Source organism: Pezoporus wallicus, unplaced genomic scaffold (genome assembly GCF_028554395.1).
Source record: "Pezoporus wallicus isolate ANWC-B61680 ecotype Strahan unplaced genomic scaffold, APGP_CSIRO_Pwel_v1 contig_736, whole genome shotgun sequence".
NCBI lineage: Eukaryota > Metazoa > Chordata > Aves > Psittaciformes > Psittacidae > Pezoporus > Pezoporus wallicus.
The window spans coordinates 160,967-725,435 of record NW_026639744.1 but is presented as its reverse complement, the minus strand read 5'-3'; the positions used below and the strand labels follow the sequence as shown (position 1 = coordinate 725,435).

At 42.1% G+C, this 564,469-nt stretch overlaps 6 protein-coding genes across 13 annotated transcripts; 2 read left to right on the top strand and 4 right to left on the bottom strand.

Annotated features, from left to right (window-relative positions):
* Nucleotides 1-113,211: 113,211 nt before the first annotated feature.
* RND3 (Rho family GTPase 3) lies at nucleotides 113,212-127,618 on the top strand. Its single transcript, XM_057415605.1, has 5 exons — nucleotides 113,212-113,428; nucleotides 113,538-113,625; nucleotides 120,876-120,985; nucleotides 122,504-122,638; nucleotides 125,541-127,618. Exons 1-5 carry the CDS (start codon nucleotides 113,279-113,281, stop codon nucleotides 125,790-125,792), a joined length of 735 nt encoding a protein of 244 aa, XP_057271588.1. The 5' UTR covers nucleotides 113,212-113,278; the 3' UTR covers nucleotides 125,793-127,618.
* A 124,928-nt stretch (nucleotides 127,619-252,546) lies between these two features.
* Nucleotides 252,547-264,924, top strand: MMADHC (metabolism of cobalamin associated D). Of its 4 annotated transcripts, none has more exons than XM_057415578.1 (8): nucleotides 252,547-252,731; nucleotides 252,972-253,021; nucleotides 255,546-255,690; nucleotides 255,917-256,134; nucleotides 258,701-258,806; nucleotides 260,029-260,159; nucleotides 263,206-263,292; nucleotides 264,622-264,924. In XM_057415578.1, the coding sequence occupies exons 2-8, from the start codon at nucleotides 253,013-253,015 to the stop codon at nucleotides 264,817-264,819; spliced, it is 894 nt and encodes a 297-aa protein (XP_057271561.1). In that variant the 5' UTR covers nucleotides 252,547-252,731; nucleotides 252,972-253,012; the 3' UTR covers nucleotides 264,820-264,924. The 4 variants fall into 4 exon arrangements, with proteins under 4 accessions (XP_057271561.1, XP_057271562.1, XP_057271563.1 ...); XM_057415577.1 differs by having other exon boundaries at nucleotides 252,617-252,738; XM_057415580.1 differs by lacking the exons at nucleotides 263,206-263,292; nucleotides 264,622-264,924 and adding an exon at nucleotides 262,835-263,120 and having other exon boundaries at nucleotides 252,607-252,738.
* A 15,259-nt stretch (nucleotides 264,925-280,183) lies between these two features.
* LYPD6 (LY6/PLAUR domain containing 6) lies at nucleotides 280,184-343,564 on the bottom strand. 5 transcript variants are annotated; one of them, XM_057415582.1, is made up of 6 exons: nucleotides 315,177-315,271; nucleotides 314,578-314,829; nucleotides 288,599-288,810; nucleotides 287,058-287,156; nucleotides 281,814-281,944; nucleotides 280,187-280,754 (listed from the first exon to the last, which is right to left on the bottom strand). In XM_057415582.1, exons 3-6 carry the CDS (start codon nucleotides 288,765-288,767, stop codon nucleotides 280,560-280,562), a joined length of 594 nt encoding a protein of 197 aa, XP_057271565.1. In that variant the 5' UTR covers nucleotides 288,768-288,810; nucleotides 314,578-314,829; nucleotides 315,177-315,271; the 3' UTR covers nucleotides 280,187-280,559. The 5 variants fall into 5 exon arrangements, with proteins under 5 accessions (XP_057271567.1, XP_057271566.1, XP_057271565.1 ...); XM_057415584.1 differs by lacking the exons at nucleotides 314,578-314,829; nucleotides 315,177-315,271 and adding an exon at nucleotides 343,439-343,564 and having other exon boundaries at nucleotides 280,184-280,754; XM_057415583.1 differs by lacking the exons at nucleotides 314,578-314,829; nucleotides 315,177-315,271 and adding an exon at nucleotides 310,854-311,023 and having other exon boundaries at nucleotides 280,185-280,754.
* Nucleotides 343,565-344,971: 1,407 nt separating this feature from the next.
* Nucleotides 344,972-397,539, bottom strand: LYPD6B (LY6/PLAUR domain containing 6B). The gene is made up of 6 exons (XM_057415689.1): nucleotides 397,453-397,539; nucleotides 353,749-353,820; nucleotides 352,305-352,458; nucleotides 351,121-351,219; nucleotides 350,059-350,189; nucleotides 344,972-348,631 (listed from the first exon to the last, which is right to left on the bottom strand). The coding sequence occupies exons 3-6, from the start codon at nucleotides 352,429-352,431 to the stop codon at nucleotides 348,467-348,469; spliced, it is 522 nt and encodes a 173-aa protein (XP_057271672.1). The 5' UTR covers nucleotides 352,432-352,458; nucleotides 353,749-353,820; nucleotides 397,453-397,539; the 3' UTR covers nucleotides 344,972-348,466.
* A 5,670-nt stretch (nucleotides 397,540-403,209) lies between these two features.
* On the bottom strand, nucleotides 403,210-486,432 carry KIF5C (kinesin family member 5C). The gene is made up of 26 exons (XM_057415601.1): nucleotides 486,202-486,432; nucleotides 459,904-459,994; nucleotides 453,252-453,325; nucleotides 448,655-448,759; nucleotides 445,989-446,037; nucleotides 445,062-445,117; nucleotides 444,135-444,222; nucleotides 441,920-442,044; nucleotides 439,870-439,974; nucleotides 439,380-439,528; nucleotides 434,841-434,989; nucleotides 431,577-431,752; nucleotides 429,334-429,402; nucleotides 426,176-426,382; nucleotides 425,035-425,181; nucleotides 422,506-422,694; nucleotides 419,979-420,096; nucleotides 418,795-418,871; nucleotides 417,360-417,469; nucleotides 416,449-416,550; nucleotides 415,791-415,851; nucleotides 414,936-415,007; nucleotides 414,052-414,156; nucleotides 411,428-411,644; nucleotides 410,318-410,431; nucleotides 403,210-406,964 (listed from the first exon to the last, which is right to left on the bottom strand). The coding sequence occupies exons 1-25, from the start codon at nucleotides 486,325-486,327 to the stop codon at nucleotides 410,325-410,327; spliced, it is 2,874 nt and encodes a 957-aa protein (XP_057271584.1). The 5' UTR covers nucleotides 486,328-486,432; the 3' UTR covers nucleotides 403,210-406,964; nucleotides 410,318-410,324.
* Nucleotides 486,433-494,943: 8,511 nt separating this feature from the next.
* Nucleotides 494,944-544,117, bottom strand: EPC2 (enhancer of polycomb homolog 2). The gene is made up of 14 exons (XM_057415603.1): nucleotides 543,889-544,117; nucleotides 525,935-526,094; nucleotides 517,823-517,968; nucleotides 514,817-515,023; nucleotides 513,879-514,027; nucleotides 513,493-513,625; nucleotides 511,341-511,532; nucleotides 511,006-511,095; nucleotides 508,598-508,743; nucleotides 508,155-508,498; nucleotides 501,719-501,855; nucleotides 499,647-499,806; nucleotides 497,620-497,953; nucleotides 494,944-496,216 (listed from the first exon to the last, which is right to left on the bottom strand). The coding sequence occupies exons 1-14, from the start codon at nucleotides 544,039-544,041 to the stop codon at nucleotides 496,144-496,146; spliced, it is 2,424 nt and encodes an 807-aa protein (XP_057271586.1). The 5' UTR covers nucleotides 544,042-544,117; the 3' UTR covers nucleotides 494,944-496,143.
* Between the last annotated feature and the right edge of the window lie 20,352 nt (nucleotides 544,118-564,469).

Here is a 564,469-nt window from a genome sequence, read left to right as displayed (position 1 = left end):
GCTGAGAGCATGGCTTGCTCCAAGATTGTTGCTTCCTGGGAACGTGATACAATGAGAATAGTGGTTCTGCCCTGGCAACAAGCTAATGATATGATAAGAAGAAAGATTAAACAAACTGCTATAAAATAAGAAAGCTTTTTTGCTATAGAAATAGGAACTCTTGTCCTGAATATCTGGGAGCGCTGTTTGCATGGGCACCATTTTTGCTGTGTTTGGGGTTGAAGATTTGGGGATTGGCAAATGAAGTGGTGCAGGCACAGGGTGTCTGTATATTGTGGCAATGGTTTGGGATTTTTTTTTAGTGTTGTTGGATTTATTTATTAGGAGGTGCCATAGCAAGCAGTAGGTCAGAGCAGTGACCTCTCCCAGGGAAATGCCACAGAGTGTCTCGGATGGGGTGATGTGCCCATAGCCATGGTGCAAGAATTGCTTGGGGAGCAGAGCACATGGAAGAAGGAAAAAAGCCTCAGAGATGTAGGCCCTCTTAAAGGGCTTGAATGCAAAAAAGTTTGCATTGCCAGCAGATAAAGCAGCTATCATATCAGTAGACAGCTGTCTACTGGTCTTCTACAGGTGGAAGACTCGAGGGAAAAAAGAAAGCCATAGTTCTTATACGGTTTTCTGTGCAATTTGCATGTGGCTAAAACCTTTTGGTTTTGGAATTTCTCTTGTGCTGCATGGAGCTTGTAAACACTTCCTGTGCTCAAGCCTTGCAAACCTTGTACGTACGGCCTCCTGGGAGCTATGTATCCTTCTGAGCTGCTTCTCCTTCCATCTTAAGCAGCTGCAGACATCTGAGGCTGGGGCTGTGCATTGATCCTTCTCTTAATTTACCATAGACTAATTAGTATGAGAATAAACTGAAGTGGAGGAACTCATTGCTGTGCCAGGGGAGCGGAGCAGAGCTGGGTACAAGCCGCTGTTTACGTGAAACTTGCTCAGGGAGCTTGGGAGGCTCCGAATTAAAACACTGCTGAGTTTTTCCAATGCAGTCTTCTAAGAGGGTCCCAGCTCTGTAGAACATGTTTAAATATTAACTGGGATACAGCCGGCAATGCAGGTGTCTTCCTCCTCTCTCTTCCCATGCCTCTCATGAGGTTGCTTGGCTGTTCTGTGCTTTCCTCCTCTGACTTTGTGAATATTTCATGCATAGTGATTCAGCTGTGCACAGTCAGCTGGGAGGGCTGCCGGAGATGTGCCTGAGCATGAAGTAAAACCGCAAAGTTAGGGAAAGGGAAGACCTTGGTCCTAAGTCCTGTTTGGCTCTCGAGCCCTCTGCAGAGGGGTGAGTGCTTTCAGCTGTGACCTGGAGATGCTCTTGGTGACCACAGGGAATAGAGAAGTGTTGCAGTTGAATCTGATAGAGTTGATTGTCTATATAAAGTAATTATAATTACACTAGTTGGAGAGAGAGATTGAACAACAATAGCTGTGTAATTCTGCTTCTTCTGACCACAGAGGACTAATCCCAGGAATGGAAATTTTAGGAACTGGGATCAGCACAACAGAAACGGCAGGGATTGCACTGCCCACCAGTGTAATCTGAGTACTGTGCATGAAGGTTTGCTCCCAGCAGGTAAAAGTGTTGTTTTACACCCTTTTCATCAAAGCAGAGGATCCTTGCCAATCCCCCTGGATGGGTCCCACCCCCATGTCTTGCCCAGTAAGATTGTGCAGGGATTTTTTAGGACTAATCCATCCAGGTAATGCTCTGTGTGTGGGTGGTAGTGAAGCAAGAACTTTTCTCCATAATACTGAATGAAAATAATGTATTAATCTGACACGGATGTATGGGTTACATGTTGGTATTTCTGATAGCCTATACTGAATATCAGTATATCCACCCATAAATTGTTAGCACTGCCTGAGTGGGACAGCACTACAGACCAGAAGAGCCTGTGCACCTCTGCAGAAATATTTCCTATCCCACCTGTGCCATCTTTCTGCACTGTGCTTCAGCACCCCATATTTCTGCCAGCCAAGATCACCATCAGTCCAAAACCCACACTTCAGGGGGAATAAGCATCCCTTTGTGGCATAGGATTTGAGTAACTATGAGGATGATGCATGAGCCCCTTGCCCCCCAGCTCAGGCACACACTGATGCCTGTCCTGCCCCAAGGACCTCTCCTGCCAGGAGAGAGTGGGGGCCGTACACCTCGATGGGACCCAGGTGTGCTCTGGACATGAGACACAAGATATCCTGCTGAGAGGGTTTCCTGCTCAGCTTGTGCATGGCCCAGGGGAGCAGCTCTAAGTGTGTCTTAACTCATGGTGTGCTGGGAGAACAGCATTTTGCTTCAAATGCACAGATGAGAAACACTTCACATCTGACTTTGTGGGAAAAGGGAGGAAAATGCTTTCCTTAGGTTAAAAGAAAAATCATGACAGCATTTAAAAATCTTTCTGTACCCTGTTTGTTTCAACAATGTCAATTTTTTTCCATTTTTTTTCTGAAATTTTAATTATCTGCAAAACACTTTCTGCAGGAGTTGTTTCAGTTTTGAGAAAGCTGCATAATCTCTGCTTGAGGCTGATATTTGAGCATGCTCTAGTCCCACATGGAATGAGAGCATACCAGGGAGAGATGGATTCCAGATGTTTGCAGCTGTCACGTGGTAACAGTTGATTTTGTAAGTAATAGAGTTCCTGGAGTATCTGATTTTGGCAGCAATCTCCACTTTTGTCTAAAGAGAAACTGCACAGGAAGTTAGAAAGTACAAGACAAAGGAGTATTTTTAGCTAACTCAGCTGTGAAACTGCATAGAGAGACAGGATCGGAGGAGAGATACTGGAACACACCAAGGACACTCGCTCAGGTTCCTGCTGGTTGGGGCAAAAAATAAATGTTCCTTCCCTTTGCAGTCTGTCGCAGCTTCTAGCAGCAAGCCTTTCACTGTGAGCTGTACGTAGACGAGCCCTTGAACAAGTTACTCTTCATGAATTTGCCTCACCCTTTCCTGGCCCTGCCTGTGGGTGCACCGGGACCACCAGAAGGTCTTTGCCATCATTCCCAGATTTGTCCCAACCACTTCCTAACAACTCATTTGTTATTTTTCCCATCATTGAAGTGACATCGTCTGAGAACAGGGCTTGTTCAGTGCAGGTTCCTTTCCTGAGGTGAATACCCATTTGCAGAGCTTGGCTGGGGATGTGCTCGTTGCTTTATTCCTCAGTGTGCAGCACTTCCCCAAAATGACATGGAATTTGTGCATAGATGGCTTTCACCATTTAGTCTTGTGATTGAGCCCAGACTCTGACTAGACTCAGTAGTAAGCAGCTGTCCACACACAGGTTGCTCTTGTTCTTTTTAAAGATTTATTTTTCCATGTTTGACAACCTCTGACCCTGCATGTGGCCATTCAGGAATATGTTATGGGGGCAGCTGTGCTTTGCTTTTTTTGAATAATAGAGATTTTTCTTTGGAGCAGGCAGTAATTAGCTGGAAATGGTGAGATACTGGCACCTGTGCATGTATAGGGGGAGGGCTTTTTAAACATGATTTAGCAATGTTTCTATACCTGCCTGCAGTCTTTGTTAAGGTTAAAAATAGCTGGTCCCCGACCTTCGCTATTACTTCTAAGAAGGTTAATAGCTGCTCTGCAAGTACATCGTGCTTAACCTGCATGGCCCTCTCTCAGAAATGCAGAACATTTTCTTGAGCTCTCAAGTGTTCTCATCAGTACACAGCAGCATTGGTCCTTGGCTAGTACTTACACTGTGTCCAGTAAAACATTTATAACGTGTCCTGCTGACGCATTCACTGGGCTGAAGCTATTAATGTGCTGGGAGAGGCAAGGGGAAGATTTTTCTTGTGCAGACGCAGGGCACCAAGCACCACCAGAGTTCTGGCCTCATTGCAGGTAATGCCACTCCAGTTAAAAGAGTGTGGTTTACATGGACGTGTGGTAAATCCTCTGAAAAGAGCATTGAAGAAATGAAGTGGCAGCAGAAATACGCTTCATAGAAATGAGGCTTATAACAGTGATGGGGCCTTTGTATAGAAAGCCTGTTAACTGCACAAATCTGCCCTTTGCAATTTCTGTAATGTTATCTATAATATGGAAGGTCTGTTTTTTTTTTTCCTTAAAAATCAATTATGTGACAAAGAAATAAATATAGGAGAGTAATATTTGCTCAATATATTATTTGCTTGAATGAAAATGCTTTTGTCAGGGCAAAGGCATTAAAAATACATTAAAATATTTTAATAAAAATAGAATGAATAGGTTTCAAAATTTTCCCAAATTGCAAATTCCTATCTTCATTTGCATGGGAACTTCTTTTGAGTTCTTTGATTAATATTGTAATTAAATATACATAAAGGGAAAAGAAATGTCTAGAAAATGAATAAAGTAGAACTCTAGAAAGTAAAAATGTGAATTACGGATAACAAAACCTGCAGATAGTGCAGCAATCTGTTTGTCAGGATGGATTGCTCTTCACAGCACTTCTTTAGCTAGACCATCTGATGTTTAATAAGCTTTTCAGCCTCTTTCATCCTCCCTGGCTGGCTCCAGGAGCCTGGACCTGCTTCACGGGTAGAGTAGCTTTGGGTAAGATCGGTCCTAGCTACAGGGCTGTTATTTCTACTGCTTTTAGTAATACAGGTAAATGCCACTGGTGCAAATGCTGCACAGCCTGTGTCAAAGCCATCTGATATACTGAAAAGGGAGTGATGATTCTATGCATCCGCAGAATAGAAAAATAAAATTTCCCATCACTTGGCTATGGGAAGAGGAGCCAGGTCTGCTTTTGGATTCACATAGCTGTATTGCCTCTGAGGGTTTCTGGACATGAAAAGGAGTAGCAGTGTTTTATTGGAGAGGGGAGTGAGTCTGTGCACAGAGGTGTCATTTTAATACAATTTTTTGAAAGGCAGAAGAGTTCCTCAGCCACATCCTTCACTAGTGAAAAATCCCTATACCTCTGGTAAATGGCATGTACTGGTGGGGAGTACAGCCTCGGAGCATCCCTGCCATTCCATCCCACCTGCTCCATTGTGTGAAAAACATAAGACACAACCCGAGTTCTTGAAATTGCAGTTGATTTATGTTCAACGTATTTTTAAAATAGCCATATGGGAGCAGTGTTCTGCTGAGAAACGGCATGATTCAGAGCCAGGACTGCAGGTGTATAAGAGAGGAGTTTTTATAACAGAGCCAAGCTTATTGCCTGCCCCACATCAGAGTTCCTGCGCAGAAAATAATACAAGCATCCCGGTGGGGTGAAGGCCTGAAGGCAGCACTAGATGTTACTGTGACCAGTGGTGATGGTCTATTCCTTCGCTTGACAGGGTGATCCCCAGGCACTGCTTTCCCAGTGCAGTACCATATCACTGCTCACCAAGCACCTTGAGTCGTGGTAACACTGTCCATCATGGTAGCACCTTGCATGGTGGTGGCACCTTCCATCATAGTAGCACCCTGCATGGTGGTGGCACCTTCCATCATGGTAGCACCTTGCATGGTGGTGGCACCTTCCATCATGGTAGCACCTTGCATGGTGGTGGCACAGCCTTACCAAGCAATGTGGGCAAAGGCAAGGCCATTAATACAATGCTTATCAGCAGGAGGCAAGGTAAGGTTGAGAGAGCAACAGAAGTTGCTCTGAGTTAAGCTCTCATACATGGGTTTTACTTTAAAAAGAATTTATTCAGCCTGAAAATTGTTTCTCTACATATACTGCCTATGCTGGCCTTGAGGGAATAAGCTAGAAGGTAAGGACAAGAGGCAAAATAAAGTGTGTGTGTAAAAAAATACAATGAATAACATAGAAGATGTCGATTCGATTTTCAGAGATTGCTGTAATGTCTCTGTCCCCAGACACATGGGGAAGGGGAAGACAAAGTGAGAAACACGATTTGGGGTATTTTTTCTGTCACCTTATTAAAAGAATTGGTTTGCATGACATGCATTTGAACTAGATGGGGCTAGTTTTATTTCATGTTTGATAAAGCATGATATTTTAGATATCAGGAAGGGATAAAACGAATAAGGAAAATCTCAGGTTTTTTTTTTCCTTTCATGTGCTAAAATCAAAAAGAATTAGGTGAACTGGGATGCAAAGTAATTAAAATAGGCAGAAAAAGGAGTGTTTTTAGAGTAAAATCTAGTAACCTGAGGACTATCATGCCTTCTGATGTTATGAAGATAAAGTCTTCAGCTGGCACTTATGTGACTAACTAGAGTATCATATACATTGGTAAAGCAGATGAAAATGGATATGTTCCATGCTTCAGAGTGTATATACCTGTATCCCTATATATCTATGTGTGTATATCTATATATCACTGGATGTCCAAGTATCTTCCACAAATGTGCTGTTGTTTTATTATCCACCCCATGGGCTTAACATGACCTGCTAAAAGCATGTCAGTGTAAGCTATCAGTAAGAGCCATATATTCTTTGCTGATATATATTCTTTATATATACAAAATATGTATATTTACATATATATATTCTTCACTGTGAGGATAGTGAGGCCCTGGCACAGGTTGCACAGAAGAGCTGTGGCGATCCCATCCCTGGCAGTGTTCAAGGTCGGTTTGGATGGGGCTTTGAGCAACCTGGTCTAGTAGAAGGTGTCCCTGCCTGTGACAGGAGGGTTGGAACTGGATGATCTTTAAGGCCCTTTCCAACCCAAACCATTCTATGATTCTATGATCCTATATAGCTTACAACACAGGGCAGAGCATTGAAAACCACTGAGACAACGGGCTGGCTCATTGTTTGTGTATCATGAGAAAGCTGCAGTTTATTACATTGGAAATAGCCATTTGAAATCAATCAGTTGGGATTGCATGCTTGCTTTAATGCATTCCTGCAATGGGTGTGTGATCCCTGGCACCTCTGTGTAACCCACCTGGGGAGTGTCCTGCCCAGCATCATTGAGTTGGGGTTGCAAGGAACATGCAGCTCAGAGGCTGGCTGGGCTCTCCCATCTCTCTCAGGAAGGCACTGGCCTCACTGGGAGGATGCACCCACAAATAAGATGCTCCAGTGGTGTTTTCTGGGTAGAATTGCCTCTGTATTATGAATTTCAATCATCTTGCTTCAGCGTAATGGATCATGCCTTTGCAGATAAAAGCAGATAAAAAGTGCCATCTTTCCAGCACAGCCAGCTCAGAGGAAGGAGGTTTGTGTTTCAAACTGCTGAATTAAGCAGCACAAAGGGGCAAATTTCAGAGGTCATATGCTTTTCCCGCTCAGAGGCAGGAAACATACAACATCCATAACTGAAATTTATTTTACCTCTCTAGTTTCCTGTCACGTTATGGGTTTTTTTAATTGATATTTTTTTGCTCCTTTGAAGGGCAAGCTTTGGTAATGTTTTCTGGTGCACATGTCAGTGGTGTCATATCTACCACAACAGCCTCGAGAATTTGCAGCAAGAAATATCACACTGACATGTTATCCATGTTTTACCACTTTTGAGCAGTACAACAAAATAACTACAAGAAAACAAGACAAAAAGCCCCACATAAGGTTAAAACCCCTGGTGGAGTTTGCCTGTGCAGCCAGGTCATATTTTGGGTGTATATTAGGAAAACCTAAATATGGAAACCTTGGTCATCATGTTCATGTTTTTTGCATGAGGACGGGAGCAAAAATGTCTTTAGTTTCTGGCTGCTAGCAGGTGCACAGGGGCATGGTCAGTCTGCCCTGCAGGGCTGTAATCACACCTTGATTACACCAAACAATCTGCATCAGGACAGGATAAGGAAAGTACATGTCTGCTTGGGTTGCTTCAGCACTGTACAGGTAGGGGTGTGAAACCGTGATATAAATCCCAGTGATTTTGCAGGTTCTAATGTGAAATTCTGGCATCGATCTGGAATGGGTCATGAGTTGATCCCAAGCACGAATTTAAACTTGCAAATGTCAGAGTTCCATGCGGATTTCCTGTTTTGGGTGTAGGCATTTCAGGATAGTGCTGGAAAGGCTATAAACATGATTTTCTCTGTCCCTTCCTTCTCTGGAAGCCTGACAAGCCGTCAAGTCACCAAGCCTCCTGGGAGGTTGTTTGACTCTCACTCATGGCTCTGGCCAAACATGTCCCTGGCAGTATAGGGTGCACCCATGGGCACCAACCCCTTGCGGTCTTACCAAACTGGCATGCTGATGATAGCATCTCCTTTCAATACCCAGGTGGAAAATAACTCCTGTGTCAGCGGGGATTTGCTGACGGGCTGGGCAATATGCAGCAGCAGTGGATGGTTGCTCTCAGCTGCAGCCAGGGTGTTATATGGACACAAGTCCTCAACTCATTATTGTTAATAATTATTCCTAGGTAACACCACAGTCAAGAAATTTTGTGTGTTTACTGAAAAAAAATATTAGTGGATGAGTAAAGCGTAGAAGGAGGGCAGAAGGGTGACAGCGTATTAATATTTTATAAGGTTAGAAAAAGCCATAATGATTATCTAGTCTGAACTCCTGTGTAAAACATGCCTGGGGACTTTTCTATTTGAACTAAAGCTTTAGGTTTAGAATGAAAAAAATACCCCTTCAAATCAGAAGATTTCTCAACGGTTGTTTCAGTGGTTAATAACCTACACCGCTAAAAATGTGCTTTTAATTCAAACCTTAATTTTAATCTTGTAGGCACTGGGTTGTGTGTACTTTCATCTGCCTGACCAGGGAGCCCTCTATTATCACATTTAAATTCCAGAAGTAATTAGAGGCTGCAAGTGGATCCTCTCTTAACCTTCTTTTCGTTAAGGAAAGCAAATTGAGTTCCCAGTGTCTTTCATTATCAGACAAGCTCCTCCACCATCCCCGTGGCTCTCCTCTGAAACTACTCCAATTTAACAATTTCCATCATGGCTGGTGGACATTGCTTTCCACCTACTGTAGCCAGGGGGTCCTGGCTATGGAACAATCAGTTCAGAGTAATTCCCATTGAAAACAAAGAAGTAGAATGTTTCTTACTGTGAGATGCTTTTTGTGTCAGCCTGGCAAATTTTGCTATATGTCTGGACGGGAGCAGTGGCCTCAGCAAACGCATGGTTTGCACGTGCCCGTGAATATCCCGATCAGAGACCCTTGGACCACACAGTGAGAGATGCAGGGGGCTGCAGTTGAGCAGGGGTGCCCTCAGTTGAACCCCTGAGCTGTGGCATGGGATGGATGCTGTTCCTTGGGGGGTGTTACTTTGTGGGAATAACCTGGAGTTGTCCACCAAAGTTCCTGGGAAATCTCCCATTTGATTGACTCTGAATCCTGTATTGTGCCCCCCCCCCCCCCCCCCCCATGAAATATAAAAGCTGAAAGCCAGTGCAGCATGTATGAGCAAGGAACAACCTGCTGTGCATTGGGGGTGCTGTAGCCAGCATGAAAAGTCACAGTGGTTGTACATCAAGGAAAAGTAGGACTGCGTTGCAAAATCTGTGTGGATTAAATTGATGAATGCAGCTTTTTCCAAAGACCAAAAGGCTGCTGCTACTGGTGCAGCACTGGTCTGGTGTCCCTTGGCATGGTGGTGGGCCTTCAAATCATTGCCTGTGCAGAATGACAGGGGAATGGCAGTGTCCCAGGGGTGTTGGTGGTCTGGGGAAACAAGCAAGGAGAGAAAGGCTTGGAGCTCTCTTAAAGGCACTCAGTTTGGTTAAAAATAAGACCAAGAAGAAAAACCACCCATCATCTGGGTAGGGCCCTCAGAAGGTTGGTTAATCACCACAGTGTGCGTCCAACCCCATACACAGCTTGCCTGGTGACAGCTGTGCCACATCCACCTGCTAAAACCATCCCTGTCACCCATGCCACCACAGAGTCAGCCCCTGCAGTGTGCACAGCCCTGTGCAGCTCTCCATTCCTGGGGTTGTTATTACCAGGAAAAGACGAGGCTTTGGCCCAAGGCCCACCACGCTTGTACAAGTCACACCTTCCAGGTCATGCACATTTACATCAGGGAGAGATTGATTTCTAAATTAGTCAAGGGGAAACACTCCTCTCTGATGTGATATGCTGTGGTGTGCAAGGAGGAAACGCAACATCAGCCAGAGCCAGGCTTGTACATGTTGTCATAGAGACCCCGTAACTGCAGGTCTCTCAAGGGGCCGTAGGGAAATAGGTATATAATGCACACCACGGATTGCAACGGCGCATTGAGTTCCTTTGGTTCATGCAGGAGGAAAGCTGAAAGCAGGGAATTCTCTTGTAATTTAAAATGCAGATGGTGCTATTAAAACCAGAAGTGATAAAAAGTAAGGAAAGAGAGGCATTAAAATGAAAACAAAGTCTCTCAAATTTGCTTTGATATGATGATACAAGTTGAATATTGATTGCCATTCTTGTATCCCAGCGGTAATTGCCACTGACATGGAGAAACATTGGGGATTTTGGAGCCTTTGGTGCGGTTCTGGATCATGCTGGGACTATGTGGATTTAGGCCAAATAGAGATCAGGCCGGGCCTTCATGTTTATGCAGGTAAATTAATTGGAAAGTTTGAGGGGGTAAATTTTGCAGCCTGCAGAACTGCTTGGGGAGTTTCCACGTGGGTTTTCCTCTGGCATTCGGGGTGTCACAGGGCTGCTTGGGTGGCTGTGGGAGGGATGCAGCAAACCCCACTCCCTCTGCAGAAGCAGAGCAGGTTTAACCCGGTTGTATTCAGTTGTAGACACCTTGGATTTTAGGTGCTGGTTATTAGACACCCTGTTCCCCTATCCTGGTGCTAACCAGTACTGAGTTTTTTGGGAATAGCAGATGTTAGTGCTAGATTTTACAAGAGCCTCTCCCTCAAATAAAGACATACATTTTACAGCATCTGCTGGCCAAGGGGAACATAAGTGGAAAATAATTAAATATGGGATGGTGTATTTTCATCTGTCATCAGTCCTAAAATCTCCATCTGAAGAAATGAGCTTTAGTGGGTTAAGCCATTTAAAGTAATAGATGGCAGGGAAAAAAAACCTCAACAATTTCTGCCCTTGTGTGCTGAACTAGAGATGGTGGCAGACCCCACCTGGGAATCATCGCATGTTTTGTGTGTATTTGTCTATCATTATAATTTGGTTATCTCAAGTACTCAGCAGAAAAGAGGACATTCTATCATTCTGTTCTATGATTCTATGGCATTCTCCAGGGACTCAACATCCTAAATGCAAAACAGAAAGAAAAGGTGAAACCTGGAGGTAATTCACAGGCCAGTTTGGCTGGGAAATAACCAGGTGCACTGGGCAGAGGGGTCAAGGGAGAAAATGGAGAGGTGCCTGAAAAGCTGACGTTGAAAGTCTCCTTTTCCAAGAGATCCGATGCAGATGGCACGAGCGCATGCTGGCCAGCACTGTCACTGCACTGGGATTTTCCTGGTGGCTGAAAGAAATTCTGGAGAGCATGCACTGTTTTGCAGGACTTGTGTAACACATCATTAGCAGTAAAATAAGCATGCCTGCCTCCTTTTAAACAGAGCAGAAACACCTTGGAAAAGGAAAATTAATGGGAAGCAAAGAAGTAAAGGGAGAAGAGATCCCAGACCTCATGTCTCTCCATGGAAGATTGGGTATTTATTTATCCTCCTGCATTATGGCTCTATAGGTATTTCTTCTCCTCACAAGGAGTCCCCCAGTTACTGCAGGGCTCTGGGGAGGACCCCAAAATCAAAGCCACAATGAAGCCACCACGAGGAGCAGCCACAAGGTTGCATTAGGGGAAAAGAGTAAAGTCAGGCCTGTGTTGCTGGATCTAAAAATAGAGAGAAAAATTAAAACATAAGATAAACCCAGAACTGCAAATAAACAAGAAAATTTGTCATTGAAGAAGATAAAGCAGGAAAAGTGTGAAGAGAAAGGTTTCCTATTTTCAGTAATATAAAAAATGCATTTATTCACATTCCAGTGTAAACGGTACAGGTATTTATCAAGTGATTTACTGAAGTACCTGTCACCAAGTAAAGTACCTGCAGTAAGGAGGTTTGATTGCTTGAGCTTGAAGTGAATGCAACACTTCAAAATCTGTGATAGATAAGGTCTTAGTGAGCTGCTTAAAAGTCCTCATAAACTGAAACATGTAACATTATTTATATAGTACATATTGGTACAGCATGTTATAGCAGAGCTTATAATAATTTATTAGGGGAGAAAAAAGCTATCTCTATTAATAATTAATTCATTATAAATAATGTATTAAAAAATGCTCCTTTGATTTAAAGCCCATGCTGTTAATGTATGCTAAATTCTGGTGTATTTGACGGTGATAAATCCAGGGAAATCTCACACATTTGCATCCTATATGCACGCAGATGCTTGCAAACTGCAGAGGACAGGTGGAAATCTCACTGAAAATTATGTTTTTATAGGCTTGCAAAGTGAATGTGGGTTACAAAGTGGAAAGGTGAAGTGCCAATGAGACCTGCAAAAAAAAAGGAGGGTTCCTGTTTCACACCATCAAGAAAAGAAGCATTTCGCAGGAGGAAGGGTTCACTGGAATCACTCCTTAAAAATTGCCCTACTTCTGTGTTTACAGACATAGAAAGATTTTTCATAGCTGAAACTCAAGCACCTCTCACTTCTCCTTTTTACTAGCATATATGTTCCACATTTATGTTATCAAGATAAAGCTGAAATGAATGAGAGAATGTGAGAAAGTGCGTTACACTTTTCCAGACACTTCCTGAAACCAGCTTTCTCATAAAAACTGATACTTTAAACATTGCAGATCTCTGGATATGTCAGTAAATATTGACAGAAATTTGTCAGCAGAGATTATGAGTCAGCTCTGGCCTCGAATTTACAAAGCAACTTTTCATTCATTTATTAAAAAAATAATCCCTGTTAGTCTATAAAGCACAGGCTTGGTGCAAGCTGCAAGAGCAGATGGAGTAATTTAATGCCTTTAAACCGTTGGACTGGTGACAGGTAGGACGCAGCGTCAGAGCAGAAACCTCCATCTGCTGTACTCATACCTTTGCGGCAAGGCAATGCTGAAGCAGAAGAGGTAGTGCAGGCATGAAATTAGGGACTGCAGAACTTTTCTGGGTACTGAATATATTAAAGGAGCAAAGGCCGTGGGTCATGGTCCACAAGAATCACGAGAAAACTACGTCAAGTAGCAGCACTGGGTCACAATTAATGATAAAAAGGCTATTTTGTGACTGAGCTCTCTTCCATGCCCCAGTGCACAGGATAAAATGAACTTGGGTGTTGAAAGGGAACAGAGGTGTCTTTCCTGTTTTTAATTCAACTTTTAACCAGTTGCCAAAAGACTGGTTGGGGTCTAATACATCCATGCTGCTGGTTGCAATTCCTTAGCCCAAGAAACTGTTGTGCTGGATTTTTATGAGACGTTGGATTTGCCCACTGTTTGCAAGAGATTGTCAGTACCTAAAACTGCCTTTTAAACCATTTGACTAAACCCTCTTCTCTTCCCAGCGTTCAGTCTCCTGTGATATAATAATATAGCTTTCCTTCACAGTCTCCCAGGGCTGACAAGACTTGAATTTCCAATTTAAAAAATGAGACAACATTCATTCTTAAAAAATATTCTTGGCTGTAAGTCTGTAAGACTTTTTCGTACAAAATGAGAGAAGAAAAGGGGTAAAAGTGGCTGTTTTCGTTTCTTAGACATTTTCTGATAAAACATGGGGATATTTCTTCCTACATTGCTTCAGCTGATGAATTCATCATCTCTGCACTCCCATAATCTGCAAATGCTGGTTTTAAATGGAGGGTTACCCATAAAACTTTCTCCAGCAAACAGTCTCTGTGCTGTGTGTGCCACCAGTGCCACCGTTCCTGCCCCCTGGGCTCAGATCCAGAGATGGGGAGCACAGGCAAGTATTGCAATAGCATGTCTTTCTTCCCTGGGGCTGCTGAACCCCCAGACTCTCAGTCCGGTCCTCAGGCCCACACTAACCCCATTCTGAAATCTTGGGCTTTGCAAGAAAATGCAGTTTAGGTGGTACTGGTAGGGGAACCCTTTGAAAGTTTGCTACTGCTTACATATACTGTACATATATACATTCCTACTGTATTGGGTTTGCATGGCAAGATTTTGGTAGAGGGGAAGGAATGGTGAAAAGCTGCTAGAAGCTTCCCCCATGTCCAGTGGAGCCAATGCCAGCTGGTTCCAAGATGGACCTGCCACTGGCGAGTGCCAGACCCATCAGCGATGTTGGTGGTGCCTCTGGAATAATACAGTTAAGAAAGAGGAAATAAACTGCAATGGCAGCAAGAGGAAGGAGTGAGAACATGAGAGAAACAGCTCTGCAGACACGAAGGTCAGTGGAGAAGGAGGGCAGGAAGTGCTCCGGGCACTGGGGCAGAGATTTCCCTGCAGCCCATGGGGCAGCCCATGGTGAGGCAGGCTGTGCACCTGCAGCCCATGGAGATCCGTGGTGGAGCAGATATATACTTGCAGCCCATGGAGGACCCCACACTGGAGTAGGGGAATGCCCAAATGAGGCATGATCCCATAAGAAGCCTGTGCTAGAGCAGGTTCCTAGCAGGACCTGTGGCCCCATGGAGAGAGGAGCCCATGCTGGATCAGATTTGCTGGCAGGACTTGTGACCCCCTGAGGGACCCACAATGGAGCAGCTGTTCCTGAAGAACTGCACCCTGTGGAAGGGGCCCACACGGGAGCAATTTGTGAAGAACTGCAGCCAGTGGGAAGGTCTTCTCCCACGCTAGAGAAGTTAGTGCAGGAGTGTCTCTTACATGGGGGACTCCACGCTACAGCAGGGAAGAACGTGAAGAGTTTTCCCCTGAAGAGAAAGGAGCAGCAGAGACTGCTGCTGAACTGTGATGAACTGACCACAAGCATCATTCCCTGTCCCCCTGCACTGCTGGTGGCGAGGAGGTTGGGAATTTGGGAGTGAAGCCTGAGAAGAAGGGAGGCGTGGAGGGAAAGTTGTTTTTACGATTTAGTTTTATTTCTTACTGTCCTACTCTGATTTGATTGATAATAAATTAATTTCCCCACATCAAGTCTGTTTTGCCCATGAAGGCAATTGGTGAGTGATCTGTCCTTATCTTGACCCAGGAGCCTTTTGTTATGTTTTGTCTCCTGTGCTCAGCTGAGGAGGGAAGTGATAGAGTGGCTTTGGTGGGCACTGAGTGCCCAGCCAGAGTCAACTCACCAAACCTACTGGTATTGTGTTCTTCTCAGGAAGAAAAGATACATAGCAGGGATGATTAGCATTTAACTTCCATCTCCTTTATTAATTTATAATGGGTAATTTGGGATGCAAAAGTACTTATTGCCAAAACCCAGAAATGGACAGCTCCCTCGTAGGCACTAAATCACTGCTCCTGGGATAATCAAGGTAGTGGGAGCATTTATCAAGCTTTTACTAAATGTATGGCCCCTCCCTGAGGTCTCTCCTCCTGCCTGGTTGTGTGTCTCTGGGTGATGGAGAAATTTGGCCTCATGGTACAAGTTTCCCCAGGGCAGATCAGCGGCACAGTGGAGTAGGGGCTCCGGTTCAGCCCCTCATTGCCATCTTGGTGTGGCTGGGCTGTGGGGTACCACTTCATCTGCCCTCCTTGCCTTTTTTAACTTCCTTTGAACCTGTGTGTGATGCCCTGTGCCAGTGAGCTCCAGGGATGAATGCCGTGGTCGAGGGGATAGGGGTGCGGGGGACAGCCATCTGCTGCAGGCAGGGCTGGCATCCCAAACCAGGATCCATAAGGAGTTTTGCAGCTGTAAGGTGCGGAGAGTGGGATAGCTCTGTTATCAGACAAGAGGAACACCAACACTTCCTGCTACGTGCTGAGCTACTTCAGGTTGAAGTTATTGTTTAACTTTTTTGGACACGATATTCAGTGCTAGTAGAAAACTCCCTCACCAATGTTTTCCCCAAAGAAGAAGACACTTCTATGCTCCAGCAGGATTTCTGCAGAAATTGCCTACCGTCTCTCCATCAAAGACCTGGAGGTTTCCTCTCGCTCCTGTGCACAGTACTTGCACTCAGCATGGGGAAGCCCTGATCAGACCTCACAGTGCTTGGCCATCCTTCCCTATCGCAAAATTTTGGAGCCAGCAGCTCCAATACACAACCAGCTCCATTTGAGGTCTTCCCCATGGATTAAAATAACTCCAAGAAGTAAATAAGAAAAATCTGATCTTAAAGCCCAGTACCTGAGAGTGTAATTTCCATTGGAAATCAGCTCTTGGGGGCAGCTGGCTGGCAAAGCTGTGTCCCCAGGGACATTCAAGGAAGTTTGTTCTTGTAATGTTCTTGCTATTGATTTAAGGAGAAACAAGAGTTGGTTAATTATCTGTGGCTGTCCTTAGCTTTGTTTTGTCTCTGCTAATGACTGGGGCTGTTGTGACTGTACACGTTAATGTCTTTCAGATGCCAGAGGTCATATTATAAACCCATGCCCCATACAGAGACCACCAGCAGAAAACAAACTTGTTGCTGCTTTGAGGTTGCAAATAGCAAATAAAACGATGCTCCTTCCCCTACTCCAAGCTTTCAACATGTGTATTTTTGCAAAGAACTGCAGGGCTTTTATATCAAATGAGCTTTTTTTTTTTTTTCTGATTCAGCTACAGACCACTGAAGAACTGAACTTGTCCCTGTGCAGGTACCTCTATAAATAATTAGACATAATAATATTTCCACAGCTGTGCACTGCCAGATGGCTCTGGTTTTTTAAGCTTAAAGTAACTTCCTTCCTTTGCAGGGGTAAAAGCCAATTCTGTCAAGTCCCATAAACTCATCCTTTCAGCAGTAGACGTGTCCTGGAGACCTGGCTTTGAACCTGGAGAAGAAACTTCTCAGGACTGGAGCAGCCACCAAGTGAGCCCTGAGAGGGGTTGGATAAGTGCGTGGGAAGGTCCCTGATCCAGCCCTGCTTAACCCAGCCATTTGCAGGCAACGGTGATGATGGCTGGCTGCAGAAACCAGAACTACCCCTGTAGACCTGCTTCTTCAGTAGGGCTATAACAGAAACATGGCGTTTATAACATCAGCGTGGCAATAACAGCAATATTCCCAGCAGAGTACAGCCTTTGTGCTGAGAGGGTAAATGCTTTTAGGGGAGGTTTCCTATGTGCAATGGCCAGGCCCTTTTGTGCTTCCCAGTGATGGCTGCTAAGTATATAAATAATTTGCATCTCCAAACTGATCTGCTCTCTGTTCTGAGCTGCTCTCCACATATTTAATCTTTCAGAGATGCAGCAGCTCCTGCAGGTGCACAAATGACATCTCCCAGAGTCTGGCTAGGACTCTGCAGGCTCTCTGGGTAAAACAAGCCCAGCTTTGGGAGCCAGCCTGGACCCTATGCATCACCCAGGTCTAGGTCAGGGTGTAACTAGGGTGGCAGAGCTGTCCCCATGCCAGAGCCTTCAGCTCCTGGGAAAAGTGACAGGCTCTCACCACTACAGCACAACACAATAAATCTCTATCTAAATAACCCTCCAAATCCTGCTTTTGTCCTATATTGCAGCAATATTCATCCAGCAGTTCTGGGGGCAGTAGGTGCCCACCTGGACCACGGGTGGACCTTTGTGCCATGCCAGCCCTGGGCATGCCAGGCCCAACGCTCAGCTCCTCTCCTAACAAACTGCCCTTCAGCTTCTCCTGCTGCGAAAGCCTATCAAGTAAATGCAATTTTTTTTAATAGCAATTACTTCTGCCATGGACAGCAATGCATAGGCAGAGCAAAATTACTGTTGTCTTGGCTTTTTCAGCTCCGGCTCATGCTCTGTAATAACTGTTAGTTCCGTAGCACAAGCGCCTGTTCCCTTTTTACAGCTCTGGATGCACCTTTTCCTATATTACATCCCCAGAGCTTTGCAAGAGACTTCAAAATGCAGGCTGGATTTTACATGCCGTTTCACATTCCTGAGCCATGTCTGGGAAACTCAGCATGAGCAGGTGATCAAGAGCATGTTGTCAAAGATGACATCAAGCAGATGAAGGGGAAAGCACAGCGTGCTGAAGGTCTTCACCATGTGCTGTAATTGCTGGGTTCTTTCCATGCAGGTTTTCACGTTGCTGTTTCTTATCCTGCTGCCTGAGCCTCGGTGTGCCCTGGGGAGATAGAGTGGGGACTCCTCCATGAGGGCTGGGGCATGCCGGGACTGCTTCCAGGATGCTGGGTCACCCCTCCAGGTGTCCTACCCAGAAAAGAAGGTGTACAGCACCCAGGTATGGGGTCCTGATATCAGCACATGCCTTTATAGCCAAAAAAACCTTAATCCAGTGTGCACCACTGCACAGGGAATCAGGACAACACCCAATGCTTCGCTTTGTTGGCTGCTGCCATGGCTATAAAACAGTGCTTCACCCTTGGGCTGGGGTGAGAAGAATGTATTTCGCAGTCTATTGCTCATCACATAGTTTCTTGGGCTGTCTGACTTAATTGCTCCTGCTCCCTGTCAGGCCTTGGGAGCAGTGCTTTCCTGCCTGTCACTGCAAAGCAAACCATTTCCCTCACTGCCCCTGAGTGCAGCTTGAAATTCAGCTAGCAAAAGTTTTTTTTCAGCCAGAAGAGAACTACAGCTGGGCTGACCAGCTGCCTTGCTGTGGGCAGCCCTGCCTGTTAGTGCCCTCTTCCTGCCCTGCCACCACCATCCTCTAGATGTGCCCTTTGAGACACACCACCCTGCTTCTCAGCACATTGCTTTCAATTACCTTATCTGGAAAGCTGCGACTGTTGCTTCATTTTTAGGCATTCCTTTTCAAACCCCATCCATTCCCATCCCTGTGCATAATTGGGTGCAATCCCTGGGTAACCTACTTCCTGCTGCCAAAAGGAAGCTGCCACATGCAGCTGCAGGAGCAGGAGCCTTATTTTATTTTGTTGGTTTGCTTTGGTGCTATTCAGCAGTTACGGTCTCTCTGATGAACACATGGACTATTTGCCAGATGATTCCTCCTGAGTTTCAGCCCCAATTTATCATTCATCCCATATCGAAGATGCTCAGCTCAGGGGGAAAAAAGGGACGAGAGGCCTTGTTTTGTAGATGTGCAAGATCAAATTGGGTTTGTGCCTTGTGATGGTGCTGTCTTGTTTGCGGGTCAAAAGATGGGAGCCTTTATCTCCTGGCCCAAGCCTGACCCAGTTGGCATGGCAATATGCAATGTACATATATGTGATAAATAATTTGCTCTTTTCTCTTTAGAAGATCTCCCAAGGCACACCTTTGAAAACCTCTTTGCAATTGCATGAGGACACTGTGGAATGTTATGAAAAATAGCATTTTTAAAATAAACCCAGACAACTTATATCTCCTTTATCCTCACTTCTGTATATCTCATCTCCCTTGTTTTGCACCAAATTCATGCTGGGGAAATGATGAAAATCTATAGCAGAAAAAACATTTTAATTATCTTCTGAGATCTGTGGCTGTTGTGCCAGCTGGTCCCTGAACCTATGAGCTGGGGTGTACTTTGAAAGAGGGCTCAAAAAATCTTTGCAAAGGGTGCTGGGTGTGCTGCTGCCAGTACCCAACAGTGCTGCAGGCTTTCCCTGCTTCAGCCCAGTATGAACCCAGGATTCAGCCTTATCCTTTTTGGCTGCAGACCACACTCTTGGTTGTCAGAGCAATTGGTGATGAGGGGATGCAGGGGACACAGGTTGATTGGGTGATGGGGATTGGAAACCCTCCAAATGCTTGGACAAGTCTGCTTTCTGTGGACTACCTACCTCATTTGAGGTCCTGGCATCTGTCTGCCTATGACTAATGAGGCCTTCAGGCTCTCTACATTTTGTTTTGAGGTTGGTTGTGCCACCAGGAGGTTTAATCTTTGCCAGGCACCACGGTGCAGTGGTGATGGTGATTTTGGTAGAGTCAGCCCTGACCACCCAGCCATGCTGCAAACGGCACCGGTGACCCAACCACATGGTGCTGCTGGCATTTCTGATTTTAGCTCTGCTGCCAGACATGATTTCAGGCAGGAGTCTGCCTGACTTCTCCCAAAGCCATGGCCAGTTTGAGGGTGTCTGGAGATCTGCTCTGTGGTGCCACAGACCAGAAGGCAAACAGCAAAGCCCCAGCAAATCCTGCAGCACTCACCCAACCCCACCATCCTCCCAGGAGAGGAGCAGAGATTATGTTTAAAACACAGGGTCCAAAGCCCTTCTTTAATGATGCACTGCATTTTTTATCCAAGGATAAATTAGAGTGAAAAGGGTGCTTTAATACAGGAGAGGCTTTTTAAATACAGAAGCCCAAATACAGAAGCACATTTAGTGGTGTTGGAGAACTAGGATGCACAAACAAAGGGGCTAGGAGGAGGGCAAGGCACTACCCATTAATTGTTTTTAGTATTTCAGATGCTACTTGGGGATTTCAAATGAAGCCAAAGCCATGTGGATTTTACACAGTGGCCTGGAACCCCTGGGCTCTCAGCCATTCCCGGCAGCTAGCAACAGCCTGGGAAGGTAAAGAGGCCATGCAGGCTCGAATGAACATCTTCTGGCTTGTGTTAGCTGATGCTCCAGACTAAGGATACAGGTTTCTACCCTCTCCTGGTCTGGGCAGTGCTGGCAGCAAGCTGCAATCAATGGTGTGCAGGGCTGAGGAGCAGTGAGTGCTGGAAATGAACGGTTTATTATTCCAGGGCCTTCAGAGGTCAGTGCAAGGATGAGGCTGAAGCCAATTCCCTGGATATTGCTTTTCTCAGTTCCCTCTCTCATTAGATTTTCTCTGTGTGGGTCGTTAAGCAGGAGGGGAGAAAAGGGCAAAACAGGGCTCATCTGGAGTCAATGGTTACATTACTGAGGGCTTTGGCTTGTCCTGCTTTAACATCAGGCTAGCTCCTGCCCCTAAAATGTCACCCTAAGGCACCCAGCAGGCTACCAGCTCCTATGTGTGCTGTACACAGAAAACCAGAGATAGATACAAGCAATGCTGGTGCTGTGGATGTGTGACAAGGTGTTTTCTCAGTTTAATTAGTAGAAATATAATATAATCCTGTGGAAGCACTGTCCTTGGTTTAGTCTCCTACAAATCATGCAAGCATGTACTGCAGCAGGCTGCTGATAAATCAAACCTAGGCATTGCCGGGGCCAGGCAAAATGAATCCCAAATCTTGACATTTGTTTTGACACATCATCTCCTTGTGTGTCTGAGCGGTGTAGTCATGGCTTTTGCTCTTTACACAGCACACCTGGGTCTGCACGGCTGAGATTGCTGCTGAGGTCATTACACAAATATGTGAACTGCCTATTTTCAAATTAATAGCACATGGAGCCAATCACTAGGCTCTTGGGCATAAGTTCAAAAAAATAAAGATATAAAACTTGGGTGATTTACTGGACCTTTCCTAGGCTGAAGTGATTAATTGTCTGATTTACTGGTTCCATTTTTTTTTGATACTGAATCTGATGTACAAAAATTAAATGGAGTGTAGAGGAAATGGTTACCTCAAATGCCTTCATCATACTGCTAAGTAGAAAAAAATGATATTGTTATGGATAAATTTTAAATATTAACATTCTGATTCATTTCTGTGTGGTGGTGAACAGAATTGTGAGCGCTGCCTGTCTGATGCGGACGAGCTCAGTGTTAAATATTTGAGGGATGCGGTTCACCGATGTTAGCCAGTCAACTCATGTTAAAATTCTCCTTCTAATCAGCCAGAAAAGGTTTTAGGCCATGGTGAAAAAACAGCTCTAAAACCATGATGGAGTGAGAGCATCTGACACAGTATCAGTGACTGGTATTCAGGAAAGTCATCCCGGATATCTCAAAGACAGACAAAAGACCAAGGGCGAAGGATGTGCCTTTGGGACATTTATTTGGGTGGTGAAACAGGGGTCACAGCAGAAACATGCCGCCATGTGTCTGTTGGTCCTTGCAAACAACCTGGGCTGAGGACATTTTGGCAGGAGATGGGTGCTTTTTTGCTGGTGCTGCCTGGGGCTCCCTGAGGTGCAAATTCACAGCTGGCTGCGCTGGCTGCCTGACTGGTGTGACACCCACTGCCACAAGAGGATAATGAAACACAGAACCTCTCTGAAGTGCCAGCTTTTCATCCTGATCTTTTCTTAAAGCGCTAGCAAATGTTTCTGTCTCAGTTCAGATCTGAGATCTTGTGATATTTGTTTTACAATAAAAGCCACAGTGGGAGAGCAGTGAGGAATACCACTCTGCACCATTTCCTTTGCAGTAGCCCCTTATATTCCTTGCTGTGTGCTGCACATCTTTCCACCACGGTTATCTGCTGTAGGACATAGCGTGGCAGTGCACGGGTCTGCCCTGTCCCAGCTCTGCTGGGAGCCCCAGCCCTCCTCAGAGCTTTGCTGAGCTGGTTTCACCTTTAAAGCATGGTGATTACTGTAGTGTATTATATATGTATTGCAATAAGCAGGATATTAAAAATAAATGCTTACACAACTATGTTGATATTCTACTTAATCCAACAGAAAAAAAGTATTGATTTCAAGGCAAAGTGGGGAAAAACCCTAACTTACTAAAAATGAGCTGTAGGCTAGTGAGGGGTTTTGTCCTTTGCCTTCCCCTGAAATTTGTCCCTTAAATTAGGATTGCGAGTCTCAGGGGTCACTGGGTAGCACCTCAGTATTCAAGGGGAAACCCCTTGAACCACTGCACTGGAGCATTAAGCTTCTTGATTTTGTTTGTGTTACAGTTAATTATGAGCTTGGCTTTGCTAGGTGATACATCCCTACCCTGGAGCTATGAAATGTTTTCTATACACCCAGAAGATGAGTACCTTCTTAGTGATTTAACAAGTATTTGTGAAAACACTGTCTTTAAACTTGTGCTATGTTTTCACACTCATTCCCTTGGATGAATTTGAATTAGCAATAAGAGATCTACCAAATGATGCCCAAGACCAGTAAACCCCGTAAGCCCCATTTGTGAATGGCTGGGTTTTCTGAGATGCCATCAAGGACATGGCATCAGGGACATCATGCTGTTGCCCGGCCTCTGTCCTTCTCTGAGGACCCCACAGTGGAAAGGAGCCCTGAGTAACCTCAACTGTTTTGCTCTTCATAGTGCCTTTTTTTTTTCAGTATTGGTGGCCTGATCCTGGCAGTGCAGCCAGGCAAGGATTGCTCCACTGGTAACACAGGAAAGAGTTAATTTTCAAAATTTGGAACAGTATCTGTCACGTGCAACTGCTCTGTAATTATGACTTTTTCTGCTTCTTAGAAAAAAGGTTATTACAAGAGCCATTTAATCTAAAAGGCCAATTATATTAAACCAGTCACTTCCAGACTTAGATCCTCCCTTGCACACACACTATTGTGTTTGGTATAAATTTAGTAAATTACATGGAAGCTTTGCTTAGTGGAAGCTTAAAAATATGATTACTACTTGCATTGCTGTAAGCATGAACAGTCCCAGGAAGCATCTATACTATTTATTGCAGTGGGTAGCCCTAGCCTCACTCAGCTTTAGGGAAATAATTGGGGTATAGGGGCTTGGTACCTCTCCTCTGCACCTCTGCACATTGGAGGGGCTCCAGACTCCAGGTCTGAAGGATACTAGGAAGCAGCGAATGTAGAGAAGCTGAATTTGCAGCTGGTGAGTTCAGTCAGGGTCTGGGAGCTGCAGGTAAAAGCACCTATCCAGGCTCATCAGTGCACTGCATTTTGCAAATTGTTTCAGTGAGGCATGAAGCCCAAAGCAATTACAAACCTTGTAACTGGTCCTCGCTGAAATCTTGCATAGGGAAAGCATGCTGAAAACTTACTGATGTTTTAAATCACATTTATGCTGTCTGAAAGGGGAAACACTTTCTTCCCAATAAAATAATGTTGTTTTCTCTGACCCATGATCTGCAAGGAGAAATAATTATCTTGAAGGACAGGTAGTGGAGAAAAGGGTACAGTTTCAGAGCATCTCTTGCATATATGGTAGTAATTGATTCTAAGCACTGCTCTGGATGATGAGCTCATTAGGAAGTGAGCGGCATAGACACAGTTCCCTGGGTATCTGCTGCAGAGAGAGGAATGGTAGTTTTACAGGAAATTGGAGAAAATGTACTCATGTGGTTATATTAGCTCAAGTTTTTAAACTGTAAGATGTCATTTTATCAATACTTCTGAAACAATTACTGCATTGTAAAAGGGCCAGAGATGGGAGGAAATGAGAACCAGTGAAGTCTTAACTTGGCACACTGTCCCGAGGCTGCCACAGGCTGCCTCGCATATGTCAGGTATGGGGACAGGGATGGTGTCCCTGCTGGCAGCATCCAGACTGGGTTGGTTCAATATCAGTGGGAGTTAAAATTCAGGGGTGATGCTGAACAAAAGCAATGTTGAGGCAGGTGAATTGTTTCTCCTGCAAAGAAGCCACCATCTCTTATTGATGGCTTTATGAATCTTCTCCCTCATGAGGCTCAGGCTCCTGGGACACTGCCTGGCCAAATTCATTTTCAGACTCTGGGCTCTGCAAAGCCCAGAGTAAGTAATAAGGATGAAGCTATGAATTGCTTGGGAGGATTCCAATGAAAAGCTGGAGCTGACTGGGTTTGAGCACTGGCAAGCACGGTATCACTGCAATGGCTTTGTGCTCAGCCAGGAGAGCCGCAGGAAATCCAGAGTCTCTTTTAATTCCTTGAGCAATGTGAACCTCAAATGCTGATGGTGAATTCCTTCCTACCAAGGAGAAGTGCTTGAGCTGGGCTGGGGAATGGTGCAAGGCAGAGCCCTCTGCTCTCCTGCTCCTCTGTGTCCCAGGAGTAATACACAGCAAATCATTTCTGCCAGTGTTAAGTACTAAAGATAGAAATACCCCATACAGCAAAGAGCTCGTATGGATATCTATAATACTCCGTGGCCGCAGGCTGAGGTAAGAGCTTGAGGGTCATTGATTGCTTCCATGATTTATAACTGTCTGGAGTTGCAGAGCAACATCAGGTGGCCCATGAATGTTATCATTGACATGGCTATTTATATAACATCCCTAGTTAATGCCACCATTCTGATGAGTGTGAATAAATACCACTGCAGAAATTATATCTGAATTGCTATTAAAAGTGTATTTTGGGGGAGTTGGTGTTCTTTGCAGCTTGTTTCCACCTTTGTGTGCATTGCCAGTGCCACCTCTCTCACCAAGTCTCAGTTCCTCTGTGCTGGGTTTAGGCAGCTGGGTGGGAGGGAGCTTTGACTTCCCTTGCTGCAAGAGCCCAGAGCTTTCAGAGCCTTCTCTGGATCAGGGATAACTTAGGGCAACCCAGAGGCTGCTCTAAGATGTGCCTTTTTTCCAGGGACCTGGTGCAGGGAGCCTACTGGGGCACAGGAGTCAGCCAGAAAGTGGAAAATGCCCTGGAGACGCTGAGAGTTGAACTCCTTTGGTTTGTTGGGAAGCTTAGGTGATGAGATGACAAAGTTTAGCCATTGAAGTTTGAACATTATTATGTTTGAAAAAGAAATTGTAATGTGTGAGTTCAAAAGCTTCAGGTGAGCTGACAGATAATTTTAATTCAGAATCACTGGTTAAGGGTCTGGAGCCCCAGTACTGCCTCCCTTTCTTCACCTTTACTGAATCAATGGCACCATGGGATTAAAAGGTTCATTGCCTAGATCTTTTATTTATGCATTTATTTAATCTCGCGCCACCAAGGTAGGTGTTTTAAGATTAAAACATTCCTTATTCTCAAAATTTATGATAAATATTGATGCAGCATTTCAAATAGGACATGCACAGGCAAGTCTCTGTGAGGGCTGGAAAGCAGCCAGGACTGGCTTGCAAGACTTCAATAAGAGGCAAAGAGAGCTCTACAAAGGGTGAAGACGAATGATGATGCTAACAAGCTTGCTGGGCTCTGAAAACACAGGCTGGCAAGCATCTGGTGAGCATCCCAGTGGGCAGCTGGAGAGGGCTCTGTGCAAACTTCTTTTTGACTTTATAACATCCTTATGAATTGGTTTTACAAGATCAAGCGGAAAAACAGGAGAAGGGAAGATATCATAATTTCAATAGTAAGTGGCCCAAGGTTTTTGTTTCTAATAAATGGACAAGCTCCTTTAAGCCTGGTAATTAATCTGATGGATCTTTTCAATTTTATCAGCCCCTTCTGTGACATTATTCTTTAATCTTCACAGCTCCAGCTTTCATTAAAAATGAACCCAGTGACAACGAGGTAAAGCTGCTCAAAATGCTGCCACTAATCCCAGCTGCTTGGGCATTTCCCTGTGACTGCTTTTCCATGGTATTTCTGTATGAACTGTTTAGTGCACTAAACACATCTCTGGTGGTGTCATAGCTTCTGGGTACCTTAATCAGGGGCTTTAAAACTTCATACAAATATTGTATCAGGAGAGAAGGGATTCTTGATGGTCTAGATTTGTGAGAAGCATCTGTCTTTCTTCCAGCTTTTGTTGCCAAGTTAAATTACAGCCTCTAGGAGAGTGGTGCAACAGTTTTATTGCTTTCTAGAATCAATAGGATTTCTTTAACACTTGGACCCTTTTGCCCTTTTTCTTCTTGTTGCAGGTTGCCATCTCTCTGGAGATGGCTGTCAGTTGAGAAGGATCATGATCTCTTCCCAAACAGACGTCCAGATCCGATGCACGTGGTTCTGCTGGCTGCCAGCTCTGCCCACGCAAGGTTTGGATCACATTTAACCATGGCCAGCAACGCAACAACCCCAAAACTGAGCTTTTTGCTTCAGAAGGTGCCTGTCCCAGGGAAACAGACTTCAGAGCTGCTACTGCCATGAGATGTTGAGGATGACAGGATCCTCCCAAACATAGAAGCCAGGTTTATTCTAGGAGCCAAATTTATCTAAGTCCTTCGCATGAAATTTCCTTCTGCTCACAGCTTGCAGAGACTTCTCTCCTGCATTCTGAAACTGGTGATCACTGCTGGGGTTTTGGCAGTCTCAATATGTATGTTGTTCATGGCAACCATTGTTGCATCTGTGCACGCATGAGTTAGAGAGAAGTGCCAGCATGGTCATACACTGCTGTACAGGTTTGTATGCATGCTGGAACCACAGAAGCTGAGATTTAAGGCTCTTTTACCAAACCAGCTGGGCTGGAAGCAGTGTAATGTGAGTTCATAGGCAGTCATCAAAGCAGAAGAAGAAAGACTGCAATCCAGAATTTGAAATTGCTTCTTTGGGGGTATTTATTGGCATTTTTTATAGAAGAAACTGTAAAGTTTTTAAAAAAAGGTGGTTCAGTTACTAATGCTGCTTGCTAACAGCCTAGTAGAAAATGGGTTTCGAGGTTCTTCCTCTCAACACCTGAGCTCAGACAGGGGCTGCAGGCTAAAGGAAGGCAAAGCCATTGGCAGAAACCTTTCAAGCCTAATAAGTACTTAGTGCTCCAATGCTTTCTGTCATGCCTTGCCCCCTTTCTAGGGTGGGACAGCTGCGGTTCCACTGGGATGAGTGTGGTGCTAAAGCTAGGGGTGGCTGTCCTCATGCATCATGTCCATACTTACATCTCAGAGCTGCCTTTCTCACCAGTGCTGCTTGGGGCTGTCCCTGCAAGGTGCACAAGGAGCTGACAGAAGTAAATTAAGCTCCTGAGTAAATTAAATTAAGGCCATCTTAATTCTGAAAAAGGCTGTCCACACAGGGACTTAATGAGGTTTAACTAATCCACTTGAGAAATTAATTCAGATTAAGTTCTCTGAGCATACTCGGGTAGGCAGGCTTGAAGGAAAAGAGGAGAAGGTGGTTCAGTAATGGGCTTACTTAGGGTGAGAGGGTTGGGTGGCAAGTTAGATGCAAAGCAGGGGCTACCTGAAGGCATGGGGGGCTTCCTTAAAGCCAAAACCTGCCCTGAGCAGAATGGCAGGTTTTCCTGGGAAGACTTCTCACTGACCAACTGTGTTTATGTGAGAAAAAGGATAGAAATCTTTTGCTAAGTGGGAGTCCAGGTCACCCCAGGAGGTGACGCTCATGTCGGGGAGAGCCCTGTGCTCTCAGGCAAAGGTACCTTTTCCCCTTATTTTTTTTTTAATTCCAGACAGGAAATATCTTGATGTAATATTTAACATGGAGGCCTGGGGGACTTGACATGATTGAAGACAGGATCTTCATTTTGACAGCTTAATGCATTTTACATTATGATGCCACTGCATCCTTCTATTTATGCGGAGCAATCCAGTGACACATCTCCTTTTCCAAATCCTCGCATGACACACAAATACTGTCCTTTTGCGCTCCTGACCCAATCTCCTTTTTCTTTATGAGATTTTGGTCATCTGAAATCTTTTAGGTTTCACTAAATGTAATCTGATGATAAAGAGGAGGAGAAACCAAGCAAAGCCAAATTTCACCGATAACTACTTTGACGCATAGTTACTGGATTACTGTGAAAAGCACCTTTGGTTGAAGTGGATTATACCTAAACCCATGCCTTTGATACAGACAGTGAGGTACTCACTGCGGATGGGTTTAGTATTCTGCTCAAATTATTTTGGGTAAGTAAGAATGATAAAAGTCGGAAAGATATGTTACAAAATGAAATTTTGGGCTGTATGATTGCAGTATTTGCAAAGTATTTTCTTGTCAGTTATAGAAGAAAAGAAAACAAATAACTTTACACGTTTATAATGAGAACTCACTAAAGTTAGACTAATTTGAGTCATTATTAGGACTAGCTGTGCTGCATGAAAGAGAGGAGACAGGAGAGCTAGGGCTGTGGGATGGGCACAGGAGGCTCCTGACCTGGCCCAGCCATATATATATATATATGTACACATTATATATCCACATAGCCATACCTATACATATGTGTCTCAGCCTTTGTGTGAGGGCTGTTCACGCCTTCATGTGGACCGTCTGTGCAACCGAATGATCTCCACATGGTCTGTATTCCATTCCAGGTTATAGCACGTGTCCTAAAATTATATATTTACCCACTTTTAGTCTAAATAATATTCTGAGCAATTTAAACCTGCATTTTGGCCTACTGTAGGAAGTGTAGCTCTTGAGTGAAAGGGGCCCCTGAAGGTGGTGACCAGGGTGGGAAAGGTTGCCAGCTGCATTCAGCTGTGTGTTTACTGTCAAGAATGGCTATTTTGCCATTTGTTTTTTCAACATATTTAAAGACTATCTGGCTTGGGGATTTTGGAGCTACATTGCTGGAGGCAGAAAAGGCACACACATCTGTATGCCAGGGATGTGCCCGAAATCAATACGGCTGTGAGCATGATCTGAAAGCCTGAGCCCCCACCTACTATACAAATGCACCAAGTGATAAGCAACTGCTAGTGGGGAAGGACCTGGTGCAGAAAAAAATGTCACCACGTGAAGAGATATGCAATTCTCAATGAATAAATCCAATATATTCTGTATGAATCTCTTGTTACAGCCTGTTTTATTGAACCAACCAGCATGTTTCTCCACTTGAGAGACTGTGGAGAGCCTTATTTATTAGCACTGCAACACAAGAGCATCCCTGTGCCTTTGTCTGCGTTAACTCACTTGTCTCTGTGCGGCTGCATGTGTGGTTTTGACTCTGTGCCTTTATTTTGGAAGGTTTATAATTTAGACACAAAACTGTTGTTTCTAGCTGAAAATGAGGTGTCACTTGTGCACATTAGCCTGGGAGAGGAGTGTCTTTAGGGAGTTGCTGTTTATGGAGGAAGATGGGGGTGATGCTGGCAGCAGGGATGTACTCGCTGGCCACTGTGGAACTGTGGTGTCACATGTAGGGTGAAAGCATCTCTTCAGGCAGAAGGACCATATTTAGCACCATTAGCACCAGTGGAGCAGGACAGCTCATCACCTACTGCTGTGCATGTGAGGCTCATCATAAAACCTTACGTTTCAGAGGCAACCCAGGTATATGAAGCAGCTCAGCATACATGGAATGGAGCTCTTTTCTCTTCTTGGGTGTATAAAAGTGAGTTTTTCCTGCACAACTGTCATGGTTTAAGCTCAGCCATAAATCACGCAGTCGCTCTCTCACTCCCCCGCATTTTCCTTCCCCCACTCCCTGAGGGATAGGGAGGAGAATCAAAAGAATGTAACTCCCACGGGCTGAGATAACAACAGTCCAGTAACTAGGGTATAACACAAACCACTGCTGCTACCACCACTAATAATAATGATAAAGGAAATAACAAGGGAAGAGAATACAATACCATCTGCCAACTGATACACAGCCTGACCCATCAGTGAACTAGCCCTTCCGGGTAACTGCCCCCAGTTCTACATCCTGGCCATGCCGTGCTGTGGTATGGAATACCTCTTTGGTCAGTTTGGGTCAGGCGTCCTGTCTCTGCTTCCTCCTGGCTTCCCCTCCTCCCTGGCAGAGCATGAGACTCAGAAAGTCATTGGTCAGAGTAAATATTTGAGCAGTAACTAAAAACGTCGGTGTTAACAGTGCTGTTCCCAGGCAGAAAGTCAAAACCACAGCACTGCAGCAGCTACTAAGAAGAAGAAAAATGAATGCTACTGCTGAACACATGACAACAACCTTCAAAAGGAGGGCAATGTGTGACATAAGAGCCAGCCAAGCGCATAGAAGCACCTGATTGTCAGAACTGTTTTACCTTATGACAAGGTGAATCTCCTCATGAAGATTAAAGGTACATACATTATCCAACAATTTTATCTCTAGCCACCAGACAGATCCATCTTTCCAGTGTTAACAAGACCTTCTCCCTCTGGGGTCTATCTGCTGCCATCACCACCAACATGCAGGAGATGACTGTCCCCAGTTAAACAGACCTTCACTGCCAGCCTCTGAGATGGGGTATTCAAACCTTGGATTGCCAAGAGAAATCGGAAGGAGAGCTGCCTCTACAGTCCAGGCTTCCCTAGCCAACTCTGTGGCAATGATGACCACTGATGACCCAAACCTTGCTTGAATTAAACAGGAGTTAAAACAACATGAAAGAGCCTTTGCATAGAGCATTGGAGCCAATTGAGATGCTGTGGGCAACAGCATTCCTGTCATACAGTATTTTTTATCTTCACCACCTGGTTATCCTTCAGAGGGCACAGTGAGGGACATCAGTGACTGAGAATAGCCTTTGACTGTGTTGCTAAACATGACTAACACAGCAAAACCAGCATCAAGAGTTTAAGCCTTCAACCTAATGATGCAAATGTGCAATTTCCTGGCTTAGAGACAGGCTCATAATAAGGCAGAAATGAATATTACAGCATTGTGGCTTTTAAGCATTTTTTCAGAGAAGTCTAACCCTATTGTTTCTGAGAGCACAGCCAGCGCATATGACTAGAGATAGATGCTTGATTCAGATTTATATTAAGTTTTCAGCAAACTGGGGGAATATAAGCCTGTCTGACCTAGTATTATGTTGATTCCAAAGTAATTACATTTGTTATTTGCAGGATCTGTAGTAAATTGAGTTGTAGCAGTTATGTGGATGCTTCACAGAAGCAATTTCAGAGATCATTAAATATACCTTACATTGGTTACACATTACATTAACCCCTCCAGCGCCTCAAGACATATGACATCCATTCACCGAGTAGGCAATTTTTATAGGACTAGATGCCAAAGTCAATCCAATAGAGATAAATTCCGGAAATGCATGCAATTACTGTGGAGAGACGTCTGGTACTCACCACAAAGACATGAGGATTAAAAAGTTTGTGCAAGGCTCATACAAAGTCCAGACCACCTACCCCACCAGCCTGTCCTCTGCGGCAGCCTGGGCTGCATCCTGCCACAGAAGGGGCAGCATCCACGTGGCACACACGTGTGCATTACTGTTATTCCTGGGGGAATTCCTCCTTGTCTTCAGCTAGCTGCCACTGCTGTGGTCTGGAATTGCATTTATCAAAATAAATATGTCTGGTCTGCATCAGTAAGTCCTCACAGCCCTTGGCGATTAGGGGCATCAGTGAAAACTGCAGCATTTTGAGGTCTCTCATTCACACACAATGGTTAAAGTTTAAATCAAAGTATCTGAGACTCTTGAGATGTGATGTCTCTGTGGCCTTGAGCAAAACATGGCTAGAAGTATTGGCTCATAAGGATTTTGAGACTGTGATTTTTTTTGTAGCAACCAAGGAGGGGGGGAAAGTGATGCTACAGAGATGTTTTTAAGGCAACAGCAAGACCAATTTCCCACTCACCCACCAGCAGCAGGTCTTCTCTGCATGTGGTAAGGTGCAGTGTTTTGGCAGGCTCAGAGGATAGGAGAAAGGATTGGAGAAGAGGGTGGAGATGGAGGGGCTGATGGAGAGCAACAAGAGCATGAGGATGAAGGCACTGAAGGGACAGGTCAAGAGAAAATAAATGCCTCATGCCCAGGGCAACGCCTGCTCCCAACATGCTAAAGCCCCACGTCACACAATGGTTGCAGGGAGAACCCCAGGCTGGCTGTAAGTTAGCTACTGGAAAAGCCCGAGCATTTGTCATTACTACATTTATTTCATCCAAACGACAAACGGTGTGGACAAGCTGATGGAGAGACAGGTCCAGCCTGGGCAGGAGGTGGGCCTGTGCTCACCAGCCTGGCAAACAGCATCAGCTCTTTCTGGTTCTGTTTTTTGCCAGCTAGCAGCAATGCTTGCTCTTGTCTGCAGCTGCAAAGAGCTTTTGCAGGCTGTGAAAGTCTTGTATGCTCTTTGGAGGAGGCCCAGTGGGTTATTTCACACTCTGAGAGCTGTGTTTTGGTAGTCCATTCTGAATGCAATTGTCTCAGAGAAATGTCTGTGTTTCCTTTTGGGGGAAGAGAGCACCAGGAAGAAAGAAGCAATGTTCCTGGGGCAGAGGAGGCTCCTGCAAACGAGCAGTTTGATGGTCAGGAAGCTTCCTCGTGTTGCAGGAAACACCAGATCATGTCCCACGCTCCTCCATCTGAAGATATCCTTGGTATTTTTAAAATAAGCTAAAACATAAACAAGCAATGGAAATGTGTTAAATTAGGGAGTGAACTGATGGAGAGGAGGTGAACAGGGGTTAGATGCCACCACAACTTTCTGTAATGTTGTTTTTCACACCTTCTTCTGCTGCTTTTGGAGCATCATGTGGCAGGGAGCTGGGCAAATGTATTGGGATGGGAGAGGAAAAGCCACCTCAGGCCTGCATCCTCGTCCCTTGTTGCAGAGTCTGTCTGCATGAGCCTCAGCCCAGCAGTGTTGGGAAAATGGGATTAAACAAGTCTGGACAGATGGTGGTGACAGCAAAGACGGCAACCCCAGGCACCTAGCCAAATACAGATTGGTGTGTGTCTTTGGCGAGACAAACCAGTACAAATACAGCTTATTCCTGTAGTGCCACCTCTTCTGTCCAGTGCAACAGCAAATGATTCAGCCCTTTTGCTCATTATTGAGCTTGTGAGCCAATTTTAGCAGCTGCACAATAAATAATCCCAGTGCCCGTTACTGGTAATTTTGCTAAGTGAGGGAGAGATAAAGTCATTAATGTTTGAGAGGAAGGATTTGAAACTGCTAGCTGCAAGCACACAGGACAGCTGCTGTTGCAGGGGTGGTAATGATGTAATCATCACCACTGTGATGTAATTCCCCCCAGGCTTCTGCAAAAGTTCCCACTGGGCACTGAAGCAAAGGTTTGTGAAAGGCTTCAGTCTTTGCATAAGAACTACTGGGAGCTTTTTCATCTCTGTGCCACATTCTTGCAGTGGATATTCAAAGCCCAGCTACATGTGCAAGTGTAAAGGATTGGGGTCTACAACACCCATCAAACAGGAAAGAAGCCGTGCTGGAAGACCTGGAGGAGAAACTCTCCTAAGATCCTTTTTGTTTGGTCTGATCTAATTTATCTCTTGTCTAATGCAATGTTTAATGTTATAATGTGATTTTGGTTGATCCTAAAGATGTGCGCAGCCTTCCTGGAGTCTGCCTCAGGAGATGTTTTTATGTTTGGGTGACAGTTTTGCCCCCATTATCATCAATCATCACAATAAAAGCTGGATGAGCAGGCTTTTTCTCGGGTCTAATAAATGTGCCCATGGACTGCCCACTGGCTGCTTACAGTCTCTTGAGGTAGGGACCAACATCTCATGACCGTCCAGGGGATGGAGATGGCTCTGCATGTGGTCCAGACAAGGTTATTAACAAGCTTTGGACCTCTGCATGTGCAGTGACTAAAACCACACTAGCCACATTACGGTGAAGCAGATCCAAGGTCTTCTAGTGCCAATGAACACCTCTGCAGTAGCTTTGGTCACCTGCTTGGAGCATCCCCTGAGCAAAGGTCACTCATTTATTTGTTCATCTCTCCCCCCCTCTTCTTTCTTCTCCCCTTTGCTTGTCTGCTTCTTTCTCAAACTCAGTGAATTGTGTTTCCCTGTGGCAAACAGACCAAGTTCATCACACTGTGCACACCTGCTGCCCTATCAGCTGTGCTTGCTTGATCTTGTAGCTCTGCCTTTGATGAAATCTCCATTTAAAGCCTTCCTGGTTATGATGCTGTCAAACTGCCATCGGATTTGGCTGGTATCTCGTGAGCTATGCACCCATCTTGGCGGGTGGCTGTACTCAGGGTCATGTGTTTCTTCTGCAATTCAAAAGTGGAGGAGAGCAGCACCTGCACACTGCAGCCACCCTCCGAGCAGCATTGCACGCCATTTCTCTTCCAGCAGACTTCACCTGACCTAACTCTCCATGATGCCAGTGCAGCACAGGCATAAACGTACACTCTTTTCACTTAACAACCTCGTATCACCTTTATTTTGGGAAGAAAAACCCTTAACCTCCACACTCGTTGTGTCAAACGCCTTGGGCTTTTCATAGTTGGCAAAGGGACAGTGATGGGCTGAAGTTTCCAAGTCCAGATGAGCTCTGGGTGGTCAAGCCTCAGAAATACTCTTATTTATTCATCTAGGTGGGGTTCAAAGCCAACCGTGGCTGGTGTATAAGCAATCTATAGTGTTTGCTCTCTGAGCAATATACAGTATCTGCGAGCATGCTCTGCGTGCATTGCGCAGGTACATTATTCATGCCTCTGTGTAGGTGTATCTGAGAAAAGCATTAAAAAAAATATTAGTGCTGTGGTTGTTATTTGCTGTAAGTGTGGTAGGAAGAGCACTCGTGCTGTAAATCTCCCCTCCCCACCAGTCATGGCAAGCATTGTTTTACAGCCCCAAATTAAATGTAGCACGTGTCTCCTGCCAGCCAGAAGGAAAGCATTGTTATTGGGGACATTCCTCCTTTCTGTTCTTGCAGTTTTCCTGGCTTTAATCAAGCTTTATTTTTGTGTCATTCATAGGAGTGAGGCTGTGCCAGGGCTGTGTTTTGCAGCAGCCTTTTTCCTGTGCCAGGCTGGGCAAGGGATGCCCAGCTTCCTGCACCAAGTGCCAGCAACGCCCTATATCCTAGCAACACGAACATACAAGAACTAGGAATACCCAGAAATATCTTCCTTCCCTAGTGCAGAACTGCAGCCTGCACTGGAAAGGGGAACCCCTGTCCTGGGGACCCTAAATACTGTGGAAAATGCAAAGAAAAGGAAATGGGGAATATGCAATGCAATTTATATGCCTTGTTTGGCAAAACCTTGGGTATCTCACACCTCCAGCTATGAGGCACATACCAGTCTTTGGGCTGCAAAGATATTCCCCAGACCTGTCAACTTTCACCCACCCTCAGCTTTGGGTGATGTGGTTGGGTGGCAGGGTGCAGCTGGGTGTTGAACAAGCAGGAAGTATTTCAGTGCTCCTCTTCACCCTCTTTGAACCACATCTGGTTTTCATTTCTGCAGCTGACACATCCTCGGAGAGGCATCCTTCTTTGCTGGATTAGTCACACTGCAAGATTTAAAGGGAAAAAAAACTCTCATGCATATAATTATTCTGTATCTGAAAACAGTAGGTTTAGAGCAGAAAGGAGCTGAATGGTTGGAGCGCAAGCCAGATTTCAGTGATTCCTTTGCCTGATAAAGACCAGCTATTAAATACTTGCTGGGAGATGAGGACCTACCTGGAAATATCACATTTGAGAGGAATCAAGTGCATAGTAAAGCTGTTAAATCGTTAAATCTCCTTTTCTGAACCCAAAGGGAGCTGGAGGCTGCCACTGCAGAGCCACTGTCTTTTCCATGCAGCACCAAGTTGCACGGGATACTAGACTGCATGTCCAGTAAGTGCCAATAGTTATTTTAGATGTGCTAAACACTGATGCTTTCCTCTTTCTTCTTCTCAAAACCGTGGTTTGATGATTCTCTCACAAACCACTGAACTAGAAGGAAAATCCCAGGTCATTTGTCTCTGGTTTTGCACCGAGCTCCAAGGAAATGCGTTTGGTGGATGGGTGCAGCTGCGATGGATTCCTCTGAGGATTGCAGAGCCACCCACACCCTTGAGCAGGTCTGAGGCCTCATCCATGAGGTGAAAGTGAAAAGTGGTACAGACACCTACCCATGGGATTGCAATACTTGAAAAGCAAGCAACAGGAAATTGTTAAATTAGTGTTCATGAACACTAATGGTGCCATCAGCTTTCAAACGAAGCCGGGGAGAGAAAAGAGGCAAGCAGCCACACTGGCAGCCAGTGAAGTGGGCCTCTGCTACCTGAGCTTGTGCATATGGAACATCAGCCCAAGGCAGAGTCCAGGCAAGATGGAGAGACCTGAATCCAGCCCTACCTACATTGCAGGGACTTTGCCTGGGGGTGCTGGGGTTCTCCTTCCTCATGGTTCTGGGAGTCTTTCTTTGCTTTGCTTTGCTTTGCTTTTATTTTTTATTAACTAACTTTATGAGGAACATATTTCCAATAATGCCCTTGGAAGGAGCACTTGGTGATGGAGTGGTCTGGGTGTAATTTGCCTGCTGCTGAGTATAGTGTTTCAGTTCTACCCGAATTTGTGCCTATGATTTATGATTTAATGTTTCCTATTGTAAATTATATTTAAAGAGAAAAATGAGGCTTATTTTTTATTTTTAGAAAACCTAATGTTTATGCTTTATGAGCCATCAGAAGAAATAAAGTACTGTTATGTGTTCAGACCATGTTTTCAGCAGGTAAAATGCAATTATTCTGACCAGAGAGCTCTATTTGATATATGAATAGAGTAAATGAAAAGGCATTCAAAGCCTGGTCCAAAGCCTCTTTGAATCTTTGGGAGTCTTTTCTTCCTTGAGATTATAGAGCTAACCCCCTGGCTATACAAATAGGAATGGGATACATGCCATTTCTGTCTCGATGGGGTGCTGCTGTAGCTCAGGTTTGAATTTCACCCCCTGAAAATGCAGATATTGGTCTTTCCAGCTGCCATTCAGTTCACCCAGTGTTCTCTCTGTGTTCGTGGGTAGCGGTCACGGACCTGTAATGCACTTTTCCCATCACATTAATTTGTGTGGGAGCCATTCTGACATTCTGCTGTGGCTTGTAGAAACGCAAGTGCCATTCCTGCCAAGACCAACACCTTCTTGGGGAATGTGGCAGCATCTCCTCTTTTGTTTCACCTGGCATGAACCTCCTTGGAAGAGCACACATTACTACAGCCGTCTCTTCAGATCACGTCAGCTCTTCCTCCTGGGACCAAGCAGCTCTTTAGGGTGTTTGGGCTTCCAGAGGTGTTCAAAGCACATTGCAGCTGGTGTCTCCTCTGGTTCAGCCACTGCTGACCATGAGAGGTTTCCTGCTCTGTGAGACACCACATTCTCCCATTTACCATTTTCAAACACATTCCCAAATATATCAGTGCATGCCTTAAACTCCTTGTGCTTCTTTTTTTTTTTCACGGTGATAAATTATCATCTCCAGTGGAGTGCATTGACCCATGGGTGCATCCAGCTCTACATAGGTGTTTGGGAGGTCCCCACTTCCCTGGAGTATCTTCAGCCCTGACTTCTGCTGAGCAACACCTTGGGCCACTGAAATGAAATATTCTGCAGAAGGCGAATTTTTAATGGGATGGTAAATTAGGAACATGGGACACAAAGGTCTTGGTTGTGCATCTCATATTGGAAAGCAGAGTCCCAGCGTAGCAATGCTGGGATATGGCAGACCTGTGGGTTAACATCACTGCAAACAGCTGCCCATCTTGTATATTACATTTCATATTTCATGCTAATTTGTTTGAGGCAGAATGAAAGATAATGGCTCAGTGTTTGTGAAACTATCAGGCAAGGAAAAAGGTAAGAAAAAACCCCATGTTGGTGGTGTGGTGCTGCTCTGGAATGGTTTGCTCAGTTTAGCATGGTTTTAAACCTCTAAAACCATTTCTGAATTTACGCTGAAAACCAAATATGACTACAACACAAGCAACCTCCATCCTTCAAGGCATCCTGCAATTAAATGTTTTTCCTTTTGCAAAGAATTTTTTTCAGCACTGAAACTGTTTACTGAATCCATCTGGAATGGTTGATGGCCTCCATGCAGTTAAGGAATTGATGTATTTTCAAGGGAACTCAAGTAAAGCTGGTTTGAAAATTTCCATTGAAATTGTGGATTTCTTCACGTTTCATTTTGTCTTCCCTGCAGCTATTTGTTTCTGCAGCTTTTTTTCTTCTGCAAGGCTGGTTTTGTACCTTCTTCTAAACAACATTTTCTGAGGGCAACAGCAGCAAGCATGCACCAGAGACAGACTCCACACAAAAGAGAAAAAACTGCTTTGGCAGGTTTTCTTATCCTTAGCCAAGCTTCTTAAAGGGATTTTTAGCAAGCAGATATAAACTCCAAGCAATCCTATGTCTATGTTGAATAAAAGTACTTTCAGAGCCTTTACTTTAAATATTTCCTATTTGTTTCTGTCACATAATTTTAAGATCATTATAGCCTGGAGAAGCCCATGACCTCATTCAGTCAGAGCAGAGCGGAGCCACACAGGAACCAGCCCTGATGCAGCCTCAGCACAAAATCCCACAATCATGAAAGCAGAGAGTTTGGGCAAAAATCTTTGTTTTAAATAGTATTTGTAGTGAAGTTCTTGGGTAAGTTTACATAGACAACACAACAGAGAGAAACGCATGGGGAAACTTGCAGGGCAAGGGGGTTGCTGCAGGGAAAGAGGGGCTTTGCTGCAGAAATCTCCACAATTGCTGCATTGCATTATTCTACAAATTTGTGAACAGCCTGAATTTATAGATGGAGAAAAGGACCTAACCTAGGCATCCTCCGGCCTTCACACAGTGCATAGACAGGGCACCTTAACAAAAAAGCTGCCTCATAGTCTATATTTACCCTTCTGCCTCAACATCCAAGGTCCCATGTAAGTCACACCTTGTGGGAAACCTAGAAGGAAAACAGTCCCCTGGAATGGGACCAGAGTTAACATCATTTGAGCATTGCGCTCTCTCACAGCACAGGTTAATGTATGTGCATTAAACCTTTCCTTTTATTTCTACCAGTATCTTTATTGGTAGGAATATCTCTGTCTGTCTTCTACCAGTATCTCTAGTACTTACAAGTTTATTCTACTGCTTTTCCGGAGTGCTGGGTTATGTTTGCAGGGTGCAAGACTTTTTCCCTGTACCTGTGACATGTGCATGAGGGGGATCTGTAAAGAAGGGTTGAAATCTGGCATTTATTTATTGCAGGCTTGCTCTTTAACTTTTTATCCAAGGACACAAACCTGCCTTTTGCCAAACACCCATCTGAGCAGAAACTGGTGGTAGCAGACAAGACACTTGTGCTAATTAATATTTTATGGGCTTATAGACATTTTTTCCTCAGCAGCTGGTCTTAAATAAAGACCAATTTGCCAAAGTGTTAATTAACTGTAATTACAAAGTGCATTGTAGCTTCTCTGAGGATTTCTGTCTGGAGAATGACATGTAACCATTCAGCCCCTCATCCCCATCACACTACAGTGATACTCCAAAGAAGTTTTTCCTAAGGACTCCACGCACATTTCCGAATCAAATTCCACACTGGATAACCAGAAGGTACCAAACGGCCATGCTAAACAGGGGATGCCAGTTCATCCGTATGTATAAATCCTTAAAGCTGGAGACTTTTCCTGTGCATTCTTTGCTGGGTATGGAAGCGAGCATGCCGCCTGCTGTGACCTGGACCAAAAATGTCTCCGCTCCCTGGCGAGTGTGGAGGAGTGATGCTGGTCCACATCCAAGATGCTTCAGCAGCAAAAATGGGCATATCGTAACTCTGTGGAGTGTCATCTACCCCCAGATGGAGGCATACCATCGCACAGAGCAGCATTAAATACACCTGCTGCTACACCCAGCGTAACAGATAAGTTGAGCTCCAACGTGTGCTGTGCTTCCGCAGTGTATTTACACGAGATTTCTAATTAGCTTTCCATGACTCATTTCGCTGGGTTTACATGCAGATACTTTCGAGTGTTTTACCCCAGGCAGAGCTGGAGCTCAGCGCGCACGCGTGTGCTGAAACACAGCCCTGGAGGAGCATCGCAGCGTTAATGAGGAGGAAATCAATTAGGAGTTTTGACACGCGGCAATGCGCTCAGGCAATTAGCCCTGTCTCTAGCTATGAGGCTGCCGTTTTAACGTGACAACGACAGGGACTGTGTCACAGCCCTCCCAGTGGCTCGCAGCGCTGCCACTCTTGCTGATTACAACTATTGCTTTCCTCCCTCTGGAAAGCAGCCATATGTGGGATCTCCTCTGCAGACAGCTTTAATTGGCAGCAATCAGGCCCGTGTACGTGGTATGCATGGCCGGGAGGGGTTGTTAATTTTCACATGGTGGTGTCTTTCTGCTTAAGGCTCCTGGTAAGGGTGGAAAAATGTACCGAACACTGTGGCCTCACTGCCTTCATTTGTAGAGCTGCAGGGGCATAGTTTTTACATGACCATGTCCCATGCAGAAACCAACCAACCTTTCGATGTAATTTGTGTTATCAATTACTTCATGAAGCATTATTATTTCTTCTTAATCTTCTCCTTATAATAATAATAATAATAATAATAATAATAATAATAATAATAATAATAATAATATATATATCTGTGATTTGCAGCAGCTTTTATACAGAGGAGCTGTGAGAAAAGTCAAATTGCATCTCCAACTCAAGGTAGTGAATTCACTATAAATTAAAGTTTTGGACTTTGAACTACTTTACCAGCCCAAATTCTCCTCTTGGTTCCATTGGGCAGTGAAGTTCTGGAAAGAAATAAAAGGATGTGGATATCCTGTTGGGAAGCATGGTCTAGGCAAAACTACATCTAATTCTTAAAAGGGTGGAGAAGAAGCTTTAGTGTACTGAAGTATGGTTTGCCTCAAATGAATTTTTCATTAGATATATATATGCAATGCTGTTAAACAATTGATTCAACTGCCTTCTCAGACACACCAACCCCCCCCCCCCCAAAGAAAAAAGAAAAAAAGGCCTTTTGCAGCATTAACTTCTTCACACAAAACATTAGCACACTAATAAGCACAAGTCATGGAGGTTTTCTCTTGAGCAACATCCTGCAATAGGGGCTGCATTATCCCAGCTGGAGCCAGCACCGGCTCACCCCCAAATCTGGACACAGGGCTGTGCTGAGGCAGGTGGGGATTGCTTCCATTCATGCAGTGGGTGGCACAGCTATTAATTAGATGATTTGCCAAAAGAAGCCCTCTTTTGTACATATGCACACGCTGCTTTTCAACTTTCAAAGGGCAATTCATGAACTGGTAAAGTCCTGGCAAATTAATAATAATGAGCTAATTTCCATGCCATCTGCTAATCGCTCTCCTCTACAGCGCTTGGCTCCCAAAACAGGAGTTTTTCCCACTCTCCTTCTGTCTACCGACAGGAAATAATGACATCCAACTAAACTCTTTTGGAAGCGATTCACTTGGTATTTTTTTTACCACTACATCAGCACTGAGTTGTTGCACAACTTCCAGCTCTCGTTTCAGTTCCTCTAAGGGAAAAATCTCTCAAAGGAAAAGAAGGGTGTGTTTTACAGTGCAAAGCTGATCCCTGTTCTTTGATCCCTCCATAAGGCCACATTTTCTTTATTAAGGTTAACTTTTGTCCTATACTGACTTGGCATCAACAGACGAGGGGCAGTGTGCTCTCAGGAGATTGGTGTATGGTAGGCTGGGGATAGTGGCCATCAAAAAAATGCAGAGCGCTGTATTTATGGGGTGTATAGACCTCAGACATAAATGCCAACCGCTGCTTGTAAGAGGATCTTGCTTTGCTTCCCAATGCTTGGAAAGGTCAGGGCGACTTGGATGCTGATGTTTGCTGCTGCATAAACTGTCTTGACTCTGAACTGCAGGATGCACACAGCATGGGTGGTACAGTTATCCATAGCATCAAGCAGTGCTTCCCGAGCCTGTGGTACCACTGTGATAATAACCTAGACTGGGGGATTTCTGCCCCAAGGGTTCACCCTGACGTTCCTTGACAGACGCCCTCTGCATGGGGCTGTGTGCAGGATGATGTCCCACGCTGAAGCAATCTCAAAAAGAGTTTTTATTTGATTTCTGAATGCCCAAAGTCACTCTCAAACACTGCATGTGTGGATGAATAAACCATTTCAAACATACATAGTGAAACCTGGCTGAGCAAAAAGGTTTTGTCAACCCCCACCAGGTTTCTGCTCAGAGCAAGGCAGAAGTCAAAGCTGTGGGCTCACCCCAGGGCAGAGATGGCTACGATGAAGCCTTGTCTGCACAGACCACTGCATCCCTGGACCAGGAATTCCAGTGACTGTGGTCACCAGCCCTGCTTGGGCCCTTTATGCCACTGAAATTGTCACAATAGCTGTATATCTGTCTGTCTATCTATCTATCTGGATAATTATTTCTTCTATCATCATCTCATTGCATATGTTATTATGTATGCAATGAAATTATGCCCAGACATCCCAATGCATTTAAGCGTGCTTGAGAGCATTGTCAGCATTTCCTGAGGCTCTAAAACCATCTCCCTCTTCCTCATAGTGCAATCACATCAGCTCTGAGTCCAGAGAAGTGTCCCTGCCAGGGCTCGAAAGCCAGTTTCAGGGCTTGAAAGCCAGTTTCAGGGCTTGAGCGTGACCATTCACTGTCATAGCCCAAGAGTTGATAGGCAGTGACATTGGCATAGATCTGAAGGTGTCTGACTGGTTGGCAAAGCAGAGCTTGCTCCAAGCATGAGGATGAGCTGAGCACTACCTGTGTAATGCACAGAAATGTGTAAATATATTTCATTGCTTTCATGGAGTGCAGCTAAGTTGGACAAAATTAAAATATCTGTCTGTATTGTTCCCTGAATTACCAGGGGTTTTCTTTTTCTCATTGCCTTCTCCTTGCAGCTGCTAGTTAATGGAAAGCAGTGATAGGATTTTCCCTCCTCCCTGACTTATTGTGTGTGTGTATTTGTAGGCTCAGGATATTACACTGGGGATCTATGGATTGGTTAAGTCGGTTTATATGGAATTTGGGAGAGCAGGAAACACATTTAACTCTAATCATCTTGGGAACAGGTCACATAACCCGGAGAGTCATGAACCTTTCATAAGAAATATATATGGCCAGGTGTGAGAGAAAATGAAATCCATATGTTTAACATGAATTGGGCAAGTAGAAATTTTCTAGAAGCCATAAATAGGATGTATGTCTACTTTCACCTGATCATGTGAAATTATGGGTAAGCCAAAACGGATTCATTCCTACAAATTACACCCATGATTTTATGCAGTGATTTTTGATTATCTTTTCCAAATGACTCTTACTTGCCTTGGCGCGCATGAAGACAAACCTGTGGTTTGAATTACTCTCAGAGGGAGCTGCGGTGCCTTTTCTGAGAGCAGAGTTTGGTACACAGTCTTTATTATCTGATGACTGTCATCATGCAAATGGATAAAACTGGAAATGAAAAAGTACTCAAGGTTCTTTCAGGTTATTTCATCATGTAGGAGAATACCTGGCTATGCAAGGGAGCCAAACCAAGAGCAGCGATTATGGCTGTCAATGCATTGCAGCCGTACAGCTCAACTATGGGTGTTGTATCCAGGAAAATGAAGGCTTTTCCATACCTTTGATCTCTGCTTGTAAGCCTAAGTCTTTCTGCCAAATATCACCTGTAGCTCCAGATTGAGATCAGAGTGTATCCTGCATCGTATGTGGGGTGAGCCCCTGCCTGGCAGGTTCAGTGTGTGGGCATGGACCACAGCAATGGGTAATACCAAATCTCATTGTCCAGCTCCAGCCAAAGCCCAGACATGAAATATATTGCAAAGGTGATTTTCTTCATGTAAAAGGGTGTCGTCTTTAAGCACCCTTTCAGCATCCATTTGTATTGAGCCGTGTTAAAGGATGCTGTGGGTGCAAACAGTGCTAAGGGCTGTTTGTGGCTGAGCCATTTCCCACTGCTTCCAGTAGAGCCTTCTCAGGCATGGGACATCCCATGCAGAAGGAATACAAGCCACTGAGCTGTCCTCTCCGTGGTGCGGGGGGAGAGCTGTGTGAACACAGCTCAGGATGGCACTGGGGCTGTGTGTGCCTGGCACTGCCCACAGTCCTCCCCAGGAGCTCCCAAGCCCTGCCAAGCCCTGAGGATGCTGCAGGGGCCATCCCTGCCTACCTTTTTTGTACAACCTCCTTTACTGGGGTGCCCAGTGCTTTTTCACAGCCGGGAAGTGGCTACTGAAGTAAAAATCCTGTGTTTGAAACCAAGCTGGGGTGGGTTGCAAGCTGGTGAGGACTGAAGGCCATGAATGGGACATTATGTCCCTGGGGGGGAAGCAGCCAGGCATGCCAGCCTCTCTGAGAGACAAAGGTGAAAAACAGGGGTTATACGAGCTCGAATGCCCAAAAACTGAATCGTAGTAAGCCAACACCTCCTTTTCTGCAGATGCGGCCAGGCTGGAGGGATGAGCAAATGGAAAGGATGAACTCGTGGATATAGAAATGCTTGCTGTGAAAAGATAACTGTGAACAAACTATGGCACTGCTGGATTTATTTAATCTTTTAATGTGTAAACAGTAGCTTTTTAATGCAGTAGAGTAGCTGAAAACTCCCAGATGAAGAAAACAGGTTTGTAAATAACCATATCCCGGCCAACAGAAGGTACGGACCACTCAATGGTTGGTCTCCAGCATGATTCTGGTCTTTGTCCGAGTTGTTCTGTGAAGCCCGGAGAAGAGAGATGCACCTATCAATGTTTTTATGTACTTTTTTTCTGGGTTTGCTCTTGCAAATGGTTTTTCAGTACTTCTATTTGCCTCACATGTAATTTAAATGCAGATATCGATGTTAAAGTAATCACAGAGATGTGTTGTTCCTTTCATCTGTGGTTAGTTAGGGCTGAGAACTGCAGTGATAACATTGTCCGTGCTGACCTTTTTGGGTATGTACAAGCAATAAGGGCCAGGATATTTCCTTTGGGAAAAAAGGAACAATGCCAGAGGAAAAAAAAAATGTGGAGTATAAAGCGGTTTCAGGAAAAGACTATTAACTTGCAATTGCCCTGCAGGCACATGGTAGTGCTGAGGAAGTTTGCACTCCCTGGGGAACCAGTCCCACTGCACCAAAGCCTGATCCTGGCAGCTGTGGGGACCAGGGGAAGCCCTTCCCCAGCCTCACTCTCAGCATCTTTTGTGTACATATATCAAGCTTTACATCACTTAATTTCTTATCTTTCTCTGCCTCTGTCCAAGCAATCTGATTTCCTTCCCGGGAGCAGGGGGGCACTTGAGGCAGGGGGGAGGAGTTTGAAGCAGGGGTGTTAAGGCACTTGCAGGCGCAAAGTCAGTGCCAGACCGTGTCCAGACTGGCGCTGCTACTACCAAAACCAACACAAAAGGCACGGGAGGGAACTGAGTGGGTGCTGGAGCTTTCATAGAATCCTAGAGCCACAGGATGGTTTGGGTTGGGAGGGACCATAAAGATCATCCAGATCCAAGCTCACTGCCCCAGGCAGGGACACCTTCTGTTAAGACCAGGTTGCTCAAAGCCCCGTCCAACCTGGCCTTGAACACTGCCAGGGATGGGGCAGCCACAGCTTCTCTGGGCAGCCTGTGCCAGGGTCTCACCACCCTCACAGGGAAGAACTTCTTCCTTAGACCTAACCTAAATGTAAATCTTTGCATCAGATTTAATTGCAGTGTGTTTCATTCAGCACACTGGTTGTAATCTACCTCTTAAACTAGATAATGTGTCTTTTAAAATGTTACTAGCATTAATTGTTGTAGATTTTCCCTGATCTGAGGACAAGCAACCCTTCCAAGCGAAACCCAAGACCTGGGCTGTGAATCACTGGCAGTGTGCAACAATTCCAACAAATATTTCATTTGGACAAGGAGCTGCCCAGAGAAGAAATTTATCACATGCTGCCTCTAAAAAGGCATTTTAAAGTGCAACAGATGTAAAAGTTCATACCTTTGGAAGACATAATAAACATGGCAGGCCTGGGGAGATAAACTCTTCTGGGGATATGTCCCCTGCCACAGCTCTTACTTTGCAAATAATACAGTGGAACGTATCTACATCACTGTAGTGTTTATGCATTAAAGTAGCACCCGCCACACCATGGGGACTGAATTACTCCCTGCTTGGCACTACATAAATATACAGACAAAGGCAGAAATAGCCTCAAGAAGTTTACCTTCCCCAAGAAACCTGAACAAGTCACAAGTGGGGACTGGGGTACCAAAGACTTATTTTTATTTTTATTATTTTTATTTTTATTTTATTTTTTTTATTTCATTTAAGAGGGAAACCGGTGTCTCTGCTTGTCAAAATAACCCATATGATACGAAAATATTCACTATGATCCTGAAAAATGTGCTGTTTACATTGGGCTGCTTCTGTAGCTCAGGTTTTGAAAAGCGCCTTTGTCAGCGAGGGTTTTGTCTTGAGCTGTGCGAAGAATTTGCCAAGTTTTAGTTGCTGAAGCCTGAAGAGAAGGGACATCCTGGAGGATTTATTTTCACAGGCAGGATCTCTGAGCAGATAAGAAAATAACTTCGAGGTGAAAGCACAAGGACTGAGCCTAAGAAAGCCACACTGCCGTCGGCTGGGCTCTTTTCCGGCGCCATCGGGCTTTGCTGATCTCTCTGCTGCGAGTCATCCCAGCCGGTTGCAAAAGGGAAATAAACAGATGGAAGAGTTTTCCACAGAAATGCAAATAGGTTGTAAAAATGTCTGCAAAAATCTAAATACTTGGTGAGAACGTGCCAGTTTGGATGAATATTTTGACAAGGAATAGTGAAAGAAAGAAAAATAGTTAAATGATGTCAGAGCAAATTGTTTGGGTTTCCCTGATAAAACATTGCTGCAAGAGCTATAGTTTAATTAAGACGTATGTGTTATACTTAACAATATAAAAGTCTATACAAAAGTAAATTCAGAAGTCAAACTGAGATGGGCTTCACTGCTGCAAAAATAATATATTTCACTGTAGTAAACTGATTTTTCCCTGAGGTTTTTTGGGAAGGAAGGATTGATTTTCCCAGGAAAACCTGACAATGAATATCTGCAGTGTGGTCCCCCGAAGAGGGAGGATGCAGTGCCACCCTGATACTGGCAACCTCTGGATATTTAGAAGGTGATGCAGCTTTGCCAAGGTGTGTGTGGTCAGAAATTCCTCCTAGGCTCTGTCTGAAGAAGAAAACCAAGCTGTTTATCTTGCTGGCTTGCCTTTGCTGCAACCTTTTCCAAGTAATTGTGCTCTTTTTTGTTTTTCTTTTTTTCCCTCCTGAACCCAAAGCTGGATGTGGATGTTGTTGGTGGGAAGGCTGGGTGGGCTGGATGCAGAGAGGGTCTATGAGCTCCCACTAAGAGACATGCAGCACCCAGAAGGGATAAGTAAGCCTCTTACAATGCCATCATTGCTTCATTCTTCTGCTGAAAAGATGCTGCTTGTCCTCTGTGTGTTATTTTATTGCTTTCATTAGTGTTTTATTTAACATTTATGAGTCTAATGCCTGTAAAAGCCCTCAGTGGAGACACAGGGGAGCTGAGGATGGGAGTGCATCATTCTCTGGAGCTGCAAGGCCCAGTAAACAAGCTGTGCTGGGAAGATGGGAGCACTTCTTTTGATGCTTCATATTTGTCATTTACGGGACTGTTCCTGCATCCTTGATGGCCTTTACCTGGAGGTGCTGCTGTAAGTTCCCTTCACACATGTTAGACATATCTGTACCCTGAGCCACACTGGTAGCTTCAATTTGCATGGGTGAATTTCACATCTTTCAAAACCAGATGCTGTCAATGGGATAGCGAAGGTGAGCCCAGTGCTGCCTCCAACGGTGAAGCTGCCCAGCCCCTGTGGAAGGAGTAAAACTGTAGTACATAGTAGGGAATGAATGAGTGACTTAATATTGATGTTTTGGCTGCTACTTAAGGGACCTGAGAGTTGTGAGGCCCTGGCACAGGCTGCCCAGAGAAGCTGTGGCTGCCCCATCCCTGACAGTGTTCAAGGTCAGGTTGGGCAGGGCTTTGAGCAACCTGGTCTAGTGGAAAGTGTCTGTGCCCATGGCAGTGGGGTTGGAACTGGATGAACTTTATGGTCCTTTCCAACCCAAACCATTCTAGGATTCTATGAATCTATGATTCTATGATTTTATGATACTATGTTTCTAGTTTCATAGTTTCTATCTATGTTCATAGTTTCTGTGATAGTGTCTTTCTAGACCTGGGGAAAGATTTCCTGCCTTGCTGTGAGAGCCTGGCCAAACTGGGATGTAACCAGATCTGCTGGGTTTTGGGGATGGGGTCTGTCCATGTGAGGTCATCCTCTAGATCCCCCAGGATCAGAACAGCTGGAGGAAGGCATGGATTCTTAGTCCCACATGCACAACCCTGTCAAGGGAACTACAGAAAATGCATTCAGCTATTTTGAGTACAAAATTGGCATTTTCTTGCTCAATGTATTTTGGAACAATATAGATACCTCCTGTATTTCCCAAGTTGGTGATGCTGAAAAACGGTTTTTCCTTTTTCCCCAGCTCCTGTGAGCATCTTCCTTCCAGCCCAGTCCTGGAGAGAGGTTGTTCTGCCTTGCACTACTCACCTCTAAACACCTACCCCCAAATCTATGTGGGACTAAGGCTGCTGAACTAACTGTGCTCTTTTGTGAGAAGGAGCTGTGCCACTTTGGGAAGAGAAGCAGCTTGGCTGGTGGGAGTCTGTGTGAGCCAAATGGAGAGAAACTGCATTTTTACACTGGTGCTGGGCAGAAATAGACTCCCCCGATACAGTGTGTTTGACAAGTGACTGCCGTAATGAGTGTTTTCCATCGTTAAGTCACATCACATAGCCTTCTAATAGAGGGGAACACAAATCCACTTACTGTGGACAAGTGCACTTCCAACCCCGTGTTTTGGAGTGTGTTTAATCAAATTACAAGTTACGGTGAGCTGTGACGGATGGCAGTACGGTATTTAAGAGGTGTATTGCTGACAACGCAAAGATTTTTTTTGCGCTAGCAGTGGTTTCAAGTTGATTATTATGAACGGCTGCCTACAGCAAATGTAATTTGTAAAGCTATGAGAACTTGAAAAATCCACCAGTGGTTCCTTGCTTTGCTTATTAGAAAAATCTCCAGGGCTCCCACAGCAAGTAGAGAGAAAGCAGACGTGCTTGGTGTCAATTAAAGATTTAAACAACTTGTGATGCAAAAAGAAATGCTGTGATTTGGTATCGATAACTCCCCATATACCCCCTGCCCTGTGCAAGTACTAGGTCTCCAGGGGTTTGCTCCATGAAGCATCCTTATACCTTAAGATAGGATGCAACCCTGAGACCATCCACAGGTGCTTATGATACAAGTCCTTTGCTTAGCAGCAATGGCATCAGCGTCCTGACTGTGGGGAAGGTTATGGTGGCTGAAGCATCTTTTTTTTTAGGGGAGGAGCTGGGATCTGGGAAGAAGTCTCCTCGGAGCACTGCAAGGCATACAGGGGCAGCCCAAGGAGCTGCAGGGATACCAGGTACTCACTCACAGACTCCAGCTGGCACGACTGATATTTCTTTTATCCAAAAAAATAAAAAATAAACCCCTAATAAAATCATTTTGATTGCAAGACATTCTGCTGGAAACACCCCCCCCACCCCCCACCCCCCATTCCTGGGGAACAGTCAAAACAATTATTAGCACAAATTTCCAACTCATTATCTCCCAAAGTGACATATCATGTCAGGCACAGTCATGTCACAACACGCCTTACCCAGATGCAGCTAATGCAAGGTGGCAGCCCCTGCACCAGGCTGGGGGAGCAGGTCCTGACCACCCAGGGGACGAATGGGGAGCTTGGCTGCTGTCGGGCCTTTGGAGGAGGGTTCATGACCACGGTGCTTATAGAGAGGAAATGAAAATGGCCCAGCTGTGTCACCTGGACACGGCAGCTTTCCTGGTACATGTGCAATTCTGAGCCACTGCAATTCTGAGCCACTGTAGCTGAGCTTTGAGACATGCGTGTGTGCGCATACATAGAAATGAAAATATAAATAGATAGCTAGATAAATAAATAACGTTAGAAACTGCAATCAGTTGCATTTTAACACCAAATTTTGCCTGCTTTGGGCGTAGGAGCTGGCGTGCTCCTGTCGCCAGATCCAAAATGTGCATCTTTCCCTTTTTTGCCTCAGGCTTTGGAAGTGAGGGACCTATGACCTCTGGTGTGCACCATCCACCAAACAGCTGCCTGGGCTTTGGCAGGGGATGAGGCAGGCAGGCAGGCAGCATGCATCACACAAGGGATGGCGATGTGACCTACATCCCAAAAGCTGGCCCAGCAGCCTCACAGCTGATTTCCTTACAAAGAAAGAAAGTAGCTGACACAAAGTTTAAGAAAGAAATTAGGAAAGCTTTTTAGAGACAAAACATAATGGCAGAATATTGGGAAAAATTAAATCCACGCTCTGTGTATGAAGTTATGGCAAAAATGATGCCAAGAGATCTGAATCTGCCGGCAGCCTCTTGGCACTGGGATTTTTATTCAGAGCATGAACAATGAATTTGCATCCTAGGAAACAAATGCACTCCACATGCCCTGAAACAAATAAATGGAGACATTCCTTTATTCTGCAGCCAGGAATCTTAATCTTGCTGATAAACAAACTAAAGAAAAGAAATGCCTCTGAATGTCATGTTTTTCTGTAGTGCTGTATTTTCTTTAGTTAAAGACCTGAATGCCAAATGAAATATAAGCTTTGTGCAAGAAGAGATTTGATCCATCATGATGGCAAAGGCAGGTCCTTCACTTTTTGGTTTGAGACAATTTCTTCCTTTCAGGTTCTAGTTTTCCTTACAGTCAATATGCTGCACGAGCAGTCAGCAGGGACATGAGATAGGATCTCTCCACGTCTTCAGGGATGAGGGTCCCTTGCGGGTACCTGCACAGCATCACCCAAACTCATCCACCAGAACCAGTCCTGTCCCCAGCACCAATAAAGCACCAAAACCAATGAGTAGATATCTTTGAGACATCATGTTTGCTGTCATTTTCTAGCAAGTGGAATGCTATGGATCTCCTCTCATTCCCCTCTTGAAAGCTCAGAAGGCTTTGCTTAAAAATTCTGAAAACAATCTGTTTCTGTGCAATTTGCAAAGCTGCATTTGAGCCTTTCTAATATATGTAAAATTATTCAGGCTTCCAAACTCATGTTTGGAGTTATCACTGCATCCTGGGCTGAAGCAGCATTTGCAATAGATACATGTTAAAATAGGTTCAGGGTATAAAGGGGGGATTTTTGTGTTGGAGAGGAGCCAAATCCCTGGATATCCCCAGCCCCCCAGATATCAAGAAGATTTTATTCCCCTTCTCTTTGCAGGTGGTTTTCACTTGTCCTTATGACGGTCCCCATCTCTCCAAAGGAAAATCTTCCTTTTTGTCTTTTTAATTCCTCCAGAGTAAGCTGTTCCAGACTACATTTGGTAGATGCTAGCCCTCGTAATTGTTTTGCTATTCATTTTGCTAGTGCCATTTTGGGCAGAATACCACCCACCTGGTTGTCTGGCTCAGAGGAGCACATTTATACTTCCGCAGAGCTGTTACTTGTAATTATGGGGTCAGAAGTTCGTCTTCTTCTAATTGCACCTTTGAAATTCCAGCTGAAATTTGTAATTTCTTGACCTGGCAAAAGGAAGGTGCTCACCTAATTGTGATCCTGTTTCACTTTCCAAAGATCATTCGGCCCTTGGTAGATGGAGCAAGCACTTTCAAAGTCCTTCCGTAAGTTTTCCAGAGAGAAGGTTAAAATCAAGGGAGACCAGAGCCTGCCGTCCTGGCTCAGGGGAGCTGAGTAGTTTCTCTTTCCCACAGCTATGAAAAAGGAAGACTAAGCCCCTTTCTAATGGAATAAACTTGAATTCTTTCCAAAAACCAAAACCTCCATGAAGGGTAACAGATTGCTTACAAGCTCCTGCGCAAAGCCTGGCTGGATTGAAGCAGAGGCAGGAATTCCTGGACTGAAGCTGAAGCTGAAGCTTTAAACAGGCAAAAATCCCACTGAACTCACTAGGAATTTGAGGTCTCAGCTTTGGCCCTTGAACTGGGAAGGAAGGCAAAACAGTACTTTCTGGTGGATGCATGTCCCTCCTACCCTCTTGTCTGCTCCTGGCAAGAAAGTTGTGCTGCTCCTAGGTTGAAGGATGCATCCCCCCAAGCACTGCAGTGTATAAATAATCAGTTGCATTAGCATACTCCATGACAAATTATTTTGTTATTAATAACAACTCGTGAGCTGTTCTGCTGGTGCTCCCTATTCAGCAGAAACAGAAGGTCAGATCCTTTTCCCTGCATGCCCCTACATCACTCTTCTGGTCCAAAGAGCTGGATTTTCTGTTGTGTCTTATCTTTGGACTAACAGAGTGATTCTTGGTGTCCATGTGTCCCCTCACCCCTGGGGAGGACAGACCTGACAGGCTGCGCCAAGGTCATCTGAGCTTGGGCATAGCCAAACCTTTCCATCACACTGTGGGACAGGCAGTAATGCAGATAAAACAGAAATACATTATGTTTGGACAGGTGCAATAAATTAATCTTGCATCTGGTGGAGCTCACAGTGAGGCTTTTTCAGACTAGATCATCCATCAGCACTGGAAGCACAGCATTGTGGAGGCAGGAGAGGAAGTGGCGGCCGGCAAGGGGGCTCCCGGAGCCTGAGAACTGGGAGTGCTGCCTGCCACCCTTGCCCACAACACCTTGTTGCCAACACCGTAAAGCCAGGAATTTCACCTGCAGTATGATTTCAGCAGGGGGTGGAAAGAAAAAACCTCTGCTGACCTTGGGCAGGGGCGGTGAGCAGTGAGAGTTGTGGGGGACATGAAATGGGACAGACCTCAAGCAGGTGATGCCCCAGGACACTGGGATGGCAGGCAGTCCCACCCCTGGGCTAACTGTTAGCTGATTATTTATCAAAACATCTTTCCAGCTGGAGGCTTCAGCATCCACATTTCCAACCTGTGCCAAGTTAACGACCGAGCTGCTTTTCAGAAACATCTGAGGAACACACTGAATCCCCCAGAGCACTGACTTGGATGAAGGAGGAGTCGTCACCACCAGGAGAGAGGTGGTCCAAGGGTATTTTTTGTTAAAACCCCAAAAGCACAGCTTCTGAGGAAGAGTTTGATGATGCAGAGGTTCCAATATCACCATCCTCCACCTGTCTTTTTGAATAAATTTGGATCCGAAGGCTTTTTGGTCCATCAGCACAGCGCTGAGCACTGTGATTCCTTGTCACACTGTTCTTGTCACAGCAAGAACATAATTTCTAGACTTTTACCTGTCGTAGCCAAGACATGTGCAGCCCAGAGAGCTGCAGGATGATGAGGGTATTCGTGAACAGTCAGCTACTGGAACAGAAGACATTTTACAGAAGGATTTAACTCTTTCAGTGTTTGAATATTTTCCTGGAAATAAATTGATTTGGATTCTTTCCTATGTATTCCTGTTCCCAGAAAGCCTGAGTTTCTAAAGGAGCTTCTGGCCGTTAAAATCCCCATGCAGCCGCAGTGGGGAGCAGGCAGCAGGCAGGCATGCAGCAGGCAGTGTGGCTGTGGCAACCCGACACTTTTGGACATTCCTCTTTGATCTGCAACATGAGGTGGTCGTGCCTGATTGCTGCTCACAGCCTTTTGCCCAAAGGTGGTCAATATTTGAAGCACTTCAAAGCCACCAGCCCCTCCGAAATGCCTTGCGTTAGTAAATCCTAGCTTTTGATCAGAGCATCCTCCCGCCCCACCCCTGCCAACGGTGCCCTCCTGGGCACAGATCTGTCCGGCTGCTAATTGGAGAAGCAGCCGTCACCCATGACAAAACCCCAGGCCGAGCAGGTTAAATGTCAGCCCAAGTTTTGATCAGTCCATTCCATCTAAAAGGAAAATAAAATCAGGAGAAAAGAGAGGGTTAATACTGCTTTTCATGCCCTTGATTACTCATGGCCACATTTGGGACTGCAAACTTCTTTTGAAATGTGCCTTTCAGCATCATCACCACACATGACCCTGTGGAAGCCTGGAATAAAAAGCCACCAGTAAAATTGCCCTGACCTTTAATTCTCAAGCAAAGCCTGTGGTGCTGAGTAACTGCACTCCTAGTCCAGGCCTTTTGCCTCCAAGTTCTTCAGGGAGGTAGAAGCTAGATTCCTTCCTCTCTGCAGTCATGGCAAGGAAAGAAGAACAAACAAACAATCAAACAGGAAAGCTGCTCCCAGCTGGAGCGCGCAAGTCCGGGGGGGGGGGAATCCAGAAGGTTATTTAAATCTTTGAGAAGTTCCTTCTTTCAGCCACATCGCTTGCTCAAGGAGAAGCAGCGTGTGGATGGCAAGGAAAGGAGTTGCTACAAGGCCAGTTATTATTAGCTGCAGTCAAAAGGGCTGGAATATTGCAGGATATCGTCAAGATATTTCTGCAAGGGCGGCTGCTTCTTCGTTTAGAAGAGAGCGAGGAGGCTCCATGCTGGTGTTATGGAGGTGGTGGGTGGCTTTGGCTTCTGCTCTGGCCCAGACTTGAATCAAGTTGTATACAGCTGTTGCTGAAGTTTGAGGAGCATCATCAGTATCTTACTGAGGGTTTGGTAGTGGTTTTTGGCCACCTCAGAAAAAACTCCACCCCTAACAGCAGCTTTCTATGCACAGATAATTATTTCCGTGGCATTGTTAAATAGGGCTTCTAAGCAGTATCTTTATTAATTCTGCAGACTGCACACCATTAACTGACAGGATGCATCCTAACAGCTTTGAAAAAGAAGTGTAAAAAGAAGAATTTTTACAAATATCTCATTTTCTTAATCCTCCCTTCCTTCATCCTGTAAGTTAGCAAGATGCAGCAAGTCTCTCAAATCGTGATGCTGTATCAGAGTAGGTCATGGGGTTATTGATGATGCATTGAATGCTGGTCTGATTGGAGCTTGGGGCTGCCTCCAGCAGGCACGCAGGTGTGTGAAGGCTGGCATACTTTTAAATGCCCTGGGGATGCCCTGGGATGAACTGAATAGAAGTGCCTGAAACTATGTCCAGCACAGAACCAGCTCCCTGGTTTTTGTTAACAGCAAAAGTGCAAGAAACCCAGGCCTGGCAGATGCTCCTCCTGCGATGAGGGCAGGGGGTTGACACACTTCCAACACTAAACTCCAGCATCATAAACAGCTGAAGCAGAGACAACCAATTCTGCTGATGCTCAAAGGATTGGGAGCTTGCCATATGAGGAAAGGCTGAGAGAGCTGGGTTTGTTCAGCCTTGAGAAAAGAAGGCTCAGGGAGGGGAGACCTTATCACCATGTTCCAGTAATTAAAGGGTGGCTACAAAGAAGATGGAGACTCCTTTTTCACAAGCAGACACATGGAAAAGATGAGGGGACATCACAGAATCATAGAATGGAAAGGACCTTAACATCACCCAGTTCCAACCCCCCTGCCATGGGCAGGGACACCTCACACTAAACCATGTCACCCAAGGCTCTGTCCAACCTGGACTTGAACACAGCCAGAGATGGAGCATTCACAGCTTCCCTGGACAACCCATTCCAGTTCCTCACCACCCTCACAGTAAAGAATTTCTTCCTTATATCCAATCTAAACTTCCCCTCTTTAAGTTTGAACCCGTTACCCCTTGTCCTATCACTACAGTCAGTAACGAAGAGTCTCTCTCCAGCATCCCTATAGGCCCCCTTCAGATACTGGAAGGCTGCTATGAGGTCTCCACGCAGCTTTCTCTTCTCCAGGCTGAACAGCCCCAACTTTCTCAGCCTATCTTCATATGGGAGGTGCTCCAGTCCCCTGATCATCCTCGTGGCCCTCCTCTGGACTTGTTCCAACAGTTCCATGTCCTTTTTATGTTGAGGACCCCAGAACTGCACACAATACTCCAGGTGAGGTCTCACAAGAGCAGAGTAGAGGGGCAGGATCACCTCCTTTGACCTGCTGGTCAAGTTCCTTTTAATGCAGCCCAGGATACGGTTGGCTTTCTGGGCTGTGAGTGCACACTGAAGCCGGCTCATGTTCATTTTCTCATTGCCCAACACCCCCAAGTCCTTCTCTGCAGGGCTGCTCTGAATCTCTTCTCTGCCCAACCTGTAGCTGTGCCTGGGATTGCTCCGACCCAGGTGTAGGACCTTGCACATGGCATGGTTAAACTTCATAAGGTTGGCATCAGCCCACCTCACAAACGTGTCAAGGTCCCTCTGGATGGCATTCCTTCCCTCCAGCGTATGAACCAAAACACACAGCTTGGTGTCATTGGCAAACTTGCTGAGGGTGCACTCAAATTACTCCTGGGGGGATTCTGAACGGACACAAGAAGAAAATTTTTTGGCGAACAATCAGCCATTGGAATAATCTCCCCAGGGAAGCAGTAAACTCCCCAGCGTTGGACACTTTAAAGACTCATCTGGAAAGGGTGTTGAGACATCAAGTCTAGGTCATGCTTTGCTTAGAAAGGTTGGACCAGGGCTCCAACCATGATCCTTGGGGTCCCTTCCAACCTGGTATTCTATGGTTCTATGATGATTCTACGATGTACATCAAGGAGGAGGAAGCAGCGGCGAGTGCAGGGTACCATCGTCTGTCTCACAGGGATGATCAAGTGGATAGCATGGACCGTTTGTGTCTGAAGAGGTTATGATTCATGTTGAAAAGTAGAAGGGAGCTGCCACCCCCTTCACTTCATGGATGAGGGTGCCAAAGCCTTCCTGGAGCTTCCCAAATTGCAGTTTCCTGTTGTCTCTTTGCACTCCCAGTGGGAACACTGGCATTATTCCTGTGCAAACATCTCCAGAAGAGGTACTGGGTGTCAGAGTCTCCTAGGTGTATTCAGCAAGAGATCACCATCCCCAGCCTGCTGCATGATGCAAACCAACAGTCAGAGGGTCCTGGCAAGTGAAGTCGGCAGAAGATGCCTCACGGGGACCTGGATCCGCGCTCTCCAGTACAGGGGAGTAGATGACTAGATCAAGGAGCAACTTACTCCTGAGGAGACAGATAATTTTAAGATTTTTTTTTTTCCTTTTAAAAAGGCAATAAATATTTCACAGCTCTGGAGGAAGCAGCATGGTGTCTGGATAGCTACTATCCAGGGAACACAGCATGAAATCTCTGTATCATGAGGGCTATTTTTACACCTTTTTTTTATTTATATATGGCATAAATGGTGACTGATTTTATGGTCCATGATTAATTTAGACATAGAATAATGGAAAGCCAGGAGCACTCATCCTGTTCAAAAGGTCATAACAGATAAATAATGCATGTTTACATAACTGTAATATCAATCTTGGTAACAAATGATTTGTAGAAAGTTGGCAGAGGCTGGCTGCAGAGAGCTGAGAAACACTCCTCAGAGGCAGCAGCATTGCACTAAGAGGGCCTTCAAGCAGTGCAAGTTTGAAAGTCCACCTGCCATGCACTGCCCCTTATGCCTGGACTTGGGTCTAATCCTCTCTGTCTGAACCCAATATAATTGAGCAAACCCAGCTCAGCTGCTTCTCTGAGAACATCCACGTACAGGAAAACTGAAATGGGAACTGGATTTCTGGGTGTTTTTTAAACACCACTGAATTTGCTATTCAGGTTTCCTGTATGTAGATGTTCTCAGAGAAGAACATCTGTAGATATTCTTGGAGCAGAACATCCTGCACTTTCTCAACTGGAGCAGAAGGTCCAAAGATAGGACCAGAATTACACCCCTGTCTAAAATGCAGCTACATTGCTCTACCGGGGTACAATGTCTGGACACTGGAACATGGCCTTTGTTTACAGTCTGCTCTGAAGTCTTCCTCACAGATCCCCATGGGTGTTTTGGTTTGTTTTTTTTTCCTGGAAGCACTCTGCATGCAGACAGCGAAGAGAATTCAGATATTGGTGCCAAAGGCCCAGAAAGCAGAAGCAAAAGGACACCTCAAATCCTGTAACACCACAAAGCCATGGAAAATAGAGCTTATCTGCTGTGATGAAACCATGAGATCATCTACCTACAAACAGGGTGAGGTGTGTGTCACAGATAATGAAGCATCTCTGCACCCCAACACCAGGGTTATCTTTGGAATAAATAATATTGTCTCAATTTTAAACTTGTTGGCTATTGCCTGTGGTATTTGCATTGTATTGCATTGTGGTTAGATAAAAAGTGTTTCTCATTAGGAAATAAACATTTATGAGAGAAGCGCAGAGTCCATGAGGGAGAGGGTTTCAAAAGAAAAGGAAAGAAAAATGTATTCTTCCTTAGACGCTCGCTGTGTGTGTGGACAACAACCAACGCATTTTGCTGCCTTTAAGTGGTTTCTCAGTTTGCCAGAGGTTAGTCACAATTGCCTTGCCAAGTGCTGCATGTGTGACATTGGACATACAGGAGTAACATATTTAATTATAATAGGCAACAGCTATAACAGAACTGCCAAAGGATGCATTGCATACAATATATTTTAACCAGAGCAGAAAACCACTTTGGCTTTCCCGTTGCCTCTAAAGGTTGAGTTATGCAATTCTTTTCAGGAAACAAAATCTGCTACAGTCCCATTGTGTTTGCATATTTTAATACAGCTGAGCGAGGCGGTTCTGGCCACTTACTGATGTGAAATGTCGGGGTAGGTGGTTATATAAATGTTATTTTTAGATGTGATTAAAAAAAAACAGTTCTGCAATGCTAACACATTTTTCCTCATTAGCTTTCTTGAACTAAAAAGCTATTATGTATTTCAAGAACTGATTGCATTTTGCTTGTGGCATAACAATACAGCCAGCCTAATTGTGCATATGTTAATGGTTTGTTTTTAGAAATAACCTTATCAGGCTTCAAAGCTGCCCAGTGATAATTTGGCTTTGCACTGTACAGACCCTTACCTATAAAACTCTTTTATTACTTGCACAGAAATTGCATCCTAATGGCTCTTGTCCTGCACTCCACTGCTGCGCTGGCACTGGGGCTCACTGTGGGGCCCAGAACAACCCAAAGACCAAGTCGCATCTGCCACTTCTCCTTTCAGCATATAACACATTTCATTTGGAACATTCTATTCAGCATTAACCCTAACCCCATTTCCCTGTGATAAGTGTAAATAATAAATAGAAATTTGGTGGGTTGTTTGAGCTGTTTATAATCATAGGTATGGAGGTGGAGGGGCAGCTGCTGACATTTGGTGCAAATAGAAGTCATGTCTTTTTTTATTTTGAGAGGGTTTTCTCCATTTGAAATTTCGGCATGGACATAGGTTATACAATGTCCACACAGAACTTGCCTGCATTTCGTGCCAAGGAATTATTGCAGGGATGGGCAGAGGGTACCCTGCAGGGCTGGGATGGACAGGGGCTGCCCTGCAAGGCCAGAGATGGGTAGCAGGAACCCCATGAGGTCAGGAGGGAGCTGGCTGGTAATGGGCTGCAGTGGCAGACCAGCAGTGCAGAAGATGGCCCCAACTCTGCACCCTATGCTGGGAATGGGCATCCCTATGAAAAAAACCCACTATGAGCAGTTACAGCAAAGCCTTTTGTTTACTTCAAGCATTGGTCAGCAGTGCAAAATTTAGGGATGTTTCATAATTGGTTCTTGGAAAACCATCAAGCTAAGAAATTCCTGCCCGTTTTGGAGATGGAAACAGAGATCTGTCCTTTCGTGTTTCCTGGCAGCAGCAGGGAGCAGACAAGGAAGGATATAAATGCTAAAGAGTCCCCCAACATACGGGTAGCAGCACAAATGCCTTCAAACCCAGAGGCTTTAAATTCAATTATTTTGTAGTAAGAGCTAAGAGTGATCTGCGGCTTCAATAGCACTGCTACTCAGAGGTTTCCATTGGGAAACAAGTGTCCAATGGAGGAACCAGTTTCAGGTGGGATGCCTGTGCATTAGGTGGATCAGCATTTGTAGATATGTATATTGCCATGAAATGGCATACTTCCAAAAACTGGTACCATTTCTACCAGAAGATTAAAGTTTAAGTAATTAAATTTTCTTCTCCCTTTGTTTTTATTTTCCGCAGAACAAGAAATGTTCAGGGTGAGCATGTCACAGTAACTGTTTTTCATACTGGAGAAAGCAGACATTTGTCACCTGCACAAGCTAAACTATTAAAGAATTGTTTTCCTGAAAAAAAGTGTGAAGAAGTCATACTGGGGCATAGCTACTTTCTGTGCCCATTATGAATGGGTGGGAAGTAGGTTAATGGCATACTTATACACTGTGGAATTTACATGCAGATTTCATATGAAATGACGTAACCCCCTATGTTATTCCATATTTCACATTTCCATGGTGTGCCTTTTTCTGTTGGGAGGTTGATGTTAAAAGCCTAGTTTTGTTTTTTTTTCTCTCTCTACTTAACTTTAAGAATTTCTCTGGACACTGTGCAGGTAAATGAATTGTGCCGTTGTTAAATAAACTTAACAAGGTGTCAGAAGCCAAAAAATATTCTCATGGCAGTAAAGCCTTTTAGTAATGAAACATCGATTCCCCCTCTTCCCCCTCCTCCTCCCCACCACCTAGATATATTTCTCCTACCTTAATGGTTAGTTAAAGAAAAATGGTGATTAGTTTCTGAGAGCATAATCCACTCTCAGCAGCTTAAGTTAGTATTTCAAAATCTTTACGAGATTAGTGTATTCATTTCTCTGCATTGGCACAGGCTTTTCTGATTGCAGTTGCATGATGCACTCGATCCATAGGGTCATTTTAAAGTGGAAAAAACAGGATTTATTGTTTCTTGAGTACTCATTAAAAATAAGGACAGTGCTAATTGGGATCTTAATTGGTGGGGTATGTTCCCATGCACGTTGTATGATGCACTTGGCTAGCTCACCACACCAACTGGTCACTTATCACCCAGAGAAACCAAGACCTCCTCCCAGAAGGTGAACTCTTCCATGACATGAAATCATTCCTCTGATCTGAAACAGATCCTGTGGGGAGCGCAGATGTAAGCTGAGGATTTTCTAAGGCAGTTAGCATCGGCGCCTGGCTCTTGTAATGTGGCAGCTGCCTGCGCCGGGACAGCTCTGTGTACTCAGGAATAAACTCAGAGTGAATTTGGCCTGCAGAGCTTTTAAGATGCTTAGTCTTTACACAGGAGGATGATGGTAAATATTTACCAGAGATCTCAGAATAGTTTCTGGTCTCACATGAAGGCAGGCGTTTAAAAATTAAATGAAATTCCTATTATAGGTTCAGTAAAATAGAACAAGTCCGGAGGGACTGGTCTGGTCTTTCAGGTGAATGATGCTTTAAAGTAAGTTCCTTAAGGACCCATGGAGTAATATTTCAGTGTTTATGCTTTTATACGGTGGGATATTAACCCAGTGAAATACAAGTGGTGGGTTTGCTTTTGTAATGTGCTTCGAGGTCCTGGGGCTGGTTTGGCACAGAATTTACCACAGCTGCTGGTCCCATCCTCTGGGGCTGAAGGAACATAATGAACCATTTACCTGCTAATGAAAATAGGAGCTATTAAGATAAATTAGAGAAAGAAATGTAAGGACAACTGTGCTTTGCACTGCTGTAACAAACAACATCTTTTGCTTGTAATTAAGCTGTGAAGACGCTGCAAGCTCCCAATCCAACTGTGAACTGTCAGGCAGAAATATGACAGCTCTCACACTCCGCTGTAATTATTTGGGAAGTTATTTCTACTTGTCCTGCCTCAGAAACATTCATGGCCAAGCAGGCTGGCCCTTGGTTGAAGGAAGGCATTTACACCAATTTGTTCCAATTAGTAGAGCCCCTTGCTACTGACAAATGATGGGGAAGCGTTCAGTAAATCACAGCTGGAGAGACTGAAGTGTATTTATAGTTGACACACAATATACTCTGCGTCTGCCTTGGCTTAACCAGGCGGGATAGTAGGAAGATGCTCTTCAAGTCATGAGTTTGCTTTGGGGCTTTGCTGGACAGCAATTCTGAAGCTGCATTCATTTGGGAGCAAAATTTGTCTCTGTATAATTAGGGAGAAGACAAGGTACTAACCATGCTTGGGAAAATTAATCTGCTATACTGATAAGAGAAAGGATTAGGCTGTTACTGTGGAAAAATAATTTAAGCTATTAGTTTAATGCCCAGCTGCAGTGAGGAAGGCAGAAATGATAATGGGCTTTTCAGCAGAGTGGAGATGGGAGCAGCAGTGCTGGTGGGATCGCCGTGGGAAAGCTTAAAGGGAGGAGGAAAGCAGCTGTACAGATGAGTTATTAGCAGAAGTGCATGTGAAGGATTGAAAAAGTTGAGAGATATAATTGCAAAGCTCAGGAAGTGCCTACGAGGCACGCTGGCAGGAAGGTTTGGCACATGGGGTGGCATACACGTGGGACAAATTAGCTGGGAGGAGCCCTGGAGCAAATAAGCTCCCTGGAGAAAGGAGGAAAAGAAAAAAGGGTATGGCAATCCCCCCCAAAAATAGATTTTAAGACAAGCTAACGAAGAAGAGAACAAGTAGCCTGCTCCAGAGGGATATGTTGGTCTCTTATTTTTCTTATGGTCTCCCTAACTACAGTCATAAATGATGCCCATTGTAGGGTCTTGGCAGGGTTTGCTGGTCAATGTCATGTATTAAGATGATTAAGTGACTTTTTGCAAGGAAAATGAGCCAGGGATTAAGAAATACACTGGAAAGGGAGAAGAGGAAAGTAAGAGCTTTCCCTTGATGACACATGCGATGTTTCCCTCCTCCCTGGAGTTGAAGACAAGGGTCAGGAAGTGGCCTTCTGATGACTATGAAGCACCTTTGAATACCCACATAACATGAGTGAGCTATTCCCACCTTTTACATTATTCTCCTTTTCTCCATCAGTTTTTGACATCTTCTGCAAAGTGAGGCAGTTGCATAATTCTTCAAATCGAGTATTATAGGAGCCTCTGCAAACAGAAATCCTCTTGCTCTCGCTGGGCTGTTAGCAAGGTCAGTGGGAGGCTGGGAATCTCCCTGGTCTGGAGTACTTGTAAGACGTTTGAAAAGGAGAATTATAGTGAAAAAACTGTATGTACTGAAATAGCCACCCATAGCCTACCGTACCTCCTTTAATACAATAACTGGATGCAGTAAGTCATTTCTCAGACAGTTGGGTAGTCATTTAATGTGATAACTTGAAGATAAGGGGAAATGATTCAATCACCTATTATTTTCTCATCACAGCTGAAACAAAGAATATGAAATAATCGTTTGACCAAATGATATAAAAAGGGCTGAGGGAAATGCGCGGTGTGGTCTGAAATTCATCATTTCCTCCAGTGTGAATCATAGCCTATATACAGCAATGATGAGTTATCTGGGAGAGGTACTGCCAGGCAGAGAAAATCCCCGTTATGTATTCCTCACATTTAGATATGTCCAGCTATTTTCCAACATAGGGCCACTCAGAGTTGTCCGTATGGGAATAATAGCAATTCCCCGCACTGCGTCTCCATTGCTGCTTGCCTTACACGTGGCTGTATGATTATTAAAGCATCTTTTGTTATTTGCCTGCTAATGCCACGAGACTAGTCTTTTGTGATTTGCCAAGCACTAAGCATAAAAGATAAGACTAAGCAAATAAAATAGTTTGGATTTAGTTCCCAGAAGGGACGAACCACCTCATTACAGACAAGTGCTTCACAGACAAGATTTTCCCATATAGGAACACCCATATGGTGTTCCCCAATGTTCTGTGCTGGAGCTGGTTCTGTTCAATATCTTTATCAATGATCTGGACAAGGAGATCAAGTGCAGTCTCAGTAAGTCTGCAGCTGACACCAAGCTGGTCAGGACTGGTAATCTGCCTGAGGGTAGGGAGGCTCTTCAGAGGGATCTGGACGGGCTGTGTCAATGTGCTGAGGCCTATTGTATGAGGTTCAACAAGGCTCAGTGCAAGGTCCTGCACTTGGGTCACAACAGCCCTCTGCAACAATACAGGTTTGGGGAAGAGTGGCTGGAAAGCTGCCCAGGAGAAAAAGGACCTGGAGATTCTGGTCAGCAGCGGCTGAATATGAGCCAGCAATATGGTCAGGTGGCCAAGAAGGCCAATGGCATTCTGGCTTGTATCAGAAATAACATGGCCAGCAGCACTAGGGCAGCGATCTGCCCCCTGTACTTCGCACTGGTGAATACTGTGTTCAGTTTTGGATCCCTCACTGAAATAAAGATATTGAGGTGCTGGAGTGGGTCCAGGGAAGGCCAGCAAAGCTGGTAAAGGGTCTGGAGCACAAGTCTTGAGGTGGGTGTTGGTATCTTCTCCGGAGTAATGAGCAATAGGACAACAGGAAATGCCCTGAAGTTGTGCCAGGGAAGATTTAGACTGGATTTATGAAAAATGTCTTCACTGAAAGGGTTGCCAAGTATCGGTACAGGCTGCCTCAGGGAAGTGATGGAGTCACCATCCCTGGAGGTACTTAAAAAACATGTAAACGTGGCACTTAGGGACATGGTTTAGTGGCAGACTTGGCAGCTCTGGTTTAACAGTTGGACTTGGTGCCCTTAAAGGTCTTTTCCAACCTGAATGATTCTATGATTATATACATATATACACATATGCATATACCTGTATATGTGTGTCTGCATGTATATGTCTTTGGCTCTTTGGGCCTCTTGCTGACATTTTAAGCAAGAGTTGGTGTTACAGTTGGTGCTTCCCTCTCCAGCCACCACTGAGGCCACAGTGGTGGGTGGCGATGATCAGACTTTGCTGCTCTTTCCCTGAGGAGATGCTGCAGTTGGATTCCAGAGGTGATTTGAGGACGGGTCTCATAAGGATGTTAAAATTGACCCAGCCAGAGCACACGTTTCTGCCTCTCCTCAACTGCGCATGTCCTTCCTGTAGAAATGTAGGTCTTGGCAGCAGCTGGTCTGAAACTACTAATTTCTTACATGTCAGTACAACCCTTCATAAATATAGAGCTCTTTGCTCTCTTTTCATATCCGATGAAAAGATCTCTGCAGAACCAACGTGGGAGCAACATGTGACTAAGGTCCAGAAGGAGTCCTGCTGAATTAAATGGAGCTTCTCCCAGGGGCGAGTGCTGTGAATCCCAGCCTGTCCTTGAAAATAAATCTGTCCCGTATACAGAACTTCGCTTTTTCTATTCAGGTCACCTCTGGTGCCTAAACACTGTATTAAAAATGACAGACATTGCCTCTAAGTTGCTTCTGTCACGTTTCTTCCTAAGCACACGTGAACACCCTGATCTTTGCAGCATCAGTGCATCTAAACATCAAAAGGATTTTTTGGCTAAGCTCACATACATATAACTGCATCTCCGCGCTAGGATGAAGGACCTGTGAGGTGATACTATGTTTCCCAAGGATTCCAGGCTGCCCCGTGTTTTAAGACGGGGGATAGTTACTCACTTTGTGACTGGAGAGTCCTAAGAGTAGATGATATTTCTTATCTACTGTATCTTGCTGTTCAAGTAGTGTTTGTTTAATTAATATTTTTCCTCCCTAAATGCTGTCCTTCCCTTTCATCCTTACATTCTTCTGACACAGGAGCCATTGGCAGGTCCTGCTTCCTATGAGGCTACTACCACGCTGGCAACACAGCTAACATCCCACCCCAGGAAGTATTAAGGTTTTGTACTGCCCAACATTCTATGTTCTATCTTCCTCACTTCAATCAGTATTTTATCACCCCTGTAATCAGGTCAGTGTGCTTCTACCCCCCAGCCCCAAGGCAGCCACCAATATAATGCTGCAGGCAAACACTAGAAATTGCTGGGTTAGTGCTAACATTAGAAAGTTATTGCCACCTCCTTCTTATCTTTAAGCTATTTAGCTTAATATTGTGCAGTTACCTCTAGCTAAGCTGGAATGCTCGGTGATATAACTCAGCTATTCATATAATCACCCAGAAAATTATGTCCTAGTGGGTATCTGGGTTTTTTTTTGTGTCACTCCATAGGTTCATCACATCATAGGGAGCAAACACTGGCAAATGCACAGGGACGTGGGGCAGCACAGGAGCTGGTTGTGGGTGAGAGGGAGGGAGGGGCTCCCTGGATGTCCCATGGGACATGGCATCAAACCTCTGGCTGCGGAAAGAAGAGCCTTTTCTCTTTCCCCTTCCCGTTTCCCTTCCTCTTCCCTTTTCTTTCTGCAGCTGTGGCAGGCATTGCTGTAGAATGAAAGGAGCTGCTGGTGACTATTGACCAGACTAGTAAAACAGCGATAAATTCTCATACAGGTCATCTTGAACACTGTAAACATACTCACCACCAGATCCTCAAAGACCCAGATTTCAGACAAACCAAATACCTTCTTTCACCTCAAAACCAAAATAATTAGAAGTTCTTTGTAAAAAGTGATTTCTGCTCCAGACTTTTTATCTTACCTGTGCCCCTGGGTTCACAAATCTTTCCTTCAAAGATTCCAACAAATATTTGCATTGAAACAGTTTTAAATAAATGTGTGCATGGAAGATGTGTAAAGGTCTTTTAAAAGGCATCTACACAAAACCCCAGGTTGCTCTACCCCTGATCAGTATAGACACACTTATCTGTATCAATCCTCTCTACATGGGAAAATTAGAAAAAATAAAAAAATTATGAAAACTTTCACGTCTGGTAAGGTTGTGGGCAGAAAATGAACCTACAAATACGCAGCATCAGTGTCCTGGACCATACTCTGTGTTCATGCCGCAAGCCGTTTGCAGGGCTCAGACACAGACAGTAGCAAAGAGCAGCAGTACGTAAAACCAAAAGGCAAAACAAATCACTGTTATATGTGGCCATTTAAAAAAACCTCACAGGTTGAGTCTGATGGAGCAAAGGAAGAGCTGTGCTATACTTATGCTGTTTTAATGAGACTGAAATGCATTAAACAGAGGGATTGGAAAATGCTTGCGAAAATGAACCATAGGTGAGGAAAGTTTAACCCTTGGCTCTCCTCCCCAGCCAGAAGATACATTCCGACCAGTGCTAGTCCAAAACAGTTTGCAACAGCTCTTCTTGTAAGTAACAGCTTGCAAGGAGCATTCAATGCTCATCCTGCACGGGATGGAGCAAGGAAGCCCTCTGCCAGGATGCTGTCAGCCCTGCACTGGTCCTCTGGAACATGGTCTGCAGGAAGACATGGGGACCCAAGCCCCACAGCAGACTCTGGGCACAAGAAGCAGCTCTTCTGAAGCAACCTAGGGGCCTTCCTCCTACTCAAAGCTACAGAATTTAAAATTAAATGAGATGAGAAAACATGCACTGCAAGATATAACCAAGATCAGTGAAATAAATACATTTTTTCTCTTAACTTTAAACCCGGGGTTCTGCAAACAGCACTGACAAAATGAATGGCTTCTCTAAGCTGCTTTTTGGGGGTGAAAATAGTTGTTTAATGACCTTTTGAAACCAGAGGAACAACTGGCTCATCTCTATGATGCCTTGCAGCCAGAAATTTTCTGGACAGGACAAGTGCATGTCTGTATTTTAACCACACAGAAGAAATGTTCTTCATCTACGTGGGATGCTCTTGCATGTGATATTACAGCTTTAGCTAATTGCCATCTCTGTACTGCTTTTGAGTCTGGATGAAGTGAAGCTCAAATCCATGTGATTTATTCTCCCTGGTGCTTGCTTTGACAAACTAATCTTTGAGAAATGTTTGAGCAATCAAACTGTCTGGGGCTCATATGCTTTCTCAGCCTCAAAACCTTTTTGGTTTCTAGCTGCTGCCAGGGGTCTCTGGGACATCTGGAGAGAAGTTAAAGAGAAAGGAAAAAACCCCATCCCTAGACTGGGTCTGGGTCATCCGCTGTTATAGTATTTCTTGATAAGTGTTTTTCTTTCCTCTAAGCTGCACTCCACGGTGCTGCTGTGCCTTTTCTTCCCGGTCCCCAAGCTCTGCTGCCCCACTCATGGGCTGCCCTGGGCTGCAGCCAGCTCAGCCCAAAGTCAGGAGTTTGGGTCCATGCAGACATAGCAAAATGGAGTAAAGACAGAGTAGACTAGCAAAGAGGGAGATCAGCTACAGAGGAAAGGGCTGCTGTGCACATTGCATATATCCTTCTGCTCTTATTTTGACTTACCCAGTGCTGTATGAGTACCACCTCAGGTCCAGGATGTTTGGAGGGACACTTGGATTTATAATTGATGCCTTGCTCTGAGTAACAGCAAAGTTCTGGGAAAATAACAGTTTGGGTAAAGCAAAGTCCAAAGACTTCATTCAGCAGGAGGAACCCACATTCTCCCACCCCAAAGCAGCCTCTAACTGTAGCATGCTTCAAAACTCATGATGATTTTTGCTCATTTTTGCTTCTCCGGGAGTTTTGTGAGAAACAAACCAACTTCCAGAGAGAAGTACAGCAGGTGTTCTGCTCAGGATGGGTTTTCTTCACTCCCTAAGTGAAAAGCAATTGCTGCATTGCAGAAGCATATTTCAGAGCATTTTGAATCAAACGAGGGCACAGGGCATCTCATTCCTCTGTTTTTTAGTTTGGGGATGAGCAGCTACCCCTGCAGCGACTCCCACAGCCTTTAGGAAGCACATTCCACAGGTCACAAGCCACCCCATGCTTGTAGTCCCTGTCCTTTGGGGAAGGTGCTGGCAGGGCAGGCAGCAGCAGCTTGTTCCCCCCAGCATCTGGTGGGGCACTGCTTGAACTCAGAAGCCACCTCGGCCAGAGGCTGCTCTCAGCATTGCCCTCTGGCAGCAGCTTTTCTCACACGTCTTTTCCAAAACACCTTTCAAACAGATCTCTGAAAAAAAATCCCAACCAAAGAAAACAAAACCAAAGGGCCATTGCAGGGTCCTGACAAGTTTTCCTTGTTATTCATTTAAATGCCTTTGAGCTGTCTGACTGCAAGAGGCTCTGTTTGCAAACCAGGTTGCAAACCAAAACACCTCCCTCGAGGTGAACAGCTTATAATAACACCGGTGAAAGGGGGCTTGCTTGGGAATGCTTATCAGCATCATCTCCTGAAGACAATGCTCTCTGTGTCCTTTGCTCCCCTCCTCCTTACACACCCAAGAGACACAGCAGTCGTTCACGTGTCCAGAGGATGCAGGAGGCAGTGAGAGCTTTTGTGTTCAGCATCAGACGGTGCCTGCACACCCACCCCCCTTTTTTTTTTCTTCTCCTTTTTCTCTTGTATTTCTCTTTTTTTTTCTTTTGAACAGAGGTGGGTTTTTTTTGCCTTTTCTGTTTGTTATTGTTTTCCATTAAGAGCCTTTAATGTTCCCTCACACCCTCATCCCAGCTGCATAAGAGGGATCTAACACCTTCCCCCCAGCTTCATTAAAGTGTGAAGACCTCATTATCCCTGGTCCCCAGCCCATGCAGGCTGGGGCTCCCCACGGTGCAGGCAGGAATGGGCAGCCTGCTCCAACCCGTAAAGCTGCCTGGCTCACTGAGCAGGGTGTCTGGGTAATAAGAGCACAGGAAATAGTTGCTTTTAGTGTTCTCTTGAAAAATGTAAACTTTGGGTCTTCTGTTGGCTGTTTGGCAATAGGTGAAGTAGCGTGAGCTGGGAAGAAGGCTGGAGAGAAACAAAGGCCGCCTTCAGCACTGCAGCTCTGCTGTCCAGCCCTGCTGAAGGAAGTTGCCTGGGATACTCACTGCCCATTTGTCAATCTGCATGTCATGTACCTGTACCTGGTTCTGCCAAAGCTGAGGCTTCAAGGCAAGAAGATGTGTTTTGCGTCCCCATCAGACTTCCAAGAAGCACATGAGACATGAGGACGGTCCCAATATCTCCACTGACCCTGAGGTCACTGGGAGCAGTGGGGCTTACCCATGCACCCCACTGATGACAATGCATGGAAAGTGTTGAAGACAGCTGAAAGCAATATCTAGAGTCATCCCCACCAGCCCTGTGCTCCTGCCAGGCTGAACAAGTACAGGTAACCCAACTCCACCATGTCCCATCACCAGGTACAGTAGGAGGCTCTTGATTCCCCTATCAATCTTCCCCTCTTGAGGCTGAGCAAGCCCAAATTCCTGTGTATGTCATGTATCATAGAAACCTAGAATGCTTTGGATTGGAAGGGACCTTAAAGATCATCTAGTTCCAGCCATCGTGCCACGGGCAAGGACACCTTCCATTAAGACCAGGTTGCTCAAAGCCCCATCTAATCTGGCCTTGAACGTTTCCAGGGATGGGGCAGCCACAGCTTCTCTGGGCAACCTGTGCCAGGGCCTCATCACCCTTACAGGGATGAACTTCTTCCTAACATCTAAATGCCCCCTCTGACAGTTTAAGGGCCCTTGTCCTATCACTACTAACTCTTACAAAGTCCTTGTTTTTGCACCAACTGTTAAGAGTGCTAATGATCTGCCAAAAGTTATTAATGAATTTTCATGTTTTAAAAGTGACATCAGGTAAACTAGGGATCAGGAGCCACAGTAAGAATTAAGGAGAGTCACTGAAAGGCATACGAAGTGAATACATCCAGCAGAGTACATCCATGGAGGGACTTAGGTCCTTTCTCAACAACAAACTTGTCTCAAAAGTCAAAGTTGACTTCTGGGGATACTATGTACAGAATAATAAGAAGCATTTGTGTATGAAAATAACTAATAATTAAAAAAATTCCCAAGCAACCCAAATACAGCATTTCCTTCTAAAACCTGAGTAGCATATAGGTGGCAACAATGTTTAATCATCCACACTGAATTATGGACCATAGAAATATGGCCATAGAGATGACAGTGCCTCTGCTCTCCAGGTTGTAAATTAGGATCAGAAAAACACATGGAGCTTAGTTTAGCTAAGCTTAGCTCAAAGGCTCCAACAGCTTGGGACTGGTAGAGCTGATTTAAAGAATAATTATCACTGTGCTTTCAACTTGGCATCAGTAAAATTTGATCAAAAGTCAATATTTAACACTGCTTTTTTTATCCTTATAGCTGAATGCTTTTAACTATAAAAACTAAAAATTAAATTATTTTCAGCTTGCTGCTCTCTTTAGTCCATGACGGCTAACAGCTTCCATTAACAGCAAGATCTGAGGTGCTAAAACTAATGGAGACATCCAAGCCTTAAAGCCATGTTTTTGTAAGACTCCCCATGTGCCCACTAAGAAGACAGAAGAAGCAGCAAAGCCCTTCTTGAGTATCTGGCTCTTCTGCTTCGTCCTTGCCTGTCTTATGTTACTCATCTTTAACACACAGGGTAAACCCCAAATGGTTAAAAGTTCATTTAGAGTGGAAAATAAAAAAGTTCTCCCCATAGGCTTGCCGAAGCAGCAGGCACAGCTCCGGAGCCTACCCCAGGGACTCCTTACCCTGCTCAGAAACCCAGCGGCTCACACAGGCAACATCTGTAATTCATAATTCTGTCAAGCCAGCCTCCAGCTGGGGGATGTTTCTCTGACCTGCCAGTTGTACGATCATAATGATTTCCTAGGAAAAAAAAGTAGGGGGAAAAAGAAGAAAAGAAGAGTGATTTAAGGTCAAAACCAATTTAACTCCTTTTATACGCTGAAAGAGAAGCAGGGCCAGCCCTAGCCAGGCAGGGAGCGCAGCCCATGGGGGCTGGCTGGGTGCCCATTTCCCCTCAGCCCTGGGTGGGGACCAGATTGCAACACCCAGAGGGACATGTTCTCTGTGCAACGTTTTCCTCCCATGCCACTTTTCAGACAAACTTTGGAAATGTTATTTTATCGCAGTGTTCATCATCTGGTGGGGTTTTTGTTTGGTGGCTTGTGGGTTTTAAGATATTTCATTTATTTTTTGCATTAAATAGACAGGAGTAACTTACTTTCTCAGTTGCTGACTATCAGCTGATTTAGCCAGCACTGCCAAAATAAGTCAGGGGTATGAGCAGCAGCTGGTTCTTTGAGGATGCTTATTCTGCCTATTTTTCTAAAGCTTCTTCCTGGGCAACTCTCCACACTAGGATGTACACTACAAAGCATCTGCGTATTGCATTCTATAGAATATTTTTGTTTTGGACATAAGTTTCACTTCACATCTATTCAAAACACATATGTAAATAGGAATCAGTGTTAAATTAAAAAAAATACTGAGAAAAAGGCATGTGATAACACATGGGGGAAGCAGAGAAAAGATACCATTATGCATGAAATTTAGATGGGAGAGCTAGCAAGGCAAACATATAGGGAAAAAATGCTTTAAATATCAGGAGCTGCAGGAAGAGCTTTGGATATCAGATCACGTAGAGAAACTTGGATATTGGGAGTGACAAATGACAAGCCAAGGGAACTGGGGAGTGGGTTGAGGTGCCATCTGCAGCAGGTGACAGCACCTGGGTAGCTCCAGATATCCCACTTATCTTCAGAAGGTCCAGGAATAGTATTAGCCCAATCCAACCCCAGAAGGGATGAGTCATGAAGAAACTAAAGGTCAAATTTTAGATGTTTTCACAACAAAACCCCAGCATCTTCAAAACATTGCTTGCTTCCTTTCCTGGCTTTTGTTTCTCAACTGACCTTAAAAACCTGACAGTGTGAGATTTGCAGAGGACCGGTGGGAGGGACAGGGTCAACTGCAGTGTGTTAAGCCAGCACCACCTCCCCCCATAAATACCTCCGTACCATTGCCACAGCTTTCCTGTTAGAAATTCAAACCCTAACTTGCTCAGAAACATTTGTGCAGCCAAGATAAACCCAGGGCAGAGTGGCTTTGATTCATCCCTGAGGGTGTGCAAGCTTGCATCCATGAAATGTTTATGGAAATTAATACCACGATGTATTAGAAATTGCAGTTTTCCTAGGTATCCAATAACTGCTTTCTGCTATGGCAGCTTTTCACTCTCAGTCACCAGGCATCCACTATATTTATTAATCAAAAAATTGTCTTGGTTTCTTGTAGCTGTTTTTTTAACATGCGTTTAGCACAGCATATGAAGTACATCCTGTCGTATCAGCATTGAACGTATTGTCTCCTGCAATTTAACCCTGTAGAACTAATGTTTGCTATCAGCAAGGTCATTTAGCAATTGAGGGAGGTATAAATCATCTCCGACCTCTTCCCTCACACACTCAGGCTCGCATCTCATGTTTGCCTATACCACATGACCTGCATCTGCTTTCTGGGGATATCCTTGCACAAAACATGTTAAACAGCATGTATGAGTTTATGGATGTGTGCAAAAATATACATTGATGTTATGGGATGTTAATTAGCACACACGAGTCAGTCATTAGCAATACAGATGATTAGAGGCAGAGCTAAAAGCAAACACACCCAACAATAGTTCAAGAACAAGTGGAAAAAAATAAGGAAATACACGGCATGCAGAGCAGAGGCGAGACGAAAGACAGCACCAAAAATTACAGCACATCAGCTCCTTACTGAAAAATACTCTGGTGGCCTCTGTGGAGCACAGAAATGGCTTTTGGGTCAGGCTTGTGTGAGATTTTTAGAGCAAATTCATACCCACAATGCTCTGAATCCAGTAAGCTCTGTGTGATGCTCTAGAAAGGCCTGAAGCTAAGTCAGTCCTGCTGGCTTTGGCTTATGAAAGTTGTTTTTAAAACCCTAACATATCCCTGCAATTCACCTGGGGGATGGAGAAGCAGCTCAGTCCTGGGAAGCAGTTTAAAAAACTTCTCATATAGATTAAAAATCCATTTGTCTGAGAATTCAGGGTCTGATACCACATCTGATGCCTTGCCAAGGTCTTTGCATCACCTGGGTTTAACCCCCAAGCAATAGAGGCTGCTCAATGCTTTGCTCTCCCAGGAGCATTCAGCTTCACACTGATGATCTTGGGTGTAATATAATACTGAGCCCTAGCCAGGACTGGCATGCAAAAGTCAGATCACTCTTTGCTCACTGAGTACAGCATCTCATTTGGTTATTTTCTTCAAATAATAGCCTACAAGGCTCAAGCTGCTCAAAATGCACAGCTGGAAAACTTGGCTACGGGAGGGACCAAGCAAATGGCAAAGGTCTGTCTTACTGACTCTTTCTCCACTCCCACTGTGGGGACAGATGCTGTTGGGAAAATCTAAAGTGGGCTTTGTGGCCAAAATGAAGTTGTAACTGGGGTTTATGTCTCTGACCACTGCATATGAAGCATTCCTGGCTGAAAACTGTTTTCACTGACCCAAGCCAGCCACAGCTTTCAGAAGAGATAAGAGTGTGAGGCAATGACATGTTTCCATACTGGTACCACCAAGATCTGCCAAGAGCATGTTTCACATCTCATTTGTATCAATGCATTTCCCTGCCTTGCTATCTCCCAAGACCTTTATTTACTTATGTATATTTATGAAGGGGACTATATGCTCAAGCAGACAGCGATAGTGTGCATGTTAACTGTTTTACCTCTTTCATGGGACACTCCTGAAGCACAGAAGCCATCTATTTTTGGGCCATGCTGGTGAGTGGCACATAATCTGTTACTGAGGCTGCCCAAACAGCCAGAACATGGTCATGTCTTTCCCTAGCAAAGTGCCGCTTCACCAGCTTCCCACCTCCCTCCACCACCTAAAATGCCACACAGATACTGAACTGGCGCCTACCATTTGCCAAGGGCTCATTCCTTTTAGTTTATGTGGGTTTGGTGCATTTCCATGAACACAATGTCTACCAAGGGTGTCCCAACATTGGAATCTCACCAGCCTTAGCTGGAGCCAACCACAGACCGCACAGTCCTTGATGACTCCAATTGTTTTCCAAGCAGTTTAATGCTATTTTTCCATGTAAGGCAAAGCCTAAATAACTCAGAATCTGACAGAAACCTGCTGATTAATATCACACAGCATGGTGGGAATGGGATATTAACCCTCAAGTTGTTCAGCATGCTGCGACCAGCATCCACACCGACAGGAGAGCCTCAACGCTCCTTCCTGACATAGTGCGAGAGTCTTCATCATTAACAGCTCAAAAAGCTAAAGAGCCACCCTCATAAAAATACTGTGAGCCAAATTAATTAAATCAGTTGTCATGTTCAGCACTCAATCTAGGATGTAACAGAAGCTGAGAAGAGAAAGGAATATGTAATTTAGATTGTGTAGTGGATAATTAAAGAGCAACTGAAATTAATGCAGGCTGTAACTACTTCCATTGCCTCCCAGCAGTACCATCAAGCTATATATTATCAAATGCATTAGGCTAGCTTTAAGAAAAATAAGCATCTCCACTTTTTACCTAAACCCTTGCCAGCTCTCTGTAGCCACCCACAGGACTTGGTGCTAGCAGCATCCTTTAGGTTTTCAAAAGGTGAAATATTCTCAGTGATAACATTTTCAAGTATGCCTAAGTGACTCAGAAGCTGACATCCTATAGCTAAGTCAAGAGTGATTTTAGGGCTCCATTTCCCACTGCCTGCAGTTTGTGATTAGTATTAAGTCCATCATCACTGAGAAATCAGTTGATATGTTTTTTATTACTATAGGAAATTTAAGTTTTAGCACAGCACCAACACTTAAAGTTTCATCCCAAAGCTAATGCTAATTCCCTGAACTCGACTTCATACCACATTAAGTATCTCTGTCAGAAACAATTTAGTGTTTTTTCACAATGTGCTTTACATAATCAGGATTACAAAGTTCATTATATGAGAAGATGCTTACCAAATTTGCTTACCACAGAGGTATCTTGTTCTCTGGGAAAAGGACACCTCTTCCGTTAGAGCTGCCTAGGAGACTGACTCAGCACAAACTGACTGACAATCCAGCTTCAGAAGTTAGACAACATTTACTATAACATCTATGCTTCCCCTGACAGTCATTCTTATCACTTGGGCACTCTGTATTTTGCTCCCTGTCCCTTCTTTATTTCATTTTATTTCTGCCTTCTCTCTCCTTTTGCCCACTCCTTGCTCCTGTCAGCCCAGGAGAGCAGCCTATAGGACTGTCTGTCCCTCCATGCCATGGTATATTCCTTGTACTTACATCTCTACATATTACTCTGAATTTTACAATGCTTTAAGCACTGGAATATAAACATGCAGCTGAGGGAAAAAGCAATACAAATGCAAAAGTATGTTTCCGTGCATCACCCTCATGGGTGGGTATGGGCAGCATTCAGAGCCCTGCCTCTCGAAGCACTAAATATTGCAGACTTCTAGATCAAATCTAAAACAATGCCGATTTAAACACCTTTGTGTCAAAGAAATTTATATGAGTTCCTGCTCTGCAGGGGGAACTCCCCTAGCTGATCTTCTCAGAAAACACTGATTTGAGAAAAAATGTGACATATAATTTGAGGAGTGGGATTTGATACTATGTCTATTATTTTATGTCACCATATGATATTAGAAGCCAATCATCATACAATCATTTCCCAGAGAATGCACTTGGAGATTTTTAATCTTCAGGCTTGAAATAAAAAAGGTATTTTTCAATTAAAAAAATTGCAAAACAAAGTTTCTGATTAAACTAAATCCAACTACTTTCAGCACTTTCTAAGGTCATGTATCACAGGGAACAGGAGAGGGCTAGTCACTGGTGCCTTTCCTACAAGCACTGGTGGGAGGGACGTTTCATGTGCCGTTGGGAGCAGGCGATGTGTCTGGTGGTGCTGTTGGAGACTCCTCTTGCCACCGGCATTTCCTTCTGGTCAGAGATGTTTGGGTTGTTTTTTTATTAAACCTGCTGTTCAGAACAAGGACTGTAAATCTGGGAAGCACTATTGGGCTTGATCAAAATCCCATCTAAATCAATGAAAGCATTCCTATTGACTTCAGCAGGCCAGCCACTTGGGAAATAAGGCGAAGTAGTCTGCTTTAAAAGGCCTATGTCCTTATCAGACTGTTTCTGATCAATACTAGGAAACAACACACACCACACGTACCCTTATATATAGATGATATATAGGGGGAAACTCAGGGTTCTTCTCCCTGCTGCACAAGCATACCCAGCTCTGTGATAATACAGAAAAATTAATAGGGGGATGTATTAATTTTGTTTTACTATCACAGATATAGGAGAAAGAAGTAAACACCTATCCCTTACAGAAGCTGGAGTTGGAGGAGAGGTCCAACAGAGGCAAAGTTCTCCCTCCCAGCCTGATTCCTACTAACATCAACAGAGACGATGCCTCTGTGCTGACTTACATTTTCCATCGGGCACTACTAGCAGACCTTTATCTTCCCTGTCAAGCTGCAGGAATGCTGGCAGCTGGGATCTGTTTTTCAAGGTACCCATGGGGGGGGGGGGGAAAAGAAGAAAAAGGAAAGATATTTGAAAGACAAATTGACAGACACTTCTGGCACTTGAGCTGGTAATTAAGTGCGGACTTAGACATGAGAACATAAACGTTAGCATGGCAGGTTATCAGGCTTGCTGCCAGCTGCAGATCACTGAATTGGGATCTTGAAATCCATCATTCCTGCCTGCTGTCAGAAATGGCCCCAGTGTGGGGGGAGGAGCACCTAAGATCACCCCCTTGCATCACTGTGGCTGTCACCCAACACGTTCCTGAGCGGGCCTTGGCTCTGTCCTCAGCAATTATATGCATTTATGGCCTTTTTTCCCCCCTTCTGACCCAAAGCCATAACCAGGGCAGGGATGCTCACAAGGCCCTGTGGCCACCCCACCACAACCCTTGGGACCTGGGCAGGATACCCTGTGGCAAAAGCTTTAATTGCCAGTATCCATCTCCCCAGGACCTGAAGCTTATATAATCCACAACAAAGAGAATAACTCTCTGGATGGAGCGTGTTTTGTCACAAAAAAGCTGGCTTTTACACAGTTCTTGTTCCCATTTCTAATAGGCAAATATTTAAAACTGCAGCCAAGGGCAGCGTTGACTCTTCCTCTATATTTGTGCCAAAAAATGTCACAGCTGAACAAGTTGCTGTGCTGACACTCAGTGCTAATATAATTAGACATAAGACCTGATCACATTACCCTCATTTTTTCTGATTTTCCTCTGCTATTTTTTCTTCTCTGTGATTTGCTAAAGTACAAGCAAAATCAACTTAAAGCCACCTATCCTTGTGAGGTGATGAATAGTCACAGCTCAGAAGAATCCCTTCCCATAGTTTTGGAGCTGAGGCTCAGGGATGCTGGCTGCCCTCTGGATGCAGGAGCTTGTGCTCTCATCCCAGACACAGATGTGGGGAAACTGAAGCCTACCCCCTAGGGAACACAGCTTATTGGTAATGGGGTAATTGCTCACTCCAGTGTAACTGCAGGCAGCTTTTGGAGTCTGTCCCAGCAAATGGATATTAATGCAATTGGGGTCACTTTTGGTATTATCAGAAAAATGCATTGAGTTTTGAAAGGTTTTTCTTTCATCTTGAGTGAGCAAAGAGCAACTCCAGGTCAGAAAGCAGGAGCAATCCATGACTTGAATTTGCCTCTGGATTTTAGAGTATCGGAGCACACTGAGCCCCACATTTGACCATTTCTCCTCTGCAAGGGATGTTTTTCCCACACCGTTGCTCCTGTCCATGGCTAAACCAGAGCACATCTATAAGTACTTGGAGAACTGTGAGCACATGGGCCAGTCTGCAGGCATCATGCCAGTGATATCTCCATTAAACCATTGAAAATCAGCAAAACCTTGAAGCTGAATGGTAAAAAAGTGGCAATCACACATCCCTTTGCAGGACACCAAGGAAGAGTCCCATGTCCAGAGCCCATTGCCACAAGCTTTGCAGGTCTCAGCAGCACAGGCAGTGGTTTAAGCATGAGAGATTAAATAAAAGGATGAGCTGTATCTCCATCACAGCACAGAAATCTTCCCTCCTGAAATCACAGTCTCTGCGCTGCAACTGCTGTGTTCACAGATACTCTTGTGTCTCTTCCTATCCCTCACTTGTTTTTTGGATAAAAAAGTTTTTTGATGAGTAAACCAATGTTTTCACAATCCTCTGCCTTTGTCTCAGTCAGTGAAAGTTAGTGTCAGTTCAGATCTCTGTGATTAGCAATCACCATGTGATTATTTCCTCCTTGCTGGCACCATCCTTCATTTGTATCTGAGCAGATTCCCTCCAAGTCTTGATGAATATCCTGCCCATTTTGGAAAGGAAAGGGAAAAAGCAAAAGTTTTCCTCCTTTGGTTCCCCAGACATATTTTTCTGGGCTAACCTTGAAGTTTATTACAATTTTCTTTTTCTTCAGAGTTAGCCAAGCACAGGACAGCTTCATCTGTTCTGCCTGTTTCCCCTGATGTCACTAGCAGAGCTCACCGCTGTGTACCAGGGGGTTCCAGTGCCCCAGCGACTTCTGCTATTTCCATTACAGAAGCATTATAAATTATAAGAGAGACATTTTAATTGCCATTAGTCTGTAACCCAGTACATGTTTTACCCACTGGGAGGGATTTGGGAAAGGAAAGATGTCAACGCTGTGCTACAAAGAAATGATTGATGCAATGAGCTATTTGAGAAATGTATTTCCAAAGGGCAGGTGCTGCCAGATGTACCTGCCTGTGCTCCAGAGTGTCAGTGCTTGCTCCACGGAGGGAGCATTTTGAGCATCTTTAGATCTTAATAATCAACCTGCTGTGATTACCAGCCTAGAGCTTCAGGATACACATTTAATGGGACAGCAGCATGGGTGTGCACGGAGTGCGTGGCTTGGCTTGGCTTGGCCATCAACAAGGGAGAACACACAAGGCTTTTCCCTGCCAAAGAGCAAGAATTGCTGTCTTCTCAAATAGCTGATGAGTAAGCCCAGCTCCATATGTGGTTTCTTACATGGTAGTATCTCCAGGAAAGATCATCAGAGAGGGTTTTCCTTGAGTCTTTCTTGTTTCCTATTACTTTACAATATAGTAGTTCTCAGTATGTACTTTTCTCTACAAACAAGTGCAGAAGAAACAATATTTAGTTATCTAAAGTAACTGGAAAATTTTAGGGGAAAAAGGTAGAAGTGCTAACATTATTGTCTGCTTTATGGGCTTTGGCCAGTAAGAATTTGAAGAATTAATAAAAACAAGAATAGTCTCTGTACCACAAAGAGACTCCTTGATTTAAAACTTCAGAAAGAACAATGCTATGATTTGCTCCTCCCAACAGTGTCCTCCCCTCCCAAAAAAGGGAGGGGAGTTTGTATGAAGGACCTCAGCCAAGAGTGACCCAAGGTGAGCAAGGACCTTGAGAGGAAGAGGATGGGGAAAGGCAGGCGGTTCTGAGGCTGCCCTCAGTTCCCTCCAGCTGCACAAAAGCTGACCCACATCATGAGAGCCTGTGGAGGGAGGAAGGGAGAAGGAGAGCTCTGAAGGCATTTTGATATCAAGTGGAAGTGGAGAAATACTGATGTCGGACATTTCAGAAGGGTGGTGTAGAGGTTATGTGCAACCTGATGGGAAGAGGTGCATGAGGAGTTCAGCAAGACTCAGGAGTCCCTTAGGTTAATTCAGGTTGGAGGGAACCTCCTGCGTCAAGCAGGGTCAGGTATGCAGCTGAACCACGTTAGTTTGTCATCATAGGATGGTTGGAAGGTTGGAAGGGAGCTTAAAGATCATCTAGTTCAAACCCCCCTGCAATGAGCAGGGACACCTTCCACTAGAACAGGTTGCTCTTTATCTAGTTGAGTCTTGCTCTCCTCCAGGGCTGGAGACAGTGCATTCTCTGTACCCCATTCATCCTCCCCACACTGGCTGTGTGTGCAGGCCCAGAGCTACTGGTGATCATCACAACCGCGCTGCTCCCAGCTCACCTGCTCCTCAACCGGCCAGTTCGGTACATTGGAGCTTTCTGCCCATCACTGCAGCACTGCCACTTGTGTGCTACCATCTGTCCCCCAGACTGCCAAGCAGCTCAGGCCACTATAATCTGAAAAGTCATAAAGTCTAAGGCTTGCTTCCTGTCCCATCACAGGCATTCCACACCACAGGACCCTTCACCATCTGCATGGGCTTATAAGAAACCCTTGAAGATGTGCACCTCTGTCCCTGGTGCCTAGTGCCTTGATTCCTTGGGAATGCATTGCTATTAGTCTCATTAATCTGCACAGACAGACGCACTGTTTATCACATCCATCTCACAAGTCTGTCAGCGTGAGTAGGTCACATAATGCAAAACTCCCAATATTTTGACTTGGCTCCTCACCATGCTCTCCAAAATCTGTGCAACAGCATGGATGGGAGGGGTTATTTCTTGCTTGTGAAGTTTGAAGTCTAATATTGTAAAATCCATTTCTTGTCAAGAGCTGGAGCCATTGGTTGTGATTGTGATGGCATCCCAAGGATATTTCTTCTTGGGCTTCTGACAAGACCCTGGGAGGAGGATTTTCCCCCACATGTTCCACTGGTGTGGGAAAAAGCTGGGAGAGGCCAGCCAGAGACTGCCTGTCACTGCCTTGCTCCATTAAATGGGAGGTGGCCAGGAGATACAGGCTACTTTCTTAAATCTACTCTGAAACATCTGTATAGCCGGCTTGGTTTTGCCAAAATATTCTCCCTGAATGGAAAGCATCCACAAGTGAAGTGGAGCCACTTCTCCACACATGCCTGCCCAAAGTGCAGTGAGCAGTGACCGCGCTGAGGCCATCACTGTGGATGCTCAGGGGTTTATGGCTTGTTTTAGAGCTTCAATACATCAGTTTAAAGAGCTGGCTGTCACTGCAGATGAAGCAGCAATGAACTACCAGGGCTGCTCTTCCCAGTGTAGCTTTAGCAGGTACCAGCGGGAGCTGCATCCCAGGAACCACATGTGCAGTCAAAGGACACAATGGGAGCAATCCTCTTAAAGGAAAAAAAAATCAGCATCACCAGTACAGTGTAAGGGATCTGCTATTCAAAATAACATAACCTGTCCTGCATCATTAAAACAGGTGATTGGTATTGATTTCCATGGTGTTTGACATACACACACCCACACAGTGGGACAAGAGGCTGTGGCCACTCAAATGCCTCTGAGGGTATCCCTGCTCCTGCTAAGTATTTGCCACTGTTGTTTATTACAGTAATTATTCTGGCAATTTGCTGTTCATCAATTAACTTTCTAATGGAAATGCAGCTATAGCACACAGTTATTTGAATCCATCTGCTTGCCAGGTAGCTCGACAGGGTGGATGATGAAAACTGTGCCTAGTCTGAAGCACTGTGGGCTGTTCCCATCAGATCTTGAAACTGATGCACAGTTAACAAGATCAATCTGAGCCCAGCGCTGACTGCTCCACATTGTAATGGTTTTAGTGTGGTTGCCTAGCTTCAGGCACCGTCAGGCCCCTCTCTGGCCAGTCTACATTTGTTTGATGCCTTCATTACACCTTTCGGCTTCTATGTCAATAATGCATTAATATCTCAATGATAATTTAATATAATATCCTATAATCTAATAGCCTGCATCTCAAAATCTTATTTAGTGCAGTTTGCCCTGGATTACATGAGCCAGAGAGCAGGAAAACAAATATCTAATCAAAGGCTGGATATTTTCCCCCAGTATATCTGTGACATCTACCACAACAGATGGGGCTCAAGGCAGAACTTACTGGCTAAGACCACGGACATTGCTGTGGGGCTGTGGCAAATTTCTTCTTAGAACACAGTGGCTTCAGTGAAGGCAAGGACACTTTCAGCCAGGTGGCTGATACAGCCAGGAATTTACCAACACCAGCCCTGATGGTACCCAGCCAGCACCTGTCTGTCTCAAGTGACGTCTTCTTGGATATTTGGGAATCATCTTTCTTATCAGAGAAATATCCAGTTTTCACCTGCTGAAGTCTACAACCAATTATTTTAATGGCACACAATAGGGTCTGTAAATTCTTTTGAGCGCAGGTTTGATTCTCGTTTCACAAATGGCCATTTTGCAAATCTGTAGGTGGGCAAAATACCCTTTCAGTGAATTTAAATGGGCCACTTCGAGCCAGGTGGCAAGATGCAATCTTAATGCAAGTGAAAATCAGGTATTTTGGCCTAATGTGCCTGAAAGACACATCTACTGTTGTGCTAGATCAGTAACACATGTAACAGTGAAGGAAAGAATATATGAACATTTATTTCACCATGTCTAGTGATGGCCCTAAGGATTTTTAAGTTGTCCTTTCTATTTAAAATTGCCTGTGCCTGGGATGCCCTTGGTCTGGCACTAAGGTATCTTAGATATTGTCAGTTAATTCACCTCTAAGAACTAAAGAGCAGTGGCAATTTTGCAACTGGCTGTAGGATATCTCCTCCTAAGCCATTCCTGCATTCCTCTACAGCTCTCGTCCCTGGAGTGAGTCACTTGCCCATCACTGATGGAGGAGCTGGTGCTCACCAGCTCACCTCCAGCTGGATTTACTCACAGGGAACTCAGCAGCGGGGTTTGAAAGTGCCCACTATTCCACTTTTCCCTTGAGATGTGCAATAGGGTCATCCTCTGCTGTTTAGTGGGCTGCTCTGTCTTTCCCTTCAAAGCTTTGTTGCTCGCTTCACGTTGCATCTAAAAGCAGACTGATGATCTTCCACTTAGCTCACCCTATTGACCTGCTCATCTGAAAAATTCAATAAAGCAACTGCATGCTGCAATGCCCTTTACTTGGAGAAAGGGGTCAGGACCCTCCAGCTTTGGAAATACATTTTAGCCATCCTCAGCTAAGTTTCAGCATGCATCTCCTCAGCTTGCAAAGGGATATTTCTGGTTGAGGAAAACAAGAGGATTTTGAGTGGCTCCTTTCTCCTTACAGCTGCTGCCCCTGCTGCTGCCATCAGGGTCCAGGGAACAGCCACCACCCATGGAGACACCACTGGTGCACCCCTTCTTGCTTTGCTATGGGTAGTTATTGGTTGGAAGGCTGGAAAATTGACCATCCTTGGAAGAAAGCATGACATCTTGGAATTCCATCCCTTGGGATATGAGATCTGTCACACAGGTCAGGGCTGAACCATGCCAGTAACCAAACTGCAGGGAGCAGTCAACACCTGCAGTGAGTTTATTCAGGTCAAAATAAGAGGAAATCTGTATGGGCTGGCTGATTTGTCACTGGTTTGCAGAATTAAGGCCGTCTTAGGATAGAGGTAAAAAGTATTGGTCTGATTTTGAGTTACACAGTGCAAAACTAATCTCCTCTGAAATGTCACAGGGAAAATGAAGTCATTCCATTACTGCATTAGTGGATGCAGATGGTGTGAACCACAGTCGAAGCACTGAGACATGTCAGACAGAGAGTCCCATCAGATGTTCTCCCCCTCCCCAAACCCACGAGTGAAATCTGGCAGAGGCCTCACCAGAGTAACTGCAGGCATTGCTAAATGCAGGTAAGTAGTGGTGTGTAATTTGGAGCAACAAAATCTTACAGCAGTGTCACAAAAGCACATCTGCCTGCCACAGTGCCCCTGCTAGGTGACACCTTTGGATCTGCTGCTCATCATGTGCTGCAGCAGCTCCTCTTTGGAGACAGCTAACAGGTATATTTTTCCCCTTCTTACAACTCTGTTAATTCTGCTTTTGCACATGAGATGTGGAGCTGAGTAACAGGATGGGCACAAGCTTTCAGGAGGCAACAGGGTTTTGAGAGGTTCCTTCTGCTTAAGTACAGTTCCCTCTGCCACATTACCCACCCAGAACCTATGGCCCTGTGTTGTACCCATGACCATTGCAGAAGAGCCATATAGTTTCAGAGCAGGGCAACAAGGGAGTCTATTGCAAGGCACCACACAAGCCATCCTTACTCACTTCAGCAATGCACTGAATGAACGGAAAAGGTATCTTTATGCATTGACTAAAACCTGTTTCACTCATATAAAAACCTACCGAGGTTTAGTTGTTTTAAGAGAGCAGATACAATGATGTGATCAGATGCATTTAACAAAAAAAAATAAGTTCCCCTTTGGAAAATGCAAATGCACTTTCCTGTACTTGGAAGATGTAAGAAACTGTATTTCTAGGTAGTATCTGCTGACACGTTCCTGGTACGTGTCACTATTTATGTGGCAATGAGCAGACAGGAAAAAAGCATCTGAGATGAGGCGTAGTTGTGTGCCAACAGCTGCATGAGCTCCACACAGCCGTGAATGTGCGTGGGATGGTCCTTCTGGAAAAACAGCCTTGCTGCAGGATTTCTTTGATGGTTTCTGGTGCTCTTGGGGGAGGTTTCACGCCAGCATCCCTCTTTGCAGTAAGGCTGCATGCTGCTGCTGGGATACTCCAGGACCTCCCTCATGTTGATAAGCACTGCTGAGGTTGGTGCAACACATCTTGGACCTATAAGCTGGACAAGCAGCTTAAAATTCAGGAAAGCGAACAAAATAGCACAGCGACAGCTCCAAAGTCCTCTCTCTAACCCACCAGTGTGGTTTAGAAAAGAGTGCAAGGTGTAAAGGGACCTGGTGCACCAGCAGGTCATGCTTGTTACATTCTCCTTTGGATAATGCCATGTAGGCAATAGCAGGAAAGGCAATGCAACAGGGGAGTGCGTCAGGCCAGGTTCTCCCCTAGTGTCAATCAGCAGTTGGTCATGGAGTGGTGCTGTGTTGGTTAATACCAGATGAAGACCAGACACATTTTATTTTATTACACCATAAAAAGGGGAGAAATGTCCCAAACTTCAGTAAATGCTTTGTTGGTTTTATAGAGAGAAATCTGAACCGTGGGCTGGGGTAAACAGGAAATGAAAAATCATTTTGATGTGATTGCTTCTTGGCAAAAGCTCCTGAAAGAGAGATAATGCTGATTTTTATATTCAAGGATGCTTCTCCAAGTTTATATTTTCCTGTCCTTTGCAGACAAACAGCCCAAAGCTGTTGAAGGGGTGATTGGGAGTGGAGAATGTGGGTGGAGAGCTGATGGGATCCTGTCTGTTCGTGCTGCGTTTGAGGACACTCATTTGTCATCTCTTGTCAGACACTCTGCCCATCACTACATTATTCATGAATCAGAAGGGGGCAAAAAATAATCTCGAGAACTCCACAGTCAGCTGGGAGATGCTCTGCAAGAATGTGAAGTGTAATACCTGAGCCCCTCTAACAGGCAATGTATGCCCAGGGGCAGGAATAGGCTGTCCTGGCCATACTCTTACTAATTGCAAAAGATCACTTGGTGATAGTACGGTTGGGATTGTTGATTGTTCCAATGGCACATATGAATGTGGGCATTAATATTAATATCCTGCTTTGGTTTAATATAGAGGATGGTATCCAGCTATGGGGTAGCTCCATGGTGGTAATAGGTAAATAGTTTTTTTTCAGCAAAGATTCAGACACTTCTGAAGAAACAGGAGGTGTTGGGGGGCAGGACTCTTAAAATTTCTCCTGAATTTGGCCAAATGTTCCAGACTCAGCCCTTGTCTCCTTGATGCATCCTTCCTCTGCCGGTTAGAGATGGTATTAGCAAGGACACCTCTTCGCTGCTTCCAAAATGGGACGGCTGTAACAATTGATCTGACCAGAGGCAAATGAATCCCCAGGTTAATTAGCACTGCTCCAAGTACAGGACACGCTGTTGCTAAAGCCCAGGACAGAAATACATGCCCTTGATGACTTGATGGTGAGTTGATGGGAAAAGAGAGTCTATTGAGATCTGGTCTGTAGTGGTCAGGGACGCTCTGCTGACCTGAATGAAAGGCTTCCCTTGCAAGCTCTGTTTTCATTTACATTCCTAGAAATGCTGCTGAGAACAGGGTTTTGTCTCAGTTTCAGGGGATGTCTGGAGGTACCAAGCAGTCCTGCAGCATCCCCAGCCAGCAGACAGTGACCCACCACCTCTGCTCCTCATCTCCCAGTACAAACCCTGCACTGGTGCTGTCTGACCCCAGAAATCCCAAATGTACTTTTTTTCCCCCTCAGCAATGAAAGCAAAGATCTTGAACCACAGCTGAATCCAAGATGCTGTTTTTAAATGTGACTTCCAGAAAATATTCATGGCAGTTTCTAAGAAAGCCATACAACCTGTGCTAAGGAAATTGATAATGTCCCTTTCACACCCTGTAGGTCATATCTGGGGTTTTCATTTAGTGTCTGACACTACATATTGTTCTAAAGTTCAACCTTGCCACTCATAAATAATATAAAGAAACATGCTTCTTGTTACCTTTCTAGCAAACCAAAACAGCTTTTCTTCTCCATGGCTCCCAGGAGCCTTTCATATTTAGCTATCCCCCAGCTTTGCCACCGGCCAGGGAACTGCCATATGAAATTCTTCATTATGGGAACATTTTCTGCTGGTTTATTATTTAAATATTGCACTTTGTGAGCAGAAGGCAAAGTTTCAGCTGGTGCAAAACTGCACCGCTGCACCGCTGCCAGTGCAGGCATGTGCAGTGCCCAAATGGTGCCGTGCTGGTCCTGGGGAATTTCAGCTTTCCCTCCATCTGGGATAACTTATGGTAACTATGGAGGGGTGTTAGCTAACATATGGAAAGACACACATGGTGGTGGAATAGCACACTTCTCCATGCGTGAGCAAAAAGTGTTGTTTGTCTTTGAAGAAGTTCCTTCAGTAATGGGACTTCTGCTTGGAGGCCTGATCCAGCAAACAGGAGAGAGGAAAACGCATATGGTCACATTTATCATCTCTTTTTCTTATCGTGGTTTCTCACCAAATTAATATTGATAACATTTTCCTAGATTTTTAATGCAATTTGATGATATTTGGGGTCTTTTTCACTATGGAAAATAATCATCTGGGGAACGAGATATAAAGAAAAGTGCCTCAAGTCTTTCATTTGGATGACACAAATGTTTAATCAAAATATTATATTTCCCTTTTGGGGCTGGAAAGTTTAAAAACCCCAAGTTTTGATAGGAAGCCTTTGGAGATGGAATTCTCCTTTCCCAGCCATCCGGCACAGAGCTACTGAGTCGGCTTTTTCCCTCTAACTAGAAAAATCTGCTGCAATGTGATATCCCAAGGCCAGATAGAAGCTTTGGGTTGTGTTCCCAGCCCTTCTGCAGGCAGAAATCCATCTTGTGCAGAGCTGATTGGAAATAAATTAGTAGAAATAACAGATCCTGCCACTACATCCTGCCAAGGGCTGAACCTCCTCCAGCCTGCGGCTTCTTCTCTCTCACTGAGGGCAGTGGTATTGAGCAGGGGAGTCAAGAGCATACCGCACCTCGGCCAAACACAGCTGTGGTTGTCTGTATTTTAAATATAAAGGCAATCCCCCACAGAAAGGGCTCCTGTAATGGAGGGAAATGCAGGATTTTATAGTTATACTGTGCTGCGCTTGGTGCAGCTACTTACAGATGCAGAATATTTATGAAGAGTTATGGTTAAGAATTTCATTGAATTGTTAAATATATATTCTTTACAATAAAAAATGGAAGAGTTTATCATAAAGGAGGCCACTGAGAGCTGTGCAGCTGTGTGGACAAGCTCTTTCAGTTGTGGGCAAGCTGCTCACCAAGACCACAGACTCGTGGTCTGTGTCCCAGACACTCCAAATTTGCCCTGGGCTTCTGCCAGACCGTGTCATGCTGCCTAACTTGGCCATTTCTTTGCTTTTGTGGTAGTCCTTTCCTCATGGAGGTCTGTTAGGATTCATGTATTTGGATTATCTACTTATTCCAAATTAAAGGATACTCTGTAAACACTGCTAATCAAGCATGACAGCATATTTATCTTAATATAAAATCATTGATATGGTTATTATTCTAGGTCAGAGTGTAAGAGGAAGCAGAATAACACTTTGGGGAATAGTCAGTATGTTTCTGCTGTGGAAGAACACAACATCCAGGTGTGCTTTTACTTAAAGGCATTTATTTTAGTCTTAAAATATATGCAGGAATCCACTCCTTCGGTATGTGTGTGTCTGTGCTGAGATGCTGTTTGATCTAAGATGTGCTTGTACCATATGGTGGCTGCAGAGCCCTGGTACATCCCCACTGCACAAATGAGCTCTTTTCCCTTTGCTGGCACCGTGCTTCACCTCCTCTCCATTCCTGTTGTCTCAAGGGGAGCAGCCCTTGCTTCAGGGCTGTAGCAGCTGATGTGTCTTCGAAGATTTGTTTTGCTCCTTTAGCAAACTCATCACCAAATCCCACCCCACCCATCCTCTCACCCCACGCTCCCACAGCCTTTAGGATGATTTAGGGGCATGGCTGGAACAGGAGCATCCTCTGGAGCATAGGTGGGTGCAGATGGCAGCTCTTGCTGCTGCATCTCCCCAGCCTGCTTGGGTGCTTAGATTTGAGAGTTTGGCCTGGGAGCCTTTTGTCCCCCAGCCAAGGTGGATCCCTGGCCAGCAGCAAGCAGCACTGTCTCACTGTGTCATCCCTTTAACACACTGACCATAACCCAACTGCTGGGCCTGCCCATCTCCAAAGGATGTGCGAGGGGGAGGCAAGCTGAGCCATGAGTGTTGGCATCTGCCATCTTTGTATCTGCTGACGAACTGTTCTCTGCTGCCTGCTGCTTCCCGAGCTCTTCTATCACCACAGCTATTTCAAGTTATGGCTGAGATCCCTCCTCCTGATGCTTTGCCCACCATTGTTTTGGGCTGAATCAAAAGGTTGTCAGAGCTGGGATTATTGTGGCTTGAATGCCACATTTTTAAAAATTGAAAGATGCAATTCAGCTGCTGGTGTATAAATATGCAGAAATAATAGCTCCTTCCTAAACTCAATTGAGCACCATATGATCTGCATTCACTGCAGTCAATTTGGAAACATTAAAAGCTATTTTAATGGCTGTTTTTACAGTTACTGATTTGTTAATGTCTGTTTTGCAAATGTGATTTTGATTGGTTCATCTTAATTTGCCAAATGGAAGACCCTCCTAATGAAGCTAAAAGGAGTGGAGAATTTTGTTTGACTTTGCATTTTAATATGGTGACTGCTGTTCATTTTTCCACTCCAGCCCACATGGGGAGAAAAAGGCGGTTGTGGTGAAACACACCCCCAGGCCACTGAGCACTTTGATGTACAGTGTGCCTGAGGGAAAACACTGCTTTGCTGCTGTGGTTGTCTGTCACCCAGCAAAGTGGTTTTGGGAGTGTGCCAAGGTACTAAACAACTTTTTTTTTTGCAAAGGGTACTTGGGACATGGTGCTCAGGGAGCTCAGCAGCATCTGCCCAGGGGAAGCAAAGCAGCATCCCAGTATTTCATCTGACACTGGCACAGGTTGCCCAGAGAAGCTGTGGCTGCCCCATCCCTGGCAGTGTTCAAGGCCAGGTTGGATGGAGCTTTGAGCAACCTGGATTAGTAGAAGATGTCCCTGCCCATGGCAGGGGGGTTGGAACTGGATGACTTTTAAGGTCCCTTCCAACCCAAATCATTCTGTGATTTCCATTGCTCTGCAGGCACTGGACATCTCCAGCAAAAGTTGCTAGAGGCTGCAGGAGACCACAGACATCCATGTTGTTTCTAGTACCAGGAAAATAAAGATAATCCAAAGACCCAGGAAATACATCACGATTTGTGTGTGTCATCTTTGTGGTCCTTCAGGGGAGACATGGGAATAGATGTGCTGTGCATAGCCAGCCTGGGAGACCAGATTTTGCGTACATTCATATTAGTTTTAGATATTGAAAACCACTTACTCCACTGGAGCTTTAAAATGAATTCCATTGATTTTTAACTTCTAACAAAATCAAAGTACAGTCCACCCTTAAGTGTGTAATTTTCTTTTTGGAGAGATAAGGAGTTTCTGTTCCTTGCTGAAAAGGGAAAATGAGGCTCTGGACCACAGCTCACTCTGATCTCTTGGCTCAGTGATGCACACTGCGCTGCTTTTCATGGGGAAAGGAGCTATGCAGTTAAACTGGACACACTTCTGCCTTTCCAGCACTATCCTAATGTAGCTGTATGTGTCCTCAAGCACTGCCATCTATCAGTCATTGGCTTTTTATTGGCAAATAGATTTGGTCTATTTTCATATTGAATGGGAAAAGACAAACATTGAATGGGACAAAGCATCAGGACTCAGCCTTACTAACTCACAGCAATTAAGCTGATTTCAAATAACCAATGAGTGGAGGTAGGAGATAGGTTTGGTTTACAGTTTTTTTAATGTAATCATCAGCATCTCCCAGCATCTCCCTCAGGCTCTGAGCCTCATACATCCCTTTTACCCCTTCCCCACTCCTGAACCTGGGCTCTTAATATTTCATCTGTACTGAAGACTGGCCTCAAGTTGTGATGAAATCTTTGCCCAAAGTAATAAATACTTCCAAATCCTGTTCCTCTGATCTGATTTGCTGCTGTGGAAAAAACATGGGAAACTCTTCCATTTTTTTTCCCAGTCTCAAAAAACATGCAGTTATTGAGACCCACAACACTTAAACCTCAGCTCTTAGGCTGCTGCTGCTGTGGGAGGAGGAGGAAGGCTGTGCCCCACTACAGGAGGCTCAGAAAGTCAATTATTCAAATTTCTCAGTGGTGATCTCATCTGCACCCAACTGACCGTGGGAATAAAGAGATCCTCAACAACATCAAGTCCTTCTGTGCACTCCTCCTCCTTCTGTGTCCTAGTTATCACACACAGTGATCAGATCAACTACAAAGGTGGGTGGCGGGATCTCAGGTTTTTCTGGTCTGACTTGAAGAATCCTCAGGTTTATCATTGAGCCCTCTGCTACTGCAGGCACCACATCAAATAGTCTCTTTCTCCACCTAAGAGTGTAGTCCTCCACTGTCTTGAGCAGAACTGGCTTCTTAGTTTTCACAGCTGGCCACCAAAACAGTGCCTTGGTCTGGTTTCACAGTTTCACACTGCTGTGATGGTTTTAGTTCAGGTCTTGAAGGATTCTTTCAGTTCCCATTGTGTTTTCCCACTTGTTCATGACTTAGAAAACTTCTTGCCTCTGCTTAGTATCTGGCCCATAAACATCTTCACAGACAGCAGTCAGATTTTCTCACGTTTTACTTCCTGAGATTTTTGTAGATTAAATACTCCAGGTTCGTGTAGTCAATCCTGCACCAGAAGAGCTCGTTTTTTCTTGAACATGCCTGATCAGAGTTGTGTACAACATATTAGGTGAGGGCTAGTGAGATACTTGTACATCCTAGGAAGTCTTTATCCTCTGTGACCAGGCAGAACCCTTCTCCTTAATCATTTTGAACTGACGTACTCTCACCATACAGCTCAAGTTTTCGTTGTGAAGTCCTGAGTGCATTTTATACCGTTGATTTTCCTTTCCATTATTTCAGTCCTCAAGGCCCCCTGATTATTGATTCTTCCCTTTAAATTTGTGCCATCAGAAGATTTCATCAGCAAGACCCCCACCACATTTTTTTTTCTTGTTGTGGTCATTAATGAAAATACCAAACAAGGTTGGATCCATGTGGATCTTGTAGGAAATTGCTCCACTCCTCGTGCTGTCACCTGCTGCTGCCCATTTCTTACCTCCATTTGACATCTCCTCCTTGTTCCACCTCCTTCCTGTGCCACTGCAACCAGCTTTTACTGAAGTCCAGATAGATGCAATCTCCTACATTTCCTTTATCTAAGAAATCCATTATCCTAGCAAAGTCAGGCTCAATTAACCTTTGTTTCACCTTTGTGCCACTTTTATATTGTTTTCCATTTACCTCTGTAACAGTAACAGTTCCTTCCTTCATCCATTTTTTTAAATAAAGTTAGATTAGTGAGCCTTTAATTACCCAATCACCATTTTTTTAAAGTGTTGGTATTACGTATGCTACTCCCCAATAAAATGCAGAGCAGTCCTTTGGGCAGGGATCAAACCCTATAATTCCTCTCTCATGAATGCGAGTCCAAATCACTAAGATAAACCACAAAGAACCACGCATCTTTGCCCTTCAGCATAACAAGTCTTCTGCTTTCTTAGAGCTTTATTGCCATTAGTAGGTCATGAATTAGAGCTAATAACTCCAGGAGCTCCATTAATTTCCTTACTAGGTATGCATGAATAAGGTGACCTGGATAAACCCCTTGTGTTCTGGATATGCTCATCAATCCTTGGAGACTGAACTTCTTTGTTCCTCTTCACAATACTGCATTTCTTCCCTGCAGCTTGGGTGAAAATGCTTCATGAACCTCTTCAGCAGGGCCATAAAATACTCAGAAATGACTGTTTTCACCATTGGAAATTTGGTTTCAAATGTGGGAACTAAAAATGAGACTACTTGTTCCAATTTAATGCCCACAGCTCCACTTCATAACCAAACCCCAGGGTGGTTTTACTGCCTGGGGCATGGGGAAGGACCACAAAGGTTCTATCCAAGACATAGCAAATGGACCACAAGCGGCACCATCTTCCTGTAGCCTTGAGAGATGTCCAAGGAGGTGACACCAGTCAGATGTCCTAGGCCCCATACCAGGCACTGAAACCTTGCACAGGACCATTTAACTCCTCTACATTTGCCTCCCCACACCACATCCCCCTGCACCTGTACTTGAGGTGTATCACATCTCCATTCTGAGGAGCCACATGGCTTTTAGGAGGACATTTGCCTCCCACCAGCTGTGTGACTCTAAATGCTCTAAAAGTCAGGTCCTGAGATGACCTCTTCAGCTTGCATTTGGAGACTTCAAGCATTAGAACTGATGGAGGAAGCAAAAAAGCCCACAAGAGTCCCCCTGTATTTCCAGAGAAACATTCAGCATGTTATCCAACACTTAGTGCCTTGCTTTGAAGATTATGAAAGACTAAATTTTTTCCTTCAGTTTGTATTTTCTTGGCACCCTTTCCAGAGCTGGGATAGGCAGCCATCCCAGCAATGGGATACTGCTGGGTGATTGCTGCTGGATGGGAGGCAGAAAGCCCAGAAATAGCATGGCAAGCCATTTCCAGGGGATTAACAGGCAGAGTATGCATACTTCTGTGGTTTGGACAAGTCCCTGAATGCCTGAATGTGTGTCCCAAAATCAAACGTAAATACTGAATTTCATTGCAAGCTCCAATTACTGCTTTGATCCTTAGGAAAAAAAAAAAAAAACATCATTGCTTCACCTTCTGCAGCCCTGCTGCTTCTCAGCAGGTTGCTTGAGCAGCAGACCAGCCTCCAGCGATGTCCTGCTACACGGACTCAGTTCTCCTTGAGCTGCAGCTTGTCATCTTCAGTACAGAACTAGATGGAAGTAGGTTAGGAGTATATTTTAGGACACTCTACATGTGTAACAGTTATTTTAAAAAGTAGAATTCAGGTTCATAGAAACAGAGATGTACAAAAATCAGAAGGAAGCTGGATTTTTCATTCCCTAACTAAAAAGCGCCACTGCAGTGAACAATGCTGGCACTTGCTTTCATCAGGGCCACCTTGTTGCAGTCTCCCTTCCTGAACTTCACATCTTGGTGGTGTTTGCATGAATTGAGTATGAATTTGGTCCAGTTCTGGGCAAGCCAAACAGAATGGCACAGGGAGCCTAGGCAGGACCATGCATGGCCCTAAGCACCACACCTGCACCGGCTGCTCTGGTGAACCCTGGACCTTGTCCTGGGAGTGATGTGGAGCTCATGGGACTGCAAACACAGGGGCTTTGCTGCTGCTGCTGCATTTGGGAGGGTGACCCAGGGAAAAGCCAGCCAGGTTTTGGAGCAATCCCCAGAAGCACCCTTAGTCCTTCCTTTCTGTGACCTGCATGGTGGCTGCCCTGGGAGGATAATGCTGTGGAGGCAGGAGGAGAAATGGTTTTCCATAACTGTAACACACATCCAGGTGCATTGGGTACATGCGCCTGGCACAAGCAACACATCAGAGGCTTCAGCAGACTCTGCCCAGAAACAGCAGACTGTGTCCCACAGGCGTGGTTTCTGAAGACACACAGGATAGATGACAAAAGGTGTGTTTGGCGGCATCCACAGGGACACAGTGGGTGGCCTGCTGTGGGGAGGCAAAGCAGATACAGAAATTACTAAACCTAAAATGCAATCATAATAAAAGGCTGCATTGCATTTGCCACCAGGCGAGCAGGAGAATGTCTTTTAATTTAGGAGCAGCATCTTTATGTTTCCAAGTGGGAATTTGCTGGGACAGCAAAGGAAGCAGGTTTGTTCAGCAGTGTGCCCAGTACAAGGGCAGCTTCCCAGCTCAGAGGCATTTATGGCTGTCTGTCCAGTTTTGTTCCATGACTCAGAAAAAACATTCTGAGGTGGTTTGAAGAACACTGTTGGAATGCTTTTGCACACTTGTCATTGACAGAAGCCTTTACTGGCAATAGGAGGAGTCAAGTGCAGGTTTTCCGCTGCCTTGGCAAGGAGGCTGGCTCTATTCCGTAATGCTCGAGTAAAACCAACATCCCCTATCCTCACTTGCACGGAGTGCTTGGAAACCCTGCCTCCCACTTCCAACCCTCCCTTGCCATCCCAAGGGAGCTTCAGCCCCCCAGGAGTGCCTAACCTTCTCTGTCTTACCTTTCCCCACCCTGGCAATCCTTGGAGTATTTTTCATTCAAACGACATGTATATGTACTTTTGTAAAATACTTAGATCCCATTTAACTTAGTTTCCAATGCAAAACCAGCTTTGTCAGCATTTTCTCTATTACATTTAATGAACACACCCTGCCTGAAGTCACCAATTCTCATTTTCTGTCCGTACTTTTCCCCAGGTGTTTTTCCTCACCCTGTCCTGGCCAGGGGCATCTCACAGCTCTTTCAGCACTGGCTGCCCAGCCACTCCAGAGATGCCCTCTGAATGTCCTCCAGTTATGCTTTAATGGCTCCTCATTAAACTTTGAGGCTATTAAAGACACCTATGAAAAAGAGGTGTTAAGTACATTAAGGAAAAAAAAAGGCAAATCTGTTGGTTTATTGACCCAGCTGCCACAGGGCAGGGGCTATTCTGACAGCAATGCTGCAGGATGAGGACCCAACAACGGGCAATGCCACGCCTTGCACAGGCTCTGCTGGTCCCCATCTCTGCACATCCCTTCCCAGAGAGCTCTGCTCTGCGAAAAAAGACACAGCTTTGGCCAGATGAAGTACTTGCTAAGTACCCTGAAACCACACTGTAAAAGTCCCTCTGGAGTGCACAATACTTATCTTTTATGAGTTCTTCATAAAGCTGATGTAGTGAAGATACCTAATGCATGAATAATTTGGTGGTGGATACAAAATACACAATGGGCTGCAGTGAAAGGGAACAGCAGAGAATTGGAAATGCTTTTTTCCCCTCCATCTCTTGTTTCAGCACCTTGTTATTTAAAGAAGGGACTCGGGGCAGAGCACTCAAAGACATGTTTTGCTCACAATCAGATGAAGTTTAAACAAAGCTTCAGCACAAAGACCAACGAAAGTCAACTGATGCTTCCTCAGAAAGGCACACATATAGGAAATAAACCAGCCAAAGCAGTTTCTAACACACCAAAATGTATTGTCAGGAAGCAGTATACCTCTCCTGCCAAGGGCAGTGATGCTGAGTGCTGGGTACCGGGGACTGCTGGGTACAAAGGAGCTGTGCTGGCTTTGGGGAGGCAGGAGCTGGGTCACCACACTGCAGGCAGGAGGGCAGGCAGACACAAACAGAAATGCCAGCCAGTGCTGAGCACAGGCTCCTCTGATATTACACTCCTAAATAACAGGGCAGCAAAACAAAAAAGAAATAAGATGATAGCAGGGTATTTCATGAGTTGGATGAAGAGAATACTCATGTTGATAGAGGTTGTATGCACACACATACATATATATGCATACTATGCCTTACAGCTGCTTTGCCCTTGCAAAGGCTTGTCCTGGAAGCCAGCTTTGCCACTGCTCCATGCAGGCACAGCATGGTGGCAGGACCAGCCTGTGGGAGCCAGGAGGGACTGTCACTCTCCCACAGCCCAGCTCCAGCCAATGCTGAGCCACCTACTCTGTTCCATCCATCCAGCCTGAGCTCTGCTGTCAAGGATTTTCACACCAGACTAGAATATTTTTTTGCTTGGCTAATTCTGCTTATAAATGTATTACTTGGGCTGGTAACATTTATATCTTCCTCCTCTGCATCTCACCCAGACAAGGGCTGATGCGGTCCCTAGGTGATGTGCTGAAGTGGGTACAAACCGAAAATTCCTCTGGGACACGTGTCTGCTGACAAACACATGCGTGTCTAAATGTATCCACAGCACTCCCTGCAGCTCTTCTCTTCCTCATACACACACCCCCCCACCAAGAAATCTTCAGGGTAACAAGACATGTCTTTTTAAGTATCAGCATGCAGGAGTGGCTCCTGACAAGGACAGAAAAAGTGAGTTACTGACACACTGTGTTATCCTCATACCATGCATGATGGCAACTTTTCCTCACAGATTTTGGTGCCTTGGGCATGGGAGACAAGTCCTGCTGCTCCTGAGAGCCCCTGGTCTTCCTCCTCCCACACTCTTTCCCATGGATTTACACCACAGCACAAATGGGATCTATCTCTGAAAGTGAAAAGGATTTCCCATGTTATTTCCCCAAATGTGCTAAAATTGTTGCCTTTTTTTCCTCTTTCCCTCTTCTTAGCCTCTTCCGGGGAAACACTAGATGCATGGGAGGCTGGAGCTGGAGGAGTACATAGGGCTGGCATGGGGAGGGCTAAACCGTGTCCAGCATTTCGTGTTTCCAGAGACTTCCCCAGACCTCCAGAGCAGCATAGGCAGCAATCCCATGTGGTAGATACTTAGTTAAAGAAGTTATCTGGGGGCTAGCTGCGTCCACGTGGTCTGTCCATACCAGTGTTGCATGCAGAACAAAAGAAAAGCAATATTTATACAACTGGGGAGTGCAAAGGTTATCATTTTTGTCTGACATTTTGTTTTTAAATGCAATACTACTGTCCCCACGTTACTTCTGGAAGCGTTACAAAACCTGGCCCGGAGCCTGCAGATTTCCGCTTAGCATTAATGGTCTGTTCCAAAAAAAAAGTGGCTAGGAAGAGTTTCCTGACAAACGATGGGAAAATTTCACACCGAATGCATTGCGAAACAGTCAGCTGCAGCTCGGGGCTACGCTGCCCATGATATTACATTGCCTGAAATGAGGCACCGTGACTGACAGCCCGGAATACCACAGTGCTGAGCCAGCTGCAGCTGAGGAGAAAGAGAGGAACAGGATTTTTTCCCAACTATGAGGTGAGAGCAGCACAGCCTTCGGTCTTCATGTTCATTAAACCCCTGAATTCTGAAGGGTACTTAACTGGGAGTGTGATGAATGCTCTGGCTGACTCCAGGCAGCTTCCAAAGTCTCATGTGATGGTGTAGCTTTTGCAGCAATTTGGGATGACACCAAGAGTGCCGCTTATTTTTATGTGCTATTTTGAGTTCTATTTAAAGCACTCACCCACGGCTCCAGGCACTTTCACAATAATTTAAAGTGTGCATTAGCATTAGGTAGTTTCTCTGCATCCGTGTGGGAAAGGCTGCTCCCTGGGCTGTGCGAGGACATTTGGATGCAGAGGGTCATTGCCCATTAGTATCCAAAAAGCCACGCAATCAGCCTTGTTCGCAGATAGGTCATTTATTTTTGTTATTTATTATTAATTATATTTTTCAGTAGGATTATTCCAAACTGCCAAACACCCCCACACACCACCATCTCTTGATGACAGATGGACTGGGGATCATGGTAAGGAGCCACATATCTGCCCCTTACTTCTGTGCTCTGGAGGTCACCACCAGCAATGACAGGCATGAGCAATGCACTCCAAGGGCACCGTCCCCTGTCCTGTAGGAGCATCCCTGCCCTCACAGGTGCTCCTGAGAGGGCTCCCTTCTATGCATAAACCCTGAGGAGGAGCCAAGATGAAGCTGTTAGCTTTGCAGACTAACAAACAGAAAGATGTGCCAATGTTTACCATCTGATAAGCAAAAATAAGATTCTTCCCAGGTATAAAAAAGGAAGAAGCTGAGCTGTGTGTATCAGCTCTGGTCAGGTACTCATAGTCGTGAGCACTTCCTGCCTGCTAGCATTCCTGCCATAGCTTTGGAAACTGGGTTCATTAACCATCTGGGCTTTAAAGAGAAGAAATAGCACTTGAGTACCCACCACCTTTCATCTTCCCTCCTGGCTCATGTAACCATGGCAAAGGAGTCTATGCTAGCCCCTGAGATGGCACAGTTCATGTGAGCCCCCATCCATTTTCTGATTAAACCACTCGATGCAGAGCTGTGTAGCCTTCTCATCTTTCTGAGTCTCACCTTAGCATTGCCACTGGTAAAAAGTCAGGATTTTGTGCCTGGACTGAGATGGGAACACATTTTGCTCCAGTCTGTGAATGATACCTGTGCCTGCTGCTCCCTGCTTTCCTTCAGTGCCTGCCGTGCAGCTCATTGATGGGAGGATGAAGATAGTAGGGGAAACCCACGCAGGCAGCTGTCAGAAAATGAGCTTACTATAAAAGCAACATATGCTGTACTGAATTACGAGACCTTCAAATCACTACAAGAGGCACTTAAAATAGTCTGGAATTTAATTACAAGATTGTATATGTTTTAAATGCGTGAATGTATAATGCAGACTTGGGCTGTAACAAGGGAAAATCTTCTTCCACATGCACTTGAAGGTGCTGGAAAGGAAAATCCTTGGAGGGCACGTGAGACCAACAAGTTGGGATTCATGAAGCCTCATGGCTAACAGCTGGGATGCCACCACAGATGGACGACACCCCTTGGTGCTCTGTGCCTGGGACTAATGAGCCAAATGAAGGCACATTTATAATGAGGGTGTGTGCACAAATCTAAATTATCAAAGACACATCAGCAGCTACGAAGTCGTTTGGGTTGTACCTGTTCAAAAATGTTGGGTTTTTTTTCTAAAAATGCTTGCATGCACTTGAACAATTCATCCCTTTTCCATGTCACCTGTCCTGATCTCATGTGGTCATCAGACAGACGAGGGCTCATCCCTGACTAAAGCTATTACATTCCACCAAGTTAAATGTCTTGTGTATTGTGCCTACAAAAATGAAGATGCACTTAATATAACAACGTGGTTATTAGCTTAATGGCAGGAAGAGAAAACCTAGCAAAGAGAATTAAAGCACTGCTCCTGCAGAATGTCCCTGAGGAAAGATCCCTGTGTCTGGGATACCCATGAAGGCTACTCACCCCCCAAGATTTCCTGGCAGGCATACCACTGGCATGGGATTAGCATTGCAGCAGCTAGCATGACACAAGACAGGGGACCTGGATGGATGCCACACCGATTTGTAGTAGATTATTATTGTTTTCCTACTTTAATTAACATAGAGAACTCAAATGAGAAAAGAGATCATGTGTACCTTCCAAGCAAAGAAATAACTACTTGGCAAAGACTTTGATCTGCAAGCAGGGATGCAAGGATTGGACTGGAAAACTAATAACCATGAGCCAGAGTATCCTCTCTGTTTGTAAAAGCTGGGAATGGTGCAATATTCCTTCCCAAAAACCCATGGAGAGGCCCGGGTGAGCCTTTACAGCAAACCTAGGGTTTTCAGGACATACAAGAAAGCCAGAGCCATCATTCCCAGGTTTGACAGAGGAACATTTGCTAGTGTCTTCCAACTTTCTATCAGCCAGCATTCCCACCACAGCTTCCCTGGCCAGTTCAGAAGCACGGCTGAGGTGGCACGACGCATGATCCCAAGGGCTGGAAGGTATAATTTAGCATAAAGTTATCAACAAGGCACTTAGATGACAGCCAGCTCAGACATGAGGTTTGCAGTGTAAACATGGAGACGGAGAACACACACGTCATGCCAGGTAACCCAGCCAGTGACTCATGCTTTGCAGCTACATCATGCTCAGGATCTTTCTGCAGGAAATGCTTACTGGGAAAAGTAATGTAACCCCTGTATTTGGCTCATTTTAAGGCTAGAGAGAAATCAGAACTACAGCTGTAATTGCTGCTCTGGGCTTGTCAGGGCTTTTGTCACTTGATCTGATTTTCAAAGTTCTCAGGCTCCTTTTTGATGTCAGTAAATTTTGGGAAGAGCTGAGCAGAAATTGCAGGTGCATGGCTGTGTCCTGCTATGACCCGTCATCACCGTGAGTGCTGAACACAAAACTTTCACCTCTGGTTTCCCAACGCGAGCTCAACAGCATCATGTGCCCAAGAAAACACTGTCCCCACTTTGGACTTGGGCTGGCACAAACACTGACCTGGCAAATGACAGGGCTGAAATAGGGATTTGGGGCTGTGTCCCTGCATGTTGGCTGTGATTGTAGCTGCCTCACTTCTCTGGGGCTAAACAATATCAGCTTCAACAGCCCAGTGCCTGTCAAAGATCAGCTGTGGATACCAAAAGAAGAGGACAGGGTCATGAAGCTCATAAAACTACTCTGTTCCACACTTCTGGCCAGAGGCCAGGCACTGGTGCTAGAGGTCGGCAGCACTTCCGAAGTACAGGCCCTTGCTAGGGAGGAGGGGCTCAGCTAGACTAGCAAATACTTTAATTAAATATGGTGATAGCACTAACCCGCTGGAGTTCATCAAATTAGTGTTGCAAATGAAAACCTCATTGGCCTCATTTACGTAAGGCGGTTTCAAGAGAGAAAATAGCATTTTGCTTGTGAAGATGATGTTTGTTTCCTGATAAACAAAAACCTCTTCTCCCTCTGGAGCTTTGGGTCTGTTCAGTTCTCACCAAAATATTTGTTTTGGCCCTTTCTCGGTTTAGGGTACCACCAGTGAAGGTACTTGACATGATAGGAGACTGCCACAGGAAAATGGTGAGAAAGAGGGAGAAACAAGGGACTTTTTAAAAAAAGGACTTTTGGGAGGAGGAGATGCCAGTATCCTTCCTCTAGCACATAAATCATTTCTGTAGTTTAAAATAAACCAGCATCTGTGCTGGTTGGATCGCTGCCATTTTTTTTCTTATCTATCTTGTTTGCTGAAAGATGACTCAGGGCAAAGCTAACACGGTGCCCACGGGAGCGCTGCTGGGAATGTGCTGATGTCACTGACTCCCTGGCAGCCGAAGGGCTTGAGGGCTGGGAGGGGGATTCCCACCTGCCAGAGAGGAAGGAAGAGGAGTGATAGGGATCCTTCTGCTAGCACCCTGGCTCTTAGCCCAGGCCACTTTCCTTGCTTATGTTGCACTTTGGGGGAGAGTCTCTTAAATAAATAGAAGCACTGCTTCATATGCGAGGGCTGGTGTCCCACTGACACTGGGGGAATGTCCCTTTCCCAGCACTTGTCACAGCACTTCAGTGTTGAATGAAAGCTTGGGCTTTCCTAGCAAAATCAAACCCCTGCCATCTGTGGCTTGCCCCTGAGCCCTTGGGCCTCTATGCCCCACAAGCAGAATGGGTGGATGGATCATTCCCCAGCCTGGAACTTCAGAGATTTCTGTCTTCCTCATGAAATGCTTCGGTTGTCTTATATACACTAGAGTTTGAGACCTTGGGAGTTGCTCACCTTTGTCTCAACATCCCTATAAACCCCTATCATCCCCTCCTGTAAATTCAAGACCATTTTGAAAGGCTGAGTAAGATTAAGGAGTCGGGAAACATGAGCCCCTTTAGGTTAAAGGGTTTCTAATGCACAGTGGTCCCCAGGACATTGTCCTCCGTTTTTGTCCTTGCAGGAGCATCATTAAAATCAATAAGCTTCTCTTATAAAAGGATCCAGAGAGGATGACAAATAAACCTGGCTCCATCCGTGGCTCCTGGAGATGGCACAGGAGATGCATGCTCTGCCCTGGGAAGGTATGGGCAGTATGGTAGGGTTCCCATCAACCTGGCAGGCCCCATACTTCCGGGGCAGAGAGGGCACTTGCCTCTAATCCCAGCAATGAAGCAACCCTGCCCCTTTGCAAACACTTTGAACAGAGTTTCACAATAATCAAAGCTGATTTCACCACCTACAGCCCTGATCAGCATGAGTGTACGCAATTACAGCACGAGGGCAGCCCTGCCTTCTCCTCATGGCCGTTATCACCCTGTGCAGCCCCCTCACATCTGATTGGAACTAGGCCTGGGCACAGGTAGGATTTAACACCAGGAAAATCCCCTCTGATTTTCCTGTAATTACGCTGTTATTTGATGCCAAGAGACTCCATCAGAAGCTAGTGCTGTGTTGCTCAGAAGCTCTGGCACAGGAAGAAGTAACGTGGTGCTGCCCTTGGACAGACGGAGCTCCGGGCCCAGCTGTGCTGGTGGCACTGTCACCCCAGGAGGATATCCATGGTGTCAGCCAGGGACCTGGCACCCCCATATGATGCAGTCCCCCACTCTCCATGGTGGCCAGGCATTGATGTCCCCAGAATTAACACAACTAGTAAATCCTCCATCGAGGAAACAGGGAATTCTCCAGGTTTGATTCACTGCGGCTTTCGAATCGCCAAGGATGTGAGCTGGCTTGTCTGGGTACAACCGCAAGCTCCAGGTGTGGTTAAACCAGCACTGGGGAAAGGATGCCAGCGCAGTGAATGCCATCTCCCTCCTCACCCAAGCCCCTGACCGGCTGTGCTCACTGGCACATTAGCTCAGCCCTCTGGCGGGTGTGAATTTTGCCCCTTCCCAGCTGTCATACTTTCTGTACAAGCAGCTGAGCGTTCACCCGGTTTTCCTGGAGCACCGTGGGTTTGCACCATGATCCTCTGGCCCAGGCTTCGCTCCCTGGGTGCTTCCTGCTAAAAAGATCTGCTCCCTGGTGCTGCGGTCAGCTCGCTTGGGTTTAGCATCTCCTGGTATTGTGGACAAACAGCAAACCACTGCCTGGATGGGCTCCTTGGTGCATCAGGATCCCTGGGGTAGCCATCACTCCTGTTGCACCTGGTGTGGCATTGCATGCTTGTATGTACCGTTCAGCTAAAGAGCTTGTGAGTATTCTTCTCTTGTTATTAACTGATGATTAAACCGAGTGTTGTTTGACAAAGCCTCACCTTCCCTCTAACAACACAAACAGCCTCCATCAAAGGGCAAAAAGCCACCTGCTTTTGTTCATCTGTCTCTGGTTCCTCATCAGGGCCAGGTCCCTTGGGCTGAAAACTGACTGATCGTTGCTTTTAAGCTTTGTGGGGTTGAAGCATTGTTCCTTGGGGTGCTTTTGACATTTCAGACTAACACGGTTGGGTTGTATCTGCCAGGCATGGGGAGGGCAGCAGGGCTGAGGGAAGCAGCTCTGGGAAGCGTGGGCTCCTGCCAGCAGCACCCACGTGGCAGTGAGGGAGTGGAGGCACCCACCATGTTTGCCAGCCAAACACCAGGCTCCCAGTGGGCATCAGAGCTCTTTTGGAGGTAGTGGCAGTGAGTTCACCTTCCCGGTGCCCTTCTGAGCCTGAGAGTTACTACGAGGCTCAGATAAGGAAAGAAGCACGAAGACGTGAACTGGCTTGCCCCAGGTCCCACTAGAAAACTGGCAGGAGAACCAGGAACAGAGTAAATCTCTTTGTACTTGGACCAGAAAATTTCAGAAACTTTAGGGTTTATCTTATTGTCTAAAATCAGGTTTTAATTGCTGTCAGCACATCCCCTTCTGTCACGCTTATTTCAGTAGAAGAAAACTATTGCAAGACCACTCTTCTCATTATGCCTGTAACATAATTCCAAAGCTCAATCCCAAATTCCCTTCTTTTTTTGAGAAGATTTACTGTCCATCCCCTGCTGATTTTCAAAGGGGTGAAATTGCAGAGCAGTGCTGTGGCTCTGGCCCCAGTCAAAGCTGCTGACCCCACACAGGCATCCCATTCCCACAAGGAATATCCCCTCAAACCCCCACACTGTGGCACAAACAAGCTTGGCTGCTGGATGATCCTCTCTCTACATCATTATTTATTAGGCATTAGGTCAGAAGAGATTTCTGTGCCAGGTGTCCTCCTAGACCTGTGAAAACTATGGGCTGCTCCAATTTATTTGGAAAATGGAGCAGGAGGAAAACTATGTAAGCATCAAGGGAACCAGACCTGGCTTCTGAATGTAGCTTTCTTTATAAGAGGTTATTATATACTTATAATTAATTGTTGGCTCATGGCAGAAAAGGTTTGACTTGCATGGACAAGTCAGAGGGAGGGAGGGAGGGAGGAAGAGAGGGAGGGAAGAAGACCTGGAATGGGAAGCAGATATGTGGGAGGATGCAGCATTCTTTTCCCACGTTGGGGAGCAGCAGGACATGTAAATTCAGCTCTGGAATTTTGCTCCTTACCTTTTATGGTGAAAAAATGAGGTTTTCCTTTGACTTTGCAAATACATGCTCCAGCTGAAATCCAACCTGTGCGTTAATACCCAGCCGAGTGTATGCAGCCACTCACCTGGATGTGCTGAGCACAGGCTTATGCAAAAGAGAAAGCACAGCTCTAGGCTCCCAGAGGCTCCCAGACAGCTCCACTCAAGCTGATGTAATAGTTTTATCTGAGGACAGGATTTATTTCTTATTGCTCAGTCTTGCCTTCAATATGAAATAACTAAGCTAAGTAATTAATTTTTAATGCATCCAATATAAGCAGTGAGAGTTTTGGAGCGATTTATGCTCAGTCCTGTTGCTGCTGCCAGTCTGTTCCTGGGGCTGGAGGGGCAAAAGAGAATCTTGCAGCAATGCCCAAACCCCACAGAGAGCCCCATTCTCCCAGGGCCTCCCTGCTGCTGCCTCTGCTCCACTGCACAGAGCCCAGAGCAATGCAGACAAACACAGTGACAGTTGCTGGGAACTCAAAAAGCCTCAGACTCCTCATCTTACAAGCATGGAGACCACATACTTTGTGGGGTTTGGAGGTCAAGGGATGGAGCAGTGACATCCTGCAGGTTCCCTCCAACCCTTCTTTTACAATACACAACATCACACCAAACTGCAAATGAAGTGAAGTCGCTCCAGAAGCTCTTGCTTTCTGTAACCTTCCTATACAACTTGTTCTATTTAGTAAACAGCAGTGTAGGAAGAAGATATTTAAAACTTTGAAAATGCCTAACTACAAAAACAAATGCAAAATGTGTTAGAAGACCAGTTAGTCTTTTCTGAGTCATTTCATTAGAGGGCCTAACTTTCCCTGTCTATGGAAATCTCAGGGTGGAAAGTGTATGAAACCTGCTGCAACCAACACTTGCCTGATTAGCCATGCATTTGCCTTCCTCTGAAAGGAGGCAAAGGTGTGCCGTCCACATTTACACTTTTTCAGCCTAATCTGGTTTAGGTGCTGCTAAGGTGGGACAGGCTCTTCGTGTGGGGCAGGGTGGCAGTGGCAGATGTGAGGCCCCCAGCCTGCTGCCCACCACCATCCATCCATCCATCCATCCATCCATCCATCCATCCATCCATCCATCCATCCATCCATCGACTCACCCACCCACCCACCCATCTATCCATCCATCCATCCCTCCCTCCCTCCTACCTTTCCTTCCTCCCTCTCTCCACGGGATGAAACCACTGAGCAGTGCTGGTGTTTTCTGAGCTGCAGGTCCCTGAACTGTCACAGAGGGAGTCCAGGCATCAGGGCTGGGCATGTTGCATCTCTCCACGTACTACTACAGCACCTCAAAGCAAGCAAAGAAATGGAGCAAAACTCTGCATTTCATCTTCCCAGCTGCAGGTAGCATGGGTGAAAATTCAGGCCAGGGTCATCGTGACCCAGAAATGTCCTGTTTAACCCAGGGACTTGACTTAAATCTCATTTTTGCATTGCAGCTCTGGCCCACAACCTCACTCAAACAGCCCTGAACAGCAGCTCCTTCTGAAGCAGTAATCCCCTCAGTGCTGACAGCCACAGCCATGCAGGAGCTGCCTCGAAAATTTTAGCTAATTAGAAATTTGGGGACAAGGAATTGCACTATCAGCTTTTTGCTTTTCCAGAGACTGGCTCGAGGGAAGTTTAATAAGATTGAACATTTGCTATTCTTATTTCGGGAGAGAGATTTAGATGCCTAATTCCCATGAATGCCCTTGCATCTCCCAAATCCCCATATGGAACTTCGAAATGAGCAGAGGATTTCTCCTCTCTGCTATTTGCTTTTCAGAAGTGCTGGGCTCTTTACATGCAAACCCCACCACTCGCCAGTCATCACTGCTTGGGGCGAGCACGGTTTACCCACATGGGTGCTCGTGGCCAGCCTGCTGAACCATGCTGCATTCCCCCCTGAAATTCCTGAGGTTTTTCTGAAGATCAGAGCCAGATTAATCACAGCCTGGTAGTAGTCACCCATGAGGCTACAGCTACCAGCTTCACAAGCCTAATAAGTGGTGAAATTCAGTTCAGAACTCAGCCCTGTGACTTTATGGTGGGAAAGGCAATGCCTATGGGACAGAAAATAACAATAAAAATCAACACTGAAGCGTGTTAAGAGTTTCAAATGGCACCAAAAAAATGCCTGCTATGTTTCCAAAGGTCTGTGCTGCTGCCCCGGACGCTGCTGTTACTCATTCACATGGGCAAGAATTACAAGTATGTCTGCAACTAGAAAAGCTTAGGTTCGCCGAATATTTGAGGCTTGGTATGGTATGAAGGGGTGGGGAGCACAGCTCCAGCCGGCAGCCGTTTGAGCAGAGAAGAAACAGTTTTAACTTCCTCAGGACAATTAAACTGCCTTGGTGGTACTGCAGCCAAAAAAAAACCACCCCGCTTATTATTTGCTGAGTTCTTTCTGCTCTTCAGCAATAATTCAAGGCCGTTCTGCCTTCAGGGAAGCCCTGTGAAGTGCAGCGTTCACAGGAATGGTTAATAATATGCAGTACTGACCTAACCCACTTCACTCTGCCGTGGAAACTGCTCCCAGTATCTGCCTTTGGCCCCCAGCACCCACTGGGATAGCCCAGAGCTGGGTGAGAACTGGGGATTACACAATTTCAGTTGCTTTTTCCACCCCCAATTTGGGATTAAATAAAGGTTTTCAGAATTCCTTGTGAAATGAAAACAGTCTTTTGACTAAAGTCAAAATGTTCAAGTTTACACATTTTGTATGTACTTCCAGAAAATATATTATAAGCAAAGCTTGGAATTGAATATATCATTAAAAAAAGGTTAAATCAGAATCATGTGCCCTTAGCAGAGAGCTTCATAACAGAAAGTTGTTAATACCAATACAGAAACCAAAGCAGATTTGCAAAATATGTTGCCTACAGCATATCAATATTTCTGATGGAAAACCACTCCATCAGAATTTTTTTATACAGTTTAAGGCTAGAATTTCATACCAAATAGTTTTACTGTCTCCCCAGCTACTGGCACTCCTGATTCTCTATAACGAATTTCCATAATTAACCTCCAGGTACTGAAAATTAAATCTTTTTGTCTACAGGATATTCTCAAAAAAAAACCTAGAAATTGTTTTGCTCTAAGCTAAAGCACAATCAATTCAATAGGGTTTTCTCCACAAATTTCTATGGAACTTCAGATCAGAGTTCAGATCCAGGTCAGTTTAATGCAACTCTGGATATTTCTTCAAATTCAGATGGGGCTTTGAAAAACATAAATCTCAAAACAACCTTCCTTTTTGTTGAAATTAAACCCTATATTGCCATCCAGATTAAGGACTCCTACTCTTTGATGCCACGGATAGAAGTACTTCATACGATGTTTGTGCTGATTTTGTATTCATGAGGAATGCACTACAGCATTAGGCACATAGACAAAATACCAAAGTTAAAGCTGTTGGCTGTGAATGCTGAGATTTGGCTTCTCACATGTGTTCTTGTTCCTGAAGGCTGCTCCCTATACCATCCTGCAGCAGGAAACGTCCTTGAGCTGCACGTGGTTTCACGGATGGCAGAACACCCCTGACGTGCAATTTGTTCTTATTGCAAGCACTAACAAATCATACATAATGTAACAGCAAAGCAGCTAATGTTGGATTTGCATGAGATACTTTTACTGTGTTGATCTGGGAGTTTTCCTGGTTTAGATGTATTTACTCAAGACGAATAAGTTCTGCTTCAGGGAAGTTTTGACTTGAGGCACTTCCCCAGCTGGTGGGATAAGAATGTCAAGTGGCCATAGGCCACAGCAGGAGTGTATCTGAACCCTAATCCCTTCCCTTTGCAAGAAGCAGCTCTGTACACCTGGATCCTAATAGAGACTTCTTCCTGTTCTCAAAACATCAAGCTTCTCCAGAGACAGAATTAAGACATTTGTGTGAATAATCCACATCATTTTCATGGCTTCTACTGAGCTCCCTTAGCTGGGTGGTGTGTGGTGTGTTGGGAAGACACAGGAAAAGGGTGATCACCTCCCACAGGTCCTCATTTCACCAGCACTGCTGTAGACTCCACAGCAGTGTTCCCGGAGAAGTCATTTAACCACTGTAATACCTCTCGGTAAATGGTCAAGAGCAACGCACCCACCATTCCACTGGTGCTATGTGGATAAATGCCTTAAAAAAAGACCCCATGGATGGAGCCCAGAAGCAGACCTACTGCAGAGCTGCAGACACTGGAAAAATGCACCAGGCTTGCATGAGATACAGGATGCCTGCCCACATATGAATAATTGCACTACAGTTAGTATTTTAAAATACCTTATTTTCTGTCTTAATATCCAACCTTAGTTATTAAGGAGGTTTAAAATAATTTTAGAGTGCTTATAACTTTGTTAAAGCATCACCCCCAGCTCCTGAAACTTGGAAGAGCTGAACTCCCACCCAAGTCTTAGCACTGTACCGTCTGTCAGGTGAGGGAGAATCACCGATGTCTTCAACTAATTTCACAAATTTATGTAATTCCTTCTCGGTAATGTAGTGATGGCCAGATTTCTAAATGTCAAAATACAAATTATAAGATGTCAGGCTTCATTTTGTTTTCAGTTCACAGGTAATTATCATTTCTTTTCACAATTGGCATTGTTCCTGCATGTTATTATACCAACATCATGAAACAGAACATGCTCATTCTTACCCTACTGCCATCAATTTTAAACCATCACTGTGACAGAAGAATATTTGGGTTTCTTTTTGACAGCCAAAGCTCTGGTCCCTTGGCAGTGGTCTGAGCCACACATGGTTGTTGTGCTGCTTGAACCCTGTTTTTTCTAAAGTGAGAAATTTTAATTCCCTACGTAGAGAATGCAGAGCAGTGCTTTCTGATTTTAAGTCCTAAACCTTCACAGCTACACACAAAAGTAGTGGGAGCTCTGTTTTAAACATCTGTGGTGCTGTATCACATTATGTATTGGGAATGAACCAAGGCCCAACCAGCATTAGCAGGTACTTGTGACCTTACTGCTTCTCATCTGTTGAACAGGCCTCCTCAGACCATGTCATCTCATAAGGCGGCAGCAAAAAATAATTTCCTTTCATCTGTTAAGAACTCAAATCTGACATTGATAAGTCCCATGGAAGAGATAGCAAATGGGTATGCGTTCAGAAGAAGGTTTTGAATAGCATCCCTAAATGAGGCAGGGATTACACGCTGGCCTGTGAGAAGTACAGATGTTTCTGAATAGCTGCTCGTTAAGGTGACAATATCTTTCCATGGGCTGAATAGGTTCTTGGGAAAAAATAATACGTGATCATGAAATTAATGACTATCACTGCATACTCACAAGGGAGCCACATTTCCGACACACAGGAAATACGCATTTCCTAATACACAAGTGTTTGACCTTAAACCTTAATAATGTTCTTTTAATGTACGTCCCATTTAGCTTCACATACACAGGCAGAAAGGAGGAGAGGATGGGATGTGTGAGGTTCATGTTTTATGTATATTGTTTAATACTTTCCACCCATGCTTTGGTAGTTGGCATAGCAGGGAGAGATATTCTGGTGGCAATTTTAGATTTAAATCATCAAGCAGTCATTCTGATACTAAAAGCACTTGTTCTCAGCTGTTTTATTATAGTCATAGAAAGTGTTCAGGCAGATTACTTGTGAAAGGAGAGAAACGTATTTTGATATTCCCATAAAATCTTATACTAGATCAGTAGTCATTACCACAGATAATACTAAATTGTATATATGTTATTAATATACGCATAATGCTTTCTTGGACGGAAAGCGGAGAAACTGTGAAGTCTAGAAGGAAATCAGATCTGAAGAAAAATGGGGAATTTGAAATAAGCAAAGTGAGAAATGATGCCTTATAAATCAAAATCCAGACTGCGTGCGAAAAATACCAATGGAAATGTTAACCCCCACTGCATTATCCCCCTAGTTATCAAGATATGGGAAAAGGCATTAAACTTAAGAGTATGACATGAATAATAGTTTTATGGGGATTAACGTATCTGGAACAGCTTCCCGAAGGAATGACAACAAGCAGGCAGTTTCAGAGCAGGCAGGGGTGACTTTTAGCTTCTTGATTGTCACAAGTGCCCAAAGCACTGTGGGGCACCCTGAAAGCCCGGGGGTTTAGTTGGGTGACTGGCAGCCTCTGGACCATGAGAGCAAACAAAGCATGTAAACACGATGTTACTGTGAAGTCTGCTGACTGAAGCTCTGCGGTCATAATGAGTGTTTCGTGCGCATTGAAGTTCCCACATTCCTGACATAGCCAGATGCAGGCAAATTTTCCATGTGAGATGTGCGAAGGAGCTGTCTCCCCCAGCCCAGTGCACAGTGCCCAGGAGCACTAATTCCCCTTCCGAGCACCCTTGGTCCTGGCCAAGCCAAGCCACTGCCAAGGAAAGGGAAGCATCAGCAACAACTTTGGTGCATCTTGTCTCCATCTGTACAGAGGTGACTGAGGAAGTGATAGAGAGCAGATGCTCATACCTGGTTCCCATTCAGGAGTAACAAAGAGCTCTTTCAACCCTGTCTTCTCTCCTTATAGTATACCATACCTCAGTTGGTATGTGGGACTCGCAACAAATATAGAGCCAGAGCTGATGCTCTATCCCACCTGCATCTGTCCATGAGGCTGCCATGTGTTTCAGGGTGGAGGGGAATGAAGAAACAGCATTTTCTACACTCTGGAGAAGACACAAGAGCATTTACACAACTGTTTTTTACCTGATTTATCTCCTGTTCAGATACACACAGTTGAACAAAAGAGAAAAACCCAAATTGCTGCGAGCACTAAGCTTCTTCACTGTTCTCCCATTCCAAAGAGCTCAAGCCTTGTTTGTGGACAGCAGGCATGGAGACTGCAAAGCAGCTCAAAGTAGATCTTCATTAAAAAAAGAAAAAGAAAAAAGAAGATAATGGAAAGTTGCTTGCTCCACCTATTCAGTACAGCTTTACAAATAATGCACACACAGCAAATTTTAGTGTTTTATCATTATTTACTAGCAGAAACCAAGGCTTAAATTCTTTGGAAAATTCATTAAAGCTGAGTAATTCGACCAGCTAAAGATGTGACACATCAGAACAAAATCAAGAATGTTAGCTATAAATTTTGAAATGTCATGCTTGGGATTCTCTTGTCTGCGTCACTGGAGTTTCTCCCTGTGGTCAAACATGCACAAGATGGTAATGCTTTCCGTTTCAGGATGTTGTAAACTTTATTAATCGCTTATGTTTCAGCCCAGAACTGACACAGAGCTGGTCTGTGACCTGGATAACCCACTTTAGGGGTAAGTAAGGCCAAGACCCCCCTGCTCGAAGGCCGCCACTGTCTTCGGCTGCTCCAGCAAAGCTGGCAGGCGAGGAGGGCTGAGCGAGGTAGGCGAGGCAGCTCTGCCCCAGCCCTCCCGTCGGTTGGCAGCCCCTTCCCGAGGGTGCCCATCCGCTGGCCGCGCAGAGACATACGGGAGAGGAGAGCAGCACTTGCTGGAGAAGTGTGCTACCAACCTCTCACAAACCGTCCCTTGTTCAGGGCTGTCGCTTCAGGAAAAGATATACCCCGCGCTGCTACAGAAGTGCTGTTTCAGCCAGAGCAGCGTTCAGGCCTCGGGTGAGCACAAGCCACTACCCAGTTTAGCTTGGGTTTGCGACCAGGAAGCTAAAAACCATGCACATTAATGGTGGGGATGTTCCCCCGAGATCCCCACACCCTCCTGGTGACCATGTTTCCAACAAAACCCTCGTGCGGTGCAGCCAGGGACGAAGGAGAGCGGCTCTCCCCAGCTGGACCTCTGGGGGCCCTGGGGGCCCCGGAGGGGGGGGGGGGGAAGGGCGGGGGGGACGGTGCTGGCGGCCCCTCGTGCCTCGCCGCCCCTCTGGGGGCCACAAAGCGCCGCCGGTTCCCTTTCGTAGCACCGAGGTTTATAGACGGCCTGTATCAAATGACCAGAAAGCCACCACAAAGACCACTCTTTACTCCACGCATTGTCCCACAGGCTTCTGAGAGGATGACACCAGCCTCCCGCCAGCACGGGCTCATCCCAGCCTCCGGAGGAGGGGCCGGCCGCGGTGGAGTCAGGAGAGCAGCGGGGCTTATCAGGCTGAGAGGCCCCCCACAAGGCACCACAACTCCCCCTTACCCCACCTGGCTCCCCACTCCCGCTCGAGTCTACGGCGCCACCCCTAGGGGGGACAATGCTCCGGCGGTCTGCCGGCAGCCAGCTGCGAGGGGGCGGAGCTCGCACCAGCAGAGGGCTGTGATTGGCGGATGCGAGGCTATAACTAAGGGCGGGTGGCGGGGGGACAAAGCAGTCAGCGCGGGACCGGCGGGTGGCCGGGGGTGGCTTGCTTTGCCACCTCTGCCGGGGTGTTTGTTGTTGGTTTTTTTAATTGTTTTTAAGGTCATTTTTATCCTTTTGGGGGGAACCGGGTTTGTGTGGTTTTTTTTTTGTTGTTGTTTTTTTGTTTTGTTTTGTTTTGTTGTGGCCGGCCGAGGGACTTAAGCCGAGATCAATGAAGGAAAGAAGAGCGAGCCAGAAGTTATCGAGCAAAGCGGTGATGGATCCCAACCAGAACGTAAAGTGCAAGATTGTGGTGGTCGGGGACAGCCAGTGCGGCAAAACCGCGTTGCTACACGTTTTCGCCAAGGACTGCTTTCCCGAGGTGGGCCCGGGGTGGATCGGGACCAGGGCCGAGGCGGGCTGTGTGGATGGGGCCGGGGTTCGGGCCAGGGGCGGTGGGCGCGGGCTGACTGTGCGGTGTCTCCCGGCAGAGCTACGTCCCCACCGTCTTCGAGAACTATACGGCCAGCTTTGAGATCGACACGCAACGGATCGAGCTCAGCCTCTGGGACACCTCGGGTAAGCGCTCCCCCGGGGGCGAAGTCGGTGTGTGTGTGCGTGGTAAATCGGTGAGGAGCGGCAGCCCCTGTCGGTCGGGGGAGCTGGGGAGAGGAGAAGACCGTCCTTGTGGCCCCGCAGCCCCTCACCGCCGCGCCGTGGCGGGGTTGGCTGTCTCCAGAGGCGAGCGGCCGCTGTGCGAGACGGGAGGCTGCTGCTCGGCTGTCTTGTTGTTTGTTTGTTTTAAAATCTGAGGTATAGTTTAGCCATATACTTGGGGAGGGAAAAGGGTGTGGACAGCCCTCCATTAAGTGATTTGTCAGCATTGCAGGGGAAGGCAGGCAGGGCAGGGGTATGTGTTCCCACCTGCCTAACTGGAAGGAGCTTATCCAAGGAGCTCCAAGGGGATACCTTTGTTCCTCTGCTGCTGAGGTGCCCCACTTTACCTAGTAGAAGAGTGAAGAGGTGGTTATATATGCTAATGGTAAATTACATCAGTTTGCATCGGAGTTCCTTGTGGCTTCTTAATGCCTGTTTGGATTCCTACAAGATACAGTCCTGTTCCCCCCGCCGTGATTTAGAGTCTTTAAAGCCCGGAAAGAATAGGGAGGTAGGCATCTCTGGCCCTCTGAGAATGCGGGGGGAACTGTCCTTTCTTAATATCAAGAGCAGTGGTTAAGGTCATCGTCGTCATTCTTCCAGTTGTACCTTCAGTGGCCATGTCAAAAACACTGGCTCATCTGCCTCAAAGGTTGAGATTCTTGGTGCTTGGCTGCCTTAGATGTCATGGTAGGCCAGGAACAACTCTAGATCCTGCTGTCATTGATACTTGGACTAAGTTTACTGCCAGTGCAGTGAGGATGTGTCCCTGAGCTTGCCACCTCAGTGCTGGAGAGGAGTGTGGACAGCCAGCAAGTCTGCAGTACCTCTGCACTCCGGGGGAGGTGGTCAGTGTAAAGGACACTGAACCGTTAACACAGTTGTGGATCAGGGTTGTTCTTCATAATTCACTGGAAAAAAAGCTGGAGGCGCTTGACAGAGTTACAAGCCCTTTCTTCTTTGGGGAAGTTGTGTAGATAGCTTGTTAATGTTGAATTTGGACATAGCAGTTCCTTCTAAATGTGACAGCAGTCCTTTTACCAGAAACTAAAATGTTAATCCCCCTTTAAAAAAAAGGAGTTAAGGCAGAGAGTTGGCTTTTTCCTCTTGCTGTTCAGGAAATGATTCCAAATTCTTGCAACACGATTACTGGGAAAAGGCAGTCTTTGCGCCTACAACCAGTATCAGCATAGCTCTGAACTGATTTTTTTCTTCATCTCATGCCAAGTAAGACTTGCAGACTTCTAGCGTGTGTCTGGTTTGATCTTTCATCCTGATTACTAAACTGGCTGTAACAAACTGTGGAGTAAGGGTTTATTAAAAATTAATAGTGAAGTTATTTTGGAAAATTTTATCTTAGCTATTAAAATACAACAGGATTGTAAGTTAAGTTGTTTGGCATGGGAAGGTTTGGAATCTGTATGTCAGGCTGGAGACACCCGTGTAATGGAATATTCTGTAGCACTTCAAAAGACAAAAGCAGTAGAAGGAACACCTGCCAGCCTCTGCATGTGCATGTCATCTTCTCAGGCCTGTCCTGGAACTATCAGAAAATTCGACTTGAGTCAGAAGCTTGAGATCAAGTGGCTGATTTGTCTGCAATCCAAAAGCGAAAAGGAAATGATTGAAAGATCCAGTGCTTGGTCTTACAAAGTACTACTGTAGATCTTCTAGTTCGTCTGCAGATGAAGAATTACCTCTCTGTGAGCAGCCCTTCTCACTGACAGCAGGAGCAAACACTACCCAAACCCATCAACCCAGTGCAAAATCTCATCACCAGATAAAAGACGTTAGAAGATAAGATAATGTTTTGGCATTAGCTTAAATTCTTGGCAATTTGTTTTTTTAGAAGTCTTTGTCATAGTCCTCTGCTGAATTAGAATAAATGTCTTGATACCATTTTTAAAGCAGGACTAGATCTAGTTAACTTAAAAATATGACTAATTAACTGCTAAATCCTAATGGAAGGCAACATCCATTGCAACAGGGGTGAGGTAACAGCTGAAGTCATTTGAGGTACCTCAGTATCTCCTGGGGGAGGGGGTAAGGATGCTGTTTAGCTGAGTTTGATTGCAATATACTGCAGCTATTTCAAGATGACTTGATCAGTATTTAGTATGCATCTTTAACACTCTATTTGTAAGTGGGAGAATGCAATGGGCTGCCTTGCAGATTAGTCCCTAACTTAAGTTAATGTCGTTCTTTGCAATGAATCATTTGGAAGGAAAGTACTGCCACTTGGAGTGTTTTTTTTGTTTACAGAGAAAATGGGAAAAGCCGATGGCATTGTTTAAAATAGTCTTGTGTTAGGGTGAGAACAGAACTTGCAGTCATGAGTTTTAATTTACAATCCTGTCTATAATAATGTGGATTTTATTAGAGAATTCTTAAATACAAAATGGAGAGAGTCACACAGTTGATACAACAAAAACTTCCCAGTAAATTTACAGCTAACTTTAAAATGTTCTATCTTGGATATGGCCCTAGAAATATAGAACAAAACACTCTTGTAAGAGTGGAATGGGAAGATTAATTATTCAGATATTTTTCTGGTACTGTCTAGTTCTGCAAGTCATTGTAAGGATTTAAATTAGCCACAGCATTAAGGAAAGCACTTGCGAACTTGAATTTCAATTGGTTTTTTGACTACCAACCCTTCTTTCAAAGCAGGAATGTCTGGTTGCAGTCTAACTACACCATAAATTACTCCACTCTGTGGTAACATAGTATGGCAGTTTTGAGCTGTTTGGAAGCTGTATGCGTATTTTGCTAGGTAAAGTAGTAGAAGTTTCTTCAGGTTTAAGCTTCATCTTGTACTCTCATGGATACTGTGAAGAGCATTCCTGTATTAGACATCTTTGTCTACCATAGGCATCGTGTAATGTGTATTTACTGAGCTTTTGGCTTCCTCCATTTAAAGTGACTGCTTTGATATTTGTATTCTTGCCAGTACACCACCAGCTGCGGCGTAGAAATCACATACTGTTAATTAGGTATACATACCTGTGTCTCCTTAAAACATTTTAGAGGGGTTTATTGGTTGAACTATGGAAACTGTACTGGATACACTAATAAAATAATTCTCAACAGGGGCATAAATACTTATACATTGCTGGGGATTAGCATATAATTAAATCCAGAAGGGCCGTAGAGCATTAAGTCAAGTTAGCTTTACTGTGATTTGAAATTGTACAATCTATTCAGTGTCCATGTAGAAACATAATATTAATCATAAGGTTTTGTGCTGAAATCATGCTGAAATTATGATGAAACATACAGAAACTTACTATTTCCTCAAATTCTCTAGCAATAAGGATTATAAAAGAAATGTCAAATTTTTGTCTTTGCCTTCCACTTCACTTGCAAAGTTTGCTGGACTCAGCCTTTTGATAGTTTTGTTTGTTTGGTTTTTTTTTCCACTTTCATGGCATAGTAGCAGTAGCTAGTCTTTAGTAGTTGGGGTTTTTCCATTTAGAAAGGAAATAGAATAGGTGACTGGGAATCCCAAGTCATCTACTGAAGCCCTGTTTTTGGTTTGAGGTGCAGAAATGTAAACACTCAAAAGGCCGTGAATATTGTGATATTCCTGTGCTTTGAGGTGACATGTTCTGTGATGCTCAGTATACAAAATCACCTGCATTTTCTCCAAAACAGCCAAGGTGGATTTTGAAGGAGGAAAGCCGTCAGCAGTGAATCAGCTACTTAGAGCAGCCACTGCAGTATTTGATGTGTTTTCTATGTAGCTGATAATTAGTGAGCCCAAGGGTTTGGGAGTGAGAATGCTGCTGTTCATCTGTTGTTCTTTCAGTTGACTGGAGTCCAAAAGGCTACAAAGACGAATGCCTGATGGCTGCTTGGTGGTGTGTAAATAGTAGTCTTGCCTGTTACTGAGCACCGCTTCCCTTAGGGCCCGCCAGCAAGCAGAGGCTGAGCAGTGTGGTGAGCAGGAGCTGCCCAGGTTCATCTCCATAGGTGTAAGATGTGTGGCTGAACGTTCCTGCTTGGAACTGGTGGTGGCTTTGGATCTTGCAAACAAATAGGGCTTCTCCGTGATCTAGTGTCTTAAGAATAGTACTAAGCAATCAAAAAATTAAGTATGCTTTAACTTTTAACAGCGTAATTCTAGTATTTATCAAGATAATGCTTGAGCCTGAGCTTGGTGTGTTTTGTAGACCAAACCCAACTATATTGCTGGAGAGGGCTTTATTTCCGTTTAAAAGCTGAACATATGTTGTACTTCAAATGAAAAATAAGATTTTAAAAGTAGATCATTCTTAATGTTTAAATTCTTTTGGCTTTAAGGTGCCAAACAGATTAAAAAAGGGGTATTGCAGCTGGATTATTTTTGTATCACAGAGTAAGATGACCTACAGTGTTGTCAGCAATTCCTTAATAAAGTTGAAAAATCATCCTTGTCCTTGACAAAAAATCTCTTATTTTGTCAAGGACAAAGATTTACCCCCTCCCCTCCCCCCCCCCCCCCCCCCCCCCCCCCCCAAATACCACTGCTGTAGCTCTACATTCTCCTTTTGTTTTATAGGTTTGGCATGGCTTCAAATCTGCAGACTAACTTGAAAAAGAGCGAACAGCCATACTGGGCTGTGCTCAAGTTGTCTGTTCAGACTTGAGCCTCATTCCTGGGATTCCTGGCTTCTGAGGGTTTCTCTGGATGAAACGATGAAATGCCAGATTGAATGGGCTTGCACAGTGAGGGCTGTAGCACCTCTTTATTTGTGCAGTAATAAAGGTTCAGTTATTGCTGCTGAATGAGACCAGGAAACTTTCTTTGTTGATACTGCAGCCCGAGTAGTTTAAATGGTTCCCATTTGTTCTGCCACACACTACCCTGAAGAAAAGGTGGTGTCAAATATTCCTCCTAGCCTGCATCTGAGTAGATGGACTGCCAGTAAAAGTTCACTTACTCTAGCTCAGCATCTTTAATATGAGAGGTTCAGAAGGAAAGCCTAAAAAGAAAAACCCTCAAAACAAATACAGCTACAGCTGACACAGTAGAAAGGAGTCTCTGGGCTGGAGGTGGTGACTGTATGTATACATAAATATGTGCTGATGGACATATATGGTGTGTTGTATCCCTGAAGACTGGTGCGTGAGAAGATAGGTATGTGTCTAAGGAATTAGTTTCTGGGTGAGGCTTTTTTGAGACTCCTTTCTAGCCAGCAACCATGTGGCCAAGCATTAATCTTCAATCCTGCCCTTACTTGCTGGAGCTTGGCAGGGAGATGTGCTAGCCAGGCAGTGGCTCTTACCAGCACGCAGGCTGGTGGCTGGGCAGCAGGCTGTGCTGTGGCCAGTCACAGGCTGTGGAGCAGTGCAGGTGTCTAGTTAATGGCATGCTACTCTGCAGTTTCCCTGGCCAGGGCAAATAACTTGCCCCTGGGCTCTGGGATAAATAACTTGGCCCTGGGGCTGCAGGATGGAGGCACTGTAATAGTAGTGCTGGAGATAGCTGGGAAATAATTGGTAGTGGAAAATGCATATTGATAATCACTGCAAGCAAAGCTGAGCTCGTATGAATAGCTAACTAGTGGTCAGCACAGTCAGCATGCTTAGACTTCTTTCTAGCATGTCATTTACTGCTGAAGACAGCTAACTTGTTTTTTGAAGAGCAGTTTTTGACAGTTGCCTCTTTGTTAGATTGACATCACTTATGAAGATGAGCATTTGAATAAAAGTCTCGTCCAACAAATTACCTTCTGCTACCTAGTTTGGTAATGCTTCATTCCCCATGTGTTACTCTTCATTTCAAAAACAACATTCCTAGGATTCTTGACTCCTTTCTTCCAGTGTAAGCTGTCCAACCAAAGTCATCTGCGATACGTTCACACCATTCCCTGCTCTGCTTTGTGCAACAGCATGAGCTGTCTGTCAGTTAAAAACTTGAGGAATTTCTCTAATCCAGTTAATAGTCTGCTCAGCCTCTGAGATCTTGCAGCCAATTAGTTCTAGATAGTTGGAAAATTGGTGGTATAATTAGCTGATAACCCCAAAACTCTTGAAAGCTGTATCCTTGTTACATTTGTTCGATGCTGTATTTTAGGTTCATGAGAAAATACAGAAATAGGAATGTATGACTAAAAAAATTAATTTTAAGTTGCAGGCATGCATCTGAAAGCCTAAGCCCTTAACCTGTTGGACCACTTAACTGTTTAAGTACCCTTCTAAATCAGAAATTCATTCTTCTCAGTAAGTGAAGCGTCAACAGAGTTAGGACCAAACCAGATGTGGCTTAGTGACTGGCACTTCCTAGAAAAAGGAACATTTCCGCCCCCTAATCTGATAACCAGAGTCATCAGATGATAAAGGGAGATTTCTGACTCTGGAGATGTAGCTACAACTCCACACAACATGAGAGTTCTGGAAGAAAAGAACTTTGTAAGTAAAGCATGTGCAAAGTCAGTATTGAACCTACTTATGTTCCATCAGATTACTAGATTAGCTTTGATCTCATCGATAAAAATCTGGTTTATGGGCTAAACATAAACATTTATTGCCAGTATATGTTGGTTTACAGATTGGTGAGGCTTTTTGTGACAGTTAATGTGCATGCCTGTACAGGACTGGGATTCTTTCCTGCTGAAGTATTGCAACAGTTGCTTTAATTTGAAGCAAGAGTTTCTTCTAAAAATTACTTATACCTGTAACAAATAAAGATGCTTTTTGCACTTGGAGCTGTTTGTTTTAAATGAAGCTTAGAAGACTCAAAGCTAATTTGTTTCAAAACTGCCTAAATTTTTTCTGTGAAAGTGCAATTGTGACTAATATGCTTTGAAGAAGCCTTTTGGAGGTTAAGGGTTTGTTCTCAAAGTCACATCCCCACAGGTTAGTGCTGGGACTTAAACTTGGGCTGACCCAATTTCCCTTTTCTTGTTATTACAGGCATCGCAAGGTTTTGGTTGGAGGTGGATCACTGGGGTACCATCACTCTTAATTATTTGGGAAAGCCGTGCTTTTATAGGCAAGAAACAAAAGGGAAGTGGGGAAATGAGCAACTGCAATGAGTGTTTTGGGAATACAGTGCTATTGAAGAAAAGATGGTAGCTAGATGCTATTACAGAGCTTCACTAAACTTTTCTAAACTTTCTGAATAAGCTTGAATGACTGCAGAAAGTAAAAAATCTAAACTAATAAAAATACTGTTTGCTTCCCTGCAGGGTCTCCTTATTATGACAATGTCCGCCCGCTCTCCTATCCAGATTCTGATGCTGTCCTGATTTGCTTTGACATCAGTCGGCCAGAAACTCTTGACAGTGTTCTAAAAAAGGCAAGTGTTTGAGAAACATTTGAGTACAGAACTGTATGAATAGCTTGTCCTTGAATCTCTGAAGAGTGGTGCTGTTTTGTACATTGGAAACTTCAGTTTATTTCTTTTAATGCAGAGATGACAGGACTGTGCTGTGCACTGGTAGAATGAGATAATTTGTTTGAAAGGTATGAATGTTAATTGAAAACAAAACCTCCCTCCCTAATGGACACTCAGGGGTGAAGTAAATTCTCATTCCTCAGCCTTTAGACACTAGTGAATTGTTTAGGGTGGTGTGAGGTACAAGGCTGGGTGCAGCAAGAAATTGTCTCTTACATTATGTTCATATAACAGACAAGATTGAGAAACTTTTCCATGTTGCAAAGATGGCTAAGATGGGCCTGCCAAGTGTTTGGACATTTGCCATGGCTTTACATCATTTCTCAGCCCGAAGTTAGAAGGAGGCAGTGACAAATGCTTCTGGAAGCCACCAGGAGACCTAACAGTGGCATAGAAATGGAACCGTGTGCCAGAGTTCAGATTTTTTTCACTAGCTCTGTGATCTGAGATTCAGTGCCAGACTTTCCCTGAGTTAAAACATTGAATCTTGATAATCATGCTCTGTTTGCAAAGTGGTTGTAGTCCTCTCCTTGGTCACTGCGTATGACTCAACTTTGCAGTGTTATCATTAAGGTTTAATGACCTGAAGTTCCTTTTTCTTTCTGTAGCTGGGGCCAGTGATTCTTGTGTTACTGGGAATCAAGTGGCATACAAGCCTCTGAATAGGCTACAGAAAATACAGATTTTTCTCCAGCTACTAACTGTGCCAGCAAGCATCTATAACTGTCTTTTTCTTTTCTGTCCCTGATAATGTTGGTTACTATACTGTTGCTTAATTCTGTAAGAGATTTTTCTTAATGTGCTTTTAAACTCAAATGATATTTTTAAGTTTCAGGGATTGTATGAACTCTTCAAATTATGCTGGGAAACTTTTGGCTTTCTTGTGTTCTCAGAATAACAGTGTAGAGGGAAAGAAACCCGAGGAAAGTATCACAGAAACTGAACCCTTGGCAGATTTGTGTTAGTTTTAGGCATGCAGATTTAGCCAGGGGCTAATATATAGCAACATTTATTTTGCATGCAAGGCCTGCCTCTAGTTCTGTCTTGAGGAGCCATTGAATGTGGTGACACCAGGTTTCATTGGTTCCTGTCTGACCGTGGCAATGGCTGGGTGTTTACTGCTTGAGAAGTGATAGATATCCAAACCTTTACTCATGTAGGCAAACAATCTCAATTCATTCCATCTTGATTAGTACATCAGTGGAATTAATGAATGTATGAGATTGTAAGATTTCATCCTTGACCAGATTCTGCTGGAACTAATGCCATAAGAAATTAGCTTGAAGGTAGATGCAACTATTATATAAGAGTATTTCCGAATAAAATGTCAAGATTTATTAAACTTCATCTTGTATCCATTGCTGCTTTGGATTTAAACATTCAACTACTTGACTATAATAACAACCTAAACTTTTACAGTGGAAAGGTGAAATACAGGAGTTTTGTCCGAACACCAAAATGCTTTTGGTTGGTTGCAAGTCGGATCTGCGCACAGATGTAAGCACACTAGTGGAACTTTCCAACCACAGACAGACACCTGTGTCCTATGATCAGGTATGTGCCATGTCCTTCTTTGTACTTCAGGGTGGAAAATAAAACTCTTTTCTATTATTGTAGCTATCTTTATGAACAACTTCTTCATGTTGTTTATATGAGCACATCCTTGAAGGCAGATGTGCACTCTGCTGGGAGATGGAGGTGAATTTGAAAGCTGTTATGAGCAAAGGTAAAGTCTATTCCATGAATTGGATGCAGCAGAAAATCATGCTGCTCCACAATGCATGCTTCAAGCCTCATAAGGTGATAGCCTTGTTAGTTGCAAAGAGCTTTTTAAGTTAAGCTCAATTAACTTTTAAGTTAATTGAAAATAAGCTTATTGCTTTTCTGGGCCAAAACAGTAACTGAGAGGTGTTTATATACTGACGAATTAGTGAAATCACTGTATTTAGACTTTAGATTTGAATGTCATTCATTGGACTTTAGCATTGTGCCAGACAAGTATTGCATATAATTTGTCCTTTTTAAAATCTTGTTGCTTTAAAACACCTGTGAAGGCACCTTGCAGCTCCCTCTGAACGTGACAGCAAATCCAGAAAGCATCTTAATTCTTGGCAGCTGTTCTCTGCTGCTGTTGGAGAAATCAGAAGTTTGGAGACAGGCATCAGAGAGACTGAGGTGAAAGGGAAAGGAATCAGGCCATGGGAGAGAGGAGTTAGAGAACAGGGAAAAACTTGACTCTAAGGTAAACTTCCCCTTCTTACTCACACATATGTATCATGCATTGCAGCTGAATCACAGTGGTGCTTTCAGATACACCCTACAGGCTGTAAGAGCGAGAATGGTACTTCCAGAAGTAACTTTAGCTAGTGTGTGTATCTTATGCTATTGCCTAATTCTTGGTGCTTTATCCACAACCTCAGGTTTTCCAAACCAACAGCTCCTAATATGCAATTACTAATAATGCAGTATCCTGCAGCGTGTTTAAATTGGAAAACACAAAGATACCATAAACTTGAGTATCTTGATTAAAATATAACATTTGGTGTTTCACTGTGATGGCTTATGCTGCTTATGGCATTTTTCTACACTTCACTCAGTAAACATCTCTCTATCGCAAACAATTTCAAATGAAACTAAATGCTGGGTTTTTTTACCTGAGTGTAAACCAATTCAGAAGTGTCCTTAAATCCTGCTTGTTGCAGGAGATGTCATCCCAGTTACAAACTACCACTGTTGCATGTGTATATATTAATGTTCAGCCCTGGAGCTATAAGGAGATACTCTGCCACTTATTACATACACAACTTCATATATTACAGTTTTTGAAATATTTGAGTAAAATCGCCAAGACTCGTGCTCTTCCACAGACAGTGATCAAAAATCTGCTGATAAGTGGATTTGTGAATCTTCACCCCAAGAGACATCTTTTCTGGTGTCACAGCTTAGCCTGTACCCCTTAGAAAACAAGAGTCAGCTGAAGACAAAGGGCTAAACCAAAAGCTGTTACTTGGCAGCCAAAAGGAAAATTGTAGGTGTTACAGGGAAGCCTGTACTTCAGTAAACTCCCATAGTTTCATCTGTTTTCTATATAAGCAACAGCTTAAACGGAGCATTGGAGGTGTCTCTTGTGGTTGCCAAATCCCTGGTGTCATGAAGCAACCCACTGCTCTCCTGCACTACTTAAAAGTAGGGAAGGTTCTCTGAGGTCAAGATACACAGCTGCTTTTTAAATCCCTTGCCTTGCTAAGTTGTCATGGGATCAAAGAGCTTAATGGGGCTTTCCCCATTCCTCTTAACTTCATAAAGAACCATTGTGAGGATAAAGCCAGTTGATGGTGACGCGCTGCCTCCAGTATGCTAGCCAGTTTCCCATCAGCTACACCCGAGCAAACATTTCTGAGGCTCTACGGTACAGGCTAGGCTCGGTTAGTAGGAGTTGAGATGTTTAACCGTGGGGAGTGCTCGTCCTACAGACTAATAGTCCTTTATCAGCCGCTCCAACCTAAAATTGATAAGATGGCTGCATCACTGCCATGCAAATAGTGCATACTGAAGACGTGAGTCCAAATAGATTAGAGCAAAGAGGTTGGGTTGGACTGACTTGTGCCTTTATCTTAGGCCTATGAGTGTGTGAGGATGTGGTTGGATTTCATAACTTAATGAAAAGATTCATTCCTTGGAAGTAAAATTCCATTGAAATAACTCAGTTTTTCCACACAATGCTGTATTATCTTCCAGTAGCAAAATCCACAACAGGATACCATGGTATTGTCGTTTGCTTGGAGTCATGTGTTCTTTTCCCTGTGCTGCTGGAACAAGTAGCCCTGCTTTGACTTTCAGTTCATTTAAAATCAAAAAAAAAGGCAGCTTCATGTAACTATGTTCCTTTTCCCCTGTTCTGTAGCTACAAGTTGATATAACTATCCCTGACTTAGAAACTCGCAGCACATTTCCCTGTGAACTTTGACTCCTTCATGGAGATGTAACATGGGCTCCACTCCAGGTCAGGGGCACACTGGCTAGCCCTTAAGGCAGTCAGAATACATTTTGTCTTTGGAAACAGCAGGTTTAAATCTGGAAGGTTCCAGGTTCAGACCTTTCCCAGTGAGCATGTGATTCACAGATGGAAGTTAAGGTGTAAGGGTGAAATTGTTAAATAGGTCCTCCTCCTACTCTTCTGGCTTTCTGCAGTTGTTTGCAGGTCACTGAGCTTATCTTTTCTCTTCCAGCTTGTATTTATCAACATTGGAGATAATGCTTGGATACTTACTTAATGCATCTTGGAACCAAAGCTCTGTTTATTTTGCAAAATCAGCTGCTGGCTGTAGTGCTGGAGCTTTAGCTTTGTATTTCACAAAACACTGTGTATGGAAAGCAGCACTGAAGAGTAGTTGTATGGTTTGCTATGGCTCTCTGTGGAAACTTGGTATTGATTGCGTGTTCTTTTTTCCCTTAGGGTGCAAATATGGCCAAACAGATTGGAGCAGCTACATATATTGAATGCTCAGCCTTACAGTCAGAAAACAGCGTCAGAGACATTTTTCATGTTGCCACCTTGGCGTGTGTGAATAAAACAAATAAAAATGTTAAACGAAACAAATCGCAGAGGGCAACAAAGCGAATTTCACACATGCCTGGCAGGCCGGAACTTTCCACAGTGGCAACGGACTTGCGAAAGGACAAAGCAAAGAGTTGCACAGTGATGTGAAGGACCTAGATTTTCTGGCGAAGGAGGAAGTGAGCATCTGGGAGGGGTGGAGGCTCAATGAAGTATACAGCCACATGGTATTTAATGAGGGCTTATGCCATTGCTTTAATGGAGATTTCACCTCTTGGTTGAGACTGTACTTAGGAACTAAGCAGCGAGAAGAAATGGCTCTAAACGAGGTGGCATCAGGAAATGATACATTGAAGAAAATGCCAAAAAAAACCCAAAACAAAAACAAAACCCAAAAGAGAAAATGTTTGAATGTGCTGAGAAAAGAGGGTGAATGGGAAAAGAACACTGCGGAGGAGAGATGTCACTGTCAGTGCTTGTTTCTTTTATTAATGCTCTATTCCTGGATGCTACCACTTTGATTTAATTAAAATAATTTTTTTAAAGAAGACATTCTCAATATGCCCTCCTTATTAAGGAACTATCCCTGTGACCTTATAGTTGGCTTTCCAAAGGATATGATCTAATTTTTTAGTAGCTGATTGTTAAAATGGAGAGTATACCAAGGCCTTTGCATCACCTAGAGGAAAACACTGTATGTGAGAAGTCTGGAGTTTTGCCTTCCCAAGACAGCAGCGCAATCTGCACTTGAGCATGTTGGTAACGAAGACAACCGTTTGAGATTTCCCAGTATTATAGATGTCTTCGCACTGTGGAAATTAAAATGGATCAAATTGGGTGTGGGGGCAAACTATGTGTTGCGGGACTCTGACTTGACATTCCTCCTTGTGATTGTAATTTAGAGTGGAAATGGTCTCCAGTTCCGGTGTACTGTGTGGGTATGTTGCTGTAGGTTCAAATGAAAGGTGCTAAGGGCTATGATGACAAATGATGTTAGTTTTACAACCATGGTAACTTGTTAAGCCTTACTGCCCACTTGGGGAAGCCCTGAGACTTCTTCTGGTGGGAGTTGGGGAGCTGGGTGGGTCCTGGGATCTAGCCCTCTGCACATGTTACAGAAGTGCTGTTCTTTGATGTGGTTCACTGCAATTATCTTTGCAAAAATCCCCAAGAATCTGCAAATGAGCCACCAGAGCCAGGTTATCTTTTGTGATGCTCTTATTTTTGGGGCAGCCATCTCTCGCTGCAGACTGCATTTGCTTGTGGTGAGGAAATAGGGTCTGAAGAACTGTGACACCTTAAGGGGTCCCCAGTGGAAACTGGATATTGCCCTTAGTCTTTAATAGATATGTATCCAGACAACAATCATGAAACATCAGTGAACCGGTTAAGTCAAATTCCTTTTTGCTTACTGAATACTATTGTTACATTATAAATGGGCCTTTAAAATTGTTTGCAACTGCTTACTGACTGACTTAACTTCATAGCTTCTCTCAAAAGAAGGATACTGTAAGCTCTAACCGGTGTGGTTATCTCTTGTTGAGGACAGGCATTTTGTTCCCAAGGGTAGTGCTTCATTTTTGAAGTGTTAAAGCTGTGTTCATGTTAACTTGCGCAAAGGTAAAGGGTTACCATAACTAAAATTCAGTTCTGTGTGTTCCCGGCACTTTGTTTCATCTGATAAAAGAAGAAAAAACACAAAACCCATTCTGATTATTTCCCAGAAAAAGACATTTTTACCACCACAATAAGCTTTTGACTGATGCGACAGTGCGCTTAGGGCAGTATTACAAAATAGCTGGTAAGTGCTTTCTGTATTTAAATATTGTGGAAAAATAAGTTATAACTGTTAAAGCAGGACCTTCATTACTTTATTTTTAATTGTTGAAGTCACTTTGTATGTTTGGTTAATGTTTCTGCAGTATTTATTAAAATACCATTTTTTTTTTCTTTGAATTAAAGAAGATTGACCTGTAGTGGAAATGGCCTTTGTGTGTTAGTTCATTAATACTTGTGTATTTTGGACACAATTGCACTGAGCCTACAGGTCTCTTGCCTTGACTTTTCATGTCTCACTTTGAGTCTACTGAAGTACACATGTTCACATCTCTGAAGTCAGACAGAAGTCCCAGCAGTTGGTATCTTGCTAATGCTTGTGACCATTGTTTGCTGAGCTCATGGTTTTCCATTTCTGGTGACAAATCATGTTTATTTCCCAGGATTTGTAGAAGCTGTAATCATGTGAGTGAATGACTCAGTTTGTGAAAAGGGAGCCCATGCTGGAGGGAGGGTGCTGAGCTGGGTTTGTGGTGCCTCTCCTTGTTACAGCACCTTTCCAGCAGCTTGTGAGTTCCTGAGGACGCTTGTCCTCCCACATCCTTGAAGCATCAGCCCTGCAGCAGCTCCTCTTGGAGCAGGAGGTGGTCTCTGGCAACATGTTGCTGTGGTGTAAGAAGTCCTCTGATGATGCTGCTGTGGCAGGATACGTTTTGGTTAGTCATCCTTATGTCTAAAAAGCTGGCTTGTCCACTTCCAAAAAACACTTTTGCAGTATTTTTCTATTCTTTCATTGCACAACTGAGTTGTGCAATAGCTTATGGTAATTGAGGTGTTCTACTGCAACTCATCACTTGCAGAAGATCCCGGGGATCCCCCACAGAGCGGTGTTTCTAGACATGGTGGGCTGGTTTCTAGTACAGAAATAGACCTCAGCAGGATGGCAAGCTCTCACCATGCTGAGTATGTGCAATTCAGCACCTCCACGAGTGCGTCATCCTTCCAAGCGAGGGGCAGGAGCCAACAGGATGCCAGCAGTGAGGAAGAGGTGGGTGACAAAAGCAAACTTATCCCATGTTCCTCACTTTTAAACTCATAAATCGTTTGGGTTGGAAGGGACCTTAAATCTCATTCAGTTCCAAACCTGTGCCACAGGCAGGGACACCTTGCACTAGACCAGGTTGCTCAAAGCCCTGTCCAACCTGGCCCGGATGGGGCAGCCACAGCTTCTCTGGGCAACCTGTGCCAGTGCCTCACCACCCTCACAATGAAGAACTTCTTCCTAAAGTCTAATTTAAATCTTAGATTGCTAAAATTACTAAATCTGTCAGTTTAAAGCCTTTTCCCTTCATCCTACCCTACCTGCCCTTCTTAAAAGTCCCTCTCCAGCTTTCTTGTTGGCCCCTTTAGCTACTGGAAGCTGCTCTAAGGTCTCCCTGGAGCCTTTTCTCCAGGCTGAACAACCCTGGGTCTCTCAGCCTATCCATTGGAGAGATGCTCCACCCCTCTGATTGTCTCTTTGGCCTCTGGACTTGCACAAACAGGTCTGTCTTAGCTTTGTGCCCCAGTGCTGAACACAGTGTTCCAAGTGGTCATTTGAGAGTGGAGTTGAGGGGGAGAATCCCCCCCTTTGACCTGTTGGTCATGCTGCTGGTGATGCAGCTCAGGACATGGCTTTCTAGGCTGGGAGTGCACACTGCCAGCTTATGTTGAGCTTCTCATCGACCAACACCCCCAGGTCCTCTTCAGGGCTTGTCTCAATCCATTCTCTGCTAGCCTGTATTTGTGCTCGAGATTGCCTTAGCCTGTGTACAGCACCTTGCGCTAGGTCTGAGTTATGCTATTTGATGGATACGTGTGTTTCCACCTAGACTGGTAGCTGCTTATGCCTCTAGCAGGTACAGTTACTTAATTTTGTTTGTGTGGGGCTTGGTGGTGCTAGGTCTTTGGCAGACGGGTTAGTCTGGTGCCACTGTCTTCCCCAAGGCAGGACCTGCCTGCCTCCAGGGCTGTTTGCAGGCAGGGAGGAGAGCCTGAGGAAGAGGCTGAGCTTGTTCCTTGTCTCTTGGGCTGCTTCTTGTAGCTGATCTGCAGAGAGAAATGGGACGAGCTTGGCTAATGAATAATTTGATGTTAGTATGGCATTTCTCTGCCTAATCCTCACATAGAAGTGCTGGCTCTCCTGAGGGAGGGATTATTTGCTGAAGAGCAAGTAATTAGTAATTCTCAGATCATTGGGTTTCTTCCTACCAAACTCCTTTCTTACAACAGAAGATTTATCTTTTTTCCCAGGGACTTCCCATCTCATTCAGATCTCATTCTAACTGCCAGCCTTTCTGCAAAAGCCACTGAGATGCTGGAGTTGCAGTGGAGTCCACAGGCCTGCAACAGTGGCCCTTTCCAGTTCATATGTTTAAACAGGATCAACTGTTCTATTTTCCTGCAGCCAGTTCAGCTCCTTCAGCTTCCCAGGAGGCTGATAGATGACCAAAACAACCTTGTTGGGCTGTGCTGAGTCCCAGCAAGGGGATGCTGAGGGCCAGGTTCCCATCACAAGAGCCCTGCAATGGTAGAAGGGATGTTCTGCCAAACGTGTCTTTTTCTTTTTTTATCTTCCCTATATTAGTTTGGAGCATTAGGGATGAGAAGCAATCTGAGGAAAATAAAATAGATCTTTTCCAATTTCAAAAAGGATCTGTGAAAAAGGAAGCTTTCCTACAGCTGTCAATTGGGAAATGGTTTTTTAGCCCACTGATTTACGCACTTCGCAGAAGCACTAATCTGGCAGCTCCAGCTCTTTACTGTTACGTATGCACCATGGCACAAATTCTGCACAGTCCTCCTAAAGCTTGTAAATCTTTTTCTCTTGTTGAAGTTGGCAAGAGATTGCTTGTATCTCAAATACTGAAAGGCTGTGAAGGGGGATAGACACCCCCCTTGCTCAATGCAGGCCACCCATGCTGAATGGGGAGGTGACATCAGCACAATTTGGGAGCAAGGAGGGGCTGAGCAAGGGCCCCCCTCAGCGGGCATTCAGCCTCCCGTGGGAATCCCGTGGGTCCTTGCCCAGTGAGTGGAGTCATCACCTGGTTAAACCACATTCCTGGGGTCCTGTTTCCTGCAGTGCTCATAAGTGGGTGGGAACAGTCCCCCTAGGGGACTGGTGCTGGGTCTCCAGCCCACCCCAGATGCTGCTTTGGGATGAAAGTAGCCATTTTACTCACTTTAGCAGGGAAAATGTAAACTATTGGAGTAGGGAGTTGTCAGTAACCCACAATGCCGTGTACTATTGAAATAAGAGTGGGTTTTCAGAGTATATGCAATACAATGAAATAATGCTCATATTATTTAATATTAATAGTGTCCTGGTTTCAGTTTAAACTGTGACAGATATACACGTGAGGAGTCAGCTTACAATCCCTGGTAACCCATGAGCAGCAGAGGAAGGGGTCTGGCTGGTGGGGCTGTGTATTGGCTGTGCTATGGCTCCTGCTAGGTCACCTGGCTTTTCTTTGCGGGAAAGCCCTGAAAAAAAGCTTCCTTCCCAGCATAAGAAACCTTGGCTTAAGCAATTTGAAGGAGGAGAATTAATAAGCACTGTGAATGGCTCTAAGGCATAGACTCATGGCTGGGGACCAGGCCAGCAAATGCCATTGGTGGTCCTGGCGGGCCTGTAACAGAGCAGAAGGATGCCAAATCACCCACCAGCACCAAGGGCTACCTTTGCACTGTAAGAAAAGCCATGAACATTGGGTGTGATGCCCTGGGGCACCTTCGGCTGCTGCTAGAAGCGTTACAATGGGTCCTTGTGATACTTTCGTTTTGAGGACAGGCCAGTGGCAACCACAGAGGGATTGGGCAAGGGACAAGGACTTTGCTAGAATAAATGTATCTGGGGATGTAACAGAAAAGGAGCTACACACTGAAACTCAGCTTTTTTCCTGTGAGTGCTCCAGCTGCAGGGGCAGGGATCACCCTGCACCTCCATGGCCTCATCAGGAGTGATGGGAGTATGTTCCCCTCCTTGGGAATGTGCTGATTGCACCATGCTGCACAACTTTTCCAACATGGGCAGAGGAGAACAAAAGCAATTTACAGGGCTGCAGGGCATTTTCTGCTCCCAAAAATGGACCTCCCAAAGTTAGGGAAAGACTTTTAGTTGGAGATTGTTCTGCTAGCTTCAAGTTACTGAGAGCAGAGCCATTAACCTTACTCTGACTGTAATAACTGCAAATTAGATTCAAGACTTTACTGAAACCAGACAGTGAGTCACTTATTCTATCGCATGTCTAGTGTTTAGGGAAGTATCTTCCTTTCTATGCTCCCAGCTCCCGTGACTAAGGCTGGATGGAAGCTCAGCACGCGTGGGGATGCACAGCATTGACCTTTGTACGGCAGCACTGCAGTCTTGCCCTCTCCTTACCAGCACAGCATCATATTTTTATTGATACTTGTCTGCTTTGGAAGTGGTTTGCTGCTCTTCATTCTGCTTATTTGCCATGATTCACAGCAGGGAGCTGTGTGTAGTTCTGAGCAGGGGCAGCCAACAAGATGGATGGGCAGCATTTCATGGGGTATCTCAGCTGTGAGAAACCCTTCTCCTTCTGAAATACCCATTCTCTGCTACCACTTCTGTAGATTTAAACCCTCCCACCCCCCCCCCAAATAAGCTCCAGAGTATCACCTTGTGCAAACACACAGACATGGTTCTACAGCTAAATTTTGAGTAAAGCTGCAGCTTTCTCTATGTGTCACCTCAAACTGCTGAGCTGTTGCACATCCCATCTCTCCAGGACCCTTGTCTCTGGTGCTGACAAGGACAATACCTCCTTGAAACACCTCACTTTACTACCCAAGGTGCTATGTCGATGGTGTGCCATTCAAACGATGTGCCAGAAGCTTTTTGCCGTCTTCCCCCTTTGTCTGTTCCTTCTGCACTTCCAGCAGTAATTGCAATGACTCTGGCCAATGCAGGTGGCCCCGGGGTGGGGTGCACTTGTCCTTTCCTGCTTAACATAGGACATAGCCAAGGAGTCTTGAGTGAACATGCATTGGAGGCGGACATTAGCGGGATTTTGTTAAGATTAGGGGATGATGAGGGGGGCAGTACATGGAGTTTGGTGCCTTTCCAAACTGAGGAGGGCTTTGTGAGGCTGGGGGGATGCGGGAGGGCATTGAGATATGTGTGTGCATGTGTGTGTGCATCTCACTCAGTTCCCTGGCAGCTCAGTCAATGAAAAGGCTGGGAGGGGGTGGCGGGGCGATGGCAGCGGGGAGGCCAGAAGGCTCATCTGGTGTCAGCAGCATTCATGTGCAAAGCAGGGACCCAGAGCAGCGCATTAGCTTCGAGCTGGAATCACTCTTGCAGGCGATCCCAGACTTTTCAGGGATGCTGCACACTTGAAGGTTGGTTATTAGTTCCAAATGCTGCAGGAGCATCTGCTCTCAACTAGCTAGAAATCATGTTTAATAACAAGAAAATCTACTTCAGCCAAATCCCTGTTGGGAGGGCTTTAGCCTGAACAAAAGGCCCTACTACCACTGATTTCCATAACAGATGTAACATGCGATGCATGACAGCTCAGCGCAGTGTAGCTCCTTTATTCCCCACATCTCCATCTGCAAGAAACGGGGCTTTCATTTTATTAATTACTCTGGTGTGCTCCACATGGCTTTGTGTGGCTCTGAGAGGAAGGTTTTGTGTTTCATGCTACAATGATCATGGTAATGGTTTGGGTTGGGGTTTTTTTGGTTTTTGGTTGGGTTTTTTTGGTAATTTTAGTGTTAAAGGTCATTATCCCTCCCCTTTTCGATTTCTCTGCATATGGCTATTAGGGAAAATACCAGCAACTCCCTGCGGTGCCAAACCTTCACTTTTCAGGCAGGGGCTCACTGTCGGCAGCGGGAATTTCCAGGAGCCGACAGGCGTCTTATCCATGCCAGCCTGGGGACGATGCTCAGCCAGTGCCCTCAGGATGCTTTTTTCTCTTCCATCTTCAAAATCTCCCCAGGCCCTAATTCACAGTTTTCAGCCAGTGGCAAACTCTGATTATTCTTCCTCTTCTTGATTGTGTCAGGTCCACTTTGCCATGGAAATTTCTGGCTATTTTGGGCAGTGCGCCTGCTGTGCTTCACAGCTGCCCTCTCCTGTGCTGCTTCCCAAGGATACAGTGTGTGTCATCACAGGGCTCTGCTACTTATCCCCACATATAACATATCTCTACACCACTGATTTTTTCCTATTTCTGCAACTCAGGTCACCCACGTGCAATATTTCAATCCTCCCCTGTGCCACAGCCAGATTTCCACAGCAGCCTCCCATCCACTCCTTTCCACTATTCCCATCAAGGCCTACCCTTAATCCCCTTTTCCCATCTTCCCTCCCCCCCCATATATTTTGGTTTAGCAAATCATTCACCATGACTACAGCTCCAAGCCTTCACTTTTTGAAACCCTCGCTGTAAGTTTGAGCGTGAGATTTTGTGCTCTGTGACTGGATCGTTTCCAGTCTATTCAAGGCGTTTTCAAGATGTTCACATTTCCAACACTTTGGGATATTAAAAGTCCCTTTTTTTTCCCCTCCAAGGATATTTAATGGCAGAAAAGGAATAGAAAAATCTCAGAATAAATTTGCAGGGTATGCATTTGCAGGATATACTAATTTTAATCATAACTCTGGTTTTACCTATCGTAACCTGGGTGCAGTGACCCATGGTGTGGCGTCCATCCTGCTCCCTCTCTTTGCAGTACAGCAGCAGCATCCCCAGCTGTTTTCAGCTACTCTGCCCTGTGTTGTGCAGTCCTTGCAGCATCACCTTTGCAGTGATTTGCAATAATCTTATCAACAACTGTGGGTGACTGAGGGCCAAATCCAAACGGCTTAAACTGATGTCCTCAAGCATGGGTGATGGGTATACCTGCCCAAGAGGAAAGGATGGAAAATGGGAGTTGTGCAATGAGATAAGCATCTCACCAAGTGAGGTGTGCTTTGCCAGGGCTGGAGAAAGACGGGAAAAGGTTTTCTGGGAGGAAAGCAGAGCTTGCTTAGTGGGTGAGCCATCATGCAGTACAGGAGGAAACTGCAGAGACCCAGCACTTCTCATTGCACCCCGACTACACAAGGCAGAGTTTTTAGATGAATAATATTTAATATTTCATTTTGGATGACAAGTGAATGCAAAGTGAGCGAATACTGGGAAGGACAAGATTTTTACAGTCTTGATGAAGGAGTCAGTAAAGTAGAGCTTACCCACAGCTCACTCAGGCAGCTCAGGGAGGAGCGTAGCAACAGGCTTGGCAGCAGCCATTTACTGTTTTAAGACACTAGTATCTCCCCATTTTCAGTTGCAATTTTACATTTTTATGAAACACACATCTATGTTTAATTCCTATTTATATATATTCTTAAAATTGGATATTATATGTGATAGATCTATGTGCGCATATATATACAATTTATTTCCCATTTGCATATAATACATGAGAAAAGCCACTTCAGCAGAGAAAAGAGGTGAGGAGGGGACCAAGTAGGAGTCGCACTCAGGGATCAAGTTGCAGTTGGGTTTTCCTCCCCATTTGCTGTGAGATCCCCAGGTTACCAAGGCTCCACTTAGCACCACAGCTTCCTTGATGTGCTGCCTATCCTGCATGTAGGGACATGCTTACCCTGGTGGGACCTGGACCAAATCCACATCCTTAAAATCATTTCCACTTGTTTCACTGGTGAGCAGGTATCTGGATGTTCTTTTCTCTGTAGGTGCCAGGAATATAAATTAAAAAAAACAAGACAACTCCTTGCAGCATTGTCTCTACTCCAGACCTATAATTTCCTGAGCTGAGCATCCTCCTGGTCCCCTGGTGAGTCCAGCTCCTCCTCTGACATCACTTTTCCCTGCACCTGTCAGAAGGAAGACTGAGTAAGAAATGGTGATGTTTAAGAGTGAGATGCTGCAAAACCTGTGTGGTAAAACAGCTTGTTGGTGTAAAAGGATACTTGGTGAGTGTTTGCAGGCTTTGCATTTCACTGCCCGTTGTCACTGCATGTTGGTCCTTGGGGTGTTCAGTGGCCTCTCCTCTGCAGGATGGACTTTCAACACTGCAATACCAGCACTTTCAATACATGGCTGGTGTAATGCATCGTTTGTCCCAGCACCTGTTAAATAACCCAGACAGGCTTTGAATTGAGATTAAGACCAAAGCAAATTCTTATAAGCTTAATTCCAGGAAGGTGCTGTAGCATCCCAGAAAGTTGGTGCAGCACCCTGGGAACTCAACCATCCTGGGATTCACACCCCTGAAACCCATCAGGCATGTGCAAGGAAAAAAATCCCCCATACCCTGGTGCACTGCAAAAGGAGAAGAGCATAAATCCTAGGAGGTCCTGTTTTGATGGCTTATTTCACTGATGAAGTCTCCCAGCAAGAAGGCTGTATGGTATAGCGAAGGACACAGGGGCTTAACGGGGCTATAACTCACATCTGTCAAAATGCTGGGGCTATTCCTCAGAGCTACTTGACTTTTCCTCCAGTTAGTGGGATGGGAAAGCCATGGAGGGCTGGGGAGTTTCCAGACAGACCACCCGGGAGCGCAGAGGAGTGCCTGTCCGTCTCCTGATTATCCTAACAGGCCCACAGCAGCTCCGGTGAGCATTTGAGCAGAGACTCTCAAAGGCAGGGAGTAAGCTAATTCTCCTAAAATTTCAGAAGCAGCAAGATAAAAGGCCATCCCTTGCTGCTCTGGCACAGATGGGAAAAGCTGCATGATGCTTTGGATGCTTTTTATGGTTTTAAGCATCCTCTCCATTTCATTTTGCTCCCACAGGCTGAAGTGGAGGGCAGTCCTGGAGCTATTGGCTGAATTACTGCAGGGCAAAGGCAGAAGCTGGCAGGGACTCAGGCCACAAGTTTCTGGAAGGAATTAGGCAAATTTTCTCCTGTTTTTCTGGGGAGAAAAAAGAGAGGAAAAAAATTAAAGAAGTAAAAAGAAAAGTGAAGCCCCCAAAAGATCGAACTTACAAACTCAACTCAGGATATTGTTCCAGTCCTTTTTCCTATGAGCTGTAGCAGCTCAAATCGCAGAAATTCTGCCAACGGGTGGTTGTATTCACCATGGGGTTGGTTGCCTCAGAGACAGCTCTTCTTCTTCTGGGCAGGCACCTCCAGCATGGGGACAGAAGACGACAGTGAAGCAGGGCATAGAGCCCTTCCTGCTTCTCCATCACCCCTGGCCTTCCTGCTTGCAGAAGGTATATTTTTTCCCCAAAACATTTTGCCCCTGCCCAGGAGACCTGCTTCTTCCCACTGGCCCACAGGCATCTCCTTAAAGGTTTCTTCCAAATCATGTTCTACAGAGCATTTTGCAAAGGAGGTTGCCAGTGTATCCCTTCTCACCAAAGCCAGGACAATTACTGCACCACAAATGTGGCCTTGTCTTCCCCTCTGTGAAGTATCTGAAGACAGATTGCTGCTTTTTCAAATTTGGTATTTTTGAAAGATTAAGTTAATGCTATAAATAATTCCTGGTTTTCATGTAGCAGTGATGAACACACTGAAAGTTGTCAGTGTGACTGCTGGAGCAGCTTTGGCTGCCTGCACACTTCCTACGGCAGGCTCATGGATGAAGGACACAGGGAGCAGGGACAGATCTGTACATATACATCTAACAGAAAGTGATGTGTCCTGGAAATTAATCCCTTGCACACAGAAAGCGGGAGTCCTTGCTGCATCTGCTGTGCCTCCTTGTGCCAGCCCTGCAACGGCCACAGCAAGTGTGCTGTTCCCAGAAGGGCTACTTGAGTTGGGCATCATCAGGAACAACCCTCTTGAGCTTTGCCCCCAAAAAGCTCTCTCAGCCCCACAAAAGCTAGTGAACAGCAGGTCCAGCTGGCCTCAGCAGCCCATCACCAGCATGGCTTCTCATCATTTTTTTTTAAATTTTCTTAATTTTAACTTTGCAGATGGAAGAAAAAGAACAATCTTTGATAGCACGTCCATGGGAGCTGCCTCCCATGGAGGCTTTTGTTAAAACAAAAATGAAGGGCTTTTGTTAAAAGCTTGCAAGAAGTGATCTGAGTGCGATTTTCACAAACCAAACTAGGCAAAATGTATGGGCATACACTAAAACGAGATGCTCAAACACATCCTAAACCGATTTTGATGCTGTTTGTGGGAAAACAGCTTTTTCAGGTTCACTTTTAAACATAGTTGGTGCGATCCATCCAACAAAGCAATGTGAGGTCCTGCGCCAGGGTGTGCTCAGGGTATCAGGGGCTTGGGGCAAGAAGGAAGCATGGCTTTCTGAAATGGCCAGACTGATGAAAAGCAGATGATAGTATTTGCCATTACCGAGAACTCTGGCTGTTTGTTAACTTGACAATATCGCTGATGCCAGCACTGTATGTATATAAGTCATGAGGGAGCCCTTGGACTCATTTCAGCCCTTCAGTCCATCCAGCAAGCGTGCTGGGAATTTAAACAGCCTTTGCAGAAGACCATAGAATGGTTAGAGTTGGAAAGAACCTTAAGATCATCTAGTTCCAGCCACCCTGCCATGGGCAGGGACACCTCACACTAAACCATGTCTTTTCTCAAGCTCCTCATTGCACCCCCAGGGCTGGATCTGTGCTGCCAGCCCACCTGCTGCTGCACCCTGGCAGCACTGGGCGAAGGAGGGATTTTTTCCTTTCCAAGCATTTTGCAGAGGTCCTCATTGTTTCTTTTGTTTGTTACTTATTTACAGCCCTAGGTATATTCCCTGTGGCTTTGTAGCATCAGATTAAAGTCATCCATGCCTGTGAGGCAAGTAAACTGACTGCAGGTTGGGCAGATCCCTTCTAGCAGGGGTGGGTGCAGAGCTGGAGCCATGTGATGCTTTAAGATATGGGATGGTTTGTGTGAGTACTGTATTAAATCATACCCAGCTCCCCTGCTCTCCGAAATCTGTTTCTCGGAGCTGCTGAGATGGCCCTTTTCCTCAGTCCCTAATTTCAAGCAGTAAGATAAAAGCTGATTCTGTGCAATGGCAGTTCTCCAATTAATCATTTGCAATTTCCCAGCAACTCTATTTTAAATTTCTACTATAGGAGCAAAAGGAAAAGCAACGCCTGGCTTTAGACCTAAAAGCTGACCATTGGGGCATGTGGCTTCACCACTCCTGCAAAAGGGACAGCAAATCCTCACCCTAACCCAGAGGCAAACAGATCTCTGATGGCATGAATGTTGCCCCGCGATGGGGGGAGGCACACAAACCCGCCCCAGCCAAGCACAAACATCCTCCTTGTGATGGAGGACTATGGTGAGAGAAACCTGTGCGCAGGTGCCAGTCAGTCCCATGGCACATCTTGGCTCACTTCTATGGACTCATAGTGGTTTAATCCCCATTAAATTCCCTGGGATTTTTCTATTAAGGGGATATTGTCATGACAACCCATGCCATCAGCATGCAGTGAGCCGGAGCTGGAGCAGCTTTGGTGGCAAAACTTGGTGAAGTGCATTTGGTGGGTAATACCCAGGGCCTGGCACGGCTTTGCCTCCCTCCCTCTGTCCCTTCTCCAGCAGAAAGAGAAGAAAACAGCACGTTTCCCCATAGACAGATGGTTTCTTTCTTCAATTCCTCTTTAAAAAAGCCTCTGTTTAAAATTCTCGGCAGATGAGGCTGGCATTTCCCCATGAGTCATCCTCCAAAAGATTAAACACCAGCCGTCGGGACGGGTGGCTCCAATGCAAGCAGATGCGGGGAGAGGCTGTGGGTGGGCGGTCCCCGTGCAGGGATGAATATAAGCAAAGGCAGGATGGTGGCTGGCTGGTGCTTCTTGTCATGGCTGCACAGGGCAGCAGGGTCTTGGGAGGAAGTCTCTCTGAACATCGGTAGAGAAAAGCATAGGTACTGAGACAGATGAAAAGAAACATATTGAAATAGGAGAATGTATTGTTGTAGGAAAATGTGCTGAAGTAGGAAAATGCATTAAAATAGGAAAATGTGTTGTAATAGAGCAGCAGCAGTGGGTTAGAGAGTTTTCTGTCCCTTCAGTTCTGGTCCTGCAGTCTTTATTCAAGGGAGCATTCCCCATCAGGTGAACAGAGGCACAAAGCTGGGTTAGATCCAGGGTGTGACAAAAAACAGGGTGAGCGAAGTTTGCATGTTGCCTGCGGACTAGTGAGGAGCCACACAAACACCCGCAAGCACCAGTTGAGAATCCAAAGCTCAGAGCTGCCAGCTGCATCATGTCCCCTCCATCACTGGTATCTGCAGGACCCCCCGGCCTCCCATACCCCAGCCACAACCCGTGAGCCCACCATCAACTTACTTAGTCTTTTAGGGAGAATTGGGTGCTGATGCTGCCTTGATGAGCCTCAGGTAATAACACTGAGCAATTCAGTTTTTTCCTTGAATACAGAAGATAAGGAGGATTTATAAAGGTGTCTCTGACTTCAGAGGTGTGAAATACTATATTCTCTTTCAGAGCCAAAAGCACAGCCAGCTACTCCCATCGTGAACTTGATCACACAGATCAAAGGCCAGCATTTGCCATCAAACAGGATTAGATCACTTCTTCTCATGACTTGGAATAAACCTGAGCACCATTGGGATTTCTGCTTGATGGTAGAAACACATCTCACTGATTTTATAATCCCCCATGTCCTAACATCTTCAGATAAATTGATCTCCAGGCTTTCACTGACAAGATCTACTAAAGCAGACATGCAGTGGTCAGAACACCACAGCCCTCAGGCTCTCCAGGGGCCAGTGTCTTTTCTGGGAAAAGCAGCTCTAAGCCAGGCTTAGCTTCTGGGACAGAGTCCCCTCACTCCATACTTGCTGTGACGGATTTTCTGATTCAGCAGCAAGAAGTTGCCAGGGAGTCTCTAAGGGGTTTAAGTTTATTTTTGAGTTGTGTATCTTCATACATTAAACATGTGACTTAAACTGTTTGGACGCTGCTAAGTCAGTTGTTAAATGAGAGTTCTAAATTAGAACTGAGATGCATAATTACATTTGCAGATCTGAATCTCTGCAGCAATTTTAATGGACAGATGTCAGCCATGGGAAGGAGTGGTACATGGCCATGATGCATCTGGCTCTGGAAGCTGCAGAATGAATTAATCCTTATTTACCTTAGCACTGCAGCAGAGAAAAGCCATTTTCCTCACTACTGCAAGAGGTGATGTCCACATTAGCCAGGAGCAAGCTCTGCTAAGCTGGGGAGTGCAGTCTTCTTAACAGTGGTATCTATTTATATGTATGGGAAAGTGAGGAGTGGCATACCATTGGGTTCAGTCAATGAACTAAAAAAATGAACTAATGAACAAATAATACAGCTGAAATTAAAAACTGATTTATGGTGCTCCATTTGGCAGCCCATGATTTTCCTTTGCATGAGATCTGCAGCCAATTTTTTCTGCTTGTTTTCTTGAGCAGAGTTTAGAAAGAGCCTCTCTGAGCAGGACTCTCCATAGAGCATCACACTGGGCTGTATTTAATGGTGGGCTGTACTTCACAGAGCTGTATGTGAGTCTCAGCAGAGTTGTAAAGGAAGAGTAGATCATATTCATCCCCATGTTTACTTACTTCCATTTAAAACGTTTCTGAGGCAGCCTGGTTACCTTTGCCACCTTGGCCCTGCGGTTCACTGTGTGCAGCTGTACCTGTGCTCAGCAGTGACTGCATGTATTTGGGAAAACCACACCCTACATAAATGCATTTCTTCAAACATTTCTTTGGCAGCCACAGTCCTGTTACAAATCAGTTGAGAAGATGGCTCTGTCCTTCCCTCAGCTTCCTATATTCATTTCTAAACCTTCAGGGATGTGAACAGATGATAGGGTAAGGAGAAAAGCCATGGCTTAATTGACTTAATTTGCTCCTAACTCTTTGTGTAAGAGATGCTGGAGGATGCTTTTCCCTGCCTGCTCCCATGCAGCACAGCACTAAGGCTGCACAGGAGCATCCCTCCCACATTGCTGCTGCAGGAAGTCAGGATAATCAACCTCTTTGTGCTAACCTGGCAATAAAACCAGAACGCTGCCCAGCACTGTCCAGCAGCCTTTCAGCCAGACACAGTCAAAACCTCCAGGAGGCAAACTCAGGTCTTCTCCTCTTTCATTATCGCCCTTTATTCTGAGGTAATCTTGCGTGCCAGGATTAGATGAGATAGACATTTGTCTGTTAGAGACTGGCTTTGCAGTGGGCTTTGGCAAGGCAGGGGGTATGAGCATGAAGCGGAGTAAGAGCTTGGCCTGGCTTTGCAGCCTAGAAGCAAGCCAATAGCCTGGATTTGGAGGTGAACACATGAAAAGGTCTCTGCTGGCCCTGAGTAAGAGGGCCAGCAGATGCTTTGCCATGGCTTTGCATTTCCTTCCTGCTGGAACTTCAGTAAACAGCCAGCTTTACTAGCCTTGTGGAGAATGTCCCTGTCCTGTGTACCATTCCTCCTGCTTTGCTCCCTGACAAGGCCAGGCCAGCATGGGGATGGGGCTTCCCAGTGAATTAACGGTGTATTGTCACCCTTCTCCAACCAGGGATGACAGTGATGGGGACTGCAGCCAGGGCACATCCATCACCTTCATTCATCATGTGGGAGTCGCAGCTACTGATGAAAGGGCAGCAGCTGGCTTGGGAGGGGTGAAAAAGGGAAAGAAAAAGATGGTTCACTGAAAAAAAGCATTACTTGTGAGCACGCTGTCACGGCTGCAGTGAAACAAGAGCTCGGCAGCATGGCCTGCGGGGATTTGTACCCATTCACGGGCAGGAGGAGCTGCCAGATTTGCTCTTGGGAAGTGCTGCTGGCAGTTTGCCTGTCGCAGATCACCCAGCCCAATCTGAGGAGCTGTTTTAAAAACATGCACCCAAGTGATGTGCCGGGGCTGCTGGAGGGTATTCTACGTTTTGTCTGCAGCTCCCACACCCCATCAGCATCAGCCCTGGGGGCAAACACTTAGGTCACAAAGAGGGGGATGCTCTGAAGCTAAACCACATCAGTGAGTACAAAGGTGAAGTTTGTGTGTCCCAAAATGGGGTTGTTTCTGGGCAGCTAAAGGGGCGGCATAGCCAGAACAAGGGGGTCTTAGGGCTGGCTTGGCTCCCCGGGTATCCTCCAATGCCTGCCATATCTGCGCTGACATGATCTGCACAGGGCCAGCACAAATGTTTATATGTATGAGTGTTTCAGGAAATACCATTGGGATTTTGAAAAGCATTTATTTGGAAACAGACCTTTTCCTGGAGATTCCACCCTGCCTGCAATCCTGAAGAGCACTGACACAAGGAGGGAAAATGCACACCTCCCGGGATCTCACCCCAATATTCCCATCCAGGTCAGAAATGTGCAACATGTATTTTAGTTTAGTTGGAGCACAATCAGTTTTTTACACCATCCTTCAGGAGAGGATCCCCTCTGGGAAGGCAGACTCTGGGCAGGGGTTGACGGTGGGCTGATGGTGAGGATGCTCTAGATAAGGAGACTGGGGGAGAATCCCCCACCTCATCCAACCCCCAGGTTTCCAGAGGTCATCACACCAGTGAGTGCATCAGTGGTTGATAGGAATTTTATCTGTATTTTTAAATGTAGCCTAGCAGAAACAGGAGGAGTTGATGCTTTGTGGCCATCTTGACCCCTCTGTGCAGCAAACTCATGACCTGCTGTAAACCATCAAAAGACATGAAATAAAATTGTATTTGGAGGTTGGAAGCATACACAGCCAGTGACCTGGAGGTGTGGGGTACTGCATAGCCCTCTGCGCCCCCTCCATGCACCCAGGGAAGGAGGGGTTGGGCTTTATGAAGTGCTACAAACAAGTCCCAAGTTTCTTTATCCGAAGGGCAGTTTTGGGGGTTTCTCTGACTTTTTCCAGGCCCACTGGAGTGGGATTGGTAGATTGCTGCTCTCGGAATGAGCTGGCATTGGGGAGGATGCCCATGTGGGGCTGCTGATGACAGGGAGCATAAATCTGCCCCATCAGGCATGGCAACATGCGAAAAGTTGCACACTTGCAGCAAAATAAATAGCTCTGGAAGGAAGTAATAAAACATAGACTTTGGAGAGCACTGGGGAAGTGCTGCCAGAAGGGCGTTCAGGGGATTCCTTAAATCCTTTTCCAACCAGCCACCCAACAGCAGCCCAGGCACTGGGTGGACTGAGCCTGGATAGGCCACAGCATGACAATGGGGATCGGAGACAATCTCAAGGAGAGGAGCTCAGAGCACAGGGTATTACCCCTGGTGAGCCTTGCTGCCGGCACCAGTGCCACCCTGTAACCCTCAACAGTACGAGCCACATCTGCTTACTTTATTTTGGGGTTATTGCAAGTCTAAATGTTTCTGTTCAAGACATGACCACTCATAAAACTGTAAAATCCTTCTGTTTTCACCTGAACATCATTAGCATCTACTTCTGCACTGTATCCACACTCTTGGTAGTTTCTTTTTGCAAAGTACTTTTTTCTCACAATTGCAAAGGGGAAAGTAGGTATCTGAAGTTTTATGCTCATGTTTTCATGTGAACTAGACAAATCCAGTTATCACTGTGTATCCTGGGTCATGCATACTGACTCATTATCAGTATCTTCTCTTCTGCACAAATTTCCCTTCTAGATTAACCTACACAAGACATTTCTGCAGCCTTTCCTTGTAACTGTCTATGTTATTATTTCAATGCACAGTTATCTAAGAAGTCACCAATATCTTCTGAAAAGGAGAATCATTAATGTGATATTTTTAGCTAAAGCACTGCATCTTGGCTGTTGGAGTCTTAATTTGCCATTACTTACACAAGGCACCTCTGTCATACGGGCATCAGAAATGCACAGGACGAGTATCTTTGTGGTGTCTTACTTGTTCTGTTTAGAAAAGACCACGACTCCCTTGGCTTCAGTGGGAAGACAGGAAACTGCTGCATTTGGGATCCACAGCACCCACTGCCTCCCAAAACACCGGTCCCAAGTCTGGTTCTGCTATGGCCAAGGGAAACATTTTCCTTGACATCAGTGTAGCTGGGGTCAGGACCGAGGAAGGGTGGCTCCCATAAAATCCTCACTTTCCTTTTTATATACACATATGGTACTCGAATCACCAGATATTGTTTAAAATATTGGTACCCTTGAATCCTCAATATTTGTTTCTGTTACATACAACTATGCTGACATCCCTCTCTCAGTCTGCACTAAAAATACCAGTTTCGTGCCAGTAAATTAGCTCCTTGCTGTAGCATGATATTGTGTAATTTAAAAATGATTGTATGGGTTCCTAAATTGAAAAGGTGATGATCCTCTAAAGATTTACATTCTGCACAGCGGAGTCCATGCCACATCACCTTTAGAGGCTCCCCGGGATGAAGGTCATTATCAATTGCTGTTTAATCAACCAAGTCATGCATGCAGGCAAATGTTAACTGAGCATGGACAGATCCAACTGCCTTTGTCAGCTCCAGACAATTTGTAGCCTAATAAAGCTGCTCTGATTGCACTTAACACCTGCTTTAAAATCCAGCCTCATTAATACTGTGCTAATGAAACAGAAATCTTCTAGCAAGGGCAGAGTCAAAGATGAGGGGTTTGCCCTAAATCACATGACCTAAATGGCATTTACCCACCAGGCAAGATGTTTGCAAAGCCGTTCTAAAGAAAATGGTTGGGAATAATTGCCTATGGTATTTCAATTTAATTTTAAAGGCAAACAAACAAGCAGATAGTGTTCACTTTGAATGGCACAGAGGTTTATCGATTTGGTGGGACGTGCTAGGTGTTTTTCCTGAAGGCTGCTCTGGTTTCAGCCTGACAAATGTTGGCCACACAGCAGGGAGGAGCCAGTGCATGACAGTGCCAGGCATCCATTTCCTGCTCTCTGATAGGCAAACATCATCACATCAAACAATCAAGCTGAAAAAAAAAATAAATTAATTAAACAGATACTTATAATAATCTTCCTTTGGAATTTCTTTTTTCCATGGATGACAACAGCCAATGAAGCTGACTCACCTACCCTGCAGCTGGTGCTGGGGATGTCCTCTCTTTTGTCCCCAGTTGTTCTGATTTCAGCTGGGATGGGAAGCATGGGGTAGTGAGCAAGAAGCTGCATGGTACTTAGTTGACAGCTGGGGTTAAATCAGGACACCAATGCAAATCCCAACCACAGGGACCATATAACACAAAATACAGTCCCCCCCAGGCAGTGGGATCCCAGGGAGGCACAAACCATCCTGTGACTTGCACCACCTATAATCCCACTGAAATCCGTATCACTTGAAGCGAGCAGAGAGGGGTGAGCTGTTATTTTCCTTTCAGTGTAGATTATTTGTCTTCATTCTTTATTTCACTTCGGCTTAAATATAATAATCCTTCAAGGAGATGGAGATTAAAGTGTGCTGGCAGGGATGCTTCAACATTAAGCAGAGAGGCAAGTGAGCAATGCCAGACCTCGAGTAAATCCTCTCCACTTGAGACTTTGAAAACTACACTAGATGAAACACTCGTTGAAATGTTACAGGGAGAAATGCTGCACTTTCTCAGGGTAAGAGACTACCAGGTGACCCATTAGGTCTTGAGTTTCACTCTTTGGAGGGAAACACTCCTTTTTCTCCTCTTTTTAAATGCTCTTCTTCCAAGAAAGCATGTGACAGTATTGCATAAAAAGCCAATAAAAGCTGAGATTTCATCATTGTTATGAGAAGAATCCACTCTGACTGTGAACACTGATGCTCTGGTGGGCAAAAGCTCAAGAGATTTACAGTTTCCCAGTCTCATTGTCCAAGTGCAGAGGGCAAAACTGCTCCTGCATGGGCTCTGAGTTGCTGCGTGTGACTCACTGTGAACTTTGGCCGTTTGCACAGAAAAATCACCCCAAGCTGAATCATCCCATTTCCGTTTTGCTGTGTCTGCAGCTGCCTGAAGGACATCCTGGGATGTGTCCTGCTGGGACCATGGGAGCAAACCCACCCTTAAACCTGCAGGGAGTCTTCTGGGGTGTTGGAGACAAGGTTATTCAAACCTTTGGGTGGGTTCTATGGGGAGCAGCAATTCTTAACCCTAAACATACAAATGCTGGTAAATGAGGTTAAATAAAGGAAAAGCCAATTTCTCAGGCAGCTATTCTACCTGCTTCATTTCCAACTTTCTGCCAGGAACTTGCATGATGGAGTTACCACTAATATAATTGTGCTCCCACTGCTTAGGTGCTGCTGTTCACACTTGCAGCCTTCAAGCAATCCTTATAACAAATTCTCAGTGTTCAAGATTGCACAGAGTTGGCTAATGGAGATTATCAGGACGTCTTTCTTTCTCTCCTCTCCTTTCCAGCTCCAATCCCATCTGGTAATGATGGCAAATTTTACAACTATTAATGTGCATAAGTAACCCCTAAACTAGAAGATCCTCCAACAGGCAGCTGCACAACAAAAGATTTGCTTAATCCGGTAATAAGAGCAACGCTGGCTGGAGATGCCAGGAGATTTTGGCATTACCTAAAAGGAAGCAATTCTGCTACAGGAAAACTCAGAGGGACATTTTCTTTACCAAATTACCTTTTCCCTCCATAATTCACATTTAAAACCAGAGAATTCAAGGCTTTTCTGGCCTTTTCCAGTGAGCAATCTGGGCAGCACTGCATGAGATCTTCTGCCCCACTAAGTAAAAAGCAGGGAGCAATGCTCAAACTGAGAACTGCTGGATGTGTTCACTGCAAAGGGAGACTTTGCTTTCAGCAAGACACAGAACAACTCACAGAGTTAATAACATATTGTGCAAAATAAAAAATGCATAAAAAAAGAAACTATCCTGGACTGCAGAGACGTTGCACAGGGTGCACTGGTGGAAAGCTCAGCCCGGAAAAGTGCAGTTCTGATTCAGGGGCTGGATCCAGCCTTGCAGCATCTGGAGCTCCTCAGAGATGAGACCATGAAGGTTCATTTGCTTTGTGAAAGACCAAGATGTAAACAGGGTGGTGGCACACACACACCTCCCAGGGACAAAATTTTCCATCAGAAATAGTCCTGCCAGGAAATCCGGGCTGGGCTTGGAGGATCCCATGCATGGGTGAAAGTCCCAGGCTGGCTGCATGTGCCAGCTCACTCCTCCTGGCATAGGTAGCCAAGCCTGTGAGCATCCCTATGAACATCACCTGGGGTGGAGGGGACTAGAGTCTGCCTCTGCTTTTCTGTTCCCTAAAGAACCCTTTCATCCTGCTATTATTCCCCACAAAGCTAGCCTGATTGTTTTCTCCTCTTCTGGGTCCTTCAGACAATGTGCATTAAAGGCAGGGAGAAATCCCAAGGGCACTCCTCAAAGGGGAACAACATCTCTTGGGTGTTTCTGTGGCAAGGACAATGAAGTGGAAAGCTTTGCAGACTTGAAAAAGAGGAGAAAACATCCTTCAGTCCAGAAACTGGTGGATATTAAATCCAAACACGCTGCTGTAATGAATTCGTCTTGGAGTGCATTGGGTGAGAGGATAAGTAGATGCAAAGTGGGGATGATATTCTGGCAGCCTTGTACAGCTCATTAAATGGATTGGCGGGAGCCAGCGTGTTTCATGCTAAGAAGTTTAATTTCTGTTTGGGCAGACAGATGCTCTGAGGTATCGCAGCATGCCACAGACTGTGTTTGTACTCTTGGCTTATCCAAAACAAGTGTGGATAGTTTTATCTGTGAGTCAGTGGTGACTCAGACGTAGAGAGGCAGGATTTTTTACAGCTATCTTACTAGGAACACGGAGAAAAGAAGTTTGAATGCCTAATCAGTTTTGTCAAATAGCTGTGAATCTTATCTAAGGTTATTTAAAATTTATTTATGCAAGCTGTATACTGTATTTTGTGCCTGCATAAACCTGTGTGAAGACACTGGCATGCCAGCTCAAGGTGCAAGATGGATTAGCTGAATTACTGTAACACTGGAACATATTCATTGAAGCCCTCTTGTTCATTGTCAGTGAGATTTTAAAAACAAACGAAGTTTGAGTAAAACTAAGCATTTGGGTAGATTCTTCCCCCCGAAATAACCTGACAGTGACCAGTTTCTGCTAAATTTTTCCAGTATAACTCACCTCTGACCATAGACAACTGTAGATACCAGAAACTGGCTTCAGAAATTTAATTCACAATTAAAAGGTTTATAATGGTCATTGAAAATTAACTATTACTAAAGTAGTATCAGTATTCTGACCAAAGTGCACATACTTTGATGACAAATAGTGTTTAAAAGAATCACAAGTCAGATCTGACAACAATTAAGCTGGAGAGCATGACATTTAATTTGAATTTTAGGGGATGAAATGCGATGCCAAGCGTATTGCAGGTGCTGCAGCAGTGCTTAGCTGAGCACAGCTGAAAACATAGCCTTTGTCAAGCCTGGAGAGCTGGAAGAAGTGCAAGAGGTGACACACATGAACAGCAAAAGATGATGCACACAAAGCCATCCTTGGAAAAGGGCTCCTGAGCCCCACTGCCTCTGCCTTGCTTCATATGGGGAGGTCCAACTCCCCAGGTTTTTTTTCCCAAGCAAAGTTTTTTTAAGATAGCAAAAACGGGATGCTGAAAGTCTTCCCTCCATGTACACATGTACATATATGAGCTTTACTCTGCAAACTCCAGCAGATGTTTTTCTATGCTGAGCTCAGCTGCACAAGTTATGCTCTACAGAGCACTGGGTGGGGAGATGATAAGACACACACCAGCAATGCACCACCACTATAAAAGCAATGAGAGCCATACCCTGTAGCAGCTGGGTATAAATTCCTGTGGTGTGGTAGCTCCTGCCATGTACTGATTAGAAATGTATGAACCTTTGCTATGCATGCTTGGATAAATTACTATCTTTTTGGCAGCAACTTTTCCAAACTTAACCTCCGGCTTAACCATTGCCAGCTGGGACCCTCATTGAAATTCAGTGCAGGGACATGATGCAAAAAACCCAGGGCTCTTGCCCCAAACACAAAGCCTGGCCCCACAAAGCACACTTGGGAACACCACATGGGAAACCATCGTCAGTTACAGTAGTGAAGGGGAAAGGGACCTGGGGGTCCTGGTGGAAAGGAGGATGACCATGAGCCAGCAATGTGCCCTTGTGGCCAAGAAGGCCAATGGCATCCTAGGGTGCATTAGAAAGGGTGTGGTTAGTAGGTCAAGAGAGGTTCTCCTCCCCTCTACTCTGCCTTGGTGAGGCCGCATCTGGAATATTGTGTCCAGTTCTGGGCCCCACAGTTCAAGAAGGACAGGGAATTGCTTGAAAGAGTCCAGCGCAGAGCTACAAAGATGATTAAGGGAATGGAACATCTCTCTTATGAGGAGAGGCTGAGGGAGCTGGGACTCTTTAGCTTGGGGAAGAGGAGACTGAGGGGTGAGCTCATCAATGTTTACAAATATGTAAAGGGTGAGTGTCAGGATGATGGAGCTAGGTTTTTTTCAGTGATATCCAGTGATAGGACAAGGGGCAATGGGTGTAAACTGGAGCATAGGAGGTTCCATGTGAACATTAGGAAAAATTTCTTTACTGTGAGAGTGACAGAGCACTGGAACAGGTTGCCCAGGGGGGTTGTGGAGTCTCCTACGTTGGAGATATTCAAGGCCCGCCTGGACCAGTTCCTGTGTGATGTACTCTAGGTTACCCTGCTCTTGCAGGAGGGGTGGACTAGATGATCTTTTGAGGTCCCTTCCAACCCTTAGGATTCCTTGATTCTGTGATTCTGTCAGTTTTCTTCTGCAGAAATTTCTGTCCGCCAGGTGCTGTGGAGAATTGCAGGGGCTGCTCACGGTGTTATCAGGGCACATTATCCCTGCTGGAAGTCTGGAATTATTTTTGTCAGATTGTTTCTACCTGTTTATTAACTTTAAGTGAATTTGGGGTAATATTTATGATGCTGCTGAGCAAAACTGCGGTAGCTCTTCGTTTGTGCATCCAAGAATAGTACATAAGGTAATAAAGGCAGTGGTAAGCTAACACTGCTTTTGTTAACTGGAGTTGTATTATTTCTGTAAAACATTTTTTTTCTATTTTTGCCTTTAAATAGATGTGTTTGTTTTCTATGTTACTTTTCTATATCGATTTATTGCACTGTGATGTTTGAAATATGCATGCATAACTACTGCTGTGATTTCCACCTTGAATGAGCTTTTTATTGAACTTCTCCTCTCAAGTGTGTTAAATCACTGCAAATTGGAGCCTTCAAACTACTTGGTCAGAAAACAGATTGAATCATTTATTCAAAAGACTTCCCAAAGTGTAGGATTATTTTTCAGTGGAGCTTCTGGTTTACACATGACCTCAAGCTCAAGAAAACAGATCTCCAGAGACGTCTTGTTTTCATGCAGGGGTATGGTAGTCTGAAGAATGCAAAAATATTCTTCAGCTAGCAGAGCAGAAGGAATTGATATGTAGATGTTGATGCTACCCAGGCCATGAAAGCCTGAGTGAAGAGCTTTATTTTTATTCTCCTTTCAATTCATGTGATCCCTACATTTCTTCTCAAGGACAAAATCTTTAAATGCAAGTAAGAACTGTCATCATATTCTCTTTAAAAATCAATTATGACTGAAAACAGTCAAGAAAAAAGGTTTTAAGAATAAAATTTAAAACTGAAACAGGTTATACTGAGGTGCTGGTAACCTCATGCTGCATGGTGCCACTCAAGGCACCCCAGTAGCCTTTCTCTTTATCCATCTTGCATGAATAGATAAATCTTTCTAAACAAATACGGAATTAAATCAGTGTTGTAGCTGGTTGTGAGTTCAAGAAACTGTCTGAATGTACTCGCAGAGAAGACATTTGAAAGGAACATTTTCTTGGATTGTTTCCTTGACACTATCTGAATAGAAGTCTTTGTGCTGCTGAGCAAGTCTTCATAAGATCACATTAATTTGGGGATTTGGAAAGCTCAACTGACTACAACAAAGCAAAGAAGAGCCACTCACCATGCAATGAAAAGCCTGTGCCCTTTTGTAAACTCATGAACGATGACACATACATCTCTATTTACTACTGTTTCAGGAGCATCAGACACCCTTACACCTGATAAATTAAAATCAAACAGAGGTGGATACCCTTGTGAAGGCTTTAACTCCACTGAGAGGTGAACAGGTCAAGATCTGCGTGCAGAGGGTTCTTCCAAAACATACGTTTTCATGAAAAGCAAAAATTTCTCTTGGAAAAATATCAGCTCCAGCCTAACACTCATGTATTTTTTCCTGCAGGAGATGTCAACACAGCCATTTTAACTCAGCTTTTATCTGAAACCTCATGCTGTTGCAGTTGTTCGAAACTGGAGTCTGAGGACATGTAAGAACTGTCATTTGGAGTCAATAAGGAGAGGAACCAGCAAAATGAGGAGTATGCTGCACACACTTGCTGCCCTAATTCTTCCAGAAATACCTGGGCAGTTGCATTTGGTGGGAACTAGGCTGAGGGTTGCAGGTGGACATTTGGTAGGGTTCCTATACCTCATCACCCTGCCCAGCAGTGTTTCACCATTGGAAGAGGGCTTTCGCGGAGCCATCTCCTGTCCTTCAAGGCAGAATGCCAGTGATGATGTTTGCCTTCTCATGCCCAGTGCACCTTCCCACCCCCATGCCAATACTCCATTCTACCGCTTCAAGTCTAATTTAAAGCCTTCCTTGAATTTTTAATAAATATGGTAGCATTTAGTGCAACTTGATGTAAACCTCTTTACACTAATAAAAGCAAAGTGGGAATTGGTGTAATGGAAAAACAGGGAATTGTGGCATTGCTTGGGATGGTTTTTGGTGGCACACTGAGAAATTATTATTACAGTTGAACTTTGTGCTGTACTCCAGGAGTAGTTTCCTACAAAAAAAAAAATCAGTTTTGTGATTTAGCCAGAGACAAATGATGGCTTTCCTTCAGAAGAGCAAATGGCAGTGTTCACATTGATATTTCCCAATATGGAGATGACGGGTCAAAGTTAGACCTTGTTGGAAGTGAAGAGGAAATGTCTCTCCTGGTGCCAGATTTGCGCTATCTTTAGCTCCTACCGGTCTCCGAGGTGCTTAAGGCTGATGAACTGAGCATATTTAATGTTCAGATTAAATATTTCAAAAGTGCAAATAATTATTTGTATCTCTCAGCAAATTAACATCAAGACCAAGTCTAAAAATTATAATTTGACAATTAAAACTTATCACTTTATTTAGTTATCACACCACTTTAATACAAAGGCAGTTACCTACATCCACCGGAGCCCTGAGTGAGCTTGCTGTGATTGGGGGTGTTGTAAAGACCCTTTCTCATTCATCTTAATACAGCTTGGATGGTTTATTAAAGGGAAAAATTGTATATTTAGTAAAATTTTGGCTTACACTCACACTCACATTTCTAACTCACCAGGAGCAAACAGCAATTTTTCTAATGCTGTTAGAAAGTTCAGATATGTTTCCATATCCTTTCAGACTCCTTATTCTATTATAATTAATTAAGGACTGATTAAGTGTTGTCTTTTATTGTCTTTTTGTCCAGGCTGTAGTCACAGGAGACGTCTGGGGTGGTGTGGTTGGTGTCGCCATGGCTGGGCATGAAGCCACTGGCATCATCGGAGGTCCCACAATGTCATCTTCTTGGGATGGCCTTACACTTGACCTCCGTCAGGACTCCACTTAACTCTACTGCAATTTGAAATCTTTTGGGGGGTCTGTGAGCCCTCCTCCCCATCAAAGAGGACCTGAGTGAAACAATGCAAGAGCACCCCCAAAAGCCATTCATGGGATAAAGATTTGCAGAAATGCCAAAAAGGTGTTTTTTTTTTTTTTTTTTGGGGGGGGGGATGTAGATGTAGAATTTATTGATCAGAAACAGCTTTATCTCACCCAGACTAACACGAAACTGGTTTGCTAATGTAATTATCAAGAGATGAGAAGGATGAAATATGTGGTCCTCCCACATGACCTGTTCTAGGTGACAAGTGAAAAGCTCTGCCTGGTAAATCTGGCATCATGTTTACAATGTCAGTTTGAGCTTTTGACATCTCTTCTACAGCAAAATTCAGTCTGGCTTGGCCAAAATTGCTAGAGAATTGACCCAGGGTCAGAAGTATCCTCATGACTGAAGATGTGTATCACTGGCAGCTGGAGCATGCCCAGCTTCCAGCTCCAACCATTGGACTTCATTATTCTTGCTACCAACCCTCTGCAGGAGGAACCCCTCCATGCATACCTCCTAAATGTGATAGGGATCATAATGGTCCTTGCCCAGCAAAAGCTTTTCTCAAGGTTTGACAGCTGGCAAATAAAGTCAAAGCAAGGGGTTTACCAGGTTATGGGAGGTAATTGGTGACTTTTGCTGTTCAGCCCCTTGTGAATGCCTCCCCCCATTCTGTAAGTCCCAGGGTCAAACTGAGGGTTTTAAGAAAGTTTAAAAGAAAGGATACAGCATCCAGGATGGGTAATTTTTAATGTGCTGGGGTCATTCAGAGACAAATTTGTGTAATGAGTGCACTACAATGGAAAGAAGAGATTAAAGCCCTGTTTGTCATGTACAGAAGCTCTTATCAGCTCTTCCCAGCTGAGCCCATCTCAGATTAAAAATGATCTGAGAGAACAGGGGCTGACTGTAAGCATGGGTCTTCCCTTCCACGCTAATTATAAAGTGCATATTAAACACAAGGCCGATGAAGGAGCAGCTGCAAAGGTCTTTATCTATATTAAGAGACTGTCCACCTACATAATAGGAATAATTATTAAGAAAGGAAATTTAAAAAGGAAATTGCACATAATGGCACATTATACATTTCCCTAATCCCACGCCTTTCTTTAACAGCACACACTGCAGCAACACTTCGGTTTCCATCTCGAGGCTTGTCCAGCCTCACTAGGTGCTCTTTCGGACTGCAGCCCGAATTCTCTGCTCCTTCTAGCAACCCAGGAGGAAGAACTTCTCTTTTTAATATTGCTTTCCACCTTTTCTTTTATTTTCATATGAGAAACTTTTAATAAAAATCAGAAACTGGGTCTTGAGCACTTTTTTCTACATTTTTAAGATACTTCAATACAGAGCACTGAAGGGCAATGCACAGCCAGCTCTCTGTATTCCCTGGGACACAAGAAACTTTAGGCTCTAATTAATGATAAATGAATATGTTACCCTCTCAATCCTAGAAGAGTTTACCAGCCTAGGACAATCAATGGAGAGAAAGATGTCAAAATACAGAGAAAGTTAAGAGCCTGTGAGAGAAGAGAGACCTACACTCCTTTCTTTCCTACCTGCTTTAGGCATTTTTGAAGCCCGCTGACTTTAGTCCCTGACTTTCTGAGGAGGTGCACACATGCAGGTTGGATTGCTGCTGTTTTGTAAACCTGGGAGCTGCTGCATCCCCTATATGTGTTGAGGAACCCTCTTTATATGAGTGGGTCCAAGTGCTCTGATTCACACCTGTGCTGACCGCAAAACATCACACAAGGACCAGAGGACACTTTGACCTCAGGGGTGTTTTGGGGCAGAGATTTCAGAGAGGGCCAGAGACATAATCTGCAAGAAAAGGCAAAAGAGGATCTTGTTCAGTAAAAATTAATTTCTGCTGCATTACAACAGCAATCAGATTTGTTTCAAGACCAGTGTGTCTCCTAAGAGTGCTCTTCAGGTCCACCCCATCATCTGCAGTAGAGCAGCTGAAAGATGGATTACACATTGGTGGGGATGTGTGAGCATGTTCTGCAGAGGAACTGGGGATGGACTGTGATTTTCCCAGGTCTGGTTCTGTGCATTTCCACCTCCATCCCATCTGCAGAGGACATCTCTATTTTGCACCCCAACTATTTTTTCCTGGGGGTGCCTTTGCCACAGATCTCCCCCTTCCCGAGAAGTTGGGCATGAAGGTGCACACTTGCTTCTCTTCCCCCATGGCATAAATCAGGACTGGAGGGTGGAGGTGGAGAGGGAAGCAGAGCCATGATGGACGCAGAATTTATTGCACTACTCTGCACTTCATCCTGTGAGCTTTGCCTCCATATATGGGGTGTGATGGGGGTTGACCCACGAAGGAAAACGTTCCAGTTAACTTTATTTGCTCCTTCTCCGTGATCCGCCTGGGTTTACATTCCTCCAGGGCTTCTCAGCAAAGCCTTGTGCTTCATGGCCCTGATTGCTGCACAAAATCAGAGCGGCGAGAAGCCCTGGGAGCCCCCTTGAAAGGCGGAGGGTCCTGGGGAGCCTCAGTTCTGCTGTGGGGCAGTTTCCCAGGGCAGGTGTCTGCTTGGGGAGGTTTTCCCCAGGTGGCTGCAGCAAGAATGGCTCATTTCCCTAATCCAAAGGGAAAAAAACTGTTGGTTAGTTCCCACGAAAAAAACAAAACCTGCCAGTGAGACGGCTGTGGGAGCAGGCAGTGCTCCCGTCACATAAGCTCACTCACATTGTCCAGGAAGCCGCTGAGTCCAGGTTTCCTGCTGACTTCTCCATGAATGTAAAGAAGAATGCTCTGCTCCTGCAGCCAAAGCTGGATCATGACTGTGCTCCAGGCCCAGATATGGACCACCAACATGCCCAGATGACTTTTGGGATCCCCGTGCCCAGGGTACCACAAGCCCTCAAATACCCACGCAGAAAGCTCTTGACAAGCACAACTTTGCCCTTTGAATACAGTACTGTGCTACAAATAATTACCCCAAAAAGCCCAGGGGCTGCAAATGATATTCTTTATGAGCTGCATTATTGCCTTAATTTATTTGAGCTGCTGCTGCATGGTACCAGTTCTTATAGATTGCTGCATTTAATGCACTTTTTTTCAGAGGGACAAGCTGACCATTGCTGGCATTGTCAAGGCTTGCAATTAGCTGTCTCTTGGTCACACAGTAGGATTTGCCCCAGAATCATTCCTGAAACCTAGAAAATAGGCTTTTACCTGAACCATAAAATGTGTTACTAGACTACAAACTCTGCAAGTACTGATCCTTCAATCCTAAGTGCCAACAATCCATAAACAGACTGAAACTGGAGTCCTGATGGGAGAGCACAGTGATGGGAACTGAGTATCACCAATCCTGCATCCTTTAAAAGAAAAATGCCAGTCAACGATAAGAATAACTTATTGCTGCTCGTATGTGTGGCACAGACATACCTTGATTTCCACTGGCCTATGTACATAAACATACGTGTGTTGACCAAATATACTATATAATATATATAGTATACATTTATATAATGTGTATGAAAGCATACATATAGGTTTATATTTAAGTGTTCTTGATTTACCCCGGATCACCATATTACCTACACTGAGACAAATCCTGCTACCAGAGGGAAAAACAGTTTTCCCAAAAAAACCCAAATCACACTGTTGTATGTTCATGCAAAATCTATAAACTGTTCTAAGCAGACAAAAATGTCTTTTCTAATGCCACATAAGTGGTGATCCTGCTTGGCTTCAGGGGCCAAGGCAGGAGTGGCGCAGTCCAGAGGCTGCCCTGCCCAGCACCGATGTTGCTTTGCATGGTCCAGCCTCTATGCACAAGCGTGGATAAAAAAAATAAAAATGAGATGTTCTAGAATATCCTTAATTTCTAACCTTTCAACAAAAACAGCCTGCCAACCTGGCTTGCACAGCACAGTTCATAGGTTTTGACTCAGCACCAGCATTTGCAGGACTCTGATTTTGCTAGAAATACTTAGAGCAGAAAAAGGCTCTTCTGCCCTCCTCCTGGAGCATCAGCATATTGCTGGAGTCTTTCAAGGTCACTGTTCCCCATCCCCAGGTACACCCTGTAGCAGAGATAATGCAGCCTCCCCATCATCTCCCAGTCACAAAGCTGCAGAGTGGCTGGGGAGGGCCAGGGCCAGCAGAAGGGTTGTGGCACTGACCTGTTTGCTCTCCTTCTCCCACCAGTGTCTAAAAACACAATGAATTTCGAGAAAAAAAAATAATCTAAAAATCAGGTTGCATGAGCAAACACGAACCATCACTCCTATCTGATGTGCATACTGCCAAGAGGAAACTTCCTGGGTTTGCAAAAGCTGCAAGAGAGGGAACTGGCCTAAACTGCAATATTTATACAGTCCTGCTCACATATCCTCTGCTGAAGCCAGACCAAGCCTAGGGGGATTTTCTTGGCAGACCCTGTATTGCAAATGGCAGATTTATTGGTGAGGAGTGAAGCAATCCAAGGCTATCAGCGCCTGCACAGTATCTCCAGCATGAATTGAAAACAAAGATTTGATTGTCTCTGTTTGTCTGAAATGATTTATAAAACAGTTCTTTGCTTGGAGCTGGGAGAAGAAAAACATTGGTGTTCTTATCTGAGATCTTCTCTTTTGTTTTTTTAAAGGAAAAAAATGTCACATGGTTGAATGGAGTATCAGGGCAGATCTGGCTTTCATTCCCCCTCCCACAGGTAGGGCCGTGGTGGGGGAGCTCCCAGCCTGGGCATGCTCTGCACCCGGCATCTCCATGTGGGCCATGTTTGCTGATGTCAAACAAAGTCTGATCCAGAGCCTGCTGCAATTAATGAGATGTTTCCTAATGAGCTTGTTATGCTGCAGAGCACAGCCCTGCTGCAACCAGCACATGCATCCAGGTGGGCAGGAGGATGGGGTTACACACAAGGGTTGTGAGTGCACTGAGCAAAATAGAGATGTCCTCTGCTTTTTATCCTCAGAATGAGAAATTGGATATGATTGTGATCCCGGTGCAGTCCATGCTGCCAGGCCAAGCGTTGCTTCAGGGTTTCAGCCCTGGCAGCTGCTCCAGGGTTGCTCTGGGGGCTCTCAGCACACCTGGGTGATTTTGGTAAACAATAATCTATGGGCCAAAGGCTGGAAAACTCAGCAGGAAAGGAAATGACAGCATTCACTACAAGAAGGGTTAAAATAACTTGCTAACAGCAAACATCCTGGAGTCCCTGCACGTGGAAGAACATGTAATTGTCTTTTAGGGGAATTGTTCTCAGGCTAGTATAGATGAAGCTGGTGCCTGTAACAGGCTCACCTGGCCAGGCTTTGCTGGTACCAGTGGGAATGAGCTGGGCAGCAATAAATACCTACAGGAGCTGGCAAGAGCTAGAAGTAAATTATTACCATACAGCCAATACTGTTCATTCTCAGCTGGGAGAAGACACCTGTTTGTTTATTTCCCTGAGCATAGGCTAGTGAGAATATTTATTCATTTATTTATTTATGGCACACAAATCTTAGTGCTATAACACATCTGACGGGCAGCCGGCAGCCCTGGGAGGCTCTCTGCAGGGTCACTGGCCCTCCAGCTGTAATTCCTGCACTGATTGCTCTGTCTATTCCTGCATCATCTCCACACCACCGTAGCGTTGATTTTACACGTGAAAAAGCAGATGGCAGAGGTTAATCAAGAATGGACTATTAATGTTGGTGATAAGTTGTTGAGGAGCACGAGTGGAAGTCCCACCACTCCTCCTCAGGGTTTTGCATTGGGCCACAAATTCAGGGGAGACCTGGTCTGTAAAAGGGAGGGTGATGCAAATGTTGGCTGTGCTGCACTCCAGCCTATGTCCCCGCAGTATCAAACCCTGGGATTTCACAGTGGTGCTCCTCAGCCTTCCTGAGATGAGTGCAGTCCCCAGCAGGTGACCTGAGGCTGCTTGGCTCTCCCTGCCTGGATCTGGTCTCAAAACAGGATATAACACACTGGCTCAGCTTAACATCACTGCAAAAAAAAAGTCTCACTGAAGCAGACTTGCTTGCAGGTGCACACAACAGATTTATACCAGTTAATCCCAAGCCCATCCCCTCACCCTGGCACTAGGCACGTCCTTCAAACCACTTTATTCCCACACAGAGCTCCAAAAGCAAAGCACAACATTTTAATGCACCTTTTGGGTCTCTGCAGTGTACCTGTGACCCTGCTGTCCAGGAGATGTTCCTTGATGGTCCTTCTTTGGACCACATGTGAAGGCTCTGGAGCACAAATCTCGTGAGGAGCAGCTGGGGAAACAGGGGTTATTTCGGCTGGAGAAAAGGACACTGAGGGGAGACCTTATCACTCTCTACAACTATATGAAAAGGAAGTTGTACTGAGGTGGAGGTTGGTCTCTTCTCCCAAGTAATAAGCAATAGGACAACAGGAAATGGCCTTAAGTTATGCCAGGGGAGGTTTAGATGGGATCTTAGGAAAAATGTCCTCACCAAAAGGGTTGTCAAGCACTGGAACAAGCTGCTCGGGGAAGTGGTGGAGTCACCGAATACCTGAATACCTGGAGGTACTTAGAAGACGTGTAGATATGGCACTGAGGCATATGGTTTAGTGATGAACTTGGCAGTGCTGGGTTAACAGTTGGACTTAGTGATTCTAAGGGTGTTCTCCAACCCAAATGATACTATGATTCTATAAGCTCGATGCTTTCTTTGGTGAAATTTTGCATGATGAAAACAGTTAACAGGAACACAGGGAAGTTTTTGAATTTAGCAAGGAAGAGCAGCCTCCTGGCTGACTGCTGAAGCTTCATGTAATGCCATGCTCACTTCAGCTGGATCCAGCTAATGGAAGGCTGGAGCCCCATCCCAATTGGTTTTGGTTTTGGGGGGAGGTGGTTGTGTATCAAAACAATGTGAAATGTGTTGGTAGATACAGGTTTATTTGGTTTTAAGGTGATACCAGGTTTGAACCTGGAGCTCTTTTCCTGCTAATGAAAGGTGAGCAGCACTGTGTATTTCTTCATAAAAGTGATACATTTGGCAGAAATTGAATAAATCCCATTAAAACCACTCATGAATAGCCTGTTTGTGTAGACCTCTTTGTGCTGGCTTTGCTCAAATCCTTTTTTTTTTTTTTGTACTTTTTTTTCCATCCTTTTACCTTTAAAATACTTTTCCAAAAAGGCTCTTTCTGCCCTTCCCACAGAAAGAAGACACTTTCTATTCATTCATTAGTGCTGCGTCACATCTAAAAATGAATTAGCTGTGCAAATTATTATTTACCCTGATTCACTGCAGTTACATTTAATTACATCCAAGCATCTTTTTGTTGCCTTATGACCAAAGTCCATTTTCTTGAGTGATTTTGAGTAATAACTTCCTATTAGGATACATTTACTTTTAGAAAAAAAGCATTGGCCCTCTGTCCCCAGCCCTCCCTGGAATGGTCTTGAGGCAGGGACAAGTGATAAAGCCATGTTCTCAGCCCATCCTCGTGATGCAAAGCTTAGAGGGAAGTTTCATGGGTAGGGTAAAGCTACACTGAACATCTCCCCAGCATCGTATGAAAATTGATGTTTAGTGCAGAAAAACACAGAGTAGAATGTCAGGGATGGTTTGAATAAAAACATTACTGAAAACACGAGCTACTTAAAAGCCACATTTTCTTTCAGGCTGTATCCACTCATCATAAAATGTTTGTTTCTGAAATGGGCTAGGTTTTTAATGAAAAACAGCCAAAATGCCAAAGCCCTGGAAATGTGGGAATCATGACATGGTACAAAGTCACATTCAGGAGAAGCTGCAAAGCCCTTTTGCTGAGGAGCTCTGACTTAGGGTCAGCAAACTCCTCCACGTGTTTCCACACATTTCACAACCCCTTTCTGTGGCTCCAGAAGATGAATCGTACACCTTCAATCACGGCTTTATCACCTTTGCTCACACTTGCGCTCAGGAACATCCAACAAGTTAGGTACACAGTCATATTTGCATATAAGTGGCCTGAAACAGGATGTTTATCCCAATATAACCACTTGAGCAAATCATGATGTCCTTCATGTCACCGCTACCTTCGTGTCACCATGGCCACCTCCACCTCCATCACCTATATCAGGGTCAATGGTTCCCACTACATGGCCAGGGACACCACTGCTGATGTTCCCTGGTGGTCCCTGCCTCTCTTTCTTCCTGCCTTGTCTGTGGCTGGGTTATTTAAGGTATGTACCTGCAGATGGGCTTTTGTATCCTTCTGTATTCGGGAGAGCATGCCCCCAGGATATGAGCGCAGGGGAATTAGTCTAACGCAGTCTTCCAAATTCGGTGCTCAAGTCAGCTGTTACAATTAATTAGCTGTGTTGCTTAATCCTACTTTACGTCCCTAATGATTTGGTGCTTCATTCGAAATCTACTAATGTCCCCTATTGCTGCTCAGCCTCAATTGCAGCACAGATGAAAGCAGAGACGAAGTAATGCAGGCACAGCACAGACTGAAGACACGTGTGATCTCTTGCTGATGGGAGCCTCTGCTTCTCTAAGTCCTGCAAAATAAGTTACAAAACCCCATGGCAGCCTTCAGAGCCATAAAAAGCTGCCAAGGTGCTTCTACGCTGCCTTCTCAATGGAGGTTTTGGCTAACCCTCGCAAGGCAGGAGGATAAGGATGCTACTTGTCACTGCCAGACTGGTCACTGTTATTTAAGACAACCTGGGATCTGGTCACAGGGCTCAGCAAAATAAATGCTTTAACATAAAAGTACCTTTCCCAACCCATTGAAAAACTCCTTTCCCAACATTTCTGTTTTATAGGTACTGGTTTATAGAGCTATATTTTAACTTAACTTTTTGTCCTTTTTTTTTGTTCAGCTATTGTGTTGTTTTATTGTGGGGTTATTTTCCAAATGAATTAAATTCTAGCTGGCTGCGCAGGGGTTTACTTATGCAGACATTTCTGTTGCTTACCATGGCTCTGCCCTGAGGAGAGCTTTCCTGTATAAATTAGGATTTACAGGATCTCAGTTGGGTGAACACACCTGGGTTTGGCATCTTCTGGTATTTACGTTTATGCAGCCCTTGCTTTGCTTTCAAATCACTCACAGAGGGGCCATTCCCAGTGTTACTCTCAGAAACTCTACAGCATAAGCCCTTAATTTGGCCTTTGCCAGCACTGATTTTAGTAGTATTTACCAGATGTATTGCACACACCAAATGTATGATTTAAAGATGCTGGAGCTACTCTGTCTGGCAGAAAAGTCTGTCATTCCATGTGTGGCATTCCAAGCTGAGATGAACTGTGCAGGACCCACACTGTGCTGATAACTGGATGCTTAAATATGTGTATTTCATGATAATAAAAGTTTGCTGGCCTTCCTTTCCTTACTGGGAATGAAGACCCCAAAAGTAGGTCCCAAGAGCAATGATGGTAGGAGAAGATGGGTCATAATGTCTTGTGAACTCAGGTCTGTGCCTGTACTGGCATGGAGCACTGCTAGAAACAGTTGCAGGCAAATAAGAGAGAAGATGATAATCATATCAGAGAGCACAGGCTGGTAATTCTGCTTGAAAAATATCATTTAAACCTGCCCTAAAATCAGCATTTTGAAAATGGAGATTATGTCCCCCAAACTGTTTCTCCCTGAGACATCCTTGTACCAGCACATAATTTCTGAAGGCAGAGCATCCCATGGTAGGGGAGATAATTCTCATAACCTGCAGTACAGCATTGCTGGCACTTGCAGTGCCTTAGAGGTGGGGAACACTTTCAGCAGAGGGCCAACTGGGTGCTTAATGCTTGCAAAAAACACCCCCCTACTCCCGGACACTTCTGCAAACCTGTTCAGTATCTTCCAGGATAAGAGTCACCTGTGGGTGGGGGCTGTGTTATTACTGGGCCATGCTTACCCCCAACACTCACATAACTGAAGATGAAATAACAGCATATGCACTCTATTAATGATGTCAGCTGAGTCTCAGGACACACTTAACTGGATTTTAATATGGAGATGGGTCATAAAGACTCTCTGGCCTGAGGCTAAGAGAGATGAAATGTGGTTTTTCCTTCTTTTATCTGGTATTTGCTTAGCTGAAAAACCAACCTGCCAACAGCCCAGACCCTCTGGTGAGGTCGAGCATGGGTAAAACCTCAGTTATTGTAGTGATTTCACTCTATTTAATGACTAAGAAACATCTCCATAAGTCTTGTGCCTTGTATAACAAGATGGAAGCACACATAAGTATGAAAAGGTGAATGCACTGCCCAGCTCCCCCAGCCTCCCTCAGCACTTGAACACATTTCCATAGGAGGCTGCATTCAGGAGGGTATTTGCACACATATTTTTATAATGAATGTTTTTTTTTTCAGCCTTGGCTTTGCTATTGAATTTCTCTGAGGAGCAGCTCAAGCTGCTTGATTTTAATGAGATGATTATGAGCCCCAGGAAAGCCAACGTGGGAAGATGCCTCAGCCCTGGGGAACCTGTGCTCCCAGTTGTGACCACCACAACTTTCTACAAATGGATAAACTGTTGAAAACACAAAAAATTCCAAAATCTTTCATGTTCTCAGTGTTGGTGGCACCACAACTCTCATTTCATCTATACTATGTCTTTATTAACTATCCTGCTTAATTACTTCTTAGTGATGGTAGTTTTCTGATCTCTCCAGAGGAAAGCAAAGCATCAGGAATGGCCAGTAACTGTTCCCAGCTGTGTGTTTTGGCCTGGTTCCAGGTGTGCAAATAAAAGAAACACTGATGACAATGCGCTGTCCTAGAGCAGAGGAAAGGAAATGCACAGCTGGTTTTCACAACTCTACCCTGGCCCTTCCATTATCCAGCACCAAAATCTGTATTTGAATCTAAAGCTTTGCTTAATTTTAAAGATTATGAGTTGGATAAAAGGTGTAAAACTTTGTGGCATCTTTTCAAGTTTATTTGTTTTAACAAGATACCTACAAACGCTTGGTATCTCCTTGTACACCATGAAAAAAAAACAGCCTTATGCAAGGGATAATGATGCCAAAAATGTACCATGCACATAGAGGTAATTCCTTGTGTTTAACACTCATGATGGTGAAATGTCCTGCAGGAGTGTGGGGACAGGAGGAAACCACCAGGTATTTGTAGGGCAGATGAAATCCACGCTACACCAGTCATGCTCCAGCTATCAAATCCCACTCCTGCAGCCAGCAATAGGAAGCAGAAACATAAGAACTGTCAGGAAACCATATTAAAACAAAGCATTAGTCCTGCTTGTAAGTGCTGAGAACAAAATACAGAGGAGGGCAGGAAAAGAAGTGGAAGCAAGGAATGTGTCAGGTGCCAGCCCCAAAGTGGGGGTCATTGTAGAAAACAGGGACAGGGGGTCCTGATACCCAGCAGCACTGGGTGGGAGGGATAATGGAGCTGCACATCACAGGGAAATGAGCATCTGCAATTCAGAGCACCTGCAAGCCTAAAATTAGGACCAGCACCTTCTTCGGGCAGGTTTAGGGACTCCTCATGAACCCTTCTCCTTTGCCAGGAGATTAAATCCCTCTTTGTTCCACCCCAACTGTCTGGAAACCTCAGTGCTGGGTTACTCCAGGCTTTTTACTATGATCACCAAAGTTTATGACTTACTTAAAATGCAGCAGTGAATTTTAGTAATTTGGACTCAAACCCAGTGCTGGATTATCCTACAAACCAGGATCTGGGATGTGGGTTAGGGCAAAATCTTGCATATTTGGTTTTTATGCTGCTTCTTGCAATTAGGGTAAAAAGCTTTGAATATGAGACGTTGTAAATGAAGAGGACTACTTTTTCTTCTCTGGTAGGAATGGGAAGCTGAGCAGAACAGATAGAAATCACAGAGAGCTTCCCTGACACATCATTACAAGTGCTCTCTGCAAATAATGTCCTGCATGGGACTTTTTTTCCCATGTCTTCTGGAAGCTTATGGTGGGGAATTCAAACACTGCGGTTCCAGGGAAGGGGCATCTTTTTCCTGCCCATGCTTCTCTGGCCAGCAGTGGGGATGACAGTGCTCTTGAGCACAGTTGTGAGCCTTGGCTGGCAGGATGGGAGGCAATGGGTACCAGTGTTGTGGGAGGTACCAGTGCTGCTGAAGGATGCTACCCTGTAGCTGTGGTTTAAACCAAGATGCTTTTCTAAGGGAAAGGACAGGCACTGCCTCATCCAAGGGAAGAAGGAAGCCCACTGGCTCCATGCATATGATCCCACTGTTGCCATGGTTCTCTCTCCAAAATTATTGGCAAGCTAGGCAATTAGGCTACTACAACGCATCTATTTGCTTGTATGTTTTCCAGCATGTCCTTCCTACTTTTCCAGTGGGGATTTCCCCTGGCAGTGCTGAGGCACAGACATTATCCCACATCCTGCACCTTCCCCACTGCCAGCTTTTGACAGCCCCCTCCCCATAAGGAGCCTCCCAGAATAAATTGCTTAACTCCAGGTGACAGATGCTGCAATAAACCTGCTCCTAATTAGCTGATATCAGAACTCGCTCATTCATAAAATGTTGATATTACCAGCAGGACAAATGTGCTTCCTTTAATCTCAATATATTATATTATGGGCCCAGAGCCAGCTTTTAATAGCCACAGACTGGGATGACACTTGGTATGGCTGGTGAAATCCTTCCTGGCTCACCTGAGCATGCTCAGGGTTATGCCAGTGGCAGCGCAGGGATGATGACCTGTGCTGTGTAAATACTAGGGGCAAAGAAGGACAGCACTGAAATCTTGCACCCCTCTATGGCCTCTGCAGACCCCAAAATCAGGGATGGAAGTAGCCCCTTCACACCTGCTAAGAATTTTATCCCCAGCGCTGAAAACGGCCGTGCTTCAGAAAAACATTCCTCATCTTAGAGCTGGGTACCCATAGGGTTAACAGTGCCCCAATGCCTCTTTCAAGCACTGGCAGGAAGAGATTTGAAGTGGAGCAAGGGAAGGATGTGAAATGGTTTGGAGTTTCCACTCTCTCATATCATACCTAGAGAAGAGAAAAGAACATATTTCTTAAAGCCTCATTTTATTGTGATTTTAATGAGAATTTCAGGTCAATTCTCTTTCTGCCTTTGAGCCATCTCTCTTGCTGTATAGTTGTTAAGGTACAAAATATTCAAGTCAGCTAATTTTGAAATGAATTTTGGATTTTTTACATATTTCTCAGAAGAAGGCTTTCATGATTAGGGTTTAGTATCCATTTCAATTAGATAGCAATTGTGTGACTTCTGGCTGTTTTTCTTGCCAGCACAATACCTCCAGATTTCACCCTGGTACATTGAAAAGGCTCAAGACACCACATAAGATACAAACGATTACTAGTGAGGGCACCTATTCAAGTCGTAAATGTATTAAAATTATTCTAAAAACATTTATCACCTTCCCTCTCACACCTCCTTCCTATACATAGTGGGGGCACACAAGAAGAGTTACCGCAGCAAATATTTTTCAGTTTTGAAGGGAAATTTGCTGTGGGATATCTGTATGGGAAGATGCTTGACCTCAGTTTCCCCACCATGGGCTTTGGGGTGCTGGGAGTAGAGAGGGGAACAGGGGCTGCCTGCCTGGCTCAGAGTCCCCACTTTGTCCTTTCAGCAGCAACACCCAGCTGTAAAGCTGTGGCACACAGGCAAGGAGCACCCCAAATACATCTGCTCGAGCTGGTTCTATTCATGGTAATGGAAAAATTACATAAAATGTATGATCTGAGGCTTGTTTATGGGGAAAAAAATGAGGTTTTGGGGTGGGTTAATTTGATGGAAGGGCTCGCCTGGTAATTCCCCAAGTAAATGGTGAGTGGAGATGCTGCCAGGCACTGTAATGCACTGGGGAGACCAGGAAGAGCAAGAGCAGTGATGCCCAGCTGAATAATTCACAGATGCCCAGGAGAAATTGGGCTGGTGCTCCCTTGCCCTGCCCAGCTGGGGATGCTCTAGCTATTTCAGGTCCAGGTTTGCATGGCCGAAGGAGTCCTCACCCACTTCATCTGCTCCCAGCCCTGTGGATTAACACATCCCCAGGAGCAAAAGCACCTGGATGCATATGAAAAGCCAGGCGACATCGACACATTTCTTCTGGTCATTGGCTCTGTGGTGCCACTCTTCTCCATTAGCAGGCAGGATGATGGCCTGTAATGGCCACACTCCTCATCAAGGCTGACATCAATCACTAACTGGCTCTTTAATATTACAATGCTTATTGCCATTGCTGTTACTGCTCACAAGCATTTGCATGCCATCTATGCACGGGTAAGTGATTTGGCACATGGAAAAGGGCCAAAACAAAACCAGAGTTCTTTGTTCACTTTGTGATTTGGGGAAAAAGAAAATCAGCTACATGAACTAATCCATGGGTCAGCTAATGGACTGATTGAAGGCATAAGCTGCACTGCACCCCAAACAGTTTTCAGGCTGGGAAAACAACATTATAAAAACCTTCATTTCCAGTTGTGAAGGATGTACTGTCACTTCTGTGCTGTCCTGTTATCACTTGGCTCCAAGCTGTGAGGTGGGATGCATTCAGCCTGCACCACACTTTGCAAATGACACACTTGGTGGACCATGCAGTCTGACACCACATTCTTTAGGAGATGTCTTGTCTTGAAAATTCATTAAATATAAGTCAAGGGAAATCAAACGGAAGCAGATATACTGTATGTACTGATGCTCCTACAAGACTCAGCTCAGAGGCAGTAAAAGAGGGGTTTAGTGCCCACTTTTTAGGCTTGTAGCACATGTGAACCCTGGATTCAGCAGCACCAACACTGGACAGGGTGTAAATGATGGGTCTGGGACAGGACATGGTGGCAAGTCCCTCAACATCCTTGTTTCCAACCATCATGTAACAAGAGACAATACCTGCACTGCAAACCCAGGTTTTTCAAGGCAGCATGGGCAGAAAATATGGGAGAGTTACGAGGAAAGCAATGTATTTTCCTTCTTGGCAGCATTTACTTCATGGTAGCAGGATGAAATATGAAGGAGCAGCAGGCATGGGCTCTGCTGTATCTTTTCCTGCAGTAGGATCTGCATTTCACCTATGCAAAACATTTAAATTGCTTGTTTCCCACCCTCAGTAGGGTCACCATTAAAAATAACGATTGGCACCAATTTTGCCATCCAGATGTGATGCTTCTCCTCTGGCAGCTCAGCATCACACCAGGAGCTGTGGTGTACGTGGACAGACATGCAGCTGGATGCTTCTGGGCGCGCAGCATCTCCTATCCACTCCCATGGTCCCAGGTTTGAGGGGCATAAAGCATTCAGCAGTTCCCTGGGGTACTGCTGTGGCAGGCAGCGGGTGAGAAGGCGCTTTGCAGTTTGCTACCTGCCACCTTGGTTTGTGTGCAATTAGAAGGAATTTGAAAGTGATCTGGTTTCCCAAACAAAAACCTGTTTCTAATTAGAGGTAAATGTGTATCCTGGTAACACTGAATTTTAAGCACCTTTTTCAAATGTTTATTGATTAATCATTATTATGGAAAAACACGAGCTTCCATATATAAATCTTTTGACAGGAGCTGTCCATCAAAAATAATGATCCTTTTAAAACTCATGAATAAATAATAATGCAAATTCATTTTACACAAAATACATACTACTTTCCATCCCAGCCACTGGAATGAAATACAGTTATTTAAAATAATGACTCTACAATGCTTCAATAATGAGCTATTACACATTTAATACACATAGCATTTTTTCCCTGCCCTCTGGATTATTACTATTTCAATTTGAAACATTACATTCCTCCAGATTCTTCTAGTCTAAATGCCTTGCCTACATTTTTTCCAGTAGGTTAAAGATAAGACGGTTCAATTTGCCACCGAGTCATAGCATGATGGGCACAGTAACATCAAGCTTCATTAATGTTCACCTTGTGCTCTTGGTCCCCCAGAAAATGCTGTGGCACATGCAAAGCCCCAAGGCTACCAGAGGACTGAGAAAAATTGATGAGAAATGTTTCCTTAGGGCCATTTCAAGTGTATGATTTGCCGTAAAATGCTGAGTCAGTACTTTTGCTCAGTGCCAAGATTTGCACAAGGTGGGAGTCTGGTAGCTGTGGGCATCTTGGCTTAAGAAGTAAGTAACAGGACACCTTGAAAACAGTTAAATTTTATTAGGGTGCACAGAAGTTACCTATAGGTTGTGCATTACTCTCTGAGGAGTCTAAATGCTGGCATTTGTTGAGAGCCTGGCTAGTGATAAATACTACAGCTCTTACTCTATTACACAATAAAAATACCTCTGGGAGCTGGGATCATTCACATGGATCTTTTGATATTTTAAAGTTATATTTTTGAAGGCTGAATTTAATGCTTGCTGTACCTCCAAAGCAGCAGGAGATGATGGGGCTGGTAGCACCATGGCTGGGAGGTTCCTCCTGTTTCCCAAGTGCATTGTCCTGGCATCCTCCAGCTGCCAGGGCCTCAGCACCACTCCTGGGGCCATTTGCCACACTTCTGCCCAGGGAAAACAGTACGAAGCATTTTTCCTTTGAAAACACAGCCAATGAGAGGATGGCACAGGGCTTTCTCTGGTCCTTCACATGCTCCCATTGTCTTTGGTGGGGTGGCTCATTGCTGTGATGCATGGCAGGGGAGACAGCCAAGGATGAATAGTGGTGGTTGGCCCTTGATTATTGACCAAAAAAAAGCCAGTAAGCTGTAATTAGAATAAAAATTGAGACACAAATGAGGAAAGAAACGGAATTTGGTAGATGTTTGTCAGATGCCATGAATCGAACATGGTATTATCCTCAGCTGAGTATTTAAATGTGGTGCAGCAGCTGATCCAACCCCCCTTGGTAACCAGGGGAAGGACTGCAGGGAAGTGCCTGATGCCAAGACAGAGATGTGGAGGGGAGAGCAGGTCTTCCCATGGTAAGAAGAGGCTCAGCCCTCTACCGTCCCGGCAGCTGGACACTCTTGCCTGGCTCTGCCGTGCCCTCGAGGATGCAAATGGTGCTATTGCACCTTTTCCACATTGGCAATGTCCTCCTCCCAGCCCACATCTCAGACTGGATGTGAACTAGGAGCAGGTTCCCAGTCTGGGCAGCAAATTTCCCCATCAGCAAGTTCCCATGAATTAATAAATGCAAGATAAACACTTATGAGTGGGAGACACATGCACAAGAATGGGGAGGTGAAATGATTTTAATATAGGTGGGCTCAGTATATATTTTTTGCATATTTTCATTTGGGGATAGAAAATGGAAATGGGCCTCTCTGCTGTTCCTATGGCTCCAATATTAAAGGTAATGTCCTCAGATTTCTCTTCCAATGGAGTAATTTGGGATAATCTGAGATATATTTTCAGAGATGACTGTTAACATCTGCAATTCTTCTCCTGGCTTTCAAGTGAGCAGTAAGTGTACCTAATGTCAGGCAAAGAAATCACATCTGAAACAGCACTGGTAAGGCAATTTGGAAAATAGCTCAGGAGAGCAATTTGTGTAGACGATTTCTTTCTCTCCCCCACCCTCCCACACCCCCATTTTTCAATAGGAGCCTATTCTAAAATGTTATTACATGGAATTCAAACACAGGCTTTAACCATAAGAAATTCTCCTAGCAGAACTGCAGGAAGGACATAATCCAGAAATTCTCTGTAGATTGGGAAGTGGGCTGTTGGTGCATTTATAAATATTCTTTTTTCCCTTGGGTTTTCTTTTTTCTTTTTTTCTGTTTGATATTTCCAGAATTGTTCATAGGTGGGGGATGCCAGGGGCCACAGCTTTCCTCTCACTCTGCACGCGCACATCATCCCCAGCGGCACAGCACAATGTGATGCCGAAGCCCCAGTTGCATGTTTCCACCTCCTAATACCCCTAAGAGCAATTCAATTTAAATGTGTAAGAAGATGGTAGAAGACACAGAATTATTTGAAGGCTCAGGACTGGAGAGATTTGCAATTAAAAAAGGGAAAAAAAAAAAAGAAAATCCAACAGAGACATTTTATGACCAGACTACAGCTCATTTTTCAGATCTCTGCTCATTAAGGAGTAGCTCTGTATGTAAGTACATGTTTAAACTTCACTTTCAGCTCCCTCTTTACAAAATAACAACCCTTTCAAGAGGAAAGAAGCAATCCTCTGAAGAGAAAATCAAAGGCAGGTGCCCAGGAAGCTCCATGTCCACAGGCAACAGCTGTGGGAGCCCCTGGGACTGCTGAAACCCTCCTCATCCTCTATTGCCATTCCCCAGGGTGTATGCATCCAGAGAGTGAAGGGGTTTGATAAGACCCCAGACCTTTATGGGGCTCCATGGGGAGCAGATTGGGAGTTGTGCTGGAGAGACAGAAAGAGCTCCCCTCACTACCCCCAGCACCCCTGAGAGGCTCCTTCCCCTTTTTCCTTCTTCTTCTTCTCCTTCTCCTTCTTCTTCCTCCTTTTCTCCTTTTCCTTTTTTCCTTTTATCCTTTCTACCTTTCTTCCTTTCTCTCTCCCATTTCCCTGTTCCCTTTTCCCTTTTCCTTCCTTTATCTTTTTTTCTGGGTTTCTTTTTCTTTTTTCTTTTTCTTTTTTTCTTTTTTTCTTTCTCTTTTTTCTTTTTTCTTTTTCTTTTTCTTCTTTTTCTTTTTCTTTTTCTTTTGTTTTTATTCTTGTTTTTCTTTTTCCCACCAATTGGGTATTTCCCAGTTCAGCCCCATGCTGCAGAACAGTGGCTGTGCAGCCCCTGCATGCAGCACTCATGGCATTTTAGAAGGGCAACATAGGCAAGAATAGAAAAGGTAATTTTCTCACTGCCACTGGATAAACAAAACACTTTTTCAAAGCTGTAAGATAAAATGCATAAAGGGTGAGTAGGCTTGCACTTTTTGTGTGACGACATTTGATAACTGGGTTCAGATCATTTTTGTCACTTTCTGAGTGGAATTTCTTAGGCAGGAATTGTGCCGATCTTTTTCTCTCTTTTTTGCACAAATTAATTGGCTCCTCCACAGCACAACCTCAACACAAAAAAAGGGTAAATACCACCAAAAATCCTGTTGTTTTCAGGATGTTCACATTTTGCTGATCTGGTTTGGTTATGCTCCTGACAGACAAACCTGGGGAGGGTTTGGCAGCAGAGGCAGGGGATGTGTTCCAGGACTAGAGCTGCCAGCTCCCCTTGTCCCATAAACAAACGCCTGATCCCCAGTTGTGCCATCAAGTCTTGCTGCTTGCAAACATGAGAAATCACCACTTTCAAATCATTGAGAAATGAAAAGTGGTTAGGCTGCTGACATTCCCTTCCAGCTGCAGCCTGAGGGGACAGCAAGAGGTCTTGTGGGCAGGAGGATTGAATCCCCAGTACAATGCTCTGCCCTTACCCTTGAGATTTTGGTGGTGCTCAGAGGGGCCTTTGCCAAGTGCTAGTGATAAAGCCCCATTGTCGTGCCCTGTTGCTTCTCTTTCTGGAATGAGATGCTCTTGAGCCTTCACTTTAGGATCCCCTTGTACACTCAGGTGGTCATGATTTTTGCCGTGAAAAAAAAGAGCATTTTCAAAATCTAATCTTTTTTTTTTTCTTTTTTTCCCCCAGAGAAATGTGTTTTGTGAAAATAAATATTTTCTCTAGATTTTGTGAAATGGAAAGGGAAGTGAGCGTTGGAAAGAGATGGGAAAAAAAAAAGATAATGTAAAAATTTGGGTAAAGAAAGGCTGTGGATTTCAAAATGCCCTCTAATAAATTAAAACAAAAAGGTGAAATATTGAGCTAAAATATGAATGGGAACTCCTTCAGTGTCCACAAATATGTTATCGTTGAGCTTTTCATACCATCAGGATACACCATCAAAAGTTTGCAAACAAACACATGGTATGAAGTTGGTTACATCTGTCAGCTTCACATGTGCATTTCTAACATTGTCAAGCTACAGCTGACAAATCTTCTTTTAAAGTGCTTTTTGAGGGAGAAAGGTATGTCAGGTGTCCCCTTTGCCCTGGGCCACTGGAGCCAGGGATGTGCACAGCACTGTAAGGTAAATACCCTGCCCAACCTGTGCATGGCAGCCATGTCAATAAATCCCCTCCATCCCTCCACCTCCCTGGCCAGAACCTTTCATTTCTGCCGTTTCTTCAAGCTGTCCTTCTACTTTTATCCCCAGAAGTGGCTCAAAGGAGACACCAACGTTTACACAGCAGTGTGGTATTCGAGGCACTGACTCTAAAAAAAGTCTGCAAAATGGATTTGCTTTTTTCCCCCTTTCTCTGTCTGGGCACTTTATTGTACTGAGGATCTTTAGTCAGCTGGGGACTAATTGCTCTTCCTCATGCTCCTGCTATTTGCAAAAGCTCCCAGCACCTGCCCCTGCAGGAGTAAGTTAAAGTTTCCATCATATGGGAGCACTAGACAACAGCAGAGAGAGATGACAAAGCATCCTGCCACCCCCATGCAAACCTACCTCAAAAACCATGGGGTACTACAGTTCCAATCCTCTGGTTACCATTCAGATGCCACAGCCCCTCTCAGGAAAGAAAAGACTTTCTTTAAATAGAAAAAGGGGACAAGAAATGTTATTAACTTCAGAGAGACAGAAACCCAGGATCAAGAAGGAGAGAGAAAAAAACATTTCCGAATACCAGCAGTGGAGAGTTGCCTCCTTGTTATTTTAACCAAGGGTTTAATCAAATCAGGTTTCCTCTCTGAGACCTCTTTTTACTGCCACTGCTTCCCATAGAGACCATGGGCTTCTTCTGTTGCCCGTTTTGCCATGCTGCAGGCAGTTCCTGCCCGCTCCCACTCCTGAGCAGCAATCCTGAATGAGATGAGAAAATGGAAACTCATCCACATCACCACCAGCTGAGATTGGTCAGACTGCCATAATAATTTTCAGACCATACTTTGGGTTTGGTTCACTCTTTCTTCCTTGACTTGCTTTGAGACAGTTAAGTGTGGATGCTGCCTGGGATCATTTCTGCAGCATCAAAGCGACACCAAGCTTGAGCTTCCCACCGAAATCTGTGTGGCTGCTGAAAGCATTGAGTGTGAGCAAAGCATGACAAGTCTGATGGAAAAACAGGAGGTACTGTGTTCAGTTTTCCAGCTGTGATGCTCCCAAGAAGTTGGTACCAAGCAGAGATGGAGTCAGGAACCATAGGGAGGCATTGGGGTTTGCCCAGAACCCTTTGTGTGCAGAAGTGATATCCCACTGCATGATCACATTTTCATTTCATAGTCACAAGAACTTGGCTCAGAGGGAAAGAAGGACCTTGATACTTTCATGGCTCCAATCACGATTTATCCAGCAGCATCCAATGTGGTGGGAAGGAGCCAGTGTGCCTTGGTGCAGCACCACAAAAAGGCTTTCTTTTTTCTTTTCTCCCAGCACAGAAAGAGAGCCAAAGTCCAAGGCCCAGAACCCCTGCACCTCCCTGAGAGCTTCCCTCCCTTCCCAGGCAACCAAAACCAATGCCAAAGTAAATCCTTCAAGCTGTAGTTTCTGAGAGCATTCCTCTGCTTATTGCTTACACATGGGTACTGCTGGAGAGCTTCCTCCCGGCCTCCATGCTTGCCCTCGGGAAAGAGGCTCTTCCAGCAAATACCGAAACTTCTGCTTTTATAACCACAATATAAGGTCCTCCATCAACATTAGGAATCATTTAATGAGTCTGGCAGGGATCACCCACTTCAGCTGCTTCGTAGCCAGCCAACCAAAATAAATCAGTTATTATGGCAAAGGGAACTTCTCTAAAAGCCGTAACTCAGGCAGTGACAATAAGGTATTTTTTTTTGCAATACTAAACTTTTAATCCCCCCCCCCTCCCTCCAGAAGAACAGAGAGTTACAAAGGGCTGCCCAAGCTATTCTGATCCAAAGTGATGCATAAATGGGACCTGACATTAATCTTCTCCTGCCTGGAGTGCTATAATGGACACTTTACAAGCAGTGAAAAATTTAAAGTAGTAAAGATTTTCTAGGGAGAAAAAGGAAAAAAAAAAACAAACCCTAGGCTAAAATTGCATGAATCCAGTTACTGAGGGGAGCGTTTGCATCAAAGAAAATTCATGACACTTGACTCCAGTTTTTGGGGTCTTTGCTTTACAGGCAAGGGCCCTCCACAGCTGTTGGGTGGTGAGGAGTGAGGCAGCCAACAGGGCTCTAAGTAGGGGAAGGAGCCAGCCTCAACGTACTCCGTAACGCTGTGACTCATTCCTTAAAGGACTAAAAAGAGCTGCATGCTCATCATGGATTAGTTTTTCCCCACCCAGGAAAACTAGCTTTACACTGGGAAGTCCCAGCAGAGCACTTCAGAGCATCCCCTGACACACAGGTGAGGGGAGCCAGGCATTGCAGCAGGACCCCTTCTCCCCAGCAGCACTGCAGGGATCCATGCAAACACAGAGCTTTCTCCATGGGTGGGACAAAACGCCCTCACCAGACACCCCTCATAACAGCTGAGCTATAGCCATTAGTAGGGAAAGACTCTCGGTGTGCTCACAAGCAGTCACAGACCTTGGATTTGTGCCCTCATTCCCTCCCCAGGCATCATGGCATGTAAATTTGGAAGAGCTTTGACAAGAACTGAGATTTAATCAGATGTGGGCATCTGTGAAATCTGAAAAATTACCTAGAGGAACATAGTAAGCACCACTTGAATAAATAACCTTCATGAACATGGGGAATGCTCACCTTGCAAAGGGGCAAGATAAATCACAGTAATGAAAAAAATAAAAAAGATCTATGAAGCAGTCCTGGGAATTTTACTTCTGCTCTTGGACGATCCTGGGCTTGCAAATTGCCTTGCAGAGCCTGCAGCAATTTCGCATTCATTTCATGGGCTGTTGCATGGGACTCAGTTCAGCTGCTTATGTTTGCACCCAGGTTTACTCCAGGATGCATCAGACTCCATCCTCCATTCCAGAGATGCCCCAGGATGGAAAACAGCTGGCTCTAGCCTTCTTGGACACAAGATAGCTCCGGGCACATCCTTCCTGAGGCTGGCCTGAATCACCCACAAAGTGCTCCAGGGGGGCAGGGAAATTGGGACAGGGACATCATTTTAGGTATTCATCCATTTGCCTAGGCCAGCTCAAGGGCTGTTTGGGGAGGGTCTGCTTATGGAGCTGTGTGCCTAGCACAAAGTCCATCACAAAGTATAATATGGATAAAGGCACATGATGATTTATCGATAGAGGAAAGGGACCTGGGTTTAAAGCTCAAATCCTGCTCTCAGAAAATCCATTATCAGCATTTTTTTCTCTTTGCCATCGGATGCGCCTCTAGTGGTTGTCCAGCCACATGTTGGGCTGGTTCTCCTGTTCAGATCACAGGGCTAGAGGCGGAGATCTGCCTGACTGGGAATGCCAAGATCTCTCAGTATGTGTTTGAACAGTCACATCTGCATCAATCAGGTCCCTTACTGTGGGCAAAAATGTGCTGAAAGTCAGTCCATGGAAATGCAGAGAGGACCCAAGGCTGCTCCGGGAGACTGACTGGTCCAGGAAACGTGGCACACCACAATAGAAGCTAGGGCACGGAACAGTGAAATGGCAGAAAATCTGACACTGAGGTTTTATAGTGATAATGGATGGAGCTAGAGGTTTAAGGAGACAGCAGGTGGAGTATTTGCTCAGGACAAATGAGCATGTGCACTATGTGCACTGGTGGGACCTGCATCAGCAACGGTCCACTCATCCAAGTATGCATCTGAAGGATGCCAAGGAGCACTTTGATCGTATCTTAGCAAACACCTGCCTGTTAGCCCATGCTGTTTCATTCTCAAGAGATGTAGGGTGACCAGAAGGGAGGGCTCTGGGTGGCCTGGGGCTTTGGCAGCCCGACAGGGGATTCTGCAGGTACCCACATCTCAGCGGATTTGTAGGGCAGCTTGCCTCTTCCTTCCCTGATTCAGCCATTCTCCTGAGCTTCTGTATCTCAACATGCAGGAAAAAAACAAAGGGCAGTTACACTACACAAGACAAAACTTTCTCTTCTCCCAACCTATTTTTATGACTTTTTTGACTTCTCTTTCAGCTCCATCTTTTCTTCTCAAGTAAGCCGATCTGTTGCAGCACTATCAGAGCCATGTACGCAGTGTGCAGATATACCATGCGCAGAGGCTATTTTAACACACTGAATGCCTTCTTTGGACATAAATGTCTTCATATATACCCAGAAACACATATTAGTTTCCAGTATTGCTCCAGCACAACAAAAGGTAAAATAGCAACCCTTCTAGCATTCTGGTCCCGTCTCAGACAGTCAGCCCCATGGTAATATTTCCCAAAATCATCCAGATCCAAGAAATGAGCTGATTTGGGTCATGATGAACATATGAGAGAAATAAACAGGGGGGAAAAAAAGCCATAATCATTTCAGACTCCATTAGGAATAACTAATAAAACTCAGTATTTGCCAAGTGGAAAATAACTATCTTGATAAGGAAAAAAAATAAATTAGTTTTCAACATCACAAAGTGAATTTGGCAGTGAAAAAAACCCATGCAGAGCTTAAAAACCCATGCAGAGTTTCCAGGGGAAGAACCTATATTAATAAATGACTTCATATGGGTTTATCTGGCTCTCTTTAATTCAGGCTGTTTGCTGTTATGTCTAAAATCATGTGTCAGTGTATTATATCACACATAAGCACAGGCACTGAACAAAAGTGCAAAACACCACAAGTTGATGTTTGAAGAGCTGTGCATGGGCTCGGAAAGCAATGGCTGCTCAACATCTTCACCCTCCTATTTACAAGCAGCTACTTCCCTGGGTAAGAACAGTCCCTAATTCCAAATACACTCAGGGTAGTGATGTTTAAGGGGTCTTTTATTATAATTAGTCTCTCTGCTTGTAGCAAAGGGCTCTGGTGTTCTGGGAGAATTATTCTTAATAGGGCAGGAACAAATCTGCCCAGCTTGTGGTAAAAAAACACATCCACACTGAGGGGCTGGTTGACTGAAGTCTGTAGATGCATGGGCAGCTGCCATTTAATTCCACATTTCAGCTATTTTTTCAATTACCTTTGACTAACCTCTGATTGAGATCTGAAATTAAAATCAAACAGTATGGAGGAGCATTAGTTGTGAAGACCCACTCATGCTGTTTACCTCTTTGTTTCTCCCAAAAACCTTTTCAGGTCTTTATGCTGCTTTTTTTCCTTATTTGCTTTTCCAAAGTGGATTATTTATTAACAAAAAGTATTTTTTCTACTCTAATCCCACAGATAGGACCACACTTTCCATTGGTCTGAGGGATAAATACAAATTGCTCTGACTTCTAGTCTGGAAAAGATGCCTTTAGCACATTAATATGCTGCATGGCAGATTTGTTTCTGGAAATTGCTCTTCTTTTGGTCCTCACCATTTCTGTATAATTAGACTTTTTGCATTTCTACTGCAAAATCCATACAAATTATAAATCATTCCTGCCTGGACAGCTTTGTGGTGCTAATGAGAACCATTTAACACAGTCTTTTCTTCCTTTCTTTCTTTCTCCCCTTCCTTCCTTCCTTTCTTTCTTTCTCTCTTTCTTCCTTTCTTCCTCTTTCTCTCTTTCTCCCTTCCTTTCTTTCTTCCTTTCTCTCTTTCGCTCTTTCTTTCTTTCTCTCTTCCTTTCTCTCTTTCTTCCTTTCTCTCTTTCGCTCTTTCTTCCTTTCCTCCTTTCTTTCTTTCTCTTCCTTCCTTTCTTTCTTACTCTTCCTTCCTTTCTTTCTTCCTTTCTTCCTTTCTTTCTCTCTTTCCCTCTTCCTTTCTTTCTTCCTTTCTCTCTTTCGCTCTTTCTTTCTCTCTTCCTTTCTCTCTTTCTTCCTTTCTCTCTTCGTTCCTTCCTTCCTCTCTTCCTTCCTTCCTTCCTATTCATTTATTTTCTTATTTTCTACTTTTCTCCTTTTTATTTTCCATTTCTTTTTCTATTTTAGCTCATTTAATTCACATCTGATCATATACTGAGTCCTCAAGGACTGGCTCTGCCTTCTCTGACCACAGAAATCTTCTGCTTGGAGAAACACATCAATCCATGCTCTGTAGGAAACACCATGGTTGAAGCCCACCATCCATTTGAGTGCCACCTTCTGCTCATAGCTCCAGGATATGCAGGGTGCGGAGTGGAAAAAAATTAGCTGTGCAAGCCTAGAATATACATAGTCCTTGGAAAAACAGGGAAGAATTCAACTGTTTCCAGCCCAGTTATTGGATTTGATATTGTCAGGTCAACAAAATTTTGTGGTATAGCATTGGCTTCAGATCTGCTTCTGCCTTTGCCTGTTAGGTTGGTGGCAACAGTGTCCCTTGCCAGGGGCTTGGGATTTCCTCCAGCAGCAGCTTGGTCCAGCTCCTGCAGGCTGGTGTGCATGGGAACACCATGACTAGCTGTCCACCCAGAACTCTTAGACTTGGGAGCATCTCCATTTTCTGTATCATATAGTACCAGCTCATATCACTTTTTAATGTCACAACAAACCATTTTCTAGTCATATTTTATCATATTTTGGAAGAAAATCACATAATCTTTTTGTTTCTGGCCTGAAAACCGCCATAATAGATATTATCCTGGAAGGTGATCACACATCTTTTTGGGGTGTGGGACCCCAAACACCACAGGATGTCTGCGCTGAGAGAGCACAGGTTGTACTATATCAGCAGTAACAAAGGGTTTTTACAAAGGGCTAATTATGACATTTATTCCAGTGCAGTTTGTGTGAAAGAAAGGTCTGCTCCTAAACATGGTACTTATCACACTCCTCCAGCAGGCCCTGAAGAGTCTGGGCTGAGAAGAAGGAGCAAAGAGATGTCCTGAGCTGATGTTTTTGCTGAAAAAGCAGACAGAGAGAACCAGGCAGAAGACACCCCTAAATAACATGTTTTTTCATGAATCTCCATGGTCTTATAGCTCCTCTGATGCTGCTTCAGTCTTACGGCATGGCTCAGTTCACCACAGCCTCCAAGCCAGCCAGCATGGAGGTCTTTTGGGAAGGTTTTCCTGAAGGGTGTCCCTGGATGTGGCACTAGCTGTGACCATAGTGATCATTCAGCTCCCACGGGTACTCAACACAGCCCACTAAGAAAAGGGGTGCTCAGGTTGCCTCACTGGCTGACTCTGGGGAGGGAATGGTGTTGGGGCACAATGATCTGCCATTCAGAAGGTGTATTGGAAGAAGTGATAAAGGTCACTGAAACCACCTCAAAAGCAATCTGGAGAGGATTAAAAAAGCTTTACATCCCAGGATATTGTTCTACATAGATCCCTTTGACTACGGTGAGGCAAGAACTGTCATTCCTTCATTATCAAACTCTGCTCAGCTGTTGCAAAACAAAACAAAGCACATGGCTGGAGATGCTGATCCTCCCCATTTGCCTCTGTGGGCTCACATAGAGATCATATACCCCCATCTGTCTTTAAACTGTCTAACTAAAAGTACACCATGATTTTTGCTTAAAAGCCCAACATGAAATCCTGTGTCTATTGAAATCAGATGAGGTTTCACCTGTAGAGCTTGGCAATGTCCAACCCCCAGGTCTGTATAACAGGAGGTACAGGTCAGTAGGGAGGAAGAGACTGTCAATTTTCCTATTTAATCAGTATCTCCTGCATCGAGAACCACAGCTGCATATTAAAAATGCCATTCAGTGAATTTCTGTTTGGATGTGATTCCTGGGTAGTTCATCCAGTTTCAGCTGAATTGCACCACACTCTGCAGACCAGGAATGGCTCCACACCAAGTGAGCACTTCCCAGGCTCATTAGCCCATGCTTGGCATGACATGGGCAGAGCTGTGCCACATCAAGCATCAGCTTGGACCCAGACTAAATTCAGCCACTTTTGGGTGGCAGAGAGGCCATGCTAACAAAGCCCATTGGATAAATGCAGGTTGCTGCAGCACCAGCACCATCCTTACCATCTTCCTTGTCACACCGGAAAGCCAACAACTCCAGATTTGGTGGGCAGTGAGGACCACCTGCATGTATGTGCATTTGCCCTAGCACAATATTTGGTTAAATCAAAGGGGACTAGCGTGAGAAAGAGAAAATGAACCCTAGTGCCCCCATCCTTTAGGATGCCCAGTGTGCCTCATCCAGAGAAGTTGAATGGTTACAATCCCTGCCATCATATTGTCCCTGGGTGGACATTATTTGGCTTTGTCAGGTGACTGAAAACTAGATGTCAAGAGAAAAACAGCTTTCCACATCTCACGGGAAAGTTAAAACTTTGCAATAATAGATGCCCTGCTAAAAATATTCTGTAGCACCAAACACCTTGTCTGTGTTTATGTCACAGCTACAGGGACAAAACCTGAAGGCAAATGCTTCTGTTGGTGTGAAAGGAAGACTGTGCATAGCAGTTATATTGTTATTTTTTTTAATCACAAATCCCTACCCTCAAAGAACCTTTCCACCAAATGTACAGTTTTCTGCATTAAAGCATCCGGACATGGGTTGCAGCTCTGAGAGGAGAAGCAGGATCCCTTGGTACTCTGATCTCCATCCAGGAGGGATCACATTGTGGTGCCACGGATAGTGCTGGCTGCCAGCATCCGGCTGCCACTCAGCAAGAGGCCAGTACCCAGCGGCACAGCAGGGAAGCATCACTGGCTTTCCTCCCTCTTGCCTGCCCCAATGCCAGGGGCTGAGTATTGGCCAGTTCTTGGGGAGCTAAATGGCCTGTCTCTTTACCCGGGGAACCAGAAGCTCATTACGAAAAGTTGTTTTGATATTCCTGCTGGAAATCCTCTCCCAACAACACATTTGATAATCATACATGGTCTCATAGCTAGATATACTCCTGCCCATCTGCTGGCATGGCAATCTGCCTCCTCACCAGATGGTACACTTGATTCACAGGGGCAGAGGTGCCAAAAAAAAAGATGGATTTAGATGACACTGTTAGTGCCACCTTTTCTGCCTTCCCTCTGTGGTGACAGCTCAGACAAATTAGTGCCACAGCAACAAAGAATTCCTCTTAATAAAACGCAGGAATTAGAGATGGAAAAGACCTACTAGGTCATCTACTCTATCTATTTGCCAGTGCCTGATCATCACATTAATCTTCCCAAATGTGAATATCGCTGTGGAAGAAAAAAAGACAGACTGCTTCCAGATATCGGCAGTTGCCAACAACACGAGCACAATTTCAGTTTGTGCCTGAGAGAGCTGTGGGAACCATATGGGGTGTCAAAATATATTACACAAAAGTTCAGCCTGAAGGCAATCTACGTGAAAGGAGGCCCGTGACAGACATAAAAAATGTTCACGTTTATGGGAGGATCTAATGGCAATGGTGGAACAACGCACAAGGTGTCGTTCCAGGAGCTCAGGCAGATATGCAACAGTGGATGCCTCTGTGAGCCTTGGGAAGCTTAGACAAGAGGAGTTTCACCAGCAAAATAGATACCTGGGGACATAAAAAGGGACATAAATGCTCTTAAAGCACAGGTCAGCTCCATTTTTGCTTTTTCTTTAGGCTGTCATCTCAGTGCTCCATCATTACCTTTTAAGGTAAATGTATCACAGCTCTTGCCAAGCCGCTCTACGTCATACTTCACAAAACATGTCCTTCTTTCCAGTTGGGTTTGCATAGCTTAAACGGCATCCATTTTGAAACCACAAACTTCCTGAACCTTTCCAAATCTTTACAAACCAAATCCAACTCTGATTTCAGATCTCTTATATAATACAGAGGGGAACATCAGATAGAAGTATAGCTACATTTCAAGATTTAGCTAAAAAAATTGGATGAAATGGCAGAATAAAATGAGTTTTCCCTAAATGTTACCCTGAACTTAAGATAAAGGTAGTTAATGTCTCATTGTATGGCAAAAGATAAGGATAAGTCTTCTACCAAGTTCTTGGCTTTTCCATGAGCTGTCTGGTTTTACAGTCACTCGGGTTTTTCTCTCCCTCCTTGACTCCACTGTCAATCCCTAAGGTCATGTAAATAACACAAAGACAGCCATTAAGTCAGTGTTTTTCCATGATTTTCAGATTCTATCTTTCTTTCAGGGTTTTCAGAAACCATAATCACTCAATTAACCTAATGAGGTGGATGTTAGAGATTCTTGAGTGCACAGCAGCTCAGCTCTTGAAATCCCTTGAATACCTCTGTCATTTACTTCCATATTGTAACTGTGATGGAACTGATACCACTGACTGATGCTAGATGAGTAAGTAAATGGAAAGGAAGGAGAGGGATCATCCCTGGAGAGCCAGAACATCTCCCATATGGTTTGCAAAGGGAAAGGAGAGAAGGTTCCTGAGAACTACAGGAGGCAGGGACCCAGTGCCCTGCATGAGGAAGGGCATTGACACCCAGGTTGCAATCAAGGGTGAATATTTAAGGAACCAGGAGTAAACAGGAAGGCAGAACTATTTTTTTTTTCCTCAGAACTGGAGATTTTGCTATGGTGGCCTACTGCCCTCACTTCTTCTTCTGCAGCAATAGCTAGCCCAAATTGGGAGCAAGGACTTTGCTCCCCATTAAAAAAAAAAAAGCATCTAATGGTGCTAAATGCCTGCAAACAACTGTGATGTATCACATTCTCCATGTGCTGGTGGAGAGTTAAAAACAATTCTTACTGAATCTTACTATTTTCAATGCGAACTTGTAGTAATAACACACAGCAACAATGAAAAGGTGAGGGTCTCTTGCTGTTTTACTCTCTCGGCAGAATTTATTCCAGGCATAGGCTTAAAAAAAAATTAAAAATTGTTTTTTTCTTTTAAGAACATCTTTGGGAAAGGCTGCAGAAAGACTTCGGGAAGGAGTGCTCAGTGTTTTACGACATAATTAGCAAAAAATACTGAAGAAAAATATCCATGAAGGAGAACACAGGTTAGGAAGAAGCATTCTTTAGATGGTGTGTTATTCAGTTGTTATTTTTTTCTTCACTTACGGAAGAGGAGAAATTCTTTGGTTTGTTCAGCTTACAAATAAATCCTCATTAAAATGAGCAGCCGAGAAGGCACAGCTCTGAGGGACCCCCCCACAGCATTCCTCTTCACTCTTCTGCAGTGCCCTTTCCCCTCCTTTTGGATGGGAGCCCGAGGGTGGGCACCACTTAGAGCGTATAAAGGTTGCAGCATCTGGCCCGTAAGGAATTTGCTATACCAGGCAAAGCTGAGAGGGTATCTGCAATGACCCCATGGTGAGACCCGCTAGGAAGAGATTAGGACACTCTACTGCCTACAAGTACGATACAATTCCATTAAGGACAGAGAGAAATTGCTCTGCAATTGTATTCTCTGGCCCATATCTAGTACAACCATCACCCCTCTGACCAATGGGAATATACACAACTATTGTTCCATAACTGCTAAAATGAACAGCAGATTGAATGCTGCGAGTTTCCTCATTTTTCTTTGTTTTGTTTCGTTCTTTCCCCACAAGCAGAGCTAACTCTAAGGCAGTGATGCGTGGGTGCTGAGTGCTCCATGGCTGGCTGCCGCAGAGACGTGCTGAATGGGATGCTCTTCTCATGGTCCTTTCTTATTTTTTACGCTATGTCACTCCTGGAAGCGCATTGATAAGAGATGTCAGCTGGTGATCATTTACAAAAGCCGGTAAGAAGGCTGCTCATTTTGTATCTTGGGAAAGGAGACAAGGAAAAGGAGCAGTCTCTTTTCTTTGCTTTCATGAGCAATAAACAGGAATATCAAAACTGAAACCGATTTAAAGAATGTCAAGTTTACAAAACACTAGCTGAGAAAGAAATCTTAAAACACAGTGAAGCACTGCAGTCATCAGTTTTAGAAGCGGAAAGAGCCCTTTTGGTTTAGCAGCATACTCTCTGGGAACCAGGGTTTACAGGAACAATTAGAATTGCACCAAGATAAATAAGGATAAGAAAAGATAAAGTGCATCCTATATTCCAGCATGTAAAGTGGACAAGCAAAACCAGACGTTTTTTATCCAAATAATTGAGATGCTTAACTTGGCTCTCCAAAATGCAACATTAGCAAAGAGTAGCAGTTATTGGGATGACCATGGACTTTCAGCCAGAGAACAGCAAGTTCCCTCTGCATCATCTCATAGGTTATTTCTATATGTATTTTCTTTTCTGTTAAAATGTTGCCCCTTATCCCTAGTCCAAATTTGCCATTCCAATTTCAGGATCTCATGCCATTTTCCACTGGATTAGACAGCTTTCAGAAATCTCTTCCACATATTGCCATCCTGAGCCCCTCGCAGCTCATCTCTGACTTCATTCTTTGCTAAGCCAGACAGATCAATTTTATTAGCCAGATACTGTAAAGTACATTTTTGAAGTGCATTATTTTTATAGTTCTTCCTGAGGACTTTCAACTCTCCAGAATGAGGCTTTACAGTAGTAAATAAACTCAAAGATCTTTTACAGCCAAAAGCAACTCCTGAAACCCTGGTGGACACAGTGAGCATTCCTTGGTCCAAGGCTGAAGGCAGCAAAATGATTAGCATGAATGCTGTCCCTTGGTCCTCACCTGTGCTTCAGCAGTCATGTGGGTTGGAAGATTCTCTCCAGCCTCTTCTGGGACCCATCCACAGTTTCACCAATGTCTCAATTTGAAATTCAAGTCAGCTTCAACCATTCTCAGGTGATGCCAAATTACAGGACTGGGTACTCCAAACTCTCCAGGGAGTGGAGTATTTCCAGGTGATGGCCAAACCCTTGCCTGACCTTTTTCTTCTGGAGGTGCCACAGAGCTCACGGGACACCTGGAAGTAGCATTTCAGCTGGATACCTGGACTAGCTGCACAAAGATAGTTCCCCATCTCATCACCCTCCTGCTTATTCCTGCCAAACAAGGCTGGACAAAGCAAGGCGTTAGCTTTAAACCTTCCATTTCTTCTATGTGCTTCTGCAAAAGCTATTTTTGCAAAACAGGCTTTGTTTTATTTCTGTGCTTTGCTTTTACTGCTGAACACAGGGTACTGAAATCAAGGAGAAGAGCGTGAAATGAACTTGCATCGCTTAAAAGAGCTTGATTGATATGAAGTAAAGCATTTCCCCTTGAATTCACAAAGCGGAGCTAGCATTTTTACATCAACACTCCTCTTTATGAAAACAAGTAATTATTCTCTCATTGAAGACAGAGCCAAAGTCTGGCAAATTACTAAAGTTAGAAAAATGCAAATGTTATATTAGTCCAGAAGACTGCAGTTATGTTTCATTAAATCAGACTTTTTATGTACATGCATGATGTATTTTCCCTGGGTTTTTTTTTGGTTATCTGGAAGCAAAAGTCCACCTCAGCCTGTTGTTTCAATAGAAAAAGGATGGGTGACACGAGAGGACACAGATCATCCCCCAGGGATTCTGTGGTATCCCCCTGTGTCAAGGACTTCCAGGGGCAACACCACCTGCCCAAGCCCTCCTAAGCCCTCTGTACAGTGCAGGCAAGGGGAAAGGTCCAGCAGGGGTGTTCTGTTAGGAGAGTTCAAAGTGATGCCACCCCCTCTGCTGCTGCCACTGCTGCACTGGTAGCAGCTTGTTACTGCACAGCTGAGCTAAGTCAGGCAGGCTGGTAAAATATAGACAGATGGTAGCGAGTTTCTTGTTCAGGACTCATGAGTCACAGCTCATTCACTGGGATCCTTGATATAAGACATGCTTTTTTCCAATTTTTCATTTAGTGTGGAAGCATTTTGAATACACCCCCAGAACAGCCTCCTACAGGAGGCTACTTCTTACCTCCTATCTTTCTGCTGAGATCTCCTCCTCCACAACAGGAAAATCAAGCGGGTGCGCTGGCAGCACATCATCCAGCTCCCCAAAGGTGGGAAACAGAGGGATACTAACAGCACTTAGCTCACAGGCATATCCTAAGGGTTAATTAATGGAGGATCATTAGGTGCCTTCAGCTCCTGGAGCTGAGTAGGGCATGCACACATATAATGGGAATGAGCCAGCATCCCTGGGCATCCCAGCCAAGCCTCAGCTCTGAGGGCTTCTGAACCCACTGGATCCTCAAATGGTCAGCCAGCCTATCACTCTATCAAGGCTGTGATTTGGTGCATCATTACATAGCCCTATAGGTGAGAGCCCCAAAATAAAAAGCAGTATAGGTGACAGCCTGGAGAGCTATGTGGGAACCCCAGGCTGCAACCCTGTCCTGCTGCAATAATTTGAAAGTAGTCTTTGAAGTATTAATTCGACTTGGACATTGCCTGTCATGCTTGATTTATCTGGCTCATTCCATACACAGTTAATTAATCCCTTTCCTTGAAATCAATATCAATTTCATTGTAGTCTGAGCAGTTTTCTGCCTTATCCCAGTTTGGCATGCTGGGATCTATATCGGCACATAGAGCTTGGGGCTGTCTCCAGCTTCTTGGGTTTGTCCTTCCAAACCTCCTTCTGCCAATGGGAAACACTGTGGCTCTCCTGAGGGCTGCCAGCTTGCTGATGGAAGACCAGAGATCCAGCATCAGCTCTTCCCTGCCTAGATCAGTTATTGCTCCTTTACAGCAAGGAAAAATAGGCTTCTCTGTGGAAGAACTAAAACACAATTGCCCCTGCACAAAAGCCATTACAGACTTTATCACTAATTCAATGCAGCTCCCACCAGTTTAGCTTATAACATCTGCAATCCAAAGTGGTACTAGCTGGAAGCAATGAAATGTGGTTTCCCTAATCTTAATGGGTGTAAGGAAGCAAAACCAATGGAGTGAATGCATTTCCCTTTTGACAGCCTAGAAACATACAATAGCAGTTGCATTTTCCTTATGGATGCTCACTCTCTCCTTTCCCCATGGAGGAGGGAACCAGACCCTTTCTTCCCCTTTTCCCACCAGCCAGGGCTGCTGCTGCAATTACCCCACCGATGGCTCAATTAAAGAGTTTATCATCAGCCTTTCTAAGTGTCTATATTTCTGGGATGGCAACACTACTGCTCATGTGCCTCAAGGGACCTGTATGAGATTGGATGAATTTTTCCAGATCTCTCAGGAATGACCAGTTAGGAGACGTTATATAACAAATGTGCAAAACACTTTCATTATTATTAGAGCACTTTATCCAGTGCAAGGACCATTGCACCAGCTTCTCAGGGTGTAAAATATATCTCTGTGTTAAAATGTAATGTATTAGAAAGTGCTATCCCAAAATTGAGCCTCATCCAGACTATCCAGTTGCCCAGGCTTAGTGCTGACCAGCTTGCTTGACCATATGAAAGACAAGAGTGATTATAAAACAGGAAGCAGTTACCTGAGATTGCCATAAAAGAAAGAATATTATATTGCGTATGCGGGAAACACCATGCCAGGGATGTGAAAGCCACATCTCCATGGCTCTATGGAGAATGAATCCTCCACAAGAGCAAAAGACCAAGCTGCTATAAACATTAACAAAATAAAAGGCTTCTTGCTGTTAAGTTTCATTTAAAGAGACTTGAAATTCCCAAGAAGAGCAGTTGCAAGCCACAGAAGACTTCTTTAAATGGTTCTCAGTGTTGTTTATTATTTTACCTGTTGTTTACATGACGTTTATAGTGTGGTTTAGATCGAATAATTCCTAGTGCAATCTGTTCATAAACCTTCCTTTCAGTGCCAAGCTTGCTTTTCTAATGAAGGTGAAGATGCACAAATAAAGAATAAGCTTGACTGCTGTCATGACAGATTAAAATGTAAGGCAAAAGGGCTTAACTGTGAAGCATGGAACAGCTAAAAATCCAGATAGAGCCATTGCCTTCCCATCTGATAAGACAAGGTGCTCCAGGAGGGAGAAATTGTCTGTAATTCACCCCAATTTTACAGGGCAGCTGTTTCAGATGTGCTGAACTGAGCATCTCTTGTCTTTTTATTACTCATCCGTTTTCTGGTTTGCTTTTAAGATGGGAAAATCACAATGAACTAATGGAAAGCTTTCAGAGGAGTCCTTTTCAGAAAGCAAATTCCTCCACAAGAGCATTTGTACCACTAAACTGCTGGAAAAAGTACAGAAACCCTCTTTTATGTGCTTGATGAAATCACAGAGCAGCGAAGCACAGGGCAAAAAGACCTCAGATAAGATTTTAATCATATTTGCAGTAAATTAAGAGCAGGTAAGAGTTGTTCTGAACTTTGTCCCTACAATGTTATGACAGAATGAAGCCACCACATAAGAATCCTTTTAGTGAATATGCATTTTGCTGGTTTTGGATGAAAAGAGTACAAAATCAGGAAGACTGGAAATGTGTTGCTTACAAAATGAAATACATATGGAAACGTAAAAGAACCAGCCTGAAGAGTGAACTGTGTCTTCTAGGATTACCTTAATTGCACAGAGACACCATCCACACACATCCAAAAATGAAGACCAGATTTGATCCGAGCTCTTTGGTTGGTTTGGATTTTACAGGCTACTCCAGCTGGCACAAGCCACGTAATTAATCAAGAAAATATAACCGACATTTTCAAGCATATTGTTTCATTGTCAGTTCATTTATGAGGTGAAATGGTAAATTTGCTTGAATTTCCAAAAGCCACTACCAATATTTACCAAGAAAAGATGAAAGAAGTTCAGCAACTAAGCACAGAAGCCGACATTTTTGTAAAATTACATAATTGCAAACACTTTCCTTTTGTGAGCCACTTCGGAAGACACCTTAAAGGGGATTTGTTTTCTGAATGTGTGGAGCATTCAATTTCTTGCCCTTGGCACTCAAAATGATGAGTCACTTTTCAATCCTGGGCCCACGCTGCAAAATCCTGTAGTAAAAATAATTTCCTAAGTGTTTGCAAAAGGAGGGAAAAGTTCAGTATAGGTGGCCACGATTGAAAAGAGCGTCCTTTCCCAGGCACAGGTACGTGCATACAGGGATTTCGGTGACAGCGACAGGGGCTATCTTCATCCTCTCTCATTGTCCCCTGCCCTTGCTACAGTCAGTAGTTCCCTGCTGATCTAAGACCATTGCTTGCATACCAACATGTGAAAAAAGCAAATCTCAAGTATGTTCTTTGGGATTGTCCTGGTTTCAGCTGCAATAGTTATTTTTTTCCCATCCTATGAATCATCCCAGAAATGCAAATTCCCTCCAACATCTTTCACTTAACCTACAGGTATAATTAAAGGGGAAGGGAGGCAAGACATTCCTATGGGTTTCACATCCTAAAGCTGGACACAGAAACTTCTGTCATTGCCTCCACCCTTAGGCACTTAAACAAGACTTTAAGACATAGTGAAGTTAATAAGATGTGGGTGCCTTGCTGGTCCATGGTCTCCTTACAGAACATCTCACACCACCGTTTGCTCCAGTGAACTCCATGGGATGAGCGAAGAAACACACACAGTGAGCCTGTGAGGGGCAGAATGAGATCCATGGGCATGAGGAGAGCAAGGTGGCCCATCTGCATGGTGCCCGCGTTAGGGGACATAGGTAGCAAGTCAACTTGTAAAACTTTTAGCACATAAATGTGCATCATACTGAAGTGTTCAACTCAAAAGGAGTAGGTTTTGGCAGACTTTCTTCTTACAAGAGCTATTTCTAACGTCAGAGTCTATCTTGGGGTGCCAGTGACACAGCCTGTGACATCCAGTATCAAATCCTGCCATTTTAGAAGGTGTAGTTTTAGCTATTTCAGATGTCTCCATGAGGCTTTCCCACTAGAAGAAATATAAGTAATTCTTTGGACTCGCTTCAAGAAGGTTTCTTCTATTTTAATTTTTTGAGTTAGCTTTAATGAACAACAGATGACTTCACCTACCAAAAGCCTGAGTCATTGTAACTGATCATTGCATATTGAAACTTTAATCTTCATGTTTTCCTTCCTGCTTTTCTTTTTCCAAAAATAAACAAAGTAAGCAAATAAATGCATTTCTTTAAAGAATAAATGATCTCTCAGGAAGTCTGAAGCTTTACTAAAATATACTCATTGCTCCAGAATGGACAGAATATTATATTAATACAAAATAACAGCCTAGAGTATATTCTATTCATTGTATAAAACACAGAAAGTTTTGAGCTGGAAAGTCAGCAAAAAGAAGGATGGCGATCACCCCCCACATTGTTGGAATAAAGGTTAGCAAGACTATCGTAGGCAGCTGGAGGTTCTTGAATTGCTTGTTTGGAAGTAGCAGGGTGGACTCAGTCACCGCTGTCATAAGTTGAATATATTCGCTTTAGGGGCAAAACATAACAGAGAAGGCCAAGATGTAGTTGAGGCATTCAAAAGACCAAATCAATTGAAGCTGGAACCCAGCAGAGAGTTGCAGAGGTCATTGTTGGGCTTTTGGCAGGTCTATGCCACGGTGAGACCTGGGTTCACTGCAGGGGCACTGCAGGGAGACCCACATTGGGACTTGCTATTTCCAGACCTGCTCATGATCTTCCACTCAAAAATAGCTTTTCTGGAAAAATACTCTCTTTTTTTTTTTCCTTAATGGGATAATTATTAAAGCAATCAGCTGGAAGAACCCATATGAGATATGGATGGAATAATATAAAAAACTTCCACATGACTGGATGAGTAAGAGCTTTAGTGCTGGAAAGGTATGAGAAAGCCATAAATACCTCTTATTTATGCAGAAATTAGACAGCCAGCCTTCAATAAAGAAAAAACTCAACTCACTCAGGAGGGCCCCTGATATGTTGCAGTCTGGACCCAGGCTGCTCTGAAGGAGCACCCGTGCCTCTGGTACTCACAGCAAATCTCTGCTGGGATCAGCATCCTATCTCTACTGGCCTGCAATGGGAAACTCTGTAAACAAGGTGTCATGTAGGCAGCAGAATTCATCAACAGCCAATTCATTATACTAAATCCAGAGAGGATAATGAAATCTGCTGAAATATGGGACTGAAGGCCAAGGTTGGGTTTCCCTGGAAACCATAACATTGTATTTGCAAACTTCTGTTATTCACAAATGTTGCTCATGGTATTTTGGAGTCACTGGTTTGCCAAGGGAAACGCTGGAGTCTGTGCCAGCAATTCCTCCTCCTTCCCCTCCAGCTCTATCTTAGGACTACTGTAGCTTCAGTAGTTTCTTACTAAAAAGATAATATAGTTCCGGGGTTTTTATCTTTCCCAAAGTTTCCCTTTTATCTTAATGAAGACACTGTTACATAGTCTCATAAATATCTTGGCCCACATCATATCCCCTTGGCTCTTGCCAGTCACTAGGAGAAAATAAGTGACCTCAGTGGGGCTGCAATGATAACGTTGGTATTTATCAAGAGAAACTCCTACGAGTCTTATTTTCATTTTTACTGCACTCCAGCTGGAGTATAAATCAAATGGATATCAGAACAGTTCATCCATTGTGATGGATCTTAATTCTGCTGTCAGCACAGCGAAGGACATCTGCATGAGGAGATTTGTGCGTATCTGTCTACTTTTGCCCTGCCAAGGAGCGAGTTGTGTCATCCTTGATGGAAATGTTAGCACGCAGTGGGGATATCTGGAAAAATGGGGGTTTGTTCACTGTATTAAATTACTTAGCCAGACCATTCATATTGTCTAGTCATAATTTTCAGTCCTTTATCTCCACATCATTAAATGGCAAGGGAATTTCAGGGCTTTTTACACACTATTCTTTAAACAAGACAAACTATTTTTAGCAACTGAGCTTTGCAGGGGGAGCAGAGTGAAAATGGATTGGGCTTCCCAGCACAGCTACAGCAGCATTTTTAATGCTCAGAAACACTTATTCCTGCCATATGAGGACCAGCAGCCCCTCAAATTGGCACCAGCCTGCCAGGTGTATGGAAGATGCTTCTGCAACCTCTGTTCTATCAAACTCACCATACACACTGGTTTATTTTCCCTAGGTGGAAAACAAAGGTGTTTTTTACTATACCGTGTAGATAAAGAACTGCCTTGGGCTCTAATGCTTCGATGTGCTTTAATATCAAAGAGTCCCAGCCCCATGTGAAGTGGGAGCTGTGCCTGCCTGCTGAAGAATGGAAAATGAATATAAAACTGCATAAACATTACAAACAGATTAAAATATTGCACATTTTATGAGAACAAGCATAAATGTCTTCGAGAAGCTTTCCAAAGCTGCTTTATTTGACATGTTCTGTCTGCTAATTCCCCTGCTTGACCATAAAGACAGCTGTACGACTGGCCACAAACAGGCTGTCCTTGGGGTGAGTGACTTCTCTGCTAGCACTCAGAAATGCAGGAAATAGCATTTGCTGTCAATGCCTGTTCCTTCTTAATGGAAAGGAAATTCCCCATTTCTTCTTACCCTGCGTTGCTTTACACCCTGGTAAAGACACTATCCTGAAATAAGATGTACCATAACCTTAATACCCAATGCACTGTGCAGAAGTTTAGCAACCTTATGATGCAACCCCATGACAGGCAAGTCGTTTATGTGTCTATTTGGTTTTATTTTCAAGCTTTTGCCTGTTTTCCCTCATTTTCAGCTGAGAAAAACGGGTGTGTTCTCATGCCTGTAGCCCCACTAGCAGCCTGCCAGACAACTCTGCTTCAAGGGGCACAGATAACGCCTCCACACAGCCTCACTCCACAGAAGGAAGAGTGACGCAAGCTTAATTTTTAAAACAAAGGAGAAAAACAGATAATTTTTGCCATTTGCCACACTGTTTGCATTTCCTTTGTCCCATTGTGTTCTCATTTTTCCCTTCAATGGGTCCCACCAGCCTCAGTAGCCCATTACTGCTTCTCAGTCTGCTGTTGCTCTGCAGGAACCACTGAGGAGCAAAGTAGCACATGTCCCAGGAGACTTTCTGGTCCTCATATTTAGGTCTGGATTGCAAACAGTTGTCTGGAAGCCTGAATCTGACTTCCCTGGGTTATGGGTTCTAACCCTATATGCAAAACTCTCCTGAGTACATGGTAATTCCCCTAAGCCAACAGTGCAAAACTGGTTGGAGGGAGGTTGGTGGCCATGCTGTATCTCTAAATGGGATTTCCCAGGACACTGTCACTCTGCCACTGCCCAGCATCTCTCCATCTCTCCCAGGCTGGGGAAAGTCATTTCAGCTCTGCTGGAAACACTCCAGGTCTTGAGCAAGGTTATGCACAGGTCTTCTCTGCAGCCCAAAAGATAACAGAGTGAGAGTTGTACAATAATCACACTGGGCCCATAGTGTCCCAAATTTGGGCACAATTGTACACACACATGTTGCCTCACCAGTGCTGCTGGGTCATCTCAGCCTGAGTAGGTTTTGTTCCCACCAACAAGCAGTCACTGGATTTTACCAGGAATCACTGGAAAAATGCTGATGGAAAAGGAGACACTCAGGCTGGCATGGAGAATGGTTTGTGTCTCATGTTTTGTGTGCAGCAGAGGAGTTATCCTCAGCTGGATATGTTCCATCCAGAATCGCACAGTGCCTCTGCATTTGAGGAGGACCTTGACCCCTGCCCTTTGGGGGAACATAGAGCAATCTCTACAAAGAGCAAGGGGAGCTGCTGGTGCAGGAGGGATGAAGGCTCCCTCTGAGGCCAGCACATATGCTCACTGGTTTATGTAGGCAGGAACAGTGAATAGGGCCCAAAGAGACAGCATCTGCCTTTAATTGCCTTGTTCCCTTTCTCATCCCTGCCTGGTTTTCCTTTCATGCCTCCTCTGTTGTCTTGTCACACCATCCACCTTCCTCCCTCACTCCCCACATCTCCCTAGGTGTGGATCCCTTCTTCCCTTCATCACCATTTCAAATGCTCCAAAGGTTTTGACTTTTATTTCACTGTGCTCTTGCTTCTCTGAATGCCCTCCCTTGGGAATAACACTAGGGTCTCCTCTTTCATTCACTTCTGAGCTGAGTTAAAAGAAATGGGATGTTAAACCCACACAAAGCCACTAGCACCCGGATTTCTTTTTGATCTTGACGTCTGCAAGTCGTAATAGAACCAAAATCAAAACAGTCAAGAAATTTGGCAGGGTGAGGGCTTGGAGGAAGTAGTTAAAAGGAAGATTTCAGGATTTTTTTTTTTTATTTTTTTTTTTAATGAAATTTTTTTGAGAGATCTAGCTTTGAAACAATGTCTTGCATACAAAGTTATTCCGCACTGCCAAATGATTTCCAGTTTCTTGTGGTAAGAAAGCTGCATACTGAGAAATTAAAAAGGGTAAAGAGAATGCAGAGCTTTATTACCATCACTGTTTTAATGTAAATATGCACACAAGTAAACCACCCTTTCACTGGGTGTGCAGTCCACATCCCTGCAGTCCCTACTCTGTGTGCCCCTCAGTTTAATCCTGTGAGACGGTGGGAGATGGACACTTGTACATTGCTCCTGATTCCAGTCCCCTTCCAAGCACAGGGAATTTTGTTTTGGTTTTAATGCATCTAACAAGAGGTTCTTGGCACAGTCAGTCTGCATGGCTTTCATTCCTGTGGTCTATGAACATATACACTCGCCGAGCTGTTTACACTCTCTGTCCAGAGATATTTTTCTGATTAACCACCAGCAGTTATCAGGATTTATGTTTGCCCACATGCACAGCTGGGAAGAGCACACAGGAGGGAGGTGGATGGGGACCCTCTGTGTCTCGGCTGTAGGGTGCACAACTGGAGGCAAAGTGGCTCCTTACTGCCACTTGCAGAGTCTTCGCTAACAGCTGAGGACATAGCGATGCTCTTCTTAGCTCTGTTCCACCACTGCTTTATTGGTAAAACTTAAAAATTCCTGCAAGAGGTTACATTTTTAACCATCTGGATGATGCACCCACACAATTCAAAAAATAAATTACTGGGTATCTCCTCAGTGCAATCAAATATTTATCAGCAATGGGTGCTTCTGCACAGAAAATTAGATATTAAAGGGCATTGTGTTACAAAAATCAGCATGCATTAAATAACTTTTACTTTGAGCCTAAGTATATGCTGTTATATCTGCCTCCGAGGCATGTCTATTTAAGTGTGTGCACACATCACCTTAATTAGAGCATTGGTGCTATCAGTAGGAGAAATGAGGCTATGTGGTAGTCCCCAGAAGCCTCTAATGTTACATTTTCATTTAAATCACATCACTTTGTAATAGGAAAACTAGATAATGATCAAAAGTCCAGCTCTTCTTTCAATAAAACCTCATGTTTTTTTTTTCATTTCAATGCCTACTGCTCTCTTGGTCTCCACCTTAGGGTCCCATCTTCCTTCACTTCCCTGTTTTGGGAATGTCTGTGGGACCCTGCACTCCTACAAAGCCAGAAATCATTATCACATAAGAAATACTGTATTTTTATATAAAACCAGATACATCAGCTATCAGACACACACCAGACTCCAACACTAATTTGTGTATAAACATCTTCATCACTTCTCTCCCACCCTTTGCTCCTTTGGCTTCTGTTAGCACTCATCGAGGTGAGAACAGCAGCTCTAATCTCATCTGCCATTCACAGCTAAGTCATTTCTTGCTCTTCATTCATTTAATGCAAAGTCTTGGCAGAAGGAGCAGGACAATAAACAGTTTGAGTTCTGGGTTCATGTACCTGAAACATGAGCTGCACATCTGTCGTGCAGCCTGAGCAGAGCATCACTATGGTCATTGGCTTGTCTTCATTCCAAAATCTCTCAGTATGAACCAGATCAAGATTATCTTCCAGTTTTCTACTTACCTGTTTTATCTAAATCATCAAGCTATCTTTTTTGATATTCAAGGTCCCTGACCAGAAAAACCACTCCTGTGGTTATAATTTGATTTACAATTGATTTATTCATTCAGAGGAGCTGCTGTACCTAGTGAGAGCAAAAAAGGCAGATTCTGACTAGTTATATCTCATAACTCATAACTAATACAATGCTTTTACAGCAATAACAACTACGTCCAAGCTGTTGTCTGCTTGCAGCGTGATTTTCCAAAACTTTAACCTTGTGTGAAGCTCCCCACAATGTCAGAAAAAAGACTTTGCAGACCTCCAGAGTTTGGACAATGTTTGACTCACAATAACGATTAAATATGGAAAAACAGTGGTGAACCTAATCCTGTGCACTGACACCAACATACATTTTCCTGTGTGAGTGATGAACAAATACAGGATACATTTGCTATTGATGTGTCCCGTTGTACACGTCTAGGCACTTTGGGAGGGAAGTTGCTGTCTCTGCTGCTAGATGATACACAGCCTCTTGTCCCAGTTGCCATGTTCACACTGACAAAAGACCAAAGTATGTAAAAATCAACAGCCACATGCATAATACAGACAACAGCGATTAACTCTTCACTATAATCCTCTGTCTTTCACCACTACAACTCTGACTACAAATGATTCTCTGCCTCTGTTGGGGCCAAACTCTGCCAATTCTCAGCATCAATCAGGCATCCTGTGCCTATTCTCTTGCTGTTTTCCCTCTTGCTTGACTGGCAGACATGCACGGAACTACGTGTCTGATCCCATTACGTTCTCCAACTGCACCACTTATTCCAGGTGGGTTTGCAAGTCTTATCTGTGGTACACAGGCTTGGAAGCTCGTACCAGTTTATTTCCCACCATTGCCAGACACTGCTCCAGGAGGTAGGGACTTCCTCAGGGTTGCCACACTGTGCAAGCTTCTTCAGGGCATCTTTGCAGTCCTTCCAGCCTTCCACCAACATCCTCCTTGTTCCCACACCATCTTCCTACCACAGACCTTGGCAATGCAGAAATTGAACAAGCCACTGGGTTCACTGTGATGTGGCAAGCGTGTGGGGTCTACTCAGGAGCTGCCTCTGAGCAGACAACACCTGTGAGCTCTGTGGGGAAAGCTCTCCCTAAATCTTCCCTACAGTGGTTAATTGACGAGCAATAAAAACAACTGCCTCTGTGAATCTATCTTCTATCACAGACTAGATGTAAGAAGGGATGGCTGTTTAGATGTTTTGCTTGTATTTCTGAGAGTTAGATGGGAGAAAATGTTAACCATAATAAAAGTAGTAATGAACAGTAGCAGCAACTCTTGGCATGAGAAGGTCTTGGAGCTAGAGCAATCCTTCAGCATCACAGACTGATTGGCCCCAGCAGGAAGCGTGGTTTACAACCCTCCTTAAGAAATCCTTGGAGGTGGGACCCAAATCCATCTCTTTGATGCCTTGTGACAAAGTCTGGTAACTTCAGACATGGTCGTGGGACTACATCCTTGAGTTTCTGCTCTGGTGAGCTGAACATTTAATGTCCATAGGCACACAACCATCAGCCAAGTACTTACATAGTCCTGTCCAAGCACAGCTACTTCATAGCTTGTCAAAGATACAATCTTCAACAGGCTCCAGAATAAAAATCAAGAACTTCTAGTGCTTTTTAAAAACCCACACATCAGTTTGCTTAGTGAAAGGATGCAGGGATGGTGAGCAGGAAGGCAATGGGGCCCCTTGCTCTAGATTAGACCCAGATGGCCTGCAGAGGTGGGGGAATAGCCTTTGCCTTCTCGATGATGAATGCACAAATCCTTTCTGCAGCTATCTGAACTGTCGTGTTGTGAAATATATGGTGATTGATTAGGAGAGTATTAACCTTGTCATTTGTAATAGGTCATCTGGTGATCTTATCACGTTTTAATCCATAGTTTTTCACACTGAGCTCCTTCCTAAGGAAAGTGTGTAGATGGGCAAGCTGGGGATGGATGGGGGTCAATGCTCAGAGAGTTTGATGATAATTTTTTTAATGCTTGCCTTTTCTGAGTCTTTTTTTTTTTTTTTTTTGGTAGCTCAAATGGTGGAGGGAGATGACCACTTTCCAATATCTATGTGACGAAATTAGTGATGTGTATTTACTGATGACCATGAATTCCCTATGTCCTTGAGGTGTGGCAGATTTATGAGAACAGAACATAGATAATGAGTTTTTAGGCTCTTGCTCTACCCGAAGCCACAGATTTCTCCCCAAAGTCATAAGGAGATCGCTGCGTTTATCTGAGGGTAAAATTCAGTGTAGATTTATTTTGTGTTTTGTGAGTACAGTAATCATTTCTGATTTATTCACTATCTTATTTACAGTGTGTGATGAGCTGTGAATACCAAGTTAGACAGCCACCTAATTAAGTAAAAAACAGGGATGACTGCCATCTCAAGTCCAGCTTTGGTCTAGGATATCTGAGCTGGAACAAGACCTAAAATGGGCTCCCTCAGCCAATGGGGGTAATTTAATGGATTGGCAACTGTAGCTGCAGAGTCAGACTGTGGCTGCAGACTATGCTTTCCCTGCTTGACTGTAATGAGTTGGGGTGCAGCGAGAGTGAATCAGGGCAACCATCGAGTACCATCAAGTCCCTTAATGATGACATTAAAGTCAGGTTAGTGGGTTTCTTAGCTGGAACAGTCACTTCAGTAAACTGTTTAGAAAGGGGCCAAACATGATGCTTGGATTTTGATGAAAGAAGTATATTAAAGGCATTAGTAAACTCATTGTAAGACAGAAAACTGAAAAAGAGAGAGTATCCCAGTGCTGGGATAGAAGAGTGGTTCCACTCCAAGCTGCCTAAGAGGCACTGGAAGCCTTGCAGGTACATCAGGTAATGAGGTTCAATGAGAGGTTCAGTCTATGCCCACATGGTCATTGCTAATATCTGCTGTGTGTCCTTCCATCTGCATTACAAAGTGGAATGAGGAAAAATCTCCCCAGAAGGTTACATCTGTAATTACTAGTATCTGCACACCTGAGCTGATGAAGACATTCCCCTTACGGTTTATCATATAGGCTGAGAAAGTTGGGGCTGCTCAGCCTGGAGAAGAGAAGGCTGCGTGGAGACCTCATAGCAGCCTTCCAGTACCTGAAGGGGCCTATAGGGATGCTGGGGAAGGACTCTTCATTAGGGACTGTAGTGATAGGACAAGGGGTAACGGGTTAAAACTTAGACAGGGGAAGTTAGATTGGATATAAGGAGGAAATTCTTTCCTGTAAGGGTGGTGAGGCACTGGAATGGGTTGCCCAGGGAGGTTGTGAATGCTCCATCGCTGGCAGTGTTCAAGACCAGGTTGGACGAGGCCTTGGGTGATGGTTTAGTGTGAGGTGTCCCTGCCCATGGCAGGGGGGTTGGAACTAGATGATCTTAAGGTCCTTTCCAACCCTAACTATTCTATGATTCTGTGATTCTGTGATTCTGTGATTCCATGCAAGAGAACAGACATTATTGCCCTCAGATGGTGCTTTGTGGGAGCTGACCTCAAAGCACAGTGCAAATTTTGAACACCTTTGGCATCAGACAAAAAGCAAAGTATATTTGATCCATACTCACACCCTCGGAGACATTTTGAGATAAAACAAAGTTCTCAAGCCCAGTAAGGAAATTCGTTATTATGACAGTGCACTGAGATGCATTTATGTCCTACATGTCTCAGGAGAGAACTCACTGGGATTTAGGGCATCCCCTCCCTGGGGCAGAGCTCTGTACACCAAATTGCATCCTGTATAATGACTACAACCTCTGTAGAGAAAAGAGGATGTCACTCTTGCAGCAGCTAAATTTACCTTCAGGGGAAAAGACCACAGCAGCCTCTTGCCCAGATGGAATTATCTTGGATAACTACGTTTAACCCAGGCTTTCGCTTTGTTTCCATTCAAACATCACTGAGAAAAATATGTGTGTATACATGCAAGGTATTGCATAGTGTTTATTTTTAGATTTAACTTAATAGAGAAAACGGAACAAAAAAATAACCACCAAGGGGAAGGGTGAAAACGTATTTCTGAGACATGCCTGAACCTGCTGCACCTCTTAATAAGATTTAGCAAGATCAATATGTTGATACAATATTCTCTGGCCTTGCTCGGAACAAATATTCAGAGAGGAAAGTGGAGCAAGGACAACTACGGGCTTTTTATGCCTTTGGATCACTGCTGCAGAATTACCAGAAATTTCCATCCCAGAAAAAAGGAGCTTAGGTTTTCAGTTAGTGAAAACCTGGCATATTCAGGAATTTCACAGCCTTGGCAGGATGATAAACTTGCAATTCTCTCTTTCTGATGCAGCATTTTCTATTTCTAAGGGATCAATTCTATTTTGTCTGGGTTTGAGATGAGTGAGATAAGGATCAGTCACCTTTGGCTTGAATAACTGCCAGTGGTGGGTCAAAGTCTGGTATAGGCTGGGAAGGTTAAACACCAGAAATGTCCTGGAGACTTCCAGTGCCAAAGCTATCCTGCCACTGCTACAGCAACTGAAAGATGAATTCAGCCCAGAAAGCAACAGTCTTTTTGGATTCCTAGCAATGTTCTTTGTTGAGCATATACACTTGGAAAATACTTTCCAAAATATTTACTTTCAAATATTTTAACTATGCTATAGTGTTTTACCAAAAAAGCTAAATTTATCCCTTCAATGCTGTTGTGCAACAAAGACTGACGCAGGGTTTGCTAGTACAAGCTGAGTCTGCACTGCTGCTGGCTTGTGTTTTATCACAGTATCACAGTATCACCGTATCACAGTATGTTAGAGATTGAAAGGGACCTCGAAAGATCATCTAGTCCAATCCCCCTGCCAGAGCAGGAACACCTAGATAATGTTACACAGGAATGTGTCCAGGCAAGTTTTGAATGTCTCCAGGGAAGGAGACTCCACAACCTCCCTGGGCAGCCTGTTCCAGTGTTCCGTCACCCTCACTGAGAAGAAGTTTCTTCTCAAGTTTAAGTGGAACCTCTTGTGTTCCAGTTTGTACCCATTACCCCTTGTCCTATCATTATTTGCCACTGAGTAGAGCCTGGCTCCATCCTCGTGACACTCCCCTTTATATATTTATAGACACTGATAAGGTCACCCCTCAGTCTCCTCCTCTCCAAACTATAGAGACCCAGCTCCCTCAGTCTTTCCTCATAAGGGAGATGTTCCACTCCCCTAATCATCTTCGTTGCCCTGCGCTGGACTCTCTCCAGCAGCTCCCTGTCCTTCTTGAACTGAGGGGCCCAGAACTGGACTTTTTTTTATGGAGGCTTAGCTCTTACCTGATCAGTAGGCTCCTACTGAAGATGGAGACATTATTAGCTATTGCTGCAAATGCTTTTTATTTAAACCAACCCTAACTATTCTATGATTCTATGACTCTATCTTGGAGTCTGGTAGAAGACAGGACTGAAGAAAGCAGTTGCTGGTTGTTGCACGTTTGTTACTATTGTTGATATTTACAGGGTGGATTGTGAAAAGCAGATTTTTAACCTGGACAACAGAGGCTCAGCCCCAGACAGAGCAATATCTCTGCCTTTCCCAGGAGCCCGCTACTGCACCCCTTCCCAGGGCCCTTGCTCAGTGCTTCTGACCTAGTAGAAATAATTGCTCTCACAAGAGAATACAGTGGCTTACAAAGCATACTGGAAAGTTTAGATCTGGAAATGCTGGGAAAAATACATAATTTACTCTAATGCTACTCACTCCAATGTGGAAATATGATAATGTGACCAATCACATTCATTTTGACAATGGATGCATTTTGTCAAGCTAAAAGAAGTAGTCATAAAAATATACCTGGCACTTCACCGCCAGCCAAATATAACCTCAAAACCAGAGGAGATTAAAAAAAAGACAGCAGTAAGAACAAAAATAATGGATTCTATGCTAGTAGTATGAGGGATCTGCTTTGCTGGAAGTCAGTTGAAATAGAGTTTGTTTGAATACTCGGTCTCTGTGCACTTGTTAGGGCATTATTTGCACCTCTGTGCACACACTGGCATGCTGTGCAAGGTCATGACCTGTGACCAATTCAGCCTCCTTGAAGAAAATCAATGAAACTCCAATTTTTCTTGTGTTGGAGCCCACACTTGTAAGTGATCAAAAGCAAAAACCCAATCCAGGCACTCCTGCACAAAACTAAGATCTGAATCTCAACCCATCTGTAGTCTGTGGCTTCAGTCCCTTCACATTTGCTATAACAAAAACTGTTAAAAAATAAGAACAAATAAACTTGTTAAGAGAGATGACTGGGGTCACTGCACAAGCTGTCACACTTAGTTAGCTCGAACATGTTACTGCAACCTGCATTTACAGTCCAGCATGGATCAGTCTAGGGACTGGGACAAGGTACCTTGCCAGGAGCAATGAATCCCTCCATTTTTTGTTGTACATCAATCTAGAGTAAGTTCAGCAAAACTTAAGAAAACACAGCTGACAAAGGAAGAAAAGGACATGGGAAACACCTATAGTAGAAATTTAATTTTTTAAAAGAATGTAACATAGAGAAATATGTATACTGCCCACCACTGTTACTGACCATTGGCTGGCCAAGGGCTAAGTCAGCATCAGGTTAGCATGGTAAGACAACACAGTGGCTAATGGGCACAGAGGTGTCAGGGCTTATATCTCACCATTTTTTTTTTTTCAATTCATCTTTTCTGGTCTGGAACCAGCCTTTTTCACAGTGGGGCTCACACAAATTTTCCAACAACTCCCCCATGGCAACACAGCAGTCCTGAGCAATGGGACAGAAGCAGCCTCATGGTATTAACTACTACAATGAGAGCAACCTCCAGGGAGCCAGTGGAAAGCAGAGCCAAAAACCCTGATTCCTCTAGTGCATCAATCACCCTTTAGTGAACTTTATGAAGTTATTGCATTTTTTCCCTTTATTTTCTTCCCCTGATTAGTCCATGTTCCACCAGAGCTCCTGTCTCCAGCTGCCATCTGTGAGCAATCTACATTCCCAGCCTCATCATTAATTTGTGTCATTTCTTAAAAACAGTGCAACCGTATACTCATGGTATGTATTTAATTCTGATTCAGGAGAGCTTAAAATGCCTCCATGTGTGCCTGCTTGTACCAGCAGAGTGTCACCAGACCACAGCCCTGGCTTCTTCTTACGGCTTGTATGAAAAGGCCTCTGCTTCACGCTCCCCATGAGCAATAGGCCTTTTGCAAGGGCTCAAACTATGCAAAATTTTTCACTGTTCTTTTTTTTCCTACGTATGGTAATAGCTTTTAATGAAAAGAAAAAAAGAAATAGTCAATGACGTTTTCTGCAGGAAAAAAAAAAATCTTTGGGAAAGTAAGAAAACAATGCTTGTGCAACTTTTATTTTAAAAACTGTCATTGCTCATGTAAGTCTGCAGATATTTGCAGGCTTTATTTCAAACACAACGAAATCTGGTTTTGAACCATTCAGATTTACAGTAAAACAATCATTCCAGCCTTCAGACATCTCTGGATTCAGAAGGTCCTTAGAAACACTTGGGACAATTCACCCCAGAGACACTAAGCTGCTGGTTTGCCATTTCAGTGGCAAAATAAGGACATATTTTAAACATCTTTTTGCTCCCAAGCCATGGGGTTTGCTATATATGTATGTTCAAACAACTCATGCATCAAATACAATCCCACCTCTACAGCAGGATCTTAGACCCTAAGGCCCCAGTGCCCCTGGGAAATAAATGCACTGGAAAGTCTTCCTTCAGCATATAACTTGAAGAATAAAACGTTACACTGGTTTTACTGATTGGTCATTTCTGTAGTGAGATTTCAGTGTCTGTGTACACAACAGGACATGGAACAACATCTAAGGAAGACCGCACTCAAAGACCACTCAAAAGTCACCTCACCATAATAGGTACCACCAGCATCTGTGCTTCCTGCTCTAAAAATTCACATAAAACGGAGACAAAAGGGCACACTGCTGCCTTTAGCACACACACATCCATATGTGCCACATGCCACTTGCGTTAACATAATTAACTTAATTTGACAAACTGCATCGAGCAACAGGCATGGCTGTCTCAGAGCCTATCGCTCTGTAAGGTGACTACTCCCCGAACCATCAACATGACAGAAGAACTGTGTCTAATTAACACTTTCTTAATACCTCAACAAATTACAAACCTGCTGTTGGGAAAAATAGTTTCACACTTCCTTATCAAATTAGGGCAAAATCACTCCTAATGAGCTAAAATCAATTAGTGCAACACCAAAATGAATGTATTTATGCTGTCAGCAAGAGCTATTTGCATAACAGTTTGCAAGGGCAGGGAAGATGCCATAGCTTTTCAGTGCTGCTAATGAGCAGCTGCTGCGGGAAGGTGCTACCAGAGAGAAAATTGTTTTGTGCAGCCTTCATGCAGCCCCAGCTGGCATCCAGGGCCAGAAGCATCACAGGAAATCATGCAGGATTTTGTACTCCCCAAAAGCCCAGGTAAATGAGTCCAGGGGTGCATCCTTTCTGCAGCCCCAGGAGGAATGAGGATGTCCCTGTGACTCCTCTCTGACATTAAGGGGTTGGAATTAGATGGTCTTTAAGGTCCCTTCCAACCCAAACCATTCTCTCATTCTATGGTTCTATGATCATCACATGCACTGCCCATCCTGGTTACTGAGATGAGTTTTCTGGCACCACCATCATCTTCCACAGTGCTGATGGGGGACCCGGTTCTTTCCTCTTTTACCCAGAGAGGTAAATGCCTCTTCAATGTCTCTTTTACCTACACAGGGAAAGACCAACAGCTGAAAATGATACATAGTAAGACAAAAATGTCTTTATGAAAATCATCCTTAGTTTTCTGTTGTTAAAAACTGGAATCAGATTAAAGGACTGGTTCATGAACAAACAAAACAGAGACAGACAACAATTGATTTTAATCATATTTATTTTTTCATAGCTACTTAAAACATCTTGTTGCAGTTCTGGTGTATACAAATGTATTCTTGACCTTGAGTTAATTGCTTCAGAGCTGTGCTTGTGACTAATACCTACATACCCATGTTTCTGCCTCTCTCTATCTATCTCAATGCCATTATAGTCATGCATGTAGAAGTACACATGTAAGAAGAAGAATGACACAATATGAACTGAAATAACAACATGTCTGTTGGTGCAGCTGAAATCTTTACCAAGACACTTGAGGCAAATTATGTCACCTTATGAATTTAGGTTATCATACAGACAATTGTTGGGTGGATAAATAACATCCTGTGACTTTCCCCATCAGCAAAAGGATGCGTGAGTGGAACGTGGGTCCGTAAAAATAAATGCAAAGAGAAGTAAATACAGGAAGGGACCAGGAGAAGAGTGGAGACAAGAATGTTTTAGGAGAGGAAGCTGAAAGGTGATAAAAGGCCAGAGCAAGGGCAGGGAAGGGGTATGTGTCCTGGGTTCAGCAGTAGCAGTCATTTTTCTCCTTCTTGGTAGCTGGTGCAGTGCAATGTTTTGACTTTCAGCTCGGGAACAGAGCTGATAACAAGGATGTTTTGGTTTGGCCAAGGACTTTGTGAGCCTCATGCTCTGCCAGGGAGGAGGGGAAGCCGGGAGGAAGCAGAGACAGGACACCTGACCCAAACTGACCAAAGAGGTATTCCATACCACAGCACGTCATGCCCAGGATGTAACTGGGAGTTACCCGGAAGGACACGGGCTTCTGGGTGGGACTCGTTTCTTGGCCGGTGGTATCGTATTCTCTTCCCTTGTTATTTTCTCTTATCATTGTTGTCGTTGGTGGTAGCGGTGGTGATTTGTGTTGTACATTGGTTGCTGGACTGTTCTTGTCTCAACCCATAGGAGTTGCACTCTTTCGATCCTCCTCCCTGTTCCTCTGGGAGCGGGGAAGGGGAGATTGCTCTCAGCCCAGCACCACTCACTGGGAGTAAGTGAACAAGCTGTCTGGCTAGGGTTTAAACCACGACAGTATGGTGTGCAAACCCATCAGCAGCACAGCACCAGGGGATGGTGATGCTTCCCCTCTCAGACTTTACAAGGACTGAGTTGCTCTAAGTCCTTCTGGTCTTCTGCTGAAAGACTTTAGGGAAGGATACAATGGGAGGTAGATCAGGACAGGTCTGGTCAGCTTTTTGCAAGAATGGGCACACTGGAGGTCTAATGCAACATGCAGTGGGAAAGGAAGAACCAGGTTTATCTTGAGTTTCTCTTAGCATACACATACCCATGCTAACAACTATGAGATCTACTTATTCTGCAACACATTTTCCTCTTTAAAATAGAAATAGTCAATTCTATAGCTTGTGAAAATTTCATCGATATAAGACAGGACATTCTCCTCATAAAATAAAAACACATTTTCAAACACATGGGCAGGGTTATACTCTGTGGTGATCCTGAGCTTTTCATGTCTGTATATTTTCCTAAGACAAAATATTGGTATTCATACAAACCCATTAGGCACTATATTTCCTACACTTCTAGAGTCACTCTTCATTGCTGGTTTCTTTCTACTCAGTCTATTAAAAACTCGTGTGCACTGGGAAGAATTTTAATCTCAAAAAACTGAAACAAACAATCCCCATTTATTTAATGCCCCTAAAAAACACTTGTAGCAAACATGAAAAGCAAGCCAGGCTCCTCAGCAGGGAACACATCTACATGGGCAACTTTGGAAAAACACTGATATTCTTGATGAACCCACACCCAAAGAAGTATTAACCTGATGAGGGCAAAGCCTTTGGCTGCTGTTGGGTGTTAGTGAGCCCTGCCCACCACCCCTGGGCTGGGGTATGGATCAGGAATAACATCGGTGTCAGTCAAAAACTCCCTGCTTTGGACGTGGCCAAAGCAAACACAGGGGTACCTGTCCTTACAGCTTTGTGTAAAGCTGTGCCCAAAGTGCATATGGGTCACGCAGTTGGCTAACTGCTCCTTAACTGACATGGGGCTGCAGCAATGTTCATGAATTGTGATGGTAGCATCCCCCAAAACCACACTGGAGATCATACCAGAGAAATTTCTCCATTAATTTTTAATTTTCTTCTTTTCTTTCTTTCTTTGTACCATGCACGGATTTCAGGAATATACTTTTTACTCTATTTTCTGCAGTTTTCTCAGCAAACAGAGCAAAGACTTCACCCACCATAGGTTTTCCATGAGCATGGCTGCTGCCACAGGGTCTGCACGGGACCACATAAACTACAGCCACTTCCAGTGTGCTGGTACTGCAGCCTGTCCACTTAACATAACTTCATGCATTCCCCGGCATCGCACATCACCTGCCACTGCCCCACCAGCAATCTGAGCTGCCTTGTGGGAGCCCCACCAGCAAAGATGGCAAATCCTCTCTGCATGCAGAAAGCACATCAATCACATGGGAAGCATCCAGGTAACGGGCAGCATGGTATGGGTCCCTGGATCTCACCCAGCAAACGGCAAAAAAGAATCCATAATATCTTAACTTTCTGCTCCAGATACTCTGCTGCATTCTAAGGTACAAAGCTTCAATCTGCTTCTTATCTTTGTTTTTTTTCTGGCAGCCACAGGGAAAGCATTTACTAATGCAATCAATGCAGTCAGAAAAGTTTTAACAGACTTTCTGGCTTTTCTGAAGCCATGACTTTGTCATGGGTTATAGTTAGTGGTTATTATCAGTAGAAAATTCTGGACAAAGAGGACAGTATATGTGGCTGGGATTTCTTGGCCACAGCCACATGTGCAGGTACCAGAAAGCCCACGTTGGGGAATGTGGACATCCTGGTCCATGACACACCTGGAAAATCTTGGACAGGTGTAGGAAATTCCCTAATCCTTCACAGGCATGATCTCCAGATGGAAGAGGAGACATTAGTTTTCTCAAGAAAAAAATTAGTGATAGCTTACTGTAGAATTTAATGCAAAATAAAGTTTGATGGAAACAGATTTTTCCTCCAATATCACTCCACAGCCTGTTGAAAGCTGGTTTCTCTCTGGAAAGAAAAAACAGTTTCTATATAATATCAAGGCCTAATGTATCATTTTTACATTATGACAGGATCTTTGAAAGATCATCTGCAATAAGGTTGCAAAGTAATGTCCTGGAAATGATGAGAGTCCTCAAGGTCAGTGCATAAATGAGATTAGAGCATATAAGCAACTAATGAAAAAAAGCAAATATTAGTGAGAAAGGGAAGAAAATAAATTCCTGAAGGACTGAAATCAGAGTGTTGCCCAGACACTTGGCTCTGTACAAAGTGAAAATGTAGGCACAAGGTAGACCTCTGGAGTGAAACAACCCAGACAATGTAGGGCACCCCACATGCCTGGTACATGCTTGTCTCTTAGGGCATCCTGGAAGAACCCATCAGCTACTTCCAGCAGCTTTTAGACACCTATGAAATTATTTCACTTTATACATGGAAAATTTGGCAGGGGGCAGCTCTTCTGCTTGTGCAAATGAGCTCCCAGGATAAATAGCTGGAAAAGATGGTGCAGACAGAGCCAATGTGGCATTCACAACACTGAGCAGCTCCTGTGGCAGAGGCATCACCTGCCACAGTAATTAACACAGGACAAGCACATTGTCATCTTCTAGGTGCAGTCATTCTTCAAATGAATAATTTATACTGGCACATTAAAGTATACTGCCTGTGATTTCTCACCTATCACTGCCTGAGGGGAGCACATAAACCTGGTTTACAAGAAAGTGCTACACAGACACCAATGGGCAGTGAATAACAGATCTTTTTGTCGATTTACAGTCTTTAAATAATTCTACAAGGCAGTGAAAACATCCTTGCAAAAACAAATCCCCTGTGCATCACACCCTCACAGTGCATGGGGATACAGGAGTTGTGTTGGAAGATGTTTGGCAGCTGCTGCTGCTCCAAGGTGGTTTACAAAACCTTGCAGATGTTTTGCTAGATGCTTACCCAGCACTTAACAAGGACGTGCTGGAGCACATGCAACACTGCATGGGTTCACCCTTGCACTTTGCAGAAGTTTTATGTTCTCATGTGCATCCTTCCTCAAGGGATGCTTTAGAAGCACTTCTGTTGCATCAAGCTTACCTTGCATAGTTAATTCCATATTTAGTGTCTTACCTTCCAGTAATTCTTAAGGTTGTTAAGGAAATCTAAACCCCTGGTGCATGATGAACAAAAGTCAAATTTGATCATCAGATTCTATTCTGGGTCCTATTATCACAGTATGCTAGAGATTGGAAGGGACCTCAAAAGATCATCTAGTCCAATCCCCCTGCCAGAGCAGGAACACCTAGATAATGTTACACAGGAATGTGTCCAGGCAAGTTTTGAATGTCTCCAGGGAAGGAGACTCCACAACCTCCCTGGGCAGCCTGTTCCAGTGTTCTGTCACCCTCACTGAGAAGAAGTTTCTTCTCAAGTTTAAGTGGAACCTCTTGTGTTCCAGTTTGTACCCATTACCCCTTGTCCTATCATTGTTTGCCACTGAGTAGAGCCTGGCTCCATCCTCGTGACACTCCCCCTTTATATATTTATATACACTAATAAGGTCACCCCTCAGTCTCCTCTACTCCAAACTATAGAGACCCAGCTCCCTCAGTCTTTCCTCATAAGGGAGATGCTCCACTCCCTTAATCATCTTAGTTGCCCTGCGCTGGACTCTCTCCAGCAGGTCCCTGTCCTTCTTGAACTGAGGGGCCCAGAACTGGACACAATATTCCAGATGCGGTCTCACCAGGGCAGAGTAGAGGGGAAGGAGGACCTCTCTTGACCTACTAACCACCCCCTTCTAATACACCCCAGGATGCCATTGGCCTTCTTGGCCACAAGGGCACAGTGTTGGCTCATGGTCATCCTGTCGTCCACTAGGACCCCCGGGTCCCTCTCCCCTACACTGCTCTCTAACAGGTCGTTCCCCAACCTATACTGGAACCTGGGGTTGTTCCTGCCCAGATGCAGGACTCTATACTTTCCCTTGTTATATTTCATCAAGTTATTCCCTGCCCAACTCTTCAGCCTGTCCAGGTCTCGCTGGATGGCAGCACAGCCTTCTGGTGTGTCAGCCACTCCTCCCAGCTTAGTGTCATCAGCAAACTTGCTGATAGTACACTCAATTCCCTCATCTAAATCATTGATGAATATATTAAATAATACTGGTCCCAGTACTGACCCTTGAGGCACTCCACTAGTTACAGGCCTCCAACTAGTCTCAGCCCCATAGACTACAACTCTCTGGCTTCTCTCCTTCAGCCAGTTTGCAGTCCACCTCACTACCTGATCATCCAGACCACACTTCCTCAATTTAGCCGTGAGGATGCTGTGGGAGACTGTGTCAAATGCTTTGCTGAAGTCAAGGTAGACCACATCCACCGCTCTGCCATCATCCATCCACCGTGTTATTTCCTCATAAAAGGCTATGAGATTGGTCAAGCATGATTTCCCCTTGGTGAAGCCATGTTGACTGCCCCTCATAACCCTCTTATCCTTGATATGCCTTAAGATGGCACCAAGGATAAGGTGTTCCATCACTTTCCCAGGGATGGAGGTGAGGCTGACCAGTCTATAGTTACCTGGGTCCTCCTTCTTGCCCTTTTTGAAGACCGGAATTTCCAGTCCTCAGGCACCTCTCCCGTTTCCCAAGACTTGGTAAAGATGATGGAGAGTGGTCTAGCAATGACTTCCGCCAGTTCCCTCAGCACCCGCGGGTGCATCCCATCTGGACCCATGGATTTATGGATGTCCAGATTGCTCAACTGGTCTCTAACCCATTCCTCATTGACTAAGGCAAACCGCCCCGTTGACCTGACTTCGTCTAAGGTCTCAGGGGTACAGGGCTCTTCAGGACTGCCTGCAGCAGAGTAGACAGAGACAAAGAAGGCATTCAGTAACTCTGCCATCTCTGTATCTTCTGTCAGCAGGGCACCCATCCCGTTCATCAGTGGGCCTACATTGCCTCTGGTGTTAGTTTTATCTGCCATGTATTTGAAAAAGCTCTTTTTGCTGTCCTTGACCCTTCTTGCCAGGTTTAATTCTAAGGAGGCTTTAGTCATCCTAGCTGTCTTCCTACATCCTCTAGCAGCAGCCTTATATTCCTCCCAAGTGGCCAGCCCCTCCTTCCATGACCTGTAAACTTTCCCCTTCCACTTGAGCATACCCAGCAATTCCCTATTTAGCCACGCAGGTCTCTTGGCCCTCTTCCTTGACTTCCTACGTGTCGGGATGCTCTGATCTTGAGCTCGGAAAAAGCAATCCTTGAATGCCAACCAACTATCTTGGGCTCCTTTACCTTCAAGCAGCCTTGCCCATGGGATTTCCCCTAGCAATTGCTTGAAAAGGCCAAAGTTTGCCCTGCTAAAGTCCAGGGTTGCAATTCTACTTGCTATTCTACTGGTCCTACCACACAAGATCCTGAATTCCACCATCTCGTGGTCGCTGCAACCAAGGCAGCCCTCAACCCTTACTGCTTCGACCAGACCCTCCCTGTTAGTGAGGATGAGATCCAGCAGCGCTCCTCTCCTGGTCGGCTCATCCACCATTTGCAGGAGGAAGTTATCATCCATACACTGGAGGAACCTCCTGGACTGTGGCTGGGTTGCCGAGTGGTCCTTCCAGCAAACATCAGGGAAGTTAAAATCCCCCACGACAACCACGGCCTGTGACTGTGAGGCCGCTCTCAGCTGCCTGTAGAAGGCCTCGTCAACTTCCTCACCCTGATCCGGTGGTCTGTAACAGACACCTACAACAGTATCCCCCCTGCCAGCCTGCCCCTTAATTCTCACCCACAGACTCTCAACTCACTCGTCATCTGTCCCTGGACAGAACTCGGTGCATTGTAGCTGCTCTCGCACATAAAGAGCAACCCCACCACCCCTCCTGGCTGGCCTGTCTTTCCTGAAAAGGACATAGCCCTCCATGACTATATTCCAGTCATGTGAGCTGTCCCACCACGTCTCTGTAATTGCCACCAGATCATAGTCTCCTGACTTAACACAGGTTTCTAACTCCTCCTGCTTATTTCCCATGCTGCACGCATTGGTGTACAGACATTCCAGGGAGCGAGCTGAGCACACCGATTTCACCCTAGGATTATAGGAGGCCTCCCAGTCTCCATCAGCTCTGGAGTGCTGCCCCACTGGGGCAAGCCCAGCTACAACCCCATCCCCCTTCGAATCTAGTTTAAAGCCCTCCAAATGAGCCCTGCTAATTCGTGCCCCAGCATCCTTTTGCCTCTGTGAGATAAACCTTTCCCACTTGTCATTGTCCAGACTGGTGCCCTATAAAACCAGCTGTTATCAAAGAATCCAAAGCCCTGCCTGTAGCACCAGTCTCGAAGCCAATCATTTATGAACTGAATCTTCCCATTCCTTCCCACATCATCAGTGGAAGATGGAAGGAGTGAGGAGAAGATCACTTGAGCCCCAGACTCTTTCACCGTCCGCCCCAAGGCCCTGTAGTCTTTCTTCATCCCCCTCAGACTGCGGGAAGCAGCTTCCCCCCCACCTGTCTGGAAGACCAGCAGCAGGTAGTAGTCTGTCAGGTGCACCAGGTTGGGGAGCGCCCTAGTGATATCCCTGATCCAGGCTCCAGGCACACTACACACTTCCACTATGATGAGGGTCAACTCTGCATATCAGGCCCTCTGTTCTTCTCAGAAGGGAATCCCCTACTACAATGACCCTTCTTTCTTTCTTATCAGAGGCAGTCTTGAGGTGCAAAGTCGACCACCTTTTCCTATGTGGCCTTGTAGGCTGGCCTTGCACCACATTCTCACCTACCTCTCCTTCAAGATCCAGGGCCTCGAACCTATTACGGAGGGACACCTGGGGAAGCAGGGCAGGAAGGGGGGAGGGTTTCCCACGACGCCGAACTGGAACTCGCTTCCAACCCTCATCGTCTTTTTGGTCCCCTACCTCTGCGCAACAGCTACAGGGCAGGGGCTGTCTCGGGCCATCCCCCTCTGTATGAGAAGGCAGGGGATCCTTCCCCTTTTGGGGGGTATCTCCCTGGAACCGTTCCAACTGGCCCGCCAGGGAGTTACTCCACCAGTCGATCTCCCTTTCACACTCCCTGATGGTCCTCAGGGTCTCAACCTCCTCCTTAAGTTTTGCCACCAGGCTAAGCAGATCTTCTACCTGCTCACACCTCATGCAGGTGGAATGCCGTCCTCCCTCCCCCGGCAGCAGCAGGCTCCAGCACTCCCTGCATTCAGAGACCTGAACAGCCACTGTTTGGGACGGGGTCTCTGTCTGAGTTGCTGCAGTCTTCTTACTGCAAGCTCTCTTTCTGGAGGCGACCATATTGGTCAGCAGTCCGGGACACCAGCAACAGGGTCAGCAACACAACCTGCTTGTTCCTCCCTGCGCCTCCCTGCGCCTGTTCATCCCTTCCCATGGTCAGGCAGGTGCTCAGCAATCTCCAGGAGATATGGGCTACATCACACAATATGGTGACTTGAAAGACAAATGCCATCACTCGAAACATCCCACTTCCTTCTTCTTCCCCCAGTTTTACAGGGTGAGCGTGACACCATATGGTATGGAATATCCCTAGGGTCAGTTGTGCCAGCTGTGTCCCCTCCCAACCCCTTGTGGTCCCCCAGCTTCCTTGCTGGTGGTGTGAGGAGCAGAAAAGGCCTTGACTCTGTAAGAGCTGCTCAGCAATAACTGAAATATCAGTGTGTTATCAGCAGTACTTCCAGCACAAATCCAAAATATAGCCCATACCAGCTACTATGAAGAAAATGAACCTTATCCCAGACAAAACCAACACAAGAGCCCAAGTCAGAAGCCAAGTCACAGTAAATAGTGTATATGTTTAATATTACCCAGTAAAATCTACTTGCCGTCATGATAGCCTCAGAGAGGTGTTGCGTTGTTTATCCTGATGCATATTCAGCATGACACAAACAGAACAAAGCAAAACGTTTCTTTTGATGAGCTTTCTGCTTTCCAACCTCTTGGGAAACACAGCAACAAAACTTCTTTAAGACATTGTGATTCTGCATCACGTTGAAATGCCATAAACTACCACAAGACAAATATATCTTTTGTGCAATTTAAATGGCAATCAGGGAGCTATTTTTTCTGATTAATATATGGAAAGTTGGCGGTCACAGCAGGGGACTGATGAGGCTAATCCGTCAATGTCCTTGATAGTGCTACGCTTGATTGCTCCAAGCCAGTGGAAGAGCATAATGACGAGGAAAGGCTGTGATCAGAGCTGGAGCACACGGCCCCTTCTGCTCGAGTCATTTGGATGTTTGCACCTCAGCTGAGGCTATGTGAGATATTTGGATGGGCTCTCAAGAGGGCATTGCTAATGAAATTAGGAGCAGGAGAGGATATCTATGTTTGTGGGAGATCAGATGAACTCCAGAAACATGAGAGATAAAATTTAGGATACTTGTCTTTGCTAAGGGCTCTTTGTATGAATAGAGGGAACTAAACCTGAAAACATGAATAGCTTTTAGATTAAATTGTCCTTTCAGTGCTTCTGCAGCAGCTACCTGCCAAGGCCAAGTAAATGTAATTAAATGCATGAACAACCACCTCCGCTGTCATTTTATCAGGGAATTTGTGCCCTCAGTGGGGAGCAGGAGAGGGGGCTTGAAGGGCTGCCACTGACTATCTTCCTTCTTATACTCTGAGTGACCAGATGCTCATTGTTTCAGGAATCACAGAATCAACTACATTGGAAAAGACCTTTAAGATCATCAAGTCCAACCTTTACTCCAGGACTGTCAAGTCCACCACTAAACCATGTCACTGAGGGCATCACCTACATGGGTTTTGAAAACTTCCAGGGATGGTGATTCCACCACCTCCCTGGGAAGTCTGTTCCAACACCTGATCAAAGGATGGACCTGCCTGGAGCAGTCAAAGCTCTGCAGTTTGCTGGATCAGCAAATAGCTGTCATAAGATGGGTTAAACACCAACAGAGAGCCAAACTTGCATTATCTTCTGCACCCCTTGAAGTCAGGCTCATGTTTCCCTGCATTTCTCATTGCTCATAAAGGTATTGACAATGTGAGCTAAGCGTGTTTAACACATTGCTGAGGTGAGTAGCTCGAGAGAGGACGCCTTCAACACCGGAGCGGGGGGGAGATCAGCGACCAGGAGCCTCACCTCATAGCGACAAGAGCCACCGAGGGAGCCTCAAGTCCTCGACAGGACCCGCCCGGCAGCCGGCAGCTCAGCTGACGAGAGCGAGCAGCTGACTCACACGGGGCGGAGCCAGGGGCAGCGGCACCAGCCCTGAGTGGTTAAAACCTGCCCCAGGGAGCGCGGCGGGGAGGACAGTTTGTGCGGGCAGGCGGGCGGGATGCTGAGCACTCGTCCTATGAGCAGGGCCTGCTCCGGGAGCTCTGCTCTGGCTGCCCCGGCGGTGGCCAGCGTAGGCACCCAGACAGAGCCGACGAGAGGGGAGGCTGCAGTGCAGAGCTCGGGGTGTAGAGAGGAGAGAGAGTGCCTGCACTGGTCTGGTGAGGGGAGGGTGCACAATGGGCAGGGCTGCGCTCGGTGCTTCCTGGTGGGGGTCCTCCTGCAGCAGGGGCTGAGCTGCGGGATGCTGTCAATAGGCTGCGAGATGTCAGGGAAGCTGAGAGGAAGCAGGAATGCTTGCTCCAGGCCCAAACCGTGCAGGGGCCTCAAGCGTCCACTGTACCTCATGGAGGAAAGAAGGAGGCTACTAACCCAAGAAGCTGGGAAGGAGTAACAAAAGCAACCAACAAAAAAAGGAGGAAGAGGAGAATTAAAAGTAGGGGGCTTCCCCCTAAATCCCCTGTCCCCACGCAGAACTGCTTTGCTGTCCTGCAGGTGGGCTAACGAGGAAGCGCACTCGAGCCAGAAACAGCCAGCTGATGCCTTGGTAAAGAAGATCTCTACTGGTGCTGCTAGGAAAAAGCGGTGGGTCGTAGTAGTAGGGGACTCTACACTGAAAGGGACAGAAGCACTCATCAGTCAGCCTGACCCAGTCTCAAGGGAGGTGTGCTGCCTACCAGGGACACAGATCAGGGATGTGGCAGAGAGGCTGCCTGCTCTAGTAAGTCCCACGGACTATTACCCACTTCTAGTGGTACATGTGGGTGCTAGTGATACAGATAGCAGTAGCCTGGAGAACATAAAGAAGGACTACAGAGCCCTGGGAGAGGTGGTTAGGGGCTCTGGAGCTCAGATAGTCTTTTCGTCAATTCTCCAGGATGCAGGGGAGGACCCCAGAAAGGCTAGGAGGATTGGCCAGGTTAATAAATGGTTAGAGCAGTGGTGCCATAGTCAGGGGTTTGGGTATTTAGAACATGGGACACGGTTTAGGAGGCCAGGTCTACTGGGGGCTGGTGGAGCTGGTGTAGGGGAAGAGTGGTTTTGGTAGGAGGCTTGCCAGACTGGTCAAGGAGGCTTTAAACTAGATGTGTGGGGGGAGAGGGGCATCATTCCATCCCAACACACCCAGTCAGTTGCCAGAACCTATAATAAATGCTCGGAGCAATGTGGAGATATCCCAGCCGCTCCAGCCAATGAGCCGGCTTCATTTGGAGCTCGGCTCAGATGCCTCTATACAAATGCCCGTAGCATGGGGAACAAACAAGAGGAATTAGAGATGTGTGCACGTCTATGGGGATGTGATATAATAGGCATCACAGAAACGTGGTGGGATGGCTCCTATGACTGGAGTGTTGGAATGGAAGGCTACGGGCTCTTTAGAAAAGACAGGCCTGGCAGACGGGGAGGGGAAATTGCTATTTATGTTAGGAATAGGCTGGAGAGTATGAACTCTGTCTGGGGACAGGTGAGCAGTCAACAGAGTTTGTGGGTCAGGGTTAAAGGGAGAACAGCTATGGGGGACATCACTGTGGGGATCTGTTACAGACCGCCTGATCAAGGAGAACCTGCAGATGAAGCACTCCATAGACAGATAGGAACAGCCTCATGCTTGCAGGCCCTTGTTCTCATAGGGGACTTCAACCCCCCTGATATCTGTTGGAGGGACGGTACGGCCTGGCACAAGCAATCCAGGAGGTTCCTTGACTGTGTGGAAGACAATTTCTTTCTGCAAGTAATAGAGGAGCCAACAAAGAGAGGTGCCATGCTTGACTTTGTGCTCACCAACAGGGAAGGGCTCGTTGGAAATGTGATGCTCCAGGGCAGCCTTCGTTATAGCGATCATGAGATGGTCGAATTCGAGATCCTCAGGACAGTAAGAAGAGCGTGCAGCAAGCTCACTGCCCTGGACTTCAAAAGAGCAGACCTTGGCCTCTTGAGGAACCTGCTCAGTAAGGTTCCATGGGATACAGCCCTAGAGGGCAGGGAGGCCCAAGACTCTTGGTTGATATTCAAGGATCACCTGCTGCAAGCTCAGGGGTGTTGCATCCCAACTAGAAGGAAGTGCAGTAGGAGGGCCAGGGGACCTCCTTGGATGGATAAGGAGCTGATGAGAAAACTTTGAGGGGAAAAAAGAGGCTTATAAAAGGTGGAGGCAAGGACAGGCGGCCTGGGAAGAATACAGGGATGTTGTACTGATGTTGTATACAGGGAAGCTAGGATCCAGGTTAGGAAAGCTAAGGCCCAGTTAGGATTAAACTTGGCTAGAGATGTGAAAGGTGACAGGAAGGGATTCTATGATTACATTGCAAATAAAAGACAGACTAGAGACAACATAGGTCCCCTCCAGAAGCTATTGGGAGAACTGGCTACCCTGGATTTGGAGAAGGCAGAGGTTCTTAATGGCTTCTTTGCCTCGGTCTTCACTGGCAAAGGCTCTGACCACACCACCCAAGTCTTGGAAGGCAGATGCAGGGACTGTGAGAATGAAGACCTTAGGCCCACTGTAGGAGAGGATCTGGTTTGAGACCATCTTAAGAACCTGAACGTGCACAAGTCCATGGGACCTGATGAAATCCATCCACAGATCCTGAAGGAGCTGGCAAATGAAGTTGCTAAGCCACTGTCCATTATATTTGAAAAATCATGGCAGTCGGGTGAAGTTCCCAATGACTGGAGAAAGGGAAATATAACCTCCATTTTTAAGAAGGGGAAAATGGATGACCCAGGGAATTACAGTCTCACCTCTGTGCCTGGCAAAATCTTGGAGCAGATTCTCCTGGAAGGCACGCTAAGGCACATGAAAAACAAGGTGTTTGGTGACAGCCAGTGTGGCTTCACTAAGGGGAAATCCTGCCTCACCAATTTGGTGGCCTTCTATGATGGTACTATGGAACTGATGGACAGGGGTAGAGCAGTTGATGTCATCTACCTGGACTTGTGTAAAGCGTTCGACACTGTCCTGCATGACATCCTTGTCTCTAAGGAGAGACATCAGTTTGATAGATGGACCACTCGGTTGATAAAGAACTGTCTGGATGGCCGCATGCAAACAGTTGTGGTCAGTGGTTCAGTGTCCAGCTGGAGACCAGGAACGAGTGGTGTCCCTCAGGGATTGGTGTTGGGACCGGTCTTGTTCAACATCTTTGTTGGTGACATGGACAGTGGGATTGAGTGCACCCTCAGCAAGTTTGCCGATGACACCAAGCTGTGTGGTTCAGTTGATACGCTGGAGGGAAGGGATGCCATCCAGAGGGACCTTGTCATGCTTGTGAGCTGGGCTAATGCCAACCTTATGAACTTTAACCATGCCAAGTGCAAGGTCCTACACCTGGGTCAAAGCAATCCCAGGCACAGCTACAGGTTGGGCAGAGAAGAGATTCAGAGCAGCCCTACAGAGAAGGACTTGGGGGTGTTGTTCGATGAGAAAATGAACATGAGCCGGCTTCAGTGTGCACTCACAGCCCAGAAAGCCAACCATATCCTGGGCTGCATCAAAAGGAGCGTGACCAGCAGGTCGAAGGAGGTGATCCTGCCCCTCTACTCTGCTCTTGTGAAACCTCACTTGGAGTATTGTGTGCAGTTCTGGTGTCCTCAACATAAAAAGGACATGGAACTGTTGGAACAAGTCCAGAGGAGGGCCACGAGGATGATCAGGGGACTGGAGCACCTCCCATATGAAGATAGGCTGAGAAAGTTGGGGCTGTTCACCCTGGAGAAGAGAAGGCTGCATGGAGACCTCATAGCAGCCTTCCAGTATCTGAAGGGGGGCTATAGGGATGCTGGGGATGGACTCTTCATTAGGGACTGTAGTGATAGGACAAGGGGTAACGGGTTAAAACTTAGACAGGGGAAGTTTAGGTTGGATATAAGGAAGTTCTTTACTGTAAGGGTGGTGAGGCACTGGAATGGGTTACCCAAGGAAGTTGTGAATGCTCCATCCCTGGTGGTATTCAAGTCCAGGTTGGACAGAGCATTGGGTGACATGGTTTAGTGTGAGGTGTCCCTGCCCATGGCAGGGGGGTTGGAACTAGATGATCTTAAGGTCCTTTCTAACCCTAACTATTCTATGATTCTATTCTTGAACACAAGCAGGCAGACAGGCAGGGAGCCTGCAATGCATCATGCTGCAGTCACCCATTGCAGCCCTGCTGAGAAATGAAAAATTTCATGGCTTATTGAACACTGCAAATAGTTACAACAGATAAGACACAGCTCTAAATTATTTAATTTATTTATTTTCTAGTTGTTACACACTGAGAAATTCCCACTGTGCCGCAGCCTACATAGCCATACTTGCTTTCCTCCTGAAACACAGCTGTCTGAGTGCTCTGAACTGAGTTAAACAGCAAAGCCTCCCGTCCCCAGAGAGGACTGAAGCACAGCCCTCCACCTCTGGGAGCTCACCTTCTGAAAGCCATGGAACTCTGCACTGTCAGCAGCTCAACAGTCCCATGTTTGATAGCTGACCAGACGTCTTTCATTGTGGTTGTACCACCAACAGTGGCATCTTCCACTGAAGGCAGCTGGTGGAAGGTATTCCCATTTAGCATTCCCTTTTGAAAGCTGCATATCTCCCTGGTGCTTGCAGGCTTGCCAGCCTGCTGTGGGGCTTATCCAGGTGCAATGAAGAGATCCTGCTTTCCTGATTTAGTGTTGCTATACCAGCAATATGTATGATGGACACATGCATGCTACTTCCCAGAGGGTGGAAGGAATCATACCTGAAATAGACCTATTCCTAATTTTTACTCTTTATGGTGTACAGCTTTCTCTGAGTAGCCTCAGTTCTGATTTACCTTCTGACTCCAAAGGGCAGGTCAGGTGTGTCCAGACAACTCCCTCTTTTATGAGCTGCATAAACTAGAGAGGAGCAGATGGCCTTGAACCATCTTCTCCATATATTGGCGTGACTTTGTCCTCCACTGGAGGCTGATCACCTCCAAAGTACATACATCAAAAGCTCCACCAAAGCACTAAGGATTATTTCCACTATATTAATTTTTATTCTAAATGCTGCAAACACACAAAAGGAAGTCTTAGAGCTAGATAATGAAATGAAATGACTTCAGCTACATTGGATAGAATTTACTATTATTTAAAATAGCATGTAACCAGTGATAACAACAGTGCAAGTAATGCTGACTTCTTACGTTTTTCTTCAGGAAACAAAATGTTCCTAGATTCATATATCCCTGCTGCTGGAAGAGGAGGTGTATGTGGAAGGGGTTGCAAGTGCCCTTACAGGTATCAGCAACCCCAACACACATTGCATAGATCAGCTGCCATTTCAAGATAATTTTTCAGTGTTGCATTGAAACCGTGCAGTTTGACTCAGCTTTTCAGCCATTTCCTCCAGCCCTTAGTGTCATCGATTTTGCAGCATGTTTGGCTTAATGGCTACTGCCAAGGAAGAGAAGGTGCAGTCACGTCCCACAAGTGCTGGGAAAGCCTTGGGGTGGCACAGGATTCACTGTGGCACCCAGCCCAGGATGGGGCATGCATCCAGCCCTGGTTTGCACAGGCAGGGTGGGATGCCGGCTGCAGAAGATCACTCACCATCTGCTCATTCACTGGTGTAGAGCAATTCAAAGGGAGCTACACATTTCTAATGACCTGAATATTTCAATGCTGGCACATTTCTAATTAGTATGGCTAATTTGCTTTCAGATCTTTTTCTTTCCTGTAAAGCTCAGCCTGCTTTGCAAAACAAATGATAATTTTTCTGAAATACCTTTCTTCCCTTTGGGTTGCAAACCAATCAGCCCCAGGGCTCAGCCTCCAGCAGACTGCAACCCTGCCACCTTAAGATAGCTTCAGAAAACTGCAGCCTTTTCCTGGCAAAACCATCCCTGAATCCACTCTCCATCCTTCACCTTCCATCCTTCATCCTCCATTTTCCACCCTGCATCCTCCACTCTACAACCTCTATCCTCACAAGTTTCCCGAAGCAGGAGGGTGAACCACATGTGAGGGATGCCTCCTTCACATATGTGATGCTTCACACCCCTGACCTGTTACCTCTGTAGTTCCTAACATGGGGTTTCTGCTGCTGAAGGGGGATCTTTCCAAAACCACCCCAGACAAAAGAGTTCTGTTTCATGATGAAGGAGCATCCCTCCCAGATACACCCAGCTCCTGTTACTGCACACCTGCAGGTGGCCCGCAACTTTCCTCCAGGACTCCTAGTGGTGGTTGTGTTTGGTGGAGGGGATGTGGTCCTTTCAGTGCCAGCCTGATACCAGTGGTGGGGAGAACACCACCTGCAGGCACACTGCAAATCAGGATTCGATGGGTCAGGCTATGCACATTTGAACAGTCAACTTGGCCCTTGTCATCAGTCTTTCTAAGCCCTTCAGTAAATTAGTGGCCCACATCTTCATTTTACCCGTCAGCGTTAGTGCAGCTTTAATTTCAGCTTATTTTGCAGGGGGAGTAATAGTTCAAAGAAAAGAATAAGAGTAGAACACAAGTGGATGAAACTGCTGCCCAGATGTTTCTCCATGGTCAGGAGGAGGGAGGTGTCCCCGGAGCACAGAGCCTCAAAAATACTGGTATGAAAATCAGAAATATAGGCAGAGCCAGCAGCAAAAGCACTTGGTCATATCCCAGGCAACCCTGGGGAGGCTTGTGCTGCAGGGATATCAAAACCCTACCTAGCGCCCCCTGCAGAGGCAGTTCTCAAGGCTGCTTTTTTCTCCTGTGCAGCAAAGAAACACAATCCATGTTGACTGAGTGTCTTTGCACTAGGAGAATTCATCTGCCGGCAGCATGGAAAGGAAAGCTTTGTCCAAAAAAACCCTGCTTACGCGTCCCCAGGCAGCTCACCTCTGCAGCTGCCAGTGTCCTCAGAGTTTAAAGCTGTAATATAAGAAATACTCATAACAGCTCTGTAGACCATAAATATGATCCTACAGGGCCACAATTAAGCATATAACTGATCAGAAAATACTTAATGCTTGCAACAGGTTTTCCTTCTCAGGCGCATTAGATAATGAGATACTGGTGGGAAAATCCAGGCAGGCTGTTGCTGGAGTTCAGCAAAAGGACTAATGAGACAGCAAACAATGTTCCTTTTAGGCCCTGGGCTTCAGGAGCCCCAAATTCCCAACATTAGAGCTAACACATTTTAAATTACTTCCCAAGTCCCAGCCTTGAAGTCTGTTTACATTTTGGAGAGCAGCCAAGAGGTAGCTTAATGTTGGTAACAAATCCATGTTGAGACAGGATGTCTTCCCGGAGGGTCTGCCCCCAGGTTATCGCTGGGGCTCCCGCCCTTGCCCCTGAGCTAACAGGAGGGACACACTCGACTCTTCTGACACCCAAACCTCTCTGGTTGGTTGTCCCCAGTGGTGATAAACACACACACAGCCATGCAGCCTCCACCCCAGCCACCAAACATGATGTTAGAAAGTATGCTGGGCACAAGGAAGCACTGCAGTAAGTCCTTCAGATCAAGCCATGTACAGGGGCAAGCAAGGACTGACTGATATCAAAATACAGCTGAGCTTCTTGGAAGTTCCTGCTTTGGCAGTGGAAAGTTTAATACAAGTTTTGGCTGAGAGTGGTTTGAGTTTGGGTTTTGGGTTTTGGTTTGAAAGAGGGTGGGGGATGCAACATCACATTTTGCTGTGTCTTTTTCTATGAAGGTGGTGAAATCTGACTGCATTGAGAGCCAAGTCAGATGACCTTCACAATCGCATCTCCTGCCTGATAGGAAGTTGTAACAAGGGGGGGATTGGTCTCTCAAGTAACAAGTGATAGGACAAGAGGAAACTTCCTCAAGTTGCACCAGAGGAGGTTTAGATGGGATATTAGAAAAATTTATTCACCAGAAGGGTTGTCAGGCATTGGAACAGGCTGCCCAGGCAAATGGTGGAGTCGCCACCCCTGGAAATATTTAAAGGTATATAAAATGTAAATGTGGTACTTAGGGACACATTTTAGTGGCAGATTTGTCAGTGCTGGTTAACGGTTGGACTCAATGATCTTAAAGGTCTTTTTCAAGCTAAATGATTCTATGATTCTATAAGGACATATAGAAGCTTATAAGGAAGAGGATGTAGATAATTAAAAAAAAAAATGAAAAGGAAAAGAAAATACCATTAAAAAAGCAAAAATCAAACAAGCTAACAAAACCACATTAAAACCAGAAAAGAGTTTCACCCATCTCACAGTTCAAAATGATGGAGTTCCCCATCCTTCCAATTTTCTTGTATGTGTTAGAGGGAGAAAAGCTGTTTCTCATGAAGCTTATCAGATCCCCCAGGCTTAAATAATGGTCATGAGCAATATAATATTTTTCAATAGGTTTTGATGCCTCCACAATTTGTATTTCTCTCTAATATGTGGAGGTTTATGTGTTTCCAACAAAAAAATTTGACACATTATCTTTGTGCAGAAGCAGTGCTCCAGCAGATGTGTGGCAATACTCACAGTCTAACTAGTCATTCAGTATTGTCCCTCAGGAGCTGGGGCCATGTCCCCCATCTTTTTTTTATACTTCACTGTACCCTTGGCTGACTTCAGCACTGAAGTTGAAATATATACCAGTTTGTAGCAAAATTCAAAGTTTATAGCTCTAGAACAGAGACTAGGAGTTTGCATCCCTACATTTGTATGGATGTACTACTTGTCAGGATAGTTGCGATATAAAAAAGAGGCTTCCTCCAGACCTGTGTTATGTTTTAGTCTTTTCACTCGTGTATTTTGTATGTACTAAATAAGGTATTTATTTGCGTTTGTGAGATGCTTGTCTTGCTTACTTGTTTTCCATCAATGTTGCTCTGAGTATTTCAAGCTATTTGTAAAGGAAAGGACTAAAAGGCTTATACATTTGTTGCTCAAGATGCTCATCAAAGATCTCAAGGTATCTTCCCAGATATATTAAAAAAGAACAAAAACCTATATAGGAAGCATGTAGCTACATTTCCAGAGTGTCAGAAAAATGTACCTGTTGGCAGCCAAACACAACGCTATGGCTGCACAACTCAGAGTATGATATGGTGCAGTGTGAAATACCAACCCAAGGACATGGAGCTGATACAGCAATCTAAAATCTCATACTTTAGAGAATTAGGTCATCTAATTCATCCCTTCTGTCAGTGCAGAATTGCTCCTTATATTTTCGAGTGCATCCTCCAGTGTACCATTAAATAATACAATTAATTTGGGCTAATAATTAATTGGAGCTGTACACAAAGATATCTCAAGTTCTCTTTTGGGACATCTATAATCAAGAATGATTTCTTCCTTCCCTCGCATTTATTGATACAAGACTAGTTTCTAACCAGCAGATCGAGGGGGGGCACCTATCCCACCAGTTCACCATCAACGGATATGGACACCTTCCAGTTTACAGCCCAGAATTGCATTTATGCCCCAGCTCATTTCAGAGGTAAGGCTGCTTTGGAGACAGAATCCTGCAAACAAAAGAAAGATTCCTGTTGGGATTTTTTCTTCCGGCATCACATTATACCCATCCACCATGTCTAAGATGACCTTCAGTCTCTCTGAACTTTTCCCTGGGGAGCAAGATGAAGAGGCATTTGCATGCCCAACCCTTTTTTCCTGACATTTTCTAGCATGTAGATAGAGCTTCGTTAGTTCTACGTTATTTATTTGATCTTAGGGTTTTTATCCTTGGCTTTCATTACCCAATAGCATTGGAAATTATTTTGAAGGCTACAAGGGGGTTCTTCATAAATAAGAAATATGTCACCTGACCCTCATTATTCTCTGGTTCCTTCTGCAGTGCTTCATTTTACATAAGCAGAATATAAGCAAAAATATAAGGGGGTAAAAAACATGAGAAGCGGTGTCACACAGACAAATGCATACACCTGCTTCAGCTTTTATGTACGGGAATGCTGGTAGTCCTCAGATGTCTACAGCAGCTTTGCACACCGAGTTATTACAGCACACCAGCATGATCAATAGCACCATTAATCTTTCATATGCTGTCTTGTTCCATGCCCACTCCATGCTTTTTTTAGAGCAACAAAAAGATGATTTGCAAATGAAAAAAAAACCCAAGCCAGCAGTGGGTGCATTGGGAAGGGTTTGGTGGCCTGAGACTGTCTCAGGGATGGCACAGCCTGAGTATGAGCGAATGATTCATTAGTGCACTAATGGCAGCAATTACCGTGTATGGTGCTCTTTAAGTATTATTATAAGTGTTACTTAAGAGACGTGCTATCCTCAGATAGATCCCCATCTCCCTGAGGAGACCTCTGGGAGCTGAGGGGAAATACACCAAGTAGAAATTACTATATTTAATAATCTTAAGATTTAATGGCAAAGCACAGTATGTGGAAGAAGGAAGAAAAGGGCAGGGTCATGACACTATAGCAAAAAGGATATGAGTAAACAAGCCTAGGATCTTGTGGGAGAAACAAAGCCAAGAAAATATGGGGTATTTTGAAGGGAACTTTTTCCAAATAAAATAAATCAAATGCTAAGTTCTTACTTATATGCAAAGCACTCATCTGACAATTTCCAACTCAAAAGCCACTTAGAAAATAAAATACTCCTTCATGTTTTTAAGATGGAAACATCCCAAAGTTACAGCTATGGCACACAGAAACCAGAATGGCTCTCCAGCTGGCAAGCACTTCTGGGGAGCTGAACCAACAGAGATGTTCTAAGCATAAGCAGCATGTCCAACAAGGAATAAGGAGAGAGAAAGGCAGGGTGAATGCACTTTAACTAGTAAGAATCACAGTCTGTGAAGGCTTAAATTATATCCACCCTAAAGTCTGCTGGGGGTAACACCTCGTGAGGGGCTGGAGCTGTGATTTATGTTCCTTGACATTGTCCCAGAAGGAGCTTTGGGAAGGAATGGGCTCTCACTTGCCTGCTAGTCTGAAGAACTGTGGGGAGAAAATCATCTCAAGTTCATTCACTCCTTCATTATCAATGTTAAATTTTTGTCCCATGAATAGTTCCATCACAACCTCTTGTTGGCATTTTAGGATTAAAACAGGCAAACTAAATGATGACTTGAAACCAAATATCAGAATGATGGACTTGGGAAATGCTGAAGTGAACTTTACAGGCTTTTTCCCAGCCCCGAGAGTATCTTGGCAAGTTACAGAACACTGTGCAAATAACTGTGACAGATCTGAGTTTACATTTTCTCTAAATAGGAAGTATTTTACCAACAAATTGCAAGCAGCTCCACTTGAGAAGATGCAAAAAACACGGTTCATAGCCAAGGCAAATTACTTTGCTTCACCGCCAAGTGGCTTCCTACACCTGCAAGGCAATAAAATGGGAAAATAAATGTACAAGGAAAACCAAACATAGCAAACACCAATTTTTTTTTTTTTTTTTTTTTTTCCAGTGGAAACTCTTATGGGAGCTCTACCTGAGCTGCTGTATGGATTGGCTTCAAAATGGAGAGAAGATACTTCTGCTGATCAGAGGTCCCAGCCTGATGCTGTCCCTCCCACGCACACTGGCCTTTTCATCTGCACAACCTGCCGCCTTTCCCAGAACACCTGCAGAAATATTCACTTCCCATATATGCAGGCAACAATTAGTATTTTCCCTGCTGGAAACACCAGCTGCCTTTGCCTTTGTTGCATTCAGTGATAAATATTTGCAAATACTGGAAGCTTCAATAAGCCAAACATCATATGTACTGCAACAATTTATAGCAAAGAATTAGTCATTAGGACTTTTGAGAAATTTGGAATAATTAATTTGAAATATGGTACAAAAAGAGATGAACACAATATACTGCTAAGAACCAAGATGGGCTCTTTTGCAAGATGAAGTAATACCATTTAGAATAAGAAGAACAAGGCTGCTAGAGGGAAAGAAACTTGTTTACAAACATCCGAAAGGTTGGATGAATGTGCATGGAGCTGTGATTTTGCTGTAGCACTCCGGTTAGGAAAAGACTAACCGCATCCAAGGGCACCCTGCCGCCTCTGGGCTTCAGCTAAACTGCTTAGAAAGGGAGCAAGAGGAGCAATTTTAGCTCCTGCTAGCGTTATTATTATTGGTAACTGGCTGCATTCAGCACGGAGCTTTTAAATGTTACTTCCTGTTGTTGTGAGGTCCCTTGCTGGGCTGTTTCAGATGCACGGCTATATCGATCCGCCCGTACCGACCCCCTCCCGCAGCTCCGCCAGACAAAAGGGTTCATTTCACACCCAGCTGGATTCACTCTGGGGAGTACATTCCTAAAGGGGCTCCCTTGGGTCAGCCACGCATCACTCAAATGGTATTTCTGGGAAAATAAAATAATACACAGTATTAGTGTATTTAGTGATTAAACCTGGGAAATAGCTATAATCTATCTTGGGCTTTTATTTTAAAATGGGAGATTAAATAGCATTGGAAAACCTATTGGAAAATCCTACAGCAGTATTTAAAAAGACAATAGCTCCCACCCTTACCCAGCAAGGGCAAACTGGAGGTCAGATGGGAGAAATATGGATAGGTTCTTTGTCCATGTAAGTAACACTGAGCAGGACACTTTGAATGATCAAGTAACCAAAGTGATTTAATTTGCTTTCCTAGGAAAGAAACTAGCCCAGAGCTTGCCAGCCTGTACCCAGGAGGAGCCTGACTAGCAAGGTTCAGGTAGAGTGAGGTGCTGCAGCCCCAGTGTGTTGATGCCTCTTATCTTCAGCCAGGCTTGACACACACTGCTGGAAATCTTAACAAATTCACAGTCCCAGGGAGAGTTCTCCTGTTCAGGTGCATCATTTCTGTTCTGACATCTGCTGCCTCACTCACAAGGCACATGCTCAGTATTGAATCCACTTCTCTGTGCCCATGCTGGGGCTGAAAACCCTCCAGCTCTCAGAAATGCCTGTGCCCCATAGGAAAAGGCTTCAGGTACATCCTGGAAGCCCTGCACAGCCTGGCTGCATCACCATCACCTCTGCTCCAGGGAAGGTGACTTGAAAATACATGGGCTGGTGGCAAGCCAACACCGTATTTGCAATAAAAATGTGTTTGTGATAAATATGTACTCTGGCAAATGCAAGATAATGGTGCTTTCTGACAATATTTTTGCATTTTTTTGTTTTAGACTCCAAGCCCCTGAGTTAATTGAGCAAAGCTGTAAGTGACCACGGTGGACCTTTGCAGTGTCCATGCTGGCCCCTGCGCACCCACCTCCCAACTCATGGCATACGGCCAAGCAAAATGAAAACTCTTCCTGCACACATCAACAGAAAAATCAAAGCAGAAAAGACGTTATCAGCACTGGCACAGATGAGAGATTATCACATTTCTGTGGATATAACCTAAAGATAAAAGGCAAAAATTCAAACCAAGCTGATAGTTTATGTTGCTGTAGGAGAACTGATACTGAATAAATTCATCTTTGGCAGTGACACATGAAGCGAGGCATGACCTCCAGACTGAGTGCTTATAACAATACAAGGACACTGATGAATTTGAAGCAGACGTCACTTTGACATATGAGAAAATCCAATGGATTCTGATTACAATATCCCATGGAGCCATAATTAAGGCCTTTATGGCAACAAAGAAAATTGGATTACATTATTTCAGTGCTAAACAGGCAGAAGATTGCAGGAAAGCCAAGAGTATAGAGTATAACAAGCCATAGATGCTTCTGACAGAAAACAAAGATGGGCAATGCAGGATATTTTTAAGCAGTCTTGTGCTTTTCAAAATGACATAGAACAAACTTACGAGTGGCAGTAGAGGAAATCATACCTTCCTTTTCTTTTGGTCTCTTTGTACTCCATTTTTTCAAGTAATAAGCTTCATGTAAATCAGAGGAACTCTAAATGCAATCCACACATATTCCTTCCCTTCAGTGTCTTCACAGTAAGAACCGAGTTTCCTATCACTGCTTTATTTAAATGATCCATACCACAATGCAAGTGAGGAATGCTGAAAATCCCCAGTATGCACTGCAATCACCTAAACTCTCCATTGTTTAAAACACCAAACTAACTCTGTAAGAACCAGAATCACCTGAAATAAAATTGCAAGTGGAAATCAGGCATGGGGCAGCTCTATCAAACTCTGCATTAGTTTAAAACCCTTTCCATTACCCTAATAATAAACAGTTTGTGTGACAGGGAGGAGCATTCAAGAACCTGCCTACATCTCCTCTTCACTGCCTTTCTCCATCAAGCACAGCAGTATCTGCTCCCTCCTCTCCATCGTTTCAAAGAAGGTGGTTCATGGTCAGCAGTTCTCGTTTTTCATTTGCAGTGGTCCAAATGAGCAGTGATTAGCCTCTTGGCAAAATGTCCTTGTCTATGTATGTCCTTGCTCTGAATGCAAATCCAAAACTCGGAGAAAAGCTCAGCCCAAACTGCTGATTTTCTTTGGTTCTTTGTCAAAGTCTTGTCAAATTTCACCAACATTTAGTCAAAAATTCCTCCCAACCGTTGTCAGAATGTTGGCTGATTTTAGCACAGGACGTTAAATTACAAAACATCTCTAAGTAGGCAAACTGTAAAACTGTATCAAGACACCCTTTTTTACAACAAAACAACAGAGTAAAAGTTGTTTTCAGTAACATGGTGCCACCATAGTTCCAACTGGCTTTAAAACCCCCACATTTTATTTTTTTACCATGGCCCTTTGGCCCAAGTGATGCCTTATCATGTGGTCCCACCACTTTGAGGACATTGCAACGTGTCCTCACCACAGTTCAGCTACAAATCTCAGATACCTAAAGTGAATAAAACTATATATTATCAAGCCAGAGAATAAAAATCATCTTTCTCTTACTCATCTTACTCAGTTATACAGTAGATTTCCCGTGCACTTCATAAAACATGAATATCATTTGTTTTAATAAAAGGAAACCCACCAGGGAATTGGCTTCATCTTGGGTCTCAATTCATTGTCTGCGGGTCGTGTTTTGCTAGGTTTCTCAGCTGATGATACATCAGTCATATCCCATCAGATCACAAAGGTGTCTGTGTTCTGTAATATTGTTTTTTTCTAGTATTCTCCATCCTCTCATACCCTTTCATAAAAAATATAAATGTGTCAAAGACTTTCCAGATTTATATTGATTTGAAATGAATGATAAACATTACATCTTCTTCACTTCTCACTGAGCAAGAAGAGCTGTGAAAAATTTCATTTCTCAGCAGAATTATCAGATATCCAGGTTGGAAATAATACGTGACATACCTTATGAAATTGCATGAATTTTATCAGATTATTTCAGTGGATGGCCCCACCACCATTTCAAGACAGACTTTATGTTCCTGTGTTCATCTTTTGTTTGTTTTTCTAAAAGGAACTCAGACAAAAAGAGAGGCTGTAGCCATATGGGGCAGGGGGAGAAAGTGTGCAAAACCTGTCTGAGACCTTCAAGGTGCTGTCTCCTATACTTCTAGGGACCCACCAGCATCTACTAGCACCGCCCCAGAGCTTCACCTCCCAGGTCTCAGCAAAAATCAATCGAAAGTGTGTTTTTCCCAGTTGTTTCCTTCTGTGGAGCATAAATTCAGAGGTTAATTTAAAAATAGCAGAATAGTGTTTTGGGAGGAATGAAAACATACATGAATTCTGTCTGAATTTAGCAAATTCAGAAAAAGCAGAATGTTTCCTCCTGATGCTTCATTTCAGAATGCCAAAATTGATTCACTTAAAAAGAGGTTAAACAGCAAGATTAACCCCAAAATACCCCTTCAGATTTCATCTAGATAAGAAAAAAATATTTCACTTGAATCTACTTCCTCTTCATTTGACTACCATTTTTATTTTTATATAAAATCCATTATCTCTTCAGCTTTACTTTGCTTTCAGTATGGGCAAACTTGAGTTACCTGGAAATCTTATTTCTTTAAACATCCACAAGCCATGAATTTTAATGGTAGAACAAAAATTTGGAGAGGTATAAACTCTCAACAAAACCACCAATGGCAGAAAAAACATATCATAGCCAGAAGTGCTGATTTGGAAGTCAAATAGCTTTGAGAAAATTGCACATGGCATTATATCAGAAGTGATGTCAGGATATCTAATGTGTACCTCAAGCTATACTGGAGTCAATTAAAAAAAACCTGCAATCTACTCAGGGTTTATAGGATTGCTAAAATAGCGCTAGAACTGAATTTAATGGATACATACACTGTATATGTTAAAGTATGTTGAACAAAAAGGTCCTGTGTGTTGATGAGCCATGAAAGTATCTTATTTACGTTCTGTAAAATGAAGTAATGGGTATTTTTCTCTTTTCCTCTTTCATTATGTAGCCCATTCAGCCCCTGCAGGACCATCCTGCTGAGAATCAAGGACACAGTATCAGCTGACGAGGCAGGTTCTCTGCACAGGCAGGTTGGTGTTTGGGACCATGAGCAGTGACATAAATGCAGCAGTATTGATACCCTCTCAGGGCATGGGGCTGTTGCCTAGTTGAAAGCACCAGACCCTGAGGCTGGCAGTAGACCTGCAGCCTCTAAGAGACCTCCAGCATCTAAGAGAAAAGTTCTTCCAGGGACCTAACACCACCAGAGATTTCTCCAACACCACCTTTCTCCTCCATTAGATATTTAATCAGGCCTTTAGTCCCTGACTCAGCCCATTTTGGTAACTGGTAAATGCGTTTGTCAGTGGTCACCATCATTAAGCACATCCCTTCACCACAGCCTCCTCCACACTGGCCACGTGGTGCACGGGGAAGAGAAGACCTGGCAAAAGAATCCCAAATTTCTTCTACCACTCCATGTTCTAATTTTCCATGTGAATTTTCCATCCCTGTTTTCAGATCCCATCCCATTTACCCTTCACCCTGTACCCTCACTCAATCTTCTGAACACTGCTGCACACACAAATGCACACCCCCAGAATCAGAAGCTTCCTGCGGGTCAGCCCTCTCAAACCCTTGATAAGGCTTTCCCAAGGAGAAGGAAGGCAATTGCCACTACTTTATGATTCAATTAATTACCTTGTGTTATGAGGATTATTATATTTGATTCACACAAAAGTGACTCAGATTGCACACAAAATTATTAACTGATAAAAAGAGACTATATCTTTGTAATTAATTTTTTTTTGGGGGGGAAGGATGTGACTCGACCTATATTCTCCTCTTGGGAGGAACTGCAACAAGATAAATTTAAATGATAGTCATTCTGGGCAGGAAAATTGAGACTGTCCCATTCCCTTACTCATGGACCCAAACTTGAAGGTCTCTGAAATCTTGACCAATAGGAGCGATTCAAAGCAAAGAGCAGCCATTCCCACATTTCCATGAAGCTGTCTGTGCAGGGGTGTTGAGGGGATTGCGGGGAGGCGGATGCTCAGAAAGGGGGGTGATCATGCTCCTTTTACAAATTATTTTTCTTTGTATCTCAGAACCACTTTCAGGAATCCTTCCAGGTACAGCTGGAACCCTTTCAAGCCAGTGAAAGATCAGTTTGACTTTCGTTGCTTCGATTAATCAGCGTGGTTACTCCCCATTCCAGGCTGCTGCTTCTAACCTCCACCTTTACACACTGTATCTGAGAGCTCTGCTTCACCAGAGTGCTTGCATACACACGTGCAGGGGGCCAGCAACCCTCCCTGTCCTGATGGTGGGAGACAGCAGACTACAGCAGTTGGCTCTCCTGTATGTACTTTCCTCTCCTCTCCTCTCCTTCTCCTTTTCTGTTCTGTTCTGTATTTCCACAATTATGTTCTTAGTCCCAGGCAGATATGAGAGGTACCTGCTCAAACCAATCCACTCAGGGATTGCACAAAGGCTTCAGCTATGGTTTTGCAAAGAGGCACCTCTGAACGCCAGTGAGCCAAGAGAATCAAATGCCTGGCACAGCTCAGCTGTGGATCTTGTGAAGAAAGGAGGGCTTTGGTATTTCATAGCTAAATAGGAAGGAGGGGAGTTTTCCCTGGCAGGGGTTGCATATGGATCATGCTACCATTGGCCCACAGCTGCAAGGATGTCTGGCAGCTCTGCAGGGCTGGGGCATAGCATCCTTATGGGTGTCCCTGCCTGCAGCAGAGTCTGCAAGGATGGTGGGCAGCCTGGCACCTCCAGAGATAACCCCAGGGTACCCAAAAATGATTCTGTGGAGCACCAGTTGTGCCAGGCACAAGGTACCCGTGTGGCCAGCTACAATGTGACAAGCGAGGGTAACGCTGTCCAATCCATTCCCCTAAACAAAGAACACGAGGGAGTAAAAAGGGTGATACCATGGTGCCAATTATATGCCAAAAAGACAGAAGATGATGTAAAATCAAGATTTTAAAGCTTTTTCATAACATAGGTTACATCTTCAGAAAGCCTATTTTATATTCTATCTTGCATCCCTTTAGCAGGTGAATAACATGCAATCACTTCCATGGAACATCAATATTAGGAGATCACTGATGCATTTTATCAACTTGAAAAAGTTTGGCCCACGTGAGATAAAAGGCCTTGGATTTGATTTAAAGAGGAAGCTAACGGCATTCACAACAGAATGAGTTACCCTGCTGTATTCGAACCAAACAGCTACTCTAAGACCTCACATTTATATTTTCTTCCCAAATCCTACTATATAGCATGCAGCAATTTCCAGACCACGCCGCAGCAAGAAATACAGGGCAGCAATTGCACTCCCTTAATCTGCCAACTGACAAAAGCATTGCTCCACAAGAGTACACTGAGAAATATGTGCAGATCATAGGCTTTATGCAGTTACATGGGTTTAATTTGATGCACTGTTGTGCAATCATGGTACTGGCATAAAAAGACATCTGTATCATTCAGGTGTACCTCACTGGGAAGTAAACTACATCATTTTCTCTTCCCTGCCAGTGCACTGGCTTTGCCCAAGCATCACTTTCCTCACAGAGGACACCTACCTGCCTGCAGGCTAAAAAGGGAAAATGAGGAAAGAAAACCTGAGCAGATATTACCTAGCGTGACAGTGGCATGTTGTACCTACATCCTGGAGAGCTGATGTGGAGACTGGCCATCAGACCTGCGCAATGCAGCCATGGTACACCACAGCAGCATCTAAATTAGTTTGTATAAAAAACATGAAATCAGAAAGCAACTTAAACACTACTGTAAATATAATATTGGCAGGCTTACTAAAACCCTCAGTTAATCCCCATTTCCAAAGCCTTAGGCAGGACACCAGGCCGGAGGGCTGTGAAATTTTCCCTGGGATACACCTGCAAAGCCACGCCAGCAAGGCAGGCTGTCTGCAGGACTTAAGGCTCAGAACAAATTGAAAATCACTGATGGTATATTGTGCAGTTTGTCCATATTAGGAGCAGTCAAAAATCATACATAATGTAACAATGTACATGCAACAGCAGCTCACGCAAGATAATTTAACCATGAGGAAATAGTCTTTGAAGTGGTCCCTGATGAGATTTTTCTTGTTCCTAAGAGAATCCAGATGTATTCCAGAACAGCATTTTAAAACCACTTTCTAAAATTACACCCCCTCCCAGTCATTATGATGCATTATGGTGACACACTGCAGTTGGGATTTTATGAGGAAAATTACTTCCGAGTTGTATTTTTCTGTTAAATGCTCCCCCTCCAGTACCTGCACCCCCACTCTGACGACCGCAGGCATTTCATTACCCAACGTACACGTTCCTCAGGCTCTGCATTTCACAGAAGATACATCGTGGGCCAAATTCTGCCTTCTGTTAACCATGGGAAGCTCATTAAAGGGTACCAATCTTGACTTCATGGGCATTATGCTATTGTAACTGACAGCTGAAGCTGGCCCAAACAGTCATGGTTTCACCGCAAAAATGTCAGCTTGTGGTTTTGACAAACCAAAGGGAATCAGGCACCCATTCTCTCTCAACCCCTCCATGAGAAGGGAAATTAACTGCTCTGTTAAAAGGGCTCTCTGATTTTGCTGGGGATCTCCCTGTGCAGCCACAGAGCAGGCATCCCAGGAGGTTTGCAAGACAGGAATATGTAATTGTAAGTTTTGTTCTTTACATTGCTTTGTCTCAAAAGCAATAGAAGCAATGTGCTGGATGCACCAGCTGACTCAGTCTCTGTAAGCCAAGGATGCCACATCTAACAGAGTTACCCACACAGCCCCAGAGCCCACATTACTCTGGTCAGGCTATGATTGGGTTCCTTATTGGTATTTTAAGCAAGACACAGATTCCTCATACATCTAATTAAGACCTGTAATCTTACCCTACCATAAGCCTTGCTGTCATCCCTCCTCTGCGTTCCCTCTCCCCACCAAAGCAGTTGTGGTGAACTCTTCCCATGGGATCTACAAGAGAGGGGATGTTCCAGGCATCCACATTTCCCATCAGGATAGGGGTCACAAGACCTCTTTCTCTTTTCTTTCCTTTCCTTTTTTTTTTTTTTTTTAAGGTTTGACCTTCAGAAGGAAATTCATGGGCGACCCTAACAATAACCGACTTCCCCCATCTGTGTTAAGTGCTGGGGAAAGCTATCAGGCAAAGAAAATTGGTTCCCTTTTAGAGACAGAAACAGACCTGGAGAGGGATTTTATTTCCCTGTAAGGCTATTATATTCAATGTTAACATTATTTAAAGGGTTTTGAATGGAGCTGCACTCCACAACATCTCATTATGGAGTAAAATCATCTTAATCATTATGCTCTGCCAATACCCACTGCTTTATGGGGTGCTTTCATTATCATTAGAGATGCTCTCTGTCTGGGAGTGACATGCATCTATCACAGCAGCCTTGCAAGGATGGGAAAGAAAAGGAGGCCGTCACTGTGCAATGATTGTTAGCCTTTCTGTCTGCAAAATCCCAAAAGTTGTAACAATTCAGTTCAAACACGTGGGATTTTGCATTTTCCTGCAGTGCTTTTTAGCACTAGAAGCCTTCAGAGCATTTCATACATTAAACATAGTTTCTATGCTTAATCTATTTGTACTGGCTGTTTCCTTTCCATACGGAACTCATCAGGAGTTTAAAATAATCTGAAATGTGGTCATTTATTTCCACACTGCATTACTAAGTATATGAACAGCACTTATCACCCAGTAACACACCTGCAGTGCCAGCACCTTTGCATTTGTGGAACTAAACACATTTATACAAGTGAATAAGTAACATGGACTTGTCCAGCTTTTCCTAGGCTTAGCCAGGAAAGCTGTTCCAGTTCCTTACCCAGTCCCCTCCTCACCCCCCAGACAGGTTTTCCAAGAAAATTAAATAACTTCAGGTTTTACAAAAATATTTTCTGGAAAGGTATGTATTTTCAGTGAAGACTCCAAATCTTCTGACCAAACAATGCAAATAATTAAAATGTAAGAGACTGGGAAAAGATGCTTTGACAAAATGCAATATTCTTTATTAGATGTGGTGTTTGACCAAAAGCACCCGCAGCAATATGTCTCCTCGGGAGGAAGGTGTGAAGGAGTATTTACTTTTGCGTTCTCACTTTGTAAAACTGTTACATGAAAAATTATCTCCCACTTCTGGAGCCAAGAATACAAGGTGCTGGTAGGCCTAAAAGGCTCGTTCACTCAAAGAACAACGTTAAATACATTTTTGTGGCAAAAGATTTAAGCTCAATAGAATAATCTTCTCGTGAAGTGAAAGATTAACAGGAGAATTGGTCATAATATCTAATGTATTTTATACATGGTGCTCTGCAGATTAGCAGGCAACATTTTCAGAAGTTACTATAGCTGGAATTCAAAATTTAGCCTGGTACAACTTAAATTAGACAGATTAGTTTCTGACCTTGTATACATTTGTTAGAGGGAGAGATTTATTCAGTGCAGCATGAATCAGGCATTAGGTCCAGGTCAGCCTTTCCAAAGGCCTTGCACCATGGCCCTCTTCCCTTCCTCCCAGCCCTTATGACTGCAAAGAAGTCTTAGAAGTCTGGCTTTCTAAGCTTTTTCCTTCTAATTGAATCCTCTTAATGCAAGCATGCCTGTATTTACAACAAACGGGAAAAAAAATCCGCACAGACTTTGGCACTCAGTGGAAATACAGTTCTGCACTGCATTGCAACTAGTAACTCAGATGCACCCCTTGCAAAGATGTCTTAGAGACCTCAGAAGGAATAAATCCCACAGACTGTGACCCCACAGCACCCTTGGCAGGTTGCACCCCCACTGACATGCAACAGTAGGGGATTCCTCATTCCCCAGACCCTGTAATCCAGAGTTTTCCCAATCCCTGGGACTCCATATCCCCACCAGTAGAGCAGAAAGAAATGGCTCCAATTCTGACCTATTGCTACAGATAGAGATTTTTAAACTTTCTTTTCTTCATTTTTTCCCCCCCCAGTCTTCTATTAGTATGATTAATAGAAGGAGAAAAAAAAATGGGTAAGGAGAGGAGAGAGGCACCCTGCTCCTCCAAGCCACAGCTGCCGAGCCAGCAGCCCACCCCTCTGGATTGGAGATGGATGAGGTTTCTGCATGCCAGGAAGAGGAGCCAATGGGCCAAGCTGAAACCCCGTCCCAAACCCATGTTTAATATTTATAGCTGGGTTAGAGCACCAAGGGGCTAAATCACACATGGGTTTTGAATTACTTGTGAGTTTTTCCCACTTTGTCCTCTTCACCTTCATCAGCAGCAACAGTACCTCCATATGGAAGCATCCCAGCTACTCGCTCAGCCAGCTCTGCAGACAGAAAGCAATTTGCCAGTCAACATATGCATTAACCAGAAAATCCCCCCAGGCAAAATTCCTGCATGAGGCTCAATGAGCCGCAGATACCTTAACAGAGTCCACAAGCCCTCCAACAACTGGATTTTAATAACTCTAATAACCCAGATACTGTGAGCTAAAGTTAAAAGATTAGGTTTGTAGTTACTGTACTTATTTGGGTGTGGGAGTGTTTTGAATAGCTTGTGAGTGGCTTTAGCGATTTTCCTTGTCAGCATGTTGGCCCTGGGCTTGCAGTTTGATGCTCAACTGAATTGCTTCAGTTTAACAATTTTTCCTTCTCCTAGCTGCTTTAATTTTCAAAACAGTCCTAAATTGCAAAGTGGAAGAAAGAGAAACATAGGGGTTTTATGGGCATTTAAAAGGAGGTCCTCTCTGACAAACACCAGCATGTATGCCTACAAGCATGTTTAGAAAGTTATTTGCAATGTCTCCTTCAGCAACGGTCCCTATTGCCCTGCACTGCTCTGAGGGAGGTGGCATCCAGAAACCTGGCTTTTACCGAACCTCAGCAGAACTTATGAACTGCTACCAGCAGTTAATGCTTCTTCACTTGTAGATCTAATGGCCAGAGAGGGTGGCCCCTCTGTTCATGGGAGATGCAGGACTTTGGACCCATTGCTGATGGAAGATGCCCAACTGTGCTGGCACATAGCAAACAGCTCAGCACCGGTATTTTGTGCTGAAAGAGAAAAGCAGCATGGCCAACAACTGCAGGTCACTGTCTGCTGCAGTGCTTCGTCCAGTGTGGCTGCACTTGTGCAAGAAACTCATTGCTTACAAAAGACCTTTCCCTTCTGAGCCTGAATCCAGCACACCAGTACTAACGTTACCACTACAAACAGAATCTCAGACTGGTTTGGATTGGAAAGGCCATCTTGTCCATTGACCTGCAATAGGCAGGGACATCTTCAACTAGATCAGGTTGCTCAGAGCCCTGGTCAACTTGACCTTGAATTTTTCAAGGAATGGGGCATGTACAACCTCACCTAACTTACAAATGTTACCAGCTTCAAAGGAATTATATCATGCATTCACGTGGCACACAGAAACAGGCAAAGCAAAAGTAAAACTGTATATTATCTCTTTTCTAAGAAGAACGTGTTGAGTCACAAGTATTATCTCTTTTCTAAGAAGAACGTGTTGAGTCACAAGTTAATTAATGGTAATCTACATGAGAAAACTCCCCAATGAGTCTCCAACTCTCTGAGTCAGATGCCCACAAGTTGGAGGAGGGAAGAAAGAGGGGGAGAACGGCTTGCAAAAAAAGGATGCACTGAGGAGCAGGACCTGGAGTGAAGGCCATCCACCCATCATATAATTCTCAAGAAAGAGTTATATAGAGCATGATGAGAGATGTCAACACATTTAAAAAAAGAAAAAAAGAAAAAAGGCAAAACAAGGAAACAAAAGGCCAGATCTCTACAAGAAACAATTTGCCAGAAAAACAACTGAGAAGGAGTAATCTGAGCCACAATTTTTTCTCATTTTCTTCATTGATTTTAAATCCCAAAACTTACAGGAAGGCAAGCCTAAAAATATATATATATATATATAAAAAAAGAAAAGAAAGAAAGATTAACTCTTTCTTTTCTGTATAAACAGATTTTCTAGTGATGTCTCCCTTTTGAGAGAATGGGACCAGTGGCAGCAAGCTGCTGAAGGAGTAGACACCCAAGACAAGCTGGCTGAAGCTGAAAGCTATGGCTAAGAGGGTAATGGAAGGGCTTTCCCTCCCACCGCAGATTATCAGGACCAGATGGTCTGCCTGAGATGTGTTTTTTGCCACAGAACGCCACAGGAATGTATAATCTTCTAAAAAGCGATTAATTAACAAACCAGCCTGTGAGAGACTCACTGAAAACACCTTGCAATAAAGATAAGGACATTTGGACCATGGTTGAACCTGTCAGCCTGCTGCAGTACTGAGTGACAGACATCATGAGTATGAAAAATGTCTCAAAAGCACCAAGTTCTTGATTGATTGCACCACATCGTGAAGCCTCTACTGCATGGACAGAAGCTCTAGCTTTTCTCCAGCCAAAAAGACATGCAACGTTTTACAAGTTGTAATCCAACTTGCCCGTTTGATTACAATCGTATCACCAAAGGGAAAAAGAAATCCTAAAATTCTTATTGCCAGGAAGCTGCTTCACTGGCAACTTACAGAGGTATTTCTCTTTCCAGCTTTAACCTCAAAACACACCTGCTTAGCTTGTACTTCTTGTTGATATGGTCATGAAGATGAGATCCAAGAATGTCTCAGATAGCAGAAAGCAGCTGGCTTTCGTCTTCACAATAAGCACTGTCCAGCTCCTGTGTCCCCAAATGGTTTTCATCAAAATTCTCTTTGACCTGAGTGACTGTTTCATTTCTGTAAAGGTACAGAGCTCAGAGCCTATCTATGTTTCTATTCCACCTGATATCCAAACCAGAAGTGCTCCAGGTCAGTTTGGTTAGAAGTTGGCTGAGAAACCAGAGTCTCCATGCTGAAGCCTCCTTCCTTTCCAGCTGGTGGCAACACTCTGACTGAAGCCACAGTCAAATAAGTCACTTTTTGCTTAAAATTCAGAAATAATTTCCCAAATGCAAACTGAAGCTTTTTGAGTCTGTATTTCTCAGTCCTGCTCTCACTGAAAAACCTACTCCTGTGTGCTCTGGCTTTCATCTTCCCGCCAAAGAAACCGTGATGAGAAAAAGGTAGGAAAGAACAATTCCTGTTCAGTATCTGTTTCCATAGGAACAGGGAGATTAAGAGGGAGAGAAAACTTTTAACATTACCCAGTCCACACACCCGCCAGCACAGCAGTGAGCACCAGTCCTGGAGTTTCGAGACTCACTCGCACCTAAACTGACAAACACATTGCTGTGATTTAATCAGGGAACAGATGCTTCACAGGACCATCTCCCAAGGGTACTCCTCCAGCTGTGAGGAAGCAGTGACAGGCATGAGACACCGTCATGCCGAGCTCTTGCCTTAGGAGGTGAAATATGTATTTAACTGACAAGATACATAAAAATCACTCGCTGAGCACGGCAAACGCGGGAGTTATTTGGACAGGGTTAGCAGGTTTGCAGTATCCAGATGGAACACACAACGCCAAGAATGTGAATGTCTTTTTTTTTTTTTTTTGCAAATTAATATGGGCCACAAGCCAGGCTGTGTCAAGAGGAACACTCACATAAGGGAAGCAATCGTACTGTGACCCTTTGTCCTAATAAACCGTCACCATATTTCCCATGGCTGCTGGTTTTAGAGCTAGAGCAAAGAGACAGAGCAGGTTACCAGCCTGCTATCTGACACCAAGGTCCAGGGATCCCCCTGGTTATGACAAGATGTATACTCCATCGACGGCTAGGAAAGAGGAATTTCATCTTCTCCATTGCCTCTCATGTGAACACTTGGAAATGAAAACATATGAGCCAAGAAAACCCTGAAGCATTAATGAAAACTGGATGCTACTTCTTGTTACTTTCCAAATTTGATATAGAACAGGAACACTGAAAAATGTGCAAAGGAATGTTCACCCCTCTCCACTAAACGACAACAAGCTTTTCCCTGGTAGTTTGAAATGCTGTCTCTGTTCCATAAAAACACAATAAAAATCAGTGAGAAACACTAGAAGAGATTGACAGGCTAAAATAGGAACAAAGTATAAAACCGAACGCATCAAGAGTAAGCTCTTAAGTCTCTTCTTCCAAATCTTTCTAATGATCTCCTCCGCTCTTTTATTACCTCTCAGAAGGGTTTTAACTTTAATATGGATTGGAATTGCTCAGGAAAGGAAACATTTTAAATATTTAGCCACCCTAACTCTTTCAGGAGAGGCTTCTTAACCTTTCAGCCTCCTTCCTCCACCTGCAGGCCATGCAATATGCAAGGCAAAAGGTCAGTAATGTGGACAAAGGCAATAGCCTGAGTCTAACCCACTTTTCTTCTACCCAGGCTATCTGTAGTCAGTGCACAAACACACATCACTGACTTTTATTACTGCTAAGGGCTGATGTGCTCAGTTTAAATACTGGCAAGTATTTATTTAAATACTGGCAAGTATTTAAACTACTCAACATCCATGCACAGCCAAGCAGGAGAGCTTATGGGCTTACCTGGGTTAGCTATAAGGGATAAGAGGGGCACAGCTGGCAGACTGCAGAGCTGGGTCATCTCCCCAGGAGCTCACAGTTGGCTGATCAGGTCCTCAGCTGATGTGAATCAGTTTTGTTCATTCTACCTGCACCCTGTGGTCTTTTGGGGGATGATCAGTCTATAACCAGCTCTGCTCTGCCATCCCCACTCCTGGAGCTGTTGGCGGGGCTCATTAGGGTCAACAGCTGTCACAAACATGTGGGGTCTTTGCTAAGATGCCTGCCATGGCCCCCTGTCACTGCTGTGCACCAAAACATTTCATTTGTGCTTTGGGATGCTTCGTGGCATGTACTTTCTAAAGTAAATCAGCAGTAAAATCAGCTCCAGGCCCTTAAGGGCTGGGCAGTTCGATAGAAATGCTTAGCTCTGCCACAATAAATATTCACAAGGCGCTCCAGGGAGCAGTGCTTTCATTTCCTCTGCCCTCTCACTGACAGTCCTGCCCTGGTTGAGCTACGGACATTTTCCCTACATCATCGGGAAGACTGGAGGGAAAGGCAAGCTTGAAATAAGACTGTCAGGCAATAATGTCCTGCAAAAGAGATGTGCACACACTACAGCCACCCTGCCTCAGTGACCTTTCAAAATACATTTGCTTTATCGGTTCCGTAATGTCATCCCCTTGTGCTCACACTTACCAGAAATTTAATTTTCTCTACAAGTCACTTCACTCACAAAAAGCTCTCAGAGGAACAGCACAGATGTGTGAAATAGGTGCAGCCACTGGTGTAAACAGGGACTGAGCAGCAAGACTCGCCAGCAGAAGGCAGCTTGCCAAAAAGCTTCCCCTGGTGAAAGTGAACACTACAGAAAACTATAAAGCCTTAAAAGAGATTCAGCCCGTCAGCTGGATTTCAACACCAAACTGGTTTGCCCAACTAAATAATTTGCCCCAAAGCATTCTTCTCTCAAACTGATTCACTTTAAAACTTGTTTTATTTAAGGTAGAAAGGGTGGGTGAAGGCTGGCACATGGGAGCACAAGCCTCCCGGCTCCTTTCTCTTGAGCTATACATTGCTATGGAGGTTGATCAGAACAGGCTGCGAGCAGCTGAGCCGGGTTTGCTCCCGGGGGAAACTGCAGCTGAGTTTCAGCATGATGAAATGATGATCTTACCATGACCTCATGGGATTTCTTTGTCTGTCTATGGAGAAGCCCTTAATGAGCTCATAGCTGATATGGTTTATCACCATAGTTGGTGATGAGCAATTTGGAACCATTGCAGGGAAATGAATAAACATGCAAGTTTAAATATTCAAGTACACAGAGATATGCTTGATGGTGCTTTTTGTTAGACACCCCAGTCACTGATTTATACTAGATGTCAAATGGAAGCTAGAGATAGCATAAAACATTGGGTCTGCACTATGGAGCTTAAATTAAACTTTATATTCAAGAAGATTGTACGCACATTGCCCGTCTCTGGGTCTCACATAGTTAATCTATAGGTCTGCAACAAATACTAATTCAACTCCAGCCAACCAATACTCCAGCCAAAGCTGTGGCTGTCAAAGTTGTGCATCAACAGTGGTGTTAGCCCATCTGGGAAGTAATTGGAGATGCAATTAAAGACTCAGCAGAGAATCAGTAATTCAGAACAGGAATGATCCCTTCCAAAGTAGCATTGCAGTTTGTCCCCACTTCACCCATTTCTTCTGATCAGTATTTATCCAAGGGGAAAACAGGCTCAGCTGATTATTTACACCACTGGTTTTCTTCCTTTTTTTAACAGTAGCTTTAAAGATACTGACAAATAAAAATGCAAAACAATCTGTACTAAACACAATTTCAACTGCTCTTTGCAGGTTTAAATTCGAAACACAGCACGTGAACCACTAGCATTTCAACATATGAGCACGGCATTTCAGCTAACGTCAGTCTCCCTTTGATCATCTTACATGTCTCATCTGCTCATATCATAACTTTTGAAGAGGATGTCTGATGTTTTCTTCTGAAGTTCATGTAAGAAAGTGAAGAGCCTTTATTTTAGGTTACCTTTACAAAGGAGGAGGTTGACACATGCAAAATGTAGTTTTCACTCATTTGTTTTAGTAATTTCCACACAAGCAAAGGAATCTGACAGTGACAAGTTAGTAGGTTGTTTGCTATTCCTAAACTGGTAAAAGAGAATATGAAACCTAGCAGGAATGTGTTCTGGAAATTACACTATTTCCTATTTTTTCTAAAGCATAAATAAGTGTTGTGCTATGGAATTAAGAAAAAAAAAAAAAAGCAAAAAAAAAGCATCAGCAAAATAGCAAATTAGGAACAAGAGTTTGATGACAGAAATACATAACAGCACCTAACCTGATTTGTCAGCAGCATTTTGCTGTCAACAATAAAGATGCTCTCTAAGTTAATAGGTTAACTCTAGATATATTTCAAGGCAAAATGCAGTAATTTCAATTATTAGTAGTTCATTTCATTGTCTCGACCCAAGGCTGCTCTACAGTAATTATTTTACCCTGAAGTACAAGATCGATGCTGGCGAGCCTGGACAGTGAGACTATGCATGTGGATTCTGTCTCGCCCAGTGACTCATGAAAAGAAACATTTGGGGAATTGCTAATATGCAATGTATCTTCATGTCTATTTTTTATTCCAATTTTCACCAAAGGCACTGGGAGGTCTTCTACTGACTTTAATGGGCTCTGAATGTGGGTAACAAAAGTCCTGATGAAACTTCACAAGCTTTTCTGGACTGATCCTTGAAATTCTGGGCACTACTCACCTCCCTCTTTGCAGAGCCAAGTCATGGATTTGCTCCTAACACACCAGAAAAAAGGGGGCAGGATTTTAAGGGCAGCATCCCTGCTATTGCATGGCAGTGATATGCTTCACAGTGACTGATTTCCTCAAGCTTCCAGCCAGAAGGTTTGGATAAGCTCTGTAAATTTTTATAGAAAGGGCCTCCAACTGTCCTGAGCTGTGTGTCAAAAGAGATACTTTATCACAATATCCATCATCCAGGCCCTCTCCTCAAAGTGGGAAGTTTTGCAATATCTGATTTTACATAGTGCCAGATGCTGGGCTCTTTCATTCACTGCCAGACAGGAACAGAGCCTCATAACTCACAGGCAACACACGATGCCATAAACCTTTTTGCAAGACATACTTCATAACCATGGGGTTTAAAAAGTATGACCACATATATTTAAGAAGCAATAAATGGGGAATCTAGTGGAGTAAGTAGCCCATTAAGCATGGCACCCTGTTTAAGCATGAATTTTGACTTCTCAGATTTTCTGAGAGAACACTTTCTAGATGGAAAAATAAAGATTTACCAAAATAGAAACACCCTATAAAAAGGGATTTTGATACAGTTCTGATGGGAACCTGTCTCCTTACCTGCCACCTCGCACATCTGGCACCCAGACCCTGAGTCAAGCACCTGGAAGACTGTTTCAGAGCAGATACATGGCTGACAACTACCGTGGCCAAGAGCTGGGACTCCAAGTGCTTCCAGCTTGCTGAGCCTGATGCCTTTCCCACCAGGAGATCAAGTGGGAGAGCTCCATTTCCTCCTTGTCCTTCTTGCAGATGTCTTCATCCAAGACCTGGGACCTCGGTCAAGCAGAACAGCAACACTCTGGTGTAGTCCTGATGCAAAACAGTCCCTTTTCAATTTTGGGCTCAATATAGAACAAATTCAGGTCACACCAAGGCTAGTTCAGGCTATTTCTGGCCTCCAGCCTTGGTGACAGTCTCACCACAAAACATTTGATACCTAAATTCCCTATATGTTCTCACGAAGAGACAGATTCAGAATGAGAGCGATACCTCCTAGTTGTAAATGTAAATACATCCCAAAACACCCAACCTACAAACACCCCCTGTTCCACTTTCCATGCAGCCTGGCCAAGTTGGATGTGGCAATATCCCAGAAGTGCTGGTGAAGTTATACGTGGGGAGAAATAAGACAGGAATCCCCCCCATGTGAGTGGGGATGGCTGAAGGCAGAAGCTCATGTTTCCACCACAGGAAAAATACTGCTTTTTAATCCCTATCAAGCAAACTATAAAGCTTTTAAAGTTCAATATCTCCCTCTTCAACCAACATTAAAAGCTACAATAAGAATTTAGATGAATTAATGTGTGTCTTACAGCCTCAGATCCAATTGGCTAATCACACATGAGGGCTCCTATTCGAAGGAGGTCACCACACATTTGGAAATGATACATTCCAGTTTAGCATAGTTGATGAATATCTCTCTTTTGAAAAAATGTAAACTGGTAGTTTACAGATACAAGGGAAGTTATGCTGGTACAGGATTTCCAGTAAAGCTCCCTAAGCCCTGGCAGAGTTAGACCCAGACAGTTATCAAGGAAATGCTCACTTCCTCTGTCCATTCATTCAGATGTACATTCAAATGGGCAGAGGAGCTGAAGGAGACACTGAGCAACACCCTGAGATGAAGGAGGAAATTCCTTTCAGGTTCACAGAAACAGATCCAGGGGGAATGTCTTTCTAAAATGAAAACAAACCATTCTAAGACTTACCTTGTGCATTTGCACTGCTTACTAAAAAGCCTCTTTTCCCAGTGGTAGCAACCAAATCTCCCAGCCTAGTATCTGGAAATGCCAGAAGAAAGAGATTGTTCATATAAATACATACATTTCCAGGGGAAGTTTACTCTTCCTATAGCCAGAGGATGTTTACTTTTCTAGACTAGGAGTACGTTAAAACCTTTCCTCTCTTCTACTTCATCACCATTTCACTGGCACTTAGGAACAGACATTCCTCCTTTCAAACATGAGGTTTAGCAGGTCAAGTGAAGGGGGAGCCACAGTTGTATATGCAAGAGAAAATAAATACAGCAAATGAAATGAATAAACAAAGAGCCTGACATTGCTTAGAGACTAGAAGTTCCCTGGCCGCAGGCAGTGACCCAGGCAGGCAATGTGATGGGTGAAGACTGTCGACTCAAAGAGCATGAGCCCAGGGCTAAGCTCTGCAGGTCAGACCCATGGTGTTCCTAAATGTCACAGGACCATCTTCTCCCTCCCTTTAACATTGCTCACAATGCCCTTCTGAATCACAGGGAATGTGACCGGCATGCTAGGATAGTCAGCTGGCTTTTGGTATGCTCAGTTACTGATTTGCTGCAAGCAGGTTTTAGAGATCAAAAATCAATGTCAACGATTTTAACCTCGGTTTAACAAAGTCCTAATGAAGTTTAATGGATGCATTAGGTAGATTGCAAGCACCAGCACTATCCATCATTGCACAGAAATGGAGATACTTTAAAACACATTTTAAAGTTTCTCATAGAAGTACAATAAGAATTAAGAATATCTCATTATTTTTATGACCACTTAACAAATTTATGCAGTATTCAGAAATGAAAAATCACCTCTTTCTTAAACAGATACAATTCCACTGCCTTCAGCTGAATCACACCTGATTAACTGTAGGGCAAATCAGGCCATATAAGCAGGAAAACCCCACATTAAGGATGAAACCCTAACTTTGGGAAAACAGGCAAAACCTGCAACTCTAATGCTTATGGAAAAAATCCAAAAGCCTCTATTTAGGCAAGCTTAAAGAAAAAATTATGTTTCAGCTAATTAATAAAATATGAAGATGAAGAGGGTCTGATTAAGGTCTTGTTTCTGCAACAAGTGAAAAGGACAGGAGAACCCCCTCAAGGCTGGGCTTTATATAGCAGTGTACGTGCTTCAGGAACAGTACATGCTTCTCTGCAGAAAGGAAGGCAAACTTCCTGTACTGAACACGACAGCAATCTGGGTCCATCACTCACAATCCAAGGAAACAGTTTACAACAGCGGTGCCACAGGGCTGAGCAGATACTGGAGACACCTCGTCTATCTGTACCAGTGACAGGCTGACAAACATGGAACTGTCCAGGAACATTTGATGTTTGTGTGAGAAGAGCCCTCTGATTTTCATGAACACAGAAGCACCTGATCACAGAAAAAGCCACATTCCACACTGGATCTCTGGAGCTCTCCAGTCCACTTCCTCATCCCACTCACTTCTGAAGACCTCCAAGAATGGAGTTTCCACAGCTTCACTGGGACCCTGGAAGAGCAGAGTGGGGAAGGGATGAAAATTCATGTTTTGCATGCCTTAGGTACCAAACCAGCTTCTCAGAGGCACCTCTGGCTCCTCTACCTGCAGACTAAGGAATCCAGAAAGTCTGGGAATTGTGAAGGAAAACACAACAAGAGCTCGGAGATAACCATGCCAAGTGCAAGGTCCTACACCTGGGTCGGAGCAATCCCAGGCACACCTACAGGTTGGGCAGAGAAGAGATTCAAAGCAGCCCTACAGAGAAGGACTTGGGGGTGTTGGTTGATGAGAAAATGAACATGGGCCGGCTTCAGTGTGCTTGCAGCCCAGAAAGCCAACCGTATTGTGTGCACCAGTTCCTGCCCCTCTACTCTGCTCTTGTGAAACCTCACTCAGTTCTGGTGTCCTCAACATAAAAAGGACATGGAACTGTTGGAACAAGTCCAGAGGAGGGCCACGAGGATGATCAGGGGACTGGAGCACCTCCCATATGAAGACAGGCTGAGGAAGTTGGGGCTGTTCAGCCTGGAGAAGAGAAGGCTGCGTGGAGACCTCATAGCAGCCTTCCAGTATCTGAATGGGGGGCTATAGGGATGCTGGAGAGGGACTCTTCATTAGAGACTGTAGTGACAGGACAAGGGGTAACGGGTTAAAACTTAAACCGGGGAAGTTTAGGTTGGATATAAGAAGGATCCTGTTAGGGTGGTGAGGCACTGGAATAGGTTGCCCAGAGAGGTTGTGAATGCTCCATCCCTGGCAGTGTTCAAGGGCAGGTTGGACGAGGCCTTGGGTGCTATGGTTTAGTGTAAGGTGTCCCTGCCCACAGCAGGGGGGTTGGAACTAGATGATCTTAAGGTCATTTCCAACCCTAACGATTCTATGATTCTATTATTTTTCAGGCAGTGGTGGTGATGACTGAGAAAGTTCCTTATGGCATCCCTCTTGCTCTAGTGTTGCTGCAGCGCTGAGACTCTTTCCAATGCTGCACCTTGTTCAAACTGCCCAGGGGAAGCCACTGCCACCAAAAAAACAACTGATAAGGAAAAAAGCATTTCAGTAACACAACAGCAAAAGCTGGTCATGCACTTCAGGTTCCACTGTTAAAATTGTTGCAGGCTTCTGGACAGAAACTGAGTTACTTCCATCTTCATGGAAAGAAAAAGTGTCCAGTTAACTGAACCTACGTGTATTTTTCAGAAAAGACTTTAAAATGAGGAATTAGATATCATTCTCCCCCAAACTGAGAAAAGTAATCTCTGAGGAAAGAATTTAATCAAAGCCAGCTGCTAATTACTTTCCTGACACCAGGGGAGAATAACGTTGGCATCAGAAAGATCTGGAAGATTTTCATTATTAATATTTGATAAATCTGTAATTGGATCGTTTGATTTTACGCTCTCCTTTGAATAGAGGTAAAAACTTTATTGAAATTAATCTTTATGAATTCAGACCACAAACTTCAGGGGATGATAACTCATTGATTGATTTGAGTATCTTGAAGTGCTAACCCTGGAGAGAAGATAAATTGGGATTGCCTAAGGACAAGTCAGTAGAGACTGAATGCAATCCAGAGTGCTTTCCTAGTAGAGGAAATAAATTACATTCTGTAAAGAGTTAAAGTTTAATTTCTCCAGTCTTTTTTTTGCTGAGGTTCTGAGATTCAACATGAATATTTCATTTAAAAGCAAATGAGAATTAAGTATGCTAACATTGAATTAATAAAATAGTTGAGCAGCATGCAATAGTGGGCAAATATTCTCCCGGAAAAATCCGAAAATAAGATTTGCAACATTATAGTTATCTAATATATCATATTGTTTAGAATTGGATTGAAGAATTTCCTCTTGATCCTAATAAAATAAAGCAAAAAATTCTATTAAATGCAGTAAGAACATTGTAGGGCTGAATATTATTATGAACAAGAAAACCAATTTCTTGCTCTGATTTTTAGCCATTATGTATTGAAACCATCAGAACTGCTTTATGCTAATAACCCAGCAGAAAGGCAAAAAAAAAAAAAAAAAAAAAAGAAAGTCCAGAAATATCTGGTTTATAACGAAAATAAATTAAAGGCCATGTGTACATTTACGGAGGGATCTGAAAACCCATATTTTATTTTGATGGCAACAGATTAAAGTTCCCTTTCCTTAACCAGCACTGCTGCTTTGAACAGACAGCAAAGAAATGGACCCCCCCCAAAAAAAAACAAACAAACAAACAAAAGAAGTCTTAATCCTAGTATTCTAATGTAGCTTTTATACATTTACCCTCTACTGCAGAAGCAAACCGCAATACAGCTCTTTTATATTAGCTTTAAAGAATATTTGGATTTAGGCACCTCTCCCCTGACATTTTTAATTCAGCATTTAAATAGTTGCATTAGTATGCACAGCACTTTCCACATACACAAGTAGGGAGGGTTTTGCCTCAAAGAACTCATGATCTAAATTAAATCACAATATGGAAAAACCAACAAAAAAGCTACCTGAGAACAGTGCTGAACCTTACAACAGCCACAAAGCTTTCTCCCTTCCCCTTTTCACTGCTGCCAAGATTTATGAGACAGCAAGATATGGAGGGTGATCACCAGTGCTAAGCAAACAAAAAAGACTGATCTTGAAGACAAAGATGATGAGGTTGCTCAGCACAGTGCCTGTGGAAGGCTATCCCACACTCAGAATTAGAGACTTGATAAAGATAGCTTTGTTAGAAAAGCTAGAAAGACATAGCATATGAGAAGTCATGGATTTGGTAGATATGCCATGATGGCCAAAGTGTGCAAAGTGGATGAAGAAAAAGGAAATACAAAGGTGAAAAAGAAGGAACTAAGGTGATCCTTCATACAAATACACTTCAGGCCAGAGGGGGACAAATGTTTTATGTTCCACATGACATTAAAAAATAAAAGGACAGCAATTTGAACCCAGGCTACGTACTGGAAAACCAGTACAATTCTGAAAATGAAGAGGGAGCATGGGCACATATGCAGGGATGTGACTTTAGAATTGGTACTTAAACTAAGCCACACTGACTTAGGGTATATATTCAACATACGTTCTGTGGGTATCAATCCATCTATTCAGCAGAATCCCATGTAGTCACTAGGGCTCAACACCAGACACAAGCTAGCTTTGTATTGTTCATTTTTCTAGGAGCAACAAAGACTTGTCCACAATCACAGCTTGGAGCACATCACAGCAGACGGTGAGGAGTAGAACAGTGACCCAAGCTGCTGTCACCGCACAAAGGAGAATGCTTTCAATGCGTAGAACTAAGTGATCTCTGAGGTCCCTTCCAACCCAAACCATTCTGATTCTACGACATGCATTTGCTTTAATATCTTCTGCAGTTAATTAACTTCATGCAGCAGCAAGTACATAAATTAACAGATTATTAAGAGCTCTGCCCGTGGAATTACCTCGATCTAGCTCACAATGGAAAAGTTTATTTTAAATAAAAGCTGGCTTTGCAAGCAAACCTCACCACAGACCCCAATAAATAGGCACAAGGATAAAAGATGGGGAAACGAAGCACTTCCACAACAAAATGGGGGGGGGGGGGACGGGACGGGACGGGACACACACGACACCAGCATTTGGTTCATTGAAGATGGGTTTTATTGTTATTTTGTAAAACAGTTTTCTGAAGAAGCCATGTGCCACTCTAGAAAGGCCAGTTTTGTTCGCAGAAGTGGCACCTATGTACCCCGCTCTCACCGACTTCCCAGGAAGTCCCCTGGCCTGGCGGCCCTTCGGCGGCTGAAAAGCTCCCCCTACGCTTTCCTCAGTAACACCCCCCTTTTATTCATTTTCGGCTTCATTGTCTCCCTCAGCCCCAGAAAGCAGAGGCGGGGTGAGTGCGTGCGTGTGTGTGTGTATGTGTTTAACGACAGCCCGGCTTGTATGACATGACTGACTCCTGGTGCACCCAGCGGGTACTGCACCGGCGAGCTGGTGCTGACACCACGACTCTGAGGCGCCCTCCGCCCTGCCAAGACGGAGAAGCACAAGCCCCGGGCGCGCCCGCTCCTAGGAGCAGCCACTGTCGCCGCCGCCGCCGCCACACACTGACCAACAGCCCCCGGCGCTCCTCGCAAGGACAAGCCGCTGCCGCTGCTGCTCATCTCCGGCCCCAAGCAATCGGCCGCCGAACGACATGTCCCGCCTGTCTCTGTGTGCTTTTTCAGCGCGGTAATCGAGGTGTCGGTTCATCGGCTCGCTCGGCCTGGCGACGGGCAGGGTGGACGCCGTCGCAGGGGTGCGTCGGATGACGGCGGCAGACGCCATTTTACAGGAAGAGGTGAGAGGTGCGGTGGCTTCGTTGCCTCCGGTGCTTCCCACCCGTATCCCGTGCGTGGTTTCGCGCTGCTTCTCCCTCCCGTTTTCCCCTCCCATAGCCGTTGCGGGTGGCTGGGTCTGCAGCGGGTGGGCATCGCCGAGGTGCCTTGTCGGGGAACCGGGAGGGCGGCCGTGAGGGGTGACCGTCGTCGTCGGATTGCGAGAGACGACCAGGAAGCCAGTGCGTTCGTTTCTCTTCTAGGGCAGCCGGGCCTGTCGGCGAGAGGTATCCCATCGTCTGCAATGGCCAACGTAAGTAACGCGCTCCCCCGCCCCCCGGGACTTGGCGCCGTTGCGGCCCTCGGCCGCCTGCCGGCACGGGGGTGGTTGCTAACTCCTCCCTGCGCCTCGTCCCGGTGCGAGGGGAAACGGCGCGGGACGCTTGCGTTTTACTCTCCCTTTAAAGCTGTCTTTCAGTCATCTTTCTTCGGGGGTGGGGGAATGGAGAAAGTGTTATTAATAAAAGTATGAGTTAAACCAAGGTAGATTTTATTAGAAAGCAGTAGTAGTGTCATTCTTCATCTACATTTTGGAAGCCAGTTTCTGTGGAAATCATGGAAGTAAGCGAATTGAGGCTTTAAGTACGATGTGGTTTTGTTCTTTTTTTTTTAATATTACGAGTTAAGATTAAATACTGCGATTCGCGAGGCTGCTTTCAGACTGAAGAATAAAACGCCCGTTATTGCCACGGAGGCATGAATAATTTATTGATTTCAGCTGTATTTTTTCACTTGTGTAATGCTAGGTATGTAAATATTTACATAGGTGAGTCAGTCAACAGATCTGTAATTAACATTAGCATCTCCATGTTGAGTGATCGTGATTATACGAAAAAATGCTCTTTTCTTATAATTGCATGTCAGCTGTAATTGTTTACATCTGGTTTATACGTAATATAATCTATGCAAAAATTAGAGGAAAAATATTTAAGTGGAATCAGCTTGTTGTTGTTAAAGGAACCGTTTAAACCAGTGGTTTTTTTAGAACTAAGCAATTTAAGGCCTTAACTGTAATTATTTAAGTTAGAAAATCAAATGTGCCTCTGAGTGATACTGGTAGAACTTATTAGATATTATATGTTTATACAGAGGTGGTATGTAAGAATCTGATGCTTACTAGTTCATGTCCGAAGACTTTGAGTAGAGTTTATCTTGAGTAAATGGTACTATTTGTACATTTATGTCTTTTGAGTGACCTTGTTGCGTACATATTTAGTGGTAAACTCATGGATAAAATCTTACAGAATCAGGAATACAGCACTTAAGGAAATACTCTTTGTGTCAGTTTCTTGAACTAAGTTTTTTCCCTTACCTGAAAAATAGCTTTGTGAAAGCACACATGCTATGGTGGGTGGGGTTGCATTTTCCAGTGATGCATACTTTTGTGCTGCTGTAGTCGATAGTATTAATAGTTTTGTGCTAGAGCTTGGTAGTCTTTAATTATTTTTAATACTGCACTTCTAACTCCGTTTTAAGTGTATGATTGGTTATTTTTTGGTTGCACTTGTGTAAATGCATCATGAAAGTTGTCAATCGTTTATTAAAGTATAGCAAATCAATCAGGCTTTTCAGTTTAATTGCACCACATGGATATTTTTTCTTAAAAAAAAAACCAAAACGGCCCCCAAAACCCCCACAAAACACACACACACACACAAACAAATCCCAACACAAAACCAAAACAAACAAAACAAAAAAAACCTAAACAAACAAAACCAACAGTAACAATTGCTTATGTTACTACTGAAGATGCTGTCATTGGGCCTCAGACCTCATGGCAAGGAGCTACTAGCTCTTTGGAACCCTCTTGTCAAGATGTTTGCATGCTCAGGAAGATAGCATTGCATCATTTTCAGCTTGCTATGGGGCTGAAAGCTTCTGAGAGAATCATCTTCAGCAACTGAAAGTTATATTGACAGTACGGCTCTGTGGTAGGAAGTGGGTTTTCTGGTGTATTTGAAGATCACAGGATTCATCAAGGCTTTTTAGCTTATCAGCATTTTCCCCACAATACTGATCTGTTTGCAGTAATGCTTGTTTATAAATACCTGAATGCAAGGAGTTTGCAAATCTAAATAATATTGCCTGCACTAGCAAGTTTTGTTCATGTTAAATGTTTATGGACTTATGAGCAAAAGAAAGAAGCTGAAATGACCATACTTATCTGTTTTGATATGCATATCTCCCTGTATCATTCAGAGCTGTTGGGATATGTCCTTTTCTGGTGAGGAAAGCCACAAGGAGTATCTGGAGCGATACTATTTGTGTCTCCCTCCCGTCTTCTAAGAAGTAGGAATATAGGCTGGCTAATGTTTGTGCTGTCTTTCAAGGCAAATGTCTCTGGTATCAGCATTTGCTTAATTAACAATATTTCTAAGTGTTTCTGCTAATTAATCCTGTGATTGAATTATGACATAGAAACAATTACATGCATGGAACTAATCATGGAAACATTCCCCATCCATAACCCAGTTTAGGCTGGAGGGGGGTTCAGTGGTGCTATTTAAACTTTTGAGTTCTTTTTTCCCCTCACGTGAGGAGGCTTTTCAATAAGTGTTTTCAAGGCTTTTTCTTTACTTAAAATACTATTACTAGTAAAATATAAAAGTAATCATAAAATACCTTGAAACCATGATTTTACAGAAACGCAGTTAATCATAATGAAAACTGTAATTTAATTATTGAGTGAGGATTTCTCTTGTGACCCACAAAGCTGTACTTAAACTAACTTTTTTTGCTAGCAGTATGTAATACTTATTTTGTTTTTGTCTTCTCAGGTGCTCTGTAGCAGAGCAAGATTGGTCACCTACCTGCCAGGGTTTTATTCCTTAGTCAAAAGAGTTGTAAATCCCAAGGCTTTTTCTACAGCAGGTTCCTCTGGCTCAGATGAGCCTCATGTTGCTGCTACACCTCCTGATTTATGTAAGAAAAAGCAAATTCATTTTCTTTGAATTCGTGTGCTATTGGAACTTTGCACCCCATATAAATTTGGGAATTCTGAAGTGTGCTTTTTATGTCAGGGCTTGTGTGTTGTGATTACTTTGGTTATATATGATTGTGATCAAATACATATGTTTGTGTGGGAAAGGATTTTTCTCCTTTTTTTTTTTCAGATGTGATGACTAAAGCAAGGCGTTGACTTTTGCAGGTCCAAGAACTGTGTGGCCAGATGAAGTAATGGGTCCATTTGGTCCTCAGGACCAGAGATTCCAGTTGCCTGGTAATATTGGTTTTGACTGTCACCTAAATGGCACTGCTTCTCAGAAGAAAAGCCAAGTTTCAAAAAGTCTGCCTGATATACTAGCAGAGCCTTCAGCAACTGAAAGGCATGAATTTGTAATGGCACAATACATAAATGAATTTCAGGTAAGAGCAGGCTGCTTCTATGTGAAGCTGATATTTCTTCTTTAAAAGAAAATGTAGCTAATGTCTCTTCATCCTGAAAAAAAGATACAGTTGGTTTTCTAGATGGTCTTGAAAGGTGAACTTGACTTGGATGAGCAAAAGGTTACATAGAACAAAGCTGAACCTCCTTTCAGGAGAAAAATATTTCAAGGTGTGGGGTTCTTGGCTGTATGTCTAGGCAGTGCTTAGTGAAATATCATTTTGGTAGTGACTTAATCACATGGATATAGGAAAAGAAAACTTTCAAAACTTGCTGTTTACCAAGTCACACCACCTTTTACCAAATAGAATTGGTAGTTTTTTTCAGTATCTCATTTAATGGATCTGGACTTACATAGTTTTGACAGTGTTTAGATCTGCCCATTTAGTTCTGACAACCATTGGAATCACACAGGAGAAACAGATGAATGTACCTCAGCCTTGGGTCTCACAATGAGACTGCATGTAAGTGATGGCAGAGCTGGCAGTGAGTCAAATGCATTATGAACAGCAAGCAGCTTGATAATTGCTAGTGTGATTGCAGTGTTTCAAGAAACTTTTAGTGACTATTAGCTGCTGACTTGGCTTTCCAGGCTCTCCGAGTTTGTGACATGCTCTGACTTTGGAAGTCAACTAGCAAATCTCCAGTGTAGAAATGCTGTGTAGTGATTTTTGTAAATGTGGCATTGTAGCACAAGTGTTTGGAAAATAGAGGCATGCGGTGAGCTCACCAGACTCTGTTTTCAGGTCTTGTGGATTATACTTTCCATAAAGAAAATTTCTGGTCTAGTTCATTTAGTGCAAACTACACGCACTGAATGCGTGGTCCTCTTGCTAGTGAGATTACTTGCATGATAAAATGCCCAGTGCATGTGTTGCTGTCCAAAATAGGAAAGACCAGAGGCAGGTTTTGCAACTGGTATTCATAAAGCAGTCACCATGAGTCAGTTCTGATCCATACCAGTGGTGTTTAGGAATCGCTGAACAGCATTTAGCTAACAAAAATGTCAAGCTACTCCTCTTAGGAGAGGACCCCAATTTGAATGATGGCATCAGCTGAATACTGGAACCATAGGTTGCTGCAGCAAGCTGCAAAAAAGCTCAGTGCTACTGAAGCTCATGCACTAGTCCTTGAAACAGCCATAGAAATGTCAAGCTTCTCTGACCTCTGTGTACTTGAGATTCATGTGTTAGTTTTATCTGAGCAGAGTAAATGGGCTTACCAACCTGTCAATATCAGAAAGTGGAACTGATCTTTGAAAAATAGCCATAGTCTCTTGATGTAGCATGCCTGGTAGGCGAATGGACTATGTAAGTGGTGTTTAGCCAGACAGAATGGGAGTAGTACAGAAGAAATCACAGTGAACTGAGAAAGAGTAATGTTCTTAGTATGAGGAGCATCCTATAGCTAGGAAGAAAAGATGTTTACAAGCGTAACAGCATGGCTTGTTGGGTTTAATGTACCAACTGATCTATCCCAGTGACTTTGCAATCATAGTGCAAGGTATTTGTGGAAACATGTATTGAAACTGCAGCTAATTGTCTGTTGTTTGTCTGTTACTGTGTTTATTTTTCTAATGGTTTGGGATTTGGTTTTGTTGGGTTTATGTGTTTTTGTTGGTTTTTTGTTCTTTTCTCCTGTTCTCAGTCATTAACTTCTGATACAAAAAATGCTATTCACAGTGTGTTTTCAGTGTAATAGTTTTCTCTAGGGAGAATTTTCAGTTACAAACACGTATTATGTAGGATTTCATGTACTACCCAACATTTTAATACCAGTCTTAGAGAAATTTGCTGAAATTGATTGTAAATTATGGCATAGTTTGAGCTAGAAAAAAATGTATTAAGGCATTTTACATCAATCCCAAAGGAGGCAGCTGTTGTTACTACCTTCTTAAGGGTGTCTTAAGCTTACATGTTAGATATCTAACTACTGGTACTCCATATGTATTCCACAAGAATTTGGTTTGTTTTTTTTGATGATGTTTGGATTTGGGGGGTTTTTGTTTGGTGTTTGTGGGTTTTTTTGTTTTTCGTGGGTTTTTTGGTTTTTGTTGTTTTTTTTTTAAAACTGTAGAACTAAAAACTATAAAAAATAAAAATTGGAAATTACTATTATTAGAAAACTGGTTTTCAAGTTAAAACAGCTAAAGCTGAAGGTACTGATAGTTCAGAGCTCTAGAACTGTTGTATAACTTTAAAGTTGTGTTCTTGCTCAGGTAATGTGTCTCTATCTAAAAGCTATCAGTTGGTGTTGAATACTTAAGGCCATTGGTTTAGAATCGTATGTTTCAAAAATTTCTGTATTCTTTAAGGGTTTGAGATAATACGATTACAATAAGATATAAAACTTATAATTTCTGTACAAGTTTAACAAATAATACCTATATATATATGTTCCACTTCCAATAGTTGAAAAATTCTCATTGTAAATCACCTTTCTGTGAAACTGCTTGAGTGTATCACTGTATCACAAAGTCATAGTCTAGTGTATAAAGTTATTTCGGTTACATATTAATGAGAAAGTTACAGTTTTCATTTTTTTCAGGGTGCTGATGTTCCACAGAAACAGCAAATAAATAATGCTGAAACTTACTTTGAAAATGCAAAGGTAGAATGTGCAGTACAAGCTTGTCCTGAACTGTTACGAAAAGGTATATTTTCACTTTCATTGACACCTAAGAAATTATAACTTTTTAAAATGCAAAAATATGTAAGTAAACACTGATGTAATTGATGCCACAAAATGTGTAGTAGAAAAGAGTAATCCAGAGTTAATACTTTCAAAAGGTAAATGCATGCTATAAAAGGAAAACTGAAACTTCGCTATTGACAATACTTAGTATTTCATATAAAATTCAGTGCCACTTAAATTCAAGATCAGTTGGGGCAGGGAGTAACTTTCAGGGGCTTCTTTTGTGTCAGGTTCTGGAGCTGATTTACTATCCAAAAACCAAACAGTGACTGGCACTGCTTTTTAGTAAAATAGCAAATTGAAATTATGAAACTTTTGAAAGCATTGGATTTGTATCTTTCTTTAATGTGCTTAAGAAAGAAATTATTGAAATTAAATTGGAGTTAAACCTTATGATTTAAAAAAGTGATAAACTGAGAAGAGACTGAAATCTGCTTAAAATCTTGGTCTACATGCTGAAGAGAGCAGACTTTTCAGAGACTAAATAAGAATGAACCTTTGGACTTTTTAATTTGGGAAAGTGCTTTTTTTTTCCCCACACTAAAAACAAGGCTCCATGAACCCTTATCATGACTTTGGCACTTCATGTGCATTCTTGTTTGTAATACAAAAGATGGTGTGCAGAAAGTCATGATGGGTTTGGACCTTTTCTGCCCCAGGTGGCTAACTGTCACAACTCATGCCCATAGTATACTACTGATACTGAGTCTGCTGTCATGTCCTAGGAATTAGATCTGAGACACTACTACTGAAAGATTTAATGTAAAAATCAGTGCATTATATAATATGGCTTATCCAGTTCTCAGCGTGTGTGGAAAACTGTGGCGGTGTTCAATTCCAAATACTAAAATATTATTATACTTGGTTTTATATCTTTGCAAAGACAGACACTTGTTTCTGGAGCTTTTATCATCTTGCAGTTCAGTAAGAGGTCTTGAACTAGCAAACTCTGCTCCCCAAGTTCCTTTTAACAGGACCTTACCAAGGTGTATTAGTTTCCACAAAAGCAACATTAGCATTTCAAATCAGCATGCTGTTTGCTGGATCTGATATGAAAAACACACATGTATTTCAATGAAAGAAGGTTTCTAAAGTAGGATTGATAATTTGTGTCAAACTGAAAAATCTTAAGTAAAATGTAAGAACAAGCCATAATGTGCCAGTTTTATATTTTTTTTTAGATTTTGAGTCAATGTTTCCAGAAGTGAATACCAACCAGTTAACAGTATTAACTGTCACCCAGAAGACTAAAAATGATATGACTGTATGGAGTCAAGAAGTGGAGGATGAAAGAGAAATGCTGTTAGAAAATGTAAGTAGCTGACATTAGCATCAGCTTCATTTTGTTGGCACATTAATCTTTTGTGAACTATATGTGTATTTTGGTCTGTTTCTAGCTCTGGTAGTAGTATCTGTTTTCCTACTTAGAGGGTTTTTGCACTTATTTTATGTTCTCTTACTGATAGAATGGCAATTACTTTTTTCCAGCTTTGTAGCTTTTTAACTACATGAAATAGAATAGAATCATAGAATAGTTAGGGCTGGAAAGGACCTTAAGATCATCTAGTTCCAACCCCCTTGCCATGGGCAGGGACACCTCACACTAAACCAAATAGTCTCATAGGACTATTAAATTCTTTATACTGGGGTGAGTCAAAAGTATGCTAAAAGGTAAAATGCTACTGTAAATTAATAAAGATACATGATCATTGTCCTGTTGCAGTTAAAGGGCAGCAACTATTTTCTCACCTTCATTCTGCTTTAATACTATGCATTTTGCAGGATTTCACTGTTGCCTTTGTTTTTGCGTGATGTAATTGAGATTCCAGTACAGGATCTGTGGATAAGTGCATGCTTACTTGCAAAAAGCGGTTGTTCTGTTTTGGGGTTTGTTTTGTGGTTCCCCCCTTACCCCCCCATTCTGATAATGAATACAGTTAATATTTTTAGCCTGGGTATCAGTTACATTTATTTCATCCTAACCATCCTCATGAACTTTGTCTTTTTGCTCTGTTGCCACTAGATGTCTCATTGAAAATCACTTAATTTCATGTTCTTGATTATTTTTGTGTGTACAGCAGGTGTCACTGTTCACCACCACTGACGTTCTTGTCTTGGCACCTCAAAATGCAATGTTCCTCTGCATTGTTATAATTTTTCTAAAACTAGTAAAAATCATCCTATGAGACTTAGATCTGTGATGGCTATATTTGTGTTTGAAAATAGTGTGGTAATGTCCTTTTCAATCCTGTAAATTGCAAATGTAGCTTGTATGGAGCAACGTTAAGGGCTACCACAGGCTGAAGGATCAACATAAAGAATACACACAAATTAAAATTCCCTTCATTTTAGTGTGTTCTTCTCTTTGAATTATTTATGGTCTGTTGGTCTTTGGCATTGTAATCTGGTCTAATTACATGTTAATTGGCATCTTTCTTCCATGTGCACCTCCCTGTCAAATCTAATACAGTCATTGTAGGGGTGTTAGGATGTTGGATGTAACCTCCCAGCCTAAAGGTTACTAACAGCAAATTCACAAGAAAATGGTCTATTTGTTTGCTTCATAGTTGGGTAGGAGTAACTTTAAAAATACTAATTTAATGTGAGAGGCTTGTGCTAAAGTAATGAGGGTTATGTACAGCCAAATGTAAATGTTTACAGAAGTGAATCTCCAGTGTTTGTTAATCTTGTCCTAAGTGATTGCTGAGGGATTGTTACAGCATTAGATCAAAAGATGTACTGTACCAGAAGTATAATGCCCAAAATGCTGTCTTCAGATGGCTTGTTTATATTTGTGACTTAATTACACTTGAAACATAGTTAATCATCAGAGCCATCAAACCTCAAACTATAGAACAGCTTACTGTAAAGGATAAACTTTCCTTTTTTGGTCCATTAAGGAACTGAAGCTGAGTAACTATAATATTTCTATAAATTCGAAATTTGGGAGCTGCTGAGGCACTAACTGTGAGAACAATCTTATTTTTATAACTGAAAGTGAATAAAGTATTAAATTTATTCTGAAGTCAAATACTTTTTTGTGATATTAGGAAATTTCTCACATTTTGAGGCAATTACATGAATTCTGTGTGTGCTTTGTTCTGGCTCAGTCTTTTCAGCTGTTAAATTTTTGCACTTGGTCTTCTTTTTCTGAGTGCATGGATGGTTTTAGAACCATCACAAATCTCAATGTTTGGGGTTTTTGGTTTGTTGTTTTTTTGTTTTTTTTTGTCAGCTGTGCAGGCTTCTTCAGAAGTTTTTTATGGGCCCCTGCTGCCCCTTGTAACATGGTTGTAAACTGCTAGTCTGGGTGATTAAAAGCACATAACTGAGGTCTGTTGTTGCTGATTTATCTGTGGAAAAAAATGTGCTGTGTAGTCCGTAGGTTGTGTCATATGTTTTGGTGACAGTACAGGAGCACAGCTTTAAATCTACCTGGTTGAATTTTCTTCCCTATCTGGCAAGCAGATAACTAAGTGCAGTGTAACACCAAAGGTTTAAGTTACCTAAAATGATAGATTCTTTAAGCTGTCCCTTCAAAGAAGGGAGCTTTTTGATGATGTGTTGCAGAATAGGGAACTTCTTAAAATATCGCTTAATTGACAATAGTATTTTCATTTCAAAATACAGTTTTTATTAAAAATACTTTTTTTTTTCATTAATACATCAGCTGGTGTCCTCCAGTGTAATTGAAATATGGTCTACAACTTTGACAGTCAAACAGTAGGAGAGTTTGAAATCATCATCCTGACCACCAAGAATTACTGGCAATAATTCAAGAGAATTGGTGTAAAAAGTCAAATGCCTATGGAACCGTTTGATATCATGAGGCAAAACTAAAGCGTTCTTTAAAACCATTTGTAGTGCAGGAAGAACTACATAATGTTGTCCTGCTAGCTGAAATAAGACCATGGGGCAAAATTGTTTTTCATATATTTATAAAAATATATTTAATGCTACATTCGGTGTCAAATTTGTGGAGTTTAGGTGAGCTCAATAAACTTGTGGAAATAACACAAATGCCTGATGTAATGGTTGACTTCTTAAAGAGGATAACAGGTATGACTGCAGTCTGCATGAGTAATGAAAGCAATTGCATTATTCCTTGTACAAGCTGTTAATCCATTACTGACAGGCATGAGGAGCACTCCTAAATCCTGTATGATTGGAGTAGTCTAACATAATTCTAATCCTCTTAATATTAGTAATATTTTTATTAAAAGTATGCTAAATTTCTTATTTATTAGTACAGGCCAAAAGAAATCTGTGCCTGATTGTTTTCAGAATGTTATATGTACAGAGATATATGTAACAAAAATCTCATTTCATATCCTTCTTTCCCTTTTATTTTCTTTAAGTTCATTAATGGTGCCAAGGAAATTTGCTATGCAATTTGTTCAGAAGGCTATTGGGCCGACTTCATTGATCCATCCTCAGGACTGGCAGTAAGTTATGTGCTGTGTCAAATATGCAATGGACACCACTGTGTCCTAACTAGCAGTGTTATTTGTATTCTGTATGGGTTAAATCCAACTTTTTCACGTGACTCAAAAGCTGTTAGGATACGTCCTTTCATGTATCAAAATGGGATAGTAAACCTGCATTAGTTCCCATGCTGTGTCCACTGTCATTGCAGTTGGCACTTTGGAGAATGTTGTTCAGCAATTAAGTTGAAATTTAGATAACTATTGTTTTATGTTCAAAAGCTCTTGGTCACTGCACAGTAAGCTGGTTTTGCCCTCCCAAGGTAACTAGGTAGATCTGATGTCTATCTGTGTAGATGGAGAGTTTTAAGAAGTCTCTGCACTAGTTTATGATACCTTTGTTACCTAGAAAAAATGAATAGTATGTTCCTAAAATGGCATTGGCATTTATTACTGGATCACATCAGTTCTCTGGAGGAGACGACAGTTTCGTACAAAGGCATCTGTGGAACATAGTCTTAAAACTTAAAAAAAAAAAAAAAAATTGAAAAAGCTCCTGTCAAAGCATGAGTATATATGCAATTTTGCCTGAGAACTGGTAAAACCATACCAGTTGAACATAATCATGCCAAGCTTAGGTTAGAGGGTTTTTATTTAAAACCAGTATAAAAGGCAGTTGATTTATTGTGTCAACAGAGACAAATATGCCTAATGGGATGTTTATAAGGTTAACAGGCAGTTGAAGGTGTTTATAGTGATTAAAAGCTTCCCAGAAATTCCCTTCATTTAAGGAATAGTTATGGATTGATGAAAATGGGTTCTGTTGAAATCAGTAGTAACACCCTTACTAATAATCTGTTCATCAGAAGTAGGCTTTTGGTCAGAAACTTCCTCCTGAGGTAACTGAAATACCTGTTCCCAATTAATATGCATTTTTGGTCTTCAAAGCACCTTTCTTTACTAGGGGCTCATTAAAGAGGTACATGCCTCAGTTTTGCTTTTTCACAGGATTCTGTCCTTGGTGCCTGTAGCAGTAGCAGAACCTTTCCAAAGCACTTGAGGGTTTGTTTTTTTTTTTATGTATGGTTGATCAGCCATTGAAACACAATGGTATGCCTTCAGTGCTCTGTCAGTGGCAAAGGAGTATCTTTAAATATGGGGTACCATTATAACCAGAAGTGCTCAGCTTATTTTTCTGTGCAATTTCATAAATAAAACTACATAAAATTTGCTCCAACAAATGTTACTGGTACTTCCAGGCTTAGGGATTGTTTTAAAAAGGGATACTTCTGGCATTTTAAATGTCCTTGGAAATGTTCATGTGAAAAAATCTTTTTTTTTTTCACCTAGTATTTTGGATCCTACACGAACAACACTCTGTTTGAAACAGATGAACGCTACCGCCACTTGGGATTTTCCATTGATGATCTTGGCTGCTGCAAAGTTATTCGTCATAACATCTGGGGTACTCATGTGGTTGTAGGAAGTATTTTTACTAATGCCGAACCTGACAGTCCGATCATGAGAAAACTAAGTGGAAACTACTAGTCTTCAAAGTTTCACAAGTTCTTATGATCTTTGCATTCTCTTCCTTGATGATTCTCTCTAAGCATTGTCAGGAAATGCCACAAATAATAAAGTAGCTGTTATTTATTTTAGTCTTTGAGTATGTGTTCACCACATGTGACTTAGAATATTAATTGACAGCATTCAAACAGATACCTTTATGCTACATAAATTTTAAGCTGTGAGTTTCTTTCACCTTGAATGAGTTTAAACATACATGTACATAGTGATCTGCAAGATAATTTTTAATATTATCTGAACTATTTTGTCCTTCAGTGTCTGAGACATCTGTGCTCTTAATATTAAAAATCCTGATGCCACTGAAGTTTCTAGGAATTTTGTCACTTTCTGAAATGAACAAGTGCCAAAAAAGAAAAGTGGAGTAAGTAATAAAATTATTTTGCTGGAATATAAAACTTAATGGAAACTACAGAAGTTATGCTGAACTAATCCCTCATTTGCTGTTCCAAAATGAGAATAATGAAGTAAGCTTTCAGTCTCTAACTACAAGTTGTACTTCAGCAGGAAAGTGTTCACTCAAATGCTACATCCAGCAACTCAGTAAAAAAGTCATAAATTACTCTAGAGTCAGTCATCTCTTAATGTTTTGGTTTTTTGGTTGGGTTTTTTTTTGTTGTTTCTTTGGGTGTTTTTTTTTGTCCTTGTGTTCTTTGGAATTTTACTTTCTCAGTGTTAGCTAAATATATTTAATTAGTTTATGTTTGTAAATGTAATTTAAAGGTGCTTTTGTAACTTTCTTAGGTCATTAAATACATCATGGGGAAAGGAAAAAAGATAATAGGGCAATGGTTGGATGTCATCATTGTTTTCCTGTATTTGGATGCAATTTAGACTTGTGTCTGTGGAATTTTGAAATGCAAAGAGCAATTACGATCAATTATTGCAATTATGATCAATTATAAAAATATTTCAGCGGGAAGATTCCAGTAAACTAGTCAGTCTCTTCAGGTATCATAAAAGCAATGAGGTCAGTTGAAGTTACTGGAGGAAGAATAGTGAAGAAAATTCAAAGCACATGAAATAACATAACTGTCAGCTGCCTCACTTCAGAGACTAACAAACTAGATTTTAATCTCCTTGCAGTCAGTTAGCAAGGCCTTTTGTTAATACACCTCAGTAGTAGGTATGCCATGCCAGTTCATGTAACAATGGGAATCCTTGAGTCCTGATGCCATCAAAATATAGTGCAACTTTTGTCTGGATAATGGAGGCACAAGATGATGATTTGAGAGGTTTAGCTTCCTGTGAGATAGCTGGGCATTTTACTCATTGTGTTTTTTCCCAATGTTGACTAACACAGATTGAAAACTTGTTCTAGGTTTGTATAATACTTCTGTTCCTTGCTCAGGGTCTAAGACAGTTATCACCAAAGTCTTTTTATTGGCTTTTAATGGGTTTAGAACCTTATCCTTTACCAAGTGCCTGTGTCTTTTTTAATGACTGCTGCAAGCCTGTAACTTTGCTGGATCCCTGAGGCAGAAGTGGGGAAGACTCTCCACTGGAGAAGTGAGTGCTGTCTACTCTAAAGTCACACACTAAGACAGGAACTCAGAAGTGATCCTGCTCACCTACCGTTATTGTCATCACTGCTGGCTCTAGCCTGCACACGTTCCAAGGTTGAAGTGTATGGCTCTTGAGGCAGGATATGCTTATCACTGTGTTCTGGAATTTGTGCTGTATTTCCAGAGCCCAAGGTCTTGACTGCCACTCTACTGTCAAGAAAAATGTATTACTTCAGAGTCTTTTATTATTTTTTTTTCTCATTCTCATCAAGAGGATTAAAAAAAAATCTTGAGAAGCTGCAATGTGTCTTTTCTGTTTGCAAAATACACTTAAATTAGCTCATTTGATAAGAAGAGGGTTGGTGTCTTTGGTCAATAGAGCACACTTGGGGACAACTTCAGATAAAATTAGAGAAATAAATCCTGTGAAATGTTTCACATTTTAACTCTCTAGAAGACTTGCTGCTATCATTCCTTCAGATGACTTTGCTGTGCTTACCTTCCTATGTTTTAGAAAGGGTGGGAGCTATCAGGTAGCTATTCAATTTAAGTTTGGGATGCTGGCTTCTTGTTCATGTTCTTTAAAGTTTTGTCTTGGGCTTTTACAGTAGCTTTTCAGTGACTTCAATGCGAGGCAAAAATCTCAAAGTAGTGGGAGTTTTGGCTTGACTTCACTAATACTGATGTGCCATGACAGAATGTGAGGGGAGGTGTGATTTCCTGGTATTTTTCTAAATGTTCTGGTACATATTTATTCTCAAAAGAGGCTAGAACTGTTCCAGTTCTATTTGCCTCGCATCAGAAGAGCTATACTGTGTATTAATAAACTTGCAGCTGTAAAAATTCTTGCATACAGTGTAACTGTACTTCTGATAATAAACTTTCAGTGTTAAAGGATTAATTCCTTTGTAGGGTAAAGAAACAAACATGAGAAGAACAATTGTATGTAAGGTCATATTTGCCTCTCTATCAAAAGATTACTGCTCTGTGAGAGATGCTGTTTTTCTTAATTCAGAGAGGCATTCTTGATTTCTGGATGTTAATTCATTACCAAATATACCAGATTTTTTTTCAATATATTTCATAAAACCATATTTAGTGATGCAGAATGTCACAAGAGCAGTGCTATCTGTGTAGTTACAATTGCAAGCATATTAGTATATATGGAGAATATACTTAAAATGTTGCAAGACTTGAAGTTATTTGTGGTAGTCAAAAGTCTAAAGTAATGTTACAGGTGAAGCATAGAAATGTTACAGATGTTCTACACCACTTTAGTCTGCTAAATAGCTGGTGGCATCACTGCAAAGGGCAGCAGTGGTGACAGGAATTTAATTTTAAGCTACAAAATAAAATTTTAAGCATGGTTTCAAATTTAATACGGATAAATAGACAGAACAAGACAGAGAAAGGTCCAGTTCCCATCTGGACGGAAGTGTTTTACTGTCCTGTGAAAGATAAAAGCTCTCACTGCATGTCTGAGCTCAGTGGAATGGGAAGACATGGCTTTGTTGGTTGAATTGGTACAGGGAAATACTTAATTATCTTGAAGTCTTTAATGCAGCGGTGGGGATTTTTCCACCTGCAGACTCCTCGAGTTTAGACTCTGATAGTTTTTGTGCAGACTGTGGTACAAATGTTGAAGTAGCAGCTACCAAAAAGGTTTGTTTTCAGTGTCATAGCTGTTCATGTTTAAGCTGTGCTACTGTGAGGGCTAATTGTAAGAGTTGTTCTGTTACCTAAATAACACTAGATGCCTGTTAGGTAGTTATCTAGTGTTATTAGACAGGACAGAAGTACAGTATTTTACCATATTGAGGATTATGTATGGGGGAGCTTATTCCAAATCTTTTGCTCAACTACTTTGATTCAGTTCAGTGAATTCACTGATTTATTCATGACATTATGTAATGGTGCGGGTTTTAGAACTTTGCTTTATATTTAACTATGCTTAATTTGGGGGCTAACAAATAAACTAGTTTTTCTCTGGTTCACTGAGTTACAAATTAACACTAAAATGTCACACGGAGGGAGTAAAAATATAGTTAGTGATGTAGAGCTGAAATGTAATAGTGAAATAATTGTATGGCTTGCCTCATGTGTCAGTCCTTTTAAAGCCTGTTTACTCGGTATCCTCAAAATTGTCATTCAAACTTAACTGTGCATACGTTTATAGAGAATAGGAAAAATGAGCATTTAGAAGAGCATAAACAGTGAAGAGCTCTGTTCTCCTTCCAGTGAAAGCCATCTGGCTGGAAGAAAGCTCTCAAAATAATCTGGAGGGTCAAAGGTATTTCTTGGGGGAGAGGGCCCCTTTTCTTTGACTACCATCTTGGCTGCAGGCTCATTGCCCTTTCTTGCTAATTGAAGTATCATTCAACAAGAGGTACTCTGGTTCATAAACCTGCAGGAAAGCATGGTGGTAACTTTAGACAGCTCCAGGTAGCTGATCCAGAAAGGTGAGGCTACAGGATGTAAGATGCTTTATCATGGTAACATACATAAAACTTGGTCTGTGATCTTGTCTTACTCTAAAAGCTTCTGCCTGGTCAGGCAAAACTAATTGCAGAAGTCTAAAGCTGTGGTGGAAAACCACATGAATTTGGAAGAACTCGGGGTATTGTGCATGTGTTCATGCTCTTACTCAAATAATAATTTGAAATAAGTATTGGAGCAGCGATAAAGTTTTTATAATCCGAGTGATTTGTATAATCTAAGAGAGTGCAATTGTTCTGCTCTTTTTTTTTTTTTTTTCCCCTCTGCTGCACACTTAGCAACAGAGCAGCTCTTCCTGCAGTCTGCCTGCCAGAGTGAAGATGTGAAAGCTGCTGGTTCAAAACAAGGGTGGAATTGATTTCATGGATGCATGATCTAAAAGTGTGGAATCCTGGAATGGCTTGTCTTGGAAGGGACCTTAAAGATCATGTAATTCCAATTCTCCTGCCATTGGCAGGGACACCTTCCACTCTACCTGGTTGATCAAAGCCCCATATGGAAGCAGTTGTTGTGTTGGGTTGCAGATGCATAGCGTATTTATTTCTGAAAGAATTACTTTAGAAATGAGGTGACTTACTAAGACAAAGTGTTACCACTTAAAAGCTGCCTACGTGACCAGGTGTATTAAATTAATTCCTTCCCTTGCTATTGAGATAATACTTGATGGACACCAATAACCACCTTTGCATTTGATAGCAAATGTATGATAGATGCCTTGTTAGCATGGCAGCAGAGTGTGAAAGGCTGGCTGAAAGAAGGAAAATGAACCATGTTAATGTGAATTAACTGGTGAGGGTGGAAATGCCTCAATCCAGAGTGAAATATCTCATGTACAGGTATTTGTACGTACTGATTCTTCTAGCAAAATAGGGTGGTTTCAGAAAAAAAATTTCAGATATTTCTGGGATTATTTTTTTTTTAATTGCCCAAAGCTAAACTCCATACACAGTTACCAATGTTCTCTCTGAATAGCTGGTTTTACCACATATGTGTATTTATTTTTTTGCTTGAGCTGTCCCTGTGCACGTAAACACAACAGTTATGAAAACATTTGTGTTTAAGCGTCCCTTTTAAACAGCAGAATTTAATGCTGGTTCGTTAGGACACTCTAGGAAATCCACAAAGATAACCCAGAGCTTGAAAAGTTACATTTTCATAGCTTGTGCCTCTATAGGCTCCTGACAAAGTCTTGCTGAGTAGATCCGGAGTGCATATTCTGCCAGTATTCTTGAGTTCGCTAATCACTGTTGAAATCAAGGTATCTTCCTGTTATCACAGAGGTTTGGTTAGTTAGTAACTCAGGCTAACACTAGGACTGTAATGCAAAATAACGTAGTGATAAATTGTTTCCTAAGGAAGACAAGGCAGAATGTGTTAGTTCTGCTGCTCTGGGATGGGCTTGTATGTGTTCTTGCAGGGAGGAGGGGGGAAATCCTCATAAGCATAAACAGGCTGTCTGTATTGTTCTGCCTTTTAGTGTCAGTACTTTGCTGTATGTCATTGTTCTAACTGGATACAATTCTGTGTTTTGGGTTGTTGGGGTTTTTTAGCCTGAAAAAGCATTGGATGGGAAGGCACTAGGTATGCTATGAAAGGTAATGTGATGGTTGGTCCGAAAAAGTATCTTCTATGTAATTGCTATGTCAGGAGTAAACACTAAGGTTAGTCATCATTTCCAGCAGAGGAAGCTACAGATAGTGAAATTCCTGCAGTTTATTGTGATTACTTTTCCTCTTCAAGCATAATGTCAGCAGGGCTAACTAGTTGAAATGATACATTTTCATTTACAGCAGCAGCAGTTAGAGTGGTGAAGCATTGAAGTTTTGACCCTGCTATTAAAACCCTTGCCAAAAGAGCTTCCATCAGCCATCAAGACCTCAACTGCACCTGAGCACTAATTGCTGCTGCTGCTATGACCTGGGCTTATTTTGGTTTTAACTTTTTGAGGCAGTTGGCCAGCTGTTTCAAATTCTTTCATTGAATCCAGCAGACCTGCTCTCGTTTCCACCAAATAAAGGTATAGCTCCTGGAACTTTAATGCTTCAAGGAAGGTCGATATTGCCATGCTTTCTGCTTGCTGTTCCAAGCCGGTCAGCTGGAGCCTTTTGTGCTCTTAAGTTTTCGTGCAGGCTGGCACTTGCATGGAGGAGCTTTTTCCTGAATGTGAAAGTTGTCCAGGGGCTGCATGCCCATAAGCACACACACCCCCGAGGCTCGCAGCAGCTGCTTGATGACAACAATAACAGCTCGTGTCAGCTGCAAGAATAAGTTATGTGTTGGCTTTTTTCATAGGGTCCTGCTCTATTATAATTCTCTTTGTTTCCAGGGGAATAACAGCATCTGACAGTCTTTGTCAGGAGCAGATCATTGCTAGGGGATGCATGCAGTGTTTATGATACATACCACTTAGGTCTGGCTTAGAGATGCAAAGTTAATTTTTGCCGTGTAAAGGGTTTCTGTGCCCTGTCCATAGAGAGGGTCTGACCCTCTAACCTGTTTGAGGCTAATGTATCTGAACCATATGACTGAGACCAAGTTGTCTGCTATGATTGCATCCTAAACATTACACTCAAAGACAAAAACTTTACCTAGCAAATTCTAGGAGCAGCTCAGCAAAGCTGGATTTGCTGCAAGACACCAAACCAACCCTATTCCCTCACCCACCAGATACCAGGGAAGGCAGGTTTTCAGCAGGTGGGTAATTTGGGCTCACTGAGCTGCGGCTGGTTCCTCCCAGCCCTGCCCATCTTCTTCCTGGAGCGCAGCTCTGCTGTGAGGCCTCTTTTGCTGTGCTGCTGAACTAATTCTGCCTCTTCCAGGAGGATCCGATTGATATTTAATCTCCTCAATGTGGGTGAGTTGCGTTTGTGAGATGCTTGTGGCCTTTCAGGTCTGAATACTGTGAGAATAAATTGCTATATGAGTACTTGGGTCAGAAGGTAGCAGAGACCCTATCAGTCTCCTACAGGTTTTGGGGGAGCTTTATCTGGGCTTGTACTGAGGAGAGGGGAGGACTGGGATCAGGAGGGTAGTCCAGTCTAGTTCCCTGAATTCCTTTTTGGTTTGCAGGCAGCTGCAAATCTTCTCTCCCTCTGAGCAGCAGTTTGAGGAAGGGTACCCAAGTGTTACAGTCTTTGCTGAGAGGCTGATGTGGCGACAGGAGAAGAAGCTGCAAAATACTGAGTGAACTTGAGTGTTTCTAAAACAATAATAAAATACTAGGGGTTTGTACCAGCTGGGGACTCCTAAGGGCTGACTTCGCTGCAGAGACCACATGGCTGCTGCTCAGGGAGCTGCCAGCCCCAGGGCCTCCAGTTGTGTCTTAGCTCCAGACTTAGCTTCCACAGTAGTGTCTTAGCTCAAGAAAACCTGAAGCTGAAAAATCTTGAACCAAGTAATTTGCTAATTTGAGTAGAACTCCAGTGCTAGAGTGGAGCTGATGAGCTCTAAGTAAATGTGTTTATTTTCCAGGATTTCTTTGTTTATTTGTGGGAATTAGGTATGTTTCTCTTTTTATTTTGTCCAGAGGCCTTTGTGCCCTCTAAGGGAGAGTGTTGTGTGTTTTAAATCCAGAAGTACATATGATTCAAGAATATTGGAAAACAGAGGTTGGTGATGAACTGTAAGATGAGAAGACCCAGAGGTGCAGGAGTGGGGAGGGGTGGAAAACGAAATTAGGGTGTGAGGGGAGAGGGCAGAATTGTTGCTGGTTTAGTACTTTGGAGTCTAAGAGAAAGGAGGGAGGGATCAGGAAAGTTCTGAATTTAAGACAAAAGCATAGACAGTAACGTTAGTAATTTTTGTAGGCAGGAATTGGAGTAGGAATCAAAGGAAACCCAGGTCTTCTAGCTCCATCCTGTTTTTTATGAAAGTTGCCCAGAGCAGCACATGAGTTTCAGCTTGGGGGATTTCCCTACAAGCTGATATCCTCCTGGTTGTGCCTGCAGAGTTCAGGTGACAGAACCCCTGTTCCTGCCCCTTCCTGCTCATCTGATTCCCCCAGTCAACACAAAACAGGACCATGTCCTTCTTAAAACTGCTCAGTGGAGTACTGCTTATCCAGGCCTGACTCTTCCAGCATCTTGCCCCTTACCAAGGGGAAATGTCCTATTTACTGACCCAAATATTCCACAGAGACACAGAGACAGAACGAACATGGGGCTTGACCATCAGTGCATGGGGTTTGATCTTTGCAGCCCTCCAAGGCCACTGCCCTTCCAGCTAATTTGTTACAGATGTGAGGACAACACATCTCCTGAGGCTTTTGCCTGCTTGCTTTTCTTTTTTCCTTTTTTTTTCAATTTTTTTAACCAAACACTCAATAATCTCTACCTAGGCAGTGAGTTGTTCTAGTTGGAAAACTATTAGACACTGAAGTGCAGGGATCCTGAGCTGTGTAGACTGTAGCCTTTCACTGCAGACTGCATGTTCAGCAACGGTCTGTGCCTAACATCGTCTTCCCCATACACATACCCTGTCCTTGTTTTTTGAAGAGATGTGTACATATGGATGTATGTGGTATATGCTGTATATGAATATATATGCATGGATACTAGTGTGCTATTACAGAAGTTGAGGTTTTACATGTTTCCACAGTCAGAAGCTGAAAAATCTATCTTTGAATGTAGAAATCCTTTATAAAGGAAGATTTTAACAAACAAAACTAATAGATCAAGTTCACTGGTATGCCACAGTTTTAGAATAATCCCTTCTCTGACAGCTTTTACTCACTGGTCAGGTTTTCTGCTGGATCTGATTGCTGGAAAATTGTGGCAGACTCAGTGATTTAGTGTTGGAAGGAGCCTCAGAAGGCTGTTGGGCCCAAGCCCTGATCTTTGTGCAGCAAACTAGGAAATTGGGAATTTGAAAAGACACTGAAATGTCAATGAGCAAAGTGTCAGTAAAATGAACCCCTTCCATCCCTGTTCCTGCTGAAAAAAAAATGGTCCTGAAAACCTGCTGAAAGTATCTCAATGAAAATTTAATTGGAAAAGCATCTATTCTTCCCAAAATTCTAGTGTAATGAATGAGGTTTTCTGCTACACACTAAGGCCCACAGAAAGGATAAGAAATGGCTGTTTTGTTTTGTTTTCTCTTAAACCATCATCCATTAAGGAAAGAAAATGTGGTCTCACCTGGAAAAAGGCCAAAGGCAGGTGGTAGAGCTTAGAGCCTGGCACCCAAACCCACTGTCTGCGTTGAACACGAGACTTAGTTGCAAACTGACTGTGGCTTTTCTGTTCCCTCGGCTGCTGTGGTGCCCTTAAAACAGGTAGCCCTTCACCTAGGCAATGGCAGTTCTTGCTTTGTTTTCTTTTTGGTGAGGCTCAGGCTGCTGCACAAACAAAGGTCTCATCGGTGTGGAGTCTGACAGGGAAAACCTGACAGGATTATGAGACTGAAATTTCATGCAACCGGGTGTTACGCTTCACTGAGTAAGTAATCTCTGCTGCTAAAACTGCAGTGTCTGGCAGATTGGAAAAGCTTTAAGAAAACAAATGTAGTCTGAGAGCTGGACTTGGGGAGGGGTTTGTGTCTGAGACATGTTGATATCCCGTAGAGACTAGGTGAGTACTGATAGGAAACAATGGGAAATGAACTTGTTGGAATGTATTTTCACTTGGAGAAAACTCAGCATTTGGGTTAAGTGGGATGTTTTTGGGTGACCAGACCCACCATTTTTGTTATGAAGAAGCTGTGTGAGCACACATGTTGCACCCTACCTGTGCTTAGGTTGATAAGAAATTAGATGAGTGTGAGCAGTAAGAAATACCCATTCCAGGTGGTCAACTATGGGGTGAGTAACATCAGCCCTGTGACATCTGCTGTGGGCATTAGGTGCAGCTCTTTTATTTAGCTGTCCAGATACTGCCCTGCATGGCACACAACCTCACAGCAATAGGATTATTTATATTTTTACAAGGAAAACCTGTAAGTTACCCCTTTGAAATAGTTACCTACTTAAAATATTCTTCCAGCACCCAGCAACAGAAGGAACCTGGCTGGCAGTCCCTTACTGCTGTGTCTACCTGACCTTTTGGGTAAGAGGTTGGGGTTAGCCATTTCTGACACACATGGACTGTCAAGCTGAGGTTTAGCCTGTCTTCTTGATAGGAACATCTGTAGCACAGCTGAAGACTATTTAACTTTTATATTGGTGAGTAGTAAAATGTTTATAAACATCAGTGAAGCTGGCTTGCTCAGATTGCTTCTCAGCGTGAAAAAAACCTCTTAGAGGGTTGGTTTTTTGACAGCTTGGTATCACTTTTTGTTTTTCTGGTATCATCAGCCCTATGCTGGGTTTGTTTCCTTTTATTGTGGATAGGGTTCATCATGTTGAAGATAGATAGATATCCTGCTAATTTTTATAGCCTAAGACTTGTAGGTTGAGCTCTCTGATGAAGTGTGTAAATGTTACATGTCTAAGACCTGGTGAAATCTTAAAAAGGGGATCAGAAACCTTAAAGCCCATAAATACATATAGGTAGGTTGAAATAGATATATTCAAAATGCTTTCAAATAAATAATGTCAGTGCTAAAGGAATTATTAGCTCAGCCTGGGCAATGGGTAGCTGATGGTTGGCTAAGGAGAAAGCCGAGAGGACGCTGGGATTAATATCAAGGGGCATCCCACCCAGGAATGAGCGAAGAGAAATTGATACAAGAACCAATCAAATGAGCTAATGGGCTGGCATTGTAAAACATGTATTGGCAAGATGCAGCAAAAACTGGAAGCTTGTTTTGATGCACAGCAGGAAGTGTAATGCTGTGGGGCGTACAAGGGCTTTGATTCAGAGGGCTGGGTCCCATCTTGGTTTTTAAAGTCTGAATTGATGAGGCTTTGGGCATCACCATTTCCAAGGTTTACATCTTTAGGTCATGAGACTTAATTTATGCTTGACATTATTGATTCCATAAAATACATATTTTAAGCACATTTTCCATTTACTTTCCCACTACCTGCACGTGGGTATGGTGATACCATACACAAGAGTTCAACTTGTTGGCAGGTTCTTGGTGTAAAGAGCAAGTTATGTTGCAAAGTCCTCTCCTCAGCCTTGAACAGGAATATACAGGAACCTCCAGGCATCAGTGAGACACTAGGGGGCATAGCCTTTGCTGGTTACTTGAGCTGCTTTAAGAGGGTAAAAATGCTCTCAAAACGTTTGCCTGGCCAGGTTGTTCACGCTGTTTTTTGTGGGACTGTGCCGGATTTTGCTTGGCAGTGGAGAAGAGGTTCTTGCTACTACAGTCAGGAGGCTCAGTATTGCTTTGTCTGCCTTGGTGCTAGGTGTGTTTTGCATGAACTGGGTAGCTGAAAGCTGTGTCTAGTGGTGGTTAAGGGGAGGAAAAGAGTTATGCAGTAAAGATTAATTGTTTTACTGGCGGTGCTTTACTTTCTGCAAAACAATTGAATTCAAAGTGTTCATTAACTAACATCTGCCTTCAGCTCACTGTGCTGTAATGCTGAAAAAATCACTGATTCAGCAACAAGGTTAAGTGCTGCAAGGCTGTGTACCCAGGATCATCATGTCCCAAGCCTGAGCAGCAACTGGTGTTTCCTGAGGCACCTGTTGAAATGGGATAACAGAGCCTCTTATTTCAAAGCATGTTTGTAAACCAAAGGTGCACCAAATGCCAAACAAACAGCCAGAGGGAAACTTGGTTTAGGACTAAGGGGAAGTTCAGGAGCTGTAAGCAAATGTACTGAACTACTATAAATTGCCTTTATTCAACTTGAAGACTTGGGAATTGGAGCTGTGCGGAAGTACTGTGAGCTGCCTCCTGCTTCACCTGATCCACAGGTAACTTTGAAACCTTTCTTTAGCTACATGAAGTTGTTTACATCCAAGTCGTTGGCGTCAGGAGTGAAAATCAGAAATAACTGCATGAAAAACCCCAGAACACACTGGGTCTCATTATGGAAAATGTAAAGCTTTCCCAAAGCAGGCAAGAGAAAGGAAGATCCAGTGGTCACAAACTAAACAGGCGTCGCCTCCAACTTACTTTATTAAATGCCCAGCGTAAAACAGTTTGTAACAAGTAACCATGGGAGCTCATCATTAGCTACAGGGGGAGCTGAAATGAAATGCTTTAAATACATTAGCTTAGCTTTTTTTGTTTTGCTTGCAGGGCATGGTAGAAGGGAAAAGGGGGCAGGGGAGCAGACAGCAGCATCCCAGCGCAGGAGGTAGCACCACACCGAAGGGCAGGGCTAGTGATGGTGATTGTCCATTGTTATCAGACACCTCGCACGTTATCTGAATATTAAAAAAATTTATTTATACAAATATACAGCATTTACAAGAGTTAAAAAGTTAGACATTTAAAAGCAATATCACATATAGAGAGCCTAAAAATAAATACAGTGCAGCTCAGCATTTATGTGCTTTAAAAAGCCCCCAACAGCTCTACGGGCAGATGGGGCACACCAACCTGCTGGTGCAGGGGTGGTTCTCACTGAGTTCCTCGCTTGCTCTCAGTCACCTTAATTTGCTCTTTTAAGCTCAATGTCCATAATCCTTGTACCACAGCAGGAGATAGCAGCTCAGTTGGACAGGGCTCAGGTCCCTTTTGAAGGGCACAGCTGTGGCATGACCATGGTTGGAGAGGGACCAGCTCATCACAAGAACAAGGATTTTCTCTGGCTGCAGCAATGTAATGGTCAGAGCAAAGCCAGTGATATGCTTAGGAGTGGCTCCTGCTCAGGTATTTGCAAAGCACTGGTCTTGGTGTAACTGTGTGGCTGGCAGCTGGATAACCTAGGTGGGATGTGGTATTTATAACCAAACTAGTTTTCCTAGGCACATCCGTCATGTGCCTGAAACAATTTAACCACCACCTTAGCATACAGTGAATCAGTCCAATCATTCACTGACTACAAAGGGAATAGAAGTAACTACCTTGGTTTAACTCCCCTACGACACTGATAACTACATTTGATCAGTGGTAACCCATTGTTTGTGGGTAGAGAGCACTGAAAGGTACCCAGAAAAGGTGTCTGGTCTGTCTGAAGTACACCTAAACACAGCATGAAGATCCTGTCTGTTAGTGCATGTGGGGAGCCACCTAGCACTGGAGCCCTTATCGCCTTACTGCAGGCACCACACCTTTAATGGGGTGGTAATGGTCCTAAAAGTCTCAGTATTTTATGAAGAAACCTAGCTATTGCTGCAGCTCATCCTGCATGGTTGTACATATCTAGTTCAGATTTACCATGCCGCTGGTTAGGCTGGTTGGATAACAGTGAGACTGCAAAACATATGGGAAATAGGGGGAGACAACGTACAGCACAGCCAGAAACCTGACTAAGCTATTGACCAAGGCAGCCAACTGAGGTCAGGGGGTAACATCTGCCTCTTGCTGCTGGTTAGGTATCTCACTGGGGGACTCGCTCCTAAAAGCATGTGCAAGGCCCAAAGTAAAAATGTAAAACCTTAAAATGTCCAGCTGAGCTGCCATCACTAGTGTGAGTCCTGAGGATGGTGGGGAGCTTCCCACAAGGTGCTGCTGCTGCCCCTGTGCAACATGGCCCGAGCCTTGAGCCTACCTTGGTTGAAAAGGTAAGCAAGATGTTGTTCATGGGTAATCCCAGATTTCCCATGCTTTCTCATCATGCTGGCTTTCCAACCTGTCTTCTCAAAGTACGTATTCTGGATCCAGCCCAGCTCCAGCAGGAGAGTGCTGCCAAATGCTCAGTCAATGCAGAACACCTGTTTAAACCGCACCCCAGGAGAGCAGCTGAATCCCTGAATGAGGTCCTTTCAGGCTTAAACTCATCCATTTTGCAGGATAATAATAAAAAATATTTAAATTGCTGTCAGAGAAGTCATAAGCCCCTCCAGCTCATTCTCCCCCAGCCTGTAAGTACGGCACACAGCTCTGCCCGAGTGAGCTTGCAGAAGAGGGAGACAGGGTTGATTTTCCTGGGGGTCTCCCCAGATAGGTCTAACTTGCTTAAAATAACAGATTGCAACAATCCTCAGTACTACGACCTGTGAGCAATTCACAGAAAGGACAGCAAAACACAAGGTTGGTTTGTCTGTGAGCAAAGTCAGCCATCCTTTCCTCAAAGAGGCTAGGTTTATATATAAAGTTAAACAAAAGGAAAGAAACTGTTCGAAGTCAGTTTTCATGATGATATATGCATACGTCTTTAAAAGACATTGCCCAGCAAAATACACCAAGGCTTCCAGCCTGCTTTCCTTCCCCAGGGAAATCACCTGAAACTAAACTGGGAGGGAATGCTGCTCTTGGTCCTGCTCCTCCTCCTCATTTGCCTCCAGTAAAACTCCCTGGAAGTAGAATCAAGGTTCAGTCTATAGGCCACAAAGCTCAGGACAGCACCTTGCGTGCTCAGCTCTGTGGATTTCTCGCTGTTACTGGTATGCAATGCACACGCCGGTAGATGAGGGCTTGCCTGTACTCTCTAGGAGCCCTTTACAAAGCATTTGCATTCCAGCATTGCCTTCCTTCACCTGCCTTTCACTGTATAGCTCACCAAAAAAAGCACTTCAGAGCATAACCATACTGTAACTTGGTAAGCACAAGGTGCCTTGGAGCACAAGTAGCAAAGAGTTATCTCCTAAAAGAACAATTTATGACTGTAGTTAAAAAAGGGAAAAAAAATTACAGAAGAGTTTAGTTTAATTTTAAAGCAAGTCCGTGACACCCTGCTTTTATTATAGACCTTGCGAACAAAGTTGACTTTTAAAAATTAAGAACTTTTATATATATATATATATGATAATTTATATATTACAGGCTTGTTTACTTGCAAAACAACCATTTTACCTGGCAATATAGGTATTAAGAATCTTTTAAACACTTTAAATCCTACTCAACATACAAAAATAAATATTGCATAGATGATTTCTGAGCAAAACAAGCAACACAGGTCACCAAAATACAGCTGTATCTAGTAATGCCAAAATATGTAAAGCCCCAGAACACTGAGAACCCTTTGGCTTGGTAGGCACCAGCATCTCAACTGGGCCACCCACCCGCTCCCCATAACCTTACCTCCTTGCAGTTGAGGGTCAGGGGCCGCACACCCTCCTCCCCTCTAACCATGCCTCAGAAACAGAGGTTTTAGAGTTTTTGCAGTTCAGTTTATAAGCAACAGTGATTTTCTGCACATCCCCGTGTGCGCTGTTGTAGGGGTGGCTCTTCAGGCTTCTGGTGGACAACCTCAGAGGAAGCATCTTCGAATGATGCTGGCCTGATCGAAGCTGCTGCTGCTCTTTTGATGGCTACTGCTGCCTTGCTACAAATTCCTGCCTGCTCAGAGGAGAACAAGAGATACAGGGATACTGCAAAGACATATACTGACTGTGTATTATTTACTGTATGTTCTCAGAAGAGGTTAATGAGACACCAGAGTTAGTGCTCTGACAAATTATAATAAAGTTTCAAGTGAGTAAGTATTGATACTATCGGCAATATAGTACGTTTAAAGATAGACATTAAGAAAAGTGTATGCATCCATCTCAGCCATGGATTCTGGGAGCATCTTGCATGAGTTTCTTCAGAAAACAGTGGAGAAGTGGGGGTGGGGTTTACACCCTTCAAATACATCTAGATTCCAGGCTGGCTAGTTCATGGTTAGCAAGAAATCAGGAGGAAAAGCAGTTCCAAAGACAACTCCAAGCCACAGGCTCTGTAGGGAGAGGATGAATGTTCACGCAGATGCTCTCACGCAGCTCAGCTGCCTGGACCTGGCAGCACAATCCAGTGCTGTGAGATAAACCCCAGCCAAAGACACACTGCTGTCAGCAGGGCAGGATGTGAAAGTCTCTGTGTTTTGTTGAGGGGGGAGAGGGTTGTAAATACAGCATCTGTTGTGTTCCTTGGTAGGGGCAAGTTGCAGATGCTTCCTTCGCAGCAGGAGGTGCAGATCTGAAAGAAACCCAGTTATAACTTAGTTATATGAAAAATACCAATACCCTGAATAAAGACATAGGGAAATAATACAATATTTGCAAAGAAGCACATTGGCCAGTCTGATTCCACTCCCATCTCCGCTTCTTTCCTCCATCTACTTATTCCATCTGCTTCGAGAACAATTTCATTTGTACAAGAACAGTACATTGGCTGGTACAAGGAGGACACATTCCAAAGAGATTATTTTCTTTTCTACATCAAATAAGCTAAACTGACAAAAAACAAACATTGTTTGGTAGAATCATGGAACCACAGAATGATCTGGGTTGAAATGGACCTTAAAGACCATCTAGTTACAACCTCCTTGCCACGGGTAGGAGCACCTTCCACTAGACGAGGTTGCTCCAAGCCCCCTCCAACCTGACCTTGAACACTGCCAGGGATGGGGCAGGCACAGCTTCTCTGGACAGCCTGTGCCAGGGCCTCACCACCCTCACAGTGAAGACATAGAGCTCACAAGCCGTAACTAAAAAATATAACCAGTATTTATTCATGTAGGGGGGTGCATGGTGATGAGGCTGCAGTGCACCTCAGAGCTGAAAAAGCTCTCTTATTTTATCCTGTTGGAGAAATTCAGAGCAGTTAGCTAGTGACCTGCTGAAGAATCTTTAATAAATAACTGTTTGATTCAGATATAAAACATGTGCTCTGAAGGTTTCGGGGCTTTCCCCAACCCATTTCAGTAAGAAGCCCACAAGATTGTCTGTGGGAATCAGTAGCAGAGCAGAGGGGCCAAAACATGATGCAGCTCTGCAGGCAAAGCCCTCCTCAGCAGAAGGGAGTGGTTTGCTTCTCTGAACTACTGGCAGGAGAGTTATTTAAAGAGCTTATTCTTTTGTTCTGAGAGAGGTTATTCCTTTGTTTGTCTAACAAATGGAAATGAGCTGGAGCTCATTAAGAATAGAAATATTTGACAATGCTGATTTACCCACTGAACCAGTCAGACTTCTGGTGGAGGCCAGAAGGATTCTACCAAATTTTCATATTTAAAAAAGGGAAAGTTTTATCCTATACCTTGTATCCTTCATGCCTTACATATGTGCATCCTGTATACAGACAGTCCTCTAATGGTACACAGCGTTTGGTGACAGATACACTCTCCCCAGTAACTTTCATCATGTGTTGGCTAAAGCAGTATCTTGTACCTAGAAAGACAGAAAAATGTGTTTATCCATCAAAATTAAGATTTGTGACAGTCTACAAATAGGAAGATACTGGAAAAAAATCTTAGATTTTTTTCAAATCTTGGGGTTTAAAAAAAAAGATCATTTTGCTATATTTATTAAAATACATAAACACACACACACATACCAAGCTCTAGTGCAAATGTGAGCCTTCAAACCACTCTGGAACACAGAGATTTGTTCCCAGTTCTAATGTGGGCCTCTGTGTTACAGATAAAGAAATGTGTGCATGTTGGATAATCAAGTCACAGTGGGAAGATCATATAAACACCCCAAATCTTGTGTACTGTCAGTTTTATAGGAATTGTCTTAAGAAAAAACCCCAAACATTCACACCTCTTTATAGCTGAAGCTAACTTTCATTTATATAGGCTTATTTCTTCCTAGCTTCATGCACAACCATTAATTCTGTAGAACTACCTAAAAAGCATTACACATTGGAGACACCTTTCCCTATATCCTAACAGCCCATGCAAGCTGTTCTTGCTGCTCGCGCTCTGATCCCAACTCTCCCACAGCTCCTGCAGACTCTGGAGGAGATCCTTGAACCTCTCTGTCCTTCAGTTTTACCATCTATAAAATACCATCAGAAGAGTTGAAAGAATTTATGTATTTCTCACTTTCCCAGTCTTTGGAAAAAACAGCATGAAATGGACTGTCCCCCTAGTACTCCCATCACATCTTCCACGTTTCTCCTGTGGGCTCCCTCATCCCCAAGGGAGGCCATTCTCCCTTTTTAAGCTACTTCTCTACCAACGCTTGTAAAACACACAGAAAATTCAAAGCAGAATATTTGACAGATGCTGTGGTTATCCTCAGGCATAAAGGAATTTAGGTTTATTTCCTGCTTTAGTCATAAGAGGAAAGTTGAAGGTGCTGTTTCGCTTCCTAGCACTCCAAGATGAAAACACCGGATTTCCAACACAGGAAACATGCTATTATATATTTCTTCTCTAAATTATAACCTACTTCTTATTAATCAACCTTATTATTAATAAAATTGTTGCTTTCATGGGGGGAGGGGGGGGGGAAGTGGAGGAGAGGGAAAGAGGTGTATTTAATTTAAAGTGAACATTCCTGTTCAGCCCTTGTCTCCAATGGGCAAAGCCCTGCATACTTCACATGTTTTAGGCATTCGGCAACAGCAGAGCAAGATTGCCAACTGAACATGTTATTCATTAGGCAATAAAACCCCTCAGACATCTGTCATATCTTTGACCTCCTCTTAACTCAAGTGCAATATCCACAGCAAACAGACTTAGCTTATCAACAGAGGCTGGATATTCTCGGCGTGCTGTCTTCCGTCAAACCAGCCAGGGCTGCAACACACAGCTTGTAATGCGTTTTCCAGGCTCTCCCACCCAAGGGGTGAAGCTCACGGTCTTACCCTAAGGGAAGCAGCACTCTCTGCTTAAGCAGAAGCTTTGAGCTTCTCCCAGGATGTGTCTGGAAGTGCCACTCCCCAGCAAAGCCATACATGAATCACAGGAGCTTCATTTCTCCTGCAATGGCTCTGTCCGTGAAGTGGAGCCCACTCTTGACAGGTCCCAGATGGAACAAATAAAGCTTCTAGCACCCCATAACTCTTTTAAGGCTGTTTCATTCTTTCTTCCAAGCGTGTTTTGAGAAAATATTGTGCAATCATCTTTGAGAAATGTATTTTCCCCACATGCTTCTCCTTGCACAGCCATCATTGATGGCTGCAGGGCTGCAGCTACAGAATAAGTCCGCAATAAGCAAAAAAAAAAATCCACTCAAATTAATAGTAACTTTTTCACTGTGTTCTGGCCTGCCTCTCTTCTCAGGACAGGCACTATGAAAAGGATGGGGCCAGAGAGCTCTGGGAGAGCCCAGAGGAAAGCAGAGTTGGGGAACATCATCACATCTAACCCATAACAAGTGCCCTGTGGATAGGGAGGCTGCCTGCCAGTGTGATGGAGGAGGAACTCCAAGCTGAGCCTGTGAAGAACACAGGCCCAACACCATAATAATTTTACCAGAAATAAGAGATGTTTACAGCAGTTAAAATAAAGCATTGCAACATGAAAGTTGATGCTTCTAAGTAAGTGGTGCCCAAGCTAGGCAGCAGTAAAGCCACACTGTAAGGATGGGTCTCAGTGGTATCGTACCAAACAAGCGTGGATTTTTGTTTCATAAACTTTGCAGTGCTAGAGCATCTTTAAAGGCATTTGAGAGCCAAGCTGACTGTGGTATAATATTTACCTGTCCAGTAACACATTCCATTACAAAAGCATTTGAAAATGAGATCTTTGCTCTATGGAATAATTTGGGGGTGGGGGTTTAGGGCTGTTGATTTATACTGACCACCCATGTGACACTGTCACTTCTGCTTTTGCATTTTTCCTTCCTCTGGGTGAGCTGTCTTGCAAAGACAGCGAGGTTTCTCCAAATGTCTACTAACAACAGACCACCTCAGTCTCAACCTAAGCAATGCTGACCCACAGCAGCATCATCCAACAGCTAAAACACATGTTCTCCAGGGGATCCACCTCATGAGCACCCTCCTGTACCCTGAAGAGGGAACACAAAGTAAGAATCCAGCTACTGAAACCAGAAGTCATGGTGCAGCCCAACATCCAGGCTAAATTTAAGAAACCAGCCCCACATGTTGAGACTCGTCAAGGTTGGTACATGTCTCCAATAGGAAAAATTGGACCTCTCTGCTTTAAACTGTGTAGGGAAACACCAAATCTGGTATTTCAAAGGGCCCAGAGTCACACATTGACTTTTGAGAGCCTGCTTCCCAAACCAAAGCCTCTAACAACACTGAAACATCACCTCAGCACTTGCGGCCACCATCCCCTTCACAGGTTGTCAGCCCGCTCATAGGCCATCCAAAACCAGAGTACTGGGAGTATTCCAAGTGCAGTATTTCCATGCAAATTTGATCACTTAATACAGTTTCTGCTTGAGCTGAAGCTAATAAATAACAGAAACCAAGGTTCATGCATAGAAGGAAGTCTCCTTTCTAGGAAATTCTTTTTCTAATCTCTAACGCAGGATTCACGTATTCAGTCTCCATTATAACAAGTTTTATTATAAATAAAATGCAGTTCCCTATAAGTCCTACATTATAGCTGATGAAAGTATTTTGGTTTTAACAGCATTCTGTCTTTTTCAAAAATAATAGCAGCTGGACATAGTGTTCTCATTTTCTCCCACCAAAGTATAGTGTATACCTCTGACTCCCAGAGACAAGGTGATTACCTGAGCAGATGACCTCAGTCACGCCTCAAACCTAAGCTTACATTTCTGCGGTTTCCTTACACAAACTCAAAATTACATTTGAAAATTAAAGTAACAAAATTAAAAAGCTGCCTTAATAAAAGCTTTCTGATGTAGAAGTGTATTGGATGTAAAGCTAAGCAACATCAACAAAAGCTGTTGGTGATGAGGCATCCCAAAGCAACAGCTGATTGCTGCAGGGTGGGGAGCAATGACAGTATCAGTTTTGCTCCTGTCTTCTCTTCCACTGCAACAGAATAAGGACACAGCCTTTAAGCCATAGTGCCCATCCCCTTTCCCCAAGTCCCTGCTCCTCTGACACACAGTAACGCCAACTTCACCGGGGGCCCCTGGTCTGACCCAAAAGCCAGCAGTGAGGGGCTGTGGGTCCATGCCACAGTCAGGGCCATTCTCCAGCTCCAAAGCACGCACTGTCAGGCAGCCTGGTTACTAAGGTGTTGTGCTGGGTAAAACATTACCAGATCCCTCCAGTTTAAGGAATTAAGAAGGCTTCTGTGCTGAAGATTAAAGATAGACTCAGATTTCCAGCTAGCCCCTCTTCATGGATAAAACCCCACCCTGCTTCATGGACATACAGTGGGTGTTTGTACCAGCAGGCAGGAGGGCTGATCACCATAACTAGCAGTTCTGGTCTGGATGAATGCAGCTGATGAATTTCAGCGTTCCCCTCCCCTAAACAGCCCCTAACTTGCCAGATTAGAACTTTTTCTGGTCAGGTCATTTCTGCTGGCTATATTAAGGTAGACCTCAGAGTTGGGCCTCTCTTGCACAGTGATCTACAGGCTACAGTTCAAATACCATCCACTACTGTCAAAACAGGGAGCATCCGTGGCTGTTGGTCTCATCTGATGCCAGCTAGGCTGATCTCTTTTATTGTTATTGATGTTGCGCTGATTTCAGCTCAAAGCAAATAAATTCTCAGATAGATAAGGTGCTCTGACAAAGGCTGCAAACACAGCTGGTCTGTCCCCACTGCACAGGTCACTGTCTGTCCCCCTCCAAAACAAATATTTTCTGAGAGCACTTGTAATGTCTCACAACAGACCACAGACGTCCTGGGTAGGTGCTGAACAGGGCTGCCAAGCCCAGGGGAAGCACTAGAGGAAAAACAAGCCCTGGCAGCATCCCACCGCCCATGCGAATTCAGCTGCATCCTCCATGCACCCACGCTGGTGAGGACACACACCATGTCCAACCCAACTAAATGGGCTTCAGCAGCAGCTGTGGGCAATCTTAATGCCTGATGAGTATCTTAAAAAGAGAAGTGGTAAGGGAGGTGTAGATTCATGGATCTCCCTGATACCTGGATCTGCTACTTGTGTGCCTGTATTCCAAAGCCCTTCCTGAGCTGGTCCCAGCTTCTGAGTCCAGAGTTATGAGCCCAAGATACTGAAAATACCTCAATGCCAGGCAAAAAGAGGCAGCTTCAGCTGCCCTGAAGCATGGGCTTATGCCCTAGGGTGGGGAAGCAAACAATGCAAGAACAGGTCCCACACTCACAACAGTAAGAGAAATACAACCCTTCAATAAAAGTAAGCCTGATTTAATTTCCAGCTGAGCTAGAGGGGTACGGGGAATAGATGAAAGTCCTAAACTTCATCCATCACAAAGAGACAGAAAAGCTTAAAGGATTACCCATATCGCTTACACATCTTTCTTGTTGAGATGGCTTACAAGCAGGAGCAGCAATCACCAGCATCCAAGTATTCTCAAGGAATAATGGAGGCTCAGTGCTGTCCTGTAGTGAGGACAGTGAGAGGTTGTTGTAAAGTGGGTTTAAATTCAACACAAGCGTGCAGCTGGTTACCTCTTGGACAATAGACATCCGGGGCCCATCGGTTGCATTCATAATTATCCGCTGCCTTTTCGCAGGTGAAACACTTAAATCCACGAGGATATGGTGTGGCTGAAAGGAACAGACAATGTGCAGTTAAAGTGAGCCAATTAATCTGGTTCTACTATGCTTTTCAGAGGCACATAGCAGCATTTGTTCTCTTTAGACATATCTTTCTACAAGTATACCTTTCAACTTCATCAGGTTGGTCCTGATTTATAAAAATCCTATCACTAATAGCAATGCAGGAAAGGCACATACAGGCACAATAAGGACTCAGTTCAGGCCTGTTTACCTAGCAGAAGCGCCTACTGCAGACTTCAAAGGGAGTTAATGTGAGCAAGGAGTACTTATCCTCTTGGTATGAGAGCTCACATCCAATACAGCTACTTTATCAGTCCTGATAACAAAATATCAGATGGATTAAAATACTTCTGGAAACTGTCCCGCTGGAAAAATGAGCTATCCCTTTTGAAGGCAGACTGATGTCCCCAAAGGAACAGCTGAACCTCCAGTTTTCAACAGCAGACTCTATCCTATTATCTCACTAAACAAAGACTGCAACTTCTTAAGTGATCTCCTGGCAGGGTTTCTGTAGCACATTCAATACATCTTCAAGATGCTGCCACCTTCTCAGAAGCTGAATTGTGAACAGGTCACATTTGTCTGCATGGGATGAAGTAAGCTGAACATCCACAGCCCTGTGGACCACATCTCCCCTCTCCCTCCTCTTCACCTCCTCCCCTTGCCCAGCAGTTCTGGGCCAGACCCCATTCAGGTGTGAGAGCTGAAGCAAGAGGCATTCACTGCTCGTGTCCCCAGGCTTCTCTGGGTAGGGACCAACCTGGGAGCCTCCCTGGTGGGGCTGGTGCTGCCCTCAAGCAACAGCTTGGGGTGGGACAACACACCAACTAAGTTCACCCATGTCACCCTGGACCTCTAGTAGGTCACAGTTACAGCATAAAACAGGAATTTCATCTTGTACAGAATATAAATTTTCAGCCAAATCCAGAAAGGTGATGAGCTTTTTCTGGGGGCAGATGTCAGATACAGTTCAGCAAGTGCTTTCTTTTTGTAGAATTAAATAACTTTGTATCCAATAAAGTGAACAGACTGGTAAAAAGACAAGACCTAAAGATGCGTAACTTTGCTGTAGCATTGCTTCAGGGACTTACTGAAATAAAGTCAAAAGCAGTTAGTGCCATAATTGTTAACAGTCAAATTTTGCCCCTTGGTCACCGCTATTGATGTGCTTGGGCAAACCGTGTGGCATGGAGCTTGGTCTCATGGCCAGAGAGATTACTGAGGAACAGAAAATAGTAAACAAGAAACTCCTGACATGCTCAGCAACTGCCTGTAACCCTTGCTGACCTGTGAGCCCTTGGGAAGCAATGGTCTGGTTGTACATCTACTTGGGTTTATGAGTACTGGGTTGTTTTTTTTAATCTTTGCTCAGCTCCCAGCTCAACCCTGGTGTTTCTGCTGCCTTAAACCAGATTTGCCCCCATCCTTACCCCCATGCCGCGGCTGCCTGTGGCTTTGCAGCCTGCGCAAAGGTGGCTTACTGGAAGGGTGGAGGTAGACAATGTCCTTCACGGTGAAGTCCCTGGGCTGCACGGCTGGCAGGCAGCTGGCCAGCAGGCTGAGCAGCAGCACCCATGCCAGAGTGGGCTGCGTGGCCATCGCAGGGGGAGGACGTACTCATGCGGTGGCCGGAGAAACACACCTGGCAATAGTAGAGAAGAGGGGTGAGCAGAGCAAACCCACGAGGTGGTCACCACCTTAGCCCCCAGCAACCCAACCTCACCAAAACCATGGTGCTCCCATGAAGCTCCAGCTGCCCTCCTGCAGGGGCAGGTAGCAGTGGGGTTACTTTGGCTCAGCTTCAGTGGCATCCCTGTCACTGCCTAGGAAAGGGACTTGGGGACACCCTCCCCTGGCCAGAGAGCTGCAAACAGGAGCAGAGGTGAATGGCAGAATGGCTTGTCACCATTTACAATTTAACTGGTCAGGGACTGGTTTGCAAAAACCTCAGTAGGGCACTGATAAAGTCATCAGAGACTGCGCTGTGACAGGATTTAACCGCTTCTTTTAGAGAATACTAGAAAATTGCAGAGTTAGATCAGGAAGAAAGGAAACAGCACTGCTGAAGACCCATTGGGATGTCCAAGGGAGCAGCGATGGGTATCCCAAACCCACACTCTAACACAGGCTCACACCCTTCAAAAATGCACCTTTTGTGCAAGCCAGAAGACCACATTACTTTACAAGTATCTCAGGAAAGGCAAGGAGCTCCAGCTGCTGCAGGTTTTTTCTACCTTCAGCTGGCTGGTGTTTATAACAAAGTGACTATTGCGTTTTCCTCATCTATGCTCCAAAGGGTCTTATTCCTTCGGTGACGCTATTGTCAAACGATGTGGTTTATTTTTCCTATGCCATCGAACGAAGGGAACCAGTTTAAGGAGAAAGAAATACCTGTGCAGTAGCACTTGTGAAGCTTCCCAAAACCAGCAGCTTTCAGGGGCATCCCAGTCCCTGCACCCAGGCTGTGGGGAGCCATCCAGGAGCAGACAACACCAGTGCATTGTTAGATACACAGCCAGTATTATTAGGATTACTTAAAAATGATGCAAAAGGGCCTCAAAAACTGAGTGAGAAAAGAAAGCCCTGAGAGGACGCAGCTTCCAAGCCAGGCAGGAGCCGCTGGCTTCCCCTGGCTGCTGGTGTTCATCCAGAACATAGGGGGTTGAATTTTTTTTCCACCCAGACTGACCAAGAGCTCTGCAATAACCAGGTATTGCCTCAGCACCTTTGGAAGTGTGAGAGCTATTATTGAATGATTTTTTTGTTTGTTTGTTTGGTTGTTTTGTTGGTTTTTTTTCAGGAAAGATGTCCCAGGGGCAGGGGTGTAACTTCCCACCTCTGTCTTCAAATATTTGTCTCCTGGTGGAGACCCACACAGGACTAGCATCTCAAATGGCCACCAGTGGGGCTGTCATCATCCTTGGCTCTTATCTGAAAACAGCTCTTTTATTAAAACACCGTGAAATCATAAAAATAGTGAGGGAAACAGATAACACAACATGCTGCATTAAACTTTGTTTTTTTAACCTTATGAAGGGGGAAATGGCAATTTCCATTGGGTTTACTCCATGGAGGTGTATCAGCCAGGGTTAAATGAACTCCTGATTAGAAGCAAAAAGGAAATAAAACAAACCTCTCCCAGCCACATAGAAGATTAAAGAAATGAGGCCAGTGTGTCCCTGTGTGATCCAGGGAAAGAGTCCCCAGTAAAGCCCACCTCGGCAAGGGAGCCAGATACGTGCATGGAACTATTCACATTTTTGAGTTCCTCATGGCTAAATACACCTGGAGGTGAGCTGGCTAAATGGCAACTTTGTCCTGATTGTCCAGTTCTGAAAACAGGACCCATCAGCTGCACAAACAACGTCGCCAGGTAGACATGCTCCACTCTGGCAGAATTTGCTTTCAGGGCATATATCTGTATGTAATAAGCAATGCTGAGCACAAGGAAACAAGATGTGTTTGGACTCCTGAGTTGAGCCTCTCCTATGCAAAAGAAGAGCCATCCGTTACCACACACACACACATCAGCCTCTCTACTCGCTGCTTGACTAGAGCTGTTCAATGCAACTGGATGTGGAAATTGCTTAATATTCATACTGTGAAGATAATGAAAGATTGGAGGTGAGAGGGGTTTGGGTTGTGGGGTCTTTTTATCCCAAACAAAAACAAGGCAAATTATGCAAGCCCAATTTTTCATTTCAAGGAAGCAGCAGTTTGTAGTGAAATTGCAGCAATCCTGCATTACAGTACAAATAAATTAGGACCCCCATCCCAAAGAAAGAGGCTCTTCACAGCTCAACGCTAACTCTCAGCAGAAACCTATGATTAACACGTTATCAACAGAAATGACAAATAGCAGTATTTTAAGTTAAAACACAGCAAGATTAAGATAATGAATTAAGAATTCCTCCAAAATATAATAAGAAGTGAATTTGTTGGGCTTGCTCATCATAAAAAGCTTTTCTATTCACAGTACAGTCTTCCAGTTGAGGACACCAGTTTTTCTTCTGTTGTTCACCTTCCCTTTTATGGGATCACTTGCTTATTCAGCCCATCTCCAAATAGTCTCTGTGTAGCTGTTAGTACTTGCCTAGTTGTCAGATTCAGAAGACAAGTGGCTGTTAGTCCTGTCTAAAAGGGTGGCAGGAATCCTCCAGCTGCATGCTAAAAATACTCACATTGTGCTTCTCCTAATTACAAGTAGCTTAATTTCCACCACCACTTCTTACAAGTTGCAAGAACCTCAAATGAATACATAGAATTCACTTTCCCACTTCTGTATGTTCAAAACAGGTTTAGTTATAGGCAAAATTAAAAACCCCTTTGGTTACTGAAGTAGAAAGTACTTATTGAACAAAACACCTACCACCCTTATAGTCATTGCTCTTTAGAGCAAGTATGTTCTACCTGATCATTTCATACATACATAGGTAACATAAAAATAGACACTTCCACATACATAGAAGTACCTACTGCCAGAATCCTGAATACTCAGTATTTCACAAATATATTGAGTATTTACACATGGTTACACATAGTTCTGTCTTTCACAATGGGCAAAACACATATACAAATATACTATATCAATTGAGAAAATATTTTATTATTTGTTGATGTTCAAAGTAATACTGATATTTCACAGACAGTGGAACATCAAAAACTATTTTGAATAAAACATATTCAGTAATTACTGTTCAGCACACTCATTCTGGTTTTAGACCCATACATAAAAACCAAGTGTAATTGCTTTTTTGTTTTTAAAGGAAGGAGATACATATATATTTGGATACACAATCTTAAAACCTTCAGGCATTTGGCAAAAAATTGTTTTCAGTTCCCTTTTTTCCTATAAATCATCCAAAATGTTATTTTTCTGCAAAGATGGCTTCTCTTCACGAAGCCTATAAGCCCTAAAAGAAGCTTCATCAAGGGCATGAAGGCTTTTCCTTTTACTCACAAGCCCCTTTTAGTTCAAGGTTTTTGGCCAAAACTGCCAGATTCTGTGCAAAAATATTTTTTCGAACAGTTATTGCTGACATATCAGCTACTACAGGGCTAAACCTCTGCTCACGGAGCAGGCTTGTTCTCCAGTGTACAGGCACACAGTTTTTGTTTCTGAGCTAACTTCTCTCCTTTACAGGCGTAGTGGCCTCTCTCGCATAGCAGAGCGCGTGCACCAACCAAATATAAAATGGCATGGCCCACTCTGAATTTGATACCGGATTGCAGTTAGGGGAAGTAGTCGCATGGTATTTAGATCATGCAGTCTGTTTATAAAAGGTCTTGGGCGCCGACACAGAAATCCTAGTTAACTCAATCTTTCCAGCTTCACCAACACCTTTCAGACGGAAAGGCATCCCCATTGCTGCTCTGCAGCAGAATTACTTCTTCCTGCCCTTTGCCCTGACACAGCGCTATGGAAATTAACCGTTAAATTCCCTAAGCCACAGCCCAATTGCCCATTTGTCAGGTCTTATTAGGGCAGCAGCATCTCATCTTCACTGTCACCAGTGCTGGGGACAATGGGAAGGTCCCCATCCTCCAAGGGAGGACCAGGGAGCCCTTGAGCAGAGGCATCACCTACCATCAGATTTTCAGTTCTGGGAGAGATGCATTGTTGGAAAGGAGTTATCTGTGAGGATGTATTTCTCCTTCTTGTCCCTCTCACAAGTTTAATAGATATTTGCTAGCTGATCAGTACTGAAGGCCATGAGCTGGGCTGCTACTAGATGCAGGGCTGCAGCAAATGTTGCAGCATTTCAGGAGGAAAAAATTAATGAAGGAATTCCTAGTTTGTGGGCATTTCTGTGGTTCTCCTCCTTGTGCAAGGACAGCACATACTGTGGTGGTCAGTGCTTACTCCCATGGGAGATGAAACCTTGCCTTGCTCTCTCTGGACATCCAATGCAGACAGAGGTTGCCTAGTCTCACAGGAGGTTGATGCTTCTGCTGCTCTCTCACCTCCACCTTCCTCCTGCATCTCCTCCTCACTGCCTGGGCCATATCTTTAAGTTTTATAGGTTACTACCTCTTCTCATCTTGAAGACATTTTCTCTTATCTTTTCACTTGGAAAAGCCTCCACCTCAGTACACCCTAAAGCAACACTTCCTTCAGATAAATAAAATAGCAAAAGCAAATAAAAACTCCCTCTTAGCAGGCAGTAGACATATCAGCCCTAAAGTATAAAGCACAGCATATCAAAGCAGCAATATCTGTGAGAAACTGCAGAAACCACAGCATGAGTAATTTGCTTTTGTGAATTCCACTGTGCAAGGTCACCTGGTCTATCATTCAATTGTGTTATGATTATTCACCAGTGATAAATGCAGTCAAAGGAACTACAACCATTGTGACAGTGCTGGAAGATCTGTTCCTGGATATAAAGTCTACCCAACAGTAATCCCCCCCTTATGCACTTCACGTTCCCAAACAATATAAAAATCTACTGTTCTTTAGATTTCCCTTCTGCCCTTCATCCTTAAAGCTATAGGTTGGAATTTGCACTACTGCAACTACAGAATATGTAACTAATCACATTAACTGCCACTTGCCGTTTACAGAATTCTTCTTTCTGCTTGCTATTTAGAGATTTTTCTTTGCACTTTGGCCCTGAAATGTTTAAATGTATATTACCCTTCTGATAATAGGAGGTGTAGTGAAGTACACGCAACTTCTAAGGAACCTCTAGGAGCTCTTGCAAAAGGGTTCACTACCTCTCCTCAGTTGCAGTAAGCAATAGCAATTAAATAATCAAACAATTAGTGCACAAATTACTCCCAGAAACACGGACAATCTAATCGCCTTGCTGCTAATTACAAAGCCTGTAGTCCATTGAGCTAAAAGCCCACATCCTGGGGAAGTGAAGGGGGGTACAATATGTTACCTCTCATGCCGTCTTCCTTCAGATGCAATTTAATCTTTAACAAGATGTGGCTTCAAGATGATTTTGAAAATAGCACACTGCTTCTATTTTCAACTTGTACAACTTATATTTTCAGTCCAACTGGCAAAAGCTTAACTTTTCTTAGGTCATGTACAAACCCCTCATCTTCTAATGAGTCGTAGTAAAATGTCACTTCTATTCATTCATCCCCAGAGGATAGTTTGGCTGCAGATAAATGCAGAGGAGAGACGAAACAGAGATGTTTCACTTGAGTATTTCAGATACTAAGTATTTGGTGTGAAGGACAGAAAAAAAATTAAAAAATCAGGAAGGTCACAATGTTCATATAAGAAAATACAATGTATGCAAATTAATTGTCCAACTAAGAAGGCGAGAAGTTAAAAGTTGGACATAATTCATTCTGATTTCACTTCACCATACATAACACACAGTGGTGCAGTGACACCACTGGTTTGTTGGTGGTTTTTAAATTGTACAGAAAATGTAAGACTGACTATGAAAACTTCTGAATTAGCTGCAAAATGGGCATGGATGATCTAAGAAATCATTTCAAGACCTGTCTCACAGGTATTTGCATGGCATGCAACAGAAGCAGCAGGCAGCAAGCCTTGAACTCAACAGGATGTGTAAGATCAGGATCTGGCTAAGTTTGGGAATTTTGGAAGCCAGTGCTCAACCCCTCCCGTGTCCCACAGCACAAGGGCTGACCTCAATGCACAGACAGACCGGCTCCATGCAGATGCAGGATAAGGAAACCATGCGTGAGCACAGAAATCCTGTGATTTTCCTGCTAATAAGAGGCCAAAACCCCAGTCACTGAATTCCAGTGGCCAGGCACCTCTGCAAAGGGGAAGGATGGGAGGTTAAATAATTTGCTAAATAAACCTTGAAGTTCACTGGCACAACTGAAAAGGCTCTTCTCTCCGAGGCAGGGATACTATTTCTGTGGACTACACGTTACATACATCTCCTTTCTGCTCCTCTTTAATGTTTTGTAGAAAAAGGAGAGCAAGGCTCCATTCAGGCAGCCCCAGGACATCTGTGGAAGGGTGTTTCAGAGCAGGGAGCCTGTGTCTGGCAGGCCAGGGTTGGTGCCCACACCATGAAACAGCACTGGCCATGGGCAGGGTGGTCATGCTCTCCCAGGGAAAAGTAAAACGAGGTCTCAAGCTTATACTTAGCTACTTATTAAGTTAAATTTCAGTGATGCTTGGTATGGCAACAGCTATTTGGATCCTCCTGAACCATCTTTCCTACTTACATTTAACCCAAAAAGCAAGAGCATTCCAGTTAAAACATGGGAAAGCACTGACAACAAATGTTGTTGCAACAACTGTGCAACAAATCTGCTAGGAAAAAGGGGAAAAAAATGCAGTGTATTACCACATAGCCAAAGAATAAGAGTTGCTAAAAACAAGTGAAATCAAACAAAATAGGAGAACGTATCCCATGCTCACAGAGATAGCTGGCATATGATCTGATCTGCAACCAAGACATAAAGCTTTTTAAGAAAGTAGTTTTCTAGTCCACGTACCAGGCTAGCAGATCATAGAATCATTGAATGGTTTGGGTTGGAAGGGATCTTAAAGGTCACCCAGTTCCAACCTCCCTGCCCACTCATACACGTTGCAGTTTTAAAACAATGAGATGATCCCACTCAGTTTTTAAGGTTTATATTTTTGTTAAGTCTAGAAAATTAGGGCCACTTCAAAAAAATCTAGAGACCAGGAGGATCATCAGCACAAACTCAGTATTTTTAAAGGCTCAAAGGAGCAACCGCTTAGCCTAAAGTCAGTCCTGGGCAAACTCACAGAACAGTTTATTTGTGCTACAGGAACAAACATTTCAAGTTGTGAAAAATTGCTGGAGGGGTTGGTAGGATTTTGGGGGAAAATAGATCTCCAAATAAAACCATCATTTTCAAATGGGCAGGATTACATCTCTGGCTGTGAAAGAAGACTGTTACGCAGAATAATTGGGGAGAGACCAAAGCAGAGCGCCAAAGCACCAAACCCTTCTGATTACAAAAATGAGTTCTACCCAATTAACCAAGCATGCTTGAGCAGAACAAAAACAAAAAAGAAAAACAAACCAGCTTAGTGACATCTCAAAGTCTAATTGGTGAAAAGGGACATCTTCAAGAGAAAATACTTATTTTTTTCCCCCTCCAGTTTCCTGCAAGGCTGTGTTCAGAACGTTTATACCAGAAATATTGACAACAAGAAACTTTTTGTATTAAACACCAATGAAGACATTAAAGAGTGAGCCAAATTGCTTGTCTGTCATGCAACAAACTGCGCTTTAATAAAACCATACATCAATCTGCACCATTGTGTCCTCACTCTCCTGATGCCTTCCCCCTCAGCTCTCCAGAGTGATTTGTGACAGTTCTTCTCGGACATCACCCCACACATTTGACATGCTAGATTAGGCACAGAGTCACAGACTGCTCAGCATCAACCCAAAGAGGGCTCTTTAGAAGTTCAGCGATCAGCCCCGAATACAAGATATTGTGTACTGAATGAGATTTTATTATTATGAATTAATTCAAAACTTGGGCTTTCTCCCCACTGAGAAGAGTTTTGTCACCAAAGTCAATGCAAACTATATTGGGGCATTACTATTCCTCACAACAGACAAGATATTAATGAACTCCTTTGCTTTGCCTATTCACACTGTCATGCCATGTCCATGTTTTCTCCCCAAAACACTTTAACATATTTATGTGGTAGTTAGTGAACACCAGGTGGTATTGTTTCAGCCCCAGACACGCATAGAGGAGGCTGCAGAATGGCTCTGATCCCCTGGCAGTTCACTCAGAGTTCATGCTATTTTTTGTTTCCCAACCCACATGTGAATTCCCATTGACACAAGGCATCAAAAATACAGGCAAGCCACAAAGGGAGAGGACACATATGAGAATAACAGGTTTGCTTTTGCTCATTTCCAAAGAGGACATCTCAAACGAGGCTGCAGAAGATGCCACACAAATGTTGGCAGCTAACCCTCAGGGAAATAATTGGGAATGGGCTGACCATTCCCAGCTATACGCTTTTGGCACCTACACAAAGTTTAATGAACAATGACCTGAGCCTTGCTTAGTGAGCCTTTAAAGTATGTATCTCATTCTCATTTTCTCTTGATAGAAAAAAGTAGCTCATGTTTGTGTACATCCACATCTAGCAGTCAGAGGTGACATCCAAAAGTGGTTCTGTGAATCAAAATAAGACTCTTCTCTTGCACTGTTTCATTATATGCACTGCCAGCCTTCACTCCACAAGGACTGTAACAAACTTTGTAGGAAATCTTTCTTTGCAAAAATGTCCATAATTAGTCACATTAAAAGAGTAAAATGAATCTGATTTCATGTTTTCTACTGTGTGGTACTGAAATTGAAATACTTTGCTCATAAAGCTTTACTCAAAGTTACTCCACTGACATACATCTGAATTTAGTGCATATTTTATTTGGTATAAACATTAGAAAAGCTATAAATCATTAAAGTCACATAAAAGAAACTCAAATTAGAACTGACCAATTAGTGTTCTTCCAGCTGTCGGGTTAACTAATGGAGAAAACAAGCACTACCATCATTAACTCATTTAATTTTCAACAGCTTTAAAAAATAAATAAATAAATAAATAATACCAAAAAATCTCCAACCCACCATAACCCCAAACAAACAAACCCCACCCCCTGTGCCTCATAAGACTTGCAAGTATTATTTGTATTCAACAGCTAGTTAATTATTTGGCACTTGTCCTCCCAGAAAAAGCTATTTAATTGCTTTATTTTTATAACTTCGGGGGGGGGGGGGGAGCACCAATTAAAAGACAATTATCTTCTCCATCATGATAGGAAGCTATAAAATACCATTCCCATTTTAGCCACCACTACCGTGACTGTTTCAAGCTTCCAACACTGCACCCTTGGGTCCCAGTGGAAGTCTGATACGGAGACCTCAGCAGGTTTGCTGGTACTTAACCACACATATATGGCCTACCCTTTGCTTCTACAGAAAGCTTCTCTGCAATAGTCACCCACTCTTGTTAATGTCATTACAATTTATAGATGGACAAAACAGTCGCCCTGCAACCTGACTCAAACTGAAACTGCCAAAGCTGTGCAGTTTGCTGCAGCTTGTCATACACTATTCACTGAATAGCTGAATTAATGCTAGCTTGAATTCATCCTTCTGAAGCTAATGTGATCTGAACCACTTTGCTGTTCAGAGTTCAGTTTGGAGGGAACTGCTTATAAAGTGAATTAAATGTAGACAGAAAACACCAGGACTAAAGCAGAGATATATTCTTTCCCCCTTGTACCAGTTTCCTTGAGCATTTCATTTTTCATTCAGTTTCATACAAGCTTTGGCCCTGCCTACATTTCACTTGTAGCTAATCACTGTCACTCATTCCTCCATTTTACTGTGTTCAAATTACATAAGCAAGGGTATGAGCATAACACAATATTCTCATCAAAAATACTGCTGTTACAAGACACAGTCAACCAGGAGGACATTCTGGATCATTGATTGTCTGCTAACATGTCATAAAGCTCATACGTGTATTTATATTTGTTCTTTTTAAATAACAGTAAATCAAAATACTGCACAGAAGTAAACACTTGCGCTAGAGTCACTGGCTCTCACCTCTTGGATTTCTCACAAAACTAGATCTATTCATCGGTAAGTAATGTCAGAACAGGATTTTATGTTGGGTTTTGTTGTTTTGGGGTTTGTTTTTTTGATTGTTTGTTTGTTTCATGGTGTCATGGTTTAAACCCAGTCAGGTAACTCGTTCACTCACTCCCCCCCTTCTTTCCCTCCCCCTACTCCCGAAGAGACAGAGAGGAGAATCAAAAAGAATGCAACTCTCACGGGTTGAGATAAGAACAGTTTAGTAACTAAGGTATAACACAGATCACTACTGCTACCACCAATGATAATAATGATAAAGGAAATAACAAGGGAAGAGAATACAACACCTCACCACCAGCCAACTGATAACTCGCCCCCCCAGCCCGACCAAGCACCGACCCATACCTCCTCCAACCCTGCAGTCTACCACCCCTTCCGGGTAACTCCCAGTTACATCCTGGGCATGATGTGCTGTGGTATGGAATACCTCTTTGGTCAGTTTAGGTCAGGTGTCCTGTCTCTGCTTCCTCCCGGCTTCCCCTCCTCCCCGGCAGAGCATGAGGCTCACAAAGTCCTTGTCCAGACCAAAACATCCTTGTTATCAGCTCTGTTCCCGAGCTGAAAGTCAAAACACTGCACTGCACCAGCTACCAAGAAGGAGAAAAATGACTGCTACTGCTGAACCCAGGACACGTGGTTATTTTTTTCCCAGTTGCCCCACCAGAAATAATTACCTGGAGCTCATCGATTATTTACTGTGTTGATTCACGGTAAGTTTCAAACAACAACTGTGCACAAAGATAGAAAAAGTGAATCTCCCTGAAATTACAGTGCCTGGCTAGCTGGTATTTTCCCAAAATAACAATATTATATTCACACATTTGTTTGGTTTCATGGCAGAAATGATGTGTACACGAATAAAGCCACTTACAAAAGAGCTAAGAGGAAAGTGGGGCAGGAAGTCACTGGGGACCTTATAGGAAGATTCAGTGGGCTGGATCCTGACAGTCAGAGGACCACTACCCAGTGCCCATCATAACAGGTAAACTCTGGTTCTGGTAATAAAAGCAGAGCAAACAAAAACTAGGAGAGAGAAGCACTAAAGGAAGAGCCTAGGAGCCAGGACAAAGGCTGGTCGTTGCCTGAGATCAGCAGAGAAAAAGAACAGGAGCTGAAGTGTGGAGAGATTAGGTTGTCCAGAGCAGAGGGAAAACCACAGTCACTGAACAATATTACCACATCTCCTCACACTTCAACACACAAGAAAACGAGGAAACTGCAGAAGCCAATAGGTCTGGTCTCCTGCCTCTGTAGTCCTGCTCACACACAGACACACCTGGACAAACAGGTATGGGTTCACTTGACTTCCCTAATGGGGGGTAAACTAAGGCATGCCCCTCCATAAATCATTTTGCAGCTGGTCACATTGGGTCATGTATTGCCCGGCAATTCAACCTATCTCCAGTACACAAATTATAACATAACCCCTACTCTGTATTACCCAAGCTTTAAACTTCAAAAAGGAATTTCTCCCTCCACCCTAGAACATCTCTGCAATGTCGGAGTTGTCACTCCTTCAGTCTTGTCCCTCAGATAAGCCTAGCTGGGGCAGGCACCCATCAGGGTGATCAGGTAGCCCCTGTGGGGTTTTGACATCCTCATCTCTCCTTTGCCTTCAGCTGTAGCCAGTCCCACACCCTGGTGTCTCATGCATTTGCCCTAACACCTTCCATTGACTACCTTTCCATGCGCTGTAATCTCTGTCACTGTCCATTTCATTCAGTTAAGATGCTTTAATATCATTAGTTCACCAGATGGCAAATATTATATGATATTAAATAGCATAACTGATATCAGTAACTAAGAGCTAAGGCAGACCTTCTCCTGCTCCATCTTCAATCTGCTCCACTAAAACCCTCACCTCCCAGAGATCAAGCTTCACTTCAAACTCCTCTCCTCCTTCGTTTATCTCGTCATCTGCTATGCCTGTTGCTGGATCCAAATGCCTCATCATCTTGGCATTAGAAAGTCCACTTTCCCAAGGTACAGAGTGTTTATGGAGTATCACCAGTAATTCAAATGTCTGCCAGGTAAGAGATGTTATCTCCAACATAGCTGAAGAATACCTCAAAATCATGCTCCAACTCATCAGACTTAAATGCTCACCTACAGAACATACTAAAAGGAGACATAGTCTTCAGAATGTGTGCCCCCCTATTTAACCAGTTGCTTAATTTTCACACATGAATCATCTGGCATTCCACAGGCCACGATATATACCTTTCATTATGTCACCACTGACATTTTCACTGCTGGAAGACCATGATTTACTGGTTTTCATTAGACCCGCTCTTCACCCTCAGTCCTACCCCCAAAACTTGTCAAGAAATCTGTGTCTGATCAGTGAAATATTGATCTGACTTGAAAATACACTGCTCTTCATCTACTAATTTCTCTAAAATTGATGTTTTCTGACAATTACTTCCAATGCTGACAGTAAGCATATATCACTGTAAACAATGACCCTGAGAGGACACCTCTTACTCCCGCCCTGGGAGAAAACAGGCTTCTAGCAAAGACACTTCACAATCTTAGCCATGACACTGCCATATTTTTTCCACAACAGAGGAATATTCAAGACAAAAATAACACCATTTTATTTTAAAAAAATGGACTGAAACTTTGTACAGTTTTGCTTTCCAATTTACGCACTAGTATATTTCTTTATACTTCTTTCCTAGCAAAGACCTCCCTAAGCATTTAGAAACCACCTCCAAAAGGCTGAAGGCTCCTTTGCAATAACAAACCATTTCCCATGGGTCAGCAGAGACAGTACTGTTGTGCAAGATACATAGCTGGCAGCACAACACGCTATTATTTGGAAAGAAAGAAAGAAAAACCAAACAAACATAAAAAAGCCCAGACAGTAAGTCAGGCACTAGTAAGAACTGCTTATTTGAAAGATTTTACAGATTATTAAAAGCCTGGTGAAACAATTAAATCAGCCTAGACTAAAGTAAGATAGAAGTTCACTCTCTAAAGTTGACAGAAAGGCTAATTATAGCTAATAGGTTGAAAATTAAAAAAAATCAGACCTTCAGGTCCTGAAGGATACCTGAGAACATGCCTGATGAGAGGAATTCCAAATTGCTTTTTATGGCATTAGTTTAGTTAATTTCTCTTTTAAATGTAATTGAGACCTCATGAAAAGTTAATCAGGCCAAGGTTCTTATTGGGAATGATGACCTTTTGGGCAACATCTGTGATCATAAACAGAAAAGTCACCAAAAGATACATATTTTGCAACTGAAAGACTTATTCAATTTCCAAAACGTCTAGTTATGTCACAAGTCACTGGCTATAAAACCATCTATGTGCTTAAATCCACTTTGGGTTCTAAAATAACGGATGACATTTATGGCCTATTTTTAAGTAAGACAAGCACTAGCTGTCAACATTTCAAACCACCAATGCAAGAAAGACTTTTAAAAAGAACTATAGAAAGTGAGACTATATCATGGAGCAAAACAGCGCTATAAATCCATGATGTCCCCCCAGTTTCTGCAGTGCTGCAATGAAATTACAGCACTGGGAACTTTTCTGCAGGCTCCAGACGATGACCATTCCCACCCAACTTATAAGTGAAATCAACCCTGGTGATACTCAGAAACAAACACACAGCGTTGCTGTTTGCAGTAATTATCTACTATAATCCTGGGCATGGACCACAGAAACTAGAAGAAGCAGTGCCAAGCCAGCGAGGTTCACCATTGCCTGCCCATTCATCCCAACATCTGCTACCTCCAAAGAGACAAGAGATCCATGACCAGAGAATGTTTCCCTTTAGTATCTTCAATATTTTCATATAATTTTTGAAGAGTCAACCCAATCCTGCTCCTGTTTCCTATTTGTTTCATTCTTTTTTTCCCGTTCAAAGGAGTTTATTACCCATGACTCCTTGACTGGTAGATCCCATTTCCAGTCACTATTCTCCCTAAATTGTCATAAAAAAAATATATATATAAAATACTGCTTATCTCAAGATGTAAATAGAGCAGTCTCACGTGTTTCTTTACTTCCAATAAGCGGTCATGACAAGATGAGCATCCTCCTGCAAAGGCTGAGTGAAGACCAATGCCAGCACAGCCAAGCTCCTGCAAAGAGCTGCAGCACCCACCCAGACCTGCCCCTCCTACACCAACAGTACCTTTATATGTAAGCCCATAATTGCAGACACTGATAATCTGAGCATCACAATTACAAATGCATAATAAAAATAGTTTGCTCATACCAAAACTCACCCAAAGCAGTGCTGCACTAGCGCCTCATGCCATGGAGTTAGGCACCAGGAAATCATCCCACTCTGACCCACAATCAGCCAGGTCCCTCATCTGCAGCATAAAACCCCCTCACAATACAACAAGCGCTTTATAAAATATACCTTTCTGCAGAGAAGGGACAGGTAACCGAAGAAATCTAGGCCTGCTGAGACGTGGCAGGATAAGGTGTGCAGTAACCAAGCCTCCCAAACCAGCGGAACAGTATCTCTCTGAACTCCTTATAAAGTTATACAGCAGTGTGAGAAGCATCAGGAATTAATTAGAAAACAGGTTTCCACGTCTGATCAGGTGTCTGCTCTTTCTGCTACAGCTTTGTTTACAAGGAAAATGGGCACCAGACCCGACTCCTCCTGACACCTATTGCTCTATGCACACTCCAGAAGACATGAAAAAAAAGAAAAAAAACCCAAACCAACACCCCCCCCAAAATCAAAAAAACACACCCCGCCCCCCCCCCCCCCCCCCCCAAAAAAAAAAAAAAAAAGAATAAAACATGGGTCAAGATAAAAATGTTAGAGAAATAAAGAAAAAAAAATAGCGGACAGAAGTTTATAGAGTTTGTCTTATATTTACTCTCCGTGCACACCCATGCCTTCTCTGCTATGTGATTAACAGGAAAGCAGAAAAGGTCTCATCACTCCACAAGTGATTTGTTTCTTCCAGACTCATTCACTATAAATCCTAAAACTTTGCACACTGTAGACATGAAAATTATTCACCAAACAGTGGTTTAAATCTTTGCTGTATATTCTTTCAGCTATACAAATAAAATATAAATAACAAAAATAAAAATAAAATCAACTTTACACAAGAAAAACTCTGCCAGCATATATTTAATATCTTTTAGTGTAACCGGAATAATGTGTAATCCTCATAAGTACAATTCTGCCATATATCAGCATACCCAGGCCAAAGTGGAGGCATTGCACTGGGAGAGCAGGTGGATTTTGAGTCCCAACAGCAGCAGAGGGGGACAGGACAGGCACCCATCCCCAGAACACAAAGCCCATAACTTCGCCCCCTGTGCTTGTTTCTATACATCAGTATCAAGATCACTCTAACAGTTCAGAAAACTCTGTCTCTTCTGGAAGCAGACGAGAAGTAGTAAAAAATGCGCCATGCAACCTTCTCTTGCTATGACAGACTGCAGAAATGTTTCAATTTTTGATTTATTATCAGGGGGGCTGGTTTCTATGAAGCTCCAAGCCATGCTGCTGTGCCAGACATATGATGTCATGTAACTACATTTCTGATTCCCCGCCAGTTTGAGCGGTGATATTAAATGAAGCCAAAATGAGCTTCCTGTGCTAAACTGAAAACAAAAGAGCACTTTTCCAACACTACCCTCGGGGCTAATAGAGATATATATGTCCAACTCCAGGCACAGCTACCATCTTATCACAATATCAGCTTCTACACACACAGAACAAAAATACAGTGTGGGATTTTACATAATATGGCTATATTTAAGTCAGAGAGAGACTTACAAACAGCTGCAGGCAGCAAACCACCAGCTTGGATCTGCCCACCCCAGGACATTCCTGCCCTGCTGCTCATTTCCCAGACGTGGAATATAGAGCATGGGGTAGAAGATGCAACCTCAAACCCCAAGTGGAGACGGAGGCGTTACTATGTATTTTGAATTATGAGGAATCATTTAGAACTTAATTTAGCACTACTGCCAACCAATCCTGATAGCTGTAGACACCTGGCAGTTTTAACCACAATTAAGTCAAAAGTATGATTACAGGTCAGAATTGGAGAGAATTTGTAAAGTAGATGTTACAACTCACACTAAGGCCAATGGCTGCTTAGCTTTATCAGCATTTTACCTACACAAATGCACCAAAAATGTGCCCATGCCCCAGCCATGGAGGATGCCACCCATGAATGATGGGGATCAGTAAGTTTAGCTCACACAGCCTAAGCTGGGCTCAGCAACAACAGTGAACAACAGTCAAAGATATTTAAGCAATCTCAGTGCTTAATTACAAGTGTCAAAGGACCAAAAATTCCAGATGACACAGAATGCTGTATTATACAGTCAGTTCTCATGTCTTGCAAGGTCTGTCCATGGAATGTGACTTTACTAGTACTTCAACAGAACCTAACTGCTCTTCCAGCCACCCAGCAGCACAAGACAGCTGCTGTATGCACAGTCATGCATGGACCACAAATTCCCATGTTCAAGGAGTCCAACCAGATGGACCCAAACCCCAGGAGATGGGGCATAAAGACTGACAAAATAAAGATACTGAAACTTCCCAGAGGTACAAGGAGACTTGGTGCCCCACTGGAGACCACAGCTACAGCCTGACTTTTAAATAATGAACCAACTTCAACAGAACTAACAAGTTAACCGACACAGATTTGCAGGTATTTTGGAATTGAAAATAACAAGCAGATATTAAAATCTTACTTGAAATGCTTGAGAATAATGCAAAAAAATCCAACAAGTGAATGGTGCTTAGACAGATCTAGCTAAGACTGCTAACTGGTAGTCCAGCCCCGCCACATGCTCTTGACAGCTGCTTACAGCACATGCAATCATTTCAGGGCAAATCACCTTGAAAATAATCCTCCCTCAAGAAAGCTCATGATATCCAACAAATGTAAACCATTTTCAGACATCTGTGGAAAGAAGAGGATTGTAGAGATTTTGGAAAAGCGATTTTATAGTATGAATACTAATCAGAGAATAAAAACAGAATGAAGACAAAGACTGGCATCAACACAGTTACCAAGTATTCTAGATCAAACTGGACAAAACTCAGCCAAAATGGCTTGGAAGTGCTCTCTACTGCTGAAGACGCTCGATATAAGCCAGCAGGCCAGGACTGGCCTCAGAAATGTGAGCTTCCACGGCCAAATCCATTAACCTGTCATTGGACCCTCTGTCAAATGCCAGAGTGAGTCTGGATATCCATCACACATCATTCTTCCATCATCTGAAGCTGTCTGAAAGCTCATGAAATGCAAGAGTCTTTTCTGCCTACAAAGCGAGCTACATTTTACCAGAAGTTACCAGGTTTTTAAAAAAATCTATAGATAACGTGTGTGCTTAAGCCGTCACTAAAATTTGCAATGGCTCATTTCCTCTCCTTGACCGACTGCCAGTCAACAGTTAATCAGCAAGATGAACCTGATGTCCACAGAAGCTCTCTGTAGCCTCCACAGCTTCATACAATAGATGTACCAGTACGCAATATTTCTTCCAATTACAAAAGCAATGCAGAACTGTTGCTGCAAGACTTAACCTCTTCCCATAACATGTCCTGTGAATGGATACCCAGATACAAACCTGCTAAATACACAATGGTCTTCAACCAAGATTGGATTAGGATTATCTCAGCAGTAAGTGTCTCTGTAACTAGCAGTGGTTAAAACTTTGATCCTACTTTTTTGGAACCATAATATAATTTTCATTCACTGGTATCAGACAGAGCCCTTCATGTTTATTTTGACTGTCAAGCCGGGAAAACATCCTCAAAGCATAAGAATTTTAAAGGAAATAAAGTGACAGACATATACCTCGGGCACCAATTTGGTGCACTGTCCAATGCACCAAAACCTGTACTAATCACCCTGAGCTCATTAATTTACAGAGCTTTGACCCAACTCTAGCGGCTGGCAGATGATCAGGCTCTTAGTGGATTAGTTTGAATCACATCAACTAAAAAGCATTTAAGATCAAGCTCAGAAATAAATATATTTGTATTATTGGAAGTGCTAAAAAGTTTTAATGATATCAGACTCTCATAGTGAGCTAAACAACATCCAGATCCATATGTGAGGGTTTCCCACCATGAATCCCACCACCAGTCAACGAAGTGGGTCACCCAATGGTGACCCCAGCATTTCTGTACCCTTACGCTGGAGATGAGTGAAAAAGCAACCTGATTCAGCCTTCCTTCTTCTGATCCTACCTTCAACATGATTTCCTAGGGAAAGGAGGATTTTGCTATCATACCAGAGCATGGGCAATTGTGTACCTTTCTGCTCCCTTCACCAACCAAAGCAATACCCTGTGCCATTGGTGGCATTTGGGCAGGCTGGACATGAAGGTAGAGGCTGGGAAATTAGTGAACACACGTACTGAAACATCCTTTCAAGTGCCTTAGTTAAGGTAATACTGCAGCATGTGTTAGTACCTCATTAGACAAAAGAAAAACAAATCCAAACCAAAGAAAAAACTACCACTCCCCCCAAAACAAACAACATCCAAACCCAACAGAGAATGAAAGAGAAAAATTTTAGGTGCCCCAATCATGGCAAAAAAAAAAAAAAAAAAAAAAAGAACTGCAAACCACAAACCAGCATAAGAGAGAAAGCTGTAAGAAAGAGGGCTTCATCAGACATGAGTCTCATGGTCTGCTCAGAGCAAGACACACCACCAGCTAGTTTGCTGTCAAACTGGGTCATACTCAAAGATTTCTATTTCATCAGTTCCAGAAAGCCAGAGCTTTCAAAACCAAGCAACAAAGATTGTTGTCTGAACACCAAACGAAGTAACACCAGATGTTATTTCCAGATAAAATATTTTAGTGTATATAAAGGTCTACCTTTGTTAAGCAGATACTTCTTTGTTTAACAGCGCTCTTGGCTGCCTCAACTGAAATTTGCTCAATAAAGCAGTACCACAAAAAAACACTCATGAGAACAAAATACAATGAGAAAGTTTTTTCCCTTTTTACCACTTGAATATCAGATCTAGAACAAAGGTATACTGAGGTAGAAGCTGCTTAAAACTTCTTTTATGTGGGAAAAAGAAAACTATATTATGAATTATTAAAACATTTTCAACCACAACCCCCTCTGTACCTTATAATATGTTATAATAGTGTACGGTTTACACAAGCTAAACTCTTGTTGAAAACAACTTAATAGCAATGAAACTTTCACACTTAGCTGCTTTCCTGACACTGATAAAACAATTTCAAAATCTTGAATACCAACGAATACATACTTGTATATGGAAACCAACAAATTATATGTATACACATACATATATACAATACATATACACACACATGTATGCATGCACACACACTCACCATTCAGCAGAGACACAAGGTAAAACAAGGAGGACAAGTACACTCAGTCTTCTCTTGTGTTGGGGGGAATCAATAACGTTTTCACTTCCCCCAAGCCACTCTTTGTTGTTGACTCTCTTGGATGCTCTGAAGCACCACTATTATTACCCACCAAATTAACTTGTTTGGAAGCCATGTAAACCTACCCAAAGTCACAGCCGTTATCCCAATGATGCAGGGTTCAAGTTCAGTATTTACAGTTGGCTCCAAAAGATCTGTCCCTACCCTACACTCACCCACTCCTCCAGCGCCACTCAACACTGTGACCAGTGCCACCAACTTCACCAGCTCCTCTCTTCTTGCTGATGAAAAGCCTTGCTGGGGGCTAGAAGCTCCTTAAGAGAGTGAACACATCTCAAGAGATATTAACTCTTAGTATCTACAGACTGGCATCTGCTTCCTCAGCAGTTTAGCCTCAAATGTTTGTCTGGAAACTGTGCTCTAAAACTAATAGGGATTTCTGCAAAATCCAGCCCTGTACTGCTTTAGCTTTAGACTATTGTCATATTAACACAAAAATCCCAGGAAAACAAGCTCCCTTGGCTAAATATTTAGGGCCAGAAAAGTTTGGGAATGCCTTTAATCACTAGCATCAAAAAAAATCCACAGCTCAATAGCTGTAGTAAAAACAACTTAAACTCCATTAAATATTTTAGCATACAAAATACCACAATAATAGTATTAGCAAATTGGTCATGAAAACCCACTAATTCTCGTGCCAAAGCCATCTTTATCTGAAGGTTTGCCTACTTTATGAAAATTCAGACAGTCTATTGTATTTCATATATTTAGACCTACAGAAGTGCCACAAACCTTACACGGCAACACTCAAGCAAATACGAGATGGGTATTTATACAATATATATGAATCAAATCTAAATCAACTGCCTGCACATCAAAACTATCAAACTGATTATCCCGCCAATCAACTCAAACCAAGTGAGCATTGCTGTAATTTAGGGAAACCTTTTCAAGACAAACACAAACATTGCATGTTTCATCCCTTCCAATGTGCATGAGAAACAGTTAAATCACAACATATCAGCTACCACCTGGGCAGATACTGTTTGTGCTTATAGCATTCAAATAAAGTACATGCACTCACCAGAATTTGCCAGTTGAAAAGGTTCACATTTCTGTGGAATGCTGGAATTAAACTGCTGTTACTTTGGTCAGTGGAAGCCCATGAGACTGTATGACTTTAGCAACAGATGTTCGGAGTGATATCTTAAGATGCTAAAATTCTATCAAGCACTTCCATTATTCTGGAGACACAAGCTATTGTTTCCACTCACATCAGTGCTATTTTGGGAAAACGCCTATTCACACAATTGCCCAAACTGGGTTTTATTCAATTATTCAAAAATAACATCTGAAATAGTAACCTAACTCAATCTACTTCATTTACTTAAAAAGTTACCCACATCAATATGAAATAACAAACAAATGAAAATATGCACATGAAATCTTGAAGCTAGCAAACAGAAATCCAGTGGTTTAAGTGAAGAATATTTTGTCTTGATCATATATACATAAATATGTATCTTTATGATATAGCTTTACTTTCTCTTCCAAAGCACAGCTGTACACACACATTATTTACTCATACTTTATTATAATTTAAAAAAATAAAAATAAAAAAATAAAAATCTTTTCCATAACAGTAATGTGACTATCATGGCATAAAAGCACAAGTTGCAGTCACCAAGACTGTGATTCAGCACAAATGCTGGAAAATAGCATGGACTCACATTGCGAAGTGACTGCATCTGAAAATCTCTGCATGAATAAAGGAATGATAACAGTGCAAGGGAATGGGGACTGGAGTTAGCGATTTCCAACTACTGAGTTGGAGGGTTAAAATAAATATACAAATAAACAATAATTTAACCCCCCACTAACACACCAGCAGTTTATAAAACTCCTCATTGAAAGAGGGTTGCTTTTTTTTTAAGGAATTTTTTTAATTGCCCTGGGGCACTTAACAGCTGTATCAAATAAGCTCAAAATTAGGCAGGGTTATGGGCCTTCAGCATTTCTGAATACAAATCACCATGAAAATACCCCGTTTGCGTGACTTCCAGTTTCCAGAATTATTTCATTCACTGCACTATAAACCAATTTCTGAATCCAAATAATCTGCTCTGTTAATCCGTTTACATATTTGCACAGCGTATGCCTTAGTATGGAAACTCCCTTGTCAGTGCAAACCCCAAACATTTTGTAACCTGCCTAATGCTGAAATATCTACATCAACATTTTGCTGGCCAAATACCTTCAGTACTCAAAGGAATCATCCAACAGCTAGTCAGTCAACTGCCTACAAGTCATAATTCGTCTGTACAACAGCTAATGAGATGAAAGCAGATACACACAAAAGCAGTAGGTTGACTGATACAAAGTAATTGCAGGCAGAATTTGATGACAGTCATTTATGTTATTCTATTACAGGAAAGGCAGTTGTATAGGAAGAGAATGAAAGGTCAGATGAAAGCCCCAGAATTTAAATAGAATGCTAGAGGAATTTTATATACTATATGAACACAGAAAAGGAAAAGGGACACAATAAAACTTTTAATTATAATTGACTCTATTCCTCCCATCCCTGCCTGTCAGGTTTAGCAGTTTATATAGCATATTTAGCTATATAAATAAACACATTTAGCTGTTTCTATAAAGCCAGGCAAGCCTCCACAACAGCTTACTCAGAAATACATGCCAATGGACGAGCGCGCAGGATATTCTATGTCCTCATCCGAAGTACACTCTAATGGCCGACTTCAAGGTTTCCATGGAGAATTTTCTGAGTATTAAAGCAAAGTAAAGTCCTGGCATGAGGGGCTGCTCCTGCTGTGTGCATCTGCAGCATCGCTTCTGAGACCCATTCTTAACGCCTGCCTTGACACTGCTGTGAGCCAAATAAATAGCAATATTGTGGATTCAGACTGAATCGCACTCTGCAGCACTGAAGAAGGTTCTGAACTGGGGATCACGTAGGCACAGAGCTTCATAACACTCAAGTGACACACCATTTATAGAGAACTTTTCCCTTTTTTAACAAATGCCAAATGATAAACTGAGATTTTATTCAGTATATGAACGTAAAAATTATTTAAGCAGCTAACAGTGGTATACATCCTGTGATGAAGCAGTCCTGCCAATGTACATACATCCCTACTGTAAAACCCTCACAATTTCCACCACAACTCTTTATAAAAACTACATCAAAAACTATAAAGTACAGTGTACGCACAACAGAACTAATACAGATACTTATGGAAAAAAATGATTATTGCTGCGAACATATGGTGACTTAGGGATAAGAAATACGCTCCTCTCTGAGTAGGTTACACCACACAACAAAGAACTCACAGGACAAAAATGGGCCTCTAAGGTCTACTACAGCTATTTTAATACATGGCAACCAGGAAAACTATGAACAGTTATTCACTTTATAAGAGAAAGAAGGCTTTCCAACAAGCAGTTTCCTCCTCTGAACTAACCTGACCTCCCAAAAAATTCATAAAATCCAAATTAATTAAAACCAAAACAAAAAAAAAAACAACACGAGAAACAAAACAAAACAAAAACAAAAACCCCCAAAACACCAACATGGGATACATTTGTGCTCATGTGCTTCCTCACCAAAACCAAAATCTATAGTGCACCAAAGAAGTACTGACAATTCTACCTTAATGCCTGTGCTATTCTTACTTAGTAAATATCTTCTTACAAAAGGAAGATACCTATCAGCAATCAAGATATGCCGTGTTTTACCCAGGGACCATATCAGCCACCCTAGAATTGAAATGAGAGTTCGTTTTCAAGGCAGATGAGTTCATTTTAACTAAATACATCTTACTGAGTTTTATCAAATCAAACCATCAGCTGCACCGATACATACTTCCATCTCTACTGGAGAGTTCACCATCACCCAAGTTTGGCTGTTGTATCACTTGACCCTTATGAGTTGTTCGACCTATCCATCGCATCAACTTGATAGACATTAGGTGCAATGTGTAAGCAAGAAAAAGGAAGGGGTGAGGGCTACAGCTTACTGCAGTCAGCTTCATACATGACTAAATAACATTTTGAAGGACGTAGAGCAATTATTTTAGCACTCATTAATCCCCTATACTTGCTGATCAATCCAATTTCTAATGGTAGTGGGAAGCCTGAACAAATCAAAGGATTCAGATTTGGGGTATTTTTGGAAAACCCCAATCCTACACATGAGCAAAACAAACAAACAATTTAATTTATTCTGTTTCCAAACAACATTGCAACTTATACCTTACCTTTTATACCAGAGCAGATGAGGAAATCAGACTCAAGATCAGTCACACAAATGTCAGATAATTAAGCAAGCAGATCAATTGCACATAAATAAAGTTTTGGATTGACAGCAAACAATCTTCTACTCTAAAACCATCAGGATGAATTTTCAAATGTTTTTATGTGAGTACTGGCCTAAAAAAATACAGTGGAAACCCCAAGGGTCAGATTCCCTCCGTGCTGGCACCTCCAGGGGTTAGACCCAAGGACCAGCCCAATTAAAAGCCTGTCCTCCATGTTTGCATAACTTATCAGTTAAGTGTTGGGAATCATTTTATCTGATTAGTCCTAATAAGCTAAATCACCATTATTATCACAGTGATCACTCAGCCATAAGCACCTCACCAATGATTTATTTTTACCTTGTTCCACAGTAAAGCAAACACGGATCTAGTGAAGAAACCTCATCCTGACACCTGCTCTCTACCAATGCATGGAGCTCACAAGCTCATTGCTTACTAAAGGGGAAATATCTGTCTTTATTTCAGTTACCTTTCTTTAAGCACTTGTTACAGAGCGGATGGCACCATTACATTTCCATGCCAGAAAACCAAATGTGCAGGTCTGAAATCCTTTGGGGCTCTGCAGGCACAAAGCTGGAGCAGGATGCAGGAGCCAGTCTGAGCTCCTGGCACCACTGTTCAGCAGCAGCCCCAAGCTCTGGTGCATCGAGATAGTCCTATCTCTGTGCAAAATAGGGTTTCCACAGCAATAAAAAAAAATAAAATCAACAAAGGTCACTTTAAAGGTATGTTAACAGTCATGCTGGGGATCTCCACCCAGTTCACACTGAGATCTTTGTTATTTACTACTAATTTCCACAGAACAAGCTCTCCAAAGCAACACATTGGGGTTTGGGTTGTTTTTTTGTTGGTTTGGGTTTGTTCAGGGTTTTTTGGGTTTTGGTTGGCTTGGGATTTTTTGAGAGAGGGAATATGTATGCTGTGTCAGTTCTACCCATAAGTAGTTCACAATCCACAGTAACGATCAGCCCTGTGCTCTGGCATGGACTTACAGTGAATCTCATACAGGCAAAAAAGACAATTCACAGCCCCTCCGTGCAGCCTGGGCTTCCGATGCTAAAAAGTCAACAAATATACACCTAACAACATCTAGTATTACACACAACAGATACTGCTGCAGGTAGTCCCACAATTTGGGCAGGTTCTCATACCTGTCAATATCCATTACCAAGTAAATATAAAAGAAATCAGGTGGAAATACGAAAGAATTATACTGCTTGCTCTTGTAGTGGCAAGTGATGTAGTGTTTTCAATCACATGAGCTATGAAACGTAATTTTAACCAAGAAACTGTTAATATTCCCTCCAAAGAAAGGGTACTTTAGCAGAAAAGAGCTCTTGCACTAGCTGCAATTGAAAACACAACTGTTTGAGTAAGAAATTAATTATTTACACAGTGATTTTTTTTAAGTAACAAGGAAGAGTGGGAAACTCTTGCACCAGCGATGTGGTTCTCATTCGCAGACTCACAACACAGATAATGATTCCATTTGTTTCTGCTTGGAAAACAATATGTAAAGAACTATGTATTCATAAGTAGTCTCTCAAAAAAATGAATAAAAAAAATTAATCACACCCACATTCTCTGCCAAATCCAAACATCCCCACTGGGGAGCAGGGCAGGAGCAGACAGATAACCGTGTCTTGCCCGCTCCATCACCCCACCTTGCAAAAAGCACCCGGACAAACCGCTCCTGCGGCTCTGCACCCAAGCGAACCCTCCCTGATAAATGAGCTTGCTGTAGGGCAGTGTTGGGGGGGGGGGGGGGGAGATGTGGTGGTGCTCTCACCCCAAAATAAGTGCGCAGGAGGGGCTCACCAGATTCCCCCCAAGTCTCCCCCAGCAAAGACAGGGTCCAGTTTTGCTCTTTTATCGAAGTGCCTAAGCCATACTCAGTACTGAAATAATGCAACAGATAGCTAAATGAACGGGAAATGTTCAGGTTTCCCTTTCAAAACACACAGTGTGTTTTCTTAAGGGCATGTGACTTTTATACAAGAAACTCACTTTTTTTTTCAGTAATAGAAAAGTTAGAAGAGTTTTGGTAGAATATATATAGAGAGAGATGTACCTTTGCAGCAAGTCTTTCCCGGCTTGTCGTTCAGGGGGTTTCCATCACACCCTCAGCAGAGCCAGCAGCTGGGGGACCCCAGGCCCGGCCCCCCGCCTGCGCTCCCCGGCCGGTCGCTGCCTTCTACCGCTGCCCGGTTCCCATCGCCCAGCAGAGGGACCTCAGGCTGCCGGCTCAGTGCACTTCCCTCCCGGGGCCAGCGGCTACCACGCTGCTCGGTCATGGAACAGATGTGCCCGCTGCAGCTCTCCGCTGTTGGAAAGGGAAGATTAGGATCTTCGCTGGGCACGGATTGTGCTGAGCTCTAGCTTTCTTTCATGCTTCATTAAAAATTAGATGCTGGATTATTTCAAGCATAGACAGACCCATATCAAACACGTATGCTGTTATTCTACTCTCTTACACAAATCGTCTTTGTTTCAGAGAGAAAATTATCTATGGACAATAAAGCGTAAATTCAGAAACACGGCAAATTAGCAGCCAAAAGGGGAGAGGAATTGTAGCGTGGCACAGCTCTGCCCTCCACAGTGAAAAGCAAACCGAGCACCCCACCAGCACTGTTCAAATATGAAATACAAACACCCTGGCTGCAGGGTTACCTTCTTCCCGGCAGCTTTTCCGCTCGGAGGGGCTGACACCGCTCTTCACAAGGGTCAATAGCGAGAGGTTTCTAACTATCTGCTCCAGCTGGGAGTGTCTTCCCAGTGATGAATCATGCTGGTTTTCCCCAGCATAATGTTACAGAGTGCTTTACTCAAGCAAAATCCCATATATGTGGCTGCAGGTTTTGATCCCCTGCCAATTTTAAGTGGGTTCTGTTATCATTAAAAGAAAGTAATTACATATATCTCACTATATTCAAGTCTGTTTCTCAACAGGCTGAACATAAATACCTATGTGTATTTAGAGAAGAATGACATCACATTTTAGCTCAGTTAAGTGGCTTTTAGATCTGTCTCTGAGAACACAAAGTTTAGATAAAACATTGAAGAGGAGCTGAGACTTCCAGCCATTTGTTTGTATACTACTGTAAAATTTAGCAACACATTTTAATTCATTTTGGTACATTAATTAGCCATGCAGAAAACATTCAAAACAGACTAAACAACCATTAATAAAAAAAGCATTAGTATTAAATCAGCACTGGCTGCCAGCTGAAAGCTGCTAATCAAGCCAGGAATGCTCTTGCTGATGGGAGAAGCTACACAACCTGTCTCACGCTCCCATTCTGCACTCCCATACACAAATCAGGGCAGGGGCTCCAGCAGGAGCCCGGCATGACACCACCGGTCTTTCCTGTTCCATTCTGCTCCCGTTTCCTCTTTTCCTTTTGCAAAGTTTATGGGAATATCATCCACAAAACATAAGCTCATTCAAACAGATCTCCAGCACAGCCAAAGATGTTTTTGTCCACTGGGTTTTGAGCCCTGCTACATGTGCACTCCTATGTCTAATTTATTTTTTTAAGAGTTACTCTGTTGCTATAACCATTGCACACTCACTGGAAAGGCTGGAAAGTCAAGCCCAGTCTTTGAGCTGAGCTGATTCTCCCACTCTGCTCTGGTGAAGCTCCACCTGCAGTACTGCACCCAATTGCATGGGCCCCCAACATAAGAAGGACATGGAACTGTTGGAGCAAGTCCAGAGGAGGCCATGAAAATACTGGAGTATCTCTCCTATGGAGACAGGCTGAGAGAGCTGGGCTTGTTCAGCCTGCAGACAAGAAGGCTCTGGGAAGAACTTAGAGCAGCTTCCAGTGGCTAAAGGGGCCAACAAGAAAGCTGGAGAGGGGTTTTTACAAAGGCCTGTAGAGATGGGACAACGGGAAATGGCTTTAAATTGACAGAGAGCAGATTTAAATTAGATATTAGGAAGAAGTTCCTCACTGTGAGAGTGATGAGGCATGGGCACAGGTTGCCCAGAGAAGCTGTGGCTGCCCCATCCCTGGCAGTGTTTAAGATCAGGTTGGACAGGGCTCTGAGCAACCTGGTCTGGTGGAAGTTGTCCTGCCTGTGGTAGCGGGGCTGGAACTAGGTTGTCTTTACGGTCCCTTCCAACTCAAACCGTTCTGTGATTCTATGAATTACCTGCTTATAACTTACCTACACAGCATCTTGCTGAGGTCTGTTTTCCTCTTAGGATTACTATAGTATAAACATTAATTTTAAAGATTCCTTAGGGTTTTGCATGAAAAATACTATGTAATGGATCACTGAGACCCAGGATCAAGGGCCGACCTCCTTAGGCAGACCACTGTATCCCACAAGTCAGATAAAAGCTGAAAGAGGACTTGAAGAAGTGATTGGGAAAGAACAAGTAATAAAGAGGTCCAGGAAAGCCTTTAGGGAACTGAGGAACAAACTTTTGTGTGAGCAGGACAAGATCTCCTTCCTTGCCATGCTGCAGAACCAGAGCGGCTGCTTATTTCTGGCTGATGAACTGCTTAGGCAGGTGATTTGAAAGGCATATGCCAGCTCTGGGCATAAGACCTTAGTCAAGGCTGGGTGTGGAGGCAGAAACTGGTCCTGAGCTGGCAGTGCTTGGATGACGATGACAGGAGCCAGAAAGCTCATGCAAGAAGGCAGCTATGGCAGCCTCTATTGGATACAGGGCATTGCTTGGGCCATGGAAAGGCATCTGATGACTTTTACTCCTTGGTTCACAGATTGTATCAGGTGGTGGCTGTAAAACTGGGTGCAGCAGACCAAGCATTCAGTGGTCCTCTATGGATTGAGATGATAGCCAGCCTTAACCCCAAAAATAAGTGGGTAAAAAAAGAAGTCTCATTTTCAGGCGAGCTAATGAGAAAACAAGGTTAGAAGAGTGGAACAGTGAGCACTGCTAACAGAGGGTGGACAGTGATTCTGGGACACTGGCACAGTGTTCATAACTCAGCTCAAAGATCGAGCCTCAGAAGAAAAAAAGGATAGCCTGATACACAGAATTTAATTATTTTCATATTTATTCCTACAAATACCATAACTAGGAACAGAGTCATCTGGTTGAAGCTGTCAGTGGTTGTGAATCATCCCATCCATTGCAACAATACAGACAAGGAGCTTACTGAAGGGAAGACAAAACAAGCAGCAAGGTTATGAGGCTGCATCTTGAAGATGAAAAGTTTAAAAGGACAGGCAAGATATCTATCAACAGTATCAGGATTATAAGGGCTGTAAGTCTCGTGAAGGTTACAAAAGCCTTGTGTTTTTGTAGGGAGATTGTGAGGTCGAAAAGTCTAATTGAAAAGGCTTTTATATGAATCAATTTATGCCAACTCACTCCATTAGTATCTGTTAGAAGGTATGTCTACCTGATTGTATGTGCAAGCATAGTTATTTCAAACAGCCTGGAAACGTCATACATAAAACCGTCATTAAAATAACTTGTAAAATTATTTAAGTTATTAAATAAATCGTAAAGCATTTTAAGAGTCCCATACAGACTTGAGTATTAAAGAAATAATTTATGTTAACCATAAAAAGCTAGGTAATTTACTGTGAAAGACATTTATTTATTCTCCTAAGGAGGATTGCTCACTACAGACAAGCATCATCTGCACCCCTTTGAGAGTCTGAGCACTGACGTGATATTTAAGGCAGGCTCATGAGCAGTAGTTAACCACAAGTAAGTGCTATGGTATCTCACACCAAGTTAAATTAGGGAACCCTGAAGCATCAAAGGCCAGCTATTAATAGCTATTATTAATTCTTTAGTTTAAAAGATTACATGAAAGAATTAACAATTGTGGACAAAACCAGCTGGCAACACTAGTTCCGTTGATAGCAAATCCTAGTTTTGTTCTTATGGTGAATGAATGAGTGACATCTGGTCCTTCAGAAATGGCTGGGGGCTTTTGAGGAGCTTTAGTGTTATGTCTCTGCTTTTGTGCACTTGTGTAAAAATAGATTTAAATTTTCACATATCTTCAGACACTTCCTAATTGGTCAGGAATGAAAACACATTACTATCTTCAGTATCTTCAGTACAGCCCTTGGTTTCTGTGCCTACATTCAATGCATTTTATTCATCCACTTGTTTGCAATGGTTTATGAATGATCACTTCATAGCTGGGGAACACGAAAGCCATTTCTTTAGCTGCATATAGCTTGTACAAACAGCAGTGTGCATCTGTGGCTCTTAACACTGTTAGATTGGATTCCTCAGATTCTCCATAAACAGTAGGAAAATAACTAAACTGGGGCTACTATAATTTCATTCTCTGTGTCCATCATGACCTAATCTAGTTGAGGCACAAGGCTGAACTTCTTTGCTTCTGTATCTCAGAAGAGTACCTCTCCTAGGAAGTGTACCTCATCATTACTATTTATAGTTCTCCACTACCAGCATCAGAGATAACATGTCTGTCTAAATTAAATTTTGCTATGCCCTTTTTAAAAAGCTTTCTGCCAGTTTTAGTCACCTTTATATCTTTGCCAAGAGCACCCAGCATTTGGTGGTTTTGAAAGAACGGCTCAGTTACTGCAGTAGCAGACAGCTCCCAGAAGGCACACTGCCTGTTTTCTATAACCTGATTGAGGCCAAGGTTTTGGAAGAGGAAGTGTAAATCATTAACCTTAAGGCTTGGTGGAATGAGGGCTGGGCATCCATGTTCAGGCTGTACGAAAGCCAGGGCATAGCAGAGATGCTCACACACTTAACACCTCTGAGCAGGCCTACCAGCCCCTCTTCTTCTGGCTGTTCACCATCTGGGGCAAAAAGACTACAAGGAGATGGTGAAACATGATGGTGCTTCCACATATCTCAAGTCTGGATATGCTATAATGATTATTTTGCTGCTTGGTGGGAACAGAATCTTCACATCTTCAGAGATATAGGAGAGAGTCTTGATACAAAGTTGTCCAAATCTCCACCTATCTTCTGCTTCCCACAGACCTCAGGGAACTGTGGTGTTTGTGTGCTGACCCCAGAAAACACAACTCCAAACCATGAGTCTCAGCAGGAAGAAGTTCAAAATCAGTGAAAGGATATTAAGCGTCACATCAAAGGAACACGATTGAATGTATTGAGCTTTAAAGCTTCAAGTTCAGTTACTGACAAGATTCTACCAAATGGTCTTATTCGGTGGTAGATTCAAGGACAATACCTTGGTGACGTATTCCAAGCTATCGGTGTTTTATAATCATAATGCAAATGTTAGACTTAGGTTCCTGCATGCCCCAACAGTCCTTTGTTTCATATGGAATTAGTGGTATAATTAACAATATTTAATAATATTCAACAGATACTCATAGACAGAAGACTGAATGAGCAGTCTAAATGGGTGCCTTTCTGCAATAGCAGCAGTACTGAATTTTCCAATTCTACAAAGAGAATTAAGGTAAACACTTATGGAGTTACTGGTCTCCAGCATTTGGAAATTACTTTCCAGCGGTAAAACTGGGAACACGGTATTAAGTCACAACGCTTTATGAAGAACAGGACATGCAGAGCATTCTTAAATCCTTCATTTAAATTTAGACTGCCTGGATCACTTGAAAAGAGCAAAAACTCTGATCAATTATTTCTTTTAACTGTATCCAGTCTTACACCCTCATCACCAAAGCAACCTCAAAAAGAATAGGATTTCATACCGGTTCAGTATCCCTTAACTTACATTGGTAACTCTCAAATACAATTCCCTTTGGACATTCCTTTGAGAAAGCACGGCTTAATAGAACAATATATAACACCTATCTAGTATAAGAAAAAGCCTTTATACCTCAAATAAAGAATAAATTATTAGAAAGGATAAGGTAGGGTTTACAGAAAGATAGGCAGCTATAGAAAAGTTGGAGAGAAAAAGTAGGAATGCTTCAAGGGCAAGGGTGTAACAGAACATGGAGAAATAAACACGTGGGGAAGGGGAATGGAAGATTTAAGACAATTCAAGGTTAGGTGACAAGGGAAATCCCTATATCCTCTAGGACCTGCTATTGTTTGACTGACAAGAAATAGATTACTTAGCCGATGCAGGGTTCTGTACCACAGCAGAAGCATGGACATGCCCCAGATCAATTTCTAAGGTTTTAGGCCATAAAAAAAGTGGCCAAGTCAGTAAGGAGCAAGATAGAAGCTCTGGCCATGCACCAACCTCCAAAATACCCTCATGCAGCTACGTAACTCTATTTCCTATCAGAAGCATTAAACATGTGTGGCATGTTTTAACAATGTGCTTCACAATTTCTAAACTACTGTTTCAGCATGCCCATTGCACGCATCAAGAACAATATTTCACCAAATTGCTTACAGTGTGTTTTTCCTTTGCTGCCAGGTTTTGGTAGCAGACATCTCAGTGCCAGGAAGAGAATTCCAGAGGTGGGTATCAACTGCAGAAACTTCATCAGGAGCCTTTCTGACAAACAAGGATGCTTCATAAGAAAGTGTACTTCTGGATCAGTGGCAGCCATAAAAAAAGCACAGAACCATGAAATAAAAGATTTAAATAAAAGGGGGGTGCAGGGAAAGAGTCAGTAGAATTATAAAGGGGTTAATTTTATTTTTTTCCTCACACACATGGGTTTTTTTTTCCTAAGAGCAGGGAGAAAAGTGACAGGCATGAAAGAGATCCTGATTGCCCATTATTAACTCTTAGTAGCACCATTATTTTATTTACTAGAGTGAAAACTAATAGGGAGACTAATGAGAGGTTTGGTTTGAGGCATTGTGGCATTTCATTACAGTCTGGTGGAAAATTGGAAATGAACCTGATAGCTCTGTAGTCCATTAACTCTTCTCTCAGACCTGTGTGAAAATGCAAACACACATGCCTGTACTCAGCCATATTTGCAAAGAGACTTCCTAGTAGTTTTTCTGACCATCCCAGAAGAGAACTTCTTGCCATTTTTCCTCTTATTCCTCGCATTGCAGTATTACAACATTAAAATTCATTTACCATCAACACAATAATAGTTGCTATGCCTGCCATGCCTTTGATTTGGGTCTGTCAAAGCACAGCACAAAATGTAATTAATTAAGCCTCCCATTACTCCCGAGGTCAGTAGTGGGATATAGCAGTGTCACTCCTCCCCCGCATGGCACAAATAAATGTTAATTCCCTCAGTAACCTGCTCGGTAAAGATAAATGCTATCTGCAACCAAGAGACAGGGAGAAGATAGAAAGCAAAATGCAGTATTTGATGGGATTGGGCAAGAAAATCAACTTCATTGCATTTGCTTGATAAGTATCTTAGAAAATCCAGTGTGAGTGAATACAGAAATAGCACTGCTCAGATGCTAAACAATTTTCATGGATACATTAAAAAAAGAGGAAGCAAGCAGGTAGTATTTCCTACAGTTTAGGGTGATATAAACAATAAAACTATTTAAAGTGGCTGAACAGTAACGTCATTTCTTTTGCAAGGAATTATACATTTACAGAAGATGAACAACACATCTGCTTCTCTCCATGTGCTGCATGCTTATGCATCCCTCATCTCTGACAGTGCTCTAAAGTCTTTTTACTGCTTGATGTTTTCATTTATTGTGGGGTTTGGTAAATAGAAACCCCACAACTCTGTTTTGGGAATTAATACCTACATTGTTAAAACAGCACTCTTTATCCCTCCTACCCATGTGTTTCTGTTTCTTCCTTGAACTTAAAAAAAGAGCGGATGGGCTAGGGTATCTCATTGCAGATCCTGTTCATACAAGTTTGTGTTTGTACACCACACACTAGGAAGTATCTAGGTTGTGTGATAAATAACCCTGCATTTTCACAAAATTACCAAACTATATCGCTTTGGTTGGTTGTTTTTTCACCATTCCTTCTAGAGCAGAAAGCAAAACTACTGCTACCAAGTGCAGTCTCTTTGGGCAGAAGTTACATGAGGAGCATCTCTCTGCTTGCAAAAGCACTGAAACATTCAGATGCAAAACTTCTGAGCGTTGCTGGAGATGATCCTTCTGGTTTCACAGGAGAAAAGATCATCTGAAGAAGATTCCCAATAATTTCTGATAGTCTTAGCTGGATATTTATAATGGGTGGGTCCTTAATGAAGTACAAGGGAAATACCTGGGTTTCAGCTCTCAGTTTGCCAGCACAGAAAAAAATAAAGAAATTAAATTTAAAAGTAAATACCAAAGAGGGCTCAACTGACAAATTTTGTATTCTTCCCTCAGGGAAGAAGTCTTTAAGCAGGTGCAGAGATAAGCAGCAAAAGGCACAACAGAGTGCTGCAAACATGACAGTGAAGAAAGAGCAAAAGTCACATGCAAATGCAGTTGCACCTCCTTCCCATGGAAATTGTGTCAGACTGCATAAACGAGCTGAGCAAAGAAAACAATGCCATAAGTGCAAAATATCGTCCACACAAATTGAACTGTAGTATTTTCCTTTGACCAAACATCAGTCTGTGTTACTAAAGTATCACAGTAATTATTCTGCTGATCCCTGGTCAGAAAGCTCTGAGGATGTGTACACACATTTGCTTCAACTCTTTCTCTTGGACTCTGAAAGAGACTTGTGCAATTTTTAACCCTAAAGCATTCTGCAAGGTTCTGGGAATGGGAGAGATCTCTGAACCCCACATCCAGCATCACACATGTGACCTTTTCGTTCAGAGACAGTTCCAGCCTTCATTAGGACCATCTGAGTTCACAGTACCCCAAAACAAGGAGCCCTTGTTCAGAGAAAAACTGGGCACCTAATGTTATTAAGCACCTGATCTAAAGCCCACTGAAGCTGAATTAGTGCAAGTCTCCCACCAACTTCAGTCTTCATTACACTATAGAAAAACCAACCAAACAACAAAAACCAAACCTTAACAAAAAACAAAACAAACAAAAAAAAACAACTAAACCAAACAAACAAAAAAACCCATCCAAACAAAAACTCAAATGTCTCTGTTCCCCACCCCCCACCCCCACCCCCCCAGTTAACTCCATCAATAGTTTAATATTTTTTTAATTATGAACATCGTCTTGGGGTTTGCTTCTCACTTTCAGGTCAAACTTACTGGATATCTAATGCCAGCAGCCTAACCGTATTGCCTGCTGCCCTTGTTTTATAGATGGAGTTGCTTTCCAGCTACATGTCTTTTTTGAGCTTGTATGTTAGGGAGATAAAATATGAAATGGTGGAATGACAAGCAGATTTACCAAAAGTTTTAAAAATACTCAGCTGTAATTGCTCACCCTACCATACTGGCATTGGCAGAGCTGTGATGTTGCCAAGTTTAATATACAGGATGAAAAAAAAAAGCTTTGATTTTAATAAAAAAAGGTGTCAAACAAAAGAAAAGGGAAAAGCCACAGGAAATATTTTGCATGTCTTTATAGTGAAGATGTTAATGGTCCAAAGTAACATCTGTGTTCTTCCTACATTCTTAAAAAACATAAAATATATCACTTTCTGATTATGCTAGCTTGCTTTGAAAGCCCACGGCAGATTTATTATTTCCTTTGGAAAAACTGTACTTTGTTCTTCCTACAATATCATTCCCATCAACCGTAGCATGCCAAAAGAAGCTGCTTTGGGAATAAGCCAAGAAGACTGAGACAACGTGGTATACTCTAAGCACAGACTATTTATGGGCTATGAGAGAAAATCCTTTTGTAATTTTTGAAGCCTGCGTTTGGTGCAAGTTAATGAGAAAGTTTGAGAGACTGAGAGGTCTCATTACGATATGTCACTCCAAGATTGCATCTTTGTTTCCCTAATTTTCTTTTAAGCTGCTCCCAAGCTGGCTAAAAAGATTCTTTATGAGAGAGAGGATGAGATAAATGTTGAATGCAAAGATGGCCAGTCCAGATTTGATCCAGTTATTTCATTCTTGCAGTGAGCTGGAGTGAATCAGCCTACAAGTCGCTGAGAACAGAGACTGTCAACAGCTATAAAACCCCAGCTGTATTTTTCTTCCACTCTACCAGCATCTTTTTGGGCTGAGTACAGTGTTTCTGGTTATTTACAATACTGTGCACATTGGTACAAATTTATCCTCCCTTCTGTTTGGGATTTTCTCCCTTTTTTTCCCCCCAGGATCTCAATCATTACTCCAAATTATTTACTAGGTGATCCTGAGCAACAGCTGTAATTGTGTGGGTTATCTGCAAGACTGTTCCCACTGGCCACAGCTGGTTTGCTCAGTAAGCTGCTTCACAGAGCCATCTACCTCCGTCCTAAATGGGAGACTGCAATGAGTTGACATATTTGGGATAATTGCTTCATCACTAGTAACAAATATTTTCTTCTCATGGTATTTTCATGTGATTAAGAAAAACCCTTTGAAGAGAAGCCATTTTCTAAGTGGGCACAGAAAAACCTGTCAGATGAAAATCAGAAAGATAACCAAAAGAAGAGTTTGGTGTGCAGTGGGAAGCCACTGCTACAGCTACTGATTAACTGATCAGCTCTAAGACCTTTGTGTTAAGTGCCTACTTACAAACACATACAACTTTAGATATTAATTAAAAATAGATGCCAAACAAATGTATAAATAATGCTTCACTGTTTGTCCAGTGGCTTCATGGGAGTGCTGGCTCCACTCTTGCAGCCGTCACCATTCTTGGTGTTATTACAGCAGTCTGCACCAGACTGCTAGCACTGTAATTCATTGTATGCTGTGATGTTCAAGCAGGTTACTGAAGTTATTTCTTGCACTTGCCTTTGCCTATGCATGATTCCAGTAGGTCCCCTTTGTTCTTGTGCAACTTGTTCTTTCAGAAGTGCAGCTCTTTGCCCAAGTGGTCTCAACCCACGGGACTCACTCTGTGCCCTTCCCCTCCCTTCTGTCTCCAAACTACTAACACACCAGTAGGAAGTGTTCCCAGGGGACAATGAACCTCACGAGCACAGTTATAACCCAGACCACTCAGTCGTCCCCATTTCTCCACTCAGATCCCAGGGACCCAAGAACAACATCCCATACGCATGCCTTATTTTCAATAATGAGTACAATACTTCACATACCTGCCAAGAGCCATGGCTGTTGCAGACAGCTACGACTGTTTTCTGCAAGCTACTTTCACTTCTGGAGCTAAGACTGAACTAAACTGGAGGGGAACACTCAGACATTATTTTCTGAGTAGAATTGAAAATGGTCGAGTTCAACCTACTCCCTCTTGAAAACATTTCTGAATACTCACTGCAGAACTCAGATGCTAATCAAACACTTGCATTTAGTGATTTTCACACAGGATTAAGGACCCGGTGTCAGCTACTTCAAAATGCTCACACACTCTGGCTTTTGGCACGCATGTAAAACCATCCAAAAATACTACCAGATGCCACCCGTTAATTGTCAAATAATTTAGCTTTTCTTGTACTCAATTAATAATAGCATTGTCTAGGCAATATTAAAATTAGGTCATGGGATTAGGACTGTACCTAGGTGTCTCCATATCTAGTGGGTGAACAGGCAGTATTTTAAAGGATCTATAATGAACCTGAAAAACAAACACAACTTCTCCCATCTGTTTATTCCTCAGTAACCAACGTATGCTAACAGCCATGGAGCCAAGCAGTCTGCTTCTCCACAGAAATCAGAGGAGCTGTAAAATTGCATCAGTGTAAAGATAAATGCCCTCACCTGGGAGAGACAGGGATCCACAGCGAGCAGAAAAGAATGTAAGATGAGATCTACCACAAACGCCACAACGATAGTAACTGGGCAACACGTGAGCGCTCCCCAGGCTGCAAAACTCAGGAAACCACAACTGAAATCCAGCCCCCTCCCCATGGGTGTGCAAAATGTTTGCAATCAGGCTGCCAAGTGCTGCTGTCCAACTACTTTTAGATTCATTGGCACACATGGGTATTTTTTAGAATATTAAATGTGCTTGTGTGCTTCTTCAAGTCCTGAAAATTCAGGTTTTTTTTTCTTCAGATCTTGGTTATGAGTACCAAAGATGGAATATTTTTATTTAGGAGACAGTTTTTTGTTGGTTTTGTTTAGGATTTATTTTTTTCTTTCCATATTTTTCAAGCTCATTAGCTATCACTTCAATGATTCTGTTCTTAAAGTAGCACAATGACAACTGACCGTGTCCAGACCATTTTCATCACGGGTATTTTCATCACCAATATCCCTTCATTTCACACAAAAAAATTACTGCCACTTGAAACTCCCTGTTCAAGAATAATTAATGCTCTGATAAACAGCATCAGCCTTGGTTCAGCATTGGGAAAGCCAAGCACATTAAACAAGGCTGCATCTGAACAAGAATGAGGATGCCTCATTCATGGCCATAGAGCTCTGTAGACTTTCTGCTATGTGGGCACCAGACCACAACTGGAACATCCTCTGCAAACAGCACATCTCTGCACACCTCGGGGAACATCTCTTGCAGCTTGGACAGTGCTAAACTTTATGACAACCAGCTGTCCTAGCCCCTTTCCAAAAGGGTGGGACACTGCAAATAGTGTTTGAGAGTTCTAACTTGGTTTTCCAATTCATTAATGAATACTTTATCTTGTTAATCTGAAAAGCAATAACAGTCTTTAACAGTGGGGGTAGGACGAGCGAAACAAAATTCCTTCTAGTCAGGAGCATATTCTGCTAATGCAGCATGATTAATGACAAGGGTGATATTATATTAATGGCAAAATTTATTAATGTCCACTTTCAAGATTTCACAATTAATGCCATTCTCCTGGACTACAAGTTAATGGACATTTTCCCAGACTTCAAGAACAAAGCATAGCCAGCTGGCCTTTCCATGGACAATGGACATTCCTGCAAAGGTAGTTTAGGATTATGCATTTCAAACATCTGAAGGACACCTTCAGTTATCCCTAATAACATCCCTCTTGCTGTTGCCCTTCAGACAGCTGCAGAGGAGCTTTTGCTCAGATATAGAAAATCCCCAGTTCTGACCTCTCCTGCAGGTAGGTTGTCCCTCTTGCAAATCATCCTCTACCATTTTGAACTACACAATATTTGGCAGTCTGTGCAAGTGCAAAATAGCCAAGGCATTTTGATGGTTCAGAATAGTGTCCTCTCCAATGGGCTGCATGTATAGATTTCACTTAATTTTTTTCTATGTAGTGAAAAAAAAAACCAACAGTTCGCTGTGTTTTCTCAGCTTCAGTAGGACAGACGTCAGTGTTCAACCCTGTACCTAAGCCAGAGCTTTAATTTAGGATCTCTGTTCCTTTCAGTGATGGTGTTTACCCCTCCAGATCACCAGATCTTTGGTCCTCCATGCCCAGCTTATCTAAAAGCTGCATTTTTCAGCTGTGCTGGCTCTGATCTGGGGAGCCCTGTGACACTCCTGTGCTCTCCAGCAGCATCTTGACAATGTTTCTGTTGACTTTAGACTATTTGCTTCCAGTCTGCCAAACTTTGTTCCTCTGAGCACAGATTTTTCTCTTAAGCTGTTCTTTTCCAAAACTTAGCTTGCTCCTATGAAGACATTGGATCCGATTTATCCAAAATCTTCAGTGTGTAATTTGAAGACAGGGGCTCATAATGTTCTTCAGTCAGTACTCTCCTGAAAACCCAAGCCTGTGTTTCTCTTCTTTCTTTTTCTGCAGTGCTTGTTTTATCACTGGCAATGTGTGACTCCCACATGCCTAATGTACACACATCAGCTCAGTACCTTCGCTCTTCTGCGCCTCTAGAAATAGGTTTTCTGACATTCTTGAATGCAATTGCATCCTTCTTTTGCTTTTCTAAATCAGCAAACTTCTCTCACTCAGGTTATGTTGTCAGCTGTAGAAGCTAGGTCTACCTGGGCTAAAGCCCAGAGCCCTTTATGGATTTTAAGTGGCCGTAAATACAGTAATCCACAGCAGTTTTCTTAAAACAAAAGCCTATTTTTTAAATACAGCGAGAAAAAGGCACGACAGACAGCAAACAAACGCCTGCTTTTTGTTCCCAAACTTTACACAGCCTGTCACAGATAGGTCCTACGTTATCCTGACTGTAAAACAGGCAGTCATTCAAACCTGGCTGAGTATTTTAAAGGGCAATGCTTATAAAAGCCATATTCTCAGTATGAGAAGATCAGTAAGGGAATTCTTCCTCTTTCATATTCATAAAGTTGTAGCATTAACAGATTAGTTACATGTGAATGGGAGCAAAATCAAAGACAGCAAAGCTAAATCCCTCAGGTGTGTACACATGGGCCTGGGCAGGTATCTACTATGTGAAGAGCACAGGAAAACTATGCAGAGTCTGAAGGCAACATGAACAAACATCAGGCAGGATCAAACCAAGCAGAACATGCCGAACACCATTTGAAACGTCTCAAAGCCACGCCGTATTGGAGGTGCAGTGAGTCCAGAGGAGTCAACAAAAACGATCAGAGGGCTGGAGCACCTCTCTTACAGACATAGGCTGAGAAAGATGTGATTGTTCAGCCTGGAGAAGAGAAGACTCCAGGGAGACCTTAGAGCAGCTTCCAGTACCTAAAAGGGCCAAAAAGAAAGCTGGAGAGGAGCTTTTGACATGGGCAGACGGGGGTAGAACAATGGAGAACAGCTTTAAACTGACAGAGGGGAGATGAGGAAGAAGTTCTTCCCTGTGAGGGTGGTGAGGCCCTGGCACAGGTTGCCCAGAGAAGCTGTGGCTGCCCCATCCCTGGCAGTGTTCAACGCCAGGCTGGACGGGGCTTTGAGCAACCTGGTCTAGTGGAAGATGTCTCTGCCTGTGACAGGGGATTGCAACTGGAAGAGCTTTAAGGTCCCTTCCAACCCAAACCATTCTGTGAATCTATGATTTTATCCCTGGAAAGACAGATACAAGGAGAAACTGCAAATCTAAATATACTTTTTAATGAGAATTTTCATAAAGAATCAGCTCTGAAATGCTTTTGCAAAACCTACTTTAATGCTGTGTAAGCAAACTTTAGCCATCTCACTCTGTGTACTAAGCCATGAACTACTTTGTTTGAGGAACGATGTCTTAGTTCGATGATGTTACCATCATTTGCTGGATTTGAGGAAACAGAGATGGGCCTATTTCATGTGTTCAGGGGTCAAACCCACAGTGTGAGGAATGTCAGAGATGATGCCTTAGCACTCAGACTTCATCCAGACCAAAACTGTCGGGTTTTGCTTTGCCACCTTAGAGAATAAGATGTCAAAACGGAATCAGCAGAATCAGTATTTTGGTCCAGCATATTACTAGATACATTAGATGCAGTTTCTGCAAATGGTTTTCAGTATTGCCAGCACTTAGGAAATCTTTTAACATCCAGCAGCAGACCTTGCTTCTCTCTCTGGGAACTGAAAAATGCTAATTCCCACCCACACCCCCCACACCCCCCTCCCGATACCTTTTCCTGTATAAATGTGGAAAAGAGCACAGTCCCGATTTTCTCAGACCGAGAAGGACAGCCTATCTAATCACTCATTTTCAATCTCTGAAGACCAGCATGAATAACACCATTGTTACACACGTATCAGTGCCCAACACTAGGGTTACACTGCTTTTGGAAAGGAGTAGCCTTTGGATTGCCCCTCCCTGGCAAGTATCACGTTTGGTTTTTTAAAAGGCATAACAGCACACCGAGCAAACACCAGAAAATGAATGTTGCAACACTTCAGCTTATATTCAGAATAAAAATAATACCATTTTGACTAGCTAGCAAACAAGTAAAATACTATCTTACCTCCACTTAAACAAAATAGCCCAGCCTTCCATTTGCACTATCTCCTTGCATTTATCAAGTTTAAACTAACAATGGGAATACTGAAGAAATCCTTCAAGCAAACACAGAGCTATTGAGCTGCTATGGCCTATCAAGGATTCTATCAATCTTAATGTCTAATGCCACATTCTTACTCGCTTAGATTTCAACAGATACCAGAAAGAGTTGAGCGAATTTTATGTAATTGCTGTGCACTTAAGAGCTTCAGAGGAGACTGCATTTCACATTTAGTTACTTTACAAGGCACAGACCCACAGTACAGTGCACAGTCACCTGCATCCACCTTATCTAACTGTCAGGATAATCTCAAGGCCTCTGTATCAGTCATGCAGCATTATTTGACCTTCAGTTATAATATCCAGAAAAGAAAAAAAGGCAGAAAAAAAACAGTCCACAGAAATTCTTAGTATCATACTTCACTGGATCTTCAGGCAAAACTCATGTTACTGCATTACGGCTGGTGACAACCAGCTCATCAGAGGGAGGAGTACAAAACTAGCAAAGCTGCTTTTCATGGGAGACAAATTACTCAGTCTTTATTTGCACTGAGAAATACATGTTCATGCTAGTTCTCCTATTTGAATTCAGCCAGGATTAGTCATATCATTAAAACTCACAAAAATCCATTCTTAATGCATTTCTGGCAGCTTTAGCAATAAAACTACAAGGATTTATTAGCAATATAAATGATTATGATCTTTATTCGCCACGGATAATATTTTCAAGCATCTATACTGACTTACAGCCTATTGACCTGAAAATTTGGCTTTGACATGTTAGCCAGGGCTTTTAACGGTATTGTAAAATTCCTTTGGAATATAGGTGGCTTTAAAAACACTGCTATGTACCTACTTGGAAATCTGCTCCTAAGAAGCCTGTCTTTCACTGACAGTGAGAGAAGTTCAGCCACTACCTCTCATCTCTTGATTGGAAAGGACTTTGTTGTCCCAGAAGTTAGATTCTTAATGCCATGAGTAGCCTTGCCTGCATGGTGGCACAAAGTTGGCTGGGATGACGTCCAGCTTATTGAACACCCTGGAATGGATTCCCTCAACACTGCTTTTGATGGTCAAAAATTCAGGCCAAGGCTGTTTACACTATTAAATGCTAAAGCTTTGGCAGCCTAGGTGCCTTCTGATACACCCCCATAACACCTCTGACACAGGAATTGTGTACTTTACAGAAGAGCAAAGACAGAATTACACAGTGCAATCGTGAAAAAACCCTAGGAGTTACCCAAATATTCAAACCACTTGGTTTCGTGGTTTGTTTTTTTTTTCCCTCAGATCTTTATGATGGGCAAACCTTTTCAGTGTTATTTTATTAGCCATGGCCAGAAGTCTGATTACTAGTTAATTCTAGGGAGTATAGGGGTTTAAGCAGCTGCTGAAGTACACACAGTTCTGGAGGGTATCTGTGCAAGACGAGGCTATACACAATTACCTCTGGTGCGCATATACTGTGTAATCTGGCTAAACTGACCAATAACCAACTCATAATGTCTCATAAAAGTCGGTGGCACAAAAAATGACACTATGACTTGCAGTATGGAAAAATAAATGCAATACAAAGATTATTGCTATTTTAATGATACCACACATAGATGTGTCGTATAGGGGTACTTTCTGGTTAAAAATTAAAGTCATGAGAAAAAAAAACAAAAATGTATTTTTTTTTTCTTTTAAAACCAAAGGGATTTTCCTGCACAGCACCTATCTACAGTTTATTTTCTGAAGTTTTGCTGTCCTCAGACGGATCCTTTTGTTTCACTTTGCAACTATCAGGGAAACTTGAGTATTTCTAGCCTAAGGACCCCACATAAATTCTTCTCTCCTTGATAGATGTTTACCTCCAACTTTTGCACAGGAAAAAAAAAGCCACAAATGAAGTTCGCCTGTCCCTTGGTCCTTGCTATCATAGATGGCCCATGACAGATGTCATGGAAATAGTGCCTGCAGATGACATCCTACAAAGACTTCTGTAGGTTTCATTTAAAGTTTAAGCAGACAGAGGCTGCAGGTTCCCTCAAGGTTCATCACAAAGAAAACAAATATTATAAAAATTAGAACTAATCAATCAATATATGCAAATGAGGTTTAGAAGTGAAGAGCAATGACTCTGTCTCTCTACACCAGTTCTGGACCCCTGTATCTCAGATAAGCATGGGTTGCTAAAGGGGTACCACAGCTTGATACCACAGTCACTGGCTGCCCAGGCCATCACACACATGGGGAGGAGAAGCACACAGCTAGCCTGGAATAGGGCAACAAGACAGTGCAGGCAGGTCAGATGAACAAGCGATACTCTGAAAGGTATTTGGGCTCCATGTCAGTCAACAGCAGCCTAGCTTTTAATGGAAGCTTCTTCTCTAAGGCAAGACTAATAATGTGTCTCAAAAACACCTAAGGCAGTTTGCAACAAAGTAAGAAAGAAGAAACAGGAGATGTTACATGGGGAAATGTTAGATAAGTACTTTCAGCACGCACAGGGCCTTTGGTGTGAGCACCAACTTTACAATATACTCTGTAAAGTTTAAAATTAGCATATAATAATTACTAAATGAATATTGAAAGCAGAAGCTAAATACCTTCAGTAAGACTGAAACATAAAGGGAGCATGTTCTTCACTATCATTAAGGTCAAACAGGTTTTGCTCCCCAAATGCAGGTAGAGTGATGCAGAGGCTTTTATCCCTACATTACACAAATGGAACAGAAAATCACATAAGGAACACACGCAGGTGTTGCTCACATCCCAGTACCATGCCTAGTCATGAGCCTTTTGCATCCTTATCAAAACCAGTACAAGAGCACTTGACCTTAATAGGACCACAAACACTTTGTACCTTTGTTATCCGAGTGTGATCTGTGACTAATTTAGCTAAGCTAAACATATCAGAATATTTTCATTTCAATTACAAGGCCTGAAAAAAATAATTTAGTATATTAGCTTCTGAATCCTTCCAGCTGCTTATTCCACCCTATTATTCTCTCATCCACATCGCTACCGTCTTTGGAGAAGGACACTCCCTCAGCTTTCTTTCAAAAATAGAATAACAGAAAAAAACCCAAACCCCACTGCAATCCAGCCTCTGTTACTATCTCCAAAATCATCTACCTGGGCTGGATTCATACCAGAGAGATTTACAGGACTTAATGGCAGCAAGGGCTGGAGGTCAGTTAAGGAAGCTCTGAAATTACTTGCCTTAGGATAGCAAATTCCACAGCAGTCGCAGCAAAGCACAGGCATAATGACTGCTTTGAATGGGGTGATGACAGATGGATAAAAGTTCTGTTACACACGCAGCACCAATGTCCTTGCATATGGTCTGATTTTCCTTTTGATAACTTCCTTTCTTGAATGAAGGTGTCTCAAGAAGCATCGTTAACTGCACTCTGTTCAAATCTGAATCAGATGTGCCTTGTCAGTGCAACCACTGTTGCAACTGGGATCTACAAACTATCTTAATACTATCCCTCTGCCCTAGCCAAAATGGTTTTAGGTTTCAAACCAAACTGATACCCTGCAGTTATACGATGAAGTGCTGAGCTACTGCAATTTCAGTAACCAAGATTGTGCTTTCATCCTTCTCTATACAGAAGATTTCCATAAGTCAAGTTTGCTCATGCTACTACTGTTTTTTGCCTTTCCTTCCCAAGTTAACTCAGATTTCTCTGTAATTGGCTTTTCAAGAGTGTGGCTGCCCCTTCCTACCCCTGCGGCACGCTGTGCAGGAATAGCTCAGCAGCTGCAGTCTCACCATGCTTCCTCACTACTTCTCTTTCCTGCTCTCTCCTTACCTGTGCACTTCAGCAGGACTTCTCCATACCTACTTTAGATCATTTTTCAGTGAGGAAGGCAGTGAAACAATGCTCCCCAGTGAAAGATCTTGCTGGCTCTCTCTGAGGATCCAGGAGATGTTTAGGCTTAGGATGATACCTGACACTCTGTGATGCACCATGGAGTACCAACCTTGCCAAAAACTACAATCCCCTACTTACACCATCCTATTTCACTCCCCACAGCAACCTTTACCCTTTTTGTATCAACAAATATAGAGAAGGATGGGGGAAAAGGTTTAACACTGACTTTGTGTTTCAAAAATCAATAGCTCATTTCCTATAGAGCCACATAATCACCCTGTATTTCCAACCAACACAAGAAAGTGTGAAATATTTTACAGATAGCTTATTCTAAGTTTAATAAACTTATATTAAGCCTTTTGGAAGCATCTACTATAAAATGGCTAGCACTGTAAGTTCTTGTGTTGTCTTTAATTTGCTTTTGATTTTTATAGTCAAAAATACATCCCCCCCCCGAACAGTATTCTCAGTAGTTTTCCTTTGCCCACAGCCACCTAGCAATTTTCTAAGGCTACTAATTACTTTAAAAGATAATAGCCTATACATACAGAGTACAATTTTATGACAGAATGAAAAAGGCATGTTATGCTTACAAGACAATGCAAAGGAGGAAAAATGGAAACGAGAGATTTCCACTCTGGGGGAATTAAATGGGACCTCCTTAGGATGAGGCCATGAGAAAAATAAAGGGAGAGCAGAGACTTCTTAGGGAGAGGAGAGACTCCTTCAGTAAAGAGAGAAAAAAATAAGCATCTCTTTCAGAAAATGAAACGGCCAAAGAAGAGCTAAAGGATTTTATCTAAAGTTTAAAAAGGGACTTGTGTAAAGGCATACATAAAGGCATGCTACCTCAGTAAGCAAGGCTGCACAGTATTACCTCTATAGTGTCCATTTCCTGAGGATCCAGAACCACCCTAAAATCTTATCCAAGTCTATGCATGTGTGGGGTGTTAAGAGGATCGCCATGACTGCACTCTGAGATACTGAGATGGGTACAACAGAAACATTCCTGCTTTACACAGCCTTTAGGACATGATGTTATGAAATACACATTAACAAATACTAAGAGCAATGAGACTGCAGAAAGGCAACTTGTGAATATTCAGTGTCCATGACAACAGAGGGAGAACACCTCCATTTTTATGCATAATCCAAAGAACATCACCTTGAAAACATTAGTTCCTGTCCCACAAACTGGCTGAGAAAAGGCGTTAAGTGAAGAGGGAGGTGCATTCTTTAACCTCTTCCAATCCATACATCCCTTAAAGTTTCCTGAAAGAGAGGCCACCTCTTGGCATAATTTGAGCCTACCAAAAATAATCTTCGCTTCCTTCCTCCCCATTACAAAAGTTACCTTTCAGTGGATCCTTTAGAGAGTCTACAGACCTCCCATTTGTTTTTGTATACAGCCGTAGGCTGAGACCAACCTTGGATTCTAAAACGTTGATCCAACATTTTTCTGGAGGTTTGTTAGATTTCCTATCTGGCCTCAAAAGAAGTTCAATAGAATGGTGAAATAGAAAGCTGATTATAAGAACAGGGAACATCTGAATTAAAAGAAAAAAGAAGCAGCCCATTAAATGAGATGACAAAGGTCACTGATCACAACATTTCATACAAACTCAGAACTTTTCAGGAACATTCATAGAGTTTAGAAGGAACTTTACCAAGTGGCAATCCCAGGAGCTTTTGTAAGTTCAAATAGCTGTTGACAGACACAGGCACAGGAACCTGATGGTCTGACTTATATGCAAGCTATACCAGTAATATTTTAAAATCCCTTCGTGTTTTGCATGTCCTTAAAATTAGGGGTATAAAGGATAGTTCAACTGAGAAAAGGTAAATCTTAACCAGTGCTGTAGAGTTGCCAAGCACTTCAAGGTGTGCATGACTACATGGGCATATTTTTAAATCATGCCAGGCACGCAGCAGACAAGAGCACAAAGACTCAGCCAGCCCTCAACTGACTTCACGCTCATTCAGATTTAACTTCCAAAATTTAATTTAAAGGGGCACAAAATTTCAGCTGCTGAAAATCCTGAGAGTCAGCAGCGTACAAATGAGTTTTAGAACCTTCAGCCATTAGTAATTATTATCAGTATATGTGAAGAAAAGGAGAGTGACTGCATGTCAAGACTAAGTCTAGGATTTTTTTGACATGACTTACGTATGTAAATGGAATACTTATTTATAGCTGCAGTAATAGAAAAAAAACAACTAGTCCTGGAAATAATTCACAAAGAGAAAGGAGTAAATTATGAATCAAATATCACTCAACTAAACCCCCTAGCACTGCTGATTTCTGATGGGTAGGGCAGAAGCTATATTAGATGTGTATTACTTTTAAAAAAGAAACTTTTAAACTTAGAATAGTCAAGGCATTTTCTGAGTGAATAGAAGGAATTTGCAGAGAGCTGAAGATTTCTCTCATGTGGAGATGAAATCCACTTGCAGCAACACACAAAACAAGGTATTCTCATTTTATATATATATATTTAGGAGACAACTCTAACAGCAATTCCAACTCCACACAGGTATCAACCACAAACATGGTTTTGACACTGCAATTCCCCAAGTGGCTACATGCATACTGACCAAGCCAATTAAACACACAATTGTTAGCAAAAGCAAAAAAAATTACCAAACCACCAACTGAAACCAAGAGTCTTGTACTGTCTGCAGCAAGACAAATTTCCATACGAAATTTCATATGCTGAACCCCCTGGAAAGTTCTATGATCAGGTATTCACCAGATTCTTTTAATCTGGTGAATCTTATTACTTTTAATTATGCTAACTCTTCAAATACAGGGTTAAAGTAATATTAAAATCACCTTAAATTCATAAACGCCAGATGATTCCATTTAGGCAGGATCCAGCCATTACAACATCACATAAAAGAGAAAAGCATGTGTATATGTATTTTTCACATGGGCACATAGGGTTAGGACAAGGGGGAATGGCTTTAAACTGACAGAGGGAAGATTTAGATTAGGTTTTGGGAAGAAGCTCTTCCCTGTGAAGGTGGTGAGGCCCTGGCACAGGTTGCCCAGAGAAGCTGTGGCTGCCCCATCCCTGGCAGTGTTCAAGGCCAGGTTGGACAGGGCTTTGATCAACCCAGTCTAGTGGAAGGTGTCCCTGAAGCTTGATGATCTTTAATGTCTCTTCCAACTCAAACCATTCTTGGATTCTATAACATATATGAGTCTGGTATAGGATATTATAGGAAAAAAGAAAAAAGTTTCAGTGATACAAGAAGATAGCCTAACCAAAATATCTGTACATCAAAAGTGAAATAAGATAGATACATGTTTTGATTTATTTCTATTAAAACTGTCTGCACTAATGGATTCTAGCAGGCTACTTAGACTTGAAACTCATTTTCAAATAGAGAATCATATCAATAAGAATGTTCAACGCTCTCTCATTTTACGGTAGAACAGACAGAACGCTTACCAAGCCTGCTATGCTGTTCGCTAAGTGCCTGGCAAGATAAAAAAGTCTAATGGGTTATTCTACAAGGCTTTAAGGACCAGAGGTATCAATGCATTAAAAACCAAGGGAGAGGCATTATATTCAAGCATAATTTATTGGGGTTTTATGGCATGAATTCACTTATTTACAGTTTCAGAAGAGACAGAAGAAAACTATCTAATGATCAGCTGAAGGAAAACAAACATTAGGTTCAAGCAAGCTCTTTGAAACTTGCCTGCACAAATTAGTTTAGACACGGGATTATAATAAAATAATATTTCTCTAAAAATAAAACAGCTTTTCATTTGGACACTTGTTACTTCTAGCTCTAAACAATTTAGTTAAAAATATCCTGTAAGGAGCTGAAGTACAAAGAGTAGAGGAGGATACTTTGGCTTTAAAAAGTAATTAATTATCAGCTCCTGATATCCTGATGGGGCTTTCCATAACCACACTTCAATTTATTCTTTCTATATACTCTAGTGTAAAGTAGCAGAAAACTTCCTCCTGAGGAGCAAGAGATGATGAGCTGGTGAGCAATCATGAACAATGACACAATAGAAAAGCTCATTAGTATAATACATTTTCCATGAGAAGGATTTTTATTTTGTTAACAAACTTGAATAAGTGCCAATAGCACACAGCATCTAGGAAAGGCAAATGCCCTCTTGAACCAAACATGATCCACAAATGGCTGGGTGTTATGTATTTGCATACTCATTCACCCAGCAATTCAGGCAGTAAAAGTCCCAAGGCACCAATTAAGCTGTCCCTAAACCCTTACTTGACAACTTCTAAAGTACAAGGGGATTGCAGTTCTGGAGCTGGCTTTCCTTATGTAAAGTATTAATTATGGGAGGAGAGAGCATAACTTTCCTTCTTCAGTATCTTATTTAGGAATATATTAGAAAATTTTGCATATCTGCATTTCTTCCTCCAAACTCCTCACACCCACCCAAAAGAAAAAAAAAACAACACAGAACCAGCAACAACCCCCCTCCCCCCCCCCAAAAAAAAACACCAAAAACCAACCACCAAAAAAAACACTTATGTTCTGTTCTGACACAAGAACAAAGAGATAAATATTAATTCCAGGAATTCCTTTTTACTGACGAATTCCATGGGCTGCTTTCCAGACGAGAGGAATGATGTCCCAGTTTAGGGGTTCTGCAGGGAAAATTCATGCTGATGTTCTCCATGGGGCATTTCTAAAACATTTGATTTACTGCCAATATGAGGTAACTAACTATGTGTGACAACTGCCCTCTCAATCTGAATGAAAGCATTTGCACTCAGCACAGTTCTTAATCAATTATAGCAATGAATTTTCTACTGCCAAGCATTCAGGACTGAACTCTAGAACTGCTTGGTGAACACCACCTTCCCAGGTTCTGTGAAAGGCACATCTCCTGTCCACTGGAACGTTACTGGCATGAATGAAAGGAAAAAAAAACCACACAGTTGCAAGAATACTTCTGTATTATCTCCTTTGCTGAGTTTAGCAAAGCAAAATCTTATTATGATCTTCCTTCATCAGAAGATATAACAGGCAAAGCAAGTGAACAGGCTTTATTCCAGGGTGGGGTGGTTTGGGTTTTTTTCTTTCAGTGCTGAATAAATGAAGTGTAAAGTGAATTCAGTAACAGAAGAAATACATCAGATATTTAACACTGGAGGCAAGCACTTTTAAACTATTTACCCTTTACAGAGCAAATAATACCATGACTTTAATTCCTGAATTTTAAACATCTGCACATCTTTGCATCTTCGTGCTTGAATCACCTCACCATTCAATAGGCGCCACAAAGCCTTACACTGAAAATCCATTTTATGTGACTCGGGTGGTAAAGGAGTTTGAAAACGGCAAAGATGCTATGAGAGGTCATATGGAATCATAGAATGGTTTGGGTTGGAAAAGACTGCAAGATCATCTAGTTTCAACCCCCCTGCCATGGGCACATGCTAAACCATGTCACCCAAGACTATATATCTGAATGGAGTCCTACATGTCTGAAAAGTACATGCTTCCTCATGCATGTGGCCTTCAGGATGTGTTACTACTCCAGGAGAAGCATTTAAAAGTGCCTGTCGGCAGACAATAAAAGCAAGAGTAGAGAGTAACCATATTCACCTGATCTTCATGATCTCTAGAAAATTGTTCTTATGCCTAAAAAAGAGTTAAGAAAAAAAAGGTACTTTAAGAAATGCAGCAATGGAGAACACTTTCATCAGGGAATAACTGGGAATCATTTCCAGTGAGGCTACAAACTTGCCTCCACAGGATTTCATCATTAGTCATTGCTGATTAATATCAGGTGGGGACACATTGCATTATTCTTGTATAATTTACCTCTATCTAGTAAAAGGACTACAGTAAACAAGATTACCACAAGATTATTTGGGTAGAGCTACTGTAGCCTGACAGCCTCCCTATATCAGCATTAATTTTTAAATGCTGATGAGCCCTGACAAAGAGCATGCTGTAAGCAATGACTACATTGGACTGGTTTGTGTCACTGAGGTCTAATAGAATGCTGAGCACACTGCACGTTCCCTGACAAAACACCTCTGAGCTCATTAGTTATAAGGTGATGTGTACAGCAGTGGTTTAAATTCCAGTCCAGGTGTAACAATGGCATGTATATCCTTATGGTATAAGCCTAGCAGAAAACAACAACCAAAAAAAAAACCCAAACCTCAAGCCCCCAGACGCAGCATTTTTAACTGCTTTTTGTTTGGCTACTTTACTTTTGCAACATGACTTTTTATCACAAATCTCACCACAGTCTTCCAAACAGGATTGTATTTGGTCTTTCTCAAGACCGAGAGCTCCTGACTTTCCAATAAAATCTGTGTGATGACCCCCAGCTGCAGATCGAACCCTAATGAAAACATCTGCAGGCTCAAAATATCTGCAGAGCCTATCCCCTTCAACGGGGATTTTGTCTTTTTCATGACTGTCATCTGCCCTGTTTAGATTTTTATATTCTATCTCCCTAACCGGCTTAGGCAGCCAGAGGCACCCACTGATTTTCACAGCTGCTATCGCCATAAAGTAGCTCAAGACCAACCAACCACCACAACAAAAAAGGAAAACCCAGAATGCTGCTGGTTTGTTTTTTTTTGTTGTTGTGGTTGGGTTTTTGGTTGTTTGGTTTGTTTTTTTTCTTAATATGCTTTCCTCTGTGTACTTCATTCAGAAAGTCGAAGGACAGGAGGGAGCACTTTGTACAGCATATAAATGACATCCCAAAAGGAGCGTGGGAGGAGAGGGCTGACAAGTCTGTGAAACACAAGAGCTGATAAGCACACATCCTCATGTGCTCCACAAATTAAAAAGCTCATTAAACCGAAAGTTTATCTTCCAAAGATTCCAGAACACACCCAGAGTATACACTTTGGAGAAAGACCTCCTTGGCGTCATTGAAACGACAGGGTCCAAACTTAAAGGATGTAAGTGACAACAAGGACCTGGCAATGACACAGCTGGCAAGAACCACAGTGCAAGAGATGACAGCTACAAGCTGGAGATGTTGAGGAAGAGCTTCAAAATAACCTCAAAGGATAATGCAATTTTGATCACATTTTCTAGAAATTTCTGCCTTCAGATTACTTCATTTTCTTTCCTGAAATTAAGACAGTTTTTAAATTTCTGAAGGCTTCCTGCACCATTAACCTTATTAGCATTAGAGTAAGCCATATGTTTGATTCTTGTTATTTCTTAAAACTCTATCTAGTCAGATCCACACAGCGTTTCAGCAGTGATGACAATTTAGTCTTACTTTTTAAAAAAGGCTTTGTTTTGTCACTTCTGCTATCAATTCACAGGCCCAACTTCCAAACAAATCTTTCCAGCTGCAAGAACCAATTAAATGAGCATATATCGACTGCAGCCAATCTTATTTAAAGTCATTTGGTCTTTTAAGAAGTTCTTCCTAATGATCACATCCCCATGTCTATGCTCCAGCACAGTTTACCACAGGCCAATATATAGATTTCTCTTATTTAATCAAAGCAATAATATAAATTACCTAATTGCACAGCAGCAGCTACCTGTGAGCAATGGCGACTGGTTAAATTCCCAGTCCTATCATGGTCAAATTCCCATCAACTTCAACAGACCAAGGCACTCAGTCAGTGTCTTTAAGACTTCCCCAGGTCATGAAAATAAATGCTTTTCCAAACATAACTCATGAAACCATGTATGTATCATATGGCTCTTTGGCAGTATTTCCTTCCCTCCCCCCCCCCCGGTTTAAAAAAGAGAAGAATGAACTGCATATTGAGATAGAAATACTAGTCCATCAAAAAAAGGTAAACTCAAAAATATTTTATGATGGATTTCCCAGTGATCTGTACTCCATCTGCATTCCACAAGACGGGGGGTGGAATTAGAAGTCTCACTTATACACACAGAAATATCTATTTTGTCCCTCAAGAAAATACAAAAGCTATAGTGCATGACAAGCATTTAGATGTGCACATATGACTTTATATGCATAAATGTTAACTAGGCATAAAGAAAAGCTAAGTGTTTGCAAAATACCAGAACAATATCTGGCAACCACATTTTAATTCAAAACTGGAAAAAAAGCAGAAAGTCAGTCTGCTGCTTAGGACCCTAGCTATAGCTCAGGAGACAGGTTATCACTTCTAATATCTATCTTCAGAATAAGAGACAGGTGAAAAGTTAGCTACAAAATTCTTCCAAGTCAGCATTTAGTTCACTCCCCTCACCTCAAAGTGCCTGTATTCAAAATGCTTCCTAACACAAATCTTAAGCAAATCTTTGTCCAAATCTCTCACTATAAAATTAGGATAATATGTTCCTGCATCCTCAAGAGGCAAAATTCAGTAAAAAACCCCAAGGGCCTCTCTGTGATGAATGGCACATTAACACACACTTGAACATTAACCAAATAGACAGACGGATAGAAAAGAAAATCAGATGCAGCTTGCTTTTTGGTACAAATTCAGACTCAAATGCAGGTGCATTGTGCGGACTCTATTAACAAATTCTTCAAACACTAGCCAAAACCAGACACCAGTCGGGAAGTGATGTTAGTAACAAATCTGTGCTACATAGCCTACACAGATTTTTTTCTTTTTTTGGAGTAGAGGGAATATACAACAGAATCAGCAACAAACAGAAGCCATGATGAAATGCTAACTTGTAAGACCTAAACATCTATTTTCTCAAATGACATGAGCTAGATCTTGTAAACATTCAGTGAAAATAATTGCACGTGAACTTGCCATTCACCTATATTTCACCTTATTTAATATTCTGTTTATTCCACCTGCAGTCACATATGTATTTTCTACTTAATACAGTTAATTTTGCCACAACATTCCCATTCCAGAACAACACCACATAACCCTGGTTACAGAGGCACAGATAAAAGGGCAGATTAAAAAAACCCCAACAATAAATGCTAAGACTGTGACAAATTAACACAAATGAACTGTGCAATGTGACCTTTAAACCCCTATATAACATTACTTTTCTTTTTGCATAAATCTATTCAAATATCAAATATCTAGTTTTCCCTCCTTTAAGAGCAGCTTAGTACAATACTGATGACGATGTTAAAAATGACCTCACAAAATCTAAACAATCTAAAATAATGAATTATGAATACTAAATACACTCAGTGTTCCCCAACCCTCTCCTCCAAGCTTACGGCTGTTTTTATTGCATCTTCTTGAGTTCTTGAAGACAAGATTAGAACAGATGACACTAAAAGTTAATACAAAACACCAGACATGCTTTCTGCAGAGAGACAATACAGACTAATTAGTCACCTGGTGCCTGCCTTATTCCTACAGGAGGTTAAATTTACCCCAGCTGAGAATCTGACAGTTTCCCCATCGAGGTCACACTGACCTGTATAACTGCAAATCCTAAACCTACAGTAAGCAACAATATTCCTACCTTTTCCTCTGAGCTCCAAAGCTGAAAATTTTCCTTCTTAGCTGAAATACAAGGACCAGAAAGAGGCTCAAGCACTCAAGAAACTGCTCTTGCTCCAGGTTATCCTGCCCAGATACATGAGCTAAAACCCAGGACCAGTATTACCAGGGCCAAGCGTTGCCCTGCTCCTTTTAAGAGATGGCTGTTGGCCTTGTTTATCTAATTTGAAGCACCTGCACATAGCAAGCACTGTACAACCATGCGTGTCTTCTAGGGAGAGTTTCAGAGTCTAGAGATGGTTAACAAACAAGTATTTTCCTACAGAAATGGCTTTGTGCTTTGAAATAGCCAGGGTTATTTTTTTGTTTGTTTTTAATATCTTAATCTTCTTTTGATGGCATTTGCTGCAAAAATCTGACATCAGCATTTTGACCCGTTTAAATGAGTTGACTGTGTACTGTTCCTTTTCTTAATCTGGAATTTTAACCTGCACCTGGACTTCACTTTTTCTGATAAGTGGCCAGTGCAGAAACACATATCTCTCTGAAATTTTTTCTGATTAAATGTGATAGTAAAAGCTTATTTCCACTTAAATACTACAAAGCTATACCTAAAATTATTTCAGTAATGATTACAGTAATCACATTTTCAGACATGCGAATTAACTCTAGTATTCTTCATGCCTTTTCAATGCCTCTGGGTAGCATGATTATCAGGATAAACTGCTCCAGCATGATAATAATCCTCCCTAAAGATTCCTGAAGTCACTGCTAGTAAAAATCAAAGCACACGAAATTATAAACTATACTGAATTAATTCTGCCAGCCTTTCCTTACCTGTAGCAGGAGTTTATTTAAGAAGCAGTCTCCCCAAGATACACAGACATACATATATAGATTATTTGTACCAGTGATCTTTTCTTCAATAGAGCTACACAGTTTACACTGCCACACCTCACAGTGTAAAGCCAGGAGAAAAGGGTGACTCTCATCTAGAAACCAGAATTAAATGTGCATCTGCTGATATGCACCACGCTTGTTCAGCTTCATGTATCTGTGACAAACTGATGGGAAGGTGCTCCTCTCTCAGCTGGCTCAAGCTGAGATGAATGGTTTCTCACTATTTCCATTTTCTGAAGTGGCAGAGCTCGTTCACATCACTGAAAGGGTTCTGACTTACGCTGCCTGGGGGAAAAGCAAATCTCCACTCAATGGAAAATCAGAGGTCCCTGGAAACAATTACATCAACCAGGAAAGTCAAAATAACCATCTGTCCCATCCCCCCCCCCCCCCTTCACCCCAGGGCTCAAGTGCTCTCTCCTGTCCAGGCTTGCTGATTCCCATGTCTTTGGCTGGCTGTGCATCCCTCCTACCTTGCTGTATCCTCTGTATCCCTCCTAGACTGCCTCTCCATGAATTTCTAGCATAAATCTTAAGTGAAAAAATCCACAGAATCTGCCCTCAGTGCAACTTCTGCTCAACATGTTCAACAAGCAAGCGGTCTTAAGCCGCAAAAGGATTTTTACCTTTTTCATCACAAACGTTTTCCAACAGAAACATTTTAATATTTTTAATTAAAAGTGACATTCCTGGAGAAGTTTTACAACAGTAACGCAGCAATGAGAAAGCATCACACAAACCAACACTGAAGAGTGAAGAATTATTTAAGCTTTTAAAAATAAATCTTCTACAGACTGTCCAGTGCAAGGTAAAACAAAAATAATCATTACACATATATCATAAAATGACACTTCCCTCAACTGCACAAATTGATTTACTTGCCATTACTCATAAATTCTTTTCAGTTTCTAAGGGTAACACAAGGGGACCACTTTGCCCATGAAAGCACATGAGTTTGGCACCCACTGATTTTACCCAGTGCTTGTTATCTCCAGAGATAAACACCTTGCGCCATTACTGACAGACAATACAGTATTTAACATGTTACTATTGGAAGCTGGATGTACATAGAAATATGAGCAAACACATGTCTACATATTAAGTTATGGATGTGCATTTACAGATATGTCCTTTCCAAAGCTGTGGGGCTAATTTAGGCACTAACAAGTCATACAGATTCAAGTGATGACATCTGTGAACCAAAATTGAGATGCATGAAATACATACATTATGGAACACCTGAAAATGATTTTTTTAAAACTCTTTTAAGTTCTTCCATGAGTACTTCAGACAAATATCCAAAGAGAAAATACAGCTGATACTTGAATCTATTTAATAAAATATAAAAGTTCTACCATAAATTAATGTTAAGATTGTCTATGCAGTCAATCATTAGTCACGCCAAAAATACGTGCTCTGGTTATTTTCTCTAACAATCAGCACATACAGCTTTTCTAAAATGTTAGCATTTAACACTGGGCTAAAATTGAATGTGAGCAGAAGCATACAGTTTTTTACATACATAAAACACAGCAAAGGATAAAATTAATACTCACTCTTAAATTCTATATTTCTTCAGCCAAGTGCCTATTTGTGCAGCATTAATATTGCATTAACAGCTTTTGCATATTCATTTTCTCTAGAAACAATATTCCTAATCTTTGCAATAACAAATATATTGATGTACAAGATGACTAGAACTCATCCTTAATATCCTCCACTACTGGAATTCTATTATGCTAAAAAATAAACTTTTGGCATCACCAAATGCTTTCATATATTTCAGACAGGTTGCTGTCTTCATTGTTAGTTTTAAAAAGATGACAGTTAAAATCAAGCATGCTATTTTGTCATGTCAGTGGAATTCTTCATTTTTATTTTTATTTTTTAATTCCAAGCAATTATTTACCAAATGCATTAAGTATTTAAATTATGAGCAAATTTCTTAACTTTTCAGACTTGCAAATGGGGAAAAAAATAATTCAGTTTAACCAAGGAAAACAAACACCTGGAGACATCCCTTCCCAAAGGTCTCTTGGCAGTTGTAGAGAACTTGCAGCCCATTTTGTTTGCCCCTGAGCCCTCTCTCTGGGCAGCTTCCAGAGTTTCCCCGGCACTCTCAAATGTTCTGGAGTGGCATTTGCAGTGTAAACAGTTGTCAGCACTTAGATTACTGTAAATTACTTACAGTAAAGTCATAGAAGACTATAGGATACTTTAAGGCCTGGTTAAGACTGCAATAATTGTTCCCAGAAACTGAATTATGGGATCATCTAGTGCTTAGAGGCAAACCCAGGAAAAATACCATGACCTGAAACGTGAAGACAACTTTGAGCAGAGAGCAAACCTGGAATGAATTTCCCACAAGCAAAGAAATTCAAGCATCATACAGCAAAAACATGATGTTTAATGATGAAAAATATTTAATGTGCTTGTCACTGTGTCTGACACCACGACTAATATTACAGGTACATTACCTAGGGGTGATCACTGAACAAAGTTAAAATTTCCTTGGAACATCTTCATCATGTCTACCTGTGGGATGGCACAGCAACAGTCGTGAGAACCCACAGCTTGGAAAATCTGGCTTTAGACAGCAAGAACTATTTTGTATTAGCAAGGAAAAAGTGTTCCCACCCAGTTTTTGTAGCTACACCATTGCCTGTCAACGAATCATGGGTTTTTAGACATATTCAGATATTCCAAAAATATTGTGTAGGCATTTTTAGAATATAAACAAAACCAAAAATGGTCCAGAATCTCTTTTTCAACTGCTAAATGTCTAAATAAATTTAGTGACATAAACCTGCAAATAATCAAGCCAACATTTATGTAAAAAAAAAAAAATCCAATTTATAGTTACTTGAATTTTTTAGAGAACAGTTTTGACTCTCTTTTTGAGAGTAAGTTTCAATAATCTGTCCTTCCTGAAAATTATTTCAACAGTTAATCATAATTTGAACCATCTCATTTAAGAAATGAGAAATTGAAAACAGGGAAAGATCAGAACAACCTATTTTATTCATAATCAAATCAGTATATTAATAAATTAATAAAATAGTTTAGAAAAAGAAAACAGCAAAGTGCTAGGCAGGTCAAATCCTTAGCTGTACTGAAAAATAGAATCTCGACCCAAACGTTTCAAATGAGGGTGCCAAAGCTGTGTAACAATGATGTCCGGAAGCCCGGGATGTCCAATAGCACAGGCTTACAAGTCGAAGACACATCAAAGACGGCAATATTTCTGGGAGAAACTTCTGCAAATTAAGACAGAACATGGTAGGCTTCTCTCTTTGTTTATACCAAGTGCTCACTTACAATTTTTATGATAACACAGCTGCTTGACTGTACCTCCAATTTCAGAGTCATGGTATTACCACCACTTTGAACAATATGACAAAGATTCAGCTGAGGCGAGACACTACTAAAAGAAAATGATCCCTTTAGCATGGTGAAGGAATTCTGATTTAGGCGCTCAAACAATTCATTGTTTTTAGACAGAAATTCTACACAATTTCACACTGGTTTAAAATCTGAGTGTGAGACATTTTACAGGAAGGAAAGATAAAAAGAATTATTTTGTATTATTTCCAGTAGAAACAACAGCTCTGGTCAAAACAGAAAAATAAATTTATCATATATGTTCTCTATGAAAACCATACATGTTCTCTATGAAAACCATAACTGAAGATAAGCTTAAATACATCTGTTGATCAAGACAAGAAACTCCTTGTTATTTATGCACAATGAAAACCAGTTTAAAAAGAGTTGCCATTGAGATACTTGTTGGTACATCATCCACTGACAGTTCTTTTTTATCTTGTGATTGTCTACAGATACTTTTCTCTGTTCAAAAAACATGCCAAGCATATGTGCATTTTTATCATAAAATAGTGAATTATAATAACGTGAGTTCATCCCAATCAGTGGGTGGCTGTGTTTAGCTTTTTTTGGAATACTGCAGGCTATATGAAGTATCTTCACTAAAATATCCAAGGACTTCATCATGTACCCTTTCCTTTCCACTGTCCCCATAATTAAGAAGTATCAGTGATTTCTCCTTGCACATACTAAACCAATCTTCTTACAGTTTCTGACAGCACACAGACAGGCAGACCCTCTCAAGCAGATCTAACAGGAGGGTGTTGCATCACAACAGCATGGCCACCATGACTGACACAAGTACTGCAATGTTGACTGTCCACTTGTTGCCATCTGATGTTCTTCGGGCATGCAATACAGCAAATACTGCATTTGTGTGGTTTGTTGGTATTTCTACATTGCAAATCATTCCTTCACAGCAAGAAATACATTCCTGTGGAGAAAAAGGAGATCATTTGACATAGGCTAATTCAGCAGTAGCTTTTAAAGATATATGTTCTATCAACAGGTTGCAAAGGTTACACCTAAACAGACTCATTGTTTCTGCCTGGCAGCCTGACCAAAGGCAGCAGTTGGAGCATATATGCTACAACTCTTCTTCCAAATCATGCAGCCCAGCCTTCCTAGAGTAAACTCACAAGCTAGTGCTCTCACCAGGCTTCAGAACTACGATGTGATGAATACAGCCATGTTAACTGTACTGACAAGTTCGGTTTTGTTGTCTGAAATCTTTCATGTTAAAAATAACATAACTAACTTTCACAACTACTAAGGAATTAGTGGATAATCATGGTTTGGTTTGGTTTGGAAGGGACCTTTAAGGATCATCTAGTTCCAAAACCCCTACCAAGGGCAGGGACACATTCCACTAGCCGAGGTTGCTCAAAGCTCCGTCCAACCTGGCCTTGAACACTGCCAGGGATGGGGCAGCCACAGCTTCTCTGGGCAGCCTGTGCCAGTGCCTCACCACCCTCACAGGGAAGAACTTCCTAATATCTAATCTAAATATCCCTTCTGTCAGCTTAAGGCCATTCCCCCTCATCCTATCCCTACAGACCCTTGTAAAAAGTCCCTCTTCAGCTTTCTTGTCAGCCCATTAAGGCACTGGAAGCTGCTCTAAAGTCTCCCGGAGCCTTCTCTTCTCCAGGCTGAACAAGCCCAGCTCTCTCAGCCTGTATCCGTAGCAGAGGTGCTCCAGCCCTCTGAGCATCCTCAAGGCCTCCTCTGGACTTCCTCCTACAGGACTTGACTTACTGCAGTAAGTCAAGAATAACACTTTGGTAGGGTATGTCTGATTATTAAGAATAAGCTTTTACCTAGGATCCAAAGCATGAGAGAAGTCAGCAGTTCAAGGGTTTTGTCATGTAACAAAAACTCAAGTTGTATCTTGCTTAAGAGTATGGCCCTCATGGACAAGTAGTCTCACTTTGTGTGCTGGGCAGTGTTGTCCAAGCTGTGTTATGCAGAGAACTGTGTTATGCAGTACCTTACTCCCAGTCTGGTTTGCTCAGGTGCTGACAGTGACACAGCTGCAGCACCACAAGTATCAGCACAGGTTGCATAGCCTACCTGGGCACCTTACTCAGAAAGCAAGGCCCATGCATTTGGTACACACTAACACTGCCCCAGAAAGCTCAGATGTTTCTTTAGAAGTTGTTATTACATCCTGTCATACAGCAACACAAACAGGAAAGGAGGAAGACTGGGGTAGTCATGCTTCTGTTGCAGAAATTTGATGTCTATTGTTAAATACTGGAGAGTGTATCTTGGCACATCCTCTTCAGCTCATCAGGAAAAACAAGTACTGAAATGCAAACCTCAAAACCAATGTGTTGCTCTGGCACAAAGAGCAGTGCTTACTGTGTGGCCACTTTTCCTGTGACGGTGGCAGCCTACGAAATGGCATTCCTCTCCAGTGGCACACTTTTTGGTGACTGATGTACTCTTCCCATGGTCTGTGAAGAGATGAACTGTCAAACAGTATTGAGTACCTACAAAATAAAATTTGAAATGTTTAGTTAGGCAAAGTATGCATTCTTTTACAGGGTTTAAAAGCTTCACACTAATTAGAAAAATATTCTCATAAAAATACTTATTTTGGCTATATAAAGCCATTGTGCAACTTAATTATAATACCATTTAGCAAGAAATTAATTAATGATGAAATCTTCAACTTAACTAATCCTTCAAAACTCCAGAAAGGCTGCTATCTCTTAAACTACTTTTTAGTACTAAAATCTACACATTTATCTTCCATTCTCTACTCTTTCTTGCAGACCATTCTTGCTTGCTTTGTTTTGGACGCGTTTCCTCATTCCTCTAGCTTTTTTCTTCCACTTTCCCACTGTTACTGTGAATATGACTGCAAAGAAAAATGAGGAAGCATATTTCCACTCTTTTCTACATATCTATTATTCTCTCATACAAGTATGATGCCCAGTCGTTCAGGTCTTGCTGCTTTACAAGCAAGCCTACAGCATAGGGAGAATATTTCATGTTGGGATGATATCCAAAAAGACGGGGATAAGCTTGCAAAGGCAATTCTAGAGTTTTTTTAAACAACATCTTTAATTCCTAGGAAGCACATAGCTATGTGTATATCCACACACATGTAGTTGATATATTGTTAATATACCTACTATACTATATATATACTATATATATTGTATTGTTATATATTATATTGAATGTTTATTACATAAATGTAGATATAAATTATTTTTCACTGTAGCTTTGCACTCTGAAATGGTCAAAACATTCACCTCAGCAGAAACGCATGATTCAGTATTGCTAACAATATAACTGAGGACACCACTGTGTTGGCATGTTAATCCTATTCAGTTCAACTTCTACAAGATGGCTGAGTCAAGGAGAAGGAAATACAACTATCACAAAGAATCCCCTTAGTACAGATGCACTTACTTTCAGGACACCATCTATCTTCAGCCCATCTGTTACAGTCGTAATTGTCCACTGCATTATCACAAGTAAAGCACTTAAAACTGTTTGGAAATGGAGTGGCTTTAAAAGTATTAAAATATAGTAAGTTTGCATGTATTAATAAAAAAAAATTCAAAATAATACTGAGCTTGTACACACACTGCTTACAAAAACGTATTACATACATATTTTCAATGATACATCACTGTAGGACACCTATGCAACAAGTTTTGTAGAAAGATTTTACATTTTTAACTGGTTTTGCTATGCCTGTCTGAACTTTAAAACACCTTCTCCTGTTTTCCTTCTGTCACAATCCAAAATACCATTTAAGTAGTGGTGGAAAAACAGGAGAAAGAGAACACCTTAGATGTATGCCCATGATACTAAATCCACATGTATGTTAATACACATACGCAAACACTGTCGACAGATTCATTTGATGAAAAAACCTACATCTTCAAAATTGGCTTCAGATCTTAACCTCCAGCTCTGAAGAGGACTATTTTAAAACTTTCTTTACATTATACAAATATATAAATGATTTTAAGATGTACAGTTCCCTAGATGCACATATATACCTATTATATCTAGCTGTCCTGACTATTTTAATGATATGTATAATTAAAATTTTCTCTCCTTAAGTGAAGGGATAGAATGATTCTGATGCTAGATAAGAGGCAAAAAAAAATGATGCTATTAGTGACAACTGGCTTCACAGGTCTCACGAGGTTTTTAATTGCCTTCAGTTTGAATTAATTGCTTACAGCACACCTATTCTTTCCCTTACAAAAAAACCTCAACAAGATAAAAGACAAAAACATCTGTTCTGTATTATTTCTGAGAAACCCACTGCATAATTTGCTCTGTAGGAAGACATTTCAGAGACAGAAAAATAGAATAAAAGCACTTAAAATGTGAAAGCCCTCATGAATTCTTTAATTGAGCAACGCATGCAAGTCTTTGTTTTCTTTCAGTCTACTTCTAAAATCTTAGAAATAAACTAAACTGCTGTGGGTTGAAAAGCAGTTTTATTTTAAACTTTTTATCCTTTATATTTGAAGAAGACAAACACCTAAAAAACAAAGGATTGAAAGAATATGGTAATTAACTAAAATGTTAAGCTACAATTGCATACACAAAAAAAGTGTTAACTCTCTACTTACGGTCTAGTGGAGGTCTCACATTGTAAAAGTTGATGTTCTCAGCTGAAACCCTATTTCCTGAAAGGATGAAGAACGGAAGAAAGGCTCCGGCCAGCATGGGATAGAATAACAACATGCTGAGTACCATTGTACATGAAAAGTAAAACCCTTGGGCCTAAGAAAGAAAGGGAACACATTATTTAGAGGGAATCATAAAGAACTGAGTGTGTATAACAAGAAATTTCCTATTAAGTGTTCCTAAAACATTGAAAATTCGGTCCGTAGGTCTGTACTGTGAAGACGGCTAATGCAAGTGAACATGTAATGATGATCAGTGCAAAGCTGAGCAGTTACTGCCTTCTGCTGGCCAGGATCCTGTACAGAGTCTTTAAACTTCCACAAACAAAAAAGCTGACAATATTTCTTTAACCCATTTACCCTTCCAAGGAATGACAATCTCACAGAATTCTTATAAGCATTCCTAAAAATCAACATGAAAACTGAACTCCTTTATATCGTACTTGAAACAGACAGGATTACAATACCATTAAAGAAAGCAAAACACAGACAAATGCCATTTTTAACACCAACAGCCTAGAACTCAAGTCAAATTCCTTATCTGACACAGATCAGTTTATGTCTATTGTCTTCAGATAAGCTACATCATCTGAATTGTAAGTGTGCTTTCCAGTGGCACATCGTTAAAAATTGCAAGTGTAAATTCAAATTATTTCTTCTTAAAGCGCATACTACGGAGACGCTAAGGAAGACACCTGATGATGGTACACAAGTCTTGGAGAATTGCAAAGCAGCATGTTCAGAGGATGTGATAGAGGTTATGGGCACATTTGTTTGGGTCCTCCTAGGTACTTTGATAAGGGCTTTGTGGAGAAGAAGAACTAACTGATGAACATTTTGGTCAGTTTGATATTTAGATGTACACACACACACAGAGGTATGTATGGCAAATAGCAATGATACTGGAGACCTAGTTCAGGTATTAAGAGACAGAACCAGCTTAAATGGCACCCCGCCCATGCAAATTCCCAGCAGGAGAAACCAGCTTGAGTGGAGGCTCCTGCCAAACCAGAGATGTTACTTTGAGCTGCCAAATGCATTCATTCAGAAATTGCTCTGCATACCCCTGCAAAGGCCTGTGTAGATGCACACTACACCTGTGCAGGAAGCTCCAAATGAATCCAAGCACTGAACTGAAAATGGTACTCATACCATGGCAGAGAAGTCAAAGGATTTGACTTCTTTTCCTTGGTTTCTTTTTTTTTTTTGTTTGCTTGTTTGGTTGGTTTGGGTTTTGCAATTTACACAGATGGGAATTATTTGAAAGATGGCTTTGACAACAAACCAATCAATAGAAAGTTCAACTTTATACACTGGGGGCTTAGCTTAAGTTTTGTTTTGCAAATATGAATATAATTCAGTAGATATTGAGAAAGCCGTGGCATACCTCTCGTTTCAGTGCACCTCCAAGACTATTTTCTGTGAACGGTTAAGATTTCTTCTGATTGTAGCCCAGGATCTAAGGAAGGATTAAGAAGAATGTGTGGGAAACAAACAGCAACTGATAGTCATAATTCTGTCCTGAAGGAACTAGTTAGCTGAAACACTATATGTCCTTATTTAAATTAAGAATTAAGAAAGAAACCTGGAAGTGTGGTGGTTTTCATAACAAAATATACAAAGAAGCGCCTGAACTACAAAATGTGGCTCTATCTTACAGAGTGCTATCCTACTGCGGAAATAGATTCCCTCCTTCCTGTGATACCCCGAAGTTTTGAAAGACAAATGACAGATAAAAAGTGAAGCAATGAGACTACTCTGTCCTTCCATAATGATGAGTTTATTTCTCTTGCAAGGGAAAAACATTACTCAGGCAATGACCTGGGTGGGACTACACAATAACAGATGAATAAATATTTCACACTCTAGAGATATTCAAACTTTCAACACATGCTTTGACCAAAATAGAAGCACTCATCAGCAGCAAGGTAACCTAAAGGTTAGAGGTTATTAGCAAACTATAAAGTAAACAGGTCCCCCGCAGTTCATTCCTCACTGAAACAGAAACACAAAAATGTTGGCCAAATCCCTAATACCGCTGCAAAATCCCAATTAAATCTAAAACAAAGTTACAGCTCTCTCCAATTAAGCACACACTATTTGCACAGTGATATCCTGCAGCATCAAAGACAGGCTGTTTATAACTCTCTTGACTTGCCTCACTAGCACACACTCGAGGTACACAATTCAAATGTACACTTACTTTTAGTGGTTGTTTTTTTTTTTAATTTGTCAGGAGACAAACCTGTGTATCACTATTCTATGATTCTATATTATGACTTGATGCTTTTCTGCTAACAAATCAACCCACATCATATTCTGCCATTTAGCTGTTGCCTGCAAAGTCTATTTCATGACCCTTAATGTCTTCCAAAACAGATCATTGAAATGTCGCACTACACAGGATAGGAGAAAGGGAAAAGAGGAGACAGTGCTGCTACTACACTTAGAATCATAGAATAGTTAGGGTTGGAAAGGACCTTAAGATCATCTAGTTCCAACCTCCCTGCCATGGGCAGGGACACCTCACACTAAACCATCTCACTCAAAGTTTCATCCAACCTGGCCTTGAACAATGCCAGGGATGAAGCATTCACAACCTCCCTGGACAACCCATTCCAGTGCCTCACCACCCTAACAGGAAAGAATTTCCTCCTTATATCCAATCTAAACTTCCCCTCTTTAAGTTTTAACCCGTTACCCCTTGTCCTGTCACTACAGTAACTTCACGAATAATCCAAATACCTTCCAACCTAATTTCTCCTTTCTCTAGCATTCTTAGCTCTACCAGTTTATGTTTACAGACAACAGCTCTTCCTCAAGTCTCCTTTCGTTCCATACAGTTCAAATCAGTGCTTCAAAACTCTGTCCTTTGCCATCAGTATTTAATAGTCTTCAGATCAAACTTTTTCTTACAAAATGACCTTTTATTCCAGTGTCAAGAGGTGACAGAATTTCTATCCCAGCTGACAAATTTCTGGTTTTCTTCATAGACAATAATTCCCCTGCTATTCGATCCTGCTCTTCTGCTTTATGGTATTTGGATCAGGCTTACATGATACGACCAAGAGAATAAAAAACATAGTGTACCAAACCCCTACATTAATACCACACCTATTATTCTGAATGAGTTGAAGATTTAAAGTCAATGTAGTAACAAAATTTCCTAAGTACCGGAAGCAAAATACATTAACGTAACTTTTATAAAATTATACTTTCCATGAAAACAGCCAATCCGATAAAAAGGCAACAACTAAAGAAGCACAAAGTCTAACTTAAGGGTTCTTTGTTTCCCACGCAGAGGAGAATTCTTTCTTGGTGATTTAAAAACAAAACCACCCCAAAGCACAGCATATGAAATGCAATTATGCATAATTGAGTTGGCCAGCTCTTCAGTAATGTCCCCTCTTTCTGATGTAGAAGATAGGTCTCTCCTGTTGTCATCAGTATCACTGTAACTCTATTTGCAGCTTGTACTTTGCTATTCTTTCCCATAAGTATCTCCTGTCATCCATTACTGGAGTTCAAACACAAAGACACCATAAAGTCTTCACCAGCTGAAAATCAGAAGTGCTACAAATTTAATTTTATTAAAAAAAAAAAAAATTATAGAAACTGATGCCAAAGCGTGAAGTCAAGAATACAGCAGAATCATGGAATAGTGTGGGTTGGAAGGGGTCTTAACAACCATCCATTTCCAACACTTCTGTCACAGGCAAGGACACCTTCCACTAGACCAGGTTGCTCAAAGCTCCGTCCAACCTGGCCTTGAACACTGCCAGGGATGAGGCAGCCACAGCTTCTCTGGGCAGCCTGTGCCAACGCCTCACAGGGAAGAACTTCCTAATATCTAATCTAAATATCCCTTCTGTCAGCTTAAGGCCATTCCCCCTCATCCTATCCCTACAGACCCTTGTAGAAAGTCCCTCTTCAGCTTTCTTGCCAGCCAATTAAGGCACTGGAAGCTGCTCTAAAGTCTCCTGGAGCCTTCTCTTCTCCAGGCTGAACAAGCCCAGCTCTCTCAGCCTGTAATCGTAGCAGAGGTGCTCCAGCCCTCAGAGCATCTTTGTGGCCTCCTCTGGACAGGAAGTCCAGAAACACATAACTCCAGTATCTCCAGCACAAGTAGGTGCCAATTTTAAGTTCCTGATCGCAGTCAACTTGCTCTTACATCTGTGGGCAATCAGAGATCCAGTTTGTGCTAGCTTCAGTGGGGCAGTATCAGGCCCTTAACACACACAGGCTGCTTGAGTGTTGCTGGTAAAGGTGTGACAAGAACCTGTTTTTTGTCTTTAATGCCAACATCTTTCTCCATGGGTCCCCTGCAAAACAGCTCTATTTATGTCCTTTGCAAGGGCCTAAACTATGCCTCAAGCAAGTAACTTTCAAATTGGCAAGCCAGTTTTAATCAAGTAGCAAATACTGTAATGTATTTGGGGCAGCTCAGTATAATTTTTCTTTTTTTCTTTTTTTACTTTGTGGGAAGATAAAGCATTGTATCTTTTCAAAGCATAATAGTTGCAAAATTAATCTCCTTCACATGTTTTCTGCAGTTTGACGAAATTTTGCCTTTATGAAGAGACTGGCCCGTAACTTGATCTGATGCACCTGGGTAGCAAATAAAAGCCACAATTACACTTGTGCCAGCTTTCTACAAATTCAAGCTTTCTCCTGCTCCCCTCCCCTAAGGTCCTATTGCTTTCCTGTGCTGGTTTCCCCAGAGAAGCTCATGCCAAATGGAAAATTTTAGGGAATATAAATACAAAAAAGCTAGTCTTTAGCTGTTGTAAAGCACAGTAAATTGATCTCATGATTTGATGTAGTCAAAGGTGTCCTTGTTTGCTAACCAGGCCAATAAATAATGGATGCTGTGCGACACGGTCTTAGTTACACAGCTGCACCAGCAGTCATTCTTAAATAAATAGGAAAATATTGGCAAAAAAAATGCTGCTCATATCCAAAAATCCTTAAAGTGCTTATTTTCTTCATAGTCTCTTATCTCTGTCGTACTTTCATATAATATTATCTAGTAGTATGAATAAACATTTCATTATGACCAATTAGGAACTCTCATTAATGAATGAAAAAACTGTCACAACACAGAAGATTAACTTATATAAACAAGAGCAAACATGGAGACATAGCTTTCCTGGGCTGAGGGAAGAAGACCCAAGAGGGAAGGGCTGTAACGAACTTGTAACTGAAGCACGTATCAAGAAAACAATGAGGTATACAATGGCTGAAAGAATTAATATATTCCAGGAGGTTTTAAGATTTATGTTGCAGTGTGTAACAGAATAGGAGGAAGCTGTATGCTTGATTTCTGATTTTAATAAAATTCAAGTCTGTCTACATTGTTTTTCCTGGCAGACTCTCTGGAGGATTAGCAGATTTAACATGAGATATGGAATGCAAATGAAACTTCCTCCTGTCATTTAGTAAGTAATTTTCAGGTGCTATTAGATAATTGCAAATGCTTACGTTAAGCTTGTTAAATACCACTTCAGGACATAAGAGTTAGAAATACATAGGTGGAAAAGTATGTATGTTAAGGGCTGAAAAAGTTAAAACCAATACCTGACATCATCAGGTGTTCCCTACAACAAATCAGGAAGTCCAAAACTTATCTAAAAGGACAAAAATAGCTCCTTGGTTTCCCCATTTCTTAGACAAATACTGCCATTCTTATGTTTTTCTCTGGAGACCATTTAACTTGATCTATAAGCCACCACTTACTCCACTTCAAAACTCAGCGAGTGAGTAAGTGGATGGAACAAATAAAAGAAAACCTTCATTCTCCTTGGGAAATAGGCAGAGCATGTTTAAAGTAAAAAAAGGGGAGATGGGGAGAGAAAAACTTTTGAAGGATTAAAAATCTCAAAATAATAGTATTACTGATCCACAAATCCAAACTACAAGCTATACAACTTCTCCCTTTCCTTACCTACAGACCTGAAATGATTTTTTTTATTTTTTGCCTTGCAGCATGGTAGCATTAGTATACAACATAGGAAACCAGATTTTACATTACGTTGACAGACATCTACAAGTAGTAATACAGCAGAATAAAATTCAAGTTATCAACATTATTTTTAAATACAACACATTTCTTTATTTTCACCCACAGCACACTTAACCATGCCTGGAATTAAATTTGGTCTTAATTACAAGAAATTATTGAGCTCTTTATCTATGATCTTATAAAACATACAGATCTCGTAATGACAACACCATCTGGCTTGGGGTATAATGCTGGCATGGGAAGTTGTGATGCAAACCGATAGTGAGACACGGAGGTATCTGACTACACAATGCATACAACTGCAATTATTTCAAAAAGAAAATAAGGTATGATTATTGTGATAAATCTGAGCAGTACCGCTGAAGTATTTGCAAGGATAAAACATGCATTTGTTTTTAAGCTCATACAAAAAAGATCCATGGAATGAAAACAGTATTACATCTCATTCCTTTTATAGCCAAAACTGCTCAGCAAAAGTAGTCTTTATTTTAAAATTCAGAATCCCTGAACATCTTTGGATTCTCTATCTAAGAATACACTAATGAGAGATAAATTTCTTATTCCCTTCTGAAAGAATATAATTCCCTCCAAGAACTGCACTTTGTCAAACCAGATTTTTCTCTTCAGCTTTCAACAGCTTCTATATATCACATATGCAAGTGTTCTAAATCTCTCTCCCCCATTCATCTGCAAGACTGGAAACAGGAATTCAGTATTACTCTAGAGAAAAGAGATTACAGGAATAAGCAACATTTCTTCTTTCCTTGAGCTCATCAGAGCACCTATGTAAAAATCAATTTACTGACATTAATTTTACAGAGTATTCTGTTAAATACTCCCAGTGGATCAGACCATTATTAACTAGGTAGACCTTACTATAAATGGTGGGATAGAACTTCAGCAGATCTAGCTCTCCGTACACAAGTTATTGGGACCACAGTTTACAGGAGCCAAAGGCCCCAGTGAACACTGAATCAGCTGAGAATAAAGACAAAATCCTGATTTTGAGCATCCTTCTACAAGTTTAGCTCCAGACCACAGTCAATATTCAAAAGACTTCTTTTTTCCTGCCAAGCTAAAGATACCCATACTCAGCAAGACTATAAGGTAACACTACCTCATGTTGCACAAGAATGACGTTCTTCAAGACCTATTTTAGAACATGAGAGAGGCAGGACAACAACGTTCCTCCAATGAAATCAAGAGACATCTCTGTGTGTGTATATATATATATACACACACACAGTGTGTATATGTGTGTATATATATACACACTGTGTATATAAATATATATACCATCCACTAAATATTATTAAATGAAAAATGAAGGTCTTTAAGCCAGTAAAATTCAGCCTCAGAAATATGCCATGGTTTTCATGCCTGCATTTCCAAGTGAAATCCTATTTCTAACACAAAATATGCCCAACATACATAGTTAGATATGCTATAAAGTTACATATACCACTCTAGACAATAAAATATAGGACATTCTAGACAAAAGAATGAAAACCTACATGATTTCCATTTGTGAAATAAATATTATATTCCCATTAAAATTAATATGTCAAAGCAAAGATATACATGGAAAAGGCTTGCTAGGCGAAAAGAATGTTTGCTTGGAGACCTACTTCAAATCTTCAATACACCAAAATCTGTTCGAACCTAGAATGGCCCTATGGGATCAGAAAAATTAGAAGGTTTGACAGCTTCTGCATCACAAAGAACATTTTCTAAAAGCTTCACATTCACTTGTACTTCAAAACTAAGATTTAAGTTATGCACCAGTTGAATTCATAAACCTGAAAAGTGTGCTGTTTTACCCAACATTGATTTCTGGAGTGAATTCACTGACATCAGCCTTCACTTCAGAAAGAATAATGGGTTCAAAATAAACCTGTTCTGCTGCTCCTTCCTTGAGCCTTAGTTGCAACATTTTGCCAAGTCATAAAAGATTTGGTATTGTGTGTGCAAATACACAGATTTGCACTGAAAGAATAAGAAGAAAGGGTAAGGTCACTTTGTCTAGTTTTACTGTAGTGAGTGTCAGGGTCCAAGCTCTCATGGCAAAATGTCCTTTGACTTCCTATAGCAGGTCATTTTACTAAACCCACAGTTTTATACAATAACACAACACTAGAGGGACTCAACAACAAGCTGGAGGGAAGGAATGCCATCCAAAGGGACTTGGACAGACGTGAGAGACAGCCTGTGCGAACCTCATGCAGTTTAACAAGACCAAGTGCAAAGTCCTACACCTGAGTCATGGCAACCCCAAGCACAAATACAGGCAGAGAATGGATTGAGAGCAGCCCTGAGGAAAAAGACTTGGTGGTGTTGGTTGATGGGAAGCTCATCGTGACCTGGCAGTGTGCACTTGCAGCCCAGAAAGCCAAATGTGTCCTGGACTGCATCACCAGCAGCGTGACCAGCAGGTAGAGGGTAGAGATTCTCCTCCTCTGCTCCACTCTGGTGAAACTCTCCCCCTACCCCAGTCCCACATCCAACTCTGGGGCCCCCACCATAAGAAGGACATGGACCTGCTGGACTGAGACCAGAGTAGGCCACGAAGATGCTCAGAGGGCTGGAACACCTCTCCTATGAACACAGGCTGAGATAGCTGGGCTTGTTCAGCCTGAAGAAGAGGCTTCATGGATACCTTACAGAAAACGGTCACCATCAGTTTATGTCAGTTTACAACAACAGCAAAAACTTAACCTGAATTGCAATTGAAAAAAAACCCCACACAGAGTCAATTACTGGTTTGTACTGGCAGGGTTTAATGTGTAAAATTTTACAGCACTGGTACATGTCCGATACTCTTTTTGCCTCCTATCAAGCTTTTGTTACTATGCAATCCTTGAAATCATAAGCAACATAATAGCCCTAAATGCACCAGGAATGACTGCAAATGCTTCTGGAGAAACACCAGCAGTTCCCAGTTCTGCTACACTATTTCCAGGGAACTGCAACAGTAAACTTGTGCCATTGAATGAATTTAGGTTAGAAAAATCAGTTGCGAAGAACTAACAACCTGACTTCATACTGAATTCCTTGGGAAGAATCTTTTGTTGAGAAGCACCTGAACTCATCTCAAGAGGCAGGAAGTCCTATTTCTAAGAAATACACATATCTGAATTAACCTTCTTATTGAAAATGTAACTTTAAAGGCAAAAATCTTTTACAGGTTGTATTTGCATAGCCTACACGTTGTTTATGTTTATTAAAAGGACTGATCTGCATTGCACATGCGCTGGAGGCAGGGAAAGAGTGAAATTCTGACTGTAAAGTCAACACAGAATCTACTGCAGGAGTAACACTCCAACTGACATGAAAAGTACCTTCCTTGAAATCACTTTGCCTACAGAGCCGCGCTGCACTCGGTGTCATACATCACAAGTAACATCACTAGCACTGCAACAGAACTAATTTTGAGCAGAAAATTTATCATAGTGTCACTTATTAAACTTCTGAAAAATGTTTTGTGCACAAAATTCTGGCTCGTTCACATTACTACTCTTCCACATTTCTGAGGCACATACTTTCAGTCACTGAAAACTGAGGAAGTATTTGAGAAATTCCTATTATTCTGCCTTGCCCTACACGAGCTGCTATAACATTTAGAGGAAATAGTCTTGCAGATGTAGTTCCCAGGAGATGAACCCAAATTGTTCATTTCCCCACAGTTTTCTCTTTGAAACTTCAGACTCCTCCACTCTGAAGCGGTGGATACTTCACATGTGGCTTCCTAAATTACAGAGGAAGATTTTTCTACCTCATACAACCACTAATGGAGAATAAATGGTGAAAATCCTATCTCCCAGCCAAGTTTCTGTCTGCAGCACTCTTGTTTCTACAACCCCTTCTAGCTGAGCTGTTCACTCCTATTATTTGCCACCAAAGGTTGAGAAGCTAGCACTGATATGAGTGATTTGGATTATGTCTTTTGGGAGAAACTTAACACACATGACAGAATATACCTACACGCATATTTTACAGCAGTGTAAAAGGAAAAATTTACTTGGAAGATAAGTCTAGAGGTACATGAACTCTGGAAAAGCAAGAGATGGAAGGAAGTAAGGAGAAAAAGGCTTTCTTTTTCTAAAAGTACTAACAAAGTCTGTTTCAATTCTTTATGAAGTTACAAACATAAAAAGGCTTAAGAGTTGTTTGTTTTGAAATGCTTTAAATGAACTATGCTTAATAAATTGAGGACCCAGCCAGTCTGACCTAGTGCAAGATGTCATTTACTTCCAATCAACACTCTAATCCAGACAGCTGAAAACAGCAAAAAGCTAATTTCAGTTTTTACTAGCTGACAACTCCTACACACAAGCAATATTTGGCACAATTTGTTATTTGAACAGCTTCAGTCAGCCTTCTGTTGCATTGTGAGAGAAAAGTGATTTGCCCTCATTTCAAGAGGAGGGACAATACAAACATAAAAAACTCCCTTTCACACGTTCACAAAAGCTGTGTTGACATGTACGCCATATCTTCAACTACAAAACTCAAATGCTGCATTGTTTTTCTTCCTCTAAGGCTCAAATTTCTGGGACAGAGGCACATAGCTTCCATGTCTATAGACACAGTACTAAGCATTAATAACTGAATATAATATTTAATTAAAAGTTATTTGAAAATAATTTGGTTTGTACAGTTTTTCTCATTGACCTTCACAATAAACATCTGTGCTCTAGGGCTGGAATCACATCACTATGTATAGAAGCTGAAAGAAATTAACACTTCCATCATCCTGCAGTTACTTCCTTGATTTGCTAGAGGCTGAACCTTAAATATTATTATTAACGTAACATTCCCAGGATACAGAAAAAAACAAACATCCATAATTTCTAGTCTTTTCCTCATTGTCCAGGACAGATACACGACATTTCACAGCATTTCATAGCACTTTTTTTTATAATATTTTTCACTGAAGTGTTTTTTTTTTTAAATAAGCAAACAAAAAAAAGCTTGAATCTAAACTGTCAAGAAAACAGGGAGACAACCATTTCCAGTATCAGCCATTTGTGTGGCAACAGCATCCAGACAGTCCTTTCACTTCTTGCAGCTTTAGCCCCCACACTTATCTCCCTGGCAGTTCCTGCAGAAATTCAATAATAGCACTGGCTATCTTACAAATCTTAACAAATGATCCATCCCCTCCTCAACTTAGTAGTATATATTGGAAGGAAAAGGGTAAATGTCTATTTCTTGAAAAAAATCCCATCCTGATACCTTTTTACTACCACCAAAGGGACAGGGGTATGTCTGCACACTGTAAAAGATACCGTGATTCTGGGTGTGTTTTGTGGTCTTTGTCCTAAAGAAAGCAACTAAGCATCTTGGTTTTGTCTGGAACAAACATTCCCTTCCCCAACACACATTTCACATTTCTCAGCTGTTTCCTTTTACTTTTTTTTCCCCTTATCTCTTCAGTGTGATGGTATCAAGGCAGTGCAATTTTCTCACTTGCTAGAGGAAGCTACATAACTGTTTTATAATTAAAGTGACAGAACTGTTTATATTCAGTACCATCCTAGCTCTTTGCGATATTTTCCAAGCATAGTAAGACTATTCACACTTCAAATAGTCTTTCCTACCTTCCTATCTCTTAGGTGCTCTCTGAGAAGAAACAATCTTCAGCTTCTGGGTATTCCTGCAGAGCAGAGACTGGCTTCTATTTTTCAAAGCCTAACGCTTGATAAAGCCTCATGACTTACTCTTTTCAGTCAAGTCAATAGAATAATATAACAAAACACAGGAAGTAATTTATAATCTGACCTAAAAAGTAGTTTTCATTCAATTAGAAAAGCAATAGAAAGAGACAAAATGCACACTCCACCTCTGCCCTTATCTGCTCACAAGACAATGCCACATTCTTATATAAACTGGCAGTGCAGTAACAAGTAACAATAGGAATGCCTCTGGGTGGGGGAGATTTGTTTACTATACATATTGCCTGCAATGTGCAGGGTTTAATTTGACAAATTAAAGTTGGCAAATTTTCCATTTCCTTCATTTCCTGTTCAAAATCAAGAGTAACACTAAACTGAAAAGCACTACAAGTGAAAAAATAAATCCTACTTTACTAAAAGCAATAAATCCCTGGAAGGTAAGGCAATGCTGATGAAAAACATAAAAGTAAGCACTGTATTTTAGAAGTGAATGCCAATTTCTGCACATGAAATATCATCAGTTGTTTTGCAGCAGAATTTCCTCCAAGATTTATGAACTGGTATGAGAGGACTAAATTCAAACTCAAGAGCCAAATGATTCATCTGCCCTTTTAATTTTTTTCTTCCCGTACCCCAATTTCAGATCCTTTCATGCATTTTCACATAGCCTGGTAACTCTAGCTTTCTAAGAGGTGCAGACATCTAATGCTCCATCCATTTGCAGCAAACTAACTGTGACTATTGATACAGTTTACCAGCTAGAACACATATAAAATACTATGAGCAAACCATGCAGTATCTGCATGCTGCATTTCAAAACAAGTGCACAACTCAACATAAAGGGTGAATACATAGTTCATTGTAGCCGTTTCTCTTTATTGTGCTTTTCATGTGCTATAGGCCAGTTCCAAGAACTATCAGATGCCATTTGAGTAAGCTATCCATATAAATGAACACAGATGAAAACTTGCCTTACTACTATTCCCCTCTAAACAGAAAGCAATTCACTGGGGGGAAGAAGAAATCTTATTCCTTTTGTGTACAGGGGTTCACATTCTAAGTCTTCACAATCAAAGGCACCATGTGCTTTTTCATAAGGCTCCTCAGAGCCTTGCAGAAATCCTTTGTATAACCTTGGGTGTATTTTAGGCAGATAGGTCATTACCAAATTAGCACCAGGATAAACTGGAAAGAAAGACACAAGGTTAAAAAAAAAAAACCACAAAAAACAAAAAACCAAAAGTAAGTCAAACAAAACAAACCTCTAAAAATGGAGAAAACCCCAAACACTGGTAACAAAATAAACACTAGTAAGAAACCACCACAGTCTTTCATAACAAAAACTATTGCGTACCTGTATTTACTATTATTACTAGTCTCTTCAGGTTTACATTCTTTCACCAGGCTCCACAGTTTTCCCTCAGCACTTGCAAACATATGAAAAGGGCTAAAAGAAGTGTAAGGAAACACAGCTGTTCGGTCATTTCATTCTGGAGGATTTGTAGGGTTTAAGTTGATTTAAGTTGATTGTTTCTTTGGACTGACAATATTTAAGTATTTCCAAATGTCTTTCAATACTCTCACTTAATGGATGAGAGCAGGAGATTTTTCACTCGATTTTCACCCATTAGAGAATATATTTTTCAAAGTTTTTTTCTGTTAGGCTTCTTCCCTGTAAAAAAGGAAGCTTTGCTTGTTTGGGAGATGGCTCTGAACTGTGTTGCACAACAGCTCTGAAGCTCTCTTCTCTCCAAAACAGCCAAGCAATGAGTTGTTTTAGGGAAGAATACACAAACATCACATCTTACAGTGATAATTCCTCCTGTATATATTCACCCTCCACACCCTTCCTGACAATCTGCAATTCAGGGACTTCCAGGGGCAGAGATAATGTACATATCTTGGTGCTTAATTGCCTGTCCATGGCTTGGTTAATTGAACTGTCCTGGGTTATTGCTGTCAGTTGCCGAATCCATCTAGAGTTGGTAACAACATTCCATGGCAATAAACTGCAAAGTACAAACGCACACCTTTTAAAAAGTACTTCCTTCTTTTTGTTTAGACCCAACTGAGTGTTTCATTTTATGGCATCTCATCCTTGCCTCCTATGACAAACCATAAGCGATCACTCTAGGCTTCCTTTCTCCACACTTGCCACAATTTGTTATCTCTCACATCCCTGATACATTCGTATCACCTTCTAAGCTGAAAAATGTAAACCATTTTCTTCATATGAAGATCTGCATTTATGGGGGTTTTTTTTTGTTTATAGTATATATTCTGAAATCAAGGGAAAGGCAGCCACTAAGGAAAGTGGGGGTACATATTACAAGGGAAAGGGAGAGATGCACACATATACACGTTCATAAGCCCTGTACTCTAACTTAAACAGACTTCATACCTAAACTGAAGGAAAAATTAAATTTTCATTACTGCTAATGGCATACTAAATTTCCTTTCATTAACTATATTAATTTTCACAAAGTAGATCATGCAATACACCGATTATCCATAGGTTAGGAATACACTTTTTTAGAGGTTAAATGACTTTCAGAAATTGTCAATTAAAAGTAAGTTCTACATGCGCATCAAACAATTCCTCAAAATGTGTTCTGAGAACATCAACAGACAAATAAAAAGTTTCAGATGGTAACTTGTAGCTTATTCCTGTCATTCTGATACCTTTAACATGACGCATGGATTATGCAGAAGTTGACACAAACAGAAAACTAGTTATCTACTTGAAGGATTTACAGCTGTGTACAAACAAAATAAGAACATAACTAAAACATTTTCAAACTCAGATCTTCAATTCCAAGTGTCAGCCTGGAGCAATATTTTATGTCTGAGCTATAGTATTAAATCCCCCAAACATGGGAAGGCTCAAAAAGAACATCCTTTCACACTCTTAATTATTGCTGCACTGAAAACTAAAGGTTAGCAAGAAGCCTTCACTGTGTGGTGACAGGGGGAGGAAAAGCAGGAAAAAGAAATGCAGAATGGACTGCACCAATAAACCTTACTAAGACAATTAAATAAAAATATGGACAGAAAGGATCAGCAGATCTTTGAGCTTTAGGTATAAGCTGGAGAATTCTACAGAACTAAATTACCCAGCAAGCGGAAAGCTATGCCTTCCACAATACCAGGCAAATATATAGGAAGCAATAAACTTTATTACAGGAAAATAAAGAAGTTCAACAGTCTTTTGAAATAAGAGAACTTACTTGATGCAATTCTGTGCTCTCGCTTATCTGCCATGAATAGGCTTCAGTGATTGAAAACCAGCATCAGGGAAAAGAAAAAAGAGACAACATTCCTGAACAGTTCTTAGCTGATGCTTTTATCAGTTGTATGATCAGTATAAAGAGATGCTGCATCAGCAAAACCTCCTCATTGTTTTCAAGAAGTATCTTTATACATTAACCTGAGAAACACTACAATATCTACCAAGATGTGGATACATCAGAAGGGAACACAGCTTAGAACAAAAGGAAATGTCTCTAAACCATCATTGCTTGTTGACCAGAAAACTCATCATGTTCATCTGGTAAGTGTGCTAAAGTTTAACCTTTTTAACTAATGTTCTGAGGGTCTGGTTCTCCATGTGTTTTTAAGGTGACAGAGCAGCACCTTAACATTACCAGCATGTCTGTGCCTTCAGTTATTCACCAGAGTTCAAGTGCTTCCCTAGTTTGCTGCAGAATAATACAGAGCAGAAAAGGAGAGACCTATTTCCTCTGTCACTAAATACTCACAAGCCAGAAAGAAGTTGCATTAAGCTTTGGTGTTAACCAAATTTTTCCAGCATCATGATTGTACCGCCCCTTCCACCAACATACCCAGAATATAAAATATGATGATGTTTCGAATGCAAAACAAAATTGGGAGTTAAACACAACAACAACAAAATCTTTTGTAAAATGTTTAAATGATCCTCAAATCCTCCCAGTTGCAGGGAGGACTGCCGATCTGGTCAGACCTGCTGATAAACAGAAGGGTGCAAGAAGAGGCTTCAACTCAAATGCCTAAGAGCACTATGCTAATTTGCAATTATTATCTATATGTCACTTCCCACACTTGCCACACCAGTGTGAATTATCTCTTTGATGTTTTGTAGCTTTAAGTTCACCACTCACTTCATCCTGTAATTCCACCGCAAAGAATGTGTGTCTGTGTCTGACCTTTAATTTGAACTATTTATTATGGCCTTGAAGAGTCGATTGCAGGTAGGAAATCCAGATGATTTCAAGGACCTAGTCAGGAAAACACTTGCAACAGACCTAACCACTGCACACATCCATGTCTCAACCCACAGGCCTGGGGACAGAACTAAGAGAGTTTCTACCACCAGCAGATCTCTGACTTCTCCTATCAAGGACATCTCATTGCTGCTGTGCTCATGACAGGTACAAGGAAGTGGCAATGCATTCACACTGCCCATTCACCATGCAAATCACATGCTTTTACCATGTCTTATGCAGAAGATAAACAGCAATTCACAAAATTAAAACACAAAACCACAGCAATAATTGAGGAGCACCAACTCCACATCCATCCTTCTGTTCTCCCTATCAATGGTGGAGATAAAACCTATAGGATGTAGCCTATTTGGGGTCTTTAGCTCATCTATAAGATCTAGAACACAGTCCTTAAAAGAAAAATCCAGTTTAAATATTCACTAGTCTATTCCAAAGAACTTAAAATACAGTCAGACAACTGCATCACAACAACAAACTACCACTGTACAAAGTACGGTGGAAGTATTTTTAGGTAAAAAAGAAACTCATTAGCTAAGAAGAGAATATAAAAGATTCTAGTTTTCCATGAAGGGTAAAGTGTGAATCTGGGAGAAAAAGTGTAATGCATACTTTGACTTATGCAGCAATCTAAGTACTTTTTTTCCCTACAAAACAATTTTGCATTGAGCATGGTGAAGTGATGCTGTAATAGGGAGCAGAATTCCTCCAGCTCTTATCTGACTCTGTGTAAACACTATGAAGTGCCATGGAAAGATAAAGTTCTCCATCTGCTGATGGTTGCTACTGTTAGCCAAAAGAGGGTCAAAAGTTAACTCACCCAGCTCATGCATGAGGTTTTTATAGCTAAAGCCCTTAAGAATGAAGCCACATTACCATCTATTTGGAGGAAAAAAAATACTTTGTATGTAAGAGACTCAGCCAGTCAAGGACAAGAGATAAGGCATGTAAAGGACCAGTTAAGCTGAACCAAGAACAGTATACTCAAAGCAATCTCAGTAATCAATAACTAGAGACATAAAAATTAAGTGTTGTACAATACTCTCCAGAACTGATTCCAAAGACAAAAGATCATGAGAAATTATCATTGGTTTCAAAAGTTATTCATAATAAGATTTAAGATTTAAAGAATAACAGCATATATTAAACATTTTTAATCTTACACCAATCAGTGACAGACTGGGAGGTATTTGTTGACAGCCATAAGTGCTGTATTCTTTAAATATAAATTCAATTTTTAACTAAATAATCTCAAAGGAAGCAAGTTTGTTGAAACCCCCAGTCAAACCTTCAACAAATACCAGACTTTATTTCAAAATTTAATATTCAATTTAGTGTAACTACTTCAATTCCTTGAAGAACAGAAACAGCCAGGATTTTGTTCACCAGTGCTGGCACACATTGCATCAAAGGAAAGAGGATTATTCTGTTCACAGTTTAACTACAAGAAAAATAAGTATCAAGAGAAGATTGGAAGAATAGAAGCAAAAGCATGCAGTTGACGATCACAGGGACCCATGTTGATAACTAATATGCACTTAGATCCATTTAAGGCTGGGATGTACAGCTAGTCAGAAATTAGCACTGGTACAGAGCTGGTCCAAAGCTAGGATCAGTCTCCACTAGCTCCGCCAGGTTTCCTCAGCTGTAACAGATGGAGAGCATTCAACAGCCTTAGTACAGGACCAGGAGAAAGCGGAAGTGCTTACTGTCACATTCAAACAATACATCCACATTCACACATACACATCTCAGGAAGACTGCTCATCCTAGCGATTTTTGGTTCCATCTTCCAGGTTGGAAACTATGCAAGTTTGCCTCTCTGCTCTATTCTTGTAATGCAGGGATGCAACAACTCTGCTGGTGTGATCATCTCATGGCTCCTGTTCGATAAAATTCTGTAAACTGCCAGAAATCCCTGACACTGGAAGCACTCCAGAAACAGGAGAACTATGACAGACATGCCAGACGGCGGGCTTTTCTTCAAAGGCTTGAAAATGTAGGGTGGGGAAAACAAGGGTGGAGTGAAAAAAATAATCCTAACTTAATTATAAATACAGCTTAAGAATCCCATCCACGTGGAAGTTCTCCTGCTTTGTATCATGAATACCTCCAGGGCTCAGAAAACTGCTTTGAACAGGAAACACTTGGAAAGAGTCTCTTGTGAGTGGCTCTTAAGTGGTAATACATGTGAAGAGGACAAGGTAATATTCCTCAGTAAGTGCTCCTTCAAAAAACTGGTAGAATCCTTTGTTATTTTGCTCCAAGGTGGCAGGTCACAAGCTGTACCAGCATATGGGTTCCACAGCTGGCAATCTTGGTGAATGACCCATAAAGCATTTCATGGCTATACTCTCCCAATGTCCGAAAGCTTTCTTCCCCTTCTTACTTGACCCTGACATCAAGCTACCTGTGCTTTTTTGTGTCATTCATCTCTTCTCCCTATTCTTCCTGCTCTCCCTCAGTCAGGCATTACTATTTTCAGGTTCAACTGTTTTTAGCCACTCCTGTGATGAATAAGTAAGAGGAAGGAGCAGCAGTCAGGGGTGGAAGAGAAAGAAGACATGAGATGGTACTCTGGAAAGTATAAATCATGGCATCCTGAGAAATACCTTCCAACTGGAACAGTGTCATGAATACTTTGAGAGCTGACTCCACTTGCTAAATAGAAAGCTCTCTTAGATTTCCCTGCAAATACAGACCTTTTCTGTTACTTATTTCCTTGGTCTATCTGTGTGTAATAAGCAAGGAAATCTAATTTTATAATTCTCAATGTCAACTACTTTAAAACGCATCCCTCAGATTCAAATGTAACCACTGACATATCAGCAGAGAAAGAAAATACTGATAAACCTAACATTTAACAAATAGCAAGCAAAGATCACCTTAGCACTCTGTACCAATCAAGGAAATTGCTCAAGGTGCTATATAAAGATGTATTGGCTAAAAAACAGATGAAACTAGTCCTTGAAATCTCAACTGCAACTTCAAAATCAACAAGTATTGTAAATTTTACTAACAGAGTACAAAGCCTAAAACTAACTGTGATGTAACTGTACATGAACCCAAAAGAATGCTGTATTAGACATTTTTTCTTGAATTGAGAGCAAGTGTTACATGAGCGAAGACATAGTAACCTTTTAGTAAGCATTTGGGCCCTTCTGAATTACAAACATAAAGTGCGACAACTGGAGTTCTCCAAAATTCACAAATTGGATAAGACAAAGATCACAAGCCCTGGAACTATTTACTCTGCTTCTTCATCTCCCTTTCAACACTTGTCACTATAGAGGCATGATACCAACATCATCCAACACATCTATTTAGGTGATAAGGGATAGCAAAAATGTCTTAAATAACTCCATGCCACCTACAAAGGCTGTAGACGCTCTCAAGGTTTCCAAATAGCTTATTATTTGCAGAGCATTAACATGTGCAAACAGAAAAATTGCATTAATTTTCACATAATCTTTTTTGTGAAAGCCCCACTAAAAGTTTAAAAATGGACCAGGTACATTAGGCACCATCTGAATTGCTTCATGATCCTGGTACCAGAACCCTGGCCCCGTTGCTCCCCTCCCTAGTTTCAGGGAACAAAAGCCAAGGAGCCCACTTGGTGCTGGGGCTAGTGGGACAAAACCGGCTGCAGCATGGGTAGTCCTTACAGCAGTGCTCCCACTAAATGCTACAGAGCTCATCACCACCAAGGCTACATCAAAAGGAGCATGACCAGCAGGTTGAAGGAGGTGGTCCTGCCCCTCTACTCTGCTCTTGTGAGACCTCACCTGGAGTATTGTGTGCAGTTCTGGTATCCTCAACATAAAAAGGACATGGAACTGTTGGAACAAGTCCAGAGGAGGGCCACGAGGATGATCAGGGGACTGGAACACCTCCCGTATGAAGATAGGCTGAGAAAGTTGGGGCTGTTCAGCCTGGAGAAGAGAAGGCTGCATGGAGACCTCGTAACAGCCTTCCAGTATCTGAAGGGGTCCTATAGGGATGCTGGGGAGGGACTCTTCATTAGGACTGTAGTGATAGGATAAGGGGTAATGGGTTAAAACCGAAACAGGGGAAGTTTAGATTGGATATAAGAAGAAAGTTCTTTACTGTGAGGGTGGTGAGGCACTGGAATGGGTTGCCCAGGGAAGCTGTGAATGCTCCATCCCTGGCAGTGCTCAAGGCCAGGTTGGACAGAGCCTTGGGTGAGATGGTTTAGTGAGAGGTGTCCCTGCCCATGGCAGGGGGGTTGGAACTAGGTGATCTTAAGGTCCTTTCCAACCCTAACTATTCTATGATTCTACCAGAGCAGCCTGTACTGACTGTGCTCCATTTACAAAGCCACTGCAGGTCACTGTGAAGAGCAGTAATTATTGGGTCCTAGACCAGAAGTGATGGCATTGCATAGTGGAAACACAGATACTGCCCTTGCCTGTGCTGGGCTTGTGTTCTGAGTTGACAGAATACAGATATGACATATTTTAAGGCTAAAATCTTTTTCTTGTTTTAAAATTCATTATCAAAATAGTATACCAGACAGAAATAGTATTCTCACTTTATTGAGACAATATAGATCTAATTCCTCCCAACAACACACCAGTTTCAACAGCTAGAAATTTCTGCCCAACAGCTGCTGTTGAATACCAAATGTTGTGAGGGTTTCTTAAAAATTTCTTTTTAGAAACATATCCTACATACCTTCCATTCTAAATGTCAACCTAAACTTAATCTTGGGCATAAAAAAGGCTATACCTCATCAGTCTTTGCTTATTCAAGCCTGACAGACAATATGAAAATCAGCATCCAAATGCTTAAGTTTCCTAATCCCTTCACTTACAAAAGTATGACTTTTGGCAGAGTCTCTACTTTAAGCATGGTGTTTTGCTTGTAAAAACACTGAACAGAAGTTTCAAGGCTTTAGCTATCATGGTAACTGTCACAGCTGCTAAAAAACTAACACTTTGTGCTGTGTCTTTTATACAACTGTGACATTTTCTCCCATTATGTTGCTGACAAGGTTTTTTTTGTCCTGTCTCCAGTATAAAAATCTCTTCCATATCACCTACTTCTAAATAATCAGCCTACAAACGTATCCACACTTTTCTGGGTTTTGTTTTTTATTTCATTTTAATAAACACCAAATGGTTCTCGGTTTGCATAATCTAACAAAACAAAATATAAACTCAGCAGAAAACAGGGAGAAAAAAAATCAAAATTTTGTTCTCTGCCCTTACACCATGTTCTTAACACCATTTGCACAATTCAGGGGAAAAAATACGTATCTTTCTTACAGGAAATGTAAGAACCAAATTGCACACAGATTCCTAAAGATTAGCATAAAGAATTTTTGCCTAAAAAATGTCTGGATTAAGAACTATTTAGCATGACCCACACTTTGCAGAATCTAAGTACTAATATAGCCATCAAGCATCCTGAAGTGCCTCGTTCTTGGGTCAGACGTGTTCCATGGCCAGGCCGGCAGCTGGGAGGCTGAGGAGGTTAAGTGGGGAAAGGCAGCTATGCTTTGGGAGCTGACTGCAGCCAGCAGCATGGCAATGCCACCTCCTGAGACCACAGGTCAGGCACTCAGAGGTATTACTTCTTAAATGAGCTTAAGCAGCAGCCACCTGCCAGTGCCCAACTGCTCATTCCCACCTCTGACTTGTCCCCCAGCAGGCATGTGTGGCCACACTGTGAAACCAAGGAATTGCTCCAGGTTAAAATAAACCCACAAAAGATTGCTTTTCAGCCACGTTCCTCTTCCTGGCTCCATTCACTTTGCAGCTGTATAAATGCCTATGCAAACACAGCACAGGAATGAGCAGGAACAGACAACGTGGTTACTGTTTTATGCTGTCAGAAAGCTACCTATGAACCTCACCCCCCAAGCAGTTTGTCTTAAAATAAACTATGGTCTTTCACCACCGCTCTGAGCCGGTTCCTGGGTTGCTGGTTTGCATTCCTCACGTGCTTTGGTAATAGATCAATAAACACCCAGCAGGTATGCCTGTATTTAGACACCTAGGTGATATAAATACTAGACACAGATGAATGCAAATTGCACTCTACAACAGCCCACAGGGTTATGGCTGCAGATTTATGGAAGGCTATGTGACTACTCCCAGTCAAACAGTTTTGTGATGCACAGGCTTGTGATTTTGACCTGATTATACTGTAGACATTGTTGAGGATGGTTATTGTCATTAGTTGTTGCTGTGCACGGTTATTATCATTAGTCCATATGCAAGAAAGTATATAGGCTGTTTAGCCAAACAAAAAAAGCAGAAGCCAGCGAAGGACACAGTGGAAAAACTAGACTGCCAGTTTAATGACAATTCAGTAATTCAAAGATTTGGTAAAGACATAAAAACCTCAGAGGAAAAGTGGCAACCCAGAAGAAGGTAACTCAGGAAGAAAAAGGAACAGTCCATTGCAAGGACTAGGCAATTAAGGGAGACTGGCATTCACAACCTGCCAACCAAACACCATCATATCGCTGAACCATGTAAGGCAAGTATTTTAATGTTTAACCTACTGCTGTGCTGCCTTAATGTATTTCTTGAGGGGTTAGTCAGAAGACAAAGGCACAGTTTACACTCAGAAGCTGCAGTGCATGAAGAACTGAAAATTGGGAAGTAGCTGATCATGCATTCTAGTGTTCACACACAATAAAATACACCCAAATAAAAGTGTTCCAAAGATTTGATGGCTGCACAGCTAAACCCATGTGAGTGCTGGGCTATCAGCTGCCTTCCATTTTCATCAGAAGGGATCATGTAGAGAAGCCCTAGTGTAAGAAGTGAATAAATAAACAATCAATCATGGGTTAAGTAGCTGATTGAACAACACACAGCAACGAGAGGAGCCTCATGCCCTCCTTGTCATGGTCCCCGCACCTACCTCAGCCCACACTCGGCACAAAGAGCACGCATTTTGGCAGAGTAAGTTTCTACACCATTAATCACACTGAAATGGCTTGGTTTAGACTTAGGTCTAAATGACTAGGAGACTTGTTATTTAGTCTAAATAACTTGAATACTATATTAGAATCTCCATTGGTGTTTGCTTCCTTTGTTCTGCTGCACTGATATCTGCCAACACCTAAATAGTCCACTCTGGTCCTATTTTGTTTAGTCAGCTACTGAGCCCAGGGAACAGTCTTCTCACTATTTATATAGAGACATGATATCTACAGCAACCATTTTATTTTTAAATAAAATATTTTTAAATAAAATTAAATTTAAATAAAAATTTTAAATAAAATTAAATGGGACTTGCCCATGAAGGTCATTCAAAAAAGAAATCAAGTGCTCACAGAGAAGTGTAATGACTGCTCAAAGCAACTGATGAACTTTGTCTTGGCTCTCCGCAGATGCATGCATTAAAGATAAGATGGACAGAGTCAGTAGGCACATGCTATGAGTATGCTTCTCTCTCTCTCTGTAAGGGGAAATATCAGTCAAAATATTTCCTCTTGCACCAGAAGCTATTTTGAAGTGGTCATAATTTGACAGAGGAGGCACTTGCAAACTTACGCTCCAATGCTTGTTACTAATACGTCACCCCGGGTACTCTTGCACCATTTGGAAAAAAAAAAAAAAAAAGTAGAATTTACACATAAATTGCACACAGAAAAAAAAGTTAATAATTAAATCACCTTATTACACTGAAGATTATGTATACTAATTAGCACAGCCAAGATGCTGCACTTTGCTCTCTTTGTGCTCCTAAGCACAAAGCTTCCAGCAATACAGTTTGTACCCATCTGAGGGCAAAGAGGTGAGTGTTTTTCCCCATCAGGACATTGCCTCTGAAGGGCGCTCAGCACTGGCACAGGGGGATGCCTGCACTCACTGCCCCAGCCCAGCCACTGTGCAGCCCCAGGGATGCATTGCTCTGGCTGTGACATCCTCTGGAAAGCTGCTTAGCCCAAAATAATGCATTCCAGGAGCACAAGAAAATGTGCTTCGGTCAAAACAAATGGAGCTCTCAAAAACCAAGAAAGTTTTCTTTACAAATCCAGAGGCTGGATTTCAAAAGGAGCATTATTTTTTTATTATTTTATTTTTTATAATACCTTACCAAAATATTTTATTTGAGGCTTATAAAAATAAACCCTTTAATGGCATATTGTTTTGTTTCTACTTGGGAACTAAAATGAAAGTTGAGCAGAAAATGCTCAAGAAATAAAGCCCAGAATATTTTGGAAGAGAGAAGCTGGAGTGAAAAGAATATTTTAAAATCTAATTTTTTCTCTATGATAAGAACAACAAAAATACCCAGAGCGTTAAAGGGCGGTAAAATAATCCTGTTCGTTGAAAGTAATATCAAAACTTCCCATTGACCTCTGTAGGGCCAGAATTTAACCTCAGAAAAAGAAATTCTATAGAACGAGATACATCTACCTAAATGCTGATACAGAAGGTAAGATTAAGCATTCTGATCACTCCTTTTCTATTTTTACATTACAAATAATATTTTAATCTTAATTTTTCCATGTTGCTCAACAAAAAAGTGTGGAAAAAGTATTCCTACAGTAAAGGAGAAAAGGCTGTAAGTCACCATCAAAAGATGATTTAAAGTAGAAAGATAACTTTGAAACAGATAAAATTATGAACAGCATTTTCACAATTAGCTTAAAGAACTTTAAATGCCCAAGCATGTTATGAGCCTATTATATTGCAAAAGATGTGAGGTGGGAAACAAGCAAGCAAACAACAAAACTGAAACTGTTTCTCATGGACCAGATTAGCATCTGGGCACAGAATTACAGTTCAGATTCCTTTTTGAGGATGTGAGCAATTTCCCATAAATTTGGAGTCCAAAAAAGGGGATGAAACAATAGAAATATTCTTGGGCACAATTTTAAATTAAATGAAGATGAATCTCCCTTGATATATGGGAGATGATATAACTCATCAACAACTTGTAAGACTAAGAAGGAAACAAAAGGTGAGGGAACCAAAGCCAGCGAGTGGCTGTGAAAGCACAGCTGGAGAAAATAAGTAAGAAGAAAATACAAGACAGCCTGTACTGAAAAAAGAGATGCATTTCCATATGGCTGAACTGTACCAGAATTGCTGACATTTGATTATCCAAATGCAAAAATCAGTCTTCTCGCTTCTGGTCCACTTAGCACCACAGCTGCTCTTTGGCTCGTTGTAGGTACGCAGCTGTTAGATGAAATACATAGTCTGCAGGTGGATACGAAGAGGGAGTTTTTAGTTGGTACAGATCTGTTGCGAGAGCATCATGCCATCCAAACAGCTAATCCAAGTGACAGCGGGGGACAGAACAATACTGAAAAAGCTATAACAGGATTCAGTAAAGCATATAGTGATCAAATAAGTAGCCACCACTGAAATATGCAGCAAGGATATTTGAACTTAAATTATTCATTGGAGCCTGGCTCTCAATACATGAATCTCGCCTTGCTGCTTCCCATGCAGTACTGTTTTATTAAGAGGGATTGAAATCAGGTGATGTGACCAATGAAGCTTTTTATCCTTACATATCAATTTTCTTTGCTCTGTGATCATTCATCACTCTTTCACTGAAAGGAAGTAGTAGGTCAAATATTTTTCTAAATGGAAAGAAATTCTGCTTGGTTGCATTGTATCACCTGTAAGCCCCTCTTACAATCTTTGAATAAAAACACTTGTAAAGTTTTGCAGCAAAATACAGGATCTTCTAGGACTTCTAACATGATGCTTCTTCTAGGACAGTTATTAATAACTGTTAAAAAATGGGAACTTGATAGCCTGTTCTGCTGCATTTTATAACTGAGAAAACAGAAATGTTACACTTAAAACACACACTGAATATATCCAGTATGGTCTATCACACCAAGAAGAAAGGAAAGAAGAGATGTCTAATTCACTTGCAGTCTTATTTCCACTAGATATCACTTGGCAATAGTGTCAGTGAGAATAATATTTTAAAGTTGATGAAATATCTAATTTCTAAAATCAGAACACCCTAGGCAGTCAGGCAGAAATGCTAGAAATTGACATCTGAAAGAGTATTACAACCAAACACTCACACCACAGCCTGAGGAGCACTTTTTAAGGTAGTGTTTGTGTTGAAAAAAGATGGAGGCCTTTCCCAGCCTTCAGCAGCCTGTTCTCAACTGACTTTTTTTTTATTCCCTGGCCTGGCTGGCTATAACCCCAATGACCTCCCTGCTCCTGCTCCGCAAGCACCAAACCTAAACCATGCCACACCAGCGCTGCTCTTTTAGCAGCAGCGCCAGCACCATGCCCTTGTCAGGCTGCCACCAGGACGGAGGGACTTCAAGTAGGAGTGAGCTGAAAACAACCCATGGAGTCAGCAAAAGCCCCAAGGATTTCTGGGCCACCATCTGCTGCTCTCAGAGTAACTGCTTGCAGCAAAAAGCCTTCCCACCTCATCGCAGGGACTGCTCTGATGATTTACACGGTTGCACAAGCAGTTGAAGAAGCACCCGAATCCCCTCCCCGTTCTGCAGACAGGCTGGCAGAAAAGGACCAGGGAATCAGGGAGCAGGGAAACTGTAGAGCCTCTTTTGACAGCAATAAGCCTTTAATTTACCTTGTCAGTTACCACAGATGGGAACAGAGCGCACATTGTCACGTACCATTTTGGTTGTATTTGGGGATGTTTCCTTGGGCTTGTTTTAATAAAATCACTTTCCTTACCAAGTTCATATCTATAGAGCTGGCACATTGATGTAGAGAAAGCAACAATCCCTAAACCACACCGCACCAGAGAAATGCAATACAAATCAATACCTGGCACATACCATGCTTAAAATGCCATGAAAAATCCCATTTAACAAGTGTCCTCCAACATACTAAATGAAACCATTAAAAAAAGGTAAAATAGAATAAGCTTTTCTCATTTAAAATGACTATCATGAAATAAAAATCAATACTTGTTAGCAGTTTCTCTTTTCTGGAGCATCTCTAAAAGGAGGGTCTCATTACACAGCATCTGATAAGTTCTTGGCAGAGTTTGATGATGAACAATGGGACTCTGTCTGGAAGTCCACTAAGAATCATTGTCCTGCTGATCTCCAAACTGCTAAGGAGCCACAAACCAATGCATTTGTAATTTTCCCAGCAAGCTAAAGAAAGCAGGGTGGCTAATTTAATGGACTAAAGCCAAACAGAATTGCTGCATATTCAACACCTGTAGGTCACACACTTTGCACTTACAACATGTCAAGCGTAAGGACCCTCTTTTCCAGTAACACAAATACCATTTTATTTCAAGCACACTTTTTAATTAGTTATTATTTAAACAAGTGCATTTTTTTTTTCTTCTTAATTTAGAAACAGGAGAATTTAGAAAAGGAGAATACAATGAGAATTCAAGAACACTTTTGTGCAACAAAAGAGACCACATTACTTGCTTTATGTGAAGTAAAACACAGTATCTTATGCTCATTTAAGGCAAACAATTCCTTAGGCTTGGAGAAATAGTCTACACATTAAAATAACCAACTTCTCCATTTCTCTATGAATTGTAAAATGAATACAAAGAAAAGAAGACAAGCACACGTTTACATCTCTTCCTGACACTTCAAGAGAGTTAAAACTACACATTACAGAATCTGAAGTCTTTGCAGAATAACTAATCCCTAGGGAAAGATTGCTTTGTTTTTGCAATCTGGAACCATATTTTGAAGTAGACAATGGGAGGAGGAAAAGACCAAAAAAGCCTTCTGCCCAAAGTAGCACTGCATGCAGTTACCTCACAGAAGGAATAAACATATGCTTGTTTTCTTAAATAATGAAAGCACAAACTATGTAAAATACATTGAGATTAACAGAAAACATAACTAGATGCACTGCACTGGTGTTGCCTGGGACAGTTGATTTTTTTTCATAGTAGCTCATAGGGTGCTATGGATTTATGACCAAAATAGCCTTGATAACTCAGGGGTGTTTTAGGTACTGCACAGAGCCAAGGCCTTTTCTGCTTCTCACACCACCCACTGGCAAGGAGGCTGGGGGTGCACAAGAAGCTGTGAGAGGACACAGCCGGGACAGCTGATTCAACTAATCCAACGGATATCTCACACCTTATGATGTCATGCTCAGCATATAAAGTTGGGGGAACAAAAAGGAAAGATGGGTGGAGATTTTTGGAGTGATCGTGTTTGTCTTCCCAAGTTACTGTTAGGTGTGATGGAGCCCTGCTTTCCTGGAGATGGCTGAACACCTGCCTGCTGACGGGAAACAGTGAATGAATTCCTCATTTTGCTTTCCTTGCATTCATAATTCATTAAAGAAAATATGCACTCCATAAATTTAAAAATGTTATTTGCAGCACAGGAGAGTGACTATGGATGCGAAGTGCTCTGCACCACTGATCAGGAAAAGCGCAAGTTACATGTCATTTCCCAGAAGAGAGAACAATCTACATACATACCATGCACTGAGGAGAAACTATAGGGTGTATCAGCTGCTCAACTGCACAGACAGATTCCTAGCACAAAGACTCTCCCCTGCCCCACTTTGTGATCACACCCTTGGACAACCTGCTGTACAGCCTGCCAGACCCAGCTAGCATAACCTCCTCTTTCCTTGTTCTGTCAGTCACTTGGATACGTTTCCCAGATCACTGAGTTTTTCTCCAGAGTTTCACTGTCAATGTAAGCATTAATAATTTAGTGATTCCAGCTTAGGGAATAGATGCTGTAACACCCCCTGCAGCCTGCTCTGCTCCTGGCTGAACAAACCCAGGGGTCTCAGCCTCTCCTGTGCTCCAACCCCCTGGTCATCCTGGACACCTCTGCTGGACTTGCTGCACTTTGTCAGTGTCTTGTTTGTACTGGGTGTACAGAAACGGGCTGCATCACCAACAGCCTGATCAGCAGGTCGAGGGGTACGATTCCCACTTCTACTCTGCTCCATGAGACCCCACCTGCAGTGGTGTGTCCAGCTCTGGGGACCCAATATAAGAAAGACGTGGACCTGTTGGAGCAAGTCCAGAGGAGGCCATGAAGATGCTCCCAGGGCTGGAGCACCCCTCCTATGGAGGCAGGCTGAGAGAGCTGGGCTGGTTCAGCCTGGAGAAGAGAAGGCTCTGAAGAGACCTTAGAGCAGCTTCCAGTACCTGAAGGAGGAACAAGAAAGCTGGAGAGGGACTTTTTACAAGGACAAGTAGGGATAGGATAAGGGGGAATGGCTTTAAACTGACACAGGGGAGATTAGATACTAGGAAGAAGTTCTTCACTTGTGAGGGTGGTGAGGGACTGCCACAGGTTGCTTAGCTTCTGTCGGAAGAGGCTACAATTCTATTTCAAACACATTCTGAAGTCTTGCAGTCAGTGTATGTTAGTTTACAAAGGAGGCTTCAGCTCAATCTCAGATGCCTCTTCTAATTTCACAGTCTCCATCCAGACACTTGCTGCGGCCCATTCACCCTTGGCAAGCTCCAGTGAAACCTCCTGGTCCCTAGTTTGCTCTAAAATGAGTTTCACTACAAACATGTTGTCTGGCTCTAGACACTGTGTTACAACAAAATAAAAACAGAATTTAATTTCTGGGAAAGTTTTGCTAGCTTTTCCAAACAAAAAGGTTGTTGCTTTGGTTATTTGGGTTTTGTTTTGTTTTTTTTTCCCCACAAAAAGACAAGCAGGCAGATATTTAAAATACTTTAATTGTCCCAATTCACTTCTATGCCCATAATACAAATTAAAACATGGAATACTGAGAGGATTCATGAATAGTAACCCAACAACCATGAAGATACTTCCAATACATCCTTGTAAGAGGCCTGTGAAGGTCACAGGGAACTTGGTAACAACTAGCAGCTTCCATCAGTGCAGCAGTTCAGTAGTAGGCAGAATACTATCAGACATTCAACTGTAGAAAACAAGGTATTAAAGCTTACACAAAAAGGCACTGAGGTTTCTTCTGGGATGGGTATAAATATGTACCAGAAAACAGTACTAAAAAGAGGGGGAAGAGAAGAAAGGAAAGGATAGCTGTGTAAGAGCCAAGTATTCTAAATATTTCTAAGTAAGCTCAGCATAACATCAAATAAAGAAAAAACACTAAAATCCCTCCCACTAGACAGTTTGTTCTTTTATTGCAAAATATTTTCAACACCATAGGCACCATATAAATGAATAACTATACCCTGTTAACAGGCCACGCGGCTGAGGCAACAAACCCTGCCAAATACGGCACAGAAACTTCCAAAAAACACCACAAAGCAGCACTGGTCAGTGCCAGTGTCCTAGCCTACATCAGCTGCTCTCCTATGCTGATGCCATTTAGCCTTGCACTGTTTCTGACATACTAGCAGATAAAAGTAAATGAAGAGCCCTCCCCTCCCCCCCCCCCCCCCCCCATTATCCAGTGGTGTTTCTGGTAATGGATTTCTTAGGTCTGTATTACACACAGCATTTAAATTTTAGTTATTTGAACTACACAGCTGTGCCCTTACACTTATACAAAGTATATCACACAGCTGGAGCACCTCTGCTGTGGAGACACACTGAGAGAGCTGGGCTTGTTCAGCCGGGAGAAGAGAAAGCTCCAGGGAGACCTTAGGGCAGCTTCCAGTGCCTGAAGGGAGTGACAAGAAAGCTAGAGAGGGGCTTTTGACAAGTGCTTGCAGGGACAGGACAAGGGGGAATGGCTTTAAACTGACACAGGGTATATTGGGGTTAGATACTAGGAAGAAGTTTTTCCCTGTGAGGGTGGTGAGACACTGGCACAGGTTGCCCAGAGAAGCTGTGGCTGCCCCATCACTGGCAGTGTTCAAGGCCAGGTTGGACGGGGCTTTGAGCAACCTGGTGTAGTGGAAGGTGTCCCTGCCTGTCACAGGGGGCTTTAACTGGCTGAGCTTTAAGGTCCCTTCCAACCCAAACCATTTTATGATGATTTTTTGATGATGATTCTATATTAACTACATCTCCTACACTGTTTCTTCTATCACCTCCTCTCTACTCCTGCAGTACTAAGGTCTTTTGGTTTTGTCACTCAATATGAAAACTTGGGCTTATATCCACCAGTTTATTTTTCAAGTACAAATTTCTATTCTTCTTTTTTTTTAATGTATTCCTGACCTGTGCCATTTTTAACACTATGCACTGAGCCACAAAAATGTTGTTAGTAAAGGCTAGAAGAACTAACACTAATTTGCAAAGATTACGATTAAACCTTGTAAAAAATCTGTTCAATAAATCTTCTGAAGCTATACTGGGTGTTGCATATTAAAGTGAATAGAAGCACAAAAGAAAAGCATGACTTTCAAACACTGATCCTTCCTGTTAAAAAAGTCAAGTCCAATTTGTACTGTATTACTACTAGACCTGGTGACATGCCTAAAAGCTACATCTAAAGTCATAGTTCTCAGCCTTTTCAACTCTCTTTCCATGTGAGGAGCTTAATGATCAGAAAATCAAACAAGAACTCCAAAGAAGATCAATGTCATTCAACAACTCTCTCCTTTTGCCTTTTTTTTCCCCCAAATACTGCATGCATTCTTGAGAAGACAATAATGACAGATTGAATGTCAAAACCTTTTAAAAAATTTCTAAACTTATTTTTTTTTTTAACTCTTGAAAATAAGCATTGCTACTTTGAGCTTATACAGTATGAAAGCCAAAACCATGTAATAAAAGGTACACTTTATCTTCATTTGAAGCTAATGTAGAACCTATTATTTCCTCCACAGGTCTAATCAGATTTTATTTTAAGAAACACATTTCTTTGTTACATTAAGATAAATATTAAGGTGTTTTATTGTGGTAATTTCTTTAAGACAGTGAATATGGTGCTGACATGCTTCAAGATAAGTGCAGGAAGCCATAACTCTGCAATTCTCTTCCCACATCACTCCTGGCTGCTATTTACTTTTGGAAAACCACCACCCTAATCTGAGTCTTCATCTCAACTCACCTATAAAACATCTTACCTTCAGGGCTGGTGCTGGTGTATGTTATAGAAACAAATGCTGATCAATCAAAACATCTAAAGTGTAATTTTCCATGGATATTCTTTAGTCAACCTTACTCAGATCCCAGACCAGCAAAGCCCTCTGCCACAGGCTTTGTCATTGACTTCAACAAATTTATGCATACAATTAGATGCTTGGCTCGATCAGAGCAATAAAAAAATAAGCTAGATTAGTCCACAGTGTGATTCCAGATCTAGTAGAGCTATAGCAGAGATATCATAAAATCCTAGAACGGTCTGGGTTAGAAGATACCTTAAAAATTCTCTGGCTCCAAACCCCACTGCCATAGGCAGGGACACCTTCCCCTAGACCAGGTTGCTAAAAGCCCCATCCAACCTGGCTTTGAACACTGCCAGGGATGGGGCAGCCACAGCTTCTCTGGGCACCCTGTGCCAGGGCCTCACCACCCTCACATGTATTCTAAGTTCTAAAACTCTTTCAAATGAGTTCAAGGGAAGGTTGCATGGGCTGGAAGCGTGCTGCCATAGAGTGCCTGGCAAGCTGTCTCTAGAAGAGGCAGCTGGGCCGTGGCTGCTTTGCTGCTGCTGGGACCAGCACTGGCGCATGTCATCAGCTCACTAGTATTACTGCATGAGGTGATGTCAAAACACTCCACTGGTTTTACAGAAAACAGTAATTTCTTCTCATAGAATAATGCTCATTTTATTATCATTATTATCAAAGAAAGGAAGGAAACTCCAAGGACACATCTACCACTATGGAGAAAGAACACAGAACCCAAATAAACCGTCCATTTCAATAGGGAGACTTTGACATTCATTATATGATTAACACCATTATCACATGAGAGACACAGATGTAGGGAACAGCAGGCTTTGGAGATTCCTAACTGCAACTGTTTTCTGCTTTCTTTCTGTATCTGTTTTCTGCTACCTAATACCTGTCCTTAAAAACTAACCTTCCGAGCAACCACACATGAACCTCCATATGCCACTGAAAATGTAACATAACCAACACAATATTTTTCTGCTTTTAAATAAAACTGATTTCTCAAGACTCAAGTTGCAGTGGGAAACAGGATCTTAAGTTTTGAGTTGTTACAAGTCTGAGCAATTAAATTTCATACAAAAACACATTAACACATGGACTACAAGTTTCTGAGGTGAGGAAAGATTAATAACCCTGTTATTTAATATACTAATATAGCTACAGGCACAGTGAATTTTCACTGTGTCTGGTACACTATTGAGCATTATATTGTGTGATACATATTCAGAGCCTCAGGCTTTCCCATTAAAATAGAAGATAAAATTCTAGGTTTGTAAACCACTGGTCACTGTACTGACAGGTCATCGGGCAGAGAGAGAGATTTGGGTGATTCGTTGATACTCAGGATGTGAAAACGCTTCCAAGTACAACCTGCTAATCCTTTAAGTCTTCACCAACAGAGACTGGAAAAAAAACTAAACCAAACTCTAGTCAAACCGTTCCTGTGTTAGAACTGATACTAGCCATGAACTACATGGCATTCATACACATAAATCCACCATCAGAAATTATTTCTGCAGTTGTACTTTAGAGAGCTGAGCTGATTCAGATGAGACAGACTGATGTGATTTTGGTTTTTTTTTGGCAGAGCTTAAAGAGCAGTTTTTTCAAGCACCTCAGTTTTAAACCACATAAAGAATTTATGTTAAAAAAAAAGTTAAAAATCAGTTAGACATGAATGAGAAACTGCAATCTTCACATTCACCCCCTCAGATGCTACCAGGATTCCCCAGGCACCTCAAAGTTTTCCATTCCCTAATCACACGAAATTTTGTTTTCAGGCACACCCTATTTTGGCAGGCCTGAGCAGCTTACCACCCTATCTTGCAGCTTAGTCTTACACTTGTATTCACAAGCCCTTCTTGAGGGTTTTATCTGAGGGGTTTGATACAGATGGCACTCACACCAGATTCCTTCACTTGTCAGGAGTGAGCGGAGGAAGTAGTTGGAGGTAGAGCTGTTTTGCCTCGTAGCTCCATTTAACAGAAGTTAAGTGGCATGCTTGCCTCAGATGTGGGAGATCTGGGTTAATTCATGCTAGGATTCAGACCACCCTTTCTCCAAGAAAGTATCCTATCAACAGTCAATCTGCTCATTTATAGCAGGAAGCTCTTGATCTCTCTTGTTGAAACCGATACACTTTGCAAGAACATCAAAGGTCCATCCTGCAGACAGAAAGACTACATACACACAGAGCAGATGATCACCTGGGAGGAGGAATATCTGCATTCCAGTCTTTGTTTCAGTTATCAACTCTTTACCCATTCCAATCTTTGTTTCAGTTATCAACTCTTTACCCAATGACTTTGGCACATAAAACATCTGATTTTTTAGTGAAGATAAACACCTGCAGTAAACCAGAATAAAGCTCCCTACTTCCAAGAGAGTCACGGTTTAAAAACCTGTATTTCCCTAGCCTCCCTCTTTTGCATACCTCCAGGCATCTTCCCACAGGAAGAACACAGGCCCTTGACAGCTACTGTGAATTCTCTTATGTTAGTAAGAGAACTGAACACTTAAGTTAGGGTTCCAACACAGCATTTCCTTAATTTCAATATCATTTTAAGGGCTATTTTTGAAAACCTTATCAGGGTTTTAATGGATTTAGCCACATGGCAAAGCTGTAATCGATACAGCTGTTATAGCAGTCTATTGAAAACACACAGCACTTGCTGCAGGGAAAATGCATTTCACCAAATTAGTTCAGACACTTCTGAGTGTTGGTGATAGTTATTAACAATTAAGCCCCTTCCAAGCAGACTTAGAAGTTGATTAACTACTTCATTCTTTATACAGAAAGAATTCAGTTAAAGATAACTGAATAAGCAGGGTTTAAGATTCTCCCAGAAAAAAATAACCCATTTATTGGAGCACAGTTATTAGTAGAGTTCTGGCAGGATTTCCCCTTATCTACTTTCTCAAAGAATATGTACTATATTCACAATATAAACCAATGTGTTACAAGCATCTTCCTGCAGTAGTAAAATGAGTAAACCTGAAACTTTCAAAGTGACTTTATTGCTCATTTTATAGATTTTCCTAGCCCTTTGATGCGCTGCCATTCCAGAAGGCAATCTTAGCTTCATACCTTTGTTGCTACTACTCAAGTCAACCACACCCATTTCCAGGTTGTCCGTGGGAACAGCATGCGCTGGGAATTATCCAGGCATCACCCATTGGTAATCTTCACAGCAGAATGCCAAATCCCATAGAGTGTCACAAAGACTTTCTGCAGCACGTGCACTTTGGCACAAAGTCCATTATGGAGACAAACAAAAGGTAACATGAATAAGACACAGAGACAGAAGCCACCAAGGAAAAGGCATTCTAGAAAATCAAATCTCACCAACAGCCATTTTTAAAGTAATCTGAAATACATATTGGACTGCTTTATCTCATATTAATAAATAAAGCTTAAACCAGGCTGTGTCTAAGTGCCAGAAAAGTTGAACATCCTCCATCTAGCAAAGCGGAAGCTATATGTATGTAAGTTCTCTGCAGGTGTAAACCTCTGATTTCCAACGGGCAAAATTCAGCGGACATCTTTAAAAATAAAGACAATCATACTGTTATACCCATCACACAGTACTTTATTTCCAGATGGAGTAGAAACAGTTGGACTGTGAGCTGTTCCATAATCATCACATGCAAAATACTCCCTCCAGTGCAGAAAGCTTGTCTTTCCCCAATGCCCACATCCTACTCCAACCACAGTGTTGACATTCAAATTACTCATCAATAATACTGCTAACAGAAGTTACAGAACTGTAAGGCACTCCATGTAACATATATCGTTCACTTCAGCCGAAGGAGCAGTAGTCCTGGGACTGACCAAAGAATTGTAAAGCTTACACGCAATCCCAACCAAAGTTTCTGGCATGGCAAAGTACAAGAAGAGATAAAAAAAGCTATAATCAAGTAGACAGATGAAAATGAAAGATACTTACCACAAACCACAAAATTCCTATCACTACCTCTGTTTTGGGGAACAATCAAATGCTCATGGTGTTCATAACAAAATACTTCATTTAAACAGACAGTTTCAAATGGAAATACTTAAGAAATATACTCCACAAAAGATTACCTAGAAACTTAGCTGCAAAGATTATTGTTTTTCAGATATGTTCTGCAGAACAATTCTGCAGCAGGCTACAGTCAGGTAGAGGACAACCTACTCACCTGCCTAGCTGATTTGACTGAATGCTGTTCCTGCATTTCTCAACAGATTTCATATTATATTTATGTGTAAGTTTTATACATTTTTTTTTATATACGAACACACACACACATGTACACACTGCGATTACTCTGGTAAAATAACTAGTACTACTAACATATGATGGCCCTACACATTCCCCAAATGCTCTATCTCAAAGATCACTTTACCTGATAAACTTTAGTGAAAATTGAAGGAGATTCATATGAGCAGCTGGGACAAGGCCCAGATTAAGCTAGTACTTGAAATAAATTCTCTTTGCTTTTCTGTGATAACTAAGAAGCAGGAACAACAGCTAAAGAGATGCACTGTGACTGCTTTTAGTTTTATTGACTTAAAAGTGTACATACTGCCAAGTTTCAAATTTCATATATTGTGCATGTCCAGACATGCAATTCAGCACATTACCAGAGCAGTCTTAACCACTGAAGTCTCTTCTATGGAAGCACTGCAGGAAAACATTGTAGTCAAGTACTGCAGAAGGCAAATCATTACCTTTCCAGCTGCAGTGGATTATTCTGAGAAACAGCCACTTACTAAACTGATAACATTCCTCACAGCACATAAAGCTCCTCTGAAAGCCAAAGACAATTAAAAAAAAATAAAACATAAAGGAAAGGAATTTAAATGTGAACTGTATTATCAGTCTGTTACATGTTAGCATTCACAATAAGACAGTCCATGATCTTATCTAGTGGCGGTTAACCACAGGCAAGGTTGTAAACATGGATTTAACTAGTTAAAAGTACATTCTGACAATTCAGAGCAGATTTCAATTCCCTTTATTTTGGCAACTAAGTATGCAAGCAAAGATTTCTTTTTCAATTACACATTCTTCTTAAAAGAATTAACCACATAATTACTTCACTACGGTAGTCAAACTACACTCGGAACACACAAAGCCACAGACAGAAGTAAATAATAAATGTTTACCTTCCACCTCTGGGTATAACCAGAGGAAAAAATATGGTTTATATCCACAGAGAATAAATTAAGTCCTCAGCAAGAAGAGTAAGACAAATTAGACTTTCTCATTGTCACAGAAGCAATGCCACATTCTTGACAATATTAAAGAAGATGGGAATATTGTTCAAAACCCCCAAACCCCAGAAACAGATAGAGAATTAACTGATCAATGTTTTAAAACATCAAAAGTCTTCAAGCATACACAGAATTCCACAAATAAACATACCCAGGTAGAATATTACAATAAAATCAGAAAAAAAAAACAATCTGGAAATACTACACCAGTATAACAACTCTGTCAGCACTACTTATTTTCTTGAGTACACATCCAGAGAAGGCCAGCAATATCCTGATTCTTACTTTGAACAAGTCTTTGTACTCTGCTCTGGCCACCAGCCAGAGGAACCACCATGATCTCACAGTTGTGCATCAGTTTGAACTACAGGCACCAACTGCCCAGTTTCATAGTTTATAATAACCATATGACTATTTCACTGATAAGCAACCAAACCAGACTCCGAGTGCATCCTTCCCAAGACCACCAGACCTTGAAGTCAAGCCTAAAACCATTTTCACTCAATCATTTATAAATGCTTAAATCTGAGCTGTCCCCAGCAATAATGCAAGGCTGCCCAAAGTAAAGGAATTAAATATTTCCTTCTCTTTCTGCACTGCCTAAAATCGTCCTATGTGCATCTCAGTGACTATCAGGACTGCACACAATGCATTCACTCAGCCTTCAAAATTCCAGGATCTATCTCTAATTGTACTTACTCTAGCATGACAGCAGAATACAAAGACTGTTCATAAATAAATTCATGTGTCCAATGACATTTTCCAGTGTTTAGACTGGAACAACCCTTAAAATCAACTGAAAGTGGCCCTGCTACTTTTTGTAATGATTACAGGTGGCAAGTATCACTAAGGAATACATCATGGTGAAATGCTACTGCCCAAACCATGACAGAACAAAAAGGACCATTTTAGTCAAGGGAGGGAATTTTTCTCCTCTGCTCCGCTCTTGTGAGACCCTTCCTGCAGTGCTGTGTCCAGCTCTGGGGCCCTCAACGTAAGGACATGGACCTGTTGAGTGAGTCCAGAGTGAGTCCAGAGGGTGCCATGGAGATGCTCCAAGGCCTGAAGCACCTCTGCTGTGGAGACAGGCTGAGAGAGCTGGGCTTGTTCAATCTGGAGAAGAGAAGGCTCCAGGGAAACCTTAGAGCAGCTTCCAGTACCTTAAGGGGCCAACAAGAAAGCTGGAGAGGTTTTTTTTTACAAGGACATGGAGGGATACAACAAAGGGGAATGGCTTTAAACTGACAGAGGGGAGATTTATATCAAATATTAGGAAGAAATTATTCCCTGTGAGGGTGAGGCACTGGCACAGGTTGCCCACAGAAGCTGTGGCTGTCCCATCCCTGGCAGTGTTCAAGGCCAGACTGGATGGGGCAACCTGGTCTAGTGGAAGGTGTCCCAGCCAGTGGCAGGGGGGTTGGAACAAGGTGATCTTTAATGTCCTTTCCAAACCAAACCATTCTGATTCCATAATAACATGATCATAACTCATTAACTTGGACACAAGGAAGATAGCTGGGATGACACAAATTAAATATCTATGTATAAACAGATGTTCTGTTTCTGAGAAGTATTCCACTTCATTATGCTTCACATTAGATACACTTCAATGACAAGTCCTCATAAAGATGACACAGTCTTGAGTATATACACTACATACCCAGAGATTAAGATAGTATAGTAGTCTTAGGAAGTGTTTATTAGCCCAAAATCCTAATATCCAATTCTTTCAAAAAGCTGGTTATTTTCAGTTTCAAGTGAGGAAAAAAGATAAATGTTTTGAGCCTGAAGACCAGATGCCCTGAATTCCAGTTTGATTTAGCACAGAGTTCATGGTGCCTGGAGGCACTTGAGGTAGACAGTGATAGCCTTAATCTCTGTCTCTAAAAGGGAAAAAAGCCATGCAGATGCTAGTTAAATTAGCGGGCTGGTTCAAACAAAAACTTTTCATTCTTGAGTATCTTCCAGTACCTGTATTACAGTGTACAGTTCGAATGATACTCTCAGTCTTACACATAATTCTGGCAGAAAAGGTATGAATCTGTTCTGCACACCAAATATCTCATTTCCTGTAAGTAGTGAAGTAGAAATTCTACCTCACTTGACAAATCTTTCTTCTTGTCTAATTATACTGTAATTATTAACTTAATTTTGTTGCTTCACAGAGGAGATATTTTCGAGTCTGTGCACATTAGCTGTAAATCTGCAGCTCTTCTGTACCTCATTAATAGGTAAAACCCCCTATTTTAAGTTGTTCTACGTTAGACATAAATTTCTGCCAGTGTAAATTCTTTTTAGTCATAATCTCATACATCTGGTAATCTCTCCAAATATGAGATTTATGTCAGGGAGGGAAAGGAAAGGTGGGAAGTTTTGGTTCTGAATAGGATTGCTTTGAATTTGGATCATTTCAACAAAACAGCTTGCAAAAGAACTGTACTGAATCAACAGACCAAGGGCAGGTGGGAACCACAAAACAGCTTTAGGTATGCACACACACCCTCTCTCCCACAAACGTCGCCGGCACAGGGGTGTCGGTAGCAGAGGCAGGTCAGACTACTCAGGTATTTAAACAAAAAGTTTAGTATCTTTACTTTAAATACCTGAGTAGTAGCAGTAATTTAGTAGTACTAAGCAAAAGGTTGGGTACCCAGAAAGTGCAGAAACCGTAACATGACTGGATGTGAGTAGGCTGAAAGAGAAGAAGTAGTGAAACAATGTAAACAGCATGTCCGCTGTGTTCGGGTTTTTTTTACTGTATTGACACAATTTACAGCTCCTCATTCCCTTTGGTCAACCATCCTCCAAGGGTAGTAGCCAGTGACGTATTTCTACCTTCTTCCTTTAATACCAATGAAGCCAAACAGCCAATTCTGAAATCTTATAAAGAAGGAGGTAAGCAAGTCCTTCTGAACTTAACGGTGATACTGTTTTTAAGCCTAACAATTCATTATCCTTTCCAGCTTTGTTGTAAAAACTGAGAATTTTCAAATCCTATTCTACTATGTAACAATAACTCCTGTAAAACTATAGCATATACCTCAATGAATATGATTATACTTAGTTTAATTTGTGTTTTGGTAATAATTCACACATATTTAAAGCAATATTTTGGTAAATAAATATAATTTGATCTGAAACATAATTATTGAGGCACAGAGCATTGATTTCATGGCATCTGATCAAATAAAATTCCTTATTAAAAAGCAAAAAAACAAACAAAAAAAAAAACACAAAAAAAAACACAAAAACCAAACACCCCAGAACAAGTAAAATCCAGCAGCCAGACATTAAACAAAATGATAATTATCAGAATGTAGCTGCTCAGTGACTAGTACTCATTACTGTAGCCTCAGTGAGGTGCTATACTGGCCTAAGCACATGTTATCGCCTGTTAGAAATGACAACAGAAGCAAGTTTTCAGTAAGATGATAGGCTGACATGGGAGATGGTGGGCATGAAGTGGGGAGAGTGTCCAGCCTCTTTGATAGAAGATCCCAATGGAAAAAGGACTGTCCAAAAAACCAAACCACCAACAACCACCAACAACCACCACCACAGGAAGGCTTTCCTGAAACTGCAGTAATCTTTCCCTTATCTCATGGATATCAGGCAATGTTGTAGTATTCTTAAAAAGAAAACCATTAAGAGGAACAGAATGCAGCCCAAAACTGAAATTAGCACCCAGAATTAGCTGTGTGCAGGGAGATTCCCCAGCCCTTACAACCACATGGTGTTTTAATAACTGATATCCCAGAGGAACAGCTGCTGTGCCAGTATCTCTCACGTCTAGCTTGTTTGGACAAACTGCTTTCCTGATTTCTGTAATCTCTGCTGTTGCTTTTTTTATAACTTGAAAATAGTATGTTTATATAAACATTCTTTAATTTGATTCTACAAACTTTGTAAGGCATATCAGATACCATCACCTTGAACCTGCGCCTACAAGTGGAATGTTAAACAGACATGTACTAAACACAGACTAAGAGTCATGTCTTCAGCTACAGCTGAAAATTCACCATTTATTCTATAATCCCAGTGTACTAGTGTCCGAAAACCAGACTGTTCTTGAACACCCCCAAAAGAAGGAAGAATCACAGTAATCTCGGGTTTTATTTAAATGTTTGACCTGTAGGCTTAAAGTAAGGATACAGGACTTGCCATTTGAGCAGACTCAAATTTTGTTGCAGCCACATTACCCTGGATAGCTGAGATCAAGCAACTGACAGTGTTCTCTGTCCCACCACTCCTGGATGAAACACCAGAAGATTATCCTACAGTCCTGCAACTACAGAGAGCTGGGAACTACAGAAACAACTGTAATGAAGGGTCTAAGGAAAATGTTACATTACTTGACCCAGGCACAACAGATGGAGACAGTGGACTTCAAGGAAAAATGATGACCCCAGACAGAGAACAGTGTCAGGACCTGAACACCCACCTGATGTTCTGCAGCCGCAAAGCCATGAGCTAAAGGAAACATGGCCATGAGAAACTACACCCAAAATGGATTTTCTTAGTTACCAGTTGAAAGAAGGAATATCAGCTCTTTGAGCTCACATCTAACATGTTTTCCTTACGTAGGCACCAAAACTCTTCATATTTGGCCTGAAATGAAGTTTAAGTCTAACAGTACCTGTAACAAAGGGTTTAAGCACTGAGAGGATACGCCTAATGCTTACAATGTTAGCCATATAAGGTACGTACGCCTGTATTTCTCTCTACTTCATAGGCTTTTAGCTCCATTTCTGTGTATTAAGTTGAGCTCTGAATTAGTGCAATTTGCCACAACAGGTTTATTCACATCAAGACAAAGCTGGGGCAGCATTTTTCAAAAAAAGGATTAGATGACTGTAACTGCTACCATCTGCACTTATGCGTGTTTAGACTCTCAGAAGGGTAATCACCACACTTCAGGGCATGATCTGCAGGGGTCAGAAAGATAATCTTACGCACATCTTTCTGTTTTTGACATTGCCCAATTGGGTAGGTGCATAATAGAGGATATAAGTCTTCCCTGAAGCATAAGTTATTCATCACTGCCAGAGGCAACTTTGCAGATCCAAGATTATGAGCCAGTCTAGTATGGCAACCTGTTCTTTCAAACTCCGAAATGCATTCTGCAGTCCAGACCTTGAACATGACATTGTATTTAAGATATAAATAAGCGATAATCTACAAGTATGCCACAAGATTTTATGGAGCAATTTTGGGAGGGATTATTATTATACCAAGGGCCTAGAAACCGCTAAAGATAGTGAGTATTTGTCGTGGTTTAAACTCAGTCAGGTAATTCGTTCACTCACCCCCCCCTTCTTTCCCTCCCCCTACTCCTGGAGGGACAGAGAGGAGAATCGAAAAGAATGCAACTCCCACGGGTTGAGATAAGAACAGTTTAGTAACTAAGGTATAACACAAATCACTACTGCTACCACCAGTAATAATAATGATAAAGGAAATAACAAGGGAAGAGAATACAACACCTCAGCACCAACCGACCGATCACTCGTCCCCCAAGCCTGACCAAGCTCCGACCGATACCTCCTCCAACCCTGCAGTCTCCCAGCCCTTCCGGCTAACTCCCAGTTACATCCTGGGCATGACGTGCTGTGGTATGGAATACCTCTTTGGTCAGTTTGGGTCAGGTGTCCTGTCTCTGCTTCCTCCTGGCTTCCCCTCCCCCTGGCAGAGCATGAGGCTCACAAAGTCCTTGGCCAAACCAAAACATCCTTGTTATCAGCTCTGTTCCCGAGCTGAAAGTCAAAACACTGCACTACACTAGCTACCAAGAAGGAGAAAAAATGACTGCTACTGCTGAACCCAGGACAGTATTTTATGGAGGTTTTTTTTTTTGTTTGCCACATTTCCATTTAAATAACAGTCAGAAATTACAATATCCTGCATTTAAACCTAGGGCAAATACATAGATACAAACCAAGTATTGCTCCTATAAGTGGTATTAGTTTTTAATCTACATAAACCAAGACAGGCCTAAGGATTCAGTCTTAGCTTCTCTATCATTTGGAAATACTTGTGTATCCTTCTTAGGCTACAGGGAAGGTAGACACATTTCTTTATAGAGACACAAGGCCACTTTAACCTAAGAAAGAAAAAGTTTTTCACAGACACTAATTTATGAGCAAAACAAATTAAGAGTGTGACACCAATTGTGTTTCAAAATTTTGAGTAGGAAGTTCAATCTATTTGTGCACATGACTTTTTTAATACTTACTGCAAGCCACTCTGCTCATTTTGCTTATCAGCATGTACTCCTATTTTAAAAAACGAAGGATGAGGACTTCTTTCCATGAAGCTAGCCAGATACATTCTGCAGGACACAGTGGACCTTCCCCTGGCTTGAGAGCTGTCAGTGGAAACACCCCCAAGCCCCATTCAGCCTTCCCAGCAGGAGCAGCAACCTCCTCCTTCCCCAGCTCAGATGGTCACCACAGAGGTGACGATCTGATTGATCTGCAAGTCAGTGCGGTTCAAACAAGCTATGTCAGTTTAAACAGGACTTGGACAAACTGGCATATTTAGATTGCAAGGGTGTAGGAAACATTTACAAAGCACAGCCTTGCCATTAGACCTAAAAGTCCACAATTCTCATCAGGAGCACTGAGGACAGTTTCAACCAGCCGTCTGCATGACACATGTATAAACCTCAGAATAACTTTTGTGACTGTTAGTGAGGTCCCAGTCCACACCTGAGTGACTTACATAACTCACTGATTAACAAACAGTACAATGTGGGGTTTTTTAATCTCAACATTTCAAATAGGCAGACAGCTGTTTCCCGCCACACTCTTGAGAGATGGGATTTGTTATTAAACCATTTTATGGACTGTGAGAAGAAACAGAAAAGGAAATAGAGTTCACAGGATTTTTTAAATGCTCTAGCAATTTAAAGCTGGATGACCTGACCCTGAAAATAACTTTTTCTAGTCATGCTATAGGCTTTACAGAAACTTCCAAGTAGACACCTTCATCCCAGACATTCCCACCACCCAACCTGACCTACTGCCATCCTTAATAGGAGAGAATTCCACGTCCCATATGTACTGCAGTACATGGTTAGACTGGAACATGGGAAAGCTCAATGTACTTTAATTCCTTGGAGTGAAACCCACACCCTTAATAATGCTATCACTGCAGTGCTGTTTGCACCGAGAATTCTTTACAAACTGATCAATTTTCACAGCAACCCCTGGAAAAAGAAAAGTCATCATTATTACCAGTAACAAGACAAGAAATAGGTAGAAAAAAGACGGACTTGTCTAGAACCATTCAGCAAGTCAGAATATAGCTAGAGCCTAGATCTTTTCACTAAGTCTCATGTTCTAACCCTTTACCATCCCATTTCTAGATCTGTAAAGTGATATTGTAATTTTATTTCAAGCAGGTTTCACACAACAGTTCAGATTTGTTTAAATATCAAAGCTAAATCTAGACCACATGAATGCCATTTTACCCTCATTTGGTACCTCGCCAAAGCCTGTAGTTCAAACTGGGTACATCAAAAAGCCCCAAGCTTCAGGCAAGAAACCCCAATCTAGCTTTGTTAGCATAGATAGAGCAGAACCACAGAAACTGACTGTAGCTTGTGCCTTGTGTTCTGGCTTCTCACGGGCACTAGGTTCTGAGCAAGAAAAACAACAAACGCAAACAGTTATACTGAACCTTCCTTTCAGCATTTGGCACTCAGAATAACCAGCCCAGTAATCAAATGTCTGCTGAAAGCACATGCAAAGGCTAGAAGATGAAGCCTCTTACTTAGACTAAAAGATTCTCACAGCAATTAATGGAAAAATAACTGCCAGCAACACATGCATCATACAGTATAACTCAATCCTTAAGGAAGGCTGAAATCTGAAATTCCTTCTGAAGTTTATTGGTGTGGCACTATTGTATGTACCTTTCCACCACTTCTGAACTGTTAGATAAGCACCTCATCCAGAAGTCCTTTGAGTCACACACGTCAATAACCGAAGCATTCCTTTCCTCTGAGTTCACAATATCCAGAACCCTAGACATGAAGAAAGGGAAGAAAATATTGAGGAATTTAGACTTGGGGTGGAAAAAAAAAAAAAAAAAGGAGAATCTGTATCAGAATTCATGCACCAGAGTCTGTTTCCAGATGGAGGACTTTTGTTCTAAATGACCCCTCTAGAAAGACAGTAAGGTAGAGGAGAGGTGTTTTGGGTTTCTCTTGTTTGGTTTTTTGGGTGCACTGAGAAATAACAGCTCTGGAAAATTCCTCACCCTTCAACTACCTTGTTCTCCTGGAGAGGCATTAAGCACCCTTAATACTCAATTCTCCTTCCCTCACTTCTGCTGCTGCGTGCCGTACCTGCTGTCTGCACTGAAGGTGTCTGGCAGGGAGGGGTGGGACTCGCTGTACTACAGCTCGCCCAACAGTTCGAGTGACTTCTGGTCTGAAACCCAAGTTTGCAACTCCCAGTTTCAGATGGGGCTCTCCAACAAAACTGACACAGCTTGTATCAACAGGGTAAAAGGAAACATTCCCTATGGCCCAACCTTTCTAGGCCAAGCATGACGTGTAGATGGCCTAGTACCATGTCCAGCCGAATCTTATGTGTCCAGTGCTGGAGAATCCATCACCTCCCTGAGATTATTCTAATGGCTGATTGTTCTCATGGTGAAAAACTTCCTTGTTGTGGCCAGTCAGAATCTCTGCAGGAGTAACTTGTACCCATTACCCTGTATCTTTTCCATGTGACTCCTTGTGAAAAGGAAGTCTCCATCTTCTTTGTAGCCACCCTTTAAATCCTGGAACATGGTGATAAGGTCTCCCCTGAGCCTTTTTTCCTCCAGGCTGAACAAGCCCAGATCTCTCAGCCTTTCCTCACACAGTTTCCCAGCCCTTGGATCAACTTTGTGGCCCTTCTCTGGACCCTCTCCAGCCGTCCACATCTTTTGTGTATAGCGGAGACCAAAATTCAAAAAGTATTCGAGGTGTGGCCTGACAAGTGCTGAGTAAAGCTGGATGATGACATCTTTATCTCTCAAGTTTGGTCAAATGGAAAATAAAGCAAGAAAAGATTGTGGTAAACTGTGTGGCATGAATCAGCATATAAGTTAGCAAGGTACAGGTGTCTCTTCCTCAGAGCTCCCAAGGGTGCAGGAAAAGGTGCCCATCGTTGTAACACAGATTCTTTCCCTGCAGCACCTAGTACTTGCCAACTGCACGCCTCCCTGACAAAGAAACCATATCTACTCTCTCTTTGGCTATACTCCCCCTCTTCTTTCTGCCAGATAAAGCATCCAGCACCTGGTGCCAGCTAGAGGATGGAACTCATCAGAAGTGTTTTGAGGATCAACACATGGGATCCATCCTATATAAGCTGATTACAGGATTTACTGACTCCTGACAGTTAACATCACATAACCAGAATCCTGAATGTCAAGCATTGGAGATACAGCTCTAACAAAACCAGGCTAAGTCAAAAAGTCCTAAGATTGTCTGCTCTGGACGGCATGTCACTGAGAGGATGTGGCTGGCTGTGAACAGAATGCTGCAATTACCAAACTGGGAAATGCTAATTGACTTAAAGCAAGTAATGCATGATGAGCAGAGGGCAAAGCTCTCATCAGCAATAATGGTAACGAAGTTAATTGTGGATTGACTAGAAGAGCAAAAGTATTACCATGCAGAGATTGATGAATCACCAAGACGTGCCCGCTGTAACGAACAGGACAACTCCTTTCATCCCTGCTATAAAACTTCCATCCGCAATTACCTCTGGAATTCACCTGCAGGACTGTACTGCTGGTACATGGCCTGGCCATACTTGGTGGGGTCCAACTGGCACTGCCAAGGCAAGGCAGCTGCACCAGAATGAGGACGTACCCTTTCAGCTTTGAATTCTCTTTCTCCAAGCTGGTGCATATGTCCTCAAACGCAAGGGAGGACTTGACTCTTTGCCACTGTAAACCTTTATGTTTTTGTCCTTTTCTTAAAAACTCATCCAAGGAGAGGCAGAATCGGGTGCTGCAATAGGGAAATTCATAGAGGAAGCCTAAAAACTTTAGACTTAACTATCCAAAACCAAACTGAGAAACAGAAATCTCAGCATTAAATATTTTATTATTTTAAACAAAAACATGTTTATTGAGGGAGGGAAACTTGACTCATTATCTGAGCATCTGGGATTACCAGTACTGTATTTATGAAAGAGGTGCAGTACATGGCTCCCTGCAATTGCTCTGATCTCTGCATCTGCGGTTCCAGGCTCTACCCGCATTACCCTCTGACAGACGGGAAATCATAAGAACCTATTTTCCTGAGATTGCCCTTAGGAATCAACCAGCTGAGTCTTGCAAACCAGTTCTATCTGCACGAACCCTATACACTCATCAACCCTGGGACTGTTTTCATTAACTGTACTACCAGAGCACCCATAGGCCTCACAAGAACCAAGCCCTCAGTACCACATAAACACCGCCAAACACTGTTCCGGGAACCTCACAGCCTAGCTCAACGTATGAATATATAGTCGCATACAGGAAACACACAAGAAACCCACGGTCGTTCTCAGGAGGAACGCCAGGCAAAGGGATGCACTCCTACAACCTGCCAGCATGGGACCAGCACCTGCTGATGCATTTTCACATACATTTTACTTACTTGTATCATTTACTTACTTGTATTTGCTTCATAACGTATTTTAGTATTTTGTTATTTTCTACAGAGAAGCCTAATGCACTTTTTAATGAGCAAAAAGTTTGCTGACATACTGTGAATCAAGGGGAGCTGTTTCTTTTTACAGCTATATAATCACGAAGAACAATGTTGTAATAACTGCAATTTTACGACATACCTGTAAAACACACTCTATATTTTGGATCTGAGGCACTTGACGCTGAGCACCCTCCGCTTCTCACAGCCTCGCTCTTCCCCGCAAGTGTCACTGCATCTGCCGCCCAGAACGAGGAGGCTTACACCGAGTCTCCTGCTCCCGGCTAACGGCCGGGCTCGGCGCCCACCCGGCGAGGAAGACACCGAGCCGAGTGGACCCGCGGCAAGGAGCCGACCCGCGGCAAGGGGCCGACCCGCGGCAAGGGGCCGGCCCGCCCACCCTTCCCGCCTCTCAGGCCCCTGGGCCCTGGGCCCCTTCGCCTCCTCGCCTAGCAGGGACTCCCTCTGCCCGGGCCGGGGTAACTCACCCTCAGAGCCGGCGGACCCCGGGCTCGTCGTGACACGGCAGCCGGTGTGGGACACCGGCAGCGGCGCCCCTGGCTCCGCAGGAGGCGGGCGGTGCTGGCTGCCCGGCGGAGGTGGGGCCAGGGCGGGGAGCGAGAGGCTCGGACACCCCCATGCCCGCCCCCCGGCGGCGCCGCGCAGCCCCGCCGGGCAGGTGGGTTGCCCGCAGAACTGGGGCGATGCCCCAGGGCCAGCGGCCGCGCCCGGCGACTGAGGGCGGAGCGGCGGTCTCGCCTGCCGCGGAAGAGGCTCCGGGCCCCGAAGGCTGAAGGGACGGAGGGTCCGGGCGTGGGGCAAGGCCGGGCCTCAGCGACCCCTCCGCCTGTAAGCCATGTGGCAAAGCAGGTAGCGAAGCCGATGGGCGCTCGGCTTTAAGGCAGGTTTCAAGCGAGGCGTACAGTCAGCTGAGGTACTCGGTCTGCGCGTTCCCCGCTGTGAGCCAGGTTCAGAGTGCTTCAGGTGTTAGGCGACTGCACCGAGATTGTCACCGACAAAGTGGTGTTTTCAAGCGAATGCAAAGCTTGTCAAGGGGCTTGGACGATCCTGGAACCTGCAGGAGGGAGGTGCGCTGCCAGCATTATCCAAGGAGATAGACCTGACAGTCAGCAGCTCCTGAAACCTCCCTTACCTGCTGGGACTTGGCGGATACCTCCTTGGCCTTCAGGCACACACAGGAATGAATGCCTCTGCCCCTGGCCTGACACCAGTTTGAGTTGGGTGTCAGAAGCACAGAAAGCATAAGCTGAAGCATGACCGCTATGTTAAGCCAAAACTATTGAAGGTCCTCATTTTAGGATAAATAGTCACCATTGAGTTCAGCTCTGCCAAAAGATAAATTTTAAGTATTTAAGTTTTAGCTAAGAAGTATTTTCATCAGTAGTGATAGATTTGCGCATTTTGTGGCTGCCCCATCCCTGGAAGTGTTCAAGGCCAGGTTGGACGGGGCTTTGAGCGACCCAGTGTAGTGAAAGGTGTCCCTGCCTGTGGCAGGGGGTTGGAACCAGATGGCCCTTAAGGTCCTTTCCAACCTGAACCATTCTAGGATTCTATGATTTGCACCAAGTATTTTTTCTGTGGATGAGAACCCCTCTCCATTGTTTTCCACTGTACTCTTGTGTAAGCTGAATCTTGGAAACTGATACAATAATTTGTGTTGTTTTGATAATGAGTTAATTAACTCCTGCAATCCTATATTCTGAAAATGAAATTGTAGGGTTATGCTTGCAAACAGTCCACTCTACAATTGAGTTTGTCCTCCAGGCACAAGCTTTATCTAAGAGATCTTAAAGAGTGCATCTTTTTGATGCATGGAAGAAAGTCTGTAGTACAGCACCATGCAGCGTTTGCCCTCCTCTGCAGGACTAGTGGGGAATATTCGGCACTCCCTGCTCTCCCTAATATAAACCATCCAAATTTGAAAGCCTCTTCCTGCTAGAGCCAAAGTTCTTCATCCTGCAGACAGTAGCTGCTCAGAGAGCATTAAGAAGTGCCTTCTCTGCACCAAAAGTAGAGCAATCAAAAGTTCATTCTGATTTGGAGTAGACTCCAAATTTTAAGACTTAACTTCTAAGCCTGCTCTGACAGTGGTCTGTCCTAGTAAACATACTATGTTTATCAGCATGATTATACTAGTGTATCTATGTAAGTTAGTGCATCTAAATTCTTAGCTGCTCAGTGACGTATCACCTAGGTTCTGGAGACCTGCACTTGCCCCACTGACCATTGGCCACCCATCTCCAGCAAGAGCACTGACGGAGCCTGGCTGCAAGGGGCTTCCTGTGCTTCTGGGTGCCTAGCAGGCCCCAACTGAAAGCAGCATGAGTACACCTTAAGTAACAGTGCAAACCCACATAATCCTCATCAGAAATCTACTCAGCAGCAAAAACCAATTCATTTCTACAGAAATTCTGGAGTGCCAGAAATTTGCATTCCTGAGTAGAAGAGTTAACAATAGAATTGAGAAACACTCAGCATAATAATTACTGAAAATAAGTTGTTCATAAAGTTCCTGCGTATGACCTGGTGGAGGCGGCAAGGACACAGGAACTTTTACTCCCTTACACCCTGTATATAAAGTGAGTGTAACATCCCTATAAAGTAGAAATGCATGCAGAGGGTAAGTGGAAGAATCTCCCCGTCATCCTCCAGGCTGAAGAAGAGTAGGAAGAAGGAATATTTCTATGGAGAGGTAGCAGTGAAAATGCATTTATCAAAAAAAAAAAAATAATCCTTTGTTCATTTCCCAGTGAGTCATCCAAGTCTTCTAATTACTTGCTACAGACTTAGAGGAAAAGCTAAAATCCAGAAAGCGGTCTTGGATATGGGCTCCAGCACACCCTCAAGCACAGTTCCAGTGAATGGGTCACTCCTACATGTCACAAACACAAGCAGAGTGCCCGTACGTACCAGAGATGCTGTACGTAACGTGTCACACAACACGCACACTGCAAAGTTTAGTTCAGCTTTATTATCCACTGTAGCAGTTTTCGAATGATACATCATGCAGTCTGCCAGTGTATCCATCCATCTGAGATAGAATTTTAGAATGAAGATAAAAGACTTATCTCCATGGGATGGGGGAAGAGGGTTTGGGTTTGCTATCAAGAGTTTAATATATTTCAGCATCGTTTGATGCAATGGCAAAAAATTTCCCCTTGTTACCAGCAAAACGTGTCCACAATTTATTTTTTTCCTAAATTGAACACTACTGTAAAGATACATAGAGCCCAGAGAATACACATCTGCAGTACACATTACACACTTTACAAACTAGACAGGTATAATTTACAGAATGCCTCAACCCCCGTGGTTCTCCCACAACAAAAAGTGTTTCAATGGACAATATTGTGAGAGCCAGAGAGGAATGGGTGGATCAGTGTCCCATCCTGCACAGCGGGTGTTGTCCAGTGCACTTTACAGTTCAAACAGGCACAGTGAAGATGGAAATCAACGCAAGGGTAGATTAAGATTATCCTGCCAATTTGGTTTTTTTTTTCCCCTTCCATTTCCAATTGACATGTACTTCATTCTTGTTTACACAAGGTCTTTCTCCTCCAGTAATGGAAATCTGATCAGGCCTTTTCTTTCCTTTTGGACCTTCATCACCATTTATTCAAATAACACAATGTTCAGCTTACAATATTTTATTTTATTTCTAAGCCTTACTTATAAATATTTCGGGCAAATGTGTATATTTGTCCATTAGGCTTTATAATATGAAATATAAAAGTTATTCTTAAGGTTCTGTAAGCAGAAACTACTGTATAGTTTTACTGTGACTTATTTTTTAATTTGCAATATACTCAGGATAATCCGCTCTCACCCTTGCTAAGTCCAAATTTAAAAATGCATCAGCCAAGATCTTTCCAGGTTTAAAACATTCCTTGTTTTAGAGAAAGCAAGTTAATGAAATGTGAACTCAAGGACAAACACAAGATATTTGAACATAAACACAAGATATTTGAACATATCATTAAGAGAAGCTCAAGTGAGCAGGAAATACATTTAATTACTAGCATAAAGAACAATATGCACTTTAGTTCCATCTGAGTTATGTTTTCCATTCGTGTACGGTATTTCCACCAAAATTTATCCCATGCATGACATATTAGATGTGAAACTTGATTTGCACTATACAAACACAACTTTAAAATTAACCTTAGAAAATATAACACAACATTCAAATAGCAAAGAAAGTCAGAGAGCATCAAGTAGTGGAAATAGCAAGACACAGGTTTTGTTCTCTGCAGAGATGTGGTTTTCATTTCTCTATATAAAATGTGTAAGACTTAAAAATGGTACAAAAGTTGAATATACAATACGCAATACAAACTTAAGTTGCCTAATTAAAATAGGCTTACAAACCAAGAATCTATACATAAGCAGAGGAAGTTCAATTGACAACTAATCATTTCCAATCAAGTAAGTATCTTCCGTATGTTGTTTTGAGAACTTTAGCCTAAGGCATCCTCTCAGCATTTCAGTTATAGAAAGTCCTCCTACAGTCTTGATGTAAAAGTTAACTTGGAGAAACTTACATTATTTTAGCTAGATGAACTGACTGGCTGATCAGCACTAGCACAATTAAGAGATGTCAAAGCTAACTTATTACTCAAGCTGAAGAAAGCTGTCTAAACTGCCGTGCATAACTAACAGTGATGGTGGCAGAGAGTTTAATGCATTTTTTTTTTAAGCTAATGCCGCATCTACAATATACTTCCATATCAAACTTTGAATTCAAGATAGAACAAAAGTCTTACTACAGTACAAAATCTTTGACAGCAATTCAGTTTGGTATCTTCTTCCAGACAACCGTTTTAGAAGCGAAACAAGAGGATTGTTAGTTCATAGTAGAAATTTCAGCGCTGAATAGCTGATAAGATAGTACAGAGTAGTTCTGAATTAGTGATTTTATTGAAGATTGCATACGGCAAGTTCACAGTTCATTTTCTGGCAGTGCACATGCACGTAAAGAAAGAAAATATAAAACTTTGGAAAATACAAAATAAATTAAATACATGCAAGTTTGCAACTTCATTAAATATTTTTAGCAAAACGCTCCTCAAAATAGTGCAACATTAAAAAAAATGTTAAATTAAGTCTAACTTACTTTGCAACAACCTAAATAATTTCAGTAGAAAAAAAATACCTCAAGTCAATTCACAATCTTTCAAAAGGCTCTACATTAACTAAGTTCTATGTCTACTAACAAACACATTCAGAAATTTAAAAAAAAATAAGTAAGAGCAAACCTCTGCAAATAAAGACTAGAGGGCTATGCTCAGCCATGACCTTCCTAGACTCCACACTTTGTTAGGACGTAGTGGTGCATACTACCCACATATGAACCAGGACAGGTGTTTGTGGCACAGAAGTGGTAGGCAGGGAGGAGGAGAAGGAGCTTCTGCCTGCCAGTGGAACCTTCCCAGAACGATTCCAGTGCCCCCTTGCTGAGAAGATGGAGAATCTTTACTGGCATGAAAGAGGTCCACAAAAGGCAAGCAGTCTCATCCTCATCTCTGGGAGAATGAGAGTACCATTAGTAGGGTGACTTGCATATGGTAACTTAGAAGGACATTCTTTTCCTCCTGCAGTCTGCTCTTCACTTCCTAACAAAAATATTCCAAAATTTTGTTTGCAAAGGACAGTTCAAGCATAAAACTCTTGCCTCCTTTTGGAATCTCTCTCTAATTTTTTTAAGGTAGGATCTGGGGTTTGTGGGACATTTATATTTTTTTGTTTCTTTAAGGTAGCATCTGTTCTGGTGGGGGACCGTTCACTCATCAGTATCTGAATTCTGGTGTGAACAGATCAGGGCTTGCTGAAGGCATGTGGGAAGGGGAAAGGGGGGTGGAGGGATGCTTGTCTACTTTTCCAAGACAAGATTTCCACAGCATTCTGAAAGCCTTCAAAATTTCATAGAGAACAATGCTTACAAACACATGGCTAGCCATTACACTCCAGGAAACCCCACCACTGTAGGGAGAACTACAAGCAGATCTGATCTTAATTACAAGATAGGTCACACAGATATACTCATGTAACTACCAAACTTCAAAACCTAGATCTATACTAACAGATTTCTCTGCATCCCATTTGATCTTTACCAGGTACTGCAATAAAGGTTATTTTATACAGTCCAAGGATTTTATCAGGATATTACAAATGGTTCTTTGGGGAAATTTACTTCTGAAAATGTAAGCGGTAAAATTAAATCATATAGCAGCACATTTTCATCCCCTAAAAATATAAAATAATATGTATATTATACAGTAAATCAGTCATGACAGCACAATCACCTGCCTTTGATGGCACTTTGTCTTTGAATAGTTAATTCTTTGATGCCAAAAGTCAGGATTTACTGATGCAACAGAAGACTTTGAAAAAGCATCTATCTGAGTGTAGAAGCCCCAACCTAACAAGCGCCAAGGGGTCAAACGCAGTCAGTGAGAGATTCTGAGTGGCAGACTTCCTATCATTACTTAGATGGTTATGTTAAATACATTGTACAAGTATCTGCAGAAGAGTTGAGCTGGACACTTCTGTACACGTGTGGATCCTATGAAGCTCAAAATACCTGGGACCAGTGCAGTGCAGATGGTTGTAGGAAGCGCAGGATGAACAGGACATGGATTGGATTGAAGAGGGGAGAAAAAGAAACTAGTGACTTAATGACAGTCCTTAACATGCTAAGTGGAATTCACCTGTTGAAAGAAAGAAAGGTAATGATGATTAGTGGATTTTGAGACTAGAAAGCAGATACGCAACACGGCAACTCACCTATACCTACACTTCACAGAAACGTGAATTGTCTCCTGTAGCACAGTGTTATGTCTTGCATAAACACTGTCTAAAAGTCTAACTTTTTTTTTGCTCTTATCTCTCTGTTCTTTTAATGGAGTTTTTCTCTCCACTGGTTGCCACTTGGCTGTGCTGAAAAGCAGATGTGTGCTTCTCTTATAAAACAAGTAAAGAAAGTAACTGCAGTTGAATTTGAAAACTTATGATAAAATGAAGGGATGAAAAAATACAAATGCAAAACATTGTTCTATATGTCTCCCAACTGAGAGGTGCTTTCCTTGTGTACACACACATATATATAAAAGTGTATGTTTACAGAAATATATTAAAATATTTTATATCTATTATACTAATAATATATCATAAAAAGACACTGTATAATTTGATATAACATACATGCACATTTTCAATAACCTCTGCAATGTAGACAGGGTAAGGAATTATCTTGTAAAGATCTGCAGATGCTCCTTGGCTTAAGTCTCCTGTTTAAGCCAGCTACCAGCAATTTGTAATTCAGAACTACAATTTATTAACACCCACATTTCTATTCCATCTGCTGCTGTTATTCACCAAATGCTATGTTTTCTGGGGTAGAAATCATCTCCTTATATCATGCACACTGCAGCTGGGCAATGTGGCCCAAACTGGGTGAAGTCTGAACTTTGTCCTGATTAGTCTCACAGCTCTGGCCAGCTTTGCAGAAGAAATTTTACCAGATATGAGTTAATAAATCATAATCACTGATCAGTCTAACAGCAGTGTCTATTATCTGTGTTATCTGTACTGTGAATATTGAATGGATGCAAGATAAATTTTATCTCATCCTGGCATAAAGTTCTCATTCCAGAAACAGAGACGTTACTTGACAGCAAATATTTCAATAGAAACTCCACCTTTATTTCACTGTTGTTAAAGGAATATAAAAGTAAGTTGTGACCTAATTCTAGCTGTGTAAGACTGCACCATTCAAAAGCACAATGTAGTTCTACAGAGCATAGAAATGGCTCAGCGACATTATGGAAATAATCTATGTAAAATTTTCTCTGCACAAGTAGTGCCATTACTAACACTCAGTCCCCTGGGCTTTCATCCAATGAGCTCAGATTTCAGAGTACTCTGATATTCCCCAAAATATTTGGCAGCCAAATATTTGCAATTTGCCAATAATCTCCTTAACTGAAGGACCAAAACTGATGAGGACTACCCTCACTGCCCAGCCTTAGTTTACTACATCTTCAAGACATCTTTCTAGGTAAAAAAAATAAAAAATCTAGAACTTGACAGAGTTGGAAAACCAATTATGAAGTCTAAAACATGGTTCTCAGGAGTAGTGATCACAGAATAGAATCATAGAATATCTTGACTTGGAAGGACCTGTAAGGGTCATCGAGTCCAACTCCCATAACATTTAAAATTATTGCCTTGCATATAATATGTAATAGCTAATAAAGCTGGGCATTAGACCGAATCTTGAGCAATAAGGAAACTAGACCTATGAAAGCCATAGGGAAGCACTACTGTCAATTAATTTGAAAACCCACACATACACGCTTATTAAATGGCTTCATTTCAACCTGCAGGGATTCCGTTTAATTTTCAGATTCTCTTTTCTAATCTTTTTCAGAAATCAGAAATGTGTAAGTTTACCCAGTTTCTTCCAAGACCTTCCATCTTATTTTTCTGCTACTCCGATTGCCCATGAACTTCTCTGCAACATGTTCCAAGCATGGCCTGAATCTGCTCATCCTTGACTGCCCTCAAATCTAAACCTCAGCATCTAAAATATTTGAGAAATATTCTATGCCTTCTGATTACTTATTATTGACTTCCAAAGTCCTATCTTGTTATACATTCATCTAGTTTTAAGTGTATTTATTTGTTAAAATACCTCTTATTAATCTACACTTGTTCACTTGACATACACCTATACCTAATGTGGGGCCTGTTTGAGTCTGACATTTAATTTCACAGTAGATGGTGTATGGCCCACCCAGTTTAGGCAGGTAGCAGTTTTTTTCCCCACAGAGCAGCTGCTACATGTTTGGAAATATTTTACATGCCTCTGTAAAACACTCTTTTCCCTTTGCTCTTTCACAGAGGTGGAAATGCAGTGAAGTAGACAGGCAAAGGCTATGTCATTTGTGAGACGGAAAAGCCAATTTCAGCTCAGAATGAACTAATGCACAAACACACTCAGCAAAGATTTGCCCTAATTCATCCACAGTGAAAATATGTTGCTTGCAGCTACAGGGCTCATGGAAAACACAATGAACAGAAACAATCTGCACAACACAATAACAGTTTGAGTGTGATGTGATGGATGGTTTGCATGCATGCATGCCATGAAACTTTCTCAAAAAAAAAAAAAAACAAACAAAAAGGAAAAAAACACTCAGGAATGCTAAGTGCCTAAAGGAAACCACATACTATCTGAAGAGAGTCATAAAACAGAATTAATACTCAAGGAGGAAAAAGACCCCAAACTTGGGACAATTTAGGAGTCCACTGGCTGCTTTTCACAGCCACTCATTACCATCCAACTTTCAGTAGGTCTGCAACCTAAAGTTACCATCTAAAATAACGGAGATGTAAAACACCTCACAAGTAAGCAGCATTTAAAGAAGTAAATGGAATGTGGAGGGTACATGAAGCAGTCTCACAGGAATATGCTGCTTATCTTTCCAGGATGAGATATTTACTTAGGAGAAACCTTCAAGCCCTTGCAATTAAAGTAAAATATTTTTTTCTTTTTTTCTGAAGAGAGCTGAATAAGAGTGCAAAGCAAAAGAAACAAAAGTTAAGTCTGCCAAATTGTGACACTTAAATTTGGAGAGCTCTGTGAGGCTGCCACTCATGGCAGCTCTACCCCTGTCCCAGGCTGGAATATCCCAACATGGAAATGTATTCATGTTGCAGAAAGCAGAAAATTATACTGGCAAAAGGAACCTCTGGAACTCTATTTTTACTACATGAGTTTCATGCCTCTATGTGTGAATTTCAGCACACATTACCAGAGCATTTTCTAAGAAACATTTTAAGTGATAAGTCATTAAAATAAAAACTCTCATCAGCAGCATGCAAAATATTCTAACAAGGCACTCCTTACTAAGATTACTAATTTTCACAGTTAAACTATCAGCAAACAACTCCTACTACAACTAGAAAAAATATTGTGGGTCTTCTAAAAGCAAGACTGAAATATAAGAAAACTTGGTGATCAGGGAAAGAACAGATGAGTAATTTACTGCGGTCTTACTTCTTGTCTATTTGGTGTTGTGATAGTAGGTGGGGTTTGACATTCCTCCTCCGCGGATGGCATGGACAGCCGTTGGAGAAGACGCCGGGTAATGACCAGGGCGGATGGGCTTGGCTGCAGAGTAAAAAGTAGGAAACCAAACAAGACATTTAGCTGTAATACAAAGTTTTCTACCTCTCTAGTACAATCCCCATTGTGTCCAAACAAGGAGCTGTGCTTGGCAGAGTAGTCTGTAATTTAACTCTGTGGAACACAGCATTCCCTTACCTTGGCCAATAAGAAATACAACCATTTTCTGCTTGTGACAGGGCCATTTAGCCTTCCCATGCATGCCCTCGTCTCTGCAAAGATTACAGACTGTCTGTACAGCAGAGGGAAGTGAGGACCCACTTGGTGGTCAGTGAGGTACCTTCTATGTTCAATTTGACTATTTATATTGTTCCAGAAGACGCTGAGAAAAAGCTGTCAGTAGGTTTCCAGCATACAGCAGGAAATACTGTGTGCTGCCTAATTCTATTTCAGGTTTTAAGACAGTAATCTTAAACTATCCAAACCATTATCCTTCTGCTTCAGCAATTCTAAAATACCACTTAAAAAACTGCCCATTTTAAGTACCATTTAATTGTATGCATGAATTCAGATTGTACCACAAAGATACAAAGATGTATCGAGTATCTGAATTAGATAGGAAGTTATTTGACTCTTCAAGAACTAAATTAAATCACAAGGAGGAGTAACCAGGGAAAAGAGAGGAAGGGACAAGGTCCCAAAAGGCAAGGAAAGAATGAAAGCAGAAGGAGAGTATGTGGGGGAGGAAGAAGAAAGTAAGAGACTGATTTAAAGAGACAAGTTTTCAGGTCACTAGAAGGGCACATAAGACCCATTATGCCATTTATTTACTGAGTTAAATAGCAGAGGCGCTTTAAACCTTAGGTGGGGCAGATTCTATTAAAAAGTGAAGTCTTTGAAGATTCCTGTGCAACAGAGGAGAAGCAGACTGTGGTGTGCCCTGGACTGCTGCTTTCAAAGCTCTTTCTATTTCAACATGAGCAAACAGACCAACCATGAAGTATGTGAGCAACCACTAACTCTTTAGCTCAATGTCCTTACCAATTTGAGCAGAGTGTGCTCTCCGTGCCATGTTTTTGGCTCTCACAGCTTCCTTAATGCGATCTACCTCCTGCTGGTACCGCTTGCGGTCTCGCATGGCATTCTCCTTGGCCTCCTTCAGTGCACTCTCCAGGGCCTTAACTCTCTCTGCCGTAGCTCTAAGTCGTTTTTCCAGCTTAGGAAGCTCACAACGAAGATCTGCATTATCACGTACCAACTGCAAGAAGAGAAGTTTCAAAACTATCCTATGGGAAAGGCTGCCTTACAAGGAGACACAGAAAACACAGATTCCTCTTCACACCTTGTACCCTGCAAATGAAACGGGTTTCTTCCAGAAACAACTGTAAAGAGCTTATGTCAAAGCAAGATTTATCTTTAACCATGCAGTTCACTTGTCCAGCTGAGGTACGATATTAAATTTTCCAGAAAGATAAAAGAATAAATGAGTTTACTCCATTCAACAGAATTTCACAAATCTGATCTCAGAGGGTGAGGGCTCCAGGATAAACTCTGCTACTGCAGAGCACTCTACTACCACACCTGCTTTCCTAGACTTTAAGAGCAAGTGCAGCAGAAAGTCTGTGTTTCTTCAGAACGTGGAAATGTCCAGCATTTCACAAATACTTGACCGCCTCATTATTTCAAACCAGTAACTCTTACATAGGTCTTACAGACAACACTGGGTATCATGAAAAATTGTCTCCAGTGGCTGTGGCATTCTTACCTACTTGTTCCCTGTTCAAGTATATGAGAAAATCGGGAAGTTTGATGCCTCAGACATTGCTAAGAAATGACTTTAGGGCCTAGAGCTATAAATGTGATTATATGCAACTTTGAATTAATGGACTTCCTCAATTAAATACGAACCTCAGCAATGTCTATCAATTATCAGAGTAAGATCTCACTTTACATGCAACAACAGCCAAGAGAGAACTGGTATTTATTTCCTTTTTATAAATAAGCCCCCGATGCAGTTAGAAAATCTAATACATTTTCTACTGAACAGATTATACCACTACCAGAAGTCAACAGAAAACTGCTCCAAAGGAGTGATTCTCACTTGTCTGGAGTGAAGGGAAAAACGTGGTTTAACTACCACACTAATAATATGGTAAAGCAACAGCATGTACTAACACTCACACATTGTTTGACATATCAAAATGTTTTACACCTGCTAGTCCGGGCTCAGTGCCAGAAGGACAACACAAGCTAAGCTAAAAAAATAAATAATAAATTGTCACAATGTGTTTTTTCTGCAAGTGTTGAACCCTTGTTCTACAGAATGGTTATAATATGAAATAACAGCAAGATGATATCACATTCAGGTCAAGTCCAATGTCACTTTTCCCTCTACATTTATTACAAGATGAAGACTCCTAGCTAGTTTTGAGTAAATATACACTGATGAGAACTATAAAAACCCGTATCTGAAAACCCAGCAGATGTGTGAACTGAGTGCAAAAAAGGCAGAACAGTAAAAGGAAAAACACTCCTAAGATGTCCCAGTTTCCATATTTAGAAACTAGGTCTTTAAACCATCTGTTCCCTGGGAATTTCAAAATACTGAACCTTAGCGGACACTTGTCATGGTCCTGCACTGCTTGCTTTTTTAGCACTTCCCCAGAAATAAATAAAGCAAATCATGGAGAGCACTGTGTGTCACTAATAACAGTTTGAGAAAACTGCTCTGGAGAATGTTTTGTCACTATTAAAAGAGGAAATCAAAATAATCTTTACTATTTGGTGCTCTGCACCCGAACAGTGGGAGACAGTTCAAAAATACTAACACCTAAGAGGAAGGTGGAAGCATACTTATTGGATGAAATAATCCAGTTGTACCTAACAAGGTGCTACCGAGATATACATATATATGTACACACACATATACACACTATTAATATATGCAGACTGCTGGTAAGCAGAGGGAAGGCTCTTTCTTTGGTGTATACCCAAAACACTTGCCTACTACACATTCCCTCCAACCCACATTTGCATGGTGGGTATGTAGGTTAAAGGGCTCTCCATTGCCCTCATCTCTCCAAACAGCTGTATTCAAAGAAAATGGGAACAACATGTGAAAGAGGGAGGAGACAGAAATAGACTTGCCCAGAAATAGACCACCAACCTCAGCATTCTGGGGTGGCACTAGCCGTTAAGCTGCACAGAAAACCTCTGTTTCTTTGCTTTCATACTTTGCTGGTTGACTTCCCTGAAGTCACCTCCAAGAGTGCCTCTAAGCAGCTTTAGACCAGAAGTCAAAACTGTGGATACACAATTCATCTAGAAACCAGCACACAAGGTAATAACAAGCACGTTATTCTGTTGTTTATGCATTACACCAACGTGGTGACAATCCTGCCAAAACTGCTAGAGCCTATTTTCACAGAAAAAAAAAAAAGTGTTTATTTAACACGTTCATAAGAAGTATAAGCAGTGGGAAGAACACTCTCACACCAACTTCTAATTCCAAGAATTTTAGTTGAGAACTGTAGGTGACATTTCCTCAACCAGTACATATACCTTCAAAAACTACCCCTTTAAACAGAAAAAAAAGTGTATTTTGGGGGGGACGGAAGGATGGTGGGAGGGAAGGAGAGAGAGAAGGAATGATGCAGAGCCCCTACCTGTTTGTGAACCTTTGTAAGCTGTTCCAGGTTGTTCTCAAGAAAGGAAATTTTCTGCTTCTGCGCAGCACTTCCACCCCCATCATCGCTATCGAGTTCAACACTCTGCACAGGAAGAAACCAAGAGGAAGCTCAAGTCTTTTGTGACTTTAAGTTCCCAAAGGCAGAAAAGCCCTCCAACGCCCCAAATCAAAGAGAATTTATTTTACCTGCTCATTTAATATTTAAGAGCCACATTCCCCACTACACAAAAAATACACTCTTCTTACTGAACAATTACTGGGGGATCCTGAATAGGAAAATCATAGATTTTAGTGGAGAAACCCCATTTTCCCTCTTTCTTTTCCCTCTCCTGGAAGACGTTTTTATGTAATAAGGGTTTTCAACCTTAAAAAAAAGTATAAAAACTCTTCCCCAAAGCTACTCTAAAGGACTGAAAAGCATTGTGAAGCCTTTGTCTATTTATGCAGCTTCAGACTTCCCCAAAAGTTAAAAATACATTAATTTCTGCTAAATAATAATTTTGCCAGGAAGAGCCTGACTAATCACAAGCGTACAGAAAGAAAGAGCCACAACATTCAGGGTAGTGTTAGTACAAGTTACATTGAATAATTTCTGGTACCCATTAATATCAGCTTTGAGAACTTTGTAACAGAGCTGAATTGGCTTGGTTCATTTTGCTTAACCACCAGGACTTCTCCTTAACAAATTAGGACCAAATAAAAGCTAATAAATATCACAACAATTTTTAGCTTATTACTCACTATTATTGAAAAAGACAGTGTCCTTTTTTGTAACAACATGCACTAAAAGCTTCCAGCACATCACAAGAATACTACAAAAAAAGGTAAGACTTTGGTTTAAAAGAGTATATATAGTCTTACTTTTTTAACGCGCGTGGTAAGATCTTGGACGAACAGTTTGCGAAGGTTGTGAAGAGTCTGAAGTTCTCTTGCCTGGAACCAAAATAACAGTAACCAAAATAAAAGGCATAAACCTTTTTAAGATGTAGTTATAGTAGCTAGTAGATAGTCTGGTGTAAAAATTCTCCTCAGATTTGAGTCAACAGCAGGTAAAAGAGCTCTGGATTCATTATCTAGCAAATGCATTAGCCTGCTCTGAATGCTTACTCACAGGCACTTAGGATGTTTAAGTGCACTTAAGATGTTTAAGTGCTTTTTAAGTTTATGGCAAAAACCCAGGCTTTCCAAGTTTCTTTTTTTATATGCACCAACTTCTCAGGCTCAGCAACATAATCACCTTACTCCAGTTTGGGGGTATGACACACGAAGTGTAAACCCTACCCCTGCTCCCAGCAGGAGGGAAGCACTTAATCCATGTGCAGGGAAGGAAACTATGTGGATAGGCAGTTCACGCACCCCAACCCCATATTGCACCAAAGCCATACTGAATGGAACTGTCTTTTCAAAGTTGCTAAGAGCAACCTTAACTTTCCCATTTTATGCTTATCCACTCACAGACTGGAATTTAAATAAATTTAAATAAATGAACATCCCCAACTCTCTCAGCCTTCCCTCACAGGACAGGTGCTCCATCCCTCTGATCATTTTTGTGGCCCTCCTCTGGACCCTTTCCAACATGCCTGTATCTTTCCTGTACTGAGGACTCCAGGTGGGGTCTCACCAGATCACAGTAGAGGGACAGAATCACCTCCCTTAACACACCAGTGATGAAGACTTAGGGGGCAAGAAGCCCAATAAAGTGTAATTAAGACATACCACTGTTTCCTCCAGCCCCTTAAGATCTTCTCTTGCTTGTTCCCTTTTATCATTAAGCAGTCTAGAAAGATCACAACATTGAATACAAATAAAAAATGTTGAAGTTATATAAACAGAAAAGAATCAATCAACACTCAGTTTGAGTAGAACATCTGCAGATGAAAGCAAACTGTACATCCATTTGCATCTGTAATTATGCTTCTGTCCCAAATATGCAGCTTTCTCACACAGAATGGCTGAGCCACCATCTCCATTTTTTGTGTCCACGCATGAAATTTTTCTCTCTCATTTCCAGAAACGGTTTTTACTCTAGCATCTATTTATTACTAAAAAAAAAAAAAGTTCCAAAAACTCATTTCGCAACTTCTTACCTGTTTTTGCTGTGCATTAAGGAATGAGGGACTGATAAGATATTTCATAAAATAAGATTTCTAAAAAAGTTTTTTTGGCAAGTATTGAGCCCACTACTGAAAAGCCTATGAGAAAAAAATGTGGAGTAGTTGGTAACCATTTATTAGCACTGCATCTTGGCTTTGTTACTGAAATGATCATTTCAGTGTGAATATTTCAACACAAATGCCTCTTTCCAGCACATCTCCCGTAGACACATTAAGAGATATATTGACAAGGACACCAGACGAGAAAACTGTTGACTTACATGAGCTTTTCCAGTTTCATTTCCCTTTCCTGGTCCTCAGTTTTTAATTTATCATAATCAGCACTCAGTTTCTCTTGTTCCAATTGAAGCTTCTGATTCATACTAGAACACAAAAGAAAAGGTCAGTACAGCTCAGTCCTGAACCTCATAAACAAGCATGGTAAATCTACATTTAAAAAATGGGTTTAGAAAGAGGAAGGAAAAAAAACGAAAGAAATTAGGCATAAAGAATCTGAAGAACAATATTTAAAAATATTGGAGAATTAGATTCAGTGGCTTGCTTCCTTTATCATAAAGGATGTAAACTGTTCTTGCCATTTTTCTGTCCTGCTTCCTCATGTTTCTCATTTCCTTATTATTAGTCTTTGGCCACATAATAAATATGATGAAAGGAACACTATGCATTAAGATTGCCTAGATTTTATGAACACTGACAAAAAAAAAAGTACAGGAGCCAAGAACACAATTTTTCAAATGCTGGAGTATCTGAATAACAGACTTACATTGCTGTGTGAGGAAGAAATATTTAGAGTGTGAAAATGATATATATTTGGGTCACTCAGACTCTCAAAGCCTGTGGCAGGACTTGTTCTTATAAGATCCCCTCAAAACCTTTATATTTTAAAACCTGTTCTCTTCAAAGCTTCTCTTACCTACATTATTCTGTTTTTCTCTCCACAATTTTATGGACTTGTTAAAGCTCCATAATAAAAAACCAGGCACTACAGTTATTAAAATAATGCAAAATAATCAGAGAGTTGTTGGCTGAATGAATGAAAACCCTTCTTTCTGTAAGACACTGAAATATATAGACATCAGTTAAAACTAATAAAAAAAACAACCCCAAAACATCCTTACAGTATCACAGAACAGGACAGCAAAAGAAAAAGCAATAGAGCAAGTAAACATACTCTCTGATTTCATCAATTATTTTCTGCTTCTCCTCAATTTCATCCCTCAGCCTGGACAGCTGCTTCTGGTGGGCTTCCCTGTGACTCTCCATCTGCTGCTCCAGTGCCTTCTGCAGAGTACAAAACCCAGAGACATACATGAAACAGAAATCAAGTATCACAGCTAACCTTCCATGTCAGCTGAATCAACCTATCTTTCTGGATTTGAGTGAGGCTTATCAAATGAGATTAATTCAGGAATCTGCCTGATACATCTTAAAACTGTACATCTCCTCATCCAAACATTTAATTCAAACAGTTTTTAGCAACAGATGCACACCAATTTCTACTCATTTTCTTGTGCAGGCCAGGGTCTTATGTCAAGTGCCAAGAATGACAGTTTTTACCACTCCTCTATTTTATGAGTTTATTCAGCAAGTAAATATATGTACAGCTATACCCGTGATAGAAGTAAAACTCATTCCCTTCTCACTCTGATAATTGTTTATCCACAGCCCTGTTATTCAAATTCTATGAATAAATATATCTCAAGTAATAAGAAAAATTCACTGCATCTCTTTAGATTGCTAATAAAAGATTTGCATTTTTTTCTCCAACTGTAAGGAATAACTGTGCAACTCTTACTAACTTTAACTTCTTATAATTGAGGTGAAAGTTCTACAGGCAGCTGACAAACTTCTATCACTATTCTTGCAAAACTGTATTTTTCTTTCAGTTTGGAACTCCATTAGAAACACAACTCACACATTACTGATTAACATTTCATTGCATTCCAAAGGAAGAAGTAAATACCAGAAAACAGGTTTATATTTCATTATTATTTCTAGGAGATAGTTAGAATTCTTGCCAATTTTTTTAGGAAAGTGGCCTCTTTTTTTTTAGTACATGAATTATATCAAGCCCAGTATCCTGATTTGCCACTTATCAAATTGACTTTCAGCAGACTTCCACTGGCAAAAAATTAGAGTAACATAGAGGTGAATCAATATAATTTTCCAATCCTATATAACAGAACTGTTCTCAACTATATATGCAATATACTGGGTATTATAATTTGGTTCTTTGTTCGTGTGATCTAAGGAGTCCAAGCGTCTCCAATTCAGCAAACACAGTACACTGAACCTCTCTACCCTTTGGAACTGGCTCAGCTTAAAAACTGATGCACTCACCTCCCAGGATGTTCAGACTATGACTTACTTTTTTCCATCATGTGGTCAACAACCTCAACACTAGCAAGTTCTGATTTGACATTGTGAAGATCGTTCAGTTAAGTAAGGTCAAGTTTTCTAACTGAGACTGTCAGTTCTGACAGAAGCTGGAAGCGTTTTCTAAAAGCACGCAAAGGGCACAGGAAGACAAAATTACACCCTAATTATCAGCTTAATGAAGGTTCTCACTGAGAAATGCTCTCTAAAATTGTAGCATGCCATACTACCTTCATCTCCTCTGCATCCTGAAGACGGGTCAGATGCTCTTTCTCCTTATCCTTGAAACTGACTTCATGCATCTTTTCTGTTTAAAGTCGAAAACAGTTAAGAATTAACTGCACAGTTCCAGGACATGCTATGTTGAGCCATTAAAAAAAAAAAAACCACAAAGTAAAGAGTTCCTCTTTTGGCAGGGGAATGAGGACAGACAGCTTTAGAGGGTCACAGTCATGGTTTGCGGTACCCATTGCCCAAATCCCCTTCTCCTTTACTAACAAGACACATTTTTTTCAATCCACCCAAAACCTTTCCAACCTACTCTTGCTTCCTTATAAGCATACTTATTGCAATCTCCCTTGCCCTTTTCACTTTCTGCTGGGAAATGGTGCCTCTAGAACCAGGTCATTTCTTATGAGTGCAGTAGGAAGATCAGGACATGGAATAAAAAAATCTATTCTAAAAATGTAGGAGATGTTAAAAAGAAAGTCTTATCACCACCTGCTGCTCCTGGAGTCAGAGAAGATCCCTTCTGCAGAAATCCAGAATAACGTTAAGGCTACAAGGTCACATTGTAATTTTACATAAACCAGGACCTTAGCAATGCCACAAGAACTGCTTTTTATACACATTTTCCACATTAAATCAGAAGGGGAAAAACAGCTCTTAAAAAGAAGTCAGCTGGATCCTACACAGGAGCTAGGAAAGACAGATCTTTTACTTGGCCCTAAGTGAAGCAGCTTGCTTTTGAACAGGGAAGGCCATTTGCCAGAGGGTCAACTGAAATTAGATGTATAACCAAGAATTTTAGAGAACAGAGACTTAGCAAGAATGATTGGTGTTGTCTGACTAAAGTATTTAGTTATGTTTTGGGTTTTTTGGTTTTGTTTTTAAATTTCTCACATCATTAGAGGTGAAGCTCTTGTTATTGAGTTTTTGATTCTTTTGAGAAATTAAGTTTTCTGTATTTTGTGAATGGACTAGGCCGAAAGGGGTAATTCTGGTTTTATCTGAAGTGTAATTTACTACAAGGAAGTGCAATATGTTAGATATTCTGAATCACAATTTTGTCTTCATCACAAAATACTAAATAGACAATAAAATGTCGTAGAACTACTGCACATATGATACCTTAGGCAATAGTGAATTTTCTAAGATATAAAAGAAATGATAACCACAAGATCAAATGTTGTACCTTGAGCACGCAACTTGGCAAGCTCTTCATTGAGAGAGTCCTGTGATTCTTCCAGTTGCCTTCTCTTCTGCTCCATATTTTGCATGTAGTCTGTAAGGGACTTGATCTTTGCTTCATGCTTTTAGGACAAAGGGAATAGCAATGAGATGCAAATACCACAGTTTGTTACCAAGGAATTAAGGTACTGTCCTATGTCAGAGAGGAAAAAGAGAAAGCTCTCCATATGCAGAGCTGATGACTAGGAGAAAACACAGCAAAAGATCTGAGAAAGAGCTAACAGAACCAAAAGAGACTGCGTTTTTAAAGGTCATATTCAGTAGCCCAAGACATATACCAAATAGCACAGGTAGTAATTCCAGGGCAAACATCATGGGAAGCTCATGACTAGGTGTTAAACACACAGCAGTAGTTCACTAAAACGAGCTAAACACCAGGCTTTTGAAGTGGCCTCTGGATGCTTCGACCTGCAGAAGCTCAGACTGACCTGCCCCAGCCATCATGACGATTTGTTTCTTCCTAACATCCTTCTGAACTAGAAGGCCTCATGTTTAAATAGCAAACAGTGGAGAACATAGTGAAAACTCAAAAAATTAAAATAAAATTTTCTAATTTGGGGCTAAATTCAAGTGAATTATTACATCCTATTAATAAGGCCACTTAAGCAGATGTCATTCACTTTGGCAGAGAGGAGTTGAGACCTCTGGTTTGGCGCTACTGTGAAGATCTGACTTAGAGAGGAGCAATCCCTAGCAGGAACTAAAATAGTTCATTCAGAGCCTCCTGGCATCAAGGTCTCTAGGAAGGGAAAGGTGCATTCCTGATTTGCATGCTTTGGGCAGGAGATCCTCTAATAGATTCCTAAATTTGAAAAGAAATCTGTCCAACTCCCAGCTTGGCTCCAAATGTTCTGTCCCCAGAATAGAGACTGTTGGTATGGCACACAGTGGTGATGCACCATTTTATGGATCCGCTAAACACCATACCTGTGTAATCCTGTGATATGGCATTGCCATTGGCAGTAACAAGCCACCAGCTTTGGACTGAGTTTGCAAGGCCTCAGGACTGAGGCTTGCCAAATTTGATCTCTCTAAGCTCTTCCCGAGCTGTCTCACAGCTTTTATTTCATTTCTTTTCCTTTCTTTTACACCTTTTCTTTCCTTGGTGGCTTTATAGATAATGTGCATTTGCCCATTAAGAAGATTCTGAGCATAACACATCTGGCTTCTTCTCAGTTTTAAACAGACAGGCCTCAATATGCACTTAGATGCAGAACCTCCAAAATGCCAAGACAAGGTGATCACAGGCCTAAGAGTATTTCTGCCTGGTTTCCTCATCATGTGAACATGCAGTACTTGAATAATCATCTCTCAAATCCTAAACCTCCAGTCTCCTGTCTGTAAATAGGTACTGAGGACAACAGTTAGGTCATGCCTGTGACAAGCTCTGACATTCTCTGTGATTCAAGCGACTATAGTGTAAGGACACAAACACAAACCCTACAGAGGCACCTGGGCTGCCTTCCATTCATTCCTTCGCCAGGTCAGTTTAAGCCAGCACCAGAGCTGAAAGAGGCTGTCCCACTGCCTCCTGCTGAGACCTTTATTCCCAGCTCTGTGTTCCTGCTCCTTTCCTGCCAACAGAAGCATGTAAACAGCTGATTTGCAAGTCAAGCCTTAATCTGTGTTACCAATGCAAGTTCCCAAGGAAAGTGCGCAGCACATTTTGGCAGGATGACTTCTTTCAGTGGCCATGCCAGCCCAGAGTCTACTTTAAGACAGGATGAAAAGTATATTTTTTACTTAACATTTTTGGACAGCCAACACCCTCAGGGCTCTAGCCTCCCTTTATACTAAGAAGCATGCTTCCAGCTACAGTTTTATTAGGTAGAACTTGATAAAGACATTCTGCTGCAGGACAAGAAGCTATCCTTGCTCCAGGTTTATTCAGACTAACTGGTAGTAAATGAAATACAATAAACTGTACTGTGTTCTCCCCTTCACACATCCACTTCAAAGCAACTGGGCATGTCAAAACAGCTAGCCCCTTTGCATGCAGGAGGCTGCAGAAAGCATGCACTGTAACTGCGATCCCCTGTAAAGCTCTCCTACCATGTGAATGTATTGCTACCTAGTTATTTTGGTAGCATGCTAACAGACAGATACAGAGGGCTCTCCAAATGTTTTGAAAGTGGACCAAACAATCACTGCTTCCTTTCTCAGGCTGTTTTTTAGTGAAGGTATAAGATACAAATTCATGCTGAGGAAATCACTCAAGCTGGATTTTCAGTATTATGCCATAGAACACATTTTGAGATCTACAGCAGAACATGATCTTGCCACAGAATGTACTGAAAAACATTGTGGGGGTGGAACAGGAGAAGACAGAAAAGCCCAACAAAACAGACAAGAGAAATACCACTCTGCTCCTTGAAGTCTCATTTCTCACTCTTGGCACATATTTCTTGAGGAAGAAGGCTGAGAAAGTCATCAAACTTTGCTGCAAAGGGATAAGGAAGGAGCAAACATACTTGTGAAATGAGCAGCTGGCAAGCTGCAAGCTCCCTCTCGCTGGCATTCATCTTCCTGTTGGAGTCTATCTGGGCACTCTCCAACTGCTTGCTGCGGTTCACCAGAGATTTCACCTCAGACTTCATCTTGCTGATGTAAAGCCGTGCCATGGTGAACTCCTCCTCAATCACCCCATTCACATCTGCTAACTAAACACAGAGAAGATTGCAGTCTTGAACGTCTGATTCTTAGAGGTAAGTCAGCCCAAAGCAATCTTCCTGCTGTGAAGCTCTTGTCTAGAGCTAGGTAGCTTCTGTGAAAGCACAGCAGCCCTCAAGGAGTACCCATGGACCTTCAGGTCACCTTTAAACAAGTTAAACCACTGTTTCTTACAATCGTCATCGATAAGCTTCAAAAGTGAGAAACTAAGGCTCATGCTCACAGCGTGCTTCATCAGTTTAGTTGTTCAACATCTGAAGCAATCAAGCTCACCATCATGGCAAGAGCTTATTTTGGAGAAACCTTCTCATGTCACCAGCACAGGAAATTTTCCTTTTTTCGAACTGCTAAAAGATGACAAACATTTTCAAAGTACTCCTTAAAGAACTTTCCTCTTGAAGGACTGTGCTTCTTCAGTAAGGAGCTGTAAGACAGACATGGGTCTGGAAATCTCACCTGGCAAGAGAAAAGTAATCGCTCTCATCTCTAAATATGAGTATCACTCTATTTATACATCATTTCCTTCCCTGGTTTTAATATGGTGCCTTTTATTTGTATGTCTTTCTCTTAATGATTTTTCTTCAACTACTTAATTCATGTAACCCACTGACAAGCTGTGAAGGTTCTTCTTGAGCAAACATATGGCTGGCAACTTCATTTGCTTTTTGCCTTTTTCCAAGCACTGCCAAGGGGAAGGTAACACGTGCTCTATCTTCTCCCAAGAGCCTAAAAAATGCAATTGCTTCCAAAACTCTCAGTCTGGTCTGAAATTAGACACACTTTGAGAACATGCTAATTGCCAACAATTTGAAATTATTCTTCTAAAAGCTTCTCAATCTGGCCTTATTTACACTGACAGCTGTCCTATAAAGTGCTGACATCTTAGTTACTATAAAAATTTGTATCAAACAGCCGCTGCCTCCAGTTTCAAAGATCTCTACTCTTACAGTTCCTACTACAATGGCCACCAGAGGTTGCTGTAGCATCTAGCGAAGTCTGGTCTCCTGGTCCTGGTGTCTGCATAACCTCATCAGATGAAAGGGATACTGTCTTCTGCAGCAAGTGCAGGCTGGGGCATCTGTTAATTTAAGGGGGCTTTAGCAGGATATCAACAACTCCCAGAGTCAACTCAAAACACTCCAGCCACACATGCTCTATTTTAGGTTTGAATATTCGGGAAAGTTCATTGCTCAAAAACTGTGAACTAAAAGCAGGAGAAGGAAGTACATTGCAAAGAATTTACATACATGGTGAAAATTAATTTCTTAATCCAGTTTTAGCAATTGCTCTTTTTCAGATGGTTTTAAATGGAGAGATAAGATGGCATTAACATCACCCAGAACATTTTCCTGGCCATGAATATTTCCATCAGGGATGTGCCATTTAGCAATGACCACACAAGTATCTTCTGTGAGACTCAGCATTTTGCTCATATGCAACAGGAGCAGTGTGACAGAGTAGCCACCTCCTCTACTGTATCTGTAAACCCAGGAGCCAGAGAGAAAGCAAATTTCAAAGTGAAACTGGACAAAATTTGCTCCATCTCCTGGCATGTTCAGATGCCAAGGTTTCTGTCACTTCAGCCACCTTCAATCCTGTTCTTATCTCCTTACTTCAGAGGAAAAGGATCCTCTGCAACTTTTCCTCTGTAAAGGTCATTAGTCAAGATACAAAAGTTAAGCTGGTCTTACTGTCATGCAATTATTTATGGGGTATCTAGCACAAATTTACCAGTGCTGGAAATCAGTAATTTTAAAGCATCTTCTGTTCAGAAACACACACAGAAGTGTGGGCTCTTTGATAAAGTGCTGAAAGGCTGTAACCATAATTTCTGCGCTGCTGTTTTGATTCAGGTGCCCTGAACAACTGTCAGTACAGACCTCTGGCTTTGGGAACTGTTCACCTTCAGCTACACAACAGTTTTAGGACAAGCTTCAAACAAAGATAGCCAGCCAAAAGCCAAATCTCACCAATAAAGATTCTTCAGATTCTGGGAATACTGGGTCATGCCAGCTAACGAAGGAATAAGGCTATGTGTGTAGTCTTGTGGGGAACTCAGATCCCTCCATTAATAAATGCATAAACACACGGATAGGCTGCATTAGTCTGACCCCAACCATGAAGCTGGGAATAAGAGGGCCAATTGTGTGCACAGACACTGACTGACCATCTCTGACCCAGACAAAGACCTCTTCAGTATTTTACTCTGGTTCTAGCCATGATTTAACAGCAATGTCCTGGGAGAATGACATGTATCACATGTATTCCACATCAAGTATTTTCATATTGCAGGAGGTGGGTGGGGCAAGCAATAAAGATGGCCAACTTACTGTTTTAACATCGTTAGTACCAATGATACCTCCAATCTCTCCCAGGTCCTTAAGCAGCAAGTTCAAGATTTCTGTAGCTCTTTTCTTCTGATGGTTACTGAGCTCCTGCAACTGTCCCAATTCCCTCTGGGTCGCTGTCAGGGCACTCTGAAACGGTTTAAGAGCAAAAATTACATTCACCCCAGCACACTGGGCATCAGTTTTTGTGTGATAACCAGGTAACAGCATGATGTCTTGTACTTTCCTGAATGTGCCTACTAGCTCCATGTACTGTCACGTACAATTCTACCTTGCCATAATCCACTTTTGCAACTCACTTGCTAACAAGGCTACTTTAGATCTATTAAATGTAGTAAATCCGGTAAGAATCTTACTTGCAAAATACATGTCAAAGAAGGTTAATCACAGAGAAACAGGTATAGAAGGATATAAAATTTAATTTTTTTCAAATGGATTTCATAGTAATCTGTTTTACTGAAGTGGGTAATGAAGCTTTCCATGAAAACAGATCTGCTACTCAGCATGCATAATGAATTAAGGAACATGGATGTATTAAGCTAGTAAGCAAACCTTGATTTTTCTCAGATTTTTTCCTTAAGTTCAGTATAAATCAGCTGAAAAAAGCTGACTTTTTTTCCTGATTCACTCCCCGAGATCCCCTGACTCAATATAAAATCCCTGCTCTGCAGCACAGAGTCCAGAAAAACACAAAATGCTGCAATTTGCATAAAGCAGATTTTCACATCTTTCTTGGCATAATACAGTTTTTAAATACCCTAAACACAGAATGGCCAGTTCTCACATTCAGTTCAGTTACCTCGATGGTGTGCAAAATAGAGAGGTTGCAAGAGAGACACAATCTGAATCTGCCATCAGCTCCCATAAAGTATCTTCTGAATTACCTTAATTTTATTTTTTAAGTAAGAGAGAGGTCAGCCTCTGCAAATAATGGATCTTTTAACAGCTTCCCTGATACTTCCAATTTTTAAACTACATAACAACACGCTTGGCAGAGGTATCTGAAAGATTCCTGAAACAGCAAAGGCTAGCAGTTTTCTGGGAACCCCTACGGAAATCTTTAGGGGAGGTGCAGAGTTAGGGGGTGAGAAGGGAACCAGCACTATAAACTGCTTGCGCTTACACTCTTCTGTGCCAGCTCATCAGCCAGTTGCTCATTGGCCCTTGTTTTATCCTCCACTTCTTGGGATTTCTGGTCATAATTGACAGCTAATTCTTCCAGGGCTTGAAGGACCTCTTTTACTTCATCTTTTGCTGCTTCATTCTCTATCTGAAGACGGGTCAGCTCCTCTTGAATCTTCTCATAATCTCTCCTAGTGGAGGCCAAAAGCTGGAAACCAGATATCACAGAAGCATTAAGTCACCCAGAAACTCATTCAAAAGACAACACTGAAAAGGGCAAAACCAGACAAAGTGTGAGCACACAAGCATGTGTGCAAGAAAGAAAAAGCACAGGAGAAGAAATCCTGCCACTCTACCAGAAATAGCATCGGTTTCGGCATAAATGTATTTGAAGGCTCTGAACTTCAATAAAAAGAAAAATCTTAATCAAATGCTATTTGGACAAGAGACTGAGGTAGAGAAACTTGTTTTAAACAGAATCACAGCTCCAAATAATTTTTTTTGCCCTCAATCCAATGCTGCAGCTAGGACTAAAAAGTACCAAAGTAAAATGTTTAAACAGAGACTCGTAACTTTGAACTGAACCAAGTAAAGGGCTCTCTGAGGCAGCCTCAAAGATCTTGTGGCATTACAGAAATATTTTGATAAGCAAACCTATGATGTTTTTTCTTAGTTATCATCTGAAGCCTGATGCTGAAGACAGATAAAACTGCTCGTACTTGCTGAGGCACAATACTACCTATGCTAGTATTTCCAATTTGTAAAATGTATTAAATTTACTATTTGCATCCTATGGAAAGAGATGCTGAAGTTTCAGTAACAGTGCTGATTGTAAGGAATCAGTTGCATGGTCCTCCCCCTTGCTCTTGCACCACTCTATCTTCATTCAGATGTTAAAGTCTTGAAAATTAAGCTCTCAGGTTATTAGCACAAAGCCAGACTCAACTGCAGCCATGTACTGCAGAATGATGTGAAAATAAATAAAAGGTGCTACCCAACATTTATTGCTGATACTGTACTTTCAAGATTAGTAACAAAATTGGCACTTAACATTGCTTAAAAACGTAAAGTGTAGAAAAATAATATAAAACTGGTGCACAAAAAACAAGAAGGCATTCATGCTCATCCTAACAGCAAAGTTTGGACATTCATTCACAGAACTCGCTTATTTCCAAGCCTTCCTCTGTACATATTAGTATAACATTACTGTATTGCAGCTTTCTTGGACAGTAGAACACAACCTGCACTAAATTGTGCTGGGTGGACTCCTCCTGACCTGTCCCACCACTGCTCACTGCCTCTCAGATTGTGAAGAAATTGAGTGCGAGAACCCAATCAAAACAGAAGTGTCTCTCTAAAACAGACCACCTAAAAGGGAATGTCAGAGAAGACATTGCTTTTTTTTTTTTTTTTGGCTCAGAGTGCTAATGGAAAATAGGAAACCAACCAGGCAGCTTCAGACACTGGCATGTGCCCAAAGTGGTGAAGAGAGGATTCAGATGTAAGGGAAATTTATCTCACTGGTAATGCTGCAGCCTCAGAAGTGCACTCACATTATGGAAAAACCCACTGAATTGCCAAAGCCAGATGGCATGTAAATATTTAAACAACAAAATAGCTTAAAATAATCTTTCTACTAAACACAGATGGAACTATTATTTACATTTACTTAAGAAATTTACTGTGTGAATATTACTGCGACTTCAAGTAAAGGCAAGTGTTATGTATCACCTAGAGCATAAACACAGCTCCCCAGAAGATTCTTGTTGATATAATGTGGAAAAATATACCAAGATTTTAAAAGGCTATTAATAACACATTATACCAATCAGTTCTAAGCAAAGGGAGGGAGACGGCTGCAGCACTTTGTTGATCTGTTCACAGCATGCAAGATGTAAGGGTGGAAGATTCAGAATCCCCCCCAAAGCACACACCCTAAGAAGCAGCCAATGAAAAGGTACTAAAGACACAAGAATCAACACAATGCCATCTGCAGTAGTCCTCTAGATTTATAATTAACCTGCTGGCTTAATCAAGCATGAAAAGTACTCTAGTTAATTAGGGGGAAGCAGAGTGAGGCAGCTGCTCTGCAGCTACTGTATAATGGAGCTAATCACAGCTCTAAGAGAGAACAGGTACATCGCTCCCACAGTGCTTACTCGTGGAAGACAAACCTTGAAAAATTAACTGAATTCCTTTAAAGAAAAAAAAAACAAAAATGTCACATTAGCTGTCAAAGGTAAGAGACGGACGTGCTTCTTGGATGAACCTTCTGTACAAGCTGTGCAACATCAGCTGCAGAGACTTCAGTAAGTCTAGATTAGAATATATGCAAAAAAGGGGGGAAAATGGTCTATAAAGCAAGGATTAGAGGCCTCCAAAAACATGAGTCATCTTCCAGATGTAATACTGAGTATGGAACACAGAAGGTGAGGAATAAGCCGGTGTACAGCACGCTTCCAAATATCTAACACAAATAAAGGAACGCACATCACCCAAAAATTAAGACAAAAAAAAAAAAAAAGACACAAGAAAAACTGTGAGGGGAAAATAAGCTTTAGATGAGAAGAACATTGATGTAAAAAGATGGTAGAAGTGAGACGGTGTAAATAACATGTCAGAAAATAACGCTGCTGAGAATGCATAAAATTCTGTTACATGTGTATAGCCATGATATGGGTAGCACAATCAAAAGAAAGTTATGGCAAGTGAATGAAGAATTTAATCATGGACTAAAACTCCTGCAGTGAGGACAAGTCCTCAAAGGTGGCAGGTAAGTCATGACTGATGAGTAACAGACATTTTTATATGTTGTTCTCTCCCTCTTAAGGGGCTAAACCTGGAAACTTTCTTGAGGGTTTTGATAAGGATTGATACATGGACAGAATAATTCTCTTCAATTACAAGAGAGGTTTCACACCCCAAAAAAGCAGCCAGCATAATGCTGTACTCCAACTGAAGTGGCTCAAGGAGCTACAATAGGCACTCTCCTAAAGAATCAAGGCAATGTTTTGTGCAAAGAGAGACCAAAGTTTTGGAACACTACTGATGGGTGAACTCTCACACCAGGATTATATTTCTTGGTCAGAATAGTGCAAGGGTCTCATAAGAAAAATGTAAGGGCCTTTTTGTTTGGTGGTGGTTTTTAAAGGTTTTTACCTCCTCTTGATCCAACATTTGTTGCTTTAGCTTTTCAGCCAACTGGCTCTGCTGGTTGATTTCATCATCCTGCAATGAAAGAGGGTTGGAGATTTTTAGTTTCTTTTCACAGTTCTTGTTTGGTCACTTCTATTTCTCCTTTCTAGAAAAGAAGGAGCAATAACACCATAGCAAACCTTCTGCACGTTCCAGTGGTATGAGAGGAGAAAAATATACATACACAGAGATACAAAGTAAAAGCAATGCATGCATGCAGTTGTCTCTACTACATACCTAAGCAGAAGTGTCCCTGATGATAAACAAGATACTGAAGTGATCAGAGTTGGACCTTATAACTTTGACAACATACATGATGTTTTACAGATGTAAATACATATAGACGTACAAATACATATACAGTCTCTCTCCCACTTACCCTATCCCCATATTTTAGCTACAGAGAGATCACTGGGGACAGACTACAACTTACAGCTAGCTCTGAAATGCATTCATGTACTGCATTAACACTCAAAACACCACACAGAACTTGGAGCACTCAACTGCAGAATATGCATTTTCCTACTCCCACCAACCCCTTGAGGGAAATACTGCCAGGTAATACATAGCCAGGCATCCAATTCTACTGGCATTTCAACTTCCTTAAGACAGCATCCTCATGGGTAGGAACTGATCTTAAATACAGACAAGAAATGATGATGGACTCTTCCGTACAAGTCCTTCCTCCAAAACACCAGAGGAGGCACACCAAGCACAGCCTCTGACCAAGTCCATCTCTGTTCTTGTAATGGATACCCTTCTCTAAAGGAACTTACCAAAGATAAATGGTTGCTTTTTATCTTATCACAGTCAATTTTTATTTTGTGTTTCACTGACAAGCATTCTAACGGATCTATTCTGATAGCAAATACTCCAACTGAAGTGGCTCGGGCAGCTGGGAGAAGCACCCTCCTAAAAAATCACAGCAGCGTTTTATGCAAAAAAAGACCAAATACAACTATTAAGTAGAATATATTGAGTCACTTGCTAATATTAAAATAGACCCAGATTCAATATAAGACTGGTCTGCACTATAGCAAGTTATAAATAGCAGTATTTTGGTTTTGTTTGGGGGATCAAATACCTCATTTCCTATAGTACTGCACTAATGCACCAAATTATGCTTCCCATGTTTTCCAGGGTAAAATTCAAAGCTGCTACCAGTTCCCTCAAGAACAGTTCAGTGGGCTTTGCTACTTTTGATAAGGTAAAGTGAAAGAATGACCGACTTCTTTTTTAATCAATACATAAAAGCTAGAGACAGCTACCAGCAATGTATTCACCACCACAGAAAAGCTGTCACTTCTTGAAGAGTTTAACTGGTATTTTGAATGACATCAACATACTGCTGTGGGCCACTGGACTGTGCAGAGAAACCTCATGCATGTCAGAGTTAAGGCTTAAACACAACTATTCACTCACTGCCTTGGTATTCAGAAACAGCTAAACTTTAATATTAACATATAAGGAAACAGTGGGCTTTTCTTTCTGATATCTTCTTGCTAATTACAATTGAAAGTTAAAATCAAGTTTTGAGTTCATATGGTTAAAGCTACACTGAAAATTTTTGCTAGATAGCCTTTTACACTGTTTGTATCCATGATGGGTAATGGTTTTAGTATGCCTTTCTCCCCCTTATTGTCACACAGGCGAAAGCTATTAATGGCAAATGCTCAGTAAGCATACTGCCAATAGCTTTAAGTGCCAATGATGTATTTCAAGCTGAATAAATAAATAAATAAATAAGCCACTTGCACTCCAGGCATTGTTCACAGCTAGAACAATAAGAACAAAAGACAAGGGATAGTTACATATTTTCATTAAAATTGTAACACATAATAAACATGTAAGAGACAGTCTGCTCTTTTTTCTTTCTCCTGTGCCTTCAAGGTGACACTACAGTTTGCTGAGGGATTTCACAAAAATTGCTGAGGAAAAGGAGCACTGAAAAGCCTGTACTGAGCCCTTAAAAATTAAAAGCAAACTTGGCTGGATTTTATGAAGAATATCCCAAATCTATCTGCAGAGTGAACACAGGCAGATAGCTGACATGAGAGAACAAAATCCAGTTTTATGCAATGACAGTGTTCTGAGCTCTGGGACACTTTCCACGTTGTGGTGTTCAAGAAATACAGAGAGACACCCACCCAGTTTGAGCAAGTCTTTCATTTACACACAGTGAATGGAGTCAAACCAAATATTCACACCTTATCATCCAGCTGTCTGTAGAGACTGGCAATCTCATCATCGTATTTCTGCTTCTCCTCTGTTGAGATGCTAGCAACAACTGGTGTGATGTTGTCAATAATGGGGGTGTTATCACACGGCTCCAGGTTTTTCTGGTCCTTTGCACTGATCTGTTCATCTTCAGGCACAGCTTCTCCTGAGGGCACACAATCCATGGTCATTAGAATTCAAAAGAGAGGGTTGCCCAAAACTGTGGACATCCTAGGATGGTCCTGCACAGTTGCTAAGAGGGACTCAGCAAAGCCAAGAAGGATTGTATCCCGCTGTGTGAGGCAGGGCAACTGCCATGCATACCAATCACAGGCAAAAGTAGGTGTGGAAAGAAGGCCATACTCCTTAGAAAGACGATCTCCGCAGACAGAAATACATTATGCAAAATGCAGCGACACTTTTGAATGGCTGCCTAACACCGAACTCCTGGCTCCCCTTTCACTCAAGCCCTCAATCCATGAGGCTAATCTCACCTATAAACAGAAGTGTAAATAAGGAGGAAAAAATTCTGACTCTCAGCCTAAAGTTTACTGGCAATTAAATGCCTCTTCCTCTCCAGATTTCCAACTGCCTTATCAACTATCCCTCCCCCATCATGAACTGCTAGAGCACCAGGACAACAAGGAAGAGAGATGCATTTAAAATGATACCCACCTTCTGCCTTGTCACATCTAAAATTAAAGTGCATACACCAATTTCCAGATGTTGCCTCTGCATACCGGACAGGATGTTCTCTCTACACATTTTCTTTCAAATTCATTTTCTTTGAGGAATATTTTCTTTGGTAACATTGGTGCATTGCAATTATGAGCCTGCTTCAGTTCAGTGAAGAAGGACAGGCTGGGCACTCATGTCAGAAATTGAATCTACTGTCATTAGAGTCCGGTAAGAGACTCTACAAGCCACTGAATGCTGCATGCATTGCTCGAGGTGTGGGAAGGTTACATCCAACCCTTCTGTACAAACAGGTTTTTTTTTCCTTTTCTATTGAGGGCTACAGTATTTTAGTCCCATAAATCTTTACTAACCATTCCTCTTGCCAAAACAGAATAGGCATTATTTATCTTACTGGCAGGGAAACAAGTACACAGGACAAATATATCAAAAACCAGAAAAGCAGACTCATTCAAGCCCCAAAACAAAACGGGGCATGAAAGAGCACAACCAACTACCGAAAAAGGTATTTTTTTCAAGCATAAAGCATGAAAAAGAGTAATTTGAAATCAAACACCAAAACCCCTATAGAAGAACTTAAACCATTTTGCCCTACTGCTAGTGGCTGGATCATATATCTTATTATTAATGAGAAAAATGTAAACTGATTTTTTATTGTTGCATTTCACTGGAGCAGACTAGGAAAGGTGGGCTTGGTCAGATCATGGGACCTTGCATACATGGCAACACTCCTCGGGCTGCAGAGAATCCATCAGTAGCCTCCGAAAATGAACGTTTAGATTTTTATTCTTTGGATAAGAATAACCTCCTATGTGTAAAACACAGACCAAATTGTGCATTTGGATATGAGGCTCTGAAATCCTGCTCCTGTGAGAATATGTTTTCTGCTACAATTTTTTTTTTGCATATTATTTTCTAAATTTATAGACTAAACTATACCAGTAGAATATTTATACATCTGTCCTGCAATTCATACTCAAGATGCAATTTCTGTGACACTTTCATTTGTAAAGAGCCTCCTTTGACAGAGTATCTTTCCAAATGACACTACTGCAGAAGGTCAGGCAGGAAATCAATAGTATTTTGAATGCATTGGCTGGGTAATGCCAGTGAGAAAAGCAGGACAGACAGAGGGGATGAGGAAGTGTGTATATTTAAACAAAACAATAGAAACAGCGTGTTGCAAGTCTCAATTTAGACAGCATATAGAAAGGATCCGTACAGGGCTTTCTAAAAAAAATAAAAGTAAAAATAACACAACGAAACCAAAAAACCAAAGGCCAAACCACCCTGTTTCTAGAACAGGAAGGAAATTAAAGTCATCACATTTAGCAAACACAGAATGAAACACACAGAACATGAGTGGGTTACAAATCCCCAGCACTCCTCAACACCAAGAGCAGACTGACCGTCTCCATAGCAATTGCACTATGCTGATATGGGAAATATTCCCAGTGCTGAAGTCTCCAGAGAAAGACACAGAGTGTAATCATTAGGTAACAATCTCATCTGAAAGGCAAGTAAACAGCGTAGTTTGCTGAAGGAGGAAGCAATTTTTGCACCCATAAAGGTCAGGTTTTCTCAGTGATTTGACTCAGGATGTTCAAAACCAGACTTGACTGTACAAAACAAATTGTAACTAATAATTAAATCATAGATCTGTTCTTGCTTTAGATACTTCACTTTTGCAAGAGTTACATGCTATTGACACATCAACACACAGAGCCTGGATGACAAGAAATTCAGAAAATAAAAATGACTCCAAAGCAGCAGTATTTCACTGCCAAGGGTTTACTGAGATTGCAGGGTGCAGGGTAGTTTGCAGAGTAGTTTTTGCGCGGGGCGTTGCTGTTGGTTTGGACTTTCTTTTTTCTATTTTGTAATGTGTGGAATAATAAATAAAAGTAAGGATGGTTTGTTAAAATTATTTGTCAGAATTTCAGATTAAATAAAAATTATTCAATTTTTTAAACATGCAGAAAAATCTTCTTCCTCTATCACACTATACTTCATCTCACAACCCACCCTGAACAGTCTATGTTTCTAAAAAGAGAATTGGCTGTTCGCAACATAAATTTCACTTAAAAGCCACAGGAAAAGGCAAATGTGATTCTTCTAACCAGATCACTCTCCTAATTGTTGTACTAATTATTCTAATGTTAAACTCAATTATAAAAAAAAACCAAGACCTAGTTACCTTAAAAGCATAGCAGAACTGATTCTCATACCTGAGGAACAGAGTTTCTTTAAAAGAAAACTAAACATAATGGCATTTTACCTTTTATTAATATTACTAACATTATTAAAAATTATTGATGTCTTCCTGGATTCTGTACATCTGATATCATGCTAGTTTTGGCATTTAAAATGATATCTTCTCTAAATGGCTTCTCCTTGTTTATTTGGTATTTGCTTCTACACCTTTCAGTTACTATGAAGTGTGAGCAACAACTCTGAATGGTGAACTTAGTATGACACTTGTGATTTAAGGCAAGATTTTAACGTATGTAACTTAAAAATGCAAATATATATACCCATTCCCATATTCTGGTACCTACCATTTCTCCACCTGTTCAGCTCCAGCTCTAGATGCTGGATAACATTCTTTAAACTCTTGTTTTTGTCTTTTTCCTTCTCATACTTTTTCTTCCACTCCTCTGCAGTCAGCTCCAGATTCACAGAGACTGTGTTCTTGATCGTCTTAGCTCTGTACAACAAAACAAGTTGTCAGTTGCTCTGCAACTTTTAACTTAATAGAACAGTAAGGATTCAGAAATTTTTCTGAAACACAAAGGGAAACTACTAAACGTTTTCAGTTTCCTGAACTGCAGTGCCACAATTCCATTTTTTCTCAAACCCTCAGTACCATTACTCCTGGAAGCCTCAACAGAAATTTCTCCGTATCAGAATCCAGCAGCCACTGACTTAGAGTGGCTTAGACATTTTCCCCCAAAAAGGGACACTCTGGAAACAGTTCTTGGATCAAGGACAAAACCAAATCCTGTCATTACTGTTCTGCTAGGTAAGCTACCACCTTGCGGCTTCTTCTGAAGTGAGACCCACAGTACAGTATGCTGTATCAGTGTCCATCCACAGTCTCATCCCATCTCTTAACAACCACCCCTTGAACTCCACCAACAAAACTCAGCCACATTTTCAGCACCACAACATGAGGGATGTCAACACAGTAAAGCAGAGATACAGAAACTCATAATTCTTGAAAGCTAAGCAGTGCTTTAAAACACATTTTTGGGGGTGGAAGGAGCAGAACTGCTGTCACCACCAGGTAACTCAGTTACTGGGCTGAGGAAATTTATCACTGGGGAGGAAGCCTAAACTTGTGCATGTGCCACTGCAGACTGGTTCACGAGTTACTGCCTCTCTAGGCAAAAATAACACAAAATTTAAACCGTTCTAACCATGACCACCACTACTTTATTACTGCTTAGCTTCAACTGAAGCTAAACGATAATATCAGAAATGCAAAGCAAGCAGGAAGAAAAAAAAAAAAGTGCAGAACCTACTCTAGGAAATCTACATTTAAAAAGAAAAACCAAACAAATTGGTATGGATTAAGAAAACTTTGTATCTTTGCCCTTCACTGCTCTGAGTCCCTCCAAATGACTCCCACGTTATTGAATAAAATACAGGCTAAGTAAAGGAATAACAGACAAACCTCCCACTAGTTTGTAAAGCGTAGGCTGAAACACCAGTGTAAGAAACTACACCTGGGAATGGGCTATGGATGCACTGGCTAACTCTCCTCTGGGGCAAGCATGTGCGCTTAATTATGTTGTTCACAGCTCCATTTACTGATTGTAAAGCATCCTTTAAATGTGGCCAATCACTAAAAGTCCTGAAAGTTTGTTTTGTCAGCAAGAAAACACTCCTGTATTTGTGCCCCATACTGCACTCCACTGATTTGCACTATGCAGCAAGCAGGAGTTTTATTACCTTAGAAATATTTTAAAATAACTCTCTACTTTAAAGATAACAGTTAACTTTTACATACTGTCCCTGCCAAAAGCATGGCTCAAGTTTCCACTCATTTAACTGGGGGTAGGGGGGAAAATGCCACACCATAAGGTTTATCAACTGCATTATCCTTTGTTGGATAAAGTACTTACTGGCAACTACAATTAAAAATAATATAAAACCACAAGAAAAGATGGAGCAGAAAGAAAAGAAACTGACTCACTTGTAACAGAGGAGTACATGCACTTGTTGATTAGTACAAGTGGGCCTGTGAAGATGAATTTTACTCCTGACACTTATTTTAATGGTGACATAATTCTTTTTTTGCTAGGGAAAATGGAAGACCCAGTAATCACCCGTGACTCATGTACCTTCCCTTTAATGTTATTCAGGTCCTTAATATTGTCACATCAGAAAAATGAAACACCACAACCAAAGAGCATGTAAAAGAACCACTTCCCATAGACAGCAATATTCCTATCCAAAAAATGACAACCCTGTGTATAGTATGTGCATTGCTCTGCAGTCTAGTGCATCACCTGTCGTCCTACTTGTGTTTCCTTTCCTACAGTTAAATGCTGTCCACAAAGAACTCCTGTTTTAGCCCAATTCTATACCTTTTAAACAAAGAAAAACCCCACAATAAACCCCAACCAAGCACTGTCTCGAAGTATTTAGTTATTTTCCTAGTTCCTTCAGCTGACATTGTAGTCAGTAAGGAACATCTCAAAAATGTTTCTCTCCGTAGAAAAGTGTTAGTCATGTCACATCACTCCAATCTCTGCTAGCCAGGTGTGCAGAATCAGTCTGAAAATTATTTTGCCCCAAACAGGAAGGTAAGTTTTACTTATTACTGAAAAGAGAAAAGAAACTGAGAGAAATGTAAGCTGAAATAACATGGAAACTGGACTTCCCCTGCACATACTGCTTCAACTACTCAAGCATACAACTTCCAGAGATCCCGGAGCACTACAGAGCAAAACAAAACACTTCTAATTTAGATTTTAAAATAAAATAATTTTTAAAAAGCTACATCACCTTTTAATCACCTTAATGTGAACTATTCTATTTTACTGCTTACATTACTTTTTACTTCAAACTAGACCGTACAGATAGTTCAGCATAACAGCAAGAAGACTGAAAACTAACACAGTACCTCCTCATCTACTTAAAATTAATTGTTCCTGTTGCTGCATTACTGCCCTGGATCCTTATCCAGAATGAATCAGCAGGACCTTTGTGACTGCTCTTTAGGTCTACAGAGGTGCAAGATTCACATTTACCTGACATCACCTGCAGTCAGAAAATTGTACATGGGGAGGTTTAAAATGAGGTTTAGACTATTAAGACATTTAAACTTCTACCATCAACAAAAACAGTGCAACTCATACTTCAGAATTATTATCACTCTTTGTTTAATTCCTGCATCTTAATATTTGCATTTTCTCAAAATTTCTGTGACACATATCAGATTTCAGTAAAAGCTTACATCTTTAATAACTTAAATTCATGTTCAGCATACAATGCTGAATTAAAACTGCAGAGCAACCTTTAACCTGATTATGTTAATGACCACTTCATCCTTTTAAATTCCTTTTTCATAAAACCTTACTGCAGTGACCTGCAAACTTCCCTTTGGGGAGTTTTTCCTGCACGCTGCTTTTTAAGTGAGTAGCTTACAGTTCTGCAGGAAACGAAGGAAACACTGTAGTGGAAGCAGAGATCACAGAATTTCAAACTTTTTGCAGTTACCTTGCTTGCAGCACACCTTTCACAAATCCCAGCAGCAGATGACAAGGACAAGTTAATACACTGGCTCTGGCAATGCCAGATGGAGAGCATGTTGCAGAACTGTTCTCCAGCCCTAACCCATACTAATCCGCAACTCGCCATTAAGAGGGACTGCAGCCAAAGGCAGCTATTGTCCTGCCATTTCTATGTACTCTTGCATGAACATGATAAAGAGATCATCTTCCCTCATGAAAATCTAAGGAAAGCTCACATTAAAGGATAAAAGTAGGGCAATGAATTAACAGAAGATTGTCAGATTAATTCTTTATTTGTGATCTTACTTCCCAATATAAAATGCTTCTTAACAGTGTGGGGTTCAATGCAAAAAATTATGCCTGGTGGAAAAACAACCCATTTTCAGAGTAATTCACTGCATTGTACAAACTGTTAAATAAATGCTATTTCAAACAATCATAATTTGCTAGAATTTTTTTCTGCTATTATAAACTGAAATGAGTAATTTTCCAAGGTATCAGAGTTCTCCTCAATTACAACAAAAGCAGTAACTGTGTAATGAGCCTGACTTATTTTTGCAAACTTTCCAAATATTTTGCAAAATAAAAAAAAAAAAAATCAAAATTATCTATTATATAATGTATATATTATATACAATCAATACATTAAAATTTAAAATATATATTATTATAAAATATAAATAAATATCAGTATTTTTGCAAACTTTTCCAAATGGAATATATTTATTGCATATGGCTATTGCAAACAAACACATACGGAAGAGAAATTTTCTTTCTTTCCATACTTACTCTGGCCTTGCTTTTATCTGAGGCCTTGTCCTAAACTGTTAAGATCCTTCTAATACAAAAATGTCCATGAACTATCATGGACATGTATCAAAGTTGTGAACATCACACAGAGCCCAGTCTTCATTTTCTTACCAGTAAAAGATGTTTTTTTACAGTCATAACAATAATCCCTGAAATGCCATTCAAGGAGAATACACTTCTTAAAAGCATCAAGAGCAGTATCAGATAAAGCAAACCTGAACATTTTCCACTGAGTTAGCCAACAGAAAACTGCCTAATACCATTATCTTCCCCATAAAATCTCAAAGAACTATGATAACACTTTGTATTTTCTGCAAGAAAGATTACCAGAGCTTAGAAGTAGTGCAGCTGCAGGCCAACATTATTTATCTTGTACCACAGGGAATGAAGAGACAGTTTTCTCAAATTCTACAGTACTACTTTGTAACAGCTCCAGAAACATAACCTATTTTAAACGGCCTACTCATTTCACTCCCCTCGGCTGGCTTGGAACATGGGGAAGAGCCCACACAAGTGTCATGCGGCCTAATGCCTAGTAGGACTCACCGCTGCCCAAACATCAGGGTTGACTTTGTTTCTGCTTCATTGAACACAGAAGGAGAACAGCATATAACAATAGTAGTTCTGCAGTTGCCACCAAGGGAATCCTGAAGTATTCGGGTCATTTTGCTGTCTCGGTATGGAACATGGGTTTTCTAATCAAATAGAAGTAAGAGACAAGAACAATGTTTTAAAATAATGATATCGTAATGAGAGAGAACATGAGTCGACAATGACAGGTTTAATGGACTTGAAGTATACAATCCTGAAGAGTAATTGTTTTGACTGTGCTAAGATCGGATAACCACTCAAGTGAAATTCAAGAAAATGAGTTTCTTATCTTTAGCAGAATAGCAAAAGTGTCACTGGTTTGTGCTTGGAAAGCTAATATTTTCTTCTTCCTCAATTGAAATGTTAGCTTATTTTTTTATGCGCATGGCAAAGAAACAGATAAATAAAAAGCCATTCTTCAACAACACAAAACAGGATTACTTACAGTTCCTTCTGCCAAGGCAGATATCACATTGCCTAAAGCAGACAAAGACTTATTGATATTTTTAGCTTCATCAAGAACAGCACCCTCTGCTCCAGTTTTGCTGACCTACCAAAGAGAACAGGCAATAGTCAGGCTCAGCTATCAGTAAGCATCTGTACAAGTACAGCTACAGTGCATAAAGTGTAACAGTTAAAGATACCCTTGGAATTAAAACAAAGCAAGCTTAACCTCAGCATGAAGAAGGAGAATTTTATATGCACTTTTCTGTTAGTAGAAGCCTGTAGTAATACTTCCCTTTTATTCCAGCATAAGAGCAAGTTGATCCTTACTTTGTGAAGGGAAAAGCTGGTAAGGCTGTGCTCACCTGAGGACACCTGGGGACTACTTCCAAGTCTGAACGCCACAGGAATATTCTCAGGACACACTTACTGGCACAGTAAGCATCTTGGCTTTGTATTTTGCTTGCATGGACAGAGAATATGAGGATAGAGAAAGCATGATCTTGCTCATCCTGAAGGCAAGGTTTACTGGTAGACAAACTGGATCCCAAGGTGGCCCAGTTGAGAAGTTCGGTGGCCTAAGACCAGCACTTTTTTAGACAGCAACACATTTTTATCATCTTTCCTGTCTCTCTTTTTCTGGGGGGGTGGGGAGGGTGGGGAAGTGCACAAAAACATATAATAAAGCCATATATTTTTCTCTGTATTAAAACTACAGAATCTGTACTTTCCTCTAAAAATGCCACTTGACATTAAAAGAAACATAACTGCATTTTTTAAGAAGACAATCTACCAAGGAAACCTCATTTCAGGTTTTCTGTACAATGTCCAAAAAAAAAGAACCACAAAAGCGTAGTTTTCGGAGAAGAGTAAAGCCTGACTACCCACTCATTTTTGAAACACCACACTTTCTAAACACCACAAAGTTATTAATTTTACATTTAGTATTATATGCAATAATAGAAATTAACATGATTAATTACTCTGATGGATGGCTTCCACATTGTACCAACAGGTTATCAAACAGTGTGTCCCAGTGATCAAACCTAAAAGTTGTGTGGTCTATCAAACAAATGCTTTTGTTTTACTTCTCATTTTTGGAAAGAAATAGAAATCTGCCACCACAATGAAAGACATTGCTTCACCATGAGTAATTATTTTGACATGGGTTGACTCAGGGTTTTTTACAGTGAGGGTGGTAAAATGCTGCCACAGGTTGCCCAGAGAAGCGGTGGAGACACTCAAGGCCAGGCTGGATGTGGTTCTGGGCAAGCTGATCTAGTTGAAAATGTCAATGCTCATTGCAGGGGGGGTGGACTAAATGACCTTTGAAGGTCCCTTCCAACCCAAACTATTCTGTAATACAGCTTGAATAAAGAAATCCATAGTGCTGCAAAATGGTGAGGTTTATGATTTATTTCATTTACAGTGAAACCATTTTTAACACTCCAGAAGATGTCAGAATGAGAATCTGGAAGCAATGACATTTTTTGCACTGCAGTACTGTTCTAGACCATTACTCTTTTGGCAAACAGATACAAGTTCTTTTCTGGTTAGTATTTTTCTATATTTTCTATATCAAAAGAGTCATTCAGTGAGCTTCAAATAGACTTCAGCTGTGTAACTGCATTAACTGCTGTTACTTCACTGATCCAACATGAGAAACAATTACAGAAAACCTAGAAACAGGACATGTATGAATATAAGCAAATTAAAATAGCTGTCTCATTTGGCAAGTTCCATAAGCATTACACTACTTTCTACAAATACCCATAACTAAGTGTAAACTATATAAAAATACTCTGGTTCAAGCCACTTCATTATAAACAAAGATATATTACAGCTTTTGGGTTTTGCATGTCACACCAATAGTTCTGATCTGCTCCTTTTCTCCACCCCACATGGAAGAAACAAAAAGATTGACATACTAATGATAACCTCAGGTAAGACTTCTGTAAAACCTAGCTTAGTTGGCACTGACACACATTCACATAACCAGTTTAGTGATCCCACTAGGATCATTCAGCAGTTAAGGTAAAAGGGAAGATTACCTTCTCACTTCCAGCCAAGTCTACCAGGTAGAGCTTTCCACTGAGTTTTTTCTCAGTTTCCACATTCTCTTGTTTAATATTAATAAGGAAGATACTGTGGCTCCTAGAGCTGTGTTCATTCATATCTGCAATCATATTTGAAAGGTTTTGTTTAAATGACAAAGAAATTCTATTTCATCAGAGCTTGCCTATGGCTAGCAAATTCGAAAGTGCAAGACCACTCACTGGAGAACCCAGACCGCTGTAGTGACAGAAGTGTCCATGCCAAGAGCTGCAAATAAAGCTCACTCACTGACTACAGAATGAGCTCCTGTTTTCTCCCAACATGACCAGATGAACCAGCTTCATGCTAAATGACAATCTTGGGAAAAAAGCTGGTTCGGTTTTGTTTGGTTTTTTTTCTCCTTTCTTTTTTGAAGATTTTTTTGTTCCCCTGAAGCAATAATATTTGACCAGAAATAGTAAAAATTCATAGCATAAGTAGTGTTCAAGGCCAGGCTGGATGGGGCTTGGAGCAACCTGGTCTAGTAGAAGGTGTCCCTGCCCACGGCAGGGGGTTGGAACTGGGTGAGCTTTGAGGTCCCTTCCAACCTCAACCATTCTAGGACTCTGTGAATAATAAAAAAACATTTCACAGATACAGTAAGAAATAAAGGTTCTGTCCTTTTATGCTTCTTCATAGACAGCTTACACAAAAAAATTATGTGATATAACAGACACTATTTAGACATAGAACTAAAATGAGTATGTTATGCCCAGCATCCTGGACAGACGAATAATTTTGAGCTGAGCAAGAGAATTTAAAGAGAAGTAAAAATAATTGCTGGGCACATCTCAGTCCAATTGTGTGAGATCTCACAACATTTAGCAAAAGTTTTTGTCAAAACCATGCTATTTAAATTCAAATTTCAGAGTGATATTTATTACTTAAGTAGTTAAAAACCCTTCACCCAGGCCACAGGTAGAACACAAGCAGTTAGTGTCAGCTTCAGCTTGTTGTAAGTTTGATTGTAACCATGTTATGCTTGAAGTTTCATAAAGTAGCAAAAAGAAAGCACTAAGAATCAGTAAACCATTTCTCATCCATTTTCTCTATTTTCTGTTACCAGAAACCCCACTACCACCTTTCACCCATTCGCATTTGTAGCAATGTTTGTAGCTCTTCGAACTCCCTTTTTCTTCTCCACTTCCAAACTCAGTTTTTTCAATAATGCTTCCAAATTTGCTCCTTGGATTTCAGTCTAGGTAAAATTCATTCTGTGTCAGCTTCTATCAGAACTTTTCTGTGTGCACCGAATGCAACAGGTGGTACCACAGCAAAAGCTGTATTTGGATATTTTTTCTTAAAGAGACTAGAAGAAACAATGGAAGGAAACATTACTTCGAAAAAAAGGTAATTCATTTCTATTACTATGATGAGAAAGGCATGGGATAGCTAAGGCAATATAGTAGTTAACAAAATGAGAAGGTAGAGACATGGAAGAGAAAGAAGTTACTCTGTGTGCCATAAAAAATCAATTTATGTAGTAAAAAAATATACGAATACCCCACCCCAAAGATCAGAGTTATAAGCTGTGGTCCTGCCAATGTGACTGCTTGGATCAAAGACATCTTACAGAATAAACTGGGAACAGGCCAAAGATACCCATCCTTTTTATTAGCATAATGCTAGTAGGCTGCATGCAACACAATGTCAACAAATCTGGCACAGGCTGAAGCAATTACGTTTTCTAATTCAGGAAGATTTGCTTGCTTTGCCATCATGGGAATTCAGCCCAAGTCATTGCTTCACTGGGATAACTTGCAAGAGATAGGCAGAGTCTGACAACTGCTCTGCAGTCTTTGCCTGCTGTTTGAGCAGTGAATTATTTTGAGTTCTAGACTTGTAGCACAAAGAAGAGAGTATCTATGTAATTTCAGTTAGACATAATTTCAAGATATCTATACTGTGTAACAATACATATTTGACACTTTATATAAAAATACTATATAATGCCATGTATTAAATTCAGGAGTTCTCAAAGCTGAAAGTCAATAAATGTTTCTGTATGCAGTGAAGCAGTGAAAAAAAGTACACACTATTCATTTTAAAGCGTTATAATTTGTGCATCATTACATCTTTCACATACTTTGTGAATGTGAAGAATCAATACATCACTAGGAAGCTACAATCACCCACACTGTATAGCCAGAAAAGCCTCCGCAGAATACTTACTTGTAACGGCTACATGACGGTTAGCTTTCCCTTCATCAATGACATCCAAAACTTCTTCAGGACTCGATACAAATCTTTCTGTACAACCCTAGAAAAATGCAAGTTGAAACCAGAAAGCTTTAGGAATAGCGCTAGCACTCCAAATGCCATCAGGAAGGATATTTAGCACTGATGAACAAAATAATTAGAAGAACCACCAACATCCAACATGATCATTAGCAAGGCAGTGCACAAAAGATGCCTTTGTATGACTTTCAGGGTAAACTGGGAGAAAATTTTCTTTCACCAGATTAAAGACTTGATACAGCATATATTCCCACTACTAATTTGGGTTAGATTACATACCCAAATTAGTTTCTCTCTCTCAAACTACAAGACAAGATGCACAGTCCTTGCTCTCTGCCTTAATGCAATATTACTGCAGGAATTATTTTATCTTTTTTTTTTCCCCTCCTGAGGATGAGAATAAACAGAACAATATTTTATGTGTATTATTAAGTCTCATATATGTTCATTACATTATATTTAAGTGAGGGCCCAGGAAGTTATAAAACAAATTCCTAACCCAACAAATCTGTTCTAAAATATTGTGAGATTATAGCACATACGCAAAAAAATTCAAGAACAAAATCCTTCAAAATGTTCTCTTTCATATCTGCCATGAAATGGGAATATGAGTCCTTAAAATTTAACACCATACTATCAAAATGTAAATGTTTAAAGTTAGGAAAATAAAGCAAACATGATTCAAGCCTGTTAATATTTCCAGAAACTATTTAAATCCAGGGACCAGTACTATTTGAACATTCACGACTCCAAACATAAGTTGAATCATTTCAGCAAACACACTGGGATACAAATGGAAATGTGTAAATAAATGAGTATGCGAGAAAGAATGAAAAACTGAACATCAAATTTTCCCTGTACCTTAACATATGGGACTCTGTTTTTATCTTCATGTACAGCAAGGTTTGTCTTTGACACTAGAAAAAAAAAGATGGCAATCATTAAGAATACTCCACAGGTAATAATGTGTCAACTATAGAACTGACAGACAAATATTGTGAACATATCAAATTTGTAAGCGAGAACTGCAGTTGCTTCCCACTCCTTATGAACTACCAATATTTCTCTTACATTAAACTTGTTTCTTGTTCTGTTCCCCTTGTACCTGTTTCTTTAAAGCTAACTTTACTCCTCAAAAACTTTTGTTTATTGCGTGGATCAGTAAAATGAACACAGACCAACTCGGATTTTGCCAAAGCAGCAAGAATTTCAAAAAAGACAGAAGAACTCGGAGGAATTCAAAACAGCTCAAATACTTGTTCCTGGTTTTGTGGTACAATTAGCGCATATTTCTGTCTTCGGACTGATTCACACATGCAATTCACACTTTCACTAACATACAGTGCACATACACAGAGACACAAATTGTAAAAAATACAGATCACTCCCAATAAATTCTACCTAACAGAAGCAAAGCAAGGAATACGTTGAACTGAATGCATCCAGAGTTAACGGGGGTGGGGAGGAGGAAACAATCAAAACACAACAAAAACCAATGGAACACTATATACATTATTACAGCTTGACTTCGAGAACATATATTGGCAATGAGGCTCAGACCTGCCTTGGAGTCTGTAAAATTCTCTGTACCCTTTTATAACCAAGCTATGTAGCACTGCAGAGGTAGGTGCACAAGAGTTAGAGATCAGATGACTTCAACTGCTAAATTCTTTTTCACAAACCCATACAGCTACTGTCAAAGAAAATAGCTGTTTCCCCTTAAGCCCTGATTCAAAGCACTACACCAAGCCCAAAAACACTTAATCACACAAGAAATGCAACACTTACCATCAAGTAGGTCCCTTATTTTGTCCAAATATATCTCAAAGTACGAAACCTAATTAAGAAACATTAGATTTATACATCTTTGTACCTCTATTTCCATATCTGCCAAAATAAAAAGCACCAAACTAAAAATAAAGCCCACTTCCCACATAGTTTGAATCACATCTTCCATGTGAACATCTGTGTATTTTGCATGATTTACAAGTCACTGATCTTTCTCCATTTTATCAGGGATTCATCAGGAATGTAAACGAAAAAAACAACTTCAGACAAATCTTATCTTCTTTTTTGTTTTTAACACAGGCAAAACTGACAAAAGTGTTGAACAGAATCAAATCAATTTGGCTACTGTCATACCAGGATAGCTGCACCACGAGAAGGGTCAAGTTTGACAACTGTAGGAGGTATACTGATATTCAGCAGCACAAAAGGAGGCAGCACCTTCGGTGGTTTAACATATGAGTTACATAAGCCTAAGCAATATAACCAATATATAGCAAATTCAATTTAAAATGAAGCATAAATAAAAGTTCTGTCTTGAATCAAGTCCCAAAGAAGAAACTGAAAATGAGCTTTTCTGTAACAGAGAAACAGACAATTGTCCTAAAAAAAAAAGAAAGGAGAGGGAGAATGACCGAATGAATGACTTTCTTAACAAAAGGGTATTCAACTCAGTAGCAAACACAAATGTGTTAGGGGCATGGTACCTAGCCAGACCCTAAATAAGCTTTACCCAGGGATTATTTAGCTAGAATACTAGATAGCTAAACTCTAGGTATCAGTAAATTCTAGCTATTTAGTAAATTATCTTTTTCTCTCATGTGAAAAATAAATCATGTGGGGTTTTATACCAGTGAATTGATCTTCCTATGTGACTACTGCTATTAAATAGAGATATATTTTGCTTTTATGCATTTTACTTCACCTGTGTCCCATTTAAAGCCATCCTCTGGATCAGCTCATTTTAACAGTCCTGGTCTCCCAGACTTAATTCACATGCTTTATATTATCCTATTAACACACTGCTGAGGACCAACACACCTCCCTGTTTTAAATGTGTCTCTATTAAAGTGGGGAAATGAAGAAAAAAATGATGTTAATTTTCAACACTGGCTCAGTTATTAAAAGAGTATGACAGTTTAGTTAAATTCTTGCTCCCACTGACAGAACATGCATTTCTCTCAATGACAGCTCCTTGTATAATCACTCACTCATTCACTGTTATTTAGGCAGCCTTTCTGTTAAGATATTCATAAATGTCAACTATGGTAAGAAAACCACTGAAACAATTCACTGCTGGTAGAACATGATTTATAAAATGATAATCATCTGCCAGGACAGGAATTTACTACATCTTGTACAAGGGGGTCCCCATCTGTTGGTATCCAAGTGCTATCATGTAGAATAGCAACACCCACAGGACAACTTTACAGATTACAAAGAGAAATCAGTGTCATTCCTATGGAAGACATTTCTATAAAAATTCAGAGGTGTCTCTTCTTAAGGAGCTCAATATTTTAAAATCTAAGATCTATTAAAATATTCAGATGGTTTATTTGTAATTCATACATTCTTCTGTGCGTACTTCATGAGCATGCCCACAAACAGGCACTGCTAAGAATGTTCTCAATACAAAATGACCTAGTCCTTCTGGAAGATCAGTGGCTATCAGAGGTTCTCCGATTATAAAAATACATACACACACATATATCCCCCCAGAAGTGCTTCAAGTCTTTAATGCAAGCAGCACTAAAAATCTACTCCTCTCTAACTTGTTCAGCACAAGAGAGACAGAGGAGAAGAGCTTCATTCTCAGAGAGCATCACCTGGTCACAGCCAGAGAAGGGACAGCGTTTTCACACTCTACCTGTGCTCAGCCACTTAACTGTACTGAAGCCATTTAGGTATAGTGTATGCATTTTGGGGGTGGGATGACAGAGGAGTACTCATTTTTCACTGGGTAATTTTACTGATGTCTGCCAGGAAACAAGATGTACCTGACCCCAACTCTGCCAGATGGACCAATGCCTCCTGCCATGGCTGAACGCTCTCCAGGAGACTGGATGAACAGTGGGAATTAAAGGTCACTCAAGAAATTTGAGAGATCATATGGCTGGGATCAAGATAGGGACATGGAAAAACACAGTAGCTGTCCAAATTGAGACTAAGACCACCATCTTAACGAATTCATACACAGGCTTCTGAGAAAAAAATTACTTCTAAACATCTTTCTGCAAATTGCCCAAAGCCATCTTTCCTCCATTTCAAACCCACACACTATACAGGACAGCATGTCAGTATTCTCACAAATGTCATGGAGATCAGTGGTATTTATGGTCATAAGTAATGGGGCTTAAGTACAGTCTTTGAGGAAGCTGAGGTGTTTTCTTACCATGCTGATTACCCTATCAACTGTGGTGAGAGACAAGACAGTCAACAGACTAGTGAACTTGAGCTGAAAACACACTCAAGAAAAACTTCCATCAAAGGCTAGTAACTGTACTAGGTTATTTCTAGTAAATATCCTTAGTAACATAATGCTTTTTTGAGTTATAAAAGGAAGAAAGGAAAAATTCTGAAGCACAATGTTACAGCATAAATGCAGATTTCCCATCCAGCTCCACTCTCTTCTGTCCAACCCATTACATAATACGTCATTCTGCATTTACCTTTATATGAAACTCCAGGTTTTCATCCATGGAGTAGATGTGATCAAAGATGTCATGTGCAATTCTTGGAATAATTCCCATGAGCTGAGGGTCGTGCAGCTTTCCCTGCAGACACAAAATCAAACCATGTCTTGGAAAGCTTTACTCAGGCACAAGAGAGGAGAAAGCCTTGTCCAAACACACTTTCCTCCAGCAGGTCCCTATGAACATACCTCCTGCTCTTGTGCAGAGGATTCACTTGCTGTAAGTGCACTGAAAAGATGGCAGAAGAACTCAAAGTCTTAGCACTCTTCACCCAACAAAGCACCTATTCGTTTTGTCAGCTCCTGCCATTTGCTAAGCGTCCTGTCCTGCTGCTATTTACGCTGCCACTCTCCAACCAAAGACAGATGAATAAACACAAATGTACAAGTAACAGCCCAGTTCTCCCAGTTAAATCAGTTATTTGGAAACATGTCAGAAACAGAAGTTTTAAAACATTTTGTTTCTCTTTCACTACTATGCTAGAATACTAAAGGGAAATCTGGGTTGCAGGGATTTGAGGATTAGAGTAATATATTCCGATTTGAGCTTGCTGGGCCTATTGCCAGGGAGCTGTGCCTTACGAATGCTACTGTTCTCCATGTTAATTTGTACAACTACCTTCCTCCTTTCTTTCAAGAACTGAATATTAACTAAAACTAACAATTTCCCTGGTGTGTGGCTCCTTTTTGCATTTCTCTTTTTGACAGACACATGCAGGAAAACTAACACCACTTGAAAACTGAATAGAAAAATAGAATTGAAATAAAAACCTTTTCTGACTACAGGATACACTTCACTGTTAATTCCAAATGTTTTATGAAACTGCTGAAATATGCAATAACAACTCAGTAGTTGTAAGACTCCATCAGAACACAGCATCTAGAAACTGTAATACACCTTTTGAATATATCTTTGTCCAAATAATACTGCCCATATCAGCACAAAGCATGTCACTCCATATAGTGGTAAGGAATTTTATTTTCTTTTAAATATAGTGGGTAACCATACAATTCCAAATCATGGGAAGTCAGATTTAATCTGTATTTGCTAAAAATTATTAAACACCAGATTATTTTTTTTAGCAAAACAGTAAGAAAATCATACAAGTGTACATATGTTTTTCAGTATTAAGCATGTCTGTGAATGACTAGTGGCTCATATTGATGTTTTGCAAGTTTCTCAACCTTCATTAGTATACTCAAATATAGTCTTCCTACACATGGCTTCCTTTTTCGCTAAAGCTAGTGAAATGACAACCTCTAAGCATCAGCCTAGGATAAAGAAAATTTCACACAACTGACAAAATCTCTCTCTGTCTCAAAGCCTGCATTTAAAGTAGTTACTAGGTTTCTGCCCTGAAAATACCTAAATATCTGGAGGGGGAGGCATGGGAATATAGATAAATCAGTTACATTGCTGCTGACTGCCTTCCCTGGAAACCAGCACTCAGCTGTATCTAAACTATGAATATTTCATCTATATTATACAAATAATATTGCCTTCTGCAGCAAAAGCATTAAGTGCTATACCATATTCAACATCTTATTATGCTTCTCAAAAACTAAAAAAGTCCTTGTCATATGATACATCATTTTATTTCACAAGAATGAAAAAAAAGGGTGAATGAATAAACTAAATCCCTGATGGAGGGGAAAACTTTGCACAAGCACACATCCCAACATTGTTTTACCTTGCCAGCTCACTACTTGGTTCTGCCACACAGTGCAGTTATTGAACAGAGACTGCGATACAGTTTTCACACTATCCATTTCTTCTCCCTGAAGAAGTCCTTGAAAAGCTCACTGAAACCAACTGACTATCCTGTATTACTGCATGGAGAGGGTTTTCCCAAAGAGGGAAAAAGGAGTTTTTCCTAAACTAGGAAAAAACAGAAATTAGTTGATACTTCTTCAGCGCACATAAATCCAACCAAAGGTACGTCTACACTATGAAGTACTGCAAAATGCATGATTCCTAAAGTGGCAAAGGCAGCTATAGAGCCAAAAATGCTAGAGCTAGGCAGCATCCCCTTTTCTGTAGTTGCTTTGACCAAGCTGCATCATTATCTCAGCCAAGGGATGATTTGAATTCAAAGATTTGTTGCAGAAACTTCTGTCTGCACAGAGGTGCATCAGCTTTGGGATCACTGCACCAGGTAAACATATCCCTTAATAAGTGTGGGGAAGTGACAACTGACAAAAGCATCTGATTAAACATTCTTCCAACCCCAACAAGCCCTGTAAAAATTATGATTTCCTTTACGTAGCTTTCTCCAGCTCAGAAGCGAAATCAATCTGTAAAACATGATTAAGTATAACTCAATCACTGCATCTACAGCTTCTTGGGCTCCAGCCCTCTCGCTATTTAAGTCAGCAGAAACTACAGTGAAACAAGATCACATTCAACACTTGAAGAATTGGAGTTAAGATCTTTAAAAGGCTGAAACACCGACAGTCTGTCATGCATTGAAAAATACTCATTTTTTACTTTATTATAAATGGATTTTTACTAAAAGATGATTGAAGCAGGTCTTACTATAATTTATGGAGACCATAAACTGGAAGGGAAGAGAAAGATAAAAGGGTAAAAGTAGGCTATTCACAGGAGAGCTGGAATAAAAAAAAAAATTAAATAATAATAACAAAAAAAAAACAACACCCCCCAAACAAAAAAAAACCACCAAAAACAAAACCAAAAAACCACCCACAACAACAACAACCAAAAACTCATCAAAAAACCCCACCAAAACACCAAAAGCCACTCTCATGGAGTTAGCTGTAACCTCAGAACAAGTTTTAGACATGTGCTGTTGCTGCTACGCTGATACTGCAGTTTGTAAACTAACCCAAAGCACCCAGATGGAGAGTTCCCTGCTCATTAAAGCCTCTCATTTAAATAATAACTTTACTTTCTACATTTAAACATAGCAGGCAGTAGCTACTGAAATGCATCATTTGAGACAGTGCAGTTTTATTTCGGGATGTTGACACAATAACTACAATCTATAAGGATTCAGTATTGAAAATTACTATAATGTCAAAGCCCATCAATATAATTTTATGAGCAAAAATATGCAATTTTTAAGAAGGTATCTATCTTGCTATACAGGTTGATAAATGCTTTTTCTAGCACAGGAGAAGGACCTATCTCTGTCAGAGAGCTTATCGTGGCTATATTACACTACCATGTCCTGTTTAAGATTAATATACTATGAAGTAGTTCACCGAAAATCCTCCATAACAGCTTTATCAAGAGGATTTACTATTTCTTCAACTTCAGACTATTTTTTCCTTCCACAACATACTTTAGCAACTTTACAAGAGGATGTTAGGTTAAAAGGGGGATTAAAACTGAATATAGGTTTGGTTCCACTTTAAAATGACAGCTTTTTCTTTATTAAAGAAGTAAACCAGCCATTTTTCTACAGTCATTTTCTTTATCACAGCTTGTAATTCTGAATATAAATTGGCTTTAAGAGATCTTTCCCCATGCCATGTGGAAGCACCAGCTCAAGCCCTGCAGACATTTTGATTTAATTACATTCAGAGCTGGTGGATTACTCAGCCATTGTGCCATCTGTGAGGTCTGAGCTAGTGATTTCCCCCATCCTCACAAGGACAGACTTAATTAGATGTGAGATATCAGTTATTGCATCCTCCAGGAAAGGAGCAACTGTGGCAACTGAACAGCAAATTCACCAGGGCTTTTTGGCTCATAGGAATATTGCTTTACTCAGCCTTCAGGTTAGGTAGGTCACCTGTGTTAATCATGTAGCAAAACCATCTGATGCTGTTAAATGAATGAAAACTAACTTTTTCCTTTTATTTAGCAAAACTTTGCTTTAAGACCTCCCATTTAATGTTCACAGTTGAACTGAAATGCTCCAAGCTTGTACAGCATTGTGATAGAACAATCCTATGTGAGGATTAAATGCTTGAACGATCCTCCTTTTCTAGCAAAGGCCTAAAATATGTAAATGTCTTCTAATTGAACAGTTAAAAAAAGTAATAAATAAACACAGCAGAAACTGACACACCTCATATAGCAGAAATATGAACAGACTTGGGACTTCAGCCACTGGAATTTGGTACAATTTGGCATTTTTCTCCTCCAAAGCAACAATTCTCAAATTCATCCGTGCTGTAGCATGTGAGAGTGATATTCCCAGAAGGGGAGTGCAAATGAGAAAACCTATAACCAAGGCAGGAATTTTCGTAATTCTGCATGCAAGGGAACTCTACAGACCCTTATTACTGTTTTCATTTGTGGATTAACAAATCTCACTCAAATCCTGTAAAATACACACATCGCTAAACTGTTAAAACAAATATGGAGAAAATACTTGATATTTTTCACTCACCACTTCTTAGTCTGGCTAGATATCTGTAGACGTCTCCTGAAAATAAACCCTCCATGTTGAAAGAAATACTACAGCTTAAAAGGCAACAGAACCTAAACATACCCAGATCTCTTTTTACTTACAGCTGAGTGCACCAGATAGCTGGCTTGTTCAAGTAATTGGTACATATAACTCTACTGCTTCTACCAAACTGAATTAATTTTGCCACTGTACCTCCATAGTATGTGTTTTTCCTGATGATGTCTGCCCATAAGCAAAGATTGTGCCATTGTACCCTTCAAGAACATCTGCAAGAAGAAAAACAATTAAAACTCATATTGCCATCTTAAAGCTTGATTATCATAATTTCAAGTCTTCCACAATGTTGATGCTCAATTAGAAAATAGTTTGTGCAATAAACAAAAAGAAAAATATGACACAACCTTTAAGAAAAAAAAAAACTCATAATAAAATCTAAATTAAAGAATTGTAGAATTATTGACATCCCATTTCCCTGGGGGGAAAAAAAAAAAAGCTCTGGACACCAGACATTTTCTCATATACCTGTGTAACATGGGAAGCAGAAAACTGCCTGCATTTCAAATGCACCACACAGAAAATTATACTGTGCATTGTTACTACTATATCACCCTCAACAGTTCATGGCCTCATTAATTTTCAAGCTTGTCTGTAAAGCGTAAGAGGAAAGCAAGAAGAAAGTCATACAAGCAGACCTGGCTTTATTGAAATATACTTCTCTCAAGGGAGAATGAATAAATTTATATTGCATTAATATATGAAAAAAATCCATTTTTAAATTTGCAGTGGTTAATGTCTACAATAGCTTTTAGAAATCCATGTGGGCTGTAAACCAGCTGGTTCTTAGGCACAGTCCCATGTCCATTCATTGCAGCTGAACGGATTACTGGGTGGGACTTGCTCCAGGCAAGTGAATTTGAAGTCTTAAGTAAGGGCACCTACTGATGCAGCTTTCATGTAAGAATAAAAAATAGGGTAATATTTACGATAGTTGCTCATAAAAAAAATGAAGGAAACCTCCAACCTAAAAACTCCACACAGCTCACACCAGACTCTTGTCAATGATCCACCTGGTTCCCAAATGCAGCAAGAATGATGCTGGCCAGGATGCTCGCTTAGGGATGCCCACCTTCCTTCTGAAATATTTATTCTGTTGCTCACCCCTCTATATCTGTACTAATACAGGCTAGCAGGAGAAAAAAAGAAGTTTGCGTGTGTGTACTTATAGGAAATATATACACATGACTATATTATATAATATTACATATGCCATATATGTTGCATTTACATAAACATAAACACATATAAACTCCTTATTTGTATTTCCATATGTCTGTGTGGAGCTGGTCCAGAGAGAAAGAATACTTAAATATGATACATTAGAAAAATATAAAAAGAATGAAGAAGAAACAAACATGAAAAAAAATCAGAGAAAAAACATAAAAAGGTTATTTCAAAGAAAAGAAATTGATAAAAAGAGAAGGAAGGAGATGTTTTTCAAAGACAACTGCTACACAGACCCAACACTTCCTATACAGCAATACTGAGTAAGGATGAAATGGGGATGAAGACATCTTAAAAATATATATTCTAATTAAACACAGAGTGTAGCTATTTAACTTGTGTCAGAACTGTTTTGGAGAGCTGAAGAGAACAGACAAGCCAGAGGCTGTATAGACCTCCACAAAGTATTGCTGGGTAAATTTTTCGAATCTTGAAATCTAGGAAAATGACAAAGAGATTCTAATTACTGTCATTCTGGTATTAACATTTTGTATAAATTTAGCATCCTCATCTGTTTACAAAAATAGATACTCTGCTTATTCTTGCTTTAGAGAAACAATGCTTAAAGTAAGTAATTATAAATAACAATTGCATAGATAAAAAAACAGATGTCCAGGCACAGATGCAGTGCTATCTTGAGTTCATGCCTTCAACCCATTACTTCACCTTCTAAATAGGACCATGTTACTGGTTCTTTCAAAACATTCCCTCACCAGCTCTTTTCTGAAGGGAACATCTCATTCATTTTCAGTTCACCACAGAATGAATTTGAGTGGAAGTGCTACAACAAAGGTAGCTTGAACGCAGGAGAAAGCAGGTGGCGAGCCTCACTCCCCCTCTGCACTACGTTCAAAGCCCATTCACTTGAACTTTTACAGGTGCAATTTGAGTGACTTTTTTTCCCAATAAATCCTCAATATATTCTAAGCATTGGCTTTGGGAGAAATTAAAGTATTAATGAGGCAAAAATAGCTGCTTAGCAAATTCCTGAAGACTGGTGAACATTAAAACCTTAAAACGAATTCTTCTAGGAGTTCCACTCAACTTGCACTGATGGGTCTAAATCAGGCAAACCAGCAGAAATATGAAGCACCGGACCAAGGAGGTAGAGGCAGAGATGCAACCAAGGATTTGCAGTGTAAAAACAGTGGCCGCAGCTCACAGGAGAGAAAAGTTATATCTTTTGTATAAATACAAAAATTTTATTTCCTTTAAAAAAGTTAATCAGATTAATACTAAACTTCAAAATAGCCTATAGGCAAGGCATTATTTAATGAAACTGTATTTGAAACTTTTTAAATATAAAGCTTAAATATAAATATAAAAATAATATTCAAATATAAAATTTACTTAACTTTTCCTTTTAAACACACACATGTATAAGCACAACAGGGAAACAGTCATATTTAACTTTTGAGGCTACATCCAGTTGTAAGTACTCCATATCTATTGTGTATGGAAGCCTCCATCTCTGTTAGCCAGAAGGAAGGAAAGTATTTGTGTTTGAATTTTTTTATTCTAAACTAAAATCTTGTTGTAAGTTAGAAAATAAGGAAGGTTCATTTTCTTCTTCAGATGGAAATCAGTTAAATGAGCTAAAGTGTCTGGAAGAAGCAAAGAACTAGTTTCAAAGGTGTTTAGGCATCAAAAAAATAATCATCCCGAGGCAGAAGAGGTGGGGGGGTGGTGGGGCTCAGAAATCCTTGAGCCAACGTATGCAACTCTTGCTTGTTTCTAAAATACCACTTGGCGTCCAAATGCGTTTAAATTCCCAGGACATCTGAACAGAATCTAAGAGTTTGCTTCTACTACGTCCTCTTTTTGGCAAATCCGGTTAACTTAGAAAATTAAAAAAATAAAAAAAAAAGAAGTTTGAAGTAAAAAAAAAAAAAAAAAAAACGGCTTATTATGCCCAGGTGAATTCAAGGTACAGCATCAGCTCTATACTGGTACACAGCCTAGGGGGAAAACAACCTAATTAATCAACTGTTATGTAAGAAAATTGCTCAGAATTTGCATCAATGTATATTAAGATACATTCTGCTTGAGGAAGCATAGGTAAGCAATTTACCTTCCCAAATAGCAGAAAATACTTTGTTTCACAAAAAAAAAAAAATAGCCTTTTGGCCTTTTGCATCAGCTGCAATTAAAAAAACGCCAATGGTCTCAGTAGTAGAAGAGGTTATTTTTGTTGGAAGGCTTTCCACATTAAGATAGTTAATATACCATCTGTCAATTGAAGAAAGAGAGAAGACAGTCCCAGATAGAAACAGCCTGCGCAAAACTTAAAGAGTGCGGGAACAGGAGGGGAAACAACAGGTGAACAAAGTGACTGAATAAAGATCAGCTGGGATTTTTACATAACTTAACAAACAAAAAGAGTCAAAGTGCTTTTCTTAATTCCTCATCTAATTCTTTCTATACTGATTATCAGTTTGATTTACCCTTCCCATATAAAACAGCTACTCAACTCAGCCATTCAGCTGCTGCCAGATGGCCTTTTTCATGCTGAGTATGGATAGAACAGGTAGCAATAGTCTAGAACGGCAGCTATTGTGTAGGGGTACAACACAGACTTACTCATGTTAGGGACCTAGAAAGTCCTTCCAGCAGCATGGGAGCACTCAGCAGAGCTCTGCAAAAAATGGCCAAGGGGAGCTGTGGGCTGGAGACCTTGAAGATGGACCATTGACCAGTTTAGGAGTCTTAATGGCAAGAAGAAAAGACAAATGGCTCTATGGAAGCCCTTTCAGCCTCATTTCTAAAGCCAAATATTTAGCTCTATACTTATCTTTTCCATCTCTAAGCTTTCTAGGTTCTGCAACTCAGCATTTGAGGCCTGTATTTGTAACCAGAATAGAAAGTCGATAAACTACGCAGTGAAAGCAAGCTCACCACCTAAAATATCATTAAAGCAATTTTCTCCTCCTCATGGAGAACACTAATGTGCAGATGTTCACACACACACTAACATGCTCACAGCTTGGGCCATTACATATTCTCACTCACTGTAAATGTACGAAGAACGCAAAATCCTGATGCAGACATCCATCTGTGTAGATTAAGAAGATAAAGCTGTTTTCTGGCAACAGAGAGCAATTGGAAACAAAGCAAAAATGGTGGCAATCACACACTATTGTTCCCTTTCAGATTTAGCGATATTTCTTAGTTTGGTTAAAAGAAATGTAAACATAAGTTCCCAAGCTGTGGTCAAATGCACCAGTGATGATTTCCCACACACTTCCACTACCAGTACTTCTGCCCTTAGGGGTACCTTGAATGAACACCATCCCAGCACCCACTCTGATTCAAATTGCTGTAACACATATTGCTTCTCCTCCTCTAAAAAACATTCCCGTTTCTCATGTACGGAACATGAAACACTTCGACTTAGTCATTGAGTTGTTTACTTAAACCTAATCCCATTTCTTCTTTAGTGATGAAAAAACTCATTTAGGTAATTCTCATTGTAAATATAGTTATAACCATTGTTTTAGAGACTGCTAGGCCAGCTGGCATTTTCTGTGATAACGTTAATCACAATGAAACCATCAGCCATTTCATGGAAGTATAATGAAATCTGGTAACAAATGGTAACCTTCAAAAGCTATCTAAAAAAGTCTCAAAGACTTGAACAGTGTAATGCACTTAGCTCATATTTCCATGTAGTAAATTACATTGTTCCAGTCTATCAGAAAAAGTCCTATCCATTTCACAGTCTTTAAACTGGAAATTAAACCTAAGGAAATGTAAGCCTAGAGCTCAAGAACATCATTCCAGTAACAGTGTGCTCTCCCTCCTCGCCTCCCTGTTTTGCACTCTTTCTTTCCCCATCCCCCTTTCTCTCTTGCCCCATCACTGTCCTCACTTTCTCTGCTTCTCTCCCCCCCCCCCCCGCATTTCTCTTTCTCCTTACCTTTCTTCTACACCCTCCCCCTCAACAAACTTGTCTTTCAAGTCATCTAGAAGGTCCAAGTTAACAGACATGCAAAAGTATGTTTTAACTCTATTTTTAAGTAGGACTTTGGAATGTATTTGCCTTTCTAACCGGCTAATGAAGAAGGCTTAGTCATTCATCTAGGTCTTCCAATTTCCTCTCAAACAGGATTTTGTTTCTCTCCCCATTTTCAGGGGAAACCAGCTGCCACAGGGGATATAAATAGACTCCACAAGTCTCCAAACAGCAATGTGCTGCTTCTGTTCGCACACACACCGTAGTACTGAAACAGTTCCCCAAACTTCCAAAAGTTGAGTGGTGTGTCAGCAACCCAAACTAATGACTTCTAAGCTCTACATCTCCAATCCCTCCAGATTTTATTAAAGCCTTACCCGTCTGAAGTCAGAATTGCCATAATTAGGCTCCCCTCTGAGAGGAGGCGACTGAAGTCTTATGACTCACTTCCTCTCTCCAACATGAAATAATTTAGCTTCTGGTCCTCCCCCCAGTCATCTAGACTACATGCATGTTGGTTTGCTCCAGGCTGTCTGAGCAAGTCAACCAATGTTCCTCCAGAACAGAACCCAGGATTCACAGTAGCACTGCTCACCCCAGGGACTTCTCCCCACTGGCCAACACAAGCTCACAGCAGATCCAGCTCCATGCCTGAAACACTAGCAAGTCCTTCAATACTGCATCAGTAGCTCCTGCACCTCTGAGCAACCCCGAATCTCTTATAAGTTCCAGTGTTAAATGTGCAGCCTTGTGCTGCTATACAAGCACAACTCTGACCAGCTCTGACACCATTTGCATTGCCTACATACTTCGATTTAAAAAGAAAAGCTGAGGACCAAATTTTGGAGGGTGCAGGGACACCACACAAAACCAGGGAATAACTGGTTTATTAAACCAGGTGCTACTCGTAACCCCTGAGATGCTGTAGCAGCTGTAATACCATCATGGATGGACGATCCAGCATCAGAACCAAGTGGGAGGTCTGAGGGTGATTTGGGATGTGGGAGAAGTATGGCAGGTGGGGGAAGTATGACACACAATTAAAATGCACCCAAAATGCTTGATTCTCAAGTTAAAATCTTCAAGTTTCAACAGTTTATAAAGGTTTTATTTTAAACAAATAGGGTGCCATCCAGTACTCACTTCTGTTCTAATTTCATTTTTAAATGCAAGCTACCTGCCTGCAAAGCAGCTACAAACCAGTGCCTTTTAAATTCTCCTTTAATGGTCCGTCTACCATTCAAAGACACAGCTATTCCACACTCATCCCATAGTCTCACACTGCATTAAGAACATGCTTTCTGTTGCTTATCATGTATCACAAAAAGCAAGTATTAGGGTGGAATAACAGGCACACAGAAGGAGAAAATTAGGAACAACTACTGCAATTCCTTAAGCCCTTTTTCTTTTGTTTGTTTTATGGCTTTTTTTTTTTCTTTTTTACACAGACACGTCCTTAAAAAAGGAAACACTTGGAATTACTAGTTATTAAACTCCCATAGAGACATCTAAACATTTATTATCCAGTCTTTAAATAGCTTGAGGGGACACAGGGAGACATCTTATCTTTTTCCCTCCCCACAAGCAGGAATAAACAAAGACAACACCTACCTTTAACAATCTGCTTGGCACAGGCATTATAAACTTGCTCCTGGGTTGTATTAGGAGGTAACACTCTATCAAAGACATATGGTTTCCCTTGCTGCAAACAAGACAGAAACACTGTAAGATAAAGAACATGTAAAACAGTTTATAGACAAAATATGACAGGCATCCTGAAATGCAGCACTTACTACAAAGGAAGCCATTCAGTGCAATGGAGACAATATTTTGTTGGCTAAACAGAAGTGACATCTCGTGTGCTCCAAACCCATCTTTTCTACAGTTGGCAAATAAAACGCAGCATATGTTTTCTGTGTGTTCACATTTGGGTCAGTGGCTACAGTTGCAGGAAGCAATAAGCTGAACTATCAGTAACTGAAAGCCATTTTCTCTCTCTCCTAGGAGTTAAGGGAGAATAGCCATGTAAATATTTGCAAAAGATCTGCTGTTCATTGGAGCAAGCTAGTGAAAGCTGTGGTGTGAGAAACAGCAATCAGATCTGAGAGAATCAGAAGTTTGCAAGTCCTGACGGTTCCCTTCTGCTGAGGCTGGGGTGGTCCAGCACATCCAAAGCACAGTTCCAGCACACTATGTGTTCCTTCAGCAGAAATAGACTGGTTTGATTCCTATGCTCAACATGCAAATGCGCATTGGTAATAGCATAGGTGAGACCCAAAACAGGCAGCCCAGTCACTGCTGTTTTACCCTAAGCTTGTATTTTATTCAGAAATGGTCACAATTCTTATCCTTAACACCAACAAACAGCAAGATACCATGTGAAAAGAGCTCAAAAATGATGTTTTGAATGGCACTGGAGCCATTTCCAGACTGTGAACTGCCACCATCTCACCGCAGACACTGAGCTGCCTTAATTCCCAGGGGGCACCACAACTGACACTTATCATATGTCTATATGTTGTAGCACAACCCACCCATACACTTCCATAACATTTTGATTCCTCTGTAGCAAGTATAATAGGTTACAAGAGAAACACATATTACCAATCCTAAAAATAGGCTTGCATGACCCTCAAAAGGCAAATCAACTCTTAAGACAGCAGTTCAGCTCCTTACAATTCAAAACCAAGCAAAATATGTACATTTAAAATACAATTCCTTTATTTAAAGTTACACTAAGCGGAAGTGTAACATCTTTCTTATTTTCCATCAAAGCCTGTAATATATCCTTTCTAAGATGTGACACCTGCTCTGAGAACATGACAAAAGCTTCAAAGCTAACTGCAAGGTGGATGGATACTCAAAGTAGGAGTCTTGTTCTTGTGAGCCGATGTACCATTCCTGTCATTTGCTGCCAGCTGTTCAAATGCTGTGCTCAATTAACCATTTTTGTCACATTTTGTGATTTTACTTCAAGCAGATCATAAGCTTACAACTGCCTGCTCCTTAAAACTTGCATACTTAACAGCCACAGGGAAATGAGACAGAAAGGTGTTTGCCTGCAATGTGTGCTCTTGTTTCGTCCCAGAATTTCCAATCTCAAGGATATGAAAGCAATTTATAAATCATTCAGTAAATAAGACATGGTCCTATGCTGGCATGAGGTGGCGCTGGATCACCCAAGCACCTTGCTTGGTAAGACACAAGCTCAAAGTGGTGACTCGGACAGATATGACCAATGCAGCTCAGGCCCCAGTTTTCACCGGCAGCAGCTTCAGCCCCCAGGAGAATGGTTGGACTGCTGGGAGCACCCAGATGGCACCTACCCCAAACTCTCTCTCCACAGCTTTCCATGGACAGTTACTATACCTATTCTGGAGCAATTTCTCACATGGACCTTTTACCTCTTACACTCATTTTGCTTATTTGAAGCACCAGACAAGCCCTAATGCAAGAGACCAAAAAATACAGACACTCAACCTTTGCCATCCACTTATCCCATTTATTTCCTTCATGCCCGAGTTGAGACTTAACTAGCTAAGCAGTGTGAGAGAGTAGCAGAGATGCTAGTACACCATCCTATAGTGGCAAACGGCACTTGAGGCAACCATTGCCTTGGTGCAATCAATCCAGCTCTACTGAGCTCTCAACAACTATCACCTTAGAAAGCCACAAAAAAAAAAAAATCCCATTATAATTGTACTTCACGCAGCTGAAATAAGCACTGGCTGCAACTGTTATTTATCTGCCAGACTGAAAAGCTACAAATGTTAAACAGCAATTCACACATTTGCTACGTAGGTCCAATCTCCTCCAGATTTTTGTTCTGGGAAGCTAAAAGACTGGAACACTCATCACTGATATCCAAAGAAAATAAATAAATGCGAAGGATCACAAAGCACCTGTCATCAACTGCATGAAATGACAGCACTCCATTACCCAAGAAGCACTTAGGGGTTTTGGGAGAGATTTTTGGTACTTCATCTCGGCATTGATCTTAGACAAAAGACAACTCGAGGCTCATGATCTCTTCTGCAAAGGAGAGTATAAGTGGGCACAGACCCTCTTCTACCCTCAGTTTGCTAATGCATACTTCTTTTGCTCTACCACTGTTTCTCCTCTGCCCTAAATCCTCTCAAACCTGTTTTACCCCCTTCTCCCCACCAGCTGCATTCCCTGCTCCTTAGACTCGTCATCCTCTTCCTTCTCTCTCTGTTCACCTGCTTAGGTCTCTGATGTTGGAGAAATGTTAGGCATCACCCATGTCACCCTATTCACCTTGCTCAGCTTTCTGACTCTTCTGTCCCACCAGATCTCCTTAGAGTTCTCACCACCATCTCAAGGGTCCTGGTGGCAAGCTGTAACCTTCACCACCTCTCCCACTGAGTTGCTCCTCACCCCTTCGATTTACCAGCTGGGCACCCCACAGACCCAACCTGCATGCGTCCCACAAGAGCTCGCCCTCAGCTTACAGGGGCTAGAGAAGACCACAACACCTCAGACAGGAAGAAGAGTCTTTGAGGTTCTCAATTACCTTTTGCCTCAGTCTTAACAGGCAAGTGCTCTAGCTATGCTGCTCAAGTCTTCGAAGGCAAATGCAGGGACTTAGGAGAGGATCAGGTCTGAGATCATCTTAAGAACCTAAATGTGCACAAGTCCATGGGAACTGATGAAATGCATCCACAGGTCCTGAAGGAGCTGGCGAATGAAGTTGCTAAGCCACTGTCCATTATATTTGAAAAATCATGGCAGTTGGGGGAAGTTCCAAACAACTGGAAAAAGGGAAATATAACCCCCATTTTCAAGAAGGGGAAAATGGATGATCGAGGGAACTACAGACCAGTCAGTCTCACTTCTGTACCTTGCAAAATCTTGGAGCAGGTTCTCCAGGAAGGCATGCTAAGGCACATGAAAACAACAAGGTGCCTGGTGACAGCCAGCATGGCTTCACTAAGGGGAAATCCTGCCTCACCAATTTGGTGGCCTTCTATGATGGGGCTACAGAACTGATGGACAGGCGTAGAGCAGCTGACGTCATCTACCTGGGCTTGTGCAAAGTGTTTGATACTGTCCCATATGACATCCTTATCTCTAAATTGGAGGGACATCAATTTGATGGATGGACCACTCGGTGGAGAAAGAACCGGCTGGATGGCCACATGCAAAGAGTTGTGGTCAATGGCTCAATGTCCAGCTGAAGACCAGTAAAGAGTGGTGTCGGGACTAATTCTGTTCAACATGTTTGTTGGTGACATGGACAGTGGGATTGAGTGCACCCTCAGCAAGTTTGCCGATGACACCAACCTGTGTGGCTCGGTTGATACGCTGGAGGGAAGGAATGCCATCCAGAGGAACCTTGACATGCTGGTGAGGTGGGCTGATGCCAGCCTTATGAAGTTTAACCATGACAAGTGCAAGGCCCTACACCTGGGTTGGAGCACTCCCAGGCACAGCTACAGGTTGGGAAGAGAAGAGATTCAGAGCAGCCCTGCGGAGAAGGACTTGGGGGTGTTGTTCGATGAGAAAATGAACATGAGCCAGCTTCAGTGTGCGCTCGCAGCCCAGAAAGCCAACCGTATCCTGGGCTGCATCAAAAGGAGTGTGACCAGCAGGTCAAAGGAGGTGATCCCGCCCCTCTACTCTGCTCTTGTGAAACCTCACTTGGAGTATTGTGTGCAGTTCTGGTGTCCTCAACATAAAAAGGACATGGAACTGTTGGAACAAGTCCAGAGGATGACTGGGGGGCTGGAGCACCTCCTGTATGAAGACAGGCTGAGAAAGTTAGGGCTGTTCAGCCTGGAGAAGAGAAGGCTGCATGGAGACCTCAGAGCAACCTTCCAGCACCTGAAGGGGGCCTATAGGGATGCTAAGGAGAGCAACTCTCCATCAAGGGACTTTAGTGATAGGACAAGGGGTAACGGGTTAAAATTTAAAGAGGGGAAGTTTAGATTGGACATAAAGAAGAAGTTCTTTACTGTAAAGGTGGTGAGGCACTGGAATGGGTTGCCCAAAGAAGTTGTAAATGCTCCATCCCTGGCAGTGTTCAAGGCCAGAATGGACAGAGCCTTCAACGACATTGTCTAGCATGAGGTGTCCCTGCCCATGGCAGGGAGGGTGGGACTGGATGATCTTAAGGTCCTTTCCAACCCTAACTATTCTATGATTCTATGATTCTAAGGTGTCCAGCATGAAGGAAAGCTGTGGCAATTCAGTTGTCGAGATACTGTTAAGGCAGAAGATTTTTCTCTGCAGCAAACTACAGGTTTAGATTTCTTCTGTAGAGTGTCATTGTTGTAAGCTCTTAAATTTTTGCCAGACTTTCCTCAAAGGTAACAAAAGCCACACCCATCCTCCAAATGCAACATGCTGGCAGATCCAAAGGGCTTGCTTCAAAACAGAGAGAGGGTGAACAACCATGAACATCACCTTATTTTTATTATTATCCCAAGCAGTACTTTTCCCCCTACTGTCATCTTCAGAAATAACAACTGGTTGGGGTTTTTTTTTAGATGTAACTCAGCTTGAATTAAAAACCAAAATCAGAAAGATTTCAGCCTTATTAGACCTTACTCAAGAAAGCAATAAGCAGCTAAAAATTAAGTGTTTTTTTCTGAGTTGATGCTGTTTATCTGTATACCTCTTCCATATATTATTTTCCAACTTTCTCATTATATGAAGTGCATTCTCTCTCATACATAAATCACATCTTCCTTCCTATGTGATTACTTCCTACAGTCCCCCTGACAATCTGTTCCATTAACTTATGCCAATGCTGCATAACGGCTAAGATAAGTGCTCCAATCCACCCACACAATTGCTGTTGAAGTTGTATTGACAGCAAGATAGATTCTGTTCTGGCCCTTTGATAGCACAAAGAATGCTATTCATATGTATTGCCAATTATTATTTTACCAGCTTAGTGTTTAGTTTCTTACTGAGTTTACAGGTTTGGCATTTAAAAAAAAAAACAACAAAACAAAACCACTGAGGATCTGAGAAGCACAAAAAGAATCTTAACCATGCGCGTGCTACCAAAACTGTCATTTTACAAGCAATACCAAAGAGCAGTACTATCACTAGAAGCTAACGTAGGCTCAATTAAAGATAACCAAATACATTTCCTGTTTAAAAATATAAAGAAATAAACCTTAAGTCTCCTAAATTCCCCACAGACTGGAAATGAGAAGTGCTCAGTGCTTAAAGCTGCATGCTAAGAATTAGGAGCCTTAATGCAATTTCATGATTAATTCCCTGTGATCTTCAGGCAGACATTCAAGGTTGACTCCAACAGTACATCTGCATGTTATGATGCTAAGCAAGATGACACCTGACTTTCAGGCAGCTGAGCTCTGAGGCAGAATCCACAGTCCAAGGTCCATTCCCAAAGTACCTTATAAAACCCGGGGGCAAGATAAGATAGCTTAAAACAGAATTTCCAACAGCTAGCATGTAGATATGTAACTGCTGAAGTAGAAAGGAAGAAGAGAGCATACAAAATGATGAGTTTCTTTGTTTTAGGGGGTCTGTAAGGAGACAAGAGTCTGATAAGGAATTATAGTCTTGAAATACAGCCTTGAAATTTATCTGAAAATGAATTATAGCCCTAGAATCAGAGATACCATCCAGATTTCTCACAGGGCAGATGCAAGTTTGCTCTGCTTGAGCAGACAGCTGTGTGCAAGTTCATAACTGGTGGTCGTGAATATGCCTAGTGCGGTTCTGACACCCAACACACAAGCTCTGCTGATGGGGGAAGCAAAGTTCATTCATACTTGCCTGGAAAATACTATGCGAGTAAATTCTTGAGGGGGACATCGTTTCAAAAGAAACTCAAGAAGAGGTCACACTTTAGGTTTTAAAAGAGAGAAAAACATCCATCAGTCCATCCAAAGCTCACCTCTACATGTCCCAAGGAGCACAGAAGCACAGAGGCAGACAGGGGACGCATATGGCAGACTCTAGGAAGAGGCACCCTGACAGGGCTCCTGCCAAGGCTTTCCCTGGAGAGCATCTGCCCCATGGTGCAGGTGTGAAAGCTGTCAAGATGACTCTCAGGATCCCTGTCAGAGTGCTTAGGTGTATAGTATACATAATGGGATTCACACAGGAAGAACATTTCAGGATTGCACAGGAGTTGGGGGATGATTAGAGGAGGACAAAGGCAAGGAAAGGGAGAAATGCAGGTCATCTGGCAGGCAACAAACATGGGATGAAGAGTCAAAAGCACCATCCATGTAAGCAGGCTGCTTGCCCAGTCATTCCCCACAAGGTCCAAGTGTCCATGCTGCCAGCTGACCTATGTGTGATGAGATCTGGAAAGAGGCTCAGCCTCTGACAGGCTGATGGATTCAGCACTTCCTAGCAGCCAATAGTTAGGGCACTCAGCTGAAACGGGCAGATAGATCATGTACTCACGTTCCCCCTCATTAATCTTAGTCCTCTGTCCCCTCAGAAGGCAGGAATGTTTTTTTTCTCCACAACCTGGTCAAATAAAGGCATCCCCTTTGCTCCTGTAAAAGGGGTGCATCAGTCATGCAATCATCAGCCAATAGCTCAGGAAGACTTTTGGTCTTCCTGACGAAAATCACAGTGCCAAATCACATGGCTCAGTTTATGAGATGAATTGTTCGGTAAACCATGACTCTGCCGAAACTCTGTCATTATTATTCTAGGTCTCTATTCAAGTCAAAGAGTTTTATTGATGCAGTTGGAATGAATGATTCACAAGTGGGTTTAACATATCATATAAGATGCCACTGCTAGTACATTCAACGGGTTAGTATATAGGCAATTGAATTGCGTGATACATAGGAGCTTAATTAATGTGAAATTATTTCCCAGCTAGTTTTCACTACCGTAAGTGCTCTTGTAGGAAAACGTTTTATAAGTAAAAGATACATAATTGCAGGCCTGAAAGACAGATTTTTTCATAGAGCAGAAAGCAAACTGTTACCAGCAGCAATTCAATTTTTCAGTCAAGGCACATCCCTCACACAGCACTGAGTTTCTTCCTTAGAAGGTGGCATAAAATACATTTCTTCCCTCTAGCCTACAGGAGTAAAAATTAAAGTCTTTGGTTCCTTTGAAAATTTAGAGGCCAAATTTACTGAATGCTGCATCAAACTTGCTCTATTTGCAAGTGGTATAAATAGCTGGCCCTGAAAATTCCCCCTGGAATTAGACAGACCTTGTTAGAACAACTTCTTTTCCCCTCAAGTTACAGAGATTCTGCAACAACAAGGTTGTTATTATTTTGCTGGTAAATTACAAGAAATAAACAAGATCTATCCCATTCTCCTGAAACCATCTATATCTAGTGAGAATTGAAAACACGATTCAAGACAGAGGGAGAAAATAACTGCATGCTAGCAAAACAGTTAAGTTTAATTATGACATTTTCCCTTTATTCAGTCATGCTGTTCAAGTAAATGCTACTGCCATCCTATCAATTTTCTAAGCTAGCTTGTCCTTCAAAAACATTGGGGCAGTAGCATGTCACCTAATAGATGAGAATTCAGGATAAAAAAATTCAGGAAATTTATTCAGAATAAGCAGTCAAAACAAGTTGTCCAAAAGAAATTCTTAAATCTTGGTAATACCCCTAAAACTCAGTTGGAGAATAAATTAAAACATGCAGTCATGTATGAACAGGCACTGCAGAGCAATTTGAGTAGAACACAACATTACTTTTGCATAGTGGGCTTAATTATTGATCCACCTTATGAATATTTTTGCGGAGCCGATGGAATTTGGCTCATGGCCAGTGATCCACTTTTAGCTTTCACTCCCCAGAGAAGGAACCTTTAATTCCTTGCAACAAATCCCGTTCAGAAAGCACTGTTTTATTTTAGCACAGATCTGCAATTTAGGAAACCAAACCTTAGAAATAATTTTAAAGCTTTTTCACCTAGATGCATGACCTGGCAAATATACTCTTTAAGGAACTTTATATGAATTTTAAGTATAAAGATCTCCCAATACAAAGCCAACTATTAAATAATACTCATTAGCGACATATTTTTATACTTCTGACAAAGCAATACTCAGAGTCACACCTGTCCATTGTTATTTACTTGCATTAGTGCAAGCTAATCACTGTCTGGAGAATGAGATGGACCCAATGTCTCACGGACCCCGCAAAAGCTCCAACCCCTCACTGGCACTTCTCAGCCTGTCAGATGGGATGTTATCCATATAAAGCTAGTCACAAAAATAAAAAGCAGTGCAGACTGTCTCCCAACCCCCAGCTCAGCCATTCAGTTTACTGCAGGCTGACAGACTCCTCGAATCAGGAAGAAGGATGGGACAAAAAGCTGGAGAAGCAGCATCCTGGTGCACATCAGGCTCAGGTGCTCAAATCACTACTAGAGGCTGCAGCCCAGCTGGGAGCACCCACCAGCACCATAGAAAACAGGACCTCTTCTTACTTGAGGGAAACAAACTCACTTTTCCTCTTCCAGGACTCCCCTGTGTCGCATGGCTCAGTAACAGGACAGGGAGGTAGAAAGGCCCCAGGACATAGCCTCCTCCAACTCATCATCCTCACTGCTCTGCAGGCAGATGGGTGCAGGCAGCCTCGGCAGGGGCAATGCCTGGTCAGTGACTGAACACTTGGCAGTACCAAGCACTGCATGTGAATGCTGCGTAAGTGGCAGCGCTTAGTCTGCGCATCCTTTGGTACTCCTTCCACACATCCTTCCAGCCCACCAGCGCCCTGCACGCCACGTGGCAGCTTGTAGATTTGGGTCTCGATTACTTAACTGCTTATGCAACAGCACAAACCTGGGAATTTGGAAGCAGTGTTATCCTCCTGCAGTTAAATTTAATCTGAAAAGATGAAGCTATGTTAATGATCATGGAAAAAACTAATGTCATTTGGTACTCTGTATAGCACTAGCCTAAGACCCTTTCCTGGGTCCTTCACTCCACATTAAGAAATTAAGATTTTTTTTTTCACATTTGTTTTTCTTTTGCAAAATTGCTTCTTCCATCTTTTCTCACAAAACTAAGTTTTTAGTAGATAAGTGATTTTAAGTTCTGCAGACCTCTTCAATTTATCAAAGGTATGAAACCATCAGAGAGAAGAATCAGACATAGTCTACCCTAACAGTCCTAAGAGAAACAGGAAAACATCATCCCCAGCACCACCCCCTCTTGCTTTCAGGTAGCTTGTTCCACTGTATTACATGTAAGAAATAAGTACTGGTTTAATTTAATATACTCTAATTTAATAGAACTTTTCAGGCCTATTCAAAGCTACCTTCATAATCTACTCATTTTACTTCAGCAATGCACAGACAAGCTTAATTAAATTAAACTTTAAAATGCTGTCACTTGCTTTTCAGATAAAGATCCTCCAGACACGAGAGGCTCTTCAGTAAACAGTAATCTTGTGAGAATATTTACTACATAATATTCTAAGCCACAACCAATGCACAGGGTCCTTGTATAACCTGCTTTTGATACCTCCCACCTCTCTAGAAGAAAAAGAGCTCTGAAGGTAAGCCAGACTCAAAATTATCCAAAATTTCTCCGGCTTTACCATGTTCCAGCATTTCAGCTGACCTACCCTGCTCCCTTGTATCAACAGGATAAGAGAATTTCATAATTTCTTTTGTATATAAAACCATTCAGGCTAACAGTTTAGAAAGGATGGGAAAATATTGTCTGAATATTTGAAATATCTGAAAGAAGGATTTCATAATTACAGAAGCCTGAGACTCCTGTAACTAGAGGTCTTGTGATTTTAGTAGCAGTTAAGAACAAAAAGAGAACAACGTATTACTTGTCTATTTTGTAAAAATGCAATACTTCAAACTTGGTTTTAAACTACTGCTTTTTTCGTAAAGAACACTATGATCTTTCAATAAAAAATTCACAGCCAGGAAAATAATGCAGTAAAACCTATCCTCAAGCAATAACAGAAGAGGAGTCAGACAATGTCTCCTCATGGGTGGGGAGCTGCGGGAATCAGTTATGCATGAGGCACCATCTCCGCTTATCGGCAGTATTTCTAGTGAGCTAACAAAAAACAAAAAAAACCTGTGCGGATATTTCAAAACAAGAAACAAAGCAGTTTTGGTGAAGGAAGATGTTCTAAGATGAAGTTTTAGTCCCAGGTAAGATGCCAGCCTTCAGTTCCACCTACAGAAGAGAAGTGCAACATAAACTAGCCCCCAGTTCAAGACATCTTAATTCTGCCGTGGCAGTGTTGTGTAAATCTTCACTTTGTTAAACATATCACTTACAGATTTATGGGGCAACTGGGTGGCTCAGGAGATTAGTAATGGGATACTGAGCACTGTCAGTTGTAGATTCAAATCCACCTCGGGTCAGAAGAGGTCAAAATGAAATGAGAGGGCATTACTGGTCCATAGAGCAGCTTTCTTTTCTGCATGCTCTGCAAAACCAAGGGTTGAAGGGGATCAGAAAACAAACCACACCACTGGCCATGGAGTATCTCATCAGCCCAGATATATATTAGCAAAAAAAACACAAACCAACAAACAAGTGAGATGCTTGCACCTCACCGCCCGCATTGTATGGTATTTGTTCTGAAGAGAAAGCATTTCACAAGCATAGACTGTCACATTTGCAGCTGGGCTATATTCAGCCTCCCAGGGATTATTCATCCACAGCCACTAATTTATTGTACGACTTAATCCTAAAGGAGGAGCTCCTGGAGGATCTCAAAACTGTCCTGGCAATCACCACAGCAGCGAGCCCAGACCCCAACAGCCAGTGTATGCAGCAATTCTGTGTAAATCTCTGCTCCCCAAACTGAATCTCTTTACACTGACCTAAGAAGAACCAAAATGCCTGCTGCATGGTGGCATGGGAATGTGGCTCTCCACCAGAGACATGCTCCACCGAACAGACCTGAACCGATCTTATGCCATTATAGCTAACTGGAGGACCAAAAGCAACACTGGTACATGTAGATTATTTTCTTCTCCTCTCAAGAACTGATAGATTCCAAGAGTTCAAAAGCCCAGACTAGTAATGTCCAAGACAGGTGAGAGGATGATACCAGCATCCATAATCTAATGGAGTAACTGTACTCCCAGGGATCACCCATTGATACCTTGCTGGTTGTCTTCCTGATCCACTAGGAGACTAGCAAGAACAGCTTAGACCTGCTTCCTCCTTTACAAACTGAGATATAAGTGCCAGTAGTGCTGGGAGCTTGAATGTTTACTGACCTGCAGGTGTAGCAGGATTTGAAAAGCCTACAATATAACAGAAAGATTACCACTGCACCAGCCTCCTTTCATGCAATGTAATTAAAACTGTATGCACTAAAAACCCATCAGAGAATTGAGGAAGAATGACAGCACCACTACTTCTGTACTTCCCTCTACCTTTTCCATTGGAAAGTGATACTCAAGAACTGAAAGGGCAGCAAACATTGCAGTGCTTTACCTGGTTTTATCTACACAGGTATTTGATGCACAGCTGCCCCAGCATTATATTCTATTTTGTAGCTTGACAGCTCGTAGCCTAGACTTGCGTAGTATATTGGAAATATTCATCTGTGCATCTCAATGACTATAGTAACAGCTACAATTTGAGCATGGAAGAGCCTTCACGGGAGCTCAGATGTCGAGGCAGGCAGAGCAATTACCCTGTCACTGAGTAATGCAGACAAGTTGCTCCTGGCAACAAACCTCTTCAAACATGGATGGAGAACAGCATTCACATTATAGAGGCCCCATGCACGCGTGCGGCCATTTTGATGAGCTTCTGCACATCCGCCATTTCTCTTTGTTCTGATACTACAGATTCTGCGGCACCTGGGGCAGCCCCATTACTGTGAGGCCAGTGCTTCAGACATAAAATGCACAACTAAAGGCCTATTTAATAAGAACATAGAGCAAGAGTAGATTTTCCACAGGAACTATAACATTTCACAGAGCGTTCGAGTCCCACTATATCACTGACCTCCTTTCACTCTTGTAACACTTCCATTGAGTTCTTTTATCTTTTCTTCTGATTCTTATCTCAGTTTGCCCAGGTTCTTCTCTCCCTGCTATTTCACCCAGTTTCAGAGAGGTAGAGGTGGAGGAGAGAGGAGGCAACTCCCATCTGCAAGGACCAAAGCCACACAGCACTGGGCAAGCCCAAGCCTGGACGCTTGAATACTCAGCTCTAGTCTGCAAGAACACCAGTTCCTGCCATCTGTAGCCTCAGTATAAAGAGGAACCTGCTCAGTCTCATCCATAACCTTGCAACCAACAGGCTTCTGCTTCTCAGCTTGTTGCACTGATTTCCTTACATATCTCATTACCTGAAGGGGGAGGAAGCAGAACTTTCAGTTTTACATGGTATGTCCAAACCTCACAATTTTGCATCAGTCGTCCATTTTTTCTTCAAGCTAAAGCATTTGGAACCAGGTAACTATACAAAAAATAGTAGTTTTTAATAATATTAAAAAGCTAAGGATTCTGTCTCTGATGTAGTGGGGGCTAGGAAAGCTTAACTTGGAAACCATTAAACAGAGACCCCGATGCTATTTGTAAAACCCATACATCTGTGGGAGTAGGGTCATGATACTGCAGTGCTTGATTTGGTAATACTCAACAATCCTCTTCCAGTACGGGCATTCTTATCTGTACCTCTAGTTCATAAAATTCACATTAGGTAATCAGACAAGTAGAGAGGAAAAAAAAAATACAATATTGTATCACCTTTCAAACAAGAATTAGTTCCTTTTTTGCACTTAAGATAATTTATCAGTGAAGGATTAAGTTAAATCAATTTTCAAGAAATTCAGAATTGTTTAAAATTCATTCAAAACTCAAGAGGAAGAGGCTCCAAATGGCTTTGCATTTGGTAGGAAGAATGCCTATTCCAACTTAACCCATACTGAGAAATTTGTGATGACAAGCCGTACTTTCCCAGAGCTGGCAAAGTGGTTCTGACTGCGTTACTACACAGAATACAGGCAACAATTTATACAAATAATACGTATAAAGGTGGTATTACTGTTGGTTAAAACACACACAGGAATACACATCCAACTACCCTCCTGCGAACTTCCTAAGAACAGAGGGCTGCAGAATTTCTTCTTGTAAGGCACTGCTTGGACCCTCTTTGTTAATTTTTGTTTCTGTAAGCGCAAAAAAGATTTTCTGGCTCATAACGCCTTCCTGTGCCCGCCCTACAGCTAGAAATGCATTACAGCTTACATATACAGCACATCTCTTCTTCCAGCACAGCAATGAGATCAGCAGACCAGCCCCACTTTCTGCTAAATTACCCAGAAACCCAAAACACTGACTGGAATTATCTGAAGTAATTCTATTATCAGATACAGAAATCCTGATATATTCCCCCTGCATTTCCCAAATCTTCAAAGCAGGGTACAGTCTGGCCTGCCACATTCCTTACAGGTTTAGAAGGCACAAAAAGTAATCCTGCTAAATGCTTCTACACGTGTGTCAAAGCCCTTGTGCTGTTTCTTGACCCACTGTAACAAGGAAGACAAAGAAAGGACCATGACCTATAAAATGGCAGTAATAAAAACACAGTACCTGTCTTGTCTGTAAATCATGACTCATTCCTATTTCTCTCTAGAAGAAAGAACCAAGACCCACAAGATACAGGAGTGACAACTAGCAGAAAATAATGAGAATAAGGAGGGAGCAAATAAATATTAAGACCTTTTATTTCCATCAGCATAAGCCGTTGTTCTTCCTGTTAAGTCACAAGCCATTCTGCTGACAGACTTCAACCTCCAGCCGCCCTCATCAATTGCCACTATTTCCAAAAAAAACTCGAAACAAAAAACAAAGCCAAAATCCTGACCCCATAGTCCTGAAGCCACAGGGGTCTCTTGTCTTCCCTGTATTTGATATTTGTCAAATCTACAACTCTTAGATCCCAAAGTCTCTGAATCCCATGCAACTCCCAAATGGCAGGTTTCAATAATTACAACCACCAAAATTAAAAAGTAAGCAGTTCTTGCTACACAAACCAGCTCAGCACTGGGAATAACTGGTACATGAACAGTCTCCTCTCCACCTGGTCCTTCTGCCCCATATCCCCTCAAGAGGAGGGGTAACTTCTCCCAGACACACCAAGCGCGTGCTGGCAACAGAGGAGCTGCCCTCCTTCCCTTCGCAGCAGTTTACCTAGAGGCTGAACGCTGCCTACTGCATGCTTCCAGGGCAACAAGGCATCTTTATTAGCAGTGCTCCACTTCCATTACGGAAAAAAAAAACAAACCCCAAAACAAACAGCATAGGATCAGAGCTGTACCAGCAGGACAGCACTGCCACTGCTACCCCTACATGACTTCCAGCAGGAGCTCCTGCTGCTGCTGCTCACAAGCCAAAGCAGCAGCAGAGCTCCAGGGTTTGTCCTTGCATGCCAGCTACAACTGCATTCACATATTTCAGCCATTGCATGCAGAAGAAATACAGTTACCAATGGCTCTTTAGAAAAGTGGGAGAGATACGCAGCAATGCTTCCCAAATGCTAAAGACAGAAGGTACCTCTTCTCCAGGACAGAATAACTGCTCTGAATTCCCACATCTACCAGCAAGACTGTAGCTGCTTCAGCTTTCAGGCTTGCTGCATTTTAGAGAGTCCCAAACGACTTTCTCAAGATGAAATGAAGTATGTACTGGTAGCTACCATAGTACCAAAAATTAAAAAACCCTGAAATTTAAACCACCAAACCCAGTAATAGGCGAGACAAAAACAGAGTACTTCCATTGTATAAACAGAGGACCAAGAGGCTGATGAGCCTAAGGTCACTTGCAAGTAAAATCCAGGTTTGTTCAATTCCAGCACAAAGTCTGCACTCAAAACAACCCAAATGCAAGCTCTGTTAAGGTTAAACTATCAACAGATTGAGAGTTGCATCAAGTCAGAAGAGCAATGTACTCAGCTCAGTTAAAATTAGACATTCATATAGTACTGCCTTTGCTGAAGTACCATATGTATGTATCATAGAACATAGCAGTGATATACTATTGACCATTTCTGACAAAGTGAATTTAAAAAAAAAAAAATTTAAAAACAGGACAACAGTTCAGGGGTCTTCTAGAAAACAACTGCATCTATAAGCATCTCTGCTAGCTCTGCACATAGCCAGCCTTGTAAAAGCACTGCAGGCAGCACCGGCGCTGGCTTTCCCCTGCAGCAGCTCCAAAGGACAAACAGCCTGGAGGGCTGCTGAAGGCCGTGGTTCTCACTGATCCAACAGAGGCAGCCAGTTCTGCACTCCCTGCCCTTACAGTCATTTGTAGCCATCTTAGATAAGCAGCCCTTCAAAGATCGTGATTAGATGATGGAGACAGCACTGACTCATGTCAGCATATTTTTTTCCCCAAGGGGAGCAGTTCTGCAGGTGAGCCAGGTGTTTCTCAAGCCAGACACTGAAATACAGGGTTTCTCATTCTTTTTCCCAGCTATGCCACTGGGTCACACAACACACCAGGTATGAAACCACCATAGGTGCTTCCATTTTCCTTCAGCTCTTAGCAGCAGAGTCCTACCTTCCTCCCACACAGGAAGAGGGAAGGCAACTCTTACACAGCGCTTCACAGCTTAATGATCACATATGGTACAATTAAAATAAATTGTTTATACTGGCAACAGTTTTGTTTGAAGTTTATGGCTAAGGTTATTTTATAATACTCAGAAAATCTGGTCTGCACATGAAGCAAGCAATAGACAGACAAATTCTTCTATTACCAATACAAGCAAATGTTTTTCTTAAGTATAAAGAAACATGTGCTTCTGTATAGCAAAATTAACTTTGCTTTGAGATTTGTTTGCATTTTTTAATTACTCTGCTCTGAAGCTGAACTGTAAAAGATACCATAAAGTGAAAAATAATCAAGACAATGTGTTTATCAAATGATAGCAGCATCTCCCACTGAGTAGAAGAGGATGAATATGACATGGGGGTAGCAATTCTTCGGTAGTGGCATTTGTATGATTTATACAGTGACAAAAATCAGTGTTGGGCTGCTAAAGAGGAATTAACTGCTGCAGCTGGAGAAGACAGAGCTGCATGGGTGCAGGCAACTGCGTCTGCAGTGTAACTGAAACAGCTACTAAGAGCATCAGCAGTAAAACCGAGGAGTAGCATGGCTTCCCAGGGTCACAGAAGTAGTTGCATTTTTAAAGGGCACACAACATTGATCAAGACATCAGCAAGGCAAGGTGCACACACTTGCTGTGCCTGCTCCAGCTGAAGTAACCACAAGCACTTCTTAATGGAACATCACTGCGTGATATGAGCTGGTCCAAAGTACATACAGATACATACATAAATATATACATCCTCCAACTGCATTCTGTGCTTCCCTCACTGGGCTCTAGAGTCTGCAAGTACAGCTGCTCAGCTATTGTACTACAGAGCAATGGATTAAAAAAAAAAAAAAGGCCAGATTACTGTCCTTAATAGATTTTTGGAACAGATTACTACTAAATGAACAATATAAAAATCTCAAAGCTCTGTGAAAAGTTGCTGCATTATGCACATCTCACTGTTGGCCTAAATACAGAGATTCAAACAGTTCAGGAGAACTATACAGTCAAGGAAAGAGATTAGAACTGCAGGAAAATCTGACTTCTCTTAACAGCTTTGCTAAAAATATTCACTAACCCAGTTACCCCAATTCAGATAACAGTCTCCTGCATATCCTCTGCTAAATGGGAGAATAATTTAGCAGTCAGAATGACACTTGGGTATCAGAGACTCAACTTCCCCCTAGGTTCCCAATGTGACTTTAAAAGTCAACATTCCCACCCTCAAAATAAAAGGTGCTCTTTACCTCACAGGCTGCCACAAGGACAGTTAAACAGAAAAGACAGTGTCACAGCAACACCTCAGTAAATTTGGTACACGGGTACAGTGAAAGTTACTGCAAGCATTTGGTACATTTGACACATAAGAAAATGTGAGTTTCAGTGTCTCATCCCCCTCACACAACATGTTTAACAACAGCTTCAAAACAAACAGTTTTTCCAGAATCCTAGTGCTCCTTGACCCATAAGAGTCTCCTACACTAATCAAGAGCATGTCCTATCCATCATTATAAGTAGATAGCATGGTACGATTTTTTTTAGCAGAGAATGAAGTAATGAAAAAATGCATCTCTTTTAGCAAAGATATCTAAGAGGACTACTATTAAATATTTAAGTTCTTATCGCTGAATACTCATTTCTCATGAGGAAAAAATCCAACATTCTTGATTTCAATTAGACTACCACGTAATTTGAAAATACACATTTTCTGAAGCTGTCATGGGACCAATTATCGATATTATTATGTAAATCTGATAACAATCACATGCACTTCCAGGACATCCCATAAAAACTCAAGAATCAAACAGGCCACATATATATATATATATATATATAGACATAGCTCAGCTTTTTTCCAGTAAGAGAATAAAACCAGGAATCCATCAGAAATACCATGCCTGTGACTCCACATCTTTAAGATGCTGAGGGATTCTATTTTGGATATTTTGAGGTAAAGGGTTTGGGGTTTTTTTGCAGTTGTGTTGGGTTTGTTAGTTTTCACACACCAAAATCCAATGAAACTGAATAAAGCTATTTTTCTAGTTCACAAAGCCATCAAACAGACAAGTACCATTATCCAACATGTACATTTCCAACGGAGCAGGAAAAACAAACACTGGCAACACTGCAATCAAGTCAGAAGTGTCAAGCAACTACTGAGCAACTTTAAATCACTTTTCTGGTTCTACACCTGCAGTGTCAGCTGAAGCACAGATCACCCCTTACTGCACACCCAGCCTATTGTCTCAAATGACTTGAATTCAATGTCCCTTCATTTTTCTGCCTGCTGCCAAAGCAGAGCTCTGCTGCCGCACTCTGCAGCATCCTGGTTCTCAACAATACAGAGAATTGAGAGCAGACTCTGAACCAAGACTCATTCCCACACAGATACAGGTTTTTTTAAGTCATCTGAGTATCTTGATAAGTAACTTCTCAGAATGAGTCTTACCTTGGTACAATCTCTGAGTTTTAAAAGGCTGCAGCAACACAAAAGCAAACAAAAGAGTGGAAGGATAAAGAGTTTGAAGGTAGTCAAAGGGTAATTGTCTTTGGTCTTGTTGGGCTACAGTAAGACAAAACATGTCAAGCTCAAAGGAATCCAATAAAAACAGACACAAAATATTCTGTGTTTTGGATGTTGTCTATGTTAAGAAAAAAAATACAAACAAAAACTACACAGCAAACCACAAATAAATCCCTTTGTGTAGAAGAGATATTTTCATTAAAACATTCATGCCAAATTCCAAATATACTTCTGTGTTCAACTAAACCAACCAGAATTTAACAAGGGATATCAGCAACCAGCCTGTCCCAAGCCATAGAAGCTAACAGGTGGAAACTGGATTATGTGTGTTTATAACCAACAAGCAGAGAACAGATCACCCCTTTTGTTTCTTCTATGCCACTCCTCCCTTTTCAGCACATGTCCACAACTCCCCTTTTTTCCCCTACACATATGGTATTACAACACAGCTCAGGTTATGCACGCTGAAATCTTCAAACAGAAGAGCTGACAAATACTGATGACACAAGATACTTAATATTGTCCTCAGTGGAAGGAAAAGCCCACCTTTAAGAAGGTTATGAGATATGCAGGTTTGCACCTTGCTTTGATATGCTGCTTATAGAGTTAGAAATGTATGTTAGTGCCTGAGACAGATAAGACATTTCAGAACAATTAAATTTGGAAGAAAACAAATCCTAAGGCAAGTAACTTTAATGATAACAGGCAGGACATGAAAGATAATACAAGAGCATGAGCAGTCTGGTTAAATATGCCAAGAAGAAACAAGTAATCTCTCCTAGTAAGTACCTGTTTTTACAGAAGCATCCCCTCTGCACCCCACTCCTCAAAAAACTACTACAGAGAAGAGCATGTTAATATTAAAGACTTATAAGTGGCATCTCATCCTTTATTTTACCTTCTGTAACAGCTTTTATTCTTCTGGAACAGTTTGAAACACTGAAACAATATGTGGAGATTTAAGTACACATCACTCCCTAACAGCTTCCTCACTACACGTTAAGCCTTCATTTAGGGAAGGAAGCTTCAGGAGAAATCCTCTCTAATGATGCAGGAAAAAAAAAAGTACTCCCAGACATCCCTAAACACTGATGTGACTGTACCAGACTGAACAGCCATTTGCAAAAACAAATCCAAACACCAGTGACTAACTACTGCATATCAGGGGAAGGAAACAAAGGCTGCAACAAGCTGAAGCAAGGTAAGCTAGTACGGACACCAAACAGTCTAAGCCTTCTGGTCTATACCAAAGACACCCTGCAGGAGCTATGAGAGGAAAAAAAGCAGCATTGATGGTGGCAGAAGACTACATTTTCCAGTGGTTTAACAGTCTACCATGTTGAAATATAGCATCTATCTCTCAAGTTTTGAAGCTTTAAGTAGGAATCCATGGTTTTGAAGTAATAGGTATGCAGGACGAAGATATTTTTAGAGAAATATATCCAAATGGGATTAGAAAGATAAAAAAGCCTTCAACACTGAGAAAACACAAAAGGCAAATTGCAATGGTGAAAAACATAATACATTTTGCATTTTGAGTAAATCGTCTAACACTATCAACAATAAACAGGTGCCGAAAAGCATGTGCAAGCACAACTTCATCCAAGAAGCATGCATTGATCAGTGTTGAATAATTTTCTTCAAATTCAGCACTTACAGACAAGCTTGAAAGAATATACGTTCCAGAAGGGAAACAGCAGAGGATTCTGAGAAGAAACAAACAGAAGACCCCCAAACCACACTGTCCCCAGAGACGTTACTATCTCTGCTTAAATCTAGCAAGAACGTGCCAAGCAGCATTTAAGAAGCCAAGGATTTTGCTTTGAACCTGAACTGAAAGGGAAGGATCCCTGTCTCAGAAGCATCTTAGAAAACTGGTTTGGTGCCAACAGTCTTGGGACCCAAGTCGGCTGCTGCTCATCCTGATACCTGTGCTGCAGCCTCAGGGAAGCCCCGAAGCATCACCCACTGCAGGGCTTTGGCAGACATGAGGGCGCTGCTCACGCAGGCCACTCACTACTCTCTGAACACCAGCACACCATGCGTGTGTGGATATTCCGTGTTTAAAAGCTTTGCATGAGTCAAATCCCCATGCAAACCCAAGTGTTTCCTTAGGAAAGCTACCTCCCCATCCCAAACCAACGAGGCTGGGTTATGGGACTAGACAGATGCAAAGGCTGGTGGTGAAGAAGGAGAATCTTTGAGGTTTGGAGAAGCTCAGAGACTATTTTGCAAGCTCTTGTGAAGACAGATCTTTTCCACTGACTTACATTTGCTTCAGTGCTGTACGGGAGTATTGGTGTCAGGAAAAAAATGTATTGTACTTCTTGATAATTAAAACCAAAGCAGCTTCATTCTTTAGCAATCACACTGTAAAAACAGAACCAAAAAATTACTGGGCTGGTCCCATGATTTTAACCTTCTACACAAGCTCCTGAAAATAAGCATGAAGCAAAGCAGTATGCTGTAGGAAAACACCTACTCTCCTTAAATATCAAGCATATGAGCAGCTCCCTGACTGGCTACCACATCAGTTCTTCACTAAATGGTTTTATTCTGCAAGGCACAGAAAAGCCATCTACACCCAGTGGAATCATCTTTTATTTTTTCTTTCCCAAATGAACAGCAACGTGCTATGATCTACAGGCTCCCACTTCTTCTCAAGACACCTCCTGGCTTAAGCTACTAAGAGAAATCACCTAAAAAAAAAGGTGCGTGCCAGATCTGCCAGTCTGCTGCTGCTTCTCTGGTCATAGTCTGACCTGAAAGCAACATAGCCCAAAGCCACAAGGGAATGAGCACAGCAGAGAGTGGTTCATCTCATCCACAAAACAGGAAAACGCAGCAGGTTAGACACATTCATGGCTTATGCCAGGGTATGGAGAAATCTTAGGATATAGGAGAATTAGTGACACTTTTGATAGAAACAGCCCCCACAGAGATATTTGCCAGCGCTTGTTGTCTTCAGATACCATCGATTCCATAGAAATGTCACGCTTAACTATGCCAGCTACCTATATCTCAGAATAGTCCTTCATAAAATCTTTCACAGAAAACTTGGTCAGGCTTCACTGGAAAAGAATGTTGAGCAGAGCTGGAAAACAAACCAAAGATGCTAGGAGACAAAGCAAGCATTAGCATTCCACATTAAGTGTTCTACTAGGAAAATGTCATGCTACATATCCACAGACATGTTTTACACCAAGACAGCAGTCCCATCTCATTTCACATTCTACGTCAAACCAGTTTGAGCTTTTTATAAAAGGTGTTCATAAATAGGTCGTGAACAAATCTTTCATAAGCAGAAATGTTGTGCATTTTGAGGTAGTGATGGATGCTGGGCTTTTGGTAGAAGCACAATGTACCAACCCATGAAAAAAAGCCACGCAGCACAGGGTAGGCTGTTGGGGTTTTTTTAAATTAGCCATTTATCTACTATCCTGGGAGAGGGGTTTAGGTCTGTCTTAACCACAGAGTGACAACTGCTTAACAGCATACAGAGATCTCTGTACAGGACGGACTTAAGAACATGCCTTATTTTCATTAGTACAAACTGCTGACTTCATTGGCATATGTGAAATAAAAGGTTACAGGTATCAAATGTTCTAGGGATAGATATAAGTGAGAATCTCTCCATATGACGTTCCAAAAAAAAAAAAAACAACAAAAAAACCAAACCACCAAACAAGAAACCAACACAACTCTGATCAGATTCCACTCCACTCACTGCAAAAGAACCATCCATCATATTTTGTTTTCCTTTATTTCATGGAATATGACACTGCAAAACAGCAGTGACCACTGCTGAGTAGCAGAGTATCAGGTGATGATTTTGTTTGGTTTTAGGCACAATAGATCAGTATGTGGAATATTTCACAGATGAAACAACAAAATTTTCCCCCCATGAGAGACAAGCAGAACCCTGCAGAGACCCTCCCACTTACTCTGTGGCTCTCCTCTGGTTTCCTTGGGTGTAGTTTGCCAGGAGAGCTGGTAGAGGGGTTCGCTAAAGACCCCCAGCACAAGCAGCATGGGGCTGAGGAATGCTTTGCACTGCTTGCCTGACACAGAGCACACGGCAGAGAATTGCAGCACTCAGCAGCTCCTGCTAAACTGGGTTTTACACGCGCCCTCATCCTGCAGCCCAAAAAGCGGCTGACAACCAGAGTGAAGAGTCTTTTATCCCCTTTCTGGCAATATTAACATGAGGTTTACAAGCTGGCTAGAAAGATTTGCTTTTGAAGTTCTCCTTTCTAAACAGGAGATATTTAACTTAAAAATCAGTTTCAGATCAGCGCTAAAAGAGAATTGGTCACTCTAAACATAACAGGAAAAGGAAGTGAAAATGCTATCTCCTTCACAATTAAACTCCTAAATATTTTACAACAGGGATGGGGGAAAGGTCTGGAAGCCCTCTCTCCCACAAACATAAACCAGAAAAGTATGCTCATGGGGAGCATCCCATCAGGTGCTGAGCCTCTCTGCATCCTTCCTTTGCAGATGCTCAGGAATTAAAGCACTCAGAGGAACAGGAATAAACTCGATAAAGCCACATGCCAGAAGACTGCCTCAGTTGCTCACTACAGCAAGCAGCTCCATTCTCTCCTACAAGACCATAAGAACCAAGCCAGCTAGAAAAATACATTTTTAGGTATGTCAGAGAACACAATCAATCAGGGAGTCACCTTGAGGTTGCAGAGGAGAAACATAAAATGAAGCTGCAGTCTGTTGAGACTGTCTGGCAGCTAACCACAAAAGAAAGCAGTGGATTTACCAGTGCTGCCTCTTCCTAAACCTTCTAAAAGGTTTTATATTCTAAATCTTAAAGTAGATTCAAAATACAGTGGGTTTTCTCTGTTTTAAAGAAAGGAAAACTTAAGGTAAGACATTTTAATCTTCCATACTTCACTGTGTTGCATGTGCAAAGCTCATGAAGATGGATGGGAGAAGCCAGAACATAAGACACTGGGTCAAATGTCAACTGGTTTGAACAGAGCTCGGACATTGCCCTAGGACTTCCCTGATGAAAAGCCCCAAACCACACAACACAGGCATCACAGAAATATAGCTTTATACAGGGCGTGAAAGATTTCTGGGAAACTCAAGCCTAAGTTGTCGAACTTCCTTCATTGGTGTTTGTTTTCAAGAAATATCATCAAGTCATGTTATTTAATTTTTGTGGAAAAATCTGCTCAAGGCCCTAGGAAAGTATAATGGGAATGATTCAGAAAGAAAGCACTTCTGCTGGGAAAGAAAAACAAATTTATTCAGACTTCCTAGTCAGAGAAAACTAGACATTTTCTTTAAATGATTTATCTTATTTTTTCTTATGGGATGACAAAAGTCCTCTGGGAGGGGGGTTTCTTAAATTTTAACAGAACCCCTTTCATTCCAATATATTAGAGAACAAAAATAAAAACTGCATTGCAGTGTTTTTCAAATGTTACAGGAAAACAACAAAAAAGGTGTTTGGTGCTTTTTGCTTCAGATAATGTTTTCAAGAGCTTTTGAAGACTAAATTCCTGCTTTTCTAGAAGGAAGTCTACTCTACATTCTTCCACCAGAATTGGAATTCCTTACCCCTGACAAGCATTATTTATTGGATGTTGGATTGTTATTTGTTGGAGCTGAGCAGCCACCCTAAACTAGTAAACAATAACAACCAGTACCACTTTCTACTGACATACTGCAGTGGCATCCACTGTAGGTCAAGTTACGCCAAAGCTTGAAAAATATGGGAAGATTTTCATGCTCATTTACACTTACAAAACCACAAATATCCCCACGGAACCCCAGCTGCATGGCTTGTCTTTGAAAGAAAGCAGCTGTATCTGAGGATTTATTGCACTCATTAAGATTACTAAAATGTGTACCTAAAAAAGATCTATATTTTGCCCTGTGAAGGGAAAGGAAAGGCATACTCCAAGCTTTTGAATAGATTTTCAAGATTACAACCCCTAAAAAATATGCTACTGGACTGAATACACATAGAAATATTTCTATATTTTTATATAAATAACTACATGGTTTTTTCTTGTTTCTATGTTTTTAAACTTCCATGGTAGAAATTGACAGTTGCTGTTACCTTTCCTTTTTACCTTTACTACAGGAATTCTCTTCTGACTGCAAGACAAAAAATACCTTTTTCAAAGCATTATAGTTACTGTTTTCGCAGACAACAGATACTTTATAGACAAAGACACGTTACCTACTTGCACACTCACTTAGGCAGGAAATGGTTCTAAATTCTACTTCTCCTTAAAAGATCATGTTGTTAAGGGATTTACAGTAAATTTATTTTAACCTACTTTTAATGTATCTGAGTGTTTATTTATTTAAGGGAGGAAGGGGAACTGCTGACATTTGTTTCTTAAACATCCATGTGACTGTGCTACAGTTAGGATTTAGTTCCAAATATTTGTGGACCAAAGACAGCCCTGCACTGCTGACCGAGACTGACAACCAATTTGATTCTTCTGCTGTTAGCAAACTGTGGTAGGTGCTATGGCTTTAACCTTCCAATAAAGAAAATTAATATGGCCAGAGGAAAAACATTTAATAAAAACAAATTAAGAAAAACAAGTTCATGTCCAGAATTGACCAATTTGTTTCTCTGCAACTGTTTTGCAACTTCCAAGAAAAAAGTTTCTAATCAAGCCAGTGTTTTAATACAAACCTTAACAAATCATACAAGCATTTTCCTCATTCTTTGGAATAACAATTAATTGTAGGATCTCTTTATCATACTACAGTATGGATCATAGTATTGGTTCAACCCCAGTAGACCAACATATAAAATAAAGGACTAAAGAGAGGGGCTGGTTAGACAGAAAATATAGCTTAAGTTCGAGAATACGGTACTGCCTATGTAGACCCACCAAATCCAGCACCGGCTAATTCCTGAACCCATAAAGAGACACCCGCTTTGGAAAGCTTCAGCTCCAGGAAGGACAAGTGAAGGCGCTTTCCCTGCGCCATGTTAACCGCTCGGCAGAGAAGCTGCATCCCGAGCCGCGTAAGGCCCTGGCACTCGCACGCTTTGTTCATTTTAAAGCCTTTGCTGTTGCGAGCAGCCTACCCGTGTAAAGCGCCGGGGAAAAGGCGGCTTGGGGCGGCTGCTGCAAGAGGGCACCGAACTGATGTTTAATGTTTGTTTGTAAACGAAAAGGAAAAACTTCAACTCGCGCGGGTCACCGCGCCTAAAGATACACCGTAACCCCGCTGTTCTGCAGAGACCAGCCAGCACCGGCGCATCCCGCCCGCTCGAGGCCACCACGGCGCATCCCGCCCGCTCGAGGCCAGCACGGCGCATCCCCGGCCCTACGGAGGTGCCCGGCGCTCCGGGACCGGCTTTGTCCGCGGGTCAGAGGGTGCTGCTCGGCCCTGGCGCGGGGGATCCCGCCGCAGCCCCGTGAAACTTTCCCCAAGCGGCTGCCGCAGGGGCGCGGCGGAGGCGCGGGCGGCCGCCCCCGCGGAGATCGGCGAGCATGCCCAGTCACCGGCATGACATCAGCGCCGGCAGCGGCGGCCCCCGCGCACCCCCACCCCTCCCGAAGCCCGACCGGCCACCCCGGGGGAGCCCAAACCCCCCGACCGCGGTGTCGGGGAGGGAACAGGGGGGCAGAACCCCGGGGAGCACCGCCACCCCCTCCTCGCTCCGCTGCCGCGGGAACAATGGGCGCGGGGCCCACCGGCAGAGGGAGGAGGGTGGTGGGTGAGCGGGGCTCCTGCGGGCGGCGGGACCTTCAGGAAGGATGCTCACTCCGGGGCTACGGGGAGGAGGGTGGATGCTCGGCACGGCACGGCACCGCGCAGGCTGGGGAAGGATGCGGCAGACTCACCCCGATAACAACCGTCTCGTCGCCCTTGAATTTGGGGATGAATTTGTCCCCCCGGAGGATCTCCGCCTCGTTGAGGGGCCGGAACCGGCACATCACCTTGATGCTGCACTCGGCGGGATCCGCCATCTCGGCGGGGCGGGCGCCGGCCGCAGGGAGCGAACGCTCCGCCGGGCAGGTGCCGCAGACGCCCTGCTGCCGCCGACCAGGCGGGGCGGGAGGGGCGGGACTGGGCGGGGCGAGCAGCCGCTCAGCGCCGGCAGCGGCCGCGGTCCCCGGCTCGCCCCCCTGCCCGCGCGCGGCTGCGCGGAGCCGGGCTGCGAGGAGCGCTCGCCCGCTTCAGCGCCCCCCGGGCTGCTCCGCAGCCGCACCGCAGCGCCCGCGAGGCCTGACGGGAGGCGTAGTCCGCGCTGCAGGTGGCGGCCGCCAAGGAATCTAACGGTCCCTAACTGCTCCCCTCAGCGGCGCCCCACCGCGCAGCCGCTAAGGAGGGAGGGAGCGAGCGAGCGAGCGAGGATCGCGCAGAGCACCGACCGCAGGCGCCAGGTTAGCCCTTCGTCCGTGGTAGCTTGCAGTAATCAGCTGCAGGTTATGGCTCTCTAATCTGAGGCAGGGACTACGCTCATGCTCGACTCTGGGCGTGTCACAAACAGAAATGCACAGCAGGGCACAGGCATCTATCTCCAGTTGTCTGTATTTGCTCCAGTTTTAAGGAGCAAAGTCCTGTGCTTTGGGTTAGGCCTCCAGCTGCTGCTGCTGTCTGGGTGGAGACACCGGCCCGATTTATAACTAGGTTAAAGGATATCTAGTCCCGGGCCGTCATTATATTACCCTTATTTTCTGTGAGGCAAAGCAGAAGCAATAGCTGGGTGGCGCTTTGCCCTCATTAAATTTACAAGCAATTTGTCACGATGCAGGCAGTGAATCAGCATCTGGAAAAAACCGTGTCTGCAGCCAGTTCCCACACATTGAGGTGCTCTCCTCCTCCTCCTCCACTCTCTGACATCGTTTCTTCCCTACCTGCTAAAACTACTTGCAACTCACCCTCCTCTGCCAAGGCTAATGAATTTCACTACATTAAAGTTGAGATAGTCTAATGTCTTCTCCCCCTCCTCCATCACTTTCTCCCTGCAAGAATCTACACCACTTAAAGATGAACCCAGCAACTGTTGATGTTTTCTGGAAAGCTGCAGGCATTCCCTGGACTTCAGCAACTCCAGAAACCCATTTCCTCTGGAGTACCAGTTTCATTAAATGAGCCTCGGTCATGCAATTAAGATTACAGTGGCCAGTTCTTTAATGTTTCTACAGAGATTTCCCTTTCCTCTAGCCACAGCAGTTGAGCAGTTGTCCTCAGTACCTGCAATGGATGCAAGAAGAGCAGGCTACAAAGGCTCTTCATGCCCTTCTTAAAAGCAATTACATCAGGGAGAGTTAGCAATGTGCAGCATGTGATAAAACATTATTATGTCATGTGATTTATTCTCAGGGATTACCAATTATCTAGCCCTTTTATTTCTCTTATGTTTCAAGCTTTTACCCTGAATATCCGATTAGGTAGTCAGGACAAGTAGGGGCTTAGTCATAAAAGACAACCATTTCAATTAATTGGTCCTGATTTTTCTCCATTACCAAGAGCTCCTTTTGGAGCAAGATAGGCAAACTCTTTTCTCCTATTAGAGTAGGTGTAATTGGCAATCAGTAAGAATGCACTGCAGAGATGTCTTTTCTTAGCAGTTGTCACAAACAGTAATACATTGTCTGTACTGTAGACAATACCATATTGTCACAAAGCTGCTATTTTTACTACTTATTACCAGATTACTGGGTTAAGTAGCCTATTAGGAACATTAGTTTTTAGCCAGATTCAGGAGGGATCAAAACCTTCTTGAGCTTGCAAGCTTCTTCCAGGCTGTTCAGAATGCATGATGGAAGATATGATCTACAGCGTGTTGGAATACTACTTCCTATAAAACATGAACTATCAAGATATAGAAAAGCAGTCATACTTTGCCGCTGTGATCTTAAGCATTATTAATTTCCTTCATTTCTGAAACTATGCTTTTCTCAGATCATGTACTTACAAGAAATGCCACTATAGCTGTAGTTCTCTTGGGTTTAGTGAGCTACAGTGCACCAGAATGCAAGAGTTTTCCCAAAAGTAAAACAAAGCAAATCTTGATGTCATCTCATTTTCCCACTTTTCCAGCAGGTTCTCCAGCTAAGTGCATGACTTACATCACCCTGGCACATTAGATATGATTTGACAGCAAGTGCTGATTTTTCCTGAAGAAATTGTTAAGCTGAGCCAGTGTCAGCTGGGACAGTTCACTGAACAGCCCCAGGTGTCGGAGGTCTCCAAAACAAATAACAAATCCTTTCCTCGAAGACTAGGGTGAAGGGGGGCAGTCATAAGAGAATGATGAGTTTCCATTTCCCTGTAGATGAGCTGCCAATATAGCCAAGCTGTTCAGGCTGCAGGAAAAAAAAGAAAGGGGGCTGTGTGATAGAGCATGTTATGAACAACAGTGGAATGAGGATGCCAACAGAAAGGTGGCCCCACAGAAATCAAGAACTGGGTGCCTGGGCATTTGGGAAGTGAAAAAAGCAATTTCCAGTCCCCAGAGCCAAAAGAACATTGCTTCCTTTTATTGCTGCTTGGTTCAAGGAGTGAATTTTGGCTTTGGGAACGAGCTTCAGGAGAAAAAAGAACAAGAAGGGCTGAATTTCTGCTGTCTTTAACAGCTCTGTGCATTAAACAGAATGCACCTGCCAGGGTCATAATTTATCAGCAGGGGAGAGTGGCTTTAACATAGGTTCCATTAATCCTGGTGTCTCAGCAATGGCCTTTGAGATGAAATCTGATACACTTGTGTCATCAGTGCTGATACACGTCTGCAGGTAAAAGGGACATAAAGGATTTCTTCCAGGAGATACCAAAAGGGTGGGAATCAACATGATAAAAAGCAATTTTAAATATCCATGGTAATTAATTTCCTTTGATCAGACAGGGAATGATTTCTTTGGTGGTGGGGGCACCACAGGGATTCCTTTGTCATGCTTCCACAGAAAGGTCAGGTTTGGAAATCAAGTACTGCCAGTCAGAAGATATTCCATCAGACAACATTTGGGCTACACTAGTGGAGTTTATAAGCAGCCATTGTTTCTGATTTGCAAAAGACTTCAATATATGCTTGAAGTACATACATAAAGTATGTTAAGTACACACAAAAATATCTATCTTCATGTAAATTATTCACATTATACATAGTCATATATGCTGTGTTAACCCGCCTATAAAAATGGATTTGCCAAAACCGAATAGATTGTTACTACTTCGTATAAAACAGCAAAATGTTTTGGTTGATTCTTCAATACTCAAACCATTTTTCCAAGTCACAATCCTTTCACCTGGGTTACTCAATAAATAACCCAAACAAAAGTGTTCTTACTTGGGAAAAAATATGTTGTCTTTTACTATAGGAAGTTATAGAGCAATCATAAAAATCCCAAACGACAGAACTAAAAAGCCCAAACCCACGAAAAAATACATAACCCCAAAACACAAAGCCTCCACACCAAAGTGCATTGTGAGGGAGAACATGTCTACTGTCAAATCCGCCACCGCAGTTAAAACGGCATCACAGGCAGATGATGCCATCTTCTGGTGTCACTTACACTGCTGTTGATTTAAAACCACGATGACTACTCTAGTCTGATCATCACCAGGAAAATGAGGATGATGTTATTTTAAGCATCAGTTTTTCCCCAGGGCAGCGTTCCGTGAAATACCATTAACCCAGGAAGAGTCAGCGAAGTATTGCCAGCAATGGTGGGAAAGCGAGCACCAGGCTGACATCAATCTACAGCTAGCTGCCACCAGTTGTCCCCAGGGGTGACATCAGAGCATATGGGGCTCCCCACAGCTTCCGGAAGAAGGGCTTTGCATCTCCATCCAAACTCAATCTGGACCACTACTGGGGTTCTGAAAGTGTAACTACCAGTTGTGCCTGGCCTTGGTCAGTTGATCACCTTCTGCCCCACCAACTTCTCTCTGCTATCTTCAGGAGAGTTCAGCAGCTGACAGGCACAGTACTAGTTCATTTTTACAGACATTCCTGAATAGGTAAGATCTTGCCAGTATAGGATATGCATGGTGCTGTGGTCAGAGTGTTTTCATTTCACCTGTCAGAACTTTACAGAGTGCTTATGTACTCCTGTCAGACAAAAAAAAAAAAAAAAATTTAGGCTGATGCATCTGTTCTTTCCAAATTTTCTTACATATCTGCTGTAGTATAGTCTTAATTAATTGCCTCCCTCCTTAATTTGCCCCTTGATCTCTAATTGATCTTTCTACATTATCCTCCCTGTGTAATTACATTTGTATTAGGCTTAAATCAGTGTGTAATGAACTGAAGCCAGATTGGACTAAAGAGATTTTCCCATTCTTAATCACAGAAACAATCGTAACTTGAGGGGAGTTATGATTAAAAAAAAAAAAAAAAAAAGCAGTGTAATTGGGGTACAGGGGAAAGGCTATCCTGGAACACCCATAGGGTGCAAGGCATCTCCCAGATTTTCTGCAGAGATTTTGGGCCATCATGTTTCTTCATGCTTGCAAGCACATGCACCCACCCAGAGCCTGGGGAGGAGTGCTGGGTTGCAGTACGTCATTTTCACAGTTGGTACAGGGACCACCACTTTCAACACTACTATGTACAGAGCAAGAATGGGAAGATGATACCAATATTCAGAGAAAGGAATGGACAAAGCCACTGAGGAGTGAACATAGCCCACATTCAGGAAGCGGTTCAGTTACTTCACTGTTGTTCCCTTTTAGTTTTCAGATTTTTGTCCTATGCCAACTACAGTAATTTATTTTTCTTCTTTAAACTGTAGTTACTGGGTGGCACTACAGACTGATTCCACAGAGTTAAATTTCTGCCAAATGTGACTTGCATGGGTGCTCTTCATTAATTTTTTGAGATTACACCATTAAAAAAAAAGTTCAAAGCATACAGATTTCATTTCGAGATATACTGTGTGACTTGGAAACAACTGCTCTGTGCTGTCCATGACTTGCTTAACTTGAAACTCCCCTTTTCCTCCTGTAGAACAGAAAGGTGCTTCAGACGCAAACATTCTCACTTCAGGGAATGTCATTTTGAGTACTGACAGTAACTGCAGAAGGATAGCAAACAATCAAACCAGTTTTGGGACATGCAAGAACTCCACATCACCTGGGTCAGGCGTTGCTGTTGGGTGTCTGCAAGTAGGACATGGCTACTCCTAAGTTTCCCTTATACAGTCAATGAAGATGCAGCTACCTCCCACAGTTAACAAAAGTAATCTGGAAATGCCCTGAAGTCACTCCTTTAAGAGGGCTCTATTCCCTGGCAGGAGGACAAGACACAATTACTTGGCAAGCTAGGTGCTTAAAAAGACAGGATAATGTATGGGTAACAATTGCAGCTTGCTTCAAACTCATTCTTAACCAGTGGACTTCCTTACCAAATAGAAATGACATGTACTGCATTCTCTCAGAAGTACATCTTTACATTCCCTTTTTGGCCATTTAAGTAAAATTTTATAAAAAAAGTTACCCAAATATACTCCCATTTCATACATAATGCTATTCTCACACATTATCACTGGCCTACAAGAGAAATGCTGCCATTAAACGCATTTAGGCACTCTGCAAATACCTAGAGGGCTGCTTTATTTCTACATAGGCTGGAGTGATGCAGCAGGACACATAAAACATTACCTCTGTTAAAAACAAGCAGCAGGCTCCCAGAATGAAAAACTCCAGGTAACGCAGTTGGGGTAAAATGTGCTGGGAAGTACAACAAACGCTCCCTGGATCTGCTCCCTGTATCATTCCCTACCTAACCCCAATCCCTGCCATCCCCCTTGCTTCAACACTGCCCTTACCCTCAAATTGGTTGCTCTTTCCCTGAGGAATCTCCTTCTGAGTAGCCACCTGCCTTAGGAAGCTTCCCAGGTACAAGTGGCTCCTGAGCAGGGCTCCACAGGCCAGCATCCCACCACCCCCCCATGCTGAATTGTCTGGATGGAATTCCTGGAAGATTAAACAAACCCAGGGTTGCGCTGCCTCAGAGAGCAATTGCCTCTTACTAATGTTTCCCAGACGATTTGCTGGTTAGATCAGGAAAAAAAAATACTCTCTTTCACATGCCTTCATTCAAATGTAAACGGTTGGATCTTGACAGCTACCCCACTTTATATTGCCTGGATCTGCTGCTATGCAGGAAACATTTCATCTCCCCCTTAGAGAGATGTCTGTCCTTTTTTCTTCTTTCCCCAGTAACAGTTTACTCAAGACATGCTTTTATTTATGAAGGCTATTCTCTATCCTGAGTATCGCACAACCTAAAAGTAGAAGAAATAGAGAAGTGAGATTTGAAAGCCATTTCTCTGAAATCTGAAAATCTGTTGAGATGACAATCCTGTCTTTAAAGTGTTTAGTTTGCTGCTGCCTTCAGAGCTTTCCTGTCTGCAGACAGTGTGTCCTGGTAGAAATTCCTATGCTGAAGGTCTGAGCAGTTCATCCTGAATGGTATTAGAAATGGAGAGGAAGGCTGAGCCGTGAGCATGATACTAGGTCCACTTCAGGATAAATCATTCACCTCCTGGAAAGCTGCACTGAGAATTCTGCTTCAAAAACCACAATTACTGTAATAAGGAAATAGGAAACATGTCTGTTATTCTCTACAAAGGAGCCAGAGGTAGTACAGGAAAATGAACTTTCACGGGAGGAAAAGGAGTTTCAAAAATCAGGAAAACCACAAAAGGGCTGCAGTCACTGTCAGCTTGTTGGTAGGAGGGGAAAACCTGTACATGCAGTCTAGTGTAGAGGATTAAAGGAAGGGACATCTCTGTAAATAGAATATGATGTTAGATGTCTGGAAAAGTGAGGAAAAGCCCTACAGCAGAATTAGAAACAAAATGCCTACAATTAAGCACACCCCAAAACTTCCGTCAATCTATAGATTAAATAAATTAGATAAACCTTATTAGAGAAAGAATAATTTTTCTAGCATCTGACATTAAGGGAAAACTCTGCATGTTACACTTGAAGTCCAATATAAATCGCTGTAGGTAAACTACATTCAAAAATCTTACCTGAACAACATTGCCTAATATGTAATAAACAGAAATCAGTACTGAAATCATGTTGCAGATATGCATGATGTTCAAATGGGGGAATTAAAAAAGAACATTGTATTCTCAACACACTTTTAAAACAGCACACAAGAATAACTCAAGTCATTGGTGCTCCTTGCTGTATACCAGTGTCAGGAGAAAGTACCAGACTTTCTAACAATACTCAATTTTCTCTTTTTATAAAATGAATAGAAGTCCATAGAAATCTTCGTCAGTCTCCTTTTCTTGCACCTGAGGCACACAATTAATTGCTAGCAATTCTTAGGATGACCATTATAGCTCTACTTTACAGAAAGTTACATCAATACTAATCCTTTAAATTTAACTCGCTCAATATATGGCACACTTACCATTACAGCTTTGGGAATTTACAAAATCCTTTCGCCATCTCACATTTTTCCAGAATCCACTGCAAGTTAAAAGCTCCAGTTAAAGACTTTTTAAGTAATTATGTGAGGATTAGTCTATAGCAAGTCACAGATACAGTGCAGTCTTAGAGACATTTTCAGTCCAATTTATCCTGAAAGTGATCTGCATTTGTAGGGAGAGGAGTCTGTAGTACAGAGCTCAGCAGCTGTCATTTGCTAAGCGCACAACTTCCACTCTGCAGGAGAAATGACTTCCTGTTTTCAGTAAATCTCAAAAGGGTTTTTGGGCTATGTTAGAGAGCAAAGTTATTTTTATATATCAAGGAAAGTAGCTTCTTTTTCAGACTGTTTTGCAACAATTCTGCACTCAAAAAAAGTTAATACTTCGTACTACGTAGGTCATAGTCATTCCAGGAATGAACCAAGAAAGCCTTGGACATATATGAGAAGGTCATGCACCTGTACAAAATGATTTCTAGGGGAGTCAGACTGGTATGTCACAGGTTCCTTTGACTGTTCTCTACAAATATAATCTGTCATTAGCTCTCCTTGCAGACATCATACTGACTAGAAAGCATCGGATAAGCAAAAAGTAGTTAATTTTAGACATCCAAGTTTCTGACAAGCTCCCAGTTATTTAAAATTCTATAAGTTTTTAACTGTCAGAACTTTTAACTTACAGAACATAAGACAAAACGTGTTTAAGGACAGCTTAGATTAAATATAACTCATTATATAAAAAGCCAGGAGGAAAAATACACTGCCTGCATGACAGATGTGCAAATCATTCCTTGACCTTCTTTAGGGTGCTTGGCTAGACAATGTCATGATGTTTCTTCTAACCTCAGTGATTCTCTGATTTTAAGAAATGCAGAAACATTATTCAAATTACAGGTGGAGACCCAAACAACAGAAAATTCAAATGATCTGCCCAAAATAATACCAGAAGTTTCTGTGGCAGAACAAGAAACTGTCTGATCCTGATTTTTCACAGGTCTCACTTCCCAACTACTGGAGCATTCCTCACCTGTTGTATACTGTAAGCACAGGTAACAATCATATAAACTGCAACTCTGGGGAAGAAATGTGCACAAGCTTTGATCAAAATCATCAGAAGGCCATGAACAGCCTCCAAAATTCACTGCAGTTGCTTGCACATTGTGAAATAAACACATATGCAACATGCCCATGTTTTGATATGTATTTTTATTTCCCTGCAGTTTTCACTTATCAAGAACAAGTAACAGGGAAAGTTGTCTGAACTAGTGCATAAACAAACATTCTGAAACACCACTACACGTATCTAATTTACAAGAACCGTATAAAAAAAGTCACTAAAACACTACACTACGAAGGTGTCCAACGCTTACAAGTCAGACTTTTTCCAACCCGTTACTTGCCTTGTAGCCACAGGAAAACTCTCCAAAATTGAAAAGACAATCTTGCCACAACCCTCCCTCCCCCCCACCACCTGGGATGGCTCGATATCTAGACATCCAATAATTAATTATTGCAATGATATATAATGCAATACATACCTGGTAAAATATCCTTTATGTGGTGTGTTACAGTTTTAAAGCCGGTTAAAATATGCAGTCTTCAGATAAAATGTAATCAGTTGAAAATTTTCTTGTATCTGCACAATTTTACATGTGCTAGATGCATAATTTTCCTAGTCAGTTTTTTTCCTGTGTAATTATTTTTTATAAACTGGTATTATAAATAGAAATATACATTCAAAATATATGGAAAAGTGAGTTACTACGTTAAATTTGCATGTATCGATCCATCCCTTTCCCCTGCACAGTAATAGAAAATACTATTTTGCCTTGAACTTCATATTTGACAGTGAAATGCCACTAAAGTATTTACCAAAAAGTCCATCTAGTCAAATTGTGAAACAAAATGAACCAAGTGAAAACTTTACATTTTCTTTAGAAAAAAATTACAAGAATTTTGTTTCCTAGCTATGAATCTTTAACTTTTTTTTAGACACAAAGTTGGATTTATTTGTACAAGATACAAAATGTAAACATGGCAAAATAAATAGTTAAAACAAGTGATGCAGGATCCCATTTCATGCTCATGATCCCATTAAAGAATTATTTTTTAATCCATTCAGTTGCAAATTCAAGTGCAAAAGCATGATGATGAATATCTACTATTCAAGTAACAGAAATAATATTGATGATACAAATAAACTATTTTACAAGGTAGTGATTTTCCCAATTTTACAAAATTTACATTATATATCGACTTAATACACGATATACTGATAGTCCATTTAGGTCCATTTTAGTTCTCTGTGATCCACAGAGCACTGTGTTTTGCATTCAGTTGGAATATAAATGACTACACCGTGAGCCCAGGCTGTGACACTGGTTTGAGGTTATGTCACTTCCATGGCTACTGTTGTCTCTGCAATGCCATTTAGACCCAGTCGTTCTGGTTCATGGTTCTCTCTGCAATAAAAGAAATATTTAATAGTTACATATAGAACACAAGGGTTTCCTTAAGCAAGTTTTAATAATTTGACAGGTGTGATCTGTTTTTAGACAGCTGTTACCTGGATCAGCGAGAAGCCTTAACACATACTCTAGGAACAGATAATTTAAAACTAAATACTGGCATGTAAGAACTACATTAACTTTTACTCCACTGACAGTGCAGACCCTCTGCAAGATTATTGCATTTAACTGTGAATTACCATCCTAAATTATAGACAGGAGTACTAAAAAGTTTCCTGAAGGAGCAAACTCAAGATATACCATGATGACTCAATACCAGTTATTCTGTCAGTGAGCAAAGCATTGTTCTGACATAAATTTCCTCCCCACACACTAAATTCTGCTAAATTCTGCTTTAGTACTAACTGCACAAAATCTTAAATGTTTTTCCAATTTCTCTGTAGAGGAGCTTAAAACTTATTTGGCTAAGGTGGTATTTTTCATGACATTTGCCGCCATGACTTGAAATACCCCTCTGACTAGGGGGAAATAAAAATTAAACACATTAATGATATACAAGTATGCTTTAAGGCACAACTGTTAATTTAAAAATACCTTTATCTTGATATATGCAGCAACTAAATTATACCTTCAATTTTGCATCTCAAAAAGCTCTTTTTAACCTCTCCAGAAGCATTATGAAGTAGTCAGGAAACCACATTCGCCAATATCTGATTTTCTCTTTTCTTATTCATAAACAAATGTGACATTTTGAAAAAACCCATCGTACAATCCAGCACAGACTGAAAACAAAGCCCCAACATTGTAGTTTTCAGAAAAAACTTAGCCAACTGCAGGCTCCTGCCACTCCTGTGAAATACCCTCTAAGCATTCTGAAATAACAGTGCTGCTGTTCAATGAGAATAAATATCTATCTATATGCATAAGACGTAGGCTGGCACATACGTGGTTTACTGTTTACTTAATTATGTAACCCATACACCCACATGTATGTATAAAGTAGGTACATGTCAGCTGCACCTTACAATATGGATACACAGTTACAAAGAGAACACACAGAGAGCTTAACAGACACTACCTGAAAGTGCTGCATGAGAAGGGACAAATGGAAACTGTTAAAAATGAAGCCATTTTAAATGCAGTGGAAGTTCACCAAAACTACTGGTGCCTAAAATCAGTGCAAATTATTTGGGTGTTTATCTGCAAAATTCTCTTGTGGTTTGTCACAGCTACAATGATGATACCAGCAGGTGGATGTTTTTGAGGTTAAAGCTATACTGAGGAATCTCTCAGAGGTGTAAACAATTCCTCTTGGTGCTGCACTGCAGAGACACCCTTGGAGACACTTACACAGCACAAATGTAACTTACAACTGCTCCAGTCTGCCAAACACTTACCGTGCTATACTGCTGATGGCACTGCTAGGAGTTACCTTTGGCACTCTGTCTATACTGGCAGCAACTGTGGCAAGTTTTAAGGCTGTTGGCGATGGTGCTGAAGTCCTTGTATTGATATGCACATTGACTGGAGAAACAACACTGACATTGTTGAGGTGCACTGCGTTTGTCAGGCAAGAATTGTTCATGGGAAGTGTTTGAGGGCTGCTTGTGCACAATGCTGGAATTAAGTGGTTTGTGGTGGTGTGGCCAACTGTCCTTACAAGCTGTACAGCTGAAATCCCTGGGCTGGATGATAAAGCCATGTTGGTGGAGTACAACGTTCTAGAAGTTCCTGTTATGAAACAAATAGTGTTAATTACAAATATGCCATTTGTCAGATTCTAAGCCAAACATTAACCTCAAGGATTATATGCTTTAAGTATATATGCCACTGGAATTGTGCAAGAATCTGTTTTTTGAAGATACACAAAATGTAAAACTTCAGAAATATTTCTAGTTAACACTAGAAATACTATTTTTCACAAGAACATCAGCAAGTGAAGAAGTCACTGTATTACAAAGAACCTTTATATTGCTCAACTTTGTACACCTCTTTCCAGGAATCATAAAGGGGCAGCATGCCCCATAAAAGTAAGGTGAATGGGGAATACCTTAGTCAGGCAACCTCAGAGACTGACAGTGAAGCCAAATTCTGATGTTTTGAATGACCTCCTCACCTCCTACCTTGTCCTGCTGGCAATATGAAGAGGTTCAGGGGGGGACCAGTCTCTCTCAAGTCAGCAAAAGTAGGGGTCTAAGACTAGGCAAAGTAGACTCCTTTAGATTATGCTGTAGTGCTCCGTTTGCACTCCTGAGCTGTGAGAAACCTCAGGTTTCACAGCATATATTCAAACCAGAGGTTCTCAAGTTGCACCTTGCTATTCTAGCTAGTCACGGTTCTGATTTTCATTATAGGGAAACTACATGCATTTTCCCTAGATTCTCATTCCTGAAAAAGAAGAATCTTCTTTCAGCTAACATTTCCTCATTTGCAAGTCTTCCTATCCCTAAATAGGAATAGCTACTTTACATCGTCATTTACAGCTTTAGAACAGTAACAGAAGTCTACTTTCATTTGTAAAATATTTGCAATGGTTTTCAACAATCATAAAGCTGTGTACCATGTATCTGCACAGCACATTACTACATACCTCTTCTTACACCCCTCAAAGTATTATCCTCTCAGATATGATCTTACAGAATTATACACAGATGTCTTTTTCTTTCCTGGAACTCTTCCAGTGTATTGATTTTATTCAGTTGTGGGTTTTTTACCCTCTATTCATTTCATATTATCATTAACCCAGTCTGACAGAAGGTCTGTAAAACTAATTACACCATTAGCTGTTAAAACAACAAATTTCTCTAAAAGCCATTTATTTTTTATGGCAGTCAAATGCCAAATAACATTTGTGTCTCAGCAACATGGCTGTGGCAGCAGCGTGACTAGCATTACTGCCTTCTGGTAATGGAGGTTCAGAAAGAGGCGGGGGAGGCAGTGAACACCAACATCTACACTTCTGCCTGAACTTGGGAGGAATCCTAAATGCAATGAAACCTGAAACTTACAGTAATTTTAAGACAGTTGCCAGTAGTAGTTGATTAGTATGTTTTGTCTGAATACACAAGTGAGATAATGACCAAATAAAGTAGCAACTTTTCTATTTCCTTCTTAAAGTACTTAATGTTTTAAGCAATTGATTTTTTTAATTACACACATACATTCTTTAAGATGCTGTCACACTTTTGATAATAACAGATTATTAAAAGATCAACTACAAAATAAGACAGAAACAATGCTCTTCCAATGTAAAAGAGCATTTGGTAGGTTTATTGCCACACTAACCTATATGCCACTGCACAAAAGTGTCCCGATTAATATAGCTGATTATTTTGTTTATTAAATAGTATTTTAGAAATCAGAAATAAGATCACTTGACACATTCTTATCTCACAATAGACCATGAGTTTTAAGAAATCATCACCTGAAGGCTGGACAACACCATTAATATTGTTGTGGCTGGTGTTTTGTTCCTTCGTTACCTCACTGCGACCAGGAGCAGGTGCACTAACCACTGCAGATGCAGCAAAGTGGGCACTGGCTGAATCAAGTGTTTTTGACATACAGTCAGAGGTGCTGGAGCTCTGTTGGAATTAAAAAAATATTTCATTATAATTATCCAAAACCAAAATTAAACACTCTGTTAGGATTGCTATAGTGCACAATTAGGAGCTAATAAATAAATAAATCTTCTAAATGTAATCTAGTGTCATCTTCTAAATGTAACCCCATGGCAGGGTGTTAAAACCTTTAAGGTTCCTTTCAACGCAAACCAGTCTGTGATTCGTAATTCACGGTGACGTTAAATATTTCCGTATCACAAGTCTGATGAGAAGTTGAAAATTAGTGTCCAAATGAATGCTGAGTAAGTCCAGCCTGATTCAGCCAGTCAATGGCAAATGCAGCTCTTGGCATGACAGATCACTTTTGCAATGTGTTGCTCAGCCTGGAGAAGAGAAGGCTCTGAGGAGACCTCAGAGCTTCCAGAACCTAAATGGGTTGACAGGAAAGCTGGAGAGGGACTTTTTACAAGTGCTTGCAGAGATAGGACAAGGCGGGGATGGCTTTAAATTATGAGAGAGAAGATTTAGATTAGATTTATGGAAGAAGTTCTTCCCTGTGAGGGTGGTGAGGTACTAGCACAGGCTGCCCAGGGAAGCTGTGGCTGCCCCATCCCTGGAAATGTTAAAGGCCGAGTTGGACAGGGCTTTGAGCAACATGGTCTAGTGGAAGGTGTCCCTGCCCGTGGCAGGGAGGTTGGAATTAGATGAACTTGAAGGTCTCTTTCAACCCAAACCATTCTAGGAGTCTGTGTTTGCCATGCCTCCTCTACGAAAATTACCAAGTCTTAAGTTTCCTTCTCTCTTCTGTCTCTAGGCAGCAAATACAACTGCAAGTCTAAAAAATTTTCAATATTTATGTTACATTCATTCTCACAGAGTAACTTGTATCACAGCATAACTGCCACCACATTCTGGAAGTACACATCTCCTATTAGTCCAGTTTCTCTAAAATAATGTTAAGTACTGGGAAGATGCTCTGCAATGGCTGAATGTATCATTCTGCAATCTGAATTTCTATTAACTATGCAAATGACTCTGCACAGACAAAGTGTCTTAAAAATCCAGAATTAATTCCTTTTGTTTAAATATTCTGGTATAGTGTCTTTATACTTACAAAAACTGTAATGAGCAACTGCCAATACAGAATCCCCAATTAATCAAAGTAGAAAACACTGAGGGGAAGGACAAACAGGACTGGCAATTAGATACAGTATGCTCAAAATAAGCTTTCCTATTAATAGACAAGAGCAACAGCTTTTATATTTTCTTAGTAAGAAACTAATAGAAAACTAAGTTTGACAGAAAAAGAGATCTTCTTCCCTTGCAAGGCACTACAGAGGAAAAAATGTGATTCTTTTAGAAGACAGAAGTAGTAACACTGGCAGTGGGGAGGGGAAGGAATCCAACTAAATAAGCAAAACTCCATTTTTCCTCTCATAAGCTACCAATTTTTAGTACTCACTTAACATCTGTTTGTAACAGAATATATTACCTCATGAAGTAGCTTTAGTAAAAAAGTCTCTTTGGAGCACTTACACAAAGGAGGACTAAATTAGTGAAAATAGTAGAAACTGCAGAAATAGCACTATTTCTACATTGACTGACTCTGTGGACACCACTAACACATTAAAATATGAAGTCTCTTACTCAACTTTTAGTAACACTGCCATGATATATAACTTAAAAAAAAAAAAAAACAAAACAGGTTTTGATGGTGAAATGTAAAATATCTCATTCCAAATCAAAAAGTGAAAGCAAATTCACTAGCTACAATATAAGCTGCCTTCTGGGCAAACTGGAAAAGCACCTTGACTCAAAGCCTTCTAACATTCATTCCCAAATTTACTGAGATGGTATATTTAGCTTGTAGGAGAGATGAAAAAGACAGCAAAAAGGAAGATATTAGCATGTGACACTATTCAAGGTGCATTACCTGTGCTTTTGGATGTGTCTGTTGTGAGGAATGCTGAGATTGCTGTTTCTGCTGAAGCTGAGCAAGTTGTTGCCTCTGCATTTGAACTAATTGCTGTTGATGTGTCTGAAATTGTTCCTCTGTGATACCCCCTGTTACTACAGAAAAGAAAGCGAAGTCAGTGTTAAACAGGCCTGCACAAACCAAATATATCTAAAATGCGAGACTACATCCATGTTGGATAACAAGTGCTTGACAATAACACACACTGTGTTAGATGCTTGCAAAGATCTTCAGATATTCTTACATAAAGAAGAGGTCAAGCTAATTTGTTTGTTGTGTTCTTTTAGTATTGAATCAATTTATAACAAAAGAATTCATAGCTTTCATTGCTTTTAAGCAGTTTCTGGCTTTGGTGGTTTTCTCTCCATCTGCTTTAGGCAAAATTTTAAAGAAATTATTATCCTGGCTTTCAGAAAACAAGCATGTCCTAGAAACCTTAGCTGAGGAAGAAGTACACTGGGCTGAGCTGGGAATTTATTGCTGTACAACTCCCCTTCCTACAGTCCTATTATTGTCCTGTTCTCCACCATCAGAATGGGCTCTATAAAGTAACCATACACCTGGCATTGGGGAACACCTGCTTCAATGGCACAACCAAATTTATACATTCAAATAGTCTGTATACATTTCCATACCAACCCTCCTGAGAAGGCTACAAACTAATATACAATAACAAAGCTAACCTCCAGGTCTAAACTTCAGTAAATGTTTGGAAATATCAAAGCTCTGTTTGTTTAGCAAATCCAGTTTGACCTTCCTATTTCACATGTTTTCCTCCTGAAGGAAATGCTTAATTTTTACCTGAACAGGATTTTCTCTGCCCTTTTTTTTTTTTATATGGAGTGACCTAATAAGCTTGTTTACTTACGAGAACCAGGTTAATGCAACCCCAGCAGCATCATACTTGCAACAAGTGAAAGGAATGGTTAAGTCAGAAAAGCTATTCTCAATATTCTCTCCTCAAAGAGCTGAACACTTGATAAACTGTAAATACTGTCAAATGTTTCATGATAAAAACCTGAGTTTTGTGCAGTTGATGCTAACCTAAGAACTAAGTTCTCCTAAAAGGAAGAGAACTCACTTTTCAAGGGTGCTCATTCATTTATTCTGAATGATATTTTCCAAATACCGAGTTGTCATTCATCTCAAACACCTGGATATTGCAGGAATATCATATTATCAAGAGATATTCAGCTAACATTAAAATACAAAGTGTATTTTACAATACAGTATCTTTCAGGGCTCTCTCTTTCATTTACTAGTTGTAACACCTGTGGCTGTCCTGAGATTCCATACTGAATAAATATCAGAATTAAGATTATGACTGTTTAGAAACTAGTACTAAAACTTGTTCTCTACTTCTACATTATTAAAACAGGTTTCAGCAACATGAGGAGGGCACTTAAAAATATGACTTTGTCATGGTTTAACCCCAGCTGGCTTGACTTACACAGTTACTGTTATTAGATTCTAGGGATACTGTCATTTCCAGCATATTCTAAAATCAAGTTTATTTCACATTTAGCTTTATTTTCTTGTCCTTAAAGATTCTTACCTATTGCTACAAAGCATTAACTCAAAATTCAGTCAGATAAAACTGCTAAGTTCCCTCAAAACAGTCTCCCAAAACGTGTTGTGTTACTAAAGGCAACAGAGCCAAGAACAGCATTATGGAACATTACATATATATGTCTATTTTTAAGTTCTAAGATAGTAAATTCCAGAATATGTCTTTTGTTTTATAAAAAGAAGTATGTTTTAGAACAAGCTTATACAGCACAAAGAAATACCTGAACTGCATTTAGCTGTAAGTAACTACAGTAACTATTATTTATCTGCAATAGAATCATAGATTTGTACAGGGGTATTCATCTAGATTCAAAGCTGCATTCTTCTGTGGACTGTAAAGACAATATAAAAAGCTGTCTCTACTTCAGAGGATCATCCAATTTAGCCTATGGATCAACTCTGTGTTTTCAATGTCCCTTCTTTCGCCATTTGACACAGACCACGAACTCATGAACCACCATTACAAGGTACAGGGAAGACTACCCTAGTAATGTAATTATCTCCTACTCTGCTTGTACATGTTTAAATTCCACTCAGTTCGCTGCCTATTACCAGGTATTTATTCAGTGATCAGGCTGAACTCAGCTGTTAGCCTTGTTAAACAGCAGATGTTCATTAGCACGTTTAGTATCATTTGCTTCTGCAAAATTAAACAACTGACAGGTCCCTACAGGAAAAAGGAACAGATAGCTTCTACTATGTCCCACAGTAGCCTTTAAGGTCACAGTTAAGTGCAAGTGTTCTATACTTCTTACAAAAGGTTCTATTCACCAGAATTTTAGCTTCCACTGCTCAGTATCAGGATTTTCTGTTTTATCTAGCCTGACTTAACTGAAATACTACAACAGGATAAAAAAAAAACAAAAAACAAACAAACCCAACAACAACAACAAAAAACAACAAAAAACCTACCACACACATACACAAAAAAAAACCCTCACCAAAAAAATAATACCCCCCAAAAACCACCCAAACAAAACCAAAGAAACAAATCAAAACTGAACACCAATGTGAAATCAAGTCTTGCAGGCTCCTCTCCTTGACAGCTTTGATTTGGAATATTATGTCACTTATCTTAGAATCTGAAGGTTTTAATCAGAGATCATCTTTCAGGCTGCCCCAAAAGAGGTATTTCATTAATTACTTCTACATGATACACAATTCTGGAAAAAATAGCCTCCAAAAGGCAAAAGCTTGTTCCATAAGCAGAATTCTTCAACTAAGAGTGCCATCATCTGCAGTCGTCTTTTGTAGCTAGGGACATGGTAACTGAACAGGTAACTATTTGAGCAAGTCATTGGAACTGGCAGCTGAAGTGGACTGAAAGCCAAATACAATGTCCTGACTAGACTGAAAACTGCTGAAGATTTTGTGTAAAGACTACTTCTTACTTCAGACCCAAAATTCAGCTGAGTTGCACTACAGGAATTCAGCAGGCAGGTTAAGTGTTACTCAGCTGTCATAAATAGTACCTTCTACAAATTCCTGGTATCCTCCTTCCTCAGTCTCTCCTGATGATCAGTTGTATCAGCTCATCTCATTTTAGATTAAACAGAATTCACCTGGAGGGATCTCTGGCAAAAAGATAAATTTACTTTTCCAGATAGAGTGTGTAAGATTACAAAAAGTTTACACAACTGATCAGAGGGATTCAACTGTTTCAGTGACCTGGTCTCTTAAATGTTCCTCAAGTTCAGTTTTCCCACTTGCAGTTCTTATAACATGAGCAAGAGTGTAATTTAGCTTGAAACAGTGGTTCTTTATTCATGCACTCATTAGGCACTTTCAAGAAAATACTAGTCACACATTTTTAAAATCAGTCTCTCTGTTTGTACAATGTCCAGCATTTGAGGAAATACCAGAGAAATAGCTACTTTTTAATAGAAGCAAAAAATATAAATCAGAGGTAAGTTTAAATATTCTAGTGCACCAAAAAACAAAGCAAGCAACTCCAAGACTTCTCTGAACTAAAAGAAAAAACAAAAGCAATCAGCATCACTACTGTCATTATTTCCTCTAGAAGCAGCTTTATGCTATAAAGTCAACTGATTTCAACAATCACCTTGCAAACAGAATTACATTAATAAATGCAGTGATAGTACCTGTGGCTCAGTTTAATGTACAGCCAGCCTTGGACCAGCCCTTTTAACGTTTACTCAATATTTACTAACAAGAAAATCTAACAGCAGTGTCTCTTGCTGTCTCAGTTATTTGGGTAAGAACTCTGCTGTCTACTGTATCTCATTCTTTAGCGGAATTACAGGATCTGTTTTGTTATTTGAGTTTGTAAAGAAAAAGATCTTCCATAACCATTTATTTCCCTGTGTAACATACTTCAACTACTGAGTTATCTCTGTTCTCATCTGAATGTATTCTTCAGATGATTTCTAGAATGATGTAACAGAAGCTAATTACTATTCCTTCACAAAGGGTCTAAGATCTGTCACTTGTTTTGAGGCATTTTTTTTTTTATATTTCTCTATAGTTCCTCCATCATTAAAATGGATTTTACTCTGTTCTTTCTCTTTCCCTAATAGCGCAAAACCCTGGGGCATGAGTGTTAGTCCACTGTAGACATGTCAGATCTGTCATTAGTTTGACATGTAGCACCAACAATTCAGGTTTAATTCCTGCTGATGGCATTAACCTGAATCACGAAGGGCTTACTTTCTTATGTATACAGTTCCCTGCCAAAACACAGGCCACCCCTTCCCTGAAGACACTGCTTAAATGCTGTTTTCATTTTTGTTTTCTTTAAATGCTGTTCTCATTTTTGTCTTTTTATGGTGTGCCATCTTTCCTACAGCTACCGAATTCTTTTCTGCTGCTGCAGTCTTCATTTACACTAAAGCCAGGTTTGGGTATTTAGGAAAAAAAACCACCTTTTTCTTTCATTTATTTTTTTCACACACTATTATACTATTAAAATCAGATATATCCAGCTTCCATCCCAAAATATTCTCCAAGTTTTTTAAGGCAGACTCCACCCTCAGAGAAACACAAAAGTCTCACTGCAGCAGAATTCAAAGTCTCAGAAGTTTGTCACCTGGCTAATCCCACAAGTAACTGACATGATAATTACAAAAAATTTTACAGAAAAAAATCTAATCAACTTCACCTGTGTCTTTTTAAGACCTTTCCTTACCTTGGTGTCATCACAATTTACTCATGCAAATGGAAATCTTACTTGCTCTTGTTATATAAAGAGCTACCAGCAAATTCTCCATCGTTCTTTACAGTTTATAGTCCACGTTTCACATCCTTAACTGTGACAAATAGCATTCCTATTTTCTGCAATTGCTTTAACAAGAAATCTCTTGATGCTTATCAATAATCCCATCACACAAAACTGCCCCTTCAGCTACACGTGCAACTCTCCAGACCTTCAAGTTCCTTACCAAAAAAAAAATATACAAAACATGACCACAGCACATTATGCCTGTTTGCTTCTTACAGCGGAAAAATACTCTTGTGCAGATCTTTTCATGAGAGAACAATATAAATTTACAGTGACTATACTGAAGAGTTATAAAACTATTAAGCACTGAGTATTTACTCCACTGTGTCAGTACTACACTGCTGTTACTTGATAAGCTAATGCTCAGTCTTTTAAAACCGTAACATAGAGAAATCTGCTTTTGTCTTCAAGAAATTTAACACATGAGTTCTAAAGGTATGTTATTGAAAATTAAATACCCAATCCTGCAACTGACTTTAAAAGAGACAAACTGCTCCACATCCATATAAAGGTAATTATGGGATTCATAATCAGCCTATTACCCAATTATCCTGTTTTACAATACTTAGTCCTGTATACACACAATAGAGTAGGAAAATACTCAAATGCTTCTTATCCTTGGTAATACCTTTCTTGGCATATCTCCAATTGTTCAGCCTTTTAAAGAACTGTACATTTATGATGACAAAGAAGTGACAATGTTAAAACTTAAGCAATCACAATTTATAGTACATGAAGCAAGTGATGCAAAAGCTGCTAATATAAGCTTAATGCAGTTTTTTTTCTTTTGGTGGCTTTTATTCCAGGTTTAGAGCTTCTATACCCAAAATCGCTAACAAAGATAAGAAGTACTGCATATATTTTACATTCTTGTGAAAATACTACAAGACACTTCTTTTTTGAATGTAAAACTGTTTGGACAGTTTATGTTATATGTCTTGCTCATCCAGAGCTATAGGGTCATAAAGCTGAACAGTAAGAGATGCTGCACTAGCTATGAGAGTTAAGAGACGACATTGAAGCAAAAAGGGAATCTCTTATCACGCTTAAACAGTGGCTGATGATTTTCTGAAAAAATCAACAGAGAAGGTGCATCACTGGATGCTTCAGTTTCAAAATTTTTACTATGACAGATACCAACAGAAAGAGCCATTTCCAGACTTTTTCATGCCTGTTCAGTAGATGCTTACTAACTTACTACTTGTCTTTAGAGATGGTCTGGCAAAGTCAAAAAGCAAAACTGACAAGAAAAACACACTGCTTTTCTTTTTCATTTAGAAAGAGCATTCTTTTCTCCTTGAAAAGGTTAGACCAATTAAAGTCTTTAAGAATCAATCACATACACTTAAGCAATTCTTAAATATGAGCAGAATCCCTCCTTTGAATAATGCACGTTTAAGTCTAGCACTTTATCAAGATTCTACTGAGAACTGTTTGTGAAAAGCTTCTGTATATCCTAAGAAATACAAGATAATTAGCTTGTGTCTCTGGTTTAGGTACACATCACTCCTGAAGATACTATCAGTCCAGTCACAAGTGAAAACACTCAGTATTTTCAGTTCCAGAAGAATTCAAATCCTTGCCTACCTGATATGCCATTCTTGCTGGTGTTCAATAAAGCTACAGATGCTGCAGAGACTCTTTTATTGTTCACAGTCTGCCCTGTTTTCCTTGAGGTACATTCTTCGTTATCACTGTCCTGTAGATTTAGTAGCCTTGGCTGAAAACACTGCAGTCGACATGATCTGATATTGCTTAGTATTTCAGAAAGGGACAGTCTGTTTTCACAATGTTTATTGGAAGCATTGGTCCGTGAAAAGTTAGAAGAAAAGTCTAATGTCTGGGAAGAGCTTGAAAAACTGTTCAGCATTTCTGGGTCAATCTGTCTCAAGACAGGATCATGTTCTGTAGATATTCGGTCCATTATAACCCTGATTAAAGAGGATGAAAAAAGATGTTAGTTTAACTATCTCTCTCTAATGCTTTTGTCCTCTGAAGAGGCATGTAGAGTACAAATACTGGAACTGTACCTTCCACCCCTGCCAATTCGTCTCCTTGCAAATCCTATACATCTTCTTGGAATTGTAAGGGTTGTAAGGCAATGCCTGAACCTCAGTTTGTCCAATTCTGCCAATTCTGAGTTTTCATATGAAGAATTAGTTTGGTCCAAACGAGGCTGTAAAGAAAAAAGGAAATTTTCATTTTCACTACCGAGTGATTATCATGCACATGCTACAGTACAGGAAATGCCTACAGAACCAACAATTAATATGCTTAGATATAAAACAACTTGGACAATTAAAAAAAAAGTGAACTCACAAAGCAGAAAATCCTCCTTACTTGATTACTGTATGCACAGCTCCAGTGCAAGTATCACACTATAAGAGGACTAACTTTTAGTACTTACTGTAATAGAAAATACCAAACAGACCTGTTCATTTATCAAAGGCCCTGCTGAATCACCAGGTGTACAAAGCAAAGCAACAATTCCCAACTCAGACAACTTGCAACCTAAGTGTAGGTAACTTCAAAAGGGGTTCCTGATTTTGCAGTTTAGTTTTAGCCATAAAACACACACTGTCCAGGAGAACAGACACTGATCTGAATGGCCCTGGTTCCAATACCTATGTGTGAGGTGTCCCTGCCCATGGCAGAGGGGTTGGAACTAGATGATCTTAAGGTCCTTTCCAACCCTAACTATTCTATGATTCAGTTACTGGATCCTGACAGTGTATTTTCTGTATCAGCTTACCTTAGGGCATTTTTATTACTCCATTAATATCTTTGTTATTACTGTGAACTCAAAACTGTGTAATCTTTACAGGCAGAAATGCTGTCTACTGTCTGAAATGTCTTCTATGACAAGTTAATAAATATTCTTTAACTATCTTTGTGATCAGGTTAAACCTACAGCAACAGTAGTGCTGTAGATTCAATGAATTTATGTTAAGAGTTAACCAAAATTCAGATGGCTTCAGTTAAAAAAAAAAAACCCAAACCTAATAGGCTAACATTAAGGCTGTTAGCCTCCTTCTAAACAGCAACTGAAAAATAAAAGAATGAAAATACAAGTTTTCAGTTGTCTCAACTTCTTTTGCAAAGGAGTTAACTCACAGGAGTTAACTAAGAAAAAAGGGGGGGGGGGGGGGTGGATATATTCTAAGCAAGCCTCAGGTAACGCTCTGGAGCTAGGCAGAAACGGTTACGAGATTAGCAATCAACAGAAAATAAAAAAAGAAATCCAACCAAACTGAAAGAACAAGGAAGTTAAGAGGCCACGCAAAAAATGAGAGGCAAACAGACAAGTACTGTCTTAAATAACCCACTAATACAACTCTAAAAGAAGAGGAGTAGTTAAAAACTATGACATATTCTTGGAAGGATCAAGTTGTAGTCGCTTCCAGAATACCACAGACAACATACCAGGACAATGCGAAGCAGGAACAGTTGCACACATCTGACCTGCACAAAGAACTTCAGGACAACTTCTGCAAGATGCCCATGCTATAATTTTGGTATTCTGGGGGATATTTGGGCTTCTGAAACAGCCCATCCAGTGATTAAGTGACTTCTCTGGCTTTAAAGGTTACACAATACATGATCAGTTTGTCATGTAATTTCATACTTCCCATGGAATGCAAGCAAAGAAAAGCCAGAATCATTATAGCATTTTGTTGCCTTTCTTGGTCCTCTGCAGCCTAAAGCTCCCCACCCATAAGCACGTGCTTGGTAAAAACAAAAACCAAACTCCTTCACTGTCAGTGGCTCCCGTGCTTCAGCAGGAAGGTTGGACTAGAACTCTAGCAGTCACTGCCAACCTTGACCATTCTGTGACTGTCCTGAGATGATGACAGGACATCTAAAATCTGTCCTCTGCACATTCTTGCAATGGCAGCCTGATGTTTTTCACTATATCTACCCTTTGCAATAATTTCAAAAGAAAATTTTTACTTAAGTATATGAAAAAAATGGATTAAAGCCTTTTGCTTCAACAGCAGACTACTCAATGCCCTGGCATGACCTTTCAGCCGGCCCAAGTACTGGGACAACTAGTACCTAAATCTAACAAACTCTAGAAGCTGGGAAGGACGGATATGCTAGGAAAGCTGAGGAGCACAAAAAAATCTCTCCCTTCTTAACACTGGCTGAAGGCCTTTGATATCCCTTCAGATAATCACGGAGGAACAGTACAGCAAGAATGATCTTCATGAAGACTAAAAAAGATTGTCTTTGGATTCACCTAACAATCAAAGCTCTGGTGGTAAATGTGGGAACAGAAGAGCTATTACATTAGCACTGTGCCAAACAAAAAGAAAAAAAAACAAACAAAAAAAACCCATGACAAAACTAAAAACAAACACTCCCACCAACAAACAAAATACCATCCCCCACCCCCAACCCAACACAAACCACCACACTAATCCCACAGCAGTCTTACAGCATAATACTGGCATCCTGCTCTTCTCCTGAAAGCACAAGGTCCATCAGGATCATTTTCTTCTTCCGTTTCTGATACTGGTGAGGGTACCTAGACCAGAAAGCAAAGACATTCTTCCAATTGCCATGTTTATGTTTAGGTTTTTTATTTATTATACAAGTTCATATTATATAAACTGCTACCCTTATATAGGTAAGGGTATGCAAGCTTCTCTGAAGCATAGCTTGAAAACAAACTCCACTGTCCAACCGAGTTATTCTCTATTTCAGGCTAGACTGGCCAAACTGAACTGTCTACCTTTTGTACACTGAGATTCTGTAAGAGTATTATATTACCTGTGGGAACTCATCTTCATCTGAACTGTGAAAGTCATACTGTTTAATGTCACTCTTGTTGATAACAGGCAAGGGCTCAGCAGAGGGCTGTTGTGGAGTTACTACACACTCTATTTTAGGTTTCTTTAGATACTTCTTCTTTTGACGTACAACATCTGACACCTCCTCCTTTAGAGATGAGTGATGAGGATGCTGTTTGTTGAAAACAAAAAATTAGAAAAATTAATGCATGAGAAGAGGCAATGTTAATTAACGATGTGACTGCTTAGCTTCCAAACCCTCTCAACAAGCAGTACCTGCACATTATTTCAGACACATAATGCAAAATTCACTCAAAACATTAAAAAACCTAGAACTTTACCTCTGATCATCTTTAGTTATTTTTATTAATACACAACTTGAAAGCTTTCAAGCCATATGACTGCCGAAGAGGTTTCTTGCTTTGCAGTACACTCAGGATATTGCAATTGGAAATCCTATTCCAATTATTTTACAAAAATCTCAGTTTTCTGTGGCAAGCACTTTCAATTTTCTGAACCACTCAGATACATTCAGAAGAAACAATCTAATCTGTTCCACATTTCTCAGATAGTTTGTACATCTTTTGAGATGTTATTTGGTTTTGCTATGTCAGATTTTGCTAACACAAACGCTCTCTAGTAAGCAACTCCATCAATATTAAACCATTCACTTGAATGTAAATACTATTAAACTTTTAAATTAAATGGAAGATTACTTCTCATGCAAAATTCTCAATTACAAGTAAAAGCCAGTGCAGTTTTGAAAAAGCGTTCAACTTTACCCCATATTACCACTTAACAACTGTCTGAGTGAAACTCCAGTAATGGAGCTCAGCTTCACCATCGCTGATGAGAGTAACACTACTGCTGCACGAGAACCAAGGCGAGGGATTTGTATTCAATTCCATGCCCACTAGGTGTCGTGGGTGCTAAATACAAACTTTTGATGGTCTTCAACACTCCAGCCTCACATCCAAGCATTTTGTAACTGGCATTTCAGATTATTCCCTCAAAAATATGTTTTCATTCACAGTAGGGTGCATTTTTTTTTTCCTGTCACATTAACAGCATAACATCAGGTCTTACCCTTTTTCTGTTCTGTACTCAGCTCAGTAAGCTTAACTGTGATAGTGACATTAAAATGGCTAACTTTGACTTCTGGTTTTGATTTGTTTCAGGGGTTTGTTTGTTTTAAGTACCTTACCATCTAGTATTTATGTTTTAAAGCAAAGATAGCTCCTAAGAAGGACAAAAGAAACTTATAGCTTAAAGAACAGTTAAAGGAAACACAATATGAAGAAGTAGAAACAAGAGAAGCAGAACAACCATTTGTAATACTAAAATTATGCTAAGATTGGAAGCAGTTAATTTTGCAATTACTGCCTGCATTAACTGCAAGAAAACCACCCCAAACCTTATTTTCAGTAGTCATTTTAAAAACATTAACCACATTTGCTCACTCTCTTCCACCTTTCTATGCTGACCTTTCTGCTGACCTAACACTGAAGGCCAAGTGGTGGCAGATATGAAAACGCCTACTCAGGATTACTGAGAAGCAGAAAGGGCCCAGTAATAACAAACTACTACAGATTCCAGGAAGTGGTTTTTTTTTTAAAACATTAGTTGCCTGCAACTTTTTTCAGCTGTCAACAAGATGCAACAGTTGCATTTTCATTATTTTCATGTATTTTCATGACTGTCTTTGCACTGAGGGCCAGCCAGCACTCACAGACAATGCTGTCAGAAAAATTCAGCTCTAGACTCCCTCTGAAGGGAGAAGGAAAAATAATTCACTGCACTTCACAATCTCATGGAGGTCCTGATGACCACTGAATACATGCATGTTTACATCATCTTACAACGAAGAGCCAGAACCAAGAAAGAAAATGAAGACTAACTACTATAATGCTGCTGCTGTTTAACGCATTAAAGAGCAGTGCCAGCCAATCCTTTTAAAACTCTGGTGGGAAAGACAGCAAACGTTACACTGGAAGTAAGCATAGCAGTGTCCTGGTCTCCTACCTTCATGTATGGCAGCCTAATACTCAGTTTTCCAGTGCAAACATCTGCTGTGTACATCCAAAATAATGATGAAACAGATAACAGAAGACTTGCAGCAACAGAAAGCTTACCTTAACTTTACATTCTTGAACTTTGTGGTGATTTCCATTATGAAGAGTGGATGTAGTTGTGCTCATCTCTTTTTCAGGTCTGTTAAGCTTCACTTCATTGAGGATTTCACCTCCATAATCACCCAAATGGTACCTCAAAAAATACAATTAAAAATATACTGCATTTCCACTGGGAAATATTTGAAAGCCGCAAAACAGGCAAACAGTCTGCATAAACCCCTTCTGGTTTAACTTCTGAAGTTTATGGCACCATGTAAACCTTCAGCCGTGCATGTGTGCAGAAGACTAGCATCCATAATTACAAGAAGTGTTTCAAACATTATTTGATGAAAATTAGAACCTTGGAGTTATAAATGACTTCTTACAGATAAAATTTTCCATTTTACCTTTTCTCAACAACTTCTAATGTTAAATGCAATAGCTCGCGTTTTGTTTTCTCTCTTCTCTTAATCATCTCCAGAATTGTTATGGCTCTACTAAACTCTCTTCTTAATTTCAACATCTTCTCATAAGATGCTTCATCATTCTTTCGATTCTATTGAAAGATTAAACAAATATTAAGTCAAAAGCAAAGCCTGTGAGGCATAAATAGCAAAAAAAGTTACATAATGCTGCTGCAAGTGAGAGCATCATACAAGTACACCCAGAAGCAGCTCTGCTTAAAGCAAGACCTACTTGGTAAGCAAAGCCACAAAAAGCAAACAAAACTCAACTTCTAAGAGCAAGCTGAAAAAGAAGTTTTCATCCATTCCCCCCCCCCCCCCATGCTTTGTCTGCTCAGATTCTGTATCAACCCAGTGGAAGTTCTGTCAGCCAAAGAATTACAAGACTTGGTTCCTAGAACACTTCTTTCACCTTGATTCTGCACACAGGTTGTTTACATATGTGTACAAAGTTGATGTAAAACGCTGAATAATTACATACTTCCTAGTTCAAATCAATTCATCCTACAAATGATGTTTACTCCATGGCAAATGGAAGATCACTTTCGCCTATTCCACAGAAAAGGAGGTTTGTAACCTAGCAAGTCCCACAGCTAGTGTGTGCGCCAGTCCCTAAAAAACGCCCTTTCAGTTTCGGCTTTCTACAAAAAGCAAGACTATAAACTGTCTCTGAAGAACTGATGAACACATTGATTACACCATCCAGGGGGTTTGAAGTTTAGCTGGGACATCCAATATTGCAACCATTAATAGAGATAACCAGATCTATAACTGGATACCACAGGACAGATCCTGCAAGACGCTGGACAGAAATCAAAATGATTCCTATCATGGCAGGATTTGAAGTGACAAAGTTAAAACAGTAAAGTTTAAAGAGTTACCTTTCTTGTCTGCATCTTCTCAGTTCTCCTCCGGAAGGCAACATAGGGGTCATTGTTGGTGGAGCCATCCCTCTTCTCTTGTTTGATTTGGGGGATGAGGGATGGCCCTCGGCAATTCTTACGTTTTCTCACCCAGTAGTCATATACAGCCTTAATAAGGTAGTCATCCTCATTTAGCAGCAATTTAGCTTCCTGAAGTGTTACAAGCTAAAAGAAAATTCAAAAGGTGCAACTGAGATGGGGATGGGGAGCAGTGCAGGGAGAAAGTCACTCTACACTCACATCTCTTACACACTTTATAAATAAACTTAATCCTTTTCTAGTATAAGACAGTAAAGGGAGGAAAAAGTGTGTAAACTGAAGTACTTAAGGCACCAGCTTGTCTTCTTAGGTTAAACATGCAGTTCCCGACTTTTCTGAACCACCATCATCTCAGAAGCTTTCATACCATAGCCTAGAACTCCATCAATTTTTCATTAAATCAAACAATGACAAGCACAGGATATAACTAACTTACTACACCCTGCTGATCATGATTTGGGCATCACTTTGACTATTTTTTTCCCTAAAAAGAAGTTTCTTATTGATTAGCCATTAGAGATGCAGGATTCTTTGCACTTTAATGTTGGTTCCCCCAGAAGATGTTTTACTGTAGATATAATATATTCTGAAGTAAACTATTTTCTTCATTTCCCCCCTCCCACCCTAGCCCCTATGCTAGGATAAACAGAAAAAGAAACAATACATTTCAGAAAAATTAGAATATCCTAAGTGTAGCCACTGCTACTATGCAAGTGTTCGCTCCAGCCAGAACAGGAGAACACACTTGTAATCTACAGAACAATTAGAAAAAAACACTGGTTTTAGAAGAAAGGGGAAAAAAAGTCACCAAATCCCTCTGTGCTTAGGGCTGTATGCAGCATTAAAACAATTTTGCACCCATTCTACCAAGAATAGATATTAGCCTGGTTAACCAAACGCATGTACTGACCAGCATACCCTAATCTGTATATGCAAGTTGGTACAACTGTGTTTAGCTAAAATACAACTTAAACATCAATCTATCACTGTGAATATTACTTAAAAATTATTTGAATCTTGTTTTGTCCTTTGTTTCCTTTTTTACACTATTTCTTTAAAAAAAAAGGAAAAAACCAACCCCAAAACAAAAAAACACCAACAAACCACCCTAAATGGACTCTGCCTTAAATACAAGTTAAAGTGACCCTGCTTGCTTGTGTTTTTGCAAGTACCACCAGTAACACAGATGCAGTCACTATATTCTTTGCTTAAATCTGGTTATCAAAATGCCTGAGGAATGTCTGGAACCTTCCCCTTGGCAAAGCAAGCATTCCCACCAGCATACTACTATATTACGGATGTAAGTCATGTCAGCTGTAAATGAATTCTGTAGTAGCCCCAAGTGGGATTCAAGAGCACTATAAAGGCCATGTGGGGAAGGAAGCTGCCAGACAGCCAAACTTCTTTCTCTCCCAGCCTCCAAAAACCTGCAAGAGTGTTTTTTTACCTTACTATTCCTAGCAGAGCTCAGGACAGAACTACTTTACTAAAAATTTTCTGTAGCCCAAAAGCATGACAATCATCTTGAACACACACACAGCAATCCCTTACATTGGTCTGAAAATACTACACAGGAAGTCCCAAAGACATTTAATTTACCAAGAGGGATTTCTCCTTACACACTTCACCCTCAGGGCGGGGGTGGGAGCCTATAAGAATCAATTACTACACTTCATGTATTTTCTATCACGGACTTCCTTAAATAAGGACTTCCTGGTTCAAAATTCTCTTCACCTTGGTAATGCTTCAGTGTTACTTACATTCAGGTGAAAGAGACAGAGGCACCTGCCTACAGAGAGACATCCATATTCTTATTTTATTTTAGGAAAACATCCTTCAGTTCTTAAATTTGACTTCATTACTAAAGGAATGAAAGATGAAGCCAGCATAAGAAGAATGCAAATTGATCTTGAAAAGCAATAACCAGAACCATTCTAACTGAAAGCCAAAACAGGGGTATCTACATCAAAGCTCTAAAGAGATCTGGGTACCACATGTTCAATAAGTATCATCATCCAAGGTACTGTGCAATTCTTTTCTTCACATCCCACCGTATTAGCATAATAAGACCTAATTGTTGTTGAAGTCACTCCAAAGCATAAAGAGTACAACATTTTGGCCTCTTAACAGATAGCATTCAACTAAATGAGGCAGAGCTATGGATCCTGCAATGGATTTTTCACTCCCACAAAACATCCATCTCACTGAGAAATAACTCTGCCTATTTCAAACTTGCCTTTCAGAAACCGATCCTTCAGATGTCATTTTTGAGTTATGTTTTTGGCTTTAAGACCCTTCTCCAGACACTGACGTCCTGCAACACCTCAGGAACTGACTTAAAATACTGGTACCCTTCTGGTAAAAAGCTCATACTCACTTCTAAAGCAAGGAAACCAGTCTCTGAGTCTCAACTGGAATATAGCTTAGTTTCATCTGTGCAGTTTCTCCTACAAGGGCCTGGTCTTAATAAAGACGTTGCTTCACTGTCTATGCGTCTATATTTCTAACCTTCAAACATCAAATGAAGTCAATGTCCGCTAGTACCAAGTGAAACAAAGAATTCAGATTCTAGCCAAATCTATACACCTACTGATCACAAGGTTCTTCCATACAAACACAGGTAAAACAAGATGCTGGAAGTTGTCCTCTTTAACACACCGTGATCAGGAATTAAAATTTAAAAACAGCTCCCCCTCAGTCATTCCCAAAAGCTCCCTCCCTCCCTGTTTTTAATAAATTGCTTATACTGACAATAGGAGACAGCAATGTGATTTCCGTAAAACTGCAGACTTGCACAAACCACTTATCCTGTTAGCAGGAAATAAAAACAAACTGAAAAACAAACAAAACACCCTACCCAGAACCACCCCACCAGAAAATTCAAAAGTCAGAAAACCTCAGTGATTTCTTAACACAGGACAATACCTGACTAGAACTGGCTTTTTCGAGTCTGTCAACCATTATTTCAAACTGCAGCGGCTTGATTTCCATCTTCCGATTTAGTCTGTTCAGTAAGGTTTCATCCTCCGAGTCCATATCATAATCTGGCTGCTCATTGTCCAGATTAAAAGCTGAAACAAAAATACACATGCACAAACCACACTGAAATGCTTCGTAAATGACATACTGTGGAAATACAGAAGCGTGCATCTCACAATCAGAAATCAAAAACAATCGATAAGATTTCAGAAAGGCACATTAATGCCATGCCACTTCTTTCTTTGTAATGATGTTTCCCAGTGTAACAGCTGCAAGACAGTACTTAAAAGCTGCTTGTCTCTGACTTTGAATGAGGGCAATCAAAGAGGTTTCATTTCATTTTAAGTGGCTTGAAGGGGTGACAGGGAAAAAATTACTAGAGGCATAGAAACTTGAATACATCTTTGCAAAACTAGCAAAACCACTTCCTAATACTGTTATAACACATCTCCTTCCGAATATCATGATAAGACTCTTAACAATTAAGATTAATTTTCATTCAAATCTCAGACTTGGGAGAAAAAGTACATACACATCAGTGCCAATATAATTTCAGCTGCCTGGTTTTAGATAGTTCAACAAGCGTGGAGTCTCATAACACTTAACACGACTAAACTTTTTTCCCTTTTTTTCCCCTTCATATAACTGTGCAATAAACTGTAAAAACGCTAGACCAGACGGGAATTGCTACTTTCTCTCCAAAACCAACTTAACTCTAGGTGTAGAGACTGAATATTCCTCCATACACTCCAAATAGTAAGTTCCCGAGCTCACAGCAAAGCTAGTGTCTTTGTTACACATTGTGCTACTCATCTTCCATACTCAATTCCATACTTTCCCTAGCCAAAGTTTATAACCCTACTAAAAGCAGAATGAAGATATTTAGATAACATAGCAGAAACTAAATTTACAAGTATGAGCAAGTTGCATGCAACAAGAATTAGTAACAGGACAAGGGGGAATGGCTTTAAACTAACAGAGGGGAGATTTAGATCAGATATTAGGAAGCTCTTCACTGTGAGGGTGGTGAGGCACTGGCACAGGTTGCCCAGAGAAGCTGTGGCTGCCCCATCCCTGGAAATGTTCAAGGCCAGGATGGATGGGGCTTGGAGCAACCTGGTCTAATGGAAGGTGTCCCTGCCCATGGCAGTGGGGGGTTGGGACTGGATAGTCTTTAAGGTTCCTTTCAACCCAAACCATTCTGTGATTCTATGATTCTATGAAATGCTAATTGTACCTAATAAAACCTTGAAGGGGTGAAACACCAACAATACTCAATGCAATCAACAAGCTAGTGTATTAACAGCAGTGAAGTCTTGTTGAAATATATTCTTACTAGACAAATAGCACTACCTCATTTTTACTCTCTTAACTCATGGCTGTATCTGAGCACTAACTTAAAGAAAACCTCTGCTACTATGCTTCCCAGGGTGCTTTGAGAGGAGTGCAGAAGAAAAACTTGGAAGACCAGGAAAAAACAGGAGCAAACAAAAACATCTAACAGGTATCTTTAAAGCAAATTATAGTATTTTCTTTCCCATGGTTTGACCAGTTAACTAACAGGCAGTGAGCAACATACTCTTGCTGTATTTCAGGCTAGCCAAGACCACTCATTCTGTATTCCAATGCAATAAATTAGCTAAGCCACTGCCAGCATTTAGTCTATTTGGGCTGTGTGTGGTAACTTGGTCAAATACAGCTGAGAAGTGCTACTAAGGAGTTTCTTAAAATTTTCAGCTGCGAAATGCTACCTCTCCAAGGAGACACTGCTTGACTGTACTAACATCACCTAACACTGACACCACCACCTGGTCAGAAACCTTCTCTGGCCTAACACACACACAAGAGTAAATATACTATAAAAAGTTATTTCAAGAAGAAATTACTAATAATGGGCTGAAAATATGTATTAAGTGGAATTATTAATAATACTAATTCAGTAATACCAGTTGCATGGCCATTTTATTTAACACACGTTATTGGGTCATTGGCCACGTGACCCACAGTTCTCCCTTTAGCAGCCGTCTACTGAACTTTTAAAAAAAAAATCATAATTCTGTAAAGCTGCATTAAAAGCATCACCAGCCAGGACTACACACCTGAGAGGAAAGACTCTTGCAGCACCTGGGGCGGCTGCCATACAGTCCTGTTCAACATGCAGAATAGAGTGACCAGCCAAGACCAACTGGTATGTATCAGTGCTGGCCTCTATGAAACCAGTCTGCTACATAGAATATTCACATCCTGTAAGCTTTGCTCCAACTTGTCCTGCATGGTCCCAGCCAAATCACCTGGGAGCACAGTGTTGGCACCAGCATCGCATTCCATCAGCTGTATACGGAAATGGGGTGAACTCTCCCACCTGAGCTGTAACCCTCACAGTCCTTAACTTCATTAATGCAAATTGCAAAAGCTTCTCACACCCCAAGAGCAGCCCCAGAGCCAACAACACTACTATAGTCCTAATGTACACTGTGAAATCACATTCAAACAACTCTGGTCAAGGTAGGTGGCCAAAATTTTCTAACCCAGATGTTCCTGTTATTTTGGGAACAAAGCAGGTCTCCCTACTCGAACAACCAGGTGCTCAACCATGTTCTCACAGATGACATTCGAATGCACAGAAATCCATTAAAGTCCAGCACAGCTTTTTTTACCCTCAGACAGGTGTTGCTTACACCACAAAAACATCAACCAGTCAGTAGATAATTCAGTAATCCCCTGCAAACAAAATGTTCCAAGTCAATTTTTCTAAATCAGTTATGAGTGAGCAGCAGGATCCCTATGACAGATGATGTGATGCTGTTCACCTGCAAACTGTAAGCAGTGCCAGTGTGCTTGCCTTCATTTCCACAATGAGGGAAGAAGAGTCACTGAAAGTTCTTCAACCATGCAGCTTCCTGAACCACCTTTCAGAACAAAATCATTCAGGCTCAAGTGAGATGAGACCAGCAGGAGACACTAAGCAAGAACAGAAAACCCCAACCATTCCACCAACAAGCAACTGCAAAGACCAAAGATCCTCAGAAACCCATTATGAATATTACTAATAAGAAAGCAAGATCTCCACCCTAAACAGTGAAGGCAGATTACTGCACTGTTGATATCTCCATCACTCCTACAGTGCAGGTCAGCTGGAAGTTGGAGTGTCCCTCCCTCTCACATCCTGCTGCTGGCCAGTTCAGCCATTTTGCAGAGTACCCAGTCAGCATCAGGAGCAGTTCATCCGCCCCTGTGAACCACTGGCTAAGTAACATGTCATGTCCACCTAACTTCATGCAGTTTATTACTTGCAAATTTAAATTACTTGCTGATAAAACATCAGCTTTCTTAGCAGTCATTTTGAGACTTCAGGAATAACAAATGAAGTGAAAAACTGGGAAATTGACAAAACTGTAATCATAAAAAAAGCACCAAAAACAAAACCAGAAACTGCATCCTGAATTTCAACTCTGCAAAAGTATTTTTTGTAGAGCAGGTTGCCCAGGGAAGGGGTGTAATCAACCATCCCTGGAAGGATTTAAAAGCCATGCAGATATGGCACTTAAGGACAGTGTTTACTGGTGGGAGTTGGCAGGGCTGGATTAACAATTGGACTTGATCTTAAAGGTCTTTTCCAACCTAAATGATTCTCTGATTTTATTTTGACAATCAAAATGACAAGATTAAAGGTATCCAACATGTACTTGCCAGGACCAAGTTACAACAATTAAATCCAGTCTTATTTTTTTAAGCAAAAAGACACTGGCACTGTGAGAACAGCAGTAGACTCTGTCACATACCCTGCTCTCATACCTTCCAGCAATGCTTTTCTTTTGCTGGCAGTGGTTCTCATGCTATTTGTCATGACCTGTACCTAGCAACACAGTTCCGCTTTCAAAGAACAGAGGTTTACATGCAGGCCACAGGTTAATGCCACTAAAGCAATGGAAGCAATACTTGCATTCTACCTCTTGCTTTGGTGCAGGCAGGAAGGCCACAAAGCCTCAGCAGCCTGCGGAGGTGTATGACCCTCAGTAAATACAAGACTATCCCTTTTCCTTTAAATGTTGCATGCAATCATAAGGAGTTAGTCAATCCCAAACTGGCTCGCTACAGCTCTGGGACACGCATGAAGCATCCTCCTTCCCTGAATGTTGTCCATCACTACTCTTTGAAACAGACTTTCACGTGACAATCCAACCAGTTTTCTTGTTTTCCCAAGCACTGAGTGAACTGTACTGGTTTCAGAAAAAAAGCCATTTTTCATCCTGGAGTTGGCCACTATTATGGCGGCTTGCTGGTTTCAAAAGCCATCACAAGACACAAGTGATTTATGTGCTGTGTGATGTAGCCATCCATCACTAACCCATTTCTGCCCCTTCCATAGCAACAGATGCAACTGCTCCTTCACACCTGCAAGAACTAGTGATGAACAAAACTCAGACCCAGAAAGCACTGTATTTCAGATGATCTGCAACTAGTTTGTGTATTAAGCACAACCAGTCTGGGATCTTCTATATCCCTTTCTTCTGGTAATTTCTGAGAGATTCCTCTGGTTGACCAATGAATCTAGTTTTCTTACTCCAAAGCAGTTGCTTTTCGCCACACTGCTTGTTTTTACAGAGCTGGACAGGGCTCCAGTGATCCTACCAGTGAAGCTGACCTTACATAAACAGTCAGAACTGGCTTTGCAACAGCAATTAGCAAGCCAACCAACATCCTAGTTTATTTACATCCTCTGCCACTCTAACCACTCCTGACAGCAGTGCCTGTCAGATACTTGCTTTTGTTTACTTGAGCTCCAATAGGAGCTGAGTTTATACTAACTTAACTGTTTTTAAGTTAAGTTGCATTAAATTCCATTAAACTTAACCAAATCAACAAATTTTATTTTGCCAACTAGATTAGGGCTGTGGTTCCACAGTCATTTTACACTGACATAGGCGTGAGCTACCACTGAAACAAGCAGTTCCACTAGCTTCCCTCCTCCCCAGCAAGCCATGTTCCTACCACTTTGCTTGTGCCAAAACCAGCCATTGTCCAATGAGCCAAGACAGAAAACTGATCAATATGGAGGTTCACCTAACCAAAAAATGAAAAATAAGCTTTCTTACACATCACTTCTCAGTGTTAGTTCACCCATGAGCACAACTGCCATTAGAAAGGCACTGGCAGTAAGAAAGAAGTGGACAGCAATGGTGGCAGGTACATCTGCGCTGATCAAGAGCAAATGAAGAACCACATCAGAGCAACAATATTCAAAGCAGTAAGAAAGCAGCAGAAATCACCTTCACAGCAAGCCTGCAGCACCTGACCGGAACAAAGCTTCCAACACCCACCCCCACCTGCACCAAAATACCTCAGCAGGGGAGGTGCCATGCAAATACCCACTTTACATATCCAGGCTGCAAACCCACAGCCAAAACAGATCCTGCCACAGCATCCTCTGAAACCATGGAACACACAATGAATAAAAAATGGCCAACTCAGTTATGTGAAATGTGCACACTTCTCTTGTGGGGCTGGGTTTTTTTTTCTGGGTGGGGGGTGGTTAGTGGTTGTTTCGTTGTGGGGTTTTTTTCGGATTTAAAGAGCAACTAGAGTTCATCCCACACAGCTTAATGAAGATTATTTGATTCTTTGACCAATATTTGAACAATCTGACTCCATTACTTATGATAAAGCATTAGTTTTGTATCATTAAATTTTATATACACACATAGGTAAAATATTTTATTGTGTGCATATATATATTTTACTCCATTCTGTTTCTGTAAGGGATGCTAATTTGCTTATATCCACTTAGCTATAATTCCAGCATAGGTACAAGTGCACTAAATTATTCTCCTTGCTGCACATCAATAACTTACAATGCATCTCCATGTTACTAACACTACAATTCTTAGAAAAAATATTAAACATACTGGAATAATTAAAATAATTCCAGGCTTTTGTTTTGTCATGTCAAAAATCACCAGAGTAGGTGCTACCTGGTTCAACTAATACCTGGAACCATGTTCATTCATGAAATCTACACCTCAAAGAAATTACATTTTCTTAGCACGGAACCCACTGGTCTAAATAAAAGAATTATAATGGTAAAATTAAAAATACTTAAACTTTTGGCTACCAGATGAACAGCAAGACATAACTTGCCAGAAATAATCACTAGTAAAGTACAGATTACAGTATGTGGCCTCTTGGCATCTATCTATTTACATAACTTCTGGGGCCAAAGCAAGTATTGTTGCTCTTTGCACTTTCAGCATTAAAACAGATTTTCCAAGCAGTTTATGTAGCATAAAAGCTGCCTTGTATCACACCTACTCCAACTACAATATGTGGGAAAATTATCTTGAAGCAGTATCTAATGTTTATCTTCAGCTCAAATACCTTCTGTAATTCTGTCCAGAAAGACTGTGAGTCTCAGCAAGACAAAGAACATTTTGGCATAATACATTTAACACTTTTAGACATGTTTATTAACAATATTTACAGTGTCTCTGGCAGTGTCCAACAAAAAAAAAAAAAAGAATAAAACACATTCCTCATTCAGCAGCTTCGTTTCAGTTAATTCAACCTGCCTTGCTTGCATGTTTGTTTATTCTATTAAGGAGAGAAATACTTCAATTTCTTTTAGCTCATTTCTCACATTGCCAGTATGGCCTCTACTGTGCCAGAGGGTCTTCAGCACATTATTTCCAAAAACCTCTTATTTTGTAAATACATGCTAAAGAGACTTCACCATGTTGGCGAGAATGATGCAAGGATCTTCAATATCCAGCTGGGTTTGGGCTTAAGAATCTTTGCCTAACTTCAATTTCAATTATGTCTATAAGCGGAAGACACACACATGCATATCAACAGCCTCTTGTTGAGGCAGCTGAGAAAAGTGTGTGAGGAACAGATTATCAACACACTCTTCCTGGCAAGAGGACCACATTCCACTCTAAGGTGCTTTAGCAGACCCCTGTCAATCCTGTGCTGTGTTCAACACAACTAAAAACCATAGCCATGAGCTGATGACAAGTTTTACCTGCAGAGACCCAGAACTGAATCTGTGTTTTATCGTAACGACTGACAACTCACTGTGATCAATGTATCTAAGGTTTTGCTATGAAGGTAACTCCTGGGAGAAGTCCAAGTCACAAAATAAACCCCTAGAATAACATGCTGCAAAGAACAACCATGATCTGTATGCCAAGGAATGACTGAACTATAAATGTGTGTCACTTGTTAACAGACCACCAACCAAGAAAAGTGTTAAAATTAATCCAGAGACCACTATAATCACCTACAACTTTAGATTAATTAATTAGATCTCTTAAGACACAGGAAGCTAAACTGATGCAAAGAATATTTCACTTTATCATTAAAATAAGATCAGAGTTCCCTGCGGAATGGGAATTCTACAGTTTTCGCAAAAGGCAGATAAAGATAACTGTTACCCATTGCCCAGAATACATCCATGCTACAGGGAACAGCTCGAACTCCCCTGTTCACACAGTGGAAACTGACCTTTAAGAACTCTTAAGATCAGTAAAACAAAGGCTGATTTCACTACCAAAATTCTTGAACGTTTTTAATCTCCATTTATATAGATCTTTCGGATTAACAAGCATTTCAGATGCACTCAGCAAGCATGACAACCCCTCTTCCTGGCCCTGGGCTAGCAGAAGCAACTAGGAGGCAGCTAGGCTAGTTCAGTTACTCCTTCTCAGAATTAGTAAAGAAAAAAAAAAAAAAAAAGGCTTGATCAATAATACTGGATGACCAAAAGGCAGGATTAAGGCTTGCCAGCTACCACACACAGATAAACAGTATCAGCAAATGTGGCAAGAAAAACCTCACATTTCCCTCCAATCTTAAATTCTTACGTAAGAAGAAAAACTGGAATTCACATGTCTAAATCTCCCTTTGATTTTTGAGTCTTTCCACTATCTGAATATTGTACCAACTTTGGCCTCAAGATTCTTTCAGGATTACTCAAATAAAAGGCAGGGGGGAAGAAGGGAAGGGGGGTGGGGAGAAGAGAAGGGAGGGAAGGGGCAACAAAATCAGTATTTGTTTACTTACGTTGAATATGAATGAACTGCTTTGGTTGCTTAAACTCTCCTTTATACAAACGATTGTAATAGTTGACATTGCTCTCCGCTTCAGGGACTGGGATAACCATGCTCTCTTTCTTTTCTCTGAAAACTTGTTGTGCTGAGATAGCCCGTTGCAAATGATGTTCCTGCAAGAGGAAAATTTAAAGTTTATTTAGGTATCAGTATACAGAAGCGCATAAAAAGACAATCACCCTTTCACCCTTTTCTCCTACTGTTTTCCTTATATTCTACAGGAGACACAGATAAAGCAGTTGAGGTTTTACTGCTAATTTAGCAGACAGCAGGATGCTTGATTTCAGGCTGGTGACAGGGCAAGACATGGTCTCAAACATCTAGTACACCACAGGGCTCCTAACTGAACCTTAAGAGCAGCCTTTCAGTACCAAAAGGGGCCAACAAGAAAGCTGAAGAGGGGCTTTCCTGTCCAAGGGGCTTTTTTCTAGATCCCCTGGACACGACAAGGGGGAATGTCTTTAAACTAACGGAGGGGAGACTGAGATTAGATATTAGGAAGAAGTTCTTCACTGAGAGCTATGAGGCACTGGCACAGGTTGCCCAGAGAAGCTGTGGCTGCCCCATCCCTGGCAGCGTTCAAGGCCAGACTGGATGGGGCTTTGATCAACCTGGTCTAGTGGAAGGTGTCCCTGCCCAGCGCAGGGGGGTTGGGAGTAGATTGTCTTCAAGGTCTCTTCCAACCCACACCATTCTGCAACTCTCTGAATCTTAGAGCTTCAGTGAACATAAGGCAGGACAATAAACAGATAAAGAGAACCCTTTGTTCACACAACAGCCTACACCTTCTACCAGACTGGGAAAAAGTCAAACATTCAAAGTACACCTTAGTAGAAAACAAGGGCTGGTATAAGCCAAGCTCATTAAAACATGTCATAGAGAAAATTTATGCAAGATAATTGAACAGACGGTAGTAAGCCCTTTAAAGTATTATAAGCAACAGATTCAAATCGGAAGAATAGCTAACTTAATCATCCTTGTCTACCCAGCAATTTTAACTGGACTGCTTTCTTTAGAAGTTCAGCTAGTTAAGAGCAACAGAAAAAGCAGTCCTCACAGAGTAACACTTGAAAAGCACAGACTCCCTAAATGGGACACTTCATTTTATTCTTTCAGGACAGGAGTCACAAATTCTACAGAATCATTTCAAGTGAAATAAAGATCACAATAAATGTATTAGCTCACAAAGATTTCTTCACACAGAATTTTCTTAGTTGACCCAGTGAAACCCATCTACTGCTGCAAATCAGTACTAAACTGTAACTTTTAAAGATTCTTCATGAATACTCATGTTAAACTTTTGGAACGACACCAAGTACTACTGCAGTATTCCAATTCACACTACTGTCTGTGCATCCTTCCAGTGCAGTCTGCCTACCACCCGATATGATCAGCAACCAAAGAAGCCTGTCTGGCAGACTGCTGGATGGGATGATTTTGAATGCTACCCCCTTGCCACCTCCCACCTTGAGCCAGATGCTGACAGCTATAAAGCATATACATACTCTTCAGACCCTCCAGTGCAGTTTGCTCTTGTAAACCATTTAAAAAATGTCTCATGCTGACTCAAAATGTCTAAGTTCTCACGTGGTGTCTTGCGTATGCCCAGTAAAGTGGAAGAGTGGCAGTTTTCACCAGGACAAGATCTTAAATCACTACAGCCACTGATGACTTGGGAGAGTTAAGTCATGAGCTCTCCATCCAAGTAAGCTGAATATGAAATAAGCAAACTGTAGTCTCCCAGATTAACTACTAGTGTCTAGTGAACCAGAAGCCTCAAAGTTTCCTTACCCTTTCACTGTTTTCCACCACTGTAGTGTTCTTTCCTCTGTCTTCCAGTATTTGAGGGTACGGAGGACAACACAGTAGAACATCAATTTGAAACTGAAGCTCAGCTCTGTCACAGATCTATACAACCTTCCCCTGCCTATTTCAGGGGCTTCCAGCTATCCTCCTGTCATTCCCACACACTGAACTGCTGGAAAGAGTTATTTGTTCAGATCATAAAAAAAAAAAAAAAAAAAAAAAAGAGACTTTGCTACTCTATCTCCTTCTTCAGTTCTGGGGGTTATCCCCCTCCATGATTAATACCAGCAGCGTAAGGTGTCCCTGCCCACGGCAGGGGGGTTGGAACTAGATGATATTAAGGTCCTTTCCAACCCTAACGATTCTATGATTCTATGACTATGAGGCCTCACAAAAAAAAAGAAACATCAACACCACAAGAAACAGCCACCACTTGGATATTGCAACTTCAATACAATCTGGCAGACACAGAATCTCCTGCACACAGAAATTCCGTGCTACGAACTCGGTAAATTCTCTTAAGAACAGGGTTTCTTCCTCTTCAACTCTACAGATTATTATTTAAAAAAGGGCAGTGAATGAAAGCAAATTTTTAAAAATATGAAAATTATATTTAGTAAATTACACTCTCTTAAATATTAAGATGTTGCACAAATGCAAAAAATGCAACTTCTGCAAAATTAGAATATAACTAAACACTGCTTGCAAGAGCAGCTTTGGGATTCTCCTACGGCAGATAAAGCAACATCAAAATCAAACTTTCAGGCTCTCAGGTGAATGCTACCAGAATTAAGAGAAGCATGCACACAAATATCTGGTGTAGCCTGCTTGAGTTACCACCTACTGAGTAAATCTGTCACCCCACCATTAAAATGTGTCTTGAAGAGCTTCACAGTGCTGAGTATGCAATTCAACTTCAGAAAATTTGTTTCCTTACTGTACTGCTTTCAACTGATGTCTCTAGAGCTCTCCTAACAGTTAACACAACAGTACCACAGAAATGCTGGTAGGAAGGACTTGCAGAGGTTACCTGTCCAACTGCCACCTGAAGACTGTTACCTCCAACACAAGACAGGTCAGCCATGACTTCTTTGAAAGACTTCTGTTTCCACAGCCCCTCCACATAACCTGTTTTCAGTGACGTACTAACCCACTTTTTTCCCCCCAGAGGTAACAATACCAGTTCCCTCACACCCTCCTCTCAGTAGCTACAGTCTAATCTTTTAGCCATTCTGGCAGCCCACTGACAAATCAAGTTTCTCAGCATCTTTGAGAAATTTAGGGAAAACAGAGTAATAGGAAGGCACATTCGAATAGCAGCTTCATCACTGGCAAGTGGAGAAGCATCAGAACTTATCCACATTCCCCTTAACATAGCCCAGCCTACACTTGGTCCATCCTTCCCATCAGTGCTGCTCCTCATCCAGGCAGCTCCTGGCCCCTATCGATGCACAGCATTATGATTCTGCCCCAGGTACACCATCTGTGCAGTTCTAACTCAGAGTTTCACCTGGGCCAGTCCTAAAGTTTCTCGGCATCACAAGACAGATGCTGCTGGCAAGCCAACCACTCCTCTTAATGTGGGATCACTGACAAATTTGCCGTGGATGCATTCCTTACAAAGCCAGTCAGCTGAAACTGATCAACTTATAGTTCCCCACCACACCCCCAACATAAAACAAACCCAGATGCTCTTCTGAAATGGGGGTGAGCAACTTACAGAGGAGCCACTAGTCTGCAGTGGCTTAAGTAATGAATGGGTTCATAAGGGTTAACCTTCAGGAAAAGCAGTGAAGAAGGTCACAGAGCACCCAAAATGCAGAACATCTTTTGACTCCACAGCCCATTAAACAGTGCAGACGAGTAATTTTGGTTCTCAGGTTTTTTTTTAAACACTGTTAGCATACAAAGAGTTCCCAAGGAAAACTGACTATAGGTGTTACTACTCACCTTACTATAAAAAGCCTTCAAGCACAACACAGCTTTCAAACAGAAAAGTCTTAATAGTACTGTCACTCAAACAGTAGAGCTTCAGAAGAGATAGCTAAGCTATGTCATTTTTAAAATGGGGTGTGGAGTGGGGGAATCTTTCTGCTAAACATGAAGTTAAGGAAAATACAAAATTTCACTCCTGAAACAGTTCTGTTTAAACAAACTCTGAAGACTTTTATAAGAAAGCTAGCCTAATTAAAAAGCTTGATTAAACCTGAAAAAGCATTTTTAAGGATTCATTAGGTAACTGGTATACCATCACAGCTTTTAGTGTATGTTTTGCTTTTTCTAATGGTTTTGAAACCCATACGTGGTATTTTAACTTGTACTTCACTCTGCAGTAGGGGAGATCAAAAGATCTCATACAAAATAACTGAATGTTAGAAGAAACAATAATGACAGCAAACAGAACACACTGCCATGGGAATAAAAGGGAGTACCTGACAAAGAGTTATTACCCACTAATTCCTTAAAAATCACATCCAAACCTTTCTATTACTAAAAAATTCCAAACAAATATAGCTTAGATTGGACTATTTCTTCAACTGACAGTAGAACGGAAGTACCTAAATGCTTAGTATATGTAATACTGCTGCTTTAGGATATTTACATACTAAAACAAAATTGTTCTCAAAGTGAAAGATTCATCTCTCTAGATGCACTTAAGCCATTCAGGTGCCTTCACTGCACAATAACCATACTGACAACAGTTTACAGCAAATTGCTCAGTTCACTGAGTTTTACTTAATTCACCATGTTTTCCTTGGTGCAGACAGCCTGTCCTGCCAGGATGAATCCCCTTGTTCCACAAGGAATGGTACAGGGGAGTACACTGCAGCACCCCAAGCTTCACACCACACCCACCACCTGCAAAGCTTCAATGCAAAGGACTTGACAGCCATTCACAACAGGGCTGACAGAGAATCAGCTTTATTCCAGAATGAAACTTCAGATCACACCACTGAACCCATACTGAGACACTGCAATCCTTGTTTTACTCTTTCCTCAGCGGGGAAAACCAGGAAATCTTACCAGACTGGTACCTGAAAATACTCAGACTTAGTTGCACACATTCAAAATCAGGATCAAAATCCAATTCAGAGCAAGGTACCTTCACTGCTATCTCCTTCCATCCCTGAAATACCATAGTTTTCATGGTCTTTCTAAGCTTCCTATATGGGAGTTTCTTCCTTACCTAAAAACAACAGTAATAACCTCAGGAGATTATTACCTGTCGACTTATTTTTGTTCAGCTTTAACTGAAACAGTGAGCAATACTGAACATAATTTTTACCTATCCATCACACCTATAATCGTCAATACACTCCTTTTCATTCCACTGCTGCAAAACAGAGCACTTGGATCCTACAGTGTCATCCCCCACAGTACTCTCTCTGAAACTGAGTTTATCACACTTTAAATAAATGTGCTAGTATTTTGGATGAGCGTGGTTGGAGATGCCTACAGATGAATACCATCTTCACACTGAAAAGCTGATCTGTCATAATTATGAAACCATAATGAGCATTTCCATATTGAATACAGACACCCTAGAAGATGAACCTTTATGACTAAACCTATCTGTTCATTCCTTAAAAAGTGTACCATCATGCAATGCTACAACTCTAAAAAGGTTACTTCACCATTTTTATCAACTGGCTAATATGTGTATTTACCCTCTGAAGCAGAGAGTAGTGAAACATACTGAAGTTTACTGTGATGCTGTTTTAAGAAAAAAACTTCCTCTTTGCCAGCCCTTTCACAACAGAGCTTCAGGTCACATAATTACATTAGTTACCGGCAACAATGTAGACTTTAATGAAAGAAGTATCTTGACAGATGTTACCAGCAGCTATGGGAGCAAAACATATATACCACAGCTTATCTGTTAAAATCAACTTTGTGATCAAGGTAACTTTAACTGCACAGCCCTCCACTATATGTATAAGAGAAAAGCGAATTTATTAACAGCTTTACCTCAAAATAAGGTACTTCTAGACCAACCTGAAGTCTGCCTTCCAAACTACCTGCAATCAGGAACAGAATTAAAGCAAAGAAAATAAGGAAAACTTAAAAGTCTAGAGATGCTACTTTCTTAGCATTAAATTTAATTTTGGAAATACAAATTGAAATTTTTATCTTTCATATGGAGCTTCAGAAACAAAAAATAGAGAACTTTAATCTGAAATGTAGAGATTCATCTTGCAAAGTCTCAACCTCAGCCAGGAACAGTCAACACCACTCGGTGATAGAAGTTCAAAAGCTACTTTGATAAAAGGCCTCTCCCCCTTCTAAAGCCACAGCCCTATCTACTCTCTCTCTTTGCACACACACACACAGCGACTTTTTTTCTTTTACAAGATTTCCAAGATAAAAAGCACAGACTCAAGCACCCTCTTTGGTCTTCTTCTTTGGTTACCCCTTTCAATACTTAACTGCCAGAAAAAAACACAGCCAATGAATATCCTCCTCAGTGCAGAAAGGGTTTGGAATTTTCTATCAAGGACCAAGGTGATGAGGCATTTGTAACTCAATACCAAAGCTTTTTTGTTTGTTTTCTTTCAAAAAGAGATCTATGGACTTGTCAACTTAGTATAAACAAAATTATGACCAATTACCTGACGCAGGACTGATTTCTTGCCTTGAAATTACCATAACTGTAAGTGGATCTAAGTAGCTGAAGGACTTAATGGGGAGAGGGGGGGCTGTGAAGAAAGAAGATGCCTACCTGCAGACCTGTTTACAGACCTGCTGTCCTTTCTGTGGGCTGGACAAGGAAACTTGTCTGCACACCACAGCAATTTTTACCCTTGAGACAGTGTCCTCTTAAAAGGATATACTACTTGTGAAGCAGAGAGTGGGGCCAACAACAAAAATTGATGCACAGTGTCCAAACCAACACACCCAAAGCTCTACAGTACCCCTGCTCTATGGGACAAAAACACCTCTCAGTTTCCCCACAGGGTTTGACACTCAGTGGAAGGAAGCTCAAGAACACCCACCAGAGACAGGTTAAAAGTATAGTGTAAGGCCCTCCTTACAAGTGGAAAGGGCTCATGGAACCACTTCTCAGTTTCACATTTGACCATAGCGTGTTTCTCCAATATGACATTCCTAATCTGTTTTCTTTCAGATGGCTAGAACCATCTAAAAGCCAAAGACAAGCTACTCTGAATACTTCATACACAAATCATCTGATCATAACCAAGTCACCTAAATATCACCTCAAGAATGCTGATACAGGCTGAAACAATACAACAGGAGGGCCACTAGCAACACACACCTGAGGCCACCATGCCTGGATGACACTTCACACCTAGATACAGAACAGGTCTACACTGGAGCCATGTACCTAAATGAAGACAAACCCAGTTTATAAAAATAAAAATAAAAAAAAAAAAGCCTTCATTTCCTCTCTGGCAGTCTGAACTAAAGCCAACTTAAGCACTACAAAACACCTACAGGCAAGTTAGGAAATAAGAGTGGAAATCAGCCCATGAGACACTGATGGAGGTATAGGGGAAGGGAGATGACCAGAGCATGTCACAATCATTTCTGCGGGGTTTAAGTTAACCTCACAGCACAAAAGAACCCCCAAACAAACAAGAAACAAGCAAACAAAAAAAAACAACCAACACAAAACAAGGAAAAAAAACACCAAAACCCAACACAAACAAACAAAAAAAACTAAACCAAAAAGAACCCCCCACACAACCAAAGCACTCGCCAAACAAAAATAAGTAAGTTCAATGCCAAAAAAACACACAATGCAATTTCAGTCATTGTAACAACATCACTGTGTAGCAATGGACATGGAACAACTGTGAGATATCCCAAGTATTATCCTACTGAATGGGCCAGTCATACTGAATGTTATCAAGAACATCAGCAATCTGTCACTACTAGACATGATTGTTCACTATTTCTGTAAATATCATTGATGCAAACCTGTAACTGCTTAGATTTCTTAAAAAACACACAAACCACAGCACTATATTTTAAAGCTACATTTAATTATACAAGTTTTCAGTCTTCATGAATATGAATTATTTTAAAAAGAATTACTTTTACAACAACAAATTAACTGGATTTATTAAAAATTCCTTTCAGAAAGGCTGTAGAGGGTACTTCGAGAAATCAAAATTTCCTGAAAGCAGGACCTGGTTTTCCTCAAGATACCTTTCCACGACCTTAAGAGAATAAACTGTTACAAATATTGTAACATCTTCTCACGAATCACAGAAAGCACTAGCTTCCGCTAGCTCCTTGTAATTCACTGGTATCATTCACCACGTAGCAAATGCAGTCTGACACAGAAATGACTGTCAACAAATTTCATCTGAGAAGTTCCTTTTTATTTTTTTTTTACAGTCTGCTTCAATTAGCATAACCTGACTGTCCCAGGTCAAACTGGGATGGAAAAGTAAACACCTACATACATAAATATTCTTATTTTTCATGTAGTTAACCGCACAATGTATCTTAAAATGCTGAGATTCCACAACAACTAGTTTTCCCCTTTATTAAATATTATAGACAAAGTCCAAACTCAGTTTGATTCCTGGCTCCATTCATCAAAACCTTTGCGTGACCACAAGTCACCAAACTGTGCTCCTTGCAGAAGGGAGGAAGAGTGACCAGGAGGGAAGACTGTGGAAATCCTCCAACCAACTCTACAGGATCTGTCTCCCAGTATAGCAGCAGCTGCTGCTTCACTTCTTCCCACAATTAGAGACTTGTATTATCCAACAACTTTGTAAGACACTGCTTCTGGCCCAAGCACAGAAACTTCACCTGAAGCTACTCGCTGGCCTCATGTGGTTACAAGGCCTGAGGCTACTTTCTCCAAGATTGCTGACAACAAAATTGTGTTTCTTTAATACTGAAGACCTGTTCTTGCAAAACATCAGTCCTCACTCACAGCACACAAGTTCGGTGGGGTCCTGTTTTGCTGGTACCTGTCAGAAGGCCAAACGCTGGGTACAACGGTGAAAGATCAAGAGGTGTTGAACATGTATCGATGTTTCAATGAAAGGTGTGCACTTAAGTTAAGTTTCTGCAGTCAAAGCAGAACTTATTGCCTTAGTGCTGCAGTTACATTACCAAGAGTTTGGGCATCAAATGAGCCCCTTAATTTCATCTTCGTCAGCAGTGCAATTTCCTGGAAAGTTTCAGGTGTACCTTTAACATTCAAGAACAAGTTGCTTACAGCACTTATCCCTCTCTCAATGCACTACATGTAACATTTTCTTTCCAGGATTAAGATCCAAAGTTCTTATGGATTTTGGTACATAAGCAAATACAAGGGAATTTGTATTTTACAGGGTTTTTAAAATAAGTGTCCTCATTAAAGTGCTGAAACCTGGAGATCCATCATGTTGAATGAGAGATACCAGAGATCAGCTCTAAAGTTAAGACAACTTATAAAAAGGTTAAAAAAAAAAATAACACACAAGTACACATGCAGCAATTGATAGGAATTACGAAAAACTAATCACAAAACTCCCTTTTAAGCCAAATACCTTTAACTCAAGAAACAAGTATTACTGCTTTTTAACTTTCTGTAATAACAGCATGTCTCTATCTTACTTAGTAGTCACTGGATACCACTACAAGACATCCAGTATTTTGTTTATAACTGAATTTAGAACACAGAAATCGGACATTACCAGGATGCTTCAAAACAGGTTTTGTTACATAACTCAAACTGGTCAAACACATACAAAATATGAGTTACAGCCATAAAAATGGCAGAAAGCTAAGAAAACCAAATTATAAATTAAAACATAAGCAACAGCAAACAACTAGGGAAAAGGGAGGAGGAAGCATTTATAAATACATTGGCTAAGAGCTGATACATGAAGTACTTGTGTGTCAGAGGGGACATGATGCAACAGGAAAACTGGTGAAAAAATGACATTCAACAAACCGGAGATCAGCCTTGCAAGGTAAGCTGGGTAAGCTCTAAACTGTTGCAAGTGAAGAGGACGCAAACATGAGAAAATACCTTACACAGGAAAATTCTACTGAAGCAAAGAAACTTCAGAGACCAGAGAAATAAGTCTCTCAGACAAAAGCAAACCAGTTTTATCTCACATATTTACCAACAGGGAATGGCATTTTTCTTTGCTAAGTAACTTACTTGAGGGGATGCAACTCTGGCATCAGCTCCTTCCACTATGAAGTGTGCATTTAAAGTAACAACAAACCAAAGGCATATTTGTATCTAATAAAGTCCAAAATTCTTACCTCGGGCAGTTCATTGTTCTTATTTCCGAAGAAATAAGCACTGGGTTGTTTTTCTGTGGGCTTTTTTTTTGTTGTTGTTGCTGTTTTGGTTTTGTTTGTTGTTGGGGGGGTTTGCTGGTTTTTTGGTCTTTTGGGGTTTTTGTTTGTTTGGGGGGGTGGTTTTGTTTGTGTTTTTTTTATGGTGGTTTTGTTTTGGTTGGTTTTTTTTCTTTGTTTTTTTTGTTTTTTTTTCAGGAAAAAGCCAAACAACCAAACAAGAAGAATCCAGTGTGGTAATCTCCCCTTTTACTTTAAGGGATTAGGCATTTTATTGGCGTAAATGAACTAATCATAATTAAAATTTCAAAGTAAATTAGGAAAAATAAGAACTTGGGGGGGGGTCCTGCAAACTTCTGCTCCCCTATATTCAGAGCACTTCTGTTATGAACAGGGACAGTATTTTAAGCCAAGACCTTCAGTCGCACTATACAGTGATTATTACATATTAATAGGAATTTACAACACAGATTAAAATAAAAACCTTCAAACAGTATATTCCAAAATAGTTCCATTCCTTTGAACCAGAACTAGTCATCATTAAATGCAAAATTATGAGTCTATATTGACATTACAGTTGCATAGAATTCTCTTCTCTACTCCTTACTCCTTTTCATACACAATAATTCAGTTCTTCTCGCTAGAAAAATTTCAGTTCTACAACTGATCTTCGCTACCGGTGGCTTTTGGGACACCTAAGGTTTAACTGTGATTTATGTTTGCAGATATTAAATGTGTTATTTATCTTTTTAAAAGCTGAACAGCTTGAATGATAAATATGCTAAGGCGCATAACTTCAAATAAGTATAAATAAGGCAAAGTTTATTAGCTTTGCTGGCAAAATAATTTACAAAACCTTTTGAATGTCTACCACCAATCAAAATGGTCTTTCTTATAAAAAGTAATTAAAACCCTGGTCAATATAAGCTAATTTAATGTATGTTGATCTAAATTATTCAAACAGGACATCTCAACTGATCTCAATCAGCACAGAAACTGTACAAAGCTGACTAGTGCTAAATTTTGCCAAGCAGGAACAATACGAAATCTGGAACAATGTAATTCAAAATACAACTAAAGCTGCCTGGGGCCTTTCTTTCTGAGTTTTTCTTAAATTGGAGAAAAAGGAGAAAATGCTACCTACAACTGAGATGTTCCAGAGCTAAGCGGCAGACCAGAGAAGCAAATTTCAAAACATTCTCCTAAGCTTTTGTCATGGAATTGCACCTTATCCTGAGGAAAGGTACCTATAAGGGAAAGTTCCTGCATAATGAATAGAGGTGTGACACTCAATTATCGTCCACACAGATACCATTGTTCTTTGCTATGAACTCTGGCACCCAAACAAGTTAGGACAGATTCCATAGACCAATGTTGACTGACCCCAGGCAGGCAGACTACTAGCCCGCAGAAAAACGCAACCTTATCTAAATTAAGACTGTGGTGTTAAGATAGGGCTGAACCCATCTAACCTCAGGATGACACCAAAAGCATAGTAGGCTCATATTTCCCCATTCCCAAACCTTCTATCCCCACATGCTCCTACCATTTCTCATCAAAGAGCAGGATGCTCATCTTTCCATGGTGGGCTTTCACCCCCCATTAGTGACTCAGATGGGCCTCAGTACTCCAAAGAGCAGACCACCCCTACAAGCTGCAGGCCACACTTACTGTGGGTCAGATGTATCTTAAAGCATGCTTCAAAATAAATTACTTTGTGTTTGCACAGGCTAAGCTTATATTCACAAGCAGTTGCCACAGGTTAGCTGACAGGTGTTAATGTGTTAAACCCTTATAAACTGATCCTGAGTTTGAGACATAAAACAGATTGTATTGCTTAACTTCAGCCACGTAAATACAGACAAATTAAAACTACAGCTACCCAGTTTAAGAGCTCATCAGTTAACTATGCTCAACTACTCTAGCAATGAGACGAGGTCCTCACTTATCTGCAGCTTAGTTTCATCCCCACTGGAGCATCAAGCTAACACAATCCAATCTATTTGGTGTTAAGTCTGATACATCATTCTCAAAAGGGACATTACAAAGTACCATCAGTGGACTGGAAGGAACTTCCATGTAGCCACAAAAAAACAAAACAAAAAAAACCCAACCAAACAAACAAAAATCACAGCAAGTGAAAGCACAGGAAGGAGAGAGGATCACAGCTGAAATAATGCCTGGGAATGGGACTTCAGATACGCACTTGTGAGGAATGTCACTGCATGAAGCAATGGCTCTCCAAGGGAGGGAGAAAAACACAGGACCTGGAGACAGGGTAAGAGGTCTCAAACAGAACTGAGGTTTAATATCTGACAAATAAAGACTACACACAGCAGTTTCCAAACATACCCAAAGTAAGTAAATAAAGACAGATGCTGAACTCAAACCAAGAAATAAACTTCTACTGGGAGTTATCTTTCCCCAACACATAACCCAGTCCACTGTAATCAAATCAACATTTCTTTCCTAAGGAGAGTCTCCTGTCTTAATTTCACTTAGTTTTGCATGGAAATACAATCTTTGTAGTTTCTTACTTGGATTTCCATAAAGTCTTTTTTGATGAATTTTTGTTTTAGTATCTGCATGGTTTGAATAAAGTTATTCTCTGCAGACCTTCTATTTTACACAATGATGTCCTGCTGCTTCTTTCTTCTACAGAGTCCCTCATTTGAAAGCAACTTAGAGGCTTCAACCACAGATTATGAAGGCACATCGAACACACAAATTTCAAGCTAGATTAGGTTCTGACCACATGGGGAGTCATTTATGTATATTTATGGCTTTAAAACCTGAGTGCACCAGTCAGTACCAGGTAGGTACTCGTGATCAGTACCTTAAGTGCTCACATATTTGATAGCTTCCACCTTGTTGATACTCAAAAGCCATCTGGACACAGTTCCGGGCAACAGGCTCAGGCTGCCGTGCCTGAGCAGGGGCTGTCCAAGATGACCTCCAGGGTCCCTTCCAATCTCACCCTTTCTGTACGAGTCTGTAATAACTGACTGCCTTTATTTAAGCATGTACCTAGAAGTCATGGATGTCAACAGCACAACTGAGAACAAAACTTAGTCTCTAAAATACCATCATCATCACAAAATTCAAACTAAATGCTTTAAGCTATCTTGCGGTAATAATTACTATTTAGTATAAATAATTACTAATTTAAGATTAAAAATGCATTTCATAGCATGAATATATTTTTTTCCTATCTGTAACATTTCCATGTACAAAACCAGCTTTAAAACATGCATGCTTCCCAATAATGATGTGAAAGTGTCTCTGGAGCAGAGAGGGGAGATTCAAGCAGACTCCAAACTCTGTTGCAGAAAGCAAGCAGGTGGCACAGATGCACAAAACTCAATTCCAATATACAGAGCATGTATCAAACAAGACTATATGTCTTTATGCTGACCATTAGCTCTACTATGTGAACAACTCCATGAATCCCTTTATAAAAGTAAGTGATACCATTGGTTAATGAGATGAACAAAACAATGCAAGCTCTGTAAAATGTGTGCCATTTGAACACTAGGCAGAAGGGACAAAAGCAGAGTACCCCTGAAGTCCCCAACCAGCACCAATATGTTTAAGCTCATACATGCAGGATGAAGACCCTCCAAAAAGATTAAGTTACTATTATTTGATGTTATAAACAGAAATCACACACACAAAAATGTCTATGCATAAGAATGTGTACAAGGAAAGGTGAATGTAGGGCCAGGTTATATCAAACTTTTATTTAAAAAATTGTTGCCATTAAATTAATCTCATGTGTGTTATGTACATATTTCAAAGTCCTCCTGCCTGAACTCCCCCAATTCACTGTATCATCAAAAATATTATGTTACACTGTATCAGCAAAAATATCCAAACAAAACACTATGACCTGTGCAAAGCTTCCTGCTTTGAAAGAACAAATATGCTGCTTCAGAAGCATCACTAGCTCCAGGATGCCTTCAAGCCAGATGACAAGCACTTCAAGTTTCCAGCATTACAACAGGAACTGAAACCAAGAGATGGAGGGAGTATGAACAGAAGAAAAAGCAAGAAAAAAGTAAATTTCTTCAAGTCAACTACTTCCCATCTGTCAAAATGCTCAAACTGAACACTACTTAACGATCAGTGAAAGATCATCTGAGGTCATTATTCAAGGACTGAGAATGAAAGTAACTTTTCATTCACACTCCATCAGCATTTTAATAAGGTTAAACCATGTTCTTAGCTTGCTATTTGTGCACTTTCTCCTCTATAACCTTACCCTTGCCATGTGATGTCAAACTTAACTGTAAATGAACGTATGTTCAAACAAGAATTTTGAGATGAATGTTCAAACAGCTTCGACCAGGCAATCTCAGTATAATCAATTATCACATGCTTTTAGCTCACTAACAACTTGAGTAAATTTACTTCCAAAAGCCTTCAGCCTCAGTTTGCCTCATTATTAAGCCTGATTTTTCTCCCATCTCCATTAATAAGCATTCAAATAAAAAAACATGCAGTTGTGTGGTAAGAAACAAAAACAGGGCTTATCTATTCTGCAACTCTTCCCCTTCCAGCCAAAAGAATTCATTCATATTATGAAATACAACTCTTACTCATCACAGGAAAAAACAAAAACAAACAAACAAACAAACAAAAAAAAAAAAACCCACAATAATACAAGATGTCCCTGCTCAGTTTTTGCAGCTCATGAAGGGTCATCTTCCTGCTTTTGCTTAATATTAACCACTCTCTCACATGAGTTTAAAAACAAAAAACAAACCCACAGAGTTTTCTTCCTCAGGTTTAATTTAGAGTAAATTACAAACACTTGCTAACATAAACATGCTACAGGCCAGAAGCCTAATTCTTTCACAGCTGGAATCTTCGAGTGAGAGAAATGAGTTGCTGAACTGTAAAATGCTACGAGTGGATATAAATCTCCAAGATACTTAAACAGAAATTGTTCCAGAATATTCATCAAGATCAAACCAAAAGAAAAGTCAAATAAAGATGCTCGTACAAATGAACTGGGCAGTATACTTTTAGTGGGATGACTAGCAATGTGTACGGTTGTCCAGTTTGGGACTGCAGTGACTGTATGACACTTTAATACTTGGTCCAAATAACTTTGATAATAGTTGTAGAAATGAGTGATAATCATTAAGGCCTCACAGGCTTTAAGCCTTTATAGTTACAAACAATACTACTAGTTAGGGAAGAAAAAAAAAAGCCACAAACCACCCACACACAAAAACTCACATTAAAACTGAACGGACCAAAATCTGAATTTCTGTTTATACAAAACACCAAACATGAACAAAGTAAATCACATGCCTGTACTAGCGAGACTAGCTTGTAAAGAACAGACCAGACATGTCAATTTTAGCCATTTTACATCTTGCAAACCTGTAAATACTTAATTCTCAGTGAAAGTCAGCCCTCTGGAAGATGATTTCCGACCTCATGATACAGTAGTACAGTGTACTTACAAGACTTTCCTGATTTCACCTAGGTTGCATACAGGAAGGTAGGCAGCACACTGGGGCCAGAGCAACACAAGCTTTGTGTCTGTACAGCACACGTAAATCATGAGCTACCCTGATGGTTCAAACACCTTCCACAAAGATGCACCCCTGGCAAAAGCCTCTGATAAAAAGAGGCCTTGACACATTCAAGTGATGGAGACGTCAAAAAACAGTATGTGGATCTCTCTCTCCCCTCAAAAGTACCTTTCAAAATACAACACATCGATCACAGAAACTACTATGAATAAAAGCTGTTTAAATATTTCTCAACTATGTAACTACTGTTCTCCACATAGCTTTTCCTAGAAGGGCTTTACACACCGCCACAGAAATCTACATTAAATAATTATTTGCGCCACACTGGGAAAAGGGCTACCCCATGAATGAAACTGTCACTCCATGGCAGTACTATTAACAGGAAGTTTATAGCCTTGTCCGGCTGATGTATCTAGCACTACGCATATAAACTCTTTCAATGACCATTTCAGTTTGAGACTAGTGCACAAAGAACCAAATATAGCCAAATCTCAGCACAGAGAAAATAAACCGTAGTCTTACAGAAAAGCAACATTTTCATACAGCACTAAAGCATTTTTATTGAAATATAAACCTGATCTTCACATTCATTTAAGCGGTCCACAGGCATCTTGAACTTTTACAGCAATTTTCCATTAAAAAGTTTATTTAAAACACGATTTATAAAATTAACACAAAACTGTGAAAAATAAAGCATATTTTATAAACATTAAATGCAAGCACAGGACTGCAAGGTAGACTTTGAAAATCAAATTACTTTCCAAGACTGTTTCATTAATACCACACTTGTTTCTTTCAGATACACTCCCAGATTCTAACAGAAATTTACTTTTCGGGAAGTACTAGAAGCTTTAAGGACAGTGTATTACACACTGTAAAACAATGGAGGAAATAAAAACTAACAAACCCCAACAACAGTAAGACAGGGGGTGCCTTTAATATCCACAGTCAAGTGAGAAAAACCAATCAGGAAAGCACGGAGCCTCTTTTGACAGCTGTAACATCTGAAAAGCCAATCCACATGCCTAGAGGCTTGGCTGAGGCGGAGACACAGATTCATTGAAGAAATTCTTGAGGGTGCATTTACTATCGGCTCTACATACAAGTACAGACACATTAGGCACCAGCCTGTACCTAAGCCTTATACAATTCTAAAGAGAGCAAGAGTCAATGCTTAAAGATCAGTAATACAAAGCAGTACCTTCAAAAAAAACACAAGAACGGTGGGCAAGCATTATCAAAGCAGTGCTCTCGTACCCCTCAACAAGAGCCCCAAACACTTATCTTTAAGTGGACAACAGTTTTTCCCCCCTTTTTACCCCAACACTACAAGAATAAAAAAACCACATATCTATTTTTAACACTTGCTAGTTTATTTAGAAATAATTTAAACGCTTAAAAGTCTTAACAGTGCAACACATCCACATGATGCATTTGACACGGTATGTACACCGGGCAGCACAAAGCACCTCTTCTGAAAAAGTACGAGCAGGGCGCTCACTCGTTACAACTATCGAGAATTACTCCTGCAGCAGCTCTACAAGCCAAAGCTGCTCGCTGTCCACTCCAGCCCCCTGCCATGCCAGTGTACAAGGGAACGACCTGTAGAAGTGCAAAGTGCAGTCCACGACCGTCCTCTGCTTTCAGCAGGTACAGAAGTGGCAAAAAGCCGCTTGTCGCTGCAGCGTCCCCAAGAGCCTCTCAGCGCCCAGCTTGCCGGCAGGGCACCGGCGGGGCACTCTGCAGCGCTCTGCCTCAGCGAGAGGCAAGCCGTCCCGTTCCCGCTTCCTCCGCTTCCCGTTCCCAGAGCCGCCGCAAGGCCGCTACGGCAAGCGAGCCAGCACTTCGAGCCAAGCGGCAGCCGCAAGCCCGCGCCCTCCCGCCGGTCCGCCCCGCTCTGCTCCACTCCCGCTTCGCTCCCCACGCATAAGGGAAGCGGCGGCAGCAAAGGCACGCTACGCCAACTGCGGCCGCAGCACTCGCTCGCTCATTCAGAGATGCATCTTGCGCCTTCCTCCTCCTTACGCTAGCGTAAAGGCCTCCCCCCACTAATCAAAACACTCGCGAGTCGGGACGCAAAGAAGATGGCGGAGCAGGGCCCGCTTACGGCGTCGGACAGCAGTTTACGCTGCGCTCTTTGCGCAGGGCCCCGTCAGGACCGTGCAGCGCTGCGGTGGGGAGCGTGCGTAGTGCGCTTGGCGAATGCCAATGGCCTATTTCCCGTGAGGGGAGGGGGGTGTCTGATAAACAATGGTGCCCCCCCTGCGCGCTCCCTTACCGATTCCTCCTCTTTCTCCATCCCCGTGGGCATCTGCGGCACAGCCCGGTTGATGGAGACGCAGTCGTTGAGGTCGGGCATGTCCTTGCCGCGGTAGATGGGCAGCGGTTTGGCGGCGTCTAGCGCCCGGGCTCGGAAGGAGAGTTTGCTCATTGTCTCCCCCTCACAATAACACCCCGGGGCCGGGCGGGCGGGGGGGCCTTCAGTGCGGCCTCGCCGCCGCCTCCCAGCCACTCCGGGAAGGCCTGCGTGGGGACCCGCCGTCTCCCTGTCGCCCCCCGCTGCTGGCGGAGCACTGGGAGGGTGAGGCGGGAGGAGCTTGTGGCTGGAGAAAGCGGTGCCGGGATGGACGGTAGCTGCAAGCGGTGGGCTCCGCCGCTGCCGGCCGCTGCTGGTTGCTGCCGGCCGTCCCGGAGCCGGTGACAGACGCCGAGAGTAACCCCGTGGCGAGGCGGGAAGGGCGGGCTTCTCTGCTGGGCTGGAGCCGGCTCTCCGGCCGCAGGCTCCTCTCTTCAGGGTCCGCATCGTTAGCTTTTTGAACTGAAAAAGTTTTAGCGATAAAAACCCATCAGGAGAATTAAACCTCAGTTACTGATGCAAGCCAACACTTCAGGAACAAACTCATACCTGTCAAGTTGTGTCCCCCCGCCCACGAGGAGTGATGTCCTGTATGGCTCTCCGCACGGACTGAGCCTCGAAGAGGGGTTAAGTTCCATGTACAGCAAAATAAGGTGCTTCTCATGCACAGAAGTTTGTATTACAGACTTGTCCACAGGTCTGGAGTTACTCGGGGATAGCTGCGTGATTTATGCACGTTGATGCTCCTCTGCTATGGAAGTGTCCCACTCCTGATCAGTTCAGCCCACTTTCAGAGGACACAACGTTCGATGCACCAGATTTGGCAAGTATCATCCCAGGTTCTGTGTGTGGACAAAGCTGTAATCGTCTATCACAGTTTCCCACTCTTCAATGTATTGACGGGGAAGCCCTTCACCAAAGACCTTTAGTACTTCAATTACATCATCACTTCCATATTATTTTGACACTCTGAGATGAGGCCAACTGCTTTTTCTCATCTCCACCTTAGAGCTTTTAGAGTTGTCAATGCAAACTTCTGTCTCTGAAACAAACTGGGACCATTAGGCAGGCAAAACTTGACGATGTTACCATCTGAAACACAGTGCCAATTCTGTCTAGTATTTTTTTAAGGGGGGGGGAGGGGAAGACCCAAAAACACCCCCAAAAGCTTGGCCAAATAGGTTCAGCCCCTCCATTGCTGTCCATTTTTAGTTACCTGCTGCATGTTATTTATATAGTTTTATACAGTAAATACAACTACAGTTCATAACACAGGATTTACAAAATGAAGAATAAAGAATTGTGTCAGAGAGATAAGGAAGATGAAACAAGTGCAGTAAGGCACAGGAGGGTGAAAAAATAAAAGCAGCCATAACATCACATTCATGAGCCATGGGCCCAAATCAGCTTGCAAAAGATATCTGGAATTACATTAGCAACTCTTATCAAAGCATCAGGTTAATGTTCAGTAAGAAGCATAGGAAAAAATTAAGCTTAAAAAATATAAGAAAAGGAACAGAGAACAAAACTAATAGACTGCACTTATTTCAATTCCCTTAGAATATTTTTATTTGTAAAAATAAACAATTCCTGATTTGGATTAGAGTTAACATGCAAATATTTAAAAGTCATATAGTTTCTAGCTTAGAATTTATAGTTCTACCAGCATCTACCTTCACATCTTAGCACAGATATCTAAAATTGCACCCAAGTGTGAGCCTCCCCTACAGCTGTTGACAAACAGCCTATGAGTGGCATGAGTTGCGCTTCCAGTAAATAAAATGCATTTTCAGCTCATGTTTCTTGAATTTTCCATTTAAGCATCATTACACAGATGGTGTTACAGCCCTGCTGTACAGATATCATGCATGTGAAAAGGTTAGGTTAGCTGCTTGGAACAGGCAGTTCCTCCTGAAATACTTCCTCAAGTTCTTATAAAACGAGAAAGACTTTCCTCTCTCTGCTTCCCTTCTAGCAAGAAAGAGGCATTTTACACACTGCCATAAGATGTTTTTTGCTTTTCAGTTAGCAGAACTGAATAGATACTAATAACCTTTGCCCTTTGTGTGCATATGCTGGTCTTTTTCACTGCTTTTAAAAAACCAAAAAAAGCAACGTATTTACCCTCAAGGTGGCTCTTAGTCCTAAACCCATCCCATTATTTTATTTCTACAGGCAATGCAGTTTTTTTTTCAGCGATGCCCTGTACTCAAAAAAGCTGTTGCATAGAGCCGAATGTGGACAGAACTAAAGTTTCAACTTACACTAGCTTAGCTTTAAGCCAGAACCATACATCTTTTGAGTACATAATCTGGTCTCTTCATCTTGTAAAATATTACAGGTTTTCTGAAGACATTCAGCTCTAAAAAAAAATGTGAGCTGTACCTGACCTATAGATAAAATAATTCTGATGCACAAATCTCAACCAATGTCTCAGATGAAATTACTTGTTCATTGGTTGAATTCTGACTTGTCTTTGTATTTTCTATAGAAGATAATGGAATTGAACACTTGCATATTGGATAGACCAAAAATACCCAAATTTCATTTGAACACATCTATCAGTGAAAGTTTAAGAGTTCCATAGGCTTGGGTGCTTTATCAACCTTGGTTTTGGTTCTGCTTCTCTACAGTGACATTTAAACCAAGGAATGCTTGTTCTCACAATAGCTGCCTAAACCAGTCATTATTTCTGGTAGGCTTTTTGCAAGTTTCTTCTGTTTTTATATTTTTTCGCTAATAATATACATCTCACTGCATTAGTTTTACACCAAGCAGAATCATCCCTTGTAGAAGATTATATCAAGAAATCTCAGTGTACATTACTGTGACATGGGCATATAATAATTCTTTATTTTGGGTGTTGTTATAAGTAGAAGTGCTAAAAAATTAAAAGCATGGATGGTATAGGAGCAGAGACTCTAGAAGTGGTTAATGGCCTCTGAAAAGTCATGGTGTTGTTCAGACTTGCAGAGTGTTTGAAACCATAATCAATTATGTGATGTTAAAAGATAACTAGAATTTTAGTGCTAATGAGTGCAAATACACAAAAATTCTCATCAAGACATGAATGTGTAGGAGAATTGTCTTCTACAACATGCCAGAGAAGCACTGTGTGAGGTTAAAAGATGTGATTAGCAAAGTGGTGCTGGCGAATCTATGCTAACAAATACTTCCGATGTCACTTGATAGAGCCCTTGTGCATTCAGGATTCCTGCCTCGGTAGCAGCAGCCCCATTATAGAGTGTTTTGATCTTGTGTTTAAGCAAAGCTTCACTAGAAGGGAGCCTAAAAGTAGCCAGAAGGCTGGCTTAGCAACTTCAGCACAAGGGAAAGTGCTGAGCTTTCCCGGAGATATATGAATGGACTAGGGGAGTCTTTTTAAAGGTTATGAAGTCGTCCTTTCTCCCCATGTCTGAGAACTCCCATTGAAGTGAAAGGAACCTCTGTCCTATTCATTTCAAAGGGAGTTTTGTCAGAAAAAAGAGCTTGATCAAAGTAGCTAGTAAGCATGCTTAGCTGGTAATATTCAAAGTTCAATGTGTCAGCTGTTCCAAACCATTTCTATTTCAAATTATTCGAAGTGTTTGGGGGACTGGCAGCCTGCACATTTTCCTCTTTAAGGTCACCAAAACCTATCAGCTGAAACGTGAAATCTAGTATGAAATAGCTTCCTGCAAGATTTAAAGCTAAATGAAAATAGTTGAAAAATAAGTTGAAAATAGAGTTAAAATCTTGAGCCCAACAGCAGTGGACACTGTATAGAACTAAATAAAAAGGCAGCTATGAAAATAGTTCCTTCTCCAGATTATAGCAGGAAGGTAAAATGATGAAAAATGCTTGAGCTGGGAAGCAGCAGGAAGCTCCTGATTTAAGAGTTTTATACCAAAAATATCCATGTCAAGGAATAGGTTTTAAAATGAAAGGAAAATGTGCTTTATGTCTGAAGGTTAGCACAGCACCGGAGGGGTCATCAGCTCTTTTAAAGGAACCTGGTGCAGCTGTTGCCTTTTGTATAAAATCTTGGATTCTTAGTCCAAAGATAAATCTACTATTGACTGTCACTGCGCTTTTTTATGATACAATTCAACAAGTAAGTTAACAACAAAGCAATTATGAAATCAGACATATTTGGTTTAGAATTTTATTCCATAAACCTGCACGTTTATATGACACACTACTTCCTTCTACTTCCTAGAACAACCAGTTTGCCCAACAGATACCAATCACTGAGGTTGCCAACAGCTTTCATTTTCAGAGAGATCGTTTGCAGGCACTTGTAAAGACATGAAGTTGTACCTTTGTAGGCTGAAATTTGTTCCTCATTGATGCAGACATGCCTTCATGTCTATATTTATCTCACAGTATTTAAACTGAGCATATGTAGAAGTGAAGTAAAGCTGTTAACCACCTTTATGAGCACAGCTCAGAGACAGAAATGTGGGGTTTTTAGAAGTATAGAATATGAAGTAAAAATGATGCATTTCAAAACAAAGCAGTGTCCTATAACAGCAACACTTTTTCACCAAAGGGCATTTAATAGTAAGGATGTTCATGGCTTATATATGACACATGGATTAAAGAAATCACCTTGTCTTAAGAGATAAACCCACTGACCACCATGCTCAAAGCATTTTGAGCCCATCGACATCACTTCATGTTGAAAAGGGTCAGCATGCAGAGAACTGGTGGCTCTTCTGATGTTTGACAAGCAAGGCTTGACAGGACATCCTATGCAGCATCATCAATATCGCATGGTGTGATTTCGTGGATGGTGCAGTTGAAGTGTGAGGTGAGATCATGTTAATGCAGCTGCTTCGGTTACTCACATGTGGGTTTGGCAGACTGGCCAGGGGCTTCAGAGCTACAGCTGCTTCTACACCATTTCTTCAAATATATGCAAATGAACGGAAGGGGGTAATGCCAAAGAGTGTAAATACCAAACCCCTCCAGTATAGGAGGAAATCATAGAATCATAGAATCAACTAGGTTGGAAAAGACCTGTAAGGTCATCGAGCTCCACCAAATCTCAACATAGATTTTTATTATATCTCTTAAGAAAAACAAACACCCTTTGTTATTTTCCATCCCCCTCAACAAAAAAAAAACCCACCCTTTGCACTAAACAAAACCAGATGATGCTCAGCATGGCACAGGCTAGTCCCTTCATGGCCATTTTGAAGAGCGCTGCAGCTTGCACTGCTGACACATGACTCATGTAAATGTTGCACATTTGTTTGTTTTGCCACCGGGAAAAAGGTGACTTTACAACCCAGTGACCAGTAAAGAGAAAAAGAACGGTTACGCCAGAACTAGAAAACTACTGTTAAAGTTGGTACACAGTTAGGATTGTATTTATGTGATTGAGTTTTGAAAAATAACAGTAGGCCTTAAAGAGAGATTTACTCAACTGTCATTGAGAAAAATCTAGCAGAGAGAGTCCTGAAAGCCAAGTTTATAAATGTATACAAATTTATCCCAAAGTTTCACACCTCAGGAGGCAAATACAAGATTTTTTTTTTTTTTTTTTTTAAATCAGTGTGTTTTGAGGAGCTGAGAGATCCCCAGCTTGTGTTAAAAAAATGAACCCCATCCTGCCACTTGAAGTACCAATGAAGTAAGAATCACGGAGCGTTAAAAACTGTTACAATTTTTATTTGGAGTTTGGAAGCCAGAGTGAAGGAGTTTCCCTAAAGTGAACTCTGTGAAAAACTCTGCCCCAGCAGTAAAAGATGCGCCTTTTCCTCTTCATAATTCTGCTTCGTAATTCTGCTGAATTTCAGCACAAGGGTAGAAGTGGGTCTGCTTTCTAAAAATAAATTTGCAGGCAACTGTAAAAATAAGAAATTGGGAAATAAACAGAGCACAACTTCTTATAAATATTCTAAAAGCCACATGCTTACCTAAAGGCAAGAAATACTGATAATTGCTGTTTTCTGGATTAGTGGCCCTGATACAACAATTTGTCTTACTCATTAATAATGGCAACATTTTCCCTGCCCACCTAGTTCTGAGGTTGATACCATTGGTTTTGGCCTGATCTGGAATAGCAGTCCTTGCTGGTGTGGGAAGGGCATATTTCAGGGCTTAGTACAGTGAAAATAGGAACCATGGTACAGCTGGCAGCAAAGTGTCTTCCTGCAGAAATATGCTTTTGTTGATGAGGTGCGCTGTTTTTTCCATCATGGCAGGATATCTTGAGTGGGAGCCTGATGTCAGGGTGCCTGGCTGAACCAAGGTTCAGATGGGTGACCCTCTGGATTTCGTGAATTCAGGCATGGGCACAGTCCGAGGCTTCTCAAGGTGTCCAGGCAGGAAGTCTCTGCCGTAAATGGCCTTATACCAGCAGAACTCTACCTTCGCTAGTACAGTTTGCTTTCCTTTATCTGAATGTATGCCAGACATTTAGCACGCACAGCATCCGAGCTGTCTTTTTTCCCTTCTCAAACTCTTTTAAGTCTTTCCATATCCTCTTAAAAAAGAAAATCTCATTGCTTCTCTAGGTTCTGTCTCTAGCTGTGGTAGAAGAGGTAGCTACCCTACCTCTAGAGCAGTAAGATGCCTGTGGCTGCTGCTCCTCCTCTTGCTCTGGTGACCTCTGCATGGCATTGCCCTATTGGTTACTACTAAACTGGATCTCATCAGAGTCCCTGGTAGTGCAGGCCACTTGTGCTATCTATTCAGGCTTGGGCAATGAAAGGGTAGCACAGCACCCTTTAAACAGTGCTTTGTGAGAACTATTTCCTGCTCATCCACTCTCCCCAGCGACAGCTGCTGTCCAGAAATAACCTAGGTCTTGCTCCTCACAGCAATTCCCCTGCCCCAGATTGCTGTTGACAATTGTAGTCTAGAGGCATTTCCCTGTGACGAAAGACTACTTTTACTTGACTATGATGCTCTTCAGAGGGAAGTTTATTATTACTTGTACCAGAGTAATATGGTTGTGTGTTCTCTACTTCCCTGTCTTTTTAGAAAATGAGACTGAAAGCAATCACAGAAAAACAAGTCTTTCAACATTGCTGTGCATGAAGAAGCAAAAATATTAGCTTGATTGCAAGAAAGGACAAAAGGAAAATGAAAGCATTATGTTGGCAATGAATAGCGGTGACACTGTTTGCAGTACACTCTCAATGCACAAGTTCCTAATAATGAAAGAAAACTTTGTCTTCTGTCGTAAGCTATACAATTAACATACAGATTTTAAAATGTATTCAAGCTTCAAATTTCTTTACTTCCTTGCCATAGAGTTGTTGGTTTTTTTTTTAAGAAAATAATATAAAGAAGGACACCTTTATAATGCAGACACCAGTCATAGCAAATCTGAGAGAGTATTTTCTCTTCCAGATTCCTATTGATCACCATTCATGGAAATATGCTGCATATCCAATCATGGCGTGATAAATAGATAAACACTTTAGGAGATCTTCTTCTAGAAAAGCCACATGTTTATACCAGCTATTGCTTCCTCAGGAACAATGTTGCAAGCTATGCTCTGCTGAGCAATTTATTCTTAAGTGACTAATGATTCAGCATTGCTCCCTGAAAAGAGTGGAGAAGTCTGCCTATTAGCACACTCTGGTGCTTTTGATGCATAGTTAAACTCTATTTGGAAGGAGCAGTGTGCTTGTATTTGAGGTGGACCTCAATACCTCATACCCATTGCCAGGTCCTGGAAAGCCTCACTTCAGGAATTTGGACCCAAATGATGGGAGAGGTGGGAGCAGAGAGGGAGAAGAGAGGAGCATTTTATTAGAAAAGGCAAGTGAGCTACCAGTTGTAGATGTTCATGTGTGGTCAATCAGCCCTTTCTTGCTGTCACCTCCACATGATGTATTTCACCAGTGTGATCTGGGAGGATGCAGGTGAGGAGCTGGAGGTGGCCCCTGGCTCCTACATGCACCAGTTACTGAGTGCTGGGCTGGGTTGCTGTGAGATGGCAAGGCGTGGACCCTATGCACCATGGGCATGGTGCAGAGACACTATGGCTTGGGTGCAATGCAGAGCTGAGAAAAGGCCAGTTTGGCATATGCGTGAGGTCAATGGTGGGAGAAAGCTGAGTAATCGAGGAAAGTTTTTTTCATATACAGACTCACAGGCACTCTTACTGTATGATTAATGCCATTCATGCCTCTGAGAGCTTTTGTTTCACTTCAAATTGATCTTGAGAGGATATTTTCACACAGCTGTGTCTAACATGTATTCCCTTAAGGCTGAACCTGAAGCTGGATGTGTAGAGCCTCCTCCCTGCACCCCAGACTCTGGTTTGCGTACAGAGCAGTACCTGTTCACAACATTTCTTTGAACTTCACTAAGAAAAAAGATAGAAAAGAGTTAAAAGTGGGAACTGAATTATGGGCATGGGATAGAGCAGATGGAGTAAGAGGACACTGGTGAAAGTGAGGGAAAATTGTGCCTTCCAGTTTGAGCTTTCACATGTAAACCTTTGAAGCTTGCAAATGCAAATTATGGGTAACTCAAGGTAGTATTGTGGAAATACAATGAAGCTGTGAGGCCAAATAAGAATGGGAAAGCCTGAGAAAAAAATACTTTTGTCATAAATACTTTCAATAAAAATTTCACTCTATAGACGTGCAATAAGACTGCCTCCTCCCCAGTGAATCAGATAACCAAGGAGGCTCAGACTTGCCCACATAGCCACCCAGGGTCATCCAGGCTGGCTCCTGGGCAGAAGACATTGCAGGGCATGCTGCAAACATGCAGCTTCCAGGAAGCACAGGTCATCGGGGAAGCGGCAGGATTTACCAGAACACCAGTGCATGGAGGAGCAAAAGCAGCTGGAACAGCTTGAAACAAGAGAACGGAAGAGGTAAACAAACCACGTGGACAATTTCTGAAGAGCCTGTGCAGCATTGTTAAACTCTGCTACAAAACCAATTGCAACCATTTCACTTTCTATCTAGGTTACCCCACGGTGAGGCACAGTGACTCAATTCAAGACAGACTTCTGGCAAGCTTTACTCCTTGCTACTGAGGCTTTGAAGGCTTTAGTAATATTTGTGCCGTACATCCCACGCTTCTTCATAGAAAGATCAGGGAATTTCGCAAGTGTGATGGGAATTTCCAACCCTGAAATCCTGAATAATACCTATGTGATTAAAAATTGGGACACCAAGTGCTTATGGGTACTCCAGGTGTAGAAAAATCTTGTCAGACAGAAGAATGACTGGGGTTGGTAATGTTTCTGCAAGTACCTGAACAGTGTCACTAATTAATCATTCTAAAAACAAAGGAGAAGTAAAGGAGTGGAAAACACTGCCATTATATAAACAGAAAATTTCATCAGAGTTGTAGTGTAAATCTTCAGCTGAAAAATATGCCAGTGCAATAGTTATACTTTCAAGGAGTCCCATTAATCCATTGCCATTTCCCCCACCAAGTATTCGCTGGTTCTGTGAGCTTCTTTGCACAGTTCTGTCTTGATTTTAAACACACAGGTTTTTTTGTGAGCTTTCCCTGATGTCACAGGTTTACCCTTCAGAGGAAAATGATCCATAATAATCCACTGTGTGGAACCAAGGTTTTACCTCTCAGTGAAATTATAATGCAACACGGGCTACTCTTTCTTTGATCAAAAAGAATGACAGATTAAAGTTTTCCTTAAAAGCAAAATATAATGACGCCAGAGATACCTTCTCCTCTCTCCTTAACTATCAGTCAGTATTCTGTTACAGTAGCTGCCACAGGAGATATAAAGACTGATTTCTTTGTAGTTCATGTACCCATTCTTCTGAGATGTCGCTTACTCGGGGAACTCAATGAACAGCTTGTACTCAAAAGTTCAAATACACACAAAGTATTGTCTGCCACTGACCCACAGCAAATGGTAAAGCAACAGAAAACAGTTATCGATTTGCTGTTATATTCAACATTGAGCCAATAAACTTTTATATGGTGGTTCTAGCAGGAAAAAGTATATTATTGCCATGCATGGATTTAGCCCAATAGCAATTTCTTTGTTTAAAGCTTCAGGCATATTGCAATGTGCAGCCTCCTAAGTTTCTGAGAATATTACCAACATTTTCCCACTTTCAGCAAAATCTAATACCACATGGCGAAATCAGGAAAAAATCATTTGGAAAGTTAAGCAAAGTGGTTATTCTAAATTGCTGTTGACAAAAGAAGTAGAGAGGGAGTGCTGTATATGGGGAGGAAACAGGAACAACAGTTTGATACTGAGGTTCACCACGGTGCGGGGAGAAGATTTATTCTCAGGTTGTGGTGGTAATTACTGAAATTAACCCATCTGTCAACATATTTGATCTGTGCTGCATTGTCCCCATCATCTCAATAGCCAGCAGTTCTGGGATGTGTTAGTTCTAAATTGTGCCTTACCAGAGAACCTCATAGTACCTCTTGTTGCTCTAAGGTGGCCTTTCTGGTGGATCTCTTCCTCTGAAGAAATTAACCATGGCAGGAGCCTTTGTATTTATAAACCTTATAAGAGAGAATATTGGATGGTTGAAGGGGTCAGATGCACAACTCTTCAAGCCATGCACTATGTCCCAGGAAAATCATTTTAATGTGGAAGGAGGAGCAGTGTGTTTCTAGAAATGTCCCAGTCAGTCCAGCAGCCTTAACTCATCACCTGCAAGGCTTACACGCCAACTGCCTACATATCACCCCTTTACCTATTAGACGCAAAGCTAAATATTGAAATACAGTAAGATACTCTAGGTCACAACTAAGCTCCAGATGAAAGAGCTGTTCCCAGTGACACTGGTTCAGTGGGGCAGGATGACATGCAGCTAGTGCCTAGCTTCCAGGAGCTCAAATAGCTGCAATGTTATTTGAGGCATAATCCTTCAGCTGTGCTCAGCCACCTCGTGCCCTGCTAGGAATAGGTGCTGTGCTTCTGCATGGGCCCACCAATAGCTATGCCAGCTCCTCTACAGCTCCTCTTTTAGAAAAACAGGACATGGAAAATACAATTTCTGGTTCAAAATCATCATGCAGACATCATGTGGGTCAAAGTGGAGCTTGTGATGACAAGCTGGAGTTAATTTAAAAGACTGAGTGTATGTATTTGAGTGCAAACTAAGTATGAAAGTGATTCCTCCCCTGTCCTTTGCACTGTGATACTCCATGTGGAGTATTTTGACATAGAGGACCTGTGTCCAGAAGGCTTCCAAGATGGTCTGGAGCTGGAGCACCTAAGGTGGAAAAATATCAGGAAAATCTGGATTTGCTCTGCATGGGGAGAGAAGGCTAAGGAGGGATCTAACGGCTGAGCAGAACCAGGTTCTTCCTGGAGGTCCACCATGAAAGGATGAAGGAACAGTTACAAGCAGCAAGGGAAACTGATTAGGCATAAGAAAAAAATTCACTGTGAGTTTGGTTAAATTTGATTGAACACCGACACATCCCAGAGAAACTGGATCATCTTTTTCCCTGGAGATACTTTAAACTATTGAGCAAAGCCTAGAGCAACTTAACCTAACTTCCAGCATGGCCCTGCTCTAAGTAGGGCTCAGACCCGATGAGCTCCAGAAGTCACTTCCAACCTCAATTAGTCTGTGATCCTAAAATTCATTGCAATGGAGAAGGAAAATTATCTGCCTAGGCTCTCAAAGTTTGCCTGTATTCTATGCTGATAAGTGGAAATATTATATTAAATCCTAACCATGAAACTTGAAAAAAACTGGGAGTAAAGATATTGTTTTAAAGACAAAATACACATTAGCTTTACATTGAAGGCTGAAGCTTCCTCTCTTTCTCCAGCCCCCCAATCTCTTAAAAATCAAACCCAACCATCTTACAACTGTGGCCTTCCTGTACCAATAAATGACATTATTTTCAGAAGTGACTAAAGTTGAGTTCTCAGTCATGCTGATCTCCAGGGACTGGGAACTGAGGCTCCTGATGTGTCAAACAGTTTCTACAGTTCTTCCTTTTATCACGGACACGCCTAATTTCAAAGCGGCAAAAGATGGCCCAGGACCTTAGCAATGTATTTTTCATAGGTTCTCAAAGCAGAAATTTAGTAACATGAAATCAATAAGAATCACCAAATCAGTTTATAATTTAGACCCTGAGTTTCCTGAATTTCTTTGGGAAAGTGAAAAATACATTAGAAAACCTTTTCACACAGATGTGCTATCAACCTTCATGATATTTCTGTAAAATGTTAGTTTTTACTCCCCAAACATGGATAATATGGATAAATGAGCATAAAGAGAGTTTTCTTATTATCTGCTTTTAAGAAAAGGCTTTCCTAGACCTTATTAGATTTTTAATGGGAAGCATCACTTTAGAACAGGTACGTACAACAGCATATCTATTGAAAGAGAAATGGAAAATATACATAAAAACCCAGACAAGCAAGTAATATTTAATTTCTTTTTTTTTCATTTGATATGACAGATTTGAAGCAGGAAGAGAGGAAGATTAATTATTGTTTGAAGGATTCTAAAGCTTCCTCTAATTTTTAGCTAATTCTCTTTCTTTCAGGCACTCAGCCCACTGTCAGGTGTGGCTGAGAAAATTTAGTGTTATTGAAATACATATTCTTGCCTATCCATATCCAAGATGCATGTGCTTTGTTCAGCTCAAGATGATTGTCTTTTTCTGGTGTCCTCCAGGAGTCCGAGTTGTAGCTGGTTGTAGAGCTCCGATCTGCCTATCTGGGAGGGCTGCTTTCTGATTGTATGACTGATCAGGAAAACCTACACTGTCTGTACCTGCAGGTCTGTAGCTGTTCTAAAGGGTGATAAAAATAGAGCTGAGTTTGACCAAAAATAGGACATTGGTCTTACCCTTTGGTTATACACTAGTTGCATAAAAGTACTATACCAGCAGCACTGCTGAAGCAGTGTAGTTTCTCCTCAAAGAAACAGCCACTAAGGGATTTTTTTACTGCTGTTTTAAGCTTTATATTTTCTGTCTTTGCTTCACTAGTATCTGTGGTTAATGTGTGGCAAGAACCCAGGCTGAAGCAACACTCGTAGCAGCAGCATCACATGCTCAGCTCTCCAGTCTCCTGGCACTCAGGGGTTCAATGAACACCCAGTTTTCAGGGGGAAGAATGGGGCTCTCCCAGTCCTGCAGTAAGATTTGTACAAGTTGCCTTATTTACCTGTAATTTTTTATGTGATGGTGAGTTTCAGACTCATGAGTTTCACTCTAATTTCACATATCTAGATGACCAACTCAAAAGATTAGTAAGAAAACAGTGACCTTGTGTCACCTGGGATATATGAAATTATTCTCAATTGTGAAGTTATGATTCCATATACATGGCTTTCCTTTCCGGCTGGTATCCCTTCCATGACACGGGTTTTTTATTCTGCTCCGTTACCAACTAGAAAGGGAAAAGATTCTCCATATGACAAGTCAACCGCAACCGGTAACTGGGGGCCTTGGCACATTGCTGGGGTTATTAATTTCCTGGTGAACAGCTCCTCAGGTCTTCATTTCACTGTGGGTAGAGGCTCGGTCATGCGTAACCAGCCCCATGAAAGCTTTTGCTTTTCTCCAGCTCAGAATGAGAGTGGAGCTGTTGTCTGCTATAGCATCAGCAGATCTGATTATATTTTTTCCAGTGGATCATGCTGTGGTTTACAGAGCTGTAGTCTGCCAGTCTCATTTCTGCATTTGCCCTATACCCATGGTCACATCATCATTCAGGATATGCTTCGAATATATTAAACTCTATGATTCTTTTTCCTCCTTTAACCAAACATTCAGTCTGTTAGTAAATACACTTTCAGAGTTCATTCCTGCTTTAATGTTTCTGAACAAGGCATGTAGGAGCTGGAGATAATGGATGGATCCAACCAAACGCCATTTCCATCTGCCATGTGGTTTATAATCTGATTTATAATCACCACCTCAGTTCCTGCCCTTCTTTTTAGTCAAATTTCACAAGTGCTCTGTTCTAAGTGTTTTTGGAAATGGTTTTCTTTATGTCACCTATTTTGTGTTGATTTTTTAGATTGCAATTTCAGGTAAATTCCTGTTATCCACACAGGGCTGGGCAGAATGGCCCTGTTAATGTACAGAAATATTTCATGATCATTTCAAAGATTCAGTGCAAATCTGATATTGGCATGAGGATAGGATCAAGCAATATAAAGGAGAAATCAAGAAATATCAATTTGCTGTCAGCAGTAACGGGCCAGAGGATATGGGGATACTAAGAATGCTTCTCTCCCTGAGGTGCTCCTCTCCCCAGGGTGGGTTTTTCCTATTTACCAAACACTTGCAAAAGCCAATATTTAACATTAATTTAGAAACAGACTTGACAAAACAAGTTTAATTTCAGGGCCATCCAGCAGTCTGTTTAGGTATGCTGCTGACAACATCTGCTTGTATTTTAACCCACAACATTACCTCTCTCTGTTTTGCTCCTGAAGTTGACTTTTGTTGGGTATGGAAGAACTTGCCCAAGAATTGCTCTCTCCTTTCTGTAGCCCCAGGCTTTGCAGTCTTACCGCCACTTTGATGCCTTTGCTCTTGTGCTGCAGCTCAGCAAGGCAGCCCCTAGCCTCACTGTGCTGCTAAACAATGTATTTACAGTGCAGATTAATATATCTGGCAAAGAACAGTAAAGGGAAGACTTTGAATTTGCTGGGTGCAAGACAGCCTAGAATAGGTCATTTTTACTCGCAACTCATGTTTTTTGGCAGTTGGTTGTATTTTAAAGGAATAGGTTAATATTCTTATGCTTAACAGTTGGAACTCATTTCCAATTGATACAAGCTGAACTGGTGTATTTCAGGGGTAAAGACTAGGCCTGTATTTTGGACAGAAAAATTTCTTCTCTTGTTTTGCTTTGAGAAGTTTTCAATATAAATCTTACGTATATAAATCAGTATAAATCCTACATGCAAACTTTCCAGAATATATTCAAAAAGTATCTGCTTTAAGCAAATGCTTAATTTAAGCCTGGCATGTGATTTTCCAAACAAAGTTATGACTAAGGCAACACACAGTTTGTTCAGTAGGACCAAAATTTGCTCCGGTGTGATTCATCAATGAGTAAGAGTGATGCTATCTGGAGTTTTAAACTGAGCACAGATTTGAATAATGACCTGGGTTTTTTGGAAGAGCAGCTAGCTAAGCAAGAAAGATAAAAAAATTGAAATCTGTGAAGAATTCTGTGGCTGATATCACTACCTATTTTAAGCTATGAGTCAGTGAGCTATCACATGGATTTGCACAGAAATATCAAAGCAAATCCCACTTCAAGCCCACACCACTTCCCAATATATATTCTCACTCATCGATTCCAACACACTGAGTGAACGTGTATTTGTTTGAAATAAAAGCAGAAGAGAGCACAGCTACAGCAACAGTTAACTTTCTTAAAACAAAGACTTTAATTTTCTGTGAAACTTCTGCCTATTCTAATTTACAGCTGAACTGATGAGAAATATGCAGTCAAACAAGTGACATTTGCTGAGCTCTATCAGTGGAGTCTTCATGGTGTGTGCAGAGATCAAGGGAGGCAAACTGTGCTGCAAAATTGCAAAAGAAAATTTCCAAAATGACAGAGATGGCAACTTGTGCAAATATTCTTTAATAATAATGATTGAAAGAGCTGCAGCTGTCACGCAAAGCCTGACACCCGACATATTTCTTCAATATTGTAAGCTTATTGGGATATAAATGTGAGATACCTCTGGATACATGAGAGACACATCATTTGTAGTGGTTCACATTATGAAACATGAAGCCAATTACTGTGCTAGAAGAAAACATAACTCAATCTGTTACAGAATATTTTTGCTAAATCACATCCTAGTAGAATGAAGATGAAGGCTTGACAGACTTGCATATTTTCCAGAATATTCTGCAATGTATTGCAAGTTGCTGCCAGATGTAAAGTCCTCTGGAAATTAAAATAAAGATTTAGGCATTATTTTTAATGGTATATTCAGAATTGCAACATTTATACATCGGAAGATGAAAAAAAATATCATTTTGCAATTTTGTGTCTTTATTGACCAAAAAAACTCCTATGGATTTGTAAGTCCTACTGTCTTAGGACAAAGAATCATAGAATCATAGAATAGTTAGGGTTGGAAAGGACCTTAAGATCATCTAGTTCCAACCCCCCTGCCATGGGCAGGGACACCTCACACTAAACCATGTCAGCCAAGGCTCTGGCCAAGCTGGCCTTGAACACCACCAGGGATGGAGCATTCACAACTTCCAGTGCCTCACCACCCTTACAGTAAAGAATTTCTTCCTTATATCCAATCTAAACTTCCCCTGTTTAAGTTTTAACCCATTAACCCTTGTCCTGTCACTGCAGTCCCTAATGAAGAGTCCCTCCCCAGCATCCCTACAGCCCCCATTACTTTTGTCCTATAATTTATAAAACCCTGTAACTGAAGATGATTAGGACCTTCCTATTATGAAGGGTACCTGTTAATTAGCAAGCAAATGAAGAGGAGAAGTGAAAGAAGGGAAGACGACACTGGGTCATCTGATTCTTCCCTGCAAGCGTCTGCTTCAAGGAGATGACTTGAGCCTTAGGCTTTTGCTGGGAGCCTCCTTGCCAGGGAGCAAGTTTTCTTCAGAGTCAGACTAATCAGAACAAGCAACTGGGAAAACAACAAAACACAAGGAGAAATTGCTGCTTTACAGAAGTGATGAAGATAAGCTCCTACTCATAAAGCACTGGATGACAGAGCGAGAAGAGGCGGTGATGTGGTAGAGTCAGCCCTCTCCAGCTTTCCTGTTGGCCCCTTTAGGTACTGGAGGCCTGCTCTAAGGTCTCCCAGGAGCCTTCTCTTCTCCAGGCTGAACAAGCCCAGCTCTCTCAGTTATCCTACAGTGCACTGCTGAGATTGCTTCTAAAATAGCCGGTATAACTGATTACTTAATTTGGCAACAAATGGCTGACAAAATAACCAAGTGATTGGAGAAACTATCATATGGAAAGAGATGAGAAGGGTGTGGTTTGCTGGCGCTAACAGAGTGAAAGCTGAGGAGGGATATGATCGCAGAGGTACCAGCGATTACATACCAAGAGTGAATAGCTGAACAACTGTTCAGAACAAGAATAAATGGATGAAAATGAACTTTGAGCAAACAGAGGTGGGAAATCAGGAGACGATTGCTACTGTGGGATGATATTCCAATCAGAACATGGGGAGCAAAAAGTCAAATATGGTCTGATGGAGCTTAAAATCTGCTAAGGATTACGAATACTCAGCTTAACAGCACTGGCTGAGGCTTTCCCACAGGCAGAGCCCTTACACCACTATTTTGGGGATAGGGGTTTTGTTTTTAAGCATAGTTTTATAGCCCCAAACTAGGTTCTCTGTTTTAGCATTTAACAACTAAATAAAGAGTAAGTAATGCTCACTGTGCTGCTCGGTGGGTTTCTTAGCAAGCCAAATGTGGAGGTCAAGAAAAGATTTTCCTTCAGTGATGGAGAAAATGGTCCTCCTGGTAGTGGGAGCTGGAGCTGTGAGCAGTTGGCCTATTGGACTGAAGGGAGAAATACATTTACAAGGACACCAGCCTTTGTGGAATGGTGATTCAATTATTATGGGCTTTTCAAATCCAGTAAGTCCTGACCTAGACATATGAAAGGTAACCATGTCAAGAGTCCCAGCTAACGTGGTTGGGAGCAGGAATAAATTTCACTAGGTTTGCTTTGGAGATCAGACTGTGCTTATAACCTGCTGCTTAGAAGATGCTGTAGAAAATATTTAACCCTCCCATGCTCCTAAATTCTCTGAAAAATTGAATAGATGCAGTTGTCTCCAGGGCTTAAGTAAGAGTTCATTCAAATTGCAGATAAAAAAGACGCTGTGCAGCTTCAGTTGAAAGCAGCTATTTCTGAGCATGACAGACAAGAAAACTCTAAATTCATGTTATTTACCTGAAAACACCAGGCCTCGATGCCTTTCTGTAGTGGTAAAGTCAGAGGTTTGAAAAGAAACCTTGTTTTGTAACTTTCCTTTTTCTGAGAAATGTAAACTTCAAGATGTCTTCCTTATTCTTTGGTTCCAGAAACAAGTAGAAGAGAGTGCAAACTTCTCATCAGGAGCCGTGCTTCACCTGGGTTTGTTTGGGTTTCTTTCTTTGAAAAGCAAAGTTGAAATAAACCTCTTTGATTTAGGAGGCCCCTAATTCATGGAAATTGTCAAGAAGAAATCTCTTTCCTTAAGGATCATTAAAAACCCCTTAAGAATGACTCTGTTGGCCTGGTAGTTAAAGGGCATATTAACTAGGTACAGCTCCGTAACACACGTTATTAATCACTTTTTGGGAAGACTCTGAGCATTGCCTATTCAGATCACCTGAATGCCCCAACAGCTGGACTAGGGGGGATTCATACTGATGACTGAAATGCAGTGATAGAATCTGCTTTCCCTCTAATTGGGAACAGCACCAGGCTGAAGGAAGGGAGCATGAAAAGCATTGTTTCTTCCACTGGTGGTAACTTTTCAGCAAGTGAGAAGAGCAGCCAAGTGGCCTGGCTGACTCTTTACTACAGCAGGATGACTGAGAGGGTAACATGGAATTACTACATGTGTGATGGTGTGAACTGAGGGATATGCTGCTTCCATGCCTGTCCTAGAGCTGGCTGGTTTGGGAGCATCATTTATATATTCTATGATCCCAGCTTTATAACAAGTACCCCAGCAGGGCTTCACCGCTGCATGCCCGCAAGCCCCAGAGGTTAAACTCACACCATCACTCACTCACTCACATGCCTGCAACAAGTGTTGGTATTTACACTTGCCTGTGACTGCTCCTGCCAAACACACCCCCAAAGAGTGAGTGCCTGAATCAAGAGGCTCTGTTTTCAGCTCCTTCAGTTAGTATTCATTGCTCCTTTCTGGAAAACAGGATCTAAGCAGAGGCAGCAGCTTAGGGCAGCAGGATGGTGGGGAACAGCAGAACAGCCAGTGCGCCTCATCCTCTGCTGGGCTTGCTGCTGATCCCACCATGGGTCAATAGCTATTTGGAGGGAGACATCACACTGAGCCGTCCCCACTGCTCCTTCTTGGCTGTCTGCTTGTTCTTCATCCCCTTCCCCAGGGTGAGAATGGTCTCTCTTTGACCTGGCCTAGCTTGTACTTGCACACACTGCTGAAAAGTCTTCTGGTTCTGACCTGATTGCAAACCAGCTACATTTGGTCTTCTAAAAGTGGGTTGGAAGGGACCTTAAAGATCATTCAACGCCCCCTGCCATGGGCACAGACACCTGCCACTAGACCAGGTAAACATCTTCAAGATGTCAATTTCCTAAAAGTTTTAAGATCAAAATCAAGAAACTCATTACACTTTCATTTGGTAAATAATTGTGTTCATTTTGCTACAGGTTCAACTATTCTCATGATACACTTCACTCCCTCTTGCCATTTAATCCGTTATTTTATGAGATACTTGAGTTACCTTTATCAGATAGTTAATGAGAGGATCACTGTAGATAGTTAATGACAACATTTTCCTCTGGAAACTAATTAACAGAAATGCAGCATTCATGTCCTTTGGAATTTGCTCAGTTTAAACCTTTTGCTAATGAAGCACAAGAAATCATTACAAAATACTCAGAGTTGCTTTGAGGTTTGTTAGAGACATACGAAGCCCATTGTCTGTTTAGGTACTGCTTAATAGGAAATGGTCTTTTCAAAAGTGAAAGCCTTTTGGCCTCAGCTCTGGAAAATGAATGTGTATTTTTAATCATGCACAGTTGTCCAGCTTGACCTTAAATGTGCAGAGATGGTTTAACAAGGCTGAGACGCTGCCCAGGTGATGGGAATACTCCCATCTCCACGTGGGATCCCATCTCCAGGTGTCATCTGCTGAACAATGCCAGCCACACACCTGAGCTGCTCCGCTGTCTCCTCCCATCTTAGGGGGGCATTCAGGCCTGATACAAGGAATAAATTCTTCCCTGTGAGGGTGCTGAGGCCCTGGCACAGGTTGCCCAGAGAAGCTGTGGCTGCCCCATCCCTGGCAGTGTTCAAGGCCAGGTTGGACGGGGCTTTGATCAACCTGGTCTAGTAGAAGGTGTCCCTGCCTGTGGCAGAAAAGCTGGAACTGGCTGAGTTTTAAGGTCTCTTCCAACCCAAATCATTCTAGCATTCTGTGATTAGGAGGGTGAGCTTGCAGGAACAGCAGAGAGAGCTCAGTTTGGGGGACAGACATGATAACATCTTGTTGTGCGGATTCTGTAATTAATTTTAATTTACTTAATTAAGAATTTAGTCTTTGGGGAAGGAAAATGAAAAAGTTGCTTCATAAACTAACAATGGGTGATTGTTCTCGGCTTCTTATCCTGGAGGCACGCAGGATAATGAGAGCCATAGAAATGCTTGGACAGATTGATTATAGAGAGTAGATAGGAGTCCCCCGGCACAGGCTTCCAGTACATTTGCAGAGAAATGGATACTTCCTCGCTCCTCTGGTGTACATCACCACTCCCTGTCTTCACAAGGAATTAAACTGGCTCTGTCTGAATGCAGCTACTGGGGGACGAATGTGCCAATATCAAAATAAGAAACACAGAAGAGAG

Coding starts and splice junctions, on each gene's coding strand:
- RND3 (XM_057415605.1), top strand. CDS start 113,279: ATGAAGGAAAGAAGAGCGAGCCAGAAGTTATCGAGCAAAGCGGTGATG. Junction 113,429..113,537: donor CCAAGGACTGCTTTCCCGAG/GTGGGCCCGGGG, acceptor GTCTCCCGGCAG/AGCTACGTCCCCACCGTCTT. Junction 113,626..120,875: donor CAGCCTCTGGGACACCTCGG/GTAAGCGCTCCC, acceptor GCTTCCCTGCAG/GGTCTCCTTATTATGACAAT.
- EPC2 (XM_057415603.1), bottom strand. CDS start 544,041: ATGAGCAAACTCTCCTTCCGAGCCCGGGCGCTAGACGCCGCCAAACCG. Junction 526,095..543,888: donor TGGAGAAAGAGGAGGAATCG/GTAAGGGAGCGC, acceptor TTCCTCTTGCAG/GAACATCATTTGCAACGGGC. Junction 497,954..499,646: donor TGGTGTTGTCCAGCCTTCAG/GTGATGATTTCT, acceptor GTTTCATAACAG/GAACTTCTAGAACGTTGTAC.
- MMADHC (XM_057415577.1), top strand. CDS start 252,699: ATGACGGCGGCAGACGCCATTTTACAGGAAGAGGTGAGAG. Junction 258,807..260,028: donor TCCTGAACTGTTACGAAAAG/GTATATTTTCAC, acceptor ATTTTTTTTTAG/ATTTTGAGTCAATGTTTCCA. Junction 263,293..264,621: donor ATCCATCCTCAGGACTGGCA/GTAAGTTATGTG, acceptor TTTTTCACCTAG/TATTTTGGATCCTACACGAA.
- LYPD6 (XM_057415584.1), bottom strand. CDS start 288,767: ATGGCCACGCAGCCCACTCTGGCATGGGTGCTGCTGCTCAGCCTGCTG. Junction 281,945..287,057: donor GGATGTCTATTGTCCAAGAG/GTAACCAGCTGC, acceptor CTGTCTTTCTAG/GTACAAGATACTGCTTTAGC. Junction 280,755..281,813: donor TAAGGCATGAAGGATACAAG/GTATAGGATAAA, acceptor GGTTTCTTTCAG/ATCTGCACCTCCTGCTGCGA.
- LYPD6B (XM_057415689.1), bottom strand. CDS start 352,431: ATGGTACTCAGCATGTTGTTATTCTATCCCATGCTGGCCGGAGCCTTT. Junction 351,220..352,304: donor TGTGAGACCTCCACTAGACC/GTAAGTAGAGAG, acceptor ATACTTTTAAAG/CCACTCCATTTCCAAACAGT. Junction 350,190..351,120: donor AGATAGATGGTGTCCTGAAA/GTAAGTGCATCT, acceptor TTTATTTTGTAG/GTACTCAATACTGTTTGACA.
- KIF5C (XM_057415601.1), bottom strand. CDS start 486,327: ATGGCGGATCCCGCCGAGTGCAGCATCAAGGTGATGTGCCGGTTCCGG. Junction 444,223..445,061: donor ACAGAGTCCCATATGTTAAG/GTACAGGGAAAA, acceptor GCATTTTTCTAG/GGTTGTACAGAAAGATTTGT. Junction 425,182..426,175: donor ATGAGCTGGCACAGAAGAGT/GTAAGCGCAAGC, acceptor AAACCGTTTCAG/AGTGCCCTGACAGCGACCCA.